This window comes from Pelodiscus sinensis, chromosome 7 (assembly GCF_052426305.1).
Source record: "Pelodiscus sinensis isolate ZL-2025 chromosome 7, ASM5242630v1, whole genome shotgun sequence".
Lineage (NCBI taxonomy): Eukaryota > Metazoa > Chordata > Testudines > Trionychidae > Pelodiscus > Pelodiscus sinensis.
Window position 1 is genome coordinate 35,029,100 of NC_143058.1, and position 576,716 is coordinate 35,605,815.

General features: G+C 42.3%; 4 protein-coding genes and 2 long non-coding RNA genes across 12 annotated transcripts; 2 read left to right on the forward strand and 4 right to left on the reverse strand.

The window, feature by feature from the left end:
* Positions 1-1,470: 1,470 nt before the first annotated feature.
* Positions 1,471-79,595, reverse strand: LY75 (lymphocyte antigen 75). The gene is made up of 35 exons (XM_089779734.1): positions 79,365-79,595; positions 74,591-74,962; positions 72,462-72,635; positions 71,982-72,146; positions 71,166-71,276; positions 67,069-67,212; positions 65,416-65,604; positions 64,321-64,478; positions 62,713-62,823; positions 59,172-59,260; positions 58,568-58,737; positions 58,219-58,415; positions 55,479-55,621; positions 47,036-47,117; positions 44,508-44,570; positions 42,637-42,754; positions 40,793-40,828; positions 40,353-40,528; positions 37,785-37,849; positions 35,456-35,532; positions 34,407-34,543; positions 33,493-33,598; positions 29,213-29,373; positions 28,423-28,552; positions 23,465-23,691; positions 22,019-22,187; positions 19,849-20,013; positions 18,870-18,992; positions 15,688-15,882; positions 15,068-15,288; positions 13,299-13,473; positions 11,923-12,090; positions 10,479-10,601; positions 8,686-8,853; positions 1,471-4,996 (listed from the first exon to the last, which is right to left on the reverse strand). The coding sequence occupies exons 1-35, from the start codon at positions 79,450-79,452 to the stop codon at positions 4,812-4,814; spliced, it is 5,181 nt and encodes a 1,726-aa protein (XP_089635860.1). The 5' UTR covers positions 79,453-79,595; the 3' UTR covers positions 1,471-4,811.
* A 3,038-nt stretch (positions 79,596-82,633) lies between these two features.
* LOC112546176 (uncharacterized) lies at positions 82,634-110,142 on the forward strand. Its single transcript, XR_012905183.2, has 3 exons — positions 82,634-82,765; positions 82,897-82,989; positions 110,005-110,142. It is a non-coding gene; the product is annotated as an uncharacterized LOC112546176 (long non-coding RNA).
* On the reverse strand, positions 82,759-192,656 carry PLA2R1 (phospholipase A2 receptor 1). Of its 3 annotated transcripts, XM_006111649.5 has the most exons (30): positions 192,522-192,656; positions 188,263-188,646; positions 183,989-184,156; positions 180,297-180,461; positions 171,407-171,520; positions 170,209-170,352; positions 169,764-169,952; positions 168,400-168,557; positions 166,705-166,812; positions 155,457-155,569; positions 152,027-152,196; positions 149,614-149,816; positions 149,182-149,327; positions 147,195-147,279; positions 146,338-146,470; positions 145,848-145,883; positions 145,517-145,674; positions 135,410-135,474; positions 134,920-135,023; positions 131,051-131,193; positions 128,731-128,848; positions 125,625-125,755; positions 123,873-124,017; positions 117,148-117,386; positions 116,317-116,485; positions 114,745-114,885; positions 114,322-114,438; positions 113,448-113,624; positions 107,715-107,744; positions 106,010-107,583 (listed from the first exon to the last, which is right to left on the reverse strand). In XM_006111649.5, the coding sequence occupies exons 1-30, from the start codon at positions 192,628-192,630 to the stop codon at positions 107,372-107,374; spliced, it is 4,374 nt and encodes a 1,457-aa protein (XP_006111711.3). In that variant the 5' UTR covers positions 192,631-192,656; the 3' UTR covers positions 106,010-107,371. The 3 variants fall into 3 exon arrangements, 2 of the variants coding, with proteins under 2 accessions (XP_089635861.1, XP_006111711.3); XM_089779735.1 differs by lacking the exons at positions 106,010-107,583; positions 107,715-107,744 and adding an exon at positions 82,759-85,291; XR_016350040.1 differs by lacking the exons at positions 106,010-107,583; positions 107,715-107,744 and adding an exon at positions 107,768-111,222 and having other exon boundaries at positions 111,990-113,624.
* LOC106732175 (uncharacterized) lies at positions 192,561-227,408 on the forward strand. The gene is made up of 3 exons (XR_001368439.4): positions 192,561-192,699; positions 222,554-222,694; positions 227,016-227,408. It is a non-coding gene; the product is annotated as an uncharacterized LOC106732175 (long non-coding RNA).
* ITGB6 (integrin subunit beta 6) lies at positions 214,916-307,314 on the reverse strand. 3 transcript variants are annotated; one of them, XM_014574716.4, is made up of 17 exons: positions 306,859-307,314; positions 270,586-270,650; positions 270,023-270,099; positions 269,235-269,314; positions 267,459-267,663; positions 265,863-266,109; positions 264,752-264,917; positions 263,621-263,782; positions 262,207-262,302; positions 252,130-252,219; positions 245,258-245,392; positions 244,604-245,021; positions 243,317-243,539; positions 240,799-240,896; positions 227,380-227,499; positions 222,985-223,151; positions 214,916-218,310 (listed from the first exon to the last, which is right to left on the reverse strand). In XM_014574716.4, the coding sequence occupies exons 3-17, from the start codon at positions 270,081-270,083 to the stop codon at positions 218,209-218,211; spliced, it is 2,370 nt and encodes a 789-aa protein (XP_014430202.3). In that variant the 5' UTR covers positions 270,084-270,099; positions 270,586-270,650; positions 306,859-307,314; the 3' UTR covers positions 214,916-218,208. The 3 variants fall into 3 exon arrangements, with proteins under 3 accessions (XP_014430202.3, XP_014430205.3, XP_006111710.3); XM_014574719.4 differs by lacking the exons at positions 270,586-270,650; positions 306,859-307,314 and adding an exon at positions 270,274-270,431; XM_006111648.5 differs by lacking the exons at positions 270,586-270,650; positions 306,859-307,314 and adding an exon at positions 270,208-270,431.
* Positions 307,315-322,686: 15,372 nt separating this feature from the next.
* RBMS1 (RNA binding motif single stranded interacting protein 1) lies at positions 322,687-551,229 on the reverse strand. Of its 3 annotated transcripts, none has more exons than XM_006111645.3 (14): positions 550,816-551,229; positions 444,132-444,307; positions 397,342-397,400; positions 393,361-393,452; positions 367,919-368,076; positions 362,435-362,514; positions 344,255-344,370; positions 342,742-342,791; positions 342,546-342,639; positions 337,747-337,797; positions 333,987-334,097; positions 332,501-332,581; positions 328,885-328,967; positions 322,687-325,202 (listed from the first exon to the last, which is right to left on the reverse strand). In XM_006111645.3, the coding sequence occupies exons 1-13, from the start codon at positions 550,888-550,890 to the stop codon at positions 328,890-328,892; spliced, it is 1,221 nt and encodes a 406-aa protein (XP_006111707.1). In that variant the 5' UTR covers positions 550,891-551,229; the 3' UTR covers positions 322,687-325,202; positions 328,885-328,889. The 3 variants fall into 3 exon arrangements, with proteins under 3 accessions (XP_006111707.1, XP_006111709.1, XP_006111708.2); XM_006111647.3 differs by having other exon boundaries at positions 344,264-344,370; positions 550,816-551,228; XM_006111646.3 differs by lacking the exon at positions 550,816-551,229 and adding an exon at positions 476,742-477,151.
* Between the last annotated feature and the right edge of the window lie 25,487 nt (positions 551,230-576,716).

Consider the following 576,716-nt stretch of genomic DNA (forward strand, 5'->3'; position numbering starts at 1 on the left):
CTTTCTTAAATTCACTGCATCGCTGTCACTCATTCGTATCTCCCCCCCCCCAGCAACTCCTGCTGCTCCATCACGGACAGAGGAAAGAGGCTCGGACCCAGTGCTCGCTGTACATGCTATAACCCCTCACCCCCGATATTTCAGACGCGCCCATCCCCATCGCCTCTGGGCACCCCTGCTTCCTCCCCTCACCCTTCTGTACTGCCTGGTGCTGCGCACCCTGGGGGCTCGGCCCTTCTGCCCTGAGCCTTATGGTCAACGCAGGAGACGATCCTCCTGCACACCAACATCTGGGGCCAGCCTCGGCTCCTCCACAGCTGGGCCCCTAGCCTGCCGTAGCCTCTCCAAGCCATGCCGCCCTGTCCTGAGGTCCCAGTTCCTGTCAAGTACGTACATTTTCTCATGCTTGTTCCTGCCCTTTAGCGTTTTAGAATCAGTTAACATTTATAATATAGACAGTGAACTTCACTCACAAATACTATTACATCAAAATATCTGGAGCCCTGTAAACCTACAGGTAAACCTGCAACGCTCTAAAAATAACCCCATCTCAATCCCTGAGCTCCATGAAACAGATCTGCCCTACCTTTAATCAGGCTCTGCCCTCTGCTGTTATAGGACCTTGTGTGTCTCTCACTTACAAAAGATCAAATTCTGCAGTCTTACTTGGGTGAAAGCTCCCACTGGAATCAATCACTATGGAGCACTAATTCTGGCCCAACAAAGGTTTAAAAGATGTCCTCGGCAGAAGAGGATGCACAGTACATCTTAAAAAGGCAAGACAGTATGTAAGTTATAACCAGTGTGTCTCATTATACATCAAAGTATCTTGAGGCTGGACGATAAGATGACGACAACTGATAGGGAATGCCCTTGAAAATAGGGGAAGTACCTAAAGGGCCATTATTACATCTTTAGGGGTTCATTACATTGGGGGAAAGGAGCCCTGGGACAAGAGTTTATCAGACCCTTATTAGCATGTATGAAATAGGCTAGTTCATGGGTTCCCAAACTGGAGTGTGCACCCCCCTGGGGGGGCATGAAGAAATTCCAGGGTGTGTGTGTGTGAGACGACCCAGCCCCCCCATCAAGTTTTGCTGCCCTGCTCAGTTCTTTTTTTTTTTTTGCTCAAGTTTTTTTTTTGGGGGGGGGGGGGAAGGGAGGGTTTTTCAAAATCAGAAAGGGGAGGGCGTGATGCTGAAAAGTTTGGGAACCACTGGGCTAGTTAGTAAATGAGCCAGATTTCTCAGTATTGCCAGCTCCTTGCAGCAGAAGCCTGGTAGTCATTAAAAGTCTCGAATTCCAGAGCAACATGTTTTTCTCCATTATAAAAAAAAGAATTCAACACCAATTTTTATCTGTCACAAAGTTTAACATATTTTTACTTTATTGTAGAAATACCATTATGTTAGGTGTTGTACACACATTCAGGTCTCTCAATTTTTCTCATTGAAGAAAAAAACAACAGACTGAATTTTTTACAAATTTTATTTTTCAAAAGTTAAGAGCATGTTTATATATTATTCTCACCTCTATCCAGAAAATGGAGTGTTAAGGCAGTTGTAATAAAAGCTACCTAAGATTCCACTTAATGATCAATTGCAAAAAGAGTGTCTTACAAAGTTATTCACATAATTCACAATACACAAATGAAACCTTTTATAAAAACACTACACTCTTATTTTTATATCATGAAATCATAATTTAGTTACCCTGGTAATTACATTAAAAATATACTTTCTATCTGTAAATTCACATGCAGGTAAGCTCATGAGTGCAGGCATAAATCTAGAAAGATTTAACACACTTCCATCTAATTTATATTTGTACAAAAATACCCTGATCAATACTTTTGTTAGTGAAGGATAATGAACAATCTACAATTTCAATACAGTACAGACTTCTCTAAATCCATTAATTTAAGCCCCTTCCAGCAAAACATTTAAGCATTTATATAAAATTATGCACATGTGTAAGTGCTTTGCTGGATCCTGGCTATGCTGCCTGTTTATTGATCATATTTTTATTTTATCACAATTATTAGTTGGAAATTTTTATTATTAAATATCCAGAAGAAGCAAGAACTGTGTCCTCTTGCGTATTTGTACAATACCCACCAATACTCTACTCCATTTGGTGTTATTGTGGTACAAATGTTTCATAATTACAATAAATAGTAATAGAGAATTACAAGAACCAGAGGGTTGTGCTTCATATATTGATTTTACAGCAATGATATTAAATAGCCACAAATTTTTACCTTAAGTTTACTCCAAAGTATTGCAGCCAATTTCAATAGTTTTTTACATAAATTGCTGCAAAGCTAATTTCTTCCTTATTTTCTTTTCATAGTTGTGCTCAGGTATCAAAAGGACAAAGTGTTTACTTTCTCCGATCAGAACTAATACAGAACTATTTTCTTTAGCATGCTTGTCTGGTACCTATTCTTGTATATGGCTACTAAAGCCATCTACAAGAATCTTACAAGAGAAATACTGTACTTCCAAGTATCATTTTAAAGATTACATGTCTGAATAGTGCAAACATCAACAACAAAAATAAAGGGTCTCACAAGTCTGACCAGTCATCTTTAACAGTGTATCTTAAAAAAAACAAACAAAAAACCACACACACCACAAAAACTCAACACAATAAAACCTCAGTAGTATCCTCAGTATATTAAGCCAAACGGACTCCTAAATACAATACTGCTAATATAGATGGAATTATACCAGAAATGAATTTGGTCCTCTGTGTATTTGGATAAGTTTTTTTTTTTGGTTTCTACTTACACACCTTCAAAACAGTAAACAGACTGGATCTTAAAAGGAATGTGCATTAAGAAACATTATTTTTCTTACAATTATTATTCCACTTTCACACAGTGACTTACTATAATGATTTAATAAAGTAATATATATACACATGTATATAAAATGGCTTCACTCTAGTAGCCTTTTTGGAGTACAGAGGAAAGGCAACTGACAGCATATAAAATCAAGTTTAACTTGCATGTAAATAGATCAAGAATTTTTAGCATCTATACACAACTTAAGTTGCTATACATTCCCTCCCATTCATCTAATTTCTGAAACGGATTATAGAGGAAATACAGCCTGATAATAAATAAGGTCACTTGTATGTTTAATCATAGCATAATTGAGTTAGGGTACTATTCAGACCAAATACAATTCATATATCTTTTTGCATTATGTGAACAGAAGAGCTGTGCTAGATCATTACCTAGTATTTGAATTTTTTACTGTAGGGACCCTGTCACAGTACTCTCTGCTGCCCTGACTTTTTTCCCCCACTTTCCAGACCACACCCTCCAAATAATACATCATTCCCACTATTCTTGAACAAGCATTTGCTTAGGAAGTAGCCAGAGAGGCTCCTTAAATTGACTGGGAGAACTGTGGTTCAGCAACCTTAGGAAATGCTGGCTCTGAATCACTCCTGTCACCCTGCACTGAGTGCACCAGACTAGGAAATGAGCTATTGATCGTTCCCATGTTTTAGTGCAGGGCATAAATATTCAAATCTAATTTTATACCATCTCTAAAAAAACATGGGATGGAATTCAGATGATTTAAAGATTAGTCTCTAAATAACAATTTAAAGATTAGTCTCCCTTTTCTACTCTCTCCCCAGTCCCAGAAATTGTTTTTAATATAAATATGCCTGCTATGGAGTATTTACATCACCACATACCAGAGCCCATTAAAAAAAAAAAAAAAAAAAAAAAAAGACAAACATCTTGCTTACAAGGGACAGTCTCCTTACAGTAAAAAAAGACAACATTTATAGAACTGCTTTTAGGTCAGATAATGGTTACATAAGGTTTGAATTTTCCTCATATTTGCATTTAGCCCTTAATCCCATTTGTACTGATACGAGTAGCATCTTCTGAGGACATGGCTATTCATGTATGAGCCTACAATAGGCTCAGTTTAAGTGTTGCTTGGTTCTTTTTATAAGGATCGCTCTTTATAGATATCATATGCTCTTTCACTATGTGATTCCAAGTCATGATTCAGGTAATGAAGGACATCTGAACAACAGTTCAGTATGAGAGGAAAGAATGAAGAAGGCTTTTTGGTGACCTCTGAGAAAAACAATCAATGTCAGATACAAGATTTTTCTCTCTCTTCCACTCAGTTGACCATAACGAGAGTACCAAATGTTATGATTGTAGTTCAGTGGGAAAAGACATAGTCAGTGGTTACAAGGCCTCTGTATTTTATCACCGTTGATAATTAATGGATTTATTACAAAAACTGTTATTCCAAATATCATTTATCTAGTGTTTATCAATGTATTTTCTGCTAGTTGTTGCAAGGAGACCCAATGCTTGAAACAGGACATGTAATGTACCTCAAAATGCATGCCTTTTGACACCCACTGTTTAAATAATAGTTGCCTATAAAAAGCTAGATAGCTTGGACACAAGTTTGCTTCGTTTGCCATTTAAAAGTCTATTCCTACCTCCCCAAATATCGCCTAACCAGAAAGTGAGAAAGAAAAAGTAATGTATGTAAAGATTTTAGAGACCGTACATACAGCTAATATGAAATTACAGAGCTCTTGAGCCTTAGGGAACTTCTATCTTGTGCAGCATTTACAGCTAAGTCAAATTCAGTCAAGCTCCCACTGACTTAAAATTGCACATATTAGAGGGTAGAATTTAGCCACTAGTTAATAAACTTCTTACTCGTTTTTCAGAAGGAACTAATAAAGTGTCAAGTAGCCCATTCCCTATAGTTTCACACAGTGGATTTTGAAATAAAACAACAAGCAAGAACAGTTTCTTAGTAACCGTCTTTGGTAAACATGCTATCAGTCTCATCTTCATTAATCCCTCGTTCATAATGTACTGCAGAGAAGGCACCCCACTGTAGCCGTTTCTTTTTGTAGAGATACCAAATTAATCCAGCAACCAGGACTAGGATAATTAATAGAGCAAATGCTACAGCCACTCCAGTATGGTTAGTGCCTGTAAAAGATAAATAGTTAATGTGTTTTAACTGAAAAGTATTCGTTATACAGCAAAGTTTCATACTAATATGTATACATTTACTATATGTTCATTTTATTGAAGTTAAGGAATTCTTATTTTAAGTCTCTCACACACACAAATATTCTCCACATCATAAATTCAAAAGCTAGTTTCCTATAAGTGCAAAATATTATAGCTGAGCAGAAGCTTCTCTATCATTATGGTTAAGAGGACTTCTCTACTTAAAGTTGGACAGTTCTAATAATGCTACAAATTGCATGGTTACTTGGATTGCCTTGAAATTTGATTTGCCTCGTGGGGATTCAGAAATAGGGTTAGTGATCCAAACTTGGGTCCATTTGCCAAATGGTCCTGAAAACAGTGCCACAAAAAACCACACACACACAAAAAAACAGCTTTTCTTAAATTATGGTGACCTATTCTGACCATGCTTTTTTGCACATACTTGGGAACAGTGCTTTGTTTTGTTATGTAAAAAAAAAAAAAAAAAAAACCAAAAACCCACCACCCCACACACACGTGCCAGTACTCCAGGGGAAAAGTTGTTGAGCTCTGATTGGAGGTGCTGATGCTGCGTCTGGAGGTGCCGGTACTGAGTACCCAGCAGTACTGTCACAAAAAAAGCACTGCTTGGGAAGTGGCTTTTGTATTTCACAAGTGTGGTAATCTATTAGAAGGGTATGTTAAATATTTGAGCGTACAGTAGGTGCACTTAGCTCCTTTTCTTTATAGTAAAAAGAGTGTGAACATGTGTGGTGTAAGTGGTTTGGGGACATTATTCAAGGAGGACAGAATTAGGGTTAGATGGAGGCTGTACCTTAACTCTGTATTTACTGGTTTTCTGAAATGCCAAAATGGCACTTCAAAGGGGCAGCGCAAGCCTCCCCTTTGAAGCCCGACAGCTGACCCTGGGCTCCATGCAGCGCTGCCCCTTTGAAACCTTGCAGCGGCCTTTCAACAGGGCAGTGCTGCATGGAGCCCAGGATCAGCTGGAGTCCCCAGGTGATTCAAAGCTCCTAATGCGCTGCCCCTTGGAAACACCCCCACAGCACTTCCAAGGGGCAGCGCTGCATGGAGCCGGGGGTTAGCTGGGGACTCTAGCTGACCCCAGGCTCCATCCAGTGCTGCCCCATTAAACGCCGCTGCGGGGTTTCAAAGGGGAGGTGCACGCGATTAAATGTTCTAATCACTTGACAGCCCTAATTTCAATCACGTGGAATTGTACTCAATATAATGGAGCATACTTTGGGTCTTCTTACATGTAGATTTTTTTTGAAAATCAGAAGTAGCAAATTTTCAAGTGGAGACACTAGATGGAAAAGTAACAAAATAATATACTCGTGGAGAAACTCCATGAGTCTAGAACTTAGTTACAAAAGAAAAGCCAAAACATCAGATCCCAATTCTCAAACCATAAAATAATAAAACCTATAGGATTTATCTAAACTTTACCCTACTTACGGAAAGTGAAGTATTGTTTCTTGGAGAGCGAGACATGTCTGTCTCCTTCAATAGCTGGAGGGAACTCTCAGGACCAAAGGAGGGAAACCCAAAAATTACTTTGTCCTAGTTTGAGATTCCTACCTACATTCCTATTGGCTAACTCTACCTAAGTTAGGTATAGTTAACCCCTTAGTCCCCAGGCTGCTGGCTAGCCCTTGTGACCATGACACTCTTCCCCTTCGGCCTCTCGGAGGGTGGGGGGAGGAGGGACTCTTAGCCAGGAAGGACCCAGGGCTGAGGCCTCCCTAGACTTCCTTCCACCTCAGCCACCAACGAGGGCCCAGCTCTTCCCTTACCCCAGCCACTGGGAAGGGTCTGAGGCTGCCCCAGCCTCGGCTCTTCCCCCTCTCTCAGAAGCTGAGGCTGACCTGACCCTTCCCCTCCGGCTCTTCCCCTTTCCCCCAGCTGCCTAAGCAGTGACAGGCCCAGATCTCCCCTCCAGCCTCTGAGAGGTGCCAGGCTGTGGCCATCCCATTTCTCTACCCACCTCTGCCACCAGGGCTGGGCTGAGAATGCAGCTGAGAAGGGGAGGTCTGGAGCCACAGGCATCTGCAGCTCTCCATGTGGGCTCTGGGGAGGGCCAGGTTGGGAGTGGATGGGGCTTGGCTCCTGTGGACACAGAGTGATGTAATGACATCACTGTCATCCCACAGGAAACATTTTTAATTATAAGAGAGAGAGAGAGAATGAATATGATGGATCTAAAATTGGCTGTTATCATTCAATAGAGACTCTGCAGTCATTGTGGCTAGTTCTCTGAAAACATCCACTCAACGTGCAGCAGCAGTCAAAAAAAGCAAACAATGTTAGGAATGGGATAGATGATTAAACATTAACTATTACAATGCCACTATTAGGGATGCAAAAATCCCATTTAATTGATTAACCAGTAGTGTTTAACCAGTTAACTGACTGAGCGGGAGGAGAACTGAGGGGGGAAAGAGTGGCGGGTGGGGAACTGCTTTAGTTGCCACCAGTTTACTGTTCACATTCCTAGACTCTCTATAAATCTGCGGTACACCCACTCCTTCAATGCTCTGATTTGAAGCTTTTCCCTGTGATCAGAACAGCTGTTTAGGGAAAAAATGCGCATGGAAAAAGTTTCTTAGCACTAGCTAAACTTTTGTTCTTCATTTTAATTTAGTAACTTACTTTGACTGTTTTCACTTGCAACCACTTAAATCCTACATTTTATACTTAATAGAAACATTTTTATTATCAAGCCAGTGTAAATAATTGTTACCTGGGGGGAGGGGCACACTGCATTTCCCTCACTCATTGATAAAGCGGGTGGACCTAAGCTTTCTCTGTGTACAACTTTTATATAGAGTAAGATGGATTTATTTGGGGGTTTCGTCCTCTTTGGAGGTTGGTTTCCTGGGTTCTCGCCCTTAGAGCTGAGTCCCTCTCTCCCAGAGCAGAACAGGGTCAGTGTCTGCGTTTCTCTATGGGGGGCAGTAACCTCAACTCTGTGCCTTGTCTGCGGGAGAGGAGAGAATCGTGCTCAGCAGGATAGGGTGGTGGAAAGGAAAGGTGGAAAGGCAGGCGTCAGTGGTAAGATCAGCACACCAAGAGGCAATCCAAAGGGGACTTCTGTGATTTAGAGGTCATCATAGTGGCATTGGCAACTGTCGAAAGAGGAGATACTGGGCTAGATGAACCACTGGTCTGACTCAGTATGGCCATTCTTATGTTCTTATGATGAAGGCCTCTTTAACCATTTATTTATGCACTCCTAGTGTGCCCCTCAGCATGGCATATCCCAAGCACAGCAATGTGACAATCATAACATACAAAGAGTAAAGCAGAAATTAGCTGCACTGTTCACAAAAAAACAAAAGCAATGTAAAAATAAACAGGCTAAATTAACCTCATATCAGAGACTGGTTTTTAAAACAAACCTGACTAAACCAACACACTAATATAAATTAGTTCAGATTTTTCAAAACTATAAAAAGAAAAAAGTTAGAGCTGATGCTATCTTTTACAACTATACTGGACACATCACACCAGGCAGAAAGTACATAGAAGGCCTATGTACCATTTTAGTTCCACTTACACCACAGGTCTGCTGGAGTGAATTTAATCTCAGTGATTTGTACACACACAAAAATCCTTCTATTCAACAAGTAAATTGTATATTAATCACAAGACAGACATACCTAGAGGAGCTTTACAAACAACTCTGCCTTTACTATGACTGCAGTCAACTTCAGACCATATTCCATCTGTGGATAGGATAACACTGCATTTACCATTGACTTTTGCAGTTCCGTTTGCCCAATTGGTATATTCAACTGTTGAACCATCAAGCCAATTCATGGACTTAGCTGTAGGGAAAGATCACAAATATTGCTTTGATAAATTACCATAAAATTGCAATAGTGCAATATTGCAACAGTGTGAAAATTGCAATGTATTTATTTATTTCTTCACATTTCTAAAAAGAACTCTAGATGCCATCCAGTGAGGTGGGTCCCTATTACCTAAATAACAAACAACAACAAACTCCACATAAATATAAATACTGTATATCCACCCCAGTGCACCCTTCCTGAGAGATTCAGGCTTTGCAGTATACCCAGGTAAACTAATCTGGCAGACCTGCAGTTGGGAGCAAAGTTCGATTATTAAGTAACTTGTACAGAAAATGCCCTGTCACCACCTCAGTATCATTTATATCGAGGGAATTTCAGCTCAGATGTCTCCACTCATCCTAAATGTGGCACATGGAGAAGTGATACCTCAGGTAACCAGATCCCAAATCATTTAGAGCTTAAAGTTCACCTGGAAACTAACTGGAAGCCAGTGCAGATCATGGTGTACTTGTATCATATGCTCCCAATGTGCAACTCCAAACTCAGTAAAAGTACTGCAGCATTCTAACAGTAGATTTAGCTTCTAAATTGTCCCTATGTGTAGACCTATGTAAGTAGAGTCCTGAGAGTCTCTGGATACCACTAGGGCTAGCCCCTGCACTACCAGCAGGAAAAGGACACACGAAGCTTTGTCCTACAACTCCTCTTGCAGGGAGATGAGTGCTCGCCCTGACCCGCCCCTCTCTCTCTCTCTCTCTCATCACACTGGTGAGTACCGACTGTTGAGTGCAGGCGTGCTGTGCTGCCTGTCTTTTCCCTGCACGACCCTGCCACCTCCTTGCTCATCTGTGCTCCATCTCCCTGCTCTCTAGATTTGCTGTGTGGATGCAAATAATATCTGGATCGCAGATCAGATGAAGAGTTGAGCTTAGCACACACATTTTTGTATCTGTGCAGGGCTTTACATATAAGGCATGTTACAGCAATCTAGTTTCGAGGTAATAAAAGCATGGATCATTCTGACAAAGTTTGCATTGGACAGATGAGTTTATATTTGTCTTCCTGGGTACTTCAAGACTGACCCAGGATCTAATACCATATCCAATTTATACATTTTACAAATGGCAGTTGCATGTCACATAAATGCCACCTATTCTTCTGCCTGTAGATGATGCCTATTCTTCCAGCCCATCAGCTTTATCTCAGTCTTGTCTGAATTCAATCCCAAGATCTTGTACAATGTCTCTTGGTCAATGATCTAATTTTCATTCCAAAGCCACAAAAATTAAAAAGTGACTTTGTGAAACTCATAAAATAAATATTTCAGAATAATTTTTAAAAATCAACAAAAACATCTCTTCACACATACCTTTTCTAGCCCATGTGTCTTAATCTATCAGCTAAATTGTTTGAATTTAAAAATCACTGAATATACATGACAATTCTAAATCACAGATCAAGATCCATTAGGGAATTGACAAACTTAGAAGAAGTAAAAGTTATTATACTACATAAATTAATGCTAACAAATTTCATAGCAGCACCAAACTTTTAAAATTCTTCTAAAAAAGTATTTTATTATTTCCATTCATTTTTATTTACCATGCAAGATACGTGTACACAACAAATATTCTTACCTCTTAAATTTTGAGACAACCCAAGCCAAACTCTTCTGGTTATGAGGTCATTTTGCCTTATTTGCCTGCTGACAAATGTATTCTCTTCAGCATCCTTTATAGTCAAAAGTGTTGCAGAAGGCTCTAAGGGAAGAGTTTAATGATCAATACAGAAAGAAAATTTAAAGTTTTCCTCAGTCTTTTTAAATTAAATGGATTTTCTAAAAAATTCAAAAGGGATAATTTAAGACACAGAAATGAGAAAGAACATTGCTGATTTTTGCTTCAACTACCCCAGACTAACACGGCTACATTTCTATCACTATTGCTGATTTAGACTCCTAAAAATCTGTGGTATGTAAACTGCAGAGGAAAAACACAGATTAGGAGAACAATGCAATGTCATGAGCAGCATCAGATGCAAGTTAACTTCTTGCTTTGTCATCTGGGTAGATGATGCAAAACAAAAATAAAGACAAATCTTCTGCAAGTGTGGAAAGGTATTAAATGATACTATGGAAACAGAAGCATTGATCCTGCCAGGTTCTGAGTATTTTCTGTAAATCCCTGGATTCTTATTAACTTGAGTAGAGGCTCAGCACCATGTAGGATCAGGCCAATTTTCTATATCGAAAGAACACATCATATATTGATATACAATGTCACTATTTTAAGGTATAAGGGAAAGGAAGAGGTGCACCAGAGAGCAGGATGGAGGGGTGGGCTTCAATGCAACTGATCCTCCTGTCAACAGCAGAAGATAAACAAGGACTACTCTTGCTCTAACCCACACTGGGTCCAAATGGCACTGAATTGGGTGTCACATCTAGTTATGGGAATACCTCTTCCTTTAATTTGTTTCTCTTACACAGTTTAATTAATCTTAATGTTAATTAACCTTAAATGCATCATCTAAAATTGTGAAAGGAGCTTTATCTGCCCCAAACCAATCCCATAATATTTACTAAAGAAAAAATAGCTCTTCCTTTAGCAGAAAAATTTCCATTTCAGCTTCTGTGTCATTAAGTTTAAAGTATGTAATTTGTGAAGTGTTTACTCTTAAATCCTTGGAGGGATTTCTCTGCATTCATTCCACTCCCATGGCTATAAGAAGAATAACTTTGTAACAATACAGGCTTTAATTTTAATAAAGTAGTTTGTATAAAATAAAAAGGTTTTCCCTTGGAAATCAGCCTTGATCTTCTGAATCCTTTAACAATGGTTATATACGAGGTATCACTTTATTTATGCACATTCATGCCCCAGCTAAATAATCTGAACACTGCCCAAGTTCACCAAAAATATTAATCAAATGCTCAAAAAATTATCACATAAAACAAAACAAGTCATTAGAGATATTCCTAAATCCAAGGAACAATGCAGAAGTTTGCCAGTGTGTTTTCTAATCCTCTCTTAAATGATGAGCTATTTACAAGATGTAACAAAGAAAGAAAGCCAAACATACCCAGCTTCTGACAGACTCTTTCAGCCTCTTCTGCAGTATATACTGAAAAATTGTATAATGCCATGTCAAATGCATAGCAATGATCTTTATACTGCAACCACTGTGATGTTCCAGTACCCTGTGGACACCTGGAGGAGCCTTTGGTTTGCTGTGGTTGTAATCGTCTGTCTGTAAAAATATAAAGATTTTGTATTATGCAAATGAAAAGAGGCTCTGCACAATCAAATCACTTTGGTGTAGGGATTATATCCCATTTAGTTTCCTTTTTGAAATATAGCAGATTCATTATCAGCCAATGATTACAAGAAAAATTCCAGCTAGTCTGGGATTATGACCTTTCCATTGCCGGGAGGGGGAGGAGAGGACTACTCTTTCTTACTGGATTTCAAGCAATCAAATGGTTTTAAAATATGCTATGCTGTGACATTTCTACCACAGGTCAGAAAGAGGTCATCAGTTTTAACCATTTATAAAAATTATCTCAATTTGTTATTTTAATTTCTTCCATGAAACATTGGGTCATGTTGAAAGTGATCCCCCTGATTTGAAGACACTAAGATAATCTGAGATGACCAGTTTTATTTACCAGATTTTACCAAGGTAATTGGTCTAAAAAAAGTGAGTTTGCCACAGATACAGATAGGACAGTCTCATGTTCCCACTGCTCAAACTAAGATTCATGCATTAATAAGTTAATTTACAAAGCATCTTTCATGCAAAGATGTCAAAGTGCTTTATAAAGGGAAGGTAAATATTTCTATTTTACAAGTGAAGAAAAGGCACAGAAAAATTTGTCCAAGTCCTAAAACAAACCAGTGGCAGAACTGAGAATAAAAGTCAGGAGTATAGTCTGCACGTCTCCACTTCTAAATACTACTCAATCCTGCCTTTCATAATGTGTTAGTCACTATAAACCCTGCTAAACTCAATTTAAAATTTCACTCCAGTGATGGATATGAGAAACAACTGTTCAGAGCAGTTATTAAAATCCAAAAACAAATCCAGTGATAGCACATGACTGAGTCAGTATTTCATGGAAGCCATGACAACAAAACTCTTCAGTGAAAACTGCAGTAAAAACATGTTTGGCATAAAGGAAACTTCTCAAATTAGGATGTTTAACAAGCAGTGTTTATTTTTTAATGCCCATTTAAATCTCTGTCCACCGTTATCAAATGCCAAAAGCATGGTGTCACAAAGCTTACAAGATATACTGATGAATCTTTTTGCCACTACTGCTAAAAAGTCTTAAAGAACAAAATGTTAGAACTTGTCTAAATCGTGTTTGTTCCAGTCTTCATTTTCTGTTCATAATACAGCACATAAAATAGAGGATGGATTAAATTATAGAAAAAAAAAAAGAAATTCAGGCTTACGGTCTGAAGTAGTATAGCAAATGGCACCTTCAACAACATTAATGCACCTTGCAGGTTTCCAAAATCCTTTTGTATCCAGAACAACACAGTTTCCAGAAGATACAGCGTTTTCTAGCTCCCAGGGACGGTAGTCAAATTCACTTCCATCAGACCATTCTAAATCAGATTCATTTCCCTGATTAAATAATAATTAATTGTTATACCACTGCATTCAGGCCTTAATCAATCATGTATAGACACAGATAGTGGTCAGAGAAAATTCACTAACACGTTGAAGACCCATTTCCTCCAAGTCAGTATTGAACCACTGCCCAAAATGGTTAGCAGATTCTGTCTTCCAGGTAATACTTAAAAGTAAGGTCCTGACCACTCATTGAGGAGACTGTAGAATAGTAATAGAGATGTAGCTGTGTTAGTCTGGTCTGGCTGAAACAAAAGACAGGACTACGCAGCACTTTAAAGACTAACAAGATGGTTTATTAGGTGATGAGCTTTCGTGGGCCAGACCCACTTCAGATTAAATTGTGGAAGATATGCCAATTTTCTTCCACAATTTGATCTGAGGAAGTGGGTCTGGCCCACGAAAGCTCATCACCTAATAAACCATCCTGTTAGTCTTTAAAGTGCTGCGTAGTCCTGTCTTGAGGAGACTGTGGTACTCTTAAGTGTAAGGTTTGGCCAGTCTAAATCCCAACCTGGTAATATTCTGCCTCCTTGATTTTCCCCTATGGTTTTAAAGCATTACTCATTTCCTATCCTAACAGGAGCTATTACTTAATCATGTTGTGAGCTATTAAACTGCAGTATTTTGTTTATCAGTTTGTAATGAAAGCTACTAAGCTAGATTCACTTGGAAGTGTATGCTAGCAGAAACCACATCAATGGAAAGTCTGCCATGGGAGGTGAAGGGACTAGTGCAGCGCAAGAGATGGGTAGGATGGTTGATAGATGAACTGAACTGGTGCTTCTGCTGAACCCCAAGGGGAGGTTAAAGCTACCCTCCCCTTATAGAAACCTGAGGAAAGGCGGTAGTTCAGTGGGCAAGGTGGAGCAGACAAGCGGCAAGTTGCATTTCTTTACGCTAGTGGGATAAATTTGGCCCATCAGGTAAATATAAAATCAGACACTCATTCTAAAATGCATTTCTAATCTCCTAATATCCAAGTGTAATAATGTGTAGGAAAAGTTAACATATATTATTAGAGGTTAGGAATTAAAAAAAGCAAATAATCTTGTTGCATGAAATTCTAATCTCTACGGGTGCTTCTACACAGCAGGGTTTAATTCAAAATAAGCTACGCAAGTTGAGCTACGTCAATTGCGTAGGTTATTTTGAAATAGCTTATGTTGCTGGGAGTTTCCTCTAAGCCCTCACCAAAATTTTAAGTGCTAAGAGAAAATGTTCTTTGGAGATTATCCAAATTAAAATTTTGAAAAGCCCATAGCTTATTTCAAAATTGGGAGCATCTACACAGCAGTTATTTCGAAATAAAGTATTCTTCCTTCAACTTCCCTTACTCCTTGTACAATGAGGGTTACAGGGGTCGGAGTAAGAAGTCCTCTAGCTTGACAGTATTTCGACATTATTTCAAAATAACTACCTACTATGTAGACGCGAACTATGTTCTTTCAAAATAACACTAGTTATTTTGAAATAATGTTGCTGTGTAGACGTACCCTAAAAGAGCCTAGAAAGATCAAAGATTTTGGAAATCAACTGCTGAAAATTATGGTTATAAGAAACGATAGTTATGACAGTAGAAACTTACACCATGGCTTGATAGCCCAAGCCACAGAGGATATCCATCACGCTTTACAATATCTTCCAAAAACAGCTGTTGTGATTCACTGTGAATGCTGACTAAATCACTTCCATTCTGTTTGCATTCTCTTAATGCTTGATACCAGGTTATTTTCTTCTGAAGGATCCTGTATGTGCTATTTCCATGTGATATAGATTTAGGCAATGGAGGTTTGCTCTCTCTGGACCCTATTTCAAGATTAAGATCACATTAAATGCTACATACTTCATTCAAGTTATTAGAAATATGTGGAAGATATTAAAACACATCCATCTATAACAACCCAATTCAAGAACTGAAGTGTTCAATACAAATTATTTTAAAAAAGATAATGAACATCCCTTATATTGTATGATGGGAGAAAGAGGTGGAGGCACACAACCCAACATCCATCCTACTGCCAGAGGGCTTCATCCTGCAACTGAAATAAATGAGAATTTTGCCAAATGACTTAAATGGGAGTAGATGCAGGGTCTTCATTGGGATTCCTGTCTGTGGAAGGTTTGCAGTACTAGGCCTTCAAGTTAACTTTACATCGCTAGCCTCGCCTCTGAAACTTTGTGACAGTAATTCTGGATATTACTTACCCATTTCAATTTTACAGGAAAGAATACTATGTTGATTAAATTGAAGAGCTTGCCAACTTAGGGTACGATTGTAAATATCCCAAAACCCATCCAGATTTACTCCAGCAAAAAACTGATTCTTCTTTACATTAGGTCTTCCCTGTCTCCAGTTATTGTAAAACAGAGGAGTTTCATCATACCATTTTAGCAAATTATCTGTGGAAAATATGAAAAAGTTTCTATATTTAGCATTCAGCAAAGTGAGGATATTTTAAGAAATGTAAAAATTATCTGCACACACAGATGGTGTGTTCGTGAGCAGTATTAATAAAACACTCACTTTAGATCAGAAAGCCTGTCATTACCTTTTTTTATTTTTTTTTATGTTGCTGGGAGTTTCCTCTAAGCCCTCACCAAAATTTTAAGTGCTAAGAGAAAATGTTCTTTGGAGATTATCCAAATTAAAATTTTGAAAATCCAAATTACAAAAACCCAATCAAACCATACCATAGGTGCCTAGCAAGTAAACTAGTACTATATTCTGAAGAAATTAATAGCTATAACTGGGAAGCAGGGATGTTAGGTTAACCCCGTAAGCCTCAACCCTTAATGGAGGCTTAAGGGATCACTCTTAATGAGTGAGGTTTACCTGTATGGTTAACTTATAAGAGCTAGAGCAGCAGGGTACTCCAGCCCTGTGGGGCCTGTTTTGGGCAGGTGGAGCAGCCCTTGTCCATAGCGGGCCCAGGGCGCACCATGGTCAGGGACTCTCCAACTCAGCTAGAGTAGCCCCGGTCTGCAGCTGGGGGCCACTCCAGCCCCCCTCCTCTGTTTAACTGGTTTAACTTAACTTTTAACTGGTGAGCCAATTAAAAATGGGATTTTACATCCGTATTGGGAAGCAGAACCTCTTGAATTCTATCCAGGTTATGATACACATTCCCACTCTAGCTTACTGTCTCTGCCTTGTTTTCACATTTTATAAAATGGAGATAGCCAAGACACTGTTTTCTGCAATTCCTTAACTGCAGTTTCCCAGAAAATCCTTCCCTCACTGCAATAAGGTGCTCTAGAATTTAAGATTTCTTCCCTTAAAAAAAAAAAAAAAAAATAGATGTTACCAGCCTATGAAAATTATTTTTAAAATAAGAGTGTAACTGATAGGCTATGTCTACACAGCAGTGTCATTTCCGAAGAACATAGTGTGAGTCTACACATCAAGCCCATTATCTCAAATTAATTCAAAATAATGAGCTACTTACTCGGATTTCTGTAACACTCATTTCATGAGTTAGGAAAATCAGGAGAAGAGTGCTCTATTTCAAAATAACTGCTGTATAAACAGCTTATTTTGACTTTTGGTGCTATTTCAACTTAAACTACACAATTATCTTAAGCTTAATTGCGTAGCTTATTTTGAGTTTAGCCCTGCTGTGTAGATGTGCCCATTGAATGTTGTATTTCTGAGTCTCTACAGAGTCTGGAAATAGCTCTGAGAAGTGTGAACTATCCCATTCATCACAATGAGTTAAGTATTTGAAACCTAAAGATGAAAATGTAAGGCTCCTCCTAAAAATCAGATCTTTGCATAAGCAAAGAGCCCCTTAAGTTCCAACCCTGTTAACTACTCTACAGCTGTGGTTTTCAAAGTTGGGTCACGGGCCAGCCCAGATAAGCTGCTGGTGGGCCCACAACGTTTCGTTTATCTAAGTGTCCACAGCCACGGATCCTCACAGCTCTCATTGGCTGGAAACACTGAAATGCAGCCAATAGGAGCAGCAGGTAGTGGTGGCCCAGGCCATGTCACTTCCCACGGCTCCCCTTGGCTAGAAACAGTCAACTGAAGCAAATGGGAGCACCTAGGCTCAGTGGCTATGGACACTTAGATAAACGAAGTGTTGTGGGCTCACCAGCAGCTTATCTGGGTGGGCCTGTGACCCAATGCTGAAAACCACTGCTCTGCAGTTTGTTTAAATAGAAATGTCCAGTTAATGCACTTATCCCACAATCCAAAAGTACCTTCTGTGCCACTACTTCAAGGGCTCCAGACTGCTGGAGAATTCAGACACCCTGCTTTAGTATCTACACCCAGAATGAAGCAAAGTACATGGATTCTTGGGATAGTGTGTGTGTGTGTGGGGGGGGGGGGGGGCGAAGGGAGGAAGGGGGAAAAATCACTGATCTGCTTCACTGAGATGTTGTTCATTCATCTTTATAAAGTGTACTGAAGATGAAAAGCACTATTATTCTAACAGAAAAATTGCAGAAAATTTACTGCACTTAATAGAGAAAGCAGGATTGGTCACAAGCTGCAGGGAACTTCAGAAGTTTGTAACTCAGTCCAGGCTTGAAATTCTAAGGTACTGAACACCCAAACTGCCACTAATGTCAACGGGGGTGGTGGATGCTTGTTAACTCTAAATCAGGCCCATGTATACTGCTAAAAATGTCACCACAGGTCATTGTGCTCTTTTTAAATCCTATCTTTTAGTAAAGACAACAACCTGGATTAAGCAGACAGTTGATAAACATCACAAGAACCAACTAAAAGTGTCCGGTTATTTTCCTCTAAAAATATAAATGAAAATATATGGCAGTTATAAGCATTACTTGTACTTTTATGGTATGTTGTGCTATCCAAGTACAGTAATACTCCAATAGTCGGGCATCCAGTTATCCGGCATCAACTGGAACCTGGAACTGCTCAGGTCAGCCACTCTCATGGCCAGGCCGCTGCGAACCGCATACGCGCTCACGGGTCCACGTGCTAGCAGCTGGCCATTGAGCATAGATAGTTGCTTTGGGACCCAGACATAAGGTTGGGGGAAAAGGGGGATTGGGTGACAGCAGGGAGGGGAGGCGTCTGGCTCTGGGGAAGGGAAGGGGAGGGGAGGTGGATTGGGTTGTGCATGGCATCCCGGACAGCTCATTAAAAAGCTGGCTGCTCAGCGCACTTGCCCCAGTGCCTGGAGGGAGACGTGCGGCTGTGTCGGCAGCTTCAGGACCCAAGCATAAGGGAGGGGGAGAACGACTGGGTTGGGAGTATGCCCCTTTTAATACCTCCTGGTATTCTGGCACATCGGATACTCCGACACCACCTAGGTCCCAAAGGTGCCGGATTATCGGAAGTCTACTGTATGTAATAAATCTATTAATTTAATTATAGGAAATAAACACAATTTTATTAATAAAAAAAATCTTACCATTGTCGTCATAAATTACACCCAACCATACCCATGTTGCTAGGCCGCTGAAAGAATAAAGCTGCTCAACAACAAAGTTATTTTCTTCCTCATTTCTAATATTCAAGACATATGCATCTGAATCTGGTGAAACAATTTTTAAAATAACAATTAGTCTATTTTATAACAAGTTGATCTGCCACTTACAAAACAAATTATGCTTTGATTGCCAATTTTTAAATAATTACCATACACCCCCCAAAACATTCTGAAAGGACAGGCAACATGTCAGCCAATGAAAATATTAGGAAAAATTAATATTTTTTCAAAAACCCATGTCAATCCTGCCTACTCTGAGCAGTCTGTGGAGAAGTGTAGGATTTTAACTTCTAAAGTAGTCAGCTACACTTTTCAGGAGCACTACATACACTTAACGTATTTGTCATCTAAAGAAGTAGGTCATGCCCATGAAAGCACATGATACTATTTATATATTTTTGGTTGGTGTCTAAGGTGCTACAGACCATTGTTGGTTTGTTTGTTTTTTTTAGTTACAGACTATAATGGCTACCCCTAAGACTTAAAAAGAAGTACCTTTTGGATATAGCTACAAAGCAAAGAGAAACCCATCACTGGCCCCTGCCAGCTGAATCGGACTCATTGAGATGCAGGCTGTGAAGGCGTTCCATTACTGTGTAGATTTCCAGGCTCACACTGAGCCCAAGCTCTAGGACTTTGTTGAGTGGGACACTGCAGTGAAACAGCCCTGCAACCTGAGTCCCACAACCCAAGTTAGCTGGCATGAACCAGCCGTGAGTTCTCTTTATTGTGCAGATACCTTTTCTATATTAAAAATTGGCCCTTCCATTTTAAAAGAGGTACAACTGTATCTGCTATCTCTCAAATGCTTCCTAGACTGTATCTCCACAATTTGTCAATTTCTGTACAAGCAGCTTAAGAGACGCTGTCAATTTGAAATCTATTTAAAAGTAGTACTTACTTATTTTCTTGCATAAATGGTGGGCTTCTTGTGATTTCATTTCTTGCCACCTATCCTTTGTTATCATGAAAGTGTAACAACTATTTTGAAATGATATCCATGGTGTATTTTTAAACTTATGTGGACATTTAATTTGCTCAGCAATTTGTTTTTTTTCAGTGTTATCTGAGGGGGGAAAAAAAAAGACTCTCTTACGTCATGCACAATTTTAAAATAAGAGAGCTCATTTCTCACAGCAAATTACCATGTAAAATGAAAATCTGTTACCAATTTAAAGTTAGTAAATTTAAATAAACTTAGTAGTATCATCTGACACAGCTAATATGTAAGTAGCATTGTTCCCAGTCTTCTCAGAGCAGTGGTATTTCCATAAACTTAAAGATGGCAAAAAGCAATGATTTTATGAAATGCAATATGCAAATACCTTAAAGAAAACTTAACACAGGAAATCTTTCAGGTTAAATAGTTTTAGGGGAACAAATACATATACTAAAAAACAGAACAAGTATTATCTAGCAACAACTTTTGTATATGGCAATCTTGAAAGGGTAAATTCCAATCTTGGGGCACCATGTAGTTCCCATTGAAGTTAATGAGACTACTCCTATAGCAGTTCAGACTGCAAGAATCAACTTGTTAATTATGCCATAATCATATGGAATTTCCAGATGCAATTTAGTATTTAAAGCAAAAGCCCATATCATGCACATCCACAGAAAGGGCGGTCTGACGGGGAAGAAAGCTGTGAAGATCTCCTTGGAGGGATCTCCTCACATTGGCCTTTTTTTTTGTTTTTAATGTTTCTTTGTTTTTTTTAAAAGCGATTCCACACCCCTGCCACTATCCTTCACCAAACTTAGAAGATCACTAGGAACCTCTCCTTAGGGTGTATTGTTCTACTTGGAACAATTTTTATGAGCCTGGAGAAGGCTCAATTTGCACCTCCCAATTTGATCTCCACTTACTACTCCTTCCACCTATCTCCCCCCACCAGCATGGACAAAGTGGTTTCCACAAGGTCCACAGGTGGGGCACAGATGGTGCAAGGAGTACAGAGAGCCATGTACAGAGGGTGTCCTCATTGGGCAGATCTGGAGGGCACAATCTAGATCAGAGGTCTCCGATCTTTTTAAGCATGAGATCACTTTTTCAATTTAAGTGCAATTCAAGATCTACCTCAAACCCAAATACCTTTGCCCCGTCTCCCTCTTGCTCCTTCTCCAAGGTCCTTCTCCTGCTCACTCCATAATCTCTGCCACCCACATCCTCCTTCACTTTTACTAGGCTGGAGCAAAGGGTTGGGGTGCAGGCTCTGGCCTTGGATTAAGGGATCTGGAGCATGAGAGAGGCTCTGAGCTGAACCTGGGGCAGGCAGTTGGAGTACCGCTGGGGGTTTTAGGTGCAGGCTCTGGGAGGGCATTTAGGTGTAGGGGTGCTCGGGGCTAGGACAGGAGCTCGGGGTGCAGGAGGGGGTTCATGGCTGGGGTAGGGTTTTGGGATGTGGGCTCCATTTGGGCACGGATTACCTCAGGTGGCTCCTGGTCAGTGGTGCAGTGGGACTAAGGCAGGCTCAGCCCTGCCCTGGCCCTGCACCACTCCCAAAAGCAGCCAGCAAACTCCCTCCCAAGTCCAGTTGTGCCCCCTCTCTGCTCTGTGGAGATAGGATACAGAGTGGGAGAGGGGGCACCTTGACATCAGTGCCCCTCCTTTCCCTCCGCTGGCCTGCAGAGCAAGCAGGAGGCTCCTGAGGGGACAGCTCCAAAGCAAAGGGTAGGAAATGTGCAGATGAAGTGTGAGCACTTGATAGCCTCTTGGCCAAACCAGTCAGAATCACCTGTCAGAGGCTCCAAGATCTATCAGTAGATCCTCATCTACAGGTTGGTGATCAATAATCTAGGTCAACTCAGCAACCCTGAATACATCACTAAATAATCACACAGTACTTGAGTAACTTTTTCAGGTGTGTACATAGCTCATTTCCAAGGCACCAGCAGATTTTGTAGTATATAAAAACATATAAAAAACATATTGTCTATGTTAATATATATAAATGGAACATTTTTATTTAAAAATAATTATAAAACATTTTTGTTACTTAGTTTTACTATATATATTACTTATGAAAGCTGGGGTTTTAAAAAATAAAATTTAAAAAACCCAGTATACATACTTCTTGGCAAGTAGCAAATAGCACCTGGATTTTCAGAGAAACATTCAGAAGTTTTCCAGAATCCATCAACATCCAAAAACACGCATTCTTCACTTGTTTTGTCGTCTTCTTCAGACCAGCGACTAAAATTAACGTTCTTTCCATCTGCCCAGGTATAATGTTTTCCATCCTAGCATCATACAAATAAAAGATAAGAGCTTACACACTGAAATAAACCTTGGAATATCAAATCACGTAATACTATATTTCTACTGCATGAAATCCTTTGTTCAGTTAGAATTATAGGTGCTCAGCAGTTCTTAGGATTTGGTCTCCTGCTACAACAATAAATAAAGTTTTTCTATTGAAAGAAACTATATGTCAACTACTGTGGATTGCAAATAACAAAACTTACATGTTAGAGACACAAGGTGGGTGAGGTAATATCTTTTATTGGTCCAATTTACATTTGTTGGTGAGAGAGATGAGCTTTCAAGTTTACACAGGTCTACTCTGTAAACATGAAAGTTTGGCGATCACCAACATAAAAAATACCAAGTTTTTCTTCCCTGTTTTTCATGGAATATTCTATGGACCGCAGCAGAAGTGGGAGAGTTGCAATGTCATAGGTGCCAAGCAAGTGAAACCCTAAGTGAAAATTTTTTATTCAGGCTATTTAAAACTTAGCTATTAAAAACAAGCAAAAAGCAATCTAAGTCAAACATCCATAAATGGTTGGAAGAAAAGATGTTTGTTAAAGATTCAGCACCCACTCATACATCCATGCCTCACACTCTGTAATTAACAGAGGAGGAAGCTCCTAATACAGACTGAGAATTTCCAAGAAACACAGGAGAAATAAGGCTTGACAACATATCATTTTATTAAAAAAAAATTACATTTGCACAACTTTTCTCCGTTAAGAAACCAAAAAAAAAGTACTAACCTCCTTAAGATTTAAAATAAGTTTTCACAATATATTTCCAACAGTTTTTAAGCAGTTCCTGATTTAGACTTTTTAAAAAGATTTTGGTTGGCCCTTCTTTGCCCCAGAATTTCAAGTGACAACAGCACTTATAAAATCATTAACAACAGAGGGGCAAAGAAGATGCAAGGATATAATCTGCTGCTCATATAAAATATGTTTCTCCATCGTAAAACCTGAGGAGCACAATCTCCTCTCAAACAATCCATTAATGGGAAGTTCAACACTTGAATATGCACCCCAGATAATTGAAAATTTAGTATATAACCCTGAGCATTAGAGCTGGTTGACCTCCTAATAGATCTCCCCAACCTCAAGATGGGGCTCTACAACTGAAAACAAATGCCACTGGAAACCTCTATTTAAAAATAACCCAGTCATTTTCAATTTCATTGTTTTCCTAGTCATTCCTTTACTATTCCAGCTGATTCTGAAAATGGATCTAAAGAGGGATGCAGAGGGGAAGGGGAAATAAAACTTACATCTGTGCTGGAGAGTCCAATCCACAGTGGGTAATTGTGAATGGCAGCCTGCACAGCAAGAAAAGCCTGTTGGTACTGATCTGTGATGCTAACGAGCTGCATGTTTTTCTGTTTGCACTCTTGCAATGCATCATACCAGGACACATTCTTTAGAATTAATGTGTAATGGACATTTTGATAGGTCAGTGTTTCATTAAGGACTTCCTGTGTCTGGTTATCAGCTGGACCTGTAGGTAAATCAAGAAACAGAAGCATTATGACTTAAGATAAATACAGGCAGTCCCCGGGTTACGTACAAGATAGGGACTGTAGGTTTGTTCTTAAGTTGAATCTGTATGTAAGTCGGAACTGGCGTCCAGATTCAGCCGCTGCTGAAACTGACCGCCAGTTCCGACTTACATACAGATTCAACTTAAGAACCCCAAGCTTCCCCAAGTCAGCTGCTGCTGAAACTGATCAGCGCTGATTCCAGGAAGCCTGGGGCAGAGCAACTCTGCCTCGGGCTTCCTGTAGTCAGCGCTGGTCAGTTTCAGCAGTGGCTGACTTGGGGACGCCTGGGGCAGAGCAGCTGGGGTGCTGCTGGGTTGCTCCAGTAGCACCGCTCCTCGGCGCTACTGGACCAACCCAGCAGCACCCCAGCTGCTCTGCCCCAGGCCTCCTGATTCAGCCACTGCTGAAACTGACCAGCAGCGGCTGAATCAGGACCTGGGGCAGAGCAGCTGGGGTGCTGCCGGGTTGGTCCAGTAGTGCCCAGAGTGGGCGCTGCAGGACCAATCCGCAGCGCCCCAGCTGCTCTGCTCCAGGGTCTAAAACAAAAGCCTGGTCTGCTGGGGGGGGGGGGGGCACACTAGCCGCGCCCTCCCCCCCAGCAGACCAGGGACACGGGGAGCAGAGCTGCAGCGGCAGCGGGGTGCCGCGCCTCTGAGGCTTTGCTCTGGCAAAGTCTCAGAGGCGCGGGACCCCCCCGCTGCCGCCGCTTGAGTCCCGGTGCCTGTGGTCTGCGGGGGACCGTCCCCAGCAGACGACAGGCACCGGGACTCAAGCGGCAGCAGCAGCGGTTCCCCGCGCTTCTGAGGCTTTGCTCTGGCAAAGCCTCAGAAGCGCGGGAACCCGCCCGGTGCCTCTGGTCTGCTGGAGATGGTCTGTAAGTCGGGGACTGCCTGTAATACAAAACATTTTAGTTCTCAGTTTCTTGTGTAAAGCAGCAGCAAAACCTATTCAAATTCCTTTTGGGAAGAGCCATCAAAATAAAATTAAGACAAATTCATAGGTAGTTGTAGATTGCCCTTTTATTATGTCAGAATGGAAAGTATGTCTATGGAAAAATATAAAGCTCTTTTTAAATGTATATGTCCAAATCCCTGTATAAAAGTTTGGTAAAGAGGCAGTAACAGAACTACTGAGCTTTGTGGTCCAGATTCAATTAATTTAACCCACATCAAATTATTAAGGGAAAAAGCATTGTTTGGTGAAATTAGTGTGAAATTGTTGTGATAGCCTTCTGCAGCACTCTGCACAAATACTGTGACAATGTGTATCTCTGAACAAGCTGACACAGATAGGAATGAGTCAAGTCAAAAGGCACCAGATTCATGCTTATGTAAATCTAATAGGCAATAAACCTGGTACAGGCAGCTCTTGCAATGTTCTGATTGGAAGAACAGGCAGAGAGGTAATAGATTTTGTCTCCATAACTTGTGCTCAGTTTCTTGCATAAAACCATCTGATTTGTGTATTGTGCTGGGAGTGGTGAAATTTACAATTTAGGATGGTTTTAATTATCAAATAGTACTAAAATGAACTGAATTAACTATCCCCAACTAAGCGATGCATGCAACTAATAAAAATGCAAACTTTACATAGACGGGGAGCTAGAGCACGTGAATCTAATACATTTCAACAAGCTTATGGGCTAACACCCAAACTAAATTTGGCCCTACAATTTTGTAAAATGTGCATTGGCTTCTAACATAGATGTGTCTAAGAAATAAAAAGGCTTGTCACAGGAAACGGCATGCAAGTGACTGATGGATAGGCTGACAGACCATTTCCAAAAACAGAGCCATAACATTAATTTTATGTTTATGCACAATTTGCAGCTGTCAGTGAATCAGACAGGAGATATGAATGAAACAATGTTTGAACTAGTTCATGGCTGCTGCCAAGTGCTTCTACTTAAGTAAACCGCTTTAAGAGAGAACTGAGAGATCAACAGAGACCTCAGATACTTAAAAGTTTAAGGATAAAGCATTGGGGGGAGGAGGGCAGGGAGATGTACCTTTCTCACAGATAAAAAAAAATATTATTGATGTTTACAAATATAATTATCAGAACATTTTTGAGGTAATAATTAAGTGCCTGAGCTACTGATTCCCTAGTTTCTCCAACACAAGTGGCATGAAAACCTACACATAGGGACAAACTGTAGTTGGTCAAGGATGCCATGGCAGAGTGAAAAAAGTCTCCCCTGCTGCAGCATCCAGAGCTCTGGCAAGGCACAACTACAGTTTCTGCACTCTGAAGAGCTGACCAAGCACTCTTTCCCTGCATCCCTCGAAGTTTAGAAGCTTAGTAACTCAAGAATAATGGGGACCATATTGCAGGAATAACTGTTCTTTCCCTGAATGTTTCATTTTCCTTTTCTGGAGATAAATATATTAAATAGCAGCTGCACTCTTTTATTGGAGTTTTACAAGCATTTTTAATGTTCAGAGCCTTCATCTTAATTTTCTTTAATTATTAATAAAAAATCCCCTTCAGATCTTTCAGATACTCACTTTCCTTCCCTCTCTATAAGGGATAAGGGCTCTCTATATAAAAAAAAGATTTTTCCTGTGGGACAACAGAGTGACGTCATTATGTCATTCTGCATCCCACAGGAACAAGCCCCACCCACCCCCAGCCTGGACCTTTCCAGGGCTCATGTGGAGGGCTGGAGCTGCCCACGGCCTGGCCTTCCTCTTCCCTCCTCTCCCAGCAAACCCAGGGGAAAGCCAGGCCTGGCATGGCTCAGGCCCAGCCCTTCCCAGCGAGGTCATACTGATCTCCGGGGGAAAACCCGCAAGCTGCGAGGCCCTTCCCCTCCCACCAGTGCTTGGGCTGGGGGGCAGGAGCCGCAAGCGGCCCAGCCCTGCAAGCTGCATGGCCCTTCCCCATCTCCCCTCCTCGGGGGGAGAGGTACGGGGAGGGGAAAGGAGGACAAAAGTCTGAGGGGAGGGAGGTGGAAAGGGCCGGGCCAGGTCTGGCCTAATGCGGCTTCAGCCCAGCCCTACCCCCAGGAAGCCGGAGGGGGGAATGGTGTGGCATGGCCTCGGCCAGGAGTGGGGGTTAGGGTTAGGACATGGGGGGGGGGGGCAGGGGAGAGAAAGGTCCTGGGCTGGCAGAGGTAGTGGGAGAAGAAGGGACCTGGGCTGGTGCATTGGGGGGAGAATGGGGGAAGAGGTAAAGGCAAGGGTGGGGGAGGGGAAAGGGGGACAGACAGGTGTGGCTGGGGCCCGGCCTTCCCCAATAACCGGTGGGAGAGCCAATGTTGCTTACCTCCCCACAAGAGGGGGCTTGGTGAGTGTAGTGAGCAGGGGGTGCAGCCCCCTTGTAATTATTTAAAAGAATAATTTATATGTAACTAGCACATTTACCCAGTGTCACTCAGGTCCTTGGAGCGGGGCTCGGCAGGGGGCTGAAAGTGTGGAGGATACAAGTAGTCACGGTTGGGGATGTGGAGGGGCTCTGAGCAGGGGAGTGTGTGTGCAGGAGGATAGGTGTGTGTGTGGTGGGAGGGAGGCTTCCCAAGATTTGTACCAGGCTGCTTGCTCTATCAGGGACCCAAGCCACAGTGAGGAATGCAGAAAATTGTTCACTTTTCCCTCAATCTCTGATGAAGGGGAACAGCTGGCAATATCTTCATATGAATCTAAAGGGCACCTGGGGAAGGGAGTCTAGAGAGTGGGTCAGTCACAGATGGGGTGGAGAGGGGCAGTGCACCCTTTTCAACTGCATAGTGATTCTGTCTCTTGGTCCTAGCTCTTACCATTTAAGAGGAGTTCTTGGACAAGCAAAACAGACTCACAGACGGACGGACAGACAGGCAGATGCATAAACTCAAACTCAACATGCCCCCAAACTGGGTGCACTGCATATTAAGCTCTTGGCAGTTAAGCAGTAACTAAGGCTTTGCTCAGATTGGGTAATTATCCTGATTCCAGTAATCACTGACCAGCCAACTATATCGCTGCACTGGAGCAATGCCCCCTCTTCAATCCTGAGTATAAACAGAAAAAGCCACACACTGTGCCAGTGGAGGTGACCCTGGCTTGAAGCAAGGGCAAGCTGCACCAATGCAAATTACAGTTCTCTTCATCTATACCGAAGGTTTGTACTCATGTAGCTAAACAAGTGGCTGAAATCCAGCCTATTTTCAAGTGTGGATAAGGGCTCATATCACCCCTTTAGTGTTAAAGCTCACAGGAGATGGTCAAGTGGGATTAAAACTCTGTAGGATTCCCTCATGGAGTTTTGCCCACATTCTGGAAGAGGGGAGTCATTTCCTCCATTACTCACTGAATGAGAAATAGAGCCCATCAGCAAGTTATGTGAGTCCCCAAAATATCCAAAGAAGATCCGATCCATTCGCTTAGATGCCCTGTACTTCATGCCAGCTATTGAGTCCTGGTGCAGCCCCTTCACTCTGACAGTGTGAGTCCATGGGAACTGTGCTATCAGGGCCTTTGCTGCCCATGGCTTTCCCCAAATACCTCTTAATGGGTGTTTCAACTGTGGATGGTGTCATAGAAAATGCTGGTATGGGAAATTCTTCATTCCCTAGAGGGATCCTACCACCATGGAACATCCTTCCTGAGGTAACCTATAGAGGGATATTATGCCTCAGAGGGGCGATGATATCCATGCAGGAATGAATGGGCCTCTGGGCAGGTGGATTTTAGGGGAACAGTCCACCTTACCTGCCTGCTTCTGGCAGAAACCCAAAAAATGCTCACGAACACAAGGAAAGAAATTCCATGTTCCAGCATACGAAGAGTTGGGGTTGTTGAGCATTACACCACACTGGTCGTTTACGTCCTCATCAAACAGCTGAAAACCAGAAAACATGCTTGTCAAGTTCAAAGATACAAGCATTCTTGTGTAAAGACAGCAAATGAAGATCCAGTTAGGAAAATATATATTTCTCTTAGTTACTATGTGCCTATGTAATAGGTATTCAGAACAGAACTACAATGCAAAGCTAGTTTGTTTTGCAATGTTACCTAGTTGCTCGATTGTTTCTTTGTGAAATAAATTACCCGGACCTACTAGATTAAAAATAAATAAATAAATAAAATAAACACAAATTTCTGTTAATCAATTACGTTCCATTATGTTTCATATGCTGCTTCAGGAACAGTGCAGCCGTATTAGTACTGTCCAAAAGCTGTATTAGTACTGTCCCTCTGCTGCCTACATTTTTATGGAATGTGGCACCTAAGCTACATATTGGATATGCAAAGAGACTGAAGATATTTCAATTTTTACATCCCTTTCCATATTAATAATTAGTTTTTAAAAATATATAATCTGAATAAAGATTTGAAGCGTTATTACTGGTCACCATGTACGCCAATTAAGAACACAATATCTTGGTCCTTTGCATGTTTTTTTTCCTGTTTTGTTATTTAAATAGAGTTACCAGAACTTTGACACTTTATATGAAACAGAACATCAGCTCGATTTGTACATTCAAAACACGTAACTTACATCAAGTGGAACCTTCCTTAGCCTTCCTCTCAGCAATGGGTGAAAGTTACTGTACAGCAGCCTACTGCCATCTACCCATTGGTTTTCCTTTGTGCTGAATTTAAATTGCAAACCTATCCAAATATTCTGTTCCAAACCAGGAAGCAAGGATGTTAAAAAATCTGTTGGGCAGAAAAATTAATATTTATGTACTAGGATTTAGATAACCACAGTAAACATCTGAAAAACAACTTGCATAAACACGAAAGAACAAACTCCATTTACGTTAACTTCATTTCCCACCTTACTTTATTAAAATGACTTCTTGAATTTTCAAAGAGTATTAAGTGTTTTGCAGTTTTATCATTCCATCCTTCCCACATCCAACAAGGACAAGGACATTATTTTTTAAAAAATCATTTGAAAGGATTAACATAATAATAGGCGAAAGTCTAACAGAGGGCTAGTGGATGAGTTTAACTTTGTCTCCTCCTTTCCCTGTTCCTGTCATTAACTTTGCCTCCTTGCATTTCCACCCAGATATCAAGAAGGTGCCCCCCTACCACTCTGTAAGGCCTTCTTTTTATTCCTCGCAGAAGCATTAAAGGCAGGTTCCATGCCCTCTCCAGTATGTGGAGAGTTTTACTTGCTTCCTGCATATCTCGCTCTGACCATACATGCCTCTAAAACAGAACCACTTATTGAATATGTGCCTGATTTACTCCACCAAGTATCAAAGAAAGTCTGGTGGAAGAGGGAGAGAGTGAATCAATTCCAACTCAAAATGCTTTTTCTCAGGAATCACCAGCCACTTTGCTCTCTTTGGCAATGCCAACTATTGGGTGAGGTGAGCCGTGCTTAATTTGTGGCAGGGTTTGCAAAGGTCTGCACTTTTAGGGTTGGGAGTTCATAGCGTTGGAACCTCTGGGCTTGCTGCATCAGTTATGAATATAAAATAATTGCTTAACCCACAGCACTGAATTGCTTGAACTTCAGCACCTCTCATTACAAATTAATCACTGAATGTTAGTTAAGACATTAAGAACTAGCTACTTGCTATATGTTAGGAAAGGCTAGCTTGGAGTTAGCTACTCACTATAAGTCAGCTAACTCCAGGCTCGTCTCAAGCTCTTTCTCTAAACTAGACAAACCCATTAAAGGTTAAAACTTCTCAGGGTTAGTCACTATGTGAAAGTCAGCTACAGAGAGGGCCACAGAATAGGAGACATGGAGGAAGGAAGAGGTGGTTACCTGAGTTATGGCAAAGCTGTCTCTTTCACCATAGCTTTGACATTGCACTGACTTGCCTGACAGAAATCTGTCACCAGGACTAAATCTAAATATTAATTATGCTAAATATCCTTCAAGCAATTGAAATGAAGTTGATTTTACCTATGAAAGCTCATGATCCTATATATTTGTCTGTCTCTAAGGTGCCATGGGACTTGTTGTTTTCCATTTATACAATCATGCTAAGAAATATTTGAAGCATAATATGGTTTTCTAGGGCTAAAAGAGTTCTGAATTGCTCCAGTCTCAGTCGTTTGAGTTTCAGTGTGGGTCCATCCCAATGCTGTGACAGAGTAGCAAACTGCTCTTCCATTGTGCACTGTTAATTGCTGAAGTGGCCTGCTCTGTCTACATTCTATATTCCACTGCACTGAATTGACTTGGCCAGAGGTCACTGAACTATACAAATAATGCTACACAAAGTGGAGCTCTGTTGTAAGCTACTTCTTCAGACATATTTGTAGGCAACTACCCACACACTATGCACAAATACAAATGTGTGAACAGATGTGTTTCTCAGTAGGTAAGTAGAATCATAGAATCCTAGAATACTAGGACTGGAAGGGACCTCGAGAGGTCATTGAGTCCAGTCCCCTGCCCTCATGGCAGGACCCAGTACTGTCTAGACCAGTGTTTCTTAAACTATGTTCCGCGGAACACTGGTGTTCCGTGAGCAACTCGCAGGTGTGCCACAACCTCTTTTTTTTTTTATTCTGACAAGAATTTTTTTTTTTTTAAGAAAATTTTCATAGGTGTGCCAAATAAAAAAAAAAATTGTTTGGTGTTCTGTGGTCTCAAAAAGTTTAAGAAACACTGTTCTAGACCATCCCTGATAGACATGTATCTAACCTACTCTTAAATATCTCCAGAGATGGAGATTCTACAACCTCCCTGGGCAATTTATTTCAGTATTTAACCACCCTGACAGTTAGGAATTTTTTCCTAATGTCCAACCTAAACCTCCCTTGCTGCAGTTTAAGCCCATTGCTTCTTGTTCTATCCTCAGAAGCTAGGAAGAACAATTTTTCTCCCTCCTCGTGACACCCTTTTAGATACCTGAAAACCACTATCATGTCCCTTCTCAATTTTCTCTTTTCCAAACTAAACAAGCCCAATTCTTTCAGCCTTCCTTCATAGGTCATGTTCTCTAGACCTTTAATCATTCTTGTTGATCTTCTCTGGACCCTCTCCAATTTCTCCACATCTTTCTTGAAATGTGGTGCCCAGAACTGGACACAATACTCCAACAGAGGCCTAGTCAGCGCAGAGTAGAGCGGAAGAATGACTTCTTGTGTCTTGCTCACAACACACCTGTTAATGCATCCTAGAATCATGTTTGCTTTTTTTGCAACAGCATCACACTGTTGACTCATATTTAGCTTGTGGTCCACTATAACCCCTAGATCCCTTTCTGCCATACTCCTTCCTAGACAGTTGCTTCCCATTGTGTATGTGAGAAACTGATTGTTCCTTCCTAAGCGGAGCACTTTGCATTTATCTTTCTTAAACTTCATCCTGTTTACCTCAGGCCATTTCTCCAATTTGTCCATATCATTTTGAATTATGACCCTATCCTCCAAAGCAGTTACCAGCATAGAGAGTACGCTTATTAAGTTTGCAGATGATACCAACCTGGGAGAGGTTGTATCTAAATCATTGATGAAGATATTGAACAGACCCGGTCCCAAAACAGACCCCTGTGGAGCCCCACTTGTTATACCTTTCCAGCAGGATTGTGAACCATTAATAACTACTCTGTGAGAACGGTTATCCTGCCAGTTATGCACCCACCTTATAGTAGCCCCGACTAAGGTAGTCAGACACATCTAGACATCTATCTGAAGCCAATATCTTCTCTTCCCTGCATTTACTTCAAAAGGGTTTTAACTTCTGAAGTAAAGTTTGGGAACCACTTCAGACATGGCCAGTGTTCCTCTAATTTTTTATGTCCACATGTGGAATGAATTATGTGCTCGAATATGGAGGTGATATGCAACACATAATATCCATATTAGCGATCACCACAAAATTCATTCTGCACATGGATAGTGTGTTGCTGGAGTGGGTCAAGGGCTTAAGACTGTGGGAGGAGGCCTAGGGCACAGGGCTGGCATGTGGGGGATGAGGGCTCCATCGGGGGTGCAGGTTCTGGGGCATGGCCAGGATACAGGATTTGTGGTGCAAGAGGGGGGGATCAGGGCTGGTGTGTGAAGAGATGAGAGGGAAGTGAGTGTTCCAGATGGGGGTGTGGGCTCTAGGGTGAGATAGGGATGAGGAGTTTGGAGGGGGTACAGGCTGTCTGGGGACAGAAAACTATTCCCAGCCCTCTCTCACTGTAGAAGCTTGAGGCCAGGTAAGAAGCACCGCTCCACAGCCGCAGCAACTCCTCTGGGGTCTAGGGCCTCTCCATAGCCCTGGCATGTCTGGGCGGGGGCTGGGAAAGAGGCACCTCTCCCCCAGCCACAGCAAGTGTGGGGCAGCTCTGTACTGGGGCCAGTGGGCAGAGGCTCCTCTCCCCATCACAGCAGATCCAGGGTTTCAGGCACTGCAGTCTTGAGACCTGGGGTTTAATAGGAGCAGAATGGCTACGCAGCTTAGAGGCAATTAGAAGAAACTTAGGGCATGGCCCCTCCACTCTTCATACACCTCTGATCATTTTTATAAATTTCTAATTCTCTTCACACAGAGGGATTAAAAAAAGAGAAATTGGTTTTGAACTGGTTCCTTTCCCTTTTCTAAGTTTGGTCCAGTCTGTGTACAACTTTCCCATTCTGTAGCAGGCAGAATTCTTCTTACACAGTGCAAACAATTAAAGGCATTAGTAATAGGTTTTTATTTTGTTGTGAATTTTTAGAATTTTTTTAGTAAGACTCAAGTAATTAAATGATTTTTACAATCTCATTAACACTGCTACTGCTGAATGATTCTGTGCAGTTCTTCTGCATAAACGGGAAGAGACATGACATATTAAGGGCTGTATAGTGTACAGAGCCTTGAATTTACCATCATACCTTGTTCAGCTTGGCTTGAGATTGATGGAAGAGTGCCTCCCAAAGTTTCACATTTTTCATTGGCATCTTTAAATTTTAAAAATCGGTGCTCTATTTTTAGAAAACACTGCAAAATAAAAATGGTAAAGGCTTATGCAATGTAGCAGGAGTTCACTTTCTCTCTGAAATGTATCTTATACATAATTCAATGACCCTAAATCCCCACACCTTACTTCTCTCACTTCCTGTGGAAAAGTATTGGAAATACAATTATAGATAATGCATTCAGGCTGTGATTCAGCAAGATGCCTTTAACCAAGCGACTATCCCTTTAAGGATAGTAGGGACTAAGAGTCAGTCAATCCTGTTTTCCTTTATGAATCCTAGGACTTCCGGAGCAGATGATGGCCTACAGAAGGTCAGAAGCAAGTGCTGGGAGAGAGGAAGATGATCTCAAAGACAGTTATTGCTGGGGGGGAAAACCATGGAAACCATTTTTTTAAGGACCCTGAAGCCTGGTAGTGCTGGGTGGGACTAGCCTGGAGAAGGAGGACAGCATCTTCTTCCACAGAAGGGGAAGGACTGCCATCTGATAATCTCTTTCAGCCCATAGAGAAAAAAAGATTGAACTACAAAGCGGGGGAGGAAGTCGGGGGAGAAGCTGGTTTTAAGGCACCTGCTATCCTGAATTAATGCAGACCCCAAGAGAGGCTGTGGACCCATGACTCCAGGAGAAGGAACTGATCCCAACACTGAGAAAGAGAGCTGTGGAACACCTAAAAGAAGAAGAGGGGTTGGGTCTGGATGGGTACAGAGTCCTCCACAAAGGAGGAATCTGGTTTAAATACTTCGGCCTGAAAGTGATGCTTGGTCTACACTACAGAGTTAGATCAACACAATGCGGCTAATGAGGCTTGTCATGGAATCCCCTTTACCTTGTTCTGAAACAGAATCCAATCTTTAGGACATCCTCCTTTAGGTGGGTGATATTCTGGCTCATGTTTTTCCAATAAGGATACATTATATTTTTCACATATGAAGGGCAGTTTCAAATGGCAGTTGATTGGATAGTCTGTAGGAAAGATATATAAAGTTATTATTACCTCTATTATGGTATGGATGATAATGTGCTAAGTGCTACCTACACTTGTGGGAAGAGACAGTCCTGTGTACTATAACATACAGCTGTACATTATTTTAAGTAAAGTATTTTAAAGTGACAGTCGATCAAAGCATAAAAATTAAATGAGAATGAGAAAATCTCTTATTAATAAATAATAATAATAATAAAGGACCAGATGAGAGAACCTTACTCACTTTCAGTAGCAGCTTACTGTACAAGTGGCATCATTGACTTAAGTGAAGATGTTGTGGAATAAAGTCCTAACTATTGTAAAATGTGAGTATCAGAATCTCTCCCACAGGGCTTGATGCAATGCTTACTGAAGGCACTGGAAGGACTCCCTCCCTTTGACTTCAATGGCACTGGGTCAGGCCCATACTACCATAACTGCAAAAATAAGTGGACAGAATCCCTATTGAGCAGAATTTACCATCTAACTGAGACCAAAACAGATTAACTTTGTTAAGAAGACCAGCATATAGGATTAGTGGAAGAAATGAGTGTTAAGGTGGCTAGAAAGGCAGGAAAAAAAACAAAAAACAAAAACACACTATTGATGGACAAGAGTTCATATGTTTTTCCAAGTATTGGGTGAAGCTTAATCAGCACATCAGTTACTTTATGCACCTGTTTCTATCTAACCACACCATTAATAAGATTTACAACAGAAATGCATGGCATGGCAATTTTATAAATCTTTTTTGTTTGAGGCCTGCCTCATATCCTCAAGATAATTTGAAGAAAAAGAACTCACCAAAATAATCTAGATCATGATCAAAAAGTCATTTGCTCTTGGATCTTGTATTGAACATTACATTTTGGATGGAGCAAATATTTTTTATAAGAGAGAAACAATCTTACCTCTATACCAGCTTTTCGAAGAAATATACCAACAATCCCTCCAAAATCGATCATGGAAACGTGGAAATAACTGTAAACTAGATAGAAACATTTCAGAGTAAATCCCTAACAAAAGATGCTCTTTTAGGAGAAAATCCTGGGAACGGAGGACCCTGAGAGCAGAACTAGGGATGTTAAATATTGATAAATTAACTAACCAAATAATTGATGGGATTTCCATCCACTATTTGATTAGTTGATAAGGACTAGCACGCATTCTGACTTTGAAATATACAAGAACCCCAGCAGGGGATCTTGTGCATTTCAAAGATTGAAATGCTGTGTGGAGCCCAGGACCAGAGGGGAGTCCTTCGCTGACTCCGGGCTCCATGTGGGTGTTTCTACTTTGAAATGTAGAAGAGCCCCATTAGCGGCTCTTCTACATTTCAAAGATTGAAACGTGGCATGGAGCCCCGGGGCCCCAGGCTCCATGCAGCACTTCCTCTTGTACATTTCAAGAGCTGGGCACTTGTACATTTCAAAACAAAAGTGCCTCCATGGAGCCTGGGGTCTGTGGGGAACTATCCGCTGGCCCCGGGCTCCACGGAACATTCCAACTTGAAATGTACGGGAGTCCCCACTGGAGCACTTATACATTTCAAAGCAGAAGCGCTGCTATTGTGCCCGTGCCCTGACCCACGTAACTGGAGCTGTGAGGGCCGGCTTTCAAGCCGGCTCCCCCCAGTACTGCCGCCTCTGCTTCGGGAGAGGGGGGAGGAAGAGCACATTTCAAGAACTTATGCATATAAAGGGGTTGCCCGTGCCTGTATGTGCAGGGGGGTTAGGGAGAGGGCTCATGTAGGGGAAGTGCTACTGTCAGCAGCTCCGGTGATTAGTGTAGTTATTGATCTACTGTCCAAATCAACCCTGCAGAGAAGGTACACAACAGGAACTTTGCCTGTCTACTCAGGCTGTACACTAAGGAGCTGTATAATTGTCTGTTCTTACTGTAACCCCTAGTACATTATTATGGTCAGTGCAGATAATCAATTACAAATTCTAATTTTTTTTTTAAATGTTGCATTTTTAAGATTTTCTTGGACAGGAAGGCCCTATTCCTTAGCTGCCACCGAGGAGCATACAGTGCAAATCAGGAATGTTGGAAAAGTTACAGTAAGACACCTCTGTATTTCCCTGGTCCTGGATCAGCTCTGTGCTGGACTATACCAGGCACTAGTTGCAGCCTGAAAAGTCCTCTAAATTACACTGCCTGCCAATGATCACAAGGACCAGTTAGGACAGTTGAGGAACCCAGGGCACACTGAAGCCCTCAAACTAGCCACAGGAAGGTGTGGTGGAGTAGGAGCTTTATCCTCATTCTATAATAGTAAAGGATCACCTAATCTAGGGTAATTTTCTTGTGGCTGGGCATGGTAGAAAGCAGAGTTGAAGACATGGGATGACCTATCCAGTTTCATATGCTTTATATGTAAACATTTTTGTTTCTAGTTTTTAAACTTACAAGGTGAATGGAAAGGTTTTGGTTTTGTTCTTTTCTTAAGTGGAAGAGTGAAATAACGTAAAGAGCTCCAGCCTTGTTTCAGAACTCAAGTCATTAATAGGCTATGTGGGCAAGCTTAAAAATCAAATAAAACATTGGTGATAGGAACTGGAAAGTGTTAACAGTTGGGACCAAGATTCAAACATTCAGGAATTCTAAGGATACCAATAGCATATTAAATCCCTGGCTATTCAAAGACTGATGCCTCTGCATAAATCTTTGGGGACAATGTCTGCAAAGCACTTTGAAGAAGTGAAGCCCCATATAAGTGCTAAGTGTTATTATTGATTTAGTGGTTAGAGATGTTGCTAACTTTTGTAGTGGGTACAGCACTCTGAAAACATTTGTGCTTGAATTAGCTGCCAAGTCCTTAGTTCAAGTATTAAGTCTTCACACATATTCTGCTGCTTATTTATCACACTCAAGAATTACCGAGTGTCTTCTGAGACTCCTCTCCAAAAGAAATAGACTCAATTCATGCTCCAGAGAGCCTTCATTTTAAATAAGACATGGCAAGGACAAGTGCAGGTTATATACAGACAGAAAAAGAGGAAGACAAAAGGCAGGAAAAGAGTCACAGCCATCAGATAATCTGGTTTTGTAACAAGGTTTTTCAAAGAATGATTTTATGCTTTTTGTAGATGATCTACCAGAAATTAACTTTGTTAGTAATCTGGGATCATTCAGTAGTCATTTAAAAGTCTCATTTTAAAATTTCTCTAATGTTTTCCCCCATAAAAGAAATGCCAACAATTGTATAATAATGCTGCCTGAAAATAGAGTACATACTGTGGACGATAGTTAACTCCGTAATCCAAGTATTTCAGCCACCACTTCTGTTCTGCACTGGCCAACTGCAAAAATAAAATAAAAACAACAAACATCTTTAGATTTTACCACCATGTTTAATATAATATCCCAAGATAGAGGACTGGCCTTTACCCACCCACATGGAAAACTCCCTTTTTTATGTAAATAGTTTAACAGAACCAGGATTGGAATTTACAAGAAATATTGATCTTGGCTATAAGCTACGCAATGGGAATTCTCGAATTCCAGCTCATAAAGGGACATTATCAGGTCAGATATTTAAGAAACTCAAATCTGTTTCTAATAATTATTTACTATTAAAACCAATGGAACATCCACATTATTTTTCCACTGTTTACTATATTTTGCATGCTTACATTTCACTCAGTTGGGATGATAAAAATCAGGCTAATCAGTTTCAATTTCAGGTTATGTGCTAATGTACAGAGATTCTCCAATTTTTTTCATAGTAGGTCACATCTTATAGTGATCTTAATGACATCTTCACATCTTGTGCATCCATGAAAGCATATGGCATCTGCTCTCCCATTCAAGACCATATAATACTTTTGTGGGATTTACAGCAATTACTTAGATTGAAAGGCAATGGACAGCTTTTGTGTATTTGTAGCTGTCTTTGTTTAAAAAGTTCAAGACACTTATTATACTAGAGATAATCATACTGCCTTACATACTTCATTTTGGGATGGATCTTCTGGTTCAGCCAAGTAGTACTCAGTGCAGAATAAAGGGGAGGAAAGTAAGGAATGATTTTAAGACACCTTTGCTGAGAATAGGAGGGGGAAAACAGTGTAGTGAGCCTGAGGATCTAGCCCTTAAATCTCTCTCTCTCCCCCATCTACATAGTTTCTCTCACCTGGAAACAAGGGAGAGAGCTACCTCTTTGTGGACCAATAGGAAGTGTCCTTGGGACCATCCAAATCCTCTGCACCTGTACAGGAACTTCTGTGCTAGCACAATGAAGTAATATTTGCATTGAAAAGAGCACAGAGGACATTTTAAAATAAAGAATAACATGGTTTCAATTGAAATAAAGGTGCAGTACTGTAATGAAAACTTACTTAGGGGCCATTCATACCCTGTAGCAGTCAGTGAGAAATCCTTTTTGTAGGTTGGGGGAAGAGGGAGGAGGGCTGAATTGAGGTCCCTTTTCTCTCACCACTGCACAGAAAAACAGAGGCTATGTATAGAAACAGAGCCCCCTTGGCTACAAGAACCAACTTAAGAAGGGGTTCTAGGAGCAGGCACTTGCTGCAGTGTATCTAATAACTCAACAGGAGTCATCTGTCAGGCAGACATAACACATAACTCTTGATGGTGAGGTGGCACAATTTAAGGGGGGCACATAACTCTTAAAGGAGGAAGACATGTGATGTCCCCATGTGTCATGTTTGGCCTCAGGAGCAGCAGCAGAACCAGAAGCACCAGGGCAATGGCAAGCAAGCACCATAGCAGCTCACAGAAGCTGAGCTCTGCAGGAAGGGGCCAATGCCATTGCCGGACAGCACAGGCTGGCTCCCACAGCATGGAGAGACAGGGTCCAAGTGAGCCAAGCAACACCCACAAATTTCTGATCTGCCAGCTCCTGACAGGTGGCAGGGGATAGTTTTAAAACCGTGGAGTGCACCTGCAGTTCAAAACTCTGTGCTAAATGGAAGGCAGAAATTTGGGAAGGAGCACATGACCCAGTGTGTGCCCTCCCCAACCCCACATTGCCTCTGTTGCCAGAGAATCAGAGCATAGCTCTGATGTGCCCAAAGTTGGTGTGGAGTCATAGAGCTTTCTTGTGGATGACCACATGTCTCCAGTAGACCCTTCAAGACTGTAAAAGAGCTGCAAAATTGAAAGGCTGGACTCACTAGTTATTTTTACTGGGGGCAAACCCCATATTAATCCTAATAGAACAATTATAAGAAAACTTCATGAGGGGACCCTGTTAGCTTCTCACTTCCCATCAGTAAAGAGTGATGTGATATCTCGATGACACTGAAAAAAGGCAGTAACAGAGGTAGGGCAGTCTCAAGTCTTTTTTTTTTTTAAATGATTTCCACAGAACAGCTGATTTCCTGATTACATAAACTATTCACTCTGCCCTACAGACACTGATCACATCAATTTATTGCTGGTTTCTAATATACTCCTCTCATTCAGGTAACAGTATGATGTCCCACTGCTGGAACACACATATACACAATTACTATACAGAGCGACACTTCCTGTTGAACCCATGAACAGTAGTATGTTTATGGAAATCTTGTTACAACATATCTTTGCTCTTCAGAGCTCCTCTTTTGGTAAGATTATTTTAGCAGGCTACTTTAAATTTAAATACTCAAATGCAGATGTAAAGGAGATTAAAACCAAAATGGATTATTTTATTTTTCAGATAAGCTTTTTCTTTTGTAGGCATTTAAAAAAAACTATTAAAGTCTATATGTCAGTGAAAAATTAAGAGAAGAACATTAACATTCTTATATTGGAAACACTTGCAACAAAGAATTTCTGAAGTACAATGTATTTCATTACCTGATCTATTTTGTTTAGGAGTACCCTTAGTTTTGTGTAAGAGTCAACAGATGCTAAGTCACTATCGTTATTTGCACAATAGAAAGCAGCTTCTTGGTAGCTCAGGTGTTTATCTGGCACAAACCAAAATTCAGCTTCATCAACAACAAATGTCGGTCCATGATTTCCATCTACATCTGGGGAACAAAAACCACACACATATAAGCATTAATCCTGAAAAACTATTACACTACATAAAAGAAAAGGTTGGGCAATCTGGGTCTGATGCTGAGAAGAGTTGTATTTACTTCTCCCACTGAAATCAATGAGAACTGAGAGTATTGGCCTGTCTCCGAATCAGGCCTTCTGTATGTCATCATGAGCTTCACCAACATGAGAAAGGAGAGAATAGTGAGAAACACTAGACACAAGTAACTGAGATATATGTTAAAAAAATGTACCTGGTGTATACCAGTCTGGTATCTTCGGGGTAGTACCTGAGGAGAGAAAGAAATAATCTCTGATCCTGCATTCCTGATACATATACTTCCACTGAAGTCAAGGAGAGCTTTGCATGTTTATGCACCAACTTAAAGTTACCAAAACTTATTTTTCTGACCAATTAAAACATTTACAATCATTCCAGGCTACTAGATGCTAAAACTCCTAACTTCTCAAAAAAATCAAGTGTCTCTTTTCAGAACCCTCATGCCATCCACTCTTCACCCTCACCAGAGAATCCCCCCCCCCTTTTTTTTTTCTCCTCGCTATTTTGCTACTCTGGAGACCCAAGCCATAACCAGCTATTTTCATCTGCTTGGTGACTGTCTCTTTTCCGTATGGTTTTATGCATCTCCATACACACTGAGTGGGGGAGCTTCAGCCACCTCGCTCTCCCCCCACCCGAAAAAACAAACCCTGACCTTGCTTTAAGTTATGATAAGGAGGAAGCTGCATACCAGCTTTGGTGATCCTAGCTCTTTCCATTTAGGAGGAGTTCTTGAACAAAACAGATGGACGGACAAACAAACTTGCTCACTCACAGACACAAACTCTCAAATATATACAAGTTGGACTTCCTGGTTGGTCCTTAATGAGGGGATTTGCTAGACCAGGGGAGGTCCCTCCCGTCCTGGCCCATGCTAAACCGCTGCCCACCCCCAACTCCTCCCTGCTACCCCTGGATAGGGCTCCAGACCCCACTTCCCTGGCTGCTCTCTGGCCAGCCATTGCTCCCAGGGCCAGAGCTCTCCAGTTTTCACTGGCAACTGCTGGTGCCGAGGTCAGAGCTGCTTGGCCGGGGCTGTAGCTTCCGGGCTGTTGCCAGAGCCAGAGCTTTGTGGCCAGGGCTGGTGCTGCACAGCCACTGCCAGCTCGCTGCTGCTGCCTGGCTGCTGGGGCCAGATCTCTCCCCTGTGCCTCCCACTCCCATCTGTGGCCAGATCTCCCTATACCTGAACTTTGTGGACCAGGAACATCTGTGGTCCTGCCAGACCATGGATGTTGCCAGACCAGAGTGTCCCGGTTAAGGAAGTACAACCTGTAGTAGATTTTGCTTACAAATTTTAAATAAAGCACGTAGTTCCAGCATTTATATGCTCTGTACCTCCCCACCACACTAAGGTCCCTACATTCACTGTGGCACATTTTTCATTCCAAGCAAATTTAAGTGATAGAAGCAAGATAGAAACCAGAGAAGTGATGTAAGATTCTTTACCAAGAAATAGTTTATTTGTATGTTTTTGGAATATACACAGTTTTATAAACAGGAGTTTATGAGCCATGCTAGGGATTTCAGGCCTTGACCTATATACTGTTATGCCCAGTTGGGTGGAGGATGTGGTAAAGTAACGGTTATCAAATTTATTGCACTCATATCCTTCTTTTCATCAAGTAGGGGCAAAAAACCCCTCCAACAAACCACCACAAATTGTGAATTTCACACAACTTTAGAAAATATAAATCCCAGCTGCTGTTCATGCATCAACCCTACACTTCCTATGCATCAAGCACCCTCTCAATTTGATCATAAACAGGATTCCAAATGTAACAACTGGTCTCTTCCTATATAAATAAAGTTCAAGGCTCGCTCTCCTATTCTAATGATAGAAATGTAGCCATGTTAGTCTGGTGTAGTCCTGTTTTTTGTTCTCCCTATTCTAAGGCTTCCAGGTCTTCTATTTCAAAGTCAGAGATCCTGGGTTTACTGTTAATAACGATAAAGTAAAAAAAGTAATTCAAGATGTTTTAAACAAAAATCAGATGAGAGTTTAGATGAATAAATGGATGTAAATGCAGCTTTTACCTTTTGTTATTTGGCAAACCCATTCCAGTCTAGCATCACAATGGAAAGGTTTTAAATAAAAATCCAATTGTCTGTCTTCATAAAGTCTCAAAAAATACCTCGGTCGTATTCGAGTGGTCTGCGCAAAAGTAGGGAGGGGGAAATGGTGTTCACATATTAGATACAAAGTTCTGGAGCAATAACATTGTTTGAGACACTTGAGATTATCCCGGATGACAAAAGTCATCTACCCTGATGCCAGTTACTTGCAATTTTAACTGAATTTTTAAAATGATAAAATACAACTTCAAAAATAGACACTGAATGACTAGAGTTTATGAACAGTCAGTTTAAAATGTATCCACTCACAGAAATCGCCTCTTGCAACTCACTACAACTCTACGTTTTTCACACATTTCATCTGTGTTTATCATGGAGTAATATTCTCTGCCCTTAAAGGATTTTCATATCTGCCCTAAAGGGACAATCACCTGAAATGGCTAGAAATAGGATTCTCCTTTTTTATAATCAAGCTAAAACAGCTCAATGCTACCTCTTGGTTCCTACAATACAGTTAATATTGGTTTCTTCAGTCTTACAGCACAGGATCAGAATCTTATGCTGAAATCAACAGTTACAAAAGCCACGATGCCCACTTGATACTTGTTTAGGGATAGTCTCTCATCCAAAAATGTATAAGCCTAAACTGTCATCTAAAATTTTAAGTTTAAAGGCTTGGTTCCTGTGAGTTGCAAATAGGGGCAAAAGTGTAGTGACCACCCCCCATTCAATGAATGCTAAATGAAAGGGGGCTCTGTCTTCATGGAAGGCTGAGACCCAGCGTGGTCCCAATACAGGAAACCAGGTCACCGTATGGAAATGTTTGAGAAATGATGTTTTAGAAATCAGACCACAAGGGCAGAGTTACATAGTAATGTAAGGGCTGGGTCCTTAATTTTTGTTTTTAGAAAATAAAATGAAAACGTATGTTTCATTTGAATCATTGCTCTGGGGTGGGATTAGGGAAAAGGGGTTCAATAATGCAGGCTGCCGCGGGGAAAGAGGATTACCCCTACCCTCTCTCACACCGCAGCAGAAGCGCCTCACCATCGCTGCTGCAGCTCCAGCGGGCAAAGCTGGGGGAATGGGGCAGACACGTCTGCCTCTTGGGCCCCACTGCCAGAGTGAGGAATGCAGCAAACCGTGCCCTTTCCCCTCGCCCCCTGAAGAAGGGGAACAGCCAGCAATGTTCTTGTATGAATCAGGGGGGAGGAGAAAGGGAGCTTCAGCCCCATCCCCTACCCCCTCTCAAAGGTGGCTGATGGGGTAGGAGGCTCGGGGCTGGGGTAGTCCTGGACAAAGTGGGGTGCACTGGCAGCCAGCCCCTTTCACCTGCTAGATTCAGTCTCTTTTCTGTATGGTTTTATAAGAATCTCATTCTAGTCTCATCCCATCATCCTGGCACAACTAACCCCTTACCTTGATTTAAGTGATAAGAAGAAGCTGTATACTGAATTTGGTGGTCCTAGCTCTTATTGTTTAGGAGGAATTCTTGGACAGAGGCTCATAATTACAATATTTTGCTAAGCTGTGCTATATGTTATGTATTATTACCGTAGTATTTTAATAGAAGTAAATAAGTCTTGTAAGGGAAAACCTCTCTACATGTTGTTAGTAAATATTTACTCAGCAGTGAGGTATAACTGCTGGTTTTTTTGGGTGAAAATTAGCAGGTTTGTGAATTAAGAAGTTTAGCACCTTTCTACTGTATACAGTTAGAAAATTACAACAGCAAAGTTTAACGTATATTTTTAAAAAACAAGTATAAAGTAAACATACTGTAAATAGAAGGCTCACAAATATATCAATATTATTAAAATCTTTAAACTTACCTTTAAAGCAGCACAATCTCTAACATCATCTCTTGTGAAATCATGTAGCAGAACAGTTGTTTCCTACAGAAAGGGGAAGGATGACAGAATTGTGACTTTATATTATTTGTATCGAGGTACTGCGTTAGGGGCCCATTCATGATTTAGTCCCTTTGTGCAGGGTACTGTCCTAACACAGAATAAAAGGCTGTACCTGCCCCAAACAGCTTTCAACCTATGGCCTTGATTCTGCAAAGACATATGTACATACAGTACTTAACTTCATACATATAAACCATCTTGAATGCAAGACAGACATTTTCTGGAAAAGTCTGGACAAGGAGATGTAGATTGAGAAGCTAAAGTACATGTTGGGATATAACAGGGGTGACCAACCTGCGGCCAGCAAGCCGCATGCGGCTCCTGAAGAAAAAAATTGCAGCTCCTGACGGAACCGGGACAGAACCCAGAACACTCAGGTCAGCCACTCTCATGGCTAGGCTGCTGTGAGTCACATGTGTGCTGACAGCCCGCACCGTTCCGCTCACGGCCCCCAGCACACTACGTCATATCCTGCACATGCAGGCCGGATCACACACAGCGTCCCAGCCTCCACGTGCTAGCAACCAGCTGCTGAGCGCAGGCAGCAGCTCCAGGTGCAGCGGTGCCAGCAGCGGCTCCGGGACCTGGGCATAAGGTTGGGAGAGAGGGGGATTGGGTTAGAGCAGGGATGGGAGGTGTCTGGCTCTGAGGAAGGGGAGGGGAACTGGGTTGGGGGGGGGGGATGCACATGGAATGCCGGCCACTCAGTGCGCCGGACGCTCAGCACACGTGCCCCAGTGCCTGGAGGGAGATGCACAGATATAGTGGCAGCTCCGGGACCTGAGAATTGGTTAGAGCCGGGGGAGGAGGGGTGCCTGGCTCTAGTCTGGGGGCGAGGAGGGAAAGGGAAGGCAGAGGTGTTAGGTGGGGTGTAGGAGTGCGCATGGCATCCTAGCCAACACGTCTCAAGGTTGGCTGCTCGGCGCACACGCCCTAGCACCTGCAGGGAGATGCACGTGGCTGTAGCAGCAGCTCTGCTTCCAGGACCTAAGAATTAGGTTAGGGGGGGACTGGTATGGGGTGGGGTCGGTGCCTGGCTCAGGGGGGGGGGGGTTGGGTTGGGTTAAGGGTGTGTGTGCCTGGCTCTGGGGAAGGGGAGGGGAAGAGCAGCCAGCATGAGTCTTGAGACCCGGGATCTCCGGGTACTGGCCCCAGCGGTCTGCACCCTCCTCCTGGCCAGACCCCCCCCCCCCAAGAATACCCTGCCCCAGCACCCACCAGCACCCTGTCCCGACCAGCACAGTTGGGGCACATTAGTGAGGCTTGGGAGGTTTTGGAGTGGGTTTTTTTTGCATCTCTTGTGTGGCCCTGATTGATTTTTCTGTGGGTCAGTGACCACTGACTCAAACAGGTTCCCCACTCCTCTCATAAATAAAGACAACACTGAAACATTTTGTGTTTGACATAATATTTTATTTAAAAATGAAACCTGGACAACAATCCCCCAATTGGGGCCAAGCCCCCATCGGGCCACAGCATCATAACACTCTGGCACCACCCCCAGGTCCCAAACCTGAGCCTATCATACACTGGAACCCCGTCCTGAGCCTCTCACATCCCCAAACTCCTGCACCCTCACATCCCCAGTCTTCTGCCACAACACTCCTACACCGTCCACACACTGAAAAATCTGTGTCCTGAGCCCATCATACTCCCAGCCTCCCTGCCCTGAGCCCTTCATGCACCCCAGCCCAAACTCCTACACCCTCACAGACACAAGCCTGCGACTTGCTCAGCACCCCAACCTTCCATCTGACCACAACACTCTCCAGCCTGGAGCCCCCTCCCTGAGCCAGTATCCTCTTCTCTACTTCCTCCTGCACCCAAATTTCCTCCCAGAGCTTGCAACTCTCACCCCCTCCCAGTGCTTTTTTGTGAGCCACAATAGCAGTGGAGACAGTGTGAAGAGCTGGGGCAAAGTTGTTGAGCCAAAAAAAAACAAAACAAAACAAAAAAAAACAAAAACAAAAACAAAAAAAAGGAGGGGAGGGTTGCGAAGACCCGGGGAAAAGTTGTTAACAACAACAAAAGCCATGGATGTACCAGTACCTGTTTACCCCAGAGCAGCTTTTTTTTTCCCCTCAACAACTTTTCCCAGGCTCTTCACACTGTCTCCACTGCTATTGTAGCTCTAGAATGAGTTGGCCACCCCTAAGATATAAAGACACTTTGTCCAGCAGCATTGGGATCCTTATTACATTTAAATAGTTTGTCAGAAATACAGTAAGTATAAAGGCAGAGACTGGAAAAACTACAGTTATGAGATATTTTTAATTGAGAGTCTCCTAACTGCAAAGTTTTACCTAAGTGTTTTTCTGTATTCTTCATGTGCCACAGAGTAAGATTAATCTAAAATATCAGTTAGTTGGTTATATTTTCAACCCAATCAAAGATCAAACAAACGTTAAAATGGTAGTACTTTCTGGATAAAGATAAATTTAGCTTACCGGATTGTTATCACTCCATTCCCAGGTTCCTAGAGAATCTGGATTCCTCTTATTGAGTCCTACCCAGACCCATCGGTCATTACTGTAAACACATAGATAAAAAAAGTAATCACAAGTGTATGTTCATTCTAGTACATGAATGAAAAGTGAGTAATTTTAAAAGCCTCTCTTTGTGTGTCAAACTTTGGAGACCAGTATAAAAACACAAGTATAGTACCTAACTTGCAAATCCTTCACTTTGTTCTGGATAAATTACTAGTATTATATCTCAGTTTAACTAGGCTCTGACAGTACTTATTAAGGAAAATATTATTAACTGGGAGTCCCATTACCTAGGATAGAGGATTTATTTAAAGCAAAAGTAGCACAGATAAAACAAGCACATACTTCCCAGTGACTTCAATGAACTTTAAAATGCAGGATTGTCTTTTTTTTTTTTCTTTAAATAGTGGGGTAATTAAAACTTAAAATTCTCAGCTCCATTCCAAGAGAAAGGTTGTCATATATAAGGGGATTTCAATGCATATATTTAAAACTGCAGTAATACCACAGTTCTATTAATAGGTCTCTTTAAGGGCATTACGATAGCATGAGATAGATCTGGGTCAGAAGTCTTGGAACACGCAGGAGTGTATGGGAGTGAAAGAAGAAAACAGAACCTGCTCTTTAGCCTCTATCATTCCACTGCATGGATTGTAGGCTCATGCAGGACTGATACTATTTCTAAGCAGCTAGGATCCAAAGCTACTTTTCTTACAAGACATCCTAAAAATCTATGGGAACGACAGATATCCATTTTACAGATATTAGCCTGTCCCTGCTCCTGAAGGAACAAAAGCATAGCTTTTGTCCATACCTCGCTGCCATCACCCAATAATTTGCTTTTTCCAAAGTTTGGAAAAGCTGCCTCTGGAAAGTTAATAGCCACAGCCCAGCAGCAGGTGATGATGCTTTAACTTATATTTCCCAAAAAAATAAGTGGATGCTTCATCAGTGGATGTTTGAATCTTCCCATGACCATGCCCTGTTCTTGGTGGGGCCTTTTATTTTTTATTTTTTTTTTTAAACAAAGTACAGAAGAAGAATTACAAAGTACAGCGGAAGAATTCGGCACGCAGCTGGTCTTCCTCTCACACTGCGGCAAAGCTGAAAGTACCATACAACACTTTGGAGGTGGATGTTTGATATTACTGTATAATATTGTACTATTGTATTATTCTAGTAAAGTCATCTATTTTTTATAAATATTTTGATTGTCAACAAACCTGACAGGTATTTAAAATATGAAAACTGAAACCAATTAAGATTGACCCATATAAATCATTTTTTATTCTTCGGTGGATTAATACAGGAGTAATTTTTTTCAAATAAAAAATCCTGGAATGTGGAAGTCTGATAAAAACTTCCAACTAGAGCTGAGTGGATAATTAATTTTTTGATTTAGTGTTCAAAATGGATTTTTTCCTCTGAGACAAAAAAAAAAAAGTGCTTAGGTCAAATGAGTCAACACAAAATTAGTTCTCAATTGAAATGTCAACATTGTTTGTTTAGAAAATGTCAAAATGAGCTATTTTGATTTTTTAAAAAAATAATGAATTTTCATTTTTATTCTCTCACACCTGCACTTTTCAGAAAATTCACTATTTGCCAGACAGGTCAATCAGTTTTACCACTACTCTTAAGAACTGTTTTGAAAAATGTACATGCTGCTGACAGTTGGTGGCATCACCATGGAACATGAAAATGTTTCGAAGACCTATTTTTAAAAATCTGTTGTAGAACCTAAGAACAGTGTCCTTATAGTTAATTCTTGTCAAAATCTGCAAGAAACAACTGAAAAAATTCAAGAAACCCATACATACGAACAGAACTTTCCAGATTTAAAGCAGATGAAGAAGCTGATTTGTGTATATAGTATACACCCAGGCAAGCTGAGAGTAGTCAGATTGCTCCTTTCCAGTTGGTATAGCATGTTTCAAGTAAGACACATAACCAAACCCAAATTGCTACTTTCTATCAAACACTTCCAGAACTCTACCCTGTTACTAAGTATAAAACTGACACAAAAAACCCTCGGGATATGTCTACACTGCAAAGTCAATTCAAAATACCAATTATTTCTAATTAACTTCAATAGCGTCTATACACGCAAACCGCTATTTTGAATTTAATTCTAAATAGTGGAGCCCTTCATTTGAATTTGGTAAACCTCATTCTACGAGGAGTAATGCCAAACTAGAAATAGCTATTTCAAATTAAGTGCTGTGTAGACAATTAATTCGAAATAGGGGGCCTCCAGCCCTTCCCAGGGAGCCCTGGTGGCCACTCTGGGCACAACCAGGAAAACTTACTCTTCTCTCCCCCTACCGCCGGAGCCATTAAACAGGTAGACCCTGGCTGCAGTGCCTGTGCCAGCTCCAAGCTTGCCAGCCCAGAGCCTGCAGTGGCCACCGGGGCCCCTGATCGAGTGGCCCCAAAACATGAGCCAGCAAGCCACTGGCAGCCAGCCCTCCACCGCTCCCCAGGAGCAGTCTGCCAGCTCCCAGGTCCAGGGTAGAGATCATGGACCTTATTCAGGTTTGGGGGGAGGGGGGGATACCCCCAACATCCATGATCTCTGCACTAGACAGAGGAATGTGGCCGTCTATGGCAGGATAGCTGCCAGCCTGGCCACCAAAGGCCACATTCGAACCCAGGAGCAGGTTAGCATGAAAGTTAAGTTGGTCCAGCGAGAGCCCTAACCCCGAGCGTCCCCTCCCCCTTCTTCCCCTTGCTTCCCCGTTCTAGATCCCTCCTCCCAGGTTTCCCCCTCCCCTCTCCCACTCTCTCTCTTCCCCCTCTCTCACCTCCTTTTCCCAGTCTCCCCAGACGTTCATCCCCCCCACCATCCAGTTTTGTTCAATAAACCCAGTTTCTATTTTTGAACATGTGTGTCTTTTATTTGACATCAGGAAGGGGGGCTAGGGAGGAGTAAAGTGGAAGGACATGAGGGAGGAATGGGGCACGAGCCCCCGGTGGGGAGGACCGGGGAGGCTCTGAGGGCTCTTCAGGGTGGACGCTTTCCCGCAGGGCCTCCTGGATCCTGAGAGCCCCCCGATGGACCCCCCCAGATGGCAGCCTGCAGGAAGTGCAGCCGGGCTGATGGCAACAACCCCACGAGATGCACCGGCGTGCCCTTGGCCAGGTCTGGCTCCATGTGGCCGAGTGCTGTGGTGTCCCGCGTGCGGGCACTCAGGGCACTCCAAGACAGGACTGCTTTGCTGTCCCTCATCAAGGTAGACAAGCAAGCGGGGAACCCTGAGAACTGTCTGTCCGGGATGGGGGTAGGATCCCTTTAAGCACGGAGCTCAGTTAGCCTCAGGCAGCAGCCCCAACCACTAAGTCCTAACCTGATGCCCTGCCGGAACTGGTTCTGGCCAGCCTTAATTTCGGTTCAGGGTCCACTCAGTGCAGACACGCTGTTTCGAAACAGCAAAATGCTATTTTGAAATAGTTAATTCAAAATAATGCATCTAGACAAAAACTATTTCGAATTAAGTTAATTCGAAATAGCTCTGTAGTGTAGGACATACCCTCACACAGAATACTTTCATTCCTTTGGAATCTGCTCAACTGGATCTGCTACACCTGTATGTCCAATTAGCTACCACATTCCTGGTAAAGAAACTTTAGACCCTATTTTATTTAGGCAGGAAAAGGGTGTACAGTACTTTATTTTACCTTCCACTAATAGACAGATGACATCAAACACTTCTGCATCTTCTTTGCCTCAAAGATAAAAAATCTGAACAAACAGCAAGTTGGACTAAGTTAGCTACTCTTCCTATTACCAAATGGAGAAGAAAATAGTCTCTTGCCAATATCTGAAAACAAACGCATAACGATGAGTCATGTGAGGGGTAGGCTGATGGATGACCCAAGGTGCTGGCTGAGTCTTCCACAAGCAAACAAATATTCTACTGTATCACCAATTTTAGGCAGAGAATGTGACTAAATAATTCCAGGGAAGACATCCTTTAAGCTGTGCAGTACTGCAACCTCATAATCATCCACAGATATGTAGGTGAAACAACTTTGTCTGTCTGTTTTCTACTCTCGTTTCCTCAAAAAAGAAAAAAAAAATCCCTTCTTGTATTAAGAAAGGCTATGTATCTCCCTGATCTCTAAAATCACTAATTCTACATAACTAAAAAATGCAAAGCACATAAGGTTGCCAGATGGTTTCAACAAAAATACCATACACACTTGACATTACATCGCAATCTACAATACATCTTATTTAGAAAATACCGGACATTTATATTTTCGCAATTTGTTTCCTGAACTGAAAGCTCAAATACTGGACTGTCCAGTTCAAAACTGGACACCTGGTAACCCTAAAAGCACAATGTGAACCAACAGCAGTGTGTAAAGTTGTTTTAAAATTAACAATTTTAATGTGCCAGTCTCCAGAGGCAATATTAACTATGTAACATCTCTTTAGCAAAAGCTAATGATCTCAGTGCAAGTGATGCACCCCAGCTCTCTCACCAGCATTCTTTCCACCTTTTAGGCTAGTGTTCTGTATATTCTGTTACGCTGCTATATTTGACTACATAGATTACACTGTGCATACTGTATTATGGTCAACTCAAATTCCACTCTCCCCAAATGAAAGACCCTAAATCAGAGTTTCTGGAGGATCGCAACTTAGAAGAGGGTCGCAGTATCACAAAGTTTGAGAACCCCTGCCCTAAATGATTTCAAGTAAGAGATCCTAGCCAGGAGAAATCAAATGCCTTAAATCATGAAAGAGTTTTATAATCAGTGTTGTACCATAGGGATGTTAAGAAGTGTGTAATTTGTTAATCGTGTAGTCAACAAAATGCTTGTCAACTACACAATTAATCGATAAAGGTTAGCACTGCAAGCACTGAGTCCTAGCTTGTGCTGAGTCCAGCAACTACCCCTGCACTAAGAGTGTTTTAGGAACCGGTGGACAGACAGCCCTGCTCGCTTCCAGTCCCAGAAACAACCCCGCTGTTGTGGCTTTGTGGGGAAAATATTATTCCCATTTCCTAGGCATAAACCAAACTCTGATCTTGGTTTAAGTCAGGATAAGATAAAGCTGTCAACCAATTTGGTGGTCCTAGCTCTTATAATTTAGGAGTTATTGAACAATCAGACTCTAGACAGATAGACATTTCTAAAATACACACATAGAAGTGGGTTTGCGGTCATCGTGTATTAGTGTAGACAGTGGTATTTCAATTTTTAAAATGTATTACAAGAGATTGTACATTGAGAGCCTTTAGTTTATGAAGAAAAATGTAAGAAGTTAAGAGAAACTGTATGCAACAAAAAATTTAAGCTAGCAAGGTTCTGCAAAGCTAAAATATCAATCAAAAACGTTATTACACTTGGGTCTGACATCACACCCATGTGTAACAAGGCTTTTCAGAGACAGCTTCTTTGACAAAAATCCAGAACTCACAATTTATATAGCATTTCATTTCTTGATAGCAGAGAACTCAGCATGCTCACCGAATGTCTGTATAGCGTTATTCCAGGTATGCCAAATGGAATCTGTGCCAACCAGACTGCTAGATGGCACAAGATTCATTGATTAATTTTTAAAAAAACCCAGAACTTTAGACAGAGAACATCTGGTCATAAAAATAAACCTCGCTTTCAAAATAATGACAGTCAGTCATTCCTGGAGTAAGATTTTTCTCTATGGCAACAAGAATACAGAAGTCGAGAACAGAGAGCAACTGTCACAATGACAAAATTCAGCAGAAAGAAGCAATCATTTCACTGTAACAAGGTAGATCTAAGTCATTTTAAAGAGAGGATGGAAAGCAAACATCTCTGCTTTGCCTCCTTATTCCTGAGCCAAGAAAAACTTTGGACAACTTAAAAAAAAACAAACAAACAAAACACGTAAATAACCAATAGTCTTGCAGCACCTTAGAGACTAACAAAATTTGTAGATGGTATCATGACCTTTTGTGGGCATAACCCACTTCTTCAGATGAATGGAGTTAAAGGAGTCCAGGTTCCAAATAAAAGAAAAAGAAAGACAACGGATGGGGAGAGGGAGGGAAAGAAGGAAGACGGGAAGGAAAAAGAAGAAAAAAAATGGATACACTTGTCAGTGTACATGCTACATGAAGCTGATAGAGTGGGCACTAAGTGCTCTTAAGCACCCAGTGCCTCGTTTCTCATGTCATTAGGATGTGGAATGTAGCGGCCATCCATGCAAGGTCTTTGTTTAGAACTCTGTTGCAGGTATCAAACCTGTAAATGAAATTAAATTCTACAGCTTCCCTTTCAAGATGGGTTTTGAAATTGGCTTGGAATAATACAGTAACTTTGGGATCCATTAATGAGTGTTACCGTATTATTGGAAGCCAATTTCAAAAACCAGCTAGACTATTCATTATTTAAATTTTTCAGTTATGGACTAACAACAATCCTTTGAAACTTTTGGACAACTTGTGTTTCCTTTGAAACTATCCAAAGAAGTGGTATTATGTTAAGCAGATTAACTTTCATAGGCTCTTCTTAGGGTAATAACTGCTTAAGTCAGGGGTTCTCAAACATCATGGTACTGTGACCTAGGGATGCTAGCGAGTAATCAACTAGAATATTGACTACTTGTTCCCCTCCCTGTTGCTGTCTCTATGAGAGGCAGTGTGTGTGGTGGGGTGAGTGCAAACAGGAGCCGGTACTTGGGGGGAGCCGGCTTAAAAACTGGTTCCACCCAGCACCAGCTCTCCCCCCCCCGCCATTGCCTCTATTAGAGGCAGCGGGGGGACGGGAGGGTCGTGGAGGTGAAAAGAGGAGGCTGCTGCAAAGAAGCCTCTTTTCACAGTGGGCCGAGGCTCGCCATGGCCATGGGCAGAGGCTGCTCTGGCAGTAGTCCCTGTGTGTGGTGCTATGAAAAGAGGTTGCTGGACTCAGCATGAGCTGGTACCAAAAAGTCCTGGGCTGCATTGGTCCAGGACATTGTGCTTCTTCATTTTAAATGCAGAGAGTCCAGCAGCTCTTATTACATTTAAAATGCAGAGCTGTAGCACAGGTGGCTTCCAGAGCCAGCATGAGCCAGGACTTCTCAATCCTGGCTTGAGCTGACTCCTGAAGCTATCCCCGCTGTGGCTCTGCAGAGCGGTCCTATCAACTAATCGTATAGTCAACACAAATTGTATCAACTACATGATTCTCCAGATTACCGCAATTTAACATCCCTACTGTGACCCCCTTCAGACAACAAAATGTATTACACCACCCTAGGAGGGAGGAGTGGGGCCTGAGCCTCAAGGGTCAGTGGGCTTAGGAGGGTCAAAGCCTAAGCTGTACCACCCTGGGCAGAGCAGGGAGGGACAAAGCAGAAGCAGGAACCTGTAAACTGGATCCTTCTGCTTGGGGCAGAAGCCTAGCCTTGGACAGTGGGCCTCAGGCTTTGCTTTGGTCTCCAACAAGTCTAAGCCAATTCTGGAAACCCCATTAACCAACTTCGGGATCCCAGCCCACAGTTTGACAACTGGTGGCTTAGAGTAGACTTTGAATGCCAATGAAGTTTTGGATGTATACTTGCTACAGAACCACCCCATGTACTGGTGATGTAAGAGACACAGAGTGCAATCCTGAGCCTACTGACATCAATGGCTTCAATGGGAAATATTGTCACCAATACCACAATGAAAATGATAATGAAAAAATATTACTGATTCATTTTTAAAAAAGGTTGGTCATTCCATTCTAGTGGGAAAGCAGAATTTTAAAAGGTAGCTTTAACTAACAGAATCTCTTTTGCTTTTCAATAAGAAATAAATGGATGCAGAGACTGATGAATGATGATGCAAAGAAGAGGCAATGAAACATGCTACAGAATAATTAAGGCTACTGCTATTATACAGCAAAGATATACAAGAAAATACATGTTTTTACTTCATTCAGAGCTTTTCAAAGTGCTGCACTCTTTCCTTTATTATCTAGTTATATACATTTTAGAGACATGTCTAGGATGGTGTAAGTGATTCAGGACAATCCTAAAAATCAATTAGTTCTTCACTGAAATGGCTTATTTGGAAAAAGATTTATAGCTGTTGTAAAACTACAGTTATTTCAGATCAAGTCTGCTTGTTTTAAGGCAGAATTTGGCTCATTGTTAGAGCTTTCAATTTTATTTCTGAGGGGATTCTGACTGGTTGAAGATTTTCTGTTGATATATAATCTAGGTTGAATCATAGCCTAAAATGAAATCAGATTTTACCTATTAAAATCAGAAACTACAGGATACTCATTTACAAAAAGGTAAAAATTTTAACATCTGGGTTATTCAAATGACAATACACACATTAGATGTAGCATTTCTCAGACTTAAACACAGGGTTAGACATCAATCTCAGCAGTGCAGAAATGAAAACACTACATCACCATGGCATTTCTAGATTATTACCTGATAATGTCTCTTAGTATAGAATGGAGCTCCTTCATTTCTGTAATATCACTGAAACTAGGAAGATGACCTCCTAGTGCTTCACAGAATCTTTCTGCCTCTTCCCAGGTCCTGATTCTCCGCACTCTTTCCTTATGAAAGACCTGCAAAAAACCCCCAAAGTGACAGCATTCAGTGGCAGCACCATTTAGTTTCTATCATCCTACTCAAATATGGGCACTATTTATAGGAAATAATCATTTCTTTCTGGGGAAGAAGATAAAGAACAAGTTTAAAATCAAATTCTCTATTTAAAAAAAATGGAATTATCCTCCCCACCCCCTGTTTTATTTGCGGCAATCACTGGAGTCTCTGGATTTTGGGGTCCATATATTGTTGGTCTACACTCAACTAGATGGTACTTCTCCTCTTGTCTGTATGTACCATAAGAATTTTGGAAAACTGCATTTGGTAAATTCCAAAATGTCAAGCAATGTTCTAAATAGGAAAAAGAAAGACAAACATATGGATTTTGGTGACTATCAGAAAAGCAATACTAAAATCAGGCCAACAGAATGTTCCAGTGAGAGAAAGCTTTCAGCCACCCTCTGCTGCTACCTACTCCTAGGATGTGCTAATGCAAATGCACATATTGAATTAGCTCTGTAGCTTTCCATTTTTTCCCCCTCCCAGGAAAAAATGCTGTCAAAGTGTTGTTGCAGTTGCACCTTTTGTCCACCCAGGGCAAAGTGGCACACAACAGCAGCAGCTCCCAGCAAAAAAAAAAAAAAAAAAAAAAAAAAACTCCCTTTACGCCACCAGGCTGGAAGCCTCCTTGATAAGAGCCTCCTAGCCAGAGCCTGCCTCTAATACCCCACTCCTTCCAGCACCCCAACTCCCTACCCAAGCTCATCACCTCTTCCTGCTTCAGGTCACCATCCAAACCCCACCCACCCCAGGTCAAAACTCCATCCCAGACCTTGCACCCCTTCCTACAGCCCTCTCACAGGCCAGTCTCCTCTCTGTGCCCATACCCACTCCTGGATGCTGCACCTCAATCCTCTGACTCAGGTCACAACCCCGTCCTTTACCCAAACTCTCTCTCAGACCTTAGTCTCCCTACCCCAGACTTCCATCTGCACCCAACCTCCATCCAAATCCTGCACCCTTCCATAGAAAAGTGCAGCCCTTGAGCACTTACCAAAAACTTTAGAGTGGCCCCTCATCAAAAATTATTGCCCACTCCTGGGCTAGGAGGATCAGCCAGGGCCTACATAGGGGAAGCTCCTTAACAATTCCTCCCTGCCTCTTGCCAAAAAAAACCCTGTTCCATCCTTTTCCCCACTTAATATCCAACAGGCCTCCAAGCTGACAGCCAGGCTCTCTCTCAGCAACTTACTGTTATCTCTCTCGGCTCCCCCATTACTTCTGCCTCCCCCAAGCCTTTGCACTGCTTCTGAGGGGTGTGGAAATATGGTTTTGTACTGTTGTTTAAATGAATTATTACTCAAGAGTTGTGTCTCAATATGCCTAGTAAGGAATCTATTTGTCAAAAAACATTTCCTGAATCTTTTTTGTTGAACGTATTGTCACAGATCTACTTGCTGACAGGTAATCTGGAATAAATTACCAAAATGATTGAAACTGGAATGATTATACTGAATTATTCTGACAAATTATGAAGATTTTTGCAGAATTTTAAAATATTATGCACAGCATTTTTAATTTTTTTGGCTTACAATTCCACCAGCAGTAACATATCACAGGCACAAATTCACTAGATCATTGCACATTTCCTTTTTCATGTAAGCCATTCTATCCTCCCAACTTCACCATTAAGCCCTGCTATAGCCAGCCTACTCCCACCTATGTCCTGAGCCCCACTCTGGCCAGCTGGGTTACTTCCCTCCACCCTACTCTCAGCAGCCCTTCCTCCCAGCTCTATCCAACCTCTGAGCAGGGATTCCACTCACACTTTAAAAAGTTGGATGCTCAGATGGGCTGAGAGCTGGGCAACAATAATATGATCTCCAGTTTACTGTCTAAAATTTATACTGCATCCGAAATAGTGAATCCAGAAATTAAGAGGTGTAACTCAACCCATTCTTTTTAATGTGATTTGATTCTCAGCAATTCCATTAAGATTTTTAAAAGGAAAAAAAAAAAAAAAAAAAAAAAAAAAGAGTGTTTCTAAAATCAAGATCAATGAAGCCATTCTAGCTAATGGATAATTGACTCAGCAATCTTAAAACAGCAAATACAAATTGGAAATTTGTCTATGCTGTTTGGGGCACAAGATCCACATATTCCTGTAGCCTGGATGAAGAATCAAATCTCCCCATCCATGGCTTCAGATGGTGGTACCCAAGGAGATGTGAGAGGGAAAAAGCTGCATAGTGACAAGTGCCTTCTTTGTGAAGCTGTATAACAGCTAAGCTGGAATGAAAACACTCCTTGTTAGTGTCACCAACAGCACTAGACTCCTGAAAGGGAAGCAATGGCAATAATGCTAGCATGGAGAGGATTGCATGCTGCACCTTTCAAAGGATGGTAGAGTTGATAAGTCCAGTGTGCCTTGCCTAAGAGCTTTTGGAGGAATTTGGCCAGAGTCAGCAAGAATTTTTCTTTGGGCTTCTGGTGCAGTATGGTCTCTCTGAAACTTCCCATAGCACTGCTTAAAATCACAAACTGGCCATTAACATATACGTACAAATGGCTGCAAGAGAGGAATTATGGAATTTAATGGGAAGATGTATTTTACCTTGTAACAGGCAAGGCCTGATCCATTTTTCCATCCAGGAGGACAAGGGTCAGTTGGCTTAGGAAGTACTTCTGGTTGCCTGGGAGGCCCTGTATAGTTCTTGCAGATAGACAAGCCTGTAAAGGTTTTACAATCCTTGACCTCCCATTTTCCAAGAAATTTCCCACTCGACATTGCTACACATCCTCCTGGAAATGCTAAGATTTTAATAAACAAAGACAACATTTAAAATCTCCTTGCTGATTTTCAGAAAGTCCACTGGTTTTTTAATTACTGTTGTACCAATCTTGTGAAATACAAATGCACCTTATCATGGTTATTTATTTTTCTTAACTATTAAATATTTTACCTGGCTGTAAGGAATTCCAGTTTGCATACATCACAGCATTTTTTCTCCCATCTACATCACCCCAGGTATACTTTCCCGAACGACTGATATCTTGTAATCCTGTCCAGAAGTATTTGTCTTCACTTTTACTGTATTTTCCAATCAAACTATTTATAAATTCTTGCTCAAACCTGTAATAGTCACAATGTATTTTGAAGAGAGAGGTTACAAGGATATTTCCAACTATTAAATCAATTTCAAAATGAAGGGATATTCTCTTCACTATGCAGATGGGTAAGTCCAAATGGCTATAAGAGGCGGTTGATGCATACTATACATTAAGATCATATAATTTCTAAATATGCAAATTTGAATTGCTTAAAATATATTAACAGCTGATAATGACTAGACAGGTGGTAAGCAGACACTACGGCCTACCATGTATATCACTCTTGTTTGAATGTTACTTTGTCCTCCCACCACCAACTGTTATGTCATGTAAACCTAGCTTATGAGCTCTTTAGGGTAGAAACTGTCTTATTACTTGTCTTTACTGTACCTAACACCTCTTTGATTAGAGCACCTAAGATCTAATGTAATACAATAGATAGATACATGGCTGTACCTGTTCATTATTGTAAGATTGCACTGAGCTCCAAATGATACTTTATTGTTATGGATCTTGTAACAGAAGTCTCCGTGTCTCTGCCATCCCTACAAGTTTAGAGAATGAAACATTTATATTTTTGCAGGCAAGTTCTGACAGTATGTTCAACCTACTTCCCCAAAATAAATCATTACACCACTGCTTGATGTCCATGCACAAACATACTACTTAAAAGACCAAAGGTCAGGGTATTACAAATTTTTCACCCTCTCAGCCAGAGAAGAAAGAACATGAGCACTATCCTACACCAGATCCCTTTACTTTAAGTAAATGTCATGATCAAGCCCCAGGCCTATAGCATTTGGGAAAACAAGGCAAAAGAGAATACAGACTCAGGAATAAAAATGGACCATTGTGTGTGCAGCACAGTGTAGGAAGAGTACTGACTACTGTTTGTCAAACATTGATACTAGAGCGAAATTCTGGCCTCACTGAAATAAATGGGAATTTAGCCACTGACTTTAATGAGCTTGGGATTTTTAAGATGTTTATTTTTAAAAATGCAATGGTTTGTAGCATCAATTTATGAACAGACTGGAATAGTGATTTAGAGGGGAATAGCTCATTCAGGAACATGGCGGGGGGAAGAGGTGTTGTGCTAGGCATCAAGAATGTATTCACATGCTCTGAGATCCTGAAGGAGGTGAGAGTCACATCATTTGAAAGTTTCTGGTTGAAGACAAAAGAAAGAAAGAAAAGTCAAGGGTAATATCATGGTACGGGTTTTACAACAGACCATCAACTCAGCCGGCAGAGGTAGAAGAGGCACTCATAACAAGTAACAGAAATATTCCAAGCACAAGACCTATAGTAATGAGACATCTTAACTACTCAGACATCTACTGGAAATATAGCTTGGAAGAACACAAAATATCCATTAAGTTCTTGGAATGTATTGGGAACTATTTCTTACTTTAGAAAAGTAATGGGAGAAGAAGTGGGGGAGGGAGAAGAGGAAGGGGCAGCAATTTTAGACTTAATTCTGACTAACAAGATTGGATTCTAAATCCCATTGATTTAGACTCCTAAGTGCCAAATTACTTTTGAAAACAAGAGACTTATGCTCCTAAGTCAGTTAGTCTTTGCAATGCTGAATGTAGCAATGCCTAAATACCTTTAAAAATTGAGTCCAAATATATAACCCAATTAATTTTAAACAAGAGAGAAGGGGCACAAGCTAGAATAAGAAAATAATATTTTGCTAAATTAGATACACTGATGTCAGCAGGACCTAACAAAATTCACCCTAGGGTGCTTAAGGAACTAGCTGAAGTGATCTTAGAACCATTAGTGATTTATCTTTGAGAATTCACAGAGGATGAGTAAGGTCCCAGGGGACTGGAGAAGAGCAAACAGCACCTGTCTTTCAAATGAGAGGACCCCCCAAAAAAAAAAAAAAAAAAAAATTATAGAGCAGTCAGGAGAACTTCAATACTTGGAAAGATATTGGAACAAATTATTAAACAACCAATTTGTAAATACCTAGAGTAAATAGGATAAGTAATAGCCAACATGGATTTGTTAAGAACAAACCATACCAGACCAAATTTCTATTCTCTGATGGGATTACCCTAATGAACCAAGAGGAAGCAGTAGTTGTGATATTACAATCAAGATAAGGCTTCTGACACAGTCCCACATCAGCAAACCAGAGAAATGTGGTCTAGATTAAATTATTATACGTTGAGTACATAGCTAGTTGAAAGATTGTACTCAGAGTAATTTTCAATTGTTCACTGTCAAGATTACAGGGTGTCTTTAGTGGGGTCCTGCAGGATGACAGTCCTTGTTACAGTACTATTCAGTATTTTCATTAATGACTTGGATAATTAAATGGAGAGTTGGCTTATAAAATTTTTGGATGATCCCAAGCTGGGACTGAGTGACAAGTACTTTAAAGAACATCAAAATGACCTTGACAAATTACACAACTGGTCTGAAAGCAAGATGAAATTCAACAAACAAAAAATAAATATACAAAGTAGTTCACTTAGGAAGGGGGAAAAAAAAAAAAATCACATGCACAACTAGAAAAAGGGGAATCCCTAGCAAGTAATACTGCTGAAAAGGAGCTAGAAGTCATAGTGAATCACAAATTGTATACGAGTCAACAACATGATGCACTTGCAAAAAAGACTAATATAATTCTGAGATGTATTAACAAGAGTTTCATACATAAGAGACATGAAGAAGTTTTCCCACTGTACTTGGCACTGATGACGCTTCAGATGGAGTACTGTGTCTAGTTCTGGGAGACACACTTTACAAAGAATGTTGACATACTGGACAGTCAGCGAAGAGAAACAAAAAAAAAGGAGGAGGGGGCTAAAAAAACCTATGAGAAAAGGTTATAAAAACTGATTAGTCTGGAGACAGAGACTTGGGTCTGAGTGTAAGGGCTGTTTTAAAAAGGATGGAGATCAATTGTTCTCCATGTCCACCCAAGTAGTAATCAGATGAATCTGCAGTGCAAGGGTGATTTAGATTAGATATTAGGAAAACTTTCTGACTATAAGGATAGTTAAGCACTGGACTAGGCTTCCAGGGAAGGTAGTGAAATCCCCGTTACTGGAGGATTTCAAGAACAGATTATACAAGCATCTGTCAGGGATGGCGTAGGTATACAATGGCCTGACTCAAAGGGGTCAGGGCTGGACTAGATAAGGTCTCAAGGTACCTTTCAGTCTTACATCATTGTGCTTCCATCATGCTAACAGTCTCTGCAGTAGCAGTTTAAAAATACAAGAAGGATGTGCAGAAAGACACCTTAGAGCACGAAGGTGTTCTTTATTGGGGATTCAAGTTAGAAACCATTTTTTAAAATCAGAAATATCTTAGCTGTCTTACTAATAAGATAACCCCTGGGTTATTAAAACTGATTTACTTTATAACATCTTTGCTATATATTTTGGACTTTGTTCAGGTGGGAGAACAAATATAGGCTAGTTTCACTTATATTTCTCGTCACACTCTAATACAGCTTCACTTCTAGGTTTTATTTATTTATGAACCAGCACAATGCCTTAGTTCTGTGTGTTGCAAACACTAGACGGAAATGTTTAAATACAAACAAAAACTGCTTTTATTGAATTAAAACAAAATGAAAACAAACCCAAAAGGGAGTTAATGCAAGCATCTATTAACGTTAGGGCTTCTAAAATCCATTTTAAAATAAAGAAATATGTCAGAGCTTACATGTTGAACCTAAATTGCCTGCCAGCATTTCAATATACTTCTCAATAAGCACAGGGGGTAAGACTTATAAAAGATAATCCCTAACCAGTTAAGAGAATTTTAAATGAAAGTAAGGTTTGGGTCCAAACTACTTGAATGTATCTTTTAAAAGCTAGAAGTATTCAATGTTTGAGACATTCTTTTAAAACTTAAAAACTCCAAAACAGAAGAAACAAGGAGTAATTTTATGTAGGCAACATTTTTACACTAAAGTTAAAAAAAAAAAATCACAGTTTTTAAAATCATTGGCATTATAAATTATTACCTCTTTGATGAAACAGTGTTTATCAGAGATTGTTTCATTCAAAATCTCTCCTTTTTTCATGCATACATATTTCAGTTTCTTTTCACAAGATTTGACTCTCCACCGACCCAACTATTAGAAAGGAAGGAAAAAAAGGGGATAAAAGACTCCTAAAAGCTTTCAAATTTGAATTTTTTTAAACTTTGGTTTAAAATCATTGCTATGACGTAGACATAAGCCAATTTAAGTTGTGGGGACTCCTCCAAGCTCAATTAGCCTTTCCTGGCTCTTGCTTCTTTAAAGATTAAAGATTTTCCTGGCTACTAGCTCTGTAAAAAGCCTGCTTGAGGGATCTTGGTCAGCCAGATGTCCTGCTATTTCCTTCCAGTACACTTCTCAGCTGCTCTTTACCAAAGAATTACATGGATACCTCATTGCCTCCAAGTTGACCAGGGTCTCCTATGACCCTCTTGAAGACACCAATTCCACTGGTCACAACAGAAGTGGCAACCCCTTGTTCACCACGTATTTCCCACCAGAGGCTCAGAGCTCAGTGCACAGAACTGACCGGGTGAGGCTGATTAATCACCTGTGAAGCTGTGCTGCCCCACAGCTTAGAAGGAACACTGGTTCCCACAAACTCCAAACCCAACTGCCCTTTCCCCATGTGTTGTTACCTCAACACATAATGATGCAATGCTACCCAAACACACAAAATGAAGTAAAATTCCATAATTGAACAAACAAGTACAGATAAAAACTTTGATGGAGAAAAGTCTGTAAGTTCAGAATTTGCTCAAACAATTGGTTTGGATATGCATGAAGAAATCTAGATGCTATAAAAATCCATGACAGCTCCAGCCAGGCCCTAAAGTCTTCCTCCAGGCTACCTCTCCCTCCTCACAGGATTCTATTGCCCCCCTTTCATGAGTATGTGCAGGATAGCTGCTGGATCTGTTCCAGGGGAAAAGCCATAGCCAACTCCCTACTCTGGCATCTTTGTGGTGTTATCAAGATTTCTCTCTCCCTCAGTCACTCCCTTTACTATTCTCTACCAGCCCTGGTCTCTGTCCTTCACTCCAAGTGTCTCAGTACCTCTTCTAAGAAGGAAGGGTGGACTCTAAGTTGCTCACAGAGCTTCAAGCTTCTGGGGGTTGACTGAGGCTGGCTCCTCCTCTCTATAGCTCTACCTGCCCACCTCCTTCCCTCTTATCCCTCTGTCACCTAGACATAAAAAAGGAGCTGGTAAATGGTAGCTCATAGGGAAGAGCAGGGCTGAAAACAACAACATGGAGAAGCAACTAGCTGCTCTTCAACAGCAGCCAAATCAGCAGCTGTTAGTGGCAGAATCTGAGAATTTAAAAACATGTTTTTTCCATTCCCTTGCAGCCCATGATACACATAGAAGACTCATGACACAGTATAAAAAGCTTGGCTAAATAATTTCAAGCAATCTTCTTTTTTTTAAAAAGTGTCAAATAATAATTTCTAAAACAAAGATTTGATTTCATTATCCCTATACTTCTGTGTATATCAAAGATGAATCAGTTGTATTTGGGTGTTATTTTGCTCTCAGCCTTTGCATGCATCACATAAGACTATTTGATTGAAAAACCACTCAGTTCTTACCTTTCCTGAATAGGATACACAATTCGGAGTGCTGTTAAAAGGAATTTTTGGTTCATTCTGATCCCAGTAAGTGAAAACTACTTTGGACCCATCTGACCATTTAAACAAAGCTGGAGTATCCACATTCATGAAACCCGTCCATATTTCCTCTTTAGTTTCTAAAAGTTAAAATGGTGATTAAAAGTTTAAAAAAAAAAAAAACCCTTACAAAGTCAGATAATTGCAAATAAAAACAAAAAAAATTAATTTAACAGCATGCAAAAAAACCAGTATAGAAGCCCTCCAAAATGTGTTATTTCTTAGTCTGCACTGCATTTTTCTCAAATACCCATTCTAACAATGAGATCAAGGATCTGAGACTTGAACAAAGCATTTTTAACAATCCTATTTTTATTATGTATGATTATATGCAACTGCTTGTTTGTGACATTTACACAAAGAAGCAAAATTACCACTAATCCAAAATAATTCTCAGTATTAGCAAAATGAAGTATGCAAGTATGAAGACTAGAATAGAGTTCTACTAGCTCAATGACCAATAGTCACATAACTCAAGTAACTGCTTAGATTTGAATGAAGAACTATCATCATCCTGTGTAAAACATCAAAGAAAACACAAAGAAAAAATAAGCCACTATAAAGCAGAGTAAGCAACCCTGAACAACTTTTGAGGAAACTATTTTTTTCTCCAAAGAGGCTGATATTCACAGGTCAGTTCCTCAGCTAACATTAATCAGTTTACTCCCCTGAAATCAACATACTATTACTACTGAAGACAATGGAAATCTACCAAGATAGACATACTGAGGAGCTGGCCTTATAGCTCTCTCTCAACCTGCTGACAGTAAATTTCTGGGCTCCTACAGTTATTGTTCATTTTATTCTTCCAACAAAATTAACATGGTCCAACTGGAACTGCATTGAAATAGTCACTATGATGATACATGAGTGGAAGTGAGGTCACTTCCTGACAGTTGGTTACAAACCATAATCTATTAACTCCATTTAAAAGCTAAAAGCAAATTTGTGGTAATTTAGCATTTATAGCCAGCAGCACTTAAACACTGACCCTTTATATTAACTATCCAGACTTACCATTATGAAGCTTTGTAACAATCAGCTCAACATCTGCTAAAGAATGCATGCTAATGAGGTCACTTTTGTTTGCTTTGCACGACTGATCTGCCATATTCCAAGAAGCTTGGTTATTCATCAGCATATAGCAAAAACCACTGTATGGAAGCCAGCCTGAATCACATTGAGTCTCCAAGTACCTCCAAACATCTGAGAATGAAGAGAACGTGCCATGTGAGTTACACGGATTATCATCAAAATTTCAGTTTACACAATGTTTTCTTGCAGAATCTCAAAGCTTCCAAAACAGAGCAAATAGAATGTGTTCGCCCAGCAGGTAAATGTTATTATTTCCTCCTTCTCTGACACCAGTGACCCATATTGTACTCTCTGATTCAAGACGACGAGGGGACCATTTTAAAGGGTAGCTCCCCAATGGTATCAAATTGAAAGAGATCCACTTCAGTGTTACTGTTCAAGTTCTCGTCTCACAGCACAGATATTGCCCCAAGCAAGAAGTACACAGAGGAAACTCCAGTCTCTACAAGAATTCCTGTGTGTCAGACACTTATTACAAACATCAATGACTTAAAGTAAAACGAGTAATGTTAATAAAATCAAGAGCGGTAATGTTAATAAAATCAAGTAATGTCGCTCTTACAATGTTAGAATCTAAGCCAAGGATCAAAGAGAAACATTTGGGGCTTGCATTAATCCAGCTATTGTAGGAGGGGAAAAACTAGAATAGTGATTAGTAAGATTTATGAGTGGTAGGAAAGGGGCATAGAAACAAAAGCTAGTTGCAGTGGGAAGTAAAAGTTATTACTCTAACTAAGCAAAAGGTGTTTAAAAAAAAAAAAACCCCAAACACAACAACAACAAAACCCCAGCCACATCTTCCCTCAAAATTACATTAGCACACACAGCCAAGCAGCTAAAAGCAATGCTACGTCATTGTTAGCAGCCAGTATATCACTGAATAGCCTCATTCAAGATTAATGCTATGAAAACATACAAAAATTCCCAGTCTCAGCCCTGGAGTGCCTACTATCTTTTTCTCCTAAGTAGGTTTCTGTAAAAAGGCTCAACCTCCAATGAGGTTCAGCCCTACTGATTTAAAAAGACACAAAAACAAATACATTTTAAATAATTGCAAGTTGTATGATGGAATTTACAGTGAGTAAACATACTATTTCCTAAAAGCTTACTGAATGTTTATGACACTACACAAAGTATTTTATAAAACAAGAGAGAAGACATAGAGACCCTACTTCAAAGAGCATTCATATGAACTCAGACAAAACCAAACAAGGGGACACAGTTTAGATATAGGAGGTGAGGAGACACCATGGTAATGAGGATAGTGTCCTAACACTTTGTTCTTCTCTAGTTTAACTCATCAAAGCACTGTACAAATATTAACTACCTCTCAGCACATCCCTCTGAAGCAAGTATAAGAGAGGTAAAGATTATACAGAAAGTCAGACACCAACTCAGCAGTTCCTGGCTTCCAATTCTGGGTTTATGTCAGTGCAATGGGATTTTGGGAAGGGAGGCTGATGTGGTCAGAGTGAGAAGAGGACCTTAAACACTGGAAGGTGACTACAGCAGCAGTGGATATTACTCTCATATCACTATATACTATTCAGAAACAGATGTGTGATGATGGATTACCTGGTAATTCTGATTTGGTATTGTTAAGCGGCTTCTTGCAGACATATGGAAGTGCAGTCTCACAGTAATAACTTTGCCATTGACCCGAGGTAGCATTCATCGCCACACAACTTGACCCATCCAAGGGCGAAATATTTTGCATGTCTGTGGAGAGAAAGAACTATTGGTAAGAGTGCATATTTATATAAAGTGAAGATGATGCTTCTTTTGTCTCACACTTTTTTGATATAATAAAATAATAATAATAATAATAATAAAACAACAACAACATTCTGTATTTCTGTAGTATTTTCAATGTGAGGATCACAATGCAATACAGTCTTTGGCCTACAGGACTTGTTTTACAGTAGCTCAGATAGAAAGCCTTTTGAAAGAACCAAGAATAGAGCAAGAAATCCTCATTCCTACTCCTGTACTTTAATTACAAGACCTAGCAGAATATTCCATCTAAACTACAATTAATACAAGTAAAATTTAAGCTGTGACATAAGCCAACAGATAAAATAATTGTAATTAAATAATTGAAATAAAAGTCAACGTTTATATTTCCTTGTATATGTTTAGTGATAGCTTAGGTACAAATACCTGCTCTTATGATCATGGGTGTTTAAATTGAAAAAACACCAATCTACTGTTCAGTAATACAGTAAGCACAGTAAAAACAAAATGAAAGAATAATGAGTACATTTGCCACAGAAATCGTTTTGTAATAGACACAATTTTATGTTTTATCATCAAAGTTTTCTGTCTTTATAATGAGCGAGACAACAAGTATTTCAATACAGGTTGAATCTCTGTGGTCTGGGATATTCTGATCTGGTAACATCCTCTCCATTCCTGGGACATACAACCCAGAGTCTTTAGAGTGATTCTAGAGTCTTTCAAGCAGTGCAACTTAGAGTCTGTTCTCTGCAAACAGGGCCTGACCATCCAATAGGAGGAGAGGTCCTCCAGCGAGCTTTGGGCCTCCATGGATAAACTTAAGAGCAGGAGCCACACCAACAGGCACATAGAGATGGTTAAGGCCACGGATAAGGCCACCAAGTCTGCAGCATCTGATGCTGCTTGGAGCTCTAGCTGCCATGGCCCCTTCCTCTACCAGTGCCTTTAACTCCTTTCTGGGGTTCTCCGGTAGAGAGGACTCAAATTTAGCCATTGATTACCACATACTCAAGTCATAACAGACAATCAAGGCCTCCTGGTTAGCCACATACAACTGGAAGTATCAGACTAAAAAAGTTTGGGTCCAAAGAGATCCAGGTGTCCAGAATCCTTATTTTTGGGGGGTGGAGCGGGCTGACTTTGGCTCTCCCTGTGGTTAACGGATTACCACAAGTGAGTCTGGGGTCAGGTGGGTATACAAATAGTTATGGTCTTTGACAGGGACAAAATATTTGTGTTTCGCCCTCTTAGATATTGAAGGAAACCAGGAGGATAGGGACAATGCCTTGGCTATCTTGGTAAGCCCTTTGAATAGTGGGAAGGCGACCCTAGCTAGAGCCACTTGCCTGAGGATGTCAAAAAGGGTGTTGGTGGGTGGTTCCTCTATCTAGAGATCCAGGTCATCAGCCAAGAAGTCCTGATGCACCCTACTGTCATCCTGTGGGACCAGAGGAGGGGGTGCCAGTATCGCCTCATCTGGTGAGGAAGACAACGAGGCCTAGGATGACTGCTCTTCCTCTATTGGTGGTTGCTGGTCTTCCACCTCCTCCTGCCCATTGGGATGCCTGATCCAGCTGAATCCAGTGCCGGGGGCTGCTAACCAGTGGTCTGGAGCATACCTCAGAAACTCTGGCTACCAACCATGTAACTTACGGCTGCATCAGGAAACCCCCCGGGGTCCATGAGCACCATTGTGAATGCCATGGTGCCTGCAGCCATTGTGACAGCTGTGGGGTGGTTGTGGTGCCAAGGTGGTTCGGGTCTCAGTACCAATGCCTACACCAGTGGGAGAGAAGATTGTTCTGAGAGGACTCCCACACACCTGACACTCACCAAAGCCCAGGGGCTGGAGTATCCGATCCTGAGGTGCCAGGAGGTGTCAACCTTGGGGAGTGAGAGGAGCGCCCGTGGTTGTGAGTTGGAGACCAGAAGCAGCCCCTGGTCCTGCTTGGCCATGGCGGGGACCAGCAACACTGAGATCTCCACTGCCAGGAGGAGTGGGACCTGGAGAACATTCTCTCAGATCCTGGAAACCTCATGCCATGCGATAGTCCCGGTGCAGGGAGCGGCATCGACTTCACGGGGACCTGTCTCACGAATTACTCCACTGGAAAAGTGAGTGACTGTTGCTGGGCAACACGTATCCCTCATGGTCTACACTCCACCTCGGGCAAAGCTCTGGCTCTCAAGCCTGACCTTTGCCTCTCTCTGACAGGGCATGCTGGGCTACAGAGTGCTTTCCGAAGCAACCTCACTGGAAAGGCTTTCTCCTGTGCCGAGGCCCCAGTGCGGAGGGCGTAGGCAGGACTGACAAGGTGATAATGTCCTGCACTGCATGGAATGCCTCTGGGGTGGAGGGGACTTGAATAGTCAGCAACAGGGGCACAGAGCCCTGTGGGTCGACCCACTTCAGCTGCAGGGCCTTCTCCCATGCCTTGCCCTGGTTTGACACCAGCTTGGGCCGTGTCTTGCGTGGTCTGGGGGTCTTGTCTTCTATCCTGCTTCACTCAGATCACTGAACACTTTTGGTTCCAAAATGCTGTTGGTACCAGGTGGGTGCTCCATACCAGGATGCTGGTGCTTGGTGCTGTGTAAGACCATTGGTCTTGCGGAGCCAAAGCCAACTCCATCAGCAGTGCCTTTAATTGGATGACTCTAGCCTTCAAGGTCTTACGATGGAAGGACCTACAAATGTGGCACTACTCGCTATATAACCCTCACCCAAGCAGCAGAGGCAGTTTTTGTGAAAGTCACTAACAGGCACAGGACTATAACAGTTAGCACAATGTTTAAACCTGGGATACCAGGTCATGACCCATCTCAGGGGTGAGTCCCAGCAGGGGGACTAACTATTTACAAAGAAGAAACTTATAAAACAAACAGACTTGCAGCACCTTAGAGACTAACAAAAAATGTAGAGGGTATCATGAGCTTTCGTGGGCACAACCAACTTCATCTGAAGAAGTGGGTTGTGCCCATGAAAGCTCATGATTCTGTCTACATCTTTTTTAGTCTCTAAGGTGCTGCAAGACTATTCATTGTTTAACTTTTTTCAGTTACAGACTGACATGGCTATGCCTATGAAACTTTATTTACAAAAACAACAACTATCCAGGAATTAAACCTATTTCCATTTGAAAAGAGGGAAATATGAAGAGTGCTGCAGCGCAGTTCCAAGCACAGTCACTGGCAACAAGAAGGACCTGGAGAAGGAGAGGCCTGGGATCTCCCTGTATAGCGTGACATGTATGCCCCACTCCAGGGTATGGTGGGATCCAGTACCCTACGTAGATACCACACACACCTACGTTGAATGGACATGAGTAATCACTCAAGAAGAATAAATTGGTTTCCTGATTAAGGGTTCAATCCTACAGACTTGGAAGTTACTGGGAGTTTTCCTATGGATTTGAACACGAAGTGGTCAGGTTGTAATGTATTGGTCTTTTCCATCTACCATTTAGAAGTTTCATTTTTTGAGCTACATGGTTTGTATTGTCAGATAACTGGGGACAGATTCTGCTACTTTTACTTGTAAGTAGCCTTCTGCTTTGCAAATAGACCCACTGAAATCGCAAATAAGGTGTGGCTCATGTAAAAGTGGTAAAGCTAGGTCCTTAGACTTTGACATGATGAAAACATGAAATACTTCATGTGTCAAATATCAAAAATTCTACTTTATTATCTTTTGTATAAGTTTGATAAACTCTTACAAAAGCCACATCTTATCTGTCTTCTCACTTGCTTCCTCAAATGGCCAACATTTGATTGAACAAGAGGCTATTCAGTAAGCTGGAAAAAGAGAGAGTTAAGTTCCAAAAAGACTAGACAGACTTACTTTGGGAAGGGAAGGAAGCAAACATTAGCCTCAGTATTTATGTTCAGTTATACAACAAAGATACTCAAATACCCACAACAATTGAAAATATGGTTACCTGGATTCCAGTTAAGAAAATTCAAGGGTGTGTGGTCTGACCACTGCCAGCCTCCAGAAATATCCAGCTGATTTAAGCCAATCCAAAACTTCTCTGCAATGCCATCTTTAGCTGGAATTAATCATTTAAATGGTTAATTAAAACTATTTACAGCCATTAAACAGCTGGGTTTAAACTAAGGCGCTAACTGAAAAAAATATGTCCAGTAAAGAAATATTTTTGCATTGAATATGGATGTTAAACTTCTACTGAAGTAAGAAGACGTTAAGGATCCTGGGTAAAATTCTAATCCTTAATGTGTTACAGAATTCTGTTGCTTTCTTCCACCTGTTCCCTCCAGAAACTGACTGTTTTGTTCTCCCCACACTCAAAGACACAGTGACACCTCCTGTAGTCCAAGCCTGAATAAAGCCCTATATGGCTGTACATGTGATTACATGACAATGGCAGAAGATACCCTCCCTCACAAGGGATGAGTGCACTGCTAGAATTCATATAATTATATTTCCAGATCCAAGCCTGGATCCCATTTAAAACACTGACATTAAACTATCATACTGACCTAGTCAGCTTTTTTTTGCATGGATGCTGTCTATTTACCCCTGGTTTTAATCACAAACACTATAAAACAATCAGATGAGCTATATGAGAAAATAGATTAGTCATTCATTCCTATTATTCAGATTACAAGCACCAAGAGATCTCATGTGACAGAACATGTTCATGCTTTCTTGAAGCTATTCTACTTGTCAGATATTCTGCTGTCAACATATTAATTTTATAGAATTATTATAGATAGTTATAACTTATACCTACCTTGTATATAATTTAATTCATTTGTATTTGTGATGCTCAGTAAATCTCCCCCTTGCGTTTGACAGGAAATATAAGCTTCTTTCCAAGAAAGAGCAGACTGTGTGTTTAACTGGTAGCAACTTTCAGATCCTGGATCGTGTTCCCAGTTATCACTACAACCATCCTCTGTTTAATGCAAGCACAAGATACTGGTGACTATAGCAAAATAACTACTGCATTTGGGTTTTTCCAAACATTTTAGTGAGTATTATTATTATTATTATTATTATTATACAGAGGAATACGCAAGGAAAAATGTTAGTTGTATATTAAAATCATTCATAACACAAAGTCTATTTATGTTGATTGTTATATCAATGTTCCAGTATTGGAGAATGAATTTGAAGAGTTTAGTATGCAGATATTATACCATAGAATGGAGCTGTAAACACATGAAATGGCAGAACTCTGTTAGGATATCTATTCAGAAAACCTACATACCTGGTTTTAAGCAGATTCCCCATTTCCCATCCTGAATGTAATCGTAGGTTGTGGCACACCATTCACCACCTGTGTGCGTGTCATCTAGAATGCAGTCATGATGCCATGTCTGATTAACTAGGAAGGGGAACTCACAGGGCCTTCCATAGGAGTTCCCATCCTTTGTGTAGATCTCTGTAAGAAAAGCAACCAAAGAGCAGATTTAGTATTTGAAAGAGAAATCTGAACATACCTAAAACTATCATACCAAATGAATAACATAAAACTCCCCTCTTGCAAGTCTGCTGAGGAAGAAATGAGTAACAAAAATAATAAAAAAAGCCACTATCTGTACGGAGAAAGTTTACTTGAAAATTACTAAATCACACTGCTGTCTGCACATATCATACTGTTACAAATAATAAACAATGCTACCATAACTAAAAGAGATGAAAGAAAAATATTTTTCTGTTCCTCCCCACTCATTATTTTGTTCATTAGCCAGTTTCACTATATACTTTTGGAATGGTCAGTTAGGCCGCAATTCTGTGAACACACTTGGCTACGTCTAGACTGGCATGATTTTCCACAAATGCTTTTAACGGAAAAGTTTTTTCTTAAATCCCCATCCACACAGCAGGGAGTCAATGGGAGCAAATGCCCTCAATGTCTTATCCTCCATCTGTAAAATGTGGCTAATACTACTTCCCTACCTAAGTTGGGTGTTGTGATGGTGCTCAGATAATATGGCAATAGTAGTTTTAAAAACAGTGTTGGGAGCTATTGTGGGCAGAGGTTCCTTAAAACTTTCAAATAAGGAAAGGAAGCTGATCCTCTTCCTACAGTGGCAAACAGAGGCGAGCTGCTCAGTGAGTATGCCTGACTGGAACTCCCTGTAAAAATGTATGAAGCTTATACACTGCCCTCCTTTAAACCACTCCTAAAAATGTTGCTTTTGCTATGATGCCCACAGAACACTTGACAACAGCAAAACAGCTAGTGTGCTTTAACCACTTTCTTACTCTAAACATAATAGACTCATTGTCATGATGTATTTCCTCATGCACCTGTTAAATCCATCTCTTGTCACATACAATGCTCCAATCCCTGACTTGAGCCACTACTGCAATGGAAAATAAAAAATGAAGTAATAATAATACGTAAGAGCTTCTGTTATTCAGGGTGTATTAATTTCATTTTGGAAGGTTCTTTTTAGTATTTTTTTGCATTTTAATGTTGATGAGGTTTTCTTTTTATATATGTTGTATGAGTAATGCATGTTATATACAATGTATGAGTAATCTGTGTGGTGCTATTTAACACAGTACAGTTTTGAACAGTGCTCTTTAAAGTGTACTAGGGAAAACTTCAGTGCGCACCAGCAGAGTCAATATGAACCAATTAATGCACAACACAGTACAGGCAGTCCCCGAGTTACGCGGATCCGCACTTTTGAACGGGGCTCTCTCGCTCCGGAGCTCGCAGGCAGCGGGACCGCCCAGAGCGCAGCGGTCCCGCCACCTCGACCTCCGGAGCGAGAAAAGCTGCTCCGAGTGCCCCTGGTCTGCTGGGGACCATCTCCAGCAGACCAGGGACACCTGGAGCAAAGCTGGGGAGGCAGAGGGGTCCCGCGCCTCTGAGGCTTTGCTTTGGCAAAGCCGGGGAGGCGAGGGACTCCGCCGCCGCTGCGGCTTTGCTCCCGGTGCCTCTGGTCTGCTGGGGACCATCTCCAGCAGACCAGGGGCACCCAAAGCAAAGCCGGGGAGGCATTTTTATGCTAATGAAGTGGGGGAGATTTAAATCCCCGCTTCATTAGCAATTGCGATAAGTCTAATTTGCATCCCTTTTACAATCTAGACGTAGCCCATAGTGTTTCATATATGAAAGGGACACTATCATAGGTGTACATGTACCAAACTTACATTTTCCTTGACAACATTTTGCTGTAATCAATCAATAAATGGTACATTACGAATTTGCAGTTACAAATTCGCAGTTATCTATACATCATTATCATCTCTGCGGCAAACATTCCCTTACTTTATCAGTCTTCCAAGGGCATAGAATTGGCATATTCCCACATATCATTGGTGATTTTCACTACCATGTCTCCTATATCATGCAGAACAAAATTAAAACCTCTGACTTACCTTGGTAAGGGTAAACACAAATATCTTCAGAGGAGTTACTTCTTCTCCATGTGTCAGACGAATTTATACTTGCTGTCACAAAATTGTCCTTTAAAATCAGCTTGTATTGGGATGCACCATATATGGAAGCATCAACACATCGCCACCATAGCATAAATTGGGAATCACAATTAACCATTTTCAAAGGCAATTCTGGTTTGGCTATATTTAATCCAAGGCACTTTTGAGATCCCAAATGGAAAAGGCGATTTTGAGAGACCCATTTCCACAAGGTCTCCTTTGTCTCCTTGCAATCTGCTACTACAATCCATGAGTCTTTAATTTGTAGGCACTTGCTGGTTTTTTCATGGCGAATGGTAAATGCATCATTACCTGTACAAAAATACACATGTGATTTCTATGGGAAATTTTATTTTTAAAACTAAAGACAAAGCTCTACTGTACTCTACCAGAAAAGACTAGCAATTGCATTACACAAATGATTGCTTATAGTTAGGCTAAGATTTTATCATGAATATTTTTAGTAAAAGTCAGGGACAGGTCAAGGGCAATAAAGACAAATTCACAGAAGTATCAGAGGGGTAGCCGTGCCACAGGACTCCTCGTCGCTTTCCCAGAAATGTGTGACCTGTCCCTGACTTTTACCTAAAATATGCATGACAAAATGGAAAGCCTCTGGCCAGCTCTGGGGTCCTTCACCACTTATGTGGGCTTGCAGCTCCAGGGTCCCCCTCAACCAGGCTGGGAGCTGTGGGGTTCCTCCTGAGGCGTGGGGGGGAGGGGATTCCCCCTGTTGTCCATGGTGGCAGAGAGGTCCCTCTGCCACCGCTGTGGTGGGAAGCGGCAAGGAGCAACATCATGGGAAACTGGGAAATGTGGCTATGCCCCTGCTGCCAGAGTGGCAGGGAGCTGGAATACTCTGTTGCCCACAGTGGCCAGAGGCTGTCGTGGTCCCCCTGTCATTTGTGGCAGCTGGCAGTTACAGGGGTCCCCCACAGCAGCCAGATACCTCTACCACTGAAGCTTCTGGACAACGTGGAAGAGAGTGGGACACTGCAGCTCCCAGCTGCCATGGGCTGAAGTCAAGGTGGTCTTTGGAAGTAATGGATTCCATGACTTCTGTGATCTCAGTGGCAAAATTATCATCTTATGCAACACTGGCAAACTTATATAAACCCTAGCGTTAGTAACACATTGAACACCATCTTCCTGAGTGAAAGTTTTCTCTTAAACAAAAATAATTCTAAATGCTCATGAGTTTACAATGTAAGGTCTGACCTTAAGCCCAGGGAGGTCAATAGGAGTCTTTCCATGGACTTCAGTGCACAATGAATCAGATGTTGGATTAATTTACAAACTATCTATTTCTGGGAACTTGTTTTCACGTGTAAATTAACTAGCATGCTGTAGGTGAGCCACAAATAGTATTAAAAATAAAAATAATAATAATCACCACCTGCTAATCAACAGGGACTGGCTAAACATGAATATATCTGTGTGTGTGTGTGTGAGTGCGCACACGTGGTGTCAAGCTCAATGGGACCCCCTTGTAGACTGGGGTCATTGGTTGCTACTGTAATATTGATTAATAATAAATATAATCATAGATATTTATCCCAGTCAATGTTTCCTTTATTTTTTCTATCCATGTGTGGAATACATTTTGTTATGTGCACCAAGGCATGTGCAGCTGTGCACCACCCATAGCAACACATGCTGCTGGCTGTGGGCACTCTGCTAATCAGCTGGGTAGCATCTGAATCTCTCTTGGGCAGTCACCCAATAGCTCAGCTTAGAGGGAACACCGATCCCGTTAAGGGAATAAGCATATAACCATAAAACCATTCCTTTAGCCAGGGCTTGAAATACTTGCTCACTTACCAGCTGGCAGACCAAGGTAACATTTTCAGAAGAATTTGGGGCCTAGTGTGCGGCTAAGATTTTGTCTATATAAGTTAGTTTTTTTTCGGGTATAATCTAATGTGTGAATTTAAAAGGATATAGTTACATCAATCTAACTTCCCATGTGGATACTGACTGGCCTTTCCTCAATATATCTTATGTCAATGGGGAAGGATTTGAGGCTAAACTAGAAAAAAAAAATTTATATCAGAATAAGAGTGTCCAGAGGCTTATACCCATGGCTCGACAAAATGTAACCTACTCGCCTGTGGCAAGCAGATTACAACCCGGAAGAGCCGGCGAAGAGCGATCTGCACATGTGCAGAACGGCGCGAAACCACGCGGCTGGCGAGTGGGGCTCACCAACGCTTGGCAAGCCCTGCTTATACCAATTTAACTATATCAGTATTATGGTAAAACTTTCCCTGATGACAAGGCCATATATGCTACACTAACAGGAGTGTGTGTGTGGGGGGGGGGGGGGGGGAGCAAATCACATATCCCAGCTGATATAGCTATTTCAGCAAAATCCGCACTGTAGTCACAAGTTCCAACTATGCTGATAGAGGAGAATGTACCTTCTCTATTTTCGATGATTAAACTGGGATGAGTCCTACCCTCAGAAGTGTTTGAGGCTCAGGCGACTGGTGTTGCAGAGGAAGTGCACCCCGTGCTCACTCCACAGCAGCATTCCTGCCGCTCCTGTTCCACAGGGCTGGGTGGGTTTAGCTCCCCACTCTAGGCATTGTGACCCAGCCCCTGATGTCATGGCCCCATTCAGGTTTGGGCCAGCCATATAGAATCATAGGGCTGGAAGAGACCTCGGGAGGTCATCAAGTCCAGCCCCCTGCCCAAAGTAGGACCAATCCCAACTAAATCATCCCAGCCAGGGCTTTATCAAGCCAGGACTTAAAAACCTCTAGAGATGGAGATTCCACCACCTCCCTAGGTAACCCATTCCAGTACTTCAACACCCTCCTAGTGAAATAGTTTTTCCTAATATCCAACCTAGACCTCCCCCACTGGGTGGCACCACAGAGAGCGCTTCCCCCACAGCACCAGCTCCTGTTTCCCACCTCCTTACTGCCTCGGATATAGAAGCAGCAACAGGGGTGGGGGAGAGAGTAGTGGAGTATTCAATTACTCACTTACATCCCTAGTGCCTATGATTCAAGCCTGTACTTGCACTAGAAGTGCACAGTGTGAAACACCAATGAATCTTAGCTTAAGAACCACTTGAGTTGTAATGCTTCTCAGAATCTGACTATTTTGGAGTATCTGCAGAGAATTACAACTAAGATGTCATCAGCACTTAGAAAGCATTCTGATAGGCACCTTAGTATTACCTGATATGAGATAAGGAGAGAGAAAAAGATACTGTGCATTTAGGTTTTCTCTTGGACTTATGAAAAGCAGCATCTTTTGTCTTGCAGCAACAGCAAGTGTTCCCAGGCTAGAAAGCAATGAGATTTTTTCCAAGCCTTTTGGCAAGTATAGGTACAAACTGGGACAGAACATCAGTGAAGAGGCACCTTGACTGTTTATTAACTTGACTGGGACCAGGACTCTAATCTGCATCTCATAGTGGATTTAGAAAAAAAAAATCTTTTGTAAGTGCATTTGGAAAAGCTAAATGTTGATATTTCAACCAACATGCCTTAGCTCTCATCTACAGGGACCTTCTGTACTCAATCTCTGGCTCCTCTGCTGAATCTGCCAACAGGAATACCTGTAAGGCTTCAGTGATGTGCACCTTTGTAACTCTATTGAAAACATGAATTCAAAATTCTTTTTATGAGCATCAGACGACACATTCACCAGTTTGTAACAACCATCAGTTTTTGCAACCAACCCGTGTATGACTGGTAATCAGATACTGAGAGATCATCCTTAGACTATTTTAAAGTTTAGAGCCCCAAGAAAGCTAATCTGCTTATCCCAACATTTAATATCCTAAAATTCTAAAAGATTCCCATTGGGATGAACAAATCAGCAGCTGATATGCCTAGGATCTTTCCTGACTGTCAGAAGAATTTTTCCAGCATCTGACCAAGGTGGAAAAACTCAGTAGTGCCTCAGCCCAAATCCTAAACACATCAGCACAAGCACTTTCCTAACAGCAGGGCCACTAGCAGCAGGAATTAAGCAGGCCGCCATAGTTTGGACTTTGCTACCAAGTCTACTTGCCCTTCTGCTGATAATACATTGGTTGGCCCTTGTTACAGCATATCGAAACTGAACTTCTTCCACTTCCTAGCTTGACCTTAGCAGGAGAATTTGCTTTGCCTCGCAGTGAACAACACAAACGCACGAGCTGAATTCCCCGGCTGAAGTCTAAGGGCTGCACCACTTCCTTATACTGAGGACCGCAACTCCCAGTCTCTCGGGCTTGGGTTTCCCTGCATGTTTCGGTTCCATATACTGGAGGGGCTGCGCTATTGCTGCGAGCGCAAAGGGGGCGAGGACTTTAAAGTGCTGGAGGAGGCGGAGCTGGAAATACCAAGGGGGAAAAGATGAAAGCAAAAGTAAATGAGCGGGTAGGCGCAGCCCTGCCCCGCCGCTTTCAAGAGCGCTTCTGAGGGGGTGACCCCTTCGTCTCCCCACGGGGCGCTCCGTCCTCCCACAGCGGGGGGCTTCACCTACCCACAGGCACGCACCGATCCCCGAGGAGCCCCTCCTCCGCCTCCCCACGGGCGCCCGCCCCACCAAGCGCCCTTAAACTGCGACTCAAAGCGCAGAGGGACAGCTCAGCCCCTCGCAGCGTCTCTTCCCCTCGCAGCTCCCCGGGCTGGGCTGGGGGGCCCGTGGCCGGGGACCCGGGTGAAGGGGGCGCCCGGACGCAGGTAAAGTTCAAAGCCCAGCGGGGCGTTACCTGCGGGGGCCCGGCGCGCCACGCAGCAGGCCGCCAGCAGAGCCACGCAGCAGGGGGGCAGCCAGTGCCCGGGCGCCGCCCTCCTCATCCTCCGGCAGGGCGAGTGCGGCAGCGAGCCCCGAGCGCTTCCCAGCCGGTGACACTCCCCAGCCCGCGGCCGTCCCGAGGACACTCGCGGCCGCCGATTGGAGGAGGCTGGAGCCAATCGGAGCCTTCGCCGAGACGCAGCCTGGGCGGGTAAGTAGTTGCCGGGCGTAGCTGCCCTTAAGGTGTTTGCCCTGCGGTAGGCGTGGCCGATCCGACCGGCGCTCGGAGCTGTTAACAGGCGGCGGCTCCTTGCGCAGGCGCCGGCTTTCCAATGTGTGTTTTGGGGGGAGCTCGCTGCTCAACCCCCTTCGCCCTGAGCTTGCGCCCTCCCCGCTCCCCCCACAGCCTCCTGCACCTGTGACACACCTGCTCTAGGCAGGCGTGGGCGGGGTTGGCTGCTGCAGGAGGTGCTGAGGGTGGGGAAGAGCAGGAACGGCTGAAGGGTGCTGATTTATTACTGTGGCTCTTTGGAAATGTACACGGGGAAATTCCGGTTCCTGCTCAGGCTGGGCCCCCCTGCCCTGCTCTCTTCAACTTGAACTTAAATTCACATCCCTGCACGCACTGAGGCCCTGAACTGGGGAACAAGAGCCCCAGAGCACCACACAGAAGAGGAATAATTTGAGAAGCATTCAACCAGGGGTGGTCAATAATTTTCCCCTGGGGACACTTCAAAATTTTTTGAAGTAGCCCTGGGCCACCCTGGAAGGGGCAGGGCCTATATGGGAAAGGGCAGGACTACCCCAACTCCCAACCATGACTGGTCTGGTGATAGGGGTGCCCCTCTGCCCCCCCTTCCCACTAGGCACCCATGCCCTGGAAGAGGCTTGACACGCTCCCCCACCACCAGGCTGATCAGGGCCTGAGGATGGGGAGCGTGGGAAGCCTCCACCAGCCCTGTGAGGAGCAGACAGGCTCCTTGCAGTGCCAGAGCAGGGTGAAGGAAGCTTCAGGTAGCTCCCCCACCCGCAAGCTCTGATTGGCTTGGGGGCAGGCAAGCGTGCAAAGCTTCAAAGTGCCACGTGCTCCTGGCAGGGCAGGAGGAGGATGCACATGCTCCCTCACCCCCCAGGCCAATTAGGACCTGGGGGAGGAGGAGCAGCAGGGCCTCCACAGGCTGGATCCAGCCCTTTTGCCCACCCTTGCTTTAAACACTCCGGTTGTGTCTAGATTGCACCCCTTTTCCGTAAAAGGGATGTAAATTAGACAGCGCAATTGCAAATGAAGTGAGGATTTAAATCTTCCCCGCTTCATTTGCATAAACATGGCTGCCGCTTTTTTCCAGCTCAGGGCTTTGCCGGCAAAAAGCGCCAGTCTAGACGGGGATCTTTCAGAAAACAAAGCCTTTTCCGAAAGATCCCTTATTCCTGATTTTAAGACTGGCACTTTTTTAAAAGCCGGAAAAAAGCGGCGGACATTTTTATTTAAATGCCGCGGGGGATATTTAAATCCCCCACGGATTTCCCTACGACGACTGGTGAAATTTACATGCCCCTTCCGGAAAAGGGGCCAGTGTAGACGTAGCCCTAGTGTTTAAGAATTATATCTCCTTCCTCTGCTCCTTCTCCTTGAGTGATGAACGCCAGCAGTGTCTGAGAGAAGCTTATGTCTCTGCTAAGTGAAGCTTCTCCCATGCCTTCTCCCCATGAAACTGCATGGGGGAAGTGCTTGATCTGAGGAAGTATCTTCTGCAGAAAGCCATAAAACCTCAGTCAGATTCAGGTCAGTGGGACACTTGTGTATATCAGTTTCAGCTGATGAGCAGAGCCCTTTTGAGTAATAGCTCAGGAGTGGAAACTAGAGTTGCTAAACCCAAATCCAAACATAAGGAGAGTGACCGTGCCAGATCTGTCTCCAAAAAAAAAAAAAAAAAAAGGCATTTGTTCTTGATCCTGTCCCAGTCAGACATGTCCTTATGCAAGGGTCCTAAGGACCTAGACTTGTATAAAACCACCAAACGTGAGGTTAGAGCATAAAAGAGGAAGGATCTGCTGGTACAGACAAGGGCTCTGGTTCACAAGCATACTTGTCAGCACCCACGAACACCATCAAAGAATATGTCTACACTGCAATAAAACACCTATGGCTGGCCCATGTCAGCTTACTCTAGCTCAGACTGCAAAGCTATGACATTGAAATCTAGACATTGAGGATCAAGCTGGAGCCCAGGACACTTCATTCCGCAATAGGGAAGGGTCCCAGAGCCCAGTTTCCAATCCAAGCCCAAACATGGACATGCCATTTTACAAATCTGCAGTGTAAGCCCTGTGAGCCTGAGTCAACTGACACAGCCATGGGTGTTTTATTGTGGTGTATACATACCCTAAGCTACGTCTACACTGGCGCTTTCTTGCGCAAGTAATGTTTTGCACAAGAGTTCTTACACAAAAGTACTTGCGCAAGAGAGCGTCCACATTGGTCACAGCGCATCGTGAGAGCCATGCATCTTTGTGCAAGAGAGCGTCCACACTGGTGGAACATTCCAGAAGTTGTGGCCGTGTGTTGTGTGCTCCACAACATTGTGGAGTGGAAGGGGGAGGACTTCTTCTTGGCGTGGATGGCAGCCGAGGGCCAGGCATTCAAACAGCCCCGCACAGCCACCATTCGCCAGGCGCACCATGATGGGGTGCACATCCGGGAGGCCCTGAAGGAGATGTTGTCCCAGGCCCCACAGTAGGGTTGCTTCTGTCTCCCATTTACATCTCTCTCCCATCCCCAACTCTTCCCTTCCCCCACCCCTCACCTCCCAATAAACAAAACATTTTTTTTCAAACAACATAAAACTTTTATTTTTATTTACAATAGGGAAGAAGGGTGGGCGGTGGGAGGGGATCTGAACTGGGAGGGGGAGGAGGAAGGGGGCTCTGAACTGGGAGGGGGAGAAGGGAGGGGCCTCTGAACTGGGAGGGGGAGCTACTGGTGGGAGGGGTGGCTCCTGCCAGTGCCTCTGCAGGGGCGGAGGCCTCGGTGGCCTTCAGGCTGCATCGGGGCAGGCAGCACGGGGAGGTGGGCAGGACGGGGTGCAGCAGATGGGGTCATGATGGTAGCAGGAGGGGGCAAGGGCATGGGCATGGCACGAAGGGGCAACCCTCATGGCAACCCTCATGCCCTTCTTTCAAGGGCAACCCTCATGGCAGACATTCTGACACCAGAGGAGGAATCAGCCTTGAGGAAACAGGGATATACCCCTCTCCTGTGCTGTTGCAGGAGCTTTCACCCACCAGCCTTGACCACTCCTCCGCAGGTCAAATGAGAAATGGTTTGTGTTCTGATGAGACAGAAGCTTCAGGCGAGCCATCAGCACTGAGTAAGGGGTGAGTTAAGAAGATCTAGGATCTGCCCTTCATCCAGATACAACTATCCATGGACCCAAAGGGACCCTGTAGCAATCCCTTTGCTAAACACCTGTCATTTTTTCATGAGTCTTATTGTCCCTCTCCTATAGGACATCAGCCAGCTCCATTGGAGCATGAGGGAGAGAAAATCAGATTGGATCCACCCAGGTACTACAATTGTTTCATCATCCTCGCTAAATGAGGTAAGTGTTCCGCATCTCTGCCTGATGACCCCCAGGATAGATCAGGAGCTCCCACAAAGAGTAGCAAATGATCTCCAGATTTCACTTGAGGAGATCCTGGATACTCAGCATCAAGGGCATAACAAAAGGGAACTCCATGCTTTCTTATGCCAGGTTCATATCTCCAGATAGAGAAGCCATGAACTTGGAGGGAAATGCTACTCTCATGTATATGTAGTCTCCATCGGGTGAGTAAACAAACCAGAGCTGGTCTTGTAAGCAACATAAGGGAAGTTAGGCATTGGTTAGTCTTGATGGATCAGACATGCAAAAGAGGTTCAGCTGGCAGTCATCAGTATTACAAAATACTCTGCCCCCTTGTCTCCTCACTAACCCTATGTGGCCTTCTAGTCATACAGAACAATTAAGTTGACAATATCATCCCCTAGGCACTAGAGCAGGGGTCAGCAAACTTTTCAAACCAAAGAACCAAACTACATCAAAATTCAGAGCAAGTGGTCAACAAAGAGCCATATAAGAATGCCCATTTGCATGACTGAAAAATACAACTTAATATTATTGATAATTGACATAATGATTAATAACAGTATAAATGAAACGCTGCTGCTGCTGGGAGTGCAGTTTGTGGATATGGGGGTGCAGGAGTCAGTGTTGGGGTGTATGAGGGGCTCAGGGCAAAGGGGTTGGGGTGTGTTGGAAGTGCAGGAGGCAGGGCAGGGTCCTGGGGGTGGGAAGTAGAGTATATGGGGGGCCCTAGGGCTGAACTACCATACCTAGCCGAGGGTGAGCTACTGCACTACTGCACCCCCTACCACCAGCCCTTCCTGCAGCCAGATGGGGGCTGGGACTGCGGGCCTGTCCCAGGATCAGAGCTGGGACAGGATGCTGCAGCCAGATGGGGGCTAGGCCTTGTTGGTCAGGCTGTCATGTCTGGAGCCCAAGCCAGCTGCCACAGTTGGGCTGTTGCAGCAGTTGCAGGGCCACCATGGCTGGGCTACAGGGTCTGCCCCAGGAGCATTGCAGCAGGGGACAGACCACAGCCATCAGATGGAGGCTGGAACCAGGCCCCTCCAACCAGATGAAGGCAACTGCCACCACCAACCCCTCTCACTATCCCAGCATGGAGTGTGCACGTCCCCTACAGCACACCCTTAACTAGCCCTTGAAATGAGCAGTCCCCCAGCCAGCTCTAGCCTGAGTACAGCCAGTTCTTACCAGGGTGCACTGCTTCACATTCACCTCTGGTTGAAGTAAAAAAGACCATCCTGACACGAATAATTGTGCATTTTTAAAATTATTTTTTCATTTTAATTGAAAAAGTTGCATATATTTTGGGAATCACAAAACCGCTCCATAAAAAATGTTCCATACTGAGCCAGAGGTTGCTGACCCCTGCACTAGGGAGATCCCTTGAGGCAGTGGAAGAATATTCTCAGGAAGATAGGAATGGAACCCTCTTGAGCAAATACTGCTGTCCACGAACAACTCAACAATGTCTTGTGGTCAATGAAAGAGTCAGCACGGCCACTTTTATCTTCATACAGTGTTAGCAGAAGGTCAGCAACTAACTCAAAAAGTGCAGTTCCAATCCCATCCAAGTGTATAGCCAGACTGACTGGAAATCTGAAGCATCAAGAAACTGCTACCTCTCTAGTCCGGCACTCTCTGGTCTGACCACATCTGTGATCTGGCATGATTTTAGTTAGCTGGGTATGGCCAAGTTTCCCATAGTCCCTTAATGTTTGTTTACAGTCGCCAGTCCTGGCTCTTAGTGTTCTGTGCTGTTGTTTAGTTCTATTTTACTCCTAAATGTCTTCTAAGCGCTCAGTAAGCAATGAAAGTGTTGTTAATACTGCTAGACAATATTGACCTCCCATGTTTTGGCAAATTCCTGAGGGACCCAGACTAGAGAGGTTCAACCTGTACCATTACTTTGCCATATCTATCTCAGTGGGAAATCAGCCACATTTGTCAACATTTACAGTCAGTTTCTTGACCATGGGCCTCATAATAGCTTCTTTAAGGGATGTGGGACTGCTGCCCCACTCCCATAGGGAAACACTAGCAATAATGATTAGAAGTGGACCCTGTGCTTCCCTATTAGACTTCACCATCTAGGAACAAGACTTTACCATCTAGGAACACCAGGCTCCAATATGCAAGTTGTAGAATTAAGCTACAGCAACATCTCTATGACCTCAGCAACTGATACTGACTAACACAGAGACAGACATAGTGTTTGTCCTACCTGGTTTTATTTCAGCAGCAGAAGATAGCTCAGTCTGAATCTCAGCAATTTTATCTGCAGAGTAAGATGACAACTCTTCAGAATGAGAAAAATAAAATCAGCAAATACATAGAATTGCAAGGATTCACCACAGATTGTCAAGCACTCTGAACACTTTATTGTGCAAGTTTTTGCAGACATTCTGGCGGAAGTGAAGAAACCCTCTGAGCTTCCCATGTGGCCATGGCATACGACTTTACAAACTGGATGCTGCAATCAAACTCAAAAAGAGACTTTCTCCACCAGTGAGCCAGCTTTCTACCATGTCACTTCATCTGTTGCATTACAAGAATCCAGAAATATACTTGCCGGCAAGCTCCTCATTTTCAAAGGGGAGAAAGAAAAATGTCTCAGAGGGGTAGTCATGTTAGTCTATAACTTTAAAAACAGTGAGTAGTCCTGTGGCACTTTAGAGACTAACAAAAATATTATACATATTTGTTAGTCTCTAAAGTTCTATAGGACTACTTGTTTTTAAAGAAAAATGTGTTCAAAATCAAAAATTTCTATGCACAGAACTCTCTTTGGAACTGGCCTTCAAGGCTCCTCATATACATTTAAACCTCTCATTAAGCCAACAAAGAACTAGCTAAGATATTTATTTTATACTTTTAAAAAGAGCTTCACAGCACCATCCTGTACGATAGCCCCGAGGGAGCTACCGTATTATGAGTCTGATCTGTATAAGCAGAAAATTCACACTGATATCAAAGAAGCTGGATCAGGACCTATCTTCTTGATATTACCTCTCCCCTTTCTTTCCTTCTCCAAACTTGTTCTTAGAGTCTCATTACCCCCTCAGTGCATTTTATCTAATATAATTTTAACATTATTCAGAACAGTGGCCATTAGCCTTATTCTCCCCTCACTTCTGCCAGTGTAAATAAGAATCATCACCAGAGAAGTGGAGTTACATTGGTGTTAGTGTGATCAGAATCAGGCCTCATTTCTTTTTCTCTATTTTGGAAGGTGTCTAGAAAAATGTTGAAGACTCAGAAAAATAATAAATAAGAATGTGTAGTTGCAAAAACACTGTAATGTCAGATCTAATTAAGAAAGTCAGGAGCCTAAGTCAGAGAACTATGTAAAACAAAAACCTGAAGTTTCTTAAGGAATTCTTTGAAAATTGTAAAAGAAATATCAGAAATCAATAAGAATCCAGCTGAAAAATTAGATCTCTTATCTTTCAGTTACTTTGCTGAAGTCATGCAACACAATGATTTCATAATGCCTTCAAAGATAGTGCTGTTGCAGTTGCAACAGGAAGACTAAAATCGCAACAAGCCTATTTTCCTTTGATTTCCCTTTTTAAAATTAAAAAACCTCATAAACACATGTTAATATTTAAAAGATAAGTCTTATGTATACAATGTTTGGTTACCACAGCCAAACAAGATCATATTTAGAAACTAAAAATCTTTGATGTCATCTCTTTTAACTTCTAACCAACTGCTGGCTGATTGTGTCACCTATCCTCGAATGTTACTCAGACTGTTTGCATGGTCACCAACAGGGTTGAATCAATCAAACACACGTGTCCCTCCAAAGACATTCATTTGGCATTCAGTCATAGTTAAGGTGAAAGTTGCCATTGACACATTCTTTATACTCATTTATCATATTAATTTCAGCAATAATAAAAATTAGTGTTGACCCCAGACCAGACATGCAAATTTCATCACTATGTTTTGGGAATTTTTGAGTGAAAATGTTTTTAATATTACTCACACCAAATTTCTCTATATGTGAAATAACAAATTAAATGATTTTTTGTATTTCAAGTAAGTGATAAAATAAGAATCTCTTAATGTTTTCATTGTAAATATGTTTACACTCATCAGTGATTCTTTTTATTAAAAAATTCACAAAAGGGACCATATTTGTTAAGAAAGTTGAAAATGCTATTTTTGAGGAATGTATTTAATGTATGAATATTTCAAATGCACCCAAATTTACTATCATTTTACATAATTTACGCGGCCCAACAATGCCAAAAATACACAGTCATAAAAAGAAAGTAATTTAAATCTGATAATCCTAATCATACTTTTAAAGAATCCTTCCCATATTGTGCTTCAGAACTCCACTTTCATTTTGCAGTTTCAGTGAGAATGGTGTTAGCAGATGCTTTATTAAAAAAAACTACAGCTGATTTCTGACAGAAGATCTGCACCAGTGCCTAACATTTTACGAGCAGTAGACTGAACCTCTCTTTGCTCATAACTTCAGCAAACAACAAACTGTACTAAAGGCTTTGATGTTCCGCCTTCAGAGACAGCTATTACATGTAAACCAACTATTATCCAATTAAAACTAATGAGTCTACATTTATTGTTGGATTGCTTGATCTTGACCAGTTCTTTTGGTGCATAGGAGACGCTTATTGTAATTCTTTTGGTTTTTTCAATCCTTGTTAGTTTCTTCAAAGAATTTTATCATATGATTCTTTATTCCAAACTTGTAAGTTATTGCAGTATAATCACTTTTGACCTATAATATGCACCCTTTTTTCTCATACCTCTCCCATGCAGATTAAACCCATCTATTTTCACATTCCAATTATGATCATTATCCTAGCATATTTTAATTACAGATTATCCATTAGATCAAAATCTCTAAAATTTAGAAGTGTTTCTGGTTCTTCTTGTTTGTTTCTCAATACTCCTTGTATGCTTGTGCATTCACTGGTTGGCATGCTGAACTCATCTGGGCTCTTTTTATTTGGATCCTCTTCTGTCAGTAGCAAATAACAATTTTAAATGCATGCTTCCCTTCTGTTCTTCCATAGTTTATAGTCTTCCTTGTGGTTGCATTCCTCCATCTTCTTTCAATTTCCACCTGTCTTATTCAGGGCACTTCACCTTCCATATCTCTCCTACTTTTATTTAAATGTTGTGTTTATTCCATGGAAACGAGACAAAGTACTTTATTTTCGGGATTATTGGGTACAATAGCTTTCTCCATATCTCTGCTGGTGATCATTCTTTTTACCTAAGTTTAAAAGTCTTAGAGGGGTAGCCATGTTAGTCTGTAACTTTAAAAACTCGAGTAGTCCTGTAGCACCATAGAGACTAACACAAATGTTGGCATCCAGGCTTTCTCTTGGTGATTTAATTATTATCCTTACTCACACAATCTTTTCCTTCAGTACAGAAGTGAGTTTGCACTATAAAAATGGTCATTATTTTAAAATATTTTTGAAATGTATTATGTACAAACATTAAAGAACATAAAATCAAGGTTCACAGATTAATATACATTGTGATTTTGTATTTATATTTTGTCTTTTGAATTTTAGCAAATTTGATCACCAAAATGCTAGGTCCTGTGTTAGTACACTGAGCCACAAAGTAATTTACCCAAGCACCTAAAACAGGTGTAAGTTCTTTGATTATTTTTTTCTGACTTTATAACAGTCAATTATAAAGTTAGAGTGGGGGGAGGATGTAGAATGTGTTTTAAGTGGTAACTGAACAGCTGCAGGCTGCATGTCTACTGTACTTATCTTAATATTTCAGTATATTAAGTATAAAAACACTTCATTGCTGAAGAATGATAGACAGTGCAAACATCAATTTTTAGCACCCCTAAAATGTTTTTTTCATCTTGAGACATGAAGCAGCAGGGCCTATGATACCAATGATATGTTCCCTAGTGTGATTTCTTGTAGACAGCTATATGAAAAAGAGACCACAAGCTGGAAGCGCATTTTAGGAGAGTTAAGCATGAGTCTTTGTACAATTTAGATTTCAGTAGATTTTCATTTCTTTTCTTAACTTATTATACATTGTTGATGTAAGTGCATTAAATATGTACCAGATAGCATTTGTTACAAGCTTAAAACTATGCTCTCTGTCTTCATGCAAACTAGAGACAGACAGTTATAAAGTTAAAGGAAAACAGTTAAAGAACTCACATTCAATGTGATTTCATGTGGGTACAGGTGTCTAGGCTGTACCCACATGAAGAGGATTGATTCTTGTTATGATATTGTATTAAGAAAGACATCACATAATGTCTCACTATACATTTCATTTTAGTTTTTTCTCTCCTATTTCTCTATCAGAATTTTCATTGAGAACTGTGCTCTCCCTCACTTTGGTTTAGTGGTTTTATAGCTCTAGTGTTCCAGAAAATTAATACTGTGTTCTAATAAAGCAGTCTTAATTTTAAGGCAACTTACAAAAAACCCTTTTCCCTCTGAGCTAGAAATGTTATTTTTTTAAGAAATCATCTCTGGAAACACCTGCTTCCTGTCTCAGGGCTCATTGCTGAGCTCCAGGAAGAATATACATTTTGCTCTCTTATACAGTCTCGTTTGTATCTCTCCTCTCTGAGGCTATGTCTATATTACAGCCTTCTTCTGCAATAACTTATGCAAATGAAGCGTGGAGTAGAATATCACTGCGCTTCATTTGAATAATTAATTAGCAGCCGTTTTTGCACAAGAGGCTTTTTCCCAAAAAGGAGCTATGTGGACGGCACCTTTTGCACAAAATCCCCCTCTTGCACAAGAGCTGTTCTTCGTCATTTTTTCATGAAGAATGGCTTTTGCGCAAGAGGGGATTATTGCGCAAAAAGGAGCTGTATAGACAAAAGCCTCTTATGCAAAAATGGCTGCTAATCAATTATGCAAATGAAGCGTGGCGATATTCTACTCTGCACTTCATTTGCATAAGCTTTTGCGGAAGAAGGCTGCAGTACAGACGTAGCCTGAGAGTTAGCTCCTAGCATCACAACTAGTAGAATTATAATCAACATACCTACATTCTCAGATGAAGGTCCACCAGTATTTTAAGTGACTGGGTGTATTAAAAGTGTATTAAAATTATAAGTGGAGTTGATTTAGATTATTGATCAATATGTCAGATAACTCAGCTCAGTTGATGTATATTAGTAAAATAAATAGATCAGCACAGAGAAGCAACTACAGATCAGTCCTTGAGAAACAGTACTACTGCAGCTCAAATCTGTTCCAAAGACATGCACTCATTTTGATCTGTATTTATGTCCTATCTGCCTACCTAAAATATAAAATACCCCAATTATCTCAACCCTTTCTTCTGTTTCTTCTCTACTTTCTATCACATGTTTTTTAGGGTACAGACAACTACCCCAAATATTTCTAGGACTGGCATCAATTATCCCAATTGTCCTAGCATTGTATCTGGCTCACAGACAACCGTTTCAGTTATTCCTGATAATTTGTGCCTAGCACACTAATTATGAACTGCCAAACCTTTACAAAACACACATCTCCTTTCTGACAGTTCGTGCATGTACAAGGAATTGGGGTTATATGATTTTTACTGGCTAATACAATTCCACTGTAAAGCTTAGCATACCTAACTAAGTATTATAGGAGTATGTAACATAGTTATATAGCTTAGCATAAACCTTTTAAAACACATGGTATTGGCTAACAAAATAGATGAGATGTTGTACCTTCCATCATAATGGACATCTAACTTACTCCCCTAACATTTGTTTTCTAAATTATTACTCTATAACAGATCCCCCAATATTTTTTCTGCACATTTTGAATGAGGGAATATCTTTCCTACTTGGGGCCCTACCTTTATAGATATTTCTAAATCACCAAATACACAGTCTCTCTCTACATAAACAGATTATATTTTATTTCACAAGCCTTTTTGTTTGGGAAGAGTGGGTGTTGTTTTCCCCCTTCAGGCCAACAAGTCTTTTTTTTTTTTTAAGTAGCTATGACTCACTTATCCCATATGTTCATTTTTTTAGCTGCAGTTTTTTCAAATCAGAGAGGCTATAGACACTTGAATTTTATAATCTGACACTGAAATCCCCTAGCAATTCTTTCACAGAAGGATCTTTCTCCTCAACATCTTTCTCCATCATCTGTGGGTGGGAAGAAGGCATCTATTTACTCCTGTGAATTGTGTCTACCACCAGGGCCAGATTAACACTCTGTGGGCCATGGGCTATTAAATTTTGTGGGGCCCCTGTATATACGTTTTTTTCCTAGTTTAAAACATTTTCACAATTATGACATAAAGACTATTAATACTGTACTAAACTTGCCTTGGGTGCAGAAAGGGATTCTGACCTGGGGCCAAAGGTAGAATTCAGGAGGGGGTGCAAAATACAGTTTCCAGCCAGGAGATGCTTACCATAGGTGGCTCTTGGCCAGCACTGCAGCAGGGCTCAGGCATGCTGCCTGCATGCCGTAGTCCTACACCGCTCTCAGGAGCAGCCGGCTGCAGGCACATCTCTCCATACCCCTGTGGCAGGAGGACAGTGTGTCTCCAGGTGCTGTCTGCACCCTCAGGTGCCATCCCCAGCTAACGGGAGCTGTGGGGACTGTGCTGGGGATGAGGGCAGTGTGTGAAGTTGACTGCTTCGCCCCCCACTCCATGGGCTGCAGAAACATGCCAGCAACTGGCTGCTTTCAGGAGCTGCATACGTCCAGGAACTCCGCCATGAAGCCTCTAGGAATTTCATGTCAGTCCCAAGCCTGGATAAAGGAAGAGGGCTGGTCAGATGAATGTCGATGCGCTGATTGTAAAACAACAATACAAATGAAATCTGATGCCAGTACAACTAAAAAGGAAATCCAATATTGCCAAGTATCTTCATCATGCACCTAGAGAGAGCGATGGACAAGATCAAGGAAGAGGTAGAAGTGATATCAGTGCATGGGATGAGAATTAACAACCTGTGGTTCATGGATGATATAGTTATCATCAAGGAAGATGAAGAGAAGCTAGCGAGAACGGTGCATGTGCTAAATGAGGAAGGGTATTGGTATGGACTGATTATGAATATCGATAAAAAGAAGACAATGGTATTTAGAGATAAGGAAATAGGAAGGAAGATCAGTATAGATGGGATCAAGCTAGAGAACATAGAGAAGTTCACGATATTTCGGGAGCAACATGATGCATGATCTAGACCAGTGGTTCGTAACCTTACTGCAGCCTGTAAGAACCTTTGGTTCTCAAAATATGTTCTTGCACCCCTTATTAAAAATCGTTGAAGTAGATCAGTTCTTTAAACCTAAGATCTATCATAAAAATCTGGCATGTCTCACACCCCCAAAAAGGGCATCTCACACCCCTAAAGGGTGCGTGCACCCCAGGTTAAGAAACACTGATCTAGACTGTAGGAAGGAAATAGCGAAAAGTAAAGCAATTAGCTTAGGAACGAAACTGAGCATCTTGAAAACGTATATATTTAGCAGCATGTTGTACAGATGTGAGAGGAGTTAAAGAGGGGGATATTGGCATTCGAGAGGAGTTGTTAGAGAAAGATCCTGAGAATAGGATGGATGCAGAAGGTCGCCAACAAGGAATTATATAGGAAGATACAGCTGAAAGAGAACCTACTGCAGAAGGTTATACAACGGAAGTTACAGCTATTCAGGCATATCTGCAGAATGAACAATGAGCGAAAAGTTAAGACCCTGGTTTTTGGCATAATGGATGGTCTGAATAGAAGAAGCAGACCCCACAGAGAATGGGTAGATGATATAGCAGATTGGTGCAGAGCAAGTTTACAGAAACTAAGCTACTTCGCACTGGACAGGGAAAGATGGAAGGAAGTAGTGAGGGAGGCATCAGACACCAATGGGCGTTGAGCCTATGGTTGATGATGATGATGATGATGATGCGGCAAGGGCATGTGACATGCAGGCAATCTGCCTGGGCCCTGCTGCACTGTTGGACTTTTAGGGGCTCGAAGATTGCAATCAACTGACAGACACCACAGAATCAACCAGTTGATCACAATCGATGTGTTGGTGTGCACTGATGTATGTAACATGGATTTATTTTTGCGAGCCCCCCCCCTTAGCCCAAGACTTTGGGCTGCAGACCCTAAAACCCTTGTGTAGTGTTCTTCTTTATGCTTGGCTATGGCTCTTTGACAACTAGCTTTCCATTATAATCAAAAGGAGTACTACGCATCTCCCTAACCCCTACCTGGTAAAACCTTTTAGAGCCAACTTTTGGTTGTCTTGCTCATGTGAGTAATGGCTCTGAAGTAATTTGTTTTGAGTAGAGCAGCAGAAAAATCCTGTCATTCAACTGGAGTTAAATGATTATTTTTTAGCTCTGATATGTTGGTAATGTACATAGATAATATAGAACAAATTTCACTCCTCCTCAACAGACACATTGTCCTGATGAAGTGGAACAAATGCAGCTCTGCTGCAGAAAGGATGAGGGGAGAATCTGGGGACTCCACATGGAGATTTCACACCGCTTCATGTGCATTCCCACATACCTCTTTGTGTATATTCCTTGCGCACGGGCTGTTCTCCCCTTAGAGGGAGAGCACCAGCAGTAGAGGCTATTACAGCTCTCGGGACATAACAGTGCCACAGAGCAGTTTCTTGTCATATGGCAGCCTCAGGAGAGAGTGTCCCAGTTGAGAAATCCAGGCACAGCCCAATTTTGTGTGGGTCAAGAATTTTCCCCACAGATTAAAAAAAATAAATGAAAAGGCTTTCTGTGTATTTGATTTTGTCATGTGGCTTGTTATTAGATTGTGAAGCAAACCCATGCTGATTTCAGAGGCTGTAATTTGCCTTATTTAACTGAAGTAATTCAGCCAAGAAACACCAGCAAGATACAAAGGCAGCTCAGGCTAAACTCAGAAAGCCTTAAAATTGTACCAATGAGCTGAGGTCAATAACCAAACACTCTTCCTTGAGCCTCTTTCTTCATCATTCCTCCTCATCACACCTTTTCATCCTTAGTCCTCACTCCCCAATCACTGCATTGGGACCCTGGGCTTCTTCCCTCTTCCATGTTCTCTCCCTTGGTCCTCTTTTCCCCAGAAGATTTTTTTTTCTGAGAATAGATGTGACCTACTTGGCATGCTGCAGTATCATAGGACATAGATATCCCCATGTTTTTCTCTTTCCCTTTTTAACATAATTGTCTTAATTGACCCACATTTGCTGCTGTCCAATAAGGAACTTGTGTTTCTCTTTAGTTATTATCATGGCCCAGATTCTCAGCCAGTGTAAATTAGAATAGTTCCAGTGACATCAGTGGGGCTAAACAGATTTACACAGTGGAGAAACTGGCTCATCATTATAATGCATTATTTGTTAATCATGGGGAGAGTCTGGGCTAGACCAATCCAAACATTTACATTATAAACATTGACTGCAACCAAAGTTCCGGATGAGAAGGAAATCCTAAAATGCTAAAAGCTCTGCATCAGCAAGAAATTCTACCGCTGTCTCTGGTTCAGGCTCTGAATTTTGTGTTATAAGATCAACTAAGTACAGCCTCTCTCTGTCTCCCATTAATGCTGAATCAGACACTAAGGCTATGTCTACACTTGCAGGTTGTTGCGCCAGAAATATGCAAATGAGGCTAAGTGTGGAATATCGCTATGCCTCATTTGCATATTTAATGAGCTGCCATTTTTGCAAAAGAGGCTCTTGCACCAGAAGGAGCGTTTACACTGCCCCTTATTGCGTAAGAAAAACCCTCTTGTGCAATGTCCTTATTCCTGAAAATAATCAGCGTAGAGGCATTGTGCAAGAGGGTTTTTCTTGCGCAAGAAAGGGCAGTGTAGACAGCTCCTTCTGACGCAAGAGCCCTTTCCGCAAAAAGGGAGGCTCATTAGATATGCAAATGAGGGTCGGCGATATCCCTTGCTTAGCCTCATTTGCATACTTCTGGGGCAACATCGTACCAGTGTAGACATAGCCTAACTGTTGCTAACTCATGTGGTTTTTGGTGCAAATGGCATTTGGGGCTGGTCTCCATCTCTAGACCTTTTGCAAATTCAGAGGGGATAGAACCCCCTCCGATTGCTCTTACCCAGGAGATGAGTAAGTGGGGCAGCAGCCAGTCAGTCAAAGCTGCTGTAGGAAGAGTGTGCTCTCTCTCAGCAACCCCAAGCCATTCTTACAGGAGCACCCTCCTTCCCCTTCCTTCTTGTGAACAGCTGGACAAGCCTCTGCTCTGCTCCTCCAGCTCCTTCCTGGGCCTGGGTAGGGGCAGAGAGGGTGAAGCACAATGCTGTCCTTACCCTTACACAGAATACGCAGGTACATAGGGCACCTGATCATCTGGGACAACACTGGGTCTTAATGTCCACCACCCACCTGCCTCTTCTTATCCCTGTTCTCTGGGTCTGTTTTCTCTGGAGAGGATCTAGTTAACATAAAAGTGAAAAAGCCTGCCAGACCTGTTAGCAGACACTGAAACTGTGAAAAAGCTTAGTTTAAAATTTGCTTTAAAAATATTTCATTAGTGTGTTGCTGAAGATTATAAAAATCACATTTCTAAAATCACATCTCTAAAAAAAATCACCATACTTCCCCTCCCCTCATGGGTGCCATTAGGCATGGAGCACCAGTTTAATAGTATTGTATGGAGGCTCCATAAATCCTAAAGATGGCCCTAGTGAAGTAGGGTTGTCAATCCTACAGTATTTCCTAGGAGTCTCCAGGAATTAGAGATTATTAAAAAGACCGTCACATGATGAAAGCTCAAGGCATACTTCCAAAATTGAGTGTTGCTTGTGAAGAGCAGTGAGAGGTACACTTGCAACTCCAAAGGTGGGCCTAATGCACCTTGCCCCTAGGTGAAGAGTCCCAGAAGGAGCCAGAGGTAAGTGAGGATTTAAATCTTCCCCGCTACTTTGAAGTAGGAATAAGACCCTCCAGAAAAGGGCACTTTTTCCGGAGGATCGGGGCCAGTGTAGACGCTCTTTTCCGGCTTTTTTAAAAGCCGGAAAAAAGCGGCGGACATTTTTATTTAAATGCCGCGGGGGATATTTAAATCCCCCGCGGATTTCCCTACGACGACTGGTGAAATTTACATGCCCCTTCCGGAAAAGGGGCCAGTGTAGACGAGCCCTAGGGCTGTGTCTACATTGGGCCACTTATTCTGGAAAATCAGCCGCTTTTCCGGAATAAGCTGCGAGCTGTCTACACTGGCCCTTGAATTTCCGGAAAAGCAACGACGCTCTACTGTACAAAATCAGCCGCTATTCCGGAAAAACTATTCTGCTCCCGCTCGGGCATAAGTCCTTATTCCAGAACACTGTTCCGGAAAAGGGCCAGTGTAGACAGCCCAGTAGTCTTTTCCGGAAAAAAGCCCCAATCGCGAAAATGGCGATCGGGGCTCTTTTCCGGAAAAGCACGTCTACATTGGCCACAGATGCTTTTCCGGAAAAAGGGCTTTTCCAGAAAAGCAGCCTGCCAATGTAGACGCTCCTTTTCCGGAAAAACTGAAAACGGAATATTATTCCGTTTTAAGCAGTTCTGGAAATTCATGCCAGTGTAGACACAGCCTAGGACTCTGAGATTAGTTTCTCCCCAAACTCTAACAATATTAAAAACTATGCACCATATCTTAATGGGTTCTGAAGAAGAAACATAGAGGTGTCTGTGGACACACATGATTCCAGCTCAGGCCATGTGGCCATAAGAAGGAACTAGAGAGGGGTTGGTCCACACTGCCCAAGTTATATCCTAGGTTTGGAATACATATTTGGTACATGAAGGCAACTCTGCAAGTGCAGACCAGTGGACACCACTTGCTAGAAATCTATCACAGGGACACGGTCACATGCTGATCATGTGTTGAATACATATAGGGACCAGAACTCACAAAGGACTAAACATATGCTAGTCCTGCCAACAAAGCCCAGTAGTTGTAATCTGTGTACATAAAATCTGTAACTGATGTGCACAAATTAAGAGCATCAACTATGACACATTTGCTCTGGAATGACAACATTTTATTCTATAAATCCCACAATTTATTTTCATATGCATTTTACAGTGCTATCCAGTGTGTGCACATGGAAGTACTTGGTTTCTAGCATTTGTACAGATCTTAAAATGGAAAGTGCTAAAAATGTGTCAGAATTATCTTTACCACATACTAAGCCTAACCCACCTTAACTCAGGTACACACACAGAGAATACTTTTCATCTTAACCTTAAAACAGTCACAAATCTTATCATTTACCCCAGCTGTAAGTGAAACCCTAATTGCAACCAAAGCACTTATCTTTAACCTTATGCCTACATATTTTTATGGTCATTTACACTGTAAATCAAGGCATGACAGAACACTGTAAAATGGGAGAAGCTAGAATGAAGCCAAGAGTCTTGCTTGGCTTCAAAAGCCATAGCATGAACAGTAAAGACTCAGTCATTTGACAATATATGACTAAATCCAAACTTTGGACAAGAAAAAGAAGCATGGAGGAAACACATATTTAGTGTCTGACATTGATTCAAACAGAAGAGATGTAGTCTTACCCTAGTTTGTTTTTATGCATAATGCCACATTTTCAGAAGACTGTTACTAACACATATTCCATGATTAACAAGGTTTTTTTTGGCTGGCAATACTGCACATCTTTTTTACCCACAACATAAATTAAAAGAACAATTTTTTATGCATCCTTTTATGATGAAATTGGTAGTCATTCATTACATGATGTTAGCAAAAACTGGTTTTAGAATTAACAATGCTCCAAATTTGGCTTTAAAATAAAACTAAAAAATGCAGTTCTGGATTCAAATTTTCCAGCTAATGGTCTTCTCCCATATTCTCAGTAGCACTAAAAAGTATAAAATAGGACACTTGAAACTGTTTCTGAAGAGATCATGAAGGATTTTCCCCTTCAGTTAACAGTCAGATATTTTTTTTGACTCACATAGCAATTGAGTTGAGCAATGTGACTCACTTTCAACAATTGATCTCAGAATGCTTCAAACTGATGGGTAATATCCTTATTGCCATTTTACAGATGGGCTGACTGAGGCACAGAGAAAGTGAATGAGTTAGCTCAGGTCACACAAGGCAACACCACAGTAGGAAATAGAACCTTGGCCTGGCACCTCATTAACACCAGCCTTGGGCTCAATCAGGGTATGTCTACACTACCCCGCTAGTTCGAACTAGGAGGGTAATGTATGCATACCGCACTTGCTAATGAAGCCCGGGATTTGAATTTCCCGGGCTTCATTAGCATAAGCGGGGAGCCGCCATTTTTAAATCCCCGCTGCTTCGAACCCCGTGTAGCGCGGCTACACGGGGCTCGAACTAGGTAGTTCGGACTAGGGTCCTATTCCGAACTACCGGTACACCTCGTTTCACGTTTCACGAGGTGTACCGGTAGTTCGGAATAGGCACCCTAGTCCGAACTACCTAGTTCGAGCCCCGTGTAGCCGCGCTACACGGGGTTCGAAGCAGCGGGGATTTAAAAATGGCGGCTCCCCGCTTATGCTAATGAAGCCCGGGAAATTCAAATCCCGGGCTTCATTAGCAAGTGCGGTATGCATACATTACCCTCCTAGTTCGAACTAGCGGGGTAGTGTAGACATACCCTCAATGAATACTGCACTTGTCCTCAAACAGATCAGCATTAAATTACATAAATGTTTCTGTTTTTCTTTACCTTGTCTTCCTCAGAACCACAAATGATTATCGGCCTTGTGGACTGCCCACTGGGCCAATCTGGTATCATTTGCTATTAAGATGATGCTTCCTTTAGTAAAGGTACAATAGTAAATGCCAACAATTATTGGCTATCTAGCTTATTTTTTTTACAAATGATGATCTAAAACAAACAAACTGATATATCAAATAGCAAAATAACTCCGGCATCTTAAGCAAATTATTTATTCATTCCTGAATTTAATTTCTTTGCCTTTCTTATTTTTAACTTGGTACTATTAGATGCATTTAACTTGTTAACTATTTAATTTATACTTTTTTCCCTAACCACATCATATTTTAATTATAGCCAGCCAAATGCTGAATGAGCCAGTATTTGGTTCAATGCCCACCCTGAAAAACCTTCTTTCCCTCACTTGACTCCAGCAACTGGGAATAAATATCTGTACACTACATAACACCATCTATTTGATAAGGCTGCAGGGGAAGAATGAGGATTTTTAAGTGGAGTAGGATGGGAATATGCTTCTGTGGTGTCTCCTTGCCACTGACCAGTTGTTATTTTTAATTACTAGTTGTAAGTTTAGAGGGAAATTTTCAAAGACTTGAAGAGCAGATAGGTGCCCAAATCCCATTTGTGCTCTTGGAAAAAATTTCCCCTTTCATTATTGTCAGAGTGCCTAAAATCCATAAATAGGCATTCTTCTCCAAATGTTTTATATCCAAACAAATACGTAACCTCAGCTCTTCTCATAGATCCCATCATTAAGATTAACCTGCATTTCAGCCTTAAGGCTGCTGAAGGGTGTGGAAAAAAAGTCATGGAGAAAATGAGGATAAGACTCAATTTTCTTCTGTGCGCAGTTTGGGAACTTACTAATGCCTAATATAACATCATACATTTTTCCTCTTTTATTACTGATAATAGGTAAGACACATTGAAGTGTTTCTTTTGCTGCTTTCCTGAGATGTTTTCATACACACATTAAATTCAATCTGTTCCATGGAGGGTTAACACACAATTAACAAACTTGATCCCACAGCTGTATTTGGAGTTTAACTGCTATCAGTTTCATGAGTTGAATTAATATCTACAAGAAATAAAACATCAAACAAAACACTGTATGCTCCAGGAATCTCTTTCAGAGTTTTGGTCTGCACCCAACAAGTTTTGTTATTTTCCATGTAAGCTTTTGTTCCATTCCACATGCGATGGTTTTACGTGAAACAATAGGACCTGTGCTTTAAAAAGCATTTATGTTTCTAATACTATCAAACTCTTTATAGCATCAACATACTTACAAACATTTAGGGTACATCTACACAACACACTTATTTCAAAATAAATATTTTCTGAATTTTTTTCTGAAATCGATTATTTTGAAATAGCACGTTCACACTACAGGGAAGCCCACACTTCTCTAATGTGGATGTGCTATCTCGAATTAGAGCCCCAAGAGGCACCGGGGCAATAGAGCATCAACACAGCTGCTATTCTGAAATAGCTGTTTCAAAATAAATGTTATTCCTCATGGAATGAGGTTTACAGATTTTGAAATAAGCCACCTGTTATTTCAAAATTATTTCAAAATAATAGAATTGCTGTATAGATGTTCACATTATTATTTAGAAATAACACCAGTTATTTTGAAATAACATTGCTGTGTAGATCTACCTTTACTGATTAATCAATCATCACAATGCCTGGTTTCTCCTAAACTGGTTAAACGTTAATATCCCGATGAAGTAGTTTTAGCCCTCTGCAGTTGCAGTTCTACTCTTTTTGAGTTCACTATTTTACAGTATGTGTAATAGAGTTGACAGGATTAAGAGTTTTCTTAAGGACACAGGGAAATCAATGTCAGAGCAGGGATGAAAAAGTAGAAGTCTCAGATTTATAATCTGGTACTTAGCCGCAGCTAAAGCAACATTCAACTTGAGACAATTCAGAACTGAAAGTACTGGCTGCTATGTCTAGACTACACTGATCTATTGGAATAAGGTACGCAAATTGCACTCTGCAATTTGTATACCTTTTTCCGATAGTTTTTTTGGAAGAGGCATTTCCAAAATTTGGCCCGTCTACACTAGGCCAAATTTTGGAAAAGTCTCCTTTTTTCGGAAGAGCCCTTCTTCCTCGTGGAAGGAGGAAAACAGGGCTTCCGAAAGAGCGCGTCTGCTCTTCTGCAAAAAAAAGCAGAAGAGCAGATGCATTCCCTGGATGCGGAGGGGTTTTTCTGTATCTCGGAAGAACCCCATAGTACATAGTTGGGTGGTATAAACTCCTGTAGCTTCAAATTAAGCCCTTTCAGACCTTATCTCAGTATCCTTAATGAAGGGAAGGGTTGTTAGTCCCTATAGTGGACATGGCAAGCTCTAGATCATAGGTTCCCAAACTGGGGAGTGCACCCCTCTTGGAGGGCATAAAGAAATTCCGGGGAGGTGTGAGGTGACCCAGCCCCTTCCTCAATCCCCCTTCCCCCAAGAAAGAGCCTGCGCTGGCGTTACCTCCTGCAAAAATGGCAATAGCACCAGCTTCCTGCAGCGTGGGGGGTGGAGTCCCGCAGCTGCAAGCCAGAGCTGGCATCCCAGGAAGCGCATGCACTGTTTCACTGCCCCAAACAGCTGGCATGCTTCCTGAAACGCTGGGTCTGTTGTGTACCAGCGACTTCCTTCTGTCTGCTGTCTTCCTGCACATGTCTTCAGACAACAGTTAAAATCCAAGTGATTAACTGAATCTACCCTACAGGCCTAGATTTTAGCTGCTCGTATGTGGACACATGGGTTGAAGTAGGGAAGAGGAGAGGGCACATGAAAAAATGTCTCCCCTTTCCCTTATGCATCTACAGCCAGAATCTTGATGTTTTTTCAATAATTGCAGGAGGTAAGTGAGTGTAAATACTAAACACCCCAAATAGGGCAAGGTCTTTATGGCCAGGGTCCCATTTCCATTCCAGCTGGAGCCCAGTGCTGGGGAGTGCTCAGTGGATTATTGAAAGGGTTCGGGCGTTTATGCCCCTGTAGGTATTCTGTTTGTCTCTGTTCTTCACAGGTAGAAACTTTCCAGACGCCATTGCTGATTTGATGTAACTCCATCCCCACTCTAAGGCACCCATAGCTTTTAAAACCACAGCGTAAGCCCACTCTCAAACTTGGCAGATAATTTGCATTTGAAGTAATTTAATCTGTCCTTAACCATGAAATCACTTGGAAAGTTTTGTCAGTCCACAGCCTGGCCCATTTGCTGGCTGTCTCAGCAGCCTTGTTAGATTCTTGCCCCTGGAGAAGTAATCCTTCCAGTAACACAGAATTTTAGGTACTCAGGCAGTACACTAATGGCAGTACACATGTAAGTAGGTAGCTAATTAATTGATTATAGACAGGTAAGTTCATTGGTGACAGTGGGAGAACTCAAAAGAGTTGAGTTTAGATACCACCAGTAGAACTATTAGTGGCAGTCAGGTTTGTATGCTTCAGTCCATATCTAATTAAGCCTCAGAATTTTTTCTTTTATAGATACATTTTTAAAGTTTTGTACTCCATCCAGCTGGTAGCAGGGGTTTTTGCAGGAGTCTGATCAAGTCTTAAAGCATCAAGCTATTTGACACAATGCAGAAACAAATGTCAAGGAAGCATTTATGCATGAAGCTGCTGACTAACTGGAGTCCACCTTTCCTTCAGTTTACAGATCATTATCTTTGTGCAGGCCTGCTCCTTAGGGCTCTGCAGCCAGAATGGTTCTCCTATCATCTGCTTGAAAGGGATAAGGGAATCCCTAATCTTGCCCCATGAGTGGCAGGGGGAAGGAATGTTGGGCTAGGGAAAAGGGCAGCGCATTTTGGCTAGGTCTACACTACAGCTTTTTCCAATTTTTTTTTCGGAAGAGGCTCTTCTGAAATTTGGCCCGTCTACACTGGGCCAAACTTTGGAAAATTCCCCTCTTTCAGAAGATCCTTTCTTCCTCAAGGAATGAGAAAGACAGGGCTTCTGAAAGTACGTGTTTGCACTTCCGCAGAAAAAAGCAGAAGAGCAAACATGTTCCCTGGACCCTGTAGTCCGAATTCTTTTATTATGCTCCAGTAATTGTCAGAATGAGACACACGCTTCTGGACCCACTTCCACTGTAACTTTTCCAAGTTGCTGCCTCAGGGAATGGGATCTGAAGCAGCATGCTCACGAGACAGTTTTGAAAGTATAATTTTTAATAGCCATTTCAAAATCCCCGCCATATGTGGTTTTTGGAATAATGGAGGGGATTTCCTCAGCTGATCCTGAAGAAAATCCATATAAAAAGGAAACCAAAATTACATGAGTGAATGTTTTTACTCAAGGTAACTGCTATGTATTGATACAATATCATTCATGTTAGGCACAGCCATCACACGCCATCAGTTGTCCTAATCATTGTGAAGGAGCTTAAAGAGTCATTGAATGAGTGGCTGGATATGATTTGTACACTGGTCTGCCTTAAAGACAATAATTAGTTAATTACTACTTTAATAGGCCTGATTCTCCCCTTTTAAAATGTGGCAAGTCACTAAAGTTAAAGGATTTATACTGGAAGAATCAGGCCTCATATTTTTTTAGGCTTAGGCATTCCAGTGTAACCCCAACTCAAACATTACTGCTGTATGTTGATAAAGTATAGGTGCCATGTTGGTAGGAATGTCTCATACCAAAGGAGAAGCCAGGATTCCATTCCATCTCTGTCCCTCTTTACACACTAAAAAAGGTTGGGCATGCAGCCACCATTTTTTTTCCCACAGAAAGGAGATCTAGGGTGATTGGATCAGGGGTAGGTGGAGAGAGGAAGGTGAAGAGAGACCTTATTCCCCTGTGCAACGATCCATGAGGTTAGACAAACCATCATGAATTTGAAGATGTCATATTTTCAATTTAATTTTTGTTCCAACAAGACCTTTTAATTGTTAAAATTATTTTGGAGACCTATTCAACAGGTTGAGAGGTTGCCTTTTTTTTAAGGGCTTGTCAAAATTAGCAGATGTCTAATGAAAAATAACATGCTTTATTAATTCAAATACACAGACATAATTGAGGGAGTTTTGTTTCTATCTACTTGGGCCCTCTTTACAAATGAATATATGTTAGAATGGATACTACAGAAATAATACATGATCTTTTGTATGCTTACTTTTTCCTTAACCATCCTTAATCACTAGATACTTGGTTACACAAGTATCAGGTAGTTAAAGTAGTGTTAAGGCATAGGAAAAAAATCCAAGAATATCAAAAGTCAATTTCTGCTTAAAGTCTGTGGAAACTGAGGGTGTTCAGCATGTCCAAGGCTCAGTTCCTTTTGAATAAGCCATGAAAAAGGATAAAATCTCCATTCACTAGTGAAACTGAGAACTGAAACAAACAGCATTTTCCTCAAACATAAAGCCTTGATAAAGTATTGTGCTCAGAATCAACAAATGAGAGGAATGTATAAATACATTAAAACAAATATCTCTATAATAAACAGGGTTTGTTGGAGCACTTTTGTCAGAACACCTTCATCAAAATCTGCTGTTTCATAAAAGATGAAATCACTTCTCAGAGGTGTAGAGATGTTTATGTAATTTTTGACAGCGAAAATTTTGAGGCCCAAGATGGCAACTCTGGTTGACACCAAAGAGAGAAGGGAAGCTAAAATCTGACATTTTCAATTCCAGTGGACATTTTGACACAATTTTGATTCTCAAAATTTTTGATTCTCAAAATTTTCGATTCTCAAAATTTTCAAATTATTCTGTTTTCATTCCAGTTTGAAAAAAAAAAACCCCTTCAAATGCTGAAACCTTGGAAGTTGTCACAAAATGAAATTGTCATCCTTCCACTGATTCTAAATATAAATTAAATAGATGTATGTGTAAACAGTCATCTTAAGGAGTCAATCCTACACACACTAAAATCAGTGGCAATACTTGCCTATCAAAAGAAATAGGAGTTGACCCAGTACAGCACGTCATAGCCTCCATCTGCTCAACTTCTAAGATCAGTTAATGTTAACTGAGTTGGCTGCTCTATGTATACCACTGCCATCTACTGGCTAGAGTAAGACCTGCGTATAGAATCATAGAATACTAGAAATGGAAGGGACCTTGAGAGGTTATCGAGTCCAGTCCCTTGCCCTCAGGGCAGGACACAGTACTCTCTAGATCATCCCTGATAGATGTCTATCTAACCCATTCTTAAATATCTCCAGAGATGGAGATTCCACAGCCGCCCTAGGCAATTTATTCCAGTGTTTAATCACCCATTGTGTGTTTGTAATCCTGGCTAGATTCCAATCTTACTGTTTTACAAAAAGATTACTCCTGATTTATAGTGATGTAAAGGTGGTCAGAATTAGGCCATAAGTTTCAAGGGGCTGGTCTTACAAAGTTAGTTACACTTTCCCCAATACTATTTATACTGTGACTCAGGAAGAGATCTGTGGCTTTGGAGCAGGTGATGAAGAGTTTTGTTGGTTAATGTGCACAGTATAGCTGCACAATGATTATGTCAGTATATGAATGTGTGGATGTGCTGTGGATTTTATTAAAATGGATGTATGAGAAGGGCTAAGACTGTCAAGGCCAGGAAGAGAAAACAACTTTAGAGTTAAATTCAGCACAGGTTTGTACTGGCAAAGCTTTAAAGGTGGAAAATCTAACAGTGTGACACTAGGGGAAGAGGGAAATATCATGGGAATGGAAAGCAACCACAACTTCCCTTCTGGCTGTCCCACTGAAGAACAGTTCATCTCAGGAAAGAGATGTGGGGTGGCTAGAGATGCATGGATGTTGTGCACTGGAGGCCCCAAAGGATAGACTAAAAATGGTTGCAGAACAAAATCACCTGCCCTGTCTCCTTCCAAGAGAGTGGGATGGCAGAGCGAAATGTAACATACAACCTCCATGCATGTGCTTTGGTAAATCCAAACAATGACAAGGAGAGTTCACTGCTGGTGAAAATGTCATTGCAGTCAATGTTTTGTGCCTGCTTCTGTCAATGGTGAATTTGGCTCAAACAAAATATTAATATGAGGAAGATTAAGGGGAAAATAAACACAGAAGAGCATTATTTATCTTTTTAGTACACTATTTTAATTTTCAACTGAAATAACTGTAAACAAATTGCTAATACCATCAATATTGGTATGAATTAGAAGGAAAAAATGTTCACCAAATTTTCAAATTAGGAATTATACAAAATGTCTGTGATCCAGGAAAAGCAAGTTAGAGGAATGGGGAAAAAGTCCAGTACAGGAAGAACAGAAAACACAGTCAACTCTTATAGCCCTGGGTTAGGGCTAATGAGAATTAGGTGATGTAACAATAATTCCTTATGTAAAAAAAAAAAGGAAGTTCTTACCATAGCTTGAATAACACTGACAAAAAACATGATCAATGCAAGATCAATGCAAGATGAGCAAAACAAAAACAAAACAAAACAAAAAATCCCAAACAAGTGTGTTATCTCAAAATTTAATCTTTAACTGGTAACTGGGCGTAACTCCTGTATATTAACAATCTGAAGAAATTAAATCTGTAGGCTATTGTAAGTATGAAATATTTTAACAATAAAGTAGGAATGGTGGACTGAACTGATCAATTCTAACACTCCAATTTCCCCCCCTTTTTAATTTTCAAAATAAAACAAAAAAACCCAAACCAGACAAAAAAACCAACCCCTTAAAGACAAGCAAACAAACCAATCAAGAATGGCTTATTTCTTTCCATGCTGGAAATCTACATGGGCTATTCCTCTGTCTGAAAAAAAATGATGCTAGTGTCACTCTCTTTGCACAAAACTGGGTACTGAGCAAAAGTTTATTGTAGTAATGTGATTAAATTTTGCTCTGCTTTCAAGAAATGCAACAACAAATAATAATAAAAACCACAGAAAGAACAAAGTTAAGTGAAAAATCTCTGCTGCCTTCACAGCATTGGGTTTCTGTGGAATTGTCTTGTGTAACCTGAGAGGTTTTGCAGTTCCTGATGATTTTCAGGCAACTGCAGATTAAGGGTAAGATTCACAGAGATTCCCCTAAGACTGGTTACTTAACAACACTGCATTGAACCAATATCAAACTAGAACAGGATCTCATTCCAGGATCTGGACTGTACCACTGAAGTCAATGGGAGATTTACTACTGACTTCAATGGGAGCAAGACTGAGCTCAGTGTATTTGAATCTGTAAGAACAGAAGCAGCAAACATCCTGGGTCTTGCATCATCACAGAGAGTGATACTCCTTGAGTAATCTATCTGCTAGAGTTGCAGAACTTCAAAGAAAGACTGTTCATAACCAGCAAACTTGTTTTCCACGGGGTTTTGCAGGAATGGAATGCAAAGCTACCTGAGTTAATGCTACAGAGTTGATGCTGCAGCATATGCCATAGGTTTCCTGGTTCTAACTGGTCTCTGTCCATTTGTGCTCCCTTAATATCTGCAGAGGCCTTACACAGAGAAGTTTTCACAGGAGCAGAAGGAAGGATCATACAGCTGCTACTTAGGCTTCACTGCCCTTCTTTTTGATAGCTGTTTTCCCATTTGAATGTTTTTTCCGATCTTCATTTTGTCCATTGCAAAAAAACAAGAGGTGATCTGGTCCTAAGTAGCAACCAATTCACAACATTCTACAGAATTTTTTTTTATTAAATGCAATTGTTTTGGTCCTCCTTGCATCATTAATTTTCACTCTCGAAATCAGAAATGAGGTTGCTTTCTTCCAGAGCTAAAGAGTCAGAGTTAGTTTGTGAATAATATGGATTTCTGAACCATCGTATTCTAGAGAAGAGACTGCCATTCTGTCTGTACAGGCACCATAGAAATGTAGAAATAGCAGCCACCATCACCAGTGTCACCATTACAGCGAGAGCTATGATCTGATGGTATGATGCTAAAAGGAAAGAAGCAGCAGAAGAAAAGTTCTATAACAGTGAAAGAAAGTCACACTATACAAATACAGAAAATATTTTAGCTTCAGTATTTCTGATTAAAAAGATAAATGTATCACATAATAGAATTTACCTTTTACAGTTTGCACTGTTTCAAAGATATCTGAAACAGAATCCAAAATTAGCAAGAAAATTATTCAGGCAACTTATAAAAGTTAACATACATGTTTAGTGTATAGTTGCTACTGGGGATGGGGGAGAGGACATATTTATAACAAAAATGGGCTGTCCCTGATTTAACTATTGATGCCAATGGAGTTACACCACATTGGAATAAATAAGACATATAGTGTCATTTTAAATTCTTTCACATATCAAAGTACATGGGAGATAAGAATGTTCTAAATACAAAGGAGCTAATATTCAAGAATGCTCACTTACAGTTTGATTTGCTTCCACTGAAGTCACTGGATTTTTGCCATAGGTTTCAGTGGAAGTAGGATTGAGTGTCTACTACATGAGGATTATCAGGGTCTCATACTTCTAAATCTTTTTTTATTCATACACTGGAAAGATGGTCTTTTGGTTAAGAAAGCAGGCTGGGAATACGTAAACGTGAATTCTATTCCTGATTCTCACACGAATTTCCTGGGTGACTGTGGCCAAGTCCACCTCTATCAGGGGAAATAACATTTACACACCCCTAGTGAAACAGTGAGACTAAATTCATTAATATTTGTGAGACACATATACTGTGGAGTGCCATAGAAAAGTCTATGCATAAATACTTGGGTATAATTTTCAGTCATCCATTTTATCAATGTCCAAACTGTAGCAGTGTGAAATCAAAGATTTAATTTTTCTGTTTGCAACCTGCCTTATGAGTCAGCTACTTCATGTGGAGAAAACTTAGAAGATTCTACTGCTTTCCCCAAAATATATATGATGCAATGTAATGTTTGGGCTCTTTTTTTTTTGGTACAAAAGAAGCTGGCAAAATTATCACAAAACTTTATTGTTCCCATCACATGATGATGAAAAAGGTTGTGATATTTACTCAATATAAAAAAAAATTCACATCAGACAAGCAGAGGAGAACCATTACACAGGGCTGGCTTATGACTAACTAGCAGGCCTAATGATGATTTTAGTGCTTTTGGGTGGACTTGAAAAGCAATTTTTTCAGCTCTGAAAGATGTAATGATTCCTAGTCCCTGTGTCTATAGAGTAGCACTGTGTGTCAGGCCAGACTTTGTACTTTGGGGAGGGTAAGTGAGGTAATTTTTTAGGCTGCCCTATATTTAACTTCATGTCACATAAAAAAAGAGAGGGGAAAATTTCTTAGGGTACATCTACACTGCATGCTTATTTCAGAATAACCTATTTCGGAATAGAATCTCCAAAATAACTTAATTTGAAATAGCGTGTCTACACAGCAAATGTCCATTGAAATAGCACTGAGCTAGTTTGAAGTAGAGTGTCCACACTCATTGGACACTGAATCGCATTTAAATTAAGGCCTCTCAAAAGCACTTCAGACAGGTTATCAGGACAGCACTTCCTGAGGCTATCTGAAGCTCGTGCTTAAAGGGACCCCACCATTCTGCCGTGTCTCACACTCTTCTCCTTTGCCTACCTCCTCGAGGGTCAGCAAAGCCTTTTCACTTCCTGCTCTGGTTGCCCTTGCAGACACCACAGCTCTCCCAGCCATGGAGCCTGACCTGCCTCCAAACAGTCGATGGCTCTTAGACCCCATGCCACACCTCCTGTTGCAGTTACTGCAGGCTGCCCTCGTGGCTCTGCAGGAACAGAACCCCCACAGCCCATTATGGGGCATGTCCTCTCTTCTCCATATGCTGCTCATGCAGCATTGACCCCACCCGTCCTTGCCTGCTGCTTCTGGCAACTGGACACCAGTTCTGACTGGTGGGACCATATTATCATGGAGCTGTGGGACGACCAGCAGTTGTTCCAGAATTTCCACATGTGAAAGAACATCTTCTGAAGCTGTGTGAATGGCTTGCCTCTACTCTCGTGTGACAGGACACCCACATGAGACCCGCACCCCCTCCACAAGTGGGTCGCCATCGCTATCTGGAAGCTCGCCATGCCGCACAGCTACTGCTCTGTCAGGAGACAGTTCGGTGTGGGGAGATTGACCGTTGTGGTCGTGATATGGTGCTCTCATGCTACTGTCCCAGGAAGGTGGTGAACTGCTGGAATGGGGTTCCCTAGGGAAGGGTGGGGGAGTGGTGGAAGCTCCTGTCCTGGAAGGGGTTTTCAGTCCCACCTTCACAAAGCCCTCTTGGGGGATGAGTAAGTAGGGGGTTGGTCCTGGTGTGCCAGGTGCGGGGACGGTTGGCTTCATGGACCTCCCGAGGGCCCTGGCAACCCTGTGATTCTCTGTTTGTCTCCTTCCATAGATGGTGAGGGCCATCAACACCATCCTACTGTGCTGGCTCATCCTCGGGCTCGTCACTGGATTTGTCACCATGAGCTTCTCCACTGGGGCTCCTAATAAATCAACAGGAATGCAGGCCGTCGTGGACCACCGAGGCTGGTTCACCAACATCAGTATCGAGTGGTCAAGGAAGGTGCATGACACCTGCAACTCCAGCCTCTAGGAGAAGATGAATGCTGGCACTTTTTTTCCCGATTGCACCATGAGGGTCGGGGACGTGGACATGCCAATGTGCATAGTGGAGGATGCCGCCTACCCTCTGCTCCCCTGTCTTATGGAATCTTACACAGGACACCTTGACCAAAGCCAGAAACGTTTCAATGCCAGGCTTAGCAGGGCCTGCATGGTTGTGGAAGGTGCCTTTGGCTCTCTGAAAGGGAGGTTCCATTGCCTCCTTATCTGCCTTGACCTCGGTGAGCAGAACGTCCCTCAAATAGTTGTGTCCTGTGTCCTGCACAATATGTGTCAGAACAATGGGGAGACATTCCTGCCAGGGTGGGGGGGTCAAAGGCCGAGCAGCTCACAAGAGTCTTTGAGCAGCCGCATACGGCTGCCATCCAACAGGCCCATCAGGGGGCTGTGCGCATCTGAGAAGCCCTGAGGAAGAGTTTCACACAAGGACCCCAATGAGACTCCCCTCTGTGCATTGCCTCTCTGTGCCTTTCCTCCCCCATCTCCCCTTCCCCTGTTGAGAAAATAAAGCAGACCTTTAGTTTTGGAAACAAGAAACTGTATTTGTGGTTTAATTAAGGGAAAATGTAACTGGGGAAAGAACCTGAGAGGGAGGAGGCGGGGGAATTGAGGGGGAGGAGATGCTCAGGGATCGGGCTGGAAGTGGCGCCTTCCTCGGCTGGGAGTGGCACCTTGTGTACGGGATCCTCGGTGGTCACTGGGAGATTTAGGGGGCGAAGCCAGAGGGGCAGGAGCTGGGGCAGAACTGGCTAGCAGGCAGTCGACAGCAGTGGTGTAAACTATGCACATGGTCCAGGCCTGCTGCAAGAGCTTCTGCCAGGTGGTGCGGCACAGCTCCATGTCTGCCCCCAGAGACTGCTGCAGGCACGCAGGGCAACAGTGTGCTCCTGCTCCAGGTCCTCGTGGGCTCATCTGCAGCAGCGGTTGCCACGCGGTCAGGTGGCTGGCACGGGAGGTGTTGTAGGGGTCTCACTCGCAGCTGGTCCAGCTGTGAAGAACAAAGAGAAGGACAGTCATCCCAGGACACAGGGTGCCTGAAGCCTAGCCCTCATCTCTGATGTTACACCAAAGGTTTCAGGCCAGATGAAGGCGATGTGCTTGGAGCAAGGTCATCGATGGCCTAGACAACGGGCCCCTTCCTGAAGGGGCCCAGTAGTCCCCAGGGGGAGCCTCACTACTTCCACGTTCCAGGGACAAGCAGGCATGGATGGGAGGGGGTGACAGGGGAACTCAGCTTCCCTCTGTGCCAGGCACGTTGCGGCATCCCACAGAACATGAAACCCTGCCCACTGGTGGAGGGGGCAGAGTGTTAGGGAAAGGTGCGACTGGGATCCCCTCCACTTCCTTCCCCTCCCAGCAGGCTCCCCTAACAGGCTCAGTGTCCTCTGCCTCACTGGGCTTGTCTAGGAGCAGATGCTTCCCCCAGAGTATGAGCCTGACCATATGCTGTGGGCGGCACTGTTGTGTGTGCGTAACCAGGACCCCACCCTCCTTAGTGGTGGCTTGCGGTGGGAGGGTGTCCCACCACAGGGCCAGGACTAAGGCAGGCCTGTGCAGGAACCCTGTAAGCAGGAGCCCAAGGCTCTTCTATGGCAGGCTCCTGGGGCTAAGTGCTCCGAACTGGCGCTCCACGTGCATCCATGTGCACAGGCTGCTGCACGATGCCCAGGCTGAGAAGGCAGAGTGAGGAGTGTGCAGCCCCTCGCCGCCTGCTGCCTCCCCCCAGGTGTGTCTAAGGACAGTCATGGAGCTCACCTGATGGGCCATCCGCTGTGTCGTCTGATCTCCGGGCAACATCCTGGGTGGGTGGTAATAGCTCCAAGGATGGAGTGAGATCCTGGCTGGTGGGTATCGTGGATCCAAAGGCCTGCTCCTCCTGCTCCTTTTCTTCACTTGCAGGTCTGCCCTCCAGGAGGGTAACAATGGGCGTCTCCCACCCAGAGTCCACAACCAAGGGTGGGAAGGGACTGACTCCCCTCCCAGGGTGTGGTGGATGGAGCTGGCTGTAATATTGGCAGCTCTGGGATGCGATCCCTGAGTGGGAGTTGTGCTCCCTAGCCTTGGTATAGGCCTGCTTGCGCTCCTTTACTTTCATCCACAGCTGCTCCTGGATGCGGATGTGTCCCCTGTGCCCCAGGCTGTTGGCCATCCAGCCATAAATGTCCACACTCCTACGTTAGGTGCAGAGGTCCTGGAGGTTTGCCTCCGCTCCCCAGATCTCAGTGAGATCCAGGATCTCCGCACTCATCCAGGATGGGGCCCACATTCTCCTCCCCTGGGCAGGGGGTTGGGAGCTGCCTGCAGCTGTGCTTGCAGCTGTTGGGTGCTCAGAGTCAGTGCAGTGGTCTGCCAGGGCAGTGGGGAGGCAGATCTGGTTGTTGCTATGTGGCACGGTGTGCGCTGGACTTGCTGTGTGCCCCACACTATTTCCCCCAAAGCTGCATCTTTAAACCCTGAAGGGGAAGGGGAACTATAGAGTCTGGATGAGTGTGGACAAAATGGCCAGCAGGGCACCTATGGAAAACCCTGGAGACCCCTTATTTCAAAGTAACTACAACTGCGCTGTGTACACACGCCCTATTTTGACATAACTATTTCAGAATAGGCATTATTCCTCGTAAAATCAGGGTTATGGATTTCAGAATAAGACGCCCGTTAGTTTGAAATTATTTCGAACACTCCTTTTGTTATTTTGAAATAATGCTGCTGGGTAGATGTGCCCTTTAGTGTCCAAAGAGAGACCAGGGTCTGTGTTTCCAACATTCTAAAGTATTTCAAAGAATAATTATTGAAGTAAGCTAAAATTTTGGGAACTACTGGAAGGTTTTGTGCATATTCTCATGAACTTTAGCATGGCTATAGTAACACTATACAATCTCCTAAAGTGGCATAAATTAAAGAAGTACTTATAAAGTAAGTATTAAATATCCCCTTTTTGCAGGGAGAAAGACAACAACAGACAAGTTAAATGACTTAATTATGATCACAACAGGAGTCAGAATTAGGATTAAAAGTAAGGGAGCTTGCTTCTGCATCACAGGTGGTCTTTCACATATTGAGCACTCTGTCCTTGGGGCTGGAGGTCATACAGTCTGCTCAGCAGAGGAGCTGATTCAGTTGCAGAGCTTAATCTGAAAAGCAGCTGCTACCTCAGCTCTAGAAGCATCTGTAGCAGCGCTCATTGTGCTTATTTGCTTTTACATAAACACATACCTGTATCCATTTTACATACAAATCCCATTTTTTCTCTGCAGGGAGATAATTGCCATGCTCCATCTGTAGTCCTCAAAGCAATACAAAAATTCCCTTTGAGATTGTCCAAGTCAGGCTCTCTGATGCCCCAGTTGGAATAATTTAAGGGAGAACCATCACGCCATGCTACTGTGTTATCTAAGAGCAAAAAATATATATATTTATATTTAAATACTGTGAGGTCTGTGTAATTTGTGTTTAAATATGTGCTGAATAGCAAAGAACGAGGAGAGGGCAATTGGATAGGGTGAGTCTGGAGAGCCGACTCCTCAAAAATATGGGCAAAATTATCTCCTCTGATATGTACTGCAGGAACTTCTTTTGTTCTCTCCATCTCCAATTGGGGAAAGCATTCCTCTTTAGGAAACCACCTGCATGTCTCCTGAATATGGATGGATTTTAGCACATTCATGAGCGGTATCTTGCCTGCTAGGAGTTGACCCAGATTGAGAAACCTGCCTCTCACAACAAAAACAGTGCTGTCCATTATGAGCAGTTAAGGTGCGGGCAATGATGCTGGGTGTCTGAATTCTGGGGAGTAGTGTGGTTGGGGATGTGGAGCAGGAGGGAATCTGCTCTGCAGTGACCATACATTCTGCCCAGGAAATGAATAAGGGTATTATTCGTCCCGTGAGCCAACTACTATAGTGGGATATAAGCCAGAGAGTTTCCACAGAGCAGTCACAGCTTAAACAGTGACAGATAGCACTTTGTATTTACAGTGCACTCTAAACTGACAAAGACTGCTGGGATAAAAGTTGAGTCGGTACATGGTTGTCAATGTCAAACTAAGAAATGCAACTATGTTGTCTTATTTATGTATTCCATTACTTACTGTCTGCAACAAACTGAATGTTCAACCAAATCTTTTGGACAGAAGAGCCAAAATGGTGCAGTTCTTCCAGAATGAAAACATTTTCATCTTCATCTTTAATAGTTAAGAGATGAGATCCTGTAGATGGAACATTTATACCAAGTTTTTTCATTGTTGATCATGTTCAGAACATAAACTCTATTCTCCTAGTTTAGATTTTGGGAAAACATCTCCTATTGTATCCCCAGTTCACTTTTCTCAAGATAACTGCATGCAACGCCATGCTCAGGATGTCCCGAAAGAAAACTGATGTACTTTAGAACATTTGTTGGTTAGTTTAGTTAGCTACAATATCATAATCTTCACTCTTGTCTAAAACAGGCCACTATTTCAAAACAGAATATGTGACACTTTATTGCTGTAAAATAACCCATAACAGATTACCTTGCTTTTTGCAAAATACATTTGCCATATCAAAACTGGTACTTTCAAAAACTGTTGAAAAACTGTAGCAATTGCTTTTAAATTTTATCCAGGCCACATTTTCTTCTGAGCATAAGCCTCTGGATTCAATTAGTTTCTTTTCTGTGACAAAAACAACATTGCAAGTTTTATGCAATCACATAATAAACATTCCATAAATCATTTTATAGTAATACTAGCAATATTTTTACCTTTTAGAAGTATGCATGTAAACTTGTTATATTTTATTGTATTATGTATGTTATGGAAAATCTTCATTGTAACAATTATAAAGAAAAATGGAAACTTGAGTCACCCATGTTTAGAACTATTTTTTCCCTGAGCTAATCCTAAACCCAAATAAAATATTATTAAGGGATACACTCACAAAATAGATAGTCATTGGGACTGATCCTGCTGCCCTTCCACTCTAGAAATTAGCTCACTATTATACATTATTTAATATTTTAAATGGAAAATAAATATCATGCAACTCCCATTGAAGCCAGCAGGAGTTCAATGGCAGCAGGACTTGGCCCTTGAATAAGGTAGTCTGGACTTGTGTTGAAAGAATGTTTAAAGGACACTGTTTACTACAGCAAAAGATTCATCAGAGATAGTACCTTTAATTAAATTAAAAACTGCTAATTAGTTTTGTATCTTCACTTTGGATACATCACCTTTAGTATATCATTGGTGTTCTTAAATATGTCCTTCTTTCCTTAGCAGTGTGCTATCATTTATAATTATAGGCAGATAGTAAAAACAGGACCTCAGTTTCTGGTCTTACGCAAAAACAACCTCACATGGTAAATTGCCCAAAACCCTATTTAAGGGCTAGGATATCCATGCAATCATTTAAAACAGTGGTTTGGATCCAGGCAATCTAGACAAGAATTTACTCATTTCTAATTGATGACCACCAAATCATCCACGCCAGAGAATTTTATTAAAATGTATTATACTTCATGCTAAATCTATTCTTAAGCCAAGAAATCTAACTGGGGTGACCTACATCCCAAGCGAGTATGCTATAAAGGGACCTAAAAGTTATGAGGTGTAGCAAGCTGCTGCTCATTTTGTGTAATCAACCTTAAGGTGGCTTGATTTGATGCTGGAGGTCTGACCATATTTACTGGATAGAGTCTGGAAGTAAAAAAGGCAGAGGAATGTCTATCTTCCTGCAATTAGTGCATGACTCGGGGTGTAAGAATTAGAACACTGGCATGGGCTGTAGTGCACATGCACAGAGGAAGAAGAGTAGGTGCCCTGGGAACTTTTATTGCAGTAATTTAGATACCAACTGTGTGTAGGTGCCTACAGAACTTGGTGGCACCTCAGCAGTTCTGTGAATCCTAGTGGGATCTGATTCTGGGAGTTAGTCATCAAAAGCAGATTAAGTCCTCTTGTCGATCTAGCCCTAAATACTTACATATTTTTATGTTATAATAATCAGTATTCAGCTATAAGCCAACATACTTCTGTTCACATACTTCCACAGTCAATTAAATTTGTTGCTGCAGAGTTTTAATACAAAGCCAAACAATGACTTACCAGTTGGTACATGGCAAATTGCTCCTTGTAGAAGTCTTTCACAATTAGCACTTTCCCACTGTCCATTAATATCAATATAAACACAGCTGCCCAGTGACTGAGACTCCTCGTCTCCCCAAAAGGTAAACAAAGACTTTGTACCATCTGACCACTCAAAATTAAGCCCGCTCTGCCAAAACAAATTTAGGATTATTTCTCTTTTTCAGTTACTATAACATAAGTGGCTTCTTTTTTTTCTGCTATCTTTCCATGGGCTGGCAAATCTGGTGTTTCCTCTTCCAAAACAGGGTCCTAACTAAATGATGCAGACATAGTCCCAAAGATCATTACTATATCATTCTGTGAAATCCTCATAAACTACTAACTGAACTCCTGTGGCAACTGACCATGAATAAGGTCATTATCTGGAGCATAAGCATACCAAGAATGAAGCTAAAGCCACTTCAGTGGTAAGCTTACAAAAGCTTTTTTGCCTGTGAATATTCTTCTCTCTGCCTTTAAGCTTCCTTTCAGTGTTGGGACTCTGGCATGTCACCGGTGTCGCATCACGCAGTGCTGACCCCACACTGACTACAGCTGATTTTAATGAAGCTTCTATGTTGGGTGACAACTAGAGATGAGCCAAAGCTGCATAGTTGGGTTTTGCTTCAGGATCTGAACTTCCCCCAATTACACAGGTACTCAACTTGAGGTTTTTGTTGCAAGTTCATCTCTGTTTACCAATTACAAGTGAATTGGCATTTCCTTTTTTTTTTTTTACAGCTTGTTGCCTTGTTACTGTAAAAACTAATCTACAATATCACATTCATACACACAGACTCCATTACGTACATCTGAGGTAGACAGCCCAATCCAGTGGGCATATCCTAGTCTGTTTACAATAACAGTGAGGAAGGCTTGGTGATACTGATCTGTAATGCTGACCAATTCAGTTCCATTCGTCAGGCAGGTTTTTAAAGCAGCAAACCAAGTCATATTTCCACGTATTAATTTATATGTTCTGCTTCCATATTCTAAAATATCTGGTACTGGATACATCTCAGATGCATCTATGGCATGACTGGACATATCTGCAACAATCAGAAAAAAAGACAAAATATCAAGTATTTCTAGTATCAAATATTTTCCTTTAATAGACAAGGGTTTAATACATTAACAGTTCTCAAAGCAGCATGGCTATCCTTGAAAACAAATGTAAAAATCCCAAATCTGTTAGACTTCCCTGAGATAATATCAATACACACGATGCACTTGTGCACACACACAACACATGGCTCTTGTCTGAAATCACAGCAAGGTCAAAGATTGAATGGCCATGGAAAATGAATAGATTCAGTACACAGAGAGGAAAGCTTTCTATCAACTTTCAAACTTTGAATTTCAAAAAGAATTCAAATGGGAACTAATGCCAGTGGGTCTCAATCCCATATACTCAGACAGAAACATGAACCAGCTTGGTGATTCTGTTTTACAGTGATGTTTTCAGTGCAAATTCATTACCTACCTGTTTAATGGGGATCACCCTTATCTCCCACTGGACCGAGTAGCTGGAGCAATCCAAAGATTTGTTTATCTGCTTATCGTGGTAAGACAACCATGGTTTTTAATTGTAAAAAAATAGATACTTTGCACACCATGAGTAAGATATATATACAACTGTGAAGTCTATCTTTCCAAGGAGAGAAAATTATGCATGAGCAATCTCAAAGTCAAAGATGAGTCCAAATAGTACAAAGACTAAGGGATGACTTCAAAAAGTAGCTGTAAAGAGCATCACGTAGCCTATGTAGTATCTCACTGATTTTGTCAAATGGATAAAATGGTAACAGAATCAGAGGAGAGAGAGAAGACCAACTGCAAAAAACTAAAAAAAACTTATAAGCCAAATCTGTTGGTAGGAAGAATTTAAAATCAGAAAAATGTGAATAATAGGGAATTATTTAAGAACTCGCTATTGAATACCTACAACCAAGGAAGAAGATGAAAATGCCAACTTGTTTAGGAGAGAAATAAAAGCAGCTATAAAAATAAAAACATTAATATAAAACAAGTAGCATTTGTGAATGTCATTAGTATAAAACAAGTGGAAGAAAGGTGTGATGCTGTATGTAATATATAGGACACTTTATTATATTTTTGATACTGATACTATAAAATAGCAAGAAATCTGACTGGGTAAGTGTGTGAGGTATATAGGAAAATGTTATAATTTGCTAAATATGATAATCTTGTTTATATTTTTGAATCACATTTGTGTGATAAGTTACAGATATAACATATATATCTATATTTCCAAATTTGTGCTGTGTTTCTGAGTGACACCCTGTGACAGCGAGACAAAGCTAATTCCCAAAATGACTGGCAGGAGGCACCATGCTGGTCAGCCAAACCCCATGATATACCCCCAGACAGATTGGCATCAGCATTGTCTAGCCTGTTTGATGGCACATCAAGGGTTAACTTTTTACAATGAGCCCATTGAAAGAAAGTAGGAGATACACCTAATGAGTCAGCCAGGTATGTAGTGTGTTTATGGCCTGAAGTCTAAGTCTATGTCTACACTGCACTTCTTTTGCGCAAAAGCCTATGGAAATGAAGCATGGATTAGCATATTGCTGAGCTTCATTTGCATAATTGATTAGGAGCCGTTTTTGCACGAGAGGCTTTTGTGCAAAATGGAGCTGTGTAGATGGCTTTTTTTTGAGCAAAACCCCCGCTCATGCACAAGAGCCGTTCTTCCTGAAAAAATGAGGAAAACCGTCTCTTGCGCAAGAGGGGTTTTTTGCGCGAAAAGGAGACAGCTACACAGCTCCTTTTTGTGCAAAAGCCTCTTGCTCAAAAATGGCCACTAATTAATTATGCAAATGAAGCATGGCAATATGCTAATCCATGCTTCATTTGCATAGGCTTTTGCACAAGAGTGGTTCAGTGTAGACTTAGCCTAAGACTCTTCCATGCTGTGTGCTGTAAAGCTTGTGTTTGGGACACAAGTACAAACTACAGGACAAAAGAATATAAAAGGCCATCCAATCTGTAACTGGATTTCAAAGGGTCTTGAGAACCAGCAAACTCCCCAATACTGCTAAGAACCTGATATATGGACTTTGAAGTCTCTGTATGTATCTGAGTGCTTTATCATATAACAATCCGCTTCTTGTTCTCTCTCTCTCTCTCTCTCTCTCTCTCTCTCTCTTTCTAATAAATCTTAAGTTTTAGGCAGGCTGGCAGTGTGGTATTTTGGGGTAAGATCCAAACTAACATTGACTAGTAATGTGACTGATCCTTTTGGTACAGTGAGTTTTTAAATAACTTCTCACTGTATTAGACCTAGTGCTGATTAGGAGTCAGAGAACTGGAATACGATAAGGGGGGGGAGGGCTCTGTGATTTTTTTAAAGTTTCTTGACAACCAGTGTGTGGGATCAGAAGCACAGTTTGTGACTGGTTGGTGAGTTTAACTTCAGTGTTAACTATCCGTTTTGGAAATATCTACTCCCTCTTTTTCAGTATGCCCTGACCTTAGCATTCTCAGTGAGGGCTGCCCCAAGCATCCTAGGTCACGAAAGGGGATAATAGTTTATATTAATGAATGTAAATCAGAATCCCAGTCAAGATAATGGAGCAACTAATATGGGACTCAATTTACAATATTTTAAAAGGGGGTAATAAAATTAGTGCCTATCAACATGGACTTTTATGGAACATAGATCCTGTCAAACTAGCTTGATTTTTTAATGTGCTTGTAAGTTTTGTTGATAAAGGTAAAGGTTGATATAATACTTAGACTTCTATAAGGCATTTGATCTATTATCACATGATACTTTGATTAAACAACTAGGACAATACAAAATTAACATCTGACCTGGGGAAAAACTCCAGGTCAAATGTATATTTCTAAAGTTTATCTTTTTTTCACTAAGAAAAGTTGGTCCATCAAAAGGTATTACCTCAGCCATCTTATCTCTCTAATAAAATTAACACGTTAAAAGGATTAAAAGCTGGCTAAATGATAGGTCTCAAAAAGTAATTGTAAATAGGGAATCAAATGGGAGTATTTCTAATGGGGTCCCATGGGGATCCATACTATGCTATTTAACATTTGTATTAATTACCTGGAAGAAAACAAAAATACGACTGATAAAATTTGCAGATTATACAAAGATTGGGCAGTGTTGAATAATGAAGACACGTTACTGCTACAGAGAGATCTGGATCTCTTGGGCATAAGTAAATAACATCTATTTCAATACGACTAAATGTAAATGTATACATGTTTACATCTAGGAACAAAGAATATAGGGCATAACTTATGAGATGAGGGACTCTCTTTTGGGAAGTGATAGCTCTGAATAAAGGTGTAAGGTTCCAGGTAGATAACCAACTGAACATGAGCTCTTAGTGCAATATTGTGGCCAAAAGGGCTAATGCAATCCTTGGACACATAAATGGGAATCCTAAGTATGAACAAAGATGTAATTTTACCTCTGGATTTGGCACTGGTGTGACTGCTGCTGGAACACCAAGTCTAATTCTCCTCAATTCAAGAAGGATGTTCTTTAATTGCAGTGGATTCAAAGAGCCAGAAGAATGAAAAGGATTAGACAACACAACTCAAGAGAATGACTGACTCAAGGAGCTCAATCTATTTAATTTTAACTAAGAGAGTTAGGAGGCAATTTGATTACAGTCTGTAAGTATCTACATTAGGAAAAAATATTTAGTAGTGGGTTCTTCAATCTAGCAGAGAAAAGTAAAACATGGTCTAATACAGGCAGCTTTGTTAACTTAGCTCCAGCTCTGTTTAATGTTAAAGTGAAAGGATGGAATATTGCAATGCATGGTGATGTTAGTATTAGGTAAAGCCTTGTAATAGATAAAAAGAAGTTTAATGTTGAAAGACTCTGTAACTTTGTTAAAGTGACTAGAAATACCCTTTGTTCTATGCTGCAGTTGTGTAAACGTGTTGTTTGTGTGAATGAGAACGATAAGATTTTAGGAGAGATAAATGTGAAGATCGCTACATGATCAGATGGTCAGAGGAGGGGCCAAAGACTCAGAAGCATCAAATAATTATCAACTAAGCTAAAGCACACTGAAGACGCAAACTGGACTGAGGCAGATTGACGAACCCTGAAGGGTAGGATGAACCCCTTAATAGAGAACCGATAACAACATTTTCTGGAAGACAACAACGGGTCATCAGCACACTGATACCAGATGACTGAGAACAACTTCCAGATTAACATATGTCGCAGAAAGACTAATTGTGATGCTGAGTGACTGATTAAGGCCTGACAAGGCAAAATGCATAGACTCACATGGAAGGAAAATCCTCCAAAGGATGGGGTGTCTTGTATGATTCTTCGGGTTCCGTCCTGCTACAACTATGGAGCATCAGTCCAGATTGAGAAGAACCCAGCACCTTCATCGTACTCAACCTATCTGGCCAATTGGTTGGGCCGAGCAACAGGCTGGTAACTATTCCATCAACAGGACGAGCGCGTGCGCGTGTGTGTGTGTGTGTGAGAATGCATATGCTGCTTTGTTATATTATCAATAAATGCAGCGTGTTGCCTTATCCCCTGAAAAAGATCCTGTATGCTTCTTTTAGGCATAACAATGGGGCTCAATATGCAGCCTGCAGGTAGGATCCTTTGAACATGGCCTCCACTGGGAATACACTTCACAATGGCAAGTCAACATAATGGTCTTCTGTTGATATGCGTTTTAGTAGTTAAATTCCTGGACTGTCATTGCTCATTAAACGTGCTGTCATATGCGTGGAAATCAGGTAAATATTGCATTTTTTTAATATCAGCAGAACTGACTTAAATGGGGACTGCATGTTGTGTAGTCTTGCCTTAATCTTTGTATTCATGCCCATAAGTGTGAAAGAAGCTATATATATTTACCTGTATGTGCAACCACACTTAAGTTGCAGCCCTCAGCATGTGCTGTGACTATCATTGTGGCCCCTTGCAAAGTTGAGTAGCCCCGATCTAATTGTTAGAAGTTAAAGCTAGATATTTTCAGACTGGAAATAAGATGCAAAATTTTAACAGTGAGTAATTAACCACTGGAACAATTTACCAAGGGTTGTGGTGGATTCTTCACCATTCCCAATTTTTGCAGAAGTTCTATGCCTATATTATACAGAAGGTCAGACTAGAAGATTGCAGTGATTCCTATTGGCTTTGGAATCAATGGGTGAAAAAACTATATTAGGTCATCTAATCTATCTTCCTGTTTATATGGACTGTTCTCTACAGTACTTTACAGGTCTTTTCCAGTTTTACAGGTCTCACACTGTATCTCATTGTCAGTAGTTTCTTGTGATGCTTAGTGTAAATTTCATACAATTACTTCAAGATATGAATCACCCATAATACCCAATTCTCCCTACGATCTAAGATATGCAATATATAGTCAGAAGAAGAAAAAAACAAAGATATTACTCTTGGTATTATTCATCTACTAATGTTTCTATATACAAAATATTACAGATAAGTTAGGCTGTTGATGTAAAACCATGTAAGAGGTCATATATATTACATTCCAGGGATGATAGATATAGTTTAATTGAATAATTGTGTAACCGCATGAAATCTTAGCGGCTACACAACTATTCAATAGTCTCTGGAGGAGGAGCTGGCAGCTAGTGCACTCCCAGCCTCACTCCTTGGTAGCCCCCTGCACCCTATACTGCTTCCTCTATATCAGAGGCAGCAGTGCAGGATGGAAGGCAGGAGTCGGTCAATGAGCAGAGTCAGTTTAAAAACTAGTTCCCCATGCAGATCGACTGCCTGCTGCCCTGTGCTGCTGCCTCTAATAAAGAGACAGCAGCATGCGGTAGCAGCAGCCCCTGTCTGTGGAGGGTCCAAACTCCCCATGGATAGAGGCTGGTCCACGGAAGCAGCTCCTATTCTCAGGGAGTTTGGACTCCCCCATGGACAGGGGCTGCTGCCATAAACCAGCCTCTGTCTGCGGTGGGCCCAGGTTTGCCATGGACAGAGGCTGCTCCATGGGATGCCGGAGCAGCCTCTATCTGTGGGGAGCTTCATGGCAGCCTCCCCTAAACCACCCTCATGCTGCTACTGCTGATAGAGGCAGCAGCGCGATGAGGAGGTGGCAGCAAAGAGCTTGCATTGGCTCTTGCCTATCCCACCTTGCTGCCTCTGTAGAAGACAGCAAGGGGGCGGGCAGGTGGGTCTGTGGAGCTGGCACGTGAGGGGAGCATGTTTGAAAGCCAGCTTCCTGCACGTGTGTGCTCAGCCTGCCCCCCTCACCCTCTGCACTGTTGACACTCTATTAGAAGCCAGCTCCTCACGGGCACCAGAGGCAGCAAGGGGAGGGGAGTCCATGTAGTCAACAAGATTAACCAATAAGCCAAGGCTTATCGGTTGATTGTGTAGTTGACTACATGTTGACATCCCTATTACATTCCTTGGTTTATAAAGACTTTATACATCATTAAACAGCTGAGACAACAGAAAGTGAGTAAGTTAAATAACAATGAAGAGGGCTGAGGGGGAGAGCAAAACAGAAACAAATCCTTACCTTGAGACTTTTGGCAGATAAAGCCATAATTTTTCTCACAGCTTTCTAAGTACCATTTTCCCGTAAAATGAAAATTAGGGTTATTTGAGACCAAGGTACACAATGAAACTTGTTCTTGAATATTAACACCGTCATATTCCTGACCCTGTAATAAATGTATATCGAGATAATGATAAACACTGCCTGAAAATAAATAGATAATTCTTAACTGATTAAAATAAAAATAATTAAGAGAGAAAATACATGGAATATTAATTAACTGACAGTCACTAAACATGAACTTTCCAATATACATTATCATAATTAAAGATTGAAACATCATAATGAAAAATGTGCATAATTAAGTTGGAAGAATTTGAAATCAGAACTAAATATTTTTCTGTGCATAAAGCAATATTCTGCTTAGTACCCTTTATGAAAATTTTGGTTCCCCAGTCTCTCTGGAATAAATGTAAAAAACCTGATTAACACTTGGTATGCTTCCAATTTTATGCCTGTCAATAGCTGTAACATGGAGAGGGGACGACTTCAACAATTTGGTAAGTGATCTATGATATTAATGGCAGGAATGTGGAGTTTGAGAAGAGTTTGGGTACAGGAGGGAGCTCTGGATAAGAGATTTGGGTGCAGGAGAGAGTGTGAGTTCTGGGAGGGAATTTGGGTTCAGGAAGGGGCTATGATCTGAGGTATGGGGACAGAGAGGGCAAGATCATGGAGGAAGTTTGGGTGCAGGAGGGGGTTGTGACCTGGGGCAGAGGGTTGGGGTGCATGAGTGAGGTGCCTGGTGCAGGTTCTGGTCGGGAGGTGCTTACTGTAGATGGTTCCTGATTGGCAGCCCAGAGGGACTCTCAGGCAGGCTCCCTGTCTGCCATGGCTTCATATGTCACTCAAAGCAGCTGGCTACTGGGGCCAGCATGTGTCTCTCTGTATGGTGCACCCCATGGGGAGAAAAGGTAGCTGGTCTCTGTGGCTACGGCTACACTGCCGGTTTTTTGCGGAAGAAGATATGCAAATCACGCTTGTATTTGCATATCTTCTTCCAATTATTTTTACAGAAGAGGTTTTGCAGCTATTTGGCCCTGTGTAGACGGGGCCAAATGTTGCAAAAAAACCAACAACCCCTCTTTCACAAAATCCTGTAAACCTCGATTTACGAGGAATAAGGGGTTTTGTGAAAGAGAGGTTTTTTGTGACACTTGGCCACGTCTACACGTGATTTGCATATTTTCTTCCACAAAAAGAAACGGCAGTGTAGCCGTAGCCTGTGTGCTGCATGCATCCACAAGCACTGCCCCTGCAACTCCCATTGTCCAGAAACCCACCAAGGGTGGCTGTGAGGATACTACTGGGGGTGGGGAGAGGGTGTGGAGACCCACCCCCACTCCAAGGGGTATGCAGTGCAGAGAGACACAAGCTGGCCCCAGGGTTGTGGCAGCCAAGGAGCCTGCTGGGATGTGGCAGGCTATATCTAAATGTTTGGCAGGCCAGATTTTGCCCACCTGTGCTGTAGTAGTAAATGATGCAATGTGTGTGTCTGCCTGATTGGTGGTGTAAATCAAATAGCTAGATATCTACAGAGAATAATTTTTGCCCATATCTAACTGGACCTATGAAACTGAGCCCCCAGTTTTGAGGACATGCAAAAATGAACTCAGGTTGAACCTGTCAAAATCAGGACATATCCTTTAAAAAAATCACTGATTAATATGTACAAAGCAACACCTCCTCACAAATATATTTCAAAAAACTTACTTGAGCTGCTTCAACTGGAGACCAATTGGAATATACTTTCGGTTGTTCATTCACCCATTTGTCATAATCATCACTCTGCAGACCTATCCAAACACTAGTCCTCTGTCCATACAGATTCATTGTTATGAAAGCTGAAAAAAGAAAGGAATGGATTTTAAGACACAATTTAATATAAGCTATCTAGCCACAATAAGCACATTTTTAAAAAAGGATAAACTTTATTACCAACTAATGCCCTTATTAGTTACTGCCCTTATTAGAAGGAAAGAACATTTGCAGCATCTCATTTCCATCTAATCTTAAATGTACTGGTACTGTTTGCAGAGGCGCTATTTCAGATTTTGGTAGTGGGAGGGAGGGATCTGTCCATGCTGTGATGAGGAGGGGAGAGAGTGAAAGCTTGGGAGGGGCAGACTAAGGACAGAGGCTTCAACAGTGTTACTGAGCATGCTCTGTAAAAGCCACGCACCAAATGGAGAGGGCGGGAAGCCAACCCCATCCGCCCTCCCCCCACATGCATCATCTCTATCCAGGGGCAACCGAGGTACTGGAAAACTCTAGTTTTTGGCATACAACTTAGCAGTTAGCTGATAGGAGCACTGTATCTAATTCCTATATATAAAAAAGAAAATTAAATAAATATTAGACCCACTCATCTCTAACACTAACATATTCTGACATTGTAGCAAGTCACTTACGGGACGGGACACAGGTTAGCCTTAAAATTTTAATGTATATTCTTACTTTGTTACTAACTTTATGGAGACAGATAGACCCTGTCAGGACTCCTAAGGCATGTCTACACTACAGAGTAACAAGGCGAGCATCCACACAGCAAGCGCATTATTTCAAAATTGTTTTGAAATAATGGGCTTGCTGTAGAGAAATAATAACCCCTCATTCTATGAGGAATAATGCCTGTTTTGAAATTGATATTTCGAAATAGGGTGAATTTGGATGCTCAACTGTGCTTATTTCAAAATACTTAGCCTCCAGAGCGTCTCACAGCTACCTTGGTGGCATCTTTCTCTACATCCTTCAAAACTCTATAACTTCCCTTCTCCTGCAGGGTTTAAATTGCACCAGGAGTTGCAGCAGGAAGTCTAATAGCTGGTGACTGCTTTGCAGCAGGTCCAGTTCCATGGTGGAAGTGCTGTCACGTCCGCAAGGGCAACCAGAGCACATGGTGTGAGTTTGCCATCCGTCCAGGAGGTAGGCAATGGAGAAGAGTGTGAGACACGATTGCAGAGGCGAGCCCGTTTAAGCATGAACCTCAGGAAGCAGCTACCAGAAGTGACTGCTGTCCTGATGCCCTGCCCGGAGTGCTTCTGGGGGGCTTTAAATGCAATCACAGTGTGGACTGATATAAATCTGCGCTATTTCACTGGGGATTTGTAGTGTGGATGCACTATTTCAAAATAAACGCGTAGTGTAGACATAGCCCTCGGCTCTATCTCAGCTCTGGATGAGGAATGGGGACTAATCGGTTATAGCAAGACAGCAGATACATTTAGCTCTATATAAGAATATCAGAATGGCCATATTGGGTCAGACCAAAGGTCCTTCTAGCTCAGTATCCTGTCTGCTGACAGTGTCCAATGCTAGGTGCTTCCAAAGGAATAAACAGAAAAGGCAATCATCATGATCCATCCCGTCACCCATTCCCAGCTTCCGGCAAACAGAAGCTAGGGACACCATCTCTGCCCATTCTGGCTAGCAGCCAATGATGGCTACTCCTTGAACTTATTTTGTTCTTATTGGAACTCTGTTATAGTCTGAGCTTTTCCGCCATTTCCTGGAAAAGAGTTCCACAAGTTGATTGTGGAAAAATTATTTATTTTGTTTGTTTTAAATCTGCTGCCTATACATTTAATTGGGTCAGCTTCTTGAGTTATGTTAGTGAAGAAATTAATAACATTTCTTATTCTGTCTTTCCACACCATTCATGATTTTCTAGACATCTAATCTATCCCCCTGCAAACCTTTAGTCATTTATTTCCAAGGTGAAAAGTTCCAGTTTTGTTTATCTCTTATATGGAAGCTGTTCCTTACCCCCTAATCATTTCTGTTGTCCTTTCTGTACCATTTCCAAATACAATATATCTGGGTTTTTTAGATGGGGTGACCAGATCTGTATACAATATTTAAGATGTGGGAATACCATGACTTTATATAGAGGCAATATTTTTGTCTTCTTATCTATTCCTCTAATAATTCCCAATATTCTGTTAGTTTTTTATTTTTTTGACTGCCACTGCACATTGAACAGATGTTTTTTGGGGAACTATCCACAGTGATTTCAAGATCTCTTTCCTGAGTGATAACAGCTATTTTGTATCTATAGTTAGGATTATATTTTCACATGTGCATTAGTTTGTACTTATCAACACTGAATTCCATCTGCCCTCATGTTGCCCAGTCACCCAATTTTGTGAAATCCCTTTGTAGCTCTTTGCAGTCAGCTATGGATTAGTCCCTGTTCACCCCTTTTTCAAGAACATTTGTAAATTTAACACAGTAATCCAAATGCAAATCCCAGCAGCATAATACTCATTCCTACTCTTCCCCCCCTTTCTTTTAAGTGGAGTACCAGCAATGTTTTCAGGATGATCCAATGATCCTTCAATTACTGGAATGCTCAATCTTTTGCTATTCTTAATCACCCTATCTTCATGTATCGAGGGTGCTAGTTTTTCATCATTATCACTATTTTTAATTAAGTAGATTTTACAATATTATAATGTTGTATTCCTAATACAGGAAATTTAAAAAGCAGTTTTTGAAAAATATATTTTTCTGTCTTTGGCATTTCTAATTCATGCATCACCTTAGTATGTAAGCACAAACTGTTGGGCAAACAATAACTAATTCTTAAAACACACTTCTGAAGAATACAAGGAAATATTATACCCATTTGAAAAACTGAAGAATGGAGATTTTAAAAGCATTGTTCAAAGTCACTTGAGAGAGCTATTAGTATAGCCATGTTTGAAATGTAAGTGTTCTTCATTCACAGTCCTGTAATTAAGACTATACTTTACTTCTTAATAAAACAAATACAATTTTATCTTTATTGCAATGCAATACAGTATGATCTGTAATGTACCTTGTTCTGCTTCATTTTCAATAGAAGCAAGTGACCCCTTCTGTTCACTGCAGAAAGTTTGGGCAGAGTACCAGTTCCTCAGATGGTCTGGATTCTTTGGAATTTGTATCAAGAAGCACTATTTTCCAACAACAGAAAATACTTATTTTATCTATAATCTAGATTTTAAAATTAGTTTGGTGATTGTTAAAGTTACTACAGTCTTCTGATTACCCATGAAATAAGTACAACAAGGGCAATGGCACACCATTGTGTTTGAACCCTAAGCAAGAATGAGAATCATTTCAAAGGGAGATAGGGCAGGTCAATGTCCATGCTCTTTCCATATCTAGGCCTCTCTTGAGTTTTCATTCTTATTAACATTCAGAAAGGGTACATCTACACAGCAGCATTATTTCAGAATCATGTGCATCTACACTACATGCCTTTATTTTGAAATAATGTCGAGCTGGAGGACTTACTCCGACCCATGGCAACCCTCACTTCACAGGTGTAAGGGAAGTCTAAGGATAAGTGTTCTTCCTTCAACTTCCTGCTGGGTAGACAGCACCAAAAACTGAATTAAGCTATTTCGACTTAAGCTACTAAGTTGATGCAGCTGAAGTTGCGTAGCTTAATTTGACTTTAGCCATGCCGTGTAGACGTATCCTAAGAGTGAAAAATCAAGATCAGAGTCAAGAATACTGTGATGTGGACATTTGTCTAGCAAGAACTAGACTGAAGCCATCAAATCATACAGGCCATTAAAAAAATAAACATTTATTTACATAAGCAAATCTCTTCTACATTCTTGGCATTAATTTTCAGTCACAATTGATCAGGATGAGATTCTATACTTTTTAAAGTTGAAATGTTTCTTGGGCCAAATTTACCCCTGAAGCCAATAGAGTTTAACCAGGAATGAGTCCAACTGTCTGTCCTGGGATTACAGAAACCATAGGGTTAATATAAACCAAAAGATACCAACTCTAGAGTTTGAATAGATTTCAGTTTATAATCTGTTCTGAACATTATTGTAACATGTACAAGAAAGAGTGTGACAGTTTTTGAAGTAAAAATACAGGGGCTCCCTTTATCACAGTCTTGTCACATTGGAATAATATTTTAGGAGATAAAACCCTTCTTAGTGCACATGCCTTAATTGGGCCATGGGATACGGAAAAGGTTAAGGCCCCAATCCTGCAGACACTGAACATATGTGACACAAAAACACAAGTACAGGCAGTCCCCGGGTTACGTACAAGATAGGGACTGTAGGTTTGTTCTTAAGTTGAATTTGTATGTAAGTCGGAACTGGTACATATTGTAGGGGAAACTCTAGCCAAACATTTCTCCAGAGCTCAGTTTTATTCTCCCACACTTCACTTCCCTCAGTCCTTTATTCTCAAACTGAGGTGTCTGCTGAGAAAAGCCGCTCCGCATCTCCCTGGTCTGCTGGGGGGCGGGGGAGGGGGGCGCTAGCTTCGCGTCTCCCTGGTCTGCTGGGGGGAAGCAGCTAGTGCAGGGTTGCCTCACCCCGTTTGTAAGTAGGGATCCGATGTAAGTCGGATCCATGTAACCCGGGGACTGCCTATACAGTGAAGTCCCTATCATCCAACCTAAACGGGACTGACACATAGTTGGATTACTGAATATGTCGGATAATACGGACTCTACGGTAGAGAGCAACGGAACAGCTGATGCCGCTCCTGCCGGGACAAAACGTCCCCAGCAGAGCAGCATCACCTGTTCTGTTGTTCTCTAGGAGCAGCTGCTGCCGCTCCTGCTGGGACGCTTCCAGGCAAGAGCAACAGCAGCTTCTCCTAGAGAGCAAGGGAACAGCTGATGCCGCTCCTGCCGGGGACATCCCCCACAGGAGTGGCATCAGCTGTTCCGTTGCTCTGTAGGAGAAGCTACTGCCACTCCTGTCAGGGCTGCTTCATCTCTGGCAGGAGCGGCAGCAGCTGCTCCTAGAGAGCAACAGGGCAGCAAGCGGTCCTGGCCCGCGCTGTATCCGACTTTGTCCCCGGGAGCTGCAGGGACGGATAAAGCAGAGTGTCAGATTACTGGGTGTCGGTTAATCCGGACTCCACTGTAACTTCATATGCAGGCATACCCATTTTACTCAACAAAATCATAACATTTTATAACTTAATGGAACTATTTGTGTACATAAGTACTGATCAGCATAAGCATTTGCAGAATTTGGGCCTATGTTTATATGCCTAAAAAATCTGTTATCAAAAGGGGAAAAATGTTCTTAATAATAAGTAATATTTTTAAATAGTCACTATCGTAAGTTTACAATGAGTTTTGAACAAACAAAAATACACTTTTTTACCTTGAATCCAAAGTACAGCCATCCTTTGGGACATACTCCTTGATGGTTCTGGCCTCTTAGAATTTCTCTCTCTATTTTCCATACAGTTTTACGCTTACAAATAGAAGGAAGAGAAGTGGTACAGTTTTCATCACCCCAAAGTCCTGTGAAAAATAATTATAACAATTATATTAATATATTCATGTTAGAAATGTTGCTATGTACATCAATGTGATGACTAGAAATTACTATTTTTCAGATTTATTATTAATATTTCTATACCTTTATTGGCCAAATGATACAAGGTCCTAAATTCAATTCAATGATATTTCTTTGTATGTCTTTTTATATTAGAGGTGCACAAGAACTGGCATATACATTCCATTGGAAACACTGTCATTTTCAATTTTGTTTTCATTCATCTGAAATTTGGAGTTTTGTTGTGAAAGGAAAATTCAGAAAAAATTTTGATTTGGAACCACTATAATATTTTATTGCAGTATAGCTGAAATGTTTTGTTTGTATTATTTTGATTAATTTAGTTTATGATATTTAAAACATATTAAACATATTATATTTGATATAACATTTAAATATTTTAATTTAATATGCACAACTAAACAAAAGGAATCAAAACTGTTCTATCAGAACAAAATTGTTTTAGCACTATTGGAGTGAAACATTTAGACATTTTTTCTGTTGAAAATTTTGTTAGAATCAACATGTTCCTACTAACAATTTCAATTTCAACAAAAGTGTCTATGGACATTTTTTAACAGCTCAAATCTGTATAACACAACAACTTTTGAAAACCACATCTGGTCAAGTCCCAAATTTGAAAAAACAGAAAAGTATGATTTGCACTAAAGTCAGACCCACAGACTGCCTGTTTGGTGCTGGAGGCAGAGAAAAGTCTCTGCTGCCCTCTGCTGCTGCCTACAATTACCACAGAAGCTTATTTGCACATTCCCTTGCTTATGTTAGCTGAGTTTTACACCAATCTGGGGACCATGCTCCCATGTTGGTCAGCCCCCCAAGCTAGGTCTCTTGCCAGGTGTCCAGTTTTTGATTGGAACAGTCAAAAAGGGACTCTGGTAGCCCCAGCCAGCACTGCTGACACTAAAAATCTGGTTGACAGGCTCCCTACCTGGCTCAATATGGCTCCCAGAAGTGGCAACATGTCCCTCTGACTCCTTGGTGGAGGGACATCTAGGGAGCTCCATGTGCTGTCCCCATTCCATGCACCAGCTCTGCAGCTCCAATTGGCCAGGGCCCACAGCCAATGGGAGCTGCAGAGCTTGTGCCTGTGGGTGAAGGCAGCATGTACCATGCACAGCCACTAGGTTGACAGGCCTCCACCTAGGAGCCAAGGGACACTAAGCTACTCCCAGGGAGCACCCCCCCCCCAAAGTAAACAATGCCTGGATCTTGCTCCCTGCACCCCTCTCATACCCAAATACCTTGCCCAGACCTGAACCGCCTCCAGCACCCTAACTCTTTCCTGGAGCCCGTACCCTAACCCCCTCTCCTTACCGTAGAGTCCTCTCCCACATCCTGATTCCCTCGCATCTGGCCCTACCCTGGATCCTGTGCCCCCAGTCGGAAGCCTCACCCCCTCCTGCATCCCAACCTCTTGTCCCAGCCCTGTGAAAATGAGCAAATGAGTGAGAGTGCAGGAGAGTGAGCAACACAGAGAGAGAGGAAGATGGAGTGGGCAGGGCCTTGGAAAAGAGGCGGACAGGGCAAGGATGTTTGGTTTTGTGTGATTAGAAATTTGGCAACCCTATCCTCCTATCTAGCCAGCCAAACCCCTCCTCCAGGCAGGCCAATGGACACTTTTCACCCCCTATATGCTCCTTGCCCATTCTCTGACCAGACCCCTTCATCCTCATCTACATTTACCCTTAAGATGGGTAACACGCACATTGGTCTACATGAGCAATGAAGTGTGTAACTCTCTAGTGGCAATTTACTGCTGAGCATTGTACAATATAAAGGGTCCGATCTGTTGCTCAGAGGTGCTGAGCATCAGCAGCAATCTGGGGAGGAGGAGGAGAAGTGGAGTGGCAGCTCAGTTGAGCTACTATGCTCTAAAATCTTCCTGACTCTGGTGGTAGACGGTGATGACCTTTACTGGAAAACAAAAAAGTAGGAAATCACAGAGTCTCCTTATAACTCAGCCTAAGAGTAACAGGAAGGTCCCATTTTGTCTGATTTCATCTGTTCTTTTCCTTACAAGGTCTGTAAAACATCTTCACTTTTAGCCATGAGGACAGCCACACGCTCTCTGGGAACACAACAGGGTCTTGGTTACTCCAAGATGGGGCAATTGACACTACTTCAGGTGATGCAATCTATGAGCCTTTCTACTAAGCAGTAATACCACTTGCCTATATATTTCATCTTTGCTTACCCTCATCATCACTTCAAAACACTGCTTCTTACAAGGCCACAAAACAACAAAACATTTGCCACTGAACCTACTCTCAAAATTGAATCTATTTTGACAAACAGCAACTATCTCTTTGGTTGACACTTAGAACTAACAGTACTGCCAACCCCAAGCATTCAGGTTCTTTTTAAAGCTTTATTTCTGCTTTTTGAGCTTAGGGTGAATTAGGGATGTTAGTGAGCAGTTGTCTCTATGAGAGGCACCAAGGGGAAAGAAGGGGGGAGGAGTCGGTACTGGGTGGAGACTGCTTAAAAGCTCCCTACCACAGTCTCCGCAGTGCCGCCTGTCCCCTCCCCTGCAGCCTTTTGTCTGCAGAGGTCGCAGCAGGAAGCTGGGCCCCTGCCTATGGACAGGGGCTGCCGCCACCAAGCAGCACCCGGTTCACGGAGGCCCGGGCTGGCCGTGCGCAAAGGCTGCTCTGGCAGGAGCCCCCGTCCATGGCCAGTCCTGGCTGCCACAAACAGGGGCTGCTGGATTCAGTGCGAGCCGGGCAGCTCTTACTACATTTAAAATGCAGAGCTGTAGCATGAGTGGCTCCCAGAGCCAGGACTGCTCAGTCCCCTGCTGTGGCTCTGCAGAGTGGTCCTTACCGACTAATCGTGTAGTCGATACAATTGTATCGACTACACGATTAGCAAGATAACCACAATTTAACATCCTTAGGGTGAACCTTGTTACATTTTTTATCATTTCATTTCCACAAGGGCTAGAAAGTTAATTTAATTTAATAAAAAACCACTAATGCTGGAACACTTAAATTATAAAATGACATAAGGAAGTGGGGCTTTAAGAAAAACACCACATATCACAAGATACATGATAAAAGTCATGAGCTGGCAATGCTATAATTTTGATTACAGATAACAGCAAAAATACAGATTTAATGAATAATGTAAAAAGGTGATAAGGGAATACAAAACTGTACCAACAATTCCTAAGCAAACTGGCTAAAGAACCTAAACTGAGCTAGAGCATTGAATTAGTACAATTTTGTACTGGGGAAAGTATAGTTTATAAAAGGATTGAAAATCATTACTAAATTCATCTGACTCACTGGGATGAACAACTCAGAGTTGGCAGTGCATTAGCATTACTGCTGTTTAAAACCAAGTTCTAATATGCACTGAACATTCATTATATGATTGAACTATTTATAATTTTGATACTGAATATTTAGAACCTTAATATATTTGCTTGAAATGCTTTGACTCAGCATGTGAGAATATTTTCAAGTTATTTTCCTTACTACTTTATTCAAAATAAGTGTGTCACTATCTAGGGGCTACTTGTTGAAAAATAAATTAGTCTGCGAGGTTTTTTTGCATGTTCTAGCAAAATATAAATCTCAATCTAATTTAGCAATAAAAAGTGAAATAACCCCTAAAGGCTGATAAAATTACTTTTGGATTAATACAATAAAGAAAAATGTAAAAGTGACCTGTATGTGATGAAATGAAGCCACATCTTTCCCCTTGTGTGCGCACAGATCTTTCTCTTTCTTCATTCCAGTTCTCATAAACTACTGGCGACCCGTCTCTCCAGCTGCACCGAAACATTAAACACTTAGTGATACTCTCTTCTTTTTTCTTCACCTCAAATTGCCACATACATTAATAAATGCCTCCAAACAGGTAAGGAATAGAAAATGTCCTTTAATAGGCTCACAAAAAACGCTATTCACATTGTTGTGTTGTATCCATTATAGCTCTTTCTGAAGAAATACTATTCAAATACGAAAAACAGTGAGACATTCTGAACTACAGCCCCTCTTGCTCTGCCAACAAACTGAGTTCATCCTTCACATCCCATGCAGTCATAAAACAGTCTTATTTTTACAAGTTGCCTTGCCGTTTGGCAACAAAATCTTTCAATTAAAAAGACAAGACAAGATAAAACAATCCCAAGTACATCTTTAAGTACATTCTTACCGAAATCCATCACTAGGTACTTCGGAATGCAATCCAATCCACCAGCGTAAATCACTTTTTGATAGCTGTAAGAATTTTTGTAACCAGAGTTTAATTACATATTGTTCTGCTGGTAAAGCACAGACAACACTTAAGGCCCACTACTGCTCCCATCAAGGTCAATGGGAACAACATCAAGTCCAAATCCCCCTTGCCTTAATTTGGGGCTACTCGACTTTGGAAGCTACGGGGGCCACAATGATACTCACAGCACATGCCGAGAGCCACAACTTAAGTGTGGTGGCATATACATGTAAATATATATGCAAATATATGCAAATAGCTTCTTTCACACTGACAGGCATGAATACAAAGATTAAGGCAAGACTACACAACATGGAGGCCCCATTTAAGTCAGTTCTGCTGATATTAATACAATACAATACTTACCCAATTTCCACCCATATGACAGCACTTTTAATGAGCAATGACAGTCCAGGAATTTAACTACTAAAAAGCATATTAACAGAAGACCCTTATATTGACTACTTTTTTGTTTTGTTTCGCACCCGCGGGCTGCGTGCTGAGCCGTAAACCCAAACTGCACTGTGGGCCGCAAACAAATGGGCTGCGGGTCACATGCAGCCCACAGGCCACATGTTGAGTAGCCCTGCCTTAATTCCTGTGAGCCAGCCCGTTGACTTCACTGTGACTATTCATGCAAGGACAAGAACATTTGCCCTGGGTTTGTATTTGGAGCTCTAATTTACAGAGGATAAGTTGCCAATTTTAGGGATTTAGAGTTTGTAAAATTTTGTTGTGGGATGCAATTTGCTATTCAAATCTGAACCTGAACTTGTTTTGTTTACTTATTTTTTTTAAAATCAGGTAATTCATTTAACTTATTTAATGCAAACATACCGTTTTAGTATTAAAATAATGTTAAAAAGTCATTAAAGTTTACAAAATTGGTTACTGAACATTTTAATGTCTTTATTATTACAGCTCTACACTACATATTTCACAGTGAGTGTTCTTTTTAATCCAGAGAATAGATACAATACAGACAAAAACAATATAAACTCCTACTCATTGCCCTGCCAAAATGCCTTTCCCCTGAACTGTGGGTGGGGACTTCTCCTGGGGTACTATTTCAGATTTATTTGGGGAGAGGGTCAACTTTAACCATGATTCCAGGACCTACTTACGGACTTGAAAACTCTAGATTTCTGGCAGATAATTTAGTGATTAGCTGACAGGAGTCCTGTATCTAATTTCTATATAAAAGAAGGACACATAAAATTAGATCCACACAGCTCTAATAACAACATGTTTTGAAATCTTGTGGCAAGTCACTTGAGGAACACTGTTGGGTTTAGAATTTTAATATATATTCTTACTTTGTTACTAACTCTGAGGGGAGAGGGAGAGAGAGAGGTGCCCATCAGAACTTCTGGGTTCTATCTCAGCTTTAGATGATCACTGGGGCCTAGTGGGTTACAGCAGGAGGCAGACAGGTCTGGGTTCTATGTAAGAATATCAGAATGGCAATTTTGGGTGAGACCAAAGGTCCACCAAGCCCAGTATCCTAGTTTCTGACAGTGCCCAATGCTAGGTACTTCAGAGGGAATCAACACAACAGTCAACTGCATGTAATTGAGTAATTCATCCCATCACCCATTCCTTGCTTCTGGCAAACAAGCAAGGAACCTGCAGAACATGGTGTTTGATCCCTGACCACACTGGCTAACAGTCATTGCAGGTCCTATTCTCCATGAAATTATCTAGCTCTTCTTTAACTCTGTTATAGTCTTGGCCTTCACAATATCTTCTGTCAAAGAGTTCCACAGGTTGCTTATCTGCTGCTTATTAATTTCATTGAGCGACTCCTACTTCTTCTGTTATTTGAAAGAATAAATAACACCTCTTTATTCCATTTTTCCACACCATTCATGATTTTATAGATCTCTGTCATGTCTCCCCCTTAATCATCTCCTTTCCAAACTGAAAAGTGCCAGTTTTTTAATCTTTACTCATATGGAATTTATTTAGTACTCCTAATCATTTCTGTTTTCCTTCTATGCAAATTTTCCAAATCCAATATATCTTTTTTGAGATGGCGTGACCAAATCTGCAAACATTATTCAATATGTAGCTGCACCATGGATTTATACACAATGTGGTCATTTCTGTCTTATTATCGATCTCTTTCCTAATGAGTCCCAAAGTACTGTTAGTTTTTTGATTGCTAATCTACATGGAGCTAATATACAAGAAACACTTTGTTTCTTATCTTTTAACCAGAGTGCCTGACAATGTTTTTATGATAATCTAAGGATCTTTAGCTTATTTTAATGACAAGCATTTTGTTATCATAATCACCCCAGCTCTGTTTATAAATATACTCCCTGCCCAAGGACTATGCTGCTCCCAGCATCTGAATTCATCACATACCACACTCAGGCTTTTTCAGTCAAGAGTTCTGTCTGGGGCTAGGGTGAGTAGACCCTGGTACAAAATTCAGGGGGACAGAGAGAGGGCTAGAGCCCCTTTGGCCTCCCATAAATGGTGCCCTGCATTTAATCCTTGGCCTTTCTAACAAAAGAAATAGTTGGTTTTAAATGTGCGTGATACTGAAAAAACAGTTGTGTCAATGAGAAGTAGTTAGTTTACCCATAAAAATTTTCAGTCCATACAATCAGTAGTAGAGACGTTAGCCAAATTCACTCTCAGTTATTGATTTTACTGTGGTTGCTATGATCAGAAATAAGACCACAATTTGACCCATTTAAAAAGAAAGACGCTCCTGATGAAAGAAAGAGATTAGATCAATCTTGTGATTTGCTAAATATGGAAAAATTTTAACTAACATTCAACCTAGGCCATGTAGTTGCAGGGAAATGTTGAGACATGCAAAGTGTCAGTTCTCCATGTCACACCTTAAAATACCATCAAAAAAGTTTCTCATGCCTGACTGTAGAAGGACCCCGTTGATTCCATTCAAACATTTTACAACTTTAATGATAACTGCCCATGCTGCTGCTGCCACTGAAGTCAGTGGTAAAGCTTCCAAATGACTTTGAAGAGAACAGGATTAAGCCCAGTGTTTCATGTAGTAGCTACTACAGCACAAGAATATTTGGCTTTACTGGACTTTAAAATTAGTTGGAGCACCAGCCTAGTTAAGACTCTGGTGGCCAGACCTACCAGTTACAGGAATAATTCCTGTCTGCTGGATCCTTGTTCACACAGCAGCTCCAGGTGGTTTTAACAATTTAATGTTTCTCTAGTGCAAACAAGGCTTGCTAAACAAATACTACATGATCCTTCAAGGAATGGAGCACGTCTCCTGCGAGGTGCTGAGCAATCTAGACTCCTACTGACGTAAATGTGAATCGAGGGCTCTCAATACAACATGGGGTCATGCTCATAATCCAACATTAAATCAATTAAATAAATTGATTTACTCTAGATTATTTATATATGTTAAATTTATATGAATAATTTAAATACAATTGACAGCAGAAGCTGACTTTATTTTTTTGAATATAGGCAGTCCCCGGGTTACGTATAAGATAGGGACTATAGGTTTGTTCTTAAGTTGAATTTGTATGTAAGTCGGAACTGGCTCCAGATTCAGCTGCTGCCACTGAAACTGACCAGGGGCTGACTACAGGAAGCAGGAGGCAGAGTTGCTCTGCCCCCAGCTTCCTGGAATCAGCCTGATCAGTTTCAACAGCTGCTCAATCTGGAGCCTGGGACAGAACAGCTGGGGCGCTGCCCGGTAGGTTCCCACAGGACCAACCCGGCAGCACCCCAGCTGCTCTACCCGAGGCATCCCGCAAAAAAAGCCTGGTCTGCTGGGGGGGGGGGGGGTGCACTAGCTGCGCCCCCTCCCCCCCAGCAGACCAGGGAGACCCGAGCAAAGCTGCACAGGCGGAGGGACCCCACTGCCCGTGCGGCTTTGCTCCTGTCTCGCCCGTGTCTTCCGGGGCGAGAAAAGTTTCTCCCGGTCTCCCTGGTCTGCTGGGGGAGTCCAGCAAAGCCGCTGGACCCCCCCCAGCAGACCAGGGGGACAGGAGCAAAGCCGCCCAGGCGGTGGGAGTCCCGCTGCCTGGGCGGCTTTGCTCCCGGGCAAACGAGAAAAGCCGCCCAGAAGGCGGCTTTGCTCGGGTGTCCCTGGTCTGCTGGGCGGGGGTCCAGCGGCTTTGCTGGACTCCCCCAGCAGACCAGGGAGACCGGGAGAAGCTTTTCTCGCCCCGGAGGACACGGGTGGCGACCCGCCGCCTGTGAGCTCCGGGGCGAGAAAAGCCCCGTTCGTAAGTGCGGATCCGACATAAGTCGGATCCGCGTAAGTCGGGGACTGCCTGTACAAATTCTTTTTTCCCTTAGCTCCTTGAAGGATATACCGGTAAAGTCAATATTACACATAACATGAATTTAAAATTTGTCTTATTCTTTGGGCAAACCATTAATGAATATCCATTATTTGTTTTAAAATGTAAAAAGAATATTTTTACAAATAGTTAAGTAACTGCAGCTTCATATAATCATTTTTATTTACCATTTTACAAATGATTTTAAGTCAGAAAAATATTTTGTTTTATACTTATTTCATGAACAAAAGACATATTTTTAGTAAAATCAGATTATAATCTCAATAGAGCACAGGTTATTATAGAAAGTAACATACCTGATGACTGACACGTCTGTTGTACAATGTATACAAAAGATAAAATGTTCTTTCATTACAACCTATCCTTGTTTAAATCCATTTTCAATATATATTGTGTGAAAATTCTCACTGTCTACTATTTATGAAATCAGGCTAAGTCATTCCAAACTTAAAAAAATCCTATTGAATTAAGAAACAATTCTGCTTAGGTTTTTGTTTATTTTAAAGTAAAAGCAGAAAAGACTTTACATGCTGAAAGTAAAAGTAAACAATCACTACTTAATACCTTTTTTGACTCAGCAGTAATTGATCATTGTTTGAATTAGTGCTGGAAAATGTAGTGTTGCTCTGACTAAGGCACCAGAATCATAGCTATTTTCTTCTTAAGGACATTTAAATGAAAACAAGCTCTTTGTTTCTTGGGAATGTATCTGTTTCTGCAGCTATTTCATCAATTTAAAATCATAATAATGTACTTATTACATCACAATGATTGCTATGGAAATTCTGATTTCATGTACAATGAGAATTATGAATATGATAATTTAAATGCAAAAATCCTGTTTTCATACAAATGGCCTTAGTAACAAAGGGCTCTAAGTAAGAAGAAATTATATGTAATATTCCAAAGCATGCGAGTTGGGAGCAATGCCCTAAACTGGCCTATTCAGAGGAAAAGTTGATCTGTTATGCAAGGTCCAAAGCAGCAAGCTCTGGATCTGCTTATTGAGCTTGTGCATTCCTGATTCTTGCTCAGCACTGCTGAGGAATAACTACAGCCCTTCAATTACCTCTTGAGAGATGTATGCTTACGAAAAGGACTTCAAGGCATTCAGGTATGGGAAATTTCTTACCTGATCCTTTCCTGTCTACTAGCAGCATTTCCCACAGAGCTTATACGTACAAGCTATTGATCTGCTGTCTGTAGTTTCTGGGAGCATTTCAATGCTGCTATAACAACCCCAAACTGGTCTTGTCTCATTTTCCAGCTTGCCACTATATGATTCATTCCAAGCTGTATAAAAGCCTTACACAATATGATTAACAATAGCTCTCATGCCAACTAATATATCATTATAGGAAGCTAACAGGCCTACAAATTGTAGATATAAACATTAAATTTCTCTTCTTATCTAGGAAGCAATCTAGGAAGGGTAGGCTTGCAGAAGAAGTTGCTATCAGAAGGAAAATTATCAAGTATTAAATTGCCCATTCTGCAATACACTGTTTCCAATGAGATGTAGGAGAAAAAACAAGCAGTGAACAGAAACAGGGAGTTCAAAATACATAAAGTCAAATGAGACATGGAAAGCACCTCACTGCAAACTAATTGCCAAAGTGGCATTTAGTACCAAAGAAGGCCTCTGAAGAGGATAGAAAATCCACCTTGTAGTCTATATATACATATGTTAGAGAGTTTGTGTGTTTGTCTGAATCCGCCCATCCATGTGTGAGTCCGTTTATTCAAGAAGTCCTCCTAAACGGTAAGAGGCAGAACCAACAAATTTGGTATGCAGCTTCCTCTTACCCCAACTTAAAGCAAGGTCAGGGTTTGGTTGTGCCAGGAAAAGAGGATGTTCCTGGAACTCGATTGTTTTCCATAATATGGAAAAAGAGGGGCAGTTATGCTCTGCAATTACCACAGGTGACAGTTATACGGCAGAATGACCACAGGGGAGCATTCGCACCAGGAAGGGTGTGGTCAACTGGGGCTGAGGCTCTCCCTACTGATGGACACTGGTCCAGGAAAGTGGCTCCTCTTCCCTCAAACTCCTCCCCCCGGCCCTTGGCCACAGTGCTGGATGGAGGGGGAGCCCTGCTGGTCAGCAGCCCCGGCCCTCCCAGGATCCACCAACTGCCAAGCAGTGCAGCCCCGCGCCCTTGTGCAAGGAGCCGCCAGGCAACCCAGTCCCAGCCCTCCCCACTGACAGCCAGCTGGGGGCAGCCCAGCCCCATCCCACTCCCACCGAGGATTTGCCAGACTGGGAGGAGGGGGGGGAGGAGCTGGCGGCTAGGAGGACCGATCCCCAAGGAGGAGCTGCCATCAGAGCAGTGCCACTCTCGCCACCATATGTGGTCTCAGTAAACCCCGATGTCACAGCTCCTTGACCTGAGCTACCCTACCTTGAATACTTCACTCTCCCAGTTTGAGCCCTCCCCCCACCTCCCACTCTTTGACTTGAGTCCCTGGTCCCCTGCCCTGATTCCTGTACCCCCAACCCAGTCTCCAGTCCCCCCACCTCCCAGCTCCCTCCCCTGATTCCTGAACCACCACCTTCTGCCCTAACTCCTGCACTCCCACACCCTCAGTCCCCTGCCTTAAGCCCCCCCAACCCAAGCCACTGCCCTGAATCCTCCACTCCCCACACTTGCAGCCCCCTGCCCTGAAGGATCTAGCAATACTGGATAAATCGAGTATCCTACATAGGTGTTAACAGAGGGCCATGTTGCTGCCCTATAAATCTCTGCAGCGAAAATTGATTCTTTCTGTTCATGAAGTTATCAGAAACCTCATGAAAGATGCTTGACTTAACCAGCAACAGATAAACCTGATGTCTTCTATGCATCCACAACATACAATTTGAGCCACCTGGCCAGGGACCATTTCAATGCCAAGAGCCTGTGGCAATCTGGATAAAAGGACTTGAACAGGAAACCCAGTCTTCTTTTTGATTCATGATATTTGCTACAGCCCTGTAGAGCTCTATAAACCATCCACATTACCTTACAGCTTTTCTGTAGGGTGCTATGGTTTTGGACAGAATGATGGAAGTAAGAGAAGTTGAGTTCACCTTGGCAAAAAAGATTCTGGGGTCCTTACCACCACCTTGTCATCATGGCATACACAATGAGGTTCTTAAAAGTTGCCAACCCAGCTATCTAGCTATGTGCGTGACAGAGAGGGAAGGTTTTGGTTTGTAAGCACTATCTACCAGTCCTATCCAATTTTCCCACAAACAATGAATTTGGATGAGCACAGGATTTGTTTGGAGTGACTGTCTTGTAGGGTGTAGAGGTCTTATTTCTAGAGTCCTTGGATTTGCAGTTGGGAAAAAGAGAGACTGAGTAGGAGCCTGTCTCTTTCTTGAAGGAACTCAGGACCCACTTCATTATCTGGGGATGGGGCGGGGGAAGGGGAGGGGGAGAAGATGGGAAGGACATGGTGCCCCTTAAGAGTGTTCCTTATGGACCAAGGCTGGACAGGGACTTACCCCCAAAGCTGGCTGACTGGCATTGTCCTTGGATTCTCTGACACGTTCTGAGTCTGTACATTGGGCATTTCTGCATTGGAACTGCAGCTCGTTGGGGTGGGGATGGAGGGGAATCCTTACATGCCAGTCCAACTCCAAGACCCTGAGCCCTGGCAGAGTGAGGGATGACTGGCTGTGAACAGGCTGGCAATAATTCACTCTCTGGAAACCCTATAAATGCACATATGGGAATGCTAAGCTTGGTGTGTTCGGGGCAGCTCTGAAAAGCCTGAAGGGGAACAGAGGAGTCTGGTAGAAAGACACCATTGTGCTGGATCCAGCTCAGACTGAGACCAGGACATTGGTCTCTATCAGAACCAGGGATGTGACAAGAAAGGAAAGTAAAGGTCGCTCATTTCTATCCCAAAAAACTATTAAAGATGAAAAAGAAATGTTGGAGAGTAAAGTGAACCAGCTGAGGCAGTGACACAGGATTGAACTGCTCCCCCCCACCGCACCCAAGCCTGCAGCTCTGAAGAGAATAAGCCAAATATACATCAGGGCAGTGAGAGATGCTCAGCTGCAGAAAGCTATATCTATTCCACATTCATGTTGCACACTAATCCATTCACGTAAGTTCGGCTAGTGCACTTTGCAGTAGTGTCGTCTGAAAGGGCATACAGCAGTGTTATTTCGGAATAACGCCAGTTATTCTGTAATAACATATTGCGCATCTACACAGCAAGCCCGTGATTTCAAAATAAATTCAAAACAACAGGCTTCTTACTCTGACTTCTATAAAGTTCACCGTATGAAGAGTAAGGGTACATCTACACTGCACGGCTATTTCAGGATATCGGAGATATCCACCATGCATCTACACAAACCACCTCATTTCGAAATATTTTTCGAAATAACGGGCACACTATTTTGCCATGCCGGTAAATCTCATTGCATGAGGGATAAAGAATGGCTCGAAATAGCATGTTATTTTGAAATTTGGTGCTGTATAGACATACCAAATTTCAAAACAGATTCAAAATAAGATACATAATTTGCATAGTGCAAATTACATATCTTATTTTGAGTTTAGGGACGCACCCAAAGGGAAGTTGGAGGAAGAGTGCGCTACTTCAAAATAAGTGCTGCGTAGACATGCCCAAATTCGAAATAAGCTCTTTCGACTTAAGCTATGCAATTAGCGTAGCTCAAGTTGCACAGTTTAGTTCAAGTTTAACCCTGCTGTTTAGATGTACACAAAGAGTATTACATTCAAACATACTAGGGAACCTTTAGTGAATATCAACAGTCTCTATCAATTAATGTAAAATGTATTAATGCACTTTAGATGGCACTTCCCATGTAGATAAGCTCTCGGTTTGTTCTCCAGTATCATTACTCAAAGGCCAGCTACAGTTTACTATGGGAAGAGAAAATTAATGTGCAACTACATATGACCAAATCTAGCCTTATGCAACTGCATCCATTGCCCCCTCTGGCTACATCTAGACTGCTGCTTTTTAATCGGAAAAAGGTACACAAATTCCGCAATTTGCGTACCTTTTTCCAAAAGTTTTGTCAGAAGAGACTTTTCCAAAATTTGGCCCATCTACAGTGAGCCAAATTTCAGAAAAAACTCTTCTTTCAGAAAAGCCCTCAAAGAGCGCATCTGCTCTTCCACAGAAAATGTCAGAAGAGCAGACGTGTTCCCTGGATGCGGCGGAGTTTTACTGGGATACCTCCGGAGGTTTCCCAGAAAAACGCCGTAGTCTAGACATAGCCTCTGTGAGTGAGCAGGAACCATGATGACAGACTTGGGCTCACTAATGCTTCAACAACTTCTGTGGCCTGCACGGATACAGAAGACAAGTGGAACAAAGGAAAAGGAGCCTATGATAAAAACACGTTAAGTACATGCAGCTCGGGAAGCATCTGCAACATGAACTCACCACTTTCCCGTGTACTTCCACAGCTTTGGCTGTTTTTTGTTTCTCTTGACACTTATGTAGCAAGTTGACCTGTCTCTTGATTATCTCAGACCACTGCAATTACCACATTTCCCCCCGCAAAGTTACTAGCATATAGCAAGATGGCCCTTTATAATGATAAGGTAAGAAATAAAGATAACAGTAATGATATAAGCACAGTTGTTTCTAAAATAATATGATTTTCAAATATTTATAAAAGGCAACTGAAAACCCAAAATTCCAAAAGATGTTATTTTTACTAAAATTTAATTTTGCAAAATGTTTGTCTTGTTACCTGTTTTATTTTACTGTGAATAAATTCTTGTTCATCGGAAGATTTTATTGTCACTATTTCACCACGAAGCCAACCACAAATGAACTCAAAGATGGCCCACTCTGAGGCACTAATATGAAAGAGATATTCTGCTCCTTGATAATAAGACAATGGGGGTTCTAAAATAGAAGCAAAGGATTCAAATGCATTGTGAAAGTTTTAAGACTTCCTCTGGATTCTTCCATGGGTTTAACATAAAACCTTTTATTAATTGTTTTTATTCATAGCTTAAATACATAATTCCAAATAATAATTTTTCAAGAGGTAAAAACGAAAACATGCCTTTTCTTACCATGTATGTACCACATTGGACTCTTTGGCTTAACACCTGTAAAGAAATAATAATTAAGAAGCAAAATCTCACACACCAACCATACAGTAGAACCTAACAAAAATAATGTAAATTACTTTTTATTCAAAAAAGAATAAAATAAATATTGGGCACATAGTTTTTAAATTAACAAGACACTTTTCAGCAACAAGATAAGGCACTTGTTCTAGATTTCAGCTGAACATACATCACATACTGCTCATCAGCTTAGGTCAATTCTAAAGTACATGCACATTGAAGGTATTTTGCAAATGGAATACCAATATGAATCCAAAATCTAAGGGTATTACAGCACTGCTTTCATTCTGTGCAGCAGAATTCCCATTAATATCAACATGGAGCTCTGGCTTAGAATAAGAACACTCTACGGCCCATAAATATTTCCCGTTTCTTTTTATTACAACATAATAACTAATTATAAGTATCATACATATAGTTTAACTCCTCTTACCTTTTGGTATTTTGCATATCCATTCACGCTTTCCATTGCAATGCAATGGCAGGACTGTTCTATTTACTTGGTATGCTGCACAATTTCTTGAATCATCTTCAACATATATGTTCTGTAAAAATGCAGATACAACCTGCAAGAGACCAATGCTTTTATCAGCCATTACTTTGATTCCTAGATAAGATGTTTGAAAGTTTTGATACAAAATTAAATGTGTTTAGAAATGTATACGTTGCTTCATCAGATGACTAATAAACCAGGCGTACTTGAAGTATGGCAACAAAGTCCTAATATGGGGTCTACATCTACCCTCTTCCCGGACCCTATTCAGCACTCCTTACTCATTTACATATATTTTTTCACATAGTTAACTGAGCAACATTAATATATATATTTGCCAGTCCAGACAATGGCTGCACCCTGTCTAATGTCATTTTTCCTCTGTGTTCAAAGTGTTGTGTGACTTGTATTTTGTACCCATATTCTACATATATTTTAATCATGTTTTTATTGTAGTCTGTTTCTGGATACAATTCTAATTATTATATTTTTTCTGGATGTCTCTTCCTGCCCTTGAAATACTCTATTACTTTTGAATGCCATTTAATATTTCAAACAATATTCGCACATTTTGTGTGCCAAATCAAAATTTATTACCATTTAGGTAATGGCACAAGAAATGTGATTTAATCTGCTAATTCAAAAGCAGCTTAATATTAGTGAATTGGACAGGTGTGAGGGAAGAGTCTGTTTTGTCTGGCCACACTGGCTCTTTGGAAGGTTTGTTTTTAAACTGTAGTTTCATGTTCAGACATAATTTAATAGGGTCTTAGAATATATAACACATGAATATTTACAGGAGTTCCATCGGACCACACCCATGTTCCTCCAGACAAGGGATTTCTTTTATTAAATCCAATCCAGAATTGTCTTTCGTCCACCCTGTGACCGACAAAAGAAGAAAAAAAAGTTGAAGAACACTCCTGATACATTCATCTTATCTAGCTCTGTGAAGCCTTTTTAAAATGTATAAGTAGCATGCATATCTATAGCAAATTCTGGTAATTTAGATGTGTCAAATTGTGATTCATTTATTAGAGTTCTTAGCAGGACTAATGGCATCAATAAAATAATTTCTATTTCTCTTACAAAAAATACGTTGTTACTTATTTAAATATGGCAATGTTAAAAATAGTGAATCAGATGGTAAACTTCTATCTACACGATTACATTGACTTTTGATTATTCATAGATTGAATTATTACTTCGTAATGATAAGGATCTGTGCCAGATGGTGCATGTCTTGACATAAAAGTACAGGCAATCCCCGAGTTACGCAGATCCGACTTATGTCGGATCCGCAGTTATGAACGGGGCTTTTCTCGCCCTGGAGGACTCGAGCAGCGGGACGCCCAGATGTGCCGCGGTCCCGCTGCCCACGTCATCCAGGGTGAGAAAAGCTGCTCTGCTTCTCCCTGGTCTGCTGGGGGGGAGCCCCCCAGCAGACTAGGAAGACGCGGAGCAAAGCCACGGAGCACGCGGACAGCGGGACAGCCCAGACGCGCCGTGGCTGTCTCGCTGCCGGCGTCCTCCGAGGCTTTGCTCTCCGTCTCCCTGGTCTGCTGGGGAGAGCCCCCCCCCAGCAGACCAGGGAGATGCGGAGCAAAGCCGCAGAGGACGCCGGCAGCAGGACCGTGGCGCGTCTCGGCGGTCCCGCCACCCGCGTCTCCCTGGTCTGCTGGGGGGGGGGGGGCGCAGCTAGTGCGCCCCTCCCCCCAGCAGTCCAGGCTTTTCTTGCGGATGACGCCTGGGGCAGAGCAGCTGGGGCGCTGCCGGGTTGGTCCCGCAGCGCCTCTCCTCGGCGCTACTGGACCAACCCGGCAGCACCCCAGCTACTCTGCCCCAGGCATCCCCAAGTCAGCCGCTGCTGAAACTGACCAGCAGCTGACTACAGGAAGCCCAAGGCAGAGTTGCTCTGCCCCAGGCTTCCTGGAATCAGCTGCTGATCAGTTTCAGCAGCGGCTGACTTGGGGACACCTGGGGTAGAGCAGCTGGGGTGCTGCCGGGTTGGTCCCCGCAGCGCTGGTCCCCGCAGCGGCTGAATCTGGACGCCAGTTCCGTCTTACATACAAATTCAACTTAAGAACAAACCTACATTCCCTATCTTGTACGTAACCCGGGGATTGCCTGTATAGCATATTGAGGCTATATACTGTGAGACTGAAACCAGGCCTTTGAAAAGGCACAACCCCTAGCCACTTATGATAGAGTAATTCATTTAGTTTAAGTAATAGGCTGTTACAGTAGCAGGAAGCTAGCAATAACAGACAGACACAGTCACATGCATTAAGAATATTTTATACTGAGTAAACCTTCTGAGAATGCATTGCTCAATCAAATGCTATTTGACCACAACATATGCTTTTTTGATGTATTTTGTTAATGAAAGATTTCAAATTTTGGGCCTGCTCTTACTCTCATTTAAGTCAATGGCAACACTCCGATGGACATCAATAGGAGATGGCACAGACCCTCTAAAAATAAATTAAGATTAATAACAGGCTACCCTGCCATGGAGCATATGAATTTAATGAAAAGCAGTGGACTATGGTGAGAGTTGTGGCAGCCCTGGCACAGATAAATCTGATCTTTAAAAGAAATCATATTCGAATTTGCTGTTGTGATTCTTTTGGGAGAACAAATTCATTTCCAAGTTCACTTCAGTGAGTGAGGGAAATTTACATCAGTTATTGATCACTGCTAATGAGGCTGCAGAGGCACAGTTTGTTTTTTTTTGTTTAAACAAATATTTGATTATATTAAACATTATAAATACATATTTACCTATCAAATATTTTGTTTAAAAATGTGTTCAAAAAATCCTCTTCATACACATGGGTAAAGCTGGCAAGATGTGCTCCAAGATCTTGGCATAATTCCTCTGCTTCATCCCATGTTCTTTTCTTCAAAACTTTCTCATAGTGAAATACCTGCATATAAGGTAAGTATCACCACAAATTTAAGAACAAAATTAATTTGGGGTTGGTAATACACATGATTTTATTTAAAAAGTGCATCATGCCCTTGCCATAAAAGGCATTTTGCCAGGTCTGTGTCTGACACTAATCTTTTATTGGCTTTCATTAACTTTGAAATGCTTTTAGAAAATGTAGAATTTCAAATTTAAATGAATTTAAATTTTCTTTAAGCAATGTTGTCAGGAAAAGGAGGTAAAAACCTGGTACAAATCAAGAGATTTAGGTAACCCTGCTTTACCTTGTAGCAGTTGAGCAGGTTAGAATCTGATTCCCACCCAGGATAACATGCATCTGAAGGTTCTTCAAAATTAGGCTGATTTTCTTCATATGAGTCCATTTTTTGCTTACACAATGACATAGCTTTGAAGCTTCTACAGTTTTTCACTTCCCAGTAACCAAGAGGTTGCCCTCTGCGAATAACAACACATCCTCCGGAATGGCCTAAGGAAAGGAAAACAAGAATATTTAGTATCAGAACAAAACATTATATGCTCAACCAGGAGATAGTTTTATGAATTAGTAGTGGGCACCTTTTTCTGAGGTACCCTAAGGTATAAAATGAAAGAAGATTTAAACCATTTTCCCTAATAAACTCAAGGTGGCTGATGTAAAATCTTTTATTGGACAGTCAGTTAAATAATCATCCAACTGTAGGTTTTACTCTTTGAACAACAATATGATAACACTGAGAACTCATTCTGGAGTGAGTATTTCATTGACATCAGCTGCCAAGACAGGAGCGTATAGGTTTGGTGAGTTTATAAAAGCAGTGAGTTTTTTGTTCAGTGATCAGTTTATTGTTCTATTTTGGATGGATTCAGCTGGTAAAATAGAGGATTATGACAATGGATTCTTTGATAAATGGAGGGAAAGAGAATGTGATTAATCAAGGTATTTTTGCAGCATGCAACCTAGAAACAAAGAGGGTCCAAAATTTTCCAAGTATGACAAGTAATTGAGTGCCTCAGTTTTTACATGCCTAATCTGAGTAGGGATGTTAAGAAGTGGGTATTTCACTAATCACGTAGTCAAGAGAGTTTTTATCGACTACATGACTAGTTGATAAGGAAAGGATCTCAGTCTTGGCTCGCACCAGGTCCAAGAGCTACCCCCACGTGGCTCTGCAGTTTAAATGTAGTAAGAGCTGAGTGGGCAGGCAACCTGGCTCCTACTACATTTAAACTGCAAAGCCCACAGTGGGGATATCTCCCAAACCCAGCACGAGCTGGGATTGATTCAGGCTTGCTCAGTCCTGGCTCGCACTGGGTCTAGTAGCCTGTGCCCATGTCCAGTCCAGGCCACCACAGACAGGGGCTGCTTCATGCCAGCAGCCTCTGTCTGCGGGGGATCCCACTACGGACAGAGGCTGCTCTGCGGGCAAAGGCTACTTCGTGGAAGCCTCCCCTGCCTCTCCCCCCCCACACACGCACACTGCTGCCTCTATCAGAGGCAGCAGCATGGGGGGAGGAGGGACAGGCAGCACAGCCTTGACTGTGCTGTGTGGAACCGCCTCCTGCTCCTCCCCCAGTGATGCCTCTGAGGGGTGGGGGGTAATGCGAGTAGTCCAGTAGTTGACTACATGACAACTTGCTTATATCCCTAAATCTGAGACTCCTTGAAGTGGCCACAGTTTCAAAGAATGGGTATTCAGATTCTTCAAAATCCAGGCCTCTTTTTAAGGTAACTCAAGGGACTTAAAAAAAAAATAAAAATCTTGGGACATTTTTTATATTATTATTATTGTCTACAAAATATTTACATTTTTATTTTATTCAAAAACAATTTGCTCTGCTGTCAATCACTAGGAACAATGATTATCAACACTATAGTGTTTAGAAAAGGGAACAGGAAAATACTGCCAATCAGTTAAGGCTTTGTTCTCATTTCCAAAAATTAATCTTAAGTCACCTTTTTTCCATTTCATTGGACCAAGTGCACATTTTTGAATTGTGAACTGCTGAATAAAAATTGGGACATTTTCTTTTGTTGGGAGATCCTCCACATCCCTGGTGGAGGCCCAAGCTTGTAGGTACACTAAAACTCCTGACAAATGCCATAGATGACTAAAGGAAAAACTCCAGGGACCTAGAAGGACAAGAAGCTCCCCTAAGTGGGGTGTGCTTCCCCCAGAGCACTTGGAGCTCCAGTAGGCTGAGGAGTGAGAAAGAAGGACTTGAAAATGAATATAGGTCTGAAATGATTGTGATGTGACCCTGAGACTCCATGGAATGGTTGAGACTGGAAGTAAATGGCTACATTATTACAGTCACACAGGGGAGGGAAAGCAGAGGCTATTTGCCTGATACCGCTGACTGTGAGCAAAAGGGCAGAGATTGAGCTGAGTGTAGGAGGTTTCTTGGTCACAACCACACCTTCCCAGCTGGCCAGATTACCTGTCTGGGTGCACAGTGGACAGTACTTTGCTCATGGGGAGGTGCTATTATGTGCCATCCCTTCCTCAGGGCAGACTGTAAAGTTACAGTCTGTTTCAAAGTGAGCCTAATACTACACATCCCTTGGGCAGAGTGAAGAGGGGAAAGTGATGTTGGCGATGTAAAAAGGGTGGCAAAATAATCCTGGCTCAAAAACATAGTGGTAGACAATAGAATTTAATGAGAAGTTGCCTTTTATCTCTATAATACATTACTCACTTGGCTGATACTTGTTCCAGTTTGTATAGCTTACAGGCTGATTCTTCCCCTCTGTAGTAAGCCAGGAGTATTCTCCTGTATTGTTAAGGTCTTGTAGGGCTATCCAAAAATAGGTGTTATCAGTTTCTACCATTCTACGAATCATACTGTTGATAAAAGCTTGTTCAAATCTTTAAAAAGGTCAAGATAAATATTTTGTTAGAATAAGATACCTGAATTCACACTTCAGTGAATAATTCTCATGAAATATTTTGAATGCACAAGAGAGAAATATTCAAAGACATCTACTTGTCACAACCATGTTTTTTCAGCATTTCATTTGGACCCTCCAGTGGTTGTAGGTGTCACATCAGGACCAAGAATTGAAACAATAAAGAAAACTCCCTGTTAATTACTGCTTTCACAGCTAGTGCAATACAGTACTCCAGGAATCCAGTATCTGAAACAATGATAATGTGTAGTAATGAACAGTTTTTGCACCAGTGCCTCCAGTGAGATGCTATATAACCTCTATGCCCATTGATGCTAATAACAGTTGTAGAATTGTAGAGGTTCAGCAACTGCAGGATCATTCCTTTGTATTCACATGCATCACCATTCTACTAAGACATTCATTGAGTACTGGAGACAATATAGGGAATCACTGTCCTAGCAAGAAAAATCTCCATCAATCTAACTCCTGGATTTTTAAATCCATCCTACTGAATTATTCTCTTGAACCTGATGTTGCTGTCATTTTTTCAACTGATGTGATTTCTCATACTTTATTCCCCCCTGCCACTGGTGTTGGGGGAATCTATTCTTTTCCAAAAAATGAGCAAGCTCACATTTGGATGCTAATAGAAACTGTGTTATAAATGGTTCTTGCCTCCCACCTGCATTCAATAACCTGCTTTAGAATGGCTAGGGATTCTGTGGATAGCCTAACCTTAGCTATCTTGAGAATTTATATTTATTATTTTTCTCCGGAATAGTATTATGATGGGACATTCTTACCCTATATGCATACAATTCCCTATTCCTCCACATCCAGGATCAAGTAGATTTCTAATGTCTAGTTAACATTTTTCAATTTTGAAAAGATAAATAGACAGAAGAGAAGAGGTTGACCAAACACAAAGAGGTCTCTCAATGGTAACAAATGCAGGATATGAGTAAGCTTTGTTAATATTTGTACAGAAAGTTCATGTATGTAAATAATGATCAAATAAAAAGGTTAATAAAATATTTCCTTATATTTGAACATTACTTATTTAGAGATTGATCCCGTTTGGTGCCATGCACTCCAGTCCTAGTCTAGCAAAGCACTGAAAAATGTGCTTAATTTTAAACAAGAGTAGTTCTGTTAAAGTCAAGACTATAGTTCAGTGTTTTGTTGGAGTGGGGCCAGAGTAATTAGGATCAGGGCTTTACAGATCTACCCTGCAAAGCAATCTCAGTTTCCAGTAACGCAGGTATGTGTCCATGTGTAATTCATCCATAGAGAAGTAATGGTAGCAATTGCACAGAGAGGAGCAAAAAAGGAGACACAATAGCAGGGACTGGTGACCCACATTTCCAAGAATTGTATGAAACCATAGCAGGGTGAGCAGGAAACCACACAGGGCACAAGGATGTAAGACTGGAAAAATGGGGTGGAAATGGAAATGACACACAAAGCCCTGCATAGCTCCAACTCCACCCTGAGTCACCATGGTGGTCCACCCTGTCTGGGAGTAGGGAGGACACAACCAAGAAATCAGGGGGCATGTGATCCCATGTCTCCTCCCCCAAATTGCCTCTGAGGGGAAAAATAATAAAAATGGTAGGGGGCACAAATATGCTTGCTTTCCCCTAGTGCTAAAGGGCCTAGTTGTGGTACTGAATAAATCAATTCCATGGGTCAACTTTAGAGATCGGTTACCCAACTGCATCTTTTGGCAGCCTAATGAACTCATATAAAATTGATCATTTTATTGCTCCTACAGTATAAAATAACAGAAAAGAATTGGATACTGGGTTAGAACATGAAAAATGGTGTCCCATCAGGCAATTCTTCCTCAGACTCCCTAAATGTTTCCATGAAGCAGGGGTGCTCACAAGCTCTGTTAAAACTGGCATTTTCCCCAACTTTTCCACACAGCTAATTTTGGATGGAATCCAAAATAATGCATTTATAATAAAATAATCCATTTTGACAAGCTAAAAAACCCTTTTACAACATTGGCACCTATGCATCACTAGCCAGGAGTGTATCAACACTAATACAACTTTGTCACTGATTGAAAATTATCAACTCCCCCCCTCCCCCAGCTTTCTCCACTGGCTACACAGAAAGTAGGGCTGATAAAATCTAATTTCTCGGATTTTTTTTAAAAAAACAATTGCTTAAATGAAAATAAAATGTTCCAATTGATAAACTGTTTCAATGGAAATTTTTCTCTTTATTTTGTAAAAAAAAAAAAAAAAAAATCCTAAAGGCAAAAATGCTTTCATCTAAAAATGATGCCTAGTTCTTCACAGGAGTCTGATCAAGGCATTTAGCCTATAGAGGAGTATGGAAACTTGGGGGACTTCAAGAATTAAAACCACTACTCCACACTGGGAAGCAGTATGGTGGCATTTCTGAAGTGAAGTATTTTGGATTTTGATTTTTTTCAACAAAAACCTTGCAATTTATTGTGGAAAAAATGCCCACATATTCTGATAATTTATAATATAAACCAATAATTTCTTCCTAAAGAGTCATGTAATAAGTGCATTATAGATAAGAATATGCATAAAATAACTATTTTTGGTTCATTTGTCATAGACTTAGTAGGAGCGTATAGAAAAGGGGCAGTATTGGATCCTAACAGTATATAAAATAGAACTAATTCATAACAAATCCAGGCATGTAGGTATCTACAACTAGGAAAGCCTGCTGCTGGAGTTAGACTATAGAGAGGAGAAAAAAAGAGGAGATGGAGAATTTAAATATTTTTCATATCAATATTTTTCTTTTTTGAATTGCTAAAAGATCATAGTAAATGCAAAACTAACAGAAAATAATGTAACAAAATGATAATTGTTTTATGTTTAAGAGCCTTTCATAAAGTTTAGCAAATAAAGTCTAGATGTATTTCAATTTATTAGCACTATGACCAAGTACACCATTAAAGAAAGCTTCCTATGCTGAACACTCCATAAATCTGTGTATAAGACATTAAAATATCTGAAGTATTGCATGCTTGAATAAGTAAGTGTTCATATCAACTAGATCAGTAATTGCACTCTACCAAATTTAAACCTGACTTAGCAAGGAAACAATGACAAAACGAACATTTGATTTTAGTCAGTCATTAATTTGTGTGGTATTATTTATAAATACTAACATTTTTCTCTATGCTTTTTTATAATTAGAATAACATTTGTTAAGAATATCTTTGAACTATCTAATACGATTAACTACCTGTTTGTTACTGTTACAAGTGAAGGAGGACAGTAATAGCCACTGGAAGCATGTTCAAAACTTCGAGGGGTATTGTCGATTTTGTAACAATATCCACCATGTCTCTCCCATCCCTTAAAAAAAATAAGGGTTATTTATATATATAATAAATATGCACAGTTGGTTTGGTTGTCAAGCAAACGACCCATGTTTTGACTTTCTATGTAACCACCACGAATGTTATCCTACGTACTCCTTTCCTTTTTGCTGTTCTGGAGTTCTTGTGGCCATACCTGACTGACAGTCTGGGCTTTCAGTAGCCCTCAAGTTCCTGCCATCATGTGATGAAATATTCAGCTCATAAATGGGAGTTATTTTTCATCTACTTTAAAATGAATACATATACAAGAAAGGAAAGGATTACTTATTGAAATATGGCTGATATCACTGACTCTGCTTTGTAAAAACAAGAAGCTAATAATAAGTAAAATACCAATATTCATTTTTTAAAAAAAGGGACTGTTGTGTCTCAGCAGGTAGGTAAATAGATGTATTCCCATTTGACAGAATCAAAAACTGAGAATATAAATCTATTACACATGACAAATATTACATGAAAAGTTTATTTTATGATCTTTGATTTGTAGCTTGTAGGTGTAAGTATTTGCAAGGTAAAGCATAGATATAAATCAAGGCATTAATACAATAAACTGACAAGCCTCAAGCCTTTCAAACAATAGATTAGCTAAACTAATCAAGATCTAAGTCCCAAAAGTCCTTAGCTTTAATAGCTAACCAGGAGTAATCCTAGACCATAAAACATCACCATATCATAAGACAGAATACTGTAATAAACAAGTATGACTGAACTGCAAACAGCTAACCATAACATGCCAGTTTATACCAACTTCAGATAATTTAAATTAGGAACATCAGCAGATATCCAACAACAAAATGCAATAGTAACTAATTGATATATTAATGAGCTTTAGGTAAAAGGCCCAGTAACTTGAAAGGGAGAAAGGTGCCCCTACATTAGCAGAGTGAGGAAATACAGATAAGGAAAAGGGTCTGAAACTCCTACTGAATATGCATTACGCAAAAAGGACAAAAACTGTATCTTGGCCAGTGGCAGATTAGCCACAGAGGCAAATGGGGCCTCAGCAAAATGGCCTGCTCCATTTACTTGGAGCACCTGCTGGGAGAGCAGGGCCAGGGTGCGGGGACCTTGCCCTGCAAAGCCTGCCCAGCATCCCTTCCAGGGAGCAGGGCAAGCCCCCTTGCTCCAACCTCACTCTTTTGCAAGAGCACCAGGGGAAAAGGGATTGCAGGTGAAAGGGGCAAGGAGGGGACCCCACTTGCTCTGGCTCAGAACCCCACAAAACCGTAAGTCACCTCTGATTCTGGCCAGTGTACCTGTGGAGAAGCCAGGAAGATGACAACTGGTGATGATGGCGAGGATGACTCACACTTGTTTTTTCTGCAGGGAGTGGTGTGAGTTTATGGATGCTCATATGTGGGGTATTTTGACCATCTTATATTATTTGTCTGCTTTTCTGGGTTGGAGTGGTTGTAATTTATAACAAATATTTCAAGGACAAATCTTTAAATGACTGCTTCTTACAACAACTTCTGGAACCCACAAGAGGAAAGGCAATTCTTGATTTAATCCTAAGTGGATCACCGGATTTGGCCCAAGAGGTGAATATAGCTGGAAATATTAACCTTAATATAATTAAATGTAACATCCCTGTGGCGGGAAAAACACCAAAGCAGCCCAGCACTGTGGTACTTAATTTCAGAAAGGGGAACTACACAAAAATAAGGAGGTTGTTTAAACAGGAATTAAAAGGTATAGTGACAAAAGTAAAATCCCTGCAAGCTGCATGGAAACTTTTTAAAGACACCATAATAGAGGCTCAATTTTAATGTATATCCCAAATTTAAAAAGTACAGTAAGAGAACCAAAGAAGTGCCACTCTAACTTAACAACCAAGTAAAAGAAGCAGCAAGAGATAAAAAGGCATTGTTTAAAAAGTGTAATGTAAATCCTAGTGAGGGAAATAGAAAAGAGCATAAAGTCTGTCAAATGACGTGTAAAATTATAATTAGGAAGGCCAAAAAGGAATTTGAAGAACAGCTAATCAAAAGCTCAAAAAGTAGTAGCAAAAAAAATTATTATTTTTTAAGTACGGAAACAAGCAGGAATCCTGCTAATCAACTAGTGGGGCCACTGGACGATCAAGATGCTAAAGGAGCACTCAAGGACAATAAGGTCATTGCAGAGCATTTAAATGAATTCTTTGCTTTCAGTCTTCACAGCTGAGGATGGGAGAGAAGCCTCCTGAATGGGGAATGGAGCGAGTAGCCCTTGCCTGCCCAGTTTGAGCTACGTCAATTGTGTAGCTTAAGTAGAAGTAGCTTATTTTGGCTTTTGGCGCTGTCTATACAGCAGGAATTCCGAGAAAGAACACTCTTCCTCTGACTTCCCTTACTCCTCGTAAAATGAGGGTTACAAGAGTCGGAGTAAAAAGTCCTTCAGCTTGACATTATTTTGCCATTATGTCAAAATAACTGCTTGTAGTGTAGACATGCACTATGTTGTTTTTTTAATAACATCAGTTATTCCTAAATAACACTGCTGTGTAGACATACCCTTACTATATTAAATTAGGCATTAGTTGTGTTTTACTTTTTTTTGTACCCATTTCTGACTTTTATGTCTTATTACTTGTGGTCACTTGAAATCTTTCTGTAGTTGATTTATTTGTCTTATTGTTATAAACCTGTCTCTTTGGACTGTAGCATTTAGGAAACTCCATTTGGGATAACAAGATTTGTGCATCGTCTCATTTTCTATTAATAAAATGGAGAGCTTTATATGTGATTATATTATCCAGGAGGGAGTGGGCAGTACAAGACATACATTTCTGGGGAATGGCTGGGCCTGGGAATTTGCTGGTGTTGTTCTACAGTGTAATTAAAGGGTGACTGTCTATAGCACTCATCCTATATAACAGTGAGTAACTTACATGCTGGAGGCTGTGTGAGAGCAGACCAAGAGTAGTAGCTCTTATTGTTTAACTGACCTTATTTGGCTAAATGTGACCTAAACTCCTTCTGTAGACCAAGCCACAGGGAAGCAATGTAAATGGACAATCCAGACTGAAGAACTGGGAACACAGCTGTGCATCAGCCCAGATTATACGTTATCATAGTATTATATGTTGCAGCTGTATTATTATTATTTTAAATTGAAGGTGCAATGTTTACTTAATACTAAAAATGGCTCCAATGCTGATCTTTGATTAAAAAAAATCATCCTCCTTGTTATTTACCTCATATAATTTTCTTGCTTTGTTTTCAAATACAGCAATATGTTTAATTTTCTTCAGTTATTTTTTAAAAATGCCAATAAGCACAGGATAAAAACAATGATGCACATTAAAGCTATTACACAGGTCTAATTTCCTCATCCAAGATGTTCATATAGGGGAAGAGTTGACACAGCTTTTGTAAAGGGAAGTCATGCCTCACCAATCTACTAAAATACTTTGAGGGTATCAACAAGCACATGGACAAGTGTGATCAGTTGATATGGTGCAGTTGGACTTTCAGAAGCTTTTCACAAACTTCTACACCAAAGGCTCTTAAACAAAGAAAGCAATCATGGGATAAGCGGGAAGGACCTCTAAAGGATTAGTACCTGAGCAAAAGATAGTAAACAAGGGTAAGAATAAATGATCAGCTTTCACAAATGGAGAGTGGTACTGGGACTGGCACAGTTCAACATATTCATAAATGATCTGAAAAAGGGGATAAACAGTGATATGGCACAATTTGTAGACAGTAGAACATTACTCAAGATGGCTAAGTCCAAAGCTGATTGTGAAGAGTTACAAAGGGATCTCACAAAACTGGGTCACTAAGTAACAAAATAGCTGTAGAAATTCAATGCTGACAAGTGCAAAGCACTTCACACTGGAAAACATAATACCAATTATACAAACAAAATGATGGGGTCTAAATGTTACCACTCTAGAAAGATCTTGGAGTGTCTGTGGACAGTTTTCTGAAAACATCCACTCTACATTCAATGGCAGTCAAAAAAATTTAAAAAATGTTAGGAACTATTAGGAAGGGGACAGATAATAAGATAGAGAATGTCACAATGACACTGCACATGTCTATTGTACACCACAACTTGAATACTGCATGAAATTCTGCTTTCTCCATCTTAAAAAGATTTATTAGACTTGGAAAAAGTACAGAGAAAGGCAACATAAATGATTAGGGATATAGAATTGCTTCCATATGAAGCACATTTTTGCAGTGTTTTGCAGATTTCCTTAGAGATTAAGGACTGAAGTATCAGTTACAGAGTGAAAGTTTTGTGAGAAATGTTCACCCACAGATTAACGATCTTGGGAGCTTAAATTCATAACTTTGCTAGACACTAACAATAATAGTACATTACAACAAATTATAACTCACTTACACTTCTCCCAAACTACCTCTGCCCCCTTCTTTCCATTATTTCACCCTACCTCCTCATGACTGGAGGGGTGTTAACAGGTCACTTAACCTTAAACAATCTCCTAAAATATATGTTAATTATTTATGCTAAACACTCTGTTCCATCTTGTATTTAACTGTGAGACTGAGTATATTTCCTCATACCTGAAGAGCTACGTGTCAGCTGTAGAGCTTGTCTCTGTCACCAACAGAAATTGGTCCAATAAGAGATATTATCTCTCCCACTTTGTCTCTCTATATAATTTTTGTTCATCAATTGTACTTGCCATTCTGGCCCTTAATACATCTCCTTCTTTTCTGTGTTATTTTCTGCAGGCATGGTAACATTAATAATATGAATACCAGGGAGATGGGCCCTTTTAACCACAAGTGCCAAGAAGCAAATAAGAAAAATGCCTATTTTAATGCTATACTAGAGTAGTTCTGAACATGTCAATTACATTACCAAGGACCATAACTGCTCATGATGATATGCATATGATATGCTGTTGTAGCTGTGTTAGTCCCAGGATATTAGAGAGATAAGGTGGGTGAAATAATATGTTTGACTGAACCAACTTCTCAAAAACTTCTCTCTCTCACACTAACAGAAGTTGGTCCAATACATGCATTACCTCTCTCATTTTGCCTCTCACCTATCTCTTCCAACAAGTAACTGAGGGTATGTCTACACTACAGCGCTAATTCAAACTAACTTAGTTCGAATTAGTTAATTCAAACTAAGCTAATTCGAACTAACGGATCCAGACTAAAAAACTAGTTCGAATTAGTGTTTTGCTAATTCGAACTAGCATGTCCACATTAAGTGGACCCTGAACCGGGGTTAAGGATGGCCGGAAGCAGTGCCGGCAGGGCATCAGATGAGGACTTAAAGCGTGGAGCTGCTGTCTCAGGCTAGCCGAGGGCTGTGCTTAAAGGGACCCGACCCCCACCTAGGACAGACAGTTCTCAGGGGTGCCCTGCTTGCACAGCAGTCCTGGCTCGTACCCCATTCCTCCCTCACCTCCTTCCACTTACCCTTCCCTAGCCCCCCCTTCCTGATGTACAAAATAAAGAAAACGTGTGGTCAAAAATAGAATCTCTCTTTATTGAACAAAACTCGGGGAGACTGGGAAAAGGAGGTGGGAGAGGGGAAGAGAGAGGGTGGGGCAACTACAATGATCAAAGGTTTGGAACAGGTCCCATATGAAGAGAGGCTAAAGAGACTGGGACTTCTCAGCTTAGAAAAGAGGAGACTGAGGGGGGATAGGATAGAGGTCTATAAAAGCATAAGTGGGGTGGAGAGGGTGCATACAGAAAAGTTCTTCATTAGTTCCCATAATAGAAGGACTAGAGGACACCAAAGGAAAGGAATGGGTAGCAGGCTTCAAACTAGTAAGAGAAAGTTGTTCTTCACAAAGCAAAGAGTCAACCTGTGGAACTCCTTGCTGCAGGAGGCTGTGAAGGCTATAACTAGAACAGAGTTAAAAGAGAAGTGAGATAAAGTGATGGAGGTTGGGTCCATGGAGTGGTATTAGCCAGGGGGTAGGAGTGGTGTCCCTGCCCAAAGTTTGTGGAAGGCTGGAGAGGGATGGCACGAGACAAATGGCTTGGTCACTGTCTCGGTCCATCCCCTCCAGGGTCCCTACGGTTGGCCGCGGTCGGCAGACAGGCTACTGGGCTAGATGGACCTTTGGTCTGACCCAGTACGGCCATTGTAAGCTCAGGGCTCAGGGTCGGGGGTCTCAGTGGACCACCTTGATTTTCATGCAAACCTGCTCCTGGGTGGCCAGGCTGGCAGCTCTCCTGCCCTAGATGGCCACTTTCCTGTGCCTAGTGCGGACGTCGTGGACGAGGTCCACGATGTCCGCACTAGACCAGGCGGGTGCCCGCCTCTTGCGGTCCCGGGCAAGCTCCCGGGAGCTGCCAGCTTGGTCCCGGGAAGAGGGGGAGGACTGGGGGGCATCGGGTGGCTGGCTCGAGCCGTGCCAGGTGCAGGGTCTGCTAGCTGTGTGCTGGCAGGCTTGCACCTGGCACGGGCACCGTAGCCAGCCCGTGCCCCTTTAAGAGGTCCGGGGCCGGGAGGGGGGCATACAAGTTTCCCTGGTGTTGGCCAGAGTGGCCACCAGGGAAAGCTGGGGAGGGCTAGCCTCCCACTAGTTCGAATTAAGGGGCTACACACCCCTTAATTCGAACTAGTAAGTTCGAACTAGGCTTAGTCCTCGTAGAATGAGGTTTACCTAGTTCGAACTAAGCGCTCCGCTAGTTCGAATTAAGTTCGAACTAGCGGAGCGCTAGTGTAGCGCCTATCAAAGTTAATTTGAACTAACGTCCGTTAGTTCGAATTAACTTTGCAGTGTAGACATACCCTGACAGCTCCAGAACTCCTACCAGAAACTGCTTTAAGAAAGGTTCTTAAAAATCATTGTTTTAATTATTGGTCAGACTGCCATAGAAAGCTGAACTTTGTTTCAGACATTTGCTGCCTATTAATAGACAATAGATTAGGAAAACTAATAGCTGAATTAGCAAATAAAAGTTTAAAAAAGAGTCACATATCTCATGGTGAGTTGAGAGAAGAGGAAAAATAGTGATTTCTGCAATTTTTGGCTAAGGATGTGCTGTAAAAATCAGAAATATTACTTGGTCTGAGGAACAAGTAATAAAATCAACAGAAGATAAAAACCTTAGTAAAACAGATAAGACTAGAAAGCTTCATAAAGACAAACATGCCTGGGCTAAAAATCCTTGAGAGAAAAATAAGGGGCATAATGAATTAAAAATCAGATGTGAGACAAGCCACCAGAATTTACCTATAGTTAGTTAATATACATCAATAATGACAAAGAAAAGGAAAATAAGTAAAACTAGAACGGCACATAAAGGGAAATCAAGAAAAAAGTTAACAACAAGAAGAATTTTCTATGACATGATGCCAGCTATGCTAATAAAAAACAACTTTAGTTTGGGGATACAAAATACACTTAACCAACCCATATACGATAGATAGAAAAAAGAAAACAAGTCCAAAATAAAATTTTAACTTACTACTTTTGTTCAAATGCACACAACCACTTCTATCAAATTAAAAATTAATAAACCCTTAGAAATCAAGGAACTATACTAGGCTTGAGCATGTTTTACACTACAGGATGAAAAACTGAGAGTACATTTACCCTGAAAAGGTAACTCCCACAATACATTCCGCTACTTATAACCTATAAATCACACATGTGAGTTATGATGCTGGGAAGCACTTCCCTGCCTCTTGCAATAATTGAATGCCTTCAAGTAGCATTGAGTTGAGAGAACTCAGCATCTCTCATTAACGGGTTGGTCCCATAAAACTGCCTCTGTTCATCCCAATGAGGAACAAAGGAGAGTGGGAGCAAAATTAAGAATAGCTTTCTGAAGAAAAATGTGAATCTGGTGGGGTATACAAACCCAATACTGGGATAGAAGGAGCAGTTCTGGGACTAGGAGGGGACCTTCTTGAATTTTGGTACGTGGTCATGGACTGGCTTCAGGCCACTGGAAGGGGTGGACCCGCAGGTGGAAGGGGTGGGGCTGAGAGCTAAGGAGGGAGAGAGAGTGAGTGTGAAAGAGACACACTGTGTGTGAGACAGACTTTGTGACACAGATTGAGTGTGTGTGTGGCACAGAGACAGGAGTGTGTGTGTGGCATTCTGTGTGTCACAATGACTGTGTGTGGGGGGGCACAGAGACATTGTGGCACAGACAGGGTGTGTGTGATAGTGACACAGGGGGTGTGTGCTGACTGCTGCTGGGTTAGTTTCTAAGAGATGCCATGCACTGCCTCTTTAAGAAATGGAAAGCTGTCCTGCTCTGTCCAGGCGCGTGTGAGTGGGTGTGTGTGTAAGAGAGAGAGAGAAATCTTAGAACAGTGAACTGACTCTTAAGACAGGCACTCCTCTGAGTCACTTACAATCCATGCTTCAGATTGGAGCAGCCCTGCTGTGTCTCCCTTCCTCCCCAACCCCTGTTCTGTTGAGATGGGGTACAGGGGCAGAGGGACACTCTGACTTCAGCACTTCCCTCCACCCAGCTCTGCGCAGCTAGCAAGAGAATCCTGGGAGAAGCTCGGCGAGGAACAGAACAAGGTGGAGGGGAGGGGCAGCAGAACACACGCTACTGGCTGGAAAAACAACAGGAAAAACTATGTAGCACTTTAAAGACTAACAAGATGGTTTAATAGGCGATGAGCTTTCGTGGGCCAGACCCACTTCCTCAGATCATATTCTGGAACAGAATTGAATTGGCATGACTATATATACCAAAGGAACACAATGAAAAAAGCGAACACTTTTTTCATTGTATTCCTTTGGTATATATGGTCATGCCAATTCTGTTCCAGAATATGATCTGAGGAAGTGGGACTGGCCCACGAAAGCTCATCGCCTATTAAACCATCTTGTTGGTCTTTAAAATGCTACATAGTTTTTCCTGTTGTTTTACCAAGATCAGACTAACACGGCTACCTCTCTATTACTATTCTACTGGCTGGAAGTATGCATGCTCTGCTAGTCAGCTGGGCGTGCCGGAGAGAAATGCTTGGTGGACCAGATCCGGCCACTCTGTTTTATTTTGCCCATCTCTGGAAAAGGGGATAGAATGGCAGGGGAACCCAGGCTCTCAGGACCACCATCAGGATGGTATAAACCAGAGATGGGGAACCTTGTTTGGGTTGGGGGCTGCTGACCTACAAAAAAATCAGTCAGGAGTCACACACAAGTGAGAAGCAAAAACAAACAAACAAAACACACACCAAATGCTCACTGAAGTGGCCCCTGCCTGAGAAGGAGAAAGACACTCCCTACATTCCCCTCACACACCAAAGCCTGGTAGGGTTCCAACTAATAGATTTTGCCCTACAGGAGGGTGATGGGTGGGGCTGGAGCACCAACACAGGCTCCCCTGCTGGGGGTGAGGAAGCCCTGAGCCTCGGGGGCCAGATCCAGGCAAGCCGAGGGCTGTATCAAGTCCCCGGACCTTAGCTTCTCCATCCATGGTATAAACCTTTCCCCGCTTGAGATAAGGAGATTAAAGCTATTGTAAGCCCTGAAGTAAGACTGTGAGATCTTGGGGGCCCTCGATTGGGCTAAAAACTCCTTTTTTGGGGGAGGGAGGAGTTGGACTTATATAATTTTTTGGACTCTGTGATCCCAGAAAGGGATGATTTCAAGAGTTAGAGGCTGGAGAGATGTTAGCATCTGTGATACTAAAAGACCAGGTTAGATCAGGGTCCCAGGAAAATTCACTTGAGTATTACTATAGAGCAGAGTAATGTAGTAGAAGTGTCTTTCTATCTCCTTCATTTATCTTCAATAGGAGTATTACCTGTGTAGATGCTACAGAATTTAGCTAAAAAAATATTATTCATTAGAAAGAGAGAGAAAAGTTGCATATGCTCAATTTTGATGAGGTCTTTACTGTGCTTGCAGCTTTATAAAATATAAAGAATGACATATTCCTACTAAATAGCATGAATTTTAACAACAGCCTATGCTTAAGAGCTGTAGTGAAGGAGTAGTGTATTTGAAAGAAAAAGTTATCTGTAACAATTCTGTCAGTGCAATGACTTTATATAATTAACTACAGATATCTGAGTATCATAATAATACCATTTTCTACGTTTGAGCACAAGAATGAAACAACTCAGAATTGTTGTGTGATCATATATTTAAACTTAATTTGTAATAGTACTCATAAAACACATTTCAGAATGACAAAACACCTGAGAATTTTTACTTGATGTACCTCAGAATGGAAATTGGCCCAAGCACCCTAAATTTGGGGAAATTTTTATTTTGATCCACATCTGGATCAAAATATCACAGAAAGTATCTCCATACTGATCTGAATAGAAATCCCAGGTCTTAAGTGAACTGAATTTGGGAGAAAATTGGATCTAGAGCCTAACTTTTTAGCTTGGTCCCTTCTCCATTTTAAATTGAATTTGTTGTGTTTCTTGACTTCTACTCATAGCTGTGTTAATTAAATATCAGAAGGAAATCTCCCCCTCCCACAACAGAGGGGGGCATTACATTGTGCTGCAATACTGCTTTGCAACTAAAGCAAGGACGAACATTTCTATTTAAAAAGCTTTTATTAAACTTTTCTATAGTGTTTGAGCAATTTTCAAAGACACCAAACTCCACTGATCTCAGAATGTTTCTTTATATTGTGTCTGATGAAAAAATTAGCAGCAAAAACAGAAGTTTTACCGCTGGACCACACATTTAAAAAAGCTTGAATTCCTATTATTTCCTCCTATTTGGATAGCTCCATGTTTTTCCATTTGTTTTACGAAAGTGAAAGGAATGTCAGACTGAGTGTAAAAGTTCATTCTCCATATCAAAGAAATTGATTGTTTTTCACCCTGACATTCCACTTGAAACTATGAAAACCATCTGTGAGGTGGGGCACAGATTATTATTTGCACAGATGGTCTGCAAGAGCATTTTGACTTTTGATCTAGAAAGAAATAGGAACTTGGGTCACCACCACGGACAAGGCAATGATCCATAAAAGGAGCACTTGCAAATCTTACATTAATCTTTGGTTTATACTTTTTTAAAGCCAACAGTAGGAATTAAATTTTCCTAGGCAAACTCAAATATATTTGTAATGTGAAAAAGTAAACATATTAGTTATATGCAAATATGCAAGTGTTTATATCACATTTTATAAAGTAAAAAAAAAAAAAAAAAAAAGCATTAAGCAAACTCCTCACCTCTTGACAGCCTGATTCCTCCTTGGACGTGACATTTTCAAACCATCCTTCTCTTTTACAAAGGTAAAAATATTTATCCTCACAATTTTTAACTTTCCAGCGTCCTGCCTAGTAAAAAAACAACCAAAGAAATAAAATACTAAATCAAACACACACATACATGATTAAATAGTTTCTTTTTTTGCTTACAGATTTTTGGGTGAGAGACAGTCAAATTCCCCTCACTCATTTACTGTGTTTAGTCTTCCCATTAACAAAGGCAAGACAGATGTGTCTGTTGAATGTGAAAATGAAATACCCTTTAACTGACTGAAGTCAATAGAAGTTTCTGTTGCCAGGCCTGGCCAAAGGGCTTGCAGGGCCCAAGGCAGGATGCTGAGAGTGGGGCACCGGGCTGGTGGATGGTGAATACTCAGGGGCACGGGGCCCAAGTCATTTGCCTTACTCACCTTGTCCTAGGGCTGGGCCTGTCTGTTGCTAGCCTCTCTCAGAATCATTTCATAGATGTTTCTTACCTACCATGCAGTCTTGGGCTATTAATTCTTTTTCACACATATAATCTTTATTCAAGCAAGAAAGTTTGTGGGACTGTCTCCTTTGGCATTTTAAACTATTTGACATGCACAAAATGAATGTTCTAAATATTAAATCTTGTGCCTCTGTCTCTTAATATAGTCATTTATACCTGTGCAAAAGGAATGGCAAATGCCTACGTGTATCTCAATTATAATTTAAATAAATATTGTCTTCAGCTCCAAGATATTAGGCCTGATCTTCCAGTGTTCAGTTACCAAGAGCAATGCTTGGTTTCTGCTGGATTACTCCCATCAGTAAGGATTGCATGAGGAAGGGTTGCAGGACTGCAGGGTTGCCCATGATTACAGGGACTAGATTTTGTGCAAAGTAGTGTATTCTTTGGCAAAAACATACTTTATGGTAAAACCTGAAAATGGTGTTGTATGGTATGAAGGAACGAGTTTATTAGTGGGTTAGAGCTTTATTGAATTATCCTTTGGCCAGATAAAATACTGGCAAATGTTTTTAGGTATTCTTGTTTGGCTAGTAGGAATTGTAATTTACCTCTTTTTTTTAAATGTATGCCTATTGCTCCCATTCTGAAAATCTCCATTAGATTTGGGACTCAATCCTGCTGCCACTAAAAACAATGGCAAAACTTCCAGTGAGCTGGAGTGGGAGTAGGAGTGGGACCCGGACTACAGAGTCTGTTCTGTTCCCTAATGGATATTTTTACCAGATGTTCCATAAACTGTTATAAATGCTGAGAACTGAGAGCAACATGAAACCAGCGTACTGTATAAAAATATTCATTCAGAGCTTTTAAAGTCAATAACCTAAACACAGTGAATCAAGATGCACTTTATATGGATTTTAAATTATTTTCTCTTCACTGGAATAAAACCTCCTTCCCCCTGGTTTTTGTCCTTTTCCATTTGGCAAACATTGCATTTGTTCCACTTCTTGTTAAGGATGAGACCCAATGGCTGTAATTCATTCTTTGTTTTGTTTGTGCATCATTATACTTTTCAAGACTCAGAGTCAAAGCACCAACAGGCGACATCATAAAGGTGGTTGGAGATGGAAAGATATAAGCATATTAAAAAGCCTAACAATGATCACGACCAAGATTGATTAACATAACTTTAGTTTTAAAGGAAAGGAGAAAAGAAAACTTACAGATCCTTCTGCTGAGACACAAAGTTGACTTGTTTTCTGAAAGATATTTGGTTCTTGCTTATGCCAGTTAGTGAAGGTTACTAAGGAGCCATCAGACCATTGAAAAATAATGAGGTTTTTATTACTGTTCAAGCCAATCCATGTTTCAGTCACATTTTCTGAAAAAGATATTTTAGATTTAGATGAAGCAGAAATAAAAGCCAATTATTTCTATATAATAGCGCCTTTTAAAAATGTAGGATTTCAGTCAATGTCCTCTTTTTAGTTTTGAAAAATTAATTACACAAACTTTTTGAAAATTTACTCTAGGGATATATTTCTGTTTCACTTTATAAAAAATATGCCTGTCAAGTAATGTGATGTTATGGTCTGCAAATGATCATACAAGAAGGAGAAAACATGGTATAGAAAAGAAAGTTGACTATGGAGTAAGTATCCTTTTCCACTTACTCTCTGCACCTGGGAATTAATGGGAATTCTGCTCTACATGTCTGGGGTGAGGGGACATGACATCTTAGGAAGAGCCACTGTAGGCTCCAACTGAGAGAGGAAAAAAGTATCAGACACATTACTTTGAGCAGCAGTTCTCACTCCATAGCTTTTGCACAGGGATTATTATTGAATTACGTAAAACCCCATGCTGCCATACAGATGTAATTTGTAAAGTATAAAAAATAGATGCAAAAATTCCTGAGGACTTAAGAATTGGGCAGCAACAGACCATAAATTCCAGTGATGATTGAAACGGATGGTATTGTAAGCACAGTACACGCTCACTCATCGCTTCAGACCAACAAGCCTGGAATTTTACTCTATAGATGCTTCAGAGCAGTTTGCAGGCACCAAGCCAATAGTAAAATGAGAAGGTCAAGAATAAGACTGCAAAGGGTTTATTCAGGACTTGCTCAGAAGCTAGACTATACCAAGATTTATGGTAACAGGATGTTTTTTGTACAAGATATCTTTACTTTTTGCTAGAATTACTGGCCATGTCACTTGACCTTCAGACTCTGATGCTAGTCCCACTTCTTAGAGGAACAGTGTTTTCTGAAGCCTTACCAAAGGGTTTAGTGCTCTTCTTTTGCATCAAGGGGAGAATATAGCCCTTTGCTATCTTCATACACCTACTTTTTTTTTAACATAATTTCAACTGTGTTCATTGGGGTAGCAGACGAGATATATATTTCATTGTTGCGAGGATCCTAGAGGGAGCAGGCATCATAAGTTCTTACTCTATCATATGTCTGTACAAGACAAATAATTATGCCTGAGTCATTGGGAAAGCTATCATTAAAAGAACTTAATGAATCAAAAATAATTTGGCTATTAAAAGTAACAGTTTAAATTAAATCTCCAGCACTCACCTTGTTCTAGAAAGTTAATAAGTAACTCCAGTTCTGCCAAGGAAGTTATACTAATAAGGCTGCTATTATCAGTCTGGCAAGAGAGGTGGGCCTCATTCCAGCTCTTTTCCTCTTTGTGAAGTTTGTAGCAGTTGAGGTTATAGGAATACCAGCCAGGATTACAGTTGGTAGGATGATACTTCCATGAATCTTAATTAAATAATAAAATATAAGAAAATGTCACACAAAATTAATTTTAGGCTATACTCTATTGTTTTAATAAAAAAAGTCACAGCTATTTTTTAATTTTCAAAAGAAGAAGTATAAAACCATCCAAAACTACAAGGTAAAACCAGAGCATATCAACAGTAATAAGTATCAAAATACAAATGCTAAATATAGATGATTTTACTGTAAAAACCAAAAAAAAATCCATCAAATGAACTATTACCATTGAAAGACTTACCAAATGTTTCATACTCAGCACTACTTCCATATTTTTTGCATCCATAAGGCAATCTAGATTCACACTTGTAACTTTGCCAGTCATACTGCACCTTTGAATTAAACACCATACAGTGATTTTCTTCAGGTGGGCTATCAGTGAGATCTGCAAACAAATTTTTTTTTAAAAAGGTAAATTAACCACAGTTTACTTTTGACTTGCAAAACAAGCTTATAGTTGTCTACAGGTTTTATCACAGTGACAAACAACAAGCCCCCGAGTAAAGTAGAACAAGTTTTATTGCTCAGAAGTGGGTGATGCAGAGGAAATGATTGAATTCACAGGAAATGGGTGGCTGAACAGCACCAGGTAAGCGGGGGATCTGACCTGACCTGGGTGACCCAGGACTTGAGCCTGTAGCCCTGTCCTCCCCAGGTGGGAGCCCTATCTGCTGGGCCACCTTACTGTGGGTAGGTCCTTTATCCTGCCTGCCCCAATGCCTCCTGACCTGGGACTTGAACCTGTGACACTGTCCTCCCCAGGTGGGAGCCCTATCTACTGGGCCACTTGGGAACCCACCCCTCCACCTTACCACGGGTAGGCCCTTTATCCTGCCTGCCCCAGCGCCTCCCAACCCAACCCCGGAGGGATAGGGCTCCCGCCTGGGAGGGGGTCCAGGGGCTGGGCCCAGTTGCTGAGTGTATCGTAGAGTTGCCAGGTGTCTGGTATTTTCACCTCTTGGCAAGGAAAAAAACCCCCAAAATACCAGACATTTTTAGGTGTCCAGTATTTTCTGAAGTTTTCTTACTGGACAGGAGTCAAAAATACCGGACTGTCTGGGTCAATACCGGACACCCGGCAACCCTAACAGCACAATCTATATTTGTTGTTGCATGTTTGCTCACCGAGAGCTATCCCATAAAATACCTGAAAAGTTCTATGTCCATTTTCTGTGGAAATTAATAGCCTTGAAAGATGGGATGAGGCTTGTCACAGAGGATGTCATATTAATGTGAAACTAATCAGTCCAAATACCCAATAGAATGTATTTAAAATACCCTTTAATAAGTCCAATTCACTAAACTCTCATCTACGTCACTGGAATTTTGAATATGCTTCCAAACGAAAATGCAAAAAAGGCCAGTTCCCTTACAAATCTCAGTTATGGAGCGCATATAATTACAGTGCACTAATATGGTTAAAGAGGAACATTATGTACTTGATCTCCAGTTCACAAATGCCAATGGTGCCCCATCTGACCACTGCCAGCCAGCACATTCATCCAGTCTATTTAGGCCTGTCCATAGCAGAATTTCTTTGGTGCTTAACTTCTCTGAAATAGAAAAACATATAAAATGAGTTGAACATTTCAGATGCAGCTATGCTATTCTGAGCTCTCATGATGATAAAAAAGCAAAACTTAAAACAAGCCCCCAGAAGGCTTAGGAATGTCACTAGCATTTAATCTTTGCTCTTGAAAATGTTCTATTTCATTACTAATCAGTATCATACTACCAGAGAACTTAACTCAGCCAGTCACAGTGCAGGGATAACATGATTTCTTACTCATAAAATACAAATAGACCAAAGTTCAAGAAGTGCAAAGTATGCAAAACTGTCTCCTGCAGTATCATTCAGTGTTATTGCTCTTAGAACTCACAATATCCATGTCAACAATAACACGATTTCTTCACATTCCATCCTGTTTCAGCTTTTTCTTCATCATTATGAATAAAATATGATTTTAAGGCCAATTATGTATAAAATATTCAGTGCCTTCACCTGCAAACTGTAAACATTTCAAGCCCTGCTGCAATATGAATTTCAGAGAGTTTCCTGTTAGCCACATTCTATACTGAATGTGATAATTGTTGAGATTCCCTCCAAGACCTCTTTCCACTTGGCTTCCCAAGAACTCAGTTTGACTCCAGACTTTGTCACTAATCTATATCTTTAATTGGCATATGCAGCAATGGTATGCTAAGTTGATCAGGTTAAAATGTAATGAGGATAGATGCAGTGTACATAGAAACTCTCTCTCTCTCTCAATCTCTGTGCGTGTATATATATATTTATACATAACTGCATTTACTATACACTGAATCACACATTTTTTTATTGGCTTCGTTACTTTGCCCTATCCTGACATTATCTATCCTGACCTCTTCTTTGCCACCTTTCTGCATTCCTATCTTATCTTGTCCATCCTTATCTTGTCTGTGGCTACCTGGTTGTCTTCCCTGTTATCTTGGCTGGCCCAGACTTTCTGTCTTTTTAGCCTAATGATCTGTTTGCCTCCAAATTATATTTTTCAAAAAATGAGGCCTCCTTCCGTGTATTAATCACTCATTTCAGATCAGTTCTCAGCTATATCCCCCTGCTTCTGTCTGTTTTATATTAGCATTCATTTCATCTGCATATTCCTGTCTTTCTGTGCTTTTTTAAAAGTTTATTATCCAGCAACACGTGCCTAAGACCACAGTAGTTGTAATTATTTGAACCGCCACCAATATTAGGCTTAAAGTAGGAACCAGGGCATGCAAGCTCATCTCTTCTGCTACAGCCAACCATTCCTCATCAATATCATCCACAATTGTTTGTTGCTTGGCTATTAGCTGGGCATTGGACACAATCTGCTCTATTTTCCTTTGTACCGAATCAAATACCAGAGGCAGCAGAGGGGGCAATAGGTAGCCAGTCTGTGAGGGGAGATGGTTTTTAAAATGGCTCTATATCAAAGGCAGCAGCATGGAGTGGCAGGGGGCTCCTCAAGAGGGGGCTGGAATCACTGGGCTGCCGCCCGCCCCCCTCCCCCCCCCGAGGACTATAGAATAGTTGAGTAACCAATAAGAATTCATGAGGTTAATCGACTATTCAATTAACCGACATTTAACATTCCTAGTGGAACCATGGTATCACTTTCAAACCAGCCTCCACCAAACCAGTAAACAACTGATGATAGTATAAACTATCCATCTGGCTCCCATGTCACTACAATTAGTTCCTAGAAGCACACGAATAGGGCTGAAATTCCAGTGCATGCCACAGTTTCCAAAATCCATATCAACTGACTTCTGTTAGCTGGGTTGTGTCTGGCACCGATCAAGCAAACATCAAGATGCTCCTTTAGGTTCTCTTCCAATTTGCGCCACAACCCCATCTTTACCAACCTGTTTCTGGGCTCAGCCAGTGTGGGATGGCCACCCACAGTGAAAATATGCACACAAAATAGCATATCTTTTCACATATCTCATGGTAGCAAGCCATTTTCTGATTTTACACCTAAGGGTACGTCTAGACTACATGCCTCTGTCGCCAGAGGCATCTAGATTAGGCTACCAGGCATAGGAAAATGAAGCGGCGATTTAAATAATCACCGCTTCATTTAAATTTACATGGCTGCCGCGCTGAGCCGATCAGCTGTTTGTCAGCTCAGCGCGGTAGTCTGGACGCGCGGGTGTCAATATCAAAGGCATTTGTCAACCACGCAGGTAAACCTCATCCCAGGAGGCATACCTGGGTGGTCGACAAATGCCTTTGATATCGACACCCACGCGTCCAGACTACCGCGCTGAGCTGACAAACAGCTGATCAGCTCAGCGTGGCAGCCATGTAAATTTAAATGAAGCGGCGATTGTTTAAATCGCCGCTTCATTTTCCTATGCCTGGTAGCCTAATCTACATGCCTCTGGCGACAGAGGCATGTAGTCTAGATGTACCCTCTGAGTCCTTCTTCTATTACTAAATCCAGCTACCTTCTCTTGCTCCCAAAGTCCTAGATCCAACCCTCGTTTCAGAATGTTTAGAAGTCACTCCACTTTAGCTTATGTTTGTTTCTGACACTGAATGAGCATTGAATGAGCACTGGAGGTTGCTTCCAAAGTAGTCTCCCATGGCCAAGGAGGTCCAGTGACTGCTGCATCCTTGGCTTCCTTTTTTCCTGTGCATCTCAATTTTAACCAACCAATATCTGTCAAACTGCTTGGCAATTTGCTACATTGCCAGGATTTGCTACATACTAATAAATTTCATTTCTCCTCCCTCAGTAGCCCAGTATGTCTTCTGAGCCCACCAGGCTAACATCAACACTGCTCTCCTGAACACACAATCTGAGTCCAGAACTATGGTCAGTTTAGAGTGAGAGCCCTTTACTTTCATCAATACATGGATAATTACTGCCACCTCTGCATACCGAGTCAATTTGCTGCCACATTTATATTGTAAAGTGTTTATAATCTTGCCACCCCTCAGTTTTACTGCTTGCCAGACCTTTCTTCTGTCCTATGCCATCTACATATCAAACTTGCTCTTCTTCTTTAACCTTGCCAGCATAAAGTTCGTTAAAGACTGTATACCAGGATGCCAGAGGGGTTCACTTCACACTAATGTACCATCCTTCCTATACAAATTCCTGCATTCTGTTACTTTGATTCCTTAAGCTAGACAGACTCCCTATATTCTCTATGCAAAGCCAGTATCCATTTCTAAATTCTTTCATTGCTCTCTTACTAACCTCATACTTTTCATTCTAGCACTAGCTATAAACATGTTTTGCCTGTCCACCAGATATTTGTACATTATAATAGTCCACTGTGGTGTCAGCACAATTTTCTCACACCAGTTATACTTTAGTTCAACACTCTGCTGCACTTATGTAGCAAATGCCACCAGCTGATCCCGATCTTCATATTTCTGCATGAACATAATCCCTATATTGTTTGGCATTACCAATGGGTACATAAATATCTTAAATCTTTGCCAATACCAAAGCGCTCCCCAAAAGCCTATTCAACTCAGCCACAGCTTCCATGTGTTCTTCCTGCCAATCCTAATGAGTTGCCATCGTCAATTCATACAGTGGGCTTGCTGGGGAGAAAACTCCCTGTAAAACCCTGTTATCTGAAGATAAGATTGTGAGTCTAAGTCAAGTCTGTGGAGATGGGGAGTTTGGAGATTCACTCTGCCCTCTGGTGGTCTACATTTTGTCCCTTCTTACCTATTCACACCTCTTTCCTCACCTGCTGTGTTGTTTCCACTATTCATTTTTAATCCTGATTGCTGCAGACACTGCAAGATCTCAAACAGATCCATCCTTCTTATGTTCCTTTTCCATAAGAAATTGAATCAATGTGTCATCAGTGTACTGGATGAGTCTGTCTAGCTGAGAAAAGTCCTGGCGATACTTCCTCATGTGAGCATGGAAAATGGATCTTTGTACCCCTAGGAGAGGACTGTGCATACATGCTGTAAAAGCCCCATGCTGTAAAAGCCTCCTGTACTGAGACTTTGAGGCTAGGGATCACAACCCATTTCTAATGCCCAGCACTGAAAATCACTTCATTCTATGAGAGATTTTTGCAGACATCTCTTAGTAAGCTGTCACTAAAGGAGCCACAGATTTTGCCCTATTATTTATGCTCCTATAGTAGGGGTGGATAAATATGGGCTCTCGGGCTGGATCAGGTTCCCCAGGGTTAGACCCTGGTGGGCCACCATATTCATCTGTTCCTCTGCAGGTACTGGTGATTGCAGTTCCCGTTGGCTGCAGAGCACCATTCCTGGCCAATGGGAGCTGCTGGAAGTGTTGCCCACCCCACACCACTTCTTGAAGCTGCCATTGGCCAGGAATGGCAATCCACGGCCAATGGGAACTACACTCTATAGTCAACACAAGCTTGGTACTGGCAGCTGTTGATACTAAGTTCTTCACTGGGTGGTGAATCCATATCTTCACACCATCTTCCCATGTGCTTCAATCCTTACCTCACTCTCTTGTGGAGATATAAGTTTCATAGTCAGCTATCATCCTGCTTTCTATTTCAAGATCATACTTTTGTGTTTATCACACCTTTCTGCCTTCTCCTAGAATATCATCCTTTGTCCTTTCAATTCTTCACTTTGTTTCAGAAAGTGGTTGCTGGCTCAGATGGATTTTTATAGCTGAGTGCTGTCATCCCGCTATTCTATAAGCAAGTCCCGCTTGCTCTGTTGCTGAGACAGCTTGCAGCTGAATTCTACATTCTGACCTTGCAGACACATCTGATGGGTTTCCAATATCTGGATCTGGTCCCAGAGGACTTGCAGAAATACCCTGTGTTCTTACACTGGCTTTGTAGCTGTTCCTACATCTTAGAAACATTATACATTTTTCTCTGTAGCTCCTGCAGTAACTTTAGATTACAAAGCTGCAGAGATGTCAGCACCTCATCTTTGCACTGCCAGATCGCCTCAATCTTAGTCCTACTGTCAATGTAAAGAGATTTCTTTTCCATCTGTAGTTGCCTGCAACTCTTCTGGTTCTCCTTTAACTCCTCAGTGAGCTTATCTGTCTGTTCTTAGAGCCAGGGGCTCTTCGTCTGCTTCACTATCTGCAGACTTCGTAGTTGCTTATTTAGCAGACTTTTTTTTCTTTATCTCCCGTTTTAGACCCATCTCCATGAGTAGCTGCTTGACTAAGTGGTACTGGTGTCTGCGTCCTACCATTGGGATGGATCTCTCAGTCACTTGTGATGCTTGTCAGCTCTCTTCTCTTTCAGCTTCAAATTCTTCTGCATGGCACTGTATCATCCATCCACAGTGTCCTGGCTGGTTGATGGCTTCTGTCAATTAATTCCCTGGCTCCCTTAGCTGCTTGGTGGCCAACAGCCTGGCATTATTTGAATCAGATAGCTAAGCCACACTGTCTTCACCTCTACACAGTGAAGGAAGATCTGATTTGGACACCATCATATTTTCTGTCAACCTAGACTCAACGTCTGCTGTCCTAAACTGATTCTCCCAAGTTATGCTATTGCTTTGACTGTGTCAAATTTAAGCAACCCCAGCCTCAGAGCTGTTTTCCTTCTAAAATATAGTTTCCCTGATTCTTTGTATTGGCCATCACCATGACTGGTCCCTCCCAGTTAGGCTCTGTTGTGCCCTTCTCACTTTATTCTGGTGTCCTATCCAATGATTGGAGTATCACATACCATTAACTGTTGGGCTTCTTGAGCCCCATGCTATACTTTCTACTAAGGAGATTTAGTTAAGAGAGTAAAAACAGTCATATGGAGTCTGACCAATGATTCATCTAGACTAGTATCCTGACTTCTGACAGTGGCCAATGCCACATGCTCCAGAGGGAATGAACAGAACAGGTAATCATTAAGTGATCCATCCCCTGGTATCTATTCCCAGCTTCTGGAAAACTGAGGTTAGGGACACTTCAGTGATGGGGTTGTATCCCTGGCCTTATTAGTTAATAGTCATTGATGGATCTATGCTCCATGAACTCTAAGGGTGCATCTACACAGCACCCTTAGCTTGAAATAAGCTACGCAAGTTGCATAGCTTATTTCGAGTGTATTTCAAAATAGTTCCGCAGTGTAGACGTACCCTAATTCTTATTGGAAACCATTTATGCTTTTGACATTCACAATATCCTGGGGCAATGCGTTCCACAGCCTGATTTTCCATTGTGTGAAGAAGCACTTCCTTATATTTGCTTTAAACATGTTGCCTATTAATTTCATTGGCTGATCCATGGTTCTTACGTTATGTGAAGGTGTAGATAACACTTCTCTATTCACTTTCTCCATACAATCCATAATTTTATAGACTTCTACCATATCCTATCTTGTCTCCTTTAAAACTGATTACCCCAGGGATTTCATTCTTCTAGACCTCAAACTATGTTTTATCATTCTCTTCAACAGGTATTGAATCTTTGTTATCTGAGAGCAGGTACCCTTTATGGTCTTGACCTCCCCAGATACCTCAGTACAATGCAGAAGCCAGTGATCTACTCTGTCTATTTCTCCTGTGGTAAACCCAAATTGTGTGTCCCTCTTGACCATAATACCAGCACCCACCTGGCAGCACCATCTGACTTGCTTCCCTTTGTGGTCTGCAATGACTGAGCCTATGTGGACAGTGCTGTGGCTGATGGCTGGAATGGGTGCTTTTGGGGTTATCATTATTACTCCATCTGCATATCTGGGACATCAGACATCTCAGTCTTGATGCAGAGGCAGTTGAACTTCTGGTACAAAGTTGTAATCAGGGCATTCACTGCTTGATAGCTTCCTAGTAGCTAGTTGTGGTATGGCATAAGGATGTTAAATTTAGATTAATCAACTAATCGAATAGTTCCCTCAGGTACTTCTATATCTCAAGGCCGCCTTCTTCAATTCTCTGGTTTCAACTAGGGATGTTAAATTTAGACCGATCAACTAATAGTTGATGGAATTTGCATAGAATATTTGATTAGTTTAGAAGTGTGCCTCTGCCTTTGAAATGTAGCCCGCTGGCTCCTGCTACATTTCAAAGGTGGAATCACCATGGGGAGCACAGAGTTAGCGGGGGATTCAAGCAGTGCCCCATTGGCTCCATACTCCCTGCTTTTAAAATGTACAAGAGCCCTGCCAGTTCCCTGATATGCTCCTATGCTCCTGCCCCCTCCCCATGGTGACAGTGCTAGAGGAAGCCATCTTTTAAAGGGATGTAAAATTTCGATTAATTGGCTAATCGAATAGTCGATGCAATTTGCATCAACTATTTGATTAGTCAATAAGGATGCCTCTGCTTTTGAAGTGTAGCAACAGTCCCAGGGCTGTTGCTACACTTCAAAGACAAAAGTGCTGAGGGGAGCATGGGGCCAGCAGCACTCAAGCAATCCCCCGTTGGCCCCATGCTCCCCATGGCATTTCACAGCAGCAGTGCCGCATGGAGCCCCGGATCAGCCGGGAAGTCCCCAGCTGACCCCGGCCTCCACGCAGTGCTGCCACTTTGAAACGCTGCATGCAGTCTGAGGTGTTTCACATCAGCAGACCCCAGGCTGCACATGGCGTTCAAAGCAGCGGATCCCAGGTTCCATGCAGCACTGTCACTTTGAAATGCTGTGTGCAGCCCAGGCCATCAGGGGACTCCTAGCTGCATGCGGCATCTCAAAGTGGTAGTGCCAGATCCTGGGCTCCATACGGTGCTACCACTTTGAAGCACCCTCTTCACTTCCCCCTGCCTTGCTACCTCGTTCTGATAGAGGCAGGAAGGGGTGGGAAAGTGACTAATCAAGTCACTAATCAACTATCCAACAACTATCCAACAAGCATACGCCAAGGCCTTAGCAGTGATTCCCCAACTTTTCAGCATCATGCCCCCTTTTTGATTTTTGAGAAACCTTCATGTCCCCTTTTTTGTTGAGCAAAGGGAAAAAAAAAAAAAAAAAAAAAAAAAAAGGAACTGACCGGGGCCAAAAACCAAAATAACAGCAAAATTTAAGGGGGGAGGGGTGTATGGGGAGGCTGAGTCACCTCGTGCCCCCCCTGGAATTTCTTCAGCCCCCCCCCAGTTTGGGAACCCATGCCCTACAGCTTCTTTCAGTTAAGCCTACTGGGCTTTGATTGGCTGCTTCCATGAGGTGTCTCTGGTCAGGCCTGAAGGACCTACCTTTTCTGCCCCTTTCCTGTCATTTCACTGCTTCCTGGACTGGGATGCAGTAGGAGCATATCTACCAACGACATGGGGGGGGGATAAGTGTGTGGATAAAGGGGGTAGCTGGGTCCTCTAAATCGCTACTGTGGTACCAGGTGGTGTGCTCTGGGCAGAGATAAGGGCTGGCAGGGTAGGGAGGGGAGACAGCAGGGAGGGAGTAGTGCTGAGCACTAGTTGCCTCCAGTCCCTCCCCTTCTGGGAGCACAGAGCCAGGCCCCATCCACCTTGCTCAGATCCCGGAAAGTGTGTTGGCTTCCCTGAGTAAGACTACAGGGATAACTTTATGGAGCTGCAAGGCTCCAGCACCCATCCAAAAAGGCTTCAGTTCCAAGAAAGAAATAAAAAGCCACATTGCAAACTTCTTGGGAGGGGAAAGAATTATTAACATAACTACTTCCTGGAGTAACATATACATAAAGTTTGGACTTGGTTTGTTAAACCGAAACTCAGATCTGAATTTCTCCCAAGTCTGGGGATGTTTGGATCCAGCTTTTGATTGATGCCCATTTCTACTAAAGAGCAATATTTCACCCATAGAATGAAAACTTGGCCCTTCTGAAATTAATTGCAGAACTGCCCAGCTAAACAAGCAAAATATATATTTAAGTAAGTTTTAATATAACTGCACAGCTGCTCACCACTTATATACTTCTGCTCTGTCATGTCTGTGATACTCAGCAAATCTCCTCCTTGTGTCTGACATGCAATACGTGCCTCATTCCACGAAAGAATAGAAAAAAGATTGAACTGATAGCAAATGTGGGTGTCAGGGTTCTTCTCCCAAAATATGTCACAACCAGGCTCTGTGTGAAAATCAGTTAAAAACATGACAGAAGAAAACCAATTACAGAGATAAAAGTATAACTATCTAGTCACTTAATGCTGAACACCAAATGGAAATGTCATCAAAGCATGAGTTTGAATTCATTATCAATGTTCTAGTGCAGGGTCGGCCAACCCATTCTGGGCAAAGAGCTAAGATAGCAGTGGATCCAGTGCAAAGAGCCAGGGCAAAGTTGTCGAACAAAACAAAACAAAAAAAGCAAACATGATTCCGGGATGCATTAACAGGTGTGTTGTGAGCAAGACACGAGAAGTTATTCTTCTGCTCTACTCTGCGCTGGTTAGGCCTCAGCTGGAGTATTGTGTTCAGTTCTGGGCACCGCATTTCAAGAAAGATGTGGAGAAATTGGAGAGGGTCCAGAGAAGAGCAACAAGAACGATTAAAGGTCTAGAGAACATGACCTATGAAGGAAGGCTGAAAGAATTGGGTTTGCTTAGTTTGGATAAGAGAAGACTGAACGGGGACATGATAGCAGTTTTCAGGTATTTAAAAGGGTGTCATAAGGAGGAGGGATAAAACTTGTTCATCTTGGCCTCTGAGGATAGAACAAGAAGCAATGGGCTTAAACTGCAGCAAGGGAGGTTTAAGTTGGACATTAGGAAAAAGTTCCTAACTGTCAGAGTGGTTAAACACTGGCATAAATTGCCCAGGGAGTTTGTGGAATCTCCATCGCTGGAGATATTCAAGAGTAGGTTAGATAAATGTCTATCAGGGATGGTCTAGACAGTGCTTGGTACTGCCATGTGGGCAGGGAACTGGACTCGATGACCTCTCGAGGTCCCTTCCAGTCCTAGTATTCTATGATTCTATGAAAAAGCTCTGCCCCTTTAAGAAAACACATTTAAATGCGTTTTGAGGCTTTTTGGCCACAGCAGGATTCCGCAGCCCAACTCCATCTTTAATTCTACATCTTTCATGGTCGCTCCGGATGGCTCTCCTGCCCGGGTCAGCACAGGAAGCCGGGAGGAGAGGGCCATTTTTGGAGGCATAGGGGTGGCTTACGAGCCATGGGGAGGGCTTCGCGAGCTGCACCTGGAGGGGGAAGAGCCGCATGCAGCTTGCGAACCTCGAGTTGGCCACAGCTGTATTAGTGTAAAAATCACACAAGGAATTAGGATGCTAGTGACTTTTAAAAGAGAAAATGAACTGCCCAGCTTTTCACAATGTTAGCAAGTATTAGGGGCAATGTTCCCTCCAACCAGCAGCACAGCTGCACAGGTGATTAATCAGACCTGCTCAGTCAGCTCTGAGCAGGAAGCCCTGAGCCTCTGACTGGGTGGGGCAGATTTGTGAAGCTGTGCTGCTGCCTAGATTAGAAGGAACTCTGACTAGGGGAAGGTCCTCACCTGGTGTAAATTGTCACAGCCCACTGGAGTCAGAGCTATGACTAAGCTTACTGATAAAACTAACTCATAGTGAACTTTGTTGGAATATGATGAACTCACATCCCCATAGCTGGAGGGGAAAGGCATTACAGCTCCCAAGTGCCCAAGAGGACTCTCTGTTAGGTGATGACCATATTATAAACAGTTACTAAGCAGTACTACCAAGCTCACTTGCATTAAGATTTGCTGACATTTTCCCATTCTAAAACCCTGTTTGCAGTTATTCATAACTTTGCTTAACCATTTTGACTTCAATTTTCCACATTGCATGTCTCTCTTAGGAACAATTTTTTTGGGAAAATGTTAGCCAAAGTAGTTTAGCTGTTTCCAAGAATGTGTAGGGGAAAATATATTGTTTTGCATAGGTTAAGAAATTCTAGAGGCCTTTTCTTTCAAAAAACTCTAGTGTCCGTAGGCTTTTGGCAGAGGGTGGTCTCTGGTGTCATGATGTGTATTTTGCCATCCTTGTGGGAATCTTCCTAAATTTGGATGAGTTTAACCCTTTGAAAAATTAATTTGCACCAGCTCAGAAGAGACTTCTTAGATTTTAGCAACTGAATTCTCTGAAGATCCTACCTACCCTGGGCACAGTCCAACCCAGGATTGAGCAAGACTATTCCTGCAACTGCAGCTCTGGGCTGTGTCAAGTCTGTATCTAGGCACCTGAACTGAGAGAGCAGGAAGATTGTTCCTGTTATGCCCAGGCACTATGGAAGAAGAAGATACCTGATTCAAGTACAGAGGGGATAGGAGTCTGAACTAGGGGCAAAGGGACAACTGACCAGGAAATTGGCAGTTGGTAAGAAGGAAACTGAAAGTTCGGATTGGGAGGAAGGGATGTAACTAATTGGGCACAGAGGCTGACACTAGAGGAGCTAGTAGGTGGAGGAAGACTGAGATCAGATCAGGAGCTGAGGTGGGAGAGATTGGGCCAAGGAGCTGAGCATACAGGAGACTGTGATTGGACAAGGAAGTAAAGGAGGGAGATCAGGAACCAGTGAAGATGCTGAACAAATGCGTGGGAATGTGTGAACTAGAGGCCGTGAGTGAGGTCGAGGGGAAAAAAGAAATCAGATGAAAAGCTGGGAGTAGGGATAGTAGCAGTAGGTGAGAAAGGAGACTTGGAACAAAGAAGGGGATGAGGGCAATGATGGAGTAAGGAACCTGGAACTGAGGGTGGGGAGGGTTGAGACTAGGAGTCCAGGGAGTGAGATGGGACTTCCTGGGCAAGGAGACCAGGACTGGAATGAAATGTTTGAATGTAGCAGAGCCTGGGACTACAGAAGTGAGGCGAATGGAACTGGGATGAGGAAGACAGCCATAGAGAAGAAACAGAACTGGGACAGGCTGGAGATATGGGGCCCAAGGGGACCACTCTTGTGAAGAATGAGCAGAAGAGTATATGCCTACTAAAGAGCATTCCCTTCCAAAGCTTGGAATAGAACAAGATCCTTGAATTTCACCATAGTGTCCCACCATAGAGAATGACTAACTACTGCAATCAGTTACTCTGTTAGGTCAAGTGACAGGGTTCTGCTGGTGGGCTTAAAGGTCCCAACCCTTCTGATCATCTATGTGGTTGTCAATATGATGCCACCTGTTGGAATTTCTGTTTTTAGTTTGTTTTTAAAAATTGACACAAATTATATTAAAAGAAAATTTAAAGTTGTACAAACTCAAAAGATAGGAAATTCCTGGAACTTTAACAAATATCAGCCAATGTTCACTATAGATCTAAATATCTTAGATCCAAATACTGAGCCCATTGAAGACGGTGCATGGACCAAAAGCAGTTTAAAAGGTGTGCTGCTGTCAATAAGAGTAGAGGCCCTGTAAAAAATGAATCATCATCCACCACATGCTAGATCATCTGGATCAGTGGGCTGGCAGAAGGGGAGGGGCACAGTCCGTGGGCATTCCTTGAATTCATATTTTGCTCTAGAGATCTGGATTTGAGTCTCAGAGGTATGCATAAAGAACTATGGTAATGACTACAATTCTTTTAACAAATGTCCATGCTATCGGAATGGCAGTGATCTTGCAATTCATAAAACAATCTGCTCTCCTTGTTATTTACAAAACAGAGAAAGGTAGTACATACCAGCATTTGGGCAAAAACCCCATTTTTCATCTTGTTCATATTGACTTGTTGTGGCACACCAGTAAAATTCCCTGCTTTCTCTGATGCATTCATAGTACCATTTCTTCTTATATTTAAACGGAAAAATACAAGGCAAACCAAGAGAATTGCCCAACAGGGTATATGTTTCTACAATAAATAAAATAAGATGAATCAAATCACATATTAAAGAAAAGGAAAATCTGTATCAATCAAATACTAATTACTTTTCTATTTTTTTATTTATACATATCACAGCAACGTTGTTATTAAAACTACAGCAGCATATATTACATCATCAAAAGTTTATTTTTAAAAGTTTCATTCAGCCTAAGACTTTCAGGCAATTTTTCAAAACTGTGGCCATAATTTACTACTATTACAATGTATATGCAAAAGTAAGTATGCATACAAAATCTGCATTTGCAATTAACTGCATAAAAAATGTCCATTAGCATAACACATGCAATTGTCTGAGTTGCACAAATGCAGGTTTGGTTTAGGGATGTTAAAAGACATTTAATAAGGTAACTGTGTAACCACTAAAAAAACTCACCAGTTACACATGCTACAGGCTCTTCAGTATGAAGCTTAAATAAGCTTCATACAGCAGAGCCCGCAGCAAAGCCGCTTCCCTGGGAGTGGGACAGAGTTTAAGCAATAGCACTTACCAATGAGCATCAGCTTATCGGTTAACCAGTTAATTGGTTAAACTCTAACATCCCTAGTTTGGTTCACTCAAATTCTTTTAGATATATTTTTAAGAAGAAGGGCTTTAAACATCATATTGTTATTTGTTCATAAACAATGCCAAACAATTTAACATAAATATAGTAGAATTTTATGGATTTCTACTGCTTTTGAATGTTCTTGTTTAGTCTTCTCCTCTCTAGTTCTTTGCCATTAGAATTTTAGTAAGTGTATTTTACAAAAAGGAAAAAAAATGTTTTACAGTGTGAATGGTAACAGTCTGGCTTTGTGGAAGAGTAAGCAGTGTTATTGGATTTCATTGTAAATTTGGCTGATGCCTTACAAAACAATCTAAATATTTTCCTAATACATTTTCATTAACAAAATGTGGAAATCAATCAATCAATCTGAAAGCTGCAAAGAAACCTTACCACACTAAACTTCAGTATAGGGGAATTTTTAAAGCACCACAATTGTTTTTAGCATGAAACTAATGTTTGTGAAAGGTGCTGGACTGATAGTGAGGAGACCAAAGTTCTCTTGTCTACAGATTAGGCATCACCTCCACAGTATTTGCTGTCTGTTCCAATAAGGGTGGGAGAGTAGGTTATATTCACTAATGCAGGGTTGGGGAAACTTTTTTGGGGTCAGAGGCCGTTGAATCACAGTAAAATCAGTTGGGAGCCGCACATAAGTGAGAAACAAAACAAACAAACAAAAGACCCTAAAAAAACCCCCATAAACAAAAAAACCCACTCCTCACTGACAAGGTCCCTGAAAAAGAGAAAGACACTCTTCATCTCTACACATTCCCTCACACACCAGAGTCTAGGGGGCCCCCAGGTTAGTAGATTTTGTGTGCTCCAGACTTGCACTGGATTCACATGGGGACTGGAGTGCCAATTTGGGCTCCCCAATGCTGGGGGTGGAGCCCTGAGCCTCAGGGGCCTGATCCAGGCAAGCTGAGGGCCACATCATGCCCCTGGACCTTAGGTTCCCACCCCTCCACTAATAAATCTCATTATAAGCCCAGCAAAGTTAATGGACAGTGTGATAAATATGGGAAACAGCTGTATTATTTGTATGAATATTATACATACCTCAGTCTATTTGATTACTATCATGCAATTAGTACTGGATTATTAATTATTATTATTATACATCAACAGGACCCCAAAGTAGCATCTCACTAGTACTTATGCAACACACTTTTGAAGATTTATTCCCATCACACTCTGACCAACAATCTGGCTAGTAACCCCAAGAAGCTAGGGGAATCCAAGTAGGGGAAAATGAAACGCAGGATTTAGGATGGAGTAAGATCTCAGCCAGTGTTGTCTTCAAGTCGTCATTGTCAAGTCCAAGTCAAGATTCAAGTCACTACAGTTCAAGTCTCAAGTCAAGTCTCAAGTCCTTAAATTCACTTTCGAATCAAGTCCCAAGTCGAGTCTCAAGTCTTAATTTAAAAAATGTCAAGTCACTTTTGTACAAGCCATCAATATCAGCATTTTCGGACAATTTTTTCACCAAGTCGGTTTAACAAAATTAACAGTCTCAAGTTGAGTCTCAAGTCACAAACAGTGAACCCGAGTCGAGTCTCAAGTCGAATCACCTAGGCGATTTAAGTTGGACTCGAGTTCAAGTCGTTGGACTCGAGTCAACAACTCTCGTCTCAGCCCTCAGGTTCAAAAAGAGGTAGTGACTGATGAGATGACACTTCCCCTTTCCCAGATGTTGGAGAACAGAGATGAATGAGGCCCAGTGTTCTCAAAAGCTGAGTGCTTGTGCAGCTGCTCAGGAGCAATTCAAACGCCACCCAGCAGCATCCAGAGCTCCACAGCTAGGTTTTGTGTTTCTATTGGTGGTGCACATTTGCACATGCCTTGGTGCACATAGATGGGAAAGATTAGAGGGACTACTGACCAGGCCTACATAAATTTTGGGAGGAATGCTAATCTTCAGTAAGATGATGTTTGGTTTTTGTTGTTTTAACCTAGGGAAGGGGGCTGGATGTGGCACCCAGCTTGCTTGGATCCAGCCCCTAAGGCTCAGCACTGGGGAGCCCACACTGGCACTCCAGTCCCCCTGCCACTGCACCATGGGGCTGGAACACACATAATCTACTAGCCTGGCCCCCCCTAGGCTCTGGTGTGTGAGGGAAATGTGGAGAGCATCTTTCACTTTCTCTGTCTGGGCATGTCTACTCAGCAGGGCTAAACTTGAAATAAGCTACATAACTTGAGCTGCGTCAATTGCGTAGCTTAAGTCTAAATAGTGTATTTTGAATTTGGACATGTCTACACAGCACTTATTTTGAAATAGAGCACTCTTCCCCCAACTTCCCTTACTCCATACAATGAGGTTTACAGAAGTTGGAGTAAGAAGCCTGTTATTTTGAATGTATTTCAAAATAACAGGCTTGCTGTGTAGACGCTCACTACATTATTTCGGAATAACTGATGTTTTTCTGAAATAATGCTGCTGTATAGACATGCCCTCAGGGACCATGTCAGTGAGGGGTGGGGTTTTTTTTCCTTTTGCTTCTCACTTGTGTGCAGCTCCTGACTGATTTTTCTGTAGGTCAGCAGCCCCCAACCCCAAAAAAATAAGGTTCCCCACCCATTTTAACCCCTTTCTTTCTGATTGCTATGCTTCTACAGGTGAATAAATACTATTTCGTTTTGATGAAGCTGTTCAAACTCACTGCATTTTTATGCCGCCTAGAGCTCCCAACAGGATGTCTGTATCAAGGGCCAAAGGCTAGTTAAACCTGGTTGTTAAACTGGAGTTTTGGAATCTGGAGAAACAGCCAAACAATGAGTTGAACTATAGGTGACACAGAGAGACTGAGTGAGGAGACACCCGCCTCCTCCTGCCCCTGCTCTGCCCACTATCTTTTTCTTCCAGCCCCTCCCATTGACTTCTATAGCCTCTAAACACCATGAAACAGCTGTTTCACAGCAGTTAGGAGGTACTGGGAAGGCAGAGGAGAAGTTGGTCAATGGGGCCCCTGGCAGGTGAGAGGTGCTGTGGGTGTGGGAAGCAAAGGAGGGAGTTTAGTTGCTGGTGGGTGCTGACCACCCCCTAATTTTTCTCGATGGATGCTCCATTCCTGGAGACAGTACCTCTGTTGCATCTCCTGGCTCAGGTGCTACGAAGGGGAAATATGGAGTCCATATCAGGTGGAAGATAGAGAAATCCCCTCTAAACATTTGTACACACCTATTTTGTGTCTGAGGTTGACTTTTTCCTCTTGAAACAAATGCATGCACTGAATTGGGGGTAGGGAGAGAATGATAGGATCTGTGAAGAATTTGAAAATCAGCGCCTAACTCAAAGTACTTTATGTTTTTAAAAAAATTAAATCTTGAGATTATTTGTATGTGAGGATTTTTAAAATCATGGGGCTGCTAATACTGGGATCTTGATCCAATTTGTGATACTTTGAAATACTGTAAAAATAAGAACTAATTTAAAGACTCAGCATGACACAGATTGATAATTTGCTTCAGAGAAACTGCAAAATTCTAATGGGAATGTGGATGGAGACTATACTTTATTTTTACCTTGAAATGGACGTTCACAAAGATCTTCATCATGGGACATGTACTGCTTCCACTCATGATTAGTGATTCTTTTTGCTACTATGTGTTTGCCATTTTCAGCTGCGAGTTTGTATTCTGATGCACCAACCAATAGCTTTCCATTACAGTTCCACCATAATGAATGCTGAGTAGAATCACATTCTAATAGGCTTAAAGGTTGCTCTTCATTACTAATGTTCAGTCCTAGACAAGTGCTTCTACCTATGTTGAAAAGATGACGTTTTGATACCCATTTCCACAGCATATATTTGGAAAGTTGATTGCAGTCTTCAAGAACAAGTCCAAATGTGTCTGCTTTAATGCACAGGTTGAGATGTTCACTTTGGATAATAAATATCCCTTTGTCTGGGGAAAAAAGAAGTTTCAATTCATGATACTTTTTAACAGATTTCTATATATTATGCAGGACTAGGGTCTTAGTTTTGACTATCTGAATTAAAATGTGTTTAACTTTTAAAAAGAACTTTAAAATTACTCTCAAGTTACATATAAAATCATATTAAAAACTGGTACTCCAAAGAAAAAAAAATGATGGTTCCAAGATGGTGGTGGAATGAAAAAAAAAGCTTTAAGCTTCAGCCATCCTTCATAGCCCAATGCAACCGCCCTCCACCTTTTATTTAGCACTAGTACTTCCAAACACACTCTCATTTTTGTTTTTAAGTATCCAGCATTGTGACATTCATTTTATGTTATATATAATGTTAATTACATAGGCTAAGACTTTCTAGAGCAATCAGTGATGTTATCCTCATCTGAGACATGTTAAGCAATTTCTAAAAAAATTCATGTAGCTCAAGCCGTCCACCCAAATAATGAGGCACCCAACATAATTAGTTATAAAATCTTGTCCATAGAATATTCATTGAATCATAAAAATATGGAGCTAGAAGGGACCCAGAGAGGTCATCTAGTCCATTTCACCTGCACTGATTAGGACCAAGTATATTTAAATCATCCCTGTTAGGCGTTTGTACAGCCTGTTCTTAAAACTTTTAATGATGGGGATTCTACAACATCCTTTGGAAACCTATTCTAACTATAATGGTAATGGTAGTTAAGTTCCTGAAAGAGTTTCCTAAAATCTAACATATATCTCCCTTGCTTAGATTAAGCTAATAATTTCTTGTCTTCCCTTTAGCGGACATGGAGAACAAAGAATACTTAAAAGTTCTGCAAGTTTGCAAGCTTCAATGAGAATAACTGAATCATAGAATTGAATGGAACTTTGAGAACTTCAGGGTGTAACTGAGTTAGTCTGTACAGGATAAACTTAAAAAACAACAAAACCTTGAGAGGTCATCTAGTCCAGTCCTCTTCTCTCATGGCAGGACTAAGTATTTTCTAGACCCTCCCTGATAGTTGTTTGTCTAATCTGGTCTTAAAAATCTCCAATAATGGCGATTTTGCAACCTACCTTGGGCAATTTATTTCAGTGCTTAACCACCCTGATAGTTAAGAAGTTTTCCTAATATCCAACCTAAACTGCTCTAGTTCCAGTTTAATTAAGCCCATTGCTTCCTGTTCTATCCTCAGGGGTTAAGAATACTACTTTTTCTCCTTCCTCCTTGTAACAATTTCCAAATAAAGTTTATGTCCTCTCTACAGGGGCAGCAGAGGCTTCCCAAAGGTGGCAGTGGGCCCCAGGGCTTCTGCCTCCTCCATAACCCTACCCCTGCTTCTCCTCATCCCCCAATGTCCTGCTCTTGGTGAAGCTGAAGAAGGGCCAAGAAACCCAGACTTCTCCATATGTCTGGGATGGGGAGGCCCCTAAACAACACTTCTAGCCCAGATCCCTGCCCCCAGCTCCCTGATCTGGCCAGGGAGAAGAGGTAGGTTGGGGAGGCCATGGTAAAAAGCTTTCCCACCATTCAGGTGCCCCTACAACCTCTCCCAGACTTCTCTTTTCCAGACTTACCAAACACTATATTTTTCAATCTTCCCTCATAGATCATGTTTTCTAGACCTTTCATCATTTTTGTTGCTCTTCGCTGGACTTTCTCCAATTTGTTCACATCTTTTCCTGAATGTGCTGAGTCCAGTTCTGGGCACTACGGCTGTGTCTAGACTGGCCAGTTTTTCCAGAAAATCAGCCACTTTTCAGGAAAAACTTGCCAGCTGTCTACAATGGCCGCTTGAATTTCTGCAAAAGCACTGATGAGATCTCATGTAAGATTGTCAGTGTTCTTGCGGAAATATTATGCTGCTCCCGTTCGGGCAAAAGTCCTTTTGCGCAAAACTTTTGCAAAAAAGGGCCAGTGTAGACAGCCCAGATTTGTTTTCTGCAAAAAAGCCCCGATCGCGAAAATGGCGAGCGGGGCTTTTTTGCACAAAAGCACGTCTAGATTGGCACGGACGCTTTTCCGCAAAAAGTGCTTTTGCGGAAAAGCGTCCGTGCCAATCTAGATACTCTGTTCCGAAAATGCTTTTAATGGAAAACTTTTCCGTTAAAAGCATTTCTGGAAAATCATGCCAATCTAGACGTAGCCTACATGAGTAGTTGAAGAATTGCTTCTTGGGTCTTGCTTACAAAACTCCTGCTAATTTATTCCATAATGTGTTTCCTTCTTTTCCACCAGTGTTATGCTGTTGGCTCATATTTACTTTGTGAGCCACTATAACCCTCTGATTCTTTACTGTAGTACTCCAGTGTGCAACTGATTGTTCCCTCCTAAATGCAATTTTCCTTAATGAATTCCATCCTATGATGTAAGACCATTTTCCAATTTTTCAAGATCACTTTACATTTTAATCCTATCCTCCAAAGCACCCTTTCCAATTTGGTGTTGTCCACAAAACTGTACTTTCTATATCATTATCTGAATCATTGATGAGATACTGAACAGAACCAGACACAGAACTGATCCCTGCAGGACTCCTCTTCGGCTATGCCCTTTAAAAATAAATGTCAAGCATTTAAGAATAGTTATTTTTCCCCCCACTCAATACAGGGAGATGGGCAAGCCTAATACAGGAAACACAAAATGTAGATAAAACAATATGCTTAGGCCATCATCCTATGCAAGAAATAAAAAAAACCCTGCCAGATTTGCAAGGGGTAAAAGGCGAACATCTGGTAAGCACTTTCAGTTCCTGTTTACTATGTTTGATACTGCTAAAGGGCATCTTCACTTCCCACAAAAGGCAGTGGGAAATTCCTCATGCTCATAATGGAGCGTTTTACTCCCACTACCAATAGCACTTGGAGAGTAGCAGGGAGTTGCTAAGAATAGGGAAAACCTTCAGTGTCCTCTGACAATACATTTAGGAGCAGAGTAGCATGAGAGGCCTACTGTCGTCCTCCTGGGAGAAAAGGAAAAAGGCAGCCATTGAGGTGGGAGTGGGGTAGCTGCATTCTCCCCCAACAAAGAGTCTGTCTTAATTGCAGAATAACCAGGATCTGCTTTGCGCAAAAGGACTTTTGCCGGAATGGGAGCAGCATAGTATTTCCGCAAGAAGCACTGATTTCAGACAGTAGGAAGTCAGTGTTCTTGCGGAAATTCAAGCGGCCAGTGTAGACAGCTGGCAAGTTTTTCCGCAAAAGCCGCTGCTTTTGCGGAAAAACTTGCAAGTCTAGACACAGCCCCATAGTAAAGATGATCATTCCCCTCTCCAAAAGCAGAGGAAAGAGGAGCAGATCTGACATTCTTATGCTTATTAAACATCCTTAGGCTTCTCCCCAAACTCACAATCACTGGGATGGGGGGCAGGGGACGAATCTTCACTCTCCTCCCTAAAGTTCAGCAAGAAGCCCTGAGGACAGAGAACTTCCCTCAGGGGACTGACAGGGAGAACTGCTGTCACTCACTCCAAAAGGCAAAGTATAGAGGACATGGGGGAGCTGGCACAGTGACCAAAGGGGTGGTGACACTTTTCTACAGAACATAAGGAAGAAGCAGAGAGCACTCACTAGAAGAGGCAAGGGGTGTAGTTTTGAAAATGGAGAGCATTTCCTAGAGTAACCTGGTGAATAATTTCATTTCCCAAAGGAAAGCCAGAATCCCCTGCTGCTGCCAAAGAGCGGCCACATGTAAACATGCTGTCAGCGTGACCACACCCCTACAACAGGCTGCGTACAGCCTGCATCTGCTTCATTTATCTGGCAACTGCAGGGCAGAACAGAAGAGCAAAAGAAAAAAAGCAAAACCAGTAAGCCCGGAGCTGTTGAAAGCAGCTGCCCTTTGCACTAGTTACTCAAAATAGCTGATTACTCCACTTACTCAAAAAGTAGGGCACTTGGTCCCGACTCAAAGCTGCATCGTCTTCAGCCACGCTGTAGCAAACTAGCAGCATGGCACAAGCCAGGAGTTGGATCTGCACACTCAGCATTTCTGCAGAGTAACCGCGCCTGGCAAACACTTTCCTACGGAGTCGAAGGAGAGCACCACACTTTTCAGGGTGAGAGTTATTCTGGAAATGCAGCTGTTCCCCGGGCCAGAGCCACTCTTGACTCCTCCTCCTCCCTGATTGATGTTGGGGGAGGGACAGGCAAACCCCCACCTCCACTAACAGCAACTGCTTTCTGAGCAAGAAGGAGGGAAATGCAGCAACCCCACCCTGTTAATCCTGTTTCTGCCTAGAGGAGGGACATGCAGCGCACCCACTCCCTCCAACCCTTGCTCAGGGAGGAACATGCAACTTCCCCTCTGCTCACTCCCTCTGCCCAGCGGCCCCAGGAAATGGAACATACGCTCTGTGCCTTTCAGCTGAAGCCTGAGGAAATGTCAGGGACCTTTCTGTAGCCTGAGGGAGCGGAAGTGAGGAGCACCCTCCTTGCCTGGCCCCCCAAAATCCCAACTGAGGTACAGGTAGCTCCCCCTTCTCTCAGGAAGGAGAAGTACCAGGCCCCTTTCCCCATATCACTAAGCAGCTTTATCTTCAGGCTCTCACACCCCAGCTGCGAGGCAAAGTTATTGAGACTTGAGTGATATTCAGGGGCCTCTGTCTGAGGAGCTGTGCGGGAAAGAGGGACATGCTGAACAGAAGGGGAGGAGGATAAAGCTTAACTTGATTGTTAGAAGGTAGAAAATTAACAGTTGGTATAAATACACTTCTAATTTTAATGGTATCAATACTTTTCTAACAGGTCGGGATGAGGTTTGTAATATTAGAAAGCAAATTCAGAGCACATACTACAGGTTGAATCTCTCTAGTCCGGCACCCTGGGGACCTGACCTGTTCTGATCCAGAGAAGTTTCTGGACCAAGAGAGGTCAATATTGTCTAGCCACATTACTAACACTTCCACTGCTTACTAGGGATGTTAAATTTAGATTAATTGGCTAATCAAATAGTTGATGCAACCTGCATCAACTATTTGATGAGTCGATAAGGCGCCTCTGCCTTCGAAGCGTAGCAACAGCTTCAGGGTGAAAGCACCGCAGGGAGCCCAGGGTCAGTGGAGGACTCAAGCAGTCCCCCGCTGGCACTGTGCTCCCTGTGGCATTTCAAAGCAGCAGCGCCACATGAAGCCCAGCTGCAGGGAGCACAGTTATCTAGCATAGTGCAAAGTTTAACATAAGCATCCTGACTGGCCAGTGGCCCAAGTGACACAACAAAGACATGCCAAAATAGAAGACATGGATTTGCAATCTGAAAAGCACAAATTCTGTTCCCTGTGCCCAACAGCGAGTTTTCTGAGCTACAGGAAGACACTTGTTGGAAATGGTGATGTAGCAGTTCCTATTTGCATGTTAGAAAGTGCTATTTCACTACTGGACTTCCCCACTAGCACATATGCATATCCGAGTCCAGAATACTCAATATTTTTTTAAACCAGGTCTGCATCCCCTTTCAGCTCAGTCCATTTTAAGCTTTATTTTATTGTATTTGGGCAGAGGACATTTCACTCTTGCCTTGCAGTAAACCTCAGTCCTTTAAGGAAAGTATATTTGGCAACAGTTCAGAATGAGCTGCCTAGAAAATTTGGGGACTCCTCCTTCTATAGAGAAGAATAGATGTCAGAGGAGAAGGCTGAATGTTTGGGCTGCAAATAGATTGGGATTTCTCTGCACCTCAATGAACTCCACCATTTCTCCCGCACCCCCTGGACAACATGCAGTGTTGCCATATTATAAGGTTGCCAGGTATCTGGTCGAGAAAGGAATCTAATGGTGTCTGATCAGATGTATTGACTGGACACTAAAAGTAGAGTTACTGCAGATAGCACAGGGGGAGTGGCAGCTAGGGTGACTAGGGTGTTCGGTTTTAACCAGGCCATTAAAGTCCAATAGGCAGTGCTGCGGAGCTAAGGCAGGCTAGTCCCTACATTTCCTGGAAACGTGCTGCACCCTGGAAGCAGCTCCTAAGAAAAGGGGGGCCCCGAGGCTCAGGGTTTGGCACGCAGAGCTGGAGTAGGGGGGTGGAGTGCAGGGCGAGGGCTCTGGGGTGGGGCTGGTGATGAAGAGTTTGGGATGCTGGATGCCCCAGGGAGAGAACTCCCCAGCCCTCTGTTATTGCAGCAGCTCATGGCATCAGTTGGGCAGAGATGCCTTTCCACAGCCGCAGCAGCTCCAGCAGGCACAGCCAGAGGAAGGACACCTGCTCTGCATCTGGGGCAGGTCTGGGCTAGGCTGAGTGGGGGCTGTGGCACCTCTGAGGCAGTTCCATGCAGAGCTGGCAGGGAGAGATGCCTCTCCCTTGGCCACAGCAGCTGTGCTTAATAGACAGCTGCACAGCTGTGAACCTTAGCTGGAATTTAGCCCTGAATCCTTCATTTCTGGCCCCACCCCACACCCTGTGCCCCCCCCCCCCCCGCCATTTGAGCCCTCAACCCCTCCTTCAGCTAAACCACTAAACCAGTCCAGTTAGTCAGTCAAGGTGGGGTATAGCGAACCGCGGAGGGAGGGCCAATGGGGCCTCAGAGAGTGGTAGAGCACTTCATTTGTGCAACTGGAATGTTGGCAACCCTAGTGGCATCCTGTCACCTGGCCTTAAAGTGGCGGCTCCCATGGCAACAGGTATGCACCAGGTCAGGCTGCCCCTGTGAGGAGCACCGTTTGCAGGGCTGCGGTGGAGGACAGTGCCTAGACCGCAGGGCCCATGGCCAGGGAGTAAGGAGCTCCCAGCAGGCCTGGAATGTTCTCTGGGATGGATGGACACAAGCTGCTCCACCAGACAGCATTTCCTGACAATGCTCTCAGGCAGCAGGTAGTCTTGGGGGCTGCTGGACAGGCAGTGCAGAGGGAGGCAGAGGCTGCCATCCTGAAGGGTTGTATCCTAGCTTTCAAGCAGGGCAGCCTGGCTGCTCCCATGTGGCCACAGTGCTCTTATGACCTGCATTCCCTGGCTGTCTGATGGAGCTGGGAATTCATGTCTCTTGAAGGTGCTCATGTGTCATGTTGGAGTTAAAGTGGTAGAGCAGCAAGCATCAAGGTAAGGGGGGGGGGAGAGGGCAGGGCCAGCTCTCAAACACTTCATTTTCCAGCCAGCCCTATAAGTTCAAACACCTCCTCTAATTTCAAACTCCTGGGTCAGAACACAGATGGGTGGGATTAATATGAAGGTACAGTTTTAATCTAGGTAGACTCTTCCCTCCCTGGAATTGCTTCTCATGGGAAAAGATGACAAAAGACCATGTTTGTGTTCAGAGCATAGCTGAAATCCCTGCTTGATTTCCTTCTATTGGTGTGGTGACTTGTCATCTTCTTTCTTTTTCTTCTTCAGCCTTTTATCATCTCTCTCTCTGCAAATTAAAAAAAGGATACAAAGGAGGAAACAGAGTCATTGAGTTAGGAACCTGAGTAAAGGTCTTTTGTGGAGAATGAGAAAGCAGGAGGTCAGAGCAGGCAAAGCAGGTCAGAGCAGGGAGGTCTGTGTCATCCTCCCTGCACAGAAAGGCAAACAGATGGCTGGCAGATGAGGTAGTCAGAAGAAAGGGGCTGACTTACAGAAGTAGCTGAGGAGAATACCATGTTCTCTGGATGGCTTGGCTGATGAAAGCTGCAGGGCTCTAAGAACTGTGATGCTTCCTTTACAAAGGCTGACATTTTCAGATAGGCTCAGGCGCTGCAAGATCTCAGTATATGGGGTAATGAGCAATTTCTTGGAATCCAGCCGTTACTGAGATGTCTAAATGGGAGCCAAGCTCTTTTGGAAAAACGTAGACCCAATTCTGAGTACTAAGCATTTGAAAAATCTGTCCCCAAGTTCTTTTGAAAATTTGGAACATAATGAGCAGAACATCCAATTAACATTTGATGACCTTATTGCCTGAAATCTTCCCAGCAATGTTTTACTCCCTCTGTGGGAATTTCTGCCTTGCTCGCCCACCTGTATATTTACAAATAAAAACAGGGGTGTGCACCAGCAATCTATGAACTTTGGGACGTTCTTAGAATTTATGGAGACGTATGCAGTACTAATAAACTAGTGTCCCTGTGCCCAATGGCAGCCCACAGGAGGGGAGAGGAATGACGATTTTTTAGAAATGTGATTTTATAATCTTCAGCAGCCCACTCATGAAAGATTTTTAAAGCAGATTTTAAACTAAGCTCCTGTAGAGTAACAGTAAATTCAGAAACTGACAGCATATACCTGTGGCTGGCAAATGCCTGTTAAATGGCTTTATTACCACTGGAATAGCTCTTTCATAGGTTCCATGTTCTGCAAATAGGTCTGGCAGGCTTTTCCACTTTTAAGTTACCGTATTTTCCGGAGTATAAAGCGACTGGGCGTATAAGACGACCCCCTAATTTTTTAGTTAAAAGATAGGGTTTCGTCTTATACCCCAGCGCCCCTCTGCCTCCTTTGCTCCCGGTGTCCCTGGTCTGCTGGAGACGGTCCCCAGCAGACCAGAGGCACCGGGAGCAAAGCCGCAGCAGCGGCGGGGTCCCGCGCCTCTGAGGCTTTGCCAGAGCAAAGCCTCAGAAGCGTGGCACCCCGCCACCGCTTCGGCTTTGCTCCTGGTGCCTCTGGTCTGCTGGGGACCGTCTCCAGCAGACCAGGGACACCGGGAGCAAAGCCTCTGAGGACGCCCCGGCAGCGGGACAGCCCCAGCGCGGCTTTGCAAAGCCTCGGGGGAAGCCGGCGGCGGGGCATCCCAGGCGCGCCTGAGCTGCCCTGCCGCCGGCTTCCCCCGAGGCTTTGCAAAGTCGCATACCCGGCGTATAAGACGACCCCCGATTTTGGGGGGATGTTTTTTAACATCAAAAGTCGTCTTATACGCCGGAAAATACGGTACTAGATCTTCTTGAGAGGATGCAGGCAAGGACAGAGATAGGACGACACGGGTGATGGATCCAGTGGTGCCCCAAAAATTTGAGGTCTCTATACAGCTGCATATTATACGTATGGGTAACGATGGTCTTGCATAAAATTTTGGGTGGGGAGAGTATCAGTTGAGTGTTTAAAGGCCAGCTCCTTTTTCTGTTTATTTTAATGTAAACAGAGTATGTATCAGCAGTATGTGAAAGTGTTGAGCCCAAGCAAGAGGATGGCCAGTATGTGTGAGTGGATGGTCTCTAGCGAAGGCAGGGTGCTATTTTGTGATGGGAGGGATGCTTGTACATGTATAGGGCATAGGAAAGTGAAAGGTTAGTGTCTGTGAATTGGCCCTTTTGAGAGGTGAGTTAGTGACTGTGTATAGAGGCCAAAATAGGGGGAATTGGGTGTGTGAGAGAAGCACTGCTGGGGTGTACATAGAATAGTATGTGGAGAGATAATGGGGACAACTTGTGTGGGTTTTTATGGGGCAGAACAGCCTCACACCAGCAATGAGAGAGTTAAGGAGGCTTATGGGCTCTCCATTGGCAATGATGGTCCCAGGTGGTCCTGTCCAGCTGCACTTATAGACTTTGGCAGATGTGGAGAGAACAGTTAAAAGTGGGAGAACTAGCCCAGTTTGGGCCTTACCAGAAATGACTCCAGGGCCCCCAAAATCATAAAATCTTTTGCAAAGTACAGAATTTTTAAAAATGTTACTTAAATGTTTGATCATTTAAGTTTCACATTTTCAATCATTTCTCTATATTGAGGGACTAGAAACTTACCTTTTAAAATGTTGTTTTCAGTGTAAGAATGGCACAACTCTGACACTTCCTTCTGCTACTAAATCCCCCCCCCCAAAAAAAATCCCCAAAGCTATCCCAAGCAGAGTTTTCACCCCAAGAAGGGAGAAATACCACAGAATCCATGAAGTCTAATACCTCCCCACCATGACCCTATTGGGGTTGGCCCCACCTCCAACTGTGCTCCACCCTCCCTAAAGAAAAAGTCTGCATTTACATAGGCCCTCCCGGCCCAGTGTTGGAACTGGAAAGGAGAAGGGTTGGAGGGAGACATAGCACTGCATGATTCTGGGATTTATGTCTTTCATTGCATGTAGCCAGCGAAGAGGGACATGGTCTGTGATGAGGGTGAAGTGTTTGCCCAATGTGTAATAGTGGAGTGAATCCACTGCCCATTTCACCCCTAGCACCTCCTTTTTCATTATGGAGTAGGCCTTCTCTCTTGGAAACAACTTCCTACTAATGTAGAGGATTGGGTGTTCATCCCCTCCCACTACCTGGGAGAGAACAGCTCCTAGGCCCAAGTCAGAGACATCCATTTGTAGCCAGAACTCCTTTGAGAAGTCGGGGCTGTACAAAACGGGTTCTTGATGGAGCTGGGCCTTTAGAGCTTGGAAAGCTTCTTCACAGGCTTTGGTCCATCGGATCTGGTTTGGACTCTCATTCTTGAGGAGATCACTAAGAAGGGTTGCAATGGAGGACAAACCTGGGACAAAGCAACGATAGTAACCAGCTAACCCTAAAAACTGGTGTACTTGCTGTTTTGACGATGGATGGGCTCGTTGCTGCAGATCTTGAACTTTTCCCACTAGGGGGCAGACAGTGCCTTCTCCAAAAGTGTAACCCCACTAGGTGGTCTCATCCATACTGAGGTGGCATTTTGCAGGGTTTGCTGTCAGACTGGCTTCCTTGAGGGACTGTAACATGGCTGCCACGTGTTGTAAGTGGCTCTGCCAGTTGTTGCTATAAATCACCACATTGTTCAAATAAGCAGCCATGTACTGGCTCTAGTGGTGCAGAATGTGGTCCATCAGCCACTGGAACATGGCCAGTGTGCTGTGCAACCCGAAGGGCATGGTACGGAACTAGAAGAGTCCAAAGGAGTGGAGAATGCTGTCCTCTCCTTGGGCTCAGATGTGAGAGGGGTTTGCCCATATCTCTTTGTTAAGTCCTGAGTTGTAATATATTCTGCTTCTCCAAGCCAATCAAGCAGCTCATCCAGCCGGGGCATGGGGTATGCATCGAATTTGAACATAGCATTCACCTTCTGGACGTCGATGCAAAACTGGGTGCTTTCATTGGGTTTAGGGATGAAAACTATTGGGCTCTTCCAATCACTGAAAGACTCCTTGATTACCCCCAACACCAGCATCAACTGGAGTTCTTGCTTCTCTCAGTTTTCGGGGAAGGGACAGGGGATTCTTCCAGATCTTAGCCCCTGAGTTCCATCAATGTGGTGAACTGCCAGGTGAGTTTAGCCTGGTTTCACTGAAAAGACAGATGAGAATGTGGTGACCAGTTGCTGTGCCTGATGCTTTTGTTCAGGAGTGAGGTTGGATCCAATCTGGACCTCTTCTGGTTTTGATGCATCTTTCATCTGGAGTTCCAGGTCTGGCGAGTAGGGTGTGTAGTGGATTCAACTTACTTTCACGGCTTCTTCCCTCAGGGTGGCTTTTGGGGAAATAACCGGCTGCTCCAATGCCAACGTGCCCTCCGGCAGTGACCACTCCAATCTTGGTCTGCACCCCCTTCTGGGGGGGGGGCATTGTTCTTCCTCCGCTCCTCCTCCAGGGTCCTCCCTACTCCCTAAGACCCCCAGTTCTTCTCCCACTCTGCTTGCCTGGTTGCCTCCTGCAACCCTGCCTAGCAGACTTATGGCCTGGGGCTTCCCTGGCTCAAACTCCCCTAGCCTACCGCAGCTGTCTGCTGCAAGCCGCGGCTGCCTCCTTACAGCCTGGCCTTTTAGGGCTGTTTCCATGTGAGCCCCGCCCTCTATGACTGCCTCCTTGCAGCCCTGGTCCTCAGGCCAGGTAGCCTGGGTTTGCTAGGCTGAAGCCTCTCTCATTGCAGGCCGACAGGCAAGTCTCTCTCCTCCTTCCAGGAATTACTTTATATGGCCACCAGCTGGACCCTCATTAGCTGCCTCAGCTGGGCTTCCCTCCTTCACTCCAGCTCCCAGCCCCTTAAAGGGCCAGTGCAGGACAACGCCCTGCCACAGGTGTTATTAGTAACCCTTACTGGTTCTCCAGGGTTTTAAGAGATTTACATGATAAATCTGTCAAACTTTGCATTTGTCAGGCTGGTCACCTCATAGTTTACCAGGCCCACTCACCGAATCACCTTATAACACCCGTGCCAGCAGGCAAGGATTTTTGAGTCCAAACTGGGCAGCAGCAGTAGGACCTGATCCCCAGTCTGGAACTCAGAGAATCTTGCCCATTTATTATAAATTGTCTTGTGAGCTTCTTGGGCGTGTAGGAGGTTCTCTTGTGCAAATATGCCTAATGCTTCAAGTCTCTCTCAAAGGTTAAGTATGTACTGCACTTCATTATTGGCGTGGGAGAGTTGTTCCTCCCACATTTCCTGAACTAGGTCTAAAATCCCTTGCAGTTGCTTCGCATACAGAAGTTCAAAAGGTGAAAACCTTGTGAAGGCCTGGGGGACTTCCCAGACTGCGAACACGAGGGACAGGAGGAGCTGGTCCCAGTGATGCACATCAGTCTGGACAAACTTGCAGATCATGGTCTTCAGGGTCCTATTGAAATGCTCTACTAGGCCATCTATTCGTGGGTGGTAGATGGACATTCGGAGTGTTTTGATTTTTAATAATTGGCAGAGTTGCTGCACTGTCATACATAAAGTTTGTCCCCTGATCCGTTAGGATTTCCTGAGGGACGCCAATGCGGGTGAAGATGTTCATAAACTCAGTTGCTACACTCTTGGCACTCATGGAGCGTAACGGCACTGTTTCAGGCTATTGGGTCGCGTAGTCTCCTACCACAAGGATGAACTGGTGTCCGGCAGCACTCTTGTCTGGGGGGCTGACTATATCATCACCAATCAGCTCAAAGGGTACATTCATGAGTGGGAGGGGAATCAGCAGGGCTTTCTCGACGGACTGAGGTGTAGTGAGCTGACACTCCAGACAGGAGGCACAAAAGTTTGCCACCTCCCTGTGGATCCCAGGCCAAAAGGGGTGAGCCAAGATCTGGGCCAGCATCTTTTCCCTCCCCAGGTGTCCTGCAGTGGGCATGGCATGGGCAAGTTGCATGACCTCCCTCCCTCAAGGGTAGGCACCAAGAGCTGGTGGTGCACTTCTTTCATTTGTGGGTCCTTCTCTACCCAGTATAGACAGTGTCCCTGAATCTCAAAATGGAGGAAATGCTCCACTTGATGGGCGGGTTGTGGTCTTCTCATTTTATAGCCACCTGGTCATAGGCTTGGCTCAGGATGTTGTCAGCTCATTGCTCTCCCATGAAGTCTGAGAGGTGAGTTAGGATTGTAGATTCAGGTAAAAGGGCTGGGCCCTTCTTTGGCTGGCTGGGGGCCTAGTCCATCTGGACTGGCACTGGGAGGTCCCCTCCCCAGGATCCACCACTTCCTCCACTCCCACAAGAGTCGCTGTTTCCACTTGACTGGCCTTTAAAGTCTGGGGTTGGCACTCCATAGAGAAGGGTTTCACCAGTTCCAACAGCAGTTCCCCAATATATCCCCAGTCCCTGCTCAGTATCACTAGGTAGGTGAGGTTTGGGGCCAGGCCAACCACCAACAACTCTTCACACCTTCCTACCCTTAAGGTCACCTGGGTGCAGGGGTAGGTTTTCACGTCTCCATGGACACACTGCAGCCTAATAGTGCCCTGAGGAGGGCCAGGGTTATGCATGAGAGTGTGCCGTGCCAGATCTGAGCACAAATAGAGTCAATCAGCCTGATTGCTTTCCATTTATCCACAGTGGGACAATCAGCGTTGCAGGATCCTGATGGTGTGTGCATATTTGTGGATTCCAGAGCTTTCTGAAGTTGTATTCCACGTACAGGCAGTCCCTGGACCAATGCCCAAAGCCCCAACACGTAAACCACGAGTCCTGATCCTGGGTGGCTTTAGGGTTGTCCCCTCTGGGTACCCGGGAAGATGTGTCTTGGGAGGCTTCCCCGATCCTGGAGTTCAGTAGGGGCCCCAGCTTCATGACTAGTGGATGCATGATCTCCCAAACAGGGACACAAGGGGCTCGTCCTGAGTCTGGGAGTTGGGGTATATGGGTACTTCTGAACCCATGAACCTTTGGGACCCAGGGAGAGGTACAGTATGTCGAGGTTCCCCCAGCCCTGGGGCCCCCAGCTAGTTCTGTCTGACAGGGTCGTGGTGCTCTTGGTTGTTCAAGGGCCCTGTCATCTCTGGGGTCCTGGCCGCCAGATAGTTCTCCATCTGTTAGACAGCAGTGACTATGCTATCTGGGTGGTTCTGTACAACCTATTCCCCCTCCCAGAGAGTAGGATCTGAGTAAATTGTTGTGCAGGATCTGCTTGGTGACTTGCACTTCTGTCTTTGTCTCTGGCATCTCCAGCCTGTGTCACGCAGCTTCTGAGTGATGAGGTGGCGTCAGGCTCCTGGTTGGTACTGTTCCTCCTGGAAGTGTTGTCTGAATGTCTCTTCGGAGATGTTCAGGGTGTCAAGGATTGCTTTGATCTGGGCATAGTCTTGAGCTGCAAGTGGGTCTAGTGCATGGTACGCCGTCTGGGCTACTCCAGTCGGGTATGGGGCCAGCACAGCTGCCCACAGTGCTCAAGTACACCAGGATACCACAACCACCCGTTCATATGTTTCCAAAAATGCCTTGGGATCATCGTCCGGCCCCATCTTGATGAGCTTAATAGGCACTGGTGCAGGTGTAGGCAGCTTTGCTGGGGTCATGGGTTGTAGCAGGGAAGTCACGTGCTGCATTAGCTGCTATTGTTGAGCTGCTAATTCTCTATTGAGCTATTGCTGGGCCATCTGTTGTAACAGCTGCTGATGTTGCTCCTGGTTGGCATTTTGCTCTACCATCCACTTCAGCAGCAGCTTAATTTCTCTTCAAGGGCTGGGCATGCACTTGCTTTTTCTATTGTTGTCTCTTTAACACAGCCCTTCAGCAAGGCTAGGGCAGTATCCACATTCTCCACCACTTGTGGCTGGGTCTCCCTGGCTTTGGGGTGACCTAGTGATAGGTCCCAGAGTTAGCCAGCAGAAAAAGGGTGAAGACCCCTGCCACTGGTGCCCTGACCTAGAAACTCCACCCCACTATTTGAGTATAGTACTTGTGTTTGGGCGTGACCCCAAGAGTTCAGATTCTCTCTTTAGCTAGGGTTTTAGAAGGTTGGAGGCTTACGTGGTCCTGTGGCTGTCCAAGTGGACAGACTTTGTTTTCTGTCCTACAGGCAACAGAACCACGCTTCTGTCTCCTTGCTGGTTAGCCCCTAACTGAGCCAGGGTCCTTCCTTTTATCCTGTCTCCAGGCCTGGCATTGACTACAGGTAAAGCGGAGCTGGGCTAGATGGCCCAAAAGGCTTTGTTTCACCCCTGTAATGTCAGGCTCTCTTCTCTTCAGTGCCTCACAGAGGGTTTGTTTTTTCTTCTTTGCTCCTTACCTGTGTGTGGCCCCCCGCCTCCAACTAATTTTGTACAGGCACCTTTGTGTATTTGCTGCTCCCAGCCTTTTTCCTTCTCAGGGGTTGTCTACATGGGTGCCTGGCCCACATTACAAAGTTTTGCCAGCATAACTATGTTGGATACAATTGTGAAAAAAATTGCATCCCTCAATCAACATAGCTATGATGGCAAAACCTCCTAGTGTTGTCAATAATTATACTGGCAAGTGTCCTTCTGCCAGCATAATTTATATCAAACAGGGATGTGGTTTAACTATCCTGGCAGAATTCCCTTTGTCAATACAAGCAGTCTCTCCACTAGATGGCTTTTTTTGGCGTAGCTATATAGGTATTCATATAGGTAGTCTAACAAGTTTTAGTGTAGCCCAGGTCTCAGGAGACTACATCTGAATCAACTCATGGTGTGAGTTTAAAGTGCATAAATTAAAGTGCATTAAATCCCTGCATGGATGCTTACATTCAGAAGTGGCCTTTAAGGAAGATTAAGCTACAGTGAACTAAGGTTATTTATGAATTAGAGCATCCACGGGAGGGGGGGGGGGTTCATGCTGTTTAATTTGTGTGCATTTACTTCAATTTTCATTGATTTGTTTTTAACTTTCCTGAGTGTTCCCATGTAGGCAAGCCCACAGTTAGTCTTCCAATTGCTTCTTGGTGGGCAAATTATTCATAGTGAAAAATTTATGGGGGGGGGACGACACTCTACTGGTACAAAGTCCCTGTAATCATGCATGCAAAGATTTTAAGGACACAAGGGATCATTAGATCATCTAGTCTGACCTTCCTGTGTAACCTAAGAAATAAAACCATCATAGCAGTCACTTCTGACTTCAAAACCTATGAACATATAGAACATATGTGCTCTATCTGTCTATGTAATAGGTGGTTGAACCTGCACTGAGCTTGGTAGCACCAGTATACAGTACTAGAACAGACTGAACTGAGGGGGACAGCTTAACAAAGGAAAGAAAAGGGGATATAGGAGTCTGTATAGAAGTCAGAAAAGAAAACAATGTTGCTGAATGGTACAGAAAACAGAGGAAATTAATATAGAGTGAAAGTTCTTAAATACTGCTATTTTGATAAAAAGGCTTTTCCCCACTTAATTCCAACAGTTCCTTGATTTTCTCTTTATCCTTACAGACCACTTTCTTTTTTTTTTCTGGGAAACCTGTGGTGGTTATAGTATGTTCCCTTGACTTGGCAATGGTTAAACAGGTCTCCTGCAGCCTGAAATAAAATCTCTTTGGGGGGTTGTTATATAGATTTCTTACCCTGAACCTGAAGTCATTTGGGTCTAAGTCTTGAAGTCAGTGAGGCCATGTCTACACCAGGAGATTATTTCACATTTACTGAGTTTGACTTCAAGGCACCCGATTTTACAAATTCAAAGTTCCAAGTCCTAACTACTGGGAAGAATTGAATATAGTTTAAGGCAGGCTCCATTAATGTGGACATGCTACCTTGGACTCAGAGCCCCAGTAAGCACTCTGGGGATCTGTGGGAAGCCTCCCAGAGGCCAATTAGTTCAAATTAGCGGCACCGGAGTGTCCACACTAACATTATTTCAGACTTACAAGTTCAGGAATAGTGTCATGAAAAGCAGGACTACTGAATTTGAATTCTGCATCCCCCTATTCTGGAATAATGGGCTTGGTAGTATGGACGCATCACTTACAGAATCTACTTTGGGGGGCTATTTTTTGGACTAAGATCCTAGTGTAGACCAAGCCTAGGAGCAGGATCAGGCCTACACATGTAATTTTGATCTAATGGAGAGCAACACAAATGGCACCATTTTCCTTAAGGTAATCTGTTAGCTTTGAGACTGAAAACTGGTGGTACAGACTCTTCCCCAGAAATGTGCTGAGCCCAACTATCTCTAATTCAATTGACATATGCCATTTCTCTTTGCATTTAGCATTAACTTATTACATGCCCCGGGCAGTTGGTGAAGCTTCCACTTGGAGAGGCAGTAGCTTCCCAGCCCAGACCCCACTCCCTTTCCCACCATCTCCCGCCTCTCTTCCCTGCGCATCCTGTTTCCCTGTTCACTGTGCTTGTCCCCTTCCCTGAACTCAAGCAAATTATTTTTGAAAAAAACCCTCCACTTTTCTGCTATTTCTTTTTCAACAAAATGAAGCATGTTTTGTACCATGTGCCAGATACTCAGAAGGTATCCAATTAATAGCACTAAAATGGGGAATAAGAAATGTCAGTCACAGGTTTATTAGATACTCTCATAGATGATATACAGGCAGCTTGCAAATGCCCCAAACTCCTCTCATTGATCCTGAGGAACACAGAATGGCAAGCACCAGTTAAAGCTAATTGAGACATCTCTGTCCTTTCTTCACACAATCAAACAAGGTGTCAGGCTTCACCCTGAGCTGGCATTTGTTCTCTGAGAGGAAGATGCTGACTAGAATCAGACTGTAATGTAAAAGTTGCTACCTCAATTCACTTCTTCATACAAAGTAGTGAGGGCTTCTTATGTCGACTGTTTCAATAGCAGTAAACACCTCAGACAGTGAATAAGAATTGCCAAAGGACATGCCAGTAAAATATAGGCTAGCTGCTGCTTTAACCTATTCAGCTCACAGAACCAAGAAGGTAAAATATCCCACTGAGGCAGCATGATGGTGACAGCTTTATGCATCAGACTGGTAGATCCAATATTCCCAGGGGTGAAGGAACCAAATGCCCAGCCCTGTTCTCACCAGGCAAACATAATCTACCAACCACTGGAAGGAGTTGAGACTGAAAAGAGCTAAGACTTATTCTACCAATAACTTTTCTCTTCCTTGCCACCACATTCCTCTTCCCCCTGCCCCCACTTTCTTCCCTCCACAATCTTTCTCCTCAGGCTCCCACTGCTCAAGATCACTGCCCTCCCCACCCAAGAGCTCTCCCTGCACTGACCATCACAGAATTTGAACAAGTAAAAAAAAAATTGCCCCAGCTCAGGCCATTGCTTACCTATGGGAAAGATCTGAAGGGCTCCATTCCTCCTTTCCATTTATTGTTCTGCCCAGTTCCACTTGGCCAGAATGAGGGTATCTGCTGCCACGAATGATCCAGCCCTCCCAGCAGCATATATACTTACTGCAAAAACTGCGTAAGGCTGGCCTACCTGCATTTTTGACTAGCCCTTTGAAAAGTGATGATGGGGGAGGCCGGGTGGAGCCTTACTCTCACTACTCCTGCTTCTTCTGGCAAATTGCTCCAGCATCACACAGGGGGGAGTCATCATCCTGTTATGCTATACAAAACATGCAAGATCTTTTATAGGGGAGAAGGCAGTACACCGCATTTATTGAGAATACAACAGTTTGCATATGCTTTTCAGTTACCACCCCCTCCCCATACACATACACACCATGCACACAGTCCCGCAAGTCAATGTTATATTTACTAGTCCAGAGTCTGGATCAATCTAGTGGCCAGCCAGATTGATCGCAGATGGGAGCCGGTCTTTGTTGGTCATGATCCAATGCTCCTGGAGTTGGTGGCAAGATGAACCAAAAGTCCCATGGCAAAGCACCCTGCTTTTATAATCCTCTTTCCCTGTTGAAGTCTATGGATTCTGCTGTGTCAGTCTGTGACTGGTTACTCCTTAATCGGTGTTATCTTTTAATGTTAATATTCCAAAACACCTCTGAGAGGTCATCCTATCCTGGATTGTTAATCAGTTGTCTTTAGGGGTGCCAGCCTTCACCTTTAGAACTGTCAATCTGCCCCCTTCCTTGATGCACGCTGGTGATTTTCCAATGCCGATGAATCTGTCTTCACCCCACATTCTCCCCTTTCTCTTTTGACCATCTGGCTTTAACCACGGCCTTCACACCTTATCTCTTCCTGATGCATACATCTCTCATTCACACAAACAGCCTTTCACAGAGACCTTCAAAGGTATGCAAACAGCAGTGTTTTATATTGAGCAAAAGCAAAAAGCATCGTAAATTAAACCTTACTAAATCTTGTGCTCAAAACAGTTCACATTGAAGGCCTGGGTCTTCAATATTTCTAATCTCATTAACATAGACACAATACAAAATCCTGTCTCTCAAATACTAAATCTTAAAACAAAGAAATGTATATTTAACTATAGGGCCTAATGAGCGTCACTAGAAAAAAGGGTGGCTAGGAGGATGAAATTAAGTTATACATGGTTTATATTAAACCTGAAATACAAATATAAAAATTCTACTCCTACAATCCCATTAAGTGCCAAATTGAAATTCTCCTGTAATCCAGGAGCAGTGGTTAGTGCATGAATAATGCGGAAAGATTTTGAAATGGTAAAAAACACTTTGCACAACTGCACTTCTCAGCACTTTCTATCTGATGACATCAAAACACCTAACTAAAACCAATCAATTTACATAAATTCCTGTGAGGCAGGCAAGTATTATTATTATCCCTTTTTTCAGATGGAGAAACTGAGGCACAGGAGAATTAAGTTCCTTATCCACTGTTTTTTTAAATCAGTGGAAAAACTCCCCTTGAGACCAAGCCTTAAATGATGGGTCCAATGTTATACTGAAAGTCTGACACAGGAAGGTCATTGAGAAAACCCCTCATCTTCACATTTCTAGCAGAGGGGAGCACAGGCCGCTGGCTGCTTTGAGGTGGGGAGATCACCCTGAAACCCCAGCTTCCCCCAATACAAGAATTCCACAGTGAGGCTGCATCTGACTCTGACGCAGTGTAAGGCTGGCCATGCCCCTCAGTGCCAGGCATACCAAGTGTGGCTGGGCAGGCTCAGCCCAGCATGAGCCAAGTGTGGAGGCGGTTATTGTGAGGGAATCTGGGTGTGGGCAGCTCAGTGGGAGAACTGGAAGCACAGGGGCTTGGTGGGGGGGTTCTGGTGTAGGGGCAATGGGACTCTGGTTGAACTCCGTGGAGGAGTTGAGGACGTGGGATTTGGTGTGGGGTGCAGGTGCTGGGAAAGTGGTACTTCCTTTCATAGGAGAGAGGGTCCAAGTGCAACTTGCTGGGGCTCAGAGGGCTGAGGGTGTGGCAGCTTGTTGGATGAGTCCAGGTTTAGGGGAGCAGGACTTGTCAGAGTGAGGGGTAAAGGGGCCTGCTTAACCAGGGAGCCCCATCTGGTGCTGAGGGGACACTGCATGCCAGACTCCTGCTCTCCCCCTGCCCAATTCCTCAGCCCCTTTCCTTCTCCATCCCCCTCCCCCTCACTCCCCATTCCTTCCCCACAGTCTCTTCCCCCTCCTCCTCACCCCCATTCTCTTATTGCACCCCCCCACCCAACTCCACTGCAGGGCACCAAAAACAGGGAGCCTATGGGAGGAGGACAAGAAGGGGAGGGGACTGGGCAGCTCTCTCCTTGGGCTAGGCCAGTGTTTCTCAACCTTTTTTTTTTAAAGTACCCCTTAAAATAAATTACAAGTACCCCCAGTACCTACAGTTTTCAGACACACAAAATTTGTTTGTACCATTGCAACACATCTGTTTAAACAACTTACTCACAGCCAGGTGGGCTATGAAATTTTTGGGTGTAAAAAGTACAAAAATAATAAAGCGCTGTAAAACTTAAAACAAAAATTCGGTTTTCTCCAAATTTCAGTTGTGTTGACGTACCCCCCCCCAGACTTCTTTTGAGTACCCCTGAGGATACTCAGTATCACTGGTTGAGAAACACTGGGCTAGGTAACCCGCCCACCACTCCACACTAGCAAGGGGGAGGGGGACTATGGGGAGCACACGTGGAGAGAGGGCAAGGGGAGAAGAACCAGCAGCAGACTCAGTAGTGACTGGGACAGTGAAACCAAGCCGTTCCCTATTAGCAAGGGAGAGGGAGCAACTGAGCAGGGAGAGTGCAAAGAAGGAGGAAGCCCACTTTGCCCACCATGGGCAAAGCTGCAGGGAGGGGAAGCTGGATGGGGTGAGGGGTGAGCAAAGAGGGGACTGAGCAGGAGCAGAAATCCACAAACAGAAGAGGCGATGGCGGCAGCAGAGACACAGCAAGCTGGATGGGGTGGTCTGCAGAGCAGGGCTAGCAATCTCCTGGAGCCAGTGACATGAATGGAATTGAGGCTGCTGCTGCAGCAGCAGCAGCAGCAGGGAGAAACCATGTGACTGTAATAGGAGCCTTTTGTCTGTGCCATGCAGGTTCAGAGGTGAGCTGCTGAGGAGGATCCCTGCTTCTCTGCCTTCCCAGCTGCCCCAGAGCCTTCCTGAACCACACTAAACATTCCTCAGCAATCACACCTGACAGTTGGAGGCCGGGAGGGGAGGGCCAGGGCCAGGGCCAGGGCCAGAACAGCCTTTGCTGTGCCTTGTTTTGCCTTACAGACCATACGCTCATTACTTTGTTCAAGTTTGGAAGCTGTTATTAAGAAAACTATTGCTGAGAAAATTTACTTTGCAGACAAATAGACCGTAGAAAAAACATCAAGCCACATACCTTTCCTGTCGCTAATGGACATCTCTTGTAATAGTTTTTAAATTAATCAGATTATTAGAAATGCAAACTTGAAATAACCTATTGTATAAATAAAACTCCAAAACATGAAAGGTTGCAGTAAAAATCAATTCCTAGTTCATATCTGCTCTCTTGAATTCTTATTAATAATAATCCAGATTGGAGCAAACTTTAACCTCAAAAGTTATCCACCGCCTAGAGTCTTTGGCAAGACATGCCTTTTTATCATGCTAGCCACGGTCATTATTGTCCTTTTCTTGATATATTTCAATCTTTGCCAATATGAACCATAATGAAAAGAGAGAAGAAAAGTTTTAAAGTATGGGTCATTCTAGGAATCAAGAAAATAAAGATTTATAGAGGGTTGGTGTAGCTAGGATCTGCTATAAATTATGTGCCATAGATACACACTAGAATCAAATCAGTCTCAACTTTCACATCCCACTGTGAAATTTTCTCATTTTGTGCCTGGGAAATATGATAGACTGGCAAATATAATTCTATCAAGGATATGGAGGAACGTTCTCTTCCTCACAGCAGGATATTAACAAATAAGACAACATATATATGAATTTTCATTAGAACGGAAAAAGGAGAAGCACCATACAGATAAAATAGAAAATATGAACTTTGCCCTATAGCTTCAAAGAGAAGCAAAACTGTTATTATAATGATTATTGGAAGACCATTAGCTGTAAACATGTTGTGCACCTTAGGAGTCACTCTATATAACCCCCTAATACATAATCACATCATATTTTGGAAAAACAGGTCGAGTATAAGCTTATTCATTTACCTGAGAGCCTCTTGAAAATAAATAGATCACAAATATAATGTCATCTAGCCATGTTACACCTCATATATTGGCTGAAGAAAACAACACTATAAACTTTATGGCACAACAGAACAAACAAAGATGTTAAATAAAAATTAATTTAAGCAGAACAAATTAAGGCAACCCAAGGGAGTTGGTGAAAGAGCTCAATCAGGGATATGTCAGGACCACAGAGTGCAGCTCTCACTCAGGGGCAGGACCCCACACTTGCCCCTACTACTAGGAGCTGCACCAACCCCAGGGGTGTGGGGAAATGTTTTCCCCACCCATCATGTTGGACTCCGGCCCGAGACCCCTGTCATCGCCTGGCCAGAGGTCAGGAGAAGGACCAGGGACAGCAAGAGGAGGTGGACAAGACAGACACCGTCACCCTGTCCCTGGAGCCGGTTCCTGGCAGCCAAGACATCTCCCAGCCTTGTCTGACACCAGGGAGAGATCTTCAGGTGAGTGCTCTCAGTTTGTCACACACACAGGGCAGGGAAAGCAAGTGCACAGGAGGCGGGGAGAGGGGAGGGGGTCGAGCATCAGTTGGGTTGCTCAGGCTGGACATCGTGCTGAAGTCTGTGCATGTGAAACCATATGCAGTGTTAGCGTGTGCCACGTGGACTCAGCAGGCAGCCCCTGAGCACAGGTGGGATCAGCTGCCAAGCTCAGGGGGGGGCCAGACACATGTCTGGCCCTGGGGGGAGGAAGGGGACTCCCAGCAGACTAGCCACAAGGGCTCAGGCACGACCCCAGCACACCGAGGAGTGCCGCACACGGGCATGCCTGCACATACGAGGCAGCAGCTGCTCCTCTGGACAGCACTGTGAGCCTCAGATGTGTGTGTGTGGACCCAGGGAGGGCCAGGCTGCTCCTGGATCCTCTGATGCCCATAGGATCCCACTGTGGCCAGATATTTCCCTTCCCTGCTTGTCCATGGGCCAGGGGAGAGGGTAGCATGGTTCCCTGGGCACCTTGGGCCCCCTGTGAGGAAGGGCCTGTTGTGCAGGCCACACATGGCCTTGCTCCTGGGACATCCCCCTCCTCTGGCCCGAGGACTGTTGGTAGCTGCTCACAGAGGAGGGCACAGCCTTAGGGAGAGTGTCTACATGGATGACTAACCGCCTCTCCCTCTTTGTGTTCTCCACAGCCAGACCAATGAGACTGAACGCTGAGCCACGCTTTCCATGCCAGTTGCTAGAACCCGGGGGATCCAAAAGCACACCAGGGTCCGGAAAGACCTCTTGTGGCAGCATGTCAGCGTCCTGTGTGACATGCAGCAGACCCTGATGCAGAAGATCCGGAAGTGGCAGAACTGCGCTTGGGACCAGCTAATGCAGCGGTGCGATAGCATGTGTGCCATCATGAGGGATATGATGGCACACCCGCCTGCTGTCGCTGCTCCTGCCAACCACCTTCCTGCTCTCCCTGCTATGCCCATCCCCTCCTCCCCCGGCCCCCAAGTGATGCCCTTGCTCCTTCCCCAAGCAAAGCCCATGCTCCCTCCGCAAGCAATTCCCGTGCCCCTGCTCCAGCCCCTCCCTCCTGCCCATCCTCCTGTGTTTCCTGGATCTACCCAACCCCAAGTCTGATGAGGTCCCCACACCCGCGGTGGCACATCCAGCTGCCCCCCACACTACTCTGAGCCCCTCTCCCATCCCAGTTATGAATCCCCCTCCCCCTTCTCAGCTGTTGTTACTGAAAGATCAATACAGAGTTCGTTTTGTTCAAAATCAACATGTGTCTTTATTCTGAGGTCAGGGAAGGGAGGGGTTGTGGTGGGGAAGGGATAGGGCAGCAAGCCAGAGGCCCCTAAGGGGGATATTCTGGGGAGAGTTACTGGAGTCCTTAAGAGAACCTCTCCCTGAGGTTCTCCCAAATGTGCACGCCGGCCTGATGAGCTTGTTGGATGGCAGCTGTCTGGAGCTGCTCAAAGGGTTTCCCCTCACAGCCAGCGTCTGCCCCCCATCCTGGAAGGACGGTCTCCCCCTTCCTCTCCATAATGTTGTGGAGGACACAACATGCTGACACCACCTTGGGGATGTTGTTCTCCCTCACATCGTGGCGGGTCAGGAGGCACCTGAAACACACCTTGAGGTGGCCAAAGGTGCACTCTACCTGAATCCTGGCCCAGTTCAGGTGGGCATTAAATTGGTCCCTTCTGGGGTCCAGGTGGCTGGTGTACAATTTAATTAACCATGGCACCAGGGGGTAGGCCGCATCCCCCATGATGCACAGTGGCAGGTGCACATCCCAAATGGCAAATTCACGGTGGGGGAAGAATGTGCCCACCTCCAGCTTCCCGTACAGGCTAGAGTTCCAAGAGACACAGGCATCATGTGCCCTGACAGACCACCCGACAAAAATGACAATGAAGTGTCCACGGTGGTCGTCCAGGACCTGTAGCATCATAGAAAAGTAGCCTTTCCTGTTAATATACTGGGTTGCTCTATGTTGAGGTGCGCGGATCGGTATGTGAGTCACATCGATTGCTCCAGCACAATTTGGGAATCCACGGGCAGCAAATCTGGCACATTTGGGTCCAAGTCTCCTAGGCAGATGACCTTCCACAGCAGGATGGAATTTATGGCCCTGAGAGTGCCTTACCTCCATGAGGAAGGCCCTGACAGTGGACTTCCCCACGCCACACTGGTTGCCCACCCCTGCTAGCTGTCAGGGGTAGCGAGATTTCAGATGGCTGTTGTGACCTGCTTCTCCAGAGGGATGGCAGGCCGCAAGTGGGTGTCACATTGTCAGAGGGCAGGGGTGAGCCAGGCACACAGCTCCAAAAAGGTGGCCTTCCGCATGTGGAAGTTGTGGAGCCACTGCTGGTCATCCCACCACTCCATAACCAGCCGGTGCCACCAGCTGGAACAGGTGTCCAGCCTCCACAAACACCTCTCCACAGTGGGTTGCAAGAGCGGAGCCTCTGCGCCCAGGGAGAGGATTCCCAGAATGAGCTCAGGATCAAGCTCAGTCAGGACCAAAAACTGTAGCATGGCTGTGTGGGGCCATCGCATGCCCAGGGGCACCTCCAGCTCCATGGCACAGAGGAAAATGCTGTAGCATCCAAAAAAGCAGGGCAATCACAGCACACCCTGTGAGAGCTTTTCTGTCCCTCAAAGAGGTAGCAACCATGCAGCAGAAGCAGAGAAACAGCTGTCCAAGGGGATCCCTTTAAGCGCGTGTCTCTGCAAGGCTCTTGCACCAGCACTAGGAAGCAACTGGTGTCCTAAAGCTCTGCCTGAAGTGGTTCCACGCGGCCTTTTATGCAAGATAGCATCCAATCAGTGTGGAGGCTATCTTTTGAAAGAGCAGATTGCTTTTTTGATCTGCTTTGCCAGTGTGGACGCTCTCTTTCGGAAATTCTTCCAGAAGATCTCTTCCGGCAAAGCTTCTTCTGAAAGAAGCCTGCAATACATAGTCCTGTTTTTTGTTTCAGCTAGACCAGACTAACACGGCTACATTTCTATTACTAGATGAGTCAGGACACTCCACAGCCCTGGGGGAAGAAGTAGGATTTGGACCTATGCCTTACTATATGCAGTGTATAAAGACTACTGCCCTGATGTTTGACTCCTGGATTCATTACCTATTTTCTGTATTATGTTGTTTCCTGAAATTGAAAAAGCCATTGTGAGGGAATGTAATCTGGAGACACAGTGAATATATATGGTTTTGTAAATCAGAATGAAAATTATTAATGCCAGACAAAATTGCTTAAATTATAATTTTTAATGTATGTCAAATACACACATACAAAAAAAGGGCTATGAACATTCTTTTATTTACTTAGTTTTACTCTTCAGTGAACAGAAGTACATCTATTAACAACGTTTTGGCCTTTCTCCAGGTCCAGCCTTAGGTCAAAACAACATCCATGACAACAACAGGGTAAAAAAAAACCAAACCTTTTAATTCTCCCGACCAACCCCCTCTGCCCAATACCACACATAGACACTCAAAGTTTGAAGAAGAATAAATGGTAGTATACGTTTGCTAAAAGTATCTACAAGATAACAAATATTACCATCCAACTAAAAGGATAAACCCCACTCCCAGAGCTGGGGTAAATGCTACTGGTCTCTGAGCAACATCTTATAATATTCTATGTGACCTCTGGGAAGCTTGCCGCACAGATTTTAATTAAAAAGAGCTTTCAGCACGATCTGTATTTGAAGGGTCTCCTATGGAATGTAAGCTCTTCAGGGCAGGGACTTTCTTTTACTGTGTTTGTATAATGACTAGCACAGATATTTTCCTCCTGGAAAATGGATAGTTTCTCTGTTCTCAGTGATAGTAGTGATTTTGTGATGTGAAGTGCTCTTTAGGAATGGGACAGAGTACCACACTCATCTCTTAGGGGATACTGCACACTGTTCAAATACCAGAAGTTGTTACTTTCATACACCACAAAATTCTCCTAAGCCAGGTTTACACTAGACCCGGAAGGTTGGCTTAATGACAAAACCCCAACAACATAAATAATATAGCTGAAGTTGACATACCTTCAGCCAAGCTTAGTGCTTTCTTCCCAGTGGGAGATTGATAGGAGCAAATGCTCCCATTGGCTTCCCTTACTTCTTGTAATCACAAAATTTGAGGAGTACTGGCGCTGACTAGGTACCCTTATAGTTTTTGATTTAGTGGGTCCTTGCTAGACCTGCTAAATTGAATGCCAGAAGGTCAATCTTTCTCGTGGCAAATAGAGACGTGGCCCTATATGTAAACTGGTGACCTAAAGATGAAAGGCTCTGCTTCCTATTACTGATCATTGAGTCAGCCATTCTGAAATCTAACTTAAAACATGCTTAATAAAACAACAAGAATTTTGGTTAGTTTAGAGACACCAAATAGAAGAAGCTTTTTAATCTTTTAAAAATTATTCTCAATTGATACTTTTGTGTTTATTGTAAAGTACAAGTAATATCTATTTTACCTTTACATTCGTTCCATTGTTCAAATTCTGCTATGCTTACTTGTGCAATAATCCAACTGAAGTCAGTGGTAAAATCCTGACCTCATTGAAGTCAGTTGCAGAACTCCTATTGTCTTCATGATTTTGACTCAGTGGAACAATTCATATGGTTAAAGAAGTAGGATTTCATATGATATGAAATTTTCACTGACTTCAGTATGAGTGCAAGAACTGCAAATCTGGGCTCTCTGCATAAACATAGCTTTTACTATTAGTTGGGCAAGAATACCTAAAAGTACAGATGCTTAATTAACTTGTTCCAGTTCCAGAGATTAGATTTATAGTAAACCCTTCACACTGAAATTATTTCACATGCTGTTATATTGTCTCACCTTATTTCACTGTCCTTCAGTAGACTTTGGATCAGGCCCCCAAAAAATCAGGTTTTAGTCAGACCTACCTGATAAATCAATTCACACCACATCCCGTATTTGCAATGTATGGATATAAAAACTTGAAGTTACACAGGCTGTTCAAATAAACACCTTCAAGGATTTTTAGATCAAAATTGTAGTTTAATACAAGGAAAAATATTGGTTTTGTTATTCTGTGAATAGGCCAACATGTTGCTTTTTAAAAAATGTTTTCAGATAACATGTGTGTCTGTTGTAAAAACAGTCTGCACTCTGAATCTCTTTACCATGAATTTCAGGTTAAAACATTTCAGAAGAAATGATTAGTTAGGTAAATATAGCACCCTTTTCTCTCTCTAAAAAATTCTTGATGGTGTAATTTGTATTTTATCTCCTCAACTGCTTTTTCTTCAGTTTTGTGCCTGCCATCACAATTTTTCTTTTTACTAAGGATCTATGGCAAATAGATAGCAACTCTAGTTAAAAACTGAGCTTTTAAAATCATTATTAAAGTCACTGTCATGAATAGCAAGTGGAATTAGTAATTATTAACTGCTTATTTGAAAAACTTCCAAAAAAGGGCTGAAGTTATTCTCTTGTACTAGAATAAATGGACTGACAGGTTAAAATACTCTGCTGCTATGGATACCTAAAGTATTATTTATGTGTGTTATCCACAAAACAGTGCAATTATGGGTATGATATTAAATCTATGTTTTATGCATGAAATTTTCTTCTATGCAAAGGGCTTGCACAATAACCTGTACAGCTCATAGGTTTATCGTTTGAGTCTAATTGGGATTAAATGGCACAGGATCTCTGCACAGGAGTAGGATTTTTCAGAACTCCCAGGGCTATCTTCATGTTTAAAGCTGCCCAACTGAATTTTCTGAACAATGACAAACATTTTTATTTTGTATTAGAATGTCTCCACTAGAACTCAGAGGAAGCAATCTGGCTATTTTTAAACACTATTCACTTTTGGCAGTGCCTTAAGCGTGAGTCCTTAAAGAAAAGGGTAGAACACCAAAGGGGGAAAGGAGACAGGCAAAGAAAGAGGGAAAGGCAAAGAGGTTGCAAAGATATTTTTATAAATTTTGGATTTATGTAAGAAAGGCTACAAATTCAGTTGTTACTGATTAAACCAATACCAAAGCCCATAGTCTGGCATCAGGACTCCCTAAACTTCCTAGAATTGCAGACATTATTCTTGTCATTCATAAATTCCTGTCTTTTATTTTATGTAAGCCAACAGTGTGGACTGATTGTGTCTGGGCATGCACCATCTGTGTGGCATTGTATCATGTACAATGTGCAGTAAAATTCACCATAAATAGCAAATACAAGATAAACTCAGGAAAATGTGCTTATTGATGGTGAAGTTTTATTTTCTTTGTGGAGTAAATTCCACAGAACTCTTCAGTGCTTTTTCTTTAAATCTAATTTGTAGGTCTTAATATTAAATGTGTTGTTTTGTAGCATTCCTTTTGTAGCAGTTGTTTACAGTATCTTCAATACACACAAAATATATTTGCTCTAGCTGAATTTTTGTATCACTAAGATGTGCCAACAAATGTCCATGTAATCAGTCATAAGAAATAAAAACGAAATAGTGCTTTTACATTTTCTGTCAGTAAAACTAATTTTCCAGTGTCTGAAGTGCTAATAGAAATCTGCAGTAATGTCCACTTTTTGCTTTTCTTGGTGCTTGTAAGTTACATTTTTAAATGTGGTTGTTGAGCCTCTGTACAGGGGATTTGTTCCCTAAAAACAACAACAACAAAAAGAAAAAATGCTAGTAAGTTAAATGTAACTTTTCGTAAATCTGCCATTTGATCATTGACTCATTACCGCATGTGTGTAGATGCAAACCATTAACTTTAATCCTACCTCTTTGGCTTTAGAGCAGAATAGGTCACCATCAATGCTATAAATGATTCCTGAACTGATTCAGTCTGATGATGCAAGCCACACACAAACTCAGTAGTACCTTTCATTCCTAGTATGTGGAAGTAATGTGCTTATTGCTATATTACCGAATATAACATTGTAAATTTGTCATGTAGCGATCCATTGAAGATCATAATAAGGCATAATGATGATCAGTCTACACAGAGTGTAACAAATCAAACCAGAACTAGGAAAAAATTAGCAAATGTATCTGTCTTCCACGTTAAAAAAACAAATCTAGTTAAACAGTATGTTATCAAAGAAATACTTAACTATGTGTCTTACATTATTTTCATGCAGAAAGTCATGACTGGATCCTTCCAGGAGGAACAGACTGTAAAAAGTGTTTTCTAAAAAGAGTCATTTAAATTGTTTATGCTGACATCATTCCCCTACTTGATCTCTGCTGGCTACTCAAATGAAAAGGTTCTTTTCCCTCCTCCCTTGATAGCAAATGTAGCAGAGGGGCAGATAAGTCTAAAACTTCACAGCTGTAATCACATATAACTATGAATAATCAAAGGATAGATTTATTATTTCTCACACTTCAGAACTATGGGCCAAGTAAAAATAGTAATAGTTGTGTTTTATAATGATAGTAGAGACACGATGTACACTTATTATAGAATAAAACAGTTTACATACGGGAGAAGTCATGCATCAGTCCCCCTTCAGACAATGTGCTTTGTTGGTCTGCACCTGTGGAATAAGACCCCTTCCATTCATATCCAATAGGGCTGGCAGCCACTATGGGCTCTGGGGCTAGGCGAGTGTGTATAGGGAGGACCAGCTCCACAACCCCAGAAGGGGCGGAGCCAAGGGCTGGCAGCTGTTAGTGCCACCCTGATAGTGGTGTGCCCCTTGTTGCCATCAGAGCCATGCCAAGTGCCTGGTGTAGTACTCCAGTGGCAATACAAGGTGGTCCAGGGCTCCAGTGACCACTGCCTTTGAATCTCTGGGCCCTGGGCCCCCTCCCCTATTGGCAGGTCTGCTCATATCAGCGGTTTTGTGCTATCTGAAACTACAGACCTCCTGCCTTGAGGATTACAAAGATGTCCAAGTTCTTACCGCACAATTACCACCCACGAGCTAGTGTGTTCCTTCTCTCCTTAATCACCTTCCTTAGGCAGGCACCTAAAAGATGCCTCCAGCTGGTATTTCTGCTTTCAACATTGACAGTCCTTAATGCTCTCCATTACAACTCCAAATATTTCAAGTAGAGCGTGTCTAATTACACAGATGGTATAATTGTATTTTGCAGTACAGTTTCCTGAATTATTTTTAGAAGATTTTTAGGCAAATTCTCTCCATTCTTCTACTTTTCCTCATTTCTTACAACCCTGAGGTGAATCCCTCATGCCTACCTTAGACCCACAACTGTCTGGTTGCAACATTCTCAGCAGTTTGTCAATGTTATTATGACTTGAACTCTGGTTAGATTCAGCTGCTTGAAGGCAATGTGTCATGGTTCTCATACTGGTTCCCTCTATGATCAACACTAGGAAGTGCCTTAACTACCTCCATAGTCTGTGTGCAAAATGGCATTAATCATACTTTCCTACATGTGGATTTGTTAGTTGATGATAGAGAAGTGCTTTGAAAATAAAAGGTGCTAGACAAATATTCTTGGCTACTGAATATCAGTTCCAGCTTTAATTAATAACCCAGTTAAATACTCAACATTTTATTTTGGTTACAGATTTTTTTCAAAAGCATCACAAAGTCTACACAATTTCAATTATGTGGTAATCCTAAATAAAATGTTTTAAAGTCACTTGGGGGTGGAAATGATTCACCATTAAACTGTTCAGTTAATTATAAAGATACTACTCATTTGTCAAGCCTGTTGTCCTTTCTTTAAAACACAGATTTGTGCCAATTAGTATATGTAATATATATTTATCAGAATTTGTTCATTGCCTCTTTCAACCATGTTTAAACAAAGCTATAGCAACTCAATAAGCTACAGTTGATATTGCATGTCTTTTCAGGTCTGCTGGCAGGCCAACCCATTTTTATTGCTATCAACAGAGTGAAATGTCACATAACACTTTTCTGTTTGAATAAAAATGTTTTCGCAAAAATGCTATTTTTACTCTTCTATATGCACAAAGTACTAATGAAGCAGTTAAAGTGATTGTTTTATAGGAATTTATTAAATGTTTTAAATTTTACTGTTATTTGGCCAAGCAGAGAACTAAGGGGAAACAAGGGCTCCATTTTGAGTGCTCTGGGAAGGGGCTTGCTTTTCATCCTGTTCCCTGGACCTTAAGGGAGTGAGGGGAAAGTGCTTGCATTCCGTGCATTCATTTTACAGCAGGCTACTCCCCCTCTTACCAGCCGGGTGTGAGAGGAATGTACGGAATGCAAGCACTTTCCCCTCACTCCCTTAGTGTCCAGGGAACGGGATGAAAAGCTAGCTGTGTCCCGGAGTGTATGGCTACTGTCCCCACTACGTGCCCGAAATGGTACCCTTGAGGGGGAGTAAGAGCTGTTGTTGCTCTGACTACAAGGGGAGAGCAGAGAATCCTCAATCACTACTATAAGAAAGTGGGGTGTGTGGAGGGGGAGTTAGGAGATGGATGGGGCAGGGAGTGGGAACCTTGAGTTCACCATGCCACTCACCATTCAGAATAGCCGGCTGAGTTCACAGAGTGGGGGACCAAATAAAAAAAGTGGTGCAGTAACTTATTGTCCATCAGAGGAAGGGGAGAACTGGAATGGAGTTGCAATTCTGAGACCTAATGCTTTTCCAGAACTTATCTTGGAATAGCACAGTTGCACACTGATCCCTGCTCTGGGCTTCATGGTTCAATCTAGCTCAAAGTGTTTTGCAAATTAAACTGTGAGCTGCTGAGTGCCTTCAGTCTTCATAGCCAACTCACATGATCAGGCTCTCTGATTTTGCTTACCCGTGTAGTACAGGCATTTCTGGGGCAAAATGCATCAGGTATTTAAAAGATAAGTTTCAATCTTGGAACAAAGTTACAGTTTACACCTATCTCCATAACATAAGAACAACCTTCCTGGGGCAGACCAACGGTTCATCTAGCCCAGGATCCCATCTTCCAATAGTGGCCAATGTTAGGTGCTTCAGAGGAAATGAACAGAACAGGTAATAATCAAGTGCTTCATTCTCTGTTGGCCATTTCCAGCTTCTGGTAAACATGCCCAACACAAACATCACTGGACATGGGGACAGTTCAGATCCAGAACCTTGACTTTTGGGAGTTTGGTTCTGCTTGTTATAGAACTTTAACGGTACACAGTAAACTCCATTAAATAGTTTAAGACAGGACTGAGGAATACCATATCTGAGAATACTGAAAGAATTTAGATAAGCTGAATGTAGCTGAAGTTTGGGCAAGTCACTTCGTCCCTGCTCTTGTAGAAGGTTTCCTGGGACTGTTAATATAATATGTCAACATCAAAGCTACGTATGACTTTTGGAACACAACCTGAAACAGTGAGGAAAACCTCTGTGGTTCCAGGGTTTGGATGAAAGTGAGGCTTCTTTATCTTTTACACAAACTTTTAGGTGAAGTTCAGAATCCTGAACCTGAAGTGCATGCAAACCTCAGAATGCTCAGATGGCCTTTCACTTCCACAAGAGGACTCCTCCCACCACAGTGGTAGAAGACATATACTGTCCAAATTCTATTCTATTCTACTATACTGAGATACTTAGGACTGTACCACATTGTTAATTAGAAAAGGCCAAGGGATTTAGAGGGCTAACAGTAGGCATGTTAATGTTCTTTCCAGTGCCCTTTGCATGGGCTCACTGATTTTCCCTTCAGAAGCTCCTTTATTTCCCTGCTGATGGCTCTTTTTTCTCCTACATTTCCCTTTTACCAGCCTTAGCTAACCCCAGATATTATGAAAAAAATATTGGAATTAAATGTACCTATTTTTCATGCTCAAATGCTGGAGATTATTCAGTAAATGGTTCTGCTGAAGTTTGGCAATTGTGATGCTACTCTGGATGAATTACTTAGTTAATGAATTACTATTTAATATATTATATTACATTAAAATAACTTCTACTCTTCTCCAGAAAAGTTGACTCAACATGTGGCTCCCAGCATCTTTCATTTAAAGACTACTGCAAAAGAGCAAAGTTCCAGGCACAGGAAACAGGGGGAAAGGAACGTATGATACTTATCGTCACAGGACTGTGCCTCTAATCTTAATCAAGGTATTCACTGACAGATATATATAATATTATTCATTAGATGCCCAGTTGTTTGTTAAGAAAACAATATCTCATTGCATAATATTTGCACATGGAAGAAATAAAACAAAGAATAGTACCATGAATCTATTTTTCATTCCTTTCTAAAGCCCCATTACAATTTTTAATTATAGCATGCTATACATGAAAATCTACTGACGGAAGAAATTTGGAAATCTGTCCAATTCCTTTATTAATTGTGAGCTATTGAGCCAGATCTTAGAGACTTGTGTAAAATTAATGCAAGTACTTACCGTTTGCCATTTGGCCTTTGATCTTTCTGCTTCAAATTTGGCAACCTCCTTTCGGTCTTGAAAAGAAACTAGCACTTTCCATATACACAGTAGAACAATGCCAATCAGAAGGATAGCAAGAGAAACACCCAGCATTATCATTGGAATATTTGGAGGTTGTGGGCAATCTGTGGAAACAAAGCAAGCTAAGAGTATTAGTCACAAGTATAGCTAATTAAAAACCTCTGAGAATAACCTGCTGGTTTTCATGGCTGTGTGTTGCATGTGCCTTTTCTTTCATGTATGTTTGCAGTCCCTGAACACAAACCCAGGAATTCAAAGTGAAACTCAACAGAAGCAGTTTTATCGGAAGCTCCCATGGCCAGAAGGATTATATTGAAAGCATAAAAAGTATTCACTTCATATGATTTCCTTAGCTCTAATACAAAATTAACTAATAGCTTCCAGATGGAGGTTCTTTGGAATACATTTAGAACACCAAAATAAAAATACAAAAGTGCTTTTCTTAAAGAAACAGGAAACGTGGTTGGCTAAGTGGAAGCATGAAATCTCATAATCTCACTTCTGGATTTATGGTACTCAGGAATATTGCAGAGGGAAAGATGCTCCATAGATTGTCATCTGTTGAGTGGGTGACTAACACAGGGATACAGCTTTGGTGATATGGAGAAGCTAGGGGAAATGGCATCTCAAAAATAAAGAAAAAACAAGATTCACTTTGAAATGCCGCAACCTTAGATATAGGACTCGGACCGGACTCCAGTAAGATTAGAGCTGCTTGGAAAAAGTTCAAAAATTGAAACACTGGGAGATTATGTTATTTTTGCAGAAACTACAGTTAGGCAAAAAAGCAAGGGAAAAAATCCAAACAATATTGAAGTGACTCATTTCAATATTTTAAAATTCTGTATGATATCTTTATATGACAATATTCAATGTAACATTTTTAAAAAGTCATAATATAAATGAAACATCTTGAATTTGTCCAAATGAAATGTTTTGAGTGATCCAAAATTATTATTTTTCTGGAATTTTCTTTCATGAAGAATTTTGAATTTTTCAGTTTTGGTTTTCATTCTGATGGAAGCCAAATTTTGAAATATTACTAATTCTTTGCAAAACAGAATTTCCATTCTCCACACAGGTCTAAGTGAGATATAGAAAGACTTCTACTATTTTCCAATGTCCACTGCTACAGTATAAACAGTATTCCTAACTTAGCTCCCACTAGAGTCAATGGCAAAACTCTCGCTGTTTTCAGCAGGGCAAGATCAGATTCCTAGAAATGACAATGAAGCTGCTTTGACTTTGGCTTCATTGATTCAAATCTACTCATTAAAAATACTCACATGGTCTTGCCCACATGAATCCAGTCAGTTCTAAGTTCTGAAAAGATGTTACTTTCAGCCCTATCTGAAATGATAAATGTCCTTTCCATTCATGACCAAACCTCATGAGTAAAGATGGAGTGAAGATAAGCAGAAGTACTGGATAAGGAGATATTGCATCAAATCAGATGCCCAACTTTCAAACAAAAGAATGTAAGTAGACTCTGGAATAACATACTTGATTGCTGAGTTTGGCACTTCAGGACATAACTGTTAATTATATACATTATGGTGCTAATTAAAAGGGTCCAGGTGTTGAATCTATACATTTTATTAAGGTACTTGTGTTACCATACTAGAAATTCAATACTACTTTTAGATTATTTTTCTTGTTTGTTTTTCATTCTATAAACTCTATAGCAATCCCAGGTCGAACATGCGCACTTTAGAAGAGAAAACCAGTATTATTCTGTGAAAGATTTTTTTTTCTAGAATTCAACACAATAATAAGCTGGTATAGTTCAGAGGACACATTCTTTTTGTCTGCTCTCAATTAAAAGATCATTTTAAAATAACCAGTATTACTCATAAAAGGCTATGAAGGTTACTATTTTATGAATTATTCTGCTGATCCATGGTCTGATGACATTTAAATTCATTTCAGTTTGGCATAATTTGCATAGATTTTATTTTGCATGACTTTTTTGATTGACGTCATTATGCAACTTATTTTGAGAGGTCTAGTTTGAACATGGGGAGAAGGTATTAGCCATTCGTGCAGACTAAATTTCAAATCCAGAAGTGAAAATGAGCTTTGGATTGTTCACGGTGTTCTCATCTTAGTTCATATTTGCATACATCACAAAACCACAGAGTAATTGTTCCTTTACTTGAAATAGGTCCAGAAGTGGAACAAGAGATGAGAATTTAGGTTAATTCTCAGAACTGCGTGGGGAATGCTGCAGTGCATTTGCATGCAGTATGCCTGCCTTAAGCTGTTTCTATCAGTCCTTCTCTTTAAATAAACACAGTAATATGTTTAATAAAGAAAATATCATACAGCTATGAAAATATTTTATGCTCTTGAATCTGGGGAGTAGAGTTTACACATGGATAAACCTTCCATCCTTGTTTTAAAACCCTGTTATAACATTCTTTGATATAAAGCTACTTTATGTAATGGTTTAGGCAGAACTGAACCCAGAGCTTATTGCATGAGCCTCTATCGCATGAGCAAAAAGCCAGATGGCTCTTAGCTAAGGCTGTAGAAAAGTGGTCACCAACAAGTAAATCAGGATCTTCTGGTAGACCTTAGAGCCTCTGACAGGTGATCCTGACTGTTTGGCCAAGAGGCTATCAAGTGCCAGCTCTTCAGCTGCCCCTCCCTTGACTGCTGTACATCTCCTGCCCTTTGCCTTGCAGCTGTCTCCTCAGGAGCCTCCTGCTTGCTGTGTAAGACAAGGGAGGGAAAGGAGGGAAAGCAGGGGCGGGACCTCAGAGAAAGGGCACAAAGGAGGTGGGGGCAAGGGTACTTGGGTTTGAGGTAGATCTTGGATTTTGGGTTTGAGATAGATCTGAAATTCAAAGTGATCTTGTGCTTAAAAAGGCTGGAGACCACTGCAGTAGAGCACACTAATTCTTCCTCCCTGCAGATGGTCAAATGCCACTTCATGGAACAATATACCAGTGTGGGTTATAATGGCACACTGCTATTATTAAGCAATAATATTGTTACAAGAGTAGCTGATTATTTTCAGTGCAATCACTTTAATTCCTGACACAGGTGCTGAAGAAACACTGTACAAAAAATTAATAAAGATGATAAGTGGCTGGAAAAAATTTCCAAGCCTCAAGTTGTACTCTCAGAAGGAAAACAACCATGTGCCATGCTTTAGTCAGTGATGTAACTTTCGCAGTGAGGCACCGGGCGTGTCCACAAATGTATGTTACTGCTTGGAAAAAAGCTGTCTAAGGATATGTTTACACAGCAGCGTTATTTTGGAATAAGTGACATAGTCCACGTCTACCCAGCAAGCAGTTCTTTCGACATAATGTTGAAATAATATTGAGCTGAAGGACTTCTTACTCCAACTCCTGTATCCCTCATTTTATGAGGAGTAAGGGAAATCAGAGGAAGAGTGCTTTTTCTCTGACTTCCTGCTGTAGATAGTGCCAAAAGCTGAAATAAGCTATTTTGACTTAAGCTAAGCAATGGACATAACTCAAGTTGTATAGCTTATTTCAGCTTCAACCCTGATGAGCAGACATGCCCTAAGTAACTGAGGAGTCTCTGTTCTCTAGTGTTCCACTTTCTTAGGATCTTTAAATGAAATATAAGAAAAAACAAATAGCACAATATAAAAAAGAAGTATTTTTAAATGAAAGGACATACCTTAGTAAAATGATTGTTGAACTTCTTTAATAACTTTGTGAAAATCATTCAACTCTTCGTAATAGTGCCGTGTTAAATATAATTGTGTGGGCAGGATATGATTGTAAAAATATTCGCAAATCCTATAAACATTTGCTTCATTGTGTCTAGTGTAAGTATTATGGTTACTTGGTGATCTATTAACATTTTTTGTATCTGTCTGAATAATATTTTGCAGGTAATTTGTCATATAATGTGATGGTATTTGGTATCATACATTTCATCGTACTTTTAAAACATTAATTAATCCGTACATCACTTCTGTGTTGCAGAGAAGGAAATGTTACCCAGACTCTGCAGATGAGGGAACTGAACAGAGTGACTTGCCTCAAGGCCACAGAGGGAGTAAGAGCTGGATTTAGATCAGCCATTTCTGGTTTCTAGCCTGGTACTTAGTCCATTCTGCCTGTATTGCAAGAATGCTCATGTCTCATTTCACCATTATATGTAAAGTATTTTAGGAAGTGCTTTTTTTTGATTAGGTAGAAAAATACTTTTAACACAAGAAAATACAGTACTGTGTGTAACATCTCAGTCTGCTAATATTCCAGTATGTATGGCTTGATTCCCTCATTTGTGGTTTTAAATTATACCACAAAGTGATATTGTGTGTATATAGTGATATTAACAACTCACCTTTCTGCTTTATGCTATGAATAATTGTCCTTCCTTGTTCATCTGTAGCCATTAGAAATGTAGAAACACATTCATTTTCCCCTTGCAAAGAGCAAGGAATGGATTTATCCTTTGGGAAATCTGGAAAAAGAAGTCACCCAGTAGGTCAAGTGCAATTTAACATGTATTAAAAACAGAGACTATGGATTAATGTGTGTTACAGTCTTTCCAGCATACAGTAAAGAGAACTGCAGAAATCTTCTAAGAATGGCTGTTATATTTAATGACATTTTTTTTCTAAATGCCTTTTTGTTTTTGTTTTAGATTTTCCACTTGTATTTCAGAAGGGTAGGTCCAGGTGTTGTCAATCTGCACTGACCATCAAGTGCACCTATCAATCTGCTGTTGCATGAATTTCAATGAATTGCAAATAATTCCAAGACACTTTCCATCAGTTGTCTAGGGAATAGAATACCCTGATTCTAGTACAAAGTAAACAATATGTTCTCTTTGGCTGAAAGCTACTGGTATTGTGTCTAGATTACATTTCAGAAGTAGATAGCCACATATCAGACAGATACTGATACTTTTAAAAGGATTACCATTTATTTCTTCCACAATGGTGTTCCTAAAGAATACTGTGGCATGTATTGTGACAATAAATAAATTAATAACAGGAAACTTTAGTTGTAGTTGTAGTATTATTGTAATGTGATCCAGCGGAAGGCAGATATAAAAGTAATCCATTATGACAATCTGCCCAGTTTTACTTGCCCATCACAATTAATGTGATTGTGCAGAAAAACTTTTTTCATTTCCATTTTTTTCAAACCTTTCTGAGGTAGGGAACCTTTCATGCTGAATTGATTCAAGAGATGGGGTGTGGGAATGAATAGTTGTGGCAGAGAGGAAAAAAAGAAGCATAATAATTGAAATGTGAGGCTGTATATCCAATTCCAGAAGTGCCACAATTCCATTTCTAACATTATAGAATATCTTTATGGTAAGAAAATATTCTGCATTTTTAGCAATGCCTGCTAACACCTCTATAGTTGAACATCTGTTGTTGCTTATGTTATAAACTATGGTTTCAAGACATTTATGCAATAACCAGACTATTCGTTGTTTTTTAAAGTTTATCTTGTACAGACTAGCTCAGCTACCCCCTGAAGCTTCAGCTCTAAAAGTTGTTTGTTCCTGTACACAAATTTTTTAATAAGCCTGTTGGTCTTTGTTATTTTTAGATAAATGTGAGAAAACTAGAAGTTTGTCAAAGGGATTTTTTTAAATGAAATGTTATTGACATTCAAGTCTCTGTTCATCACTCCTTCAAACAAAATTCTATGTAAATTTGGCTGACTAAGGAGTGCCAAAGAGTTCAACCTAAACCTCTCAAACATCCAATCACAAAAAAGGTAGCAAACAAAGAAATAAAAAAGTGACTACAATAATAACATTTAAACGAAGCTATTGTACATACAGAATGTCAACTTCCATTTACTATGTATCACATATTTTCATATAATTAGTATAATCTGGCCTTATGTTATATATAGAGATGCAATGATTTATAACTGATTACAAAAAAATGTTGAGAATTTCAGTTTTCATTTAAAAAAAGTTTCTAGTTCACGGTACCATAAAGTCTTGAAAAATGTGACCCAACTGCATTCAAATGGTTCATGAACCAGAAAGCAAATAAAATGAATCCACAAATTTATTACTTTTTTAAAATACCAGGACAAACTAATCTCAGGATTTTGGGTGGCTTGATTCCAGATTTTTGACAATACTGTTTTAGTTTCTTAAATTTAACTTATACTGAATGTATTCATTCATTCTATGTGGTGTTCCACTCTTTTAGGGTACATCTACACTACAGCATTAATTCGAGTTAGCTTAATTTGAAATAGTTAATTTGAATTAAGCTAATTTGAATTAACGCATCTACACACAAACCTATTTCGAAATAGCGTTTTGCTATTTTGAAATAGCGCGTCCACACTGAGTGGACCCTGAACCAAAGTTAAGGCTGGCCAGAACCAGTGCCAGCAGGGCATCAGTTTAGGACTTAGTGTGAGGGGCTGCTGCCTGAGGCTAACTGAGCTCTGTGCTTAAAGGGACCCTACCTCCACCCCGGACAGACAGTTCTCAGGGTTCTACCTTGATGAGGGACAGCAAAGCAGTCCTGTCTTGGAGTGCCTGGAGTGCTCACACTCGGGACACCACAGCACTCGGCCACATAGAGCCAGAGCTGCTTCTGGGCACACTGGTGCGTCTCGTGGGGTCGTTGCCATCAGCCCGGCTGCACTTGCTGCAGGCTGCCATCTGGGGAGTCCATCGGGGGGCTGTCAGGATCCAGGAGGCCCTGCTGGAGAGCGTCCGCCCTGAGGAGCCCTCAGAGCCACCCCGGTCCTCCCCACTGGGGGCTTGTGCCCCATTCCTCCCTCAAGTCCTTCCACTTACCCCTCCCTAGCCCCCCTTCCTGATGTCAAACAAAAGACACGAATGTTCAAAAATAGAAACTGGGTTTATTGAACAAAACGGGGGGGGGATGAACCTCTGGGGAGACTGGGAAAAGGAGGTGGGAGAGAGTGGGAGAGGGGAGGGGGAAACCTGGGAGGAGGGAGCTGGAAGGGGGAAGCAAGGGGAAGAAGGGGGAGGGGAAGCTCAGGGCCCAGGGTTGGGGGTCTCGCCAGACTGTCAGTCGACGGTCAGGGCAGTGTGTGTGGGTATGTCTCCGAAGTCTTCAACTGCTAAGACACGAAGTCTCGTCGCAGCGGGCAGCCAGAAGGCTGAAGGGAGCCCCGAAAGTTTTAATGTCCGTGACTTTACTGCTAGGTCCCTTGCAGAGGGTAGCCAACAGGCTAACAGATGCCCCGGTGTGTAGGAAGAGCTTATTATACCTTAGATTTTAGCTGCTAGAACACAAAGTTCCTTTGCAGCAAGCAGCCTGGGAAAGGCTGGAAAGGTGCCCCAACGGATCTTGTCACCTGGGAGTGACACAGATCCAAACGCCCAAGCTCTCCCTATGTCTGTCCCTTTATGACCAGCTGAAGTTCTTTTAAATTGTGCTTGGTTCTATTACAGCAACTGAAGGAGTCAGGTTAAAACTTAAACAGTTACAGGTTTATTAAAGGAACTTATAAATCATATGGTTACAACGGCTATTGCTCTATTTCTTAAATGTTAGCAAAATATAGATCTTAAAATGGTTACAGGAAAAAGGTAAAGATAGAAAATAGAAATAATGGTACCAAATGACAGCTTAATCTTTAAAGAGCTCTAACACTATGTGTGTGTATATATATATATATATATATATATATATATATATATATATATATATATATATATATACTTAAAGGACCACATCCAGGTACAATTTTTACCCCCTTCTGTGCCTCTCGACTCCAGCGTGTCAGGCCAGGGTCAGTCCCTCAATTCCTCGGAAAGGCGAATACGAGGTGGGCGTTCCCTCTGGAACCTCGGGAGGTCAAACACCAAACCCGACCAGCAGATAGGTGGTAGATTGACACACAAAGTCAGTGTGCTGCTGGACTCATCTTTATACCCCTGGGGGCCCGTATTCTCTTTCTTATCTTAAGAGACCAAATTTTACTGGTCCGTTTTGTGGCGCCAGTTCTTACAAGCAAGTTTCAAGTTAATGTACACTTGTAAGAGAGGAAGATAACTAAATTAGGAGTGCCGGATGTTCTTGTTGGGTGGGAGATTCCTCCCCCTGCGGACGGTTGTGTGTTCGTATCAATATGGGTTAAGTCAAAGTCATGATGTACAGCCTCTTGGTCAACAATTAGTTTGACCACCCTCCTATCTCTGCTTACAGTTGGTCATGGTCACTGAGCCAGCATATCTAAACCTCCTGCTCCAAGGTTTTCAAAGAATATGCTGTTTTCCTGCTCTTATGTGCCCTGCATGGTTTCAAGCAGACAAAGATGGATGTTAAAATGGGGGTTCACGTCTGGATACACAGACCAACTTGATTTTCATGCAAACCTGCTCCTGGGTTTGCATGTGGTCTTTGGTTGCCAGGCTGGCAGCTATCCTGCCATAGATGGCCACATTCCTCCATCTAGCGCGGAGATCATGGACATTGGGGGCATCCCCCCCAAACCTGAATATGGTCCATGATCTCTGCCCTGGACCAGGAAGGTGCCTGCCTTCTCCAGCCCCTGCCAGGCTCCTGGGAGCTGGCAGACTGATCCTGGGGAGCAGTGGAGGGCTGGCTGCCAGTGGCTTGCTGGCTCATGTTTTGGGGCCACTGGGTCAGAGGCCCTGGTGGCCACTGCTGGCTCTGGGCTGGCAGGCTTGGAGCTGGCACAGGCACTGTAGCCAGGGTCTACCCCTTTAATGGCTCCGGGGCTGGGGGAGAGGAGAGTAAGTTTTCCTGGTTGTGCCCAGAGTGGCAACCAGGGCTCCCTGGGAAGGGCTGGAGGCCCCCTATTTCAAATTAAGTGTCTACACAGCACTTAATTCAAAATAGCAATTTGGCATTACTCCTCATAGAATGAGGTTTGCAGAGTAGACATACCCTTAGCATATAGGGTCATTACTCCTAGGCATTAGCTAGTTTTTTGAAATTCACACTCACGGTTAAGTCAATTCTAATGCACACTGCGCTTGTATTAAATATGTCCAGTAGATATGTGTAATTTGCACTAATTATGGTATCTGCAGCCATGATCCATTACATATCCAGGTTTATAGCAGCATAATACCATTGATTTCAGTTTTTTACATCAAATGGAGTTACTGTAGTGTAAAACTGCAGTAACATAGTGGTGAACTGAGGCCTGAGAACACATAAAATGTAGTTAAATCCTGAACATGCTAGTGTGTGCAAAAAGAGGGACTGCCGCCTTTATCAGGTCACCTCCAAATTTTCTTGTTTATCTTTTAAAAACACATAACGCTACTGTACCCCATCTTAAAAAAAACCAAGAATTTAAATAAAATAATAGTAAGGGCTGATTTTAAAAACAGATCTATCTGAAGAATAAGGATAAAAAAATGTGGACACCAGTGCAAGGGTGCTAGAATTACGAGTACTGAGGGGCAAGGCAGCCCCCCGGCTTAAAACAGTTTTCATCATTGTGACGTAGTGGGGGTACCTGGCTGGTTTCTATGCTGCTGGCTCTGGGGTAACCCCCACTGGCTGCCGTGGGTACCACGACCCAGCAAAACAGGATGAGTCACTATGCAAACCAGTATGGCCAGACACCCCCCATGGAGAGGAACAAAGGAAGGTGGAATGCTGCCCTGGCTGGGGGGCAGGGCTGGAAGAGTGTGAGTTGAGTTGTGGGCTGGGAGCATGGAGGAGACAGCCTAGGGAAAGGGGCTGGAGTTTAGGGGCCCAGTCTCCCCCATCTCAAGGGGACCTGAGGCATCCTAGCCCAGCTCTGTGACCAGATTACATCTGTGCTGTGCTGTACCCTGGAGAGGCAATAAACTTCCTCCTTTCCACCGGCGTGCAGTCTGTTTGTGCCATTTCGGGGTGCAGGAGATGGGGGACCCCCAACGCTAGAATTACGAGTACTGAGGGGCAAGGCAGCCCCCCGGCTTAAAACAGTTTTCATCATATACAGGGGTTACAGTTTTGGTCAATGGGTCTCAGCACCCCCAGTAAGAAAACTGTTCTAACTGCACCAGCTGAATTCCTTCAGAAGTGTTTTACATTGTACTGGGAAGACAGCATGCAAGGTTCATCCTTGGCAGCTGGACTATAGGATTAGTGCCAGAGGTGTATGTTGTACTGAAATGGGAAGCTGACAACTTTACAGGGGTGCTTCCACTTCAACATTCTTAGCCAAAGAGGAACAAAATCACTTTCAAGTATATCTGCCTCTTAGGCACCTTTTAGTTCTTTGCTAATCATACTGCCCCAGGCTTTGAAAATTGCTTTATAGTGACTCATACAAACAGTAAGGGAACATGTATAGGCCTGACAGGATACATCTGTGGAGCAGAGCTGGGGAAGGAATATAAGAACACATTGAGCCCTGGCTGTGCATGTGTCTCAGAGATGGAGGTAAATACAACTGCCCAGCCCTTTCCCCAATCTGCAGCTCACTTCTCTGATCCTTTTCTCTCCCTGGCTCTATAAGCTGGATAAGTATGTTCCTCCTACCCCTGCTCCCTTGCATGTAGCTCCATACCTAGCTATATGAGTGAGAGATGCTGCCTTGACTTTTCCTCAGTTTCCTTCTCTGGCTCCTGTGGGACCTAGAGATTCCTGCAGCTCTCACAGCATTTTTAGAAAATTACAGTTTCTTATACTTAAAATTAATTTAACAATTTCTCTTCATCCATGAGAAACAGTAACATACGCAGCTTCTATAGAAACTCAGCACCTCCACAATTGTTATGTTATTTTGACACCTTATTGGAATGTTGGAGCAAGAACATTCAAAGATGAAATTCCTGCACTGCACTTATAAACTTGAAGTTAGGGTTTAAAAAGTGGGAAGTGAAACTGATTCTGTACAGAGCACCGCTTGGTGCACAAAACAGGCAATCTGAACAAATGGAGGAAAATGCACATGAATTTGTGTGTGCATGTGTTTAACTCTTTAATTTTAATCAGCTCACATTTTAAGAATTTTTAGTAAAGGAATCTCTCGGAAAAAATCTATTTAGAGTTTTTAATATTCTATATAAAATACGTTTTAAAGATGTCACAGTGAAGCACTCCAAAATCAGGAAAACATCCAATTTGAGGTTACTTTGCACCTTGTCCAGTTGCAATACTCCTAACATGCAACAGAAACAGAGCTCCCTTTGTGAAACTTAAAAAACGGGCAACCTTTCTTAACCTCTTTGTAGTTCACAAGGTCTATAGGAAATGAATGAAGGAATCCTTTAAACCCCTTGTCTCAGTCAATATGCAGCTTCACTATACTTGCCACTATGCAGTTAAATTAGCCATGTATAGTGCAATCTTCCTTAGCTGCACACTTTGGACTTGACCGAGCTCCTATTGAAGTCAGTGGGAGCTTTTATATGGACTTTAATGGGATTTGGATTAGACCTTTGATAGACTAACAAACAGTCCCCTGCACACACTAAGTTATGTACAACTTAGTTAAGTTAAATTCATTGAGTATTACAATTTATCACAGTAGCATTTAGATGCATTACTTAGGATTGAGCCCCCATAGTGCTAAATTCTTTATAAACATGACTCTCCCTCAAAGATCTCATTGTCTAAATATAGGATGAAATTCAACACATATATATAGCTAACCACAAACAAGAAGCGATGAAAGCAAGAACAAATGTAATAGCGACAAGATTATGCAGTTACTTAGGACAATAAGACACAATTTGATGAATTCATATTCCATTACAGTTTTTCTGTTGTTGTGTATGGAATCTTTGATTATTTCTTCTTTTCTTTTAAAGTTCCTATTGCTTTTCTCCAGATCACTTAAAGCACTTTTCATTAGGGCTATTTCCATACCCAAATCAATCATTTTACCTACCACTCTGAACCATTTTGGATCTGGTGTTGAGCTGTTCAAATAAACTTTGCAATAATTATTTTATTTGTGAAGTTAGAATGGTAACTATCATGCAGTTTTTACTACAGTAGTTGCTAGTACTGTTAGTAGCAAGACAGGAACCCCCCTTGAAACATCCATTTTTGCTTGCCTGGAGCATACAGGGCACACAGAGCAGAAGGCCCAGGCTGTGTGACCGTGAATGGCTGTAAACAGAGATATGCCAATTGCTGACCAAGAGGCTGCTGAGGAGTGCCCTTGACTTAAACCCATATTGATACGAACACACAGCCGTCCGCGGGGGGAGGAATCTCTTGCCCAGTAAAAAAAATGTCTAGTACTCACAATTTAGTTGTCTCTCTTGCAAGTGTAAATTAACTTGAAACTTGCTTGTAAGAACTGGCGCCACAAAACATACCAGTACAATTTGGCCTCTTAGATAAGAAAGAGGATACGGGCCCCCAGGGGTATAAAGATGGGTCCAGCAGCACATTTACTCTGAGTGTCAATCTACCATGTATCTGCTGGTCAGGTTAGGTGTTTGACCTCCCGAGGTTCCACGGGGACGCCCACCTCGTATTCGTCTTTCCTAGGAATTGAGGGACCAGCCCTGGCTTGACCCGCTGGAGTCGAGAGCCACAGAAGGGGGTAAAAATTGTACCTGGATGTGGTCCTTTGTTTTAAGAGTACACATAGACTTAGAGCTCTTTAAAGATTAAGCTGTCATTTGGTACCATTATTTCTATTTTCTATCTTTATTTTCTTTGTAACCATTTTTAAGATCTATATTTGCTAGCGGTTAAGAAATAGAGCAATAGCCATTGTAACCATATGCTTTTATAAGTCTTTTAAATAAACCTGTAACTGTTTAAGTTTTAACCTGACTCCTTCAGTTGCTGTAACAGAACCAAGCACAATTTAAAAGAACTTCAGCCGGTCATAAGGGACAGGTATAGGAAGAGCTTGGGTGTTTGGATCTGTGTCACTCCCAGATCCGTTGGGGCATCTCTCAGTCTTCCCTAGACTGCCCTCTGCGAAGGGATCCTGTATCCTAGCAGCTAAAATCTGAGGTGTAATAAGCTCTTCCTATAAACAGGGGCATCTGTCAACCTGTTGGGCCCTCTGCAACGGGACCCTGGTCCCAGCAGTAAAGTCACGGACGTTGAACCTTTTCTCAGCACACACACACACACACACACTGCCCTGACTGTCGGCTGACACTGTTATAAACAAAATCCAAGCTGCAAAAGATCACAGTCAGGGAAAGGTAGAACTTGAAAGAATATCAAGTGCAAAATTAGGATAAAGCAGTGTCACATCTACTTTCTCTCTCTCTCTCTAAACACAGAGATATAAACAATGCCATGGGCTAGTCCCAGTTTTCAGTACTATTGTGGATACCTTAAAATAGAATGCTATGTGTATACTTGGCTACACAGATCTGACACTCAGTGATAGTTTTTTGAAAATTTGCAAAAAGAATACAATAATACCAAAAACTGTATGGAAGGTACAGTACTTAAATACCAAATATCCATTCTACCCACAGTCTTCTAAATAACAAACCTGCTCATTCAGTTTATTATTTTTACTTGTATGTTTTTGAGAATTTTTTGCACTACTTATTATACTTCAGTTTTTACCATAAACTATACTATAGTAATCTATTTGTATGTATAGATTAGTATAATTCAAAGCAATGTATGTATCATTTCAACAATAATTAATTGATTTTAATAACTTTTTATAGTTTAGAGAATTCCATATATTCATGGATGTATGCCACGTATATTAATCATTATACATTATTGTGAAGTTCTGAAATACAATGCTGCCTTCCCTGCCTCCATAGATACATTCTTACAGTTTTTGCACATTATATTTGATATCTGTAATAGTAATTACAAATTTAAACAGTGCTGGAGCTCACTTCAAAAAGGATGCAAATCACAGATAGATTGCTGCTATCTGTGATCATATAGGTAAATTCCCAGCAATTTAGTGCAAACAATCTTAAGATGCACATACCACATTCTTTGGACATTGCTGTCCAAATTATTTTATTTTCCTGATCTATAGATGAAGTCATGTATGTGATATGTTTACAGCATAGTCATCGTTCTGCCTTGTCTCAGAATTACGTGTCACATTATTAGCTGGCATTGGAAGTAATTATAGATTGTTTGCATAACTACATTTAGGCACCTTCTATTTTTTTCCTGTCTAGAAAAAACCCCAATGTATTGCTTAGCAGTCTTGTTTAAAGTTTTATTTCTTTGTCCATGAGGGTAATGTTTTCATCATGGAAGCTCTTATGGACTTCAATGGGATCACTGTGTATGCAACTGAAGGACGAAATCATAATGAAACTTATGGGTTGATTATAATTTTACACCCAGATGCTTTGTCAGGATACTGCTTCCATTGGGCATTTGTATTCTGCATGTAAAGCTAAAAGTCAGTCATAGGTGGAATGAAGTTTTCAAAAGCTAATTAGGAAACTAGATGTGTAGCACAGTTCCTGCTAAGGTGCGCACCTGCGCAGCTGTGCATAAAAAAATCCTCCACTCACCCACCTCCTTTGTAGAGCTGCACAGCAGCACTCACTTTCCTACCGGATGGTGAGTGGTGCGGTGGGTTCCTGCTCTGGTGCATGGCAGACAGCTGCCTTGGTGTGCTGCAGCTGGAGCCAGGGCTGCAGCGAGGCTATTCCTATTGGGGTGGCCTCACTGTGGCCCCAGTTCCAGCTCTGGCAGCCGCTATGCAGCCTGGCTGGTGGGGCCACATGGAGAGCGGCTGCTCTGGTGGCTGGACCAGGGCACATGGAGGGCGGCTGCTTTGGGGGCCGGGCTGCGGCATGTAGAGGGTGGCTGCTCCAGAGGCATTGTGTAGGCTGCTTCATTACCTAACAAGACAGGCTACATTGCTGGGTAGTTCTTAGCCCCTCTGAAATGCAGAGGAGCAGGGGAAAGCAGGGAGGACCACAGCAAAACCCCACAAAAGGAGGAGCACAAGTGTAGAGGAGAGGGCATGAGAAAGGAGGAGGAGCAGGAAGAGTGGCACGCAGAAGATGAGAGCAGTGCAGAAAAAGGGGGCTGCAAATGTAAGGTGCAAAGCATCAAGCTGAGGCACTGTGGGGAGACCAGAGAGAGCGTAAGACGGAGGTGTGTGAAAGGTTGCTGGAAGGGATCTGATTTATTGAGGCAGTAGGCAGAAATTGGAAAGACTGTCTGAGTCTTACATTTACTTAATTTCTTTAACCCTGGTGAAACCAGAGGTGGTCACAAATGTCTCCATTTTACTTCTGCAAGTGCTTCACAAATAGAGAGAGTCCAAAGAGAAAAGTGCCTTTATGTACTGTGTGAAGAAGGTAATACTGGACACCATGTCATGGCCTGACTTGAGGTGGAGGGACAACAGTTAGCAGCTGTAGGCACAGTGATTGAGACAACAAATGGAATACCACATTTTTAGCCAGGGGCGGATGAGAGCTTTGTGGGGCCCAGGGCAGCATAATTTCCAGGGCTTCCCTTTGGAGAAAAAATAGAAAAAAGGCATCAAATGCGCAAATTGAAGGCTATTTTCATATTAAATGTGAATTTGGTATATTTGATAGAAAAACTTAATTTAGTTGGATCATTTTTATTTTAATTATAAGTCATTCTTAAACAAAATTCTGCATTAATAATTAAAAATTTTCATTTGTATTTAAGTCTCCTCTCCCGCCTGCCTCATTCTCTCTTTTTCTCTTCCTCCTCCTGCCTCACTCTCTCTTTCTCTTTTCCTTAGTCCTCCCTCTCCTGCCTCTCACTCACAGAGCCCAAATGGCCGTTTGGGCCCTGCGCAGCGTCCCGGCTGAGAGGCAAGGAACTCAACCGAGCACCATGGCGGGAGGCGAAGGGGGGCGGGGCAGCAATGTACAAGGCCAGGGGGTGGGACCTGGAGCCTCTGTCATGCCCTTCACCTCCCGTCCCCTGGCTGTGTACATCACCGCCCCGCTCATTTTGCTAATGATCATTAGGGGAAGTTGTCATGAGGCTCAGAGGCTGATCTGGGAGTATGGCCAGGTATGAAAGGGCAGTATAGAAGAGCAGGAGAAGCAGGGCTTGGCCGAGCAAGCACTGGAAAAAAGTGCTGCAACCCTTTAATCAAGTATAACAGCATGTCATACATACAGGGCTAACTGATAAGATTTTCTAGAGAATATTTCTCAATATCCTTCTGATTAAAATTTTAGATAGAAATAAAAAAGTTATTTTCTGTTTGACATTTTCTTGACAAGTGAATGGAAAATGAACTATTAGCCCAGGCAATAACAATAGAGAAGACTAGTACTCTAAATTCAGTTAACTGGTAAACTAAAAATCAGTTACAAATACAATATATACACTTTGAAAGTTAAATGGTGCAAGACTGTCATCACTGAGACACTCTCCTGGGATAGGGTAGTTAGAATTTGCAGGGTGTGCCGACTGAACCGTAGCAGTGCTTTGATTGAATGCAGAGGCAGCGCAAGGCTCTCATGGTCAATGTTGTGTGCAATGAACATGCAACTCACTTCACGTGTCCTTGCTTTACATATTTGTCACTTTAGTAATATCGGTAGGAAATAGCCTCCATGGATGGAAACCAGCAGAATCTGACAATCCTGGTCAGTGGCAATGGTAAACAAAATGTCTCATGCTGTAGTAAGTTGAGGGTAAAGGACCTTTCAGGAACCCATTGGGACGACCCCGAATCCTGACTGATGACATGGTCCACATATAGAACCCTGCTGGACCGCAGGCTACCCACCACTGGACTAGCAATGCCCCACTGGGCCTAGCTACATTTTGAAAATGTAGTTAATTTTGTTAGCTAGATGGCAATATTTTTGAATTGTTAGAGTAACACTAAATAGATTTTTTGACCCATTAGCACAAACAATTACAACTAAGCACAAGAATCACTAATCAGTATCTGGGTACATTGCTATTTGTCTCAGCAGAAGTGGTACTTCACAAAGTACAGATTTGCAACTGTCATAACCAGAAAGTAGCAGGCATTAGAAGCAGTAACTGAAAACTTGAAACTGAAATTTTTATTTGCAAGAAATATTAATAGTATCAAAGTTCAATCAGTTGTAGGAGATTAAGTCATTAATGAGAGTTAGAGTATTAAGTTCTAGGAGGTAACAATGTATGTTTTCGTTTGTGGCCGGTCAGGTTCTGCCAACCTTGAGAACAGCAGCAGTTGCTCTTTGCCAAGGAAAATATTCCTGCCACCATTTATTACTGGTGTTGTGTAGCAGTGCAACACAGGTCTTTAAGAAAAACAGCTTATTGTACAGACTTTGCAGGTATGTATGGTGGGGTGATGCCTTTTTTACCTTATGTGTAATTGATGGCATGATACAGTACATTGGCACTTAGGGTCCATCATAATAGTAAGGATGCTTGGGTGAAAGTTCTGATTTAGTAGTTTTTTGTATTCTTTGTGACTGGGAAAGGGCTGTTTTAGTATTCTTTCTTTTTAAATGATCATTTTTAAATGATATTTGTTAGTAATTGGGTAACTGGTGGGTGCCGCAGTGGCACACACCCGAACAAGAGCACGTGACCTCAACATTGGTGCACAAGACAAAACTCACTCCATTCCTAGATGGAAAATCTTAGAGGGAACACTGGTGTGTAGGGTGAGTTAATTAACTGCAAGGGACACTGTTTTTAAACAAGGAATTTTTTTCAGAGCAGTGTGGTATATATAGAAAGTGATTGGGTTAAATAATTTAGTAAAATTTTTGAACCAATCCCCTGGGAAAAATGTGTATGTATTACAGTAATTTTCAGATAACATATGTAAAATGTTATGTAAAATTAATGAAAAATAAGCTAAAATTAATAAGACAACAAAAGGCAGTTAAATAAATAGATGCACAAACCTTCTGAATGATTGATAGTTGCATCAACTAATTTACATTTTTCATTGCATTTTCTCTGTGACTGGACATCAGAAGCCAAATGACATTCTATGCAGCTCCTGCGAAAAATAATTGAAAATCTCATCAATCTCTTTCTATTCCAAGCACAAATGTACAGGGGAATATATATGCTGTCTTTTTAAAAAGAAGCCAACAAAAGGTCTTGTGCTATAGATACAGTAGTTCTCAGAAATGTGATATGTATTGCCTCAAGAAAACCCTGAATAAAGGTACTGTCGTTCTCTCTTGCCCTCTTTCTAAGTTCTTGTTAATCACCAGACAGAACCCCAGGCAACATTATTCATGTAGTCTGCTAAAGAAATGGGGTTACTCATACATACCATTCATTTTTAAAGATAAAGGTTCTAAATTAAGCTTACACTAAATAATAGTCAGGAGAATGTCTAAATGGACTACTATTTTATATAGACTTCAATGTGAGCATGATGAGGAAACTAATATAGATCTCCCCATATTTAAAATCTCTTAATGTGTTATATTTACCAAGGGACTAAAAAATATGTGCAAATGCCTTAACAGATGTCTCTCAAATATGATTCGCTTGTCTCACGAGCTACTAACTTAATTGAGCGAATGCAAGTTAATTGGCAAAGTAACTTCAAAATATTTGATTCATATGTACAATGATTGGAATATTTAAAAACAAACTGAGGGCCCGATCCAACTATCACAGAAATCAATAGAAATTCTACCAGTGATTCAGTGGGAGCTGGAGCTGCTAGTGGAATAAAGAAAATACATAAATGAAGTGTGCATAAAACAAGCGGTTACAAAATACACTGGAACAATTCTAGGTTTAAAGCATTAACTGGACTCAGGGGCTAAGACTCTGAGAAGAACAACTCTGTAGGACTGACTATCTGCATTGAATTACATACCTCCATGAGAATAATGTGGAGGTTACTGCAATGGTTTTCATGAGATGGGGTGACCTTATCACTCACAAGTGAAGCAGTGAAAAGAATACATGAGTGGGTAATGGGATAGTCCTTATCAAATGTAGATACATTCAGTGTTGTTGGTGTTTTTGTTATATTTACCATGTTTTTCAAAGCACTGCTCTCACTTTCTCAGCTCCCTAGCTGTGTCTCAGTCCCCTCTGACCTCATCTCTTAACTTAGCCATGTCTTCCACATTTTCTCTCTTTTGGCTTTTCCAACCATAGGTTGCAGTTGCCATGGCAGTGACAGAGAAAGAGGAGAGAGGGAAAAGGTCTGACAAATGAATGATGTGGAATATATTTTTAATATGCTATCTCAATACCCATGAGATAACTACATTTCTCCTAAGAGTCTGCCAAATAAGAATATAATTAGATCAATACATTTTCAGCATAATGTACTCAAGAACTATGATTACTCAAAATATTATGTACTTAGCCTATGCATCTGAGTCTTGAACAAACTTTATTGACCTTTATGGACCAGATCCCTTAGTTGTACAGAGCCATGGTGGTATGTAACACATCATGGAACCAGTTCCTTTCTCATTAACAATCATATATTGAGAATAAGACAATGGAATGCCAAAGGAATAAACACAGTGTGAGAGAAGAAGCAGGCCTCAGGTATAAACCAATGTAAGTTGCAGATGTGCAATACTTTAATTTTACTTGCACTAATTCAGCACTCTGCGAACATGTATATGAACTTCACACTAATTCAGTATTCTATGGAGATCAATTCAAGCATCCTGTCTAATTGAGCAGTTGTGCCTATTTATATGAGATCTAAATTTAGCCTTCGTAGATCTGGAGCTACAGCAGGCATACAATGTGTGTATTTCAAGGGTTTGTTTTTCTAACCACTTTTTAAGTGCCTTTATTTTTATATATTTCAATAAAGGCAAAATCAGCCCCTCTTTGCCACTTACAGTCAGTCTCAGATTAGCTTATACCTGATGCATAACGTACATGACTGTTTTTATCTCCACTGAACCCACCCAGGCACTCCTATGACAGCTGCACCTGTTTAATTCACACTGCCTCTAGCTGAATTTGGTATTTGAGTTGCTATACATATGTAAATTTAGTGTAGCTTCTGAGAGTAGTAGAACTTGGCTGTATGAATCCATAGACATAAATAAATTAACACAGTCATGTTGCAAACTTTATTATATGTTCCTTCCTGTGGTGTTGTTCTTCTGTTCCATGAACAGATGTCAGTATTGCTCAGCTGAATTCATTGTTGGGTTTGTTTGTATAAGCAAGTGGCAGAAGTAAAAATGTGCCAGCTGAACCTCAGGGAAGTATTTTCCCTGAAGTTCATTTTGAGATCTATCTGAGAAATGTTTGCTTTCTGCATTATGAGGAGACTGCCCAGAAGTAGCAGAGAAGTCCTTAGGTTCTAAGATCAACACTCAGGAAAAATATGGTGGGACTAGTGCCCCAGATCTATTACAATACTGTACAAATCTGAATGAAGCGGAGAATACAAACATAGTAAAAACAGCACCTTACCGTTTGGAACTACATGGATCACCACATGTAGGGCATCTTTCACATGTGCTACCCGAGACCCCGGGATTTGTGCAAACACATGTTCCACAAATACATTCACCTCTTCCACTGCACAGCATTCCGTCCTCAGAAACACAGGCGCTAACATCACTTGTGCAGTTACAGTATTCACCAGTCCATCCCTTGTGGCATACACATTCACCACAGTCACAGTCACCATTACCTGGAAAAGTAATGGTTATACTGCCAGATTAGTGGTATCATTTTAAAGTGACAGAAGAAGTCATTACAAGCATTCTATTTCAGAATGCACATTTTTACTTCTACCAGCACCTCTCATTAAAAAAACAAACAAAAAAAAACAAAACAAAAAACTCCACCCTTTTCAATGTATAGTTAAATGTAAAGTCCATATTCACATTTCACTTAAACCAGTGCAACTTTATTCACCTCAATGGCATCACTGCAGGCATATGTGCTTGGGAGATAAGACTTTATCCTCACAGGCCCAACTGTCCTTTCTCTGACTCTGGATTAACTTCAGTCTCTCTGATTCACTACTGTGCTACTCCAGATTGATGCTATTCCCTTTATTTGTAATGGATTTACTCTGGATTTATAACACCATAGCAGACAGAATTCAACCCACAATAAGAATATAAATATGAAAGATCTGATTTTATTTCACTGACTCTGGTGTAAATCAGGAGCAATTCCACTTATATCGTTGATGTTACTGGTATAAAAGCAGTGAGAGATCTGACCCCAGCTGAAAGTGATTAAATACAGAGGGCATACTTGGACAAACATCAAGCAGAGAAAGTGTACGGTTTTGGGGACAGATCTGGAAATGACAAAATGACACACACCATGGAGTAGCCAAGTGGCTGGTGGTTAAGGTATTCACATGGAACTGGGAGACACAGAGACTTGCTGCTATTGCCTCCTGATTAAGGTACTCAACTGGAATGCAGGTGAGCAACAAGGTTGGACTCCCATATCCCAGGTCAGTGACTTAACCATTGGGCTAGGGAGTATTCTGGAGTGTGAAGCTATCTCTTGCTGTCATTTTTTCCCAGAAATGTTTGAAAGGTCCTGGTTTCATGCCAAAGTGGAATGAAATGTCAAAACCCAGACATTTTTGCAAAGCAGAATTCTTGTGTTCCAGCCAATCCTTATAACGCAGGTATTTGCAAATTGCAAATCTGGGACTATACTTATAATGAAGGTTACATCTACACCAAAAGTTATAATATAGATTTTAACAATAGTTTTAGAGGGACATACCTCCACATTGCAATCCCTTAAACCTCACACAAGAGAAATTGTCACATTCACAGTATGGCCCATAAATACTTCCATGCACGGAGAAATGGCAAATACATTGCCCACAGTAACAATCGCCTCGCCCACTGCAGGAGCTCTGCTCTGGAGACCCTTTACAGGAATTTGTGCTCAGGGAATTTTCATTACATTCACAGTAAGGACCCATGTAGCCAGGGTTGCAGGCACACACTCCACACTCAAAAGAGCCATTTCCTTTACTGCATTTAGAACTGTTCATCTCAGCCTCCTTCTGACAGTTACAGCTGCATTCCAGCTGAATATCAATTTCCAGGGCATCACTCAGGCCCATAGGCTTTACTACAATTTGCCTTTGCCTTTTCTCACAGGTAGGTAGGCTCACTGTCATGTTGAAAGAGACCTAGAAAAGAAAATATATTAACTAGTCCTGGTGGCAACATACAAAATGCAAAGAATACTCTGGAAATATAATGCTCAGCAAAGAAGAAAGAATTTATTATCTATTGCCTAATAACTCTCAATTTGTTTAGAAGAGATTTACTAAATAAAGGAAGCAAGATTCCTGTTGTGATGTTCTAAAAAAATCTCTCCATTTTACAGGCGTGAATGTCTCTTGAGAATCTGTTGTCTACTTACTGTGTCTCCCACTTTTATATGGGAACACTTCCTCTGGTGTGGAAAAATGGTACCATTGTTACATATTGCGGTGAAAGAGAGATTGACTCCTTCTGTGTCTCCTAACACCTCCAGCTCCACTTCAGATCGCAGCTCCTTAAAGAAAAGGAACACGATGGATGGGAATGGTTGCTAATAATGCACATTTTTGTGATGTATATTGGAAATAACCTTTTCTACACAGTAATGAATTCAGAATTTTGATACTCTATGTACCTGCTTCTGTCTTGCAAGGAACACTGAAAATGAACAAAGGAAGAAAGTGCAGACAGCATTGGTCTTTAGGCTAAAATCAACTGCTGTATCAGCTGAATTTCTGATACCAGAGCAATTATATGCTGCACTTGTAAGGGAATGGTCTTATTTCTCTAATAAGTCTCCTTTCATTTCTCAGCACTCTTCTCTTTTTCTGTAGGCTTTAATTTAGCTTGGCCTTCCTTATTGAGGAATGACTCTGATCACATTGCTAGCACTGTAGCTTTCCTTGTTTAGCATGTAACCTTACAGGGTTTCTCAGACATGACACCCTCGACTTCAGATTTGTCTGAGAATGGCCTTAGTAAAAGACTCCAGCTTTTAGCCCTATTTTTCCAGTGCCAGAGTGGCCATAATTCTCTGGCTCTGGCTTACTCCACTGTGGAAATCCTAAGTCTCTTCTTCTTCCTGCTTTCCTCTGTTTCCCAGATGGAAACTCTTTCAGTTCCTGAGCTTTTGCTTGGATTTCAAAATGGATTCAGTAATGCCAGAAATCATGCTGTTACTGCTTAAGGGAGAGAGACTTTTTATGTTGCTCCCTGCACTCCCTCACACTCTGCTTTTTGGGTTTCATTCTTAAATGGTTTTGTATTACACTTTTGACAATACATTGAGAATTGATGCAAAGCTCACTGAAGACTGGGGTGAGATGGGCTCCTGTGGATTGTAATGGGCTTACAAATTCAATCAATAGCGTACATCAACCAAAACTGAGATTGTAACCCTTTTGATGAGAAATGTTCATAACTGATTAGTAGATTTAAGAACACAAGTCCCACTGACTTGCAGTGGAATTTGAGTTAAGGACCTTAGGTGCTTTTGAAAATATCTATTTCTTAATTTCCCTGGCTTCAGAGGCGCAGCCGAGTTAGTCTGTAACAGGAAAAATTTTAAAAACAACAACAGACTAGTAGCACCTTAAAGACTAACAAAACATGTACATGGTATCATGAGCTTTCATGGGCACAACCCACTTCTTCAGATGAATGGAGCGTTAGAAGTCCAGATCCAAGAATAAATAAAGGAAGGAGTGAGGGGGGATTAAGGGGGAAAAAAGGAGGGGAGGAAGAAGAAAGAGAGACAGTGAGTAGATAAGCTACAGAGGAGTAGCCAAGTTAGTCTATAATAGGAAAAACTTAAACAATAAATAGTCTAGTACAAGGGTGGCCAATCTGAGGCTTGCAAGCCGAAAAAAATTGCTGTTCCTGATAGAAGCGGAATGGAACCCAGAACCACTCAGGTCAGCCATTCTCATGGCCTGTGCCGTTCCATTCATGGCCCCCAGTGCACTGTGTCATATCCTGCACGTGCAGGCTGGATTCCACACAGCATCCCAGCCTGCACATGCTAGCAGCCGGCAGCTGAGCGCAGGGAGCGGCTCCGGCAGCAGCTCTGGGACCTGAGCATAAGTTTGGGGGGAGAGGGGAGATGCCTGGCTCTGGAGGAGGAGAAGGGTATCGGGGGGGGGGGTGTGCATGGCATCCTGGATGTGGCACAGCGGCACTGGCTCTGGGACCCAAGCATAAAGTTGGGGGGGAGGGGAATTGGCTTACAGCAGGGAGGGGAGGTGTCTCGCTCTGGGGAAGGGAAGGAAAGGGGGATTGGGTTGTGCACAGCATCCCAGCCAGCTCATGCTCAAAGCCCAAACTCCTGCACCCTTACAGCCACAAGCCTGCGACTTGCTCAGCACCCAACCTTCCACCTGACCCCAACACTCTCCAGCCTGGAGTCCACTCCCTGAGCCAGTATCCTCTTCTCTACTTCCTCCTGCACCCAAATTCCCTCCCAGAGCTTGCACCTCTCACCCCCTTCCCAGTGCAAAGTTGTTGAGCCAACCAAAACAAAAACAAAACAAAATAAAACAAAAAAACAACCAAACAAAAGAAAACCCAGGGAAAAGTTGTTAACAAAACAAAAACAAAAAAGCAGCCATGGGACAATGTACCAGCACCTATTGTACCTCAGCGCAGGGTTGTTGTTTTTTTTCTTTGGCTCAACAACTTTGCCCTGACTCTTCACTGTGTCTCCACTGCTATTGTGGCCCTTTGTCTGGAATGGGTTGGCCATCCCTGGTCTAGTAGCAAGGTTTGTTTGGTATGAACAAGGACATCAGTTGGCTCTCACATTACCTTCCACATCCTATGACTTAACCTACCAACCAAACTATGGAGGTGCTAATAGTTCTTATCAGCCTCTTGTAACTAGTTAGTCTTTAAGGTGGTACTAGAATATTTGTTGTTTTTAAAATTTTTCCTGTTAGGGTGTGTCTAAACTACATGGCTCCGTCGATGGAGCCATGTAGATCTTGCTGATCGGCAGAGGGAAATGAACCCGCAATTTAAATAATCGCGGCTTCATTTAAATTTAAATGGCTGCCACGCTGAGCCAACAAACAGCTGATCAGCTGTTTGTCGGCTCAGCGCGCTAGTCTAGACGCTCCCGCGCCAACCTGAAAGCTCTTTATCAACCTCCCCATTATGCCTCGTAGGATGAGGTTTACCGGGGAGGTCGATAAAGGGCTTTCATGTCGACAGGGGAGCGTCCAGACTGCCCCGATCTGCCGACAAACAGCTGATAGGCAGAGCAGGGCAGCCATTTAAATTTAAATGAAGCCGCGATTATTTAAATCGTGGCTTCATTTCCCTTTGCCGAACAAACAAATCTACATGGCTCCATCAATGGAGCCATGTAGTCTAGACGTTCCCTTACAGACTAACTTGGCTACCCCTCAGTAGCTTATCTACTCACTGCCTCTCTTTCTTCTTCCTCCCCTTATTTTTTCCCCTTCTCTCACCCTCCCCCCCACTTCTCTTATTTATTCTTGGATCTGGACTTCCAACACTCCTATCATCTGAAGAAGTGGGTTGTGCCCACGAAAGCTAATGATACCATCTACATGTTTTGTTAGACGTTACGGTGCTACTAAACTATTTGTTGTTTTTAATTTCCCTGCACACTCTCCAGTTAGTCATCCTAATAAATAGGACCACTCTCTTAAGTGATGGTTTGCAAGACTAGGTAGAATGGGCATTAGCTGAACCTTGGAGTCGAATATGTATAAATCTGCAGAGCTAACATTTTGTTCTCATTTGCATTGGCTTTGGATTCTCTAGCACATCATTTGTTTATCTGCTTCACTTTAATTGTGCTTTGCCATCTGAGAAACCTCACTGATGTATTGTTTTATTAAGATAAAAAGGATAGTGGCATATTTGTTAAGCAAGATGTTCAATAGATTCGTTTAGCTCCAAATCTACTCTCCAGCACCCAGCTTAAGCAACAAGGCTGTACAGCGAGGGTCAATTGCGGGAGCTGACTCAGAAGCAATCTCTCCCTCCTCCCTGCTGTGTATTGCTTTACATCTCCCTCTGAAGCAGGAAGATTGGCACATCCTCCAGCTCTGCTGTTCCCCAGCTTTCTCAGATGCTTGCTGTTTGGAAGCACAAAGGAACCTCCTTAGAAAGTGTTACTTCGGCGGGCAGGGTCTGTGTGACCTATACATGGCACCTCCTGCTCCTTCTCTCCATGTAGTGGAACTATATAGTTTCTGCTGCCAGCAGGGTCTTCTGTCCTCATAGAGCAGGGATGGACAATAATTTGTGAAGGAGGGCCACTTCATGAATTTCAGAAGAGGTTGCAGGCCACCCCAGAAGGGGCAGTGTGTTGGGCAGAAGGGGTGGGGACTTCACATGCTCCCCTGTCCACAGATCCTGAATGGTACAGGGCTGTTTTGAATAGCTGGTGGTTCCCTCTGGTGCTGTGCACCCCTGGCAGGGGAGAGGAGACTTTGCACGCTCCCCCATCCCCAGGACTTGATTGGCCAGGGGGTGGGGGAGTGACAGAGCAGCCATGGGTTGGATCAAAGGGCTTGGCAGGCCAGATCCAGCCCACAGAGGCTGTCTTGCCCACCCCTGGATACAGGGTCTGGGAGGGGGTTGTAACCTGGGGCAGGAGTGCAGGAGAGGGTGCAGGGATTTGAGCTGTGACCAAGGATAATGGAATGCAGTGCGAGGTCTGGAAGGGGGTGCAGTGTCTGGGAAGATGTATGGGTGCTGGAGCAAGGGTGCAGAAGGTTTGGGTTACATGGGGTAGGGATATAGAAGGGGGATAGAAGGTTGAGGGAGGTCCTGGGGTGCCAGTAGCAGGCTTTGGCTGGGAGACCTTATCTGGGTGGCTCCCAGCCAGCAACCCAGAAGGTTTCTGAATTACGGTCCCTGCCTTCCATGTGCTGAAAACACTGAGCTGGAGGGGGGGGGGGGGGTGAGACGGGAAGGGGGCACTTCACATTCTGCCTGTCCTGCAAACGGGTAGCTGCTATTGGCCGGATTCCGGCCAATGGGAGCGACTGGGGGTGGGAGCAATGTGAGAACCCTCTGTCCCCTCCCCCAGGTTTTCAGCATTCACAGAAGCACATGGCCCTGCAGCCAGCTTTACTGAGTGCAGAGCAGGAGCAGGGCAGCAGAGAATTGGCTGCGGCTCTCACAGGCTGGATCTGCTGGCTTGGTGGGCCGGATCCAGCCCAGAGATGATATTTTGCCCAGCCCTGCCATAGAAGGGGACGGGGATTTACCTCTTAGTGCAAGTTACATTATTGCCAACTCTAAGCATTCAAAAATTAAAAGCCCCAGAAAATCATGAGATTTGCTTAAAATCATGAGAATTATAGATAATAAATATTGTGTTCTTTTGATTTGCTATCTGGTGCAGGGATGTTTGATCACATTGATCAAGTGTTTCTCTGTAGCCATGAAATCAAGAAAATTCATTTAAAAAAAACCATCCCAAAAACCAAAAGCAGAGATTCTCACACAGTAACTGATTCCAGCAGCTGGGGTTCTAACAAAAGCATCAGCTACTATGAGACTGATGCTAAAATAAGGAAGGTTAGCAATGCAGACCCTATGAGATGTACCACACAATAGTCTGGTTGTCAACTCCTCACTCCATCAGCTGCACTGCAAAATTATTTAAAAGTGAAATTGTAACTGAGAGTACAAATTAAATGCTATTATGCATAAGCCCATAATCTTTTTGGTTAGATGAATGGGATAGAATAGATCTTTATCACCACATCTCCAGTTTCTTTTTGAGAGATTTTTTAAATTAAAATAGGTATTATCTTCACCTGAAAATGAATGGCAATCTGGATTCAAAGGCCACCCTGTTTTCACCTCCATGACTTCAAGACTCAAATCTACTGGGTTGCATGAATATAACTAGGAGCAGAACCTGGTTCCCAAGTGCAGTGAGCATTAAAACATAGCTGCGCTTTTAACTCAAAGAATTCCTGAACGAAACAGTCATCAGGGGTGTTAACAAACTTGAGCCCTTGCCAGCAGCTCCTCTGATTAAAACCAGTGCTTGATCTGTTTAAAATATTATTCCTTCAATCTTAATTACTCTGTAAACCAAAAGGAAATCGATTGCTGGAGAGAATGGAATTCTTTGTGTTTTTAAGAATGCTGGAATAACATGGGAACCAGCAGGCTTGATTTCAGATATAATGGAACGTGAATGAGTGCTTTGACACTACAAAGCTCATACAGAATTTAACCTTTATCAGAGCAGGCAGTGACTTGCTTACTGGAGACCATGAATCATACTGAAGGAAGAGGGGAAACATGAGAACATTTTACAACAAATATTTTGGCAGCTCATAGTTTCCTAATTTGCTTATTCCCACTGAAGATTTTAGAAGCCAATACATGTGTGAGAGAGATATTATTAATAACTTGCATTTCTTATAGTGTGTTTCATAAAAGAACCTACAGCTGGGAGCCCTGTGGCATGGCTGGGAACTCCAAGGCAAGCGGGGGCCTGTGGCGCAGCTGGGAACCCTGTGGCAGGAGAGGCCAGTGTCTGGCAGGCAAGCCGAGCCAGGGCCAGCAGCATAGTCTGCTGGAGGCAGAAGGCCAAGGGCCAGAAGTGAAGCTGGCAGTGTGGAGAGATGGCGGGCTGGTGGGCCAGTGGTGGGGGGACCTCCCCTGGTCTGGCAAATTCCCTCATTTGAGACCAGTCAGGTCCCGAGGGTGTTGGACCAGAGAGGCCAAACTTGTAATAGTTTGTAATTAAAAAAAAGTGAAGTAATGGGGAAAACCCCCAAACAAACAGGGACTACCAGCCTCAGCATATTCCTGTAAATATACCTAGAGAGATTCCTTTGCCTTCAAAGAGCAGGGAAGCCAGGATCTATTTTTAAATGAGGTTCTGAAAGGCAGAATCATGTTTATGTCCTGTTTGCATTTCCCTGCATAATCACATTCAAATCTTTTCCTGTCTGTATCTTATTATTTAAAAACATGAGAACCACCACCACAGAGAATAGCGTTCTTAGTGCATTGCTTTCCAATATTACTGAAAAGCAGTGTGATGCTTATGCTCAGATAACATTTGAACTTGTGTGTTCTTTCTTTCAGGAACAACAGAAAGTTTCTGTATTGCTGAGCATCTGTGCACAACTGATGTGGTTATTGTAAACAATGCAGAAACAAAACCAAAGGCATTTATTTTCACCAAATCATAATTTAATATCTGAGAACAGCAAACATGCAAAAAAGAGAAGTATGGTATAAACATACCTTATATGCATCAATAATCAACTGGAGAATATTTCCAGAATCTTTCTGAAGTTGTCCAACAGTAGCTCCAGGAATAAGTTTAGCATAATTCTGAAAAGAGTAAGTATAAACTATAGACTTGAGCTGTGAACAATAACTTGAAAGCATAATTTGGCAATGGGTGATATAGTCAATCTTGCTGTCAACCGCCCTCCTCCACAACCTATAACTACCAATCTAAAGAATTATGATTACATTTTTCAAGAGCATTTAAGTAACTCTAGAGCAAGCACAAGTACCGTTGAAAGTCAATGGAGGCACAAAAGTCACTTAGGAGTTTTTGAAAAATCTGACCCGTCAATGTTCTTCAATTAACTGAAAATATACTCTCAACAGTCCTATTTGTTTTTAGTAAGAAATAATCAGAGCCTGATTCTGCTGCTCTTACTACCATTGTAATGTTGTTTCCCTAAGTCCTATATGCATTGGCTTAAGAAACTTTACTTTTCTGAAATGGGTACATGTTAACTGGCATATAGTTCATGGTGCACAAGGACTCAGCAGTGAAGATGCCATAAGACCTAAATGAGATCGGTGAGCTTGGAACATGAGCTCAGAACTATTTTGCTGCTGTTTCATTACTGGAAAAGAAATACCACAAATGTTTATCAATTGTTAGTTACACTTCAGGACGAATTGTCTACCTAGAACCATGATTATATGCTGGGTTCGTATTAAAAAATTGTGGTCGTTTAATGTCCAGGCTCCCCTTAGTGCTCTAATTGTAGCAAGACACTCAATAGCTTGTTGTTAGAACTAGTAGCTAATATTAATCCCATCTGGTGGTTACTACAGTGCATTTAGGTCTTGAACCAATGCCTACTGAAGTCAATGGGACTCCTTTCAGATAATGAAAAGGACAGTTAAGAGCGAAAATTGGTAACATGATAAATTCTGCAGAAGGAAGATACTGTTATAATGCTGATTTTTTTTAAACATTAAAAGCATTCAAAAAGATAGATAATTTGATTCCCTTACATGCCTTTTATACTTTGCCCATCCATCAGTATTATGATTACTTTCAATATTATATATGAAATACCTATCATTCATTACATTACTAAAGTGCAATTGTAAATCAGCAGGATTAAACACGTTTTATGTTACAGCAGGCAATTTGGTATGCCTAACTCCTGTGAATTATAGCACTCTGTCTTTGAAAGATTGTTCTTAGAATATAGAACTGTGTATTTTCTAAACATGAATGTTATGCTGCCTGGTTATAAATGAAAGCTCTAGAGTTTGGAATCTAAAATGTCATACAGCATGCAAAACAAACAGCAAAAACATACTGAGCTTAAGGCCATATTCTACTTTTCCTCTTTGCACAAAAATGCCATGGGTAACTATATGGAAGGCACAGGTGTAGCCTATGGATTGACTTTAGAATAGACATGTGGACAGAGTAGGCAACTGGGTATTTTGCAGGGCTAGGTTCCTGGTTTAGTGTTTCTATTGTGGGATGTAAAGTTCACAGAAATACCCAATCCAGGAGCTGATCCCTACAATAAACCCTTGCCAGCTCTGTCCACAGATCTATCCTAATGACACCATCACAGATCTAACCACATCAGCTATGCCATCCAAGGCTCATTCATATGCAGATCTACTAATGAGATATATGCCATCATGTGCCAGCAATGCCCCTCTGCCATGTACATTGGACAAACTGGACTGTCTCTACGCAAAAGAATAAATGGACACAAATCACACATCAAGTATGGCAACATCCAAAAGCCAGTGGGCACACACTCCTGGCTCCTGCCTTCACTCCTATTCTCACCATGCTCCGGCACTGTTCTTGATCCTCACGTCCTGCCCTTATTCTTCACTGCTAATAATCAGTTACCTGTTCTGGTTCTGCCCCCCCCCCCCCCGCAACTTCTGACCTTGACTGTGGCTTGACTCCTGGCTCTGGAATTTGTCATCTGATCTTGACTCTGCACTTCAGTTTTGATTCCTGCTTAGGACTCTGGCTTAACCCTCTAGCTTTGGTAACTGGAAGTTGACTCTAGTTCCAGTCTGGCTGGCTTCATTTCACAATCTGGATGCTGTCCCACCCACTATGCCTGACTCCTGATCTAACCACTAGGCAAGACTGCCTACATCCCAGTCCATTGCACCTGCAAACATCTGTAAAACTTCTTCATTATCCTCCTCCAAATGCTCTCTTTTCTGTGGTGAATTTAAAAAAACTTCACAATAGATAGGCTACTGGTATTTCTTCTAAGCAACATTGTTTCATTGCGTCAATGTATTCCCCTGTCTATTCAATCATAGTTTATACTTAGATTGTCTGCTCTTTGGGGTCATGAATGTGTTTCTGTTCTGTTTGTTATGCACATACCACAAAGATGTTATTCACGTCCAGAGCTCCTACATGCGATCGTAACACAAAATGTAATAATAATAGCATAAATGACAATACAGGCAGCCTTCTTATACTGAACTAGTCCAACCTAACAAAACATATATTATGGTTCAATTAAGTTTATATAATTTTTGGAAAATTAGAAGCTGTTTACAAAAGCTAAGTGGTATTACGGTCATATTTCTCAAAATTGTTCCTGATTGGTCTTTTGTTCATTCAAGTATTCAACAATGCAATTCAAATTGTCATTACAAGAAAGATTCCCCGTGGGCTACAACAATGTCTTATAAACTGAAATACTACATCATACATGCATCAAAGAATGGGATATTTTGAAAAAAAAAATCATGGCAGTTAAGGAGTGTTGTTCTTGAACCAGTGACTATACCAAAGTATTTAACAATTGCCAGCATGTAATATTACTTGAAGAGCCATCCTCAAATTTGTACTTGTGAGTTTTTTAAGGGCTAACAAGCAATTAAAATATTGTCATTAATTGCCTGATTAAAAATTAATTATGATGAATTCCATTGTTAAACAATAATAGAATGCCATTTATTTAATGTTTGTTAGATGTTTGTTATTTAAGGGATGTTTTCTACATTTTCCAATATGTTGATTTAAATTACAAGTAAGAATTTAAAGTGCACAGTACTCTCAGTGATTTCCTGAACAAGAGATAGGACTGAGCGGACTTGCAGACTCTCAAGTTTTACATTGTTTTATTTTGAATGTGTGATACAGTGCTGAGCAGGAATTGCTGACTCCGCCTTCAGTCACACCAGCTATCAATGAAGGGAGACAAATTGGAGATATTGGAGGCATTAGATGCCTGCACCTGAGAGGCAAATGGGAAACATCTGCTAGCCCAATTAGCCTGGGTTATATATAGGCCCAGAGGAAGGAAGAAAAGGGGAATGCCAGAGAGTGGAATGAGAATGGTAGCTCTTTCCTCCTGGATGCAGGAAAGTAAAACTCTAAGGGTGTGTCTAGACTACATGCCTCCTTCGACGGAGGCATGTAGATTAGCCAGATCGGAAGAGGGAAATGAAGCCGCGATTAAAATAATCGCGGCTTCATTTAAATTTAAATGGCTGCCCCGATCTGCCGATCAGCTGTTTGTCGGCAGATCGGGGCAGTCTGGACGCGCCGCGCCGACAAAGAAGCCTTTCTTCATCGGCACAGGTAAACCTGGTTTCACGAGGCTTTCCCTCTTCCGATCTGGCTAATCTACATGCCTCCGTCGAAGGAGGCATGTAGTCTAGACACACCCTAAGTCTGAACTCCCCTCTCTCCCCCAAGCTATATGTGGTGAGAAGGTGGTGGGATTGCATGCTGTAATGCCTAGGTCCTGGAGCCGCCACTGCCATGCGCTTTTCCCTCCAGGTGCTGGAGCACGTGCACAGAGCAGCTAGCCATGAGCAGTCCGGGTGTGCAGCTCCGAACCAGCAGGACCCGCATTTCTTTAATCAAAGAGCCGCATGTGACTCGAGAGCCATGGGTTGGCCACCCCTGTTGTAAACAATGTAACCAGGCGGGCTGCACTTAGTAATTTATAAAGATGTAGTCACAGGCCACAAAAAAATTTGATTGGGCTGCATGCAGCCAGCGGGCTGCATGTTTGACATGACTGTTGTAAATAAACTGCACCAGCAAATGTTGAGGCAGAAGATCTCTGAGAGGTTTTCCAAGCAGAGCAGAGGCAGGATCAAGGAGGATGGGAGGGTCCTGAGACACCCTGTTAGAGTGCAGATATGTAAGAAAAAAAATCTGCATTTGTAAGTTGTACTTTCTGCACTATAGTACTTGCATGAGGTGATCTGAAAAACACCATTTCTTTTATCATTTTTACAGTGCAAGTATTTATAACAAAGTGAGCACTGTACAGTTTATATTTTCTGTTGTAATTTGAATCACTATATTTGAAAATGAAGGAAAACAACCACAGTATTTAATAAATTTCAATTTATATTTTATTTTAACAGTGCAATTAAAACTGTGATTAATTATGATTCTTTCTTTAACTGAAATTTATTTCTGAGTTGATAATGGGATTAATTAACAACTCTAGTTTTTAATATTTTTATTTGCAAAATAGTTTCTTATATAAAGGAAAATTCAATTACCCCATCCTCAAAAATCCCTGTATGTTTCTTACAACATGGAATTCTAACCTGAGTAAACAATAACAATTGTTCTTTGAAAGTAATTCCACTCCTTTTCCAGCTACAGAAAATAGAATTTAAAAATAAAGAGCATTTTACAATTCTCGCTTTGGCAGTGCCAAATGGAACTAAATACTCACCAGGCTTGAGGTTTGTTTAAAATCTAGAATCCATTAATTTGAAAGTGTTTTCCAGTTAAACAAAACCAGTTTTGTCACCCCCTACTCACATCACAAATTCTGCTTTCATGTAGACTGGTCCTAATCATGAGCAATCCCACTGAATGAAATGAAACCATTTCATATTCTGACGCTAATCCAAAACACTGATGTCAGTAGACTTTGGATAAGGCCTGTAAACCAGTGCATTTGTGAAGAGAATCTGGCCCAATAGCGGCAGATAAAGAAATCACTTGTTAGTAAATATATCCTAAAAAATGGAAAGCCAGAATCATAGGTATGTTGAAAAAAGGGGTCATGGACTTTTTGGGGTTATCCTGAGGCTGCTCCGAGTTGTGCTGCTTGCTAAACAGGCCTCTTACTGCACCCATGGTTAAAGGAGAAAGTGGAAAATGGTGTTGCTCCCATTGCTTTAGTGTGTACCTGAGGAGCAAGCTCCTGGTTGTGGCTACAGAAAAAAGATATTAAAACAATAACATTATTAAAATCAATATACAAGTGTTGTAGCTGAGTCCAATCACACATGCTCAGAGGAAATAGTGCATTCTGAGTTCAACATATAAGGAACTAGCAGAAATTACTCATTCTGCACCCTGTAGTTAAATAATCAAAGAGTATAAACGAGCTAAATATTTATGGCATCCACTGAGTGGGTATTAAAATTCTACCATTACCCAAGGATTGCTTGCTAGGGGCCAATGAAATCTATCCACTGGCTTTAATGGACATGGGATTAGATCCTACACCTAAATCTGGAGTTATCCAGTTCCTCTTTAATTTACTGTTTTATTGCACTGAAAAGATCCTTCCCTCACTGGGTGCATAAACTTTTCCTTTGGAATTTCCCAGCAGTCACTGACTGTTCTGGATAACACCGTTCTTATCAAAGGTTTTATGTTTCAATATCTCTGTGTCAGTTTCATACCAGTATCAAAGTTATCAAGTGTCATGCTTTGTTCACTAGAACTCTATACTAAGAGTTACAGCTTAAAAAAAAAAAAAGAGCCATTGTTAATCCATCTACAACTTTTTTTTCTCTACTTTCTTTGTCAGAAAATTAAAGTACTACCATTTTCTGTCTTGTATAAAATATAACAGTTCTTTTAAACATTCTATCTACTGCTTTTATCTTTTGCATGTGGCATTCTGACACTTAACTGACTATCTATTGCTATTATTCCTTGCATGCAGCCTTACTAACCTGTAGATTAGATGGACAGTTAATCAAAATAAATACAAAATAATAATTTTTTAAAAAGTACCCGACTTTTATTGCTGTCTTTCCTAAACATCAAGAGGCATATCTAGAACTATGGGACTCACACTCACAGTTTGTGTCAATCAAACTCAGAATAGTTATCCAAAAGTGAGATTCTTCCTTATTTATGATTATAAAGAAATTGTGATATGACAATATAAATCAAGATTATGAAACTGCAAACAGTGAATTCTGATCTAATTTTAGACACTAAAGATTAATTAAAAACAGCTCGACTTGGCAAAAATATAAATAACAAAATAAGATTGATACAGAGTTCTCTTAGTGAGGGCCCTTTAACTGCTCACTACACATCTCAGAGTGAAACAGAGGAGAGGAAAGAGCTCCTTGTGAAAAATCTCCAAGTACACTACATTTCACAGTCTCTCATTAACCCACTTCCACTGTGATTCCATGACTTCTACCCCAGTTCAAGCAGAATCAGACTGAGTACACAGAAGAAGCAGCCAACAGTAACATGAGATGTATTGTCAGAGAGGCTGAAAGCAGGGACTGCATGGATGGCTAGGTCTTCATATGTAATCTGGTATAGGTGAGACTACATCCTGTCTTCTCTATAGATCCTCCAGATATAGTCTTATAAGGCCATGGGTACAATTTTCAGAAGAGTGTAAGAAGCCTGAATCCCATTGACTCTCAAGGAAACACAGGCTCCTTACCCATTTAACATTTTATTTTTACCACGTCCCCTCCACAGTGACGCAAACACCTCATAATGGAGGGAAAGGGATTTATCTGACAGTTCAATGCTTGATTATTTTTCTGTGGTTTTACTGCAGATGGGAAGTAGCTCAGCTTTAGTTAATTTTCCTCCCATCCTCTACTTATTTCTACTCACATTTTAAACAGGAAACTTAAGTGATGTTGGCCCACTGCATGGCTATCCTGTCACCCCATACATTGGTTCTGCTGGTACCAGTCACTGGAAAATTCCCCAGCTATAGGAGAATCCCCAAGTACAGGCAGTCCCCGGGTTACGTACAAGATAGGGACTGTAGGTTTGTTCTTAAGTTGAATCTGTATGTAAGTCGGAACTGGCGTCCAGATTCAGCCGCTGCTGAAACTGATCAGTTTCAACAGCGGCTGAATCTGGACGCCAGTTCTGACTTACATACAGATTCAACTTAAGAACCCCAGGCATCCCCAAGTCAGCTGCTGCTGAAACTGATCAGCGGCTGATTCCAGGAAGCCCGGGGCAAGGGCTTCCTGTAGTCAGCCACTGGTCAGTTTCAGCAGCGGCTGACTTGGGGACACCTGGGGCAGAGCAGCTGGGGTGCTGCTGGGTTGGTCGCATCTGGGCTGTCCGCTGCCTGCCTGTTCCGCTGCTTTGCTTCCTCTCCCTGGTCTGCTGGAGACCAGGGAGAGGGAGAGCCCCATTCGTAACTGCAGATCCGACATAAGTCGGATCCGCGTAACTCGGGGACTGCCTGTATATCCAGACTAGGGGACAAACTAGGGATGCCGAGGCAAAATGTGCTTGCCAGATATAAGTTATGGCTGCTTTAATTTCACTAAGGGATGGATGGAACTGCTACTGGCCAGACCCTGAATAGATGCACAATGGTAATGCAAAGTATCCATTCCCCTCTTTGTCCCAGTTGTATTTTCAATAAACTGTTTAATCTTTTCTTCATTTTCTCTGCTTCCCTTTGTCATGCAATGGCTTTTTAAACAAAAGAGTCTTCACGTAACTGAGACTTGTATTCTTCACTTCAAACAATGCTAAACATCTTTTCTCCTTTTAGTGCATACAGGCAGTTCCTAGGGATGTTAAAATGTGATGACTTCTCCAATCGAATAGCTGACAGATTTTCTGTCGACTATTTGATTAGTTGACAATGGTAAGCTCAGTTTGGCTCATGCCGATTCACAGCAAAACCTTCCCAGCTGCAGCTCTGTATTGTGAAGCCCAGGAAAGCCTTAGCACAAAGTCCAACCTCCACCCACAAGCTCTCTCTCTCTCTCTCTCTCTCTTTCTCTCTCTCTCTCTCTCTCTCTCTCTCTCTGTGTGTGTGTGTGTGTGTGTGTGTGTGTGTGTGTGTGTGTGTGAGAGAGAGAGAGAGAGAGAGATGTATGAAAAGACACATGTGAAGCAGCGGCTGAGCTAGTGATTTTGCGCATGTTTCCCTAGACTTTACAATGCAGAGCCGCAGCAGTGGGGGGAAGCGGCTAGTTGATGGTGCTGCTTATTGATTAGTCGACTATTCAACTAGGTGCTAACATCCCTAGCAGTTACATGAGAGGGGGAGGGGAAAAGGTCCTCCTTCCAGTTTGCCATTTTGTACTTTATATATCCTGGTCCCTTTCCACTTATCTCACCATAAAGAAGTTTCAAACTGAAGAGCAGGAAGCAAACGGTCAGAGCAGGTGAAAACTCATTATCTGAGAGATGAACAAAAAAAAAAAAAAAGCAGGCTGGAGTATTAGTCCCAGCTAGGGATATAAAAAAGTAGTCGATTAGTTGACTACCCGATAAACCTAGGATATCAGAGGCAGCAAGAGGTGGGGGGGGGGAAGGGGGAAATCAGGTGCTGGTGCTGTAGGAGCAGAGGCAGCAGCATGGGGGGCAGGGGAGGCTGCTCTGGCAACAGCTCCAGTCCATGGCAGGACCGGGGGCAGCTCCCCACTGGGACGCCACCCATGGCCAGGGGCTGCTGGACCTGGTGTGAGCCAGGATTGAGCAAGCCCCGCTCAGTCCCAGTATGCACCGAGTCCAGGAGCTACCCTTGCTTGTGGCTCTACAGTTTAAATATAGTAGGAGCCAGGCTGCCTGTGTGCCCAACTCTTTCTGCATTTAAACTGCTGTAGGGATAGCTCCTTCTGAGTGCCCTCCGTTATCAACTAATCGTGTAGTTGATATAAATTATATCAACTACATGATTATCCAATTACCCACCTCTTAACATCCTTAGTCTCAGCATCTTAACGTATTACTGTCTAATGCTAGTGATTATGCAAAACAGTTCAGATAAGCTTCAGGGTTGAACATCCTTATCCACTATGGCTTAAAAAGTAGTTATTCACAATCTTAATTAATTTAAAACCCAATTTATAATAAAATAAATAACCACGAAATCAGTACATGCTAAGATGTTTTCAAAGTAACTGTACTTTTACATGTTCTAATTTGGGTATCTATATTTCAAATTTTTTTAATTAAATTTTCACTTTGCATGGTAGAATCCTCAGTGTTTAGTCTTATCAACAGGTACTGTATAAATAGAGCCCTTCATTTACAGTTTTTATTGTATTTAATTTTTCCCGGGAAGTTATCCATGTTTATTATCACAACACCATAATCAGGTGAAAATCAGAGCAAAAACTATTAATAATTTTGGGGGTAAATATCAAGGTTTATTTTGATGGATGGAAAGACAAAGGAAAAAAGGTTAGTAGTCAGTAGAATAATTCTTTGAATTCTGTTCATCAGTGTGGTTTGCTGCAAAACTAAAACAGAACTCAAAACACAATGCCACCTAACAGTTTAAGAAAACAATGTATCTCAAAACCTCATATAAAACTTTTACTTTAAATAAAAAGTTTATTGTTGTAGACTTAGAACTCTTAGCCTATGAATATTTACTTTTAATAACTGGTCACGCTATCTGTAGCACATACACTCAATTTTATCCTTTTCTCTGTTTTTTTTTAAACTTTCAAAGAACCATTATCTGCTAAGAACTTGAAATGTGGTAGCATGAGATTCATCAGTACATTCAGATGTGCATGCATTTCAGAACTTCAGACCTGTTTGTATCTTGTATGTATCTTACTTCAGCAGGCAGCTTTACATATGCAAATAAACAAATGTACTATTGTAATACACATCTCACTTAACTTATTTTTTTTAATCAAGTTTTTTATATATTTGAATGATATAAAAGTAGGGTGAAAATCAGAAAAACTGAATCATATTTTTTGTAAAACCCAGAGCTTTTCAATAAAAAATATTTTAAACTGAAAAAGAAGGGGTGAATATATAAATAATATAAAAAGGAACATTCAAGCAGAACACTGGACAGTTACAAATTTTAGTTACCTTACCTCATATAAGTAAACTTGTTCCTTTGTTACGGCAAAAATTAGTAAAACATTATTTTGCACAAGCTTGTCTGTTAGTTGTCCAATTGTTGGATACTCCTGAAAACAAATAGAAAGAGCAAATCAACTCTTGTTTTACAAAAGGACCAAGGAGTTAAAAGCAGCGATGAAAATCATTACATGTGATTTCTAATGAACACACATTCATACCGTGCTCCATATAATATAAACATGAAATTACCCCCATACGCATACAGAGTAAATGTGTATATGTACTTAGAGTCTTTTCTTCTGGTGGTCACATTACCCTGAAGAGACAGAGGCTACGTCTAGATTGCATCCCTTTTTCGGAAAAGGGATGCAAATTAGATGTATCGCAATTGCTAATGAAGCGGGGATTTAAATCTCCCCCGCTTCATTAGCATAAAAATGGCTGCCACTTTTTTCCGGCACAGAGCTTTGCCGGAAAAAAGCGCCAGTCTAGACGCGGATCTTTCGGAAAATAAAGCCTTTTCCAAAAGATCCCTTATCCCTTATTTTAAGAGGCTTTATTTTCCCGAAAGATCCGCGTCTAGACTGGTGCTTTTTTCCGGCAAAGCTCTGTGCTGAAAAAAAACGGCAGACATTTTTATGCTAATGAAGCGGGGGAGATTTAAATCCCCGCTTCATTAGCAATTGCGTTACGTCTAATTTGCATCCCTTTTCCGAAAAAGGGATGCAATCTAGACGTAGCCTGAGTTATCCACCCACCTTGGTGACATGCCTCAGTGCCTGGGGTCAGGAGTTTTAGTCCACACACTAGATCACAAGCCTTGGGAATCCTCTTTCAATCCCTTAATTCTTGAGTTTAGCTTTCTCATCTTCTCAGAGTCTAACACTTTGATGCAAGGACCTCCTACCTTTCTGTTTGTATGGCACCTAGCACAATACAGCCCACATCCTGAAAGTGGTCTCCAAACACTACCATAATAGAACTAATTAAATAACAGCATTAGTATGAGCACTTGAATCTTAGTTTGAAATGTTTCTCTGACCTCAGTAGTGTCCTACAAATTCCTGAACCACTTCTTAATTCATTTTCTTCAAGACAATGTGATGAAAGCGTATATTTGCTCTCCTCTCAGGAGAGGATGCCAAGAAATCCCATTCCACATGTTACCCATGGTGGCAGTTATTGGGAGTAAGAGGTATGACTTTTTTTTCTCATCATAACATGTTCAAAGATCAGTTGTGTCAACATGCTGTGTTCTTAGTTCTGATTTTATGAAAATATATGATTAAAATTAAAATGGATGACATCAAATGACTGGATTTCCCAAATTCTAATGCATATCACTGAACACTGTCATTAATATACCAATTCAACTTTTCTGTACTTTAAAATTCCATAATGAAATAATTGTACAAAGCACATTACCAGAACTGTTGACATGGAATATTCATTATTGTGGTCCAAGTGACAATGCCCATCATTTGGAATAACAATCCCTGCCAGTTTACTGTCCATCCCAAAATGGGAATCAGCATCACTCACAAACACCAGCAAATGTAGAGAGTCATTTCTCCACCCAATTTTTTCCTGAAATTAAAATGTAACTTCAGTATAGACTTTGATTACATTGATAGAAACAATACAGAATGATGGGGTAAAAAGACAGAAGAGGTCTTACAAAGCCCTGTAAGCAGACATCATGATAATTATTTAACAGAGTTTATCCCATTGACTCTGAGCAACATATCTCCTCTTCCTGTTGATTTGTTGAGTGAAGTGTGCTGGTTATGCAAATGTATAGCTGCTTGTCATTTATGTAAGACATTGTTGATCATTAAAATATTTAAAGAGGGGAAAAGTGAAGAAAATATTGTGAATAAGTGGCAATTTTATTGCTTTTCATTCCCCATAGACACCTGATTATTACATAATCAGTGCATTTAAATTGATGGACACTACAACATTATCATTTTTAAGTTGATTATATTATACACTTTTCAAGTGAAAAAAAAAGATCATTTGAATATACCTTCACAGTCTGACCAAACACCCAATGAAATCAGTGGGGGTCCTCCATTGATTTTAATAGGTAGCAGGTTTAAAACAAACAAAAGGAAGTATTTCTTCACGCAACACACAGTCAACCTGTGGAACTCCTTGCCAGAGGATGTTGTGAAGGCCAGAACTTTCACAGGGTTCAAAAAAGAGCTAGATAAATTCATGGAGAATAAGTCCATCAATGGCTATGGAGGATGGTGTCATTATCCTCTGACTGGCTGGGAATGGGTGACAGTAGAGAGATTGCTTAATGATTCCCTGCTGTGTTCCCTCCCTCTGGGGCATATGGCATTGGCCACTGTCGGAAGACAGGATACTAGGCTAGATGGACATTTGGTCTGACCCTGCATAGCCGTTCTTAGGATTTTAGTGGAGTCAGATCAGGGTCAGAGTCTACATTTTGAGAAAACAAGAGCTACTTTTAAAAAACCCCAAACCATAAAATCTGCTAATACTAAAATGTGGACTAATAAATATTACACCTATAAGTTTCATTACCTTGCAAACAGCTGCCTGCATAATTGCATCAAATCCTCCCTCCGGAGTGTCTATATTAGCAGAGATTTTCTGTCTTTTCACAATTTCATTGAATTTTTCAGCGTCATTTGTTAATGGCAAAACATGCTTGTATCCAAAGGTGGGTAAGCAATCATATGGAACACTTCTATAAAATAAATGGTAGAGCTAGATCTGTATCTTACAGCCACTGCAGAGACAGGATGCATTCACTGTAGTTGCTGTGGAACTCTAGCTAGCTTAATTGTCAGGTGCACATCTCTTCGGTGCATGTGGTTTTTATTAATATCATTGCTCAGTGAGACAGATCCAATGAAAAAAACTTCAAGGTTAAAACATAACATGGAACTCAATTAATTCTAATAAGAAACTGTCCATTCAGATTCGCTGTGGCTAAAGTGTGGCATACAAATTGCACTTCCCCAGGAGTAGCCCTGGGAGGTCCCAATAATACCCCACAGTTGCAGAACTTCTGTGCTCCCCTTGTAATTGGATCCAGCCCTTTCCAGGGCACACTATGCTCCCACATCACATCCTGATAAGCTTACTGGGCTCCTCCCTCCATTCTCCCCATGTATCCCCAAGTTGTGATCTGGGCAGGACTCCTGCAAAACAAGGCTCAGGGAACTATTCCTGGTTATTTAAAACAAAGACATAACAAGAATGCCATTGATAAATAGACAAAACTGTTGTTGCTTCTTATAGCTGAGTAATGAAAAGTATGGTGACCCTTAAAGATGTCATATGAATAATCCAGGATTTGAATAATATGTGTGTGTTTTCCAGCAAAATAAAGAGACATATGAGTATTGATGTTGTTAATCAAAGGCACCTGTAGCTAACAGGAAAATCTGAACAGCAAGCACATAGGCAAGCTTGTTCCTCCCTGCTCCCCACCACCCAAGAGGATACTGAAAACAACCTGAGTATGAACCCAGTGCCACACCCCACTTGCCTTATTCACTCAATTGCAAGTGAGTAAGGTGGAAAGGCTCCAGTGAGGACAATGAGCAGGATTTTGCCCCTACAGATCAATTTAATCTATGTTTCTACATTAAATTATAACACATACATCAGTGCTTTCTTTGCCTACCTGCAAGGATTGTTTATTTCTTCCGTTGTGGTTTTGATGAATGGAGAAACTGGCTTTTCAACAAAAGACCCAAAACCCAGTCTAAAGTTGCTTGTTAGTTTTGACATTTCTTTGGAGAGAGTTGAGCCTAATTCCTTTATTGTATTCAGATCATCATCCATTGAAGCGGAAAGGTCCATGAGGTAATAGAGATCAACTGGATAATCTTCAGTCTGGCGAACTTTGATCTGTACTGTTTCTTCATTTCCTAGTAAAGCCATAGGGGAAAAGGAGAACAAATTAACACATCTAACTTTAGACAATGTTACAGGCAATATGGCAATGATGCTGTCTGGTTTTTTCTTAATATTTCTGTATGGTCCATTGGTAGAATTAACAGAAATCTATAAAATTATTAATAAAAATTCCTAATAGAAAATCTGAAAGGCAGTAAGTAGGTATAATTTGTATTGTACCACTCAAGGAAAGCATTAAATTTAGGCTTCGGACTGTTTGACTCCTGTGGATCTAGTGTGTGAGAAAAAACAAATGGCAAATTACAGCTTTAAAACCTTCCAATATGAAACTACAATTGAACAGAAGCTAGCACTTTCAGGGGTAGTATTGTAAGCATGGGACCGGGAGAGTGGATTGCAAATGTGCCTACTTTGATTCCCGGCTCTAATCTAACATTTTCCTAGGGAAAATGAGGTGCAGCAAGGTTTAAATAATGTACTGTGTGTTATTTAAACCTCGCTGCAACTCATTTCCCCTGGTACAGACTCTGGGGAGCTGGCTGTGATTGCAGTTTCTCAGTTCTTTCTTCAGTTCTGGCATGGCCTGGGTGTGGGTTAGACCAGCCTCCAGCACAGAGTGCTAGAACAGTGGGTGCTACTGCACCCCCTGGTTTGAAGTAGATTCCATTATAGTTCAAAAGCTCTTAGCACCCCCACTATAAAATCTGTTCCAGCTTCCCTGACCTCCAGACTCCTCTAACAAACCCATGGGATAGTTCATCTTCTGTGCTATGATCATGGGCTAAGGTTGCCAGATGGTTTCAGCAAAAATACTGGACACAGTTGACAGTACATCACAATCTACATTACATCTTATTTAGAAAATACCGGACATTTTTATTTTCTCATTTAAATTTTCTCAATTTGTTTCCCAAACAGAAAGCTCAAATACTGGACACCTGGCAACCCTTGGACTTACGGCCCTTTGAATACAGGGGGAATGGTGTATAGCTAGCTCTTCTAGCTCTCCACCCACAGGAGGAATTGCCAGCCCAATACATGGGCCACCTTTCTATTCCTTTTGTGCCACCCCAAGCTATGGAGAGAACAGAGCAAGGAGAGTTATCTCTTATGCAAAGTACTTTTGAGGAATTTAAATAGTGTAAATTTTAGAACCATCCATCAACTTAACTCATGATAAATATTCACTAGGTTTTATTTGGTTACAGATAATGGTTAATTTTGAGTTTATTAATACATTTAAGTTAAATACAATCAATACATTCTGTTTTTCAGATCATTAACAATTTAGTCTGAGAGGTGAAACCTGGAAAGACAGCATTAGCAGGAAAGTATCACAGTTGTGAACAGAGTAACTTACCTGGTCTTAATCTAAAAGTTAACTTTTGAGGGGAAATCTGTGTGACATCAGAGCTATTCTTCTGGATTCCTACGCTAAGGGGTTTATTTTTGTGAATTTCTACTTTAGAAATTGGAAATTCAATGAAGTTCCACTGACATCCTTTTGACAAAAGATTTTCCAGAGTATCACACCTTCCATGAATTCCAGATTCATCAGTATAATTCTGAAACAAACAGCAGAAAGAAAGGAAGAGCCAAATTTATTATAGAACAATGGAAAATAAATTATTTATGCATGGTGGGCCAAATGCAGGGGTGACAGGCATTGTAGTGTAAATTACACACTAGGTATAAGGTGGCAAAGAAATGTGTGTTGCTGGAACAACTTTCTACATTTGCACTCAGTAGGCTTTTAATTGAAAAATGAATGGAGCTTACATTTGTTTTGTATTCCAGCAGGACCAGTGGAATGGGAATTGTGTGAACCAGGTAGTATGGGAATTGTGCCACTCATACCTAGTATGTATTTGGCCCCAAGACAGTTGGGAATGAAGACATGTAAGTTAAAGCGTATGTTGAGTCTTACCCAAGTTGTTTTTTCTACTGCACCTTTCTTTGTCAACACTAATTTTTGGACACCTACTGAATAGCAAATAAGTACTCCATAACTTACACCTTTTTTCTGACCATCTTTCACCTGATGTTTAACTAACACCATATTTTCATGACCATGATTTTAGCCCAGACATTCACATGGCACTTGTATTCACTTCCTTGAATTCAGCCCTATGTGTTGTTTGGCTTTGTCTCACACTTAGGATCTCTTCTAAAGCCCACTGAAGTCAACAAGAGACTTTTCACTGACTTCAATAGCCACTGGATTGGCTGCACTACTCTCACCAAGTGGAATGCCAGTTTTATTATTATATCATACTCTTCCTATTCAAAGCCCTATAGTCACTTAATTTTCACAACACTGATGTAAGGTATTATCATCATTGCTGTGTGAAAACTTCAGCAGAGAGGCTAAGTGATTTGACAAAGTCCACAGAGAACATCCTTGTAAAAGCTGGGACTAGAATTTGGAAATTCCTGGTTTCTAATCCTGTGCTCATACCACTGGTTCATACTATTCCTTTGTGCCTGTATAAGGAATTCAAGCTTCGGCCCTTAAACTGCAAATGTCCCCTAAATTTTGTCACTGAGAAACACGCTGTTAATGGTACAGCCCAGTTACTTTAAACACACAAAATCCACAAGCCCAGAGATTCAGAGTTAAAGCTAAGATTCTGCTTCATAAACACAAACTGAGATTCCGAACACCTCTGGCGAGGTCAGGAGGTATTCCTAGTCACATTTTACACATTAAGAACTGAGGTAACTGGCTTGCCTGGGATCACACTGGAAATGAAATCCATATCTACTTCCCAGCCCCATGCTTTAGTCACAAAACCTCCATATCTTGGGCACTCTATCCTGTATTACAGCCCCTATACAATACCACCACAGTCACTTCAGAAATGACCACTATAGCTCCTCTGAGAGGCAGAAACAAAGGTGCTAAAATCTGGGGATTTTTTAAAATAATCAGATAACAATGAAAAATAAATCATAATCCCCAGCTGTGCCACTTTTTGATTCCTAGAGAAGGTTACATGGGCATTTCCCCCCTCTAAATGCTTCTTACATTACTAAAGCACCATCTGATCTAGTTAATTCAATATTTCCATCACTCCTAGTCATTGCAAACACTCAGATTTTATGGCTTTGAAATTGTTGAGATCATTTACTTTACCTCTTGAGAACACCAAGCACACTGTGGTCCAGAGAGCAAACAATCTTCACAAGATACTGCACTGCCTGGAGGACAGCTTCCTATATTTAAACACACAAAGATAATAGATTAATAATGGGTTGAAACATTTGATTTATGAAATATTTTCATTTTGTTAAAAATATTGTCGATAAAAATAATGGCACATTTGAACATACTTAGGATTATTGTTAAAATTCCATAATAAAAATATTTATATTTGTTTAGTATTTAATTTGATCAATAATTACACAATAAATAGTACTTAATTAAAAATGGAGGTCCGAAGTTCACTCAGGAAAAATGTGCACACTATTATTTTTTTCTAAAATTCATTTCATAATTATTAAATTTGTTTAATAAAAACTCGATTTTTTAGCGAAATAGATCTGTGAACACTGTACACGTTACAGTTGTTTCATTCAGCTTTTCAGTGTACTTGCACTGGAAGTTAAAATTATGCCAGGTTCCATATACACATCACCAGAGTCACAGATGTAGTGTAAAATTTCATGATGGTCAAACTCTGATTTGTATAATTAAAATGGCTCAAAAGAATGTGTATTCGGTGCAAGTAGTTCTATATTATGAATAGGTGTTCTCTAAGTAGTATGGCTTTATAGTCATAATTACACTGTCAAAAACATTCATTAAGCAGAAAGGAATGACTGAACAGACAATATAGAAAGCTAGTTAACATTAAAATATTAAACAAAAACCAATGTAAAATAGGCTTTTAATAAGTGGATTTCACTAACTGTAAGCCTTACCTTGTACATTGTTATTTCTTTGGAGAAAAAGAAAGAACAGGAAAAACAATACAATCCCCATTCGTTTTCAATTCTGGCTGTGAATTAAAAGCATAAAAGAAAATTACCTTCAGGGTAAAATGATTATTGTGGAATACTGCAAAAGTCATAGATTCTTGATGTATGTATTCTAAGATGATACTTACACAGGTTCGAAGAGAAACTTCCAAACTATTAAGACAGAACATTAATACAAAGAAAACAAAGGCTACCTGGATAGGTAGGAACGACAAGCTGTTCATAAAAGCAACTTCAGCATGGTTATGGAACTTAACACTGTTCTTTATCTTACTTCCTTGTTTTCCTTATAAGGAAAACAGGTACACAATCATAAGAAGGTGGGGGAATTCATTCAGGTACTTGATTTTTTTTTTTTGTCAGCACTTGCAATCGCTCTGGGTCCTAGAGAAATCTTTGCAGGAGATCGTTATCAAGTGTTACAGTTAAATACTGTTACTCCTTTGACTATTATCTGACCAAGTTCAATATGCTGGCAGGTCATACAAATAGCTAGGTGTATATACCTGGATAGATGTATAAATCCCATTTTTTCAGGTTTCGTGTTGTGGAATGAACCTTCTAAAACCAGCTGTGAAAAGAAAACAAATTGCCATAACTTATTATAACACTATAATGGAAAGCCATTTTCAATTATACAGCTGGAAGAGACCTCAAGAGGTCACTGAGTCCAACCCCCTGCCCAAGGCAGGACCAACCCCAGCTAAATTATCCCAGCCAGGGCTTTGTCAAGCCAGGACTTGACTTAACCTCTAGGGATGGAGATTCTACCACCTCCCTAGGTAACGCACTCTATTGTGTTACCACCCTCCTAGTAAAATAGTTTTTCCTAATATCCAACCTAGACCTCACCCACTGCAACTTGAGATCATTGCTCCCCATTCTACCATCTGTCACTACTGAGAACAGCCTCTCTCCATCCTTTTTGGAACCTCCCTTCAGTTAGTTAAAGGCTGCTATCAAATTCCCTTTCACTCTTCTCTTCTGCAACTAAACAACCCAAATCCCTCAGCCTCTCCTCGTAGGTCATGTGCTCCAGCCCCATAATCATTTTCATTGTCCTCCTCTGGACCCTCTCCAATGTGACCACATCCTTTCTGTAATGGGGACCCCAGAACTGGATGCAATACTCCAGGGGTGCATCTAGACTGGCAAGATTTTGCGCAAAAGCACTTCCTTTTGCGCAAAATCTTGCCGTCTATCTACACTGGCTGCGAGTATTTGCGTAAGAACACTGACTTTGTACTGTACAAAATCAGTGGTTCTTGCGCAAATACTCTGACGCTCCCACTCAGGGATAAGCTCTCTTGCGCAAGTATTCTTGCGCAAGAGGGCCAGTGTAGACAGCCAAGTTAATTTCTTGCGCAAGAAAGCCCGATGGCTAAAATGGCCATCAGAGCTGTCTTGCGCAAGAGAGCATCTACACTGGCATGGATGCTTTTGCGCAAAAGTAAATCTTTTGCGCAAAGGCACATGCCAGTATAAACGCTCTCTTGTGCAAATGCTTTTAACGGAAAAACTTTTCTGTTAAAAGTATTTGTGCAAAATCATGCCAGTCTAGACGCAGCCCAGATGTTCACTCACCAGTGCTTAATAAAGGGGAATAATCACTTCTCTAGATCTGCTGGTAATGCCCATCCTCATGCACCCTAATATGACATTAGCCTTCTTGGCTACAAGGGCACACTGTTGACTCATATCCAGCTTCTCATTCACTATAATCTCTAGGTCCTTTCTGCCGAAATGCTATTTAGCCAGTTGGTCCCCAGCCTGTAGCAGTGCGTGGGATTCTTCCATTCTACGTGCAGGACTCTGCACTTGTCCTTGTTGAACCCCATCAGATTTCTTCTGACCCAATCCTTCAATTTGTCCACGTCACTCTGGACTTTATCCTTACTCTCCAGCATATCTACCTCTCCCCCAGCTTGGTGTCATCTGTAAACTTGCTGAGGGTGCAATCCATCCCCTAATCCAGGTCATTAATAAAGATGTTGAACAAAACTGGCCCCAGAATCAACCCTTGGAGCACTCCACTCGACACTGACCACCAATCAGATATCAAGCAGTTTATCACTATCCATTGAGCCTGACAATCTACCCAGCTTTCTGTCCACTTTACATCCCATTTATCCAATCCATACTTCATTAACTTGCTGGCAAGAATATTGTGTGAGTAAGTCAACACTTGCACCCTCGTTCGAACTAGGGATGCAAATGTAGGCATTTGAAATAGTCAATGAAGCGGGGATTTAAATATTCCGCGCTTCATTAGCATGATCTCACCGGCGCGTTACTCTGATCAACAGCTGTTTTGAAAGTGAAAATGCGTGCTGAGACGTGTTAGTTTGAATCAAACCCCTTGGTTCAAACTAACGTTACTCCTCATTTTTTGAGATCATTTTTTGAGGAGTAACGTTAGTTCAAACCAAGAAGTTTGGTTCAAACTAACACGTCCCGGTGCGCACTTTCACTTTCAAAACAGCTGTTGATCGGAGTAACACGCCAGCGAGATCATGTTAATGAAGCACGGGATATTTAAATCCCAGCTTCACTGACTATTTCAAGGTTGGCTAGGCATGATTTGCCCTGGTGAATCCACGTTGACTGTTCCTGATCACGTTCCCCTTTTCCAAGTGCTTCAAAATGGATTCCCTGAGGATCCCCTCCATGATTTTTCTGGGAACTGAGGTGAGGCTGACCCCTCTGTAAGTCCCTGGAGTGTCCTTTTTCCCTTTTTTAAAAATGGGCACTAAATTTGTCTTTTTCCAGTCATCCAGGTCCTCCCTGATCTCCACGAGTTATCAAAGATAACTGCCAATGGCTCTGCACTGACATCTGTCAACTCCCTCAGCATCCTCAGATGCATTAAATCTGACCCCATGGATCTGTGTATGTCCAACTTTTCTAAATAGTTCTTAACCTGTTTTTTCTCCACCGAGGGCTACCCACCTCCTTCCCATACTGTGTTGCCTAGTGCAGTAGTCTGGGAGCTGACCTTGTCTGTGAAGACAGAGGCAAAAAAAAGAATTGAGTACTTCAGCTTTTCCACACATCACGGCTACGTCTACACTGGCTCCTTTTCCGAAAGGGGCATGCTAATTTTCAACTTCAGAATAGGGAAATCCGCGGGGGATTTAAATATCCCCCGCGGGATTTAAATAAACATGTCCGCCACTTTTTTCCGGCTTGGGGAAAAGCCGGAAAAAAGCGTCTAGACTGGCCCGATCCTCCGGAATAAAGCCCTATTCCGGAGGATCTCTTATTCCTACTTCAAAGTTTCCTACTTTCCCCAAGCCGGAAAAAAGTGGCGGACATCTTTATTTAAATCCCGCGGGGGATATTTAAATCCCCCGCGGATTTCCCTATTCTGAAGTTGAAAATTAGCATGCCCCTTTCGGAAAAGGGGCCAGTGTAGACGTAGCCCACTAGTTTACTTCCCTCATCCACAAGAGGCCCTACACCCTCCCTGAGCACCCTCTTATTTTTAACATGCTTGCAGAAACTTTTCTTGTTTTCTTTCACATCACTTGCTAACTGCAATTCCAGTTTTGCTTTGGCCTTCCTGATTATACCTCTGCATGCTCAAGCAATATATTTATACTCCGCCCTAGTCATCCATCCAAGTTTCTACTTCTTGTAAGCTTCCTTTTTGTATTTAAGCTCACCAAGAATTTCACTGCTAAGCCAAGCTCACCCAACAGGGTGATTAAAGTCCCCCATGAGAACCAGGGCCTGTGATCTGGAAGCTTCTGTTAGTTGTCTGAAGAAAACCTCATCTACCTCATCCACCTGATCTGGTGGTCTATAGCCATCAACCACAACATCACCTCTGTTGCTCCTGCCTCTAAACTTAACCCAAACAGCTTTTCTCCCTCCATATACTGGAGCTCTGAGCAATCATACTGCTCTCTTACATACAGTGCAACTCCTCCTCCTTTTCTCCCCTGCCTGTCCTTCCTGAACAGTTTATACCCTTCCATGACAGCAAGTCATCCCACCATGTCATGTGAGTCTCTGTTATTCCAATCAAATCATAGTCCTTTGACTGCGCCAGGACTTCTAATTCTTCCTGCTTGTTTTCCAGGCATCTTGCATTCGTATACAGACACCTTAGATAACTAGCTGATTGCCCTACCTAGGCATACAAAATGTCGTTTTACGTTATTGTGAAATGCAGTTACTATTGTACAGGTCTGGTCATCTGAATGTTACTATCGCATTAGAAACTATGGCTTCTGTAATGGAATTCAAGGTAATGTCCCATCCAGCTATTAATACATTCAGATAACTGTGATTAGAAAAAGGTTTTCATTGCATTTCAAAACATTTGAGGAACAAAACCAAACAAACAAAAATCCGTACCAGCCTCCCCCCTCCCCCATAACAGTGAAGCAACAGCAGTGATTACAGGATAAAAGGAAAACAGTATAGCCTTGGAAAAGTCTTTTAATCTTTAAGATGTTGTGAAGTCGTTTTAAAGACACATATAACTCCTTGGAGGAAAGGTAAAATATAAGTTCATTCTATTATTATGAAAGGAAATGTAAAAATAACAAAACCCATATATGTTGTATTTTCTACCATTTATCCTTTTGGTTTTTTTTATAACAAGTTATTTGGGATATGGACTCTCTGTTCATAATGTGTTTGTAACAGCACATGCAAATTTTAGATCCTACAAATTATAAATAATTATGATAATACTAACCTGTGTATCAAAACAAAACTCTTCTGCCCAAACACTGCACATTTTTCATTGATCATAATGACCCCATTCTGCTATTTACACCTGCAATTTCTCCTCTTAGGCAAGACCTGTGTCCATAGGCTACTGTTTCTAGGACCAAGCCCTCCTCTTTTTCACGGTCACTTCAGAGTATCATCACACTATCATATGAATTTTTACCAGCCCGTGCATACTCTTATTGGATCAAATTCTGTTATCAGTTACACCAATGCAAGAACAGAATTTGGCCCATAATTTTAAAATACTGGCAACACTAAAAATGCAAGTTTTTTGTGATGATGGACCCTGGGACTTTTCAAAAGAGTCCGTCCTGCAAACATCCTTTGGGCTCACCCTTTATAGATAGCACAAAAAGATATTCTATCTGCCTGCTGAAAAAAACTCAGAAATCTGGTAGCAAAAAAGCTTTGAGAAAGGTACAAAAACAGAGATGATGCCTCTTAGGCACTAGATATATGAAGCCAAACTAAAATATATGCTAATGGAATGTTTACAAAATATTTTCTTTCTACAGCTAATGTGAAGCTTTACTGACAAGCAAGATCTTGTTTCACTCATTGAGCTGACGCCAATGGAAAGGTGGTGGCCAAAAATAAAGATTGTGTAAAAATTCTAAAACAAAAAAAGTTTGCATGCAAAAGAATACCTAATAGTTCAAGTATCTTCATCTGAATAAACAGTCTCCCTCTGAAAAAAGCCAAGCTCTGTAGCTAACATGTTTGGATATGATGTATTAGATGGGGGCAGTTACATATTAGGAGCCCAGTCCCAGATAAAACATCTATGGGTTCTTTCCAAACGAAGCAGACTCTGGAATATAGGGGATGTTGGCTCCATAGATGGGTGATTTATCCAGGAATAAAGGTCAGTAGAGCACACAGATTCCTGAAGGCAGAGAAAAACCTGTCTAAATAACTGGATATTGGAGAGTTACCCATCAAGAAGAAAAGTCCATGCACACAAATCTCTCTATATGCTGTACAATTTCTGATTTTTGGGACTGCTTACAAACCCCATACCTACCCCCATAAAGCCATGCAACAGAGGGAGCTATTACAGCTGAAAATTTGTAGCTATGCCCTTGGACAGTCATTGTTGGGGACTTCAAGACTGTGGTGTCTACAGACAGATACTGTACTAAAATACTGCCTTGTTGGAGACTTGCATGGAAAGTGGACTCAGTGATCCAGATTCTCCATTACTTTGCAGCTTAGTCATTTAGGCTATGCCTACACTGCGTGGTTATTTCAAAATAACAGAAAGCACGTCTATATAGCAATCTTGTTATTTTGAAATAATTTTGAAATAATGGGCTTTTTACTCTGACTTTTGTAACCCTCATTTCATGAGGAGTAAGGGAAGTCAAAGGAAGAATGCTCTTCCTTTGACTTCTTATTGTGTAGACAGCGCCAAAAGCTGAGTTAAGATATTTTGACTTCAGCTACGCAATTAATGTAGCTGAAGTTAATTCAGCTTTAGCCCACAGTGTAGACGTACCCTTACACTTGTAAAATACCTAATCAGAATGGGAAGGATTTAGAAACCCTGCCTCCCCCCGTACATAGGCCGGAGGGGGCTGGCTTCATATTTGGGTCACAAGGCTAGTTCTTCCTTTCCTTGTTTGGCCTCCAAAACAAAATTTTCAGCCAAGAACTTCCCAAGAAAAGCCTCATAAAATGTTTTTCTACTTGTCTGCTGCTCATTCCCAAGAGACTACTTGCTGGTGATTGGGTGCGTGGAGTAGCAAACACTATCCCTGAGATGGGACCTATTGCAGGGTGCTCTGTCAGTAGCCAGCAGTGCTTGGTCATTTAATAGAGATACTTCCTTTCTAATACAATGTTACCATTATAGCTACAGACCCAGGAAGGCTGAGATGTTCTGTAGGACAGCAGACATGCAGATGCATGTGCTCTGGATTGGATGACTGACCAGAAAGCTATTCTTGCCAGCTGGAAACATCTGGTTCCAAAGAGCATCGATAACAGAGATTCTTCAGAGGCTGCATATCAACTACCCTAACAAGGTTCACTGAAAAACCTCAGCGCTTTCACTAGCTCTTCTGGACTACAGCTGATTCTAATAACCTCCTGGAGCTTTGAATACCTGTAAACATGGAGTGGTCAGGTACCGTGTTCCCTCTAAGAATTTGCCTCCCACCCACCTCTTCTGCAGAGCCACACAGTGGCGGCTCAGCTGCTCCAGGGTGGCCACCATGCAGCCCTGGCTCTAGCTTCAGCCCTTCCCCAGCAAGGACCAGAGCCGAAGGCAGGCAGAGGCAACTCTAGCCAGGGCCAGAGCCAGAGGCCACGTAGAAGGTGGCAGTGGCCAAGGCCTGAGCTGAAGCCATGCTGCGGAAGGTTGGTGGTTACTCTGGCAGCTGGGGCCAGCTGGAACCGCATGGTGGGGGTGCACCATGAAGAGACATGACTGGTCTGACTGGCTGAGATCTCGCACACTGCCAGCCATGGATTGGGGAAATCTTGGATTCCTCCACCAGCAGGCCCTTGGCAGGGACTAAATGTAGAGCTAAAAGGCCAGGCTGGCAGCCCTCACCTCCAATAATCCTCCGCTCTCTGTTTAGCCCCTCGCTGGGGTGAAACAGCCCTCTAGGCTTAATGCTGGCACCTGCCTAGTATTTCCAAGCTCCTTCCACCAGCTGTAACAGCCCTTCGAGGCTCCAGTTATCTCCCCTGAGTCAGGGCAGGATCTTCCCTCTTGTGTTTCCTCCTTTGCTGTGTGATCTGGATTTCCCAAGGAGTAATGGCCTTCCACCTGCAAGAGGCCATTCCAGGGTCAGGGGTGTTTCCCTGCCATTCAGCCAAAATATTTCTGTCCCTACCTCCTAACCCTAAATAATTCCCAGGGACCCATGCCCTTTCAGACCTAAGCACTAGCACGAGTCCGGATCATGGTACTCAGGAGAAACTGAGGGACAGGTGTGCTGTACCCAGGTGGTAGGAGCTGGCATGAACATTTTGGCTCCCAGCCTGTGCTCGGTACAGGGGGAAGGGTAGCAGGAAAACAACACTCCCATAGGTGTGAGAGTGGGGGATGGGAAGGGATCACCTTCTTCCAATATTGCTGCAGGGAGGTGCTACCTGGAAGAGTCTCTTGGGGGGCAGTGCACACATCCAAAAAAGTGCACGTGGCCTCACTGTTGGCGCACAAGACAAAACTCACTCCACTCATGGATGGAAAATCTTAAAGAGAACATGGGTCAGGTATAGATAAAACAACTACCCACAGAAACGGTATTGATGTAGGTGCCAGTGTCATGTGCTTGTCAGCTATGGCATCCTTTCTGGCTGTACAGAGATACAGCTGGCAATAGCTTTGCAATGCCTGCTGGAAGAAGTAATGCCTCTGGCAATTTTATATAATAGGGAGACTCATAATACACAGCCAGGTGAGATTTTTCTTTCCTTTTCTTTCTTTCTTTTTGGTATGGAAACCTCGTGGTGTTTAATTATGTCACTGGATGGAGCACTTTACTAAATAAATGAAACTAGTCTGGACTCATCTTCTGTTAATGTTCCTTGCTGCCTCTTGCTCCCTTTGTTCATTAGCACAGTTGAAGCTGGGTATCACTGCAACAGAAAATGTTCCAGATACAGCACAAAGAAACAGCTGTAAGCACTCAGGGCTAGCTTGTCAGCTCTGGCTATACAAGGGTGTAAGCAGCTGCAGCAGTAATGCCCCACTGCTAGGACTGGGATTGCAGGCACATTAAGCTGCTTGCCCAGTGCCCCCTGAGAGCAATGGCCTGGGAGCAAATGGGAGGAGTGTTGGCACCACATCCCTGGTTCCTTAGTCACTACAACTAGCCAGTTACACAGAGGGAAGTCATTTCCTCCCCAGCCCTGAACAAAGTGAAATGGAGGGTGTTGAACAATTGTGACTCAGTAAGTTATGATTCATACTTCAGTCTCCCCTGAACTCAAGTAGAGACCTAACCTAGCTCTAAATCAGATGTGCAGAGAAAGAGCGAGCCCAAATGCTGAAATGAAGAGTAAACCGTTCACTAAGAGTAGTTTTTCATTTTTTTTTCAATGTATATGTTCCTCGGCCAGAAGTCAGGACTTAGTGGCTTCAGTTGTTTGAGAGAGAGAGAGAAAGAGAGAGACCCTTTGTGCTGAATTTGCTTTGCATGGGTGAGCCCTCTTGGAGGTTTGTTTTCTGATTTTTAGATTTTCAGATTTGGAGAAACTTTCACAGTCAAAGCAAAATAATCAAGCCTGTCAAAATTCTCCTGGACTCTTCTGGAGGAATACTGCCAAGCGACCAGGCTTCTCTCCCCGACTGAAAAGCCAATCCAACACTGTTCAAAGGTGGCCTGGCTTGCCAGGGAGCCAGGCAGCTGCATGATTCTGGCCGGAATTTGGGTTTCACTTTCTTGATTACATTGTAAAAGTTCTCCTCAGTTGTAGAGATGTCACTTTACTGTGTAGAACTTAGAGCTTAGTGCTATTTTGGCTCCTCTTAGAGTCCATGGGGAAATCCCTCTGCCTTGCTACCTTTCAATAGCTCACAGATTCAAGTGCTGTGGGGTTGCTTCCTGCCTATGTCCACACTCTTAAAAGACCAGGAGCACTCCTGAAAAACCTCCCTCTTTGCTTCACAGCTGAGTTCTGCATCCCCGTCTCTCTGGTTCCAGAGCTACTACCCTCCTTCCCTCCTGCCTCACCAACTCCTGCCAGAGATGAGGAACTCTCTTCCTGCCCTAGGGAGAGGTAAGGCACTCCCAGGAGAACTCCCTCCATCCCAGGGCAGAGGACAGCAGAACTAAGGGGGAGAGGGATGAGAGGACAGGGACTAGTGGCTGTGTCTGGAGCGTATTGAGGGTCGGGGACTTATGGGGGGAGAGAGAGAGGATTAGTTCAATTGGGGGGATAGGCCCTATTATTTTTAACCCCCCAGAAGCTGCCAGAAACTCCCCCAGCAAGCCTTGTCCTGCCATCCCCAGCCAAGGAAAGTGATGTGATGTGAGGCATGGAAAGGGGGATCCTCGCTTTCCCAGCCCTCTGCTTGTATCAGATCCAGGGATTCCTTCAGAGGACTGTTGTCATAGTTCCTATGGGTATGTCTACACTACCCTCCTAGTTCGAACTGTAGGCATATCGTGGTAATGTAGGCATATCGTGAAATGAGGAGTAACGGTAGTTCGGAATAGGAAGCCTAGTTCGAACTACCTAGTTCATGCCCCGTTTAGCCGCGCTGCACGGGGTTCGAACCAGCGGGGTTTTAAAAATGGCGGCTCCCCGCTTATGCAAATGAAGCCCGGGAAATTCAAATCCCGGGCTCCATTCGCAAGTGCGGTATGCCTATATTACCCTCCTAGTTCGAACTAGGAGGGTAGTGTAGACATACCCTATTAGAACTATAGACCTCTTGCTGAAAATACATATATGCCAGGCTGATACTTTCTTGAAATATAGCTTGCCAGTGCCTAGCTTAGGGAGAGTCAGTGAAATTGGTGACTGCATCCATACTGAATGGCTTATCAGAATTAGTTCAAGCAACGAGCAAAACATGCTAGAATGGTGAGGTCCCTGTGTCATTTTGAACCTTAACTATGTTGGGTTCATTTCTAGTAACGAGAAGTTCAAACCCTTTAACAGACCTTGTTATTTCAGGGAATAGTCTCACACTTGGGTTTTCAAAAACTGTTCCCACAAAGTACTGCCGTGTTCTGGGGACTGTACTGACTGTGCTCAAAAAACAATGTTCTCCACTCATAGAAACTTTTCTGGAAGAGATCTTCTGAAAAAACTTCTTCCAAAAGAGAGTGTCCACACTGCCAAAGTGCATCAAAAAAACGCTCTGCTTTTTCAAAAAATATCATCCACACTGCATGGACGCTATCTCGCATTTAAGCTGTGATTACTATGGATGGAATGGCCACCAGGGCACCTGTGCTTTTTCCTCTTTCCCCTTCTTTCGAAAGAACTCCCTGTTCCCCATCTACACCACCTTTTTCCAAAAGAGCTCTTTGGGAAAAAGGCTTCATCCTCGTAGAAAGAGGTTTACCAATGTCAGAAAAACTCCTTTGTTCTTTTCATTTTTTTTTCTCGAAAGAATGTGATTGCAGTGTGGATGTAACTGAAGTGTTTTCGGAAAAACTCTGTAGTGTAGACATAGCCATAGAGAGACTTTTAAATATATTTGAGAGTTTATAGCCAGTGCAGAGGTACTACTTTACCTCTCTGTAATGTTCACCCAAACTATATATTTAAGCACCTTACATAAAATTAATTTAGCTTTCAGCTGAATATTTCTCAGACTATAGGTGTTAATATGGGTTTTCAAAACACATTCTATATAATCCTTACCTCTCTATACTGGAATAAATGGAATACTACTTCCATTATTTTTACGATGTGCTCAGTGAGATATATAAAACTAAAGAAAACCGTTTTACTGCCTTGAGTGAATTAAGACTGTATTTTACTCTTTTTGCCATTATTGTTACACAGTACACTCTTATAAAAATGGCAGAAAACGAATTAAAAGAGACAATGTCAATTTATGTTTAATCTAGAAATTTAAAACATTTTATAAAACATCAGACCAGTGTTGCCTTAGTACTTACATTCCAGTAAAAAATGGTTTTTTTTAATGCACAAACATTTCCTTGCAGCATTTGAAACTCAAATACTGCAGCTCTAAGAATCTGAAACTGACTATAAACAAAAATGAATGGGGTTTAATTGATTTGAATTGCCCTGGATCAGGAGTGGCCCTAGATGACCGGCCAGCAACTGGCACCCTAGGCAAAACACGTGATCGGCACACCTGCCTCCAAACCTCTCAATGGCCGTTTTATTTGGCACCCTAGGCGACTGCCTACTTCACGCCTATGGATGGGCCGCCACTGCCATGGATGAGTTAGACAAAGAAAACAAAGACACAAATTTTATTTTAAAAATTGCCACTTTTAATCATTTCAAAAGTTGTTGCAGGTTGGAGCCCCCTGGTCAGGCCCCCTGGGAACTTGCGTGGTCCTGAACCAAGGCGTTTGCCAGACCAGGGGAGGTCAAGTCTCCCCTCCTGGCTGTCAGACCTGCTTTGACCCTGTTCCTGGGCACTGGGCACTGTGTCCCACTGTGCCGGCCCTACTATTGCTGGCCCTGACCCAGGCTGTGCTCCCAACAAGTGACCGCAGCCTGGGCTGCACACCAAGCTGCTGGCTCTGCTGCTGCCAGCCTGGCCAGGGCTGTGCTCCTGACCCTGGCTGGCCCTTGCTCCCAGCCATCAGGACTCCGGTCCAGCAATATCCATGGTCCTGGATTTTAGAGGATCAATCTGTACTAACAAAAGTAAAGAAATGTGGGATTTTTAAAAGCAGTTTGTAATGTTTAAGTTACCAGTGTTCCTTTTTTGTTTGAAATTGGTGAGTATGTCTTACTGCTGATAATAATGATAAGTCAATGCATTCAGCCATGTCGGGTATGTAGAAAATAGTGCTGGGCAGAACTTCTTAAGTGGGTACAGTTTGTTCAGAATATTTCATTGAATAACTTCCATGAATTGTTCTCGGTCTGTAGTTCATTGCAAGTATTTGAAGTATGAACAGCGTTGGTTTAGTTTTGCATGGACACCCCGTTCATAGGGTTTCATTCTGTTTTCTGATTAGACGAACATAATTCTTAGGAGTTAGGTTTCTAGTGCAAACATACACAAACTGCTTCTCATGAATATTCTCTAGGAATCATTGAACACTTATTGGTTTTTAAACTTTTCTGGCAATCTTGTTTGCCAGAATTTTTATGAACAGTGAACAAAAAAGGGTTTTGAATACAATGGAAAAAAGATCTAAAAATTCAAACAGTTATTCATAGCAAGCTTTCTGAAGAATTTGCCCAGCTGTAGTTGAAAGTCTGATTTACTGTAATCTTGTTATAATCTGTTGGATGCTGTAATTTTGTGCCTTTTACAGTTGGTGTATTGCTTTTGAAAAAGTAAAGCCAATCTTCTCCCTCCTCTAGCAATCTCCCTAAAGGCAAGACTTCATAGAAAATAAGGTTTAACGTTTATGTGCATGTGACATAATTCTTCAATTTACATCCAAACGATGAATGTGTAAATGTTTAAGGTGTTTTGTTGTTTACACAGCATTGTAGATCTCGGCCTGCCTATGGAGGAAAGTTGTACAAACTGAGAATAATGCCATGTAGATTTATACACAGTGACTAAACATTAACAAATACATGATAGCGGGCCTCATTTACCTATTTTAAGATTATACTAGAGAGAGAGACTATGTGGCCATAAATCCATTCCCCTATTAGGGCTGGTCTGATAACAGCATAGGGAATTTTTAAACTCCTATGCTGCAGCTGTCATGAAGATAAAAGAAGATTCTCTGCACCACCCTGTCTGTGTCTCAGAAGTTCTGCCCATTGGAATTTTTTGAAATCCTAAATTCCTTTGCTTGGAAATAATCAGATTTTATGTAGAATTTTCCAGCTACTTGTGGACAAGCTTGAGCAAATTCAGGTTGAGCAGGCTGATGTGATGTGTTTCTGCAGGCTTCTCTCTACCGTCTCGCATATTAGTGCTGCTTTGTGCTGCTCTGGTGATGTACAACTGCCCTAATGCAGGCAATTCTAGTCAGGGAAATTCCATGTGGCATCAGCTATTGTACACTCTTCTACTTCTTCACCTCATCCCTACTCCTGTGCCCTGGCAATCATTGATAATCCATAGCTACTGGAATGGCACTTTGCTTTGCAACCTGAACAAATTAAAGCAGCTCTCAGACATGCACTGAAGAACAATCTGGTGCCTGAATGGCTTCAGTTTGAGGGAAGTATAAAGAAGGCTTAAAAGTGTCTTTACATCCTTTTGGATCCCTGCTGTGCTGAGCACTCCTCGGGGGGATTCTATGAACAACATTTTCAACAAATTAAGAACAAAGGGTGGACAAATCTCAGCTACAAGGACAGAAACTACCCTGCCTTAGACAAGATCCTTCTCTCCAGCTAACTAGCATCTCCCCCATCTTGTCTGGAAATAGGCTTCAGCAGCTCACTTCTATCCAGGTCCTTTTCTCAGGCAGACACTGGGAAAGTGAAGACTCTACACCACAGCTACTCAACTTTGGAAGCCCTGGGAGCCACACTGATACTCACAGCACATGCCAAGGGCTACAACTTAAGTGTGGTTGCATATACATGCAAATATATATGCAAATATATGCAAATAGTTTCTTTCACACTGACAGGCATGAATACAAAGATTAAGGCAAGATTACACAAGATGCAGGCCCCATTTAAGTCAGTTCTGCTGATATTAATAAAATGCAATATTTACCCGATTTCCACCATATGACAGCACTTTTAATGAGCAATGACAGTCCAGGTATTTAACTACTAAAACACATATCAACAGAGACCATTATATTGACACTATTTTGTTTTGGCTTCACAATTTTAACAAATCAAACAAAAACTATCATAGAATCATAGAACACTAGGACTGGAAGGGACCGCGAGGGTCATCGAGTCCAGTCCCCTGCCCTCACAGCAGGACCAAATACTGTCTAGACCATCCCTGATAGACATGTATCTAACCTACTCTTAAATATCTCCAGAGATAGAGATTCAACAACATCCCTGGGCAGTTTATTCCAGTGTTTGACTACCCTGACAGTTAGGAAATTTTTCCTAATGTCCAACCTAAACCTCCCTTGCTGCAGTTTAAGCCCATTGCTTCTTGTTCTGTCTTCAGAGGCTAAGATGAACAAGTTTTCTCCCTCCTCCTTATGACACTCTTTTAGATACCTGAAAACTGCTATCATGTCTCCCCTCAGTCTTCTCTTTTCTAAACTAAACAAACCCTATTATTTCAGCTTTCCTTCATAGGTCATGTTCTCTAGACCTTTAATCATTCTTGTTGCTCTTCTCTGGACCCTCTCCAATTTCTCCATGTATTTCTTGAAATGCGATGCCCAGAACTGGACACAAAACCAGCGCAGAGTACAGCGGAAGAATGACTGCTCACACCACACCTGTTAATGCATCCCAGAATCATGTTTGCTTTTTTTGCAACAGCATCACACTGCTGACTCATATTCAGCTTGTGGTCCACTATAACCCCTAGATCCCTTTCTGTCGTACTCCTTCCTAGACAGTCGTTTCCCATTCTGTATGTGTGAAACTGATTGTTCTTTCCTAAGTGGAGCACTTTGCATTTGTCTTTATTAAACTTCATCCTGCTTACCTCAGACCATTTCCCCAATTTGTCCAGATCATTTTGAATTATGACCCTATCCTACAGAGTAGTCGCAACCCCTCCCAGCTCGGTATCATCTGCAAACTTTATAAGCGTACTTTCTATGCCAATATCTAAATCGTTGATGAAGATTTTGAACAGAGCCGGTCCCAAAACAGACTCCTGTGGAACCCCAATAGTTATACCGTTCCAGCAGGATTGTGAACCATTAATAACTACTCTCTGAGTACGGTTATCCAGCCAGTTATGCGCCCACCTTATAGTAGCCCCATCTAAGTTGTATTTGCCTAGTTTATTGATAAGAATATCATGCGAGACCGTATCAAATGCCTTACTAAAGTCTAGGTATACCACATCCACAGCTTCTCCCTTATCCACAATACTCGTTATCCTATCAAAGAAAGCTATCAGATTGGTTTGACATGATTTATTCTTTACAAATCCATGCTGGCTGTTCCCTACCACCTTGCCACCTTCCAAGTGTTTACAGATGATTTCCTTAATTACTTGCTCTATTATCTTTCCTGGCACAGAAGTTAAACTAACTGGTCTGTAGTTTCCTGGGTTGTTCTTATTTCCCTTTTTATAAATGGGCACTATATTTGCCCTTTTCCAGTCTTCTGGAATCTCTCCTGTCTCCCATGATTTTCCAAAGATGATAGCTAGAGGCTCAGATACCTCCTCTATCAGCTCCTTGAGTATTCTAGGATGTATTTCATCAGGCCCTGGTGACTTACAGGCATCTAACTTTTCTAGGTGATTTTTAACTTGTTCTTTTTTTATTTTAACTTCTAAACCTACCCCCTTCCCACTAGCATTCACTATGTTAGTCATTCCTTCAGACTTCTCGGTGAAGACCGAAACAAAGAAGTCATTAAGCATCTCTGCCATTTCCAAATTTCCTGTTACTGTTTCTCCCTCCTCACTGACCAGTGGGCCTACCCTGTCCTCAGTCTTCCTCTTGCTTCTAATGTATTTATAAAAAGTCTTCTTGTTTCCCTTTATTCCCGTAGCTAGTTTGAGATCATTTTGTGCCTTTGCCTTTCTAATCTTGCCCCTGCATTCCTGTATTGTTTGCCTATATTCATCCTTTGTAATTTGTCCTACTTTCCATTTTTTATAGAGCTCCTTTTTTATTTTTAGATCATGCAAGATCTCGTGGTTAAGCCAATGTGGTCTTTTGCCATATTTTCTATCTTTCCGACACAGCAGAATAGCTTGCTTTTGGGCCCCTAACAATGTCCCTTTGAAAAACTGCCAACTCTCCTCAGTTGTTTTTCCCCTCAGTCTTGATTCCCATGGGACCTTAACTATCAGCTCTCTCAGCTTACCAAAATCCACTTTTCTGAAATCCATTGTCTCTATTTTGCTGTTCTCCCTTCTACCCTTCCTTAGAATTGTGAACTCTATGATTTCATGATCACTTTCACCCAAGCTGCCTTCCACTTTCAAATTCTCAACCAGTTCCTCCCTGTTTGTTAGGGTCAAATCTAGAACAGCTTCCCCCCGGTAGCTTTTTCAACCTTCTGAAACAAAAAGTTGTCTTCAATGCACTCCAAGAACTTATTGCATAGTCTGTGCCCCACTGTGTTATTTTCCCAACATATATCTGGATAGTTGAAGTCCCCCATCACCACGAAATCTTGGGCTTTGGATGATATTGTTAGTTGTTTAAAAAAAGCCTCATCCACTTCTTCCACTTGGGTAAGTGGCCTGTAGTAGACTCCTAGCATGACATCACCCTTATTTTTAACCCCTTTTAGCCTAACCCAGAGACTCTCAACACTTCCTTCTCCTATGTCCATCTCCACCTCACTCCAAGTGTGTTCATTTTTAATATATACGGCAACACCTCCTCCCTTTTTTCCCTGTCTATCCTTCCTGAGCAAGCTGTACCCTTCCATACAAACATTCCAATTGTGTATTATCCCACCAAGTTTCTGTGATGCCAACAATGTCATAATTGTACTTATTTATTAGCACTTCCAGTTCTTCCTGCTTATTACCCATACTTCTCGCATTTGTATATAAGCATCTAAGATACTGATCTGACCTTGCCTCAATACCGTACTGGAATTTACTGGAGTATAAGTACAATCAATGTGAAGATTGTGTTTGCAAACTAGCGAATGGAACATATTTTGTTAAGTACAGCAACTTTCCAGTAAGGAATGTAGCTTAGTTTTTCTTAAATTGCTGTCAGGTGGATACAAGTCTTTGAACTCAGGGTGCCATTGCAGGTTTGTTTTCTTTAATGCAGTGACAGTCTTTTGACAAAGAACACACGTTGGTTTTCCATTCATCTCTGCAAAAGCGAATTCCATCTCCCAGACAGGGTTGAAAATCCTGTGTTCATCCAGCAAGCAGCTCTTCTTTGTTGCCATTTTTAATGGTTCTGATTAAAAAGAAAATTGTATACTAGGGTTTTGGGTGTTTAGCGTGAAGCTTCAGGTTGTGAGTTTCTTGAGTGATTTTAATGTAAAAAGAAAAATTTCCAAGCCAGAGTGCTCCAACCTGTAGCATGCAGGAAGCTGGGTGAGTCAGGCCAGACATGAGAGGCAAAAAGGACAGGTGCCTGGGAGCTCTGTCCTGGATTCCCAACAGGGCTGATGTCCCCACACGGGAGTCCATCTCTCAGTGCAGGACAGAGGCACGGCTATCGGGCCGCAGCACCAAATCCAAACGTGGCCAGTGTGAGCCAGTCAGCATCTCTCGGGCTCTGCCCAAAAGGCTAAGCAGCCAGCACTTCCCATAACGCCCCGGTGCTCCTGGCACCTTCTTCTTGGGGGCTAGAAACACTGACACTTTGTACTTGTTTACTCCAGCCAGCCCGTCCGCTTGCGTATTTCAATGCTCACTCTGCCTGGGAGACATCTCGCCGTTGTGGAGCGTGTTCCCAGTGGAAGCCTTGTTCAAAGGATCCTACCCACAGGCTGCATGTTGAGCCCTGCGTAAACCCAAACTGCACCGCGGGCCACAAACAAACGGCCTGTGGGCCGCATGTTGCATAGCCCTGCTCTACACTATTTGTGACCAATGAAAAAAGGGAGATGTAGTCACAAGGGCTGGCATTCAGAGCATGGTGTGAAGCTATGTTTTCAGGCTTCTTCAGTGCTGGGTACAAGACTGACATTTTGTGAAAAATTCTTTTGCTGACACGGAGCCTCGGAATACTGTATTTTTTCAAGACAGGCCATGGGATGCTTTATTTTATAAAAATCAATCAATCAATTGAGATCACATGACACTTTAAACAAATACCACACATGATCTTAGCTGAGAAGTGATTTTTTACACTTTGAAGTCCTGATTGGCACATTTAGCTCAAGTGTAGGTTGCAAGCCGCTCAAAACTGCCTAGAGCACTGCTGCTTAAAAAAAATTAAAAAAAAAAAAAAAGGAAAGGAAAGGCTTACCTGTAGGCTCAATACAATGGGTACTGCAGATAGAAGTCACTAAAATGCCTGGCCAGGGTAAATAAATCTTCTGGAGAGTTGACACTAGTATTCTAAACAAACATTAATGATACAGTGGGTCAGAGAGAGAACTATCTTGGGAAAATCCCATGGTACTTTTCATGAGAGGAGAAGAGTTAGCCATAACGACATGGCTAATTTGCCCTTTATTTTCACAATGTAATCTTCTTCACTTCTTGTCCTTATGCCATTTTCCCACAACGCTGTCTGTTAAACATCTCTTTTGTCCTACCCAAGAGAGGGATGCATTTCTATGACTTCTATTTATGTATATTATGTATAGATCACACAGCTTATATACATATAGCTAGTGATTAGAATCCTTTTGGATGAATGGAAATATATAACAGAGACAGTAACTTTATAAAACTTGAGACAACTTTAAAAATAGATAGCTCTTGAATTTTCTGAAGAAATATTTTTGAGTGGAAGAAGTATGGGAATAACCTGCCTATACTTTTGAACCTATTTGTCAAATGTCTCGACATTTTTCCTGCAGGTATTTTAGTCAGTTACAGTTAATCATTACCTGAAACTATGCGAGAAACCTATCTAGAACCAGTGAACAGTGTTACACTGTTGTTTTCTTAGACAGGGAAGAAATGTAGACAGCTGAGTCATAGCTGTCAGTTGTTCATTACACTTACATTTAGTAAACCGACTATAGTATTTTCTAACACTACTCTCATCCTAAGAGATCAGTAACACTGATCTCTGAGGATGAGCTTCTCTAATTTAGGGCAAAATCCCACTTCTCCCATTTAGCAAGGCTAATTGATTTGAGGCGGGAATAGCAGGGAGTTCGGAGGCCATGCACAAAGGACTTCACAACTCCCTGTTGGCTGTGGATCAGGTCTCTCTGAAGAAGCATCTGTGCAGAGTTCAAGGGTGGGTCAGAGAAATGGTGGTGCTATGGAGAAGAATTCTGTCAGCTGCACAGAATCACAAGCTAGGAGTCCTGCTATAGCAGCAACTAGGAACTTTTTGTGACAATACGCTGAGTCCTGGACAAAGATGGTGGGCAGGGAGAAATTCCATTCTGCAAGTCACATTACATTTGTTTACTGGGGTTTGTGCCAGTTATATGAACTTCACCTAAGCTGAAAAATCTAAATAAGCATGTTGGAAGTAGCCTTTGTGCATAAGTCATGCTTGGGTAAATGTAGGTGGTAAAGAATACAGATGATCTCTTACTAATTTCCAGTCTTGCGGAGCATGTAAATCATGTGCTACAGTCAGGGGAGTTACTTCAATTAGTGTCCTTTAAAACACAGTACAGTCAATGGAGTGCTGTTGTTACTCATCTTATACAAGTGAAGTATTTAATATTATCCAATGATATCATTCTTATTTCTAGTTTCTTAAAAATATTCAGCATTTATCACAATTAAAGGATGCTGTGAAAAATGCAGATATAAAAGTTTATAGTTCTCTATTCAAACTTGGGGGGCTTTTGAAATCCACAAAGATCTGACTTCTGTAAATTGCCTGCATAAAACAGTATTCCTGAACTAATCTTGCTTTCACCCGAATTCCCGCATCATAAGTTTGCTAATTTTGCTCAATAACAAAACCTATTTTCACCACCAACTACTGAACTGATTTTATATTGTCACTTCCTTCCAGCTCTTTTATTCCTACTATTTTAATTACTTTTTAAAATTAATTAATTTATTTTGTTGACTCACCAGAGGTCTCCATTTATTTTGTTTGCTTTGCTTTTGGAATAAGCTATCGTAGCCTGATTTTTTTGCTAGTGCTTCAAAAATTATCAGTAATGAACCTTTGGAGACTTCACTTTTTACTTGCATTCTTCTTTCATCAATTTGTAATCTTCATGGAGATTACTCAAAGGATGCATTTTTGCTTTATTAGTTGTTATGGTGATGGGCTTGGGAAGATGTTATAATTATTGTTTACTTGGAAGATGCACCTTTGCTGCAAAATGTATGTTTCATTAAAATCAGTTCTGGCATCGGCACAGACAGAGTCATTAGGCCTTTTCTTGAATGGCCTTCTTGATTAAGAACTTTCTGCATGCTTGTCAGAAACCTTTGCATCTGCTCTTCTTTCGTTTGATTTGTATTATTCCTATTAACTTTGTGCTTAACAGGCACCATCATGGGTTCACTTTCACTGACACATGAGGAGCAAACTCTACCTTCTTGTAACAGGGATCACTGCTTCAGGTCTGAGGAAAGCAGGTGGTATTTTCACCTCCATACTTCTGAGGATCTCTCCAGTATAGGGTAGCTTTAATCTCCAGTGGGCCACCTTCGGAGCTATTTTCGATGAAGTTGCCTGAGGACTGTACCGAATCAATGCATTTATTGGTGCTCCAGTAGCAGTTCATCTCTTATCCAGACCTGTCACTTTCTGTTCAATGGTAATCATGGACTTTCTTTCTGATATCCCCTCTTGGATGGGTAGCCATCAGTTCAGACTCAACATGGTTAAAATAGAGCTTTTTAATACTACCTCATTCTTGATCTCTGTACACATCATCAGTCTGCTTGTCTCTCAGATCTATAACCTCAGTATACTTTTTGACTCACATGTCTCTGTAGGTCTTCACATCCAGGCTATGCCCAAATCTTGTTAATTATTTTCTGCCTAGTATCAAGCTAAAGCCTTTCCCCTACCCATCTGCACTGCTAAAACTCTCTTCTGGCAGTCAGCATCTCACATCTTGATTACTGCATCATACTTGTGCTCGGCCTAGACAAAGACAACAATGTGTAATTCCTGTCCACTCTGAATACTGCTGCCAAAGATCATGCTCCCGGATTTTCACTCCGACCATATCTTACTCTGTTGGCCCCCTCATTCTCTATGACATTAAATAAAAGTTTCACATTCAAGGCCTTTCATGGTTTTACGCTCCTCCTCTCTTTTTTTCATTCTCTGTCAAGATGCTGACTTCCTCCTGCACTGGGCCCAGTGTCAGCCTCCACTGCATACTTGTTACCTTTTCAAACAAGTACCTTTGGGCTTTCTCCTATGCTGTTGCCTCCCCTCCCCGTCCCTCCCCCTCCCTCCCCTGAGGTGGGAGGAGCTCCACACGCACAGCTGCAAAATGTTACCTCATTATTCTTTTTCAGATGTCTCCGTAAAGCTCTCTTTTTTGTGATGCTTTTCTGGCATCCCATGGTGTCCCATCACAGCAAACATGTGGGAGTAATTGCAGGAGAAACCCTGCTCAGTCCTTCGATTCATGAGAACTCTTTTGTTAGAGCTGGAACAAACACGCAGAAAAATCCCAACTACAGGTTTGTATTTTCTTATGTGTTGTTAGTGATAGTGAATTAGGAGTTGAGTTTCAGATCCCACTGCAACTGAAAGTCCAGGCCACACCAGTGGTTTGAGAGACCCTCACTTCAGTGGCACTTGTCTCAATGAGCTTCTAAAAATGAAATCTTGATACTCACAGCACAGTCATCTTTTGGAGGTGCCCCAAATCCAGTCAGCATTATTTTAAAAGAACAAACCCAACAATCAGTTGACAATTTCTTATATCCAAACCCTTGGCAGAGGAACAGTCCATCAGCTTCCATAAATTGCAAGCTTCAGTGAACCAGAGCAATCTGCCAGGTTAATGAGTTGTGTGTAGTTAGTAAAAGATACCAAGAATCCAGCTGAGTATATAGCAATGCTTCTTAGATTATCATGGTCCATGACTTAAAATTTCAATGTAACTGATGAATCACTCAGGCTTATCGCAATATTTATTCTAAAAGGAGCAGTCATCCAGAAATGAACGTAATATGACAAAGTCCGAGTGGACAAATAGGAATCTGCTAGGAGAAAGTTTGTCTGTGTGTGGATCTCTGTGTCTAGAAATGCCTCTTATACAGTAAGAGTTTAGGCCCACCAAATTTGATATACAGCTTCCTCATATCATAACTTAAAGCAAGCTAAAGATTTGATTGTGCCAGGAAAATGGGATGTGCATTGATTGGGATTGCTTCTCAGAAAACCATACAGAAAGACAGAATCACCACGCAGGTGAAAAAGGCTGGCTGGGGGTACACCCTCTTCAGCCCCGTTTGGGACTGCCCCAGCCCCAAGCCTTCCACCACCCAGGTGCGCTTTAGGGAGAGCAGGGGAGCTAAAGCTGCCCCTGACCCTGGTTCATACAGGAACATTGCTGGCTGTTCCCCTTCATTATGGAGCGAGGGGGAAGTGCACAGTTTGCTGCATTCCTGACTTTGGCTGGGAAGTGCACGGGGCAAATGAATGTGAACCTGCCCCAGCTGCGGGACACGTATCTCTCCCCCTAATGTACCTGGTGTAGCTGCACTGGCCATGGAGAAGCACTTCTCACCTGGTCCCAAGCTGCTGTGATGAGAGAGGGCTAGGGTAGTCCTCTCTCCCCAGGGCAGCATGCATACTGAACCCCGCATCTCCAGCCCCACCACAGAGCAATGACTTAAATGAAGCCTGTACATTTTAATTTTATTTTCCAAAAAGGAAAAATGAATTGAGTTAAGGACCTGGGTAAATCTTCTAGTATTAAATATTGCTTTTGTTTAGTCCACAGGAAAAGGATTAGACAAATGAATCAGTGTTCATATGAGACAAGCATTTTACCTGGGCTTGTACACAAGGCGTGAAGACATTAGATCATAATTTAAATGTGCAAACAAATGAATTTCTTAGATGCTAAGGACATTCTCATTTCAGTCAAGGTACCAGCATCATTTCTAGGGGATGGATGATAAATTTTCTATTGGGAAAAAAATTGTTTGATCTCTAAAGTTAGGCAAATATAGTTATTGTTAGATACCTTAATAAGGGTCCTGATTTTTACACATTTCTGAGCACTGTGTCTTCCAGTCAAGTCTGTGGGATTTGCAGCATCTGAGTATGGCCTCTTAGGGACCATGTGCCAGTTATGGATATCTCAAGAGCACAACTGAATAAGACAAGAGTTCAGTGGGAAAAAATAATATGTGATCATAAAAATAATGCATTGTGACCAAGGAAGCACAATTAGGATTGTATAGGCAACCTTAATTCTGGTACTTTCTTACTGCTGAATGCTTGGCTTTGCAATCATAATATCCTTTTAATGTAATTTATTTGTATGAAATTCCCACCCACACATGGGTCTCTATTTCATACAAGGAGAGTGTACCACAGTAAAACAGCATCAAATATTTGTTTCACATCTGACTTGGCAACCCATTCTTTTTATAGCTGACTGTGCTTACTTGGTTTGCCCATAAAGAACTCTGTAAGATTCAGGATTTTTTAGATCTAGATCCAAATTACATCTTTCCTACTGGTGGGCGTTGGAAAACTGCACAAACACCAGCTCCTAAATACCAGAAACTTTTCAACTGATTTGTTAAAAGGTCAAATTAATAATCTAAAGTCTTTTAAAAGAGATGTTTAACACAGCAGGGACATGACCTATGAAATGGATAGTAGATTTTTAAAGTGAGAAAATACAAAGACCCATAGTTTGGATGTGTATGTTGCTGTGTAAGGGATAAGAAATACAAAGTAAGAATCTGTATCCCTACATTCATCCCTAAAAAGAAGCAGAGAATCTCTGTTCACTTACTGGAAGAAAGACCAAAATCATTCTACCATATGCTGTGTTAAGACAAAAAAATTATACCGTAACTGCCCCCTGCTGGCCCAATGGGGTTATAGCTGTCTTGGTCTTTTGTCTGTCCTTTGTTGCCCCTCTGTGGTCATTCTACAGTATAAACTTTCCCTCCTACTAAACCACTCCATTTCCATTTTAAGAGAAACAATTGAATTCGAGGCACATCCCATTGTCTTGGCATGAACAAACCCTTATCTTGCTTTAAGTTATGATAAGAGGCAGCTGCATACCAAATTTGGTGGGCCCAGCTCTTACTGTTTAGGAGGAGTTCTTGAACAAACAGACTCACAGATGAGCAGACAAAGTTTCTAAAATATATAGTAGATTATACCCATTTGGAGTATCACAACCAATTTTCTTTTGTAGGGATGTATATACAGTAAACTTCCGATAATCCTGCACCTTTAGGACCCAGGGGTGCCGGATTATCAGATATGCCGGAGTACCGGAAGGGGGGTATTGGGGGTTCTAGGGGTGTGGGGTGAAGGAGTCAGCGGGGGACTGCGCAACGTGGGAGAGGGCGGTGTTACGGGACCAACCCGGCAGCAGCCCAGCTGCTCTGCCTCTGGCTTCCCCAAGTCAGCCGCTGGTCAGTTTCAGCAGCAACGGACTTGGAGAAGACAGGGGCAGAGCAGCTGGGGTGCTCTGCCCCAGGGCTTCCTCAAGTCCACCGCTGTTGGAACTGACCAGCTGCAGACTTGGGGAAGCCAGGAGCAGAGCAGCTCCAATTGTCCGGCTGGCCAGAGCACTTCTGGGTTCCAGTTGGTGCCGGACTATCAGGAGTGCTGGACCACTGGATGTCGGACAATTGGAGTTTTACTGTATTCAGTTTAGGGAAAAGCTACCAAACTTATAAAAGGTCTGGACTGCTTTTAGTATGATGGTAGGGGAATTTAGGTCAATTTTCAGTGTTGCCAACTCTCATGGTTTTCGTCAATAGTCTTGTGGTACTTGGCATTTTTTTTAGAGCCTCAGCTGCTGGAATCAAAAGACTGGATGACAATCTCAGTTTTCATTTAAAGACAAGACACTTGCAGTACCTCAGAGTACATAATGCTTAAGCTATAGATTCCCTCTCAACGTAGGATTAAACCAGTGATGGGCAACCATGAATCATGAGTGGGCCTCATGAGTGGCCCCTCCTTCACCTCAGTTGGCTGCAGCAGCCCTGGGGCACACTAGGGTTCCACCTGTGGCCTCATGACCTCCCTCCTTCATGCATTGGAGCCCCACACACATCTGCTCCTTCCCTTCCCTCCCTGCACTTTTGGAGTGCACAAATCTCCTGATTCACGCTGCATCACCATTCCTCCTCCTCCCTCCCAGAGCTTGAACAGCTATGAACAGCGGATTTGTTGTGTTCCAGCTTTGGGAGGGAGGGGGAGAGGAGAGAACAAAGTGCTGAGAGGGAGGAGGAGGAGCAAGTAACTGCAGGGCTCTGGTGTTCCAGTGTGTGAGAGGTGCATGAGTGAGGGAGGCAGGCAGCAGGTTGCCCACCCTTGGATTAAGCTATCACTAGTGTTGAAACCAGAAATAATTTTTTCATTACAGCATGTTTGTATTGGGATATTTTTACCTTCCTCTAGAGCACTAAGCTGGCACCATACGAGAGTTTCACATTCGCTTGTCCCATTTGGTTGGTATTCTTGCAGTTGAGAGGAGGGAATTCATGTATCTTGGCCTGTTTTCTATTTCAACGCTAATGCTAAAAAAATGCAAATTAACTGGTGTATAGAATCTTGTAACATCAAATTAAGCTTTGTACCCAACCAATGTCTCTCCCAATGGATATCACATTGGAAAACTAAATTGGAGAATTCCTGTGAAGTCAGGCTAACTGACCTCTACATCCTCTTGCTCTGAGCAGGGGTCTATGAATGTTTTCCCAAGCTCCAGGAAAGTCAATAAGTGAAGCACTCTGAAAGGGGTCTTGAGTGAGGAGTGCTGGATGATTCCTTTTCAGTAGTTTTATTTCTCTTATTTTGTGCTTAGCACAATCAATGGTGCATTCAGTGCTGTTTATGCTTAGATATCATAGTGATAGGGTCTCATGGCTTGTCTACACAGTGCTACTGTATGTGGGTAGGCTCTAGCTAGCGTGTATTAATACAATCCATGTGAACAGTGCTATACATAAATATAGGAAGTAAGTACCTTTTAGTTGGTGCCAGTAGGATCTATGCAGGGCAGATAAAGTGCAACACACATTTTTAATTTGACCAGTAAAGACTAAGCTATATATGATGGTGACCTTGTTGAGTACATCTTGCTATGCTCTAAGAATACGTCTATACTAAAAGACAAAGTCAAATTCAGATACAGAACTTTAACTATGTTAATTGCATAGCTGAAGTTGAAGTAGCTTAACTTGGATTTTGGCACGGTCCACACTGTAGAAAGGCAAAGGAAGAAACTCTTCCTTGGACTTCCCTAACTCCTCATGAAAGCAGGCTTACTGGCATCCAGAGTACCCCTCTCACTTTGAATTAGCTGTCTTAACTAGGCTGCTAATTCAAACCCTAGAAGTCGACAGCGGCAGCTTTGATCTTCCTCTGTAGTGGAAGGGAACAGGCTCTTCAGTTGGATCATCCAGAAATATTGAGCATGTTTCAAGCTTTTAAAGTAGAGTTTATTATGAGGATTGCACAAGTCTACTGTGTTAAGATTACTGGTATTTTAGACTGAGTAATTCTGAACACTTTAGCACTTTCTCTGTTTACTCAAAGTTTGAAACACCATCAGTATGCTATTTTGGTTAACTGTGATGGATAACTACAGCTGATGAGACAGCATCTGCTTTTGTGTTTTCAGTAAATCAGGCTGCAAATAATTAATTCAGATTTCTGGAATCTGCCTAATGAACGGGAAAAAAGCTTGCTGCATTCAGTGCCCTGGAATGCTCTTTCACCATCAAGTTATATTTGATATTGTACTAGCTGAAGACTGTTCTGCTCTTCTCCTTATGACTGATTCTTCTTAGAGCCTCACCATCAATTAGCAAAACAAATTATTTCTGCTGATGGTGGACTGGGGTAGAAAAGGATTTTTGTTCTTCTTGAAGCATTAACTATCTCCATGACAGGATTCAGTCCTGAAAACACCTATTAATTACTCACTCACATGCTTACTATCTTGTCCTATTAAAATCAAAAGATTACTTATGCCAGTAAACCCTATTGATGGTAGTGAACATTTGCAGGGTCTATATCATGTTTATACTTCAAGCAATATTCCGTAATTGCTACAGGGATTGGGTTCTGGCACACTGCCACCAGCCAGCTGGGGCTCTCTATTTCTACCCATGGCCATTCTTCTACCCCGCCTCAGGCAGGCGAGGGCATGCGAGGAAGGATGGGACTTGCCGGCTGCTGACAGCCCTGCTTGCTGCTGCATCCCGCCAGGGTTTCCCAGGGATGGGGCTCCCTGAGGATGAGACCTACTTGTGCCACGTCTGCCCCACCTGGCTGTGGTCCTGCTGGAGCACAGATATTGCCAGACCACACAATTCCGGATTTAAGAGGTTTAACCTGATGTAGAAGCAGTTATAATTTTTTTTTCTATTTTGATGATGCTGTAAGCCTGTTAGGCTGCCTGGAGGGGTTCCTCCGCCTCCAGGCCAGTCCACCCCACTATACAAACACCCAAAATATCCTTAAGTCAATAGTTTCAATCACCCGTCCGGGTCCAGGTTGAGGTGAAAGGCAAATTGTTCAGAGCCCAGCCGTGCTTCAGGCTGGGCGAGAGGCAAAGATTTCTACACGGGGTTGTGTCTTAGTCCTGGTGCAGGGCGGACAGCAGACAAACAAACCCAGGGTATGTCTACACTACCCCGCTAGTTCGAACTAGGAGGGTAATGTAGGCATACCGCACTTGCAAATGAAGCCTGGGATTTGAATTTCCTGGGTGTCATTTGCATAAGCCGAGCGCCGCCATTTTTAAATCCCGGCTGGTTTGAACCCCGTGCCACGTGGCTACACGCGGCATGAACTAGGAGTAACGGTAGTTCGAACTAGGAAGCCTAGTTCGAACTACCTAGTTCATGCCGCGTGTAGCCACGTGGCACGGGGTTCGAACGAGCCGGGATTTGAAAATGGCAGCGCCCGGCTTATGCAAATGAAGCCCGGGAAATTCAAATCCCGGGCTTCATTGGCAAGTACGGTATGCCTACATTACCCTCCTAGTTTGAACTAGGAGGGTAGTGTAGACATGCCCCCAGTTATTCCCCAGTCTAACAGGCTCGGCCTTCCTTCAGGTGGGCCGAACCCAAATACCCAGGTAAGTAGTTCCAGCCCTAGCTCAGGGCAAACAGTTCACAAACGCCTCACGCTACTAGTCTTAGGAGTCCGGTCTCTGATGCAGGCAGGACTACAACCCTGGCCCTAGGTCAGGGTGAGCAACAACAGTTTCCCAGTTTCAGGGCTCAAGCCTGGTCAAGCCTTTCCCTTAATTAGGAAACCTTGCCCTGGTGCAGGACAGGCATCAGGCAACAGTGTATAAGTTCAATTAGCCTTGGCCCTAGGTCAGGACGGGCAGCACCCAGAGACCCAGGAACCCAGGCCTGATTCCAGGCTGGACAACAGTTAAGCAGTTTAACAGTTTAGAGGGCGGCCAGGCCCTGGTTCAGGGCGTGGCAGCAAACAAACCAGTCTTGGGGTCTCCTTGCTCAAGAGGGTGGCAGGCAGTTTGTCTGGAGTAGTGGTGAGGGGGAGACTGCCACTCGGTAGGTGGATGGCAGGGGGGGAAGCAGGCCCACCCACTCCACTGCACCCCAGCCTCCCCCTGCCCATAAAAAACTAACTGAATTTGAATTAGTGCATTTAGACTTAAAAACTAATTCGAATTAGTGTTTTGCTAATTCGAACTAGCGTGTCCACACTGATTGGATGCTGGATCACATTTAAGGGCAGCTGAAATTGGTTCCGGCAGGGCATCAGGTCAGTAGTTGCTTTGTGTGGCTGCTGTCTGAGGCTCGTGCTTAAAGGGACCCCCCTGGACAGCTGGTTCTCAGCTTTTCTGCTTGCTTTCCTACCTCGCCGAGCGTTTTTCTCTCCGCCTGCCGGTGTTGGTGCTTCCCATTGGGGACGCCGCTGCAGTTGGCAACATGGAGCTAGAGCTCACCCTGGGCATGCTGCTCCAGTTTTTGGACTTGCTGCTGCAAGCCTGCCAGCAATGGGTGGAGGCTGCCTTGCACCACCTGGTGCACATCAGCCCCCTGCCTCTCCCCCTGGCCTCCCCTGGGGTCGTGGAGGAGCAGCAGCAGCGCCCAGACGCCAGCGTGCCCCGCCGCATCTGGCATCTGAGCACCAGCAGCGACTGGTGGGACCACATCGTCCTGGAGTGCTGAGGAGACAGACAGTGGACCCAGAACTTCAGGATGAAGAAGGACACCTTCCTGGAGTTCTGCGAGTGGCTCGCCCCTACTCTGCGGTGACGGGACACTCGCATGAGGCCCGCCATCCCCCTCCAGAAGTGTGTGGCCATCGCCCTGTGGAAGCTCTCCATGCTGGACAGCTACCGACCTGTCGGGAACCAGTTCGGCGTGGGGAGATCCACCGTCAGAGCAGTGCTCATGCAGGTACGGCACCCACCGGCCACTAGGCCAGGGGGGAGCGAGGCTGCAAGGAGGGGTTGGGCCACCCCAGGGAAAACGTGGGGAGAGGAGGTGAAGGTGCCCCGCACTGGAGGGTTCGGTCTGTCCCAGCCATACTACACGCCACCAGCGGGGGTTGCTTCTGGGAGTGAGGCATGGGGCAGTTCCAGGGAATGAACACTCCCAGCCACCTGGGTGCCCCAGTGATTCGCAGTTTGCTGTGTCCCTCTGCAGGTGGTTTAGGCCATCAACCAGGTGCTGCTCCGCAGGGTGGTCCGCCTCACTGACCCAGATGCCATCATCTGGGAGTTCGGTGTCCTCAGCTTCCCCAACTGCAGGGGGGCCATCGACAGGATGCACATCCCCATCCATGCCCGGAAACACCAGGCCTCCCAGTACATCAACAGGAAGGGGTACTTCTCCATGCTCCTGCAGGCCGTGTGTGACCACCGGGGCCAGTTCACGGACATTAATGTGGGCTGGTCTGGCAAGGCACACGACACCAGGGGTGTTCCGCAACTCCTCCATGTGCCAGAGGCCGCATGCCAGGACCTTCTTTCCCGACTGCCTCATCAGGGTCGGGGACGCGGATATGGACATGCCCATGTGCCTGGTGGGGGATGCAGCCTACCCCCTACAGCTCTGGCAGATGAAGCCGTACACAGGACACCTCAACCCTCCCACCAGGCCTTCAATTCCAGGCTCACCAGGGCCTGCATCGTGGTCGAGGGGGCTTTCAGACACCTGAAAGCCAGAGTTAGGTGCCTCCTCACCCGCCTGGACCTCGCCAAACACAATATCCCTCCCGTGGTGGCAGCATGTTGTGTGCTGCACAATTTGTGTGAGCGGAAGGGGGAGGCTTTCCTGTCAGCCTGGATGGCTGAGGCTGACCGCATGGCTGGCCAGTATGCACAGCCCCGCACCGCCGCTGTCCGGGAAGCCCAGCGGGGGGGAGGGGGCATGGGGGGCGGGGAGGCGTCCAGATCCGGGAAGCCCTGAGGGAGAACTTCCAGGTGGAGGAGGACTGAACTCTCCCTGCATGCCCCACTGGGGCCTTCTTCCACCCCCCCTCCTTCCCCTTTCCCCTCCCTAACGTCAAATAAAGACACCTGTTTTGCCAACAAAAATCTCTTTTTATTTTACATAACTGGGGTGGGGGTTGGGAGGAGTGAGGATGGGAGAGAGGAGGGGGAAACCTGGGAGGAGGGAGCTGGAAGGGGGTGGAAGGGGAGGAAGGGAAGGGAAAGCTTAGGGTTGGGGATCCTGCTGGCTCTCCCGTCTCGCAGCACTGAGGGTGCGGGGGCGTCGGGGGGGAGTGGGTGTAGAGGGTGGAGCAGGAGGGAAGGGGGGTGCGGAGGAAGCAGGAGGGGGAGCAAGAGTGGGAGGAGGAGCGAGAGCTGGGGCGGCCACAGGGGCTGGAGCAGGAGGCAGGAACCTGTCCACCAGGGTCTGGAGGTGACCTCTGAGGGCACAGCTCTGCTCCTCCAGCACCTCCAAGCTCCGCTGCCACAGCCACAGGTCCTCCCTGACCCAGTGCTCCTGGATGCGGATCTGGTGCTCCAGTAGCTGCAGGTGCCACCGCTGGTGGTCCTCCAGGTTCCTGGTGCACCTGCTGGCCCGGAAGTGGGTGGCTGTTGCTGGTGTGGTGGTGTGCCATGCCGTGCTGTCCCAGGTGCTGTGGCTGTGGTGAAACAAGAGCAGCGGTCAGTTCTCCATGGGGACATGGTGGGTGAAACCCAGCCCCCCTCTGCAAGGTGAGGTTGGCATGTGGGGAATGGTCCAGGGCCCCTGCATGACACCCAGCTGCTGCTCCATGGTGGACAAGGCTCAGGGCCACGGTCCCTGGGCTCCCTCTCCCCCCACCCTCCCCATACACATAAGGGGAGCATGATGGCACTCACATGTGGAGCCCTCCCCGGCCTCAGATGACACAGCCGATGTGCTCTGTGGGGTGCCTCGGGGGTCCTGGGCAGGCTCCCTGCAGGCTCCTGGGTCTCGGCGTCCTCCTCCTCCGTGTCCAGGACTGGTCTCTCTGCCCCGGGGTCGATCACCACCCGGGGGGCATGGACGGCGTGAGCCCCCAGGATGCGGTCCAGGGCCTCAAAGTGGGGGCAGGCTTCTGGGTCGGCCCCTGGCTGGGAGGCCCTGGAGTAGGACTGCCACAGGTCCTTGACCTTGCAGCGGACCTGCTTCCAGGTCCGCATCTGTTCTCTGGCGGCCAGGCTGTCAGCCATGCGGCTGTAGATGGCTGCGTTCCTGTGGCTAGTGCACAGAGCATAGACGTTGGAGGCTTCCCCCCAAACCTCGATGAGGTCCACGATCTACGCACTAGACCAGGTGGGCACCCGCCTCTTGCGGCCCCGGGCAGGCTCCTGTGAGCCGCCAGCCTGGTCCTGGGAAGAGGCAAAGGGCTGGCTGGCAGCGGGTGGCTGGCTCATCCTGTGCCAGGTGCAGGGTCTGCTGGCTGGGTGCTGGCAGGCTTGCAACTGGCACGAGCACTGTAGCCAGACTGTGCCCCTTTAAGGGCTCCGGGGCCGGGAGTGGGGCAGAAGAGTTTCCCTGGTTGTGCCCAGAGTGGCCACCAGGGCAAGCTGGGAAGGGTTAGCCTCCAACTAGTTTGAATTAAGTGGCTACACAGCCCTTAATTCGAACTAGGCGTCAATCCTCATAGAATAAGGTTTACCTAGTTCGAATTAAGCTCTCCGCTAGTTTGAATTAAGTTTGAACTAGCAGTTTGCCTGTGTAGCACCTATGAAAGTTAATTTGAACTAATGGCTCTTAGTTCAAATTAACTTTGTAGTGTAGACATACCCTTAGTGCTTTGGACACAGCTGCTGATCCAAGTGATCAAACATTAACAATGCACTAAGCTCACTGCTTCATTTTGTGGTGATTATGAGACAGCAAACTCGCCAATGCACTTCAGCATCACGTCCCGATCTCTAAATACAAATCCTTTTTTGTTTTTCTACACTTCAGAAGCATCTCCTTGTGCAAGGGAGCCAACAGCCTTCTCGGGCCCCTGGGTAAGCTGGAAGGGTTTGGTTCTGTGCTCCCAGGAGGGGCAGGGACTCTGGTGGAAGGAAAAGGGGTGGAGACAGCTGGTCCTCAGCACTACTGGAAACACAATGCACCCCCACCCCAGTCCTCAGCAGTGACCGGAGTGTGCCATGCAGTGCCCCCATCTCCACAGGCAGCCCTAAGAGCCAGTCAGAGCATGTTTGCGTAAGGCAGATGAAAATATGCTAGAAATAGTCTTGGAAAATCTCAGCTGTAGGCACCATCAACTGCAGTGCTCTGGCATGTGCTTCATATAATCACTGAGAACCATGCCAGTTTCTGAGAAGGACTGAGCAGCAGATGTTTCTAGTTGCAGCAGATATCAGCCTAGAAAAAGGTGCATGAGAATGAGGCTGGCAAGTCACTGATGTATACATTGAACAGTAGTAGTGAAAGTCTTGAGGAAAACTGTTAACTTCCTACTTCTAGGCACTGCAATAGTCTCCATGTATAGTCTAAATAGCCTATTTTGGAGGAAGGGCTCTACTGCGTCAACAACCTGGGGCAACTCAAGAGCGTTTACACAGATGGCCACTTTGCTACAGCGATGAAATCCAGGAAGATGGCTCCTGTCTTTAGATTTTGTTGAAAACCATTTTTTATAAAGACATAATCATAGGTGCTTCCTCCTTTCCTGCACCCCACCTGCTCAGCCCGCAAGACATTGATCTGCCAATGAATCACTCCAGAGTTGGACAAACATTAAAACACTTTAAGACACAAACTGACAGCAAGCCATATTGAGGGGAGCCCTTGCCCAGCATGAGAATGGAATAATCTTTGCTTGATACCATGTACATGGTAGCTTCTTCTTATTCAGAACCCACATATTAGTGAGCCATTCTGATGCCTTTGGCCCAAGGTACTTAAGAAATTCTAGCAAGATGTTATCATGTCCTGCCATTTTGCTTGGTTTGAAGGAGTTAAAGGTTTTATCTAGTTTGTCAATTTGATTGACTGATTGACTCCTGCCCACATTCTGATGTTGAAATTGATGCCATTCATTATGTATGTTGTGTTTAAATTGCTTCTTCAGCAGAACCTTTGCTACTTGCAGTCTCACTGCAATCTTGCAATCACACTGGGAAATTTTGGCCTGGAGATAGTTGAACAGCAACCAGCTGGTTATCACTTCTGGCTGAAACAAGTCAATAAATTCCTTCCACCAAATGAGCCTATCACTATCTAGAGACTCAGTCAGATGGTCTGCAATGTCTGAGTCCCCAGATAATTCAAATGTGATGTCAGCTAACTTGTTAGTAATTTAATTTAGTAAGTAAAGTCTCAAGTGCAACACTCTCTGTCCTATCTTAATTGGAGTGTTTCTAGTCAAACTTCATGACCAGGTACAATAAACATTTTTTAAACCGATGATTTGATTTTAGGATGTGTATTAATGGCCTGACCTTCCAAAAATGCTGAATCCACCCTGGGAAGAGCAGAATATCCTTGTGACAGGGCAAGGTCCTTCTCCTTTCTTTTTTTAATCAACAAACCTCTCAGAGATCTTCTGGTCAGATAGCTCATGGTTTACCTCACTTTGTTCTCCCCACTACCATACAAACTCATCCAGCTCCATAGTTGCAATATCATTCAACCCTTAGCTTGCTCAGTCAATGAGGAAGCACAGAAGGTATCTTCACTCAGAATGCTCAGGCACACCTGCAATCTCTCTCTAACCCTGAGTACTTCCTGTGTATCCCTGTTCTACTCCTTAGATAATGGGCTTATTAGTCTTTTGGGCTCTTCTTAGCCTATCCCAAGCTACCAATTAGGCACAGGTCTTAATCAGGGCTATTCTAGAGCAACTACTTGTAGTGGCAGTGATCAGAGTGCTGTATCAGTTTCTGTTTTCCAGCATTCTGTCATAATGCTCATCTCCAATTATTTTCAATTGGGCCTTACCGCACACAGCTCATGGTTCTAGTCAGGTGTTGCAGGCCTTTTTTCACCTACTTTCTACTGATTCCCACAAATGAGAAATTATTAGCCTTTACTACTACCAAAACTCTCTTGTTGAAAGAAACATTGAATATGTGACTCCCCCATTCACCCAATGAAGCAAGACAGCTTCAAAGATTGATACGGAAAATATTTGGAAGAATACAAAGACTAATTGAGGCAGTGGACACTAAGGACACATAACTTACTTGTATTGGAATCATCAAGAGTTTTGCCACTGACTTCCCTAGAGTAGGACTGGCGCCCGGCTCTTACTACATTTAAACTGCAGAGCTGCAGCGGGGGTAGTGCTGTCCTTTTCGGTTAATTGTGTAGTCGATACAAATTGTATCAACTACATGATAACCTAATTACCTGCCCATAACAACCTTAGATTTCATAGCAGCCTTCAACTACCTGAAAGGGGTTCCAAAGAGGATGGAGAGAAGCTGTTCTCAGTGCTGACAGATAACAAAATAAGGAACAATGGTCTCAAATTGCAATGGGGGAGGTCTAGGTTGGATATTTCACTAGGAGGGTAGTGAAGTACTGGAATGGGTTACCTAGGGAGGTGGTGGAATCTCCATCCTAGAGATTCTGAAGTCCCAGCTTGATAAAGCCCTGGCTGGGATGATGTAGGTGAGACTGATCCTGCTTTTAGCAGGGGGTTGGATTCGATGACCTTCTAAAGGTCTCTTCCAGCCCCATGATTCTCATATCATTATTGCCTTTCAGGCACTATAGGGGAAGTGACTTGCCCACAGTGGCTAACCCCAAGTCCTGCTCCAGTGTCCTGACCATTAGAACCACACTGTTGTCTGAGTATTTTTTTATGTGATGGGCAAGTTCTGCCAATCCCTCTGGGGAAAGCCTTAAATGTGCTAGAACCAATTTAATTATTATTTCTCTTGCCAGTAGTGACTACAGTCTTCAGTCAGAATCAGAGCTGAATTGTGCAACACTTAGTAAGACAGCCCGCATCCCAAAGAACTTGGCAATCAACACAAATAAATCCATGCAGATTGTGGGAGGTCAAGATTTGGTCTACACCCTTTGCTCATTACAAAGGATCATTTAGTGGAAACTTCAACAATTATGTTGAGAAAAAGAGTGTGGGAGCAGTGGGGATGGGCTGAAAGAATGATGGGATTGTCTCCTTCCATTTCAGTGTAGGAGTAGAGGGTTTTCTGAACTAGTGAAAATGGGCAATTTAATGTCTTGCCTGTGGCCTTCATGGGTCTTTCCCAATGGGATTCCATGGGCTGTGTGCAGTAATAGCTATAATGCTATGAATGATTATTAAAAATAAATTATAGCAGTTAAGCATAGCTTTATCTTCTCTGTTTTAAACCTGGGTGAAGTGTTCAGTCACTGTGTTAATATATCATTTTTTTCATTAATAGGATTTTAGCATCATTTGATCAGATCACTAAAAACAGCTATTTTTGCATGATTATTAATAATTAACAGTTGAAGAGTGCATGGAAGTTGTATAGAATTATAAATTGGATGTATTATGTGGGACTGGATTCTTGGCAGACTTTACAGATTATTCTAATACATGTTTATAATCATATTTATATATTTTAGACCTCTTAATGCAGCAGAATGTTTGAAACTACCACCTGTGACTAATTACCTTCACCATTCCAGTTTTAATACAAAAGAAATAAAGACTTGGGTCATAGTGACACTTACAAAACATCTAAAACTGCTATATGAAGAAAGAGTGAACACTCAGCCAAATAACCCCCAGAAAAAGTGATAAAGTAAAGGAAATGCTAGAAGATCCTTAAATGTTAACTACACAAGCTGCTACCCAATATCAAGAGATACTGAAGACACACTCACAAATATGTCTACTTTTCAATGTATTTTAGAATGAAACACATCCTCTTTAGCAATCAGCATTATCTTTAAAAAATCTGTTGTGTGAACTGAGCCAAAATGTGATTACTTATAAATATATTTATGAATTCTTCATAGATGTATATTTCTTCTATGCCCAGATGAAGATTAAAACAACAAGAATACAGATCTAGAACTTATGTAGCAAGTTTTTTCAGCCAGGCATTATTGTAAGATTTTTTTAGCCATGCATTATATCACTTACCTTTCAGGACAGGCCTTTAATTTCAGAAAATGATGAAAGATGTTATCATACTCATTTTCAAAAATCTTCGCTAGACATAATTATCTTTGCTGTGGTAATAAACAGATTCCAAGTGTTCCGGTATTAATAGTCCTTAAGTACCTCATAAGCTTTAATTATCCTTCCACAAGTTAAAATGAATATTTTGGGTGAAGCACATGGTTTTAGAAGACTATGAAGATACAGCCCTAGTAAAAAACAGAATGTCTGGTTGATTTACATGAAATACCAAGTGCTTGTGCGAGAAAAGGTTAAAATTAGATTGACGAGCAAATGTGTTACCAGACTGCTGGCTGACAAATGGCAAAGCTATGCCAATGTATTACTTATATTGGAACTGTACTAAGAGTAAGCAGGAAGATAAATCTTATGTGCTAGAATACATTCAAACATAGCATAAACAAAGAATGCTGGGGTGGCCACAACAGAGGCATGCCGGGGATTTACATATTTTGTGGCACTAAAATACAGCATTGGTACAATTTAACAATTAGATATGGAGATCCTGACGCCTGTTTTGTGAACAAGTCAAGAGAGGCTGCTTTGATGGTATACAAATGCGTTTATAATATTCCTGTTGGATGAATATACATCAGTTTCTGATAAATAAATGTCTTTCACTAACCACGGTGACTAAAGGCCCCTATGGCCTAAGAGACTCTTTCTTAGTTAGGAGAAACAATGGAAATGGGAATTAATCATATAATACAGTGACTCCCATCTTGACTAAGATCTGATCTCTTCTTGGTGGTGAATGAAGAGCAGTCTGGTCATACAGAAGTGGCCCTCTTTTTTCCAGCTATTTCCATAGTGATCCAGGCTTTCAGCCAAATTATGACCATTTAGGACAAAAATTTCAAGTGTCCATTAATTGTACATGCATCGCTTGAGACATCATGGGCATTATATGTGAGCTGGAGTGGTGGTTGCTTAGCCTATCTGAAAATTAGGTTCTAGATTAATCAAGCTAGATATTCAAAAACTGAGGCACCAAAAATATAGTGGCCACTTTAAAAAATATAGGCCTTAATGACTTATCAGTTCAGTGGATAGGTAGTCTGATACTTGTATGATGTTTCTACAAAATGTAGGTATTATATCTAAATAGAAGGAAAATGTTATAAATATTTCAGGCTGCTACTCTGTAATCACCACCTCACCATGCTGCTATATGTGCATTTTAAACAACAACAGTTTTAAAAATTTAGCATGCAGAACCCTTACTCATGATGGATATAATCTGTACTATATGTCCACAATTCTATGGGCTCCATATAGTATATCATTTTATTTATCAAACAACATGCAACACGTTCCCTTTGAACTTAAGGGCAAGTCTGCCAATGACTTGAATGGGATTAGAATTTGACCATAGTGTGAACTTTACAATACTTAAACATTGATTTAAAGGGAGTTTACACAGTAGATTTTATGGACCATATGGACTTTAACCTAAACAGAAATTTAAGTAATCAACATGTCACTTTTAGAACTGAAAATCTGCCACTTTAATGAGACACTTTGAGGAGAGAGGGCCTGTTTCATAAATCAGGTGGCATGATCTAGATCCAATGTGCTACAAAGTACATAGAGCCGTTATTGTGCCTATGTAAGAGTAAAATTAATTGTACAAAAATATTAGAGGACATGTAGAAAGGACCACAAATGACCAGAGATAAGCTGAAACAAAACATCCAGGCCTGAATTGTGGCGCATGCCATTATTTCTGTAACAGGATAGTAATAATAATAAATTTAAAAAATGCAGATCCTCTCCAAACATTTGGAGCTGAAACTATACAAAGAACAAATGCTGCACTGTTAAATTAGCATTTGCATGTGTACTTTCTACCCACCCAGCAGTAAGTCAGGTATGGATTCAGTGCACCCTAACCCGTAAAATTGCTGTGTCCCATAAGCCAAGTATATCCTGAATAGCTCTTTTCATTGAGATAGTAAAGGAATAAGAATGAGAACTGCTATGTTTTGGGTCTGAAAGATCAAATAGAAAAAAAAAAAGATTCTGCTAGGCTTGCAGAAAACCAGACAGTATCGCATTTAACAGGTATTCTTAAACTGGGGGTTTTGAATCACTGGTAAGGTTCCCCCAAAAAACTCCTTAAAGCAACAAAGGGCTAAATCCTGCAACTGCACAGATTCTCCCCTATTAACTTCAACAAAATACAGCATAGGCCTCTGAGGGCAGCTCCCGCACTCAAGTAAAGATAACATCAACTGCATGGCAGAATCAAACCTTATGTATCTGTATTTAGCTATCTAATTCAGAATCAAACACTTAACCTTGTTCATAAACAGAAAAGTGAGGCTTCTACATCTCAGTCTTAACTTACTCCATGTGCCTGGTGGCTTTTTGATATTGGGAAATATCTGCGATCCAGTGAATATGGTGCTGTGACTTATAATCAGGCCTGCCAATAGGGGAGGGGAGGGATGGGATGGGGTGGAGCGGGGCAAGGGAGCAACTGCCCCAGGGTCCAGTGCTGAGGGCTGTCTGGAGGAAGCAAGCTCTAGCCCCACCTCTTCTGCTTGAGGCCCTGCCCCTTCCAGGGGCATGGAGCCAAAACCCCTCACCTTACCCAGGGGCCCAGCGAGTCTGTCGGCCCCACTGTTTGTATTACTTTCATTGTATTTTTGTCTGCACAGCCATATACACTTCCAATGACACTTTATGCTAAGTAAATATGTTTGTGGCCACATGAGGATGAATTAAAAATAAGTGAGAACCTTTTCCCTTTTATATCATACTCTTAATGTTACTGTAAATATAATTTTCTTAAGCAGCATCTGTGATTTTGTGCAATTAGCTTAGATATCGATATAACAAAAAGCTGCTCATATTCCCAAAATTCGAATTGTGCACTGACTTACACAGATGAATCAATATAAAATTTACTTTGCACTAAACAGCCTAAGTTCAGAGGTACATGCAACACATTTTCAATTTTAGGCTTTACAATATTTTATATTTGCTCTTCAAGAGGGCGCATATACTGACTGGTTTGTTCAGGTTGCTCTCTGTCAGTGCCCCATGACTTGAACAAGACCATAATAGATCCACTTAATTGCTTGCAAGCAAGATGGAAAGCTTAGCAGAAATATGCAGGATGGTTTTGATATCCCAGGTCCAAGAATAGGACTATGTGGGTGTAAAAAGTCTGCTGTTCTTGTCTCCAGCTTTCCTCATACTGTGTATTTTACGATCAGGCATTCCATAGTGTACACAGCCATACACATATCTCTTTAACGTTTATGGGTTAAATTCTAAAATCTTTACACAGGGCAAATTCCATTGGTCCCATGGGAGTTTGGCCTGTATAAGGACTTCAGGATTTGAACACCAAATAGCCTGTGCAGCCTGTAGCTCATTGGTTCAAGCTGCCTCGTTTTAATCCTATACAATATGCCAAGACAAAACATTTCCCCCTCATTAGCAATCTGGAGAGGAATGCCAGAGCTTATTTTGATAGCCACTAGAATAGTGGCTCCCAAACCTTTCGGCATCACGCCCCCTTTTTGATTTTTGAGAAACCCTCAAACCTCCCCCGCCCCGGCCAAAAAATAGCAGCAAAACTTGAGGGAAAAGGGACGGGGGAGAGGAAACCAGTCACGGCCCTTTAATTCCCAGGATCAGTGTTAAAAAAGAAAAAAAAGGCCGGGGAGGGGGGAGTCGTTGACCCAAAAAAGGAAAAAGATTGCCCTTTTAAGAGCAGAGCAGGCATTGCCCTTTGAAGGCAGTCATTTTGAAGTCTGCCCGGAATGCTCCATCCATTCGTTTTCTGAATTTTTTTACCGGATGGACCGGGCTCTTTCTTGGGGAGAGGATAGATGGGGAAAAGGTGGGCTGGGTTGCCTAACATCCCCCCTGGAATTTCTTCACACCCCCTAGTTTGGAACCTATGCACTAGAGAATGGTTTGTTGAGGTATGTTTGCTGAGAAGAGCAGTGATAGATGTCTGAAGCACAAACAGAAACCACTCACCATTTGCCTGATTTTAATTTTCAGTACATCCTCCTCAAGCCTTCTCTGTGCACTGAAACACTCAGGCTATGTCTACATTGCACTTTCTTGCGCAAGAACATATGCAAATGAGGCATGGCAATGAATATTGCCGCACCTCATTTGCATACTTAATGAGCTGCCATTTTTGCACAAGGGGCTTTTGCGCAAGAAGGAGCTGTCTACTCTGCTCCTTCTTGCGCAAACCCCCCCTCTTGCGCAAGAGCCATTCTGCCACTTATTTTCAGGCAGAACAGCTCTTGCACAAGAGGGGATTTTTGCACAAGAAGGAGCAGTGTAGATTGTTCCTTCTTAAGAAAAAGCCCCTTGCACAAAAATGGAGGCTCACTAAGTATGCATATGAGGCACGGCAATATTCATCACCATGCCTCATTTGCATATGTTCTTGTGCAAGAAACCACAATGTAAACATAGCTTCAGAGCTTATGAAGGAGCCACATGCTTGTTTTCTCACAACATGAAACATGGGGGTTTTGAGTGAGCTACACCTCAAGTTTTTTCGGTACTTGGAAACTATAAACTCAAAGCAAAACCAACTCCAAAAACCAGAGAGAAGATATGTAGATCAGGGGGGCTGAAATGGCTGACTTTCACAGCTCTCATGGAGGAATGGACCATCTAAATCCAATGTGGCTTCAATCCTTTGTGATTTTGGGGGGTCCTTTCAACATGATATTGTTATAAGAAGCCAATACACTGAACTATTACTAAAAAGAAATGCCCTCTAGTGGTCAAATAAAATAAGGCCCTGCATTCTCTTTTGCTTAAGCGAATGTACCCCACCTCACTTTTTGCTTTTTTCAAAACTGCTGTGAGCAAGATTCCATATCATATATACACTCTGCTCTTCCAAGATGCCTAGGAATAAAAGATCATTTGAAATGGTTGTTTTGTCCTGCAGGGCATCAAATGTGCTTAGTAAATTCACTAGAGTTTCTGTAAGGGTCATATCTATGCTAGGGATTTTCCACGGACTAGCTGATTATTCGATAAGTGGGGGAGCTACAGCAGCTGAAGCATAGCAGGAGAGACCCAGCGTGAGCTGGGACAGCTGAAACCCACTGGGTACCCCCTGCTGCTGGGTACCCCCTGCTGCTCTTCATACATTTAAAAGGCTGAAGCGCAGCAGGGGGACCTGGCACGAGCTGGGAATCAGCTGGCCTTGCTTGCGCTAGGTCTTCCCCCCCCCCCCTCCCCGCTGTGCTTCTGATTAAGAGCCAACAGGCTCTTAATACATTTTTGAAGGACAGATGCAGTGTCTGGGACTAGGCGGGAGCTGGGCCAGCTGAGTAACAGTTTGCGCAGGGTCACCCCACTGTGCTCCAGCCGTTTAAAAAAATTGCAACTGATGTAGCATTGTACCTGGTTCATCAAGTACTAACAAACTACTCAGACTTGTCTCAGGACTGAGTAAAAAAAAGAAAAGAAAGCAAAAATTTCAAAAATTCAGAGAGCTGTAAATAATGAAGTCAGAGATTCACAGTGAACTGCACTGCTTGGCCAACTAGGCCCAACAAGCAATATGAGACTTGATATGGCTAAATATAAAGATATACAGATGACAGGGGTGGGGAACCTAAGGCCTCAGGGCTGGATACAGCACCTGGACTGCCTGGATCTGGCCCCCAAGGCTCAGGGCTTCAACCCAGCACTGGGGAGTCTGTGCTGGCACTCCTGTCCCTCCCCTCTGCCATCCAGCTGAAGCACATAAAATCTGCTAGCCTGGGCTCCCCAAGGCTACGTCTAGACTGGCCCCTTCGTTGGAAGAGGCATGCTAATTTCTAACTTTGGAATAGGGAAATCCGCGGGGGATTTAAATATCCCCCGCGGGATTTAAATAAACATGGCCGCCACTTTTTTTCCGGCTTGGGGAAAAGCCGGAAAAGAGTGTCCAGACTGGCGCGATCCTCCGGAATAAAGCCCTTTTACTTGCTAGTAGGAATAAGAGACCCTCCGGAAAAGGGCTTTATTCCGGAGGATCGCGCCAGTCTGGACACTCTTTTCCGGCTTTTCCCCAAGCCGGAAAAAAAGCGGCGGCCATGTTTATTTAAATCTCGCGGGGGATATTTAAATCCCCCGCGGATTTCCCTATTCCAAAGTTAGAAATTAGCATGCCTCTTCCAAAGAAGGGGCCAGTCTAGATGTAGCCCAAGAGTGTCCTTTTCAGTTAAAGGCCCTGTGAGTGAGGGATTAAAAAAAAAATTCTCTCTCACTTGTGTGCAACCCCCATCTGATTTTTCTGTGGGTCAGCAGCCCCTGACCCAAAGAAGGTTCGCCATTCCTGGAACAAAGAATGTAGCTCTACTTGCATGATGGGTGACATTGTGCTGGTAAGCAGTTACTCTGAAAAAGATTTAGGAGATGTGGTTGATAATCAGATGAACGAGAGCTCCCAATGTGCATCTGGGGTCAAAAGAGCTAATTCAATCATGAGATTCATAAATAGGGGAATCTCAAGTAGAAGCAAAGAAGTTATTTGACCTCTCTGTTTGACACTAGCACAGCTGCTGCTGGAATACTGTGTTTAGTTCCACATTTCAAGATGGAGGTTGATGAAGTGATACAGAGAAGAGCCATGAGAATGATCAGCATACAAACAGTCACACTGGGACAGACCTATGGTCCATTTAGCTCAGTATCTAGTCTTCTGACAGTAACCAGTGCCAGGTGCTTCAGAGGGAATGAATAGAACAAGGGATCCATCCCCCTCATCTACTCTCAGCTTCTGATAAAGAGGCTTGGGATACACAGAGTATGGAGTCTCCTGTCCTAATGTGGCTAGTTATTTTCTGACCCATAAAAAGATTAGAAGAAAACATGTATTATAATGATAGACTCAAATAAATCAATCCATTTAGTTTCTTGAAGAGAAGGCTAAGAGATGACAGTATATAAGTAGTTATATGGTATAAATACTTAATAATGGGCACTTTAATTTAGCAGGGAAAGGTCTAACATGATACAATGCCTGGAAGTTGAAGCGAGACAAATTCAGATAGGAAAAAAGGTGTAATATGTTAAAAAGTGAGAGTAATTAACCAATGGAACAATTTACCAAGGGCCTTGGTGAATTCTCGATCACTGACAATTGGAAAACCAAAAGATTTTTTTTTCTAAAAGTTATGCTCTAGGAATTATTTTGGGAAGTCTTGCAGCCTGCATTATACAAGAGGTCAAACTAGATGATCACAATGGACCCTTCTTGTTTTGAAATGTAAAATTTGGTCTCATTTTTGATAAACCCATGCCACTTTGTATTCATTTTCCAGTAATTCATGGGGTTCAAGATGATAACTGGTTCTTCTCTGAAAAAAGATGATACAAGATGCATGGTGAGGCTCTCTATCTATTATATCACCCTGAATTCATCTCATTAACACGCTGCCTCCCATTCCACTTGCACGTGAAAGCTTCTCTTGCGGATAGTTGGCATCGTTCTTGTGTGTTGAGTGATTCCATGTGAGGCCAGGATGTTGAAGGTAGTTGTGGAACTCAGGGCAGCCAATGACCATTTATAATTTCTCTTCTAATCTATATTCTTCCAGGATAGGCTGGCTTTTCTAAGGCACATTTGAAATTAACTCATTCTGTTATTTAAGAGAAAAGTGAAATTGTGAAGTTCTCTGGAAACATAATACAGTAATCCCTCATTTAACACTATAGATGCGTTTCTGAAAATGTTCATGCTAAGCGAAAACGTGCTATGAGGGGTCAATTTTCCAATTAAAATAATGGAAAAGGTTAATGGAAAAGGTGGGGATTGCGTTTCAGGTGGTGGTGGCAAAATCAATTTTTTTGTTGGTGCTGGGTAGTCAGCGAAAACATTAGATATCTAGCAACACAAGTTGCCGCGGTTTGTTGAAACACAAAGATAAACGTGAGTGAGTGGAGGAGTGCTGTGACCACGCGTATTCATCCGCTCATGCATATTACCACTGTTTTCACCAACTTATACCGCCGCATGAAGTAGTCCACCACTTGATTATTTTCATGTTATTTCGGGGACAGTCGTGTTATTTGAAAAATGTTCCCCCAAAAAATCATGCTATTGCAAAAACGTGTTAAGCGGGCATGTGTTAAACGAGTAATTACTGTACTCCAATCCTACTTCAATAATAATCTGATTGTATTGCCAAGGCATGGAATATAAATAGTGTGATACTTATTTCCTGGTATGTGAAGCCTAGCTACATTAGCCAAGTCTATTTTTCCATCAGTAGTTACTAAGGAAAGCTTTGAATAACACAAGGGAAAGAGCCATTTGCCACTGCTGTCCACAAATAGAATATGCAATATGGGACTTGATCCACTTGCTAAATGATCCTATTTGGGTCCCCTCTATTTCTCTCTTACTTTCTCTAAACTGGTGTTTAACTCCATTAATTTCAAGTTCTTTCTAGCTGTAGTTTATGCAACCCAAAAATATATCACAAGTTCAATATAACCATTGATGAACAAGTTGGTCAAGTAAATCAGGGGTGATTCCCGTTAGCTCAGTACAGTTGCTCCAGCACAAGTGTGAAGTAAATGGGAGCACGAGTTAGGCCTAGTCTGAACTATGTCCCCCACTCTCTGGCAATCTAATCCATGCAACTTCAGCTATACAGATAGCGTAGCTGAAGTTGACTGACTTACCAGGGTGTCTTCCACGCAGTAAGGTCAGCAGGGGGTACTCTCCCATTGACCCTGGCTACCCTTCCGATCCTCGTGGAATATTGGAGTCAATGGAAGAAAGCTCAGAGATCAATTTATCATGTCTAAGCAGACGCGATAATCGACCGCTGGTGGATCAATCACTCACATTAGCCAATGCATAGCTAGCAGGTGGCAATGACTTTCAGCTGCTACAGAGGTGGGCTGAAATTGTGACCTGGAAAGTAAAGACCCCTAATTCTACTCCCATATTCTTCAGCCATGAATGCCCTTAAACCTTTGATATTCTGACAAGTTTATTTTTAAGAGCTACAGAAGTAATTACCAGACAGAATTGTTTTTGTATACTCTAGCCATATTTTGGGCAGACTTAAATGGTCAAGTGAGAAAGCCAAGAAGCTCAGCTTTGTTTGGTATTTGTCAATGCCAGGATCCATTGGCTAGGAAATGACACAGATGATCTCTCTCACTTGAAAGAGTATGCCAGTTGTGCAAGCTCTGTTAGTTCATTTAGGAAGTAATTGCATGTATGGCTTAAAAACCATAAAATAATATGCTAACTTGTTCACATTAAGACGTTGTTGGACAGCAGAGAATGTTGCTCCAGCACAAGTGCAGAGTAAATGAAAGCATGAGTTAGGCCTAGGCTACACTACACCTACCCGCCCCCCGGGTCGATTTAATTTATGAAACTTCAGCTATGTAGGTAGCTGAAGTCCACGTACTTACTGCTGTGTCTTCCACATGGTAGGGTCAGTGGGGGCTGCTCTCCCATTGACTCTGGCTACTCTTCTTGTCCTGGTGGAATACTAGAGTCAATGGGAGAGCACTCAAGTCAATTTATCGCATCTAAGCAGTTGTATACCAATGCACAGAGTGGTTTATAATTACAAATAATTCTAGAGTGGCTAGCCAGAGCAGAATGAACAAGAGTAGTGAGTATGTGTGAGGCATACAGTTACATACAATACCATTGCTCTTGCTTGGGGTCTGTTTTTCAGATTTTGGATATTTCTTCATTAGCAATTATCAAGGCTTTTGGAAAAGGTGATGTGATGGCTTTGGTTTACTAGTAAGTGCAGAATTACTGCTCTTGTCATATGGAAAAGCTACCTTAGCATGAATCAACTCTCCTTTTTAGTGTGCAAGGTGCGAGCTGGAAGGGAAGAGGAGGCAGGATCAAGGCTTGTGTTCAGAAAAACTGACAGAAGCACCCTCCTCAGGCACCACAATAAGGAGTATACTAGAATATGGCTAGGAGTGCCCCACACACTTAGCTCCAAACAATGCATCTGATTGTGAGATAATCATCTGTAGCTAGTAAAAAAGGATTTTCGGTTTACTCTAGAGCAATGAAAATGGTGGATTCTCTCTTCATCAAAGATGCTAACCAATCCTGGTTGGTGCATTAGATATAGATATATTCAACTCAGATGTATTTAAAGAAGCGGCCTACTGTATCTGAACAAGATGTTGTATCCATATTTATCTTAACTTTATATGAAGTAAGTATACAAAGACACTAGAAATATATTCAGTATTATTTGATGTAAAACCCAGTTTATTTCTAAATTAATATTAGCAAAATCAACAAACAATATCCCCTCCCAAAAACAGACTTTCAATCAACAAAAACATATAAAAAGGATAAGCCACATATATTTGAAAAGCACCACTTATTCCCATGATTGAAGACCAAACAGTAAGTGAACAATAAAAGACATCACACAAACACAAGAAAACTGAAAAAAGGAAGAATAAATAGAATTCCCTTCTCAAAGTATAGCAGTTATAGCCTCAAGAATACACAACTTTCTGTAGGTGTCCTGCAGATAAATCATAAAGTAAGTGGCCAGATCTTTTCACAGTGATATTAAGTTTAAACATTTATTCACAATTCTCATATTTATTTGTGTTTCCATTACTTTTATCTAGCAGTAAGGGTTTTTTCTCTGATCTCAGTAGCATTTATATTTTTAGGCAAATAAATAACTCTTGGGAACTGTGGTTAAAGCTTCCAAAAACATCTAGAAACTCACAGAAAGTCAACAGAACTAAGACATTTTTGAAAACTTTACCTTTCTTGAAATGACAATTGTAACTGTAATACCAACTTGAAATCCAGATTCATTCAAGAAAAGATGTCTAATCAAAGTGACTCAACTCTTGGCACAGGCCTCAATAAGCAAACTTCAGAAACCTCCTGAACATCATACATCTTGTTTGGATTAGAATTCCAATTAAATTGTGATACTTGGCTTTTCACAGCAAATTTATAAATCTTCTTAACACAACATGGGAAGCCCAGGTTAGAATTGAGAGAGACCTTGTGTAGTGATACTAGGCAACACACACTAATTAGTTTTGGGAACGAGAAAGAGAACTAAATGGTCTCGGTCCAACAGTCTCAGTAATAGGATTCTTTTCTTATTAATTTACAACCACAAATTATGACTGTGTAATCCAGTGAGCAAGTTTCACATATGATTACAGCTGCATACAACTATAGATTTATAGAACTTTCATAACCAATATTAGCTAACACAGAGCATGTTTTTGTTAATAGCGTTTTGGCAAATAAGCTACAAAATAAAGCAAAACTGTGTTCAATGGTTCAAGTCAATTTTTGAACAAGGGACAAGTGGGTGAAACACTTCCTGTTATTGGAGCAACTTCTGTTGGTAAAGGAAAGATGAGTTTTGAACTACACAGAGCTCTTCCAGTAATTTTGTGATCTGTACTAAGATATATATAATTGTGTGATATACGATGAGTTTTAGGTATGTATTTGAAGTACAGGCAGTCCCCGGGTTATGTACAAGATAGGGACTGTAGGTTTGTTCTTAAGTTGAATCTGTATGTAAGTCGGAACTGGCGTCCAGATTCAGCCGCTGCTGAAACTGACCGCCAGTTCTGACTTACATACAGATTCAACTTAAGAACCCCAAGCATCCCCAAGTCAGCTGCTGCTGAAACTGATCAGCAGCTGATTCCAGGAAGCCTGGGGCAGAGCAACTCTGCCTCGGGCTTCCTGTAGTCAGCGCTGGTCAGTTTCAGCAGCGGCTGACTTGGGACGCCTGGGGCAGAGCAGCTGGGGTGCTGCTGGGTTGCTCCAGTAGCACCGCTCCTCGGGGCTACTGGAGCAACCCAGCAGCACCCCATCTGCTCTGCCCCAGGCGTCCTGATTCAGCCGCTGCTGAAACTGACCAGCAGCGGCTGAATCAGGACGCCTGGGGCACAGCAGCTCGGGTGCTGCCGGGTTGGTCCAGTAGTGCCCAGAGCGGCGCTGCGGGACCAACCGGCAGCACCCCAGCTGCTCTGCCCCAGGGTCCGGCAACAAAAGCCTGGTCTGCTGGGGGGGGGGGGCACACTAGCTGCGCCCCCCCCCCCCAGCAGACCAGGGACACGGGGAGCAAAGCCGCAGTGGCAGCGGGGTGCCGCGCCTCTGAGGCTTTACTCTGGCAAAGCCTCAGAGGCGCGGGACCGCGCCGCGGCTGGGGCTTCGCTCCCAGTGCCCCTGGTCTGCTGGAGACCGTCTCCAGCAGACCAGGGGCACCGTGAGCGAAGCCGCAGCAGTGGCGGGTTCCCGCGCTTCTGAGACTTTGCTCCCGGTGCCCCTGGTCTGCTGGAGACGGTCTCCAGCAGACCAGGGGCACCGGGAGCAGCTTTTCTCGCCCCGGAAGTCGAGGTGGCGGATCGCTGCCTGTGAGCTCCAGGATGAGAAAGCCCCGTTCGTAAGTGCAGATCCGACATAAGTCGGATCCGCGTAAGTCGGGGACTGCCTGTATATTGCATACCGCACACAGGTGTCAGAAGGACTGGAAGAGTAGGGGGAAGGAGCATGCTCTATCCCACAACAGCCCAATTCTCCTTGAGCCCAAGCCGCCTGTACCAGTCCCACCTTACTACAGAGCCTGCTTGTAACACTGGGCCCCTTCCCACACACTTACCAAAATTTGCAGCCTGGGCCAGGCCCACCTCTGGTAAAGTGTACTGTTTTTCCTTCTCCATCTGGAGGCCTTGACCTCCTGGAATCGCTGCCTCTTCCCCCATACACTTCTCTTACCTTATTCTCCTTGCTGACCATCCTGAAACCTGTGGGTAACTGGTACTTCTTGCTTCTCAGACCTGGATGGTCCCTGGTGCCCAGATGAACTTCCGCTGTAGCTAACAGGTGAGGGCTCAGTTGCTGGCATGTGGCTCAATGAAGTGCGATCCATGTGCTGGCCAACCAGGCCAGGTCATGGCGCACTTAAGGGTTGGGGGCAATGGGGCTGTGGAATCTTTGTAGAAGTGTGTAGCAGTTGTAGGCACAGCCAAAGTGGCAGAGGAATTAATACTTTATTCTCCTACAGAAAGCGTATACACTTCTTTTGCTAAGAAGCGGCACAGGCCGCCAGCTCCAGTGATACAATGATTTGTATTATTGAAGACTGGGTGATGTATTGTGACATATTCATCAGCCAGGCAGAAACCACTGATCTCAAGAGTAATGATTCTTTTAAAATATATTTGATTATAGAACAAAGAGCTACCGTGCATCATCATGATTAGAAAAGCTAATAAGATCACATATACATTGGTAATAGCATGTAACATTCATATTTGAATACATGAATACTACTCATTCATTCCAATTAATTTAAGGATTACAGAGAAATGGAATAAGGTCCCTCAAAGATTTGTGTAAATCTTCATGCCTATTTAATTTTGGATAGGTAAATTGTTGAGTCACCATTTAGATGAACAATTTGACAAAGCAGTAAAAACTATATATTGTCTTGTGTCTCTTTAAATTTTATTTATCCTTAATTAGAATGCAGCATAGTCCAATCTTTTCATTTATGCAAGAGGAATTAGTACTAAAGGATATTATTATATAAATATATAATCACAAAATACTTCCCCCCTCCAAAATACCTCTCCTGGATCTCAAAGCTCCTTTGATCAGCTCCAAAGAAGAAAAACGATACCGTCGGAACCCTAAATACCCCTATATCAAGGTGTGGAACAATGCCAAGTATTAAGAATTGCTTTTCAAAAAGTACCTGACAAGGCAGGTTTCTGTGGTGTAGTTACAGACTAGGCTGTTTAGGAAGAGGGGCACACACTCTCTTTAAGCCATTTTTGTTACTTTCCCTCTTTTGGAAACAACCCTATAGTTTTTATATCAAATAAAACAGGGCTGTTTCTAAAGAGAGGGAATGTAACAAAAATGGCTACAGTGTAGCGAGTGAGTCTGCTTCACACGGTAACTACTACATCTCAGAAACAACTGGGCTACGTCTACACTGGCCCCTTTTCCGGAAGGGGCATGTTAATTTCAGAAGCCGTAATAGGGAAATCCGCGGGGGATTTAAATATCCCCCGCGGCATTTAAATAAAAATGTCCGCCGCTTTTTTCCGGCTTTTAAAAAAGCCGGAAAAGAGCGTCTACACTGGCCCCGATCCTCCGGAAAAAAAGCCCTTTTCCTTCAAAGTAGGAATAAGATCCTCCGGAAAAGGGCTTTTTTTCCGGAGGATTGGGGCCAGTGTAGACGCTCTTTTCCGGCTTTTTTAAAAGCCGGAAAAAAGCGGCGGACATTTTTATTTAAATGCCGCGGGGGATATTTAAATCCCCCGTGGATTTCCCTATTACGGCTTCTGAAATTAACATGCCCCTTACGGAAAAGGGGCCAGTGTAGACGTAGCCCTGTAGTTTGGATATTTGTCTATTTAATGCTTTGGTCGGAGAAAGTAGTTTTTGATACTTTAGGTAAGTTATCTGGGTTAGAAGTCTGAGCTCTGGGGCAGGACAAAACACATGTGAACATCATCTCTTGCTTCAGATAGCACAGCTGAGGGAAGAGACAAATCTTTTTAGAACATCCATGTGTTTGTGGCAACCTGTATGTTTTCTTTTTCATCTCTGAGACTGAGGGTGACTAATTAACATCATACAATTGCACTGAAGTGATGCTTATGTCCCCAGTGAATTTCACTGGGATTATACATCCTCAGCCAATTTAATTCATGGCATCTGGCATTGGCAAAGCACTTTTATGCAGTATTGTGAAGCTATAACCCTTAAATCCAGTGTTGCTTGCAGATTTCTTCTCAAGAAAGCTAGGCCTGAATTTACCATTACTATTAAGTTTGGGCTGAGGCAAACAAAAGGCACAGCTTTTGCATTCAAATCAGATATGTGATAAACCTGTTATAATAAATCAGTTCTTGTTTTTTCTTAAAGGACAATATAGTACCTGAAGTTGGAGAAAGCTAAAATTCAATTTGAATGAAATATTTGGGAAGGAAGGTATGCCTCTGAGAAGTGGAATCCAAATTTGAGCATTTCAGTATGAAGAAACACCAGAGTTTCCCCATCAGCTGTTTGGAGTTCATCCATTAGGGATGTTAGACAGTGTGTAGTTGAGTAGTCATGTAACTGCATCAAACTTTACCAGTTACACGACTACTTGATAATCTCCAAAGGGGGGTGGGGAGACTGGCAGCCAGTGCGCTCCCGCCACAACTCCCAGGAAGCCTCCTACCACTGCTGTATCAGAGACAGCAGTGGGAGGCCGCAGGAGGGAACTGGTGCACTGAGGCGTGAGGCGGTAGCAGCCCCTGTGCACAGGGGGGCTGAGCTCCCTGAGGACAGAGGTTGCTCTGCAGCAATAATCTCTGTCTGTGGTGAACCCGTGCCCGCCATGGACAGAGGCTGCTTCACGACAGCCTCCTCTGGACTCTCCCCCTCATGCTGCTGTCTCTGATCAGAGGCAGAGGGGGGAGGAGGAGGAGAGGATGGGTCGGGTCTGCTGAGTGGGCACATATGAAGAGGTGGCGTAAAAGCTGGCCCCCATGCATGTTGGCTCCCTCCTGCTCCCCTCACCTTTTTCGCTGCTGCCTCTCAGAGGCTGCAGCTAGGGGGGTGCCAGTCCCGCCTACCCCCTTTTTACTGCCTCTGATACCGAGGCAGCAAGGGGGGGGAATGTGTGAAGATGACAGGATTAACCTATAAGCTCAGGCTTATCAGTTAATCATGTAGTTGTCTACACACTGACATCCCTATCATCCACCCCCGCCCCGATATAGTTAAAACTGAAGAGAAACAAGGCATTTACATTTTTTCAATCTTTTTTATTCAAAAGTTTTCAAAAGAAATAAAACAGAAAAAAAGCTAACAATCTAATCAAATGTACAGTTCAAAAATGTCTTTTGGCGTTTTAACAACAAGTCCTAGGAAACAAAACTACAGAGTTATCTTGAACCGGACAAATAAGTTACCACTGGCAAGTTTGTGGCACTAGAAAAACAAAAATAAAAAATTAACTCTCTTGATCATATAGATATCTCTATGAAAATCTTTTTTTTTCAATCTGTACAAAAGGTCTTTCTTCATAAATTAATTTTTTTTATAATTTAATGGCTGTCTACTATGTGATGTTTAAGTAACTGATTATTTCTTTATGTACAGAGGTTAAATTTCCCAAATCTTACCCAGACAATGAGTATGGCACTTAGTTCAGACGTTTCTGGCAGCAGCTCTTCCCTCCCTCTAACATACCTATCATACTGCAATTTTAATGAATGCAAAAAATATCAAGTAGTGAGAGATCCAAGAATGGCATATACCAGATACAGGGAAGGTGCTGCAGGAAGTCTGGACTTTTACAAAGCAGTAATATTCCAGGGAGCATAGAACCAATAATACCACAACTTTTTTTTAAAAAGAAAAAGAAACAAACATCTCTTATGACTATGTAATTCACTAGAATCTACACTTCTCAGAGCAGCAATTTACTTTTGAAACTATGAAATGTCACCGACATCTATACTCCAATACTCACAATTTAAAAACTAAAAAATACTTGAATGAAGTAACTGCTTAGCCCTAGCTCCTGAGCTAGGATGATTTGGTCTGTGGAAACAGGGAGGGCCAGCAACCTGTCCCAATACAAAAAGAAATAAACTTTGAGGTAGATAACTGATCATTTACAGCTGACCAGACGAGTACACAGTTTTGGAAGACAACTTAATTTATCATTTGATTTAAAACACATGCCATCATAGTAAAAGAGCTTTAATAGCAGTGAATTATACGTAAAATACAAATAACTGTGTATTTATGAATCAGGAATTTCATAGTTTCAAAATTGGTTTTCTTTACACTTAACACTTGTAGTGATGATGTAAAGCGTGGCACTGCTTGGATCCAAGTCTTCCTTCATGCTTTTTGTGTCCATACATCAATTAAAATTATAAAACCTAAATGCAAATGTACAAAAAAAGGCACATTCTCCTAACCGCAAACTGGTCCGGCAAAAATAAAGAGTACAGAAGACGTAAATGCTGAGACAAAACAGAATTATTGGTTACTGGCTCTTTGTTCTTTGGTAAAGTTACCTTTTAAAAGTGCCAAGTCTTTTTATTTTTATTTACCTACTATAGAGAGCTAGTACCCAATCAATTATGTGTCTACTTACATCTCAGCTTATGTTTGAAAACAAGTCCTTAGCTTTTGCCATTTTGCTGTCATAGCAAATTTTCTGTTTGCTAGGTCTCAGCACAATCATCATTCTAAAGCACTATCATTAGTATAAAGGAAGGACAAAAACATTCTGTGATATTCCCACCCCAAATTCCCCATTCTACCTACACTAAAACTAGAGAACATCAAGTTAGTTTCTGGAAAAAAAAGGCAAAAAAAAAAAAAAAAGATTTTACATTGCATCATACAGCAGAGTTCCTAAATCATTCAAACTATCAGAGGAAACTATTGGCATATGGCCTTACAAACAATTTATCCTATTAAAATTCCCCCAGTCAGAAAATGTGTTTCACGCAAAACATTTTTCCCCTCCTGCATTTCACTACCTTACATATTATGTGAAAAAAATTAATTAAAAACACCTACTACACATTAAAAAAAGCCAAATTTTCAGCAATTTTTATTGACTACCTTTTAAAAGCCCTATGCTGCTGTTTTACAAGGCATAATAGACCAGCTCATTTGGTCAAAGCATTCTACACCATTAGTTTGGACTACTTACTGAGACAGCTACAGCATGAAAGATTTAAGGCAAATTGGAATTTATAGAAAAGGATAAGACACTTTACGCTACGTTAAAGGAGAAACGGAAAGCTAAGAGAACAGACACGAACTGCAACACTGCACTGTAGCAACACACACACGGCAAGCACAGATCATCACCTAAGATGTTTTACTACTTTAAACTTCTGAAAACCCATTTCATACAATAAAAAAAATAAAAATAAAAATAAAAATAAAAACAAAAAACCCCCACAAATTCTGCCATGCACATGAATAAGTCTTCGTGGTCATCTGTGCATACCCAGAAATTTGAAAAAAAAAAATTGCATCATAACACTTGATAAAAATTTTCTTACTAAAATAAACCTGTTCATAGGAACAGCTACTAGATGAATTTAAGGGTTTTTTTATGCACCTTATAGAACTTATAGCAAAAATAGTTTTAGTTGATTTCATTATAAATAACGTTTTCAAGAACCTGTGCAAAACTGTCAATAATTCCTAAAGCACAATTGATCAGTAAAATCCATGATTGTTTCAGCCTTTGCACCCTTCTCCAGGCAAGGTCAACACTGGACATCTGTAACAGAGAAAAGTCAGAGCTAGAGCAAAGTTACTTTTGGATTTAATGTTCTGTTGTAGACACCTATGAACTAAATGGTTCCTTACCTCAGATGTATTTTTGAGATGAGTGAGCCCATAGGCATACTTGAGAACTATTTAGGGAGGTGCCAAGCGCCCTGGAGGTTGAGGTTGCTCAGCACCTGCCTGGATATCCCCGTTGCCTAATTATAGCCTTGTCCGACATCCCCCCCCACCAGAAGCCTATTGATTCCCCATTGGGAGTTCTGCTTGTAGAGTGCTTAGGCATTGCAACCCTGAACTCAAATTACTGATTTTCCATGCTTTTTTTTTTTTAAATCAACTAACTGATTCAAGAAATATACGGAGTGAGCTCAATCCTACTGAGGCCTGATCCAACACTCATGGTAGCTGCTGGAAACTTTTTCACTACATTTCAATGGGCACTGGAGCAGCCACATATATAAAGAAGTCACACTGCTATGGGTACTGAGCCAGTGCAAAAATATTAAAGCCAGTTTTTCAAGATCTTCAGCTCACAGTCATGTACCCTAAGGCAAGATTAAGTTCATTATTCTAGAGATCCCGCACGTTCAGAGTTCACAATCATCATGTTAAAAGGGCTTGTCTTAAAAGTATCAAAATACTTTTTAAAACTTTTAGGGCAGGTGCTATAACACTTAGAATCAAAAGAGGCTGTTGAGAGAGAAGAACAACACATCTCCAATCAATCGCACCAATTAGTGTAACATGCTAGCTGTCACTTACTACTTATTTAAAAGGGCCTTGGCACTAATATTTATCATAACATTCTAAAAAAATGCATTATAACTATTAGAAAAGAGTGGCCACGCCTTAAACAGTCAGTATTTACCAACAGTAACCACATTAAAAAAAGCAACCATCATTCTGGGATGTGTTGGCAGGAGTGTTTTAAGCAAGACATGAGAAGTAATTCTTCTGCTCTGCTCTGATTAGGCCCTCTACTCGAATAGTGTATCCACTTCTGGGAGCCATATTTCAGGAAAGATGTGGACAATTTGGAAAAAGTCCAGAGAAAAGCAACATGGTGCATTTATGGGGAGGAGCATTATTTTGCAGATTCAGTTTAGTAATATCAATACGTCTCTCTGCTCTGCCATTTATTTATTTATGTATTTATTTATTCATTCATTCATTCTGCTGACTCATGGTGCATGTAAATACTAATGAAAATGCTTCCTAAGTTGTTATATTAGTGTAATGTTTACCGTTAAGACAGTGTTTCCAATGGTGTTTACCATAAGATATCACAGTGAAACTGGGTAGCAGTTTTACCATCTCTTCAAGGTTGTCTCCTCTGCTTTGTGAACATGAAAAGCCCCAAACAAGTGGAGATAATACTGATCTGTTGCTAAGGGTTGGCTATGAAGAGTAGGGTTTTGCCTCCCTACTCTTTTTTTGGAAGAAGCAGCAATCTCCACAGGGCTGCACAGAAGGGTAAAGACAAGGCCATGCATCTGAACTAGGGATGTTAACATGTAGTTGATTACACAGGTAACCAAGGCTTATCAGTTAATTTTGTTGATTACACACACTCCCCTCACCATAGCCTCTGTATCAGCACTGGATCCACTTGCCCCCCAACCCTGCTCTGCTGCTTCTGATAGAGAGGAAGCAGCATGGAGGGTGAAGGGGGTAGGCAAGAGTTGGTGCTTAAAAGCTGGCTTCCTCCCAACATCAGTTCCATGGTGCTGCCCGCAGCAGAGCATGGGGGTGGGGGGTTGGAAGGGAAGTGGGCACACTGCAGACAGAGGCTGGTCTGTGGCAGCAGCCCCTGTCCACATGGGGGTCCGAGCTCCCTGAGGACAGGGGCTACTGCTACCCTGCACTGCTGCCTCTGATACAGATACAGCAGTGTGGGGGAGAGGGGAGCTGATTTTTAAACTGGCTCCCCTGGCAGGGGGCTCCCCAGGAGTGGGGCTGGAGTGCAGTGGCTGCCAACCCTACCCCTGGGGACTATCGAACGGTCGTGTAATAGCTAAGATTTCATGTGGTTACATGACCATTCAATTACACGATATCCAACATCCCTAATTTGAACTATGCTGACCCACTGCAGCATAACCTCTGCATGCTGATTTGGGAGCACGCAAGGGCCATGCCGCAGTAACAATCCACAGGATGCATCTGGGAAATCAAGAAATGTAGGATTCAGACCCCTCAACTGGGGCTTATGGACACATGGAGATATGCAAGGCTTGTTTACATGGGATTTCTGTAGGAGCCAGTGTTTGGCCAATGTAAAATAACAAACAGGCAGGCATGTTCATTATATGGGATGTGACATCAAATAAAATGTGCTCTGTTACTGAATTTGTTTATATGACAATTTTTAGATTTCTTGGGGATATAACAAAAATTCTTATCTGAATAATTGTGAGGAGAGCAGTGTTACTAGGTACCACAGAATGTGACCTGCAAAACCCAAGGCAATTGAGATATGCATCTGTACATATGTGAATATGCACTAGGAAAATAGGATTTGTTTCAGATGGAGAGGGTCATATATGTAGAAAATGTACACTTGTGAAACTGCTGGTGCTTTGTGTGTCATGAAAGCTATAGAAATAAACATATGAAACTTCTGGCAGTACAGAAACAATGCAGCAAGAGATTCACTATAAAGTTCTTTCTCTGGGAAGTCATGAAGAACTTTATAAAAATGTATGCAACAGACATGCAGGGTTCATCATCGTTGTGGGAGGGACAAAGCAGAGAATTAACTACAAAAGCTTTGGTCTTGGAAGGAGGGAAGGAACGCAGGGGAAATGGTGATGCAAACAACACTTTAAGGGTGGTAAGCTATAAAAAGCAGTGTTGCACGGAATGCCTTACACAGCAAACAAATGAGTGACTTACTGAGGAAAGCAAATGGAACAGACTCTATGAAAAGGAGGAAGATAGCTAACTCATACTGCAGGCATTCCTACAATACTAAACACACGAGAAAGGAGTCTTTACAAGTGAAACTCAACATGGATTTCCAGATACCTCTGCATTATCCCACTAGTGATTCCTCTGTGGGGGAAAAGGGATAAAATCCTGTTTAATTGGTTAACCGGTTAAACATTATGTTTAACGGGTTAACCAATTAAAGAGGGCCACTCTAGCCTGGCTCAGCTGGAGCAGCCTCCTATCCTCTCCCCTCTGCAGGCAGGGGCTGCTCCAGTTGTCCCTGGGCCCACTGCTGACTCCCCGCTGAGCTGGAGAAGCCCCTGGCCCATAGCAGGCAGGGAGCTGAGCTGCTTCAGCCTCCACCAATTAACTGGAACTGGTAAACCTTTCAGATCCCTAGTGAGAAAGCCACTTCCAAGTTAGTGCGGGGATTCAAACTGTTCTCTGCTGCCATGCATGGAAGCACTGATGTCTCATTGTCAACACGTTATGGCAAAGGGGTGTTGTTATGATCCAGAGAAATGACTAATAAATTATGACAGATAATTCATTAAGGGCCTAATCCAGAACCTGTTACTCTATTTTTTCTAACTTTCTTACTCTGGAAAAATTCAGATTGATGCTAAGTTCTGGTCTAAAATATTAACAGTTTTATTCAGATTGTATGTATTCTGCAAACTACAGTATATCAAGTATTTAGATTGAAATGAATGTCTTTTCAGAGTAACAGGACAAGCCCCCACCTCAGTTATTTGTTTTGCTGATATGTATATGGAGAATGGTCACTGGACGTCTCTACTGTAACCTGCTGTTGACCACTAGCTTCCTGTAAAAGAAGAAAAAAAGGGGTTGAGACTTGATATCCAGCAAGACTAGCTAGGTGCCTAGATTTCCCAATATGACTAGACATTTTGGATACCTCTGTTTTCTGTGATCCGACTTGAGAGACTTGACTGAGCCTGGCTTTCAGAAAGTGTTACAAAAAAATCCTGGTAAAAAAAATTAAGGCTCCTTTCTAATGTTTCTGAAGCTGGGCACATACACCTGATGCATGCAAAAATCATTAATCAACTTGACCTTTATTTTTATTTCTAATAGAAAATGTAATGAAATATAAAATGATCAAGCGCATATTCTATTTTCTAAATTGCTATAGCAATAAATAGTAGGGCTGTCAATTGGCCTGCATTAACGCCTTCAATTAACAGGTTAATCCTTTTAATGCATTAATCGCAAGCGTTAATGCTGCGTTGCCCCTTTGAAGTGCCGCTCCCAAGGGAAAGCACAAGTGGAGCTGGGGATCAGTTGGAGTGCCCAGCTGATCCCCAGCTCCGCATTGGAAAGCACTCCGCTGTTGCAAAGCGCCTTTGAAGTGCCACTCCAATGCTTCAAAGGGGCTTTGCAACGCCTATGTACTGCCTAATGCACTACCGCAGTGCTTCAAAGGGCAGTGCTGTACGGAGACAGGGTCAGCTGGGGACTCCAGCTGATTCCAGGATCCTGCAGTGCTGCCCTTTTGAAACGCTGCCGCTGAGTTTCAAAGGGACAGCTGCACTGAGCCTTGGGTCAGCAATGATTCAAAGGGGCTCTGCATGCGATTAATCACGATTAAATTTTTTAATCGCATGATTAATCACAATTAATTTTTTTAATGGCTTGACAGCCCTAATAAATAGACAGTGTGATGTGATTAACAGAGTAGAACCACACAAACGTATGCAATAGTGAGCAACTAAATTCTAATGTTTTCTGTAGACCACTGCCACTCATCTTCTTTGTGTTGTTAAGACCACAGGCGACTTCTGTATTCCTATCAGGAGACTTCTGTATTCCTATACATTTTGGCTGTGTCTAGACTGGCAAATTTTTCCGCAAAATCATCTGCTTTTGCGGAAAAACTTGCCAGCTGTCTGCACTGGCCGCTTGAATTTCCGCAAAAGCACTGACGATCTCATGTAAGATTGTCAGTGCTTTTGCGGAAAAACTATGCTGCTCCCGTTCGGGCAAAAGTCTTTTTCCGAAAGACTTTTGTGCAAAAGGGCCAGTGTAGACAGCAGAGATTTCTTTTCCGCAAAAAAGCCCCGATCGTGAAAATGGCGATCGGGGCTGTTTTGCGGAAAAGCGCGTCTAGATTGGCCACAGACGCTTTTCCACAAAAAGTGCTTTTGCGGAAAAGTGTCCTGCCAATCTAGACGCGGTTTTCCGAAAATGCTTTTAACGGAAAACTTTTCCGTTAAAAGCATTTCCGGAAAATCATGCCAGTGTAGACGTAGCCTATATGTGTATCTACTTGAGTATTGTAGTGCGGCTTGCTCCATGAAACACTAAGGGGGTATGTCTAAACTACACCCTTCTTTTGAAAGAGGAGTGTAGTTTAAAGACATACCCTAAGGATTAATTCAAAAAGCCCTTTTTCGAAAGACCAGGCGGCCGCCATTATATAAATGAAGTGTGGGAAATTCAAATCCTGGCTTCATTGCAATTTCGATCTAATTTACATCCCTCTTTCAAAAGAAGAGTGTAGTTTAAAGACATACCCTAAGGGTTAATTCAGCTTGCGCTCTCAACACATAGCCCAGTAATCGGACAAAGACTAATTCTATTACTAGAGGCAAAAGTAAGTGAGGGAGTAGCTTTTATTGGATTAATTTCTGTTGGTGAGAGAAGGGTGTTTCCGAGGTTACGTAGGGCTCTTCTTCAGGTCAGCAAAAGTTTGTCTCTCTCACCAACAGAAGTTGGTCCAATAAGAGATATTACCTCACCCATCTTGTTTCTCTAATACAAGGATGAACAATAATTTTAAAAAGGGGGCTACTTCATACATTTTCGCATTTGCCCCAGAAGAAGTAGGGCCTCAGGCAGAAGAGGCGGGGGCAAGATAATTCTTGTGCTCCCCCACCCACAAACTCTGATTTGTTTGGGGATTGGGGAACATGCAAAGTCTTTGCCCTCCCCCCCCACCTCTGGCATCTGGAGGCACCTCAACGGGAGAAGACTTTGTGCGTTTTCCCTGCCTCCAGGCCCTGATTAGCCTTGGGGTAAAGGGATCATGCAGGGTCCCTTGACCCTGCCTTCCTAGGGGTCAGCCAGAAGTTCCTTTTGGTGCCGTGTGCACCTGGAAAGGAAGGAGACTTTGTGCACTCCCCTGTCCCCAGGTCTCGATTGGCTTGAGGGTGGAGGAACAGCAGGGAGGCCACGGGCTGGATCCACTGGCTTGGCAAGCCAGATCTGGCTATTTTGCCCACCCCTACTCTCATACGAGACCTACAGAGCTACAACACCACTGCATAATTCAATGGCTGATACCCAAAAGAACAATACCATGAATGCACTTCTGGAAATTTGCCTCTGACATATCTGTTGGGATGCATAAACCACAGTGGCCAGGGTCAAGGGTCTCAGGACAAACAGACTCTGAAATGGACAAATGATGTCCTGGAAACTATGGGGTGTGGGCAGAGGGAGACAAAAGAAACAGGTTAGGGCAGTGTTTCCCAATTGTATTTGGCCACGGAACCCTTTTAAACTTGAAAGAATTTTGTGGAACCACTAATAAGTCTTATATGTGGAGCTGAAAAAGTAGACTACAAATAAGTAAGGATAATAAACAAACAAATGCTAAACAAGGTCGTAAGATCAAAAACAAAAATCACATTTAATGTGTACAAAAAACATTTAAACCATAAAATGTTATTGTAATGGAATATTCTCACGGAACTCTTATTTTCACTTTGCGGAACCCCAGGGTTCTGAGGAACACCATTTGAGAAACACTGGTCTAGGAATGAGAGGCTACAGGAGTTCAATCTGCCTTGCCCAATCCTGGGAACTGTTTGGGATAAGTGGCGCCTACATAAACTTGCAAGGAAATGCTACGGCTCATATCAGATACGACACATAAAGGTGTATTGGAACAATGATGCCCTTTTCCTTCCAAGGGATGGATAAATAATACTTTGATTTGAACACGCTGTTCTCTGTCACTACATTTTTATATTGGCCACACATCAGAAGCCTATGCAGGGACCAAAATACAGCTTGATTTGCTAAGGACATTGTTGATAGACAGGAGTGGTTTAAATAGTGTGATTACACCCTAAGCCTTATAACATGCAGTCATAGCTCATAAGCTAAGCAGGGCCGGGCCAGGTTGATGTTTGAATGGAAGAACTAACTAATACAAGTTCACATTGGTACAGTACATTAGATGAAAATAATGCCATAGAGGTACTTTTAGTAGACTCCATTTGCACTGAAAGTGCATACCTAATGTAACTTTTTCATCTGTTTTTTTTTCTTGCAAAAAAAAAAAAGTAACAATATTGGCTGTAATAGCCACTTTTTACAAATTGTACCAACCTCAACAGGAACAGCTGTCGTCTGAACATGTGTGTACTGGGGTATGTAGGCTCCTTGCATAGCTGTTGTAGCTGGCATGTACTAAAGACAGAGACAATACATTCAGCTAAAAGAAAATCTGATACACACCCCACAAAGATTTTTAAAATCTATATCTGAGTACTCTACTAGGGAAGAGGATTCAAAGTAAGTTTGATCTAAAAATCAATAACCAGTGCAGACAGGTGAGGTGTATTCCACTGAGCCCTGTTATTTCATAAATTCAATTTGGCCTTCAATATCCAAGAGGTTAAGTATTTTCCTTAAAAAAAAATCCAGTTTGAGTCTTTTTCTTAACAATATATACCCAGGGAGGAAAGATGATCTCATGGTTAAGGAACTGAGAACTGACAAGATAAGAGATCTGTGTCAAATTCTTTTTCTACCATATGCTGTGACTTTGGGTATGGCTCTTTTCACTCTTTCCTCACTTTTACATCTGTGAACACTGAGGATAATATTTCTCTGCTTTACAGAGGTGTTATCAGGATAAACACATGTATATTTGAGAAATGTCAAAAAACGACACTGATGGAGGCCAGACTTTACCTATATCGGTGGTTCTCAAAGTGTGGCTGTGGACCAACAGTGATCTTACAGGTGGGGCTGAGGGTCTGGGGTCCCACCCCCGCACTGGGGAGTCTGCACTGGCGCTCCAGCCCCTTCCCTGCAAGACTGAAGTGCCAGCACCAGATTCCTATTGCAGGAGTTAGAGGGAGCCAGCCATGTGGGCCAGATCCAGCTCGTAGCCGGAGGTGGAGTGGCTCTGCAGGCTGCATTGACCAGGATGGGTCACAGGTCAAAACGTTTGAGAACCACTGATCTAAATAAAGTATGCCATGTATTTTTATTAAATTAGTATATTTAGGAATGAAGTTTAAACTAGGAAACTCATGGTGTTCCTTTAGATCAATGGTTTAAGTCAATAATGAGCAAAAGTTACCATCAGACAGGTCTCTTCAATTATCTGTATAAAATGAATTGATACAGGTACTTCTCTATGCCAAACTACCATTTGACATGCTAGATACAACACTGCGTAGAATTTAATATACAGAGAAAAGTGATTTTAGCAGATCAAATGTCTTTATATCAGACAAATGTACATGAATCAGAATTTTATTTACAACACTGAACCCTCCAATGTAAACTCAATACCATTCAAGTCTTTAAATCTGCTTCTAAAATCAACATTGATTAAACTGGACTACTTTCCTCTGCTTTGTTCCATGTACTTGGAGTGCATTTCACATTTCTACATTGGCCTGGATGCTTACTCTTCTGCCCTAAAGAACCTGTACTAAAGTGTGGAAACAGCAATTTTCATTTTATTTGAGAGGGAAAAACCTAATTGGGCTGGTTTTCATGTACATTATTAAACAGACACTGCAACCAATACACATTTTCACATTGTATATGCTATGCTTTATAGTAAATTGCCACATACTGTTCCAGTACTGCCTAATGAAAGATGACTCATCTGTTGTGTCAGAGGGTTTATCATGGATGCAGGCTGTAGTGACATAGTGTGATCCATGGAGGGAGTCAATACTGCACCCTGCAGGAGAGGAAAAAAATAACTTTAAGAATGAGACAGTCCAGATTTTCACTACACTTCTCTTTTAGCTCAGGCATGTAATATATGGGCTTTCATTCCAAGAGCATATACCAGCAGCTTTCCCTAACGTTCAACAATGAGTCTAGATACTAATTGGTCAGAGAGATCTTAAGGATTTTACTCCATTTTATAGTTAACTACCCGATTTATATATATGCCTCAGTCTGGATCTGTAAATTGAGTAACTGCTCAGCTACCTACCAGTAATGCAAGAGCTGACATAGACTGTATAAACTTGCAAATATTTCACATGCCACTATCTCATAGTGAGGATGTTATCCTAAATAGTAACAAACAATGCATACCCAGGACTGTCTGTGCAAGTTTCACACCCTTGTGTTAAGCATTATACCTTTTGCTCAGGGAAGTAACAGTTTCATTAGGGCACGAGTCGCAGAGGGCTATGTTGCCAGAACATGGTAAATACCATTTGATCTGTAGGGAGTCTAACATGATGAGTTTATCCCATTGGTTTCACAAGTTGCTGTCTTCTTATGTACAGCAGACATAGTCTTTAGATACCTGAAGTTGCCAAACATTCAGTTGCTATACAGGTGCTCGGAAAATTCCTAAGACTGCTTTGGGGTTAAGTGAGATGGATGAGTACAGATGGGGTTTATTTCCACCCTAAATTGTGTCTGTAAAATCAGGTTTCTAAACATACTTTATGGGGAATATATGCAGCTGTGTGACTAAAAAGTGGTTTAGGCTGAAAATTAATAGAAATAATTACAGTATCCTTGAAAGTCAGTGTTTTTGAATGCATCATTTATTACTTTTACAGAAGGTCTTATATTTTTTATAAAATACTGAGTATAGTTAGAAAAACAATCATGTGACCAGTGTAGATGAAATGAGTCACTGGCACAAACACTGCAAGAATTTCCTGTTCTGCAGACTGCAAGCGTCTGTGCAAAGCAAATGAGAGAGAGAGCGAGAGAGAGCGCACAAGCTTCCGCAGAGACCAAAGACCAAAATTAAGAAGTCAGGAATCTAGATCTTTGAATTCACTGAGATAAGAGCTAGAATTGCACACTTGTAAATGGAATATCCCTAATAGCATGAAAACATATTAATTTGCATTTCTCACAGCATGACTTACAGATTTTCATCCTTATTTATAATTCCAAAACCTTACATTTACATAGGGAGTAAATAAAATCAATTGCCTCCATTAACAACACACTTGAAAAAAATATGTATTAGTTGGGCATGTTGAAAGGATGTAAGTGTTCAATGCCATCTTTTCCGCTTGTACAGCCAGCAAATACTTTGCCAAAAATTTACATTTTCCAGCCTGCATAAGGAGGTTAATTAAAGTCAAGGCTATTTTCTTACTAGATTTAAAAATGTACTTGTTTGTCAGCCATGGCACTGCATACATTAAAGCACAAGTCAGTGTATATAGCAGGGGTGAGGAACCTTTTTCCTATCAGCAGAGAAGGCATTGTAAGCCATACATAGCCCAGGGGGAGGGCGGGGCGGGACTCCAGGCTTCCTCTAGGCTGGGTTGAGAAGGCTCCCCTCCCCCCCCATTGTATGATGTCATTACCAATAAACTCACTCATTTTGATGTGGAATGTTGCTGATGACTGGTGAAATACAATGGGCAGAAGTATATATAAAAATACACGACTGTGTGTTACAAAAATATCATAGTCATGAGTGGGGAAGCTATGGGTAACTAAATGAGCGCCCATAAATCTGTGTACATCATAACATATATTTTACTTCTGTAAAACAGGTGGTCTAAATTATTTCAGATCTGCTCTAGAGCATTTTTTAAATTGATTCTGCAATTTATCACATGGATATATTACCACCATAAGGGGTAACTCACAAAGTATTTGGTCTCTTAGCATCCTCACAGAAGGATGTATTTCTCCCTCAGGAAACTGCATTGGGAATAAATGTAGTTGTCCTCATCAACCTGCCTTCCTGAACACACAGTCTATGTCCCCTTAACTTCCTATCTTTCCCTTTCAAAAAGTAACAAAATAATCTGAGAATGACACCATAGTCCAGTGATTAGGGCCTGAACTTAAGATGTTCAAGTTCCTCCATCTCATCATTTGTGAGTGGAGAAGACTCAAACTGGAATTTTCCACATACCAGGTGAGCTTCATAATCACTAAGGTGAACATTACAAGAAAGATCACTGCCACCTTTTCCTCCTGGCTATTTTGTATGGAGTGAGATATATTCGGAGTGTCTCTACTATCAGGGGCAGATGACAGTTTTGCAGGGCCTTGGGCAGCGTAATTCTGCGGGGCCCCCCTTTGCCACGGCGCATGTGCAGTGACGCCATGCGCATACACAGCGGCACCACGGCGCATGCGTGGGGCTTTTTGAAGCGCGGGGCCCAGGGCGGCCGCCCCGTTCGCCCTGCCCTATATCCGCCCGTCTACTATAGTGGTCACCAACCCATCAATCGTGATCAACTAGTAAATCCCAGAGCCTCTTACCAGTCTGGCACCATGTTGCTCCCAGAAGCAAAGGGGGGAGATCAGTCCTGGTATAGGAAGGCTGAACTAGTTAAAATTTAAAGTAGCAGCAGTCATGATCAAGTCCCAATTCCAACTGATCACCTCCTTTTCCCTCTTTCTTAACACACTGTGTCTATGTTTTGGAAGAATTTGAAGGACCTCCACAGTCTTTGCTTACCAAAGCAGAAACAGTCCCCAGTGAGCTCTGAACAACTGAAGCTGATGGGCTGTGTGGTGGGGTCATGGGCGAATGGATTCAGACCTCATAAGTCTCAGAGAACATTCCATAAGAACGTTTAGTTTATTTTCCCTCCCTTTTTTTAGATCGCCTTTTGAATCCAGCACTGATCTTATACTTGAAGAAGATTTGGATTTGGAGACTCCCAAAAGTAGTAGAAGTAGCTACAGGCAGAACCTGTTGCTGCAGGGCAAAGAGCTGTGACAAGTCAGACAGGTTTCAAGCCTATTGTGTTGGGCATCACCCTTTAGGAAAGCCTGCAGAAAACAGCCAGGTTGAAATATAGACTATCCAAAGGGAGGCAGGCTCCCCTAAAGTACAAATTGTACTAAACAAATAAAAAGTAAAAGAAAGAAAAGTTAGCAAGCTGTGCAGCTAGCCGAGTGGGCACCACAACATTCCATCTCGAGCCGCAGGTGTCTGAGAAGGAACCAAAATGGTAGTGGGTCTGTTCTTCCCTATATACACTCACACCAGAGCATGAGGAATGTGTAGAGCAATGTTTCTTAAACTTTTTAAGACCAAGGAACACCAAACAATTTTTTATGAGGAACACCGAGGATTTTTTGTTGAGCAAAAGATCGCATGCCCCTTTAAGGGCAGCCATTTTGAACTCTGTATTCTTCACGGCACACATCCAACTGCCTCACGGAACACAGTTTAAGAAACACTGGTGTAGAGTGCAGGTGTAAACCCAGAGGCAAATACTCACTCAGGAGTGGGCACATCCTGAATTACAGCACTGATATCAATAATTACTTTATCAGTGTTCTACAGTTTGAGATCTTCAGGAAGCTGCAAAGAATTTTATAGCTACACAAACACAAAAAGACCAACAGTGGGAGAAGGAAGCATAAGAACTTACAGGGTGCTGCATTATATATGGTTGAGGTTGCATCCAGGAAGGACTCTGAACCTAGAACAAGAATAAGAGTTAATTTTCGCCAACTCACTATTTTTCTTGAATGAATCCATTTAAATATTGTGATTATTTTCTCAAACGTAACATAAAAAGCTTTCCCTTGTTCATGTGCTTTACTAATCAGCATTTGTCTGATGTAGAATAGAAAACATTGACTCCTATTAAAACTCCTATTGACAAACCTTAGCTCTGTTGGAAGGAGTAAAACTACAGCCTAATGGGAAGGCAAGATAAGGATATAACGTATCCTGTGCAACTGTTGAAGCAGTAGGTTTTATTCGCTTTAATCTAATTTGTAGTGCAAGTCTTAGAAACTCTATGGAATACTCTGTAAAGGTCCCCGTAGACAGATTTGTTTAGCTTCCACTCATGTTGAAGTGTGAAATGCCCATGTGTTCTTGCAAATCCCAATGGAAAAAGTAACCAGAAAGTCTCAGAAAACACTGGATAGTTTGATCCAACTTTATGCTTAGGTGGAGTTGGAATGAAAGGACTGGCTAGTCTGATAGTTGTTTCTATTTAGTTTGCAAAGGGTAAAATACTAGTAATTGTGCTTCAACCTATTACAGGAACAAGGATTAGCAAATGTAGGTTTCTCCTGACAGGCCAACAGTACAGTAATCTCAAAGACCAGGAAGAGAAAATGAGTTCTGATAAGCACAATCTCTTCAATGGCAAGCAGCCCTTTGATTTTTCATAGAAAGTGAGATTGACTGTGTCTGTTACTTTCTGAATTGAGGCAGGGCAACTTTAAAAGATTCTTCTAACTACAGCAGTGGTCAACAACCAGTAGATCAGGAGCCTCTGGCAGGGGATCCTGACTGGTTTGGCCAAGAGGCTATCAAGTGCCAGCACTTCAGCTGTTCCTCCCCCCCATCTCCTACCCTTTGTGTTGAAGCTGCCCCTTCCCTTGGGGAGCCTCCCGCCTTCTGTGCAGGGCAGGAGAGGGAGAGGAGGGTGCTGATGTCAAGGTGTCCCCTCCCACTCTGTATCCTTTCTCTGCGGAGCACAGAGGGGGCACAACATGACTTGGGATGGAGTTTGCTGGCTGCTTTAGAGAGTGGTGCAGGGCCAGGGCTGGAGTGAGCCTGCCTTAGCCCCACTGCACCAACACGCGGGAGCTACCTGAGGTAATCAGGGTCCAGCTGGAGCCCACAGCCTGAGCTCCTACCCGTCATGAACCCCCTCCTGCACGCCAAGCCCCAAGCACCCCTGCATCCAAACACTGTCCCAGAGCCTGCACCGAGAACCCCTCCTAAATCCCAACTGCCTGCCCCAAGAGCAGCTCAGAGACCCTCTCACACTCCAGATCCCTTAATCCAAGACCAGAGCCTGCACCCCAACCCTCTGCCCAGCCTGATGAAAGTGACGGAGGCTGGGCAAGAGAGGGAGGATGGAGTGAGCAGGGGCGGGGCCTTGGAGAAGGGGTGGGAGGGAGGCAGTGGGAGGGAGGCAGGACAAGGATATTTATATTTGAGGTAGATCTTGGACTGTACTTAAACTCAAAAAGTGATCTTGTGCTTAAAAAGGTTGGAGACCACTGAACTACAGTGACAAGCTAGTCTGCTTCTCTTAGTTGAAAGAGGCTACCTAGTACTCTTGCTTCTATTTTTGAAAAAGAGAAGTCAAGGCAGTCTATAAATATGGAGGTGTCACATCTCTGTTTCCTATCAAGAACATATACATAGGACGAGAAAAGTTTCCAATCTCTTCTGTGCACCTATAATAGGTTAATTAATCTGTGCTTCCACTACCTATTGAAAATTGGTTATCCAAGATAGGCCATTATGGTACTGCCTTCAAAGTCAATAAATCCTGAGAATTATAAGTTTCTACCCTCTGTCTCCCCTACTCTGCAAAAACTCAGTGATTTTAGTTTTTATTCCTTGTTAAACACCCAAAGTGAATCCTTGTTAGACTCTTACTGTCCTTCAAGAAATCTCTCTGATTCTTTCCTTTATTACATGTGAAAACTGGAATTTGGCATGGAAACACTGAGAAGTTACTTGTGAATAAAATGTAGGCTTTCTAGGCTATTTCCCATTCAAATATACAGCATATGGTATTGCATATTTCCAAATATCTGTTACTAGAAGTGTTTTTCAACATGTGGCACAAGGCTCAGATTCTATTCAGTGAATAGAAGTTTCAAAATGGTTTCATCCCTTTCATTAGAAATGAAAATGAAAGAATAATTCTGGGTAGAAGGAAGTGGGTTTTTTCTGGCCAAAAGAGTTTCATAATGTGTGTATTAATCACATCATAATTATAGATCCATGCTTGCTGAACATACAGCATCCTATCAGTTACACAATGCATCATGAAAATGAAATGTTTTTCCTGGAGCTGCAGCAAAACCTGTTCTTAAGAGTTAGCTTTACTGAAGGACATCAGATTTCTTAAAATGTAGTTAGTGTTTGTACTCTTTCTGCAACTCTGATAAAGCCAGATGAAAGTTGTAAGTCAGCTGAGGAAATCAGTCAAAGCACCAGTCAAACTGCACAAATAATGTTGGCCTTAAGGACTCTGGGTTTCTGAATTCCCCAGTTCTCACTTTGCCTTCTACTTTTTAATGACTGAAAAGTGTCTCAAAAGAAAAATATATAAAGAAGGGCAGGAAATAGTGATTTTGCAGAAAGTCACTCAATTCACAACAAGATGTAACTGCCTCTGCTCCTCCTACCTGCCTCTGCTCCTCACAGCGTGTACCCGTATACATGATTAACTGGGCTCATCTTAACCGTTACACACAACCCTCCCCCCTTGCTGCCTCTGTATCAGAGGTAGCAGGGGGGACAGATGGGAGGCAGGTAGGGGGAAGTACACGTGGAGAGACAGCTTTTAACTGGCTCTCTACGTGGGCCAGTTCCCGCGGAGCCACTTCCCTTACCCCGTTGTAGCCCACAGAAGAAGCAGTGGTGTTGGGCAAGCGGTAGCTGGTGCTTGGGGGAAGTCCGCTTTCAAGCTGGCTCCGTGCATACTAACTCTCACAGCGCCACTTGCCCATCCCAAGTCCTGCACTGCTGCCTCTATATTAGAGGCAGCAGCACAGGTGCGGGAGAAGAGGGTATGTGGGAGCTGGTACACATGGGGAGCTGGCTTTTAAGCAGAGCCACCTCCTTCCCCGCTGCCTCCCACAAGTCAGTCCTGTCTCTCTCCCCCCACCGCATCGCCCATCCCCACATACACCTTATCCCCCTTCCACACTCCCTACACGCATTGTCCCCCCTCCCTCGAATTTGTTGAGCTGTGCGCCCTCCCCCAACCACAGCAGGTGCCACAGCCCATCCCCCACCCAGCCCAGCCCGTCTGCACAGACATGTGGCAGCTTTGCTCCATGGTGAGCCCAGAGCACAAAGTAGCCGCTCTGGAGAGCTGATGAAGTGGCTGCAGTGCAAGACCTGTCCAGCTTGTAGCAGGCCGGGGAGAAAGCGCCTGAGCTAAAGCCGCAGAGCGCCAAGCTGTGAGGCAGATGTGTAGGCCAGGAAGGCTGGGGAGCGGGGTCCAGAGGCAGGTGGATGCTGCTCCAAGGGGTGCATAGAGACAGAGCTCCCGGGAGAGTGTGCTGGTCCAGGTCACCAGCACACGCTGGAGTCACTCACTCGGGGAGGGGGCGAGGGGGACCTGCTGCGTTGTCCCCAAGCACTGGGGCTGGGCAGGGCCGCAAAGACCTAAGCCATGCGACAGGCACGTAGGCCGGGCAGGCGGGGGGGGGGGGGGTAGAGGCAGGTGGATGCTGGTCCAAGGGGCACATGGAGATGGAGCCACCGCCCCCCTTCATTTCACAGAGCAGTCACATGGTCAGGGCTCCTGGGGACACAGAGTGATGTGATATCACTCTGTTGTCCCACTGGAAAAGTTTTTATACGTATGAGCAGGGCTCGACAAATAATACAATCTACTCGCCCGTGGCCGGACAGCACGGCTGGCGAGCGAGGCTCGCCGTAGTTCGGCAAGCCCTGTGTATATGAGAGAGAGAGATTAATTTTTGTAAGCTTATTGTAATGGGAGGCAAAATTACTCATGACACTTGCCTCTGCTTCAGTAACCACAGATGACATACTTCCACTGAGCTGAATGTGTTTTGGACTGGTCTCAGATTCCTAAGTGTGCTTTGCTTTACAATCCTGATTATACCAAACTCACTCCTGGTTTCAAAAAGGCTCTTTTAGGCCATGAGATGCTTTGGTTCGTATGTGGAAATATTTGTAGTTGACCTCACACATGTCCATGATTTTCTCTCAGATATCTGAACTCTTCTTCAAACTTTCTCCCTTACAGTGTAGTGAGTGCCTAATCTTGTCTCAGAACTTCTAAAGGTCAAAGGAAGCTGAAACAGTGTGGCTGATTCTTCAGGCAAAAGCCAGGCACCCAAACCAAAGAGGGTTTAAATAAAGGTATTCTCTTACAAAGATCCTACAGACAGAAAGGATTCAACAAACTGCCAAGGAGGACACAAAAAACTTTATATGTAATCCACAAGTGGTCAATAAACTCCTCAGTAGTAACCACAAGCAACAGTCTTTATATTGAAAGATTCTCTCCATCTAATTACACTGCTGTGCTACATAAAACAAGCAGCGCTATAAAACAAGCATCCTATTCACAATTCACGTGGCATTTGTATTAATCCTGTATGGAATTTAATAGCAATTTTATTTAAATTTAGCATTTTTGCAGAGACCCATAAATAAGAATCAGGCCCTATGAATTAATTCTGCGACTGGGCTCTAAGTACTAACCTGGTACGTAGAAACTGGAGAAGCAATATATGGCGTAATAGATGTTTGAGTGATCATCCTATTTGTTGCAATACTATACGGTGAAGGATAAAATCTACAAAATGCAAAAAAATTATTAAACTCCATAAATGTAATAACTCAGTGCATCTTTCATAATGCAGAAAATTCTTTTGTTTGGTTTCACCATTTGACATACCCATTTTGTAAAGCAGCTGTAGTTGGATCATAAGTAAGCGTCATTCCAGCCTTTAAGGAAAAAAATAAATATGTACATATATATGTATGTATACACACACACACACACACACACACACACACACACACACACACACACACACACTTGTGTGTGTATATATAAAATGGAAGGGTTGACAAAATTCTATTTTGGAAATAGTTTACACATAAATCCATCTTTGCATGCATTATTCTTTAGTGAAAATCATCAGTGATGTTTTATTTTCCTATACTGAGGGAAAGGTTAAAAATAGGTAAAAATAATTACACAATAAAAGGAGTATGAAATTGGTATGATGGGAAAAAAACAGGCACGTTTGCAATTATTTACTTCTCTTGTATGTTGTAAAATGGGTACAGTACTGTATTTCAATCCCGACTCACAAGGTTCACGTGACTTAACCCATTTCAAAGCTATCTAACAAAACATTTAATTTTATGACTGAAGTTGTATTTTTGGTAGCTTTTCACAGGAAGTATCTATTGTGTATAAAATCCTGCTCCCCTGAAGTCAAGTGCAAACTTTGACTTCAAGAGTACAAGGATTTCATCTTTTATATTTACATAGAGACACGGGACTGAAGTAGGCATCCTGGGTCACCAAGCTCAGTCCCTTACTATCACAGTCAACTCTGCCATAATAATCCCACGCATAAATTTATCAAACTCCACCCTATAACCAGTTAGATTATAATCATGATTGAGAGGCTGTCCAGAATCTCCCCCTCCACGGGTTAGACATCTATCTACTCATTTCCAGCCTAAAATGGCCAGCTTCTATACATCTGTTCTTGTGCCAACACAGGCCTTTAGCTTACATAACTCTTCTTCTTCCCTATTGTTTATTCCCTTGATGTACTGAGACAGAACAGTCATATCTCCTGTCAGCCTTCTCTTTACTAGGCTAAACAAGCTAAGCTTTTTCAGTTTCTTCTTATAAGGAGTCATTGATTACCAGCACTTTACCAAGTATTGCAAATGAGATCTTACTAATACCATGACATTAATACTTCCCAATCTCTACTAGAAATACCTTCTCTGATATATCCTAGAATTGCATTTGGCAGTTACATGATCACATTACATTGGTTACTTTTAATCTTCCTGTGATTGTCAATACGGTTCTTTTCCCTCTCTTGTTTCCAAATGATAAGCTCCAAATGTACAGCAGAAATTCTTATTAGACCTTAAGTGCATTGTGCTCTTAAATTTCATCCATTTTTATTTCTCTAGTGCTAAAGGCCATCCAATTCTTTCTGTATAATACGCCGATCCTCCTTTGCATTGAGGATCAACAAGTTTTAGAAGACAATAAAGATAACATTTTAATATTTTATAAAGTTACAAAGTGGCATGAGAGAGTTGTTGGCACACACACAATATGCCAAAAGGCCAAGCCAAAAAGTCTATGTGTCTATCATTTTCAAAAGTATCATTATCACACACCCACACTAAAGCTTGAAGAGAGGACTTACAAGTCTCACCTCGCCTTCTCTATGCCACGCTCTCCCATTCTGTATATATTTGTTCTGATTCTGTCTTTTTTTCTGTCCTCCATCTGCAAATTTGCATAATAAAGGTTCTGCAGGAGCTAAAGGAATAAGGAATATTTTGAATTAGGCATTCCAAATACTGTATATATTTATAAGTTAAACATGGTAAATTGTATTTACTTTTAAAATATATATATATATATAAAATGTTAAAATTACAGCATTAACACAGACCCTTGATAGAGCATCAACTAGTGGGCAGGAGAGAACATGAGAATACTTACTCTGCAATACACTACGCCATCAATAGTTGGCAACCAAGTTACATATAAATATACAGGGATACAAATATTGAGAGATATGGGGATCAATCTATTTACGTCTAAGCATATATACCCACATTTGTTTAAACTACTATTTTTTCATAGTTTATTTACCATGTTGTAAAGTATAAACAAGTAAACTGATCACATACAAATACTGTCAAATGCCTAAAACAAACTAAATGGAAAAATGAACAACATTTTCTGTAATCTCTTTCAGTTACAGTCATCAGGTGTTACTTCTAAAAACATGTTAAATGAGATATAAAATGAAAAATTTAAACTGATTTGTTCCTTTAAGACAGATTATTAATAAGTAGGTAACATCCTATATGGCTATGGACTGCAGTTTCTTCTTAGCTCTTCTAGTTAATTATTATGTATCAATGTAAAATGATGAAATAAGAAGACTGTTAATAAGACGCATGACCAGGATATGTTCTAACACGTATCTTATGTGTGTTGCATTGTTCTGTGAACTAATGAAGACAGTGACTCTAGTTCTGTGCTGTGCCTTTAAGGAAGTGCAATTCAGGAAGGAGGCAGGTTGTTTGGAGGGGCTTTAAGCCCCTTTTGCGCTTTCTGCATTCTGAGTCTGGTTCCCTTTGTCAGTTATAGCATCCCTTAGACATTTTGGTAGCTTCCCCAAAGGTGCCTACATTCTGTTTGGCCAGGCCAGAATAGCCAGAGCTCAGAAAAATGTAGCACAAAATCTCCCTTTCTTAACATTGTCTCTGCCCACAGAACTGAAACCTAAAATTCTTGATTTTTGTCCCTTTACCTCACCCTTTTGTGTCCCTCAGAAAAAAGGATCACCAAGAGCTTTATAGTGTTTTCTCTTTTCTAGTCTTTACATAGTAGACTAACCATGATTACCACTTCTATTTCTTATTTCAACATATAAGTAGTTATAAAGCAAAATATATAGGTGGAAAAATTTGCATCTTACTCTTCCCTCTTATTACCCTAATTTATCATCCTCCTGAGTATTTATCACTGATGCACAGTCTTTTTCCAAACCCTCCACACCCACAGGGTGGAAGTATTATTGTGACTTGGCTCTTCACAACTCACTGCCCATAATTCCTGCTACACGAGCTGTCTAAGTTATTTCATGACACTCCTTTATCCTTTTCCTAAAAGGCAATATCCCAGGGAGACAAAGCCGGATCTAAAAACTTGTAGTTTTCTAAATGTGAATTGGACATATAGGCTTGGGAGACAATCAAAATGGTAGCATACTGATAAAAAAATAAACCAAAATCTTTTAATATAAATATAGTTAGTACCCACAGGCTATTCATGCTATCTAACGATGCTAACGCTGATTGCTTCTTCCATTTTTGTATGACTTGTTTCTGAACTTTCCAACAGTAAGGACTGGATAGCTCAAAGGATTCATAACAAGACAAAGACTTTGACCTGTAAGCCATCTATTTAACTGACTCAGGATGGTAGTGGTCAAGTCATTATCTGGGGCTGGACTATGTGAAATGAATTATTGAAACTATTTCTGGTTCTATTGGGAAAATACCTACATCGCACCTGACATACTTCTTGGCAGTCTAAGTCCATGCATCTTTCATGGAAAGAGGCAGAAATACCCTTGCAGGTGGTCGGTCTCTAGTGGTCAAGTTTGAATAGGAGTCATACCAATTAGAAAGCTTGCATTGCTCCTGCCTATATTGTATATTTTCAGTAGACAAACAGAAATATTCAGTGTCTGGGTCTAGAATTCTGGAACCTTCCTTGAAAACACTTAAAAATGAATCTGAAAGGGGAAATTAGCTACTATTTCATAATGATGAATTAAGATAGGTACAATTTAAGCAGACAATATGGGAAAAAATTCTTTGTGATGTATAGTTCCAGATAGAAGTCCCACAAGGAAAGTGGTAGAAGTCCCAGATGAAAAGCCAAATATTGAAAAATATACTATAGAGAGTAATGTTGCAATGTCAAGGAAATAGACTTCAGCGCCAAGAGTCATTTCCATCTCTGACATCTACTATTGACAGAACAGGTTTTTTAATTTCTTATCATTCTGTATCTTTCTGGGGAATGTATCTTATAAAGGTACTGAAATATCTGTACCAGAAATGCCAGATTTCTATACTCTTGCTCGTGTTGGATAGCATCTTATTCCACAAATTGCCCAGATGAAGTCAATACGACCACTCTGAACCAGGCACTGCTCATGGTGAGTAAAGGTAATGAAATTCTGGACTATTTTTTAGCTCCTCTATTCCAAAATTTTGATGCATCCATTGTAATGTGTGTAAGCCTATGATTTAATGTAGGGAAAAACTTATGGCAGAGAAAGAGCCTGTGACACTATACTGAAGTCTGTTTTTATAGGTTACTTTGAACCACATCTAATGATAAAGGAAGAAGATGCATCATCTAAAAATATAACTTAAATTTTGATGCAGTGAAGAGTAAGTGGCTTGAGTCATATAAAAGTGTTAGAGAATTCCTACAATATGCTTCCAACCACTACTATGGTCTTCACAGGCAGTGAAAACTTAAAACTCCATTATTCTTTCTTTATAACCCCCCCCCCCCCCAGTGACACAAAACTGTCACAAAAGGGTTCCTTTGGAAATTACATTTTCCATCTGTGTTCTTAGACCAAAAAAGTGATTTACTTTGTATTGTCAAAACAAAATCTGAACAAACATTTGAACAAACAATAAAAGCATAAAATTTTCTGCATAGCTCAGTGAAAACAGTCCCATGGCAAATTTAAAAAAAGGAAAAAAGTCAAACGAAAATGTATAATGACTGAAAAATTACTTTTATACACTGGACTCTCAATGTCCGAATAACCATTGCATAAAACAACCAACCTCCTTATTCCCAACCCGCCAATCTATGTCCACTTAGAACTTGTCTGAATGTTGTGCCCCCTGCTTTGGCCATGATTATCCATGCATTTTTGCCCTCCAGACTTGATTATTGCTATTCATATCTAGAAAAGAAGCCATATGCCTTGCAAGTTCCAATTGGTATTAGGGATGTATGCGACTAGTTGAGTAGCTGACTACCTGATAAGCCTAGGCTTATCGAGTAGTAAAGTCACTACTCGACTACTAACTCCCCTCCCCGCTTGGCTGCCTCTGTATTAGAGGCAGCAAGTCGGGGAGCAGGCTTATTGGGCAGTTGAGTTAGACTCTATTTCAGCCAGTTCCCCCAGCACCATCTCTGTGGCCTCTCATTGACCAGTCAATGGAAATTCCATTGACTACTTTATTAGCTAATTAAATGCTACTTAACATCTCTAATTAGTATAAAATGCAGCAGCCCTTATAGTTAATTCCACAAACTGCTGTTAGCACACCACTGTGCTCTGTTTTTTTGCATTAACTCCCCAATCCAACTGGACTTACAGAATCCAATTCAAGTTCTCTGTCCAGAACCCCCACAATCATCGCCTGTTGGACCCTATTAGCTCTCCCTCTGCAACCATGACCTTCCACAAGAGCTATGTTCATTAGAACCATGAATCAGTCAACCACCAGGGGGAGATTTATGAGATAACTTGTAGAGAATCTGATCCTACATTATGGAATTCCTGAAACATATTAATGACCCTGGGCCTCGCTACATTCAGAACTTAAAAATATATATATAATTTCTGCAGTGTAGATTTCCTTCAATAAATTTTACAAAATACTCAACACAAATAAATTTGCACATATACATAGCACATTTCTCTTGAACATAAAAACATAAAAAGTCCAACTAAATGCTAGTCAAACTATTCTTCCATTGGACTGGGAAGGAAGAAACATATTGTTATGTATATTGTTTAATAGTTGGGTAAGTGCTCAGCAGGAATACTAAAAAGTGGGTAATTAGGTAATCTTCTAACTGCTGAAAATCTTAGCAGTTACATGCTTACATGCTGCTGGCTCTGCAGTGTAAAGCTTATGCACTCTGTAGTGTAAAGCTTATAGTACAGAGCCCACAGCACGGATTCAGAGGCAGCAGCACGAGGTGGCAGCCAGCTCCCTGGGAGTCGTGTACACTGGAAGCTGGCTTTTAAAGCTGGCTCCCCGTGCATACTGGCTCCTGGCCCCGCTTCTGGGGAGCTGGCTGCACGGGGTGGCAGCTGACTCCCTGGGAATGGAACCAAGAGCCAGTGTGTAACCATTATGGTAACTGATAAGCTCATGTTTATTGGTTAGCCATTTAAACGGTTATGCTATTACATCCCTAGTAGGCATCTAAGTAATGGGGACAATTTAATTACCTCGATAGACATTAGACAGATTGGTGGTATAGAAACTGTCATTACATTATTGAAAGAATGGAATTTTCAAAAACATGTAAGTAGATTAGAAACACAAGTCTCATCGACGTCTAATTGAATTTATGCTCCTAAGTCACTGAGGCACTTTTGAAAATCTCATCCTATAGGAGTAGTTATAACAAACTACTATAGTGTTACATAGATGCCCTTTGTGCTAGTAGTTGTTTCTTCTCTGTATGTACTTTTCCTCAGTTAAACTAGTAGAGTGATTAATGCTACATGGGCAGAACCCGGGATGTACAGAGCACTAGCATCTCCAATGAAGTCATTTTCCTGCTACTATAAATTGCCCCTTCCCTTTTTTTAAAAAAGGAGACCACTGTGATATTTACTTACACAATTAAAATGCTAGGTTTCCTATAGGAATGTAAATTATTCTGTGGTATATATAGGACAATAGCAGTCTTACCCAGAGTTGCCTGGGCCCTTAAGGGCAGGGCCTTGGGGATTAGGGAGGGGTGTGTGCAGGAATCTTGGGAGGTGCAAGATTGAGGGTTGGGGGATGAGGAGGTATTCAGGGTAGGGAAGAGGGATCTCCCAGCTCACGAGGAGCCTGTTCTCTCTCATTCTCGCCCCCCCCCCAGCACCTCGTAGCCTACCAGCAGCCTCCTCTCTCTTCTCCCCACTTCCAGTGTCCCACCCCCCAGCCCACTAGTGGAAGGGTCTCCTCCCACTCTGAGCCTTTTTTCTACCTGTCCCCAGTACTGCAGCCAAGGACCAGAAGGGGAGGAAAGGGTTTGGGGTGGGGGGAGGTGGGGTTGGAGCTACTTACTCGGTGTACTGGAAGGCAAGATGGCAGAGTTCCAGCCCTTCTGGTCACTCTGCAGGATAGCTCTCCCATATATACAGATCTAGATGTATGTACAACAGTCTCTCTTTTTTATTAAATGTATACCTTCAGAAACTCTGAGCTGTCAAATATTTACCATGAAATAGAACATGGCACAGTTAGTGCTACTGAAGCACACTAAGCTTTTGAATTCCTTTACTTTTGAATGTTAAAGTTTCAATTATCAGAAGGGTGGGTGTGTTAGTCTGTATCTGTAAAAACAACCAGGAGTCCTGTCACACCTTAATTTATCAGAAGAAGGGAGTTATAGATACGTGATCAGAGATGGCAAGGGATTTGGTGCAACGACAGATTCCTGGGTTAGCGTTTCTGTGGTATGGTGTGTGGTTACTGATATTTGCAGTGTAGAGCAGTGATTCTCAAACCGAGGTCCGTGGACCGCTGGTGGTTCGGAGCTGCCTTCCAGGTAGTTCATGGCTCGAGCTCATCCACCCTCCCTTCTTCCCTCCTCCCCGCCAAGCACAGAACCCGTGCTGGTGCTCCAGCCTTACCCCCGAGGTTGTAGCACCAGTGTCAACTTCCTACCAGTCAGACACCTACCCTCAGCATGCTCCTGCACTCTCCCTCCTGGCTACACACTGCACCTTCCTTTGCTCTTGTCCTCTTCCCCTGGCCAGACAGCTTACCCTCATGCCCTCCTTCACCGCACCTTCTGCACAGATCCTGCACCCCCCATCCCTATCCCACTCACTGGCAGCCCTATCCCACTCACTTAACCCTTCATTTCTGTCCCCAACCCAGAGCCTAGCGAGGTCCACAAAATCCACTAACCATGGAACCCCAGAAGAGTAAATCTGGCCTATGGGAAGCCCTGAACCTTGGTTCTCCCTGTCTGTTCCCCTCCTCCTGTAGGGCTGGAGTGCCAGAGGATTGAGGTGTCTCATCTGGGGGGGGGGGGGGGGGCCACATCAGCGAGGTTTGGGGTTTTTTGGAGGGTTTTATTTACTTTTCTGGTCTCATCTGATTTTTCTGTGGGACAGTGGCCCCGACCCAAAAAAAGTTACCGACCACTACCATAAATAAAGAAAACATGGAAACCTTTTGTGTTGGACATAAACTTTTTACTTTATTTAAAATGTAGTTTGATAAACTAAGATGAGAAAGTTAAAGCACTTAATCTGCTTAATAATTTAAATTAATATTTCCTTTCTTATTGGTTAAATGAAATCATTCTCCCTAGCTGCAGCACTAGCAAAATGGCTCGGGTGTAATTATTTAATTAATGGTGTTTCCATTAGCAACTGGTGGTCCACAGAAAGGTTTGTATTGAGCCAAGTGGGCCATCAGCCAAAAAGTTTGAGAACCAGCGGTATAGAGCATATCTATACAAATGACACCATTACAGGATCTAACCACAGAGGTCACACCATCAGAGGCATGTCCACCTGCACATCTGGTAACATGAAATATGCCATCAGATACCAGTAATGACACTCTGCCATCTATACTGACCATATCGACAGTCTCTGCCCCAAAAGGACAAATGGAAACAAATCAGACATTAAGAAAGGTAACATACAAAAACCAATATAAAAACCATTTTAACCGCACTGGACACTTAGTAATGGTTTTACAAGTAGCTATTCTCCTCAAAAACTTTGAAAGCAGACTACAAAGAGAAATAGCACAGCTGCAATTCATTTGAAAATGTAACATGTTCAAATTAGGACTGAGTAAGGTATTAGAATGGTTTTCACACTACAAAGTCAATTTTCCATCCCCATCAGTTGCTAAGAGTGAGCCACATCCATCCTAACTGAATTGGCCTAATTAACATTGGTCCTACACTTGATAAGTAACTCTCTTCTTTTGATATATTAGTGTGTGTGTATGTATGTATGTATGTATGTATCCCTGCCTCTGTAATTTTCACTCTAATGCATCTGAAAAAGTGGTATTTACCTATGAAAATGTATGCCCAAATAAATCTGTTAAGTGCCACAGGATTCTTTTTTGAATTTTATCAATATTACAGTTGCATTCACTTTTGCATTTAAATACAGAAAACTCAAGAAAGGTGGTTTTAAAGTATTACTATTTTAAACAGTTTGCTTAAAGGCTCCATATTTTAGTATTTTTCACAGCATATTGCCAAGTAACAAAGCATATGGTACCATTGAATCCTGACATTAAAAACATCACTACAAGGATGCAGCAAGACCATACAGCTAGACAACTTTTGCCAAAAACTGGATTTTTAAAAAAACTAAATCATGTCTGTCTAGTGCACACCCAAAATCCACACCAAATATCAGCAGCTTTATATTTTTAGAGAGAAACTGAATGGATTCCAGCCTCACCAAATGAATTCTCATTTTGTTGAACATAAAGCTCAAGGGCCAAAGGTCATCCTCCTTATCCTTCTCACAGTGCCAAAGTAGCACGTTTTGAGTTGTCACAATTAACGTCTCTCTCTCTCTCTCTCTAATTACTGTTCCTTAAAATTAAACAGCAGGCACAAGATGGGAGAATTAACATAAAAATAAAACTTTATTCTAAATTTAACATTTTATTCTAGACTTAAAAGATAAAATCTTGGCCCCACTCTCTTCAGAGGAGCACGTTTTCACCCAGTAACTCCAAGACCAACAAGTAACTGTGGTTCTTTCAAAAGTGTTTTTGACATGTATTCCAATTCTGGTGCATACATGCTCCATTGTCACAAGATCAGAATCTTTTTGAATAGCACTCTCTATTGGGACCACATCTGTATCCGGTAGCTGAAATCATCCATCAGTTCTTTCACTAAAGCAGTGCTCACCTGGAACACTAGTAAAGTGCACAGAACTCCATTATATCAGTGAAGGAAGTTCATGGAATTCAGTGGGTGAAATATACATGGAAAGTGTACACCTCAAAGAACCACAGTTATTACAGGCTGACTGACTGATCTTTCTCCTTCAAGTGACTGTCCACAAGGATTCCATTCCTAGTGAGTCACAAGCAGTCCGCTTGTTTCCTGAAGGTGGGTGCTCTGAACTGGAACCCGCTGCCAATAGGAGAACTGAGTGAAGCTGTGAACTCCAGATTGCTAAGTAGATCTGAATCCTGTGTCGCCTTAGATTAACTGACACAGCTATCAACTACTTGGTGAATTCTCTCAAAAGTCATGGAGAGTCTGAAAAAGGCCTATGCATTGTAATTGCAGTCATCATTCCATTAGCTCCTGTGTCGATGGCATTAGTGGCAGGTAATAAGGTCTGTGCAACCAGATACCCCTCTGACACTAATGATGTGAGTTCTTTTCTGTGTTCCTGCAGGGGCTTTAATATGAACAGTGACAGCTGATCTCATTTCAGGAAGATATATTTAGCCATGAATAATAAGGTATATTTAGCCATATGGATAGGTATAGATATGATATGGGTATCTATACACTGTCTGAGAAGTGTGTTTTAAGCTGGGGTAGGCAATTTTTTATGAAGGGGCCATTCCAAGAATTTGGAAAGTGGTTAAGGGATGCACTTTTCCATATTAATGGAGTAAGTGTGGGGTCTGAGATGGAGGTTGGGTGCAGAAGGGAGCCTGAGCAATGCATTGGAGTGCAGGAGAGGGTGTGGGGTCTGGGAGGGAGTTTGGGTGAAGGAGGGAATTGTGACCTGGGTTACGGGACTAGCGTGCAGAGGTTTGGGTTATGACCTTGAACGAGAGGGAGTTGTGACCTGGGAAGGGGGACTAGAGCGCAAGAGCGGGTGGAGGGGTATGGGCTGTGATGAAGGGCAGGAGGGAGTTGTGACTTGAGGCAAGGGACTGAGGGAGTGCAATGGTATGGATTGTGACCTGGGGTAGAGGACTGGGGTGCAGGAACTGGGATGGGATATGGGGACAGAGGATTTGAGTTATGTGGGTATGGGGGCAAGGAGGGGCATAGTTTTAGGTTGTGACCTAGGACAGGAGGTGTCTGACACATGGAGAAGAGGATTGGGATGCAGGAGGGGTGCAAAGTTTTGGGTTGTGATCTAAGGCAGGGGATTGGCTTGCAGGATCTGGGAGGGATATGGGGGGAGAAGGGGAACAGGGGGTTTGGATTATGTGGAGTAGGAGGGGTAAAGGATTGGGGTGCCAGAGACAGGCTCTGGCTGGGAGACTTACCTGCTTGACTCTCAGCAAGCAGCCTTCTGAAGCAGACTCCCTACCTGTCTCGTCCCCACACTGGCTGCAGGATCCATGTGGTTTTTGAACAGATACAAGCCTGAGGGGAGAGAAGGAGGATGCTTCTGGAGCAGCCTATTCAGGAGCTCCCAGTAGGAGGTGGGAGCACACATGAAGTCTCTCCTCCTTTCCTTGGGCTCACAGCTATTCAAATAGATCCCTGCAGCAGCTTTTCTCAGCAGTGAGTGGGGGCCAGGCAGGGAGTCTGCCTGAGTCTCTCTGCTGCTTCTGCAGGCTGGATCTGGAGGCTTGGCAGGCTGGATCCAGCCCACGGAGGGTATTTTGCCCAGGCCTGGTCTTATGCCCAAAGAGTAACAGCATACTGTTTAGAGGACTTTTGGAGTCAGCCACTTCTAAGGACAGGTGTTAGATAGTTATACAAATATTCACACCTCTTACCCCTTAGTAGTGTCTTTGAGATGGTTGCCATGAGTCTCCATGCCTTCGCAATGTAAGAGCATCCTCTGGACTCCTTGTTTGAATGGCTCAGTTCAGAGGGCAATGACTGTGCAAATACATGAATAATATTTCCTCAAGCCCTTCAGAAGTACAGGAGGAACAGGAAAGTTCTCTCAGTTGCAGTCATTTTTTTGTAATTTTAAGGTCCCACAACATCCTGTACTGGGATGGAGGTGATGGCTGTAGCCAGTGCTGGGGCCATAGTGACCGGGTGATTGCATTCCATTAAGTCTCTTACTGTAGTGAACCTCCTGGAATCCAAAAAGGTCAGTTCTGAGCATGTTCCGTCTACTCTGGAGCTGTGTTCAGCGTTGCAAACACAAGTGTTTGGATATCAGTATTGAGGGTGGGAGTTTAGATGCTTGCGCTGGGTTCTCTAGTGCTGGCAAGGGAAACTGATATTGTGCCCAGTGCATAGGTGCCAAAATCTTTGTTGCCAGACACTTGGTTTCCAATGCACTTGGCACCAGAGACACAATGTTCCCTTCTTCCTCTTTCCTCAGAGAAGAGGTATGGAAACTGTGGTTAATTCAATAGTTGAGAAGCATGGGGATTTTAGAGGAGCATGGATCTTGGGGTAAATCCTTGGTTAGCCAAAGTACTAAGAGCGTCAATCTGATGCAGCATGATCATTTTCCCTTCTTTGTGAAGCAGTCATGAACCTCTAAGATGAAAAACTTCCGGCAGAATTCTTTCACTTTTTGGGTCCTTTTGGTAAAGGAGCAGCATATAAAGTGTGTGTGGTATATGTACTTCCCTGTGGCAAATGATGTTCCTAGAGTATCATCATTAATGGAAATAACTACAGTACCTTGCAGAAGGGACAGGATATGAATGCAGGAGACTTCAATGTCTCCATGTCCAGGAGGGTCCAATGTCAGGGCATCTCCTGGACTTCAAGGCTTCTTTCTTTATCAAAGAGTTGACAGTCTAATTCTAATTGTAATAATTATATTCTAACTAAAGAGAAAACTGGACAGTGTGCAGAGATGGGGATATCATAGGGTTCTGTCTCAAGGCCTCAGGGATAAGGAGGAATTGAAGGGTAAATGGAGCTGCCCTGATGTTTAAAGCCATTGGCTATGGTTTCCAGGAGACATGAAAGGTGCAGAGGTAGTCCCAATAGATACTACTATTCAAAAAAATTACAATCCCTCATGTATGAGGTGCATGCTCACCAGAAGTTGAATACACAGATGTGGACAATCCTCAAAAGAAGAACTTTATTTCACAGCTATGCAATTCATCTCTTGCCACATAATTACGCTTCAGAATTTAAGCTTTCATTTAAAATAATAAAATGGTTATGAAGAAAGCCTTTGAAACTTAACCAAGTGCAAACTGATGTAGGTGTGTCTGCCCACCTAGCTCAAAGATGCTAGATGTCCTATTATTCTCCCTGGAGTGTTAACTTTTTAAACCTAATGGCGGCAATCTATATCTTAGCATTTACTATTTCAGCTTATCATTGTAACAGGAACAACCATGTGAAGTGCACATCCATCTATTACAAGCTGCATTCAACACCTGTTTGGGTACCAAACCTTATCTGTCCTTGCACTGAACTGCCAAAATTTCCAGCTCCTTTGTGACAATTCCAGTTATGGGTTTTAGATAGTATTTGTCTACTAGGGGGCTATGCCCCCTGCTCCTATGGTCGCTAACCTCCTTCTCTATTAGGATAGGCAGCCTCGGCTCCCCGCTGGCGGCCATTGGAGAGGGCCGGGCTGGGCCCAGCTCTACGCTCTTTCTGACTGTCTCTTCCCTCTGGCCACCTAGGAGGGCCGGGCTGTGCCAGTCCTGGCTCCCCCTCGGCCCCAGCTTAGGGACATGCCAGCCCTGGCTCCCCCCACCAGCACAGGGAGGGAGAAGGGGGGACAGAGGAGGCTGTGCAGCTGAGGGGTGGCAAGACGCAGAGTGATGTGATGACGTTACTCTGTCGTCCGGCAGGAAATTTTTATAGATAGATAGATAGATAGATAGATAGATAGATAGATAGATAGAAAAACGGATAGTACTTTGAAAACCAAAGAATTGGGACTTGTGTAAAATTAAATATTAGACAGAATACTATTAAATTAATTGACTTTCATTTTCATTATTAAGTGAAGAAATAAACCTTCTTTTAAAATTTGTAGCAGGCACAGACATTTCCAGAATGTTGCACTCTTTTGCCACTGAATTTAGATCAAGGTTCCAAGGGTATGCACAGATAATTGCCTGTGTCTAACTATCTACAGTAGAACCTCAGAATTACATACTGAATGGTCAGTGACACACCTCATTTGGAACCAGAAATGCACAATCAGGCAGCCTCAGAGACCAAAATAAAACCAGTATCATGTTACACAAAATTCTAAAAAATAAAGGTAAAAGTTTTTAAAAAATGGACAAGGTAAAAACATTGTATCCATGCTTACATTGTATCCATGCTTACATAATTTAAAATAAGATAGTTAAAAGCAACATTTTTCTTCTGCATAGTAAAATTTCAGAGCTGTATTCAGTCTATGTTCAATTGTAAACTTTTGAAAGAACCACCATAATATTATGTTCAGAGTAGGGCTGTCAATTCACATGCATTAACGCAGGGCAGGATTAATGCATTAATTTTTTTAACACGTTAATCACAGGAGTTAATGCTGCACTGCCCCTCTGAAGTTCCGCTCCAGCACTTCTAAGAGGCAGTGCACCATGGAGCCCAGGATCAGCTGACTCACAGCTGAGCGGGGGAAGTGTCACGTGGAACCTGGGGGTCAGCTGGGGAGTCCCAGCTGACTCAGGGTTCTGCTTTAACACCACCCTGGCTCTTCAAAGGGGCAGCACCGCATGGAGCCCCGTTGAAATGCTGCGGAGGTGTTTCAAAGGGGGGGGGGCGCACATGATTAAATTTTTTAATCGCTTGACAGCCCTAGTTCAGAGCTATGAACATTTCAGAATTATGAACAACCTCCATTCTTGATATAGTCATAACTGTGAGTTTTATTATATATTGATAGCCTATAGAGATCTATAGAACTTAAGGAAACCAAATTGTTTCAAAAGACTATGACCTAACAATAGAAATTAAGGGTCAGATTCTGATACACCACAGATAGTCCCAATGACTTCAATGGAACCACTCATGGAGAAAGGAGCTACTTAATATGAAGTACTAGCATCTGGCTTCAGGACATTGCTATCTGAACTGGATACCTAATAAAAGCAACAGGATACACAGGAAAATTAAAATTAACTTACAAAATCAAAAACACACAGTGCTCATCGCTTCTAGCAGCTAAAATAATTTTCCGACGCTCACTCTTAAATCTTTTGGAAAGAAGACAGATAAGGACCGCATTCTGGATTCCAGGTCTTCTGAAAATTCTTTTGCCACACTGGCTCCAAATTAGGGCAACTAACACACTCCTTTTTCCCCCAGCAAAATCTTAAACCAGTGAGTCACAATCAATACACTTGCAACCATCTTTTATGACTTCCAGTTCAGAACATGAAGCCATAAATCAGAGCCATTTTATTCAACCTCTGAATTAACTTTTAGTTCTAAAATGAGCTATAAAACAGATTTCAAACAACAACAACAAAAACGTCTGGGATTTGCTTCCATGAGTTGTGGAGAAGACACAAAGACACCTGAGTTCTGATGCAAACAGATACAGTCCAGATCACTGATGAAAGATTAACTTGGGTTACAACTGGATAAGGAGCCAGATTGTCTCCTTGATCTATAATGGCAGATAGTAAAATTTGTACAGGTTGAAACTCTATTAACTAGGACTCTGTGGTCCAGCAACATTCATGATCTGGCACAGATGCAAGACCAGAGAGTCCCGGTGGAGGGCTGGTGGCCAAGAGTCCTGTGAGGCCAGGCACCCAGTGCATAGCAGCGGGGCTGCCTGGTGAGGCCAGACATGTGGCACCAGGGATGCCCTGTGAGGCTGGAAGCCTGACACATAGCAGTGGGGCAGCAGCAGGGGATGGGGAGGGAGAAAGAAGAGACGGCTGGTAGCAAAACCAGGGCTGGGAGGGGCCAATGGAAAGGGGGGATAGGAAAATCTCCCCTGATCCAGCAAAAACTCTCATCTAGGACCAGTCAGTTCCCAAGGGTGATGGACTAGGGAGGTCCAACCTGTAAAAATTAACTGTGTGTGTTGAAATTGTGCAAGGTAGTTGCATGGGTGCTGGAACTAGGGGTGTGGGAGAAGCTGCAGAACCTCCTGGCTTGAAGTGGTTTCCATTATATACAGGATTTACAATTTAGTTCAGTGGCTCTCAGCACTCCTACTGTAAAAATTGTTCTAGCACCTGTGGATACTTGCAAAGCTCACTGGAAATCCACAGTTGGTTAATGCCAGCTAAAAAATTGCTAGTACTGATTGACAGAATTTGGAATATACCACAAATTGCAGAACTAATCCATGTAAACTCCCCTTTTGCTAATTAAGCAGAATATGAATTAAACTTGACTTTCTGCAGTCAGCGCTATCTGGTTCATTCCCTAAATGTAAATTCACTTCAGTGACATTCAGATGTAACAGTCTGAGAATCTTTAATGTTCTTCAGTAAAGGGAAAAAAAATAAAAAGAAAAAGGAATTTAAATGCAAGTTATGATAAAATAATATTAAAACTATACTAACTGCACAGGTAAAAAAGTCAGCAGATGCAGAAGTTAAGTCTCTCCTAGTAAAGTTACATGAGTCATGACAAATCTCATTTTATGGGATAAAATATCTAGCATAGTTAACCAAAAAATAATCCCAGAAAAAGAAATAATTGTTACCAGAAGTCATACTGTTCAGCACATTAGAAAAGCTTCGATAGATAGTAGGTATTACTGTGGATTTATATACATGGTGTATTAAACCTTGATTAAACTTAAACAGTGAGTCTTAACTTTTGAATGACTTTAAAAAACCCAAACCAAAAGAAAAACTCTTGATGTGATACCACATCGAGATTAGGGCGAGGGAGTGAGTTTGCACTTCATATAAGATATAGATATTTACATAAAGAACCAGCTTAATATTAATCTTGGATACCTCTCAGGGTTGGGAATATGACTGGTTATTTAATAGCCTGCATAAGGAAATTGTTGCATACGGCACACCTCTCTTAGAAGTTTGAGTGTGCCAGGATACAAACTTGAACCCCATTCATTATTTTTTGCCTTTATAAGGCACTTATGTTTGCATAAAGGTTTCCTGATCTGTCTTCTCATGCTGCCCAGGAGGTCCAGTTCTATTTCCTATAGCTGTGTTTAAACCCATGTTTCATTAAAACCCAATCTTTGTTATTGTAACTAAAAGCTGTATGATGAAAATGTGTTTTAAACAGAAATCTTTTTCTTACCCCCTTTTCATTACAATCCTTTCCCCCCTCCACACGCTCCATCCTGGTAACAGCATTAAATATCCACTTTGCTGACTTTAGCCAACTTTCTAGGACACAGTGTTTCAGTTTAAATATACAGTTCCACTTCTGCAATTTCACTGTGTACTTCTCTAAACTTGCTCCCTCCTCTCCCCAAAAAGATGATAATCTACTTTGTACCACTTTACCCTGTTATTATCCATTTAGTAGCAGTCTGTGCCTCTTTCTTCCATGAGTGTGAGCCTTCTCCACTGCCTTTAAGCACAGCCTGCTAAGGGCCATGAACAACTGCTGAATGGCCTACCCTCCTTCAGTCAAACTGCAGTGCAGGGTGAGGCATCAGTTGTACCTTCTGCAGGACTATTATCAGTGGAAGAACTCAGCCTACATGTCAGGGAGCACCAGGATGAATGCCATCTCCACAAAAATCCTCCCCAAAGGACAGGGCAGTTTCCCACCAGCCCCAACTCAGGGCTGTGCCTACATGGTAATACCACTGAGCCTTAAGTGATGTAGCTCCTCTCAGGGACTCCTTTCCTCACCTACTCATTTCAATAATGAGCAAAGTAATGCTAAGTAGTAGTTGTATTAATGATGAATGTATCTTATGGGCCCCAGGCAGTCTCATTTACACAGTTTGTGCCCCACCCTACTCCTTCCTCCACACTGCTCTCACAAATCATTCCTATAATGTAATCCCGCCCAACAACTAGCTTCTTCTACCTGGTAAAACCTGATAGTACAAGGGTGTAACTCTGGTTTCAAAAGGGCACACGGAACGCAGGGAGTGATCAGCTATGATAAGCTGACAGCTGCCCATCCAGGCATGGGTAGGACACAGAGCTGCAAATGAGCAAGCTACAAAACATTAGCTGGAGCTCCTATGATTTTTCAATTGCCAATTTTACACAGACTCTACACAGTCCTTTCCTTTTGGTTAGACATGCCTACATATCGATTAGAACATTGTCTGCTCCCGCACATGAGACTTGAAATGGTATCTGAGCAATTTCACTATTTATAAAACAAAGCATAATGAAAGGGGACAACAGTGCAGCTAATGAAAATAGTACAGGTTGGACTTCCCTAGTCCAGCACCCTTGGGACCTGAGAGGTCCCGGAGGAGGGATTTTTCTGGACCAGGGAGATCATTTCAAGGCCCCTGCTGCCAGCTCCCCACCAACCCACTGGCTTTCTAGCTTCCCCCGCAGCCCAGCTGATCTGCGCACCAGCTCTTGCCATTCTCAGCCCAACTGAGCCATTGCTGGCTCCCAGTTTCCCACCCCCATGCAGCACGCTGAGACTCTGATCTTGGAACATCCATGGTCATGATGGACCATGGATGTTGCTGGACCCTGATTTTGGAGGTGCAACCTGTACTATTATCTGCCTGCTGCCTCAAGGATTTTCCACCTCATAAACTAATGATCTACAAAGGATATTCACAAAGATATTCAATGGGAAAATGGAAGTTATAGCCCCCTACCCCTGAAGTCCACAATTTTAATGAAATTACTGTTTGGTAGGCTATGAAACACATCTCAGTGCAGAGAATCTGCAAAAGGAACTTAGGCCAAAACATGACCCTGCAACAGATCAGGCTGGATAAAGGGAAGCATCCTTCCATGCCTACAAAAGCACAGATTGACTAATGCAGGACTGAACTTTCAAGGATGAGATGTGTATGTAGTTTTATTAAACAAGCCTCATAATTTTTTTGCTGTCTGTGTTTGTGGTTTTCCTCTTGTTGTGTTCTCTTTGCCAAGGTCTGGGCAAGAAGGATGTGTTATCAATGGGATAATGAGAACACCAGTAAATGTGTCAATAACACTAACTTGTAAAAATCCTTTCTTGGGTTTCCCTGTAAAATAGTTACCAAAGGAAGCCTGGAATATTAGCCATGTATTCTTTCCTCATATAGCATCCTGTTTTGCTTCCTTATTTACTCTGCTGCTGCTCTGTGATAAAATTTTCCTTCTGAGTTATATAAAGTTACTTCAAATCTAAATTAATGGGAAGTATGTTTTCCTGTAATTATATTTTTAACAGGCAAGCAGTAAGTTGACAGTGAAGGTAACGTGAGCATAAAGTCTTGCCACTAAGCTCCTGTGCATTTTTACTCCGATTCGTTTATATTTTCCTAGCATTTTCTGTGAGTCTCCTTTTCCCGTGCTCAAGAACTTAAAAATCTGTTTCAGATGCCAGAGTGGACAAATTCAATGAACTTCAAAAGGATTTTCTGTATGCGGGCCACAATAAAGACATTGTTCATGGAATCCAGTCTGCAAGCAAGTGAATGACTTCAAACAAAAGCATGGGTAGATAGCAAAGTTTTGGTCACTTGAACAAACAAACAAAAACCACAGCAGCTAATAGATCTATGTAACACCATTCAACCTTTGTTCTAATGAGTGTTCAACTAACTTCAACTGAGGTCAATGCAGAATTTGGTAGAGCAGAACACAACAGCTCAGCTTCTCAGTGAAGCTCTACTATGAAAATGCAATCAAGATGTTATTTTCTACAACAGTGGCATTATTCAGTTCCAGGCCAGCAAATATACTAGCTATCCAAGGAATCGGTGTTACATTTTAATGAACGACAAACCAGGTATAACTGTCCCCATGATGTGCTTAAACTATAAGGCCATCTATTGATCTATGTTGTCAGAATAGCAATACAGGCAACATACCAGAAACTCCCGGTGGTGTCTTAATGAATTTTCCATTAAAATGAGCAATCACTGCTTCACATTTTTCTGTTGATTCCATCCTACATAAAGGATAAAACAGAAATTAAATTTTGTCCGGTTTCTGAGTCTGAAAAACACAAACATATTTCCTAGGTTTTCTTGCTCTCTTTTCACTTTTGTGACTTCCTTTTCTATGTATGAGTACCAGGTTATTAGCTTTAAGAACAGCTAAGCACAGAAGGATAAAATTAAAGAGAATTAACATTGAGTGTGAAGTGATAAACTCAACATTCTAGACATTTTTCTGATCATTAGGTCATGCCCTACAGAACTCAGATAATAATTTGGGTTAGACAAATTAGGCCCTGAAGATTCAATTTCCAGAGAGTGGCAATGGAACCATCACTATAGTGTTCTTGGTTTTTGCATCCTAAATCCAATGCTTCAAGAAACTCTCCCTAAGTTCTACCCCATCCCACCTTCTTAAAGGTAGAAGTAGCATGTATCAATAAAACCCTCATGCCTAAATTCTCCTCAGGAGGGTCCTTTCTCCCTCTTCCAATTTTTTAAGAAAAAACAAATGAAGGCCAGTGCCCAATCTCAAAGTTCAGCAGGGTTCTGCAGGAAGTGGTACAGGAAACAGCTTAGCATCTTAATGATGCAGAAGGAGCAGGAACACTCTGGCGCCTGCAAAATCCTAGACAGACAATGGAAAAACAGAGATGCTCAATAAACCTTTTAATGGTAGTCAGGGAATCCACTGGCTTCCCGGGCAACCACGTGATAGCTGGAACAGTTCATCATTGCTAGCCAGTGTTGCCTTAGCTACAGAACTAAGCCAAGAGGCTGTGGCCATCTCTTTGCTAGGAATCACAACATGAAGGGAAGTGCTTCCCCATTTCTGATATTTAGTGGGTCACAGTGGCCCTGGCTTAATTACCTCACTGTACCCTCAGAAAACCCTAACAGAGGGGCAACCTGCACTAGGAGTGGGAATAGGGAGTGTCAGGACACCGAAAGGGCAAGGCTCTACTTACAGGTACCCCCAAGGTTAGGCCTGAAAATGGTATTGACTTAGCTCAGTGCACATTTTGTGGATCCAGGAAGATGTTCAAGAGCTGAGACAGAGTTTGAACCCTGCTTGTGATTACAGGCAGATTCAGGATTCTAGCTAAACACATCTAGCAGCAGCAGTGCAAAGTTCCTACAGTGGTACTGGACAGAAGGTTAATTCACATTGATTCATTCAAATTTAAACCATGCCTGTTTGAGACAGATGCCGAAGGGCAGTACCACCTTTGGCAGTGATTTTTGTAATGTCTACAATAAGAAAGCCCACTCCAGTCATATAGCATACTGAACTGCCTTCAGATAGTCCTTAGTTACTACCAATCTGAACTGAATTGGAATTGCTCAACCAGAGATAAAAAGCTAAGACAACAATTTTAATAGGGACATAAATTTAGTTAATATGTACAAAACCATTAAAGGGATTGTCATCTGCATATTACATTTGTGAAATGAAGATCCACAGGTTAAGCCATATAACTAAGTCACTTTCTACTCATCAGAAATTTAGCAGTAGCAAATGAGAGGTAAATACTGGTACTTTTGGAGTCCTGTTGGGCTTCCCACTCAGACCTGGGAAATTCTCTCTTAGCCAAGAACCAGGATCAGTAAATAGGCAGACTGAACAAAAGGATTTGTTCACAAATGTAATAGGGGAACCAAGAGAGCGTGAAGGGTGCTCTGGATTGCCGAATCAGTCTCTGGGTTAGTCTCAGATTCAAATCTGGACTTGACAAAATCTACTCAGAGTTTACTTTCTACTAATCTCCCAAAACATCATGGACACAAGAATTGAAAGCTTATTCTACATTTATTCACATGTCCTTTAAATAGCTTCAGTCTCAAAAAACCCATTAACGTTCACACATCTAACTTGCAATACTTGAATACAGGCAATCCCCGGGTTACGTGGATCCGACTTATGTCAGATCCCTACTTACGAACGGGGTGAGGGAACCCCGCACTAGCTGCGCCCCCCCCCCAGGAGACCACCGAGACGCGCCGCGGCGGTCCTGCCGCCCGCGTCCTCCGCGGCAAGAAAAGCTGCTCCGCGTCTCCCTGGTCTGGGCCCTCCAGCAGATCAGGGAGATGCGGAGCAAAGCCGCGGAGGACGCAGGCGGCGGGACCGTGGCGCGTCTCGGCGGTCCCTCCGCCCGCGTCTCCCTGGTCTGCTGGGGGGGGGGGGGGCGCACCTAGTGCGCCCCCCCCCAGTAGACCAGGCTTTTCTCGCCGTGGAGGACACGGGCAGCGGGACCGCTGAGACGTGCCGCAGTCCCGTCGCCCCTGTCCTCCGCAGCAAGAAAAGCCTGGTCTGCTGGGGGCAGGGGGCACAGCTAGTGCTCTCCCCCCCCCCCGCAGACCAGGCTTTTCTCGCCGATGCCTGGGTGTGACGGCGCGTTGGGGGTCCCCCGTCTCCTGCACCCCGAAATGGCACAAACAGACTGCACCAGCCGGTGGAATAGAGGAAGTTTATTGCCTCTCCAGGATACAGCACAGCACAGATGTAATCTGGTCACAGAGCTGGGCTAGGATGCCTCAGGCCCCCTTGAGATGGGGGAGACTGGGCCCCTAAACTCCAGCCCCTTTCCCTAGGCTGTCTCCTCCATGCTCCCAGCCAGCAACTAACTAACTCTCTTCCAGCCCTGCCCCCCAGCCAGGGCAGCATTCCACCTTCCTTTGTTCCTCTCCATGGGGGGGTGTCTGGCCATACTGGTTTGCACAGTGACTCATCCTGCTTTACTGGGTCGTGGTACCCACGGCAGCCAGTGGGGGTTACCCCAGAGCCAGCAGCATAGAAACCAGCCAGGTACCCCCACTACGTCACACTGGGGTAGAGCAGCTGGGGGGCTGCCGGGTTGGTCCCACAGCGCCAAGGTGCGGCACTACTGGACCAACCCAGCAGCACCCCAGCTGTTCTGCCCCAGGCGTCCCCAAGTCAGCCACTGCTGAAACTGATCAGCGGCTGACTACAGGAAGCCCGAGGCAAAGCTGCTCTTCCCCGGGCTTCCTGGAATCAGCCACTGATCAGTTTCAGCAGCAGCTGACTTGGGGACACCTGGGGTAGAACAGCTGGGGTGCTGCCGGATCGGTCCCCGCAGTGCCGAGGTGCGGCGCTGTGGGGACCTACCTGGCAGCACCCCAGCTGCTCTGTCCCAGCGTGTCTTATTCAGCCGCTGCTGGTCAGTTTCAACAGCGGCTGAATCTGGACACCAGTTCCGACACATACAAAATCAACTTAAGAACAAACCTACAGTCTCTATCTTGTACGTAACCCGGGGACTGCCTGTATATGTGGAGATGTCAAAATATGGCCCAATACAACTCATCTCCATTGGGTTCTTTCTCTATTACTGTAAAAGCCAGCTGTATTTCTAAATGAACACATGGAGCCATTTCAGTCTTAACATAGAAGCAGAACAAACCCACTGAGAAAATACAGATTTTGAAGCTAAGATCTTTTTCCAACTCACCCACAACAAAAATGGTGATTTGGATTTGCATACATCTCTTGTGTACTTTCCAAGTAGAATGTTAATGCTCTTCTGGGATCTAATGCCACACAAGGTTAGGGTAAAACCTTGCCACAAAATATTTCTTGCTCAAAACAAAATTCAGAAGCAACTTGCAAAGAAAACCATTTCAGGGAGACCCTACTGTCTTGTTAATTTCCCTTAGCTAACTCAGTGAAACCTCTCGAAAACATTTGGATTTGATTGAACAAAATCAACAGACTTCTGGCTATATTGCCAGGTGGCACAGATTGTTCAGATTCTTCTTGTGCAGTTCATGAGGGCACCAATAATTGTATAGTCTCTTACTTATTCAAGTACAAAACCTCTGCAACATGGACAAAATATGAGAAATGCTTATCCAGCCACCTGATCTTCAAAATCCAAGAGGACTAATTCTACTACTGTCAACATTTTTGTGGCACATCTATGTGCTCAATCATACATCTTTCAGGATCCACTACCTTAATTCAAGTGCTCCTCATTGCAGACACTGTTAAGTACAATCTCCAATTCAGTTCTCAAATTTGGTCACTCAAGCTTGTTTGACTGTTAAAAAATGACCATGAGTAGATCACAGCTTAATGCAGGACTTGGAGACACAGAAATAAAATGCTAGAGGGTCACAAGAGAACTCTTGGCATGAAAAATCTGCTATTGTCAAATGGCCATAACTAAAGGAAATGTGGGCCCACAGGGGCAGGGAATTTGAGGGCCGAGTGGATCTTATTGACTTGCTCCCAGTAAGGTAGAACCATTACCATATAGATATCAAATGCTTTTGGTGTAAGATTTATTGTGGAGTACCAAAAATATATTTTTTTTCAAAATAGTAATATTCTCATGGGCCAGACTATGCCAAGCACAGATAATACAGAATGATGAGTCTTCAAAAGTGCTTATGAAAGAAAGGTATTTGAACAGTACAAGAACACTCCCACATTTCCTTCTTCTGGAAGCCTAGCCTCAAAAACTGGATTATGGAGGCCAGGGTGGGGTTCTGTTCATATAGTACTTCACAGTCGCCCTCCTCTCCCTCCTGCTCCTTGCTACCTCTCTGAAAGAGAGGTAACAAGGGAGGGTGGGTAATGCTGTGGGCAGCTGTCTTAAAAGCTGTTCCCCCTCAGTACCGTCTCCGCAGGGGGCAGGGGAGGTAAAGGCAGAGCACGGAAATGGTGAGAGTGGGGACTGAAGCAGTCTCTGTTCATGCTCGTTCCCACTGTGGTGCTTCAGCTTTTGAAATGCAGCAAGAGCCTCACCTCTGAGAGGCAGCAAGGGCGGAGGGACAGGAATTGGTGCTGGGGGTGGGGTCAGCTTAAAAGCCAGTTCCCCTCAGCACTGTCTCTGGGGTAGTGCCTGACCCCTCCCTCCTGCTGCCTCTGGTCCAGGATGCTGCACCTCTGCATTTTTAATGTTGCAAGAGCTGCCGGGCTCTTACTACATTTAAAATGCAGAGACACAGCACAGGTGCTCCTGGAGCTGGAGTGAGCCAGGACTGCTCAGACCCAGCTCTAGCCGGCACCTAGAGCTACTCCTGATGTGGCTCTGCAGAGGAGTCCTATCAACTATACAATTATAACTAGGTCCCCACAATTTAACATCCTTAGTGTGAACCCCTGCACTGGTACACTGACCAAGCCAAAATTAGTCCCAAATCCTAGTTGAGCATCTGAAATGTTTAACTAAGCGAAAGACAGACTATCAAAATCCTGCTGCATCTCTTAATTAAAAAGAGATACAAATAAAAATAGGGTATGCTTTCTGTAATTACCTCCTCATTCTCCTAATCTGGGTGAAGCCTCTGAGTGATAATAGCTAGAAAAGAAGACATTTTTAAGCTGATTGCTATTGACAATACATTCATAACAGTACAGAAGGAAGAAAGTAGATAAGAAAATTACAGTACCTTGCAAAGCCAACCCCCCGACTTGTACCACTGGAATCACGAAGTATCCTTGTAGAGATAACTTGCCCAAAAGGCTTGAGCATATTCTCAAGCTCCTGCTCATCCATTGACAGTGGCAAATTGGAAATATATAAGTTAGTTGGATCTTGCTCTTGTTGCTGAAACAGAAATGAAAACTGTCATTTTGTTTTCAAAACCAATAGAGTTGAAAGATGTCTTAAGCATAAATGATGCCAATTGTTGTATTATTTTTATCATTCTCAGATCCCTCTACAGATCCCAAGTCCTTCTTTCCCCACATCACCCACTTTAAACAATTGTCTCAGTGTTATGAGATTCAAGCAAGAAAAAACTGCTTAAAGTTTTCGTTGACCTTAACCATTCAGAAAAAAAGTGAAGGTGAGACTGAGCAAATGATCAGTCTTAACCTATACCTTTATGTTAAGATTTTTGAAAAGGAGAGAGATATTCAAAAGGAGCAAATCAGGGAAAAATCAGGATTGAAGCTGGGAGAGAAGGACAAAAATCAGACTGATAGAATGGCACCCTAAACATAATGGAGGAAAAGAGATAAGACATGCAACAGGAAAGGAAGAGAAAACTGGAGTGATGAGATAAAAGGGATGGAAAAGATGAAGAATACAGTACATTGCTGTCCCCTCCCTCAACTACACTAGCAAAATGTTTCCAATAAAAATTGGCAATTGTCTAATACAGATAAAGTTGGCTTGGAAATGGTTATCCTAACCCATGAAAATTCTCTCATTCCTCATTGGGACAAAAAAAGAAACACTCAGATACAGACACACGGTTAAATAGAACAGAAGAAAAATAGTTAATAATAATTCAACTGATAAGACATGCACCAAGGATCTAGAAGATCTGATTCACTCCAGAAGAGACTTATACTTGGGTCTCTGTCAACCCAGATGAGAGCTTTGCCCACCAGACTATTATCTGTTCCAGATGTGTGCGCTCTCAACTGGTTTTGACCAAAATTTCCTTCCTGGACCCGAGAAACATTTTTGTCAAGATAAATACATTTCACGAAAGGGTTTTAGTTTTGTTGAAAAACTCTTGACAAGGTCTAGATTTGTGCGTGCACACAACTATTTGGGTGAGCTATACAAATCTACTCTAAGTCCCAAGAATTAATCCAAATCATGTGTCCAGCTCTCTCTCTCTCTCTCTCTCTCTCTCTGTGTGTGTGTGTGTGTGTGTGTGTGTGTGTATATATATAAAGTTTTTCCTGCGTGTGAGTGTGTGTGTGTGTGTGTATATATATAAAGTTTTTCCTGCGTGTGTGTGTGTGTGTGTGTGTGTATATATATATAAAGTTTTTCCTGCAGGATGACACTGTGTCCCCCACAGGCTCTGCCCTCCCATGGTCTCCCTGCCTCAGACACAGTTCAGGGACCAGCAAAGGCGCTTGGCAGCCCAGCCTAGGAAGATTCCACGTTCTGGAATGTTGCAGCCAGAGCTGAATGGGCAGGACCCTTCTGAGGTAGAATTTGCCAGGCTGGGCTGCCAGGTGGCTTTGCCAATCTCCTAAGTGTGACTAGGGCAGAGAGCGATTCCATCCAGATCAGCCTGCTGCAGGGAATGGGCCTGCGGCAGTGCCACCGCGATTGCTGGGAGCTGCCCCAGTGGAAACCACAGCTGCAGTCCAGCAACCCCTGACACATTACAAAGAGGAGATCCAGCAGCGTTTGCAGCAGTGGCCAACCCGCTGAGTGGGGGTGGTCTAGTCGGAGGGGGGAGCACCTGCCTCTGCATGGACGCGCCTGTAGAGCCCCCCTGCCCTCTTTCCATCCTCTATGTGTGTCCTCACCCCCTCTCCTGCCCCCTCACAGACTCCCATCCCCCCTTCTCAACCTGGCACCCAAAGGAACCCTCGCTCTCTGACCCTCCCTCCAGCCTCTTTCTCTGCCTCCTTTCCATTTCCTCTGCCCACAGATATCCCACTTCACAGCACCCCAGCAATGCTACCTTTCCTGCCTCTTCCCTCTAGGCAGCTGCCCAGATCCTGCTGTCACAGCATCCAGAGCATTCTCCCTCTCCCCCGAATACGGGCCTGCTGCCATTTCTTTGCTGGTCAGGTCGCCTGTTTGTAGGAGGGGGCAGGCTGCACATAGGGAGGGAGAAGAGGGGATAGTGGTGTATGTGCAGATGGGCAGTGTGGTAAGGGGGTGGGGGTGAGGAGGGTCTAGCATTGGAGGCAGGGGGATGGGCAATGTGGTGGTGCAGAGAAGGAGGGTTTAGGGAAGAATGGGGTGTAGGAGAAGGAGGTAGGAGTGGGGATAGGCAGTGTGGGGTAGGGGGATGAGTGGATGTAAAAATGGAGACGGGAATGGGAGTGTAGGAATGGATGACAGAGGTGAGGTTAGGGATGGAAGGAGGGACCCCTCCAGGGGTGTGGTGGGTGCGAGTGGAGAAGGGTGTGAGTTACTTAGGGCCATGGAGAGTGCAGCTGGGCTCAGTGCAAGATTAACAGTGCCTCTAACCGTGAAAGCTGCCACGGGGGGAGGGAGGGGGTTGGCGAGCATAGCGAGGAGGGGACACAACCCCCTAGTTACCTGTAATATCAAAATATATTGTTAATATATTGTTAATTGTTATTGTAAATATTGCTTCCTACTCCAATTCACCAGAACCTTGGCTGGAGGAGCTTCAGGACATACTGAAAGGTGCACCTAGGCCTTTACAGAAGATAGGGAGGGATGAGTAGAGTGTGATTTATTTTATGTAGAGGCCTGTGATAGAAGCCTTTTAATATTACTAAATATTATTGTGCAATACCCAAAGATGTACTTCACAAATAAGAGGAACCTAGTCCCTGCCCCAAAGAGTTTACAATCTAAACATAATGTAAAAGAAATAGTGAGAACAAATAACAAATGGGGAAAAACGGAGGTCATAGGACAGTGGCACAAAATCACAGTTACTCAGGTTGATTGTGCATATCTGGTAGTCTAATTAGATCCATTATACTTAATTTTATATGTACTTTTAATTGTCCAATTTCTCTTTGAGAAAGGACACAAAGGGAGAAAAAAAATCCTCGCTTGGCAATTGCTCTAAACTTTATTACTGACCAAATCCTTCTATGATTACTTTGATTTCTTGACGATAAACCCTCTTAAATTTTGGCCCATTATCCCTCACAATCTAACCACAGGATTATGCCTCTGTAATGCATGCTTTTTGTCACCTCCCATCGGAAAGATAGCACTGAAATATTTGTGGGCATGAATCCAACAACCCTTAGGGAGTTTTCTACCATACAGTAAAGCTCATCTGTGCAGGAAACAAAGCGTTCCTGGGGCTGATCTAATTTCCAAAAGAGCGAAGGACTATCATAAACCTCACCATCTTCTGTTCCACGTACAAAGCATATTTCTTCACCCTTCCTTCTCCAATATAAACTCATACCAGCATGTACATTTAAAAAAATAATAATAATAAAAGGCAAAATGAAAAAAAAAAAGAAAGAACCCCCAACCTAAAATTTTACAAAACAAAATCACTGCATATAACACACAGTTCTCGCCCCAAGGACAAGATCTGGTCTAGATCTATACTACATACTGTTGCCAGCAAAGCTATATCAGTCAGGGGTTTGGGGAGGCAGCACAGCTGTATCAGTCAGGGATTGCATCATATCCCTAATGTACACACAACTATATAGGCAAAATTGCACTTTTACTAGTACAGGCAGTCCCCGGGTTACATGGATCCGACTTACATCGGATCCCTACTTACAAACGGGATGAGGAAACCCCGCACTGGCTGCTTCCCCCCAGCAGACCAGGGAGACGCGAAGCTAGCGCCCCCCCCCGCCCCAGCAGACCAGGGAGACGCGGAGCGGCTTTTCTCAGCAGACACCTCAGCTTGAGAATAAAGGACTGAGGGAAGTGAGGTGTGGGAGAATAAAACTGAACTCTGGAGAAATGTTTGGCTAGAGTTTCCCCTACAATATGTACCAGTTCCGACTTACATACAAATTCAACTTAAGAACAAACCTACAGTCCCTATCTTGTACGTAACCCAGGGACTGCCTGTACTGCTTGTTCTGCTCTTTGGGGGTGATCTTATTTTACTAGTAAAACTAGAAAGTACAACTTTGCCAACATTAGGGACTCTTTACCAGTATAGTATGTCAGTATTCCTATACCTCTGAAACATTCCTAGTACACATGGGGAGGATGAGAAAGAAAATGAACTCCATGTGACAAGATGTTAATCACTTTGCTTAATGTAATTCTGAAGGTGCTCAGACACTACAACGATGAAAGTGATTTAACAACGTATAGAGAATGACACAAAAGCCGCCCACTATGTTAAAAGAACATTAATAAGATTGCAAAATTAACCTCTAAAAAGTTAGAAAATGCCATAATTAGGCCTGACTGGGTAACCTTTTTTCAGACACCTTGTGCTTTTAAATTAAGATACAGTCCATCTTTACATGATAATGTACTATTTTTTCCATACGATCAGTGTCCTAGTCAATGAATGGAATGGATAATGCTCACTTAAAAAAAAGCAATTATTCAATATTTTGTTTTATTCTCCTTGTTCAATGTGTGGCCCGACAACTTACTTACTGCCCACTATTCAAACCCTAGTCAGATGTTGGAATTATTAATTTCCTCATGAGTCTTTCTATGATACTCGTCTCCTATATACTTTAGTCAAATATTAATTAATTTGTTTTCAAAAACCACTCCTGCGAGTCAAAGAAGTAGTAGTATCCCCATTTTTCAAATAAAAATAAGACGCAGAGATTAAGGTAAAAATATTTGGCAATTTTAGGTTCCCAATATGAGATTCCTAGAACCTCATTTTTTCAGGGTACTTAGCATTATTGATCACTTCAGTAATGGAACTGGTGCATGCTCAGTGCAGACTGAATCCTCAGGAAATTTAATGGCTAGAAATTAAGAATCTTTTTTTGAGCATGTGTGAATTGAACTATGATTTATCAATGGGATCAAAAAATTGCACATTCTTGACAAAATGAATGCCAAATACCTGCTCCAAAGCATAGGTATGCTAGAGCTTTTCAAATAAAAAGGCACAAACATTTTTTAACATAGGCTACATCAGTGTTTCTCAACCAGTGGTACGAGTTCCCTTAGGAGTACTCGAGAGAAGTCTGTGTGGTACGTCAACACAACTCAAAAGTGGAGAAAACCGAATTTGTTTTAAATTTTAAAGCCCTTTACTATTTCTGTACTTTTTACATCCAAAAATGTCATCGCCTGCCCGGCTACGACGAAGTTGTTTAAACTAATGTGTTGCAATGGTAGAAAAAATGTATGTCTGAAAACTACAGGCACGGGGGGTGCTTATAATTTTTTTTTTAAAACGGGGTACTTTATTTAAAAAAAAAAAAAAAAGGTTGAGAAACACTGGGCTATATAATAGTTTCCCTAGCTTTGTTCTCAGAAATAGTACTATCATTTGGAAGAAATTTTCCAACAATATCCAGACAGAGGCAAATACCTGGAATGGAAAATTTCACCCCAAATGGCTAAAGTTTGGCAAAGTTATAAGCAATTCAAAATGGTCTTAGGCCACCAACACTTCCATTATAATAGGTGCTGCCCCCAGCTCAGCTGTAGTCAGAATATATCTGAACTCCTGATCTGCCCCCCATACAGTACACCTCAGCCATGCCCTCTGTGTATTCCACACACCTTGAGGACTCGCATCCCCTGTGCTTTGCTTTAAAGGTCTGTTTCAGATTGAATTGTTGCACCACATTAAAAAAATCGTGTTTACATAAATTATGTAGCTACAAGAAAGATCCAATGAAAAGTTTGAATCAACCATGTGACAAAATCAAGCCAGAGGGCTGCAACAGACTTGGAAAAGGCAGCCCTAGAAGGGGAAAAGCCAGCTACCTTGTTAATTAGAAGTAGGCTACTGCAGGACATAGGGTTGCCAGGTGTCCAGTTCAGAACCAGACAGTCCAGTATTTGAGCTTTCTGTCCAGAAAACAAATTTTCTAATTAAGTACGTTTTATTATCATGAGTATTAGTATGTAGTTGAGTACTGCGTGGCTGGTAGATACGCTCATGCTGCATACTACACAGTAGAGAGGAGGGGGCGGGGCGGAATCCCAGGGGCTGGATTCACCTGTGCGTGGGACAGGCAGCACCCCGGGATCTGCGTGCACCCAGGCCAGCCCCGCTCCCCACCAGCCGGTTCCCCCACTGGCCAGCCCCACTTCCCCCAAAACCCTCCTGGCCAGCCCTGCTTCCCACCGGCCAGTTCACCCCCGCTTTCCCCACCCCCAGCCAGCCCCGCTCCCCCAACCCCCTCCTGGCCAGCCCTGTTTCCTGCCAGTCACTCCCCCCCCCCCCCCCCCCCCCCCCCCCCCGGGGCCAGTCCTGCTCCACTCCTGGCCTGTCTCCACCCCCATCTCAGATCAAGTGTGTCCGGTATTTTTTGAAATCATCTGGTAACCCTAGCAGGACAAGCAGGAGCAACTGACAAGGGGTTGTCTCAGGCAGATTAGGACCACCTGGGATAGGGCTATAGTGCATCACTAAGGGTCAAGCTAGTTTCATTACCAGCCTGCCGGAGACCTTTTAAAGCCTTCCTTGTTAGGTGGAGGGGGAAGGAGAGATGTGTATACACAGAAACACCAACAGCTACTGAGCTAAGAGACAGAGGGGAGTGAGGCGCTCCAGGAGGAGAGGCTGGGTTCCCTACCCCAGGAAAAGACGACGAGCCCAACCCCCTACTAAGGGGAACGGCTGACTGCCCAGATAAGGCAGATGGCAGGGAGTGTTTTACCCAAGGCCCTTCCCACCAAGATGAGAAGTGAAGAGGCTGGCAAGGTAAAGAGTGGCCCTTGCCAGAACATACAGTACCTTTGTTTTTATACACATACCTGCTGCACAAACCATTCTGGGGAAAAACAAGAGAGCCGGACAATATTCTTTTGAGAAAGAAGCATTCACCTCCCAGTCTAGTCCTATGTTGAAGTGGGAGGGGCCAGGCTGACAGTAATACCAGGCCCCAGGACACAGTAATCAATTTGCTCCCTGCCTCCTCCCTTAGCTGGAGCCAGAAGCTCACCTCCCAACTCTGTCCAGAAGACCCCACAGCACCCTTCCCTTCATCCACTAGAGGACTCCTGGCCCCGGGCAGACTGAAGGTCCCTTCCCCTCTGCCCAGAGGAGTCATGGGCTGGCTGCAGCTGTAACTGCAAGTCCCCTCCTGTCTACAGGCCCATCTTGCTCTGGGGGAAAGCATCTCTCCAAAGACACTTTTGATATGCCCTATGGCTATGGAGATTACAGAGTGACTCAGTAGCAAATACTGTTGTGATATTTGCTACTCAGACCCCTGGAACCTACATAGGGCTTATCAGAAGATGCTTTCCCCCTAATGCAAGCAGTACCTGTGGAAGGGAGGGGGAAGCATAGCTGTGGCCAGCCCAGGGCTCCTTTGGAGATGGGGGAGAAGGTGCCTGTGGCCAGCCAGAAGTCTTCTCTAGTCAGGAAGAGGGTGGAGGCACTCAGGGCTTCTCTGTGTGTGCGTGTTTATGGGGGAGTGTTTGTGGTGCTGGCTGCAGAGGGAGATTACAGTGGAGCCAAGGGGCTAGCTCTCCCCAGGGAGCTACAGCTACATGCCCATGACTTGCAGGAGCTCATTAATACCAACAGAAGTTGGTCAAATAAAACATTTTACCACACCCACCTTGTTTTTGATGATAATATCTGTCATGAATGAAGGTCACAGATAGTAGCTCCCAATTTGTAAAGTGTATGTATTACAAGCATATTATTTGTTTTGACTCTTTACTTTCCAAAAAGTGAGGGCTGTTTCCAAATTTCCTCTAACAGCATTCAATAACTCTCAAGTTAAAAGAATCCTCCAATGAGAAATGTAATTCCATCCCAGAGACACTTTTCTTGACTCTTCAATACGATTTTAATTCTCAATCAAATAGTATCAGTTACATCACAACCGATAGCCTCTTGGCTACAAGGCAAAATTTGTGCTGTCTTAATGATGTCTCCTTCACTGCAATACAAATGACAAGTGACTGACAAATATGAAGATGGGTTTATTATAAAATTATTATTTTATATTGAAAAAATAATTGACCTATTGTGAGGCAGATCATGCAGCATTCTGATGGCTTCATGCACTTACTGAAAATAATACTGAATCCATATAGTATACAATGAGGGCCTGTGGCTTCGGTTATCTTAGATCATCTCATTTCTCCTTTGCATTAGACGAGTCAGCAGAAAAATAAGACAAGAAAATGGATCCACTGAGAGTCTACAGCTCACATTAATATTCATTACTGTGCACTGTTCAAACCACAAGGGAAAAAGCCTACATTATAACTGCAATATTTTTGACATGAAGTTCTGGTTTCTCTGCTACAAATTTGAGATGAGGATAGCTTTAATGTTTTTAGAATTAGCCTGTTACTTAGATTCTATTAGACAATTATATTTTTATACATGGTACTCCTTTAATGAACACTATTAGTAAAAGATTTAATTGAATTTTCTGCCTTGGGCAAACCAATGTTGTGTTCCCAGTCATATTTTAATTTTCTTAAACTCAGGATACTTTTTTCAAGAGCGCTTCATTTATGCCTTTCACATTTTAGTTCTAGATGTAAAATATATTTGCCCTCAAGTGCCCTAAAACACATAGTTTTAAAATGTATGTCATATAAGCCTGAAATTAGCTCTTTAGAGTGCTTTCATCTACTTTACCAGCAGTACTACATAAGGCTTGGATTAAAATATAAGATTCTCTCATGACCAAAACGTGTCAACATTTGGGATTATTGAAAAATAAATATGACAAGTTATACTATTAATAAAAATAAAATTTGAATGCACAATATGCTACATTCATAAACAAGGAATAAAGGGGGATATTCAGTTTAGAGAATTGAGCTTAATTATTCGGATTTGTGAAGGGGAGGGGGGAAATCGCCCTGTTTGGAGCGGCCACTCTGATTCATGGGCTGCAGTTGCTATTACTGCTCACTCCTTTGAGCTACATGTAAGGAGTGTTAAGGCTGGTAGACCTCAGTCATCCTTGGCAAGGAGGGGGAATATAATCCTTTCCACATTCACTATGCCACTACTGACCTTCCCTCCACAGCTTAACCCTTCATGCCCACCCACCTTTTCAAAGTGAATGTCACTCTCGAAGCACACAAGTGTTCTACACAAGCGCATCAACCATAGGCAGTGAGTGAAGCTACTGCCTGGGGAGGAAAGCTCTACAGGTTGTGGCTCCACCAATATTCTCCATCCCCCATCCCCGTTCAGCCCAGGCTCTCCCCCCCACTCTGTCTAGGCCACATTCCCTACCTACTGTCTCCTTCTTCTCTTCTGTCCCCTTCTTTGCTTCTAGCCAAATCCCTGAACCCAAATGTCACAAATGACATTTGAAAAAAAACCCAAACAAACCCCATACACACTTCTAAAATTTCTTTCTAAAGAAAACGGAGCATGTTTTCCATTGCAGCCAGATTGTGAAAACTGGATATGCAGAAGGTACCTAATTAAAAGCACTAAATTTGGGAATAATAAATGTCAGTCACAGGGTTTTTGTGAACCCTGAAGTTTGTCAGAGATTTATCTGAAAAAACTTTGTAGCAAGGGCAAGTCAGCTGTTCTACTGAACACAATATTAAATAACATGGAATACATCAGCCCTTCTCCGTTTTACATTTTCTTAATCAGTGTTTCTAAGCTGATTTTATATTTTAAATGTACTCTTCTAAGCCTTCATAAAGTAATCATTCCAGATTTACATGTTTAACACACTGAAAGAAAGACATTATTTTAAATTCAGAGCTGTTTAGTGTTTTTACAACAAAGTTCATTGCTTTTAGAAAAAGGCAACACTAATTTATTTTGTGTGATCTCCATAATAATAAACATGTTTATGAAATGTCATCCCATGTTTATGTTAAAATATGTTTCCAAAAAATTTTAGGCATAACAAAAGATTTTATATCTTTGATTTTGGTGGAAGGTTCTCTTAAAACTAGTTCATCAAAAACCCAGAAATTTAAAAAAGGGGGGGGAGGGGAGGGAGACTTTTGTCTAGATATCTGGGAGAAAAGAGATATTGCTTCTTATACTCACCACCCATCTCATCAATATTTTGTCAGAGAAAGAGCCCAGATTATTTAACACATTTCCAGGGTTGGCAAGAATACCATCAGCGCTACACATTGGAAATGCAAAGATATTTTCAGACATTATTCCCTTTAAAACAGGCAACATTTCTTGAAGGAAAAGTAACTGCTCTCTTGCCTTAAAAATTGGTACACTCAAATTTCTTATTTTGAATCCATAACCTTTTTGTTTTCAAAACTGGCAAAATCGTCTAAAGAAATTCAGGGTTAAGTTATGGCCAAGTTTGTAAGCCACCTAAGTATTATCAGCTTCAAAGCATCTCACATTACAAATGAGGGTTGTGTACCATGTAAAACAAAGTGAAGTCTTTTTTATTTATAATATCTATTAGAACATTACAGAAACATGCCACTTACAGTAATCTGCATGAAGGTTTGATGCCTGACACTGAAATGCAGTGGACCATCCTTATAGTCTTAAAACCTCTGGGATTTAACTGAGACTTTTCTGAATCATCCTGTAGAGCAGTAAAATATGCTTCCTATTAAATTATATACGATAGTACAAAAACAATGAAAAGGTTATAAATTTCTATTAAATTATATAGGACATTTCCATAAGGACAAATTCATTGCTGACCTGATCTTACTGAGTGTATTCATTGCATCTTTGAGTGCAATGGAAATGTGCTCCCTGCGAACACCAGGTCCCGCCTGTCCCCCCTGCATGTAAATGCATAACCATTGAAAAAAATCCAGCGGTTACACGTTTCCAAAAATAAATGTTTGCTAACATTCCTAATACATATAATCAGTCCTAATTTATTCTTCTTCTATTTTTTGCACCAGCATTCCTAGCTATCTTTGAGTCACCACTAACTTCCTGAGGAAACTACAGTGCATCGGTGATCTTCCTGAAAACACCATCCTGGCCACCTTGGATGCAGAAACTCTTTACATCAATATTCCATGCGAGGCTGTCAGCTCCACCACCAGGAGAGTGTTCCTATGTGACTGTACCATCACACACAACTATTTCTGTTTTGGGGACAATTTATACTTTCAAGTCAGTGGCATTGCTAGGAGTACCCGCATGGCCCCACAATATGCTAACATTTCTATGGATAACTTAGAACATTTCCTCAGCTCCCGTTTCCTAGCACTCCTCCTCTCTACTTATGCTACACTGATGACGTCTCCATCATATGGACCCATAGGAAGGAGGCAAGGAGGCCCTTGAAAAATTCCACCGGGATTTCAACAATTTCTACCCCACTATCGACATTAGCCTGGACCAGTCCACACAAGAGATCCACGTCCTGGACACTACATTACAAATGAATGATGGTCACATACATATCTCCCTATGCCAGAAATGTACTGAGCTCAATTCTTACCTACATCCCTCTAGATTCCATCCTGGACAAATTACATGATCCATTACATAAGATCATAAGAACATAACACCCATACTGGGTCAGACCAATGGTCCATGCAGCCCAGTATCCTGTTTGCAGAAAGTGACAAAAACCAGATGCCCCAGAGAAAGGGAACACAATGTGATCCTTCCCCTGTCACCCACCTTCAGAGAAACAAAGGCTAGGGACACCATTCCTACTTATCCTGGCTAATAGCCATTGATGGACCCAACCTCCATGAATCTATCTAACTCTTTTGTTAACCCTGTTAAAGGTCTCAGCATTTACCACATCCTCTGGCAAGGAGTTCCACAGGTTGACTGTGTGCTGAGTGAAGAAAAACTTCCTTTTGTTTGTTTTAAACCTGCTACCTATTAATTTCATTTGGTGACCCCTAGTTCTTCTGTGGGAATAAATCAAAAACATTTCCTTATTCACTTTTTCTACACCAGTCATGATTTTATAGACCTCTATCATATCCCCCCTTGATTGCCTCTTTTCTAAGACGAAAAGTCCAAGTCTTTCTAATCTCTCTTCATATGGGACCCATTCCAAATCCCTAATAATTTCTGTTGCCCTTTTCTGAACCTTTTCCAATGCCAATATATCTTTTTTGAGATGAGGTGACCACATCTGTACGCAGTATTCAAGATGTGTGCACACCATGGTTTTATATAGAGGCATTAAGATATTTTCTGTCTTATTCTCTATCCCTTTTTTAATGACTCCTAACATTCTATTTGCTTTTTTGACTGTCATTGCACACTGAGTGGACGTCTTCAGAGAACTATCCACAATGACTCCAAGATCTCTCTCTTGAGTAGTTGTAGCTAAATTAATTGGATTATTTTTTCCAATATGCATTACTTTACATTTATCAACGTTAAATTTCATTTGCCATTTTGTTGCCCAATCACTTAGTTTGGTGAGATCTTTTTGAAGCTCTCCACAGTCTGCTTTGGTCTTATCTTGAGCACTTTGGTATCATCTGCAAATTTTGCCACCTCACTGTTTACCCCTTTCTCTAGATCATTTATAAATAAGATGAACAGGACTGGTCCCAGAAAAGACCCTTGGGGGACCCCACTAGTTACCCCTCTCCACTCGGAAAACTTACCATTTATTCCTACCCTTTGTTTCCTGTCTTTTAACCAGTTATCAATCTGTGAAAGGAACTTTCCTCTTATCCCATGACAACTTACTTTACTTAAGAGCCTTTGGTGAGGGACTTTGTGAAAGGGTTTCTGGAAATCTAAGTATACTATATCCACTGGATCCCCCTTGTCCACATGTTTGTTGACCCCTTCAAAGAACTCTAGCAGATTAATAAGGCATGATTTCCCTTTACAGAAACCATGTTGACTTTCCCCCAATAAATTATGTTCATGTATGTGTCTGACAATTTTATTCTTTACTATAGTTTCAACTAATTTGCTTGGTACTGATGTTAGACTTACTGGTCTGTAATTGCCAGGATCACTTCTAGAGCCCTTTTTAAATGTTGGCGTCATGTTAACTTTCTTCCAGTCATTAGGCACGGAAGCTGATTTAAAGGATAGGTTACAAACCAAAGTTAATAGTTCTGAAATTTCACATTTGAGTTCTTTCAGAACTCTTGGGTGAATGCCATATGGTTCCCGTGACTTGTTACTGTTAAGCATATCAATTTGTTCCAAAACCACCTCCTCCAACAACACCTCAATCTGGGATAATTCCTCAGATTTGCCACCTAAAAAGAATGGCTTAGGTTTGGGAATCTCCCAAATATCCTCAGCTGTGAAGACTGAAGCAAAGAATTACTTTAGCTTCTCTGCAATGACTTCATCATCTCTGAATGCTCCTTTAACATCTTGATCATCCAAGGGCCCCACCGATTGTTTAGCTGGCTTCCTGCTTCTGGTGTACTTAAAAAACATTTTATTACCACCTTTTGAGTTTCTGACTAGCTGTTCTTCAAACTCTTTTTGGCTTTTCTTATGATATTTTTACACTTAATTTGACAAAGTTTATGCTTCTATTTTCCCCACTAGGATTTGACTTCTACATTTAAAAATATGTCTTTTTATCTGTCTCTGCTTCCTTTACATGGTTAAGTCAAGTCATGGTGGCACTTTTTTGGTTCTTTTACCGTGTTTTTTAATTTGGGGTATACATTTAAGTTGGGCCTCTATTATGGTGTCTTTGAAAAGTTTCCATGCAGCTTGCAGAGATTTTACTTTTGTCTCTGTGCCTTTTAATTTATGTTTAACTATCTTCCTCATTTTTGTGTAGTTCCCCTTTCTGAAATTAAATGCTATAGTGTTGGGCTGCTGAGGTGTTTTTCCCACTACAGGGATGTTAAATTTCATTACATTATAGTCACTATTTCCAAGTGGCCCAGTTATATTTATCTCTTGAACCAGATTCTGGGCTCCATTTAGGACTAAATCAAGAATAGCCTCTCCTTTCCCCTTGTGAGTTCCAGAACCAGCTGCTCCAAGAAGCACTGATTTAAGGTATCAAGAAACTATATCTGTTTCACATCCTGAGGTGATATGGGGACAATTGAAATCCCCCACTATTATTGATTTTTTTATTTTGATAGCTTCTCTAATCTTCCTTAGCATTTCATAGTCACTATCACTGTCCTGATCAGGTGGTTGATAATATATCACTACTGCTATCTTCTTATTAATGGAGTATGGAATTACTATCCATAGAGATTCTGTGGAACAGCCAAGCCTTAAGATACAACCAGATGTGCTCCAATCCCTCACACAGAAACAAACATCTACAGGATCTTTATCAAGCACCTTTATCAGTCAGAAAATCTTCTTCGAAGCTTCGGAAATGCCGCACCCTCCCCAATAGGACATCCCCAAAACAGTGTCAGACTAGATGGTACAGTGAGAAAAGGGAACTTTGAGATGCTCTCTCCTGGTTCCCCAACTAGGCAAACGAAAGTATGGAAGTGGTAAGGGGAGAGGAGCACGAGACAGCGCGGACACAGGACAGGAAGGGCATGCTGGGGATTAGATTCTCCCTGTGAAAAGTTGGGAATACTAGGTAAAATTTCCTGTATCATTGATTAAAATATTTTATGCAAAAAGCAAATGAACAAACTAAACAAAAACAAAAAACGGAATCCTATCTGGGATTTCAGAATAATTTGACAGTGGAAAAATTATATCACAAAATGTGCACAAGACCCCAGAGTTGATCATACAGCTTTTGTCACCTTCACAAATCTAATAAACCTTTTAAAAAGTCAATCAGGATACGTTTTGAATGTGTACATAAAGCAAATTATATCCTTCTCCCTAGAACACTGGATTTCCACACTCACAAATGACAACCATGACCAGAGCACCCAACCCCTCTTTATGCTCCACAAACAATACCATACAAACCAGATGTTTGCTTTTATGTAATGTTTTGGCATCAAATTTGGTTGAGCAGTTTAAAATCCAGGACGTCAGGAAACAAACAAACTTGTTAACTGCCCCTCTGTCTGACACTGGCAGGCAATGGCCTAGTTCCTTATTAACTTCTGTAATTCTCCATATTGAGAGAATTGTCTCTTTCTACTTTGTTTCACATCAAAATGACCAATTTTATGAGGGAAAATTGGTTTCTTTGAGTTCAGTTATGTTGTTTCATGACAGTCTGGCAAATCAGTGAACCGTGGCAAACATATGCATGCAAGCACAAAGCCATTCAACTCACAACTTGCCTATGTATTAACAATCAGATTTGACTGTGGAAAAAAAAATGAGTTTTTTCAAACGTAAATCTTTCATGAACACCTGATGAACCAAGCAAGGTTTGCATAGTGCCAACAGCCTGATCCAAAGTTCACTGAAATCAATGCAAAGCCTCTCACTGACTTCATTGGGCTTTGGATCAGGCACCAAAGAAATCAATCATGACATCCACATGTGTTTCTCATCTGACAGTACACACAGCACTACATTCTAGACCACTGAGCCAGAGAGATTTCATACATTTTGATTCAGTTCTTTTATGTGGAGTATTTTACCTCATAACCGGCACAATATGGTCGTATGCTAGCACCCTCAACTCCCATCTACTTTAGTGAGCATTGAGGGCACTCAGCCCTGTGGAGGAAATGGCCCAATTTTAGCGGGTGGGGGAGCACTCTAAATGATTGCTCTACTGAAAAAAAGGGGGGGGGGGGAATATGGTTTATATATAACAGGAATCAGAAGGTTTCCCTTATTTTCTCAACACACATTTCCAAGTTTTTCCCAGAGACATGTGTCATTAGTAGAGCCCTGCACAGATACAAAATTTGGATCTGCATGCGCATCTATATCCATAAAAATGCGCCAGGGATATCCGCATCTACATTTGTGAATTCCCATGGATATAAAGCTGATATCCGTGGATTTGCATAGTTCTACACATTAGATGTAAGGAGAGAAACATGCCAGGAGTGCTCCTTTAAATTAATGCATGTTCCTCAAGGCACTGAAGGGGTTAAATATTTAATTTAATAAGCTAAAAGCTAAGTTCAACATTTGTTGTAAAAGGGATAGGAATAACAGTGATAATGTTAATTTACATAGAAAAGTGGTAAAGAAGGGTCCTACGTAGTGTAAAACTCTCAGCCATCATCTGAAAGAAATTAACAAAAGCCTCCCTGTACGTGTGGAAGAGATCCTAAAACTCAAGAAAGAAACTTGGCAAAATGATGAGACATCTGTTTTCTCTTGCTCTGGATAGGGTCACAGCTAACAGATAGCTATTCAGAAACATGTGACTTGGCAGTGTTGGCAGCATGGAAGATCATCTGGCTGATACAGAAGGGATTAAAAAGCTTGTTTGCTTTTTCACAGAAACTCTTCAAGTTTACAACTGGCCCCAAATATCAGTTGTAGCCTCAGCTTGAAGACAGTTTGTCCAGTGATTGTAAGAAGAAAGTAAAAACAGCACTATTTTTCACTTGTTAACTAGCATTCTAAACAAATATGGTATATTTTAATTATCTACCTATCTAAATTTGTTTTCACAAAGCACAGCTGTAGTGTAAGTGACTAGAAAAAAAACTAGTTTAAAAGGCAGTCTTTAGCTACAACAGTCATGTTTGCAATTAGACCATCAATCTAATCATATGCTTCTTGTCTTCCTTGGCACTCTTGCTTTCTCCTTAAATCTACTGCTAAGGAACATGCAGGGGAACACAGAGTGGAGCCTGTAGAATTCTGTAACAATGCCCATTGGCACACTCATCTTCAACACAGACCTACATCCCACCACAGAGGTTGCAGCACAGGCTGACATGTAATTTCCCTGGGCTGGAACTCTGAATTGAAGTCAAGTAACTGCTTAACTGGTTCCATTTTATGCAAATTAGGTTTTAACCCTGGGGCTCTTGAAATGGTGGTCATTCAGTCCTTAGGTGGGCAAAGATTAGACCTCCATTGATCTACAGTATAAAAAACTTTTAATCAACTTTCTTGCAAATATTCCTTACAAGTTCCCTGTGTTTTCTATTACAGCTAATTAGATTTCTCCAGTGTGAAAGCTAACAAAAAATGATTAATTTTCTTAAACTAATCTATCATTATATTATGGGTTTTTATTGTACTGTCTACAGAAAAGCGTCAATAAAATACTTCAATTTAAATATTTTTAAACTGAAAAGTATTCAATGTCCATAAATGTCCCTGAGAAATTTTTTCTAGAACTTGCTTCTATTTACACGTCACCTGTTTTAGGCATTCAGGAGTAATTATGCAGCAGAGTCTATTTGCAAAATAAAACAGCAATATTCGTCAACATATTTTTACTACCCTAACTAGTTAGATTTAGTGCAGCAGTTACCATGGTAACCCAAAATAATTTACTTCCCTTTCTCTGCAGGAATGCAAATGGATTTGTTGTCCAGCAAGCTGACACTGTGAAGACCAGTACAAAAACTCCCATACATTTTCAAAAGTCATATAAGTTAGCCAATTCCCACAGTTGTTCACTCAAACCATGTTCTTTGGCAGTGACCTAATGTCCACCCTACAGCATTATGTTTAACAGAGATAAAAAATCTTTAACCTTGAACTTCTCTTACAGAGACGGTAACAGGTGGCAAATAAAGCCTTTTTAGATACAAGTAGGGATAATACTGTGCAAGTCAGATTTTATGTAATGGTGACAATGCATCTCTCTCAAATAAATTTAAAAAATAAAATGTCAACTAAAAGTGAATGAAATGGTTGTGCAACACTTTAAAGAATGCTTTAAAGAAATGGTTGTGCAACACTTCTGGCCAGAGAGGCAGATAGTGCTGCCAGCATGTGGTGAGTGTTTCATGGCTCTGTCTTTTTAATTGCTAGTAAAAGAATATAAAGAATACTACCGGCCAGCGTGTGTGCACAGATCATTCTGGGGAGAGATAGTGGCCTAATATTAGCTCATTCCATTGTCATGTGGGAGATGTTTGGTCTTTTGCTTTCTGAGCCAGCAGAACTTGGCAGAACACGGAAATGATACACTCAAGGATAGAGAGAGAATCAGGGACTGGGTGGGGTGAAAAACGTGCTTTGCATTGCTATCATAGGCATCTCTACTAGACAATTTGGGTGGGAAACAATGTTCTTTAGGGGCCTGGTTCCTTCTCGGCCTGGAGGATGCTGAGAAGGCTGAGATTGCTTTAGCTGGAGATTTGAGGCTACGTTCTGTAAGACAGAGGCATTCCCCAGTTGTCATGCAGCAAGAAAAATATGGGAAGGTTTAAAAGGGAGGAAAATATGACAATCTGAAACTTGAAGTCTTGATTCCTAGGAAGGTGCTGCTGTGGCGAAAGTATAAAGACAACAGGGCTACGTCTACACTGGCCCCTTTTCCGGAAGGGGCATGTAAATTTCACTAGTCGTCGTAGGGAAATCCGCAGGGGATTTAAATATCCCCCGCGGCATTTAAATAAAAATGTCCGCTGCTTTTTTCCGGCTTTTAAAAAAGCCGGAAAAGAGCGTCTAGACTGGCCCCGATCCTCCGGAAAAAGTGCCCTTTTCCGGAGGCTCTTACTCCTACTTCAAAGTAAGAATAAGAGCCTCCGGAAAAGGGCACTTTTTCCGGAGGATCGGGGCCAGTCTAGACGCTCTTTTCCGGCTTTTTTAAAAGCCGGAAAAAAGCGGCGGACATTTTTATTTAAATGCCGCGGGGGATATTTAAATCCCCCGCGGATTTCCCTACGACGACTAGTGAAATTTACATGCCCCTTCCGGAAAAGGGGCCAGTGTAGACGTAGCCCAGCAGTTGATGGGAATTGGGCAAATCTCCAAATGGATTATCAGTAGGGACGTAAGCGACTAGTCAGCTATCTGATAAGTGAAAGCTTATCGGATAGTTGCGTAGTCCCTTCCCCCCCTCCAACTTGCTGCCTCCATCAGAGACAGCAAAGAGGTGTGGGGAGACCAGGAGCTGATGCTGGGGGGCAGACGGATTAAAAGCCAGTTTCCTGCAGCACTGTCTCTGCAGAGGGTGTGAGCTGGGAATCAGCTGATTCCGGGCTCTCACTCAGTCCCAGACCTTATGCCTCTGCTTTTTAAATGTATTAAGAGCCTGCTGGTTCTTAATACATTTAAAAGGCTAAAGTTCAGCATGTGTGGGGGACCCAGTACGAACCAGGACAGCTGATTCCTGGCTTGCACTGGTTCCCCCTGCTGTGCACCAGCCTTTTAAATGTGTTTAAAAGGCTGGTGTGCAGTGGGGGGGATCCTGTGTGAGCCAGGAATCAGCTGTCCCAGCTCGCACTGGGTCCCTCCTGCTGCTCTTTAGCCTTTTAAAGGTATTAAAAGCCAACCGGATCTTAATACATTTAAAAGGCAGAGCTGCGGTGGGGGTTAGCTCCCAGGCCAGGAGCTAACCCCACTGAAGCTCCCCTGCTTATTGACTAATCGATGGGAAATCCATCCACTAGTCGATTAACACCCCTAATTGGCAGTAGTTCCTTCATCCACAAAAATCAAATGCAACAATGAAAAGCCCATCTCTACTATTGGTTTAAGTTACATAAATCCTCTCAATTCATCTTTGAATCATAGAACACAAACTGGAAGGGACCTCAAAAGGCCTCGAATCCAGTCCCCTGCCCTCATGGCAGGATCAAGCACTGTTTAGATCATCCCTGATAGATGTCTATCTAACCTGCTGTTAAATATCTCCAGACATGGAGATTCCACAACCTCCTTAGGCAATTTATTCCAGTGTTTAACCACCCTAACAGTTAAGGAAAATTTTCCTAATGTCCAACCTAAAATGTGTTCTAAAACGCTTACTGAATATATTCAAATTTTATCCAATAAACACTCAACATACAGAATAATTATTACAAACAAACCACCATATTACCGAGGAAACCCGAACCATATAAAATATGTCACATTGTTATAGTAGCAACCTAGGTCAGATCGATAAGGGAGAAACCAAAATGCCATATGAAATATGTAGATAACTCTGCATTTGTTTAAAGGTCAACTAGCTACTGAGACTGGAAAAATGGAACGTGATCTCTCTGTTCTTTAAGGGTCTCATTCTCTCATTCAACTCAAGAGGAGCAGGACTGTGCCCTAATTGTTGATTATCCACTTCAACAAGTAGGATAAAAATGCCATCCCATCCCACAGTAAACTCCATTATTTATCATCTTTTTGTATTCCAAATCAATGTGTACATACAGAGGAAGACAGTCACTGCTCTAGCCATCTCGTAATCTAAGAGTTAATGTCTTACTTGCTGATTTACTCTTTAGTCTAGCTGTACAAAGCTCACCCTACAGCAACAAAATAAATAAAAATTAAAAAGTTGACTTTTAAGACAAAATTAACTGAATCTGCTACACGATAAAGGCAGTAACCCTGTTACAGAAATTAATTAACCTGAATTTTTGCAGTTATATTTTATTGCAATTACCATACCAAATACAATATTGCTGAAGCAATCTTTATTATATCCCAGTTTATGCATCTTTCAGGTTATCTATCTCAGAATTATGCACGGCTAAATCCACTCTGCCAAGATTCAATCATATGATTTTAGGGAATATTAAGTATTTTAATCCTACTTCTCAAAAACTTTTTCCCACTGTCATTTCAAGTATGATTTATTAATTTCAAAATGGCATTTTTAACATTGCTTCTACAAAAGGCTTTTTTAAACACATTTTAGTGCGCTGAGGAGAGTCTGTGTATGTCAAAATCTGGCTTACCTCCATAGATTCCTGAACATTATGGCATTCACGCAGGACAAGAGGCATGCTTAAATGAGATCTTTATTCCTTGTCAGTCCATAGGAATGGAATATTGCTGAACAAATCTTAGACACAATTCATTGTCAATTCATGAGCACAGAGACATTTCTAAGTGCATCTTTGACAAAAGGCAAACCTTGCTGTGAAGATGTTGTACAGAGCTTTGAAAGAATACAAAGTAGTGGGTTTTTCAGAGCTATTAAGATCTATTCTATTAATCTGATTTAGGAAGCTACAGCAGAGCACAATGATTAAATCTGAAATAGTACATGGGCGATTTTTATTTTATATATTCAGGGTCTTGTCTACATACTCCAAGAACATGTACAATTAGGTAATTACCTGTGTTTCAAAAAGAATATAAAATAATTGGAAATTGGACTGTCCCTTTTTGATAGTCAATTCATTTATCAAAGACTAATAATATCCTCTGTACTATGAGTATTTATATGCCTGCCAAGCACCTTGTCTTCCTGCCTCAAGAACCTGTGATGAGATCCAGACCTTGCAATATGTCCTGAATGTCATCAGACTCTAGTTCCTCAGAGAAAGTGAGGAAGGTGAGAATTAGGGATCTTAGATATTGATTAATTAATAATTAATAATTAATAATTGGGTAACTGCATCAAATATTAGTGGTTACACAATTATTCGATGGTGCCTGGAGGCGGGGCCGGCAGCTAGCATGCTCCTGGCTCTACTCCCGCAGAGCTCCCTGCCACCACAAGCTACTGCCTCTGGTCCCCCTCCCACCAGATCCACTTCCAAAACACAAAACTCAGTCTGATTCTGAATATATACAGAATAGGTTGATAGCTCATCAGGTCAAATATTTAACATCATCACTGGAAATAAACAACTTGATTTAATGACACTGTTCACAACTTGAAGCAGTTCTACCAACTGGAACCTGAAAATGCTGTAGTGAAAACAAATCATTTTTTACTTCACATCCTGCAGAGTTACAGTATGAGATTGCAGAAGTGCTGTCACAGTCAGAATTGGAACATATCTTCCAGCAGCGGGGGCTGACAGACTTGCTGGGCCCCTGGACATGGTGGCAGTGTTGGGTCTGGCTCAGTGTTCCTGGAAGAGGCAGAGCCTCGGGCAGAAGGGGTGAGGCTGGAGCAGCCCACCCTCAGACACGCCCAGAGTGCTCTGGCAGCAATTTAAAGGGTCTGGGGGGCTCCAGTCACCATTGCTGTTGCAGTAGTGGTAGCAACTGGGAGCCCCAGACCCTTTTGACTTGCCAGTCCCTGCGGGAGTTGCCCCCTTTAACTCTCCCTACTCTCATTGATGGGCCTGTTTCCATTATTTAAGACTTCTTTTCTAGTGCTTCATCTGCTGCAGGCCCTCAGAGTACCAGAATGACTGTGAGCTAGATGAGGATGTTTAGAAGCCACATTATTGATTGCTGGGAACATAAAAGAAGGCTGTCTTATATCAATGACAGGCGAGTCAATCAGTTGATCAGTATTCCTCCCTAAGCTCATTTGAAACTGCACTGGTTGCATCAGTCAGCGTGAGGTCATGGAAAAATACACCCTAGCCTTTTCAGATGACAAGGCTCTAAACTACATTATGGGCGAAATGACCCACACAATTTAACTGTAACAAAAGCCATTTTTAGAGCACGAGGCAGCCTGCAAAAGTTAAAAAAAAAAGAGTAAAGAGTAAAAAAAAACTATATATATATAGTTTGCTGAATATTAAAAGAGATTGATTTTGTACATCTTGGCCAAAATTATTTTAAAATGATGAGTGACTTTGAATATCTTAATTTTCAGGCATCCAAGATGAGACATCTTAAATGGGCCTGATTTTCAGAAAGCTGATGTTCAGCACTTTTTGGAAAAGCAGGCCTCCTTAAGACATTACAGACCAGGTATTCAAAATACTGAGGCGCTTAGAATCACTGGCCCCACTGGAAAATCTTGGGCTTGGTTCACAGCTTGAAAAGAAACAAAAATTTCTCTTGCATCAAAAACCGGTATACCAATTTTCAGTCCAAAGCAACCTTGTATGGATGAAGGCCACTTAATTTATGCACTCAAGTTTGAATATTTTGCTCCATGTGTACGAGTGATTCAGAAATTCAGAACAGAATTTTTATGTAGATTCAGTTTTGACATTAATGCTCACATAAAAGAGTATTAGCATATGTCATTGTTATTCAAAATCTGCTCTTGTTTGCTATCAGGTAAGGTAGTCATATATATATATATTTCAAAATGATTATCTCAAATTAGAATGCTGGTCTTGCTCTGAAGGTTGAATTGGTTATCAAAAATATATTATTTATTAAAACAAGAACATTCATCATTATGTTAACATACCATATCTTAAAAATATTTAAAACATTAAATGACCACCAATGAAAACACACAAAGATATTTCACACCTCCCTATAAGCATGTATTCATATGTGCCTATCTATGGTGAAATATGCATTAAGCATTAAACATATGGTTTCTATTTTGCTGATCTGAAGCCTGTCCAAACACATCTCATGATGTTAGCTTAACTGTTCTCCTTAGCTGAGAAGTAAATACCTCAACTGAAAAACAAAAATCTGAGCACAGAACCCATGGATAGTTCCTAAAGCTTTCTAGATCTGTTAGCATACTGTAATATGTTTTAAAACTCTGAGATTATTTAAACACTTCAATATTTTGTCTAGCTAGAATTCCACTTCAGAATTACTGGTTTTACAAACTACTAAAAACTATTTGTATTGCCAAAATATGCACCTTATTTTTAAATTTGTGTTTATCGTTATGGCATTCTACCATTAACAAGGTATTTCACAGAATGATTATTCATGTATTACCCACCCAAATTTAAGGCTTTCTAGATTTACAAAACTCTTCATCCATTAAAAAGTGAAGAAAAACCATCTATTTAACAGCGATAGAAATGTTGCCATGTTAGTCCTGTATTTTGTTTCAGCTACACCAGACTATGTAGCACTTATTTGTCCTTTTCATATGTGTTCCTTTTTTAAATTGTATCCTTTGGTATATATGGTTGTGACTATTTTCTTCCACTATTTGATCTGAGGAAGTGGGTCTGGCCCACGAAAGCTCATCATCTAATAAACCATCTTGTTAGTCTTTAAAGTGCTACATAGTCCTGTATTTTGTTTCATCTACTTAACAGGAACTGTTAACAGAAAAACTGATGCTTAGGCAGACACTAGAGCTGTTCAGAGAAAGATAATTCAGTTTTGTAGACGATAATATTTTGGAATGAGAAGCCAAAATTTTGAAATTCTTTATAAAAAGATAATATAGATTGCTGGCTCTTAGTCTGACTGCTAGGATGCTCTGAGGGCTCATCTAGACTATGCTAAAGTGTCGAAAGAGAATATGCAAATTCCATGTGAATTTGCATATCTTCTTCCAATCTCACTTTTGAAAGCAGAGCTTTCGAAAGTGAAAGTAGTTAGGATGCGGCTTTTTTCAGCAACCCTCCCCCTTTTTTGAAAAGCCGTTCTTCATCAAAAAATGAGGTTTACGCGGATTTTCGAAAGTGAGATTGGAAGAAGATATGCAAATTCCATGGAATTTGCATATCCCTTTTTGACACTTTAGCATAGACTAGATGAGCCCTGAGACAGCGCACTTTGGAAATTCTGGCATCCCTAGTTGTGGTACGTCCACTTAGTGGGGTGTTCCCGAGCCACAAACTTGTCTGAGTCCCACTCTTGTCAGAATTTTAGTGAAATCAATCTGTCTCCAAGGAACATTTTGATTTTGCCAAATCTGACAAAACACTATTTTGTTGGAATTCCTCCAATTACCATGATCAGACAACTTCATACAAGAATACCTTGATAAATATTTTGGCACTTTCAATGATCTATGTGCACCTTCAATCTTATAAACTTCTGAAAATCCCCGATTTAGATTTTATTTCAGTTAAAATAAAATGTACTACAAACCCCACAGAAATAATTCCAGTATGGCTATTGAAAATTCACCCCCAAAATTTAGAGTCTGTTTTCCAATCATTACCAAGGATCACTGTCACTAGATACTTTAGGAACAGTCTTGGGTTCTCTGGTAACTAGAACTTTGATTTTTCTCCTTCTGTTTCAACTAGAAAATTGTAATCGTGCATGTTAGCTGTAGATTTAGCTAGTTATACAAAGTGGAATTCTTCAATGTGCTCTTCTTCAAGATCCCAGTAATGACCATCTGAAAGTTTCAGCTAGTAAAGTACAGAGCAGATTGCTTACTCGGTGCTCTACATACATAGCACCTAATATCTGTGTTCTACAAACTACATTAACTGCTAATCTGTTTCCAGCTACAATTTGAGATGTTGATTTGAACCCATGAAGCCTTTATTTCACTTTAGGGCCTATTCTTTCTTCTACTGAAATCAATGACAAAAATCCCATATCAGTTCAGCAAAAGGGAATGAAGTCCTTTAAGACCCCACCTTTCCTTATACCTTTCAGAGGCTGAGTTCTAGCTAATCATTCCCATTTTTTAATTCTGTGGTATGGTGGGAATTAGAGACACAGCATCCTCAGTAGTGAGCCTTGAGCTTGTGTTGCCAATGATCTGAAAAAGAACAGGTTTGTTCACTTTCAGGTTACTCTACAAGAATTTGCAGAGAAAATCTTACCTTTGCCATCTGAGCTTGGACTCCACTAGCCTTCAGAGCAGAAACAGCTTTCTGAGCAGCTGCTGGGCTATCAAAATCTACAAAACCGTAACCTGAAATTTAAAACGTATTTTACTTAAAAGCAAAAGCAAACAACCATTTTATAATCAAACAGTGCGAAAGCTACCAATGTGTCTTTTTTAAAATAAAATTTTGTGTGGTGGAAGGGGACAATTTTACAGCCTTGAAAGTTGAAGATCTTCATTTAATCACAAAACAACAGCAGGCGGGAAAGCTGCCCAACACTGTCTTACCAATGTCCTTCAAACATGAGTTGGAAGGTCTATTTCTAGCAATAGGAAGATGGGTCAGTTTTCATGCTCATTCATTTGTGGCTTATGCCAAAGTGTCTGACTATTCTAGTGCATTGTGTGATCTTGATATTTGTCCACTAGGAATTTATCTGAGATCATAGAGGTTACTGAATAGCAATCTCATGTTAACTTACAAAGTCATAACAATGGCCATTTGGGTTGGAAAAAGGTCAGTCTAGCCAAGTATCCAGTCTTCTGACTGTGGCCAATACCAGGGGCCCCAAAGGGAATGAAGAGAATATGTAATCATCAAGTGATCCATTCTCTGTCACCTATTCCCACTTTCTGGCAAACAGAGGCTAGGGACTCCATCCCTGAGCATCCTGATCAAACCTTCATGAACATATCTAGTTTTTTTTTAACCCTTGTAAAAACATTTGGTCATTAAAATCTTCTTCCAGATTTTAACAAGTGACATGTAAGTGAAATCCTACATACCCTATTGCCAATGGTGTGCTACCAAATTCAAATTTCTGATAAATGTATAAGCTGAAGTTATTCCACGATGTGTACACAAGAGAGAGTGGTTTATTTAATTATATATGATACGTGAAATCTTGGACATCAGTGAAGTCAACGGTTACTTTGCACGCACTTCATTGGGACCAAGATTTCACCCATTGTTTCCAAAGTGCTTCCACTGCAGCAACACATAAGATAATATCGATAGCAGATTGTTTATTTTCAAATACGATAAACTGAATAAATAACCATTTTTAATTTTAAACATTTCTTCTAATTATTCTGAGAAGTACAAGGAGTGTAAGGAATAGGTTATTAAGAGGGAATCTACCAATAGACTCCAGTGGAATTGGAGGAAAAACAAATATAGCTTTTTATCAGGAAGTAAGCTTACAGGTTACAGTTTTCTAAGGTAGTGTTACCAAATAATTTCAAAAAAATACCCGACACTTGATCTCAAATGGAGGGGGTGGGGACCAGCCAGGAGGGGAGCAGAGCTGGCCAGGGAAGACTGCGGGGGAGGGGAGCTGGCTGGCGGGAAGCAGGGCTGGCCAGGAGGGGGGCTGGCTGGGGGAGATTGGGAGAAGGAACCGGCCAGCGGGAAGCAGGGCTGGCTAGGAGGGGGTTGGGGGAGCAGGGTTGGCCAGGAGAGAGGTGTGGGAGGGAACCAGCTGCAGAGAGTGGGGCTGGCTGGGAAGGGGATGGGGGGAGCAGGGCTGGCTGGGGGGGGGGGGGAGGAAGAGGGGCGGAAACCAGCCGGCAGAGAGTGGGGCTGGCCTACGCGCATGCAGATCCTGGCTTGCTGCCCATCCCGCGCATGGTCCCAACGGGGCTTACGGGCAAGTGCAGTTCCGGGGATTCCATCCCACCCTGCCTCCCTCCTCTCTACTGTGTAGCTGCGTACTGTCTGGCTGGTAAACACACTCACGCAGTGTGAGTGTGTCTACCAGCCAGGCAGTATGCAATTACGTACTGATACTCATGATAATAATAAAACTAACTTAATTAGAAAATACCCAATTTGTTTCCCGGACAGAAAGCTCAAATACCAGACTGTCTGGCTCAAAACCGGACACTTGGCAACCCTATTCAAAGGTAAGAAGGCATTTGGTACCATTACCTAGTTAAGCAACCCACTGTCTATAGGACCCCCTGAAAAAAAATCACTCAATCTCTTGGTGCCTCTGAAATTCTCACCCAAAATAAGCAGCTTGGCAATCTTTGACTGAAGTCTAATTTGATAATAAATAAAATCTTAGAGCAGTAGAAAGTAGGCCAGTGATCTCCAGAAGAAAGTGGGCCTATTTTCTCTTAGTACTGAAGCAAATTATGAAATGGATAATTATGGGACGCTTGGCTGTTGGAAACACCACATTTTAGATACAATGGAAAACTGATCCATTGGCTGCTTGTTGTTATTGAAAAATCCCACATCACTTTTGGAAAAAATTAAGTTGTTATTAAAATTAACTTATAAATAAAATAAAATAAATTAATGGAGATTGCCTATCTCCTAGAACTGGAAGGGACCTTAAAAGATCATTGAGGCCAGTCCCCTGCCTTCACAGCAGGACCAAGTGCAATCCCTGACAAATTTTTGTCCCAAATTCCTAAATGGCCTCTGCAAGGATTGAACTCACAACCCTAGGTTCAGCAGGCCAGTGCTCAAACCACTGAGCTCTCTCTCCCCCCACTTCAAATTATAAATATATAAAGTTTAAAATACAATTAAATAGACCATAAAGATTCTGTAGAGAGAAACTATATGCCAAAGCATAACTTCAAGGAAGGAATATTGCCATTAAAAGGACACTCATCAGCTCTAAATCTGGACACTTAAAGGACACTGAAGTAATTTCATGCAAAAGTCTTTGCAGATTGAAGCCATGAATGGTACTAGCAAGCTGACTTCTATACATCTTTTCAGAACTTGTGTGGATGTAACAATTAAATAAGTACTGCCAAATGCATTCATACACTGAAAATACGGTAATTGTCCCTGGTAAGTACAGATTTCAAATCACCAGTGTCCCTTTGACTGATCCTGTGTTTAGAATGCACTCTACACCATTGCCCTCACATGCCCCATCAAAAGCTGGAACTCTATTAATGACCAATTTTCCTCTCCTGCTCCCTGCTTGTCAACTCTGTACTCATTCATGGGACCAGTGTTAACACTGCTAAGTCAGCCGACTCCATTCTTTCCTTTGCTTATAAATTATCCTCGTTATTGTAAGCAAGAATGTCTGAAACATGATATGTCAGAATCTGTTGCTAGACTTCTACCCACCACTTGTGTTGGTGGGGGATGAGCTCATAATAATTATATGAAATGTTGAAGGTCAGTGCACTAAATTAACATATCCAGTGTATCTAAAAGTAGTTTATTTTTAATTCCAGCTATAATTATGTTCATGAAAACAAATCCTTTCTTTTCCAGCAATATATTCAACAAGCATAGAACAAAAACAATTAGGGTGTTGGAACATGTAATTAAGTACTGGTTAAAACTACTCTGCTTTAATTAAGAGCCAATTTGCACAATGTGTAATGTTTCCAGAAACTTAGTACAGTCGAATGGTCTTTTGTAAGGCACTTTAATAGCCCTAGACAAGGAAGGGAAAAGCTGTTTTCTAAGGACTGTGTTCTCCTTTTTAAAGCAGAGGCTAAATGCCAGCCAGTGCTGTGCCTGTTAACTTCACTGGAGTCATCTGATGTTTTGGCATACTGCTTGGGCATGGTTTATTTACCACTTACACTGGGGACAAACATAACAAATATACAGACATTGGGCAAGACTAAACTTTGGTTAGGAATAAGAATGTATTTGTAATTTATTAGTGCTTTTTTTTGTTAAAAAAAAGTGCCGGCACTAGGGTTGCAATGGTTTAAAAAAAAAAAAAAATTGTTGACCAAAAGAAAAAAAAAACAAAAAAAAAACAAACACACAAGGTCAGACTTCCGTCGGGTCAGCTGGAAGCTGTGCTGGGGGAAAACAGCGAGTGCCCCCCAAAAAGGGCGACAGTACACCGTACCGGTGCTTACTGGGCACAAAAAAAGCACTTTATATAACGTACACAGACACACAAAGTGATTTTTAAACCACAGGCCAATTTTAAAATCATTTGAAAACAAGTAAGTGAATATAATTTAAATACAAACATACCTTTGCATTTGTTTGTTGTCTTATCCAAAATAGCCTTTGTGGATACAATTTTCCCATATCTAAAATTTTTTAAAAAAAGGAAGTAAAAATTATACTTGTGACATCCTGTTACAACAGAGACCAAGATCATGTAATTTTATCATTACAACTTCTATTAATTTTTATTTTATATTGTAACAAAATATAATAATATATTGATAGAAACAGAAAACAATTATCGAAAAAAGAAACTTTAAACTTTATTCTTTGATTTGTTAGATTTATATATGAAGCTTTCCCCATTAATTTTCTATAGCTATATAAAAATGACAAGTACTATGTTAAAGATGATTAATTTAAATAAAACTTAGATTTTATTTTCATCTACACGTCTGAAAGCACTTGTAAAGGTGGGCATACATTATTATTCCTATGTTACATATGGGATAACACACACAAATTTGGGAAAAAGTATGTGTGTATGGTTTTAAACAAATAAATACACAAACATGCAAACACAGACACAGAAAACAAAACCACATGATAGCCAACACATGTTAAAATCCTGGAGAGGTTGTTTTAACAAGTGTTAGATGTTTGAGATAAATTCTGGACTCCCCCAGATAATGGATTAGTACCCATATGTTAAAACTAGAAGCTGCCCTGACTTCACTAGGATTCTAAAACATATTCGCTGAACACTTTAAAACTAAAAATAATCACAAACCCTTTTTGCCCTAACACTGAAAAGCCCAAAAAGAAATGAAAGCCTCAACATTGCAAAGTGCTGAGTACTGCTAGTCAGGAATTTTCCACAGGAAAACTCACTTTCCACAGAAGCAAAACTTTCTACCAAAAACTTTTCATTTCCATCTGAAAATCATTTCAGTTCCATGGCTTTCCCATTTCTTGGCAGCCAGTCTAGTTCCACTGCCAGACAGGCAGCCGAGGGTAGGGTTGCCAGGTGTCCGGTTTTGAACCGGACCGTCCAGTAACTGAGCTTTCTGTTCAGGAAACAAATTGAGAAAATATAAATGTCCGGTATATTCTAAATACGATGTCATGTAGATTGTGATGTAATGTCAAGTGTGTCCAGTATTTTTGTTGAAACCATCTGGCAATACTAGCCGAGGGAGTTTATTTTGTTTCTGAAATATCAAACTGTGATGTTGTGGGGATACTCTGCTTCTGAAACAAAATACTGTACTATGGAATTTCAATTACAGAGACAATTTTGTGTGGTAGTGGGGGGGGGGGGGGGAGAAAGAAGTTGGTTCAGATTCAGAAAGTAAAATTTTTTTTTTCCCCTCACAGTACTTAGATTCTGTTTCCCAAGTCAGCTCTAGTGAGAAGTACTCAACCCCCACTGGTGCCAGTATTCAGGATCACCAGCTCAAGATCAGATGTCATTGAGAGTTAGTGCTAGAACTAGGAACAAAACGTGGGTCTTTTGACTCTCACTCAATGACAACTTCCTCTGTTTGCTTTCAAACTACATTTAATCCAAACAAAGTCTGTATATAAGGAGAAAGAATATGGAGCACAGCTTGTTCTTTACACAGAAAAATAATATCCTGTATTACATTAATGGCTAATGTGCAAGAACCAGAAATACTGAATTACACACATTGAAAAATGCTAAAATTCCTCACAAATATACATAAACCAACATATTAAAGAATGCAGGAGAGTGTGTGGTATAGGTTATGTAACCACAAAAAATAGGGAAGCATTTTCAAGTTGCCAGTTCCTTATGGAGCTCAGTAAGCAGTCAGATTCACAGTAAACCGTGAATGAGGTAACATGTTAGATCAAAGCAGCTACATAGTCTAAAAGCTATTTGCTGGAATGATACTGGAATATATGCAGATCTTCACATATTTACTATATTATATAAAGTTGAAATGAAACAACTGCAAGTTGTCACAGTTAAGGGCAACTGCCCTTGTATTCATGAAGTTTCACTGAAATGTTTCTGAGAGGCAGACTTGTACTCATCAATGAAGAAGCCAGATGGTCAAAGTCCTGGGGATCTATCTAACAGCCAGTGCCATTTGCACAGAGGCCCTGTACCTCCACCAGCATGATGTGTATCCTGGTTCTTGCATCCTAGACAACATAACCACTACAAATAACCAGCTGCCCAGGAAACCCACCAAGAAGTTTCAACAGCATGAAGCGGTGCTAGTTGCGGGAGATCTTGCCACCTTTCAAGTCATGGGGCCAGAACTCAAGAGCCATCACAGTATTTTGGTGGGGTCAAGCAGCAGAAGTAGCTCTCTCTCTTTTTAATTCCACATCTCCAAGCTAGAAAGTGAAATTGTGGGCTTTCCTGCACTCATGGAAACATTTTGGTCTTTTATTTGTTTGAGTACATATGTATAATAATGTAAACAATAGGAACTGTTTCCTGAACATACAAGTGACTGAAGGAAGTGGAGAGATTCTGGCAGATTTTTAAAAGAGGCACAAGGAGGAAATAACAACCCAGCTTGATTCTCAGATCCAGGTTTAAGTTTGCAGAGTTCAAAGTTGTATAGTATGAAATCTCCACCATCTTTGTATTTATGAACTGAATATGAAAGTCACTGGATAGATGACAGACAGTAAACCCTACGCTGCCATTTTCACAGAGCAAAACTATCTTCAAAGTAGACCCATACATTATAAAAACCAGTGTTCAAAAATACAAGGAAAATCTCAAAACATTAAGAAAATGATCATAAATTGGTACATATTTTTCCAAGATGAATTTTTCTCCTTCCCAGTCAGGACTGATCTTTCATCTTTTGTGTTCTCTTCTCCTTCTAACTGATTCAACCTCACTTGCTTAATGTGTGGAACAGACATTATTAAGCTTTGTTTACTCAAGACCTTCTTTTAGAATGTGCTTTTTAAAAAATAGTATAGCAAAAAAGTACATCCGCACACTTTGTTTATTTCTGCTTAAGCTACTTCTCTTGGGAACCACTGATCTATATAGATCTGCAGTTTTTGAAATGGCCACCACACACTTTTTTGGGGGGTGCTCCACTGTGGCATGCCTATTAGAACCCACTGGAAGTTTGGGATTTGGTGCCTAAGCAAGCCCTCATCATTCCCCTCCTGTCATCCTATTTATCATCTTTTTTTTTCTTTTTACAGATCATGACATTTTTGAGCTATTGTCAGGGACAGCATAGAGAAAATAGGGTTGAGGTTAATTCTGATCACCTTATGGGAGTATGTGTAGGTTCTTTTATTAATTTTTAATGACTTTTTCTGCAATGCTTTTTATCTCAAGAACAAAGCAAGTTTGCACAAGAAGTGCTATTTAGTAACCTAGAGCTGTTGACAATCACTCATCAGTTTCTAAAGAGAAAACAAGCAGGTATTCTTGGGCAAGCTGCCTGCTGGGAGATAAATACAGAAGAGGCCAGGACCAAGGCTGGTAGGAATACTTTGGTCAGAAGGGAGAGAGATGTGGGTCTCTAGAAAGAAAGGTAATGGCTGAGGATCTGGAAGCTGAGTGTAGTTGCCCTTGCTGAGTCATTGAGAGGTTAGATTTGGAGTGATCACTTTGCAAAACACATTCAAACACCGATGATGTATTTTCATCTTTTATCATTTAACACACAGTTTATTAGGAATTGATGTATTGGAGGAATTCCAATTAAGCTTCTTAGCCACATTTTTCATAATAAAAATGTTTACTGATTCAATGTAATATTGCAAATCTAAAACTAGTGGAACCGTGGCAGAACATGCATGAAGTGTTGAACTGCTTCCATATCTTGACTGATTAGCTCATAAAAGTGTGTTAAGAGGAAGGAGAGCTCCAACTCATTCCACTCTCCTTTTTCTGTGGGTGGAGTGGTATGGGAAGGTTCTCCAATTTGGTGACTGAGAAAGGGCTCCCCTGTAATCAGCTGCAAGTATCCTATGTTCCCCACAGGGTGCAGGACATGGCTAGGTGGGGGACACTGTTCACGACCAGCACCACAATATGCTCTAAAAGAACTGCTTGCTTGCGAATCATTGCCACTACATGTCCCTTTGTGTGTCTTGGTACTCCCTTGAAAGCCTCAGTGGGAAATAGGTCACTGGAGGGATGATAGGAGTTACCATAGAGAACTTTCTGGGTGTCTGGCTGATGAGTCTTGCTCACATGCTCAGGGTTTAGCTGATCGCCATATTTGGGGTCGGGAAGGAATTTTCCTCCAGGCTAGATTGGTAGAGGCCCTGGAGGTTTTTCACCTTCCTCTGTAGCATGGGGTACAGATCACAGCTGGAGGATTCTCTGTATCTTGGGGTCTTCAAAGTATTTGAAGGCTTCACTATCTGAGATATAGGTGAGAGGATTATTCTAGGAGGGGTGGGTGAGATTTTGTGGCCTGCACTGTGCAGGGGGTCAGACTAGATGATCATAATGGTCCCTTCTGACCTTAAACTCTATGAGTCTATGAGCCTCTGGACTCTGTGCCAAGATGCATTAACAAATTCAGCAAACATCTCCTGCCTTGTCTTCTTTTGCTTCACTTGAAAGATTTTTCAGGTGCTCAGCAACTAATAAGCCTCCTGTCCACAAAAAGCTGTGGCACTTCAGGTACTATAAGAACAGTCAAACAATACAAGCTGTCTGTCCAATAGTGGTCTCCATGCCAACAGTGATAAGTTTTGTCACCCCACATTTGGAATCCTACTGTCTTTCTTTTCCCAGGCTGGAGAGATGGAAAGTTGTTTTCCTGCCTCATTTTCCCTTTCTATAGGGCTCCTGTACCAATTAGGGATGGTAGACAGAGATTAATTGAATAACTGTAATTGCATCAAATTTTAGTGGTTACACAATTATTTGATATTCCCCTGGGAATGGGGCCGGCAGCCAGTGCACACCAGCCCTACTCCAGGGGAGCCTCTGGCCACCCTGTGCTGCTGCCTCTGTATCAGGGGCAGCACCATGGGGTGGCAGACGGAAGCTGGTCCCTGAGGAGATCTGGGTTTGAAGCAGCAAAGAGAGAGAGAGAGAGTGTGAGTGAGTGTGACTGACTCTGCGGAGCCGGTGCTTAGGGGAAGCGGGCTTACAGAGGCAGCAAGTGGGGGCAGTGCATGTTATCGATAAGCTTAACCAATAAGCCTAGGCTTACTGGTTAACCATGTAGTTGACTACACGTTGACATCCCTAGTACCAATGCAGGCTGGAGTGTTGGTGGCGAGCTGTAAGTGGGTGGAGGAGAGATAAGCTAGTAACCACATGTTCAATTCCATAGACTGTCCCTACACTGGAGGATGTTTCCTTGAGGCATGTCCCGAAGAGTCTTGTTCCTTGAGGTAATAAGATAACTGCGAAGATACACAATGCCACTACTTGCCCTCCGCTTTTGCAGAAGTGAAAAGGATACACCATGCCCCTTGGCTGCCCTGAGAAAGCGGCAAGTACCTTACAACATAAATCCACATGAAAATAAAGTCTAGTCTTTGCTGTAACTCTCTTTGGTAACTCCTGCAGATCAGCACTGCAAAAGAGACTTCTGCAGAAATGGGCTTGAATCCACAGTGTTAATTCTGAGACTCTCTTTTTATTTAAAAAAAAAAAAAAAGTCAGAAATGTGGTATCATTTCTATGCATTTTGAAATGTGCCAATAACCTAGCTTTAGCAATTTACCTTGCAGACTGTGAAGGCAGCTAAAATAGAGGGCAGTGATTAAACTGTGAGCCCAAGTACTTGTTCTATTGCTTTTTTTTTCTCCTGTGTCTATATTTGCTGTTACACTAAACATGCCTGCATTACAATGTGTTTTATTTTTAACCCCAACAGGGCCATCATCTTGAGCAGGGGTACAGCAGTCACCCAGAAAGATGAATTACATGGCATGCGAGGGTGGCATGTTTAGCCAATGGTTGTGGGACATATTTCCTTACAGAATGGGAAGGTAGCTGGAGGCCTGCTGCTGACCCTTGTATTACTGTAGCCCTGGCAGAGCACCTTTGCTTTGTAGCAGCACTCTTTCAATATCTTGGGGATACTTCGTCTCCTTCATTTGCTCTGACAGACATGACTAGATCCTGGCATTTCAGGGTTGCCAAGTGTCCAGTTTTCTACTGGACAGTCTGGTATTTGCACCCTCTGTCCGGTAGAAAAATTCAGAAAATACCATGTGCAATGTCTGGTATTTTCTGAATTTCTGGTTGGGCGCCAGACGGAAGCCTGGTGGGGGTGCGGCAGCGACTGGGAGGCTAGACTGCGATTGGCACTGGGAGCCCTTTGGTCATGTGCAAAAGCTGGGCAGGGTGGGACGGGGGCAGTGGCTGGGACTTCCAGCCACTCCTCCTGCCTGGCTTCTGCACACGACCAGCTTCCCAATCACAGCCCCGCTTCCCAGCTGCAAGCCTCTGGCTGCATGCAGAAGCCGGGCAAGGGGAGTGGCTCCCAGCCACTCCCCCGCCCCCTCCCGGCCTCTACTAGAGGGAGTGCCTGCTGGGGGCGCAGCCCGTTGAACTCCGGCTGCGGCCAGTGGCTGCATGCCCCTCCTCCCCCGCCAGGCCTGCTTCTTGTCCCCCTTCCTCCGGTTCCCCCTCCTCCTGTCCAGCCCTCTCGACCCCCGCTCCCTCCCCAGCTCTGCTTCCTGCTCTCCCCTTCCTCCTGACCAGCTCCGCGGCCCCCGCTCTTCCCCACCAGCCCCGCCTCCCTTCCTCCCAGCCAGCCCCGCAGACCCCGACCCCCACCCCCCGCGCCTCCCTTCCTCCCGGCCAACTTCCCCTCCCCTGCCCATGATCAAGTGAGTCTGGCATTTTGGGGAAGGGGTCTACCTGGTACCCTTACCAGTGACAGCTATTCATCTGGGCCTGGATAATGTGCCTCTCTCTAGAGGGCAAGCAAGTCCAGGACATCCTTGCAGGATCATGCACATTCAGTGCAAGGCTGCCATAAATAGTACGTGGTTCCATGTGTGTGAACTCATCATGATTTGGAATTGAAAAGCGAAGCTCTTGGCTGAGTGCTATTATTTAAAAGGGACTGGATGAGGGGAGGGGGATTGTGACATGCAATGAAAATAACCTTGATGTCATACAGGCACAGAAATAGACAAACCAATACAGGTAACCATGTAGTGTGGGATAACAGTGGGAAGACCACCAGAAGCAGAATAATTAAACTGAAATGCTATCGCTGCTGCCTGTACTGCACCTTCACATGTCCCTTATTAACAAAAACAAACAAAACCCACCTTTATTCCAGTCTAGAATTACTCAACTTCAGAAAAAAAAAATGCAACGTAAGATGCCTAATAATTAAAAAAAGAACGTGTATGGATGTAAGACAGTTTATTTGGAAGAAAAAATAAGTTAGTCCAAAGAACAAACCAAAAAGCTTTTCCATGTAGACAAGGCCTGCCTGTGTGCCTGATATGGTCTCTATGCAAATTACAAACATTCTGCATGTTGCTAGAACCTTTTCGGTTTATAAAGGGGAAGGAAAGACTATATTTCATACCTCGCCAAGTGAAGATGAATAACACAGTAGTGTTTGCAATTTTTGCACCAAAAAGAAATAAATAAATGTTTTTTGCCGTTTCTAGGAGAACACACTCTCTCTCTCTCTCTCTCACACACACACACACACACACTCACACACAGTCACAATTTTATATAAAAAAACCCCCAAACATTCTATTTCATATGAAACTGAAGCCAATAGTAAACAAGTTCTGTCACAAACTCTATCACACTCTGAGATGAAATGTCAGACAAACTAGCCACATTCAAGTCAAATGTCTGAAGCTACAGAAGAGTCTCATCTCTGCCACCCTCTTTTGCACTGCTCACAAGGTACAAGGAGAATGGAGTCTGCCTGAAAACACACTGCTGGGGATAACAGCAGCAGAAGGGAGTTTCCAGCAAGCAAAAACAGAGTCAGCAAAGTCAGCTCTTGCATCTCTCTGCTTACAACCTCAGTGCAGAGTATTGAGAATCGGGATGGGCATGTAGCAAGTTTAGCTGAAGCCCAAGTAACTCCCACAATCTCAGTTTGGCATATGGCTCCTTTGATGCCTTAGCCAACTCATACAGTTTAGAGCAGGCCTTAAGATGGGGCTGAGGAGAAAAATCGGGGGCAGTATCTGGCTCCCAGACAGAGGCTCTTCTTTATTGCTTCCTAGAGAAGCTGGGCGCAAATAGAAAAATTTAGTCTACATTTTTGCCCCATTCCCAAATATAGCTGCACAGAATTGTACAATTATGTGATGCTTCAGAAACCCTTTTCTTCCCTAGTTTATTTCTCTATTTGTAAAACTTTTGGTTTACTTCTGGGTAGGAATGACAGCGAGTGGTCTCCATCAGATGCTAATCTTAAAAACCCGCTCCATCCCTTCCATGTCAGAGCATCCTCTTACAAATAATTTCCATTTTGCATAGCAGTGGGTTTGGAGACCATACATCCATACATTTACTATCTCTAGTCATAGTTAGTTAGTTGCCTGCCTCCCTCTCTCTCTCTCTCTCTCTTTGGCAATATCGTACTACTACTTATTTTATGTTGCCTTTTGTTATTGGGTTGCAAACAGTACCCTGAAAATGCTCCTTAGAATGAAAATTCAGTTGCTTCTTGACTATCATAGAACCAATAAGATTGGCTCAGCAGAATGCAAAGAAGACTGGGGATAAGTGTAATGGGTTAATCAACATAAAATATCGAGCAACAATATTCTATAGGTGTATCATCTCACACTGTATGAAGAGCTGGAAATGTCAGTATTAAATTCTTCATTTCTGATGACAACACAGAGTACAAAGGAGTCCCTGGATCTCCTTTAATATGCACTTGAGTTCCCACTTGGAGATGTATTCTAGATTTTGAAAGAGATGTACTAGTTTGTTTATTTCAGCTAAAACTTTCATCTCTGTATATATTTAAAAACACGTTTCCCGCGGGACAACAAAGTGTCATCATCATGTCACTCTGCATCCTGCCTGCTTCATCTCTCTCTCTTCCCCATCCCAGTTTGAACCCAACATCACTGCTTCCCGTTGCCACTTGGAATTGCTATTTTAAACCAAACCACTACCCGCCTTCCTCCACCCCCATCCTACAGGGCTTTCAATGCCAAGTAACATGACACAGTATCTGGCAGACTGCACATGGCAGCCGTGACAGCCTGAGAGTGGGGAAGGTACTGTGCTCGGGACAGCTGGCCAGGGACAGGCACTAGAAGCAGGGCTCCCAGCTAGGCTTACATGCCAGCAGCAGGCTCTTGGGGGCTCCCTCGTCACCAGGGCTCTTGGGGAGCCGAAGCACGGTGGCCAACCGCCCAGAGTCTGGCTGCCCTCGCAGAGACTCTTCCCTTCCACAGTGGCTGCCAGAGCAACCTCTAGCCACTCAGGGGAGCTGCCACACCAACCTGTCTGCTCCTTCCCTTTCATTTCCAGCAAGTGGCCCTGTGCGCAGCGGCCAGGGCTGAGGCAGTGAGCAGCACAGGCGGGATCGCACAGAGGAGAAGTCGGTACAGCGGCCCCCGACGTTGCTGCTTTCCCCACCTCAGCAGGCTGCTGGGGCTAGAGTCGGGCCTGGTGCGTGCCGAAGCTGGGAGGGGGATAAAAAGGGCTTGGGCTGGCGGGGAGGTGGGGGAGGAGAGAGAAGGGAACCTGGCTTATGGGGGAGGGAGGAAGAAGGGGGGCCTGAGTTGGTGTGGCAAGGGAGAGAGAAGGGGCCTGGGCTGGCGGGGGGCAAAAGAAGGGACCCAGGCTGGTATAGCCGCAGCCCAGTTCTCCTCAGTGGAGGGGAGGTTGGCCAGTGCAGCGAGCAGGGGGCACAGCCCCTTAGTATCTATTCTGGAAATACAACTAAGTGTCTCTCAATATTGCTAGAAGTGCTCTGTTCCAGACACCGAATGATGTACTTCACTCTGCCTATATATGGCAACTGCTGGTCATTTAAAGATAAATTAACTGCTTGGAGCACTACTGTGATGGTGGTTCTGCCAAAGGCCCATTTGGTTTTGACAACAGTTTGACTCAGATCATAAAGCAAGAAGGGACTTACTCTAATCATTTAGTCTAACCTCCTTGTAATGTTGGCATTAGGATTTATTTCTATTAATTCTTGTTTAAACTAGAACAAGTATGAGCTTTGGAACCCCAAGAATATTCCTTCTTTGCATTTTCCCCAACTTTAACTCAACATTTAGATTATACATATTTATATTTTGGGCAACAGTTATTGCAAGAACTACCTATTGTTATTGATGTTTGTACAAAATTATCATTTATAATAGCAATACAAGAGCAGGTGAGTTGCTCTTCAGGTTCAAAACCAATTACAGGCAGTTCCCGGGTTACGTACAAGATAGGGACTGCAGGTTTGTTCTTAAGTTGAATTTGTATGTAAGTCGGAACTGGTACATATTGTAGGGGAAACTCTAGCCAAACATTTCTCCAGAGCTCAGTTTTATTCTCCCACACCTCACTTCCCTCAGTCCTTTATTCTCAAGCTGAGGTGTCTGCTGAGAAAAGCCGCTACCTGGTCTGCTTGGGGGGGGGGGGGGGCGCTAGCTTCGCGTCTCCCTGGTCTGCTGGGGGGAAGCAGCTAGTGCGGGGTTGCCTCTCCCCGTTTGTAAGTAGGGATCCGATGTAAGTCGGATCCATGTAACCCGGGGACTGCCTGTAACTGGAAGGCTTGGTTGTATATTTCATTTTAAAAAATTGCTGCAGAATGAGCAAGAAGGAATCTCAGTCACTGGAGATTTTTAACAAGTTACAAAAATACCTGTCAGGAACAGTCTAAGTATAGCTTGATTCTGCCTCAGTGCAAGGGGGATTGATTAAATGACCTCTCGAGGTTCCTTCCGGCCTTGCATTTCTATGAGTCTATAAACAGCAGAAACAGCTATTCTGTTTACCTTTGAAGTTTACTAATCTCTTTAGTAATCATGAAAGTTAATTCTTTGAGGTGAAACATGTGGAAGAGCAAATATATTGCAGGATGGAATGATATACTTATCCATAAAGAACTGGGGAACAGTATTGCAATATTTGATCAATATGAAATACAACAGATTAAAAAAGTCATTATGTACTGCAAGAAAAAGTATTTTGTTATATAGTGCTCTGGCTCTAACAAACAAGTGGTGTCCAAATTCTGGAAACTCTAATGAAGAATAAGTGGCTGAGAGGACAGAATCAACATCTCTAAAGGATTTGTTTGGGGGTAGGGTGGAGCAGGGCTTTTAAGATTTACTTTTCGTACCCCCATGAACTTTGCTATTCTGGTTTAACAGAGGGAGGCAGATGATGTGGGGGGAAAGGAGCATTTAGAATCAGGAAATATTTGCCTCCTCTCACTTTGTGGAAAACTGGGCACTCTTTGTCCATTCCTCAGAATTGAAGGACCAGGAAACCATACATTCTGTTACCTCCCAATCACAGTTCCTGCTAAGGTGCGCACCTGTGCAGCTGCACACTAAAAATTCTTTCCCACCCACCTCCTCTGGAGAGCTGCGCGGCAGGCGGCTGCTCCGGCGGGCAGGGCTGGCTGAAACGGCATGGTGAGGGAGTCACTGGGCCGGGAGGCCAGGACCTGCTGTGGCCACGTGGAGGTGGGGAGAGGAAGTCTGCTTTGGTGGCCAGGACTGCCATGTGGTGGGGAGGCTGGGGATGTTCTGGTGGCTGAGGCCGGGAACAGGACCTGCCATGTGGGGGGGAAGAGGGGAGTCAGCACTGGCGGCCAGAAACGGGACATTCCTCATGGCCGGGAGTCTACTCCAATGGCTGGGAAGAGGACATGCTGCATGGCAGGGTGGGGAGGATTCTGTTCTGGTGGCCGGGAATGTGTGTGTTAATAAACTGGGTACCACAGTAGCACACATCCAAACCAGCACATATGACCTCAATATTGGTGCACAAGCCAAAACTCACTCTGCTCTTGGCTGGAAAATCTTAGCGGGAAACACTGTTTCCAATAACTGAGCACTTCTGAAAATTACACCCCAAATCTAACTGTAAGCTAAAAGCAAACCAAAAGCCACACAGCCAGGATGCTCAATATTAACATGACAGTGAATTACTAAACTCAGTTTGATGTGTTCCAACTCAAGCCAGTATTTGCCTCACAATCAGGTTACACAATGCTTGCTTGACTTTCCATATTACAGGCAGTCCCCAGGTTACATACAAGATAGGGACTGTAGGTTTGTTCTTAAGTTGAATTTGTATGTAAGTCGGAACTGGTACATATTGTAGGGGAAACTCTAGCCAAACATTTCTCCAGAGCTCAGTTTTATTCTCCCACACCTCACTTTCCGCAGTCCTTTATTCTCAAGTTGAGGTGTCTGCTGAGAAAAGCCGCTCTGCATCTCCCTGGTCTGCTGTGGGGGGCGCTTGCTTCGCGTCTCCCTGGTCTGCTGGGGGGAAGCAGCTAGTTCAGGGTTGCCTCACCCCGTTTGTAAGTAGGGATACAGAACTCCAGTTTTGGTAGTGGTGGTGAAGTGTGTGTGAAGAGGAAGGAGGTGTCAGTGCACCGTGGAAAGAAAGGGAGGAGCGAAGTTGTAGTTTTTTTAAAAAGCCAACAGTCTCAGCCCGTTTTCTTGCTTTAATACTACAGAATTCACTGGAAGTATTTGTGGGTTATGACTAAATGCTGAATACAAGCTGCACTTCAGACACACCCCAGCAAAAATGAAAGCCATTTATAAAAACAAATAGAAAAAAAGACCAACTTTAACATCATTCATGTGTCTCATACCAGGAGTATAAAAAAGGAGAAAGAAAATGCAGTTCCTTTTAGCTTTTGGTTTCCCATCCAGAAATGATCCCAAACCTATGCCAGAGAAGCTGAGAAATTAAACAAGGAGAATGCTAATATATGTTTACATGCCCAACCACATGATAGCTACGTACACTCGCACCTGTGGATTTACCGGTACATACTGCCCTAATCTGAAGGCAAGGAAGGATTGGTACATCCAGTCATAAATTCTGGCAACAAAGAGGGTACGTCTACACTACAGCGCTAGTTCGAACTAACTTAGTTCGAATTAGTTAATTCGAACTAAGCTAGTTCGAACTAGCGCATCTAGAACTAAAAACTAGTTCGAACTAGCGTTTTGCTAGTTCGAACTAGTAAGTCCACATTGAGTGGACTCTGAACAGGGCTTAAGGATGGCCGGAAGCAGTGCCGGCAGGGCATAAAAGGAGGACTTAGAGCATGGAGATGCTGTCTCAGGCTAGCCGAGGGCTGCGCTTAAAGGGTCCCGACCCCCACCCCGGACACACAGTTCTAAGGGGTGCCCCGCTTCCAAAGAAGTTCTGGCTTGGAGTGCCCTGAGTGCCCACACTGGGCACATCACACCACTCGGCCATCAGCCCGGCTGCACTTGCCGCAGGCTGCCATCTGGGGAGAGGGAGTAATTGGGGGGCTGCAGGAGAGCTTCCACCCCCAGAAGCCCGCAGAGCCAGCCCAGTCCTCCCCATCGGGGGCTCGTACCCCATTCCTCCCTCACCTCCTTCCACTTACCCTTCCCTAGCCCCCCTTCTTATTGATGTACAAAATAAAGATAACGTTTCTTCCAACATTGACTCTGTCTTTATTGAAAAAAACTGGGGGACACTGGGAAAAGGAGGTGGGAGAGGGGAAGAGAAAGGCTGGGAGAGGGGAGGGCAACTAACATGATCAGGGGTTGGGAACAGGTCCCAGATGAAGAGAGGCTACAGAGGCTGGGACTGTTCAGCTTAGAAAAGAGGAGACGGAGGGGGGACAGGATAGAGGTCTCTAAAAGCAGGGGTTGGGTGGAGAGGGTGCATTCAGAAAAGTTCTTCCTGAGTTCCCATAAAGAAGGACTAGAGGACACCAAAGGAAAGGAATGGGTAGCAGGCTTGAAACTAGTAAGAGAAAGTTGTTGTTCTTGACAAAGCAAATAGTTAACCTGTGGAACTCCTTGCTGCAGGAGGCTGTGAAGGCTAGAACTAGAACAGAGTTTAAAGGGAAGTGAGATCAAGTGATGGAGGTTGCGTCCATGGAGTCCTATTAGCCAGAGGGTAGGAGTGGTGTCCCTGCCCGAAGTTTGTGGAAGGCTGGAGAGGGATGGCACGAGACAAATGGCTTGGTCATTGTCTTCGGTCCATCCCCTCCAGGGTCCCTAGGGTTGGCCGCTGTTGGCAGACAGGCTACTGGGCTAGATGGACCTTTGGTCTGACCCAGTACGGCCATTGTAAGCTCAGGGCTCAGGGTCGGGGGTCTCAGTGGACCCCCTTGATTTTCATGCACACCTGGTCCTGGGTGGCCAGGCTGGCAGCTCTCCTGCCCTAGACGGCCACTTTCCTGTGCCTAGTGCGGAGATCGTGGACGAGGTCCACGATGTCCGCACTAGCCCAGGAAGGTGCCCGCCTCTTGCGGTCCAGGGCAAGCTCCCGGGAGCCGCCAGCCTGGTCCCGGCAAGAGGGGGTGGGCTGGGGGGCATCGGGTGGGTGGCTCTGTGCCGTGCCAGGTGCAGGGTCTGCTAGCTGGGTGCTGGCAGGCTTGCACCTGGCACGGGCACCGTAGCCAGCCCGTGCCCCTTTAAGGGGTCCGGGGCCGGGAGGGGGGCATAGAGTTTCCCTGGTGTTGGCCAGAGTGGCCACCAGGGAAACCTGGGGAGGGCTAGCCTCCCACTAGTTCGAACTAAAGGGCTACACAGCCCTTAGTTCGAACTAGCTAGTTCGAACTAGGCGTTAGTCCTCGTAAAATGAGGTTTACCTAGTTCGAACTAAGCGCTCCGCTAGTTCGATTCAAATTCGAACTAGCGGAGCGCTAGTGTAGCGCATAGGAAAGTTAGTTCGAACTAACGTCCGTTAGTTCGAACTAACTTTCTAGTGTAGACATACCCAGAGATCTGAAACCTAGTTTTTTTTAACAGACACAGATTGCAGTTAAAGATCATACACCATAATATGTAACCCTCTCCTCTCTCATGCTTTAACCAGTCAAAACCAGCTGAAAAGCAGGAATTGACAATTCCCAGATTTGTGTATCTTCTGAGGATGGTTATGGCATGTTGTCAGTAGAAAGTCTCTGCAATTATTCTCCATCCTCAGCCTTACTTTCATCCAGTAAATCTCAACATTGTTGATTTACAAGGCATGATTGAGTTGGTCTCTAGGAGCAATTTAAAGCAGCCTCCAGGACCATTGTGGCAGGTGGAGATTATTAGAATGCCTGGGCAATCCGGCCACCAGTTTTCCACCATAGCTCTATGTAACAGTGGCTGTAAGGACAAGGGGTACAGACAATCCTGTACAATTCAAGAATACCTCTAACCACATGAGCATTCTCACTTCATTTCATTTACATATTTTTGAAAAATTCAAGCTATAATTTTAAATTGTGTTCCTGCCAGCAGGGCTGGAAGAATTATTTTTATGTTTACTTCTTATGAAAGATTCAGAAACCACTCTAATGGAAATCATTATAAAAACCTAGAGGTACAGAGAAAGCTTGCCGCATAAGCTGGCAGTAAGACTTTCTTTGACTTGTGTAATGACACAAGTAGTCTTAATGAGCCTTAAATCTGGTGCACGGTGTTTAAACCACTTTTAGGCAAAGGTACTCATTTGTTCTTAAATCAGTCTTTCATGAGGAGGGAAATGACTGCAGCTCTGTTGGGCAGCCTGGGGAGAAGCCATGCTGGTACAAATAATCTTTGATCTCTTTCAATTTTGTGAATTGGAGTACATAACTAGATTAATGCCATAACTCTATTAGTAAAACACTCATAACAATAAATGCTCTGCTTTGAACTAGTTGTAGTATGGTGGTACTTGACTCCTGATTAATGTGTCTATGATTTAATTCAAACTAACATTATGGGGTTTCTGTTGCATCCATTAGCACTCTGATTATTTTCTTTAATGTCTAATAACTTACTGTCAATCTTATTGAAACTGCATTAAAAGGACAAGTTATTCTAAATCGCTGCTTGAATCTCCACTGGCACCATTTCTTGTTACCTTAATAAGATGATGCACCGATTTGATTCTTACTTGGTACTGTTTCCCTAGTCTCAAGTCACAGCTGTGCTGAATAGGAAATATCTTAGTTTCAACAGTGAAAAGATTTGCTCTAAAGTAGTTCACCCCAGGGGTCAAAACACTGCAGCAGCGCATTTAAGTGCCTTTACATTATTGAGCGGAAACATCAACTTGCATATTGATCATAACTGGGTGGCTCTGTTGTGAAGATGTCTGCAGTAGTCTTAAGTGCTGAGAGACCCGGGCAGAGAAATGTTATGCTTTTAGAAGGGGGGGGGGGGGGGAGAGGAGACAATCTTCTGCCTAATTTTAGATACACAAGAACAATCACTAATTCGAGCACAAAATCTAAAATGGAATTTTGTTGCTGATACATCAGTGTCATATTCAGGGCCATTTCCTTAATTTTACACTGCTGAAGAAAGACAAACCTATGAATATTGATTAAAACACACAGGAGGCAGAGTTTGCTTTCTATAGTTGTACAGCAGGAAGATATGGTAGTTATTTTTATCTGGAAATTTGTTCTCAGTAACCCAGATATATACTGTTTCAGTCCAAATCACCATTAATGCAGCTCTGGCCCCATTAGTCAGGTAACCTTAGCCAATCATGACTGAAGTCTTTTGGAGCTACCACACTCTCAATCTAATTTTATTCTCAGATGACCGCTCCATTGCTTGTGAAAGGATCCCCCTTCAGGATTCTAAATGACTATCTGAAAGAAACCAAAAGCTAAACATGAGGAGGAATTACAGTGTATGAATCTATGATACTGAAGTGGTTATCTGGCAATGCCCTCTTCTAAGTCACATACTATGTAAGTCTAACTGGAAACTTCAAAAATACCTGGATGAAGGCTACTCTGAATATGTGTGCGAGGGTGTGTGTTTGGGGGGGGGGTGTGAATCTAATGGATAAAGCAATCTTGAGAGAGAGAGAGAGAGAGAATCTTAGAGAAACAATGATGGTATTCTGTCCCAAAGAAAACCAATATTATTAATCCTTCCCTTGCGCGCACACACATGTGCGCACACAAGAAAACCCTGTAAGGAGGAACTAATTGTTTAACAACCCTATAATAGCTGGATTAGGGATGTTAAATATTGGTTAACTGAATAGTCGAGTAACCTCATGAATTCTTATTGGTTAGTCGACTAATTCTATAGTCCCTGGGGGGCGGGGCCAGCAGCCACTGTATCAGAGGCAGCAGTGCAGGGGGTCAGGCAGGAGCTGGTCCACGAGGGGAGGCAGTTTAAAAACCAATTCATCTTGTAGACTGGCTGCCTGTTGCCCAGTGCTTCTGCCTCTGATAAAGAGGCGGCAAAAGAGGATGACAGCAAGCCCCTGTCTAAGGTGGGTCTGAGCTCCTGGACCCACATGAGCCAGAATTGAGCCAGGGTGCCTGACTGCAGGTTCCTAATATACTTTAAATGCAAAGCTGAAGCAGGAGTAGGTTCTGGACCTGGTGCGAGCCAGCACTGAGCTGGGCTGAAGGCCGCCCCGCTAAAAAATGTATTGGCAAGGGTGAAGGGGGGGGGGGGGGAAAGCATGTAGTCTATAGCATTAGCCGATAAGCTTTTGCTTATTGGTTAATCTATATACTATTATGTCCCTTGTCTGGATCCAGCGTCTGAATACTACTCCTCAGTGAAAAGTTAGGCTGTATCTAGGTCAGTCTGCAGTCCTTCCTGCATGTCCTTTGGATCACTACAGATGAGAAATACTGTGTGGGAAGACCATGGAATGAACCTTGCTAATCAAATGACTCAGACCACGATAACTCAAAAAAATTTAGTAGCAATTAGACATCTAACAATGAATGCCAGTGAAAATGGAGAAAGATCAGAAGCTGAAATAGGAAAAGAACATGTTAAAATTACTTTGATAACTTAGTGGGAAAGGACTGGAACTGTCTACTACACCTCGCTACACTGACAGAATATCAGATAGTTAATAAACTGACATTCAGTAAGGTGTTTGTCACCAGGACCTATTAAATGCATCCTAGATTACTTAAGGAGCCAACTGAGGAGATAGCTGAGCTACCAGCAATGATCTCTGAAAAGTCATGGAAGGTGGGTGTGACTGAGATTGAAAAGGAGCAAATATAGTGCCATTCAATAAAAAAGGGAATCAAGACAGGCTGAAGAATTACAGACCAGTAAGCTTATCTGGAAAGTTAATGGTGCATCTAGTCAAGCAACCAATTTGCAAACAGCTAAAAGATAGTATAGGCTGAACCCTTCTAGTCTGGCACTTTCTGGTCTGACATCATCTGTGATCTGGCATGATTTTAGTTAGTCGATTGCCTGCTTATTGTGGGGCCAAGCTTCCCATAGTCCTGCAACATTTGTTTACAGCTGCCAGTCCTGGCTCTCGGTGTTCTGTTATTAGCTCTAATTTACCTATGTGTGTTCTAAGATAGTGGTTCCCAACTGCTGGTCCATGGAGCACTGGCTGCCAGGCTGCAGCAGCTGCCAGAACACAAGATGGCTGTTCCCAGTGGCTCAGCTGTGGTGGCTGAAGGTAGTGGAAGAAGCTTCCTTCCACTCCTTCCTCCTCCTCCCTCTGTGCTTGGGGAGGAAGAAGGGGGGGAAAGAGGAGGAAACGCGGGCGCTGCCAACAGCCACTCCTCCTGCCCTCGCAGCCACTTTTGCCGGCGGTAGTGCTATGGCTGATATCCCCCCTTGGTAATGGCAGGTGGCTGGGGCTCCGCGCACCTGCCTGCCCGAATGGCCACTTTTGCCAGCTGCAGTGCTGGGAATGAAGTGGCGGTGGCAGAAGGAGGCAGAGCAGGAGACGCCTCCCTTCCCCCTCAGTAATGGCAGATGGCTTGTAAGACACGCTTGGGGAAGGAGGAAGCGTGAAGGATGAGGGAGCGTGCACGCCGGCAACAACTGATCCCCCTGCCCGCATGGCAGTAGCAGCCACCCTCCCTAGGGGGGAGCCTTGCTCTGGGGAGTGAGGGGATGGAGTCAAAGGGGTATAGGGTGAGAGCATGGCGGGGTCATAGGGCAACAGGATGTAGGCATGGGCTGTAGGAGTCAGAAGTTAAAGGATCAAAGGGCATGGGGCACAAGGGTGAGGGTCAAAGAGTGTTAGGCACTGAGGAGCAAGGGGCTGGGTTGGGGCTAGGCATACGGGTAACATTTTATTTGCATATTGGCATATTCATTATTTTCATAATCAATATGCAAATCAAATGTTCACCGGTCCACCAGAAGTTTGTGAATGGGTTTGTCGGTCTGCAGCATAAAAAAGGTTGGGAACCGCTGTTCTAAAAGACCAGCAAGCAGTTGAATCAAATCCTAATGTTTTTTGCCCAAAGTGAAAGTAAAAAAAGCAGTCTCACAAGTGTTCTGTTTATTCACCTTGGTGAAATAAAGAAACCCACTTGCTAAAATACTGACCTCCCATGGTTTGGTAAATTGTTTGGTTGAGCACCAGTCAGATCCTGAGGGTGCCAGACTAGACAGATTCAACCTGTAAGGTGCTAAGTAACAGTCAGCATGGATTTATCAGGAACAAATCTTATTTAAGCAATTTAATAGGTCTCCTGATAGGGAAACAAAGCTAGTGGATGAGGAAAAGAGGAAGATGTGATCGATCATGATTTTAGTAAGTGTTTTGATACTGTATTGCATGGCGTTCTCATACATCAAACTAAGGAAATACAACCTAGACTAAGCTATATAGGGTAGTTGCACAACTGGTTGGGAAATTGTTTCCAGAAAGCAATTATCAGTGGTTCACAGTCAAGCTGCAAGGGCCTTACGTGTGGGGTCTCACAGGGATCAGTTCTGGGTCTGGTTTTGTTAAAGAATCATAGAACTAGAAGGGACCTCGAGAGGTCATGAAGTCCAGTCCCTTGCCCTCACGGCAGGATCAAGCACTGTCTAGATCAGGGCTACTCAACATGTGGCCCACGGGTGGGAGCCAAAACAAAAAAGGAGTCAATATAATGGTCTTCTTCTGATACTCATTTTTGTAGTTACATTCCTGGACTGTCATTGCTCATTAAAAGTGCTGTCATATGGGTGGAAATTGGGTAACTATTGCATTTTATTGATATCAGCAGAACTGACTTAAATGGGGCCTGCGTGTTGTATAGTCTTGCCTTAATTTTTGTATTTATGCCCGTCAGTGTGAAAGCAGCTATTTGCATATATTTGCATATACATACAAATATATATGCAATCACAGTTAAGTTGTGGCCCTTGGCATGTGCTGTGAATATCACTGTGGCCCCAAGGGCTTCTACAGTTTAATAGCCCTGTTCTGGATCATCCCTGGCAGGTGTCTGTCTAACCTGCTCTTAAGTATCTCCAGTGATGGAGATTGCACAACCCCCTTAGGCTTTTATTCCAGTGCTTAACCACCCTGACAGTTAGGAAGTTTTTCCTGAGGTCCAACCTAAAGCTCCCTTGCTGCAATTCTTGTCCTAGCATCAGAGGCCAAGGAGAATAATTTTTCTCCCGTCTCCTTGTAACACTTTTTTAGATGCTTGAAAATCGCTATAATGATTTTAATCTTCTCTTTTCTAAACTAAACAAGCCCAATTTTTTCAGCCTTGCCTCTTAGGTCATGTTTTCTAGACCTTTAATCATTTTTGTTGCTCTTCTCTGGACCTTCTCCAATTTTTCCACATCTTCCTTGAAATATGGTACCCAGAACTGGACACGATACTCCAACTGAGGCCTAATCAGCGCAGAGTAGAGTGGAAGAATGACTTCTCGTGTCTTGCTCACAATACTCCTGATCATGTATCCCAGAATCATGTTTGCTTTTTTCGCAGTAGTGTCACACTGTTGACTCATGTCGTCCGCTATGACCCCTAAATCCCTTTCAGCAGTACTCCTTCATAGACAATCACTTCCCATTCTGTATGTGTGAGGCTGATTGTTCCTTTTGCATTTGTCCTTATTAAACTTCATCCTGTTCACCTCAGACCATTTCTCTAGTTTGTCCAGATCATTGTGATTTTTGACCCTATCCATGCTTATTATGCCTCCCCTGGAGTATCGTAGCAAGTTCTGGACACCACAGTTCAAGAAATATGTGGATAAATTGGAGAAAATCAAGAGAACAGCAACAAAAAATGTTTAAAGGAATAAAAAATAAGGATGTAAAATTCTATTTAAAAAGTTAACCAGTTAAATGTTAAGTTTAACCGGGATCGTATGGGCAGAGGGCTGCTCCAGACCAGCCTTCTGATACTCACAGCAAAACTGATTAACTGGTTAACCCTTTATATCCCTACTAGAAAATATGACCAAGGAGGAAAGACTGAAAATGTTAGATGTGCTTAGCCTGGAGAAGAGAATACTGAAGAAGAATATGATAACAGATTTCAAGTTTACATAACAGTTTACATAAAATGTTTTACAAGGAGCAGAGAGAAAAACTTCTCCTTAACTTCTGGGTATCAGACAAGCAGCAATGGTCTTAAATTGCAGCAAGGGCAGCTTCAGCTGGACATTAGGAAAAACTTTTTGTCAGAGAGGTTACACACTGGAATAAATTGCCTAGGGAGGCTGTGGAATCTCCACTGGAGATTAAGAGCAGGTTAGACAAAAACCAGTCAGGGCTAGTCTAGATCCTACTCAGTCCTGCTATGAGCGCAAAGGACTGGAACAGATGACCTCTTGAGTTTCCTTCTGTTCCTATAATTCTATAAATTCAGCAATATTTTTTCAGAAATACTTCCAGGGATTAAAGGAACCCACACGTTTAAAAGATTTAGCATCAAGTAGGGATGTGAATGACTAGTTGCCTCTCCAATACACAAATGCTTATCGTATAGTCAACACACTAATATAGTCGCTTCCCCTCCCTTGCTGCCTCTATCAGAAAGATACAGCAAGGGAGGGTCGGGGGAAGTGGAGAGGGTGCTTCAAAGGGGCAGCACCATGTGGAGCCCAGGGCCAGAACCTGGACTCCACACAGCACTGCCGCTTTGAAATGCCATGTGCAGCCCAGGGACAGCTGGGGAGTCCCTAGCTCACCCGGGCTCCATGCGGCGCTACTGCTTTGAAATGCTGCAGGGAGCACCCTATTTCCTCATGCACTTGCTCATCTGCAAAATTCTGTACTGTGCAGCAACTATCCCTAATTTTAAGGGAATTAGTAAAGTCTGACTGCATAAGCCATTAAGGAAATTGATGGAAAAAATCCTTAAATTCCTCATGGAACAAAACAACATGAAGCTCTGAGAAGAAGTAGAAAACTGATCTCGAGTCTTTCCACATCTTTTTTTTTATAGGCAAGAGCCATGACTTTCAACAAGTTACTCTTGATTAATATCAATATAAAAACAGAAGATTCAGGCCCAAGACATTGGTATATGTTTAATACACTTTAGATCTAATATGCCATCTGCAGTAATACAAAGGTCCATAATCCTCACTGCGACAAAGCCTGCCATCAAGTTTGCAGGTGCAGAAGTCTATTTTGCTGCAGAACTAGCGTGGATCGATCGTGCAGGCCAGGGCTAGGCGAAATACGGCCTAGGTGCCAGATCCGGTCCGCCAAGCCACTGAATCTAGCCGGCAGATCACTTTGCCAGGACCCTCAGACACACTCAGCTGCTGCAGTTTAAAGCACAGTCCCTGTGGCTCTGGGCTCTGAAAGGAGGTGGAGGTTTTGTGTGATCTACCTGCTCCCAGTCCAACCATCAGCTCCTACTGGCCAGAAACAACCGGCCAATAAGAACTGACCTCAGCCAATCTCTCAGATCCTATTGGCTGGAAACAGCCAGCCAATTGGAGCTGAGAGATTGGCCTGAGAGACTGGGGCTGTGCAAGCCTCTTCCCCAACCCGGAGTTGAGCGCCACGTAATGGGAGCAGCCTGCATTTTCAAGAAGGCAGGGAGACCAGCTTGCCTTGGGGTGCTGAAGCCTGCTGGCCAGGAGACACTTAGGTAAACTCCTCCCAGCCACTGCCTGCCCCTGGCACCCCAACTCCCTCCCCCAGATCACTATCCAAACCCTCTGCCTCAGGTGACAACTTCCTCCCAGACTGTGTACCCCCTCCTATACCTCTTCCCTAGGCCAGAATCTCCTGCACCCACACTCCCTCCCTGATCCTACACTCCAACCCCCTGACCCAGGTCACAACCCCCTCCTTCAACCAAACACCCTCTCAGACCCCACACTGTCTCCTGCACCCCAGTCCCTTACCCCACGTGCCTTTCTGCACCCAACCTCAACCCCAAGCCCCCTCCACAGAAAAGTGCAGCCCTTGACCACTTACCAAAATCTTGGAGTGCCCACCCCCCACGAAAAATCATTGTCCAACCCTGGTGCAGGCAGGGGTGAGAGATATATGGCTGAATGTAACTGAAGACATCACACCTGGGTAACACACAGCCCATGCACAAACCATTGATCCTAAAGGAGCTCTGTACAGTATTATATCAAGAGATGTGAGGTGGAGCAGGAGGATCAGATACTACATGAATCTTCGCCAGCTATACCGGTGGAGAGAGAATGCTTATAGTACAGATATGACATGCAGAAACTCTGCTGCCACTCTGACCTTGACAGGAGACGTCCTGTCTAACCTTACCTATGACAGTTTCCAAGCACCAAGCCAAATTATTCAGGCTGTATGTTATGGAGGAGATTTTTGCCTTCGTGTACTATACAATAAGGAGGGAGGGAAAAAAGCCAAGATAGCATGAATTTTATCTGGCAGTGCTCTTTTATACCACCTAATCACTAAGCCTTTTGCAGCATAAACCTCACGTGTTTTATAGCAAACCAGGGAGTGTGATCACTCCCATTACATCCAAGGGGAGTAGTAGGCTCTTGCATGTGGTGATTAGTACTTTCCAGGATTAGGCCCTTGGGATCAAACTGCAAATAATTAAGGCTGTTGTTCTCTCATGGGTACGTGTACGCGCACACATGCATACAGACACAACATTTGGTAACATGAAGTGAAACAAGATAAGACACAAGTTTAAATGAAGGAAAAGGGGGGAAAAAAGCATGATGATATCAAGTATTATTTATAGCCAGATCCTAAATGTCTTATTAAAAATGAAATATAGTTAGCTACAATGTATTTTAAAGTGGCATGTCTCTATGTACACATATACATTAAAAAATAGCATTCTCCAAAATAAAAAGGTCACTATTTTTGGCCTGCCCTAATACATATGGCAGTATCATTCTAATATTAAAGTTTAAAAAAGGACTTTTGGTATCCGCTTAAAATTAAAAACAAATGAAAGAACAAGACAAATATTTTACAGAGGATCTGATCTCAGCAAATCAGTGTACTGTACTTCAAAGATTATTCTCTTGGGGAAAAGAGTTGGGTTCTAAACTGGATGAGAGAGAGGAGATGAAAACAACAGGATAAAAGTGCAGAACATACAATGCAACTTATTTCTGTTACTAAAGTTATGATCCTGCAAACCATTGCACAAATAGCTCTTACTCACTTGAGTTACCCTAGTTCATAGAATCATAGAACCAAAGAGCTGGAAGAGACCTCAGAAGGTCATCAAGTCCAGCCCCCTGCTCTAGGCAGGACCAATCCCAACTAAATCAACCCAGCCAGGGCTTTGTCAAGCCGAGACTTAAACACCTCTAGGGATGAAGAATCCACTACTTCCCTACGTAACCCATTCCAGTGCTTCACTACCCTCCTAGTGAAATAGTTTTTCCTAATATCCAACCTGGACCTCTCCCACCACAACTTGAGACCATTGGTCCTTGTTCTGCCATCTGTCACTACAGAGAACAGCCTTTCTCCATCCTCTTTGGAACCTCCCTTCAGGAAGCTGAAGGCTGCTATCAAATCCCCCCTCACTCTTTGCTTTTGCAGACTAAACAGACCCAACTCCCTCAGCCTCTCCTCATAAGTCATATGCTCCAGCCCCCTAATCATTTTGATTGCCCACCGCTGGACCCTCTCCAATACGTCCACATCCTTTTTGTAGTGGGGGGGAGGGGCAAGAACTGGACACAATACTCCAGATATGGCCTCACCAAAGCCGAATAAAGGGGAATAATGACATCTCTGGATCTGCTGGTAATGCTCCTCTTAATGCAACCGAATATGCCATTAGCCTTCTTGGCTACAAGGGCACACTGTTGACTCATATCCAGCTTCTCATCCACTGTAACCCCCAGGTCCTTTTCTGCAGAACTACTACTAAACTGGTTGGTCCCCAGCTTGTAACTATGCTTGGGATTCTTCCATCCCAAGTGCAGGACTCTGCACTTGTCCTTGTTGAACCTCATCAGATTTCTTGTGGCCCAATCCTCCAATTTGTCTAAATCACACTGGACCCTATCTCTGCCCTCAAGCGTATCTACCTCTACCCCTAGCTTAGTGTCATCTGAAAACTTGCTGAGGGTGCAATCCATCCCCTCATCTAGGTCATCAATAAAGATATTGAACAAAACCGGTCCTAGAACCGAACCCTGGGGCACTCTGCTAGAAACCGACCGCCATCCTGACATCGAGCCGTTGATTACTACCCGCTGGGCCTGGCCTTCTAGCCATCTTTCTATCTAACTTACAGTCCATTTATCCAATCCACATTCCCTTAACTTGCTGGCAAGAATATTGTGGGAGACCGTATCAAAAGCCTGGCTAAAGTCAAGGTATATCACATCCACTGACTTTCCCATATCCACATACCCTCATCATAGAAGCTAATCAGATTGGTCAAGCACGACTTGCCCTTTGTGAATCCATGCTGACTATTCCTAATCACTTTCCTCTCTTCCAAGTGCCTCAAAATGGATTCCTTAAGGATCCCTTCGATGATTTCTCCAGGAACCGATGTAAGACTGACCGGCCTATAGTTCCCTGATCATCCTTCTTCCCTTTTTTGAAGATGGGTACTACATTTGCCTTTTTCCAATCATCCGGGATTTCTCCCGATCGCCACGACTTTTCAAAGATAATGGCCAAAGGCTCCCCTATGACATTTGCCAACTCCCTCAGTACCGTCGGATGCATTAAGTCTGGACCCATGGATTTGTGTACGTTTAGCTTTTCTAAATAGTTCCTAACCTGTTCTTTACCCACCAAGGGCTGTCCATCTTCATCCCATCTTGCATCACTTAGTGCGTTAGTCCAGGAGCCCATCTTGTCCGTGAATACAGAGGCAAAGAAAGCATTGAGTATTTCAGCTTTCCTCACATCATCTGTCACTAGGTTACCTCCTTCATCCAGTAGGGGCCGCACATCTGTTCTGCCATCTGTCACTACAGAGAACAGCCTTTCTCCATCCTCTTTGGAACCTCCCTTCAGGAAGCTGAAGGCTGCTATCAAATCCCCCCTCACTCTTCGCTTTTGCAGACTAAACAGACTCTCTCTGGTCACCTTCTTCTTATTAACATGCCTGTAGAAACCTTTCTTGTTATCCTTCACATCCTTAGCTAGTCGCAATTCCATTTGCGCTTTCGCTTTTCTGATAACCCCCTGGCATTTTCCAGTTATACATTTAAACCCCTCCCTGGTCATTTGTCCAATTTTCCACTTTTTGTAAGCTTCCTTTTTGTGCTTAAGTTCACCAAGGATTTCCCCTGTAAGCCAATCCGGTCTCCTACCATGTAAGCCTCTCTTGTTACGCGTCGGGATGGTTTCTTTCTGTGCCTTCAATAAGGCTTCTTTAAAATACTGCCAGTTCTCCTGGGCTCCTTTCCCCTTCATGTTAACATCCCAGGGGATTCTGCCCATCAGGTCTCTAAGGGAGTCAAAATCTGCTTTTTTGAAGTCCATGGTGTGTATTTTACTACTCTCTTTTCTTCCTTTGGTCAGGATCCTGAAATCTGCCATCTTATGATCATTGCTTCCCAGGTTGTCACCCACCTCTGCTTCCCCTATTAGTTCCTCCCTGTTTGTGAGCAGAAGATCAAGCTGCCCATGGCCCCTAGTCGGATCCTTCAGCACTTGTGTCAAGAAGTTATCCACAACATTCTCCAAAAACCTCCTGGATTGCCTGTGTACTACCATATTGGTTTCCCAACAGATGTCAGGGTCCCCCACAAGAACCAGGGCCTGCGATCTGGAAGCTTCTCTCAGTTGTCCGAAGAAAGCCTTGTCTACCTCATCCACCTGATTCGGTGGCCTGTAGCAGACACCAACCACAACATCACTGCTGTTGTTTGCAACACTAAACTTAACCCATAGACTCTCAACAGGTTTTTCTCCCTCTTTATACTGGAGTTCAGAGACATGCTCTCTTACATATAGTGAAACTCCTCCTCCTTTTCTCCCCTGCTTGTTCTTCCTGAACAGTCTATACCCTTCCATGACAGGGCTCCAGTCATGCGAGTCATCCCACCAAGTCTCTGTTATCCCAATTAAATCATATTTCTTGGACTGGGTTGGGCCTCCAGTTCTCCCTGTTTGTTGCCCAGGCTTCTATCATTAGTGTACAAACATCTCAGATAACTAATTGATCGCCCTATCTTCTCCATTCAAATCAGGGTTCCTCCTTTTTTGCTCGTTTCTCTCTGCATTTCTTCCCGGTATCCGACTTTCCCACTCCCCTTAGGGTTTTGGTCACTGTCCTCCGACGAACCTAGTTTAAAGCCCTCCTCACTAGGTTTGCAAGCCTGCCCACGAAGATGCTCCTTCCTCTCTTCGTTAGGTGGATCCCATCTCTTCCTAACAATCTTTGTGCCCGGAACAGAATCCCATGGTCGAAGAAACCAAAGCCCTCTCTGCGACACCACCTGCGCAACCATGCATTTACGTCCTCAATTCGACGATCTCTGCCCGGTCTTTTCCCTTCAACAGGGAGGATGGACGAGAACACCACTTGTGTTCTGAATTCTTGGATCCTTCTTCCCAGAGATACATAATCCGCAGTAACCCGCTCAAGGTCATTCTTGGCCGTATCGTTAGTTCCCACGTGGAGAAGCAGGAAGGGATAGCGATCCGAAGGTTTGATCAGTTTGGTAAGCCTCTCAGTCACATCCTGAATGCGAGCTCCTGGTAAGCAGCACACCTCTCAAGATTCCAGGTCCGGATGGCAGATGGATGGCTCAGTCCCTCTTAGGAAGGAGTCCCTGACCACCACCACCCATCGTGGAACCCCCATCCCTAGGACTATGCATCCCATGCCTTCCAGTAGGTGGGGTTCCCTTCCGATTTCTTCCTTGTGAGGTCCCTTCCAAAGCATTCAGCACTGCAGAGCCTGTGGAGAGAGCCTGAAAGCGATTACTTACCTCTATAGTATTGGAGGATTCCCGTGCTGGCCTTTTTCCCCTTCTAGAAGTTACATGCTGCCAGTTCTCTTCCTGGTCACGTACTGCCCTCACTGGCTCTTCTGCCTGCCGTACCTGAAGGATCAAACGCTTCCTTCTATCGAGGAAGTCTTCATCCTCTCTGATCGAGCATAGGGTTGACACTTGGGCCTCCAGCGCTCTAAATTTTTTCTTCCAAAATGGCGACCAGCTTGCACTTAGTGCAGATGAAATCTCTTCTTTCTTCTGGGAGGAAGACAAACATGGCACACGCTGTGCAGGTAACAACAGCAGACCTATCACCATCCATCGCTGCTGTCCTGTTTGCAAGCTCCTTGGTCGCTTGCCCACTGTCTTAGTTATTTCAATGAAACTGTTTGTGAGACTAAAGGTTACAAGAACCATCTTTAGGGGTATGTCTACACTACTGAGTTATTTCGAAATAGCTTATTTCGAAATAACACGTCTACACACAAAATGAATTTCGAAATAGCGCTTTGCTATTTCGAAATAGTGCATCCACACTGAGTGGACGCTGAATTGCATTTAAGGCCGGTCGGAACCAGGCCCGGCAGGGCATCAGGTCAGGAGTTACTTTAAGTCTGTGTTTAAAGGGACCATCGCTGGACAGCCAGTTCTCAGGTTTCCCTGCTTGCTTGCCTGCCTCGATGAGGGACAGCAAAGCATTTTGTCTCTGTGTGCTCTGGTTGCCCTCACTCGGGACACCACAGAGTTCTGCAACATGGAGCCGGAGTGGCCCCAGAGCACTCTGATGCTTCTCTTGGACATGTTGCTGTGAGCCTGGCTGCACTTGCTGCAGGCTGCCATCCAGGAAGTCCATTAGGGAACTGTCAGTATCCAGGAGGCCCTGCGGGAGAGCTTCAACCCTGAAGAGCACTAACAGACTCCCTTGTCTGCCCCACTGGGGGCTTGTGCCTCATTCCTCCCTCACGTCCTTCCACTTACCCTCCTCCCAACCGTCCTTCCTGATGTAAAATAAAATACACGTTTTTTCATAAACACAATCTGTCTTTATTTAACAAAACTGGGGAGGGTGGAATGAAATGCTGGTGAGACTAGGGAAAGGAGGTGGGAGAAGCGAAGGGAGAGGTTTGGAGAGGGGAGGGGGAAATCTGGGAGGAGGGAGCTGGAATGGGGAAGCAAGGGGAAGAAGGGGAAGGAGTAGCTCAGAGGAGGGGGGGGGGGGTCTCGCCAGACAAACTTGATTGTCATGCAAACCTGCTCCTGGGTTCGCATGTGGCCTTTGGTGGCCAGACTGGCAGCTATCCTGCCCTAGACCGTTGCATTCTTCTGTCTAGTGCGGAGATCATGGACATTGGGGGCATCCCCCCAAACCTGCAAAAAGTCCACAATCTCCACCCTGGACCAGGAAGACGCCTGCCTTCTCCGGGCCCTGGCAAGACACCTGGGAGCTGGCAGACTGCTCCTGGGGAGCGGTGGAGGGCTGGCTGCCAGTGGCTTGCTGTCTCATGTTTTGGGGCCACTGGGTCAGGGACAGTTACTGCTGTTCTGGGCTGGCAGGCTTGGAGCTGGCACAGGCACTGTGGCTAAAGTCTACCCCTTTAAGGGCTCTGGGGAGGGGGGAAGGAAGAAGAGTGTTCTTGGTTGAGGCTGGAGTGGCTACCAGGGCACCCTGGGAAAGCTGGAGGCCCCCTATTCGAAATAAGTGTTTACACAGCACTTATTTTGAAATAGCTATTTCAAATTTGGCATTATTCCTCATAGAATGAGGTTTACCAAATTCAAAATAAGCGCTCCGCTATTTCGAATTAATTTCGAAATAGCGATTTGGCTGTGTAGACACTAGGAAAGTTATTTTGAAATAAGGGCTGTTATTTCGAAATAACTTTGCTGTGTAGACATACCCTAAAATCAGTTGTTCCCATTTTATCATAACCACATATACGTCACTTTTATATTTCCTGTACTGTAACATTTGACATTCTAGTTCATTATTTTCCATACTATTTAACTGTTGTTTAAGCTAGCCCAATGCAAGAGGCACTGTTTTGAATATCATTATATCATAGAATGGTAGGGATCCTAGGGAAGACTCCAAGGCCTGAGTTAACATGTAATACAGATTGAACCTCTTTAGTAGGGCACCTTCAGCTGAACCAGAGAATTTGCCACACCACAGGAGCTCAATATTGACCAGCAGCATTACCAACAATTCCATGGCTTACAAGGCTAAATTAGAGCTGATAATGCTGAGAGCCAGGATTAATAGCTATAAACAAACCTTGTGGGACCATGGGAAACTTGGCTACACCAATGGTAAGTGGACACCAAACTAACTAAAATCACGCTGGACCAAAAATGTTGGCAGACCAGAGAGTGCCAGATTAGAGAGTTTCAACCTGTACCATACTTTCAAGAAGCTTCAGGGGGTAGCTGAGTTAGTCTGTACAGGCAGTCCCCGGGTTACGTGGATCCGACTTATGTCGGATCCCTACTTAAGAACGGGGTGAGGGAACCCCGAACTAGCTGCTTCACCCCCCCAGCAGACCGCCGAGACGCGCCGTGGTGGACCCGCCGCCCGTGTCCTCCGCAGCGAGAAAAGCTGCTCCATGTCTCCCTGGTCTGCTGGGGGGGGGGGGGGGCCAGCAGACCAGGGAGACGCGGAGCAAAGCCGCGGAGGATGTGAGCGGTGGGGCCGCAGCGCGTCTGGGTGGTCCCGCCGCCCGCGTCCTCTGCGGCGAGAAAAGCAGCTCCGCGTCTCCGTGGTCTGCTGGGGGGGGGGGGGCCAGCGCAGCTAGTGCGCCGCCGCCCCCCGCCCCCAGACCAGACTTTTCTCGCCGCTGGTCAGTTTCAGCAGCGGCTGAATCAGGACGCCTGGGGTAGAGCAGCTGGGGGGCTGCCGGGTTAGTCCCACAGCGCCGAGGTGCAGCGCTGCAGGGACCTACCCGGCAGCGCCCAAGCTGCTCTGCCCCAGGCATCCAGATTCAGCCGCTGTTGAAACTGATCAGCGGCTGATTCCAGGAAGCCCGGGGCAAAGCTGGACATGTAGTCAGCCGCTGGTCAGTTTCAGCAGCGGCTGAATCGGGGACACCTGGGGTACAATATGTACCAGTTCCGACTTGCATACAAATTCAACTTAAGAACAAACCTACAGTCCCTATCTTGTACATAACCCGGGGACTGCCTGTTTAGGATAAACTTAAAAAATAACAACAAATAGTCTGGTAACACTTTAAAGACTAACAAAACATGTAGATGGTATGGTGAGCTTTCATGGGCACAGTTTTGTTAGTCTTTAAAGTGCTACCAGACTATTTGTTGTTTTTTAAGTTAATATTTTCAAGATAATTTAAGTTTTCTCTCCACTTCCTCAGTAAGAAACTATAGTCAGAGCAGGCATTGTCTGAATTTGCTTATTTATATTTGCTGGCTTTTTAATGCAAAGAAACATTGTAAAGGTTGATTATTTAACTGATGATTTGGGCACAATGCGATACCCCAAATAAAATGTTACCCATAAAAATAATTGGTCTTAGAGTATGATAGGACAAAACTGCTCACTTTTCTCCTAGAAAGAGTTGGGATAATTTTAACATTACAGGCAGTCCCCGACTTACATCGGATCCGCACTTACGAACGGGGCTTTCTCGCCCCGGAGGTCGAGGTGGCGGATTGCTACCTGCGAGCTCCGGGGCGAGAAAGCCCCGTTCGTAAGCTGCTCCGGTGCCCCTGGTCTGCTGGAGACCGTCTCCAGCAGACCAGGGGCACCGGGCGGGTTCCCGCACTTCTGAGGCTTTGCCAGAGCAAAGCCTCAGAAGCACGGGAACCCGCCGCGGCTGCGGCTTCAGTCCCGGTGCCTGTGGTCTGCTCTGGACCGTCCCCAGCAGACCACAGGCACCGGGACTGAAGCCGCAGCTGCGGCGGGGTCCCGCACCTCTGAGACTTTGCCAGAGCAAAGCCCCAGAGGCGCGGCACCCTGCTGCCGCTGCGGCTCTGCTCCCCGTGTCCCTGGTCTGCTGGGGGTGGGGGGCGCAGCTAGTGTGCCCCCCCCCCAGCAGACCAGGCTTTTGTTTTGGACCCTGGGGCAGAGCAGCTGGGGCGCTGCCGATTGGTCCTGCAGCGCCACTCTGAGCACTACTGGACCAACCCAGCAGCACCCCAGCTGCTCTGCCCCAGGCATTCCCAAGTCAGCCGCTGCTGAAACTGACCAGCGCTGACTACAGGAAGCCCGAGGCAGAGTTGCTCTGCCCCAGGCTTCCTGGAATCAGCCGCTGATCAGTTTCAGCAGCAGCTGACTTGGGGACGCTTGGGGTTCTTAAGTTGAATCTGTATGTAAATCAGAACTGGCATCAGTTTCAGCAGCGGCTGAATCTGGACGCCAGTTCCGACTTACATACAGATTCAACTTAAGAACAAACCTACAGTCCCTATCTTGTACGTAACCTGGGGACTGCCTGTACACAGTTCAGGCTTTAGTAGAATGAGCCTTTTACAGTATGACTAACAAGACTACTGTTGTGTTAAAGAGATAAGTGAAACTGCACTGGAGCAGTATTTGATTTTAAACTTGTTCTCATATATGTGAAAACTACCCCTATTGTTGTCAGAAAAACATTACGAAAGTTCATGGGGGAAGGGGGGGGGGATCCAACTCAGAGTCCAAGTTGTGAAGCACTTCAGAAGAAAGACTGTAGCTCAAACAGAACATGTCTGAATCTCCAGCTCATGCTGGATAGCTTCTAGAGAAGTGACAGCTTCTGGAATCAGCTATATAGAGCCTCCTCGATTGTTTTAATACATTTTCATATTTATAGTACCCTACTGACATTGAACATGGCACCTCAATATAACCCTCACCTCTGCTGCTACTTCTTAAGGATTATATTTCTATATCTCACATGAGCTCAGACCACACTCTGTCATGGGAAAACCTCCAAGAAGGGTCCTTGGGGAGTAATACGCCATGAGCTGCCTCTAGCAGATTTTCCCCTAAGATCTGATGCAAAAAACAAGGATTGCCTCTCCACAGAACGAAAGCCTATGGATTTCATAGCTTTTACAGGCCACATGCTGCCTAATCACCCCTCTCCTGCAGACCACTGCAGCCAGTGTCTCCTTTACCAGCAGCTGCCTTTGAAATATCCACCATGAAGAGGGAATTATTCTCCCGTTGCTTCACCCCAACTGCACAGATGACTTTCCATTGGACGCAGCCTGAGGTGGAGCAGTGAAGAGGTGGCTGACTCCCACTTCTGCAAAGAACAAGCTGTGCATGTACTGACTCATCTATCTGTGGATCCCACTGAAGGGTGGGAACAACTGGACCCAGGGTTGCCAATGGATTGTTGTCAAAGGAAATTCTGACTCAGGCTGTCAAATTATTATTTGACTTACTCTTACATCTAGAATAAATGCACAGTGAAGGCGGAGTTTACAATGGTCTCTACAATTAAGAGAAGATTTTTACCTGCTTTTGCTTTAAACACAAAAGCCTCTGAGGAGGTGCACAGCACCTCAAAGGATCAGGTGCGAAATGACAACTCTCTCTTCCCCTTCCAGGTCTTCCTTCAAGCTCCCCCTAAAAACACACAAAACCTTTCAATAATTATCCACTAGAAGATATGAATCTAGAACAAAAAGACCCAAGCAGATATCAAGATTTAAGAGTGGGCCTTCATTTGATCACGCAGCGTAAACATCTTTCAACTTTACTTTCTGTCCAGTTAATATGCAAACATGCAGGAGAGGGGGGCACTGTCTTCCTTTGCCTATGCAACGTCAATAGAGCCACTCATCATAACCCAAACAAGCAGTTTTGTATGCTTGCAGTTAAATTTGCTCAATTGAACATGGATATTGCCACCTAAGACAACATTAGCACTATGTCAAGCACAGTTCCTATGATAAGCCACCCAAACACAATTATTCCCGAATGCCTCCATACGGATCTGAAAAAAGTAAAATATACTTCAGTCTTCATCTCCCATCAATCGTAGGCCTCTTTACTGAAAATGATAACTACTGCTACTACAGAAAGGAGCTCTCTTCTTTTTCAACTCTGTTGAGAATCAGTGGCAACTACCTTATAAAAGTTTAAGAAAATACAGAAGTCAAGGGCAAGTAAAGAAAGCACAATTAAGTGTGTTATGTGTTGCAGACTATGTGTGTTAAATAAGGTTAGCAACCTTTAGCAGTCCTTGAAGAAGCAACACAGAGTAGCTGCTGACACCTTGCAGCTTATAATTGAGCATCACAGACATGGACTGTTGAGTTTTTTTTTCCTAAGTATGATAAATCTCTTCTATAAACTGGATATTACTCATTTATTGACCAGAGATGTTTTAAAAACCAAACATATCACTGAAGACCGACCTTAATACCTTTCTCTCCTCCAAAATACCCCAACATATTTCCTGTCATGAGGGCAGGGGACTGGATTCGATGACCTCTCGAGGTCCCTTCCAGTCCTAGTATTCTATGATTCTATGAATATTCTGTTTAATATAATATAAAATGAATATAATGTTTCACTGCAACTAAGAGATACAGAAATGCCTGCATTCACATTTTCCGAGGCTAGAGGCCACTGTAATTATCTAATTCTGGTCTGATGCCCTGTAGGACACAGAGTGCACAAGTTCCCAAGTAATTCCTAAAGAGGGGATCTTTCAGAAAAACAGCTAATTTAGTCTTAAAAATCGTCAGAGATGAAGAAACCACGTGACCCTTGGTAAATTGATTCAATGGGTTGATTACTGCCGATGTTAAAAATGTACACCTTCTTTCCAGTCTCGATTCATCAAGCTTTAAATTCCAGTCACAGAACGGTGTCATGCCTTTCTCTGCTAGACTGAAAATCCCTTTATTAAATATTTGTTTCCTATGTGAATACTCAGATTAATCAAGTCACTGCTTAAGCTTCTTTTTGTTAAGCTAAATAAACTGAGCTCCTTGAGTCTATCATTATAGTCTCTATACCTAAAGAAAAGGAGTGAATAGATAAACTGGAGAAAAAGGAGTAAGGGAGAACTACAGGACAGGAAGATAAAGAAAATACTTTTATGAATTTAGCTTTTAATTTTCCCATTTCTTTGAACTGTATAACCATTAAAACTCTGAATGAGATAAACAACTTTTTTTAAAGATTATGTTCAGAAAGAACATCTCTCTGAATGGGTTAAAAATGAAACAGAATCTGTAAAGCTGTTCGCTATATCCCATCCATGTCTATCTCCTCATGAATTCCACTGAAAGATGTTCATGCTGATCTTAACTGAGTGGTGTAGTGGCAGCTCTCTGCTATAAAAATATCTTAGAACTCTAATTCACAACATCTCAATATTAAACATGAGAAATGAGATAAATAGCAACCCAATCAGAGATCATAATCATATAGAGCAGGAAAAAACAGCAAGGCATGAACAGCAAGGCATGTCAAATGGCTGGTCACATGACGAGTTTGAGTTGTAAAATGGTATTATTTCTTTTTCCACATTTCTGAGTACTCTTGACCAAAACAAAAAGATATTAAACTATGTAATTAGTTAAAAAAAAATCTTAGACTGTGAAAGCAAATCTGTCTACAACAGCTGATTTAATCATTTCATTATGAAAAGGCTCTTGCCAGGAAATCAATTCTAGTTACCTCTCTGCCACAATGCTGAATGTTTAAAGGTGAGCGGCTACTGTTTTTGCTGAAACAAATGCTTAAAATAAAAACTCTAGGATTTACGATTTCCCATGTACACAGAAAACAAGGCCATTACAAGATTGTGTTTCAATGTTTTGACCATCCTAGAACAGAACAATGGTCTGCAGTTGTAATTATACCACTAATTTTATTACCTTAAACCAGCTGCTTTCTTAATTGTAATCTAATTAAATATCTACATAATATCCACTACAACAACAACATAATAAGGAGAAAGGCTTAAGTGAAGCTATCCAGAGCAAAAATGGTTTAAAAATATATTAAACTAGCTCGTGAACAGTTTGATATAAGTGATGCAGTGTTACCAAGCAAACTTGGAACTGAGTATACCCACACTGGTCTGGTAATTTAAGCTGCACTGGACTACAGGAAACGCTGACCTTGCCTACACTACTGCGATAAATTGACCTAAATTATACTACTTCAGCACGAAAGCTAATGATACCATCTACATGTTTAGTTAGTCTTTAAGGTGCTGTTAGACTATTCGTTGTTTTTAAAGTTTTTCCTGTTACAGACTAACTTGGCTATCCCTCTGAAGCTACATGAATAAGGTCACTGTAATCAATGTCTCTTAGGTTGATGCGCTGAGGTTTCTTCACTGCATTGTGTGAGATGCTGTAGCAGGAACTTCCCTTTCTCCACTTGGGAAGCTGAACAACTGGAGTCAACTGGAGGGCACTTGGCCATTTATGTACAGCCAGTCCCCGAGTTGCGAACGGTCGACTTACGACCGTTCGCAGTTACGACCAAAACTGTTGTAAATGGCGGACCCTGAGTTACGAATGTGATCCACGCTTATGAACAGCACAGTCACGTGTAACTCAATGGGGTCCGACTTACGAACGAACAGAGTTACGACCAATTGTTTGGTCCACAACCAGTTTGTAAGTCGGGAAGAGTCTGTAGTTGGTTTTCACTAGACCTGCTAAATCAACACCAGTTGCATCAACTCCAGCAGCACTGATCTCGCCAATAATGAAGACAAGCCTGCTGGTTCAGCAACAATAGTTAAACTCTCTTTCGGAATTATGATGACTCAGTAAGGAAGGTCTGCCGAAGTACCACATCCTGCATTATTGACCCCATACTTTTCAGGGTCACATCCTTCTGCATACCCTGTATGCAGTATAAGCCCCCCTCATCTCAAGGCTGGAAGCACAGCCCGCAGCCCTGTGGGAATGTGGCCATGCAGAGAGGACAAGGCTAGGAGCAGAGCTGCAACCGGGCCTTAATGGGGGGCGGGGAGCCAAGTGTAGCTTCATTCCCAGTCCTTCCCCCATCTACAGTCTCCTCCACTGGTCAGGGGCTTAGGCTGGAGGGCACTCCCTCCCTGTTCCCGTGGGCAGATTAAGGCCCATGGCACCCTCCTGCACCCCTCCCAGGGAGGCATATCCCACAGTTTGGGGACTTCTGATATGAGGAACTAGAAGTGGACTTGGAGAAACTACCACTCAGACCTTTCAGATCTTCCTGCTGAAAGTGACACAACTTCACAGAGGAGAGTAGCAGGCAAACTGTAGGCAAGAAGAAAGAGGAGGGGAAGGACAATCATGTGGACGGGCATAAAGGTAATGCAGGCAGTGGTATGGCATGGTTCACGCTGAAGTACTGGAAAGCACCTAGAATACATATCAGAGCAAATTACCAACTAAGGACTGACTCTTGCAAATTCTCACTCACATGAGCAGACATTAATTTCATCACTAGTCTCACTCAAGTCAGTGTGACTGCTGGTATGAGTAACAGTTCACAATTTCAGATCCTCATACATTAACTGTAAGCTGTAAGAGCAAAAGCTTTTGCATAACAGAATCCAAATAAAAGCTATCATTAAAACAAGCCCCACATATTCTGGAGTGCAAAAGGGTGCACTCTCATCTGCTACTGCTGCACTGAGGGAGTGGAAATAAAATGAGACCCAGATGGAACCACCTCTACATCCTACGACCGTGCTGGGGAGATCCACCCCAGGGCATGAGAACTTATGTGGCACTCCCAGCCATATGTGCTTGGGGAAAAACTGCAGGAAGGAGCCAGCCAGAAACTGAAGACAGCAGAACAGCTGCAAAAACAGTTCACGCAGGGACAGACAGAGACTGATGATATCACTGCTTTCTGCTGTTTTCACTGTGAGAATTCTCTCGCCCATGCTGACTGGCTGTTTGCTCCAATCCCTCATGTTTCTCTCCTTCCTTTGTCTTTCCACTTAACTAATATTCTCCTAACAGCACACCGCCCTACATACTGAAAACATGACATTTTCCAGCCATCACTCTGAAAGTTACATTCCTTTCCCCTGCCCTCCGTTTTGTCTATTTACATTGTAAGCTCTTTGGGGCAGGGGCAGTCCATTGCAGGTTTACACAGTCCCTAACACAATGGGGTCCTGTTCCCAGATGACCCCTATTAAACATGACAAATATTTTACTTTTTCATGTTTCTACCCCTGGCAAACCAAGCTGTTGTTTTTTATTTGCTTGTTTGTTTGTTTTTGTGCTTTCATAGTGTAGGACTGGAAGAGCAGGCTTGTATTTAAATAGCCTGTTCAGAAATGTAGGTTTTTCATTTTCAATGGAAATGCCACTAATACCATCTGAAAATATCTGCACTCCCAGGCGATCCACCTTCACAAAAAGTACAATACTCTGTTTCAATCTGGCAGAAAAAGGACAAGCTGATCCTGGTGGTGTGCTGTTAAAAGGGCTGGAGGAAAAGTGGTGGGGGAGTAGTAGATTTCTAAGAGGGAAAGATGTTGGCAGAAAAAATGCTCTCTTTCTCCAGAAAAGTACTTTTTCTCAAATCATCATAAAGGCATTATTTGAAGTGGTGCAGAAATGAATACAATTTACAAATATACTATAGGGACTCACTACAAATAGAACAACAAGCTCTACTCTTCTGTAGCTAGATAAGGGCTTTCTATAGCAAGTTCCAAAAAGAATGTAATGAAAACAAAAACCACATTCAAGTTCATCATTCCCAGCTCTTCCATGCCAAAACTGAACTGCATTTACTGAATGAAGCAATGAAAAGAAAAACAAAGTCTTTCTACCATCAGAACCACATATACAACTTTTTACAGAAAAATTTATATAAATGACCCAAATACTCTAATTATATTTAAAAATACTCTAATTATATTTAAAGAGGATGCAATTCAACTCGTAGAACCACGGCATGCTATGAAATTACAGCATAATTTTTCCACACCTTAACTGTACAGGTTTCTAGATCTTGGGTCTGCCAAAAAGAGTAAATATACTAGGCTATTTCCTAACCTACCCACCGCACACATATTAACAGATGCTTATTGTGAGCCAGAGGGGGAAACAACTTTTGCAACATGCAGGTATACTGTGGACTCTCCACTCACAACCTTTATTCAACATTATCCATAGAGTTTGGCATCACAGAGGCTGTGTGTGGGCCTTCTTGGAAGAGGGAGAATTCCATTCTATAAAGGGAAATTGTCCAGGGATGTTAACTAGCGATTAATTTACTAGTCGAGTTGTCGATGAAATTTCCATCGATTGCTCGATAGGCACATCCGCGTTCTGCCTTTGAAATGTACAAGAACCCCAGCCGGGACTCTTGTGCATTTCAAAGGTGGAATACTGCATGGAGCCCAGGGCCAGCAGGAAGTCCTGCTGATGCCAAGCTCCATGCAGGCGCTTCCTCTCTGAAATGCACAAGAGCTCCCACTGGGGACTCTTTTACATTTCAAAGCTGGCCCACCGCATAGAGCCCGGGCTCAGTGGGGTGCTGCCACTTTGAAATGCCACGCGGAGCCTGGGATCAGCTGGGCTCCCCTCCCGGCATTTTAAATTGGCAGCACTGCTCAGAGCCCAAGATCAGCTGCACGGTGCTGCCCTTTTGAAATAGGCTCCGTGTAGCACTGCTGCTTTGAAATAACCCCCCTCTTCTTCCCCTCTTGCTGCCTCTATCTGGTAGAGGCAGCAAGGGGGGGGGGGGGGGAAGAGAGTAGTCGACTATCCTATAAGCATTTGCTTATCGGACAGTCGACTAGTCTTTAACATCCCTAGTCAAAATTATTATAGGTGTTTCTAACAACATTTTGATTTATAAGCACTAATAACATATGAGGATGTACAGTGAGATTCTTAATTCTTTCATGTGAATGGCAGCTTTTCCAATGACTTCAGTGGATTGAGGATTTCACTCAGCACTTTGCATTTGACTCAGTCTGAACAAATAAAATAATTAGTTTCACTTTGTGGCTTCTACATGGCAGCACAATGACACAGTGTTAGGTCTTAATACAATACAAATCCTGTTTTCAAATAATCACACCAAATCACAAACACCACATTTTTACTAATTTTATAATATATAATATAAAACACTTTTTACTCCTGAAAACAGCCTGGAAATCAATCAATCAATAAATAAAGTGTGAGTTATTTATGCTGGATTACTATAAACTGGATCAGACAAGACCAAAGTAATATTTCCTCTTGATTTATCACGTGCATCTGAAAGATTATTTACCTAAAATGATTTTAGCAGTTATAAGATCAGGAAGTAATAAGGAAGCCCCAGTAGAGTCCCTGAATATTGTAAAATCCAGTTTGGAAACTAATTATCACATTCTCCAACTATTTCCTGGAAGTTTGTACAGTTTAGGCAGATTTGCAGAAAATGAGAATTTGGCATCTGTAATTTTCCATAATTCATAAAAGTGAGCTTCCAATATGATGCCTCTGAATCAGGAAAATCTTGTTGGTTCTATCACCTGGAAACGTTAATTTCAAGTTGCTAAGGGATTATTTTACCAGAGAAGCCTACAGTTTGTAATAAACAACCTATATTTTTTGGTCAAATGTTTCTTGTCTTAGATTTTAAATTCTGTTGAAAATAGTATGTGTTTCCTCAGCAGAAATGGAGAATTTTAAGATAGGACATTCTCCTATCTTAACAGAGGAAATTCCTCATAGAAACTAACTCATGTGGCTTTCATTTATCCTGAGATGCCTCAAACTCACTTTCAGGAATCAATTAATAGCAGAGTCTTGCAAACAAAAAAGGCAACAGCCAGCAGGTCATGAACAGCAGCCAGGTACAAAATACATAGCTATGCTAGAATAGGCTGAATAGGCAGCATAGACATAGCCAAGATCCTTCTAGAATGAACTACAGATTGAGCAAATAATTCAAAACCTTTGCTCAATTCAAGAGGTAAAGAACAAAACCAGAAAAAAATCGTATTTTTTCTATGATTGCCAGAAAAACAGATACACACACCTCCATGCAAATTAAGGAAGCTCTGAGATAGGTAAAAGAGGTCTGTCAACATGACAAAAAGTTTAAGTTATGAGTGCTTCCTGATCAACTAATGAAGAGAAGCAACAACCCATGAGTCTAAACTTGGGAGGAGCCTGCAGGTGCTTCTGTCTTGTTTAAAAAAAATTCAAGGAAAATGTCTTCTATCATACATGCATCTAGAATGAGCTACCCCAGTGGTTCCCAACTGCCCGTCTATGGACTGGAAGCAGGCTGCGAACCCCTGCTTGTGGGGCCATGCCCCCAGCTGCTAAAGAGCTCCACCCACTGGGGTTCCCCGTGCAGCAGCAATGCAAGTGGCCCAGTGGGCAACCGGGTGTGCTATGGCTAGAACAGGGGCCGCAGTGAGGCTATCCCTGCCGCAGTGAGGCAGTCTCACCATAGCCCCGATTCCAGCTCTGTTAGCCGTTACTCGACCTGGCTGGCGGGGCCGTGTGATGGGCAGCTGCAGCACTTGTTTGGGGCCAAACACCACATGGAGTCTGGCTGCCGTGGCACTCAACAGGGGGCTGGCTGCTATGGCAGCCAGGCTCCACATGGTGCTTGGCCCTGGCCAAGCAACTGCAGCTGCACTCAGCCGGGGCTCAGCTGCCACGGAACTCAGCTGGGGACGAAGCACCGTGCGGAGCCTGGCTACCGCAGTGCTCAGCAGGGACTCAGCACACTGCAGGCTCCATGCAGCCCTCCTGCCATGCAGAGAAGTACTCTGTGCTCAGCTGGTGGCTGGGAGGCAACGGTAGGGCTAGGTGAGGAGGATTGGGCAAGCATGGCGGCAGTGGGGGGCTCTGAGGGTGGAGGACTCTAAGATGCGTGGGGGAAGGGATTGACAGTGAGGGGCACTGTGACATCCAGGATGGGGAGCTAGCACTGGGAGGCTCTGGGGGTGGAGCTAGTAGTGAGGGGGCCAGAGGGAGAGCTGCACTGAGGACAGGGCTAATATTGGGGACTGGGGATTAATACAGAGGGACCTGGGAGGATTGGGTGCAGTGGGGCTTTGGAAACAGGAGGCTGGCACTAGGGAACTCTGAGAGCAAGAGGCTGGCATGGGGGGGGGAGAAGTAGGGGATTCTGGGGTCAGTGGCTGGTGCTGGGGGAAGTAGTGGAGGGTGAAGGGACTCTAGGGATTAGGGCTGGCACTGGGGGCCGGGGCTTCTTATACTGCGTACCGGCAAACCCATTCATAAACTTTTCAATATGCAAATATGCAAATAAAATGTTACCAGTCTGCCAAAAGTTTGCAACTGGGTTTGCTAGTCCCCGATTAGAAAATGTTATAATGAATGGAGATGCCTATCTCCTAGAACTGGAAGGTCATCGAGTCCCATCCCCTGCCTTCACAGCAGGACCAAATACCACCCCTGACAGATTTTGCCCCAGATCCCTAAATGGCCTCCTTAAGGATTGAATTTACAATCCTAAATTTAGCAGGCCAATGCTCAAATCACTGAGCTATCCCTCCCCCATGTTGGGAACTATTCAGCTAAATCTCAGAGAAGTTATACAGACAGTCCCCGGGTTACGTACAAGATAGGGACTGTAGGTTTGTTCTTAAGTTGAATCTGTATGTAAGTCGGAACTGGCGTCAGCCGCTGCTGAAACTGATCAGTTTCAACCGTGGCTGAATCTGGACGCCAGTTCTGACTTACATACAGATTCAACTTAAGAAACCCAGGCGTCCCCAAGTCAGCTGCTGCTGAAACTGATCAGCGGCTAATTCCAGGAAGCCTGGGGCAGAGCAACTCTGCCTCGGGCTTCCTGTAGTCAGCCGCTGGTCAATTTCAGCAGCGGCTGACTTGGGAACGCCTGGGGCAGAGCAGCTGGGGTGCTGCCGGGTTGGTCCAGAGCGGCGCTGAGGGACCAACCCGGCAGCCCCCAGCTGCTCTACCCCAGGGGTAGGCAAGAAAAGCCTGGTTTGCTGGGGGAGAGGCACTAGCTGCATCCTCCCCCCCCCCCAGCAGACCAGGGAGACGGGGGTGGCAGGACCGCCAAAGTCCTCCATGGCTTTGCTCCGTCTCCCTGGTCTGCTGACCTGGGAGACGCAGAGCAAAGCCGCAGAGCACGCGGGCAGCGGGACAGTCCAGGCGCGCCGCAGCTGTCCCACTGCTGGCGTGCTCCGAGGCTTTGCTCCCCATCTCTCTGGTCTGCTGGTCGGGAGACGGGAAGCAAAGCCGCGGAGCACGCCCGCAGGGGGACAGCTCAAGCGTGCCCGGGCTGTCCCGCTGCGGGTGTGCTCCAAGGCTTTGCTCCCCGTCTCCCTGCAGACCAGGGAGACGGGGAGCAGCTTTTCTCGCGCTGGAGGACGGGGGCGGCGGACCGCGGCGCATCTGGGCGTCCCCCCGCTCCCGTCCTCCGGGGAGAGAAAAGCCCCGTTCGTAACTGCGGTCCGCGTAACTCGGGGACTGCCTGTATTCATGTGCAAGGCTATAGGACCGCACAATTTTTGAATGGCTCTTTTCACAAAAATCAATTATCTGCTCTTTTTTCAGTAAGATTTATGAGATTTTGTCTCTGTTGGAAATATGTCCTAACAGAACCAGTTCATTCTTTCAGAACATATACTTTAATAAGTCTAATTTTTTTCTGATAGTTGGCCCTGCCCATTCATGATAATCACAAGACTACTAAAAAGCGAGTACTATCCAGAAAGCATGAATTTTTGCAATCAATGTAACATTTCTCAAAACCAGAAGTCTGTTAATTTTCTCTCAATAAAAACTCAATTTTATAAAAATAAACATAATACTCTTCTAGCTACACATACAATATTTATCCATGAAAGCTTGGAATTGTTGGAGTAACATTTTTCAAACAAATCAGTCCTTAATTATTTTTAAAAAATCTAAGTCTAAAGTACTTCTGCCCATATTATCACACCTGTAAAAAACAAAAAACAAAACAAAACAAAAAACTATTAAGGGTTACTAAATGTGTTATATTCTTATTTTTTGCCCTGACCCTCCTCACCTCATCCCTACCGCTTTTTTTTGTTGGTAGCCACAATTAAAAATCACCGTTCTCTTTGCATATTATTTTATCAGATTTGCGTATAAAAAAAACAGAAATAACTGACACTGCCTGTTTAAGAAAACGAGGTGAAAAAAATTATGAGAAATGGGAGTATGCTCAAATGAAACAAAAATGCAAAAAAGCAAAATGGAAAACTCTGCTTCAGGGAGCTAGAGAACTCATAGCAATATTTGGTAGTGGCTACCAGGAGCTATTGCTGAGCAGACAGACAAATTCAGGAGGGATCTAGATGGGGCAGGAAAGAAATAAGAGAAAGAACAGCAAGACGAGAGGAACTGTGAGCCTGATGTTGGCAGTGTTACCACAGTTTTCAAAAACAGCCATTGCTGCAATTTTTGGGTGCTCAGTATTAGGGATGTTAAATTTAGATTAACTGGCTAATTGGATAGTTAATGCAATTTGCATCGACTATTTGATTAGTCGATAAGGGAGCCTCCGCCTTTGAAGTGCAGCAACAGCCCCATACCTGTTGCTACACTTGAAAGGCAAAAGTGCTGCAAGGAGCCTGGGATCAGCCAGCAGATCCTGGGCTCCATATGGCATTTCTTTCTGATAGCGGCAGCAAGGGGAAAGGGGAAAGCAACTAGTTGACTAGTGTGTCGACTATCCGATAAGCATTTGCTTAGTGGATAGTCGACTAGTCATTCACATCCCTACACAGTATATTTGGGCATGATTTTTTAGACATGCTGAGCATTTTGATACGAGTTGCAAGTAATCAGCTCTATCCAGCTGAATGCACCTTTCTGCAGCAGAAAGCTGTTAAACTACATGTAAATATACTAGTCTTGGGGAAATTCTGCAATTGTTGCATTTAGAGTCATAGTAAAATTGCAGAATTCTCCCAGGAATGATATACCAGCAATGCAAAACCACTACCTAGGAACAGGACAGGTGGTATCCTTGAAATAGACATGTTCTGAAGGATGTGTAAAGAACTTCTGAGAGTGAACAGCCATAGAGACAGATAAGGATTGGTACAGATAAGGATTTTTGCAGTAGGTAATTCTGGACCCATCTTCATGGTGAAAGTGACAAGAATATTGATGTAACTGGGGCCCTATCAAATTCAGTCACAAAAAATGAGTCACAAACTGTGAAATCTAATCTCTTCCTGTGAAATCCGGTGTTTTGTGTGCATTTACACTATACTCCATAGATTACAGGGTGGAGACCAATATTTCTCAAACTGGGGGGCTTGACCCAAAATGGAGTTGAAGGGAGAGGGATAGCAAGGTTATTTCAAAGGAATTTGTGGTATTGCCACTCTTGCTCTGCACAGCCATCAGAGTTGGGTGGTCAGAGTGTGGCGGCTATTGGCCGGAACTCCAACTCTGAAGGCTGAGACAGCCTCCGACAGCATCAGCACAGATGTAAGGCTCACAAGATAGGATATTCCCACCCTCACTTCCATACTTCAGAACTAGGTGGCCAGAGAGTAGCAGCTGCTGCTCTCTAGCTGCCCATAATTTTGAGCAATTTGAAAATTTAAAATAGATTAAAAATAGAAAAATGCTTAAGATGTTATCCATTGAGATTATAAATCAGATTCTATCAAACCTAAACTTGACCCCTCCAGAATTAATTTCTATGAATTTATTAGACACAGAATGGCAGAAGTTTTGCTAAAGTACAAACAAACAGTCCAACACCTATTTTTTTCAGACTGTCATCTAGTAATTAAAATTAACTGGGAGCCACAATTTATGGTTCTTTTCCTGGCTATGTTGCTGACCTGTGGTATGACCAAGGCTAAGTCTTTTTCTTAATATACCCTCATTTACCAATCTGTTAAATGGGGGACACGTGTTTATGTAATTCATCAAGTTATTTGAGGTTTATTCAGTGTTTGAGAATCTCAAAAAGGTTCCATATGAATCCAAATTATTGAAGTACACTTCTGCACAACTGAAAAGTTAGGGGCTTTCCTTGTTTACCTGTAACCTTGTTTTACCTGTTATACTTTACCATCTGTGAATTTTACGGGTATAATATTTTGTTTCAATAATGGTCTGGCAACTATGTTGTGAATCTTCAAAGTTTCTTTTCAGTTTTTTAGAAAGTCAATGTAACAATCACAAATTATATGTTGCAGAAAAGAAATGTGATTTTTTAAAAAATAGTGTAAAATAATATCATTACAAAGGCACATACCCACTCCCGCTTCAGAAATACCTAAAATGAATGGATTTATACAACAACCTATTGAAATGAGTTTTGCTAATGAGGGTTAGCCTGAAGAAACATTTTCAGACATGATCACACAGCCTTTTTTAGCCCTGATGTAACTGCACAATAGCAAACCCCTAGTGCAATCATACAGCACCAGTGTAACTGGTGAAAGCTGTCCTGGTGCAAGTTTTACTGGGTTATACTTCTTCACTATAAACTTAGTCTGTTTGTTGCTTCTCAAGGTGCCACACATGCTCAACTCTCACTGATTTCAGTGCTGACAGTTCTCGTCGTGTTGCAGAATCAAGGTTACTAAACATGGGGTTAGACTTCTCCCCTCATGATCATAGAATATGATATTAGAACTTATCACAAACATCCTGTAAGTTTTAAAAGGATGAGTTATAAGAGCAGTACTTACGGTTGGCATAATTTTACCAGGTCCTGGTCAGTGGTGTTTGGAGGCAGTCCTCTGATATAAAGGTTTGTTTTACTTAATTGATCCCAACCAGAGTTGCTGCTGCTACTGCTGTTGTTATTACTGCTGGTGGTGCTGGGACTAGGAGGAGCCATTGGGTGGGATGGTACAATGGACGGCTGCAAAATAAAGACAGAGCTTATCAGAATGAAATACAGAGTAACTGCAGCATAAACCACTCTGAACATATTAATTCTGTGTATTCTCAATATACCAGTTTTCACCATATTTGGCATGAGATTATTAGGTGTACCCAGAATAAACGCAGATTTAAATTACATATACCCTGTGTTCTATATTACTCATGGGACTATATCCCCACCCTTCCACTGGGTCATTAGATGTAAAAGAAATATGGTTCTAGGTTCTCAGTAACAGATATAAACACAATTTAACTTCATTAAGTTAGTTTCAAACATCATAAAGGAACCAAATGTAACAGGTGCTAAGAAATGTGGTGTTAATTTAGAGCGAGCAAGCACACCAAATATATTAACAGTGCATAATCTACTCACTGCTCACCATTAATTTGTTTAAATTAGGTTCAAGGTTTGGTATACAGAGACTGTAGCCTGTGTACTACCACAGAAAACACAAAATTAAACATTCTTTAATCTTTCATTTTAATAAAAATATAGAGAACAAGGAAAAACAGTTACAGCATTTGAAACAAGTATTAAGTAAGGCTCTAATTTAAAAAAAATGCCCCTTTTCTCTTTAGCTGGAGTTTTTAGAAGAAAAAAATCCTCTTTGGGGGAAAGAGAGAAGAAAGTTAGTTGAGAGGAACTGGAGCTTTTGCTGCTGCTGTTAAAGTTGAACCCCATTTCATCTCACATAGCATCTGGGATTCAGATGGAGCTAGCAGAGGTGCCCATGTCTTTTGGATTGCTCTTTCTTGCCTGATCTGGTCAGGATATCTCTCAGGATTAGGACAAAGATGATCTGGGCTCTCAGAAGACTTGGAGGTGGGGGAAGAGAACAGCCATGATGGTGAATATTACATCAGCAGACTCTGTATGATCTTCTTTTATTTCACCCCAAAGTCTCTTTCTTTAAAAGATGCCCAAAAGGGAGCAATGAGTGGACTAACCCATCTCCCTCATTACTCTGTCCATCAGGTAGGCCTAATATCTGATACATCAACGTGGGGTCCATTCATCCCTGGTTTCACACCCTCGGATATTCCAAAGCATAGTTTTAATATTGTTCTTGATTGTATCAGTGGGCCCTTTTTGTTTGGGTTAACCTAGGTTTTTTTTCCCCCTTCTTTCTGCACTGTTTTCCATCAATATTTGCTATTACAGGTTATTGTGACATCTTATAAACTTTCACATACTTTTTTTTACAGTGAGCTCACAACTACAATAAATTTATACTCCTAAAGACAACAGAATTGTAGAAGCTAAATATTCAATTTCAAAGCAAAACATTCTCCTTTATCACTATTGCCTCTACGTACCTTACAAAGATTGATTTATCACTCACAAGTCCCATGTGTAGAAAGGAAGTATTATGATGTCACTTTACAGAGAACAAAGGAATAGAGAGGTTACAGGCCAGATTTTTAAAAGTGTCAGTGCACCTAAAAATGCAGGTAGGTTCCCAGTGGGATTTTCAAAAGTGCCTGTGTGACTAATTCCTATTGGTTTCAGTGTTTGAGATTTCAGAGGGCTCATATAAATCCAAATTATTTAAGTTTCAGAGGGAGTTAGGCACCAAGGCACAGTACAATCTCCATGGACACCTCTTATCTTTTTTAATAATCTGTCCCTAAGTGACCTGCCTACAGGTCTGTGACGGAGCTGCAGGCCCACTGATAGCAAGGAGGGAAGAGAGAGCAAAGGGGGCAGTTGTGGCAGCTGGCCCCCTTTGAATTGCTGCCAGAGTGCCTGTGGTGCGTCGGGGGGGGGGGGAGGAATGCTGCGGTCTTGGTAGTGTGAAGGCTGCCTGCCCCACCTCAGTCTCTTGCGCCTGAAGCTCCTCTCATCTTGGGATGTGGAGCTGGCCTGTGGAGGATGACACCCTCCTGCTGAGCTGGAAACTGATTTTAGAACTGCCGAATCCTAATCCTATGCCTTCACCACAGCACAACATAACATTATAATAAGAAAAGAATTCCCTTACAAAAAAGTTTGTGATGTTATAATAAAGAGCATTTTAAAGCATGTGCATGCACGTAGGGCACTGCTAAGGTTACATGTGTAATTCCATAGAGTGCAAAGTTTACCCTGGAAGAGAGTGGCCTGCAAAAATTTCAGAGCTCCATAGCTGGAGAAGATCTGGGTAAAGTCTCGCAATGGATTAAGATGGACTGCAGCTGGAAAAAAGTGAATTCTAATATAGATATGGAGGTGGACATTAAGACACAAGAAAAATAAAACTATGCAAGAGTTGGGGGGAGGGGGGAGAGGGAGGAAGACATGCTTTTGTAGGCCACAGAAAAACATCAGATTTAAGCATACTTTGGTACCTAATCATAATTGTGTTTCTCTCTTGTGTTTTCTTGGCAGGGTTTTGTAATCTCTTTCAATTCAGTATATTAAGGTTTATTATGCAGTAACAATAAAACTTAGCAACAAATTGCAACATCCAATTTCATTGCACAAAATTACATTTGAAATGCAGAAATATTACTTTTTGACAACATCAATACCCCATTGAAATGTTATGAAAAGGAGCTCTCAAGCATGCGTGCTTAACTGCTAAAATTTTTCAAATTTAAATCTCAAAGGAGTATTTAAAATGGAAAATATGCCCACCAGAGCTTTTTGTTTTTTGCAATTTTTATTCAAAAGCAGTTACTGTAGAAAACTTTTTTAAAATATCCAATCTCTTTTGAAAGATTTACATTTTGAACTCCAGCCTTGACCCAGAGTTTTGTCCAAACAGGATTCAAAATGGGAAAGATTAAACTCTCCCTTTTTGTTTGTAATAAACAGTGAGGGAATCTTAACTGGAGTAGCACTACAGGTGCAATTAGAGCACATTGCTTTTACTAATACAAATTGATTATTTTTAGGGTTCTAAGTTATGCACAAAGCAGTTAAACATCAAAACTTTTTCATACTTCACTAAAAGCGAGGCATATATTATGCTAATCTCTTCCTTAAATGGGTCTCTTTTGAAAGGCATATTGGCTACGTCTACACTAACCCCTTCTCCGGAATAGGCATGCTAATTTCTAACTTTGGAATAGGGAAATCCGTGGGGGATTTAAATATCCTCCGCGGGATTTAAATAAACATGGCCGCTGCTTTTTTTCCGGTTTGGGGAAAAGCCGGAAAAGAGCATCCAGACTGGCGCGATCCTCCGGAATAAAGCCCTATTCCGGAGGATCTCTTATTCCTACTTGAAAGTAGGGTTTTATTCCAGAGGATCGCACCAGTCTGGACGCTCTTTTCCGGCTTTTCCCCAAGCCGGAAAAAAAGCAGCGGCCATGTTTATTTAAATCCCCCGCGGATTTCCCTATTCCAAAGTTAGAAATTAGCATGCCTCTTCCGAAGAAGGGGCCAGTCTAGACGTAGCCTTCATGTCTAAATTGAGGAAAGATACAATTGTTCTGTTTAAAGTTTCAGTCAACTGCTGTCTTCGTGTTGTATTTTATATATATATATATATATATATATATATATATACACACACACACACACACATACACACACACACACCTTTCACTGAAATAAATCACACCCATGCATATTTGTATTGCCAAAATTTGGCTTTATTTTCATTCTTCAATGCTTTTCTTTTTCTTCTTACACACTTTGGATCATAAAATCCTGTTATACTATGAGGCATGCACACACTATAACAGAGTGGCTAAACTGTGGCTCAGGAGCCACAGGCAGCTGTTTTACAGTTCAAGAGTGTGAAGTCCCCCATGTTCCACCCATTCTCTGAATACCAGACTGGAGGTGATGGGAGAGTGCTCAGGACCTCTGCCTTGCAGCAGGGTTGTGGAGGAAGAATTTCTGTCCAGCCCCAGCCCCCAACAGGCATGCCCTGCTGTGCTGGACTGAAGTGCCAAGACCTCCTTCCTTGAGGCTCAAAGTTTGGCCTAGGCTGCGTCTAGACTACAGCCGCGTTCTTTCGAAATTAAATCGAAAGAACGCAGTTTTTCTTTCGATGGCGGTAAACCTCATTTCACGAGGAATAACGCCTTTTTTCGAAAGTGTTTTCGAAAAAAGTCGTTCTTGAATGCAAACAGGGCTTTTTCAAAACAAAGCATCCAGACTGCCTGGGTGCTCTCTTTCAAAAAAGCGGCTCACTTTTTCGAAAGAAGAGGTTGCAGTCTAGACGCTCTCTTTTGAAAGAGGCTTTTTTCAAAGATTCTTTCGAAAAAGCCTCTTTCGAAAGAGGCTTGCAGTCTAGACATAGCCCTAGAGATGTAAAATCCTGTATAACCGGGTAACTGATTAAAGGAGGAGCAGGGAGATGGGAGGGGGAAATGCAGCCCGGTTAAACTGGAACTGCCCCTGCCTGTGACGTACCCAGGCCTGGTTAACCTTTCACCCCCTAAGTCTGGCCACTCCTACACTATAAATTGATTTTGGGGGAAAAAAACTCACTTACTAATCTGTAGCAAGTGGGAAATGAGCTTTTCTTCCTGAGTTTGGGGGAAAAGTCCCAAGATATACATTTCTGAAGAATTTAAACTTTTTCTTAAATATGAAATGGCTTCTAGCCCTTCCTAATGGTTGCAGTCAAATATGAAGTGAAGCCTATGTAATGATATGTTCTTAAAGCTACAGACAGCGTTCAGTGCCTGCCAGCTCTTCATAACTTTACTAGCCTCAATATACTTAGCAATTACAGCTGTTCAAAAGTGTGACTTAGAAACACACAGTCACTGGATTAAAGGAACAGTGATCTCTTAAAACCATATACTGTAAGCAACATTTATTTACCCATTTTATTAGTAACAGATTGTTGACCTATGAGGAGAGCCTGAGGGATTTGGACTAGTTTAGTCTGCAGAAGAGAAGACTGAGGCTTGATTTGATAGCAGCTTTCAACGTCCTGAAGGGAGGTTCCAGAGAGGATGGAGAGAGGCTGTTCTCAGATGACAGAACAGGGAGCAATGATCTCAAGTTAGAGTGGGGGAGGGTCTAGTTTGGATATTAGGAAAAACTATTTCAATAGGAGGGTGGTAAAGTACTGGAATGGGTTACCTAGAGAGGTGGGGGAATCTCCATCCTTAGAGGTTTTTAAATCCTGAATTGACAAAGCCCTGGCTGGGATGATTTAGTTGGGGCAGGGGGCTGGACTGGAAGACTCCTGAGGTCTCTTCCAGCCCTAGGATTCTATGATTGAGAATGAAATAACAAAAACGTTCAATTTATTTCCCCACTGGTTACACTCTTCACTTACTTCTTGTACTATTCTAAGCATACACAATGAGAAATCAGTTATACTAGTTTCACATTTATTTATTGCTAGTTTTACTTTCAAATTTTTATTGTTGCCTAGCTTGGGTCTGAAACACTGTTGGGAAATGTCTGTTTGCTTAGCAGAAGTTTTTATTAACAATAACTGCAAATGTTTCAATTGGTTTTAGGTTCTATAGTAACTCAGTATACAAAACAAAATTCTGCTCCAAATCAAAATGGAGTCTTTAAGGACACAAACATTTTTGCAAACTGGTACTTACAAGGCAAATTAGCTGAACATTTTTCTTATTATAGTGAGTAACAGGATCTTAACATTAATGATAAATCGTGTAAACTATGAATAAAGCTGAAGAATAGATGCTCTTTGCTGTGTAGTGACAATACCTCTTTTCATTATAAATGTCATCTCCAGTCCATGCTAGTTTACCATTTCCTTCCTACTACTCATTTCCAGAGTTAATCAGTGAATAGCTTTTCCCCCAGGAGTTTCCTGTATATCCCCTTTAGCATACACTTGATTCACCTACATAAAATAAGTCACTATATTGCTATATTCTGCCTTCCTGTTCCACTGGAGAGAATCTTCTAAGCCCTCAAGTTGGCCTCACTCAAATTCCCTGCTACTGTTCCTTCACAATCTCATCCTGAGAGAGGTGATCAATAGAAAAGTTACAGGTATTGGTCACTAAGGTGACATTTTCAAGGGCTGAGCATTCCCAGTGGAACCTGAAGAAGGCAAAGCATTTGCTCCTTTTATCTGATGGTGAAATATCATCTTTTTTCGCACAGCCAGTCCCTCTGAAACAGCAGAACTGCTTGTCAGCATTTCCTCTGGGCATAAGCACAAACAACAGGAATTATCACAGAACAACAGATGTTTAGGACTGGAAAGGATCTCCAGAAATCTTCTAGTCCAGTCCTGTGCACTTAAGACATGGCTAAGTATTATTCTAGACCAAAGGTGGGCAAATACCAGTCTGTGGGCTAGATCCAGTTCACCAGGGTTAGTCCCTGGCAAGTCCCCACCGCTGAATTTACCCACATCTCCGCAAGTACGGGCAATCGCAGCTCCCGCAGTCTGTGGATTGCCATTACCGGTTAATGGGAGCTGCAGGAAGTAGAGCCCCAGTCCATACCGTGTCCCGTCACTCCCATTGGCCAAGAAGAGCAATCCTCAATCCACGGGAGCTGCGATCACCTGTACCTGTGAGGATCAGGTAAATGTAGTAGTGGTGGCCTGCCAGGAGCCCAACACTGATCTAAACTAACCTTGACAGGTGTTTGCCTAACCAGCTCTTAAAAGCCTCCAACGAGTAGGCTACTTTCACAATCTAAGAGAAAAGTTGCTATTTGGTGTGTCAATATATTCCTTGAACCCAGGAGTGTAGCAGACAGCCCTGTAGTACTCCCAGCTTTCATTTGCCCAAGGAAACTCAAAACATGGCAGAGGATTTGAACCTCGGTATCTCACATGCTGACACAGGACTACTCTATTTTAATTCTGACCATAAAAGCATGTTTATGGAGTTAAATATCATGTGAGTATTTAATTATATTTTACTGTTTAATTTAAATGTTCCAGCATGGAGGGAGAACATCACATTTTAATAGAAGTCTTTTTATGTTTAATTGAAGTACAGATTGTAAATTACTTATAGAAAACACAAAGTGCCTATTTTAGTCTAAAATGCCACTTGGATGGTTCTAGAGAATCTTGTCATCAGCATTCAGCTACTTATAGTCAAGAAATTACATATGAAGAATCTACCATTTACTCCACTTAATCTACCTACCTTTCATCAGCCTAATTAATATTTGAGATAACATATAAATTGGTATTTTTTCTAAAAAGCAATCAATGAATTAACAGGAAGGGTTGACTAGGGATGTAAGCAACTAATTGACTAGTCACTTCCCCCTGCCCTTGCTGCTTCTATCAAAAAGAGGCAGCAAAGGGGAGGGAAGAGATGGGGTGCTCGTGGGAGCCAGCTTAAAAGCCAGTTCCCTCCAGCTCCATGGGAGAGGGAAGGGGCGCAATGGCTGCGTTCCACATTTGAAATGCACAGGAGGCCCCACTGGGGCTCGTGTACATTTCAAAGTGGAAGCTCTGTGCAGCATTTCTGCCTTTGAAATGTAGCAACAGCTCAGTGGGCTCTCGCTACATTTCAAAGCGGAAGCGCCTTTATCAACTAATCGAATAGTCAATGGAAATTCCTTCGACTATTCAATTAGTTGATTAATCTAATTTTAACCTCCCGAGGGTTGACAATACAATGCATGTTCTGTGCAAAAAATAAATGCTAAAGAGAAACTAGTCTGACTGCTCTCTTGTGAAGACTGTTGACTATCTCACTTCCTTTTTAGTAGCAAACACTGAATTTGGGACATTGCTTTCCAAGGAGCTCCTGATTCCAACAAACTGATGGAGAGTCCCACAGGATTCTCCTCTTTAACCAGTTTCCATCTGTCAACCACCCTTTCTGATGCAATAAGACAGACTAAGCAAAACTGGTGATTTCGAGAAGTCTTTGGAGTGCAACTTCTGTTCGGGAAAAAGAATGACACAGAAAGATCTGCTGTTGCAGTTTGCATCTTCTGCCCTTAGGCAGACTCTCTGGCCCTCTCTGTCCTCAGTCAGTTCTCCCACAGAGAGTGAGAGAACCGGTTGATTTCCTAGCACTTTCAGGTGGAATTTCAATACCCAATGCAACAGAGGGAATTTCAGGAAGCTGGGTCCTTTGACAGTTGAGAAAGTCCTCAGACTTACTCAGCCTCTTCCATCCCTACAACCTATCGACTGCCAAAATGCTTGTGGAATAGGAAGGACCCTGCACTGGAGGGGAGACTGGTTTATGTGTGTGAGAGCCTACACATCTTCCGAAGTCTCTCAAACTTACTCCATTCTCCCCTTTCACATGGAACTATGGGCCTGGTATCTGGCCAAAGAGACCACTGCAATCCAGTGGCTGAAAATCAGCATGGATATTCAAAGTCTACTCCATTATTTCCTTTGTTCAGACTTTTCTCCTCATCTGGCAAGGGTACAGTTGCTAGAAACAGCAAACAAGTGTGTTCTGGGAGCAGGCAAATCACACAAAACCTCTGTATTAGGGATGTTAGATCATGTTACTGAATAGTTGTGTAAATGCATAAAATCTTAGTGGTCCCACTCCTGGGGAGCAGAGCAGGGGTGGGGGACAGGCAACACCATGGAGCTAGTGCTGCAAGGAGATAGCTTTTATGCTGGCTCCCCCCAGCACTGGCTCCTGCCTGCCCCCCTTGCTGCCTCTGTAGGACACAGCAAGGGGGGGGCAGATGGGTCCATGGGAGCCAATACGCATGGGAGCTGGCTTGAAAGCTGGTTCCCCACACATATTGGTTTCCACCTGTTCCACTCACAGTCCGAACTGCTGCCTCTCTATCAGAGGCATCAGCACAGGAGTGATGGAGAAAGGAAAATCTGGTGCTCATGGCCAGCTCCTCACAGGCATCAGCTCCCCCTCCCCCCCCCCCCCCCACTTTGCTGCCTCTAATACAGAGGCAGCAAGGGGAGGAGTATGTGTAGTCGACAGGATTAACCAATAAGCCTAGGCTTACTCACCTATAAAATAGCATCCCTAATCTGTATTATTATTAAATACTAGTAAACAGTATATGGGAATCAGTGCAAGCAGCAAGAGGTAAAGGGAGCCATTACAATTGGGGTACTTTGACAGCATCTCTAAAATAGAAGTAGGAGAATGAGCTTTCTTCCCTTGAGCACTTTGCTCCTGAATCTGCCTGCTCTCCTTGAGCAGTGTATCTGAAAGCTTCACTGACTGGCTCTTCCATCAGTGCCAGTGGAAGTACAGATCCAGACAGACTACCAGAACTAAAGCATAAAGGTTATCATCAGACAAGAGGGGAAGAGAAAAAAAGAACTGAACTAATTTCCCTGCCCCTATGCAGACGCTGTCCGTGATTTCCCCAACTACTCTCCTGCTCATGGCTGGTGATAGCTTTTTCCTTACCTATGCTTTCTTCCTCTCAGCTCTGCCTCTCAACTCCCTGGAGCCAAGTATCAGAGGGGTAGCCATGTTAGTCTGAATCTGCAAAAGCAACGAGGAGTCCTCCAGCACCTTACAAACTAACAGATGTATTGGAGCATAAGCTTTCGTGGGCAGAGACCCACTTCGTCATATCTGACAAAGTGGGTCTTTGTCCACGAAAGCTTATGATCCAATAAATCTGTCAACTCCCTGGAGTAGCTCTGAAGTTTCTGCAGTCTACACCTTGAAGTCTACACTAGGCAACATATACAAACTAAATTTAAGCCCAAAGTCAATTCACGGGCCTCACCAAGAAGCTTATTGAGACTCTAGAGCTGCCACGTGCAACCTATGCTAGTGAGTGGCCCACATGAGTGGCCCTTCATCTCAGGGTGCCACAAGATTATCATAACCAAGACAGTCTCCCAGGACAGAGTAGTTTTGCTAATTGTGCTTGCGTACCTCAAATTTGCGGGGTTTAGCAAATGAAACGTAGCAGTGCTTTGGTTGGGTGCAGATGGAGTTGGCAGCATTTACAGTCAATGCTCTGTGCCATCAGCACGCACCTCACTTCACGTGCTCTTACTTAACCTGCATTTCACTTTAGTAATACCAGTAGGAAAAAAAAACTACGTGGAGGGAAATGAGCGGAATCTGGCACCAGTTAACAAAATGTGTGGGCCACAGAGAGCCCTAATGTGCGCAGGCTGCCCACCAATGCGCTAGAAAGTAAAATGTGGATGCAACATTAAAATGGGTTATCTAGGATATTTCATCAGGGAAAACCAGGGAAGGTCAAGAAGCTGAAGTGCCTGAAGGAAGAGGACAGCTTTCTGCTGAGAACTGTCAGCTGATCGGACAGATGATATCCGCCTGCTTTTGTGGTTAACCTTCATTGACCTGGAAGATATGGAGAACTTGTTGCAAAACTTTTAGCCCAGACAAAAAAGGAATCACGCTGTGGTTAGAACAAACATCAAACAAAAAAGTTAATGCAGGTACTAGGAGCACAGTACTGAATGCAACTAATAAAGCATGAACTTTACATAACACCTAGGAAATGTATTCCATTTGCTGGTGTAAATTAAAGTCATGGAATACAATATTACAATGTTCTCCAGCACTAGAAATGTTAAAATAAAGATTGGATTTTTTTTTCCTGAACAATATGCTCGACTTCTAAGAGGAGATTCAGGAAAGTCCTAAATATACAGGAGGCCAGACTAAATGGACAAAGGTCCCATCTGACTTATCCTCTGTGATTATCCTCCATAACACTCTTATATGTACGTCTGATGAAGGGTGCCCGACGTTGCACTGCAGATGCGGGTAACTGAGTAACAGCTGACATTTTCAGCTGTTATATGTTTACTCAATTACCCACATTTTAACATCCTTAATATAAACCACAGTTTAAGGCATTTATTCTACCTTGTGGAAAATTATCCAAAACTCCAGTGCACAAAAATAACATCCAGCTAGATCAGAGCTGGCATGTTCAGAATTTTCTTAGTTTCACTTCTCTGCAAGTCAGCAAATAGCTTATTGTTATGAAATCCCTCTACCAAACTCATGCTCTAACAGACAATATTAAAATCTCCATTAAATACTGTTTTCAAAACTTCAGATCTCCCTAAACACAGATGCCATCCATGGCAATCACAAATTTTACCAAGGAAACTGTGCAGCTCATCTTTCATAGGGGGCAATAAGTATCCCTTTGGAAGCTGCAAAAACACAGGCACTCCCCCATATTCAGCTGACTGGTAATCTCCAAGGTTCTATGGGTTAACCTACGGTAACATCAGTTTCATTCATCAGCATGAATCTGCCCTCTGCTCTTATCTTCCTAGGGTGCTAGGCATCATTTTGCTTTGACGTCTACTGTTTGACCCAGCTACACATATGTGCATGCGCTGAAGGGTAAAAAGACCCATATCTCAATAAACAGCTTTTAGGATTATGGGAACCTTGTTGATACGAATACTGTACTGAGATCTGGACACCATAAACTCATGGGTTTATTCAGAGATCTGACGATGCCTTTTTGTTTTGAAGAATAGTACTAATGTAAAATAGTAGCATGGTACATGTTTCTCTCAAAACTATTTTTAAAAGAAAAATGACTTTTTTGTTAAAAACAGAAATTTCTTCAGGAAGTGCCCTTTTAACTTCCAGGAAGTGCCCTTTCAACTTCTTCTTCCTCTCCAGCCACCCCCCACCAAAAAAACCAACACTCCTTCACTTACTACGGTGCTGAAAACTTGAAAACTTGTAAATAAGAGTTCTGACAAAAATCAACCCTCTCTCTATCTTCAACTAAAGCAGTGGTAGGCAAGCTGGAGCTCATTGAGGTTCTGTGTTTGGCCCACAAGACATTTTGTTTACTGTTGCCCACCCACAGTGTTGCCAGATACCACTGGTTTTTATGCACACAGGTTTTTTTCACTACAGATACAGCCGCTCCTCGAGTTGCAAAAGGTCGAATTACGACCATTCGCACTTACGACCAAATCTCCCATGGAGCGGTCGTAAAGACAGTCTCCAAGTTACGATCGCGACCCGCGCTTACGAACAGCGCGGTCGCATGTAACTCAATGGGGTCCAAGTTACGAACGGATCAAGTTACGGCCAAGTATTTGGTCCGTAACTCGGGGAGAGGCTGTATTACTAAAGTGACACGCACTTAAAGCAAGGGCACATGAAGTGAATCTCATGCTGATTGCACACAACATTGTGAGAGCTGTGTGCTCCCTCTGCATCTAATCCAAGTACTGCTATAGTTCAAATGGCACAACCTACAAATTCTAGGTCCAGAAGTGCAGTTAGAAAAAATACCCTATCCTGAGAGACCATCTTGATTATGACAATCTTGCAGCCCACTGAGATGAAAGAGGGCGACTCATGCAGCCTACTCACTAGCCTCAGGTGCTCTTCACTGATCTAATGTTTTTTGATTGCCAAAACATTTCCCAAACAGCCCTAGTAAATAGTCTCTCTTTCCTACCTCAACTTCACAGAGTCAGGGGTTCCATAATGAATACTGATGAACACTATCAATGTTGATTTCAGCTTATTTGATGCTTGCACTGAATATTGCATGTGATGGGGACTAGATGCTGCTAATAAACACATTTTATCAATCAATGCCATATTTGTTACAAATACTATATCCTGTTAAAATACCAACTAAAATACTTAAAAATCAAATATAGAAATATCTATCAGAGGAAATGCAAAAAACATTTTCTACAACAGGGATTGTTTTCTTTAAAAACTGAACTGTTGTGTTCCTGTTCATTTTGCCATATCCTGCCATTCCCCTTTTCCCTTTAGACAGTAATTACAGGACACAAATGTTAAGCCATGAAAGATCTATCGGAAGAAGCATCTGCTTTTTTGGCAAACTCCATAGCGTTGGTAGCACTGTAACTGTTGCTAGATTGTTTGTCACAGGGTTAAACCACAGATGGATTTTCTGGCTGACATGAGATCCGGCATGTCAATTTTTATTTATTTAATATATCTTTTAAGCAATGAAGAATTTGTGCACGTCTGTGTAAACGGGAATCAAGTGCTATTAAATATGCTTTGGACATGATTGTAAGTCTACTGTGTTATGCTAAAATTAGCATAACTGTCTCACCGTTAACTTCATGCTCAGCACCCCCACTCCTCATCTTAAAATTAGAATGTAATCTCTTTAGATAAGGACCAACTTTGTGTTATGTATGTGTACAAGACCTAACACAAAGTCTCCCCCCTTCCCATTCCTGAGCAAATCATTATATAACGGTTCAAGGGAGATGGCACATTGCTACAAACCTTTCAGTCTGCACAACCCACATGGACATTAAGAATTAAGCATTAGTTCCATAGGCTTTCTGTTGCTTGTACATGTCGTTTTATATTTACACTTCATAATTACAATCTCACATAGGATAAGTCACAGGATTATTCTAAAATCAGTACTTAAGCCATTCACTTTTTTACATTGTGTAATTTTGGATATTTTCCCAAACAGTGCATAGTTCTAGCTATTCCCAGCATTTACAATAGCTATATTGGCATGGCCTCCTCATGTAAACACACTGTATAGTAGAGATGTTAATGGGAAACTGGTTAACAGGTAATGCTTACCGGGTAACTATTAACTGGTACCTCGGGAGCAGCCCACCCAGAGAGCTGCTCCAGCCCCACCGGCAGCCCCATGTGGAGTCAGAAGCAGCAGCCCCATGCAGCAACCCCTGGAAGCTGCAGCGGCTGTGCCAGTCCCATGCAAGGCAGAAGCAGCCAGGCTAGAACAACCCCCGTCTGAGGTGGGAAGGTGCTCCCGTCCACCTGTCCCATTTCAATCAGTTTAACAGGTTAACTAATTAACATTAACCAGTTAACTAATTAAATGGGATTTTATATCCTAGCGTATACCAGCAGTAGAAGCTTTTCCTATCTGTATAGGAACTAGGGTTGTGAACAAGTAGTCGACTATCTGATAAGCAAATGCTTATGGGATAGTTGACAGGCTCGTGGACTAATCGCTTCCCCCCTTGGCTGCCTCTATCAGAAAGAGGCAGCAAGGGCCAGGGGAGGTGCTTTGAAACACTGAGTGCAGCCCAGGACCAGTGGGGGATTGCTTGAGTCCCCTGCTGGCCCCATCCTCTCTGCAGTACTTTTGCTCCTGAGGCTGCTGCTATAATTCAAAGGTGGAGGCGCCCTTATCGACTAATCGAATAGTCATGCAAATTCCATTGACTATTCATTTAGCCAATTAATCTAAATTTAACATCCCTAATAGGAACACCATCTCCCTGAATGACAGTAAATTGACAAAGGCACTTTTCCAGCAGCTTAGCTTTGTCTATTCCAAGGATTTTGTTGGCACAGCTGGGTCTGTGAGAAGGGCAGGTTTTTTTCAAATCCTTGACCGACATAGTTATGCCAATACAGAGTTTAAATCTCTGAGGCTTGATCTATATTAAATCAGACTCATTACTGTAGAACTGCTAATAGATTATGTCCAACACTGGCTGATAACTTAATACTCTGCTCACAAACACAGTAATTGCCATTTGGCAGAGACCAATCAGACACCTCACCTATGACCCTTGTACCAAAATCTCCCCACACCCTAATGCCAAAAGTGAACAATTAAGTCTCACCCATGGGTGGGAGGATATGCAGGGGAAACACTTCCTCACCCCAAGCCACTGAGTGGCAATGGAGCTGTTCTAAAACCACTGCTGAAACTTCTGCTGACGCTACAACCCACATCCTCAGTGTGTTCAATTCGCTATATATTGCACAGCTGTAGAAATACCAGTCCCACTCATGCTTATGCCTGACCTCTCCCACCACCCTGTACGAAAACCTCTGTGCATTCGGGATATGATCGGTAGGGGTGCAGGCTCCTATTGTAGGCTCAGAAATCTTCACCTAACAGTGCTGCATTGATTCCTTTGCAGAAGAGGAGAAGACGTCAACTGTCCAGAGGAAAGCCTGAAACTCACACAAAGAACCAAGCTATGCAAGTTTGTATAATCGAGGTTGGAAGTTAGAAAAGCGATTTTTTGTCTCCACCTGAATATGTATTATTTAGTATTCAGACAGATTATGGAGTTTCAGTTTTTCAATTTATCCTGTCTAGCACAGCAGCACATGCTATTTCTCGTGTAGCCCATTTTGAAATTTCAGAGTCTGTCTATCCTGGGGATATTCATACCTTATGTATGTTCCCCTGGTGTAAATGTAGTGCACCAACATAACACAAGACTTGTAGCAGTATGACTAACTTGGGCTGGTGTGGGGCCTCTACCCTAGAGCCTGAATCTATGTTGTTCTGGATGTCATGCTGTAATTTACATCTATGCAAGAAGAGCTGACTCAGTAAGGGTATGTCTACACTAGCCCCCTAGTTCGAACTAGGGAGGCTAATGTAGGCATTCCAAGTTGCAAATCAAGCCTGGGATTTAAATATCCCGCGCTTGATTTGCATCTTCCTGGCCGGTTCCCCCCCCCCCTTTTTTTTTTTAAATTTACAAGTCCGGACTAACTGCCCACATCTACACTTGGCAGGGACCCGGTATTTCAAATTAAAGCCCTAAATCGGACTACCTGTTATTCCTCCTCCTATGGTTCAAATGGCACAACCCACAAATTCTAGGTCCGGAAGTACAGTTAGAAAAAATACGCTTCCATGCCTCTGCACTGCTGCGGGGGTCATGTGCAGCTCTGAATGCTATGAAGCCCAGAGGCTTTGTGTGCTACTTATCTCGCAAACAAGCAGCTCCCATTGGCTGGAAACTGGGTGCACAGAAGCTGCTCCCTTCCTTCCACCCAGGTTTGCAGCATTCAGATTGTTGCTCTGACCAGCATACAGGGACAGGGCAGCCAGGGAACCTGGCTGAGGTTCCTGCAGACCAGATTCAGTGACTTGGTGAGCCAGGTCCAACCCATGAGCCATATTTTGCCTGCTCTTGAAATAAGGTCAAATTTTCAAAAGTCACTTAGAAACCTAAGCCTTGTTTTTCAAAACTAACTCACTTGAGAAGTCTAAGCCTTTCTGAAAGACAATGGGACTTGGACACATTTGAAAATGGGACTTTGGTGCTCTTTTGATATTCCTTTTCTAGAAGGAAGCTTCTTTGGACTGGAGTAGACAATGCAAACACTCAACATAGATGTGTGACATCCATGTGAACAGGGACATACAGCTTATTAAGATGTTGCACAGGTGAAAAACAAGTTATCCTAAATTTGTGGCCGTTACCACTCTTGTACACAAGCGATTTGCACTAGTGCAGACGAGGTCATACAAAAGTACTCTCAGTGAACACAATGCATTGTTTAGTATACCTCAGAGAAGGACAGCCAAAATGAATTCTATGTAAGCCCAGAGGTGGGAGGGACAAGAGAATTCATCTCCATAGTTTCAAAAGATATTTAGAAGTGCAATTCCCTGATGTCTAAGGAAATCTGGTGGGACAGCAATGAGGAACAGGAAGAGTATGTTTCCTTGGGGGGCTTTCACTTTTAGGAATATGTGCAAGATGATATCGTCTTTTACTTTTTTTATATTTATCTGTTACAGCTGCCCAATCCGCTACTGAAGTTATGGTGTTCTTTTGGATGGTGTTAGAGTAACCTGTTTGCATTCAAACTCAGGGGTTTGGGCTGGATGAAGGCACTTTAAGTTGTGATCCACAATAACCTATTACTGTATCTTGAAAACAGTTATTACACAGAAGGTGAAGAAAGTGATAAATTATAATGGTCTTACAATGATTTCTATTAAAGAGATACAGACAATTTTAAAAGGAATTAAAAGTCCCACAGTTGCTTGTCTGAAAAGGTCTAATCTGCTACAATTATTTGTAACACCCCAGATTTCTGGAACTGAAAGATGTGAGAGGGCAACATATTCTAATTTTTCCAGTGTGTTTGCATTGTGCATTTGGCAGCACATTGTGTACCTAATCACTGAAACTCTCTGTGTAGCCAGTCAATTTCTCTGCAAAAATGACAGGGAAAGAGACAACACGTTTTTTAAAATAGGAAAATGTGACTGTAAAAAACCGAAACAAAAAACTTGGCAGGAAGACCTAGGGGCAGCTGTAGCACCTGAAACTACTTTAAACGCTCGATTTAAAAATTATTTTAAAATAATTTTTAAAAGGTGTACACTTTACATTGAGAGTTTCCCTTTAAGTATCCAGAAGTCCTACATAGGGATGTAAGCGACTAGTCGAGTCACTACTCGACAAGTCACTTCTCCCCCCAACCCCTTGCTGCCTCTATTAGAGGCAGCAAGGGGAGGGAGCAGGAGACAGTGATGGAGGGAGTCAGCTTAAAATCCGGTTCCCTGTAGCACCAGCTCTAGTGGGGGGGAGCAGAGGAGGCAAGAGGCACAGTGGGGGACCAGGCATGAGCTGGAACTCAGCTGTCCTGGCTCGCACCTGGTCCCTGATGCTGACCCTCTGCCTTTTAAATGTAGTAAGAACAGGGCGACTCTTACTATGTTTAGAAGGCAGACCTGCAGCAGGGTTAGCTCCTGGGAAAATTCCATCAACTATTCAATTATCTGATTAAGTGCAATTTAACATCCTTAGTCCGACACGCTTCTTATGTGCTACTTCCAATTAACATGTCCTAAATTTGTGGCTGCTACCACCATTCTTATGTGCAGGTCAGATAACCATCTTTATTTCCACATTTATAAAACAGTATTAGAATTAACAGTCTGGTTAACATCCTGGTAGAATGGTTACCTACCCAAATTCCTGCTAAATCCAAGAGTTCAGAAAGTGGCTTCATTTTTGTTTGATATTAATCAGGTCAAGAACATTGGTATTTAAGTCTGACTATCCCCAGTGGCCCACCAAGAGCAGTTAGGCTCCTGATATCTGGTAAAAAAACCTTATGGTCTGATATTCAAAGCTGCTGAGCATCTATGATTCCAACTGACTTCAACAGAATGTGTAGGTGCTCAGCACTTTGAAAATTCATCCTTCGATAACCAGCTGAAAAGATGAGATGTGTTACGGCAAAGCATAGTTAGGGGACTGACTCTTCCTTGCACTGCCTCTGTAAGAATAAAATTGATGGTCGGGGTCCACGGGGTAGAAGCAGCACTTCCACTTAGCAAGATTATTTACTGAAATACTTATAAAAGTGGTAAGGATACTGTGAAATACAATTATTCTTTGTATGCACCACCTTTTAAAACCTTTTGGAAATTTTCACATCTTCAAATCACCAGTTTAGACTGCATAACATATGAAGCACAGTGACAAACAAGTCAGCAGCATAGCATGTAATATATACGTTTTTACTCAATGCAAAACACAGGGGGATACCTAGAGAGAAAATGGGCATAAAGCTAATAATATTTTACACAAAGAATCATAGCAAAACATTCCGGCACTAGCTTTTTACACTTGCCAAGCTGTACACATAGGACAAGTTAAAAATGATGGGTGGCCAAAGTGTGGTTGTCCAGAGGACTCTACTAATGTCCCAAAGATGACTCCCATGCTGTATGAGTAACTACTAGTGGGGCACCCCTACAGGTTTAAACTGTTGCAAAAGGAATGAGCTGCCAGTACCTGCACTTATGTTTTGATCCAGGCAGGTTTTGAAGAAGTAACTAGAGTTGTTGCAATGGCCTGGGCAAAGAATAATGAGAAAAATCAGGTCTTGACAAGATGGAAAGTGGACTTGTAGGGAAGACAAATTAGATAAGAGCCTTAGGCTTTGAATATCTGAAGTTACCAGTTCCTGGGTTGAGTATAAGAACTGTTGCAAAAAAAGCAAACATGATTCTGGGATGCATTAACAGGTGTGTTGTGAGCAAGACACGAGAAGTCATTCTTCCGCTCGACTCTGCACTGATTAGGCCTCAGTTGGAGTATTGTGTCCAGTTCTGGGCACCACATTTCAAGGAAGATGTGGAGAAATTGGAGAAGGTCCAGAGAAGAGCAACAAGAATGATTAAAGATCTAGAGAACATGACCTATGAAGGAAGACTGAAAGAATTGGGCTTGTTTAGTTTAGAAAAGAGAAAATTGAGAGGGGACATGATAGAGGTTTTTACATATCTAAAAGGGTGACAGAAGGAGGAGGGAGAAAAATTGTTCTTCCTCGCTCTGAGGCTAGAACAAGAAGCAATGGGCTTAAACTGCAGCAAGGGAGGTTTAGGTTGAACATTAAGATAAAGTTCCTAACTGTCAGGGTGGTTAAACACAGGAATACACTGCCAAGGGAGATTGTGGAATCTTCATCTCTGAAGATATTGTCGAAGCAAAAACACGTTCTACAATATTAAAGAGTCGGTTAGATAAATGTCTACCAGGGATGGTCTAGACAGTACTGGGTCCTGCCATGAGGGCAGGGGACTGGACTCGGTGACCTCTCGAGGTCCCTTCCAATCCTAGTATTCTATGATTCTATGAAAATCAAAAGGTGTTAAGAGAGTTGGCCACATTCTGAGCTCTGGTTAAACTGTGCTTAGTGCATGCCCAAGGGGGGGAAAACAAAGACGACTTTTCATCACCTTTAAGCTGCCACAATTCTACGGCCAGCAGAGGTCTGATTAAGTCTCCAGTGCAATTTGCTGCATACCATCAATGACCATACTAGTAGCCAAAAATTATTTGGCCCGCTTTCCCCAGCTGAACACCATATTCCAGTAGCTTCAACGCAGGGTGGTACAGAGTCAGCATAGGAATGCTAGGGAACCCCCCGCCTGGCTGTTAAGCCAGCTGTATGTCCCCTTCATGCAGTTAAGAGTGGCACAAAGAATTCTTGGCAATCTTAGAATCAGATCCATTATAGGAAATAATAGTACAAAAGATTCTTAGTGACCTTAAAAATCAAGCCTATTATAGGAAACAGACTTTAAACTAATACGTATACACAAATTTAAAGATAGCAAATACATTTGACATTCATATCTTCCAGAGCCACAGCTGAATTGTACCAAATGTTTTTCCTGTGACTAATCTTCATGGCTGGAAAGGGAAAATGCATACAGAGCATGAAGATATCAACATAAATGGACACATACATGAATCCAGGAAAGTACCACACACCAAACAAGGCTGCATGAAAAAAAAAAAAAAAAAAAAAAAAAAAAGCTGCAATACAAGGAAAAGATTAAATTTGAATTTAGAATAACATTTATATAAAAATAGTACTGGAAAATCCACATAAACATGATTATATGTAGAGTTTTTTAGCATGAGCTTGTCTCATCAGAATCAACTAAAATCAGAACTGTAAAGAATAATTTCCTTTACAATTAACATTCATTTCTGAAGTTCTCACTCTAATACTACAATTGTAGTACAATACTACACTCCCCGTTACCCTTGAAATCAAAAGTCATGGCAATTACACTGGTAGAGTAGAGGGGTCACATCCATTCTGAACACCAATTTTTAGGCACCCGAAGTCAGTGGGTTTCCACCAGCTGTACACATAATCAGAAGTCTTCCAGGGTTAATCAGTTCATCTAGGTCAGTGCTTCTCAGTTTGAAGCTTGGACCCCCAAGGATGGTCATGGGATGAATTTAGAGGGTTCACAAATGCAGGGCTGGAACTAGGAGGTAGCAAGCAAAACTACTATGAGCTCTATGCCATAGTGGCCTTTTGCTAAACTAATTTACATGTGTAATCCTTGGGCTACACAGCTTGGGCTTAAAACAAGACTCACAAGTGGAAAAACAGGCCCCATTCCACATTGATATGCAAGTACAAAGCTTATATTTCAATGAATGTATTTTATAATTATATGGGGAAAATTTTAAAAAATAAGCATTTTTTCAGTAAAAGTGTGCTGTGACCCTTCTGTCTTTTAAAGTCTGATTTTATAGGCAAGTTGTTTTTAAGTGAGGTGAAACTGAGGGTATTCAAGGAAAGTCAGACTCCTAAAAGGGGTACAGTGATCCAGAAAGACTAAGAACCGCTGCCTTCATTTATTGCCAATAATTTGCCCTTGGGGCTGAAATTTCATTTCTGGCCTGGGCCCAGAAATAAACTTTTTTGAAAATGTGATGAAGAAACTCTCAGACTTTTTTTAGTTATCGGAGCATAAAAATGGTTTTAAGTTATTAAGAACATTGTTTAGATGTTTAGAGTTCAAAGTAACTGAAACTGCCTTGTCGTAACACTAAAATGTTGGTATACACTGAGTCCAGAATGATTACTGTATCCTTCACATGAAGAATTTCTGGATTTGAAATAAAATTATGAATGTTCAAGCACAATGAGCAAGAATAGGACACTGCTCTACAGTGCATGCTTACATCAATAAGGCAAGTAAAACCCTGAATGGTTGCAGATTGTATGATAGTACAATCAATCACGTTAATAATTATTACTGAACATGATCTACTTCAAAAGGAGAAGAACAAAGTTAGATTTAAAAATCTTTCTAAATAGTATTTAATGTATATAAAGCACTAGAGGGTCAAGATCCTCTGCTGATGTGAACTGATGGAGCCCTATTTAAGTTAATGGAGCTCTGCTGATTGATATTGGATGTGGAGCTGGTCCTATTTGCACTAAATACTGACCCTATAATATAGCTATTCTACAGCTCCATTATATTCACAGAGGGCTACAACAGCAACCACTGTACTAACACGTGCAGGCAGCCGGCCATGATATTAGCACTACCACAGGCATCACAGCTGATGCACATGAACCCCGCACCTGCCTGAAAAAATGTTCTGTTGTGGGGTGGGAGGACACTTCACTACATCTCTATTTCTCCCTCACTGTCTTGGCACCAGTCTACTGTTCCAAGTGGCAACTGAGCTTGCCTCAGCTGTATTTTTATCAGTGGTGCTCTACAACTTGGTACATCCGCACTTCTTATGAATCTTGTCCCTAAATAGACAGAAAATCATTGGTAGGACCTTGAAGAAAATTCAAGTATGTATTTGTGAAACATATTAAAGGAGATCTGCTTAAAGATATTCCACAAGTAGATGGATGCTAAATGAGAATTATTCATTCTGATGTAGTCGCATTATTATAGACACTTTCCACATGTCAACTCTAAAGAACTTGTTCCATGTATACAAGATTAGAACTATCCATCTTTATTTTCCTATAGCAATAACCCTATCTTTGTAACATGTCAACCTGTGTAACTGTTGAATGCTTAATGTTTATAACAAACTAATAATGATTTACAAGCTGGATGATGATAATGATTCAAGTGGTGGATCCATAAGAGGATAAAATGTGAATGTATGTCTGATCTCATTCATGCATATAAGCTAAGGAGTGTTGGGCCTATTCAATATTTGGAAAGGAGACATCAAAGGGAAAAAGGAGCTAACAAAACATGTAAATCCATTAGCCCTTCTGTTCACCTACTTGGACCTCCAGCATAATACAGGTTTTAGGATTTCACTTTGTAACTCCTGCATTTAGAACAATAATCTAGGATTGAATTAAGTATCTTTCATATATGATACTTTTACTTACTAGACAGAAAAAGGACTACGGCTGAAAGAAGCACACCTTCTCCTTTAACTGAATAAGCAAACTACAGTCCAATTTCTTGCTGGAATGGACCTACTATAAACCACCATAATCCTTAATTTGGGGGCAAATCCCAATTTCTTTACTAGCACAAGTATTCCCATAGACATCAATGAGACTAATCATATATGTATGGCAGGCAGTATTTGAACACAATGTCAGTAACTTAGATTTTGGACAGTGCACATGGAGCTTTAGGACAAAGTTATTCTTGCAATGATGCATAGATATATAATTATGGATAACACTGACTTTGAACCATTTTCAATTATTTTAAAAAAAATCTGCGGGAAGTCTTTGGCAAGCTAATAATTTGGGGTTGTTCTGGCTGGGAGGTGTTGTCCCTGACCTCCAATTTGCAGGGAAACACAGCTGGGCTATAGTGCTTTGGAGTAGGGATGTTAAAATGCATTTTTTGTAAACATGTAACTGCTGAAATAGGAGGCAGCAGCATAGGGGGCTCTACTCTGGCTTCCCACACATACCAGCTCCCACCGGCCCCCATGCGTTGCTGCCTCTGTATCTGACGTAGGGAGGCGGTCCTACCTGCCCCTCTCCTCCCACAGTGCTGCTACTGAGGGAGGACATGCTCAATTGAGACATAATGACACTGAGCTGGTGTGCAAAACAAATGTAGTAAGAAGAGCATGGAATGGATTTTATTAACACTATTGAGCTGCCTAGGTGCATGTTGGTGTTCTGCGTGACCACAGCACCTGGAGGGTTTTGCTGTGTGTCACTAGCAAAGCATTATGAGAGACCGCCCAGGCTGGAGTGTTAAGTGGGCACAGCAGTCTCAGGCTGCACTCTGAGGTCCCCTCACAGAGTGTGTTTCAAAAGCAACACAAATGAGTACTGAAAGACACTATATATAACGTAAATATCTTTATAAAAGCAACAATGATGTTAAATGTAAAATTAAAGTGCAACTTTAGAAGTGAGCGCACGCAAGGTCAGGAACTTTAAATGAATGGATTCCACACCAAGCAGAGGTTACTCACCTTGTGCAGTAACTGCAGTTCTACAAATGTGCTCCCTTATTCATGTGCCACTTCAGATGCGCAAGCAGCTCGTGAGCTCCTGAGCAGAGGTTTTTCCACCAGCAGTGCCCATAAACACATATGGCTTCCTTGTGCCCAATACCTATATAGGGATGTGTGAGCAAATTATCTTCATTTCCTCCTCTAACTGAATGTCTCTAGAAAGAACATTGCAAAGCAAGGGGCAGGAGAGTGAGTAGTGGCGCACTGAGAAGAACTGAAGTTACTACACAAGGTGATTAACTCCTCTCCTCCTTTGAATAATGTTACTGTGGGCGGTTCACTTCAGGGGACTTCTAAGCAGTTTCCCCAGAGGGAGACAAGGTCTCTGAGAAAAGGCTAGAGTTGTTGAATAGGGGGTCCTCAATGGCCTCTGTACTTCTGTTAGACACCCCCAGAGATGGAACACAAATGCCCTGTGCATAACTACTGCCATCAATGGACTTGGTAGCAGTATCTGCAGTATCCAAGGATGCTTGCAGAGTTGGTCCTGGCCGACAATTAGCTCTGTGAAAGGACCAATTGGACCCAGAGGAATTGCACGCTCTGTTTCTGTGTCACATTTTTAACAGAGGTCAATCAATTATAGTCCTGAAAATTGCTGATGGTACTAGAAGGAGGCACTTGCCCCTTATAAAGAATACTGAAGCCCTGTCATATTCTGTGGCTTTCCAACTCTCTTAGTAGCAGAGGCAGAGTCTTTTGGCTCATCGGTACAGTCATGTGTAGAGGCTCCACAGACTGTAGATTGTGTAGAGGCCCTGGACTTTTTCAAAGCAGGCTACTTCAGATGAGAGTCCATACTCTTCTTTTTGGGAGCACACTCAAAAGCCTCCAATGATCTCCCCCTTCTTATAGGAAGCCTGAGCCAAAGTAGAAGTGGAGCTGGATTGTCTGGAGACAGATGTTCAAGGACAGTCTCCTAACTTGACTCAGACGCTAGTTGAGTGATCCATCATTAACGGTCTCTGCTTAATCTTCTTGTTCTTCCTTGCCTCTGACTTAAGAGCTAGGCAAAAATTGAACTTTTGGGACACATGAGGCTCCTCCAAACAACAAACACGCTTAGAGTAGCCATCACTTTCTGGGACGGCAGAGGCAGCATGTGAAGCCTGGTCAGCCAGGCATGCGCCACCAGAAAAACAAGACTTCCCAATGAAAAAGAAAGGAGGAGGAAAAAAACCCTAGCCTCTCACTATTAATACTTATATTTTAACTATAGCTACTAAAAATAACTAAGAACACTAGCAAAACAAACTTTAAAAAGACCATGTAATAGTGGAGGTACACTAAAAGCAGGCATGCTAGAGAAGGAACTGTACATGGTTTGCCTGTGCATTCACATAAAGGCTCAGCATCCGGCATGAGGAGGCACAGGGTACATGTGCAAGCTAAAAAAAAAAAATCTTCAATTAAGGGCTAGAGAAGTGCCTGGGCACCTGAAGTGCAGAATCCATAGGGACTTTCCTGGAAGGAGAACTAACAGCCTACCCTACTGCACACTTTCATAAAAAAAATTTGAAAGCCTCCTGCAATTGGACCAGCATCCTCTGCTCTCATTGACTGCACCAAGAGCACCTTGTACAATTGAGCTTTCTATCCATGTAGACAACAAGGAAAAGAGTTGGGGAGACCATAATTTTGACATTTGGGCAATTAACATTTCAGACTTAACGTCAAAGTAACTCCTAAGGTAACACAAAACAAATGTCTATATACTGCTTTCTTTCATTAGTATCATACTGTACTCTGTTAATGTACTCTGTATTCTAGCACTTTTAAATGAATTCAAATTAACAAAAAGATTTTACAGTGAATGACTGCACTCTTTTCCATAAAAGCTTTCCAACTTCTTACAAGTATAAGGTTTTCAAACACCCATACAAGCTTAACTATAGTTCTGATTCCTTCAAAAGTTTTCCCTAGATGTGGAGCACATTTTAAGACCAATTAACTTTAAGCCAAGACTGAGGCCAAGCCTATATAGAGTTGCACTGGTTTAATTAAAGTAAAGTAGCTAAACCAGTGAAAACGCCTGTATGGACATTCAAACAGATTTAAACCAGGTTTCTGTTGATTTTAGCTTATGTTAGCGTGGTAAGCTAAATCAATAAAAGCCAGTTATAAAATCAGTTTAAGAGAGTGACCACACAGGAGTTTACGCTGGTTTAAACTAAAATCTACTGGAAAAAAATTAGCATAAGATGTGCAAATTGTGTACAGATAATCTCTTTAACATTTGAGTTAAAAACAGCATTTAAATTCTCTGTCTAGATAACACATGGTTCTCTCCCCTCCCCTCCCCCCATTTGTAACTCATCTGTTCCCTTTCCTGTTGCATCAGGAAACTGCAAATACAGAGGCTTCTGCAGAGTGCTGTTTTAATTACCACAGTGTACTGCAACTCTGAAACTTATGCAAAGTATGTAACAATTACTTCAACAAGCTAGAACAGACAGAATTTAATGTGGTTCTGTTGGCTTTCTAGAAATCCTTTGTGACTAGCAGAATGAAAATGACACATTCTTTGGAAAATATTTGATTTGGCATAAAATTTTAAGACAACAATTCCCCCTAAGTAGTTCTCTGTATAAAATAAAAGCATCTGCTTTAGAAACTGCCAAAAACTTTCATAAAAAGTAGAAGACAGAAAGCTCTGAAGGAATTCTAGTACAGACTCAGTGCCTAGTCTCCATGGACTTTTGTAACTTTTGTTTTATCCTGTCTCTCAAAGCAAATTTAGACCAGTAACAGACTGTTTAGAACTCTGAAAAATGTACTCACCAATACAAAGTAGATGTACTAGCAATAGCTACAATTTTCACCAATTCCTGCAAGACACATTTTAAACCACCTTCTCATGATTTTATTTACTTGATGTTAGTACTATGGTGTTGAATTATAAACCCTGTTAAGACCCTAGGAAAATCTCCCTCCCCCCCATACACAAACACACATATGCTGGGCAATTCTGGTTTAGAGTTCACTAAATTCTCTGAAATGTGTTAAGTAAAACATTCTTCATAGCTGAAAGTTTCAAAAAAGAAAACAGCAGATGTTCAAGAGACACACACTTCTGTTTTCTTCCAATAAGCAAATACACACACACACACTTATTCAGAACAATTAAGCATTCAAACAGACAAAACGGTAATCTATAAACCTGTCAAATCTTAAACAGCAACTTCAAATTATTCAAAATATAGAAATCAACCAACTTTTTCTAACATGTAATGTCATATCTGACTGGTTGGGGTGCTTCCTTTTATTTTCTTTCATTCAAGTTTGTAGTACACAGTAACTACAGAAACTCATTGTTTATGCTTTAGAGATCAGATCTGCTCAGTGCTATACAAACATCTTATAAGAGCATTACAAGAAAATAATAAATATGAGATTTCTCTGCATTGATCTTTAATAGAAAAATGAGATTCTGGTTAAGTCAATGTAATGTCATTAATACTAAACATATTTCATATGCAACTGATCAGATAAATGCAAGGAATAATACAATTCTCACCCATTTGAAAAAAATAAACTAATCATAATACAGCAAATTAACAGTTATAAAACTATAAACATATTTGGTTTCTTTCTCCAATCTCTCACCCCTCCCTCTTACATTCATAGAACAGTACTGTGTAAAAATTATTTCATAGATTCTTCTACTAAGTTTCATGCTTTAAATTATGGCCATGCCAGTTATATTCCTGGATCTCATAAATTTAATGAGGTCACTTGTCATACATGTTTATAAACAAACAAAAAAACCAAACCAACCAACCACACTACCAACCTGAAGCAAGAAACTGAAAGCTTCAGAGCTGTCAAATGGTATGTAGGGATTACAGGGATAGCATCTTGATACTTTAGCTTATGCCTGTCATCATGGGAATGAAACATTTTTAACTTGAAATGGTTTGCTTCAATTAAACATTTTCTAAATGCCAATGCAATTTTCCAACTCCAAGAAAACTCAGTCTATGACATAGAAATTGCTGTGAACAGAGCTGCATGGAAGGATTAATCAACAGCATTGTATGTCAGTCTCTAAACAAGGCCAAACACTGAATCAGAGTTAGATTCCTCACGTGCAGTTATACCCAGTTAATCTGCTTGAAAGCAGCAAACTATGTAAACCTACTTATATTGGTGAGATAAACATTACACTAACCAAAATGTAACAAGAATCGTTGTTACCAACACTTTTTTTTTAATTACTGTGCTTTCCTACAACAGCTCAAATATTAGTTCAGCATCTATTGAAGAGACCCAATTGTTACTTCATTGTAAACCTGCTACTTGCTCCAGCCCCCAGACATCAGGGATGAGAAAAAGTTGGCTCAACACAGTGATTTAAAATTGCAAATCAATTGTCTATAGCAGCTCTATAGATATAAAAAGCAAAGGGAATGGACAAGCCCAGTTTTCCAAATACCAGCTTTACATAGGCGTAAAATTATGTTGACTTCATTGTATCTACTTTGGATTTATACAAGCATAACTGAAAGGGGAAAACGCATGCTCCCTCTGTACATTGGTTGTACTGAAGACAGACCTAAGAGTCCACAGCAGAAGGTGAAGAGGTATTACCATTTACTATACAGGCAGTCCCCGACTTACGCGGATCCGACTTATGTTGGATCCGCACTTACGAACGGGGCTTTTCTCGCCCTGGAGCTCACGGGCGGCGGGTCGCCACCCGTGTCCTCCGGGGCGAGAAAAGCTTCTCCTGGTCTCCCTGGTCTGCTGGGGGGGTCCAGCAAAGCTGCTGGACCCGCCCAGCAGACCAGGGACACCCGAGCAAAGCCACTGGACCCCCCCCCCAGCAGACCAGGGGGACAGGAGCAAAGCCGCGGAGTAGGCAAGAAAAGCCTGGTCTGCTGGGGGGGGGGGGGGGCACTAGCTGCACCCCCCCCCCCCGCAGACCAGGGGTAGGCAAGAAAAGCCTGGTCTGCTGGGGGGGGCACAAGCTGCACCCCCCCAGCAGACCAGGGGGACAGGAGCAAAGCCGCGAAGCACGCCCGCAGTGGGACAGCCAAAGCGCGCCCGGGCTGTCCCGCTGTGGGCATGCTCAGCGGCTTTGCTCCCCATCTCCCTGGTCTGCCCCCCCCCCCCCAGCAGACCAGGCTTTCTTGCCTACCCCTGGGGTAGAGCAGCTGGGGGCTGCCGGGTTGGTCCCGCAGCGCCGCTCCGGACCAACCCGGCAGCACCCCAGCTGCTCTGCCCCAGGCCTCCTGATTCAGCCGCTGCTTGTCAGTTTCAGCAGCGGCTGAATCAGGACGCCTGGGGCAGAGCGGCTGGGGTGCTGCTGGGTTGCTCCAGTAGCGCCGAGGAGCCGCGCTACTGGAGCAACCCAGCAGCACCCCAGCTGCTCTGACCCAGGCGTCCCCAAGTCAGCCGCTGCTGAAACTGACCAGCGGCTGACTACAGGAAGCCCGAGGCAGAGTTGCTCTGCCCCAGGCTTCCTGGAATCAGCCGCTGATCAGTTTCAGCAGCAGCTGACTTGGGGACGCCTGGGTTTCTTAAGTTGAATCTATATGTAAATCAGAACTGGCATCCAGATTCAGCCGCAGTTGAAACTGATCAGTTTCAGCAGCGGCTGACGCCAGTTCCGACTTACATACAGATTCAACTTAAGAACAAACCTACAGTCCCTATCTTGTACGTAACCCGGGGACTGCCTGTAGCCTGTTCACCACAGGAGTATCCTTTTCCTTTAAAATAAGGGCAAAAATATTAGTATGTGGTTAGCCACTTTCACATAGCACATATGATCACAACTGTTTTGACAGAGTAACTACTGAAGTATAAAACCAAGTGGGATAGGCAATGCATTGCACACATTCCTCTCAGCCAGACTTGAACTTGCATTCTGTTTGTGTAAGTGTATTACCTGCCAAGTTACTACTCACTACTGCAGCTTCTAACTTTGACCCGAGCTCAGTAGGAGCATTTTTAATGTGCTTGTCTGTCTGCAATGCAGGCAAATCCTATTTAACACAGATGACTTCAGAGATCAGAGCTTGCTGCTCACCATAGCACTACAGAATAGAGGAAAAGATTAGGCACAACCCACCTCTCTCTGACCTGAAAATGAAGTAGCTGACTGGCTCTTAAAGCACAGTACTGTAATCACAGACAGCTCTATAAAATGAATATTACTTTCGGGCAACAAACAGATTGTAACAGTGAAATCCTGACCTTTCTGAAGCTATTGGGATTTTGTCATTGATTATAAGGCAAAATGTTATTACCGTTCCTTCTCATTAGGGATATAACAGTGTAGTCAATTAACTGATTAACCAATAAGCAAAGCTTATTGGTTAATGCTAATGCACAAACACCCCCACCAGTACATTTTTTAGCAGGCCGACCAGTATCTTGGCTCAGTCCTGGATTGCGCTGGGTCTGGGACCTACCCCTACTACGGTTCTGCATTTAAAGTGTAATAGGAGCTGGGCGGGCAGGCAGGCAGGCAGCCCGGCTCAGTTCCAGTTTGTGCCAGGTCCAGGATCTCAGACTCCCTCCACCGACAGAAGCTGTTGCCATACTGTCCTGCTGCCTCTGTGTCAGAAGCAGCAGCAGGGGGCAACAGGCAGCTGGTCCGCGAGGGGAGCTGGTCTTTAAACTGTCTAACCTTGCGGACCAGCTCCCGTCTGGCACCTCACGCTGCTGCCTCTGGTATAGAAGCAGCAGTGCAGAGTGGCAGGGGGCTCCTTAGGAGGGGGGGCCGGAGAATCGACTATTCAATTAACCAATATTTAACATCCCTACTTCTCACTAAAATCAATGAAGTACTTTCCTTTTGTTGACAAACTTCAATCAACTTTCAGTCACAATCTGGAACCAACCAGAAATTATGAAGAAAAAAAAGATTTGATTAAAAGATTCAGGATTCTATTAAAATCTTACACCATTCTGCTACCTCTTACAAACACATTATAATTAAAAAGCCATTACAGGCTATGCCAAAGTATTTACTTTTTATTTTTTAAATTCTTTTAACTTTCTGATCTGTCTCATTTACTGGAATCTACCTATTAGCATAGAAGAAATTGTACATCAATAAATCTACTTTATATCAAATGATAGACTTGTGTATCTTCATCCCGTGACTCTAATTTATCCATGCAGATGAAATCTAAGTGAAAAATGAAATCACAAAGTCTTACTCCCAATGAAGTCAACAGGCATTTTACAGACTTCAGTGGGAAAAAGCTCAAAACCCCAGTTTCCTATGTAGGAAATGTTTGAATAGAGAATGGCTGAACACTAACAAAAGAAAGCTTTGGTACCCAGGGTCTTAGGACCACATAATACCCACACATTTATTTCTTCCTCTGCTACTGAAAAAGAAAAAAAATGTCTGTTTGTTTTTCTAATTCAGTCAGGCCTCTGAGCTCTTTGAATCTAAGAAGTGCACTGTGAAAAGAAGAGCATCTTATCAGCATGCTCCAGACCAGCAGGCTAACTCAGATCCCTGCACAAAAGTAAAAAGGCCTCACCCTCAGAGTCTTCCTCCCCATTTCCTTGTTAACACCCTGTTGCACTCCAACAAACAAATGAACACACTAGACTCTAGGGTGCCTCACTTAATTAACTATCCTTTATGGTAATAAGAAAATAGTGCCTTTTAAATTGGCTTCCCTTACAAAGTATACACAACATACAAGAGCTGCACTGTGGTTGTGTCTGTGGAATTTATTTTAAAAAAATCACCACCCAATAACCATTTTTTATTACATGCACACACTTCAAATGCAAAATGCAGTGATAATGAGACATTGTTGGGTGCCATCTTTAGAATGTTGTTGAGATACCATCATAAGTGGTTTGTATTGTAAGGATGTTTCTTTAAAATGGGGAAACAGAGCAGCAAGTTTATGAAAGCTCTCATTGAATCTCCAAGTAAAGAATGACAAACCTAATGTACACTGGTTAATTATTGTAGCCCTAAACTCTTATATGCTTACCTATCAGAGAAACACATGAGGTTTTTTTTAAACATTAATATCAAGAATTCAATGAAACTCTACAGTAAAATGACTGCATTACAGTATGTGATCAGATATTTCTGCCTTTAATACATCCCCGTTCCACACAAAATGATAATGCTCCCTGCACTGTTATTAGGATAAATTAATTTGTTTCTTCTGCTAACGGGGCAGAAACAAAAGGTGTTTGGGTCCCTCCTTCCCAGCCCTCAAGAAAATAAAGAAGTGTGCATCTAATCCATTCAACCTTTTCTATACAAATGCAGGGACCTCATTTTTTTCTAACTTGAAACAGAGCATTTTGTTAAAGGTTCGATGAAAACATGATCTGTTTTGTTATCATTAATACTGTGACAATGACAATACTAAAAAATCAGAAACAGGAAAGTTTTCCTTTTCCTATGTCTCCCACCCTACCCCCACCTCAACAGAGGATGGGCCTGTCTAACCATTCCAGCTGTTTTCAAAACTTTTAAGATGTAAAATGTCAGTTTCAAAAGAGTCCCATAGATGTGAATGGTTGAAGCCTACCAAACCTATCTGCCTGCTCGGAACATGTCACAGGATTTCCCTTGTACTGTGGGGGAGAGGAGTTGGGAGAGACCTGAAGTTCAGCGGCAATAGCAGAGGTTTTTGCTAGGGATGGGGGGGGGGAGCAGCGGGGATGAAGGGTATGTTTGTTTTGAAAGCTCGTTCGTCTTTTTTGTCATTTCATCAGAAACGAAAACATTCAGCAGCCTGAAGTTTCGATTTTCAATAGATGTTGCAACTTCAGTTTTTTTTTTTTTTAGAGAAAACAAACTTATTGCAGAGCTCAGCAAAGCCAGGGCTCCCAGGGCTGCCCCCAGCACGCCCCTGCGCAGCTAAGGTCACTCGGCTGAAGCCGCATGACCGACACCAGCTCGCCTTTCTTGAGGGTACTCAACAAGGTCACAACACTCAGCCGCCTCCGAGGGAAGGGCGCAGCGGAGCGCTAAGAGCCTGGAAGTTACAGCCCCGGCCAGTCACACACACAGAGACAGACACACACCCCTCCCTGCTCGCTTACCTGTTTCCTATAGGGAGCCCTGCTGCCGCCCGCCGGGTTACTGCTGCTGCTGCTGCTGGGGAAAATCATCGCCCCGCCTAAGCCCCCAGCTCCCCTCGGGATGGGCAGCAACTTGGCAGCGCGCAGAGGCGGCGGCGGCGCGGACTGGCTCTCTCCCTCCGTCGAGCCCGAGGTCCACGCACGGCCTGTCGCTCCCCCTTCCGCCCCGGGGATCCGCCGCGGAGCCGGGCTGCTCCTACCGCCCCAGCCGGAGGGAGCTCATTGATCTGGCAGCAGCAGAGCCGATCCCACCTCCCAGCGGCCTCAACCACCGCCCAGAGCGCGCGGAGCCGCCGGAGACAGCTCACAGCGGGCCCCGCGCCCGGCGCCTGCCCCCGGCCTGCCCAGCGCGCAGCCGCCTCCTGCCCTGCGCGGGGCGCTCAGCTGCCGCCCACCGCGCGGGGCCCCGGAAGAGCAGGCGGCGGCCGCCCCTGTCCCGCCGAATGGTTGCTCCTGGCCCCGCATGCCGCACATTCCACGGTGCGGCGGCAGCCCTGCGCCCCGGGCCACGCGAGCCGGGAAGGGCGGGGGAGGAGGGGTGCAGCCAGCAAGGGTCTAGTGTGGCCCTGTAATGTGCCAAGTACCTCCACCCCTGCAAACCTCCGTCCCGCGCCCGTGCCTCCCATCAGCCTGCGCCCAGGCCTGGACACACAATTCAGCCCCACAACCACCGTGAAGACTGGGCCCGACACCGCGGCCACCCTAAATTTCTGCCTGTTCAATCATCTAGAGTCTTCTAGACAAGTCGTCCCCAACGCGGTGCCCATGGGTGCCACAGCGCCCACTGGGGCATTTATGAGCACCCGCTGAATCATCTGGGCTGCCCTCCCCAGCACACAGCACATCCCTGGTGCCAGCTCTGGGTGCAGGGCACATGGGTGTCCCTTGACCCAGGCACACAACACATTCAGTGCCGGCTGTGGGCATGTGAGCGACCCCTCTCCCGGGCACCCAGCAGCCCTGAAAGGTTGGGGACCACTGTTCTAGACCAAGGGGGAAAACCAGGCGCAAATCCGGACTCGGTAAATGGTCCAAAAGAGAGGACACCTGCAGCCATCTCACCAGGTCCGAAAACTTCTCACATAGCTGGGTATTTGCAAACTAGCATCTGGATCTGGAATGTTGCAGTGGTTCAAACCAAAACCCTTGGATCCAAACACCCTCAAACTTTGGGGCTATGTAAGTCACCATGCCCGTGAGCCTGTCTAAAAACTGTCAGAAATCTAGTTAAAAGCTTTGCAGCTTATGTACATCTCAAAATAGGTGCTCCCCTTCTCACAGGGGTCAGAGAGAGACTGCAACATTATTTATTTAAAAAAAGGGTTCAAAGTTCAACAGGTCCAAATCCTGTTCCCTTTGTAGTCAAAAGGACTTTTGCCAGGGAGTTCAGTAGCAATATAATTCAGTTCAACATACATTACTCTGCTTAACACAAAAAGACTGTTTTTACTCTTGTGAAAGAGGAACAAAAGTAAGTCCAAAGTCGAGCCTCATGTTCTGAGAAAAATTGCATAGTTTTGTAGTTGGAGGGAAATCCCACTTCCCTCAAAATTAAGGCCTTGGAGTTTTGCAGTTACTGGAAAATTAGATTTCTAGTGTTTGTTGGGGTGAGGCAAAAATTTAGAATAAGCATTCTACATTTTGGATGAGTTACTCAGAACTTTGAACTATTTGTTGTGCACCCATCATTGGTTATGACTGGCAGTCTAATCTGTAAAAATAAAATTGGAGTATGTTCAACTCAGCAGTTTTATAAAGGTGACGCTAAGGGACCTTCCAATGAGGATGCCTGATTCCAATGTTTCCTTTGGAATTTTTAAATTCGCTTTAATAGTAAGCACTCAAAAATAGATTGGGTCTATGCATTGCTGAGAAAGAAACAGATTTGCCACTTGGCTCATCACTGAAATGCTGAACTGCATACCAAAACAGCTATGACAGCCCTTGAATGTTTGGTGGAAGGGCAACATGGAAAACTTCCATCCCTCTCAATCTTCAGCTACTTGTTGCAATAAGCAGTCACAAAACATTGTGGTGCCTAGTGTTTTGCTGTCTGAGACAACAGCCTACTGTACTATAGCAAACACTGCCTAAGCCATGCTTCGGCAGAACTGTTATCTATGCAACAGTAAATACCACCAAGACACAAAATAAACACAAACAGCACCTGAAAAATGAACTCATCTACAGTTACATTCCACATTAAACCTGACCCTTGAATAATTGTTCAGAACTAGTCAAAAACCACTCCCAATGTGTGGTATGTGCACATGCTGTTAAAACTATGATGCTCATTTCCAAGGATAAAGAATAACTTCACAATGGTGACAGCAATCTCTTCTAGTAGTCAATAAAAGTGAGGAAGATCTTCATGATTCCTCTACAATTACAAAAATTATTTAGGAGGTGGATATTTCCCTCCCCCCCCCCATATCACAAAGGCTTCTGAAGAACTTCTGTTCTGCCATGTTTGCTGCCCTTTCCCAATACAATTAGAATCTGAAACATTACATATTCCATCACAGATATTTTTAAGGCATTGATCACTGTGGTACTTAGACACCATTACAAGAATTAAAGGATTTAAGAACATTTCAAAAAGGAACTCTGCACTTAGAGAGGATGTGGCTTTTCCTCTCATGAGCTCAGCATATGGCATGTTTTTTTCATGGACAATACATACTCTGTTTTTCTAATGTTTGTGGTATAAAACATAACATTAAACCATTCTATGAAAATTTGAATAGAAAACATCACCCTCAAGAGATATTTATTTTATGTATTCTTTTGTTTAAAGAAGATTTGCAATGGCATTTTCAGAGGAGAAAATGTGCCAGCTCTGATGGCCTGGCCAAAGTAGCAAACAGCTATCAAAATTGTCCCTGCATATCTAAATGGCTACAGTAATCTTTCTTGAGTCTTGCTGTAAATTATGAAACAATCTTGCTTCGTGTGCTGTAACAATAGCTATGTTCTACCCTGTAGTTGACAGTGGTATTTTAGTGATGTAATGATGTGTGAAGTGATTTTTTTCTCCGTATGTAAGAGAGGGTTAATAAGGCTTTACAGCTTCTCTTCGGGAAGCAAGGTGTTATATATTTTTAAGATTTTACTAAGCACTTTTCCCGCTACTTTTCTAGGATAAAAGGATCATCATTTGTTTGCAAATAAGACCTTCAAGTCTTACCCTGCTAAGAGTAAAACAATTGAAACAGACTCTTGGAAATGTATACAGAAGCTGAAATTTAAAATCACATTGTCAAGGAAATTAATATTGTGTTATAACTGAGTGAACATGCTAATATGCAGGCAACTTCCTCAAAGTTATAAAGATGCAAATCAGTTTGTTCCTGAGGTATACCTAGATTTATATATTGACATATAAACATACCTGGATTCATATATTGACAGTTTCTTTAACTAGCTGGGGTTGCTCAGTCAAAAAGAATGACAGCTTGCAAAGCAGAGCTAATTATATTTTCTCGTTAAAATCTTGGTGCATTGCACGTTTGTTTAGAGAGAGCGAAAAATTTATATTTGTAGATAAATTAAGGGATATCTGAAGACCTAGTAAGCAGCAATAAGCGGTCTTCAAAAGGCTCTGGAAACTTGAATGCTTCCAAGTAACTACCATCAGTCTCAGCAGATTGTGAAACTAAACCATTACTCTGCAAATAGTTACACATACATAAAATCACAGCTTCATGATTCAAATCGAATCCATCGTTTCTTATACTTTACATAAAGCTCAATAAAACTTTGTGAAAACCCTTCATGAAAGGGCATTCATTGCTGTGGTGAGACAGGTAGGGTTTCCACCGCCTCCCACCCTAGAGGGTTCTGTTTTGGTAGGGTAACTTTAGGCTCCTAAAAGCCCTTACTAGAAACTAGTTTAGAGATGCTGAATAGATAAATTCTGCCAGCTGCCCTAGCTATGTCCTGTTGTAAGCCAATGCTACTCATTTTGGGGCTGCCTAAACTAAGTATGATAAAATGTGTTTAAGTAAATGTGTAACTGCAGAAAAAATTCAGTGGTTACACAGGAAAAACTTAAACAACAAATAGTCTAGCAGCACCTTAAAAGAGTAACAAAACATGTACAGTAAACTTCCGATAATCCAGCACCTTTAGGACCCAGGGGGTGCCGGATTATCAGATATGCCGGACTATCGGGGGGGGAGGGGCGGCGCTGCGGGGACCAACCCGGCAGCGCCCCAGCTGCTCTGCCCCAGGCGTCCCCAAGTCAGCCGCTGCTGATACTGATCAGCGGCTGACTCCAGGAAGCCCGAGGCAGAGCTGCTCTGCCCCTGGCTTCCTGGAGTCAGCCACTGGTCAGTTTCAACAGCAGCTGAATCGGGGACAGCTGGGGTGCTGCCAGGTTGGTCCCGCAGCCCCGAGGGGCAGCGCTAGGGGACCTACCCGGCGGCACTCCAGCTGCTCTGCCCCCGGCTTCCCCGATTCAGCCGCTGGTCAGTTTTAGCAGCGGCTGAATCGGGGAAGCCGGGGGCAGAGCAGCTCCAATGGTCCGGCTGCCCGAAGCACTTCCGGGTTCCTGATGGTTCCGGACCATCAGGAGTGCCGGACCATCAGATGCTGGACCATCGGAATTTTACTGTAGATGGTATCATAAGCTTCCGTGAGCAAAACCTACTTTTTCAGATGACCTGCTACTAGACTATTTGTTGTTTTTTAAGTTTTTCTTGTTACAGACTAACTCGGCTACCCCTCTGAAGTAGTTACACCGTTACACGCAGGGGGCAGGTGGCTTTGCCATCTGTCCCTTCCACTGCCTGTGCTGCTGCCACTAGTATAGAGGCAGCAGTCCAGGGGAGGCAGGTGGCACCCCAGAAGGTGGTACACACAGGGAGCAGCATTGACTCCTGCCTGCTCCCCCCTTGCACTGCTGCCTCTCTATCAGAGGCAGCAATGTTGGCTCCCCGGCTCTCCATCGGTTCATGGCCTCAGCTCATCGGTTCATGGCCTCAGCTCATCGGTTAACCATGTACATGGCTATACTTTCATATCCATGACCTACATACAGCCTTGGTGAAGAGGTGGCTATGGACACTCCATCCTCCAACCTCTTTCTAGATGAGTCTTTCTGCTAATGGTGCTTTGCCACAGTGTGTATCAACTTATGAAGCCCAGCCCACTGATCAGAAGGATAAAATCTGTAATCACTTTTGCAGTCAGTTCTTTTCCATAGATGTTTCTCCTTGTAATGTAATTTATTTTATTCCACATATCATAAACACTGACATCTAAATCTAAAAGTGGGTGTGCCATGCTGACACAAAGGAATGCTCAGATCTTCCAGTGTGTGACACAAAACAGGTCAGGCAGGATGCTGACAAGGAGAATAATGCATAAGAAACACTTTAAAATATCCTAGATGGGATATGAAAACAAACTGCATGTTAGGGGTGCTGAGCATTTCCTGAAAAAAAAAGTGCTGTCACAAAAATCTTGTTAACTTTAGCATTAAACTTATCTGTTGAGAAATAGAGCAAAAAAAGTATTCAGGATAATGGCCTGTAGAATAAAACAAACAGGGAAAGCAGCCTTAAAGAAAGTTAAATAATCTCAGAATTAATTGCTTTTGTAAAAGCTTTATGTACTGTAAATTAAGTTCCCAGATTACCAAAAATCAATCATATTTTGATAAGTAAGAAACAGAGGGGGAGGTCAGGATAACATTGAAAAAATTAAAGTAACGAACTTACAAATAGTCTTCTATTCATAAACTACAATGTGATATTTTTCTTGGGAAAAGGAAGGACATACTAAAGAAACAATGATTTTTTGAAGACTCCCCCCCCCCCCCACACACACACAAATTACTAAGAGGCAGAAGAAAGAAACACAAAGAGAAAAAGAGAAAATTGTTTAAGAACATATTCCTAACGTTAAAAAAAGATTCAGAGGAGTAGCCAAGTTATTCTGTACAGGATGAACATAAAAAACAACAAATTGTCTGGTAGCACTTTAAAGACTTCTGTGCCCACGAAAGCTCATGATACCATCTACATGTTTTGTTAGTCTTTAGGGTGCTACCAGACTATTTGTTGTTTTTTTAAGTTAAGAAAAGTGTCACAGGAATGTAAACTAAAGTAAGAATGCAGACGCCTTCCTACTCTCAAGAGCAAAAGGTAATGACAAATCAGACTTTTCAGGGAAGCTCTGTTTTTACCAGGGCTACCTCAAAACAGCTGCAGCAAGCTATCTAGATTTAAATTTTGAGAATTGATTTAAAAAAAATGTATCATGATTGATATCACACTTATTCGTTGTCACCTTCACCTATCCAGAAATCCAGTACAAATTCCACTTTACTCTTTCATCCCCTTTTTCAAAACAAGTTCTTCCAGCCTAAAAGTTTTGCTTCCCTGCCTCTATTTTACAAGCTCCCATTCTGTCTTTTCCCTGCAACACTCTCTGACTAAAGTAAATTTAGTGTATGTGAAGTCCTCTGGCTCCGGCCCCTGGGTTGGTTCCTCTATTGAAATTTCCTGTTAAAATATTTTTCAATTTTAATTTATGACTGACTTCTGTGTTTTGTGAAATCTTGTATGAAGGACATATGATAAAAGCAAATCACATTATAAGAGATAATTTTTTTGATTTTCTGCATTGAATATTAGTTCAAAGAACATGAATATAGTGAATGATATGATCTACCGTTAATACCATACCAGCACTTCGTAGTATTATGGAATGTATTATTTATTCCTTGAAAGCCCTGGTCAAGACATTACTTCATAAAAGCATTTCCACTGTCAAAACAAATGCCCCTTTGCTTATCATATGCTGTACATTCTGGGAAGTTTAAGTCTGAGAGATATTACTGTAAATGCATTATAATGCAACAGGAGTCTAAGGAAGTTGCTTATATTTGACAAAAGTTGGTAATGACAACACAGGACAAAACCAAAGGTGGTTTGTGAAAATAACCAAAGTGACTCAAAAGAGCTGGACTCTGCCATTGGTCTGATAATGATGCCAGACACTTGCTGGAACCTATAAAACAATCCAGATTTTATAAACAGTTGCCAGACTTACTGTAAAACAAAGTAATAAAGATGGAGTGAGGTGACAAACTATATAGATAATATTAACTAGTAAAGCAGTAAAAACAGTGCAAGTTCAATACTTCATCAAGAGTTACATACACATTAAGGAAGACTTAAAATTCCTAACTGCTCTGAAATAATTATTTGCTTCACTGCTTTGTTCCTTTTTTGAAGAGGGTGGGGGTGGGGATAAAGTAGTCAGTAATACTAAAGAGAGGGAGTGTTGTTTAATAGTTAAGAGGAGGGAACTGAGACTCAATAAAAGTTATGCATTTTATTTCCTTCTGTGTCACTGTTCACATGTCTGGGACTAAGCACTGATATTAGTGGGCTTTGTCTATGTTCAGTACTTCTGAAAATCCAGCCCTAAATCCCTCCGTGGCTCAGTTTTCATTTCTATAAAATTGGGAAAGTGCTTAACTAATTCACAGAAATGTTGTGAAAATGGTTGTAAAGAACCCTTAACCTTTGAATGAAAGTTAAATACTATTACCTGAAACAAATTCTGTAAACAAACTAGAAGACTAGCATAGCCGCATACATTCTATCATTGGTTGCCAAAGGGGGGGGGGGGGAAGAAGAGTATGTGACTAATTGGAACACGAGGCATTATTGCCATTAATGACAACACTAGGCCACCAGCCCCAAGCTTCGAACCTGCAGAAATCTTGAAGAAAATAAGAGGCAAAATTTCCTTTGCAACCTCTTCTCTAGATAAATATCCCCCCTGTTTTGAACTTGTAAAAGATCCACATGGCAGACTGGAAAGAAGAATTTCTCCCTTCACAGATTATAGTATTCTCACTGATATCTTAAATCAAAACCAAATATCAAAACTTCTTTCCCAATTAGCCTTTGTCCCAACATTCAGAGTCCTGCTAACTTTTTAAACCATGATTTCAGAAAACATTCCCTCAAACCATGTACTATTGCCTTTGTCTGACAGAGGTTCAGCTCTTGGCCTCCAAGCTGCCAAGATGGTATCAGTGGATGTCAGCTGCTGTGTGAAAAGGAGGAAACCCATCATAATCATTTCATAATCCAATGAACAGCTATCAAATAAAAAAATCAATTTTTGGCTACCATCATTAAGGGCTATAACTAGCAATGATCTCCTCTACCATCCCCCCATACTCATTTACTACCTCAACTCCCAAGACAAGAAGTAAATATCAGTCCAATCCATAGTTCAAGCTCCAGTTACCACTTTCAAAGATTGCATTTTTCCACTTCTTATTCTAAGATGCATGTTGTGCAGTATACATAAGAAAACAAATTTCCATTTGTGTGCAAAATTATTTACAGTGCTCCTCATTAGTGCCGTCATTTCAATTCCTGTCATTCTAAACTCTGGGGTGAATATTTATCTTTAGTAATCATTAAATTCACCAGAGATTACTGGAAGCACTTTATTCAGGAACCAATTTAAGGAGCCTTAATTTTCACTAAGCTATTTACTAGCTGTTCTGTATTAAGTGTCTCAAGCTGGCATCCATGCAAATCACTGTGGGAAAGTATTTCAGAAGTTTAATGAAGTAAATGACTTGCATTTATAATAAAGCTTTATTGTATTTATATTATTAAACAGATTCTGAAAGTTCTATTGATCAATTTACACTGAAATCACTTATCACTTAATGGTCTGCACATGAAATCTCCACTGAATTCAATAGACTGGGAAAAAATTGGAAGTAGAACATGTGGTGAAATCCTGACACTATGGCAATCAATGGGAATCTTGCCTTTGTCTTCAGAGGAGCCAGGATTTCACCCTGGGCTCTTATTTTTAATTTTAAGATATAGCAGACAGGAAAATTTTACAAATGCATACATAATTGGGCACCAGAGAAGTCAGGAAGTTTCTAGTTAAGGTTGCTACAATAATCTGACCTCATCCCCATTGTGCAGTTGTATTACAATAGGTCTGTGTTAACTAGTCCTGGCAAAGGAAGAACAAGCCTGAACTTTTACCTATCATCTGAATATTCTGTGACATTTTCCACTGCTTTAGTAACGCTTTTCTTTATCTTAGCCTATTACAGCTCCTCTTAGGGGGCTCCACACAGCCAGGGCTTTCCCACTTTCAAAATCTCAAAGAGAGATGTACATCAGGGTCAATGAAAGGACCCTCACACTGTCCCGCTGCCAGCAGTACCAAGGGACTTCCTGTTATTTATGAGCATAGTGCTTACTACCAAGTGCAGGTCCATAAATTTAATACAAACAATGTTGTGAGTTTATGGAACTCTAGCAAAGAGGTTCTCAAACTGTGGGTCAGGACCCCAAAGTGGGTTGTGACTAGGGATGTGAATGGTTAACTGGTGGGGGCAGGAGCAAACCCTCGCCCAACTCAGGAAGTGGGGTGCTCCAACCCAGCAGGGCCTGCCATGGGCAAGGGTACTCCAGCCCCGCCAGAGTAGCCCTGCCTGCAGCCTCTCCTGCTCACCCCCATTTAACTGGTTAACCAGTTAAACTTAACATTTAAGTGGTTAACTAATTAAATGGGATTTTACATCTTCACCACAGCACAGCTTCACAGGTGATTAACCAGCCCCGCCCAGTCAGAGGCTCAGAGCTGACTGATTGGGCAGGGCTGATGGATCATCCGTGAAGCTGTACTGCCACACAGCTCAGAGCAATGGTTCTTAACCTTACTGCAGCCTGCACCCCCTTCGGTTCTCAAAATATGTTCTCGCACCCCTTATTAAGAATCGTTGAAGTAGGTCAGTTTTAAACCCAAGATATATCATAAAAATCTGGCATATCTCGCACCCCCAGAGGGTGTGCACACCCCAGGTTAAGAACCACTGGCTTAGAGGGAACGCTGGTTGTGAGCCCATTTTAATGTGGTCACCGGGACTGGTGTTAGACTTGCTGGGGCCCAGAGCAGAAGCCAAAACCCAAAGGCTTCACCTCTGTGTAGTGGGCCATGAGCTTCAGTCTCAGTGCAAGACAGCAGGACTTGGGTTACAGGCCTCTTGCCTGGGGCTGAAACTCTTGGGCTTAGGTTTTGGCTCCAACCCAGGGCAGTGGGGCTTAGGAGGGCTTAGGTTTCACTGCCCCACCTCCTGGGGCTGTGTACTATTTTTTGTTTTCAGAAAGAGGTTACAGTGCAGTGGTGTTTCAGAACTGCTGCTAAAAAACAAGGATTTCAGCCACTGGCTATAGTAGAGGAGGGTAAATAGCAGCCTGTGGGCCCGATCTAGTCAGCCAAGGTTAGCCCCTACTGGGCCCTCACACCCCCGTGTTTATCTGCCCCATACAGGTATGGGGAATCACAAGTCCTGGTAGATGCAGATTGCCGTTCCTGCGATTAACCGTACCTGTGGAGGTGCAGGAAAATGTAATGGCAGTGGACCAGCAGGGGCTAACCCTGGTGAACCATCACTATTTTATTGCCCACCCTTGGGCTATAGGGTCACTCCAGGGTTTGTTACTGGGAGTGACAAAGAAATGGAGCTAGGAATAGAGCTGGCTGGTAGAGTTGAACTATTTTTGCCATGGTATTTAATTGTACAGCTACCTGGACATCTGCTTTTGCACAGACTGGTCATCGGTTTCTTTATCCGTAGTCATCTTTGATGTAACTTAGCACAACTCCAATAAAGCCAGTAGAACAACACCAGGGTTAAACTTGGTCCATTATATTTATGTGATGCTTTTTCTGGTGATGTGCCAAAAGGAGGTGAGAGTCAATAAATATCGCTTTCCATTCTATAAGTATTTTACCCCTTCATATCCTAAATATCACTGAAAAGATATCTGCCACAGTCTAGTCCAACAGAACATTCAATTATGTTCAGTGACATAACCCGTGGAAAAAAAGGTGAGTTTTGTACACGTACAGATCACTTGCGTGCTGTAGTACCGATACATACTTTACAAGCTATCAGGGGGTAACAATTTTGAAAAGCAAATATAGCTACTTCCTATACTTTCATTGTAATCAACTACTTTAAAGCAAGGACTCATTATTATAAATTGCACTGGAGGCATTTCTGACTTGAAAAGGAATTCATAACAATCGTGTCAGATCATGTCAGCTGAGAGGTTATATAAATCACATTTTTCTAAAAAGTGAAAATACACTTCACATCCAAGACATTTCAGATTGGTTTATTAATAGTACTTTGAAGTAGGAATAAGAGATCCTCCGGAAAAGGGCTTTATTCCGGAGGATCGCGCCAGTCTAGACGCTTTTTTCCGGCTTTTCCCCAAGCCGGAAAAAAAGCGGCGGCCATGTTTATTTAAATCCCGCGGGGGATATTTAAATCCCCCGCGGATTTCCCTATTCTGAAGTTGGAAATTAACATACCTCTTCCGGAGAAGGGGCCAATGTAGACGTAGCCATCAGGAATGTTCTATATCAGGGTAATAATTTTTGGTGGGAGGCCACTCCAAGATTTTGGAAAGTGGTCAAGAGCCTCATGTTTCTGTGGAGATGTGGAGTCTAGGATGGAGATTAGGTGCAGAATGGTGCACGGGATAAGGAACTGGGGTGCAGGAGATGGTGTGAGATCTGAGAGGGAGTTTGGGTGAAGGAGGCAGTTTTGACTTGGGTCAGGGGATTGTGGTGTAGGGTCAGGGAGGGAGACTGGGAGCAGGAGAGGATTCTGGCCTGGGGGAGGGGCTCTAGGAGGAGGTGCAAAGTCTGGGAGGGAATTATGACCTGGGATAACGTGGAAAAGGTACAGACTACAGAGGGTTTGAGTGGTAATCTGGTGCAGGGGAATGGGATACAACGTCTGGGAGGGAGTTGTGACCTGGGGCAAGGTATTCAGAGAGTTTGGATGGTGACCTGGGGGAGGGAGTTGGGGTGCAGAAGTGGCAGAGATGTCAGAAGCAGGCCCTGGCTGGGATGCGCTGACCTAAGTATCTCCTGGCCAGCAGCCCTGCAACACCACCCCAAGGCAGGTTACGGTCCCAAATCTCCCTGCAGAGCAAAGAGCTGCACAGACTGTGCTTTAAACCACGGCAGCTGTGTGCCTCAAGGGCCCGGCAGGATGGTCCATGGGCCAGATCTGATGCCTTAGCGGGCTGGATCTGGCCCATAGATTCTATACGCAGAGAGGAATCAGATAAAAACCTAACTCCTCTTGCTAGAAGGCTGCAAAGCAACATTAACTTTATTTCTTAGAAATCAAATTGATAACACACAAGAACCACAAATCTGAGAAATGCAAAACAAGTTGCCCCCTAAAACCGCGAGTCACAATTCACCCCATCTTACTACAGGCTAGCTGTCTACTGCTCCCAGAAACTTGTCTTCATCTGCAAGCAAGGCCAGGAACACCCCACATACACATACACACACAGTGATAACCTGCATTCCCAATATAGTCCTCTATATAGTACACAAAACAATTAAGCATGTACACAATGTAAGTGTATGTTTAGATGAATGGTCTTCTTGACTATACTACAGACTTTGTCTACACTAAAAAAGGTGTGTTCTTAAATTAAGTTAATTAACACAAGGTAAAATCCTAGTGAACGACCCAATTTGTAGTTCTCACATGTGCTTTTAGGTCAAGGTAAACTGTAGGCTTCCCTATAGTCTTCAACTTAACCTCCTAATATGAGTAAAATTACAAACTGACTTGTGTTACCTAACTCTAAAAGAAAGAACCCACCCTTTTTCCATGTGAGGATGTATTCTATGACTTCTCATGCAAGCACATTTTTTGTGTGCATGATTTTGCAGGATTTGGGCCAGAGTGAATTAAAAGAAGTAGACAATACTATTATTATCTGGTGTTCTTGCTGATTGTCTTCAAACACATAAACCACATAAAAATTTGGTCAAATGCTTTTCATTCATGTAAAGGAAAAGGGGGAAACTGAAGAAACTATTACCTGAGATAGGGATAACTACTTAAAATGCAAATACAGCTAGCTCTCTCTTTTTTAAAGGTAAAGTTTGTCTGAAAGCTGTTAAGAAATCCCTTTGAGCAGATTCACCCCAAAAAACCCCCCTCATTTTTGTAAGAATTTTCAGATGAAATATTTTGGCATTATTCCAATGTAGCAGACAAAGAAGAGTTCATTTCCCCAGAAATTATGCCTCTATTCCTCAGAATGTATATGTCAATAATTTAGACTACTTTTAAATACTTTAATAAAACAAATTGCACCATTTGTCAATTTACCAAAAGGTTAATGGAAACAGGTATTACTCAAACATTTCCATTTAAGACAATTATATCACTTTACTATCAAAATACTTCATTCTATCTTTCATTATACAATAATTCTGTTTCTTTCATTGATGAAAATTGGTTAATTAGTGATTTTTCATTATGTCAATCTGACAGAATTCAAGCACTGAATCAATTGCACTACAATTGGTTTGTTAAAATATAAAACTGCTAAAGTAATCAAAAACTCATTAACTACCAGCTACTACCTTATTCATAGTGCTTATTCTGATTGCATGCCATTAACAACTCACTTAATGATGGAAATTATTTTATGATACATTTCTCCAGAAAATTTTTAAAATTTTCTTTCAAGAGTTGTGAATCATAAAATAAAACCTGAGTGAGCAAAAAGTAATGTCTTCATGCTGATGAACTCCAGGCTTTAAATGAAATACAGGATTTAATACTATTTACTGTACCACTAAGCCTATTTGGTAGCTAATGAAACTAATCAAAATGTAATTTGGAAGACTAGGTATAAACATGTGGTGAATGTATACTCTCTTTTCACTGAACTCACAGCTTTGACCACAGTCAAAACAGAAAGTAAACAACTACTTACACTTTTAAGTACTGGAATATAAGCTCTATAAATCATAGATAGGGGCCTACCAAATTCATGACCATGAAAAATGTACCACAGACTGTGAAATCTGGTTTCCCCTCTCCCCCATGAAATCTTAGTCTTTTGTGTGCTTTTATTGTTTCTATACAGATTTCACAGGGGAGATCAGCCTTTTTCAAAGTGGGTGTTCCAACCCGAAAGGGAATTGCTGGGGAAGTTGCAAGGTTATTTTAGGGAGGTCATGGTTTTGCCACTCTTACTTCTATGCTGTTTTCAGAGCTGTGTGGCCTGAGAGCAGCAGCTGTTTTCCGAGCACACACCTCTGAAGATAGCAGCGCAGCAGCAGCTGGTATGATATTGCCACCAGCAGCAGCACAGAATAGTGGCAATATCATACCAGGCCACCCTTACTTCTCAACTGCTGCCTTCAGAGCTGGGCAGCTAGACAGCAGCAGCTAATAACTGAGGGCCCTGTTCTGCAGGCAGCAACACAGAAGTATGGGAAGCAATACCATACCATGTCAACCTAACTTCTGTTGGCAGTAGCTCTGTCTTCAGAGCTGGGCTCCCAGTCAGCTACCGAGCTCTGAAGGAAGCACTGCCACCACCTGCAGCAACAGAACTGAAGTAAGGGTAACAGTACTGCAACCCCTTTACAATAACTTTGCAACCCCCTCCCCCAAACTCTCTTTTTTTGGAGGTCAGGACCTCTAAAATTACAACACTGAAATTTCAGATCTAAATAGATCTGAAATCATGACATTTATAATTAGTTAAATCCTGTGACCATGAAATTGTCCAAAGTAGGCCATGAATTGGTTAGGGCCCTTAATAGAGACGTGGTTCTCAAAGATTGGTCTGCGGACCATTAGTGGTTCATGATTGTTTTCCATAGTGGGGAGCCTGCACTGGTGCTCTAGCCTCACAATATTCCCCTCCTTCCCCTATGGTTGGAGCACCACCATCTGCTTCCCACTGTAAGGGAGGGAGCCCCAAGACTCACAGGCCAGATTTGGCTTGAGAAAGGAGGAAGCAGCTCCATACACAGCCATTCTCCCTTCCCCCTCAGCTGGGAAAATGGCAGCCTGAGGCTTTCCCCACTGCTCCCATTTAGAGGCTTTCCCCACTGCTCCCATTGGCCAGAACTGTAGCCAATGGGAGCAGTGCCTGGTAGCAGCAAAGTGTGTGGAACCAGGTAAGTACCCCCATCTCCTCATGCCCAGACTCCACATCACCATCGCCCTCACATACTCACATCCTGCTCCTAAGCCCTCCTTCCCTCACAGATCCTCCACCTCCATCCTGCTCCCTTCCTTCCTGCCCAGACATTGTAGCCCCACCTGCATCCAACCTCCTGCCCAGACCCATCACCCTCAATCTCCTCCTGCACTCAACTTCTGTCATATCCCCATCCTGTTCCTGCATCCTACCTCCCATGCAGACCCTGCACCACTATCCCTTTCCCCCTCCCATGCACTGAACCCCTCATTTTTGGCCCCATCTCAGAGCTGGGAGGGGGGCAAAAATCTACTAACCTTAGACCCCAGAAGAGTTAATCTGGACTGTGGGAAGCCCTGAACCTAGGTCCTCCCTTTCTTCCCCACATTCCCCACCATGGGGCTGGAGCATGAGAGGCGTGAGGTATCTCAGCTGAAGGCCACATCAGTGAGAGTTGGGGGTTGTTTTGTTGTTGGTTTTTCATATTTCACTCTCCCCTGCCTGATTCTTCTGTGGATAAGTGGCCCCCAACCCAAAAAAGGTTCCTCACTCCTGCCATAAATAAAGATATTGTTGAAACCTGTTGTGTTGGACATAAATTAATATTTTACCTTAGTTTACCAAACTTCTTTTTAAATAACATGATAAAGTTTAAGTGCTTAATCTATTCAATTATTTTGATTAATATTTCTTTTCTTACTAGTTATTTACTCCCCCTTATGTTATAGCTGTGTATTTAAATTTTTATGCTCCAGTAGCGTATGAATAATTTAGTTTTTAAGGTATTTAAAAATAAGCAAATGAATTTTGTCATCATGGGTGGTAGGCTGGTGATCCGCAGAAAAACTTATGTTGAGTGAGGTGGGCCGGGGGCCTACCCGCTGTCATAGAATGATGAGACTAGAACGGACCATAGTAGTCATCTCCTTTAACATCTTGCCGAGATGCAGAATTTGTTGTGTCTAAACCATCCAAACCAGATGGCTAATCCAGCCTCCTTCTGAAAATCTCAGAAATTCATGAGCATGCATTGCATGCTCATGGATTTCTTCTTCAGATCTGAAGCTTCTGGTCTACACCTAAAAAATGAGATCAACCAGGCAAAAGCACTGGGAACAGCGTTCCCTGTAAGCTGGGTGCTTGTGCAGCTACTCAGAGAGATTCAAAAACCACCCAGCTGATTAGTTTTTTTGGCAGAGTGCCCATAGCTAGGTTTGTGTATCTACGGGTGGTGCACATATACATGCCTCAGTGCACATAAAATATTTATTCCACACATGAATGGAAAAAAATCCACACATGGATAGAAATGATTAGAGGAACATTGGCTGGGAGTCATGCTCCCAGCACTGCTAGCTACTCCCTTGTGGAGGTGGTTTACATAGAGCACTGGGAGATCTCTCTCCGAGCCCTCTTGCCAAGGCCACACTTTCAGTTTAAACCACTGCTGCAGCTGTGCTTTAAACTATTTAAGTGTAGACAGAGTCTATTAGGTCAATCTCGCCTCCCTAACTGTAGGCATAGAAAGGCAATGGACAGAAGTCATCCATCACTTAACAACTGTCCCTTGAAGAGGTGCAGTTACTTACATCTATGGAAAAATCCCTTCGTCAATACAAAAAAGAGTCTACACTGCAATGCTAGTGGCAAAGCCTCAGCACTGCAGCTGTGGAACAAACAGAATGCATGTTCTATGGAAGACATACCCTCTGTTCGGTTTGCAAATGAAGCCACCTTTGTTCAAAAAGGATATTGCAGGGATAAACAGAGAACCATATACTAATGTTTGAAATCTGATTAATCAAGTTGTGGAACTGTTAACATAACAGTGTAAAAATGGTGTGATTTACCAATCTGAATATGTGTTTTATACATATAAGGAGTGTGTGTGTACTCAGCATGTGTGTACAATGAGAAAACTTAAGTTCAAAATTTCTCTCTATACAAATCTTCTTTTAAAGACTAAGTTCATGGATAACTTAACTTCTTATTCAGTCATTTCCTTAATTAAAACCCTGGAACTTTAATGAGAAATACAGTCATTACAAAATCAAAAAAGAATCTGAACAGTAACATTGACTGGGAACAGTGAACTGCAGCCACTGAGATCTGTGGGGGATAGGGTTGCCAGATGGTCTCCAAAAAAATACCGAACACATGCGGGCTAAAAAAACAAAAAACAAAAAAACACCACTATCACACATGCTATGTTTAATATAAACAGTCTTCATCCTACACCATATCTTCTTTTGCACTGGCTTGTGCATCTTTTATACGATTTTTATTTTTCAAAAACTCAACGGTCTAAGTCCTGCACCATATATTTTGCATTGCATTGTAGTTTTTATCATTTTTTTATTTTTCAAAAATTCTTCTTTGACTTCCAGACAAGAAAAAGGTAATTTAAAAAAACCACAAAACTTCACTTCTTACTGAATCAGCACTCAATCTATTCCGTTCATCAGTCCATAGATGACTCATGACACTAAAAATCCTTTCCACACAGGCATTTGATACAGGAATTGAAACAGAATATCGAACCAGTTTTAACAAATATGGAGCAGTAGGTTCTTTGCTGAAAAACTATTTCCACTTATCAAGAGATGTTGTGCCCTCAAGAGAAGGCACCAAGTTCTTCATAAAGAGAATTTGGAGGGAGCTCTTTTTTCCAGGGTGACAACATCCAGATTTGAATTACTTCATCAAAAGAAGGAGATTTCTCATGATTAGCCAAACTCAAAGCACTCAGAGCACAATATAGTGAATTTTCAAAAGGAAACCACTTCTCCAGATATTTTAGGGCTCTTGTGTACGTATTCAGTGCTTCAGAGGTAAATGTATTGACTACATGAACTGGTAAATACTTCTTCCGCAATGCAAATGTCACTTTCATACCGAAAAACTTATACATTTTTTTTCCTCAAGGAATTTCGGAACGTTTCCATGATGAAATAAAGGTCACAAGAAATTGTTGATTGGTTTTCCAGTTTGAGCAATGTATCTTGGAATTGTGACATGAAAAAGTGAGTGAAATAAAGATACACCTCAGAAAGACTTGGTTGTTCATCACTTGCCATTTCGTCTTCCTGATCAGAAATAATATTCCATATTGCCACAGGGCAGTCGTCAGAGCCAAGTAACAGAAAATAAGCTTTTAGTGGTCACCAATTCAACAGCAATCGCTCAACTGCATTAAACAAACTAAGCCAGAGTTGGAACATGCCTCAAGACTTTGTGGAACTCAACCTTGCAAAATTCAAAAAATTCTTTCAACTCTTCTTGTTTTTTTAGCTGAGTTTGAAAATTCTGCAAACACTTTTAAAACTAAGTTTTCAATGTCAAAAGATAGAACTCTGAAAGCATATTTGGCATATTTATGCAAAATGTGATTAACACAGTGAGCTGCAATAATATTTTCATTCTCTTCCTTAGCTAACTTTTGAAAAACGGAATTGTTTACGCCATAATTCACTGAAGCGTTGTCTGCTCCATATGCTGAAACATTTCTCCACGATAGTCCTTTTTCATTCAGCACACGACACAATTGATCTTTTATGGACTGCGAATCTTCAAATGCATTTTCGTAAAAATCTAAGATTTTGAAGCATAGTCCTTCTTGAGGTGTGAAATACTGTACAGCCACAGGAAAGAATTTGCAGTTTCCTTTGTTAGATGCATCGGTGGCAACTGAAAATCGTGTGCAATTCTTTAAATCATTAAAAGCAGCTCTATTGAGAAAGGATATAAAACGTTGTTAACAATAGCAGAAGCTTTTGTGCGTCCAGCTGTCATTTTCTTAACAATTCCAGAATCTTGAAGTACTTGTTTCATAACTTTGACGCTACAGTCTTGAGCAAGAAGAGAGATGTGATGCTTCACTCCATGGTAAATGTGAGTCAACTCAGCAACAGTTACTTGGTCACTTTGTGAACTGTCTTTGATGACAAAGAAAGAGCTCATTCTCCGGGAAGCAGCAGCAGCTTGCACAGTTTTCACATGTTTACGCGCATCAGCATGTTGTGTTAATGCCTTAATGCCATCATATGCTACATTAAACAATGTATTGCACATTTTACATCTGGCTTTACATTTGTCATTATGATCCATGGCAACCCAAGAAAAGTGGTTTTCCCAGTTTGAATTGTATTGGCATAATTCTTCTCCTTTTCTTAGGAGGTGTTTCACTTAAGGTTGAAGGTGTCGGTGTCTCTTGTTTATTTTCCTATTAGTAAGTTTTATCTTCATCACTCATTATGGCTATCAAGATCCTAAATTAAATTAAAAAATTCTTGATTTGGGTGGCCAGCCTTTTTGGATAAAGCTGCTGAATATTCCTTACCTTAAGAGCGCTGTGAGATATGAGAAAGATGAAAGCTAGACAACGGACAACACTTTCCACAACATTTTCCACAAATAATAGTGATTTCAGTTGATGTCTCACTCCTGAAGACAGGAGAGGCTGAGAGGGAACCACTCCTGCAGGCATCTACCTGTAGATTGGGTCTGTGTGCTGATAGCCTAAGTGCTGCAATGATGCCCACTGAAAAAATAAGGCAGCCTTTTGTGAGAGGCTTGCAGACTCTCTCAAGGAAATCTTCTTTGAGTTCTCTGTGATGACTTCATGGGCCCTCCTGGTGCACATAAACAATCTGTTCTGCAGAACCCCTTCTGCCCTAACTATTGGCAAGCAGACAGCAATTCTACTATTGGTTATTTCACTACCTGTGATAGCATGAGTATGTGTGTATGTAGATATAAAGAGTAAGTGAGCAGCTGAATCCCTGAACTATCAAAGCAAGCTTCATACCTCTCAGAGGTTCCTTCCCCTGCATCAGGCTTGCCTCATCCTCTTTCATAACTCCCCCTCAGGATTCAGGGTTCAGTAGGGTGAGCTGGTTCTCCAGGTTTCCTAGGGCCAGGGTGAGCTGGTTCTCCAGGTTTCCTAGAGGGCCCTTGGAGGTGGGAAGAGAGTCACCACTAAGGCTGACACTGCTATATTGTTATATACTGTTTTATATATATATATATATATATATATATATATATATATATATAGACACTGCTATACTGTTTAGTCCTGCTAAGCACCTATCATGAGACCACTGATAACCTTCTGAATGGCCTTGAGCAAGTCACTATATCTTGGTTTCTCTATCTGTAAAATGGGGATAGAAAAAGATACTTTCTGTTCTTTGTAAAATACTTTGAAATCGGGGTCTGTGTGTGTGTGTGTGTGTGTGTGTGTGTGTGTGTGTGAGAGTGAGAGAGTGTGAATAATTTATGATTTATTACAAATTACCACCAACAAACAACTTTTCCCCCTCCCATTCCCTTTCTTTGCCCCTGTGAGTTAAATTGACATGGTGCACATGTGTTCCTCAGGCTTGTGAAAAATCCACATCACTTAGCCCGCACAGTGATATTGACTAGGTATAGACTAAAGATGTTAAAACGTGTATACTTAGGTGTGTAACTGCTAAAGCAGAGGCAGCGGTGGGGTGGGGGGTAGTATAGACATTGTTAAGTCAATGGCAGAGCTTCTCCCATCAATTTAGATATCTCCTGGTAGCACCCAAGCACCTTTGCTAAAAAGCTGCTGGTGCAACACTAGTGTAACACAAAACCAAGCCCTGACCTGAAGAGCTCTGCATATAGCTTGGCTCTTATCAGTGCTCTCTGCCCATAAAAGGGAGCCTGGGTCACAAAGCGCCCGAGTCCAGCCCAGCTCCACTCCCCATGGCCGGATTACACAACTCAGAGTGGGTGGGGGTCAGGCCATATGTGGCTACTACCAAGAGCCACCAAGCTGGGAACAAAGGGGGAGGCAGCAGAGCCTGCTCTGCAAAGCAGCCGCCTGCTACCCAAAGCAGAGAGGCAGACCTCAGGGCAACACAATGGCAGGGCGGAGCGACCATGGGTAGGAAGGTGACTTCCCCATAGCCAAGTCTTTGGGTGTCCCAGTGGAAAGAAGCGGGAATTCCACCCCACTCCGCTTTGGCTAAGAGCCCATGGAAAGCACCTAAACAACCACAAACACCTGTAGGCTTCTGTCCTGGACTACAGATCCACACTAAGCTTGAACAGCGCTCAGGGACAGGACTTCTCCTCCTTCTCCTCCTCCACAAGGCGTCACTCCTAGGCCAGAAGCAACCAGCTGAAGGCTCCCAGCCGCTATCGCGCCCCGCCTCCCAGCTACTCCACCCGCCCCCGCCAGGCTTCTGCTCAGTCACATGCTCCCAGCCCCCTATCGCACCCCGCCTCCCAGCTACTCCACCCGCCCCCGCCAGGCTCCGGTTCAATCACAGGCTCCCAGCCCCCACCCTATCGAGCCCCGCCTCCCAGCCACTCCCCCCACCCCCGCCAGGCTTCTGACATGACCAGAGGCTCCCAGGGGTGATCGTGGCCCCGCCTCCCAGCTGGAAGTCCCAGCTGAGAGGCGGGGCCACGAATGCTGCTGGGAGCCTGTGATTGCGCAGAAGCCTGGTGAGGGTGGGGCCGCCCACGTCAGGCTTCTGTCCAATGCCCAGCCTGAAAAATCAGAGAATACCGGACACGGTCTGATTTTTTTTTACCGGGCAGAAGGCTGAAATACCGGACTGTCCGGTAGGATACTGGACACGTGGTAACCCTACTGGGGGACCACCTGAGGGCATTTGTTTTAAACAAACTGTCTTGTGGCCCTCCACTAGATCGCTCCAACAGATTGTGTGCCAAGGTTGCCAACCCCTGGCATAGAGCATCTTCACCAGACAGTCTACACAGTGCAGTTACATCACTGTATTGCAGGGATCAGCAACCTTACAGTGGTGGAGTGCCGAGATTTGACTTATTTACCTCTATGTACGGGTTCGAGTGCTGGTGACACTTTTTGAAGTCAATGATAGTTCCACTTACAGCAGCTTCGATATAGATCTTACCTTTTAGTGCAGGGGTCGGCAACTTTTCAGAAGTGGCGTACCGAGATTTCACTTATTCACTGATCTGTGTGCTGGGGAAAGGGGAGGCAAGGGCAGGCTGGGTATGGTGACTATATTTTCTGAACCAGTTACAGCTAGGGAGAACGGTTCAATTTACATTATGAAACAGATTAAGCTTTTTAAATTTCTTATGTTAGTTTATCAAATTTCACTTTAAATAAAGTAAAATATTATGTCCAACACAAATGGCTTCCAGGTTTTCTTTATTTATGGCAAGGGTGGGGAACTTTTTTTGGGTTGAGGGTCACTGACCCACAGAAAAATCGGTTGAGGAACACATAAGTGAGAAGCAAAATAACTCTTCCAAAAAAACCCCAACCCTCACTGATGTAGCCCCCAACTGAGACACCTCACTCCTCTGGTGCCTCAGCCTCACAGGGTGAGGGGAAGCGAAGAGGGAGACTGAAGTTCAGGGCTTCCCATAGACTAGATTTACTTTTATGGAGTTCTGGAGTTAGTGGGTTTTATGGACCCCCTTAGACTCTAGGGTAGGGACAAAAATGACGGGTTCAGTGTGTGAGACAGGGCTGCTAGCAAGTAGGATAGGGATGAGGTGCAGGATCTGGGAGGGAAGTAGGGTGCAGAAGAGGGAGAGGCTGAAAGGTCTGGATGGGAGATAGGTGCAGAAGCAGGCTGGGAGTAGGGTGTCTGGCCAGGTACAGGGAGCAGGAGCAAGGGAAGGTGCAGTGTGTGACCAGGAAAGAGATGCATGCAGGAGCAGGGTAGGAGTGTCTGGTCAGGAGGGAGGGTGCAGCAACAAGGGGGGTGTTGGAGCAAACTGGGAGTGTGGGATCTTAGGGAGTAAAGGGATGGGGGGGGGTCTGGACATGAGGGGGAACTTTACCTGGCTTTGCACTCCCTGGCTCTGCTGCTGCCGTGGCCAGGCAGACAGGGGCTGGCCCCAGAGGCTGGAAGCGCTGTTGCCATGCGATTCTGGGCCATCCCCAGACTTCATGGCCGCAGCAGAAGCAACTCTGGTCCCAGCCGCGGTGCCACTGGGGAGCTTCAGCCCCAATGCTGCCTCCTCCCACCATCGCCTAACCTGCTGCAGGGTCGAGGGAGCACTTTCCAGCGGCTGTGCAGGGGAAGAGTGGCAGGGTTGAGCTCCCTCCGCATGCCATAGGTTGTCAACCCTTCCTGTAGTTCCTCTAGCATAGAGTAGCCTTAAGAGATTGTGACTGACCACAGAGCATTAGTTTAGGGAGGAGTTTCTGTACAGCATCATAAAAAATGTGTGAGGAGGCCAATTCATAACCTGAACGATATCAGAACTCTGGTGTCCTGCTACCTGCAGTTTGTACAAAAGATTATCATACTTGGTCAGAAAGATGCACTTTACAATTGGAATAATCAAAAGATATCAAATATAGATGCACAGATACTACATTTGACAAGTTTAGTATAACACATTTTACATTCTTTTGCACTTAAAGTGAAAGGCACATTCCTCACTAAATGGCTTTCAGAGATGGTAGGTACCTAGAACTGATTAATCTAACAGATCCTAAAGTAATCTCCATGCCTACCTTGGTTTGGATTACACTTTAACTTTAATTATTAGCTAACTATACAATACTCAATTGTTAAGCTTGAAAATCTTGCTGAAAAAAGACCACCATGTGATATCACAGACAAATATTCAGAGAAATGGGCATGCTGTGTCTTACTATTTTTTCAGTTACCAATATACCCTAAGAATTTCTAGAAATAAGTGAAAACTGAGATAATGAATAATGATTTATGCAAGCTCTGAGGTGGAACATGATTTTTTTTCATTTTGCCCAAAGAAAATACAGGATTTCTTTCAATTACTTCTCCCAGCTCATTTGTTTTGTTTTGTTTTTTTAACTTCACTGAATTACATTTTTGTAAAAAACAGAAAGGAAAAAAATAACACATAAAACGGTTAGTATTTTAGGTGTCCAATATTGAGGTCTAATCTTGCTGCCAGTTAATGGGATTTTTTTCCCATATATTTTAATGGGAGTCGTGTCAAATCCTTGATCCTACAAGCGGATACGTGCATGCAAACTTACGTAGGACCCATTAAAGTCAATTTGTCTCTGCATGCTGTATAAGAGTGGATAATGAAGGACAGAGCCTGCAAATGGATCTATGTGGGTGCACCCCTGGTATCAGTGAGGCTTTCCCAGCAGGCCTCTGCAAAAGGTCAGGCTTGTGCCCAGACAGATCAATTTGCAGGACCTAGTTCTTAGATTGTAAACTCATCATAGAAGGGATTTAGGGACAAACTGAGGTTTCATTTACACCTGGTGTGCATCCAAAGTGATTCCCTTAATCCAAATTTACATCGGTGTAACCAGGAGCAGAATTTGGGCTTCTTTCTAATACATAATTTTAAAGAGCCATGTACATCAATGGCATAATACATTATTTATTATTATTGCCATAGTAGCAGACAATCAAAAAAAGGAACAAGACGACAAGATAGTGAAGTATGAAGAACTCTGCCACGGAGTGAAATGATTATGAAAAACTAGTCCAAAGATAAACCCAGCAATGAACTGAGCACTTCCAGCAATCCCAAAGGATATGAATGAGCACCTGAAGAACACTTTAGGAATACCAGACATCACAAATCAGTGACCTCCAGAGATAGCGCTCTTACCCACAGTGAAAATGTTAAGGAAAAATCAAAGGAGAACAAGTAAGTGCATTTGAATACCTAATGCAAGAATTCAACAGAGGGTTTAATGAAATGCCTGACTACCCAAACCTACAGAGTCAGTTTATAGTCAGGAATGATTGGTGATATATGGGGATACATTTTAGAGTAGCTTTTCCCTTTCTCTGCTTAACTATATTTGTTGTGAAGGCTATTTGTTTTAAAATACAATACAAAACTTCCCCTTAATACAATACTGAGGGATAATAATCTGGGGGACAACATGAAATACTAAATTTGCACCTACTTTATGCACCTCATTTGAACTATGTGTAAGCCCTGATTCTATCATGTGATGTGTGCACTGTGGCCACTGGCTTCTTTTCAGAAATTAAAGGGAAATACACATTCAATTCAACAACATCTAGATATTAAAATTGTTTTCATTTGAAAAGCTCTACAAGAGTAAATGAATTCTACTTATTATTCTAAAATACTGGATAACAAATTACACAAATGGACTAATGCAGACAGATATTTCATTTTTGTGGATAATCGAGATACTTTAATAAGGGTGGGAACAGAGTCCCTTTTGGGCTGGATCAACAAATTAAAAGGGTTTTGAAAGTAATGGAAGTGAGCACTGTGGGAGGACTCAGGCATGATTACTTCCTGCAGGCATGGTTTTGTCACTGTGCCGCCACCCCTCCCTGTGACTTCTAAATAACCCAGGGTCACAGTGTCCTCTCTTTAATTAGTATCTCACTGCTGGAGGGAGGGGAACATGTCAAGGAAAAAAAAAAAGGAATGAAAAGTCACAGTAAACAAAGGTCCTCAAGGGCAACTTAATGATTTGGGCAAGCAATGGAAAAAATGCTAAGTACTTTGTTGGAGGTAAAGTTAAAAAAACAGAAGATGGCTTAGGGGTTGGATGTAATTTTAATATTAGCTAAGTCAATTTGGATAAAATAGAGAGAAGTCATGTTGAAATGGATCACATTCACACAGAAGGATATATCTAGATTGTATATATCCTGTATTTTACAAGAAGGCCAATTAAAATATCTGTTTACTCAGAAAGCTGTTGAAACCCTGAAGTATACTGTCAGTGGGGTATTTTTAAAGTATAATTTAGCTTGGGTGAGTGAAAACAATTATTTTTATTTTCACTAAAACTTCTAATGTTCAATAGTATATATGGAAAAGATTTGTGCTGCAGTACCTAAAGAATTGACATATTATGGCTGGATAACTTATATCTGCATTTTTAATTCTATTAATAAGTGAACTTTGAGGAGAAAATAAGGATTTCGCAAGATATAAAATAAGGTTGAAAGAATTATACTATTATACTATTATACTATTTTACAACAGCAGAGAATTTGGCCCAAAGAGGCTTTTATCAGGGCAAGTGAGAAAAATGGCAAATATCACTAAAATTAGAGGCAAAATGAAAAATATCACCCTTATTAAAGTATCTCAATTATGCACAAAAATGAAATATCTATCTGCATTTGTCCATTTGTGTAACTTGTTATCCAGTATTTTATAACAAAAAGTAGAGTTCATTTACTCTCATAGAGCTTATTAAATGGGGGCTGCTGGAGTACAAGTTAAATATTTAACTGTTACAAGGCATGTCTCACATTTTTTAAGGTAAATTGGTTATGAATTCACAAGATGACAAAAAATTCTGCATACATCTTTGTTAGCTAAATGTAGCTCAGGGTACAGTATTCTATTTTCAAGGGTTAGGATTGTAATTTCTTTTGCTTCCAATCAATGCATACAATATTTCAAACACATCCCTCTTTCTTTTCCTGTTTATTTGAGATAATAAACTTTACACGCCTTATCGTGTCACTCTACTTTAAACAGAATTCCCTATCAAAGCAATATAGAGTATGGGGTTTAAAGTTGGTGGCATGATATGAAGATAAGTTTACTGTTACTCTACTTGAAATTTAAATATTATTAGCACCAGAGATACTAATACTTGTAATTTTATCATCAGCCTCATAATACTTGGTATTTTTCTTCAAATTCCAGCTTCTGGAATCAGAATTTCATCATTCATCAAAACTAAGCAAGCTCAGTTTCTCTCTCTCAGAGTTATGGAAAACAGCTAAAAACTAGGAACTCGGGGAACTCAAAAAGCAAGAAGGCAAGTAAAAAAACAACCTAAAATGATGTAAATGCACTTGAACCTCTTTAATCTGACAACCCTGGGAAACAAGGTATGCTGGATTAAAGAATTTGCTGGGCCAAGGAGGGTGCTGTGCAAACTGGAGGAATAGGGATTGGGGGTGGGGCGCCTATCTGGCACCTCACTCGTGAGGGCATACGTGGCTCTGCGACCCACATCATTCTCAGGCACTGCCTCCTGCTATTCCCATAGTGGGGAAAAGCCCCAGGGGAAGCACAGTGCTGTTCCCCCAGCAGGAGTGGGGAGGGGGATGTCAGGAGAGCAGCAGTGAGCATAGCCACTTCCTCCTCTGCCTGTCAGGGTCCATAACATGGGGTTCCCAGATTAGGGATACCAGAGTAAAGACTTTGATGTGTACTTTTAAACCCACATGACTGGAAACTGAATGTGTATTAATACGAAGGTCTCCTCAGTTACTTTTTGTCAAATGGAGAAAATAAGGTGCCCACAGTAGTGACTGAGTAAAGCATCTGGGCTATCTTATCTTAGAGCAGTGTTTCTCAAAGTAGCAGCTTTACTTTGAAAAACATTGGCTAAGAACAGACCTGAGCAAAATACATCCCACGGGCCACATCCGGCCTGCCAAGCCACCAGATCCGGCCCACAGAGGCAGCGGGGAGCCCCAGGCAGGCTCCCCAACTTGCCCCGTGTGCCCAGCAGAAACGCGGCTGCAGGGCTCCTTTTCAGTTTTAAAACTGGAAGGGGGGGGGAGTTTTAGGAACCGTCCTGCCCATTGGCTGGTTTCTTGCAGAAACCAGCCAATGGGAGCTGCTTGTTAGAATAACAGGCAGCTACGAAGAATCACGCCCCCTCTCCTGAGTTCAGTTATTCATGAAGCAGATGGCCAGGCAGGTAGACTGGCTGGGAAACATTTTAAGCTCTGCAGGCAGGCAGACTAGTTTGGCAGCTAACAAGTCAGTTTCTTGGCCACAGCCTGCTTCTGGCACCTCCACCCTTTCCTGCCCCAACTCTCTGCCCCCCCCAACATACCCAAACCCTCTCTCTTACACCCAACCCCCCTCCCAGATCTGGCATCCCAATCTCCTGCCCCAGATCACAATCCCCTCCTACCCTAGGTCATATCCGAAACCCCTGCACTCCAGTCCCCTGCCCTAGCTCACAACAACCTGCCTCATCCCAACTCCCTCCCAGTCTCCAGTCTCCCTCCTGCACCCCAGTCCATTATCTCAAGCTCCCTTCTGCACCCAACCTCCATCCCAGACCCTGCATCTCCATTAATATTATGGAAGAGTGTACCCTCAACCACATTCCAAAATCTTGGAGTGGCCCCCCATCAGAAATTATTGCCCACCCCTGGCTTAAGAGGTACCAAGTTCATCCTCACTGTCATTCAAATATACCTATTTGTGGCAACCCAGTCCTGCACATTAGGAACAAACTGCAGTAAAATAGGCACAGATGTACATGAATAGGGAAAGAAGGGGAGGAAAAAACAGACATGGGAAGGTGGAATGGTGGTCTGGGATTATTTGAGCCATCTCAACATTTTTATCTATAATTTGGAAGAAGTGGCTGAACAGGGGCATTGTATAGATTCAATTTCCCAGTCTCTCTGTGATGAGGACGCTTGTCACTTTTCTAATACTAAAGCAATATTATGTCTTGAGACCCTCGACAGAGTGGCAGCATTAACAACTAGGACACTTGCTAACATATCAATTTACCCCCACCTCAGAACTGCTATAAATCTTAGAAATGCTTCATAAACACCCCAGGGCCATATCATCTAGGTATACTTTGGCAAATGAAGGGGAATTCCATTAATCCACAGTTCTTTGGAAACATGTCACAGATCTTAATAGATTCCCAATGGCAGAGCACATTATGTAATGTTAAAAATTCTGTGGGTCTCAAACTATGCTTGCTACAACAAAACATTTTATTGAAAATGTCCTAGACACCACAGAATTTGCCCAAGATAAAGCCCTGGTCCTTTGAAGTTTGTTGGCACTGTAACAAAGAAAAAGAAACCCTGATCTGTATGTTATGAGACTATCAAATAGGCTGTTGTGGGAAGAGGTGGACACAAGTTAAAATGGTGCTTACCTTCAGAAGCCAAAGTTCAGCCTAAAAACTGTATCTCCTACGCTATTTACCTGCTAAACTGGGTTAGTTTTCACCATAAGACTTTGGTTCTTAAGGACTGCAATGATCACCAAGAGCATGGTTTTATAAAAATGCAAGAGAAGGCTTATGCCCAAAAATAGTGCAGTGGTATTTGATATCTGGATCTGAATTAACAGCCAAAGAGTAGAGGATCATTATTATGAATTTGAAGAAACATAGATCTCATTTTAGGCACATTGGATAAACATGTTGAGATGGCTCAAATAATCCCAGACCGCCATTCCACCTTCCCTGGTCTGTTTTTTCCTCCCCTTCTTTCCCTATTCATGTACATCTGTGCCTATTTTACTGCAGGGTGAAGGTATTCTTTATAATTTTGTACTGTGTAGTCCTGCAGCTTTGACAAGATGTAAAAATGCATAATGTTGTTGGAGATTATGTGAAACATGCAATATTTGGAAACATACACAAGCTGTAAATCATTTACCTTTTCATTCTTTCTATTGTCTGTAAACAAAAATTTTTTAAATCACACACACAAACAAAATCAGAAAATGTATTATTTTTAATTCAATCTCATGACCTTTAGCAACTTGACTCATGCTGATAGGTAATACTCAGGGAGTAGATAATACTATAATTCTTCAATGCCCTCAGGACCACCCAAATAATTGTAGCAGAAAATGTCCAATTAACTAATGAAAAATCCAACAAAATATTTTTCTCTGAACTGATGAGAAATGTTAAAAGTATATTTAAAACATATGAATGATAGTTTTAAATCATGGACATTGATTAAAGATTTGCATAGTGAACCACTTACCAGAATTACCTCAGTGGGGTGAGTATGTTCAGTTTCATAATCACAAAGTGCCCTGACTCCACGGTATTAAATTCTAAGCAAGCGTGCATATTAACCTGAATTTAACTTTTTTCGGGAAGTGATTTTATTCAAGATTGAATACAGCTGTTAGCACAACTCACTGTTCCAAAAAATGTTTTTATGCAAACTGAAAAAAGATGGTTCTAGAGGTGTGGATTCATTTTTCACTGGTTCCACAAGTATGGTTCTGATCAAGTGGCAAACTCTATGGAAGCCAGGCTGTATTTTCAGAAAGCATTCTTGGAAAAAAAGATAATTTAAATATAAAAAAATTCTAACAATAAGAAAAAAAGTTTCCTAATGAAACAGTTGTGGTTATTTAAAAACCATTCACTTTTTTAAACACTAGGATGCTAACAATATTAGTTATATTATTTTCTAATGCAGGAACTACTATGCTGTACCTTTTGCTTTATTATAAACACCAATATTAAAATCGCATTGATAGCGCTTTTGTTCCACTCACTATTTCATCTTGGTTCTGTTCTGGTTTAATAAACACAGAAATGCTTAGTGGCATACCGAGTGAGGCCTCTACGGAGGAAATGCTGCCAGCTAAAAACACAGGATGTAATTGAGACCACAAGAGACACATACTTAGTTATAAATGTTGAAGTATGCTGGAGGTATGGGGAAAAAAAACTCAGTCTAATTTTTCACTGCCCTTCTTAATTGTTTTAGTGAAATTCTCCCACTCTCTAGTACCTCCAAAATAAGAAGCAGCATAATATGTAAATTACTTCATTTGAAGCTATATAATTTCTGTATCCACCTTTCAAAGGTCTATGTAGTTTATTTTTCTTCGGGTTAATTTACAATTTGCTGAGTTTTTATAGCATATGGATTTCTGACACCACCACACTTCATTCTTCATCTATTCTGTTCTGTAAAAGGACACTGACAGGTCAAATTAGCCCAAAATGTAGGTTTTAAATTAAGCCTTTAAAAAATTAAAACAAATTAAATGTTTTTCGTGACATAAACAAACAAGATCCTCTTCAGTGTTTGCAGTTCAAACACCATGTTTGTATAGGAGAATCAGGATGTGGAATGGATAGAATTAGAAAACTGATAACAGGTTGAATCTCTCTAGTCCGGCACTCTCTGGTCCAGCAACATCCATGATTTGGCATGATTATAGCTAACGGGATGTCCACTCATCATGGGCTTTCGTGAACACAACCCATTTCTTCAGATGGCAAATATGGAGCAACTCCAGTGCCAACTCTGCTTACACATCTACACAAGCAGTATCATCACAAGACCTAACTTCATGAGCTACCACATCAGAGGCTCATACCACTGCACATCCACTAAGGTAACATATGCCATCAAGTGCCAGCAAAACCCCTCTGCCAAACTGGACAGTCTCTACAACAAAGGATTAATGGACACAAATCAGATATTCAAAATGTTAACATACAAAACCTGTTGGGGAACATTTTAACTTGCCAGGGCACTCACTAATGGATTAAAAGTGGATATTCTCTTACTAAGTAATTTCAAGAATCAACTAGTGAGAGAATCTGTGGAACTGGCCTTCATATGCAAATTTGACAGTATTGCATGGTTTGAATAAAGACATGAACTGGATGGGCCATTATATTCAACACCCAAATGACATCAAAAGCTAAGTATTCGACACTTACTGCGTACTTTATTAGTCTCGTTTAGCACACGCACTTTGACAAGTTTTTTCCCCTCCCCTTCTCTGCTCTTTTTCTGCTTTATATTTCATCCTTTGTGCCTCTTGCTTCATATTTGTCACCTGAAGAAGTGGGTTGTGCCCACGAAAGCTCATGATACTATCTATATATTTTCCGGTCCATCTCTAAGATGCTACAGGCCATTGTTGTCTTTTTAGTTAAAGACTAACATGGCTACCCCGCTGACACTTATCATTAGTATGGTCAAGTTTCCCATGATTCCATAAAGGTTGTTTATAGCCACCAGTCCTGGCTCTCAGTGTTCTGTGGTGTTATTTAGCTCTAATGTACCCCTAAATGTCTTCTAAGGGCACATCTATACTTATTGGAAGATTGAGGCTCTGGAGGTCGATCTCCTGGCATTCGATGTAGTGGGTCTAGTTTAGACCCATAAATCATATGCTGGGAGTAGACCACCCAGTGTCTGGTACTCCTCCTTTTGCAAGGAGTAACGGAAGCCAATGGGAGCATTTGCTCCTGTTGGCTTCCCGCCATGTGTATGCTGCCAATGCTCAGCTTAAGGTAAGTTGGCTCCAGTTAAGCATTTTACATAGCTGGTGTTGCATACCTTTAGCCGACTGGTCTTGTGTAGACTAGGTCTAAGAGCCCAGTAAGCAGCAGAAGTGTGGCTAATACTGTTGGACAATATTGACCTCCCATGGTTCAGCAAATTCTCTGATTCGGCACTGATCAGATCCCAAAGGTGCTGAACTAGAGAGCTACCTGCATAAATTAAAAATGTTAACTCTTTTCTATAGCAGTCATCTTTATAAGAAATGGTTAAGACCAGAGTAAATGAGATTTCTGAACTTCTTGCAGTATTAATCATCTGTAGGGCTCATCATAACATAAGTTATGACATTTGTTTTGTTTGCTATTAATATATGCAGGGCTATCCCATCTCCTGCAGCGAGTGAGGGCAACAACCCAGATGCACTTTGTAGTAATGTACCACCCCAACCTTCAGAGCTTTAGATTAGACTGAGGATAAGTCAGTATTGACATTGTTGGTACTAACTTACCCATTGTACTCATTCCCTAGGAGGGACTGTGTTAGGGGCAGGGGCTGGTGGGAGACTCTTTGGCAGCAAAATTGTCAAGATACAGGACAAGAGGAAAAGAAAAGTGCCTGGAGTCAGTGCAAGGCACAGAGTATAGACAGCCCTGTGTCTTGAGGAGCTGCAGTTTGCGGGATTTTGGCAGGGAAAAAGGACAAATTCCATCTTCCAGAAGAATTTATTATCAATCCCCAAGAATAGAAGCTCGCTGCTTCCTGTTCCCTCTGCAGGAGTAGCCCTTGCAGTGTACTGCAAGGATCATGATTTTTATCCTGATGCCATTTTACAAGACACAATAAGGAAATTCTATGTTATTAGATGCTATTATATTCATTCTGCATCATAGCCCCCTGCTTTCATAGAGAAGTTCAATTAGAATGAGCACATTATACTTGCTGTGTAACTTTTTTCCTTCACTTTTTATTGAAAACAAAAATCAACAACAGATTTTGAGCTAGAGTTTTTGAATCTAGAGCTTATGTCAGCCATCTTATTTATCTGGTACAGCCGCTCTCCGAGTTGCGAACGGTCGACTTACGACCGTTTGCACTTACAACCAAAGCTCCCATGGAACGGTCGTAAAGGCGGTCCCCGAGTTACGAACGTGACCCGCACTTACGAACAGCGTGGTCGCATGTAACTCAGTGGGGTCTGAGTTACGAACAGTTCGAGTTACGGACCAAGTGTTGGTCCATAACTTGTTCGTAACTTGGAGAGTGGCTGTACATAGTCTGAAAAAAATGCACACAAAACTTTTCAGCGGTTAAACTAGCCACTAGAGGGAGCTCAGTAATTCTTAGGCTAGTATGAATAAAATTCAAACTAAATTTGAATACAGAAATTTAATTTTTAATTAGTCAGAGTCTCTGTACCTTAGTGTTTATGTGCGCTACATAGTATTTATGTGCACTACATGGCTCGTTCAACATACATGCATAAACCCCAAATCTGGAAAGATTTATTAATCTACCTAACTGTACACCTTGTGTGGCATCCCACTGTGAGTTAAGCTTGTCCACACTTCAAATGCTACAGCAAGTGCAGCTATGCCACTGGAGAACTTTAGTAAAGATGCTGATAGAAGAGCTGCTTTCATCGGCATAGTTACTGCCTCTCAAGAAGGTAGATTAACAATTTCAACAGGAGAGCTTCTCAAACAGGGTGCTGTCTACATGGGTGATCAAGTGGGTATACCTGTTTCATTTCATACCCTTGAACAGTGTTATATCAATGTATGTGAGAGATGCAGACCCGGCTTAAGTCTTTGCAGGACAAGGGTCCTGCATATAACAACTTTACAGCTATAGTGGAAGACAAGGTCCCTGTATCAATGAAGTATTTTGTATGCATGTGTATGTGCATATAAAACACACAGAGAGATACACGCACACCCACACAAAGTCTTACATATTATAAATACCTTTAAGTCTTACAGTGGGGCTAAACTGGGGCATATGGGTGAAACAGGGATGAAATCCTGGCCTCACTGATGTCAACAGGCATTTTGCTATTGAGTTAAATAGGATCAAGATTTGTCTTTACCATCTCAATAGACCCAATATCTTTAATATCCCATACATTGGATATAAACTGGAAGAGCTACTATTCCACCCCTTAGACTGGAGTAGCAGTCGTGGGCTATGTCTAGACTGCAGTGCTTTTCCAGGATACTGGAGGTATCCCGGAAAAGCTCTGCCACGTCCAAGGAACGCATCTGCTTTTTTGGAACAGTTTCTGAAAAAGCAGATGTGTTCTTTTGGCATCCCTATATTCCTCTCGGTGAGGGGAATAAGGGATGCTCCGAAAGAGGAGTTTTTCCTGAAATTTGGACCCGTGTAGATGGACCAAATTTCAGAAAAGCCTCTTTAGGGAAAAAAAAGCAGGAAAAGATATGCAAATTGCAGTTTGCATATCTTATTCCAACTTTTCTCTGCAGTATAGACATAGCCATGGATGCACACATTCCTGTGACCTGCCTGTAGCTGGGGAGAATAAATCCCTGTCCCACTTCCCCAAGTGCCCACTCAGCACCTCACACAAAGCAGGCGTTTGTGCAGGATAAGTGAATTTCACCTTTATGAACTGAATTAAGAGCAAAGCCAGAACTTTCTGCTTTTTCCATTAAAAATTCTTCCTCACATAATATATTTATTATAATTATTTCCTTCATGGAAGAATAGAGCGAGAAAGTTTTTTGTACAAAAAACCTGAGATTTACATTTCAGCACTTAAAAGAACTGCTCATAATTGACTTTGGTCCTGTTCACATAGAGTTTGACCCTCTTTTGTTCAATGCTTTGGGATCTACTAACAAAAAGCCCCACATAAATGCTACATGTTTGTATGGGATGGGATGCTATGGTTATTCTTCTCAGCTGACTTTATGGTTAGTTTTCTCTTCACCACGACATAACCACTACATAACTGCTGGGGAAAGTTACCATGCATCACTCTATAGACAACTGTGAGGGTGTGTCTCGACTACAGGTTTTTTTTTTTTTTAAGTGCCCTTTTTTCGAAAAATCTTCCCCTGCATTTAGACTGCTGCCATGTTCTTTTGAAAGTAAATCAGAAGAACATGGCAGTTTTTTCGACTGTGGAAAACCTCATTTTATGAGGAATAACACCTTTTTTCAAAAATGCTCTTTCAAAAAAGACGCTATGTAATGCAAACTGTGCTTTTTTGAAAGAGAGTATCCAGACTCCCAGGGTGCTCTCTTTTGAAAAAGTGGCTCGCTTTTTCAAAAATACTGACTGTAGTCTAGGCACTCTCTTTTGAAAGAAGCTTTTTCAAAAGTATCTTTCGAAAAAGCCTCTTACGAAAGAGGCTTGTAGTCTAGATGTACCCTTAATGAAATTCTGTATGTTTAAACCCAAACTCTACTTACCAAAGATTTAAAATGTTGACTTTAAATAAAAAGGCTATACAAGGTTACATTGATAGTAAGATGCATTTTCCTTGCACAATACAAGAATGTGATGCATGATACACGATGCAATATTCTGGGTATAATATCAGTTGTTGAGACATCTTGATGTTTAGTCTAAACTTTTAAATAATGGATTGTTTTACAGCATTTAAAGATCCTAATTCAGTATAACACTTCAGTGGAACTATTCACATGATTTACAATAAGCAAGTGCTTGAGTTCTGACTGAATCAGGGCCAGTGCTAAACTCCCTGGCAATAAAGCACAGAGAAAGCAGTAAATGGCATAGACTTTAAAATTATCTGTGTATTGTGACAGAATATGCATCTTAATGAAATATTTAATTAAGGCCCATTTAACAAGTTGTGTTGGCACCGGGAAAATAGGACTGGAAAACCAGTAGATGGACTGGCATTTGAATTCTTCTATTGCCATAAGAGTCTTGATATGCTTATATTTTATAAACTTCCAGAACAAAGAAAAGGAGCAATATTTGAGACTATAAACATAATATTCACTGGTCCCATCTTATTCCTACGTTACAAATTGAAACTCTCTAGTTGGGCAACATCCATGGTCTAGCATGATCAGGGCTCGCCAAGCGGCAGTGAGCCCCGCTCGCCAGCTGCGCAGATTGCGCTGTGCATGCGCAGATTGTGCGGTGCCGGCTATGCCATCTTGTAATCTACTCGCCATGGGCGAGGAGATTACATGATTTGTTGAGCCCTGAGCATGATATAGTTAGACAGATGTCCACTTACCATGGGTGTGGCCAAGCGTCCCACAGACCTAGGTGGGCAGTCTCAACAGAAAGACTGAGAGCTAGAACAGATATGGAGACAGAACTACTATAGGTTGAACCTCTGTAACCCAGCACTTGCTGATCCAGTAATATCCATGGTCCAGCATGATTTTAGTTAGCTGGATGTCCACTTATCATGGGTGTGGTGGTTTCCCACATTTCCATAAAGTTTGTTTACAGCCACTAGTCCTGGCTCTCAGTGTACTGTGCTGTTATTTAGCTCTAATTTATCCCTAAATGCCTTCTAAAACCCAGTAAGCAGTGGAAGTGTTAGTAATGCTGCTAGACTATATTGATTTTCTGTGAGTTGGCAAATTCTTTGGTTCAACTCTAGTGAGGTTCTGAGACTGCCAGAAAAGAGACGAAACAAAATACAGGACTATGTAGCACTTTAAAGACTAACAAGATGATTTATTAGATGATGAGCTTTCGTGGGCCAGACCCACTTCCTCAGATCAAATAGTGGAAGAAAATAGTCCTGTATTTTGTTTCAGCTACACCAGACTAACACGGCTACATTTCTATCACTAGAAAAGAGATGTTAAGCCTGTATTATTAATACTAGAAGATGTACCCAGCATTGATTGGGTCCTTAACTCAAATAAGTTTTGTTTTTCTTCATTTTCTTCATTGCTCTGTGTGGAGCTGAGAATAAGGGGTTCAGTATTCAGGTTGCACTGTGTAGAGAGGACAACCCAACCCTTTTTCACCACAGCCAGCTGTCTGTGGCTGCTGTAGCTGCAGTGGGAACACTTGGGAGAGGGGGGTATGTCTTCCAATTGAGGGACTGACAGACACACAAACTGACAAACTCTGGAATATGCAGTAAGAGATAGCTGTCCCTTTCTCCACTCCTGCCCCCTGCGGGCCCAAAGAGGTTATAGCTGTCCTAGTCTCCCTTTCTCCACTCCTGTGGGCCCAAAGAGGTTATAGCTGTCCTAGTCTCCCTTTCTCCACTCCTGTGGGCCCAAAGAGGTTATAGCTGTCCTAGTCTCCATCTCTTGCCCTTTGCTGCCTCCACTTTGGTCATTTTGTGAAACTGTCCCTCCTTTTATAGTGGAGATTGCCTATCTCCTAGAACTGGAAGGGACCTTGAAAGATCATCAAGTCTAGTCCCCTATCTTCACAGCAGGGCCAAGTACCATCCCTGACAAATTTTTGCCCCCAATCCGTAAATGGCCTCCACAAGGATTGAACTCACAACCCTGGGTTGAGCAGGCCAATGCTCAAACCACTGAGCTATCCCTCCCCTCCTGCCAGACCGCCACCCTTTCTGTTTGATGAGAAACAATTGAATTCCAGGCCCATCCCATTGTCCTGGTACAACCAAACTCTTACTTTGCTTTAAGTTATGATAAGAGGAAGCTGCATACCAAATTGGTGGTCCTAGCTCTTACTGTTCATGAGGAGTTCTTGAACAAATGGACTCACAGACAGACATACATTTCTAAAATATATAATAAGACGCAGATAATGGTAGTGCCAAAAGGCCTTACTTTGGGGGAGGCCTCATTGTTCTTGGAATCTTGCAAATACAGATCAAGAGACAGTCCCTGACCCAGAAAACTTACTGTCGAAAAGACACAAGAATAGATTAATGTATTATCATCAACCCCAGCCATACAAGTAAATGAACGTGGTGCTGACTCACAAAGTTTTGCATTACTGATGTTTTTAATTGGGAGTAAAGATAGATTAAGAGGCCATGACAAAAATAAGGGACTTTGTATTAATGAGGGAAGGAAGGGGGAAAGAGTGCAATTATTCTTTAACACCTGCCTAGCCATGATGATCTAGCACGGTTTATGCACCACATCACCTTTAATTAAGGGCCCTGGATATTGTAGGAATTATTCCTGATTTCAGCAACTGATGGTCAGCAAAGTCCCTAGTGTAGTCAGTGACAGCTCCCCCAATACAAATTCCAAGTGTCTGTGTCTACTGTAGAGATGTGCACTGGTGCAGCTACATCAGTTTCTAATCAGTGATCACCAACTGCTAAAATCAGAGCTAATCCCATTACAGAGAAGGCTTTCGAAGCTTGAAAATGATGGGGTTTCCTACTCGGGTGATTAATTCCATCAGTTCTGAAGCAATACCTAAAAAACTCTGCCAGATCATCATGGTACCCTCTTAGCACTGATATGACTGCAGAAGGTGCAGGGCAAAACAAGATCAAGGGCATGTTCCCACTTAACATCTAGAAGGGGAGAACTTTTGTTTTACAAAGGCTTTAGATAAACCCTGTGGAAGAAAGGGCATTTCATTTTAACTATGATTCAATGGACTAGTGCATGGTTTGGTTGTTGGACTCTTGGTTGCACCCTATAGTAGTGCAGACTTTGATTTTCCTGTTCGTTTTCTTTGGGGGTAGGGTGTTCCTACCACTGGAGAGGGAGACAAAGAGACCTGTACAGTACATAGTTCAATTATATAATATTTTCTTCAAAGGGAGGTTGTATATGAATATTATTCAGGTCCCTATTCTGAAGAATAATCTTAAGTGGGTTGTTAGTAACTGATATATTTGAATGAACAAAGGAGAAATAATCTGCTTCATTTCTGGTCTCAAATAGCTTGTGCCCATTTAGTTTCTACTAAGACATACTGACTAAAGCTGAAATTGAGATAAAGGGTGGAAGATTTAAAAAAACAAAGGTTCTGATAAAGATACACAAGAGGATGTGCACAATTTTGGATCCTGCAGAAAAAGACAGAAAGGGGAACATTGCTTACTTATTCTCACTTAGTTAAAAATAAGAGGAAGAGGGTAAATGATAATTGTAGCTCTTAGAAAACAATTAAATGTGACTAAACAGAATCATGCACAGGTCAGATCTGTTCTTGCATGTGGACAGCAATGCACTTAAAAAGGACTATTATTACTACTACTGCTGCAACTGAGGATTTAAAAATCATTCAAACAATTCCTGTGTAAATGAAGGTATATGTGTTGTGTGTATGGTTCTCTATATTGCTGGTGTATTTCAGATTCGCTTTTCTCCTTCCAATGGCAATTCAAAGGACTGAACCATTTTTTCAAAGAAGTCAGCAGTTTTCCACTCCTCCTTCCCTCACCACTACTACAGGAAGCCCTTCTGCATGATCTCCAGGAATCTGGTCTCTGTTGTATGGAAAGATATGGCGCCAGCGTGGAGGTAGAGAGAACCACTGAGCATCACTATTCCTTTCCAAGCTTAGGTGAATTCCCCAAAGTAAGATAATAGGGACTCTTAATATATTACATGGAAGAACCTTCCACATTCTTCAACTCCCTTGGGGTCATGAAGAGCAGAGCCACATGTTTGCGGGGGAGGGAATTCATGGGGGTAATTATGTATGGAGACACAATGGTGCTGCATAAAAATGACAGAAGAGTTTATTTTACAGGCAGATACCTCACAATCTGTTGGATTTACCCCATAAAATAAGACATTCACAGGTTTGTAAGGTCCTCTCTTAGTCTCACTTAGTCTGTTCTTTGGGAAGCAAACAATGCCTCAATAGGATGTCTCACAAGTAAGTCTATGACTTTCAGCTTAGCTTTCTGGCATCCCCATTGACTTATCTCTATGGAGGATAGGATTTGGTCTAATATAACTAAGAAGTGTCTCATTGTGTGTCAATGAGAAGTAAGGTGTAACCACAGTGGCCAATTCTCTTTTTTCAATCATCACTCCCTTCCACAAAGACCTGATCACACTGATCTTACTACTAGCAAAGGAGGGCTACACAGGTTTCACTGTTGGGAAAATAGACATTGTCGCTAGAGCTAGATACTGTACAAAGTGTTGGATCCACGTAAGTCGGGGACTACCTGTAGTTCACTCTGGAGGAGCAAGACAAAAAGAGGCAGGTGTAGAATAGCAGTGATTTCTCTCTCATCATCATGCTCAGTGGAGTGGAGCTTCACATTTAGAGAACTGTCCTACCTAGAGACTAGATAAGATGAAAGTTTGAGCGCTGAGGCATGGTCCAGGGACTGCATGGCGACAGAAAACTCAAGAAATGCCCCCCTCCTAGACACTGCTTTGATATTCATTGACAGAGTTCCCCACATCCCTTGCACCATCTTCTTCATAAGTAGGTCAGAGCAGTAGGTTTAGCTTTCTGACTAATATGTGTCAGGTAACTCTTTGAAGCCATTACTAATCCACTGAGGTATCAAGTCCCTTTGTGCTATTTATGAATCAGGTTAAAATCCAGACTATTTTTTAAACTGCATAATTACACTCCAAGCAAATAAATAGTTTCCCATCTGACTGGTTCTTAAACCTATTTTTAAAATGCTTTCATTTACAAGCAGAACACTCTACTCCAGGGCACTGTGATGTTATAAGCAGTTGGCAAACAGTTCCTTGGGTGTGGGAGGAACTATGCCTTTGGCATGGTGCCTCACTATGTACCCACGGTGTGCCAACATTTCAACATCCACACACCCTGTCACGTTTTTTTTAACTAACCTCAGAAATAAAACATAGTGTGCCATGCTCTACTTACATAAACCAAGATTGCTATTTACAAATACTTCAGCTGGATATCTCAGCCTTTATAGATGTGATTTTTTTTCCAGCCACAGCATTCCATTTCCTTCATTCCATTTTCACTTGAGGAGTTTGTTTCATGTCCACAAGAGAGAAGACAATTTAATCAATGAGAGCAGAATGATTGGTCCTTAATAAAAACCCAAACCACTATATATAATCTTGCCTATATATAATCTTGACTCAAGTTACTCCCCTTTACCCCACTGCCATCCATACATTGCAACGGACACTAGCCAAATGATTCATTTCTCAATGTTGAATTCTTGGTTCATGTGTCATGAGACTACCCCTTTGCATATTTTAATTAATTTTTATGAAAACTGCATGCTGCTGGATAATGGCACCACAAAGTTTTTGACACACAATCCCATCTAATGCTTAGAGTACAAGCCTGGGAGCCAGAGACTCCCAGATTCTAATCCTGGCTTCACCACTGATCTTCTGTTTCTATTCCCAACTGCAAAATGGAGTAATTTGCATTAATTGCCAATTCAAAAGGGGGGGCCCCCATATGGGCAAACTATTCACAAAGATGTCGTGAGGATTAATTATAGTCCATGTTTCCACCACCTTTAAAAAAAATAAAGTTCTAAAGAAACGATAATCATGATTGTTCTTATTACATTCTCAGTGCATAGACATACGATTTAGTTTTATGAATCACCTAATATTTTCAATGGTAGTTTACAATATACCTTCCACACTAAATGATACTAAAATGCAATTAAAATTTACACCACTAAATTAAAATAATCAATTTTCTAATTATTGGGTTTGGTGAAGATTTTATTTGTTTCGCTTTGTTTTGGTGGCATTTAGTCCAAGACATCAAAGCACACATTTTTATCCATCACAGAATGCCACTTACGTTCATCTTTTCCTTCAAATCCTCCATTTCCACTAAATCGTCTGATACCATAACCTGTTACAAAAAGCTAAAAAAGAAAGACGATTCCCCTGGTTACTAGATGTAGTGGATTGAAGCACATCTTTATTTTGCTGTTGTACTTCTAATTATTACCAGCCAATAGATTTATCATCCTGAGGTCACTCCTCAAATTTGGCCTCCACTTTAGCAATGCAGCGCAAACCAGCTGTATCAAGAATAGACCTCTATTTCAGACTATGTGTATGTAATAAGGATACAACATTTTAAGGTGTCATTTTAAACAAATGTAATTATATTGGTGCACAAGGCTGGACCACTCTTAATTTAGTTTAAAGTGGTCTTATTTTAGTTTAGCGCGAGTCAGTTAGGAATCAATTTAAAGCAAACTCAAACAAGCTATTGTTATACTGGAATAAGATTTTTCACATCTTAATGTACTACAGGTTGAACCTCTGTGGTTCAGCAGGACCACAAATGTTGCCGGACAAAAGAGCTTCAGCAGCAGAGATTGCCGGCAGCTAGGAGTGTAGCCAGCTGGTGGGGCTATCAGGGAAGCACAGCTCAGAGCCACCGGGCCCCACCGAAACCCACGAGGAAAGCAAAGGTCCCGAGGGTGCTGAGGAAGGTCCAACCTAAAATTTAACTCAACTGGTTTAAAATCATACCTTAAGTCAAAACAGTGTAATTTTCTCATGTAGACAGAATTTTAAAAACTGTGGATTTAAGCACATCTTTATTTTGCTGTTGTACTTCTAATTTTTACCAACCAATAGATTTCTAATCCTGAGGTCTTATTTTCATTTTTCCAATCACTATTCTAAAGGTTTAGCTTCTATTTGTGGTGGGAACTAGCAAGTAGGAGAGAGTCCATTGCCATTTCAATGATATTGGCATTTATAAACCAGTATGAATTATTTTAAAAAACAGAAGTCTATGACCAAGCTAAATAAAAACTAGAAACCGGTTGATCAAAACTTTCACTTAATAAATCAAAAGTTTTAGTCCTACTGTCAACAGTTCTCATTAGGGTGTTTCCAGTTAAAGGTTGCTGCAGAAAGTATAGCTTGACAGTCGCATGACCCTTCAATAATAAATTTGTTGGTATTTGTTACATCATATTTACCATGAGCTTCTATGTGATTCAGTTTTGAAAAACATTGCAAGTCTCTTTATAGATCATGAAAATATCAAACAACAACAAACATTTTTAACAAAAGGCTATGTCTGTCAATATTGGTTTCAAACTGTGTTTCTGCCAGTGGTTTTAAAATAATCTGAAAATCGTCCAAAATGAGAAATTGTCAAACAAACAAACAATAGTTAAAAAAAATTAAATCTGCTAATCTTCTTTTGGGTCTTCTTTGGAATAGCTCTAGAATAGTTTGAAAATATGCTAATCATTCTACCAGAACCACTAGAATGGCATTTCCCTCACAAAGTCCAATTTTCAGGCTTTGAGGACTAAAATACAGCATTCAATTTGTTTCCCTAATGGCAAAGTTTTCAGTTAAGACTTTAGTTGCTTTTAATGCAATTTAATGGTAATAACTCAGTAAACATCCAAATCCTTCCATCCAAAACACAGTCCCAAATCAGAGTTGTGTGTGGGTTTTTCCAAGAAAAGGCTGGGGGGAGGGGGAGAATCAGTATGAGGGCTCCATATAGGCAAATAAAATTCTGCACAGAATCAGGCCCCTACTATTTAGTACAGCTCACTGCCACCTGGAGACACATTCAACATTCCCTGCATGACTACAGTAATTCAACCACTTTCCTACATTCCACTGCTGCCCTCCCACCTCCATTCAGCTAGCAGCACAGAACAGAGGAGGTCATATTTTTGTCATCAATTTTTATGAAGAACATACACTGAAAGCAGTGGGGAGTTCTGCTTTAAAACTGATGGCTTGGAGTTCTTGGTGCCTTCAGGTAGGTATTCAATGGGGAGGAGGGGGCAGAAAAACCACGTTCTTAGTTTGAATTAGCTAACTCCAGTTAAAATTGTAATGAAAAAGACACACCCAATTCATTATTTTAACCTGAGTTAAGAACACGCTTTTTTTGTAGTGAAGAAGTCATACTCTTAGTAGCATGACTGCGTATAAGAAAAGTTTATATTTCTGTTATCAAAGAACTCCTAATTTTCTAAACCATATGTGTACACTAGGAAATGCAAAATGGTTTGGAAAGCCTGCAACAATGCTATGGCAAATGCTTACTACTAAACATAGTGCTTCAGCTGTGCGTAATCAACAGAAGACATGCTTGGCACTAAGTATTTTAGGATCACATCCTTACAGGTATTTCTGAAAACTAAAGCATATCAATCAATAGTTTCTCTTTTTTCTTAATGCAAATTTATGTGGGGTCACATGGACTCTGTCAATTTTTGTCTAAATTTTGCAAAAGTGAAAAATAAGACCTACATATGATGATGCTTTATTTTAAATATCACTATTAGATTAATGATTTATGGGGGAGTTATATTTTTCTAGTTCTACAAGCAGTCTTGATTCTTGCTGCTTTTTTATCTCCTGAACTTACTTAAAAAATATCAAATCAAACCTCAAAGGGATTTAGTATATAAGGCAAACTAAGCCTTTAATTTTTTCAATCAGTAAAGATATTTAAATATGAGAGATATTTAAATGAGGCTATGTGATAGAAACTTTCCAGTAATTCATGTTATAAACATTTGCTTGCATGGAATTTAGCATAATTTAAATAATTTTAACAGTATGTCAGTGCAACTTGAGGATGACATGTTATAATCTCAAGGGAAGTTCATATTATGGTCTGTGTCTACAACCCTTATTCATCTGAGCTACTCTATTGAGGCTGATGGGACCACTCTGCATGACTTAAATCATTAGATGCAAAGTCTTCAGACAAAACAAAAGAACCAAACCCTGCTCACATAGCTTTTCCATCATGGAAGTGAATGAAGTCAAACCCATAACTTCTGAGAAATGTTGGACTCCTAGTTCCACTGAAGTCATCAGACTATTTGTGGGACTGAAGTGGGCAGTATTTGGCTCAGTATGGTGGCAGATCAGACCTACTGAGAATATCAGTGCAGCTAATAGATGGCTCTGCAAGTATGGCAAAATTCACTGGGGGCAGAGGACAAGAGCAAGACTGGTTGTACCAATTAAGCCCTATTTTGAAAGCATAATAGCATTTAAGTGCTACATATTTAAAAGTCTCAGAGGGGTAGCTGTGTTAGTCTGTAACTGAAAAAACAATGAATAGTTCTGCAGCACCTTAAGGCTATGTCTACACTACAAGTTTTCTTGGCAAAAAAATATGCTAATTAGGGACTCATTTGCATGAGTCGTGATCTCATTTGCGTATTTTCTGCCAATCTGTTTTTGCGCTGGGTTTTTGCGCAAAAACAAGTAGTGTGGACATTTTCATTTTGAGCAAAAACCCCTTTTTCCGCAAGATTTGAAAAAACCCTCCTTTTTTGAGACACAAGAATCTTGCTGAAAAAGGGGTTTTTACGCAAAAATGGATCAGCAGAAAATATGCAAATGAGATTATGACTCATGCAAATGAGTCCCTAATTAGCATATTTTTGCCAAGGAAACTCGTAGTGTAGACGTAGCCTAAGAGACTAACAAAAAATGTAGATGGTATCATGAGTTTTCGTGGGCACAACCCAAGTGTTACATATGTTTTATGTTACCTTCTGCTCTGGGATCCATTGGATCCACAAAGCAAAAGTATACATTAAGATGTAGGTTACAATATTTGTGGTTTATTCTGCATTCATATGTCATTTTTACTAATGACTTGCATTAATGTGTGGTTTTTGGGTTTTTTACTTTTTAATTTTATTGTCTTAAAGAAATTACCCCGCATTTTGGAGTAGCATGTCACTCCATTTCTCCCTTCTTTAAAAGATGTTTTTTATATTACAAATGTGATAGAAAAGCATGAAAAATATGTATCCTTTCTCCCCAATTAAAAAGATCACAAACAATGTTCCTAATTTTATAAAGCGAGTGGAGTCCTTGTTTTTCTCTCCCTCCCCCCCCCCCCCCGTTTTAAACCAGAAACTTTACAGTTTAGCTATAATCCTTGCTAAACAGGGATTTATTATGGAAACACTGATTGCCCCTTATCCACACTAGAATGAATGGCAGAATACAAAGAGGAGCTAAGGTGTAACTACCACTGCATGCCATAAAGTATTTTTTTTAAAGAAAAATGTGCTCACAATGAGCAGCAAGTATATAACTGATTAAGAAAACTCAAGATAAAGTTAAATTTGCAAGTAATTATATGTTAATTTAATATGCCATTTTTAAAATATTAAAGTTATCAAAACCAAATTATTTTGAAGTGAGGAATTTTACAGCTAAGTAAAAAATATGTTAAAAATCAATAGTGATACTTTGAATTTATGTGACTACAAAGGAGCAGAATTGAACTCCTATACCAACCTAATTCTGGGACCAATGCCAGAAAATATGGATAATCTCCTTCACAGTGCTGAGTCCCTTCTGCATTGAAGAGAAAGAAAGTTCTGAATGTTTAAGAATGATATGAGATGATCTGGATGATCAAGATGCTCAAGGAGCACTCAAAGATGATAAGGTCATTGCTGAGAAACTAAATGAATTCTTTGCTTTGGTCTTCACGGCTGAGGATGTTAGAGAGATTCCCAAACCTCAGCCATTCTTTTTAGGTGACACATCTGAGGAATTGTCCCAGAATGAGGTGTCATTTGAGGAGGTTTTGGAACAAATTGATAAACTTAACAGTAACAAATCACTGGGACCAGATGGCATTCAACCAAGAGTTCTGAAAGAACTCAAATGTGAAATTGCAGAACTATAAGCTATGGTTTGTAACCTATCCCTTAAATCAGCTTCTGTACCTAATGACTGGAAGAGTGCTAATGTGACGCCAATATTTAAACAGGCAGCTAGAGGTGATCCTGGCAATTACAGACCAGTAAGTGTAACATCAGTAGTGGGCAAATTAGTCGAAACTATAGTTAAGAATAGAATTTTCAGACACATAGATGAACATAATTTGTTGAGGAAAGGTCAACATGGATTCTGTAAGGGGAAATCATGCTTTTTAATCTACTAGTTTTCTTCGAGGGGTTCACAAGCATGTGAACGAAAGGGATCCAGTGGATATAGCATACATAGATTTCCAGAAAGCCTTTAACAAGGTCCCTCACCAAAGGCTCTTAAATAAAGTTAGGTTTCATTGGATAAGAGGGAAGGTCCTCTCATGTATTGATAACTGGTTAAAAAACAGAAAAGAAAGGGTAGGAATAAATGGTCAGTATTCTGAATGGAAAGAGGTAACTAGTGGTGTCCTCCAAGGGGTCCGCCCTAGGATCAATCCTATTTAACCTATTTATAAATGATCTGGAGAAAGGGGTAAACAATGAGATAGCAAAATTTGCAGAGGACACTAAACTGCTCAAGATAATTAAGACCAAAGCAGACTGTGAAGAGCTTCAAAAGAATCTGACAAAACTAGGTGACTGGGCAACAAAATGGAAAATGAAATTTAATGTTGATAAATGCAAATAATGCATATTGGAAAACATAATCCCAACTATACGTACAAAATGATGGGACTAATTTGAGAGCTTGGAGTCTCTGTGGATAGTGGTCTGAAAACATCCATTGATTGTGCAGCGGCAGTAAAAAAAAGGCAAACAATGTTAGGAATCATTTAAAAAGGGATAGAGAATAAGAGAGAGAGAATGTCTTACTGCCTCCATATAAATCCATGATAAACCTATATCATGAATACTGTGTACAGATGCAGTCACCTTATCTCAAAAAAGACTGAGACTTTTCAGCTTAGAAAAGATGAGTCTAAGGGGGAGGAGGGAACATGACAGAGGTCTATAAAATCATGACAGGTATGGAGAAAGTGAATAAGGAAAAGTGATTTACTTGTTCCCATAACAGAAGAACTAGCAGTCACCAAATTAAATCAATAGGTAGCAGGTTTAAAACAAACAAAAGAAAGTTTTTCTTCACACAGTGTACAGTCAGCCTGTGGAACTCCTTGCCAGAGAACGTTGTGAGGACCAGGACTTAAACAGGGTTCAAAAAAGAACCAGATAAATTTATGGAGGTTAGATCCATCAATACTTATTAGCCAGGACTGGTAGGAATGGTGTCTCTAGCCTCAGGGGCTGGAAATGGATGACAGGAGTAGGGTTGCCAGATGGTTTTAACAACAATATCGGACACACTTGACATTACATCACAATCTACATTACATCTTATTCAGAAAATATCAGACATTTATATTTTCTCAATTTGTTTCCCCGAACAGAAAGCTCAAATACTGGACTGTCCAGTTCAAAATCGGAAACCTGGCAACCCTAGATAGGAGAGGGATCATTTGATGATTACCTGTTTCTGTTCACTCCCTCTGGGGTATCTGGCATTGGCCACTGTCGAAAGACAGGATACTGGGCTAGATGGACTTTGGATCTGATCCAGTATGACTGTTCTTATATCTTTCCTTTTCCAGAACACTGAGAAGAGAAGGGGCTCTGGGGTAAATTAAATCATTTTTTAATTCAATTTACTTAAACTGGTTCAAGGTCCTGTGTAGACATTAAGTTCAATTCAAGATTGGCTTATTCCAGTTTATCTTAAACCTGGTCCTAAATTACTTAAATCAATATGATTTATAAAGATTTAATTTAAGAGTGGCCCCACAGCTTGCTGCATCAGGTTAAGCAAGTCAAATTAAAATCACACTTTTAATTACACACTTACAGCTCTACCTGTTAGCAGGCCTCAGGTTTGTTGAGGCTTTTAAAATGCACTAAATGTGAACCAGTGCAATAGAAACAGGAACTCCACGCAATGGTGATGTTGATGGGTACTGGCTCCTGACGCAGTTCAGGCTTGAGTTGCTGCTTTGACTCTGCTTTAACATAAGAAGCACCCCTGAAGATGCTTATATGGCAGGCCAAATCCTCACACCAATGCCCAGCAGAGTGTTTAGCATCAGGGAGATATGTCCAGAGGAGTGCCCTGAGTCTGCACTTACATCTCTACCTCTGGTCCCATCCCTCCCCGCATTCTGCTGTATATGGAGTCACTTTGGAATTGCCGTGGAAAATCACTGATACAGCTGCCAGGGAGCCCTCTGAGGCCATGGAGGAAGAAACAGGATTTGCCCAAGATGTAGTTATAAATTTTGTGTAGCACTGACCTCCCAGCAGCCCTTACTGATACACAATAGAGAATAAAAATAGTTATCTAAATAAGCTAGCTATTACTTAATTATGGTGCCAGCCATCAACTGTAATAGCCAGCAGCATTATCATAGCTTATCCTTAAGTTTTACACATTCTTTTTTGCCTTCCTCCTAAGTCCACTAGAGACTGGTTTTGCACAGCTGAATAGCATCCCTGCCTCAAACCATGGATGGTCTCAGCTGTGTGTAGGCATATTGTTCAAGCAATCCCCAACCACCCAGTAAAAGCGTAGCTTATTTTACACTCAAAACACATATGAACCCCATTCAAATTTTACACTGGTGTTTAATTTACGTAGTTAGGGTATGAATGCATGTCAGTCTTACTTTAAATACTAGGAGCACTAATGGAATCCCCACATTGTGGCAAGACCTACTTATTCTGGAAAGGAAGAATCTGTTATTTACTGTATGAATGAACATTCTGTTACTAAAAAGCTATAGGGGTACAACATGGCAGCAGTGGTGCACCATGGTGATTCCTTTTTCCCTGGATGGAGAGCAAGGTAACAGTTCAAAAAAATAGTGAATACAAGTTGAAGAATCATAGAACACTAGAACTGGAAGGGACCTCGAGAGGTCATTGAATCCAGTCCTCTGCCCTCACGGCAGGACCCAGTACCATCTAGATCATCCCTGATAGATGTCTATCTAATCTGCTCTTAAGAAAACAGCCTTAAAGTCATTGTGTATACATATAATAAAAATCTCCTGATGGTTCTACTTGGAAGAGCTCCATCTAACATCATGAACAAACATGCTGCAAGACTGCTCATGAATTTCTGTTTACTTTCCTATTTTCAGAAAAGCACCCCCATCAACGGCACTGTTTCTCAGTTCTGTATTAAGCAATAATACTACATGCTTTGTGCTCTCAATATGAATAGTATTTTGCATTTTTAATTACAGAATGACATTTTTCTCAAAACTGAAAAGAGGCTTCAATGTCTACTCTGCATCCTTATCAGCCTCAACCGATTATTCCTTCCCTTATGACCATCTCTACTACAGTGTAGAAAATATTCAGACAAGTATCACATAGCTCTGATTTGCATTAACAATTTATCATTCTATTTATACAGCCCTCTGAACTTAAGAGAAAAGCAGTCCAAACATAAACAATTTCAATTGATGTTTTAATTCTATACAAACTAATTCTAACACAGCTGAATGATTATCTGAAAATACTACTGGCCAAATGATTATTTTGCTCAGTTAAAGGACTGCAGAATTTGACCAGAAACTATATATTGAATATTGTGGGCCTATGTTTTTTACATGCTTTCAATTGTGCTCCATCAGTTGTAGATACCAATGAGAATTTGCAGAAGAATGCTTCAAATTGTATCATTGCTGTTAATCTTTTTACACTCCACCATATGTTACGCAATCTAATTCCCCTAGATTTAAATAGTTCAAATACTGAAAATTTAAACCCATATACTGCCATCAGTTCACGAATGAACTTCCACTAATATCAACAGTTTTTCATAAAAAAAAGTTGCAAATGTGGCCCTTATTTCTTGACGTCTAGTTTAGAAAAGTTAAAATAGTTCATTATTAGAAACACATTTAGAACTTCTATGGTTCACAGATTTATAAATTCCTTCAGTGTTTCATCATCCTTTAATAACAAATGTAATAGAAAAAACAGAATTACCTATATCAGTATTTCTGTTGTTATGAACCGCTCTGAAGCATTTATTATATTATTGTCATACCAAACTGAAATTTAAATTCAATTTAATCCAATTTTAAAAATACACTGATGCACCGTCATGTTAGAAATACTTTTAGACTATAACTGGAAATAAAGCTATTTGCATCTGCTATTTCTGAGTAACTATATCAAGAGAAGGACAAATATGTCGATCTTGTTTATTGCTGATGTAAAGGTGCACAAAAAGAATCAAAATTAACTTTGCAATAAACTGATTAGCTGAACACTGAGCCAAACAAATGCAAGTACACATCCACAAATCAGAAGAGAGTTTGTGTTTTGCCATGCCCATATCATTATTATATATCTAATTCATCTTTAGTTCCATGGGTTCAAAATGTAAAATGATGTTAGCCATGCACTGAGATATCATGGGATAAAATAACAAATTGATGTTTTGTGTTCTTGTATATATTAAAAGTTTGAAGAATTACTATTATATAAGTACAATGAAGGTCTTTTTAGCAATATACAGACATGAAAGCACAGTTAAACTATGCTTATTAATTGTGTACATTCCAGTGCTAGGCAACTCTCCAATACTTATTGTAAACATTGTATATGGTTTGTCACAATCAGCAGAATAATGAAGCTTGTGCTTTTTACACTTAAATTTAAGTGACAGTTGCCTTTTCTTTAGGATTTTATGTTTATTTTGTGCTAGATCACAGCTAGGGACCTCATACTGTGTTGTTGGTTTCCTTGTTCAGCATGATAAGCTGTCATTTATAGCCCCAGCCTAATATTTTGTTCATGTGGTGCCATTTTTTTCTGAGTAGCGGCACTGCTTTGCTATCTGTGGCTTGCTTGTCTCTTTTGCACTGAAAAAGGTATTCACTGAATGCTAACAAATGACGGCTTTAATAAATGAAAAATAAATGCACATGGTCTGATAATGTGGCATATACATTTTGAGTGCAATCAGGAATACTTCACTGCTTTCACAATTTATAGTTAGTTTGAACATATCTCTGCCACATTCAATAATCACTATGAAATTATTCTTCTCAATGTAAAGGAATCTTCTGACTATAAAAATATACATCTGTAGCAAGAAATACAAGAACATGTGCACTCCCAGAGCAGTGAATTGTTATTAGAATCTGCAGACTGCAAATGTATGACAAAAAACAGAACATTCCAAATTTTAATTCTGTATAAAAAGAAAGTTAACTTACTGTCCAAAGTATGTCATTTACACATTCCAAGTTTCCATTACATAATTACTTCTGTCTTAGGTGCATAAAGGAAAGGAAATCCTAGCAAGGCAGTGAAATTTCTCCAAAGAAATAATTATCTGGAATTGGAATAAAATGCCTGTCTTCCCATCTGCAGAAGCCCTGTTCTGTAGTAAATACTGCTCTTCATAACTAGCTGTCTTATTGTATTACAACAAAATAATTAATGAAAATCACGAATTTCCTAACCAGCTTGCCCATAACTTCTAACATGTTTCTCTAATAACCTACACAATGTTCAGTCTCACATAGAGATAAAACTTCCTGTCAGTGTTATAGGTAAAACAGAGATGGACTTATGGTCTAACCTGCAAAACTTTAATCTCGAATTGTTTTTACTAACATCAGTAGTTACAAGCACTATTCCCATGAGTAAGTGTTTGGAGAATCAAGCACCGAAGAGCTCAATGTTGTGAAAATTTATATCAAGGTCCAAGCTAATCACTTATGCCCCAGTCCTGCATTATATTCCACAAAGGTGCACCCCTGCACAGAATCCCCCTAATTTCTGCTACTCTCAGCATGAGCAAGCCTTACACCACAACAATCCAATAAAGATTCTGCATGGTTACAGGAGTCTTTTCAGACTGAACAAATGGCAAGATAGTGACTTACTTGTCAATATGCTACAGCCAGTTTAAAGAAAACAATATTTTATCAATGTATATAGACTAATGATATTATAGAAAATCAATATCTTTATTTTAATTTGGAGTGCACTTTGCAGAAAAAGTTCTTGATATGCTTAGTCTTTGAGACTATAATTTAAAGTATACAGATGAGGAGATATGAAGAACAGTATTTGCTTTGCTGTTTATTCCAATTCCAAATATACTCTACTAACATTTGGAGAAAAAAACAAAACATTTTCTCCCTCTCTGTACATAAAATTGCTAGGCCAGATCCTCAGCAATTCTTTGTGCTGAACCAATGGCAGCAACTGAGAACTGCCCTCTTGGAATAGGAAGGGTTCTGGAAAAGGCTGGGTAGGGGGTCAGGGCAGGAGAAGGAGGGGCTGGAGAACAATGTGTTCTGGCCATCCTGATGACAGAACTCCAGCTTATACTAGGTCTTGACTCCCTAATAGCCTGCATGATTAGAAGGCAAATAAAGGGGGCAGAGAGTTACCTGTGGCTCCACTATCCCCATGTGCACCAAGTGCTGCTCTGACACACAGCCTACCACATTGGGAAGTTGAATTCATACAATTCTTGTTGATCTTAGTGGCACAGAACGTGGATAACAAAAGTTCATTAATGCCGTATTATTTTCTGTCGTAGATCATTTTTACATGAAAATAAGGCGTTAGCAGATGCTTCCGTGCAGGTGCTCAATGAGAATTTAGGGGAAAATTCTCCTCCTTTGCAGGAAAAGTTATATGTATGTTTGGAAATGCAGCATCACAAAATTAGACCTTTCCTGATCAACAGCAAAGCAAAAACTTGGATACTCAGAAGAATCCAACTAAGAAACAAAAAGACTAAACAAGCTGCATTGAAAAATTCTACGAATATTACTAATATTAGAAATAGAATAAGTAGGAAAAAAATACATATGCATTTAAATTCCACAAGTATATATTATCTCTTCTACTTTGAGTTTACAGTTAACTGATTTAAACTTTTGGCCCATATTGAAAGAACTGAAAAATACTGTGTCATAAAGCTCTGTTTCTCTGCAAAAATAATTACTTTTTTCAACTATTTCTAATGCATAATTTGATTATGAATCCTTAGCTACATATGAGTCACAGGATACATTCCATCCTTATGAAGTAGTAACTGGAGAGAATTTATGCTTCCTAACAGAAAGCGAATTTCTGCATATGTATATCTGAAACGGAATTTGATACAGCAAAATGGAGTCCTGCCTTCATACTTAGGGTTAAACATTACTCTCTAACACTCATGCAACCGTATTATATTCTATGGATTTGCATGGATGTAATATAGCAGAACATGTCTCCTGCTCCAATCATTACTTTAAATACAGCTAATAAAAAGTCAGCGTATATGTAGTATTTTAGGTGTTTAACAACTTTAACTGTACCTGTATGTAACAGGAAGGAACCTATTCCTCGTTTCCTCTCACATAAGGCCTCAGTTTCTTATGATAAAACTATAATTTTAATTGAAAATTACAAATAAAAGTAAATAAATAGCTTTTGAATATAATTTACAAAAATGCAGAATACAAGGTCGGGAAGAATCTCATTTGTAATCCCAAGAAAAAATTTGGGGCCCAATGCTGCATTCCTTACTCAGGTAAAGTTCACTTTGATGTGAGTGAATGGATATTTACAGATTACATAGTTGTTTATTTACCTTTAGCTGATTTAGCAAACAATGAAAACAATTTGAAAAACTACAAAATAATGTAATTGGTGGAGCTTGTGGGAGGGCTGAATTTGGCCCACTCTATCTAATTCACTAAAGGGCTTGTTTACTCTAGGGAACTGATGAACAGCTATTCCAGAATTATTCTAGAATAGTTATTTCAGTAAACCTCCAAGAGTAGACAAGCCCTAAGTATTACCACCAACAATATACTGCACCTCATGGTCCTATTAGTTACTTTCTAGTGCTGTGACTTGGTTTGCTTCAATATCAGTAATTCATTTTAGGACCCAATGATGTTCCCACTGAAGCTGATGGGAGAAGCAGCAGGCACAACGTTCCTACCTTTAACCTTTCATCAATGCTTAATTTCTGCTACTAAACTTGGGCATCAAAATACCAGTAATATGGCTTTTATCTAAGAATCAGTGTAACATCAGAATAAAGGAACTAGATACCAAATTCTAACCTCAGAGGATTATTTAAATTGAAGGAGATGGAAGAGTGAGCTGCTGGTCACCATTTTTAAATTCACTGTTATATTTTCAGTCAGTTGCATCACCTGCACTGTGGGAGATTTTAAAACAAACAAAAAATTATCACAGCATTGCAATCTGCAGTAGAAATAGATACTAGACCTGGGGAAAATTAGCAGAACAGGTGATATTATCACCAACACTTTCCTTCAGGGTTTCCAGATTAGTAGAAGGGAAAGATAAATCAGGTTGCGCGCCAGAACTCATAAGACATTTACTGTCTGAAACTGTCGAATGAATGCACTGAATCACTGCTTCCCACATCTATCACTTTCTCAAAGAGCAGCATTTTGGGTCACGATGGTCTCCTGTGGTAGATCCTCACCAGAAAAGGTGAGTTGTGTGAGACCTCTTGTTGACAACTTCCTCAATGATAGGCTATAACAGGAGCTGAGGGCACTCAACAATTCAAAGAATTGGGCATTAATTAATGTATAACGGGGTTCCTTTATAGTCTCTGTCACAAGATGTTAAGATGCTATCCCACTGTGCACTTGGTAGTCCAAGCCTTCAGCTGGACCTGCTATTCACTCCACAGGTCGGATAACTGCTCTTAAGCTAAGTGATCAGCTCTTCTATCCAGCTTCTACTCCAAGCAATAGATCCACCAATTCAATTGATGGCTTTTTCTCCCTGCAAGAAAACTTTTTATGAATTTCCTTGGTTACTGGCACAAAACCAGTATAATATGGTCTGGCACATTCACACTGATTACATAAGAAATACTGGTAAGTATTTGGGCATGGTACAAATAGGAGAGCTATAAATTATACAGACTTTCATGTAAGAAAGCACATATCCATGTACACAGTTTGATGAGATGAAACTAAAAAGCTTACATCGCTGATAATTTGAACTGCAATTCAATATTTAATATACATGCTGTTTATATGTTTGTTTCACTGCTAACCTGTTGACCCATTTGCCCTTGAGAGATATGTCAACAGTCTGCAGAGCAGGTGTGTATTTTGTTTTGTTTTTCTATATTAATTTTTTTTATTTGTATGTATGCAACAGGATATTGTGTTAGGTGAATTTCTGAAAATCTAAAACTAAAGATGTATTTAAAAGAGGGGAAGGGGGTAACTTTTAACAGCTTTTGGAGGCTTCATTTGTTCAGAATCTTTTTTATAGCCTCTCCTCTTCCTTCCGTCAGGAAATCCTGACATGTACCCCATTCTTGGGCACTAGACACAAGTAGAAAAATCCTGGCAATAAATTACAGGAAATGAATAGAAATAGCAACCTTCAATTCTGAGCAAGGAATTACCTAACTCTACAGCTTGAGGGCATGGATAATTTCTTACAATATGGCTGGAGTAGCTTAGTCCTGAAGAAACAGCCAATATAACCTTCCCTCCTCCCCCCACACACATCTTTCCTCCAAAGCACCTTAAGCACTCTCACAAACCTATCAGAACAACCCACGCAGCACCCCACCAACTAAAGGAAACAGTCCAGGCAAAGTCAGTCCTTTTGGAAAAAGAGCTCCTTTCATTCTCACTGAACTTAGAATCATAGAGCTGGAAGAGACTTCAGGAGGTCATCAGGTCCAGCCCCTTGCCCACTAGAGACTAGAACATAGTCCCCTACAGAACACTGCTTCCAACCTCTCCATGGTGGAACTTGACTTCTCCTTAGACAGCCTGGCAGCTAGAGGTGTCTCCTTGCACTGTGTTTTGGCACAGATGCCATAATTGCACCTTTATTCTGTGCCATTTTCTCTCGCCTGCCTTTTCCTGCCCTATTCGTTCCCCTTCTCTTTTTCCTCTCTAGCAATTTTTATTTATTTTCCTTATTCTTTTCCTTTATCTGGCTTGGTGTTCACTCCCTTTCTCCTCTCACCACCTTCCCATATCAAAAGGCAATACGAGACTGGGGACCAGTCCAATGTTAGCATTATGGGGCCACTTAATGTCCCTCCTCCGATACATGGAGAAGAGATATGTGAGCTTGCTGGCTGATCCTTGAGCCTGCAGCCCTGTAAATGTAAGTTACTCCTGTGGCTAGAAGCACTAGAACTACCAGAGCAAGGAGGGACAGAAGATGGCTTTTAAGAAACTGCCTAGTTTTACCTGCCATCCAAGGAGAACACATGTAATGGAGACTGAACTAATCCTGACAGGCACCTTTTTGGAGTCTTCCCCATTCCTTTCCTCTTGTCTCATTCCTATGCATACCACTCCCAGACACACTCCAGAACATAATCCTGCCAAAGCTGTCCAGTTGTGCACAGCTTCATGTCCTACTTTTGCCATCTCACAAATGCAGCTGCACAGACGTTGGCACCTATGTATATGGCAGACATAAAAAGGACAAGATGTACTATTTAACACCCTTTATATCAGCAAAGCCCCACCTGCTCCACAGCAAGTTGCACCTACATTCTCTTTTGAAATCTCTGGATTGGCATAAAGAACAATCTGGTCCAGCCTGGAAATGCTGCAGGAGCCTCATGTGAATTAGAAGTTTAAATTTTAATAAAGTACATCTGAAATTTATGTTATACAAAATTCAATTTATTTTGCAAAACTGAAAGCTTAAATTCTGGCACAGCATCCTACAACCAGGGGCAGTTTTGTGGCTAAGGAATTACAAAATAAATTGGATATTGGAAACTAGTCTCTTCAGAAAAAAACAAGATTTGAATGAACTTGGAAAATTCCCTACTTTTTCAACCTAAGAGATATTTCCTCTAAACCAGAGATCAAACACATGAGTGAGGCAGTGTAAAAACAGTTAGCATGTGCCTGTCCATGTTACCATTGAAGGACTTTCCAGGTAACAGTCCAGTATCTTTTGCAAGTAATAAATTCACAAACATACCATGTCAGATCATTCAGACAAATTTAAATTAGCTAACCATAACTCAGGGCCATGGCACACAAAGACCTTATACTGTGGTAATTAGTTCTTCTGTGCAAACATGACGTATTGAGCATAAAAGTTGTGTAAACGTAAGATTAATGTTGATTGTTTATAATAAAAATTAGGCAATTCAAACTTGTGGCTCTAGTTCTTCGTCAACTGTCTTGCTTTTGCATTGTGACGGGGCCTGCCAATCCTGCACTGAACAAGTGGGAGGGAAGCCCACCTATTGGGTGGAATACGCCCCTCCCGCACAACTTTGCTGGTCATGCTCCCAGTGCAGCCCCAGTATAAAAGCCTGCAGAGCAGCCCAGTTGGGGCTAACCACTGCCTAACCACCAGAGCTACAACCGCAGCAGCCGGAGCGAGAGGCACCAGACCAGCTTACCCCGCCACTACCATCCCCAGGCCGAGCTCAATTACAACGCCGACTACACCGTGCAGTCCCCCAGATTCTGTTGCTGAACCAGTCGCTGAGCCTGCCAACGCCTCTATGGCCGCCAGCCCCACGTCTACAGGTGGGCCCTCTGCTAGCCAGGGGGATGGGGTAGGAAGCAACCCAGGGCAGGGAGCAGGAAATGCCCTGGCGGGCTTGGTGCGTTTCAAGGAGAACTCCCTGCTGAGCCAGTGATGGGAACCACCCACCACTGATAGGGCCCTGGGTTGGGGCCCGGTGGAGAGGGCGGGCCCGGGCCTGGGCCCCCCTACCTCTTCTTCCCAGATCCCAGACTAGGAGCGGATCATGTGAGAGACTAGTCCTCAGGGCCTGTGCATAAGAGGCTGGGCCTGGTTATAAGGGACTAGGTCTCAGGGCCTGTATGGGAAGGGCTAAGCCTCAGGGCCTGTGAGTAAAGGTCTCAATCCCAGGGTCGAACTGTGCGGGACTAGGTACCCTGCCACATGCATGTATACAATTTTACACAACTTTACCAAATTTTCCTAACAAATTCACCTTTTGTGCAACAGAAAAAATGGAAAATGTCTGCCTAAGTGGTAGCTTTTGTAGTTTTTAAGTGCCTGAAAACAGACTCGGAGTGAAATTGCTGTCTCAACCATAATTTATTTACTGTAACATAGTAGCATTGTGCCAGAAGAAGCAACTTGCATTTTTAAACAGTTTATTCCAAATGTTGGCCCAAAAAGGATAGGGAGTGGAGTCTGAAATCATTATTAAAATACCACCTGCATATTTGTAGACTATAAATCCCCTTCCACTAGAAAAGGAAATACCTTTTATGTCTTTAGTCTGCAGGTGCCATAGCAAAGTTCACAGTGATGAAACACAGGAGGAGGAAAGGCAACAAACCTTCAGATCCCTTCTTTCTAAAACAATGATACTGATATTAGAGCTACCTTGTATTAGGCTCATTAGAGTATCTGATCCTATTAACAGCGATGTCCCCCAACAAATGTTTCCATGCAATCAATTCTTTTCTCTAATTTTCTGCATTTATCAAAAGCCTTTTTGTCATTAATCAGCACAGCTACCCAGTGGAAACCAGAAGGTCACAGACATTATTCATGAAATTCAAAATTTATGTCATATGCCCCTTCTTAAATGCTTTTTCTTGGAGACAGAATGTTTAAGCCAGGGCTTGTCCAAATGAGTCACTAATACCCTTGTTTTAATTCCGCAGCTGCTGATAATTTGAAGTACTAACCTCCTCCACTACCACCCTGATTGAAATAAAATATCAATATTACAGTATGCTGAAAATGGAAAATTAGATGTGACATTTTGCTGCAAGGCCTCTACAAGTCCCATCTCATTCAATTCTTTCTTTGTAGGTCATTTTTTTATCACTTTAGAGCTGAAATATATATATTTTTAAATCTCACAGCATGTATTAAGACAGCTTGCTCCATTTTTCCTCAACACCCTTCAGTCACAAATATTGAAACAACGATAACTCTACTATAGCTGAGGCCCAAATATCTAAACACAGCACTTAAAATATGTAATAGCATGCAATGGGCTAACTACTAGTCTCAATTACATACACACAACCTCACTCAATAGATGCCAGCAATCTAAAGGCTGTGTCTAGACTACAGGGTTTTTTCGAAAAAAGTGATCTGTGTCTAGACTGCTGCCGCATTCTTTTGAAAGTAAATCAAAAGAAAGTGGTAGTTTTTTCGACCGCAGAAAACCTCTTTTAAAGAAGAAAAACGCCTTTTTTCGAAAGTGCTCTTTTGAAAAAAGGCGCTATGTAATGCAAACTGTGCTTTTTTCAAAAGAGAGCATCCAGATTGCTTGGGTGCTCTCTTTTGAAAAAGCAACTCACTTTTTCGAAAGAAGTGGTTGCAGTCTAGACGCTCTCTTTCAAAAGAGGCTTGTAGTCTAGATGTAGCCCAAGAGCTATATTCTGCCCTCTTTTAAGGTCAGATCACGTCTCCTCGCTCCCATGAATGTGGGAAGCCTTAAACCCAGCCAACTTAACCCCATGGTTAGAGTCCTGCAAATCTGCAGATAACCACTTTATATCTACAGGTATCTTTTTTTTTTTCTTTTTTTGGGGTGGGGGGGAGAGTCATGGATACGGATGCAGATGCAAATTTTGTATCCAGGCAGGACTCTACCCATGGTTTTGTTGGACAGGGTACTCACACTAGAGAGGCAGCCGTGTGGAACAGATCAGGCATACAGAGGGAAAGTGGCCAGTGGGTCCATAATCACCTTAACCAAAATTTCTACACTAAGGGAAAGAAGGAGCTAAGGATGCTGTTACAGCCCCTGAGAGATTGTGCTGCAGCAGCCTGAGAGGTAGAGGGGAATTCCATTCTCAACTCCCATGGAAATTCCCACAGCAAAGGCCTTTTACTCGGGTTTGGAACCGATTCCACGCCATTGTGATCTAGTCTAACCTTCCTTATAACACAGGCCATCAAACTCCCCCAAAATAATTCCTAGAGAAAGGGTGAGGAACCTTTTTTGGATCAGGGGCCACATGCAAGTAAAAAGCAAAAAACAAACAAAAAAAACCACAACCAAAAACCTCAGTGATGTGGTCCCTGACTGATAAGCAAACAAGTACTTACCTCATTCATGCAGCTCTGGGAACTAGGGTTCCCTTTGCATGCTAACCCCATCGGGAGGGGGACAGGACTCAGGACTTCCCGAGGGCCAAATTAACTTTTCTGGGGGCCTCTGGCTAGTAGATTTTGTGGGGGACTAGCTCTGGGATAGGCCAAAAATGAGGGGTTCAGTTTGTGAGAGGCGTCTGCTGGGGAGCTAAGAGGGAGTGTAGGGTCTGGGCAGGAGGGAGGGTACAGAAACGGGCTGGACATTCAAGGAATGAGCAGGAGGAAGGAAGGGTACATGAGAGGGCTAGGGTGGGATGTCTGAATGGGAAGGGGTGTAGGAGAGGGTTGGGGTAAGGTGTCTGGGTAAGAGGGGGTACAGGAGATGGTGGGGTGGTGGATCAGGGCAGGAAGGGGTGAAGGAGCAGGTGGTAGGATAAGGTCAGAAGTGGGCGTGTGAAAGGGAGTAATAGATGGGGCATCTATCAGATGCAGATGGGGGGGAAGGGTAGGTGGGTCTGCTCTACCCTGCGCTGGCAGGCACCACCCCCTACTGCTCCCATTATGGCGGAGAAGGGGTAGAGCCTGCAAGCAGCACAGAGAATAGAGCTGCCCTGTGCTCCTTTCCTGGTGTAGAGCTGCTTCCTCCCCCTGCCAGGCAGCGCCTGCGGGCTGGATGCCAACCACAGCTTGCCTGGATCTAGCCCACGAGGTTCAGGGCTCCCCTTCTCCCCCCCAACTCAGCAGGAAGCCAGCAGGCAGCCAGCAGGCATGTTCCAGCCACACGGGGGGGCGGGAAGGGCACCAAACTTCGGCATCCCCTGTGACTGGAATGCCAGTACTGGCTCGCAGTACTGCAGTGGATGGGGGGGAGGGGGGGAGACCCTGAGTCTCTTGGGCCAAATCAAGGCAAGCCCCAGGCTGGATCCAGCCCCCAGTTCCCCACCACTATCCTAGAGCATAGCTTTTACAAAAACATCCTGTCTTGACTTCAAAATTGACAGTGATGGAGAATTTACCATGACCATTGGAACAGTTTATCAATAAGGATGAGAGTGTGTATTCAATTATATTTAACCTATGAGCCTGAGCTCATCCATTAACCCTCTCTGTTACACAGAGCCCCCAACGAGGCAGAAGCATGGGGGAGGGCAGGAGCCAGTGTGCATGGGGAGCCAGTTTCTAAGCCAGCTTCACACTTGTGCCAGCTCCTACGGAACCCACCTGTTTTGCCTCCCCCCACCCTGGGCTGGCCTTACCATGAGGTGAACTGAGGCTGCCAGCTCAAGTACCAGACTGTGAGGGGCGTCACTAGGACCCAGAGTGTAGAAAATTGTGTCTGCTGCTGCTGCATATGTATTCTCTCTGCTCCAGATGCACAGAGATGGTGGAGTGCTGTGCTGGATAAAGGAGGGCACAAGAGACATAACAGGCAGGCAGGAGAAAAGGTGGCATGGGGGCGTCATTTGAACTCCCTGCTTCAGGTGCCAAAATGTTGTGGGCCGGCCCTGCCCACCACGCCGCAGCCTCCTAAAGAGGCAGCCACCCGGGGAGAAGGGGCAGGCACTAGTACTGGCTCCCTCAGAGTTGCCTGTCCCACCGCACTGCTACTTCTGATGCAGAGTCAACAGTGCAGGGAGAGGGGGCAGGCAGGAGCCAGTGCACATGGGGAGCCAGCTTTTAAGTCAGTTCCTCACACATACCAGCTCCCGCCAAGCTGACTGTCCCCACCCCATGCTGCTGCATCTATATCAGAGGCAGCAGCATGAAGGGGCAGGCGGGAGCCGGAATGTGCAAGAAGTCCACTTTCAAGCAGCTCCCACAGAGCCATCTGTCCATCCCAAACCATCCCCTCCCTCTGCACTGCTTCCTCCCATAGAAACAGTAGTGCAGGGGTGGGGGGAGCAGGCAGGTGCTGGTGCTTACAGAGAGCCAGCTGAAAAGCAGTCTCCCCGCGAGTTCTGGCTCCCATGGAACTGCCTCCATTGCCCCCTCACTGCACTTCTGTCTCCCCTCCCCCTGCATGTAAATGTGCAACCACTGAAATTTTCAACTTTACATGTTTACAAAAATAAACACATTTTAACATCCCTATTAATCATCACCCATTTCTCTTTGTTAATCTAAACTAATTGAGCTCCTTAAAGCTATTGCTTTAAGACATCTTTTCTAATATTTGAATCATTCCTGTGGCTCTTCTCTGAACCCTCTCCAATTTATAACCATCCTTCTTGAATTGTAGACACTAGAACAAGGCACAGTATCCTGGCAATGGTCATACCAGAGAAAAATACAGAAGTAAAATAACCACTCTGCTCCTACTTCAGATTCACATTTAGGCATCTAAGGTTCATGTAAGCCCTTTTAGCCAGTGTCACATTGGGAACTCATGGTTGGTGGATTACAGTTATACTGATATAACTTAAACCAGTTTTTAAACCAATTTCTTTATACCTGTATGGATACATTTATTTCACTTTAAGACCAGCTTATTTCAATTTAGCTCAGACCTGTTCCTAATCAGTCTACGATAAAGTGACATTAACCAAGTTTATATCCATTTAAGAGTGTCCACTCAGCTTGTTACACCAGTTTAACTGCATTATAAATCACACTTTTAATTAAACTGCTGCAACTTTGCATAGAGACAAATGTAGTATTTTGCATGTAGTCTAACAGTCTTATCAATGCTGTAGCAGAATGCAGGTTTGTAGATTAATTTGAATACATTTTTATTTTTGTCATATGCTCAGACCTGGCCAAAAATTATTTTCCAAAGACTATTTTGTATGCAGTATAACATAATGGCTTCATTAAAAATAATTAATTAAAGGGCCTGGTTAAAACTAAACCTTTCTTAACTAATCATGTCGCCATTAATTCTGGTATCATGGGCAGACAAATCCTTAGCAAGAAATCTAGAAAAGAGTATTTCACCAGTTTATATCCAAGTAACCAAAGTTATATTGCTGTCTGTCTCGTGCTTGTGACTTTGGTTAGTCTTTATTAAAACAGAAACACTGTGTTCTCAATACCATATTGATTTAAGTCATTACTATACACTGGCCTCTGTCATGGTGTCTCAGGAAGGTGGATGTCTACTACAAAGCCTCTCAGAGTAGGGTGTACCTCCAATTGATGAATACTCCTGTCCTGGCCCTTCGACACCTCACCTCCCCATCAGAAAAAACAGGACTTAAAGTTGGTGTCACTTTCACAATCTTGCAAAAAGTACAAAGGCATCTATACTGATGTTCAAAGGGGACTCATATTACCTTAGCTTATCCTGTGCTGCTCACCAGATTTTCCTGGACACCTAACAGTAGTTTATTACATTTCCTTCTTGAGGATTAAGGCAGCCATCTTACCTCATGACTGTACTTGTTCTCCATGTTCAGGAAACATGCTTCCATACGATCTATTTGATCAAAGAGATCATTAATTTTCTCTCTTGGCACGTGATGGGGTATCTGCCCCGCACTGTCCCTAACAAAGGTTAAACCCAACCCTGGGTGCGGGCTGGGACTGTGGAGCAAGGAGCTACAGCATATAGCAATCAGTTAGGGCTTAGCTGGGGCTGAATAAATAGGGGCTCCTGGAGAAGAGGGGAACTGTGGAGCATAATGGACCTGGATGCCAGGGAAGTTACAGAGGCTTCCTGAGACAGTAGTGCTGGGGAAAGGCAGGCAGAGGTTGGGGGGCCTCTAGTCAGGTAAACTTCCAGGCTGAGGCATTGCTCTCAAGGCCTCAGGGTACTCAGGCTGCAGTGAGACAGCCAGGATATAAGAAGGCAGCAGGTCCACACCCCTTGCTAGTGGCCATTTCAGACTGCAGTTTGCCCCTGGAGAAGTGTGTCACTGAGGCAAGGTGGATATAGAGAGCTCGAGTTCTCTGGGAAGAGTAGGACCTCAGAGGGTAGGGGCACTACCACAAGGCAATACTGTGAGTAAAGGGCACTCTGGGCAGGAATGGATACAGAGTCTGAAACAGTGCAGGAGACAGGTAACTGAAGGCAAGACACCAGCCAGCAGAAGGTGCTCTGAGGCAAAAGAACTGCCCTGAGTGACCAGCGAGAGCCAATGTCGCAGTGAGACATAACCTGGTTGCGTGGCATTTGAAACATCCCATAGAAAAAATGGTACTATGAAACCTAACTAGACTGACACATCCATTTTATATATTTCTCATATAGAAACATCTTTCACTGGATGGGGAGAAAGAGGCTGGCTCTAACTCCTCAATAACCAGGGAACTGGAGGCCAACCACTTAAACAAAGAGTCACAATTGGTTGTTGTTGGTTTTTACCATATGCAGGACACTATCTATAAATCAAGAAATCAATCAAAATGTTTGCAAGATTATTCTGAAAGCACCTAATTGGGGGCACAGATCTTTCAGTAGAAAATGAGTCCCGTACAGACATTAATCTTAAAACATAGCCTCTTGAATCATGGTGCTCATTGTCTCATGTTCTCATGACTGAATAGATAAGAATACATTGTGTCTTACACCACAGTGCCTTACAAGGTATAAAATCCTCTCTCTCTCAATGACTTTCAGAGAATAATCCCTTCTACTTGAATTTCCAGTGGCAGCTACAACATAGCCTCCTTAATCTTGTACGTTTAGATTGCACAGCCAAGGATTGTATAACAATTCTATATAATTCCACAGTACTTAACCGGCTAAAATAATACATGATAGCATGCAACAATCAGAGTCAAACTATGCATTCTCTGCTCTGACACACAGCCACACCGAAATAAAAGGTAAGTGCCTACCAATATGAACGAAGATTCTGTGGTCAGACACTCTATATAAACATTGCTCCAGCATCAAATGTTTTCCCTCTTAATTTTTGTGCTTTACAACATTTTCAAAGCAATTTTAGCCAACGGGGTATTGTTCTTCTCACTGAATGTAGTGACAAGTAATTGCTATCATGTCAGACATGAAAGCATAAAAATCTACTGTCCAAGGAATAGGCATTTTAATTGCAGAAGAAGGGCAGCTAAGATGGTGATCTCCTACCATAAGCAGAGTCAGTGGATCCACCAGGGAATCTGGATTCGTGGATCTCTAAAAGCCCAGACACTACTTACAAATAACTGGGTAATTTAAAAAAAAATCAATGAAAGTGTCAAGTCTACAAATGAGGGATTTTCTGAACATCTTGCTGGAATGAAGCAGAGAACTACTATTCTAAAATCTATAGTCTCACTCCACAATTATTGGCCTAATAAGTGATTGCTTTCCATGCACTGGAGAAATGAAAAAGAAATCCTAGATTAGGTATTGAAAAATTACCAGTGATCCAATAATTTATTCTCTAATCTTCCTTTTTTTGGCAGGTGGGAGGGATGGTTAATTCTGTTGTTACAATTGCCTGAATTGGAGACCTCTGCACCACTAATTTCATCCAAGAGATACTCAAAAGGTAGGTGGAGGCAGACAAGAGCCCCAAAGTATAACCACACTGTATACCACTGCTGGGCAACCTGTAGCTTACTGGGTTCTATGTGTGGCCTGCGAGACATTTTGTTTTCCGTTACCCACGTGCAGGGTTGCCAGATTCCTCTGCTTTCTATCCACATAAGAAAAAAACTACATAAAGCCAGGGCACGTGAAGTGAGGTGCATACTAATTGCATGTGACACTGACTGAGAGACATGCTCACCCTCTGCATCCAATCAAAGTGTTGCGACAGTTCAGTTGGAACACCCCACAAATTCTACATGTGCAAACATAGTTAGCAAAACAACCCTATCTCAGGAAACTGTCTTGCTTACGATACTCCTGTAGCCCAGCGATATGAAGGAAGGCCGCTCATGTGGCCCATTCACTTGCATAGGTTGCCCATTGCTGCGGTACACTGTGCTGATAGAATGAAGATTCCTGATATGTTATTCAGTAATATAATTTGCAAACCTGCTATGATTAGTAAATTATTCCAAAATTCTACCATAGTTATGCACTCTATTAAAAGAAATTATTTTGTTTCTACAAAGAGTATTTGGGAGAATGAATCAAATCATAGTTTTCTATTCCATCTGTATTTGTGGAGATAGACAAATGAATATCTTCATGACTGTGAAAGCAGCAAAGAACGCTGTTTCAGTAAAAAATTAGGAGAGAAGCAGATATGGATTTGACACTATTTGATTAGTTAGATATGGAGTCTAAGACTGCCATTAATGCACTTTTTACAGTTCTTACAGAAAAATGATTTCACATAATGCTATTATAAAGTCAAGTCAATACTGTAGTAATTTTTATGCTCTCTGCCATGACAAGCTTGAATGTGAAAACCTGTTTATTATGGCAATATGAACTTTTGAAAAATGTTATTTCCTTTTCTCTCTTTTTTTAAAGTATGATGCAATTCACTAACTTTTCAGTCGTTTAGAGAAACAACTTAAGGGCCTGATCCTGAGATGTGAGGACCAATACTGAACCAGCATTTGTGTTTATATTTTTGGTGCAAATAACATTTGAAAGTTGTTCTTGATCTTTACTACTGTAGAAGGCAGAGAGTCAGGCATGAAATTCCTCTTTGCATAATCAGAGATCTTTCCTGAGAGCTATTAACTTCTGCTGAATTTAAGCTTTCATTTAAAAAAAAAAAGGTTTCTAGTTCTTTCGGATGTATGAAAACTAGTATATAGTGCGATCTTCCTGAATCTGCAGAAACAGTCTAGTTGCTGTCACTACTTGAAGTGCTAGGTTGTCCCAGCTCCTGCTGTAGTTAGGGTGATGACAGGGACATCCACTATTGGCATTAAGAGTAGGATATCCTGAGTGAGCTGCCACACCCATATCCAGATTGTGCCACCTCTGAAGCAGTAGGAGTCCAACCATTAGGTAAGTACTGTGCAGCAGGGGAGATCTGTGTTAGATATTACTTAACTAGCCTAACTGCAAGCCTAGTCAAGTAATGGATCAAATGACCTATGGAGATTACAGAATCTCCATCAGTGGAAGTTTTTCAGAATAGGTGAGACAAATACCCCACCAGGGATGGTTTAGATATTACTTAGTCCTGCCACAGTTCACGGAACTGGGCTAGATGAGCTAGGTGGGTCCATTCCAAGCCTACATTTCTATGATTCTATTGGTGATGAGCTCCTCTCACCCTACTAGCAGGCTTTATATGTGTGGGGATCCTACAACCGCAGCAAAGGACTCTGCAGACTTGTGTAAGGAGAGGGCACATAAATTGATGTATTATGTAAAAGAGGCTGCTAAGAATTAGTTTATTTTGTCAAGACTTGGTGATAGAGAGCAGCCAAGGATTAAATGATTTAGTGGAGGGGCAGCCTTAATTGACATAGATGTGGTGGGCCTGGCACTAATTAGTGGTACAGAATTGAGTCAGTGGGAGACTAAGGTCTTTGGAACCAACCAACAGGTCTTTGGAACACAACCACTGTGAAGGGGCAAAAGGGGCATGACTGGAGACAGTAGCATGGTCCAAAGGAGATTGCCATTTGGGGTACCAATGTTTTTAATTTAGTGAATATGGTTAGCCTTGGTCAACAGGCATTGGATACATTTTTCAAGGTTTGGCAAAAGGGGATATCTGCTTCTGATTGCTGCATAATGGTGCATTCTTCCCATACTAAGGCCCTACCGAATTTATGGCCATGAAAAGTTCATCACGAGCGATTAAATCTGGTCTCCCCCTGTTGAAATCTGGTTCTTTGTGCTTTTACCCTATACCAGTGTTTCATAAAGTGTTCTGTGGTCCACCCTGCTTTGTTTACCTAAAAGGTTCATAGCCAGGGAGCCTTGAGTTCATTGTTTACAGCCAAGCCTACTACAATGGTGGTGGGGCTGGCTCCGCTAGCTCTCTGCCCCTGTGTTGGGCTGCCATTGGCTCTCCTGGCTCCCATCCCCCACACTGGGGCTGCCGCAGCTCTCTGGGCTCCCAGACCCCCCTCTGGGGCTGCTGCCAGACCTCTTGGCTCCCAGACCCATCCATGTGGAACTCGAGGGTGGGAGTGGCTGGCCACAGGCAAAGGGCTGCTCCCCATGGAACTGGTTAACCGCTTCCCATCACATCCCTAGTTAAAGGAAGGAATGCCCATTGAGAAAAGGTGGGAGGAAGTTTATCTTCTATGGAAGAATGGCATGAATATTTCACAAGTGAAGACTCATGGTATTTCTACTCCTCTGTGTCAATTATTCCTGTGTACAGCATTAAAAATGAAAATAAGTTTTAAAACGATGATACATACAATGTGACAGATGCTATCACATCCTACCAACTATTCTGGCTACTGAGAGTTTTATATATTGTTGCAGCAGTTCGCAAACTGCGGGTCACAACTCCATTTTAATGGGATCACCAGGGCTGACCTGCTTAGAAGGCCCAGAGCAGAAGTCAAAGCCTGAGCCCGAACACCGAGCACCAAAATCAAAACCCAATGGGTTCAGTCGTGAGTTAGAGAGCTCAGGTTACAGGCCCCCAACCTGGGGTTGAAGCACTTGGCCTCTGACCCTTTGGCCTGGGGCGGTGGGGCTTGGGCAGCCTTAGACTTCAGACTCCCAGGAAATCATGTAGTAATTTTTGTTGTCAGAAGAGGGTCACAATGCAATGAGAACCCCTGTATTTTTGTAATATTTAACTTGCTAGAAACAAATTTACTATGCAGAGGTATTACACAGAATCATAATACATGCAGAATAAGTCTGATTAGACTTTGGAATAATTCATTATAATGAAACGTACCGGATACATTAATGGGCACAGAAAAATTATCTGAATTTAAACTTTTTAGAGAACAATGGGATTTTCAGTTTTGATTAAAACACCGTATGGCATGGAAACACCATAATTTTTTAAAACCTTTTCATTTTTCTTTAAAATGTCTCTAATAAATTCACAAGCCATTAAAAACTTAACTGTTCTTATGGTACATTTAAAAGGATGACAGCTTTGTGGAGTTTAGAGCTCTCTGAAAAAATTAGCAAAGATGCTTGTACTAGCAAGATACTATGCTGCATTAGACATAGCAATGTGTTGCTTAGTTTGACACTCAAAATGTTATAGAGAGGACTGTTCTTTGTCACTTCATAAGACAATTTCTGCTTTGTTTAACAGCAATATAAACATTCAATTCAATAAATCCTTTATTTGTTCTTTTATTACTATGGTAGGCTTGTGCAAAATTTTCATTTCCCCTTTTAAAATACAATTTACCTAATGAAATGTATCTGCTCTCTGCATCATTTTACAATTTTTGCTAAAATTTAGATTCATACTTGATGGTGCAGACTTTACACCTATTAAGTTCTATAAATATTAGTTCCTTTCGTAGCTGCAACAACATATTTTGATTATATCAAATAACACAGTTGAAACATTACAACAAATCTTCATTCTGAGATACAATCTTTCATTTCTGTAAGGTTGTTGTACAGTATTTTAGTACTGTTTAGGAAATATGATTCTATCATATAAATAATATTCATTAATTACTGTAAAGGGTTTGGCAACTAAATAGACTACCAGAAAGTCATTGTCTAAATTAAAATTAGTAATCTTTAAAGAAATTTTTAAAACACCATGTAGAAATTAACATCATGCACAGACAGTATATTTTATATAAACAAATCACCACGATGAAATGGAAGCCAGTCAACAGAACTGGAATGTAATATGGCAAAGTCTAAAGCAAGAATATCTGCCTATCTGCTTATATTTATTTGGTAGACTATACTTTGAGATTTTCCTAAATCCCAATTCAGATTCAAAAAAGGGAAAACAAAGCATGAATGATTTTTTTAAAAAGTACTGTGTGTATTATATTACATATAATTTGTAAAATCAGTATTCATGAAAATTCTCACTTGAGTAAGGTAAAAAGGATTTGGTTCATTGTTGTGATAGGTACTCACATAATAAAATGTCTAGGGAATGTCTCAATACAGCACCTATATAACAATATTGTTCTGATCCTGGATGAAGCCTCTGGGTGCTACCACAATGCAGACACTGACTGGATTTATTAATCAATATATTTTAATTATGATTTTTTATTATTATTATTATTATTAGAAAGTTGAGAATCTCTTAAACCTAATTGTTGTTAATAAGGTGTACAAAAAAAATGAACTGAAATGTGAAAGTGTTATTTTATACATGCAGGGATATATACAAATCTCAACCAAAGAGTTGATGCTCTCTACAGTGATGCTTTAAAAATTGCACTTCTAAGATACCACACATAATGTAATACAGGAATGTATTACACACGTCAAAATAAAACACACATGTATTACACAGTCCTAAAGAATAAGTAACAATTCATTGGACTGCTACTGCTCAGAAATTGAACAACATTCTTTGTCCTCTATTTTAAATATTTTCAAACTTTTTAAAAATAGCCATAAATATTTATTTTACATGCTAAAGCCAGAACTCTCTCCTTCATTGTTTATTCTACACATTTTTGGGAGTCCATGGGCTCAGTAATCTATTTTACTGTATTCATTATCTGGATCTGGAAGGTCACTGAATCACAGCAAACTAATTCCCTTCTCACAGGGTACGTTGCTGAAATAATTTGAATATTTCATTTATAGGGCTGTGAAGATGTTGATAAAACATAGCCTGGATCATTTTCATTGCATAATGTATTTTTGTGGCAAAGTCCTTTACAATATGAAAATCTGACCTTATAGGTCCAGCATAAATTTTCTAATGAATACTTTTTGACCTTTTCTTTGGAAAGATTCATCTTCAAAACAGTCTCAGCCATCTCCTACTATAAATTTGCAGTTCATCTCTTATTCAAAGTCCATTCAATTATTATTCACATCTGGACAAAAAGTGGTGCATAAAATCTCTAATTTAGAAGAGTATATTCCTTTAACCAGAGCCATACTTCACCTTCCTGCTACATCTTTAGCAAAGGCTGCTCAGCACGGTTGCAACTGTTGTTTAGTGAAGACCACAGACACTGTACTTCAGTTACTAGAGAATGTAACCATATCAGGTGACACAATCTGTTACTGATCTAAGCAATAGTGCAACTGAATTTTGTAATTAGTTTTCCTACACTTTCAAACAAGATTTATGAAGAGAAACTGGCTCACACCCACTAAATTATGCATACTTGAATACTGAGACAGCAGTAGTCTGCTTTTTTTTTGTGAGGAACTACAATTTTCTTTTCTTTTTATAACTCAAGGTATCTCTAAGACCGGAAATTTGGATTTAATCACCAGATCTGTGATTTCATATAGATAGATAGATAGATATATAGATAGATAGATATATAGATAGATAGATAGATAGATAGATAGATAGATAGATAGATAGGTCAAATGGATAGTGGTTCCATTCCGCTGGGGAAAAAGAGAGAGAGAAGAGGAGTAATGTGATTTCTGTCTGAGTAATTTTATAGCAAAGACTGCAAAATATGTTTTGAAGATGTCATTGACGACGAAACAAATCAATATTAAAAACTTTGTACAGGAAGCACACTTTTAGAAGATGGTCTTTAAAGCTTTTTCATGGGCTCATGGATTTCTAGAATATACCGTAATTACTAGTCAAGCTATAGTAAGTAGTTTATCTTTTTTCATTTCTCCCTTAAATTATTTATAGGCCAAAACAAAAAGTGGCATTGCGTTATCTATATTAAATGTTATGTAAGTTAGAAATGAAATACTAATGGCACATAATCACAAAGGTAAATGTTCCAGTATACAAGTGGGCTTTTCTCCACCTTGAGTGTATTTATTTATTATTCATCCAGCTCAGTGTTGAGCGATACAATTGTCTGTCCTTTAGGCACCCTATGTTGCATTATTTAAAAAAAAAAATACATTAAACATACATTGCATCTAAAAAGTAGTTCAATGATTATTCCATAGTATTTCTTTAAACTACAGTACTATTTACACAAATAGTCATCACTTTCTGTCTTGTAAGATGACACATGTAAGAGAAAATTAATAATTCAATATTAAATGATTGGCACCATATCCCATCAGTTTCTAGCTACAATAAAATGCATTTCAATGACTTATCATTGTTGACTTTATATTCTTCCATGATTGTCAAACTGTTTATTTCAGCCAAATACTGCAATTCATGTTTTACTGTAAAACATGGGGGATAAACAAGATACAGGAGATTGCTGTTCTGCAAAATACCACAAAGCCATATATACTTTTATTAGCAAGTAAAGTCTGGCTATAACCTCCATAAGAAAGTTCACACAGGGTACCCCGCACATGACCTGTTGTGATTTGTAAGAAGTGACACTGGTGGTTGAAGAGGCTTATGCTAAATGTTCCAGACAGCTGATGCAACCACCTCTGCATTTGCAAGCTTGCTGTATGATGCTTCTAGAGCAGTGGGACTGTCGGCCTTACAGACTCCAAAACAAGACAGAGAGAGACTTCACATACACACAAATAACAAAAAAACAACAACTACACAACCATATATCCGCGGTCAGCAGCTCTCAGAACACAAGGTTGATTTTGACACTTTCAGCAATTTTGAAAAGTGATTTTTAAAAGGTGTAACCAACAGATAATGAGAACCAATGGGTGCGCGAAACCAGCCTATCAAGTATATTACCTTGAAGCACACTTTCAAAAAAAAAAAAAGTGTGTGTGTGGGAGGGGAGGGACGACAAACATCTCCAGCAGCTGAGCTGAAAGCTCCCTCCCTCCCAGTTGAAAGTTACAAAGCAGCTGCAATGGAGAGCAGCCGCCTGTCGTTAAACTTCGGCTCCGGTTTTGTGCTTAAAGGGAACGTGGGGGCAAAGGACTGAGGCGACGCTAAACCTTAGGAGATGCCCAATAACAATCCCCATCCCTTTCAGGGGCGCGGCAATGCCCTTCGCAGCCCTGATCTCTATTTAACTTTGGGGCTGCGGGTTGAGGACATGGCTCGGAAGGAGGAGACGTCGCTGATCCCCGGGAGGAGGAGGATGGGGGAGCAGGCGAGGGAGGGAGGGAGGGAGGGAGGGATGGGCGAGAAGGAAAGGCAGGGCTGGACGGGGAAGAGCGAGGAGGGCCAGCAGGGGGCGAGAAGAGGGGGAACAGGCAGCTGTGCAGCCTGCAGCGAGCCCAGCCCCCTCTCCCTCCCTCCCTCCGGCTGGAGGGCCCGGAGCAGCGGCGGCAGAGGCAGGAAGGGGCTGCCGGCTCTTTCCTGTCTGAGTCTGCGTGTGTAACCCGATCCCCTCCCCCGCCAGCCTCGGGCTATAGTTAGCAACACTCCGCAAGTCCAGCTGCGCCCAGCCCGGCCGCCCCCCGCGCGGCGGTACGTACCTTCGCCTGCAGATACTGGGGGTAGTAGTAGGTGGTGTACTGGGGGTACATCTGCTGTTTCCACACTTTGCCCATGAAGCTGGAAATGTCGCCTGCAGTGCAGGGGCGGGGGGCACTTTAGGGGGCTCCAAATGCCTCTCTCCTGCCTCTTCCTTCCTGGCGGCGGCGGCTGCAGCTTCTCCTCCTCAGCGGAGCCTCCTCCTCCTCCCAGTGGCAGCAGCAGGGAGAGAGACTGCAGCGCGCCCCCAGCACACGCGCTCTCCTCCCCCACAAGTTTCCTCAAGTCCCTGCCCAGCCGCAGCGGCAGCCCGGTTCCGGCGGCCCCGCGTACTGGAAAGCGATCAATACAAGTGTGAACGGCAGCCGCGACAGCGCTCGGTGCCAGGCAGCTGGCGGGAGGGGGGCAGGAGTGGCGAGAGGAGGCGGGGGGGGGGGGGAAGGGGCGGTGCTTAGTCCCAGCTGGGCTCGAGGTGCAGGCTGGAGTTTAACCACTCAGGACCTACCAGCAGGAGGGAGCCGCAGGAGCTCGGCCAGGATGCTCGCTCCCAGGTTCAGGGTGCAGCATCATTGCAGCCGACAAAGTCATCAGGGTCCTAGGATCAGGGCAAAGCGGTTCTGACCCTGGAAAACTCAAGCGGCGTTAACGCTGCCTGGGAGGAAGATTTCCATAATCCTGTTCTGCCGAAGGGGGACTGTAACGTTTTCACACACCCCGTGTATGACCTTGCTGGCTGGATTCTGCCTTATTATCTCCTTTCAGCCTTGTGGTGGTAGCTGGCAGCAATGCAGAGCACAAGCCTCGGTGCAGAAGAGGATCTAGTTCAGAAAAACGAACACGGCTTTAACAGTCACTTGCAGAGGGTACATGGTCCTGGCTAGAAATTTCTCAGGACCGGCGTATATCACTTACTAGGATTGCCAAATGTGTAGAATAACAGACGTGCCTCGTCTTCAAGTGTAATCAAATAGTGCTAAAGGGGGAAGGGCATCCATTCTGACAGCTGGTGACTACAGTTCTCTGTGTTTTCCTTGGGAATAGAAGCATGGTTGTTGTTTTTTCTTTAAACAACTTTAGAGAAGTTTTCAATCATGGTTGTTGATACATTGTAATGTTTTCTTTTGGAATAAAAAACATTTTCTTCAGATGGTATTTGCTCCTGTTCAGCATATATCTACCTCCTACCTAACGCTGCATTTTCCAGCATACACTTAATGAGTTCTCAGAGAGTCTAAACATATGTCACTTCTTGTCAGATTGTGAAAATTATGGTTTGTGTTCCAGGAGCACTGGATTATATATATATGCATGCAAGTTCCATGAAAGCTGCTCAGATGATTAGGACTAACCTACCTAAAAATGGGGAGGAAGGGAAGGAAAAGATGTGGTAAAAAAGGCTTAGTATTCACTAGTATTCTTGATCAAAGTGTGAAGGCAGCTTTTGAGCAGCTCTGCATCCATCAAATCTTGTTGCTGGTCCAGGAGACTGCAGATATTCACCAAATCCTAGAAAAGAGATTTAAGCTTCAGCTCCAAGCTGCAACATAATGATGCTGCAAATTAGTTGATCTGCCAGTATAACACAGGGCTATTTGAACATTGTTTCATGGGAGGGAATTCTTACTTACCACACTTATTCAAAGGCTAATAGAGTCTACAGTAAAACAGTTCTGTATCCAGGAGGGAAGGAACAGGAGTTCCTTGGTTTTTAGGCTTGCACATGACTGGAATCCCATGGGGAAGGGGGTTGAACTCGGGTAATTAATGTCAAGTTTGTCACCAACTAATGACCTTCCTGTGGGGGAAAAACAAAGGTCAAGGACAGAAAGGAGTCTGGCAAAAGGGAACCATCGGGTAGTTGAGAAGAACCAATGCCATAATAAGCCTATGCTCTGTAGGATGAAAGGCCCATTGAGAAAAAAACAAGTCAGCACAGAACAGAAGCAGCTGCCTCCTGGGAAAAATGCAGTTTGAGTTAATGCAGCAGAATCTGGACTATGCAGTTGGTGAGATGAGGTGGCTATAATGAATAACGGTAACTTGTGAGCCAGCCACAAGAATGTGTGGTCACTGGTTGGTGAAGGTGGGGTTTCAGAAACTCATGACAAGTTTGCAGCTATGGACAAAATATTTGATGCTACTCACCAAGTTGGCAATTATAGCCAACATCAGAGGCTTCCAAACTATGGTTCAAAGATTTCTGATACTCAGCAGAGTGTTCAAAGATTGCATAGTGTTGATGCTCTTGGTTTCCTATTGAGAGTTACAGAACAGGATGGGGAAAGAGAGAGAAAAAAAAGCAATAGTAATCTGTGAATAACTTTTTTTAAGGAAAGGATAAAACACTTATTGTACTAAAACAATTAGAAACACACAACGATTTCCCTGGAATTCCTTTTTACCTAAGCAACAGTTGTAGTCACCACAAGAATGTTAGCAGTCTATAATTTGGAGGCTCATGAATGGGAAGTATCCAGAAGACAAAATCTCTCAACTGTGATCCACACAATGAAAAAGTTTGAGAACATCTGGTCATAGTTCCAGCAGTTATGATTGCAGCAATCTTGAACTTAGTTGTGTCAAGTTACTGGAAACACATGATAGCTGCCAAGGAGATGAGTAGGAATACACACTGTTACTATGGCTGCTGAAAGCATGAAAGAACAAATCTAGCTGAAGAGAGCTTTTTATTACAGTGATCATCAGTATGAACTGCAAGAACTAAAGATGGGGCTGCTAATTCCATCCTAATCCCCTTCTCAGTTGCTTATAACTATGCCCTCTCCCGAAGTTCTTCTAATTGGAAATATTTCCTGCTTGATTTCTACCCAAAAGGTGATTTCTTTTATTAAACCCTGGAGCAATATTGAGTCCTACTTCCTTGAATTATAGAATTTAGATCTTCTACCACCACCCCCTATACATTTTACTTCCAATTAAAATATTTGCTCTTTTTTTTTTTTTTAAAAGCAGACATTACACATTTATGAGGTACTGTAATTATCACTAAGAATTTAAAAATTAAAGAAAGGACCTGATTCTACAAACTTATACTCTAAGCAGTTCTTATGTGAGCAGTCCCATACAAAATGAACAAGGACTTTCAGGTCAGGCTGAAGTTTGAATAACATGAGTTCAGAAGACTTGGTCCCAACTATACAGAATCAACTCTTCCAGTAGTTTTTCTCCAGTCCAATCCTGAAGCAGTTCATATGCAACTCTATAACTAAATCATATATTTTTGTATGTCATCCATCCAACTAAATTTGAATCCATCCAGCGCTTCTCTTACCCTCCATATCTAACTTTAATACTTTAAAAACAACAATTGTCCTGTAGCACCTTAGAGACTAACAAAAATATATAAATAGTATCACGAGCTTTTGTGGGCACAAGCCACTTCTTCAGATGACAAATATGGAGCAAGGGCACAGAGTTTGAAATATAAAGCAGAAAAAGAGGAGAGAGAGAATAAGAAAGGGGGGAAAACCTGTCATTTAAACTCTCCATGCTAAATGAGGCTAATAGAGTAGCTGTAAATGCCTGATACTTAGCCTTTCATGTCATTTGGGTGTTGAATATAATGGCCCATCCAGTTCATGTCTTTGTTCAGTCTGTATAAGATAGTATCACATTTCCATATAAAAGACTGGATTCCATGGATTCTAATTGATTCCTGAAATTGGTTTGTAAGAGAATAGCCACCATTAAATCCAATACTGAGTGCCCTGGCAAGTTAAATGTTCTTCAACAGGTTTCTGTTTGTTACCACTTCAAATATATGATTTGTGTCCATTAATCCTTTGTAGTAGAGACTGTCCAGTTTGGCCAATATACATGGCATAGGGGCATTGCTGGCATTAGATGGCATAGATCATATTAGTGGATGTGCAGTTGTATGAGCCTCTGATATGGCGGCTTATGTGGTTAGCTATTATGATGATGTCTTATGTAGATGTGTTGATAGAGTTTGCACTGGGGTTTATTGCAGGGGTGGGTTCCTGAGGGTACAGCTACGCTGTCTTTTTTTTTCATAAGAGGTATGCAAATAGCACTCGCATTTGCATACCTTCTTCCATTTTTTTTCCTGGAAGAGGCTTTTCCGGCATTTGGCCCCATCTACATGGAGCCAAATGATGGGGAAAAAAACTCTTTTGAAAGCCCCCTTCTTCCTTATAAAATGAGGTTTACAGAGGGCTTTCGAAGGGGGGGGGTTCCGACATTTGGCCCAAATCTGTGTCCTGAGACCATCATACTCCCAGCCTCCCTGCCCTGAGCCCTTCATGCACCCCAATCCTGGGCCAAATGGCAGAAAAGCCTGTTCCGGGGAAAAAAATGGAAGAAGGTATACAAATGCAAGCACTATTTGCATACTTCTTCTGGAAAAAAAAGACAGTGTAACCATACCCTGAGTGAGTATGTTTGAGGTGTGATACATGGTTACTAGAAAGAATTTGGTTCCCTTAGGGGGCTGTCCAGGGGCAGATGAGAGTTTTTCGGGGCCCAGGGCAGCACAATTTTGCAGGAGATAAAATAGAAGAAAGGCGTCAAATGTGCAAATTGAAGGCTATTTTTCATATTAAATGTGAATTGGGTAAATTTGATAGAAATGTAATTTAGTTGGATAATTTTTATTTTAATTATATTGTAATTCATTCTTAAACACAATTCTGCATTAATAATTAAACATTTTAATTTGTATTTAAATCTACGATAGCTGTCTAGCTCTTTTGGCAGCACATTCTTCAATTATGTCAGTAAAGTCCATTTCTTTACACAGGTCATTTTCAATCGATATAATCGAAAGACCTACAAAACGCTCCTGGCTCACAGTAGATTCTCTTTGGCTGCCCATGGCTGGTATTTGCCATGCAGCGTTGGATGTTCCACAGCCAGGCAGCGTTGGGACTTGTGGGGGCCAGGTGGAGTGTAGGTGTTGAGACTTGGGAGGGCAGGGGGCATTTGGGTGTTGAGGCTTGGGGGGCAGGCAGCATTGGGTGTTGGGGGGAGGCAGCATGTGGCTGTTGGGACTTGGGGGGCCAGCGTTAGGTGTTGGGATTTGGGGGGGGGACAGGCAGTGTGTGGGTACTGGGATTTGGGGGGCAGGCAGTGTGTGGGTGTTGGGACTTGGGGGGGCAGGCAGTGTGTGGTTACTCGGGTTGGGGGGCAGGCAGGGTGTGGCTATGTGGAGGATGGCGCACAGATGGGCCATAGGGAGGACCAGCGGGCGGGATGTCTGACTCATCAGACAGGCCAAAATAACCATTTCAGTCTCTCCAACAGCTCCTGGCTGGGCAGGGGCAGCTGGCAACTCCCCCTGCTCCCAGGGACGTGTGTGTGTGTGTGTGGGGGCACTGTCTGTGGAGCTGGATCGCACTGCGCCCACGGGTGGGGGAGGTGGGGACTGGTGGGAGGAGATGGGGTCTCCCTGGCGGGTGGGTCGCTCTACCCTCGGACGCGGCGGGAAAGGGTCTGGGCTCCCCTGGGGGAGAGACCACGCCACCCCCAGCCTCTCTCTGGGCGGGGCAGGAGGGTGGAGCAGCGGGATACCTGGGCGCCATGGCCAGCCGTCGCCCTTTGCCTCCATGACAACGAGCCGCAGCCACCACGCACACCACTGGCTAGTGGAGCTGCTCGTGGACTTGCAGCAAATGACAGTGGTGGAGGCGGCTCCAGCAGGTAAGGGCAGCAGCAGCAGATACACGGCAGGGCGAGCAGGGCTGGCGTGGGGCCTATTGAAACGCGGGGCCCAGGGCAGCCGCCCCACTCGCCCTGCCCTATATCCGCCGCTGAGGCTGTCTGTAGGCGAGGAATGGCCTATTCCCCAAGGCCTGTCAGAGTGAGGGATCATTTTCCAGGATAATACCTTGTTTCTGGTGTATTCTTCTCATTTGTTTTTAACTTGTTGAAACAATCTCAACATGAAGTCCCTCAGCTTTTCTGTAATTGGTACCACTTTCACACTTCCATTAATTTGTTCGTTCCAAACATCTAATATTTTCATTTCCACTATACTGAAGATTTGCTCAGTACCCAGACTCAGAGCTGGAATTCAGAATGATTTCTGAAGATTTAAAGAAATTAAATTTTAAAATGAGCATCAGTTACATTCATGCCCATTAGAATTTTTCTGATGATCTCCAAAAATGCATTTTAATTATGACTGCCCCTAAATATATATTGGTTAAGCATGGATCAGTGGAAGAAGCCTTACGTATGACAGCTTTACCTTAGGGTGACTCAGTGGTGTCCCTTAATTTAGAAGGAGTTAATTACTGATGTTCTGTGACTTAGCAATACTTTATTTTTTTTTCTTTAAGAAGAGACAAAGCATTAAATGGAGAAGAAACTCATTTTGCTTTAATGCAAAGTTAAGTTAGAGGAATCCAATACTCAGAAGACAAGAATTTCCCCAGAGTTAACGTTCTAGCATATAGTTAGCTCCTCCATAATGCACATAAGGATGTGTTTCTAAACCTGTTTTCCTTGCTTAACATTGTTTACCCAAGGCCTAAATTTTCAAAAATGACCCCAATTTTGGGATGTCCAACCTAACACACATTAATGAAGGAGGAGGGGGAAAGAGGTGGATTCCCAGAGGATGGGCACTCAGCACTCTCTGAAAATCAGATTTCTTTTTAGTTGTCTAAAGTCAGGCATCCCAAAAACATTAAACATTTTCAAATGTGATTTATTATTTTAAAAATATTAAATGTACGTGCTGGGCATCACAATTGGGAATCTAGAGAAGCAGAGAATGAAATGAAAATGACAGTTTTCAACTTTGACATTGCACTGATGCAATTCCATTTAATAGCCTATCGTGTGTCCATAATTATAGGGTTTGAGTGCATCAGACTAAAGCATAAATTTACAGGTTGCACAATGTTGCTGAGATAATATAGAGTAGCAATGACTGAATTGTCAACTTTAATGTTGCACTGATGGTAATGTTTGTATTTGATAGCTTATACTGCTCCCATAACCATGATATTTGGGTGTATCAAACAAGCAAACAAATTAAGACTGCTTACAATGTACTGACCTCTCACTGGGAAAAAAAATAATAATAAAATGAAAAAATGCTTGCCTTCCCTACTGTAGGCCTTATCAGGTGAAGGATTGGACTCATCAACTTTGCCCCAGCTCTTCACACTGTCTCCACTGCTATTGAGGCTCACAAAAAAAGCATTGGGAAGGGGTGAGGTATGCAAGCTCTGGGAGGGAATTTGGGTGCAGGAGGAAGTAGAGAAGAGGATGCTGACTCAGGGAGTGGACTCCAGGCTGGAGAGTGTTGGGGTCAGGTGGAAGGTTGGGGTGCTGAGCAAGCTGCAGGCTTGTGGCTGTGAGGGTGCAGGAGTTTGAGCTGGGGTGCATGCAGGGCTCAGGGCAGGGAGGCTGGGAATATGATGGGCTCAAGACACAGATTTGCAATGTGTGGATGGTGCAGGAGTGTTGTGGCAGAAGACTGGGGATGTGCGGGTGCAGGAGTTTGGGGATGTGAGAGGCTCAGGACAGGGGGTTCCAGAACATGATAGGCTCAGATTTAGGGTTTAAGGGGTGCCAGAGTGTTACAATGCTGCAGCCAGATGGGGGCTTGGCCCCAATTGGGGGCTTGTTGTCCAGGCTTCATTTTTAAATAAAATATTATGTCAAACACAAAATGTTTCAGTGTTGTCTTTATTTATGAGAGGGGCAGGGAACCTGTTTTGAGTCAGGGGCCACTGACCCACAGAAAAGTCAGTCGGGGCCACACAAGTGAGATGCAAAAAACCAACCCCTCCAAAACCCCCCAAGCCTCATTAATGTGCTGGTGGGGGTAGTGGACAGGGTGCTGGGGCAGAGTGCTAGTGGGTGCAGGGTGCTCCCCTTCCCCAGAGCCAGGCACTCCCCAACTCAATCCCTCTCTCTTCCCCTTCCCCAGAGCCAGGCACACACACATCCTAACCCAATCCCCTCTCCTTCCCTTCCCCAAAGCCAGGCACACCCTCCCCCGCTCTAACCCAATCCTCCTCCTCCACTCTAACCTAATTCTCAGGTCCCGGAGCCTGGACGCCATGCGCAACCCAATCCCTCTTCCCTCCCCAGAGCCAGACACCTCCCCTCCCTGCTGTAAGCCAATCCTCCTCCCCCCCAACCTTATGCTTGGGTCCTGGAGCCAGAGACGCTGTGCCACTTCTGGGACGCCATGCGCACCACTGCCCTCCTCCCACCTGATTCCCCGCCCCTTCCCTGCTCTAACCCAATTCCCTTCCCCCCTGCCAACCTTATGCCCGGGTCCTGGAGCTGCTGCCACCACTGCTGAAACCGCTGCCTGTGCTCAGTGGCCAGCTGCTAGCACATGCAGGCTGAGACGCTGTGTGGGGCCCGGCCTGCACATGCAGGATATGATGTAGTGTGCTGGGAACTGTGAGCTGAACGGCACAGGCCGTGAGTACACATGCGGCTCAGAGTGGCCCGGCCGTGAGAGTGGCTGACCTGAGCTGTTCTGGATTCTGTCCCAGTTCTGTCAGGAGCCTCGGGTTGGCCACTGCTGCTCTATGCCTATAAAATGGGAATAATGTGTCCTGTGGTAAAACACTTAGGCTACGTCTACACTGCCAGTTTTGCTGGCAGTGAATATTCAAATGAGGCACTGATTAGCATATCACCGTGCCTTATTTACATAATTTATGCGCAGTGTTTTTGCAGAAAAAAATATTGTGGACGTTTTCTTTTTGTGCAAAAAGAAAACATCCACACTACTTTTTTTCCCCCGCAAAAACCCTTTGCGCAAAAACACCTTGCATAAATTATGCAAATGAGGCACCGTGATATGCTAATCCATGCTTCATTTGCATACCCACTGCCGGCAAAACCGGCAGTGTAGACGTAGCCTTAGGCTACGTCTACACTGCAGCAGTTTTTCAGAAAAGGAAATGTAAATGGAGAGCTCATTTGCAAATCTTGTGCTCTCATTTGCATATTCTCTTCTGATCCTTTTTGTGGAAGAGGTTTTTGCGATAAAAAGCCCTGCGTAGATGGGGCCATTTGTTGGAAATTTTGCGCAAGATCCCTTATCCCTCAAAAAATGCCACAGTGTAGACATAGCCTTAGAGATCTACTAATGAAAAGCTCCAGGCCAAGTGTTATTTTTATTAACACAATAATTGCATTATAAGCAAGATCTGTGAGTAAAAGCACCTCGCCTGCTCCAATTAATAGCAGTGATGTTTACAGAGAAGCAGTTTCTCTTGTCAAGGTCCAAAATCATATAGGGCTTTATAGATTAAATCCAACACCTTGAATTTGACCAAGAAGCAGATGGGAATCAAATGTAGTGTAGAGAGTGCATGCACCAAACTCATTCCATTATTTCTATGCATGACATTGTTCATCATCTGGCTGCACTAACCTGAAAATGACTAAAGTGCTGAAACTAAAATAGTCATAGCTTTTGAAGGGACCTAAAGAAGCAAACAAGAATGGACTTGTGGGTAAACTCTGAGCAACTCAGCTTGAAAGTTCTAGGTTCAGTTCCCAAACTCTGTGTGACCTTTCACAAGTCACTTAATCTTCCTATTTCCCCATATGTAGAATAAGGATAACAATCCCTTTCTTCCACTTGCTGCCTGTCTTGTATATTTAGCTTTTAGGCTCTCCAGGGGAGACCATGTCTTGTTCTGTGTACAGTGCATAGTGTAATGTGGCCTCCAGGTATGACCATAATACACATACATAGTAATAGCAACAGAAGCAGGGTTCTGTTTTGACTGAGAGAGTGCTGAGGTGATACAGGATATTGTGTCCTAATCTACTCACAAGTCAGATAACAAAAATCAACTTGCAGTTTAATACTCAAAGAACTAGGGTACTGCAGCTTCAAACCTCCATCTAGTCTGATCTTTGCTCTTCTTTTACACACTGTTCTAAATCCTCTCTAGTTTGTGAAACCTTCTAGTTGTAAAGCCATCCTTAGCACTAGCCTTGACTGCTTGGGACACAGATGAAACTGTGGCAATTCCAATTTAGGTGGCAATTGGCTACCCTCTTAACTTAAGCATTAAGACTAAATAAATGGCCCTGTTAATGGGCCACAAAGATTAAAAGGATTTCATTGCCTTTGACATGTAAATCAGCAGAGTAGCTACAATGGCTATTAACTTTTCAGTGGGGTTTTAGACACAGAGATTTATTTCAATTAAGTGAAGATATGAAGCTAGTTTTCTAATTGAAAGCTGATCATATTTTAACCACTATTAGCTGACACCCAGCTGAATATGGTTTGTGTTTGTGTACATTTACCACTGAACCATCTTCTCTACTGGTTTACCTGTTACTAGAGCTGTGTTCAGTAACAGTTCAGTTTTGGAAGATACACAAGATCACAGAGCACCCCAAGCGTAACCATATATCAATGTATTCCACTAGTGCACTTACATGATTTTTCTGCATTAAGAGTCTCTCTCTGGTAAGGTTCATCTACTCTATGCAATGTATCTATTATTGCCAATGGTTATCAGAAAGGGGTGCTATTGATTTAGTGTTGAAACAAATTTGGACTTACCTATAAATGCAGTTAAACTGTTTTCAGCACCAGTTCAGCTGCACTAATGGACAATAACCCAGCTATATATCTTGGTTAATAAAGGCCTGAGTAATATATATATATATTGGCCACATAACCATCATGTTCTGTAGTTTTCTATGCTCTGATTTGTCTTGCCTTAAAATATCTAGGGAAGGTGATGTCATGATCTTAATACCTCTTTTTTTTTTCAAATATTTCTCATTAACTAGTTGCTATCTGCATCCATCACTGGTTGATTTCTCTGCTCTTATCCATTTGATATACTATATTTTGTTTTTACATTATAAAATGCTTCTCTACTTGACAGCACAAACTAGTGGTATTGTAAAGGAGTGTGACCACAGCTGGGATTTTAGTTTCTAGTTATATATTATTTATTAGGTGCTTCCATCTGTGCAGTTCCGAACTGCTCTGGGGTCACTTTAGCAGTATTGGCTCTATTATTGCAGCTGAGAAACACGGAACTGAATACTTGCACTTCTGCAAGTGTTTGGGTACCCGTGTGGGTGTAGTTCCTTTATTAGCATAGACTGAAAATTCTGTGACCTGTTTGGGACACTACCTGAAGTTCTTTCCCATTTTGGTGCTCTCTCCCCACCCCCGAACAGGGAGTATGGAAGAAGAAAACATTGATGTGTCTATCTCCTGCTCAGGTCTATGGGTGATTGGTATCACATTCTTGTTTTCACAGCCATCTGACCAGCCATCCCTGAATATGTTTGAATCCAAAGAGTCATTTCAAAGATAGACTATTCTGTGCACAAATTCTTCTCCCATGTATATCAAGGTGTGAGTAAATATATTTAACTTATTTCTGAAGAGTTTAGGGCCATATTGTGTCATTGATTTTAAGCAGATTTCAAGGCAAATTTGTGATTGTTTAATAACATGCGTTCCTTACTTCTGCTATAAATGCCACAATATTTTCCTTTTCTTTCTATTATTGGGCCCAAATCATTTCTAATGGCTAGATATTTGCTGCTGCGTTTGACATGGAAAATGTGTTAAAAATAGTAAGCCAAGGCAGAGAAATCACAAGATCCACTTTTAACCCTGGAATCCCCCTTTGATCACCTCTTAGAGGTCAGGCTACAATTTAACGGATTCTGTAGTTTTACAATTTTGGCAAACCAAACCAAAACAAAACCCTTCTGCAATAACAATCTATGGGTATCTCTCTGCCCTGTACTGATTCAATTTTAGTTTTGTCAATAGAAATTGCTTTCTTACTGATTAAAAGACCAGAGGTCCTCTTCCAATTTGCCATTCTCTACCTATCACAAACTATTTGCAAATGCATATTGCAGTGATTTAGCATATACTAGGATATCATCCAGGTACAGCTAAATAATAGAGAAGCTTGTCTCACAGAACGTCTCCAAGACTGAGGTTGCAGGAACACTGCTTAATTCAAAAAGGCTTTATTTTAAATTGCCATTCTCCTGGATCAACTTCTCCTTTGAATCTGCTTCCCCCTTCCAAATAGCCCTCTTTTAAGATCAAGGGCTCACTTGAATTGCTTTACACCAGTTGAAGCGCCAAGAGTGGAAAACCAAATTCATTCAGCTGTAATAGCCTACAAATGAGCTAACCGTGGCAAAAGCGAAATAGAGTAGCCTGTAGAGTGACTGTTTCGTTTTCTATAATTATCACAGCATGTAATGTTAAGCTGTTATCTGCCGAAATAAGGGTGAGGCCCAGGTAATTAGATGAAGGTTCAGTTATCCCTTTCTCATGCATTTCATTAATGTCCTGAAAAGCCTTTTTTCTTTCTTTGAGATTGATAACCAGTGAAATATCAATTTAATAAGCTGGCATACTTCAGTGTCAGTCAGCCTTGATATAACACCACAGTATCTCAACCTATTCTTCTGTTGGATTGGGAGAACAAAACCTCTGACTTCAGTTTTTAACCTGACCATTTTCTAGGATGTGTTTATGGTACCTATTGGTCCACCCACAGCACCTATTACTGAAGAATCTGAATGCCTCACAGTATTTTGTTGAGGGGTTATAGATTGTGGGATTATACATTGTGAGAACATAGGATGTTTGATTTTCTCAGTGAGCTGTACAATCTGGTATTTATTTAAATAAACCCAGACATTTATACTTCCAAAATGGATGTGGCAGAGATACCCTTTTCACTGGGAATGGCACGAGGGCAAAACTCGAAGAGTTTTTTCTCGAGGGACATACTGAAATGTTAATTTAAACAACTAAAATTTGAGCTATAATCAACATCATGCTAACAAAGAATTAAAACAGCTGGATGAATTACAAGAAGAATGTTAATCACCTTTCCTAGGAAAGGTAGAGCATGCATCCTGTAGCAGCCTCAGTCATTTTAAATGTTAACATAAAATAATTTTGAATGTTATACTTCTGAGTGGTTCCATGTACAGGTGCATTTAAAACTCTGAGATGAGTGCTAGTGATAAGAATGTAAAAGATTCTTAAACTGTTCAAAGATTCACTCATATCATAAGATAAATCTGTGCTCATTATAGATGGGTGTGAGCTCATTATAGTGGTTTAAAAAGGCCTCAACTGTGCATTAGAAGCTGTCTCTGTGTTGGTCAATATACACATGTGGAAAGTTGCTGTTTCTGGGCTTGATCCCACATTTGCTGAATTGTGTGAAATAACATTCATTGTCTACAACAGGTGCTTTGCCTGCACCCAAAGAATTGTTAATTACATGGAAATCTTTAAAAATGCTTTACCATTAAAAATGTAAAAGTTGCATTTAGAGACTATTAAAAACTATATGTGAGTTATATTTGATAAATGAAATAATTATTCATATGGCTATACAAAAGAGATAAATGTATTATTGTCTGTAGAAACATCAAAGATCTGGTATGAGGGTTTGTTCATTTGTTTTGCTAGGATTATCTATTGATAAAATAAATTCTTCCCATCTTACATATAGTTTATTCCCTCCTTTAGCTCCACTGGGCATGTGTTTACCTCCCCTCCCCCCCAAAGTATTTATTCATGATTGTCTGTTGTCAATATGCTTATTTTTAGTTTAAAACAAACATGATCTAGAAACATTGAAGAACCAGAAAAAAGAAGGGTATGGGCTATGGATGAAATGCTAATTGTTATTACCAGTGCCGGTTCAGGTACATTTTTTAATTTACGAATTCCCATATCGTCTTAATGACCTACAGCTCCATTATATCATCTGGGTTTGGCCCACATGGCAGGACACAATTAACCCAGGTTCTTACTTGGTTTTAGCCTTTACTTCCTCCTTCAACTATATGCACCAAAAATACACTGGTCCAGGTTTAGAGGTGCTGTTACCCAGGTTGGCTTACCCAGCTGGGGATGTTCATTAGGGGCTGGGCTCCACTAACTTGGGCTGGAACTCATCTACTTTGCAGTGAGGATGAAGGCACCTAACTGCTGGCAGTCCTCAAAATATCCTTTCCATAATTCTCTCCAAAGGACAAACAAGTTCTTCTGCAGTTAACATGACTGACTAGGAAAGAATTCTAGAGTGACTCAGCACAAAGAACCATGGAATATGCTTCTGTGCCTCCTCCTCTCCCTTCTCCCGCCTTCTTGCCCACACACGGTGAGTACAGAAATGTAAGAGTACAGAAATAGATAGGGATTTGCTATGGAGAGGAGATGCTCACACCTGGCTTTGACTAACTCAGATACTCAAACACTTGGAATAGCAGTTCAGCATAGCCATAGCCACGCGCACATGATGAGGTGCATCAAGGAATCCAGGATTCAACAGTATTGTTACATGTAGAGATGATACATCTCAACTCAGCCTGTAGCCATTAGTCAAAGAATACTTCATTGTCTTCTCTTTTCTCTATGTTTAGCTCTGTTCCCTAAACTGCTAAGACTTACACACTCTCTTGTGTGCACACTGCAGAAGTAAAATCTCTATGGATAAATCCTTGTTCCATTGTGCAAAGGAGTAGAAGCTACTAGCTGGTTTTTAATACACCACAGTAGTTAAGAGGCAAGAAGGGAAACCAAGCTCTGGAATATCTTTACCTAAGTAATGGCTATATAAGCCTGCAACATCTTCATGGACTCACAGATGGGATGAAATACTGACCCTACTGAAGTCACTAGCAAAAAAAATTGTTTTCAATACAGCCAAGACCTCACCCCTTGTGTTTACATCTGTGAAAAGTGCTACCATTCTGATTTGGGTAGACACCTACACATGTGCCAGGAAGTGGAAAAATAGGTGCTTCTGGGAGTCTGAAGGGCTGTCAAAACCAGTTAATCAGATTTGAAGGGCACTTGACAGGAGCCCTGTGGCAAAAGCCACACAGGTGCAGAAACTTAAGCATAGGTTAGAGAAATCCTTCCAAATTTCCAATGACTGAAAGAAGTCTAGAGTAGCAGCTCAGACCTGATTGTTTTGTTTTATTATATCATTGTCCCTTCTTCCAACACCACAGTCCCATGTTGTGACATCCACTGTCACACTGCTGAAGAGAAGTAGTTAGTGTCCTGGGCCTTATGAGTGAGCTTTTATTGCAGGAGAAATCAGGTGGTGTCTGAATATACTCTAAGCGTAACTTGTTTTATTTACACATATAATATCTAAGTCTTGGAACAGAAATGGTCAAACACCATATGCAGGCACCCTCTTTCTTTATGAATCTCAGCCTAACTACTCTGCTTCCAGGAGTAACTCTAATTGGAATGAGAATGAACTCTGATGTGTTCACAGCTCCATCTCTCCCAAAACTGCCTCTACACAGAATCATGCACAGCCCAAAACTAACACCACAGCACATCTTCCCACAACTGAATATTTGCTCATATGCAAAGAAAAAATCTTGGGCAACCATGTGTAACAGTGAAACCTGGTGCTGTTTGCCATTAGTGTGTTTTTTAAAATTTTGTCTGCAACAATTAGCTACTATAGTTTGAAAAATGTGCATCTGGTTATCTCTAACACACATACACCTACTTCATCAAGCATATAATTTTGTGTTAAGAAATGAAATAAAGATTCCTCAGCCCCAGATGGAGTCATTGTTATTACAGTAAGATCTGTGCTAGTATGTAAGTGGTCTTGACCCAAGAGTTTACTATTTAAGAGGTGATCCTATGAAAAACCAAATGCCCTGAGTTCTTGGTGGAGTCACTTTGAGGGTACTTGTATCGCACTGTAGGCACTTAACACCTCCTAATAGATGTTCTGCCTAGATCACAGGCAGACAAAGGACTGTCAAGGGATGTAAAACTATACTTGGTTTTCATAATTTTTGTATTTTATCCCTTAACTTTTATTTCCTGTTCTGACCCAACACAACAGTGGCACTGTAGCCACCCTCTTTGGCCGCTTATCTCATCTTTCCTCTTATATTTCAATGGCCCTGTTCTCCTAATACAGGGACAACTTCCCTCCTTTTCCCATTCTTTCCTCCTCTGGAACTTCCCATCTCTTCTTTTCAGTTCTTTCTTTTGTTATTTTTCTTCATACTCTTTTGTATTCTTCAGTTTTACTGAATAGTATATTTGTGGGATCATTTTATTGTTTATTATGTATTTGCTGACATGCTGTGAACATTTTCTCTTTTAAAATATTTATAGAATAATAAGCTATCCAGAATATTGCAATGGAAAGTTAAATTAAAATGAGACAACTAGAAGAGGGAAGAAATATTAAACAAATGTAAATGGACCAACATCTATATTTTCTTCCTATGTTTTTCAGGATATATAAGACGTTAAAATAGAGATATAAGTCTCAGACAACATTCACATATTGCTCTTGTCAGTCAAGTAAAATGCAAAAAAGACAGTAAGTTTAGAATGAAATATTTTATATATATAAAAAAATCAGCAGATAAGTTGCAATGGTCTTTAGTTTTTTGGCTACTTTGATTCTCAAGTGCTTTGTATTATTTCCCCCATAGAGTGGATTATCCTCATGATTAAAGGAGATACAGATAGAGGCTACCAAAAAAGAAAGATGATCAAATTACCTTGAGTCCTATTAAATAGTATACGCATGCGTGCACACACACACACACACACACACTTTTTTCATCCCCATCCCAGATCTAAACACCCTAAAATTTTGGAAGAAGTCTGGAAATAAAATCTAAATCTTGATCCAGATCCCACTTTTACAAAGAGTCACTGTTTTTACAGTGGGCCAAATCAAAACCCAAGTGTGAAAATCACCAGTGTTTGGTGTGCTCCAAATCTAGGCCTGTATCCAAATTTCATGGCTCAAATTTCTATTTTGCATATTCAGTAAGATTGGTGAATTACTTTGTGAAGAGCATATCTCCTCATGATAAATGCTTTTTTTGCCATCAGGAAGTAACTTTAAGAAACTGTCTCTGACATCAGTAGAGAATTTTGGCTTAGCTTTTAATTGTAATGATTCATTTTTAAAAATTATCATTTTCAGAGGTCGTGCTAGTATTAGGTTCTCTAACATCTCTTCCACAGCTTGTTGCCAAACTACTTTTCTCTCAAAAAATGAATAGTGAGGTCAGCCTTACAAATTTCTGTATTTTGTAGTTTTCCCCTTAGCTCCCAGGTGGACCTAAGATAATTTCATTTTATTTTTTTGGTAACCTCTCAAAGTATGTGTTTAATTTCTTAAATTATTAGAAATATGTGGTGTTCTGTACAAAGGATATACAAATCTGTTAATTAGACATTAGTGATCTATTTATTTTTCACAAAATACTTCATTTGATGTCTTATTTATCCATTAATTCCATAGGGCTATCATAAAAAACCCAGTGGAGGGACAAACATCCCTAAAGGGTAAGAGTTGCAAATTTATTAGATCATCTATCCATGGGCTGGCATTGCTGACCATGCAGAAAGGGAATAGAATCCTAACAAGTCTGTCAAGGATCCAGAAAGCATGGTTAGTTCTGCTCCCAGCTCTGTATACCTCCGAACACAGTGTGGGAAAAAAACCCAGACCCGTACTCCTCCTGGAAGCACAGCCACTTTCATGTTGTTTTGCCAATAGCTTCCTCACTGTGGCTGCACATGGCTCCCTCCTCCATGGAGAATTAATGCTGCAGATTAAGGATGTTAAATAATGATTAATTTACTAGTCAAGTAGTAAATGGAATTTCCATCAACTGCTCGACTAGTCGATAGGCACCTCCACATTCCTCCTTTTAAATGTACAAGACCCCCCTTTGGGAGCCCAGAAGTCCCCTTTGGGACTTCTCGCTGGCCCCGGGCTGCATGTTGGCATGCAAGCTTCGAAATGCCAGGCGGAGCTGGCATTTCCACGGAACCTGGGATTAGCTGGGGATTCCTGGGATTAGCTGGGTTCCGTGAAAATGCCGCACAGAGCCTGGGGTCAGCTGGGGACTACCCAGCTAATCCCGGGCACTGCTCCACATTTCAAAGCAGCAGTGCCACACAGAGCCTGGAATCAGCTGGGGACTCCCCAGCCGACTCCAGGTTCCGCAGAAATGTCGAGGGAGCCCAGGGTCAACTAGGGAGTCCCCAGCTGACCCCGGGTTCCATGCAGCGCTGTTACTTGGAAGTACACCTTCCCTCCCCCCCCCTTGCTGCCTCTATTAGAGGCAGCAATGGGGGGGGATCGACTAGTTGACTCGGCTATCCAGTAAATATTTGCTTATCGGATAGCTGATTAGTCAGCTAGTCCTTACATCCTTACTGCAGATGGGGGATTAATAAGAACAGTGGTCACCAATCAGTAGATCGGGATCTACTGGTAGATCTTGGAGCTTCTGACAGGTGATCTTGACCCGTTTGGCTGGGAGGCTATCAAGTGCCTGCACTTCAGCTGTCCCTCCCCCCACTTCCCTGCAGCTCCTGCTCAAAGCCTCAGAGCTGCCCCCGGGGGCCTCCTATTTGTTGTGCAGAGTGGGGGAGAAAGGGGCAGGGGGCATTGATGTCACTGTCCCCCTCCCCTGTACCCCATCTTCACAGAGTGAGGAGGGTGGGGCCTCAGAGAAGGGGCAGAACAGGGGTATTTGGGTTTTAGGTAGATCCTGGACTGACTTAAATTCAAAAAGTGAGCTTGTGCTTAAAAATGGTGAAGACCACTGAATTAGGCCATCATTACATTTCTCTTTTTTCCTTGTCTATTCTGGTATGTTCTTTATATGTAGGGCTGTTCCCATTGTTTAATCTTTCCTCAGCCCAACATGCCCCATGGTTGTGGTGTGGTTTATTTGAGGGAGCAGAAGATTATAAAAAACTATTGCTTTCCCTTTTATGAGCCTGTGATGGATAGGAGGAGTGCTAGCCAGCACTCGGTGACTAAGGGGTTAAACTCAGGTAGCTAGCAAGGGTGAGGGCAGGGGGCCAGAAGAACCAATGGGGATACAGTGCTGAAAAATTGAATTGGATATAGATACCTTGTCTGCTCTTCATTTGTGGGGATTTGTAAGAAAAGGACTGGAGAGAGCAGATGCAGGGATCAGAATAATCATGCTTATAATAAATATTGGACTTGGGAGTGAACTGGACCTTGAAGTATAGATCAGCATGTATGGTGAGTAGAGGGAAAAGTGTATCTAGTTGCAATCAGGGTAGTTTTCTTTATTTTGGTTATTTAATTTAAACTTTTCTGTGTGAATCCATGCCTTCACTCCCCCAGTCACTGTCTAAGGCTAGGTCTACACTGCAAAGAAAAGTCAGAAAAAGATACAGTAATTCCTCATTTAACACTATAGGGCTGTGTCTAGACTGCATCCCTTTTCTGTAAAAGGGATGCAAATTAGACACATCGCAATTACAAATGAAGTGGGGATTTAAATCCCCCCTGCTTCATTTGCATAAACATGGCTGTCGCTTTTTTCCGGCTCGGAGCTTTGCCGGAAAAAAGCGCCAGTCTAGACCGGGATCTTTTGGAAAATAAAGCCTTTTCCGAAAGATCCCTTATTCCTTATTTTAAGAGGAATAAGGGATCTTTCGGAAAAGGCTTTATTTTCCGAAAGATCCGTGTCTAGACTGGCGCTTTTTTCCAGCAAAGCTCCGAGCTGGAAAAAAACGGCAGCCATATTTATGCAAATGAAGCAGTGGGGATTTAAATCTCCGCTTCATTTGCAATTGCGATGTGTCTAATTTGCATCCCTTTTACGGAAAAGGGATGCAGTCTAGACACAGCCTAGATGTGTTTCAGAAAATGATTGTGTTAAGTGAAAACGTGTTATGCGGGGTCAATTTTCCCATTGAAAATAATGGAAAAGGTGGGGGTTGCGTTTCAAGTGGTGGTGTCTGTTGGGACCGGGACATAAGGTTGGGGGAGAAAGGGGACTGGATTACAGCATGGAGGGGAGGTGTTTGGCTCTGGGGAAGGGAAGAGGAGGAGAGAAGAGGGGAGGGGGATTGGGTTGGGTGTATGCCCCTGTGTGACGGGGTAGGCGGCTCGTCCACGCCACCCCGCACTGAACCGGACGCCGGGGCAGGGAACAAGCGCCCAAAAGGGGGGGGCGGACGAAGGGGGGCGGACCGCGGGGAGTCCGGGAGTCACGCCAAGGGCCGACGTGACCGGCAATCCGCAGGTCAGCCCGACACCTGCGGATGACGTCAGTGGAGGCGACGGGCAGGACGCCAGGAAGGGCGGGGCCCTAAACCTCGGGACAACGCCGGCCCAGGGGACGGAAGGGCAGGGGATTCAAAAGGGCGGCGGCCACAGCCAAAGGGGAAGAAGCTCCTGGGTGTGGGAGAAGTCCACCCCCGCACCAGAGGAGCTGGGGGTGAGGGAACCTTCGCAGCCGGACTCTCGCCAAAGGAAGGGGCTCCGCGTGAGTCTATCCCCTCGCTGGGGAACCGACTGAGGCTAAGCCAGGAAGCAGGGACCCAGGGCGGGGCTGCGAACCCTGCGAGTGGAGGGTTTGGGGAACTCGACCCCCTCCACTGACAAGGGACAGGCGTCCCCGTCTTAGGGCCCTGGGTCGGGGCTCGGAGAGTGGGAGGGCCCGAGCCCCCTTCCCAGCCCCTCGGGTCCAAGTAGGCCCGAAGCACACCAAGCTACAGGTCATAGACCGCGGCTAGGCGGTCAGTCACGAGGCAAGTCCTCTGTTTAGGACGCTGGCGCACCCGAACTCGGGGTGGTCTCCGGGGAGTGGGTAACACCCTGTTACAGGTCTGCCAGGACCCGCACTGCGTCCGGCGAGGGGGGGTCGCTGGAGAATGGCGTGGTGAGTGACGAACCCTCTGCCACTTTGCAGGGAGGCGGGGGAAGCCCCATGCAGCCGCTGGCGATGGGCTGGCTGGGGAAACCCAGCTGCCGGCCTGCAAGTGGGGACGCAGGAGAGGGGGCAAGGCGTCTGGCAAGGGGGAGGTTGCGGGGAATGGCGCAGTGAACGGCGAACCCTCCACCGCTTTACAGGGAGGCAGAGGAAGCGCTGCACAGCCGCTGGCAACGGGCCAGCTGGGGAAATCGTGTTATTCCAGGGACGGTTGTGTAATTCAAAAAACGTTCCCTAAAAAAAAAATCGCGCTATCGCAAAAATGTGTTAAGCGGGCACATATTAAATGAGGAATTACTGTACACAGAATGCAAACCACAATTTGCGTATCTTTTTCCACTTTTCTTTTGAAAGAGGCTTTTCCAAAATTTGGCCCATCTACACAGTGCCAAATTTCAGAAAAACCTCTTCTTTCGGTACATCCCTTTTTCCTCGGAGAATGAGGATTACAGGGCTGGCGAAAGAACGCGTCCGCTTTTTCAGAAATTGTTCCAATACCTGGGATACCTCCGATATCTTGGAAAAACTCTGCACTCTAGACATCGCCCACAAGTTGTTCTGAGATATTTTCTCTGTGTTTTAATTTGTTTTACTTCCTCTGTACTCCTTGCAACCAAGTATGTTTTTATCAAGTATACCTTTTGTTTGTTAATAAAAATCAATTTTTTTGAAAGTGCTGATTTGATTTGTGACCAAGGGGTCTCTGTGTGTATTTGCCTGCCCAAGACTGGGTAGTCAGCTACCAGAGACTGCAGCTTGTTTCTCTCTTTTCTTTTTTCAAGCTCTTTTTGGGGCAAAAGAGCATGGGATACCGCTGGGGAAGGAATTCAAGTGTTGTTCCTTCCTATTTTTTTAGGGTGAAATCAGCTTCCCGCCCCACAGGCAGTGCATCTCTGACTCAGAAATTTTTTATAAGCAGAGCCTAGAGAAGCAAGGTATTTAAGATCTTTGTGGGCCCCCACCTTTTGCACTTGGAGTGCCAGAGTAGAGAACAGTCCTGACAGACCCCCTATCCAGTTTCTGGCTGCTACTGCTAATATAAATAGAGGGGGGCACCTAACCCAAGATCACTCTTCTACACATGCAGAACTTCCCTGTGCCAATGCAGGATTTTGCAGAAACATAGGGCCTGTCCAATTATTGTGATAAGCAATGTTATCCCTCATCTGTCTAGTTTAGAAGATTAAATGCCTGCCTGAAAGTGGAACTGAAATGTATTCAAGTAAAATACGCTCTATTAAAAAAACCCAATATAATACCTGCTGAGTAGCACTGAGTTGAGAATCTTGTGAAGTTTCTATGACTTTTTAGCACTTCAGGGTTTGGCAAGGCCAGAAATGCTGAATAACAATCCTTCTCATGGTATTTTGATGCTTCCCATTCCAGTGCCAAGCAGAAACCAGGAAATCTCAAAGAGTCACATTTAGAAATAAATAAATACATAAACAAAAGCAAGTTTAAGTCTTTGAACCTCAAAAAAAGCTTTAGGTTCATACTGGCTCTTGGTTTTTTTTTAAATCCAAACAGTAGAGGAAACTGAACACATTTATGACGTTAGTGCACAAATAAAATGGCATGTACTATAATGTATGCATTAAGCAACACATGCAGGGAATGATGTGAGTAAGATAGTAATTGATCCTCTGAGCGAAGCCAGTTATGTGTGTGTACTGGCAATGTTTTGTGCTATATAAGACATACAATTTACATTCCTTACTCCAAATAGCTGACAATTTAACCAAGACAGACATAAAATAGACAGGATATGCTGGGAAGCCCAGAGGAAGGAACAAGAGAGAAAACAAAGCTAAATACACTTTATTTCACATCCTCTTCCTACAATAAATGGAAAATATTTCCTTCTGCTATTGTGAGCAGAGGGAAGCAGACAGCAGCACATCCAGGTGATGAGAGCCTGTGGGATATGGAAAGTGCTGGCTCTGCAATGTGCTCTCATTGATCCTGGAATAACACCTCCCTGGTCATGCCAGGGGACCAGGCTGGGTGTGTAAGGAAGGGACGGAATGAAGCAACTGTCACTTTCAACACCATCATTGCAGCCCATGTCACTACTGATCTATCAACTGTAGTTTATTTTATTCCTCCCAGTGCCCCACAATGGGAATCCTGGGCAGAGGAAGTACCAGCCAGAGAAACTATGTGAACATGGCTCCTTAAAGGAACTATGTTGCCTTAGACAGCAGGGGTGCCATGAGGCTGGGAAGCAGTACAGAAGTCACAGAGCCTCTGGCAAACTTTGAAAGATCTCCATGCTTGAACTTCTGCCATTTCTACAAGATAAAAACCCCATCATCTTAGGGAGGGAGCAAGGTGGAAACTAAGTTCTAGCTTGTGGAGTTCCTCACCCCCTATTCCCATATAAGGGTCAACTGGGATAGTCTGTCTGGTTTTGTACTGAAAGAAATGTCTTTGATCCAAGTGATTCCTCTGGCATTTGAAATAATGTAAACAAAACCAAGCCAACAATCTAATATTATTGGTTGCTCTACAGTGAGACACGGTGGAACATGCTATAATGGGGTAGCTAACAGGCAGATCATGGGCCAAATCCAGACCATCGGATGTTTTTTAAGTGACCTTGAAATTTTTGTATTTGCTTATTACTATTGGTTTTTTAAATTATTTTCTGTGGAAACTGGTCCTTGCTATACCTTGTCCAAGAAACTTGGACCTTGATAAAAAAAACTAATTGACTACTCCTGCTGTAATTTAATAGCTGGAGTTGACTTCATTGCTGATTAGTTTGGATGCTGCATTGAAATAATCAGTGGGGTCTTGCTTGCTAGTTTATCTGTATAGTGTAATTATGAAATAACAGGTGTGGTCTTAGAACCATAGAATCATAGACTACCACAACTGGAAGGGATCTCAAGAGATCATCAGGTCCAGTTCCCTGCCCTCAGAGCAGGACCAAGTACTGTCTAGATCATCCCTGACAGATGTCTGTCCATCATGCTCTTAAATATCTCCAGTGATGGAGAGTCTACAACCTCCTAAAGCAATTTCTTCCAGTGTTCAACTACCCTGATAGGAAGTTTTTCCTAATGTCCAACCTAAACCTCCCTTGCTGCAATTTAAGCCCATTGTGTCTTGTCCTATCCTCAGAGGCCAAGGAGAATAATTTTTCTCCCTCCTCCTTGTAATACCCTTTTAGATACTTGAAAAGTGCTCTCATGTCCCCTCTCAGTCTTTTCCTGTCCAAACAAAACAATCCCAATTCTTTCAATCTTCCCTCATAGGACATGATTTCTAGACCTTTAATCATTTTTGTTGCTCTTCTATGGTCCTCCAATTTCTCCACATCTTTCTTGAAACGTGCTGCCCAGAACTGGACACAATACTCCGACTGAGGCCTAATCAGCGCAGAATAGAGCAGAAGAATTACTTCTCATGTCTTGCTCACAACACTCCTGTTAATGCATCCCAGAATCATGTTTCCTTTTTTTTTTGCAACAGTATTACACTATTGACTCATGTTTAACTTGTCCATTATGACCCCTAAATACCTTTCAGCAGTCACTAGACAGTCACTCCCCATTCTGTATTTGTGAAACTGATTGTTCCTTCCTAAGTGGAGAATTTTGCATTTGTTCTTATTAAACTTTTCTTATTTGCCTCAGACCATTTCTCCAATTTGTCCAGATAATTTTGAATTACGACTCTATCCTCCAAAGCAGTTGCAACCTCTCCTAGCAAATCATCTGCAAATTTAACACGTGTATTCTCTATGCCATCATTTGAATTGTTGATGAAGATATTGAAGAGAATCGGTCCCAAAACAGATCTCTATGGAACCTCACTTATTATGCCCGTCCAACATGACTGTGAACTGTTAATAACTACTCTCTGAGAACAGTTATCCAGCCAGTTATGCATCCACCTTATAGTAGCCCCTTGTAGGTTGTATTTTTCTAGTTTATTGATAAGAAGGTCATGAGAGACCATATCAAATGCCTTACTAAAGTCTAGGTATACCACGTCCACTACATCTCCCTTATCCACAAGTCTTGTTATCCTATCAAAGAAAGGAGACAATCCTTTGTTCTTTGTTTTCCTATTAAAGAAAGGTTTTTATTGTTAGCATCTCTGGAAACTGAGACTAAGTATCTGATGGGCCAGATATTTGGCTGGCATGAAAGTGTGGCTCTGTTGGCTTCTATGAAGCTACATGAATTCTACCTGCTAGATATATGGTCCAATGTCTCTTGTTTTTCTCCCCCTGTAAAGGGTCTTCAGTAAGTGGGGTGGGGCACTGCTGACTCCCTAGAATGCCCACACATCTGTGAAGCATGCCTCAGCCTAACCATTGGCAAAGCGACAGCCTCCTTTGGCCCAGCCCAGGATCGGGGCACTAGGCAGTGGGGGGAAACTAATAGTTCAAGGATTACAGTCTAAGGCACAGCCCTTGGTCAGGGCACCAGGAAATGGGGAACACCAATAGTTCAAGGGTTACAGTTGTTTAAAGCTCTGGCCGGGTTCCAGCCGGGCAAGGGTTGGGTCTCCTCACTTCCAGGGTATGTCTACGCTACAAAGTTAGTTTGAACTAACGGACGTTAGTTCGAACTAACTTTCATAGGCGCTACACTAGCGCTCCGTTAGTTCGAATTTAATTCGAACTAACGGAGCGCTTAGTTCGAACTAGGTAATCCTCATTCCACGAGGATTAAGCCTAGTTCGAACTTACTAGTTAGAATTAAGGGCTGGGTAGACCCAGGGACACCACTCCTACCCCCTGGCTAATACCACTCCATGGACCCAACCTCCATGACTTGATCTCACTTCCCTTTAAACTCTGTTGTAGTTCTAGCCTTCGCAGCCTCCTGCAGCAAGGAGTTCGACAGGTTGACTCTTTGCTTTGTGAAGAACAACTTTCTCTTACTAGTTTGAAGCCTGCTACCCATTCCTTTCCTTTGGTGTCCTCTAGTCCTTCTTTATGGGAACTAATGAAGAACTTTTCTGTATGCACCCTCTCCACCCAACTCTTGCTTTTAGAGACCTCTATCCTGTCCCCCCTCCGTCTCCTCTTTTCTAAGCTGAAAAGTCCCAGTCTCTTTAGCCTCTCTTCATATGGGACCTGTTCCCAACCCCTGATCATTTTAGTTGC

Coding starts and splice junctions, on each gene's coding strand:
- LY75 (XM_089779734.1), bottom strand. CDS start 79,452: ATGAGGAGGGCGGCGCCCGGGCACTGGCTGCCCCCCTGCTGCGTGGCT. Junction 72,147..72,461: donor GGGAATCTGCTTAAAACCAG/GTATGTAGGTTT, acceptor TGCATTAAACAG/AGGATGGTTGTAGTGATAAC. Junction 12,091..13,298: donor TTGCTATACTACTTCAGACC/GTAAGCCTGAAT, acceptor ATATTTTTACAG/ACAGACGATTACAACCACAG.
- PLA2R1 (XM_006111649.5), bottom strand. CDS start 192,630: ATGCTGAGTGTGCAGATCCAACTCCTGGCTTGTGCCATGCTGCTAGTT. Junction 171,521..180,296: donor AGAGCAGAAGTATATAAGTG/GTGAGCAGCTGT, acceptor TTTCTATTTCAG/AGAAGTTAAGCACCAAAGAA. Junction 155,570..166,704: donor AGGAATCAGGCTGTCAAGAG/GTGAGGAGTTTG, acceptor ATTTTTTTTAAG/GGATGGGAGAGACATGGTGG.
- ITGB6 (XM_014574716.4), bottom strand. CDS start 270,083: ATGGGGATTGTATTGTTTTTCCTGTTCTTTCTTTTTCTCCAAAGAAAT. Junction 262,303..263,620: donor ATTCCATGTCAACAGTTCTG/GTAATGTGCTTT, acceptor ATTTGTTTTCAG/GAGTATCCAACAATTGGACA. Junction 240,897..243,316: donor GATCCATGTAGTTCCAAACG/GTAAGGTGCTGT, acceptor TATTTTTCGCAG/GAGCTGCATAGAATGTCATT.
- RBMS1 (XM_006111645.3), bottom strand. CDS start 550,890: ATGGGCAAAGTGTGGAAACAGCAGATGTACCCCCAGTACACCACCTAC. Junction 397,401..444,131: donor CTGGTAAAATTATGCCAACC/GTAAGTACTGCT, acceptor AAAAAATTTTAG/ATATGGGAAAATTGTATCCA. Junction 342,640..342,741: donor ACAGCTGCTTTACAAAATGG/GTATGTCAAATG, acceptor TGCATTTTGTAG/ATTTTATCCTTCACCGTATA.